The sequence below is a fragment of the Heterocephalus glaber genome, unplaced genomic scaffold, assembly GCF_053883595.1.
Source record: "Heterocephalus glaber isolate CG9 unplaced genomic scaffold, H.glaber_assembly_v1.0 deba00001272, whole genome shotgun sequence".
In the NCBI taxonomy this organism is placed as follows: domain Eukaryota; kingdom Metazoa; phylum Chordata; class Mammalia; order Rodentia; family Bathyergidae; genus Heterocephalus; species Heterocephalus glaber.
Window position 1 is genome coordinate 1 of NW_028258235.1, and position 552037 is coordinate 552037.

The 552037-nt window shown below is 50.9% G+C and overlaps 17 protein-coding genes, 3 long non-coding RNA genes and 4 pseudogenes across 60 annotated transcripts; 13 read left to right on the top strand and 11 right to left on the bottom strand.

Annotated features, from left to right (window-relative positions):
* Positions 1-2712: 2712 nt before the first annotated feature.
* Positions 2713-23265, bottom strand: Wnt9a (Wnt family member 9A). Of its 2 annotated transcripts, none has more exons than XM_004874713.4 (4): positions 23071-23265; positions 7216-7472; positions 6721-6971; positions 2713-5272 (listed from the first exon to the last, which is right to left on the bottom strand). In XM_004874713.4, exons 1-4 carry the CDS (start codon positions 23163-23165, stop codon positions 4793-4795), a joined length of 1083 nt encoding a protein of 360 aa, XP_004874770.1. In that variant the 5' UTR covers positions 23166-23265; the 3' UTR covers positions 2713-4792. The 2 variants fall into 2 exon arrangements, with proteins under 2 accessions (XP_004874770.1, XP_004874769.1); XM_004874712.4 differs by having other exon boundaries at positions 6709-6971; positions 23071-23261.
* Positions 23266-42268: 19003 nt separating this feature from the next.
* On the top strand, positions 42269-77982 carry Wnt3a (Wnt family member 3A). The gene is made up of 4 exons (XM_004874714.4): positions 42269-42493; positions 52231-52472; positions 66998-67263; positions 70196-77982. The coding sequence occupies exons 1-4, from the start codon at positions 42423-42425 to the stop codon at positions 70673-70675; spliced, it is 1059 nt and encodes a 352-aa protein (XP_004874771.1). The 5' UTR covers positions 42269-42422; the 3' UTR covers positions 70676-77982.
* A 2951-nt stretch (positions 77983-80933) lies between these two features.
* Positions 80934-85214, bottom strand: LOC110347457 (uncharacterized). The gene is made up of 2 exons (XR_015451227.1): positions 83864-85214; positions 80934-82998 (listed from the first exon to the last, which is right to left on the bottom strand). It is a non-coding gene; the product is annotated as an uncharacterized LOC110347457 (long non-coding RNA).
* Positions 83152-97535, top strand: Arf1 (ARF GTPase 1). Of its 2 annotated transcripts, XM_021252114.2 has the most exons (6): positions 83230-83288; positions 94814-94926; positions 95461-95644; positions 95733-95843; positions 96022-96146; positions 96262-97535. In XM_021252114.2, the coding sequence occupies exons 3-6, from the start codon at positions 95497-95499 to the stop codon at positions 96421-96423; spliced, it is 546 nt and encodes a 181-aa protein (XP_021107773.2). In that variant the 5' UTR covers positions 83230-83288; positions 94814-94926; positions 95461-95496; the 3' UTR covers positions 96424-97535. The 2 variants fall into 2 exon arrangements, with proteins under 2 accessions (XP_004874772.4, XP_021107773.2); XM_004874715.4 differs by lacking the exon at positions 94814-94926 and having other exon boundaries at positions 83152-83288.
* Positions 96665-100963, bottom strand: CUNH1orf35 (chromosome unknown C1orf35 homolog). 2 transcript variants are annotated; one of them, XM_004874717.4, is made up of 7 exons: positions 100522-100963; positions 100390-100435; positions 100220-100302; positions 100060-100132; positions 99869-99954; positions 99083-99214; positions 96665-98893 (listed from the first exon to the last, which is right to left on the bottom strand). In XM_004874717.4, exons 1-7 carry the CDS (start codon positions 100764-100766, stop codon positions 98767-98769), a joined length of 792 nt encoding a protein of 263 aa, XP_004874774.1. In that variant the 5' UTR covers positions 100767-100963; the 3' UTR covers positions 96665-98766. The 2 variants fall into 2 exon arrangements, with proteins under 2 accessions (XP_004874774.1, XP_012924705.1); XM_013069251.3 differs by having other exon boundaries at positions 99869-99972; positions 100522-100898.
* A 1755-nt stretch (positions 100964-102718) lies between these two features.
* On the bottom strand, positions 102719-105142 carry Mrpl55 (mitochondrial ribosomal protein L55). 2 transcript variants are annotated; one of them, XM_021252104.2, is made up of 4 exons: positions 104517-105142; positions 103805-103893; positions 103306-103507; positions 102719-102953 (listed from the first exon to the last, which is right to left on the bottom strand). In XM_021252104.2, the coding sequence occupies exons 2-4, from the start codon at positions 103828-103830 to the stop codon at positions 102798-102800; spliced, it is 384 nt and encodes a 127-aa protein (XP_021107763.1). In that variant the 5' UTR covers positions 103831-103893; positions 104517-105142; the 3' UTR covers positions 102719-102797. The 2 variants fall into 2 exon arrangements, with proteins under 2 accessions (XP_021107763.1, XP_087067170.1); XM_087211044.1 differs by having other exon boundaries at positions 103805-105007.
* Positions 105143-114230: 9088 nt separating this feature from the next.
* LOC147828143 (U2 spliceosomal RNA) lies at positions 114231-114375 on the top strand (annotated as a pseudogene).
* A 2518-nt stretch (positions 114376-116893) lies between these two features.
* On the top strand, positions 116894-122916 carry Guk1 (guanylate kinase 1). 7 transcript variants are annotated; one of them, XR_002392093.2, is made up of 9 exons: positions 116939-117062; positions 120825-120938; positions 121072-121113; positions 121414-121458; positions 121557-121653; positions 122039-122113; positions 122182-122266; positions 122446-122531; positions 122653-122916. XR_002392093.2 is itself a non-coding variant. In XM_021252100.2 (9 exons), the coding sequence occupies exons 1-9, from the start codon at positions 117002-117004 to the stop codon at positions 122686-122688; spliced, it is 705 nt and encodes a 234-aa protein (XP_021107759.2). In that variant the 5' UTR covers positions 116939-117001; the 3' UTR covers positions 122689-122916. The 7 variants fall into 7 exon arrangements, 6 of the variants coding, with proteins under 6 accessions (XP_004874782.2, XP_021107759.2, XP_021107762.2 ...); XM_021252100.2 differs by having other exon boundaries at positions 121975-122113; XM_021252101.2 differs by lacking the exon at positions 116939-117062 and adding an exon at positions 117265-117283 and having other exon boundaries at positions 121975-122113.
* An 817-nt stretch (positions 122917-123733) lies between these two features.
* On the top strand, positions 123734-129357 carry Gjc2 (gap junction protein gamma 2). Of its 2 annotated transcripts, XM_004874727.3 has the most exons (2): positions 123734-123814; positions 127557-129357. In XM_004874727.3, the coding sequence occupies exon 2, from the start codon at positions 127576-127578 to the stop codon at positions 128782-128784; it is 1209 nt and encodes a 402-aa protein (XP_004874784.1). In that variant the 5' UTR covers positions 123734-123814; positions 127557-127575; the 3' UTR covers positions 128785-129357. The 2 variants fall into 2 exon arrangements, with proteins under 2 accessions (XP_004874784.1, XP_004874783.2); XM_004874726.3 differs by lacking the exon at positions 123734-123814 and having other exon boundaries at positions 123821-129357.
* On the top strand, positions 123746-138349 carry Iba57 (iron-sulfur cluster assembly factor IBA57). Of its 2 annotated transcripts, none has more exons than XM_087211041.1 (3): positions 123746-123814; positions 136936-137276; positions 137355-138349. In XM_087211041.1, the coding sequence occupies exons 2-3, from the start codon at positions 137177-137179 to the stop codon at positions 137744-137746; spliced, it is 492 nt and encodes a 163-aa protein (XP_087067167.1). In that variant the 5' UTR covers positions 123746-123814; positions 136936-137176; the 3' UTR covers positions 137747-138349. The 2 variants fall into 2 exon arrangements, with proteins under 2 accessions (XP_087067167.1, XP_004874785.1); XM_004874728.3 differs by lacking the exon at positions 123746-123814 and adding an exon at positions 132348-132741.
* Positions 138350-150213: 11864 nt separating this feature from the next.
* Positions 150214-279458, top strand: Obscn (obscurin, cytoskeletal calmodulin and titin-interacting RhoGEF). Of its 18 annotated transcripts, none has more exons than XM_087211027.1 (106): positions 150214-150376; positions 152255-153245; positions 153563-153832; positions 154051-154311; positions 154586-154894; positions 155044-155310; positions 155684-155959; positions 156217-156492; positions 158000-158275; positions 162939-163214; positions 177483-177758; positions 180351-180626; positions 193379-193654; positions 194666-194941; positions 199204-199479; positions 204426-204701; positions 208331-208606; positions 215392-215667; positions 216636-216914; positions 217022-217288; positions 217405-217674; positions 218009-218275; positions 218563-218829; positions 218928-219040; positions 219124-219277; positions 219381-219542; positions 219619-219723; positions 220074-220340; positions 220544-220813; positions 220922-221188; positions 221261-221527; positions 221604-221870; positions 222559-222831; positions 223376-223642; positions 223797-224063; positions 225036-225308; positions 225661-225927; positions 226699-226965; positions 227061-227324; positions 230551-230814; positions 231119-231382; positions 231721-231984; positions 232293-232556; positions 232865-233128; positions 233954-234220; positions 234613-234879; positions 234979-235251; positions 235722-235994; positions 236348-236580; positions 236757-236832; positions 240856-241122; positions 241655-241927; positions 242329-242604; positions 242892-243179; positions 243281-243550; positions 244197-244570; positions 245193-246066; positions 246716-246994; positions 247694-247772; positions 248032-248150; positions 248333-248530; positions 248963-248995; positions 249140-249238; positions 249484-249702; positions 249936-249996; positions 250222-250292; positions 250748-250870; positions 250986-251125; positions 251488-251688; positions 251774-251856; positions 252199-252372; positions 252728-252884; positions 253020-253136; positions 253216-253380; positions 253463-253621; positions 253708-253885; positions 254336-254449; positions 258414-258581; positions 258799-258901; positions 259072-259201; positions 259872-259983; positions 266977-267186; positions 268424-268520; positions 268640-268764; positions 269060-269172; positions 269369-269537; positions 269629-269710; positions 269794-269994; positions 270227-270287; positions 270514-270591; positions 270888-271060; positions 271168-271194; positions 271790-271942; positions 272023-272383; positions 272529-274302; positions 274665-274745; positions 274842-274952; positions 275028-275195; positions 275926-276048; positions 276131-276301; positions 276723-276807; positions 276970-277209; positions 277393-277616; positions 277859-277934; positions 278049-278198; positions 278358-279458. In XM_087211027.1, exons 2-106 carry the CDS (start codon positions 152264-152266, stop codon positions 278533-278535), a joined length of 24345 nt encoding a protein of 8114 aa, XP_087067153.1. In that variant the 5' UTR covers positions 150214-150376; positions 152255-152263; the 3' UTR covers positions 278536-279458. The 18 variants fall into 18 exon arrangements, with proteins under 18 accessions (XP_087067153.1, XP_087067154.1, XP_087067147.1 ...); XM_087211028.1 differs by having other exon boundaries at positions 272023-272068; positions 272306-272383; positions 274665-274952; XM_087211021.1 differs by having other exon boundaries at positions 274665-274952.
* Positions 279459-318713: 39255 nt separating this feature from the next.
* Positions 318714-327446, bottom strand: Trim11 (tripartite motif containing 11). Of its 4 annotated transcripts, none has more exons than XM_004874730.3 (6): positions 326902-327446; positions 324483-324578; positions 323509-323736; positions 321331-321353; positions 321147-321247; positions 318714-320028 (listed from the first exon to the last, which is right to left on the bottom strand). In XM_004874730.3, the coding sequence occupies exons 1-6, from the start codon at positions 327307-327309 to the stop codon at positions 319481-319483; spliced, it is 1404 nt and encodes a 467-aa protein (XP_004874787.1). In that variant the 5' UTR covers positions 327310-327446; the 3' UTR covers positions 318714-319480. The 4 variants fall into 4 exon arrangements, with proteins under 4 accessions (XP_004874787.1, XP_004874786.1, XP_087067171.1 ...); XM_004874729.3 differs by having other exon boundaries at positions 323509-323739; XM_087211045.1 differs by lacking the exon at positions 326902-327446 and adding an exon at positions 325093-326850.
* A 676-nt stretch (positions 327447-328122) lies between these two features.
* Positions 328123-334907, bottom strand: Trim17 (tripartite motif containing 17). The gene is given in 5 exon segments (XM_021252117.2): positions 328123-329204; positions 329304-329326; positions 331061-331291; positions 332347-332442; positions 333280-334907. Coding segments are annotated over 5 exon segments (1935 nt in total). The 5' UTR covers positions 333997-334907; the 3' UTR covers positions 328123-328336.
* LOC110347459 (uncharacterized) lies at positions 334900-337418 on the top strand. Its single transcript, XR_002392103.2, has 3 exons — positions 334900-335127; positions 335600-335720; positions 337072-337418. It is a non-coding gene; the product is annotated as an uncharacterized LOC110347459 (long non-coding RNA).
* Positions 337419-340987: 3569 nt separating this feature from the next.
* H3-4 (H3.4 histone, cluster member) lies at positions 340988-341848 on the bottom strand. Its single transcript, XM_004874732.3, has one exon. The coding sequence runs from the start codon at positions 341535-341537 to the stop codon at positions 341130-341132; it is 408 nt and encodes a 135-aa protein (XP_004874789.1). The 5' UTR covers positions 341538-341848; the 3' UTR covers positions 340988-341129.
* A 20193-nt stretch (positions 341849-362041) lies between these two features.
* Positions 362042-368062, bottom strand: H2ac25 (H2A clustered histone 25). Of its 2 annotated transcripts, none has more exons than XM_004874733.3 (2): positions 367823-368062; positions 362042-363332 (listed from the first exon to the last, which is right to left on the bottom strand). In XM_004874733.3, the coding sequence occupies exons 1-2, from the start codon at positions 367943-367945 to the stop codon at positions 362940-362942; spliced, it is 516 nt and encodes a 171-aa protein (XP_004874790.2). In that variant the 5' UTR covers positions 367946-368062; the 3' UTR covers positions 362042-362939. The 2 variants fall into 2 exon arrangements, 1 of the variants encoding a protein (XP_004874790.2); XR_015451228.1 differs by lacking the exon at positions 362042-363332 and adding an exon at positions 365329-365503 and having other exon boundaries at positions 367398-367945.
* Positions 363583-365254, top strand: H2bc26 (H2B clustered histone 26). Its single transcript, XM_004874734.4, has one exon. It carries the CDS (start codon positions 363643-363645, stop codon positions 364021-364023), a length of 381 nt encoding a protein of 126 aa, XP_004874791.2. The 5' UTR covers positions 363583-363642; the 3' UTR covers positions 364024-365254.
* Positions 368063-375026: 6964 nt separating the features above from the next.
* On the top strand, positions 375027-388057 carry Rnf187 (ring finger protein 187). The gene is given in 7 exon segments (XM_087211020.1): positions 375027-375114; positions 375443-375590; positions 375592-376015; positions 377225-377317; positions 378850-379071; positions 384740-384819; positions 385763-388057. Coding segments are annotated over 7 exon segments (1185 nt in total). The 3' UTR covers positions 385893-388057.
* Btnl10 (Butyrophilin-like protein 10) lies at positions 385752-398043 on the bottom strand. Of its 5 annotated transcripts, none has more exons than XM_087211048.1 (6): positions 397286-397410; positions 396517-396606; positions 395950-396303; positions 394903-395184; positions 393334-393543; positions 385752-385937 (listed from the first exon to the last, which is right to left on the bottom strand). In XM_087211048.1, exons 2-6 carry the CDS (start codon positions 396599-396601, stop codon positions 385909-385911), a joined length of 960 nt encoding a protein of 319 aa, XP_087067174.1. In that variant the 5' UTR covers positions 396602-396606; positions 397286-397410; the 3' UTR covers positions 385752-385908. The 5 variants fall into 5 exon arrangements, with proteins under 5 accessions (XP_087067174.1, XP_021107769.1, XP_021107768.2 ...); XM_087211049.1 differs by lacking the exon at positions 385752-385937 and adding an exon at positions 388195-390933 and having other exon boundaries at positions 397286-398043; XM_021252110.2 differs by lacking the exon at positions 397286-397410 and having other exon boundaries at positions 396517-396805.
* Positions 398044-413627: 15584 nt separating this feature from the next.
* LOC101723500 (uncharacterized) lies at positions 413628-449941 on the top strand. Of its 3 annotated transcripts, none has more exons than XM_004874739.4 (4): positions 413628-413784; positions 432442-432568; positions 444081-444173; positions 446654-449941. In XM_004874739.4, the coding sequence occupies exons 1-4, from the start codon at positions 413782-413784 to the stop codon at positions 448558-448560; spliced, it is 2130 nt and encodes a 709-aa protein (XP_004874796.1). In that variant the 5' UTR covers positions 413628-413781; the 3' UTR covers positions 448561-449941. The 3 variants fall into 3 exon arrangements, with proteins under 3 accessions (XP_004874796.1, XP_021107767.1, XP_087067177.1); XM_087211051.1 differs by lacking the exon at positions 413628-413784 and adding an exon at positions 425865-431877; XM_021252108.2 differs by lacking the exon at positions 432442-432568 and having other exon boundaries at positions 413660-413784.
* A 242-nt stretch (positions 449942-450183) lies between these two features.
* Positions 450184-454787, top strand: LOC101723859 (la-related protein 1B pseudogene; annotated as a pseudogene). The gene has a single exon (XR_015451229.1). The product of XR_015451229.1 is annotated as a la-related protein 1B pseudogene (transcript).
* Positions 454788-468990: 14203 nt separating this feature from the next.
* On the bottom strand, positions 468991-472556 carry LOC101701750 (neuronal acetylcholine receptor subunit alpha-2 pseudogene; annotated as a pseudogene).
* On the bottom strand, positions 470058-471428 carry LOC147828144 (la-related protein 1 pseudogene; annotated as a pseudogene).
* Positions 472557-499612: 27056 nt separating the features above from the next.
* On the top strand, positions 499613-507727 carry LOC147828145 (uncharacterized). Its single transcript, XR_015451230.1, has 3 exons — positions 499613-500036; positions 501019-501107; positions 506861-507727. It is a non-coding gene; the product is annotated as an uncharacterized LOC147828145 (long non-coding RNA).
* The last annotated feature ends 44310 nt before the right edge of the window (positions 507728-552037 follow it).

Here is a 552037-nt window from a genome sequence, read left to right on the forward strand (position 1 = left end):
GGGAGAGGGCCCAGAGTGGCTGCTGTGGCCTTACCTGTCCTGAGGGCTGTGGCTGTGTCTGCAGGGCTGGGCTTCCAGTCTGGGTGACGCCCACCCAGCGCTGACCCCTGCAGCTCTGCCACAGCCCCACCTGCCCGCGCGGCCCTTCTTCCTGCGCTCCAGGGCCCCTCCCCATCTCCTCTCCCCGCCATCCCCTCCTCCGAGGCCTGTGTGGGTGGGAGGCCTGGCCGAGCTTGCTCGGGACCACAGCAGGAGTCACCCACCCAGCCCCAGCCCACTGCTGCTTTCCGCACTGGTTTCCATGGCTCAGGGCCCAGCACAAACAGCGGACCCCCCACCTCCAGCCGGCTAAGCTGAGCCGTGGGTGGGCAGATGAGGTCATCTGGCCCCCACAGGCCGGGAGGGGAGTGTTTGTTGGTGCCAGTTTCCCTGGCAACCAGCTGCACCCCCTGCTCTGCCCCCTCCCCAGGGCAACCAGAAGGCCTCTGGCCAGGACCAGCCCTGCAGCCCCACCGGGCCTCCTCCAGGTGCCACCAAGGTCGGGGCCACCGAGCCAGACTGTGGCCAGCAGCCCACTCCACACAGGCTGGGGAAACTGAGGCCCCAGAGGGACAGGGCGGAGGAGCAATGCCATGCCCACCCAGGGCGCAGGCCTGTCCTCACCCTGATCTGACCCGCTCCCAGGGCGCTGCTCCTGGGCCAGGATGCAGCCTGCTCTCCCTGGAGCACCCCCGGGGGCCACGTGAGCCGCGTGGCCCTAGGGAGGCGACATGGTGAGAACCAGCAGGCCTGGAGGAGGGTGGTGGGAGGGGCACCAGTGGGGGCGCCCGTGGGAGCAGGGTGTGGATGTCCCCGGGCGAGGAGGGGCCCAAGGCCAGAGGACGCCATGCACAGCCCCGCACGCACCCAGCTGCATCCAGGAGGCAGCTGCAGGGCAGAGGCTGTCCGGGGTGAGGCCAGACGGAGGGACAGGCGCACGGCTCCCGGCCCGGCCGAGAGGACCACTTGCCTGGGGTCTCCTGATCTCGCGCGCAGTCCAGGACCAGGCCGGCTCCTTCCTCCCGAGCAGAATCCTTGCCGACCCCGCCGTGTGCAGCCCGCGACCCTGACGCAGTGAGGCCGTGGAGCCCAGGTGGCTGCTGTCTCTTCTCCTCCCTCCGCCCCCTCCTCTGCCCCTTCGCCCCCACTCCAGCCCGGTGTGCCCAGCCAGGCCTCCTTCCCTGTGCGCGCGCCCCATCCCCCGGCAGTGTCCGCTGCCTGCCCTGGGAGGGGAACCAGGCCCCCGCTGGCCCTGCTCACGAGCCACCTGTGTCCCGTGTCCGGCCGTGTTTCCACCTCCGGAGGGAGCCCTGAGGCAGCTGAGCTGTGAGGTGTATCCTGCTCCTCCCTCCCCTGCGGCATGGCTGCAGGCAGAGCCTCCTCCCTGCCCTGCCTGGAGCCGGTGGGCAGTGCCCCACTGCACGGGGGTGGGGTGGGGGGGTGGGGGGTGTCTCCACCCAACCCGGCTTTGCAGCCCAGGCCAGAGAGGGCTGGGCAGGAGGCGGGGCTCCCACCCACACACACCACACACACAGACACGAGGAGACCACACGTGGTCATGGCCACGCACATGCATACACATAAGGCACAGACACAGGACACGACACACACCTGTGTGTGACACTCACACAGAAACACGGACAGACACACGCAGGCAGGCATACTCGTGCTCGCAACCCCAGGCCTGGGACCCCAGCCTGATCTGCTGGCCCAGCACTGATGGGGAGAAGCCCCAGGGAGCGCCCTGGCCGCGGGCCCCAGGCGAGGAGGGCTCTGCCTGTGCCTGCCCAGCTGCGGTGCCCATGTCGGGTCCGACGCTAGGGTCTGCAGGGGCTTGGACCTGGACAGCACAATCCACATCTGCGGTGGGCAGGTCCTGGGCACGGGGCAGGACTGGCTCAGGGCCCCAGGGCACGGTGGCAGGGGCAGGAACCCCGCCGGTGTGGTCACAGCAGTAGCTGGCAACACCTTGAAAGCAGGAGTCATGCAGTGAGGACCCTGAGGCCAGGGCTGCAGGCCACACAGGGACCCAGTGCAGGGAGCGAGAGCCTGCAGGGAGGCATCCGGCAGGGGAGGCCCTGCCCCAGCCTTGTGCACAGCTCAGAACCGGCTCTAACACGACCTCCTCCCCCGGCCCGCGTCCTGCTCCAGGTGCCCTTCCCACTTTCAGTCTCCGCCTCCCACTTAGTCTCCGCCTCCCACCGTCTCCGCCTCCCACTTACAGTCTCCCTCCGCCTCTCGCCTCCTCCCTCCAGGGTTTCCTCCTTCTTGCCTGGCTCCTTCTCACAAGCTCAGTCCTCCTGTTCCCTCAATCTCCCCCATGTCTTGCTGCTCCCACGTGTTCTTCTGCCTCCCCAAGGCCTCCTGGCCTTCCTCTTCCTCCCCCCCCCCGTTCTCCTCCGCACCTCTGCCTCCCCCCCCCCCCTCCGCCTCATCTCCCTCTGCACATCCTCCTCCTGTTCTCCTGCCGTCTGGGTCCTTCTGTTGCTCACCAGCTGCTCCACTTCCTCCGCACCTCTGCTCCACCCCATGTTCTTACCAGGTCCTTCTCCTCCCCAGTGCTCTTCCTCTACATCCCCTCGACCCCAGGTCTCCTTGTCCCCCACCCACCTCCCCACCCATCTACCGTGCTGACCCCTGGGATCCTCAGGAAGGCACCGGGCTGAGTTTCGCTATAATTTAAAATACATTTATTTAGTGTTTCCATTGTTTCCGGTTCTGTTATACAAAGCTGTTAAATAAATACATTCTCCACAGTCACTCAGGTACACACCTACTTGCTACACAGATGAGGTAGAGAAATCAACAGGCTCGCGCAGACTCAGCACAAAGATGCCCCGTGTGGCCCGGCCGCCCAGCCACAGTGAGCCTTGGGTCTGGGTCCAATGGGCCAGGCGCAGGGGACCTCCCTTCCCTCCACCCTGCCACCGAAGACCTGCTGCTGCAGTTAGCAAGACATTCTAGCACACACTTGCATAGAAACAGCCAGCGGACACGAGTGTCCACCTCGTTTAAAAAAATATTTTTCTGAATATTGAGGACATAGAGCCAAATGTGGTATTTGATAAAAACACCCTTCCCTTCACTTGGGACAACTGTGCCACACCTGCCGGTGCTGAGCTAAGCTGCGGGAGCACCTGGCAGGTCTGCTGTGGGCTTATAGCCACAGACAGCAGGGGCAGGGGCAGGGGCAGGGGCAGGGGCCCTTGTCTGCGGCCCACCTAACCCCAGCCGGACCTCCCCAGTACCACGACCCAGGCCACCACGCTTGTGTCTGGGGATGGGCCGTGACCAGGCTGTCATCGACCACAGGGCTCACCTTGCCACATGTACTCTCCAGGACTGCCAGAGACCCGTGTCCCCAGAAACAGGCTTTCTTTAAAACACAGTCCCCGAAGCTTCCTGGACCCCTGGGGCCCCGAGGAAGCCGCCCCTCACTGAATAGTCCCAGCACCCACTGCAGCCTGCCCAGACCCCAGCCACACCTGCAGGAACACCACCCGAAGAGCTCAGGCCACAGAGGCACCATGTGGTGCTGAGAAGGGTGCAACCCAGCTGCCACGCCAGCCTACCACACGCGTGTGCATACACCACACACACACACACACACACACACACTCGCAAACCAATCCCTTTGGCATCGGCTGCTTCCCCTGCAAAGACAGCATTGCCAGAAGAAGAGCATCCTGTGGCCAAAGCTAGGCACACTGCACCTGTGCCCGCCTGCCTCCCAGTGACACAGAGCAAGTGAGGCTCTGACTCTCCACCACGCCTACCCACAGCCACTCCTGCCTGGGCACTGGGCCACCTGCTCCAAGGTGCAGAGCAGGGGCCACCAGGTGGCTCTGCCATCGTGTGGCTGCTGCCAGAGGCCCCGAGGGCTGTGGCCAGGCAGCTCTTCATTTAAAAACAAGATAATCTGGAATAGTGGTTTCCAAGGACAAACCAAACAGGGTGTGCTGGGGAGGGAAGGAGGAGCCTCCCAGACTGGCCCTGGGAGCCACGGGGGAGCAAGGCCGGAGGGTGGGGGGATAATTATTACATTAGTTAAATAAGGATAATAATTTAAAAGTCACTGATTTCACTCCAAAAGAAGTGCTCAATGTCAGAGAGGGACAGCAAAGCCCCCTAAGCCTGGCCCCTGGGCAGCAGGTCTGGACACAGGTGGCCGGCACTCTCTCCTAGTGGTTTAACTCTTTGAACACAGTGCTGGGGCCAGTGCCAGGTGCCAGTGCCAGGTGCCGGTCCAGGCTGTTCCCACGGGCAGCCGCGTGGTTACAAAGGTGTGCTGGCCTCCCGAGCCTCCGAGTGAGCCTGGAGGCAGGGGGGGCCAGTCAAGAGACCAGATGAGGGCCACACTCCAGGACAGGTGTGTCAGGGACAGAGACAACTCAGAAAGCATTGCAACAATGCTCTCGTGTCAGGGCAGGAAGCTGTGGCCCGGGATACATGCAGGGTGGAGGGGAGCCAGGCAGGGGCCACTGGACCAGTCCCCGGCCACTGTGGGCATTGGAGCCAAAGCCCTCGCAGGTACAGATGCCTGCTGCCATGTGCAGTGGCTTGGCCATTCCAGGTGTAGAGCCCTACACTGTGTGCAATGTCTACACCCGGTACAGACTCCCTCACACTGTGCAATGCCTACACCCACAGAGCAAGGCTGGCCGGGCCTGGGGGCTCAGCCCTGGTGGTGTAGACCACTCACTCTGTGTGGGGTGCCTGCACCCCACAGAACAGGACAGGTTGCGGCCAGGGCTCAGCCCTTGCAGGTATAGACCTCCTCACGCTGGGTGCACTGCCGGCACTCCACATAGCAGCACCAGCGCACCTGGCACTGGCAGGGTCTGGTCACCACCCGGCTCTGCGTGTTGTGGCCCCGCCCGCAGCAGATGCTCTCGCAGTTCTTCTCCCGGTGGCACCGGCGGCCGGCCGTGCCTGGGGAGAAGCGGCCCGCCAGGCAGAAGCTGGGCGAGTCGTCCAGGTGCACCAGCTCTGGCGTGTGGGGCAGCGGGTCACTGCGGGTCCCCGAGGCCCGGGCCCGGGCTGCGGAGATGGCGCCCGCCTCACCGGTGGCCTCGTTGGTGGTGCTGCCCACCCTGAGCGCTGTCTCGTACTTGTGCTTCAGACGCTTGCCCACCTCGTGGAAGGGCGCCAGCTGCCGCCAGCAGGTCCGCACGGTGCAGGAGCCTGACACGCCGTGGCACTTGCAGGTCGTCTCCACTCCGGCCTTAATCACCTGCAGTCAGGCCCAGACGGCAGGGGTCACCACAGCCCCAAGTGGAGCCCCCCCCCCAGCCCACAGCGGCCGCCCCGCCCCCCGTGGCATCTCTGTCTCTGCACCACCCACTCACTGCCCGCACCGGCCAGGCCGGCCAGGTCCCCGGATGCTGCTCAGGTGACAGACGAGGACACTTGTGACCACACCCAGGGGTCTGCACCTGGCCACAGGGACCACGCAGGTAGCACCTGTGGGTCAGCCTGTGGGGTGGATGTGGACACCTCCTCCTGAGACTTGTACCCCAGGAGGGCACCCAGGCACACCCCAGAGGAGCAGCTGCATCCGCAGCCCGCTCAGTGGCAGAAGGCGAGGCTGCACACTCGTGTCCGGGGCCTGTGGGACAGCCAGCTTCCTGTGGGCTCTGGGTCCCCCGTCAGCTTAGCGGGGAGCGAGGCCTTGAGCAGGCACTGTGCTCCCGTGCAGGCCACTGAGGGCTGTTGGACAGAGGTTGGGAACTGCCCGCCCTCCCCACTGCCCTGCCCTTAACAGTAAGAAAGCCAAATTTAATTAAATGTGGTTGCCCCAGGACCCAGGGAGCTAACGGCGCTGCTGGCCGCTTTCACTTTGACTGGTCATTACGGGCTCACAAAAGGGTGACCAGGGAGGGAGCGGTCAGAGCAGCCTCGCCAAAGGGCCTGGTCTGCCCTAGAGGGGTCCCTGCTGGCCAGGCCAGCTCAGGACACCAGGGGTGCTGGCTGGAAAGGGAGATCAGCACTTTAATTAGCGTGGGATTCTCAATAAGGTGCAGCTCCGGGCAGGGCTGGCCCCAGGCACCTTGGCCCCTCCCCGGCTCAGGACAGCGGGTGCCCAACCCTCCCAAGGCCCAGCCTTGGTCCCACACTTGGGGGCTTGGGGTGTCCAGGGACTGGCAGTCAGGGATCCTGGGCTCCGTCCAGATTCTCGGAGTTAGGGGATCTAGAGCTCCCTGCCAGCAGTGTAGCGCTGGAGCCGGAAAAGCTAGTTTCCCCAAGGCTGGGCCAGGCCAGCCTGCCGGCCCCACCCTGAGAAGGGCCTGCTGGGGCCCGAGAAATCCCTCTTCTCGTCTTTTAAATTGGGTCTCTGGCCCCTGGAGCAGAGTCTGGCCACAGGCAGGGACCAGGGACAGATAACTGGCTGTCCCCGCCGTGGGCAAGTGGGCTCTGCACCCCCAACCTTTCCCCGGGATCCTGTCTACAGCCCCCAGACCCAGCCAGTTCCTCAGCCTGTAGGTAGCTCTCCCTCTCCCAGGGCCCAGAGGACACCTCCATGATGAGGGTCACCTGTGTCCAGCAGACAACAGGCCTCCGGGAACTTGCGACCCCAGGGCGGGGGGGGGGGGAGAGCCCCACCCTCCCGGCCTCCCGGCCTCCCGGCCTCCCGGCCAAGCCCACTCCCCGGAGCTCCCGCCCGCTTGCCTTCACACCCACGAGGTTGTTGTGGAAGTCCACGCGGGCCCGCAGGTCCTTGCTGGAGCGCCGGCCCAGGAACTCCTTCACGAACTTGCTGCTGTACTTGAGGTTGTCCCCGCAGCCGCCCCACTGCCAGGCCTCGCGGTTCTCCAGGTCGGGCGCCTCGTCGCAAGTGCAGCGCTCCATGCGCCCGGCGCTGCAGGCCTTGGCCAGCGCGTGCGTCAGGCCGGCCGAGGAGATGGCGTAGAGGAAGGCGGTCTCCTTGAAGCCTGGGCCGGGGCCAGCAGGGGTCAGCGGGGTGCACCTGGGACGACCCCGGGTGCACGCGTCCGCGTCCGGGTGGGCACTGGGTCCCCCCTGGCCAGGCGGGTGCGGCCCAGCCGGGTGCGCACGCCCCAGGGTCGTCTCCAACCCCGGCGTTCCCTGCCTTCAGCAGGGCTGGGTGAGAACCCCGAAAGGGCCCCAGCCCTAAGCGAGGCCACGGAGGCCCACGCCCGCCGCGGCCCTACTCACCTCGCTTGAGCAGGCTGGCGCGGTAGCGACCCTCCAGCGTGCAGTTCCAGCGCTCAAAGCGGAACTGGTACTGGCACTCGAGCGCGCTCATGCTCACGGCCTCCACCAGCGTCCCGGCCACGCCCGGGTCCCGGCGGCACATTCGCCGCTGCTTGCGCTCCAGCTTCAGCCGGTCGCAGGCCTTGTAGTGGGCCTGGGCCACCGCCTCAGGCTCCAGGGTCAGCGGGAGGATGGTCAGGGGCTCGCTGCCGGTCAGCCTGGGGACGACAAAGCAGCATGGAGTGCTCCGCGGGGGACGGGAGCATCCGGACCTGCGCTGGCCACGAGGGGGTGCGCCTGGCCCTGGGCACGCCCCGAGCCCTCACACTGCCAGGAGCAAGGCCCCTGGCATCCACATGTGGCCTGCCCTGCGGCTTGCCCCCCCGCAAGAGCACAGCCGGGTTGCGACGGAGGCCAAGACACCAGGCTATGCCCATGAGCACCCTCTGTGCCCAGCTCCGCAGCATGCAAACACCCCCGCACCCCGCCTCAGGCCGGCGTGAGGCCCAGGCACCGCAGAGTCTAGGCCCCAGCGGCCTCAGTGCCTCAGCCGAAGCCCAGACTTTGGGGTCTGTGTGTACACCCACAGGCCCGCACCCCAGAGGGGCACAACACAGCGAGCCCAGACCCTGGCCCCAGAGAGGGAGAGGTGCCCTCAGAGCTGCCCCATGCACGGCCCGCAGCCACAGGGCAGGGCCACATGCCTGGCTCCTCTGGGAACATCTGGGGTCTCCGCCTCAGGGGGCCTCCTTCACCAAGCCCCACACAGGGCTGGGAGCCATCCACCCTACAGAGGTTCTGCCCTGGGACCGAGGGCCCCTGGACCAGGTGCCTCTGGGCCGGCGGGAGGACTGGAGCAAGGAGGGCTCAGGGACCGAGGCCACCTTGGACAGCCGGGCTCATCTGCGACTGAGGTGACAGCGCGCACCCATACGGGGCCCTCAGGAATCGGAGCCCCAGGACAGCTACTCTGGGGGCACAAGGAGCAGGACGGTGGCAGCACAGCTCCGCCAGAAGCAGGCGGTCGGAAGCACCCCAACTCAAACCCAGCTCACACGGCGGAGCCCTTCATTCCAGACAGGAAGGCACCCCTGAGGCTAGCACGAGCCAGCACCCCAGAGAGGCCTCAGCCTGGACTGCCCACAGCGCTCCCGTGGAGTGCCCAGGGGGGCGGGGCTGTGCACAGTAGCTGGGGTGGGCAGGGGAGGGGACACACAGACAGCGGGGAAGAACAGGGCGAGGACAGGGACGTGCACAGGAGAGGTGGCAGGGGACTGCAGTTCACAAGCACTTCCCTGGCCACGGCCAGCCTGAGGGGTCGACAGAGCCACGAGGAGACGGGGCGCCGGGGAGGCCATCACAGCCTCACATGCAGTAGACGGCTGCACCTGCTGCAGGCTGCCCTTTGTCTCGGGGCGATGCCACGTGCTGCTGTGCTACAGTGGCCCTGGCATGACGTTGCTCAGGCAGATGGCACACTGGCCTGGGTGGCGGACTTGGGATGCGAGGGGCTTGGCGGGGCCTCTGGGCTTGGGCAGTGGCCTGGACCATCCCGTCAGCAGCTCGGGACACCAAGCTCAAGTGCAGTCCTGCCCTGAAGCCCTGCGGGAAGGAAGCTGAGGCATTCGCCCAAGCAGAGGAAGAGGTGCAGGGCTGCGGCTTTGAGAGTCCCATGGTGGGACTTAAACAGCAGGACACAAAACGGGTGGGGACATAAGCTGGCTTTTGTAAACAAAGACCACCATTTTCTGAGAACATCGTGATTACAGCACAAGGCTGTGTCTTGGGTCTCCCCCCTGGACAGGGCCCTGGGTGGAGATGGCGTGGGAAGGGAGGAAATCCAGGGGGGAAGAAGAAAAAGGGTTCTCACCTGAAAAAAGGCTCTGTGACATGATTATATACACAGGTAAAAGTACCTGTATGAGTAATTAAATATTTAAAGAAAGCACTGAAAATGATGAGGGGCTTACATATAACCTTAGAATAGGGAATGCTTTTTTCTCTGTAATTCTAAACTCACAAGATGTTGAGAAATTAATATATTTGACTATTTCACATGATTATTTGGAAGTATTTTTTTAAATGTCTGTGTCGCCAGAAAAAAAAGGCACAGAGACACTGACACCAGCCCAGTAGAGTATGCGGAGCACACATGGCCCTGGGTTCACTCCAGGTGCCAGACACGGACAAATGAATCAAGAAAAATGTTAAAGTCACTGTGTGTGTGTGCATAGACACGTGGCTTCCCATAAATAAACCAACACAGGAACCAGTGAAATGGACAGAATGACCTGAGCAAGCAGTTCGGGGGTGCTGCCGCACAGCAGGGTGACAGCAGGTGACAGACACACCTCGGGACCGCAGAAGCCAGCAAAGCACGTGGAATGTTTCCGCCACAGAGGCCTGAGAAATGCTGACTGCTGGAGGTGGCAGGTTCAAACATCACATAACAGCCGTGCCTGAAAACATTTCATGGCAGCCCACTGAAGTGCATCACGTTTACGTCTTCTTGATTCAGTTTACAAAAACAGAGACAAGAATAAAGAGAATGGACAAAGGGCGGATGCATCCACCTCCCAAGTGTTCAGGCCCGCAGCCAGGCCCCGACGGCCGCAGACAAGCTCTGCCTGAGTCTGGGGCCACGCACACCACAGGACAGGGCCCACAACAGGTGGGCGGGCAGGCCGACGCTCTTCTGCAGGCTGCGTGCCTCCCTCCACACAGATGGCCCATCCGGAACACATGTGGCGTGCAGCGTGCACCAGCCGCTTGGCCTGTCTGCCTGGGCCCTGCCACCCGCCTGGGGCCGCCCACTCTGCCTGCAGGGCCGCCACCCCGAGCTGTGGCCTTGCAGCCTGGCACGGCATGGCACAGGCACCACCCAGAGGAACAGCTGCCCACCCCACATGGGGCATCTGCTGCCCGGCTCTTGCAGCTGCTGCCCTGCCCCCAGGGCGTCTAGCTGGGCCGGAGAGACAAAGCAGTGCCCGGCCACCGAGAGGGTGGGGTCCCACCCAGGGACAGCGTCTTTCCCTCACTCTGTGCTGTCACCTGATCCACCCAGCTTAGTAACCCGACTGCGGTCCACACTTGAGCTCCTCCTTACACATTCGTATTTCCGTCTTGCTTTAGAAGCCCCGCAACATTGGCCTTGGTAATGATATTTTGGACATGGTCTCAAAAAGACAGGCAACAGAAGCAAAAATAGAAAATGGGATTGCAGTGAGCCGAAATCCTTCAGCACAGCAAGGGAAACACTTAGCAGAGAGAAGAGACCACCTACAGAAAGGGAGCAGGCATCTGCAAACCATGATCTAACAGGGCAGGATCCAAAACACACGTGGAATTCAGCTCAACAGCAAGACACAGCCAAGTTAGAAACAGGCAGAGGACTAGATGGACGCTTCTCCAGAAGAGACAAACGGCCAGCAGGTCTAAGAAAAATGCTCAACATCGCCAACATCGCCAACAGAGACAGAGATCCCAGCCACCGCAGGTTCCACCTTACCCGGCAGGAAGGGCTGTGGAACAGCAGGGGACCCACTTCTGGGTCTGACCAAGCATAGAGGAGCCCACAGAACAGGGGAAAGGCTTTTCCAGTTACTCTTCCAACAGAGAATTAGCTTTGAGAATATATTAAAAAACTCAAGGAACTTAACACCAGAAAATCAAAGCTGCCCAATCAATAAGTGGGCAAGTGAACTGAACAGACATTTCTCAAAGAATAAGTAGAAACGGCCAGTGAGTCCAATATATTTAGTCACTAGGGAAATGCAGGTCAAAACGACACTGAGACTACCTCACCCCAGTCAGAGTGGCCATCATCAAGAACACAGAAACCAACAAGAACAAAAAAGCAACAGCCACAACTGCTGGTGAGGACGTGGGGGAAAGGAACCTTCCCGCCTTGCCGGTAGGAATGCGGATTAGTACAGCCGCTGTGGACATCGGGATGGAGGTTCCGCAAAAGCTAGAACGAGAACTCCCGTATGACCCCGCTATGCCGCTCCTCAGGGTGCACACAAGGGAGCTAAAGTCAGCACACTGTGGGGACACCTGCAGACCTGTTCATGCAGTGCCTTCCCAGGGGCCAGGATCCAGAACTAGGCCAGCAGCAGAAGAATGAGGGACTGAGGTGCATAACTCATGGAGAACTGTTCAGCCATAAAGAGGAACGACACTTTGCCATGTGCAGGAAGATGGAAGGAACCAGAGGGCATCATGTTAAGGGAAACAAGCCAGACTCAGGAAGACACATATCCCATGTTCTCCCTCACATGTGGAGTCTAAAAAAGATAGCATGGAAGTAGAAGGAAGACTGTTAGACAAGAGGAAAGGACCAGGAGGGGGCCAGAGGGACCCAGGAGGATAATGGGATGGGTGTGACCAAGATATATGCACACACGGAAACTCCACACTGAAACCAGGCTTTGGTAAAATTAACAGGCACTCGTGGAGGATCCTGTGCTGCACTTAAAATATGGCTGCTTGATTACTGTATTTTTACATCAGGGACTTATAACATGAGCTTTTGTACAGAATTGTGAGTTGTGACCATGTAACATGAGAGGTTTTGCTAGGGTCTATTATTTTTAACCACCATTAATTGGCTGAGGTGGAGTTTATTGTGAAATTTTCACATTTGAATGTTTTTAATTGCCTGGCAAAAGCTGATATAAGTTCTAAAATATCAGCAGAATGATTTGCTGAATTCACTACAACCCCGTTGTGTCACGTTTTGATTACAATAAAAGTTTTCAGTAAACTTTTCAAAAAATAAAAGATAAATTTAATAGGCACTAATAAAATACATTTTGAAAAAAAGAAGAAAAGCAAGCCTTCCCCCCTTCCACATCAAAGGGCTCTTCCGAGAGCCCTTGTCTGCCCACGCTACCTGCTGAGCCGGTCCCGGGCCAAGTGCTGGGCAGGACACATCAGAGAGCCCTGGCAGCCTGGCACTGCCACAGCGCTGGCCTGTACCTGGCTCCCCAGCACTGCCCTGGCCCCCGCCTGAGGCCCCGCAGGACTTCTGTGGGCAGCGGGTTGCGTGGACGCCAGCCCTCCTCCCTGCCCACGAGCCCCATGGGTCCTGGATCTCAGGGACGAGAATGTCCCCACACGCAAGTCTTTAGTCCTGTCTGTCTCTGACACACAAAGCCACAGCCGAGCCTGTGCTGGCTCAGGACCACAGCCTTGCTGGTCTTGGCCTCCATCTCTGAAGGGCTCAGAAGTTCTGGAACAACCACACCACGGGCAAACGTGTGGGTTGGTAAATAGCAACTGTCTGTAGAACTCTATCCACGAATTACAACAGACACGGCTGCACAAGGTGATGACTTGAAATATGTCCATGCTGCGGGATGATCACATCGAGCTAATCAATATAGCCGTCCCCACCTGTTTGTGTGACACTTCTCCAAACCTCTCCTGCTGTCTAAATGAAATGTGTGATCCCTGCCAGCATCTCCCCACCGTCCTTCCTGCGCCCAGGAACCACCCTGCTGCTCTGCTTCTGAGCTTGACTGGTTGAGATCCACACAGAAATGGGACCGTGGGTGTCAGTCTGTCTGGTGCCTGGCTTATCTCAGTTGGCACAAGGGCCCCCTGTGGCTTCTGTACTGTTCAAGCAATGGGGTGCCCTTCGTTTGAAGGCTGCTTAGGGTTCCCTGTGTATGCCCACACTGTCTTACCACCCTCACCAATGATGGACACTCAGGTTGCTGCCACTCCTTGGCTTCTGAGAACAGAGCTGCAGTGAACTCAAGGGTACGGATGTCTCTTGTGCACACTGATTTCATTTCCTCTGGGTAAACACCCAGGAGTGGGGTGCCAGGTCACACCACAGACTTACTTTGAACTCTTCAAGGAACCTCCAGCCTGTTTTCCAAGATGGCGGAACTCACTTGCCTCATCAACAGTGTACCCGAGTCCCCTCCCTCTACAACCTGCTCCATGCTTCCTGTGGAAGGAGAGCCATCAGCACAGCGCTCCAGCGTCGGCCACTGTCCTCCAAGCTCAGCCTCCCTGATCTCGAGTGGCCATGCAGCCCAGCCTCTGCCTGCTGACAGTGAAAGGGAGCTGAGCCCCTTCCCCCTCAAACCCCCAGCACAGTCCCTGCCAGCAGGTGATGGGGACAGCCCATGGGATGGCAGGAGACAAGGGAGCAAGAGTGCCCATGGAGCCAGACTGGAACTGCTGGGAGGAAATGGCGTGTGCCACACAGCCAGCATCCCCCGATGGCCACGCGAGGAGAGCAGCCATCCTTGCACTATTCCTGGACTTCAGCGGACAGCTGCACTGTTCCGTGACCTGGCTGGCACCTGGGCACCCCCGAGCAGGCTGGGGGGCTCCCTCGGGTTCTTCGTTTGCCGAGAGCCTCTCATGGCCACAAGTGGGTAGTGCTGCTCATCAGTGTCGTCCATGCGTCTCTGGGGTGTGGGTCTACTCCTTGGTCCACTAAGGAGACTGCTTTCCATGGACGCCGTGTGCTGGGTGAACTTGGAAAAGCACGGTGTGGTCAGGATGTTCCACTTCATCACTGCACTCCCGATGGCACTCCCAGACCCACTTGTGTCTGCCCAGAGGGTCTGTGCCTTGAGCGGTGTCCTGTGTGAGTTTCCTGGAAGAGCCAGCAGAGGACGAGGATTGTCTTTGTCACTGTTTGGAAGAACTTGCTCTGAAGCCACCTGGCCCTGAGCTTTTCTTGGTCGAGTGATTTCCACTCCAATCCAGGTTCTCTTTTATTTTTATAGCAGTTTTATGGAGACATAAATCTCATACCATAAAATTCACCCACTTAAAGACCTTTCATGCCTGCACAGATATGTGTGACCATCACCATGGCTCAATTTGGTTCCATTTCATCACCTCAAAAAGAAGACACACACCCTTTAGGGACAGCCCCAGCCCCTCCACCAAGGCCAGTGCCACTGACCTGCCTCCTGTCCTGCCAGGGTCCCCTGCTCTGGAAGATGTGAGTAGCTGTCCTCTTGTGATCGGTTCACTTCCTGAGCACGACACCCTCTGGTCCATCTGTGCCACAGCACGTGTCAGAATCTCCTCCTTTGCAAGGCTGTGTTCCCTGCTGTAGGGACGGCCCACATTTCACTCGCCCTTCACCAGTAGGTGGGCGTGCGGGTCTACACTCCTAAGAGGTCTGCACCTGGCCACTGTGAGCACTCATGTGTGGACCCCAGGGAGGGGACTAAGGCGCGAGCCTTCCCTTTGCTGCATGCGTCTTTGATGCTTCCTGGACCTTGCTCCAGTGCACCCCGTCGTCTGCACTGCACACTGACTTTCAGGTGAGTGGCACTGCATGTGTGTGTATGTGTGTGCACACGTGCACACCCCTTCCTCAGACACTGCTGAGTGTGTGTGGCTTGCACTGCTTCTTCTGGCTTCTGGGGGTGATTTGTGCAAGGCCTTCAGCCCGCTCCCCCTGGAAAACACGCCTCTAAGCCAGGAGCTGTCATCGTTTCTGCTGCCCCTAACCTGAGCCTGGTCACAGCCTCAGGGAGTCGCACAGAGCCCAGGCCCTGCCGCAGCCACCACGCAGAGCCGGAGCCCTGAACCCGAGTCACCATCCAGCGCTCCTCCGTGTGTCTGTCCCCAGCCAACACCCTGTGTGCTCCTGCCCTGATGCCTTCTGGTGACAGTGCCACGGCATCTCCACCCAACTCAGCCTTCGTGTGGTGCTGCCCCTCTGGGGCTCACTTTGCTATCTTATTTCATTCACTCTGTTGACCACACCTGACCTCTCTGTCTTTTTTGTTTTTTGGGTTGTGGGTGTTACTTCTCCATGTTCTCACTGCAGTTAGTGGTTCTTTGCCCTGGGCTGCCAACACTGTAACATGAGTCTGTTACCTGACCCAGTCTGAGGGGAGCCATCATGGCCCCCAACTGCGCTCCGTGAACTCCTCCCTGGGGTGCATGCTGTGGGGTATGCCGGTCCCACCCGGGGGCCCAACCAGACGCAGTGTCCTGGTCGGCACTTTGGCAGGCACGGCCACCAGCCCTGTGACCTCAGCATCAGCCCGTGGCTCCCACAGACGCCCTCTCTGACTGCTCCCCCGATTCTGTCTCTGGTGTTCTGTGCTTCTAATGTGTGCTGTCCGTGCAAGTTTATTTGCATTCGCCACCTGGCAAGGCACTGGCTTTTCGAATCTCCCCAACCTTCCCCTTCCCCTGGGCCTCGGCTGGCTGCGGGGACCTCCCTGCCACCGTCACCGAGGTGCGGTCTGTGCCCGCCAGTCTGCCTCTCCACGCGGCACTGCAGTCTCTTCCCACCACACTTGTCTGCTAATTCCTTTCGGCAGCTTCTACCCCGGTCTTCAGTCAGTCTATTACTGGCACTTCTCCCCAGGCCTGTGCGGTGTCTCCGAACTTGCTGGGTCAGTTTCTGTGGTTTCTCATTCTTTGCAGATGTTCCAGCTGATCTGTTGTCCTCTTTTCTCTTTAATGTTTCTCTTAGGGCTGTTGTTGCCAGCCTTCTCTAAGCACATCAAGAAGAGCTGTTTTCCACACATGGCGCTGTCTCCTGCACGTCTCTGCGGTTGGATCCCAGCAGCCACATTTCCACTCGCGCCTGGTTATTATCCCTGACCATGTGCTGGCCACAGCATCTACAAAACTGCTGGCAGGAATAATCTGAAGCAGACATGAAAATGCTGTAGTGGGTCAAACAGTGTCCCCATAAAACACGAGTCCTCCCAGAACCTCAGGAGAAAAACAGGGTCCTTGCAGGTGTAACGGAGGTGGGGATCTCAAGGGAGACGTCCTGGACAGGGTCAAAGCCGGCGAAGTGGCCACGTCCTTGCAAGGAAAAAGTGGGGGCTGAGGGGTAGCTCTGCGGGAAAGCGCTGGCCTGGCTCAGTCCCCAGTGCCCCCAAAAGGTGAAAGAACAGTACATGAGCAGGCATGGGAGGTGAGGCGGGAGCAGCCCGGAGGGCACCCCGTGAGCCCAGTGCCTTCTCCCTGCTCCAGGGCACCCGGCGCCTGCTTCCTCATCACAGCGGCCAGGATGCTAACGTGTGCCCCACATGGATCTCCACGCCACAGGCCTGACCCAGAGCGCCCAGACCCAGGCAGGCCGTGCAGGCGCAGCCACCTCCAGGACAAAGCAGCTGCGCCCTGCCCGGGGGACCTGGGGGTCCCAGTGGGGACAGACACACAGAGACAGCCATGTACACATATCTGCTTGTATGTATACCTATGCACATACTCATACCACACACGCACACACACACAGGCTCATACACATTCACACTGAAATACATGCACATGCACACATGTGAACAGACCTGTAACATACATGCACAAGGGGGCACACACAGGCACACACACACTCCCGTGTGCACCCACATGTCCAGCGCTGGTGTCCAGCTGGGACTCCCAGGCCAAGTGGCCCCATGAGTGCCAACTCCGCGCTTGCAGATATCTCCCAAGTCTCATGTCGCCTGAGTGACCTGACCTGCTGGGGGTCATGAGCTCCACACACAGGCAGGACACTGTGGCCAGGGCTGAGTCGTGCCCAGGGCCATGCCCCGCACAAAGCAGAGTCGGACTGACCTCCCACCTGGCCATGTCCCCCACCCGGCCCACGGCCAGTGCTGACCTCGAGGAGCCCATGCAGTGCCGCCCCACACCGGCCGCCATCCCTGAGTCACAGTCAGGCCAGGAGAGGTGAGGGCAGCAGGAAAGACGGAAGCAGCTCTGGCATGACAAGCCAGGGCTGCCATGGTGATAGCACGGGAATAGCTCTGCCCTGACTCTGTGAGGTGGCACATGGCAGGTCACGCGGGCACCTCCCTAAGTCCTGGAGGCCACCAGGACTCCGTGCCCCACACACAGCCTGCTCGGAGAAGCAAGGATCTCAGACACCTGGCCGGGCCGTGCAGGGAGCCTATGGAGCGGAGGCTGGGAAGACCACCAACAGGCAAGCCCACTGTGCCTGGCTGCCCGGATGGAGCCCAGCCAGGGACACCCGCACCCCACAGCAGCCAGCGAGCCTCGAGCTCACACAGGGTCTTTCCTGGCTGGCAGGCAGCCAGGGTGCCCAGTCCCCAGAGCCACAGGCCCCTTCCACTCTCAGGGCACACACAAAGGGAGCTGGGTCCCCGCCCACTGTCCCCAGAGTAGGGCAGAGGGGAGTCCAGGCTGCTACTCCAGAGCCACAGCGCCCCACGGACAAAGCCTGCCAGACTGTTTAATTTCTATGTGAAACAGAATCAAAACAATTCCAGAGCTGAGAAACTAGGGCTGAAATGAACTCTGTATCCCCCACGGCCTGAGTCCCTCGGCTCAGCCCCGTGTCCAAGCCCAGCTGGTGTAACAGGGGTCCTGAGGCAAGCAACCCGTGCTGCAAGAGGCACTGACTGTGGGGCAGGCGACTCCTAACCGGTTATGGGGCCACCTGGGTGGAGGGAGCACCAGCCCCAGCCAGCTATCGCCCAGCGTCCCAGGCCCATGGGAGCGTCCCCACACCTCTACTCCTGGGGAGAAGCTGCCACGTGCCCAGTAACCTCCGCCCCAGCCCCTGCAGACCCTGCACGGCTCTGCAGGGTCAGCACCAACTCATGCTGCCCTCCTCCCTGGGGCTCCCCTCCTCCAGGCGCCCAGCCCTCCCTTGGGCACTTCCGCCCGCCAGGACACATCTGGCCCTGACATCCTCAGGCCCCAGGAGCCTCACCAGTGGCCAGACCTCCAACGCACTTCCTCTAGCTGCTGCAACCTCAGGTATCGCAAAGAAAAACAAACGCAGCTTGCACCAGGCCTTTTCCACTGCCAGCTGCGGCCAGGCCCATGGTGCCAGGCCGCCAGCTGGGCAGCTGGGTTTCCTCCTGTGGGGAGTGGCGCAGAGCCAGCAAGGACCCGCTGGGAGGGGCTGGGCCCCGGGTCACACAGCAGGGACGCCCCATGCCACCCAGGCTGCAGGCCCGGCACCTGCCACTGGGCCAACCTTCGGGTTCACCCCTGCAGGACCCTGCACGCGCCCCTCCCCTGGTGACCCCAGGCAGTAAGGGGCCCTCGAGCTCAGAGCAGGTCAGGCCTCCACTGGGCCACATCTAGCAGGTGCAGCCTGGCACGGCCCTGACTAGAGATGAAAGCACCCGGACCCACAAGGTGCCAGAGGCCTCACAGCCTCAGGCTGATACGAGCTCCGGGCAAGCAGTTCAGGGGAGACCGTGGTGCGCTGGCTCTCTTGCCCAGGGAGACATAACGGGCAGGAGGCCCTGGGGCAGGTGAGGGTCACACGGGCAACCGGGCACCTACACCAGTCTCTGCCATGCATGGCTCCAGCCAGGACACCCGGGCTGCCCCCAACCTGCACCTAGGCCAGGTTTTGTCTTTCCAGGCAAAGATGCTCCATCCCGGGCCTGCTGCAGCCCCTGAGCACGGGCAGGCCCCACTACCCAGCACAGCACAAGGGGGTTGTGCTGCGGGACACACTGTGCTCAGGCTCTGGGGCCTGGGGACACGTACAGCCAGGGGCCCGGCTGCCCGAGCCAACCTTGTGAACTCCTCACCCCAGTCCCTGGTCCAGGGCATCCCTTCCCAGGAGAGAAACCATGAAGGCCAACTGCAGGAAGCGGGGCGCAGGCAGCAGGCAGGCAGGGCCCCGCTTCAGGCCACCCAGGCACTGGCTGGCACCCACAGGGTCCTCCCAAGTGGGCACCCGAGCCACACAGCAGGAGGCAGGTGCATGGCGGGGACAGGAGTGAGATTAGGCCAGCTGTCCCCTGTCCAGACGGCCACCGGCTGTGGGCAGGACATCTGCTCACACAGCTGCGTAGGGCCAGGTGGGGCCTGCTTCTGTCTCACCTCAAATCCCACCACACAGCCATCGGCACTCCTCCCGTCTCTCTGCTCCGGGGCTTGGGCAGCCTGCAGATGCTGGGCCAGGGGTCTGGTCCTGGCCTGCACTGGGGCCCAGGACAGAGCCCCCTCCCAGGGCAGAGAGATGCAGGGGCAGCAGGGCTACGTGAGGGGCCAGGACCACCCTCCCTCTGCTCCTGCACCTGCCTACGCCTGCCCACACCACCCTCTGCTCCTCCCGATCAGACATGGAACCATGCCCACCCCACGGCCACTCCTCTCAGCCCCTGGAGCTTGACCAGTGCCCACTGCCGGGCGTCCGGTGCAGGGCAGCTTCCCAGGGGCCTCCTGGGCCTACGCCAGCCGTCCAGGACAGCCCCACTGCAGGGACCGGCCCTCGCCCCGCCCCGTGTGCTCGCTGGGCATCCAGAGCTGGGGGTCTGCACGTGGACCCGCCACAGCCCCTCCTGGCCCAGGCCTGACCGTCCACTATGCCCCAGCCCTGACCTCCTGGCAGCCGCCTGCTCTGCACAACTGCCCCACCTCAGACCTCTGCCAGCCAACAGTCCTCTGCAGTCCAGCAGATCCCACCTTCAAGCCACCCTCCTGCCAGGACTCTGCCCAGTCTCGTCCCCCCAGGGCCTACCCGGTGCCCCCGTTCACAAGGCTGTCAGATCGGGGAGTCCCCAGCTGCACCCCAGGATCTGCGCACCCAGGCAGATGCAGGGGCCAGGATGAGGCCATTCCTTTCCCATCTGCTGCCAGCACCTACGCAGGAAACAGCACCTTCCGTGCCCCAGGCGGTGGCCTCCTCTCTGGGTCCCTAGAACAGCCCCAATGCAAGGCTTTCACAAACAGGGGTGGCCCCACACCCACTCAAGCACTGGGCTGGGATCCAGGCACAAGGAAGCTTCCTCTGGGTCTAGGGATGAGAGCCACCCAGGGAGAGGTGCGAGACACGTAAAGAGCTCTCACTACTCAACAACAAAAAGGCAGGCGAAGGGACTGAGCAGACCGTTCTCCAAAGAAAACACACACATGGCCAGGGAGACCCCTTCACAGCACACACCCACAAGGGCAGACAGGCGGAGACGCTCGCGGTGAGAACCAGAAACTCACATCTGCCCACGGAGAAAAGTGACCACGGAGGTTCACAACGTTATTCAAAATAACCAGACAGCAACAGCAGCCCAGACACCTACTGCTACATGGCTTTAACTGCTGTCTGTTCATCATAAAAAGGAGGGCAACACGGATTCTCGCTGCAGCACCAGGGAGCCCCCAAAACAGGAGGCTGAGCAAGAGCAGTCACACACAAAAGGCCACGAAGCTCAGGATCCTGTTTACACGACCCATCCCAAGGAGGAAAATCCATGGAGACAGGAAGCAGATTAGCGGTTGCCAAGGCCTGGAGCAGGGAGTGAGGGCTTAACCGGGATGAGGTTTCTGGGGTGAGGAAAATATTCTGGAATGAGATAGTGGTGATGGCTGTGCAGCCCCGTGAACACATCAAAACCACTGAGCCGGGGACTTGGCCAGGACCTGAGTTACAAGCAGTAACAAAAGCGCTCTGCAGGCCTCATGCTGCTCGGCCGGCCGGAGCCGTCGCTGGGGTCCCAAGTGCCCTAGCACCCTGCCTGCACTGACGTCAGGGCGGCGGTGGGCTCCGGGCCACACTGGGGGACACGGGCCTTTTGCACACAGGCCGCAGCCTGCAGACCCCACAGCAGGCCTCGGTGTCCACCCTAATCTTCCCAGACCGGCCTGCAGATGTTTCCTGAGCAACGAGAATGCACACGCCAAAACCAAAGCACAGGCCCAGGGTTTACGACGGTGCCTTCCGAGGCCTTTTAAAGAAAAGGAGCTGGAAGCCCCCGGCCTCCTGCAGGCCTCTGCTGGGGGCGGCTCAGGCTGCACAACATTCCAGAGGAAGGGCTGCAAGGTGCCCGGGCCCCACCAGGGACAACCCCAGACATCGGTTCTGCCCCTTCCCGAGGACCCCGGAGGGGGACCCAGCAGGGGAGCCAAAGTCTGAGGCCACCCTCACAGCCTCCTCCCGAGAAAGGCCTGGGTCCGTGTCCCCAACCCGAGACCTCAGGCTGGCCCCTTCCTGTGCCCTTCCTCGCTGGGCACCAGAGAACCCAATGGCAATGACACCTGCTAAGTGGGCAGGATGCCGAGCTGGCCAGGGGAGGAGAAGAGGCGGCCCCTGCCCCTTGGCGGGCAGCCAGCCTGGAGGGGTCCGACCGTGGGGTGGCCAGAGGCCTCCAGAAGGGCAGGGCAGCCCGCGCGGGCCAGGGTTGGGTTGCAGTCGGTGAGGGGCAGGGAGGGCTCCCGGGGGCCACGTGACCCTCCCCGGGGCCAGCCTCTCCTCTCCGGGTTCCTGGGCTGTAACTGGAGCCGCGTTCCTGCCTGGGAGCCTCCGTGCCAGGCAGAACTGTGGAGGGAGAGGGGGAAGGGAGAGGAGAGCCCCAGATTCCAGCTCCTTCTCCCTCCCTCTCTACCGCCCCAGCACAGTCCGTACCCACAGGAGCTGCCCTGCTAGGGCCCCACCAGCTTGGGTCCTGCCTGGCCCTTCAGTGTGTGGGGCCATCTTCTCCCTCAGCACAACCCGGCCCCCTGTTCCCTTCTCGGGCCACCCTTCTGGAATCAACTCCAGGGGGCCCAAGGTGCCAAGCCTGCCCCTCCTGGAAGCTGGCTCTGGGAGGCACCCAGGCTTGGTCCATCCAAGTCCTCGCTACCTCCGTTTCAAGTCCCCAGCACAGATGGGTGCCCCCAGGGAAGCTGCCCGCAGAGGTCCTTTGGGGCCAAAGAGGTGGGCAGAGGGGCTGACCCAGAGCCACAAGCCAGGCTCTCTGCACCTTCAGAGCCAGCGCCCAGGGTTCAGCCCTGCCAGGGCGCCAAAGCACTCGTTTAGACCTCTGAGTTGCAAGCACAGAGGCTTCCCCAGAAGAGCCCCTTAGTCTCGCGTGACAGCTGAATTTGGGACCACAGGACAGAAGTGGACCCCGGGGGAGCAGAGGCCCAGACGAGCGCTGGGTGTGTCGGGGCTGGGAGACGGAAAGGCACGGCTGGCTGCCCCGCAGCTGTGACTCACAGGGACCTGGAGCCAGGAGGCCACCCTCGGCCTCCTGCCCACCCCATGGGAGGCAGGGGTGACAGCCCCAGACCCTCACCAACCTGGGTGGGGACCCCAGGGACCGCGACCCTAAGCTGACCCTGGAAGGCAACCCAAGAGAGAGGAACGGACAGAAGAAAGGAGGAGAAAGAAAAACACAAAGGGAAAGTTTCCCATGAAAATATTTTATTTTCTTTGAGAACAGGATACACCTGCAGGGCTGCTCGGCCCAGCGGCCTCTCCCTGCCCCGCCGAGGCCGGATTCCTGGAACTACGGGGCCCTCTGCCGGCCAGGCCTCCGCGCGGCGCCCGGCCAGGGAGGAACAGGTGACCAGCGAAGGGCGGCGGCTGGGCGCCGAAGGCGGGCGGACCTTGGGCCGGGGAGGGAGGGGACAGCGGGGCGCCGGGCGGTGCCACCCTGGACCCCGCGCCCAGAAGGGTGGCTGGGTTCGGGGACCTCAGCCCGGAGGCGGGGAGAGGGGAGGAGGCACGGGCCGAGACGCGGCCGAGGCCACGCAGGGACGCGGGGCCCCGGGACGGGCACCCCCGCCGGTCCCGCCTGCGCTCCGTCCGGCCGGCTGGCGGCGTGGGCAGCAGCGCGGAAAGCAAACCGCTCCCGCTCGGAGGACCCCTGGGGCTCCGCACAGGACGTCTGGATTTTGTACCTATTTTTGTTGTTGTTAAAGTAACTTCTGGAGCGGAGGGGGCGGTGGAAGCTGTAGCCTCTCGGCAGCAGCGCGGCGGCCTACGGCGGGCGGTGACCCGGGATCGGGCGCGGAGGCCGCCCCGCGGGGCCCGATGCGGCGAGGACGCCCAAACACCGCTCGGCAGCGCGCCGAGCACCTGGCCCGCCCGCCCCGGCCCCCGTCCCTCGCGGCACCTACCCGAAGTAGGCGGCCGAAGGGCGCGGCGCGGCGAGCAGCAGCGTCAGCCCGAGGGCCGCGGCCAGCCAGCGCGCCGAGAGGAACCCATCCAGCATCTTGCCGCACCTCGGCGGCCGACCATCGCGCTCCCGGCTCGGCGCAGGGCGTGCCGCGGCCACCGCCCTCTTATAGCGCCCGGGTGTGGGCTGCAGGGGCGGGGCGGGGCGGGGCTCGGGGGCGTGATCACGGGTCCGAGGGGGCGGGCCCACTGCCGGAAGGTTGGGTGGGGGCGGGGCCGGAAAGGGGCGGGGCCTGGAAGGGAGGAGCCGCTGGGCGCGCTGAAAGGGTGGTGGTGGGAGGGCGGGACTACCCCGGGTCCGGGCCAACGGGAGCCCGGCGTGGGTGGTGGGCGGGGAGGTGGGCGGAGCAGAGTGGTTGGGGCGGGGCCGCAGGGCCGGGAGGAGCCGAAACCTGAGCGGCGTGGCCTGGCGGGGGCGGGGGCTTCGGGAGACGCGCGGGGGCGGAGAGGCCGGGAGGCTGGCGGCCGGAGGGCGTGGGGCCAGTCGGGTCGGCGTGGGTCCAAGACCAGGGTGTTGCCGGGGTGTCGGCTTCCCGCCCGGAGCGGGGGCGCCCTGCCGCTCCCCAGGAAGCTTGAGGAAGAGGACGTGGGATCGGACCCCCTTTGGGCCTGGAATCGGGGCAACCTGTCCCCGGGGTAGCCGGGTGTCCCCCGCGGTCCCCGCAGCCCTAGCAGAGCCCAGCTGTCTGCCGCTCCCAGGACTCCGTGACAGTGTGCAGGGCCTCCGCGCGACCCCAGCGGGTTCCTGGAGGGCAGCACCCGAGGCCTGGCGACCCGTCCTGGAGGGGAGGCCTCCCTGCGGCCGCACTGCCTGGCAGGGGTTCCCAAAGACCAGCCGTGGCCACCTACCTGTGCTGGCTGTAGCGGAGGAGGCGCAGGAAGGCAGAGGTGGTGCCCGTCCTGCCCTGGAGCTCACGGCCGAAGCTACCCAGCAGACTCAGGGTCTGGCCAAACCACATCCACTCTGGGCCTCAGTTTCCACACGTGAGGCCCATTGTCCCATTGTAGCCCATGCCCAGCCCTTGCATCGAGTGTGAGCAGCCTCAGGTCAGTCCCGGTTTCTGGGATCCCCTGTGGGGCTCCAGCAGCCAAAGGCACCCCAGAGGCAGCCCCAGACCCGACTTCCACCTGAAGGTGCTCACTCCAGCATCCAAGGAGGGCGGGCCGGGAAGCAGGAGACGGGATGACATGCTTAACAGCACAGGACAATGTCCAAGACAAAAGACATGAGGTCGCCTAGCACTGGGTGTCGCAAAGCTCCCTTCCCTCGTGAGGGGGCCCTGTCCCATCGGCCACCCCGCGAGCCCTGCGGAAGCAGGCAGCCAGCCGGCCAGGAGCAGCTCTGGGGCCAGCCTGGAATGGTGTGAGGAGTGCGGGAAGGATGAGCTCTAAGTGGACCTGGGAAGGCTCTGCACTTTGTGATGTAATGTGTCCGGGCAGCCACAGCATGGCCGGCCCAGGGCCTCCAACCCGCCCGGAGCTCGCACTGCGGGCACCTGTCAGGACCCTGGAGGGCCAGAGCATCGCCCTGGAGGAGAGCCAGCCCTGTGGGTGGGGCTGCTGGCACATGGGCCCCAGGTGGGTGGCAGGCCCTGGGCGTGGCATGGTGGGTGGCCTGGTCACACGTGTGCACGTGGTGGCCCACGTCAGTGTAGGGGAATGCTGGACCAGGCCTGCGGGTCTGGGAGAGCTGCTCAGCCCCAGCCGCGCCCCAGTAGCTGGCCTCTGGAGACCCTCCCAGGCCGAGACTCACTGCCAGCAGCAGCACCCCCCCCATCCCAGGCCTGATGTCTCCCATGGGGCCCGGGGTGCTACGTGGCCCTACCCACCAACACACCAGCCGGCGACACCTGGCCCGCCCCTAGGCATCACCGCAGCTCTCACCAGTGTGGAGGCTCGGCCATCCCCGTGTGCCCTGCTCGCATACCTGGGAGGATGGATGGGTGGACGGACGTAGAAGAAGCTCTGTCCTCAGGCGGTTGCTGCCACACACAACGCAGTGCTCACGAGGAGCTGAGCAGCTGTGGTGAACTCCCACCCCGAACCTCTACCAGGCCAGCCTCTGTGGTGCAGGGGCCCCAGAGGGCTGCAGGACCCCCTCAGCCCCTTGTGTCCCTACCTTGGGTGAGTGAGGAGGGCAGGTCCCAGGACAGGCAACTACACCCTCTGCTGTGCCAGTCCACCCTTGTTTCCCTGGGGCTGGGGCATCCCTCTGTGTCTGGAAGGCCCATCTCCCCTGCTGGGGTGCCCAGGCCTACAGAGCCATCCAACAGGGGGTGGGGCCAGGCCCACGCACACCTCCCCCAGCTGACACCACTCAGGCCTCAGTTCCCCCATTGTGTGCCTGAGGCTGGGTGGGGAGGCTGCCGGGAGGAGTGGGGCCACTCCCCTGGGGAGGCAGTGACCACCGAGCCACCTGAAACAGAGCTGGGCAGAAAGCCCAGAGCACCGGCCATGGCCGAGTGAGCTCGCACTCTGTGACGGGGAGTGTGAGTGTGTGTGGCAGGAGGACCCCAGGGCCTGGCAGCTCCATCAGGCCCAGTGCCTGTGTGGCCACAGCCGCCCCCTGCTGGTCAGTGAGGAAAGAGGCCTGCGTCCCAGGGCGGCGTGGTACTCGGTGTCCCAGACGGATCTTGTCTAAGGGGCCTGAGGCTCCAGCTGCAACCAGCTCAGGCCCTGGCCCGGGAGCGATGCCCAGGGAGCATGTTCCTCCTGACGAGAAGACCATGACTGACACCACTGCGTCCCCTGTGAGCTGTGTGTCAGAGGCTGAGGAGCAGCCGAACAGGGGTCCCTTTGTGTTCTCTTCTTGTTCCCCAGGGTGTCACCCACAGACTGCAGGACATCTGAGCCCGGATCTCACAGGCCCAGTGGCATGCTGCTGCCCTCGCTGGTGCTGTTCAGTTCTGGGTAGTTCACACACGTGGCGGTTCCGGTGTCCCCTGCCGTCGAGATATCCAGCGCTGCTCACCTAGGAGCTCTGCGTGCTGCCTTTCTGTAGCTCCTCCCAGCCCTCGGCACCCACTGGTCCTTCTCCACCCGGCACTCTGTCATTTCAGGGATGCTACCTGGACACAGCCTTTCAGGGCTACTTTCCTCTGCGTGATTCTGTAGGGAGCACTGTGCTAGGGAGCCTCAGTCTTGCAGCAGAGCCGCTCCCCATACTCATCCACCCCTTAGTCCATGCGTGTGTTAACCCATTCGTGACCACAACCCACTCCCTCAACAGGCCCGCCCCGATACCATTAACACGTGACCCTGGGGCTGAGTGTCCCGCCTGTGGGATATAGGGACACATTCACTCTGTAGTGCTGGCTCCGTGGATGCACCATGGACCACAGTCATCGGACCATTCACCCGTTGAGGAATCTGGGCTGGCTCCGTCTCTGGCTGTGAACACCACATGCAGGTTTCGTGTGCACTTCAGTTCCCTTTCTCTGGGATAAATGCCCAGGAAGCAACATGCTTGGTTTTGTAAGAAACTGTAAACTGGGCCAGGGATGTAGCTCAGTGGTTCTGCCACCTGCTTCGAAAGCACAAGGATCCGAGTTTGATCCCCCATACCAAAAACAAGGAAACTGTAAAGTCTCACAGAGAGGCTGGGTCGCCAGGCACATTCTGCACTCCCAGCAGCAATTAATTGTGACCCAGTTTCTCTGCATCCTCACCAGGGTGTGGGCTGTCACTGTCCTTTATTTGAGCCATTCTGACAGCTCTGTTGTGGTTTTGGTTTGCATTTCCCTCATGGCTAGCAACATCTGTATATCCTCTTTAGTCCCAATTGGGTTTTTAACACAGTTTTGAAAGCTGTCTGTATATTGTGGGACCGTTCTTTTGCAAATGCAGTTTGCAAATATGTCCTCCCCAAATGTAGCTTGTCTTCACTTGGACTTTTGTTGAGAGAAGCTTTCTAAGTTGATGAAGTCTGGTCCACCAGTATTTCCTTTTCTGGATCATGCTTTTGCTGTCAAGTCTAAGAACTCTTCACCTACCCATGAATGCCAAAGATTACCCGATTTCTGCAGCCACATACTCAGCCTACCATCCGGTAGAGTGGCCCCTCTTCTTCATTATTCCTTGTTCCAGGGGCTGGGGATTTAGCTCAGTGGTTCCGCCGCCTGCCTCACAAGCATAAGGTCCCAAGTTCAATCCCCTGGTACCAAAAAAAAAAAAACAACCAAAAAACAAAAAATCGTACTAAAATGTATGATCTTCCTCAAAAAACAAAACAAAATAAAAAAATCATTTCTGCCGGGGATGTAGCTCAATGGTTCTGCCACCTGCCTTGCAAGTGGAAGGTCCCAAGTTCAATCCCTGGTACCAAAACAAAACAAAACAAAACAATCACTTGTTCTGCATTGTTTCAGGTATTCTAGGAGCCATGCCTTCTGTATACATTTAAGAATACGCTTATCTGTGCCTTAAAATTTTTGCTGAGGCTTTTATAGAAATTCCATTAATCCTAGATCAATTTGGGGAGAACTGGCATCATTGTTCTGTTGTTTTCCAATCCAAGAGCATGGTGTATCTGTTTATTTAGGTTTGGTTTATCTTCTTTCATCATCATTTTGAAATTTCAACATGCCCTATAGATTTTTGTTAAGTTTATAACTAAATATTCCATTTTTGTTGGATGACTACAAATGATGTTTTGTGTTTATTCCATTTCCATGTTTGTTCCAAGTATATAGAGATATGCTTAAATTGCATGTGTGTGTGTGCATGTGTGTGTATGTGTATGTGTAAGACAAGATCTCACTATGTTACCCAGGCTGGTCTTGAACTCCTGAGCTCAAGTGATCCTCCTGCTTCAGCCTCCTAAGTATCCGGGACTCTAGGTACATGCCACTCTGCCTGGTAGGTGAGATCTTGTATCCTGTAATATATGGAACTCATCAGTTACAGTTCTTTAAAGACCCACTGGGAGTCCTAAGTAGATGATCATGTTCTCTGCTGACAGGCAGGGATTATTTCTTGCTTTCCTATCTGTAGGCCTTCTGCCTCCTCTTTCTGCCTCCTTATCCTGGCTGTGTTGGAGTTCTGGTGTGGGCAGAGCTGACGCCCTTGCCTTGCTCTTGATTTTCTGGGGAAATTGTTCTTCTTTCATCAGCAGTGATGTTAGGATTTTCAGGTGGCCCTTATCCCTGAGGAAATTCCCCTTTATTGATAATCTGCTGAGAGTTTTCCTCATGAATCATGTTAGACTTAGCCAAAAGCTTTTTGTGAATCAATTAATGTGATCACATGCTTTCTCTTGTTTAGCCTATTAATGAGATGGACTACATTGGTTGATTTTTGTATGTTGGCCCAGCTTTGCATACCCACAATGAAGAGACAGACAGAGAGAGAGAGAGAGAGAGAGAGACTGCTTGCTAATATTTTGTTCAGTATTTTTGCTTCTGAGCTCATATGGGATATCAGTGTATAGTTTCTCTTTTGCATTGTCTTTGTGGTGGGTACCAGGGAATACTAGCTTCAAGGCCAGCCTGGGCAACTTAGCAAGACCTTGTCTCAAAATTAAAAATTTTAAAAGAGCTGGGGATATAGCGCAGGGGTCCAGCACTTGCCTAGCATGTGTGAGGATCTGGGTTTGATCTCCAGTACCACACACACGTTTTAATTTAAAAATAGCTAGAAGAGAGCATTTTAAAGGTTTCCAACATGAAGAAATGATGCACGTTTGAGGAGGCAGATGTGCTGACCGCTCAATTTGTTCCGTACACGTTAAAACATCACGGCACCTCCCAAGCAGGTACAGTTTCTGGGTGCCAATTAGAAATCTTTTTAAAGCTCAGCGGAGCGCGCCCATTGAACACCGTTTTGAGCTGGGCGTGGTGGCACACACCTGTGGTCCCAGGGCTTGTGAGGCCAAGCCTGAGGCAGAAGGGTCCCTGTGAGTTTGAAGCTAGCCTGGGCTACGTGGTGAGACACTGTCTCAGAAAAAAAAAGTTTCAGAACCGTTTCTGGTTGTGGAAAGAAAAATCAAGTCACACCTTTCACTTATGCCATAAACAACATATTAAAGGGACTGTGGAATAACTAGCATATGAACTTGTTAGGTGATTGCAGGGTGAGAATGCCCTTTGTGAGCATAAAAAGAAAGCTTCAAATGATACAAATTTTCTTAGCCATCTGGCCATAAGCTTCACATGTGGTAACTCTGTCAAAACTTTGACCCAGTCTCTCAGCATTTATGCTAGAAAAGTAACAGAGATGTGCAAACATGGGCCAGAGCAGTGATCAAAGCTGGGTGTATCACAGTGAAAAGTTACAAGCATTATCAATGTCGCCAGGAGGACATCTGCTTTCAAATGCTGTTCCAGGAAGATTTAACTATGGAAAGATGGGAAGAAACAGCTGGTTAAAGATGGCTAAGGAATCCACAGGCTCCTTTCTTCTCTTCCCTAAGATCTCACTGAAATGATCGGAAGTGAAGAAAGAAAAGAAAAAATAGAGGGGGAGAGAGAGAAAGGGAGGGAGGGAGGCAGCAGGCCCGCGGGCCGGGCGGGAGGAACCGGGGAAACCGGTGAGGGGATGCGAGAGGACTTTTGAAGAAGAGAAAGCAGGGCCTGGGGTAATTGATTTGGGGAGCAGAGGAAGCTGCACAAGAAGGGCAGCAGGCTCCGGCGGGTCCGAGGGTGTGCCTAGCACAGACAGAGTCGGGAGGTGGGGACCGAAGCCAGTCCGTGCCGGAGACCACATGCCACTGAGGGACGGAGCCAGGTCCGTGCCCCCATCCTTGTGTGGAGGTCCTGCCCCAGGACTTGGAGAGGGGCCTTTAAAGAGGCGGCCCAGTGGCCCTAACCCAACAGGACCCGGTCCTCTGGTGAGGGGACCAGCTCAGCCCTGTGAGGACGTGGCCAGGGGCAGCCAGCCACAAGCCCAGAGGGAGGCCTCACCTTCACGGGGCCAGACCTGGGGGACAGCAGCTCTGTGGGCACCCAGCCTGGGCGTCTCCTCCACCCGGAGCGCAGGGGCGGGCTCAGAACAGAGCCAGCAGAAGGGCGGGGCCTCGGGACCTAGGCCTGCAGGAGCCCCTCCTGAGCCCCACTCAGCAGGAGCCACAGGGATGCACGGGACGGCAGGAGGGGAGGTTGGCAGGGTGCACGCAGGCAGGCTAGGGACAGCTAACTAACACCCTGGGCAGAAGCCCTGAGCCACTCAGGGGCACAGCGTGCACCGTGCCACCAGCCCTGGAGGACAGGTCATCTGCCCCTGTGGGACAACACTGAAAAGCAGTCAGGAAAGGGTCAAATCGGACCCTGCGCCAAGGGCAAGTGCATCTAGAGGAAGAAGAATAAAATCCAGGACCACAAAGCAACCGCACAATGCCTGGCAGCCAAACAGATGTAACCCAGCCAGAGTCCCAGGCAGTGCCGGGAGCAGCTGTGCTCTTCACACAACTCTGAGTCGGGAGAGTTGAGGGTCAGAAAGGAGGAGCTACATTCTGAGGACAGAAAGAGAAACAGCGTTCTAGAAACCAAGAGAGGGACCGGAAAGGTAAACATCACAGAGAAACAAAGGCAACATGGCCAAAGGACAGAGCTGTGCGCGAGGCCGGCCCCAGCTGAGCACAGGACACGGCTGGGAAGGACATGGCTGCAGCGCTGGCCACGGGAGGGACTCGGGGCACCGGCCGAGGAGGGGGTCTGCAGGGAGCTCTGGAACTTTACACAGCGGCGTGTTATGGGGCGGCTGGAGCAGACCCCAACCGGGGGTGGGGCTTGTTGTTCAGACTGAGCCATCCATTCTGGGATGGGAGGTCATAAAACAGCCGCGCGTTGAGGTCCCAGGGGGACGTGCTGGCACATGACCTTGTGGAACATGTCCAGAGATGGGTGTGGAGGGGAGACGTGTAAGCAGCAGGAAGCTCAGGCCTGGAGGACTCATGGTTGGCGGCCCCACCCTCCGTGCGAGGACCCCGGCCATCCTGTGTGGCTTCTGAGGGGCCGAAGGTGCTGGGATTGAGACGGGAGATGGCTTGCTCCCCTCGCTGCCCCTGCCAGCCCAGACCCCAGTGGCCTGCTTGCTTCCCGCCCTCCACGGGTCTGGCCACCTCTGCCTGGACAGTCGCTGGGCCTCTGGAGCAGGGGTGCTCACTGCCCAGGGGCTGCACAGTGCCTTGGGGATGGCAGTGGTCCCAGTGCAGAGGACACAAGAGGCTCGGGGGCGAGGCACCATCACCGGCCCGAAGTGGGAGGGCTCACATCCACAGACAGGTAAGAGGCGCCGTGGACGGTGGCTCCTGCGGGAGGCCATACCGCAGGCCGGGAGGATCCACCAGGCCACAAGCCTGGCTGTGGAGGGTTTGTTTTGACTCATTTCCCTTTTCCTTTCTTTCTTTTCCTTTTTTTGTTTGCTTAATGTTTTTTGTCTTTCTTATGTCTATTTTTATTTATATTTATTCTTCAGTTGAATTTTATCCCTTGTTCTTTTTTCTCATCTTATCTTCCACTTCCTTTTAAAATCTTGCTTATCTTTCATTATTCTTCTCTTTCCATTTTTTATTACTCTATTATTGTTACTTTTAACATTTGTTAAGTTTGGGCCTTTTAGGTTTTTTTTTCATTATCGCCCCTTTCTTTTCTGTTGCTAATGGTGGTATAGTTGTTGCTTTTAATTGCCTTTGTCTGTGTCAGTATCTGCTTGTCTTTGCTTTACAGACCATCTTTGCTGTGGTGGTTCCTCCTCTGGGCCTTGATCCTCAGAGGGAGGCTGGATGCTGAAAAGACCTCACACGGGTGGAGAGGCCACCCGTCATCCCACGTGGAAGCACAGGAAAGGGAGACAGAAGGCGATGCAAGTCTCCCAAAGACTCACAACGCACCAGCAGCTGAATGCAAAGATATCAAACTGGATGAAAGGATGGACAAAGAACTCAAAAGATGGGCTTTCAGAATGATCAAAAAAGGACACGAACAGCTGAATTAGTTAAGGCAGACAGTACAGGCATGAAGGAGCAATTCAGCAAGGAGACAGAGATTCTGAAGAAGAACCAAGCAGACATCTTGGGAATTAAATCTCAGTAAATCAAATAAAAAACTCAACAGAAAGCCAAACGAACAGACTGGATCAAGCAGAAGACAGAATTTCACAGCTTGAAGATAAGGTTGATGAATCATCACACCCAGTAATAAATATTAAAAATGAGACTAAATAAAAACTATTTTGAGTGTTCAAATTAAAAAAATGAGAGATTATGAACAAAACATTCAAGAACTGGGCCGAGGATGTAGCTCAGTGGCGCTGCACCTGCCTGGCAAGCACAAGGTCCTGAGTTCGATCCCAAGTACCAGAAAAAAAAATTCCAAGAACTCTGGGAAATGTTAAAGGACCACACATATGAACTTGGGGTGTAGAAAAGGACACTGGGGTACAAACTAAAGGCATATAAAATCTCAGTGAAATAATAGCTGAAAACGTCCCAATTCTTGAAAAAGATGCGAACTTCCAAGTACAAGAGGCATTTAGAGCCCTAAACAGGCACAACCAGAAATCTCCAAATGTTGCATAATAGTTAGAATGCCAAGGATTCAGACCAAGGACAGGAAAGTACATTGAAAGCTGCCACAGCAGCTCCAAGTCACAAACTCGTTAGGGTGACTCACACTTCAGAAGGGCACGGACAGCTGTATCTCAAGCCCTGAATGAAAGTAACTGACAGTCGCCATTACTCCATCCTGTAAAGCTGTCCTGCAGACTCAAAGGAGACAGAAAGAGCTTCCATGGTGAGCATAAGCTACAGGAATCATGTCCACGATGCCGATGTGGCAGGAGATATGTAAGGGCCCCTGCACCCAGAACAGCAAGCGTTGACAAGACAGGGAGAGCCAGGAAAGAGCTAGGTGCTAGATAAACGACAGGTTAGTGCCTATCTCCCTATAACTCTGAATGCGAGTGGTCTTAATTCCCCAATAAAAGATGTAGGCTGGCAGATTCGACTGAAAAACAACCCTTTGCTGCCTGCAGGAAACAGACTCCTTAGCCAAGACACACAGCCTCAGTGAAGAGCGGCCGTGCCTCAGCACGCCAGGGAGACCCGTTGTCTGTCAGGAGTCGCTGCCGCTGAGAAGGCATCTGGGTTAGTGGGCTGAAGAGCACCGTGGCTGAGATGGCAGCACCAAGCAGAGTGGCTCCAGGTCAAGGTCATCGCTGCCAAAACCCCAGTGGCATGTCCTGTTTTCGCTTTCTGTGCAGAAATAGAAAATCTCTTCCAAAAACTGGTGTCAAATCTTATGGGACCCTGAGTAGTCACAACAATCTCCAAAACGATGAAGAGCTGGAGGACTCCTTCCTGATTCAAAAGTTACTTCAGAGCTACAGTCATCAAAACAGTGTGGTCCTGGTAGAGAGAGACGTGCAGACCCAGAGGATGAGCAGAGAGCCTGGAAGTGAGGCCTCCTTGTTTCTGTGGGTGTGTGAGTCTGCATAACAGACCAGGTGGCTTAAACAGCAGGGGTTTGTGTTCTCACATTCTGGGGCTGGGAGTCCATGATGGCGGTGACAGCAGGGGGTCACTGGCAGGGGGGAGGTGCCAGGAGCCCTCTGAGGGAAAGCACAGTCTTTCCATAGATGGCGCCAGGAAAACTGGTCTGCATACCAAAGAATGACACTGCACCCTTAGCCAGCTGTACATGAAAAATCATTTTCGGGGCCAGGGATTTAGCTCACTGGCACCGCACCTGCCTCGAAACCACAAGTTCCTGAGTTCAATCCCCGGTACCAAAAAAAAAAGAAAAATTATTTCCAGGGTTTCCTGGCTAGCTCACCTGGTAGAACATAAGACTCAATCTCAGGGTTATGGGTTCAACCCCCATGCCAGGCGGCTTAGCTTTAAGCTTAAAATTTGCATGCCGGGGCCGGGGTTTAGCTCAGTGGTTCTGCTGCCTGCCTTGAAAGCGCAAGTACCCAAGGTTGATCCCCAGTACCAAAAAAAAAAAAAATTTTGCATGCCTATAATACCAGGACTCAGGAGGCTGAGGCAGGAAGGATTGCTACAAATTCAGAGCCAGCCTGGGGTACATAACGAGTCCAAGAGCAGCTTAGCCAGGTGAGTGATGCACATCTGTTATCCTAGTGCTCAGGAGGCTAAGGCAGGAGGATAATCACAAGTTTGAGGCCAGCCTGGTCTATATATTGAGTTCAAGGCCAGCCTGAACAAATAACAAGACCCTGTTTCAAAAGAAACAAAAGAAAAACAGGAAAAGAAAAAGAAAGAAAAACTACAGCTTAAACTACAGAGTGAGATCCTGTCTCAACAAAACAAAACAAAACAAAATATTTTCAGATAGATCAAGAATATAAACTTAAGAGCAAAAACTATCTAACTCTCTTAGAAGACACAGAGGGAAATGACATTGGATTTGGCAAGATTTTATTGGCTATGACACCAAAACCACAGACAACAAAAGAGAAAAAGAACAAAGTGGACTCATCAAAAATAATATCTTTTGGGGCCAGGGATTTAGTTCAGTGGTTCCACCACCTGCCCCGCAAGCAGAAGGACCCGAGTTCAGTCCCTGGTACCAAAAAAAAAAAAATTTTGTGCATCCAAGGAAATCATCAACAGAATGAAAAGAAAATGCTTGTAAGTCATTTATCTGATAAGAGGTTAATATCCAGAGCACATAAGAAACTGGTGCCACTTAGCCAAAAACAAAAACACCCCACTTCATTTGAAAATTGAACAGAAGATGTGGAGCCGGCTGGTATGTCACCCTAAATGCCAAGAGGCATGGTTCCTTTCCGGTTTGGTTTGTTTGAGGCAGTCTTGCTACGCAGCCCAGGCTCTCGGCCCTCCTACCTCAGCCTCCCGAGCACTGAGATTACAGCTGTGTGCCACCGCACCCAGCGCAGATGTGTAATTCTAGCTGGAGCTCTGGAAACAGGGCATTCGTGGGAAAGCTGACAACCGTGGGCTGGCGTGAAGGTCACACAGCAGTGACGTCGTGGTGGGTGAGCAGAGACCAGCGTTAGGGCTGCTGTGGGTGTTAGTGCCCGGGCCCTGCCCCTTGGGGCAGCAGCTGGTCTCCAGCTCCCAGACACATCAGTCCGGGTCCCCCTCAGAACCAGGCTGCACAAAGCTCAGGGCGTGGGGGAAGAAGGGAGAGAGGCGCCTGTGCTACTCAAACAGACCCACAAACACTCTCTGGAACAGCAGGACCGACTCCTGTGCAGCTGGGGCTTAGGACCTGTCGTGCTCCCCCACCCTCTCCCTCTCCTCCAAGCCTCTGCCAAACACCATTCTGTTCTCCACTCCTATAAAAGCAACTTCTCCAGAGTCCACAAGTCACGCAGTTAACTACCTTTCTGTGTCTGGGCTATTGGGTATTTCCCCCATGCATACACGTGTTGAAGACATTACTCGGTACTCCCTAAATAAACACTATTTTAGCATGTCAATTAGAAATGGATACATAAACATTTAAACAGTAGAAAACCTTTCTAAATTTCAGTGCAATGACCAGATCTGTGGCAAGATCTTAGCTGTTCACGCTGCCTTCACATTGACTGTCCCACTGTGAAGAACTGACCCAAGGAAGGTTTCCAAGGTGGACGTGCACCCAGGACTTGCTGGACGGGTACCCGAGCAGGAAGACTGTCCACACCTCCAGGTCTCCTCCTCCTGCGGTCTCCACCCCTCTACACAGCCTCGCAAAGATGAGCCTTCCTAGTGGACGGTCATCCACAAGGAGGAGGTAGCAGTTAAGGTCACAGGAGGAACATATTTAATACGAAATACATGTATGATTATACAAAGATTACTAGGTAGCCTACAGGATTGGAGACCAAAGAGTCCCAGGGCTATCTGCCAGATCAGAGGTGGAAGGATGCAAAGTGGCCATCTGCATGCTGGAGAACCAGAAGACCCAGCCGAAGTGGATGGCCTGCTGGTCACTGCAGAGTCCTGTGTGAGTCAGTGTGGGGAAGCCGAAGGACCCGCGTCAGGAGGCTGAGGAGTCTGCACAGAAACCCTGAAGAAAGTGGAGACCAATGTCCAAAGGTGAAGGCTTGAGCTCCTCCAACAAAAAGGGCAGATTTCCTTCTTCTTTCCTTTTACGTCATACAGGCCAGAAGCCTATTGCTTGGTGCCACCCAGCTCCACAGTGGGTGTTCCCTCCTCAGCTTGCGGCCTACATGTCAATCAGTCACCCACAGAAACACCAGAGCTTGCCAATCTGCTACACAGTCCTTTGTCAAGGTGACAGTGGCGTTAGCATCACGGAGGAGCTGGAGGTGCAGATGGACGGGGCGGGTCAGAAACATCCAGAGCATACGCCTGGCTGCGTGGGCAGTGGGAAAGCTCCAGAGAGAGGTGCTGGGGTTTGGACATGGTTTGTGCCCCCCAAACATTTGCGTGTTGGGAGCCTGGTCCTCATCGTGGGGACTGTGGAGAGGGGCTCGTGGGAGGTGGCTGGATCAGCGGGCTGCTGCCTTCAGAAGGGAGGGCCCTGGTTAGTTCTCCGAGGGGATATTTAAATCCTGAGAGCTGGAGAAGCAGCTCAGCAGTAGAGCAAGGCCCTGGGTTCCATGCCCCGCACCACAGAAAACACCACTAAGTACAGTCCTGAGCCTGGCCCCAGCCGACGTCTGCTTTCTGTTCTAGTGCGACCTCTGCCTCCCACCATGGGCTGCCTGATCTCTGACTTTCAGCCTCCAGAACCATGAACTGGTCAGCCCCCCTCAGGAAAATCACCTAAATCAAGGGAGGGAGGGAGGGAGGGAGGGAGGGAAAAGCCAGAGCCCATGAGATAGGAAGACACAGGAGTCGGAGGCATGCGGGAGGGCAGGCTGGGGTCTGGAGGAGCAGTTTGCAGTGCAGCCACCTTAGGGCCACGTCAGAGGCAAACCCACAGCCTCTCAGAGCCCCAGTGGGCCCACCAGGAAGACCCGGGATCTGAACACTTGGGGATTCTCCATTAACGGCACCGAGGGTGAGCTGCGGGCTGGAGACACTGCTGCTGTTGGCATCAAAATGAGGTTGGTCCAACGGGGCCAGGTGAAATCCTTAGAGGGCCAGGGCCCAGCCACACCCCTGCCTCACCATGGATTGGGCCAGTGCTCGAACAGGTTGACCCAAGACTTGGGACAGGCGAGCCCTCCTCAGGGCTCTCTGTTCCCTCAAAGCACCAAGCTCACCAGGTTGCCAGGTCTGGAGTCGCAAAGCTCAGCACACTCGCTAGAGACAGGACAGGAGCTCCTCCTAGTGGCCAGGCTTTTTGCAAAATGGGCTGCTGCCCATGGTTGTGCTGTGCTACCAGCACAGGCCTACTTAGCCTTAAGCAGGAACTCATTAGAAAGAACTAAAATTTAACACTGAGGTCCTCAGTCACACTGGCAACTTGTTGTGTGTTCTGTACCATAGGGTATATGTGGCTTAGGTGGGCATCATGGGCAGCACAGATACCAAACACCCCCAACTCAGGGCTGCTGGTCAGCACCGACCTGGATGGACTTATGTATTCAATAAACACACATTTATTAAATAATAAAACTGTGACCTGACCCAGGGACTGGGCATACAGCACTGAGACCACTTAGCAAAAGATTTACCCTTGAGAATTTAGGTTCTGCTGTGGAGAGACAGTAGACAGATGGATAGGTAGACAGATAGATGATAGAAATATAGTATACAGAGAGGCAAATAATACATAAATGTATAAATGCAGTATCTAGATATATAGAATAGAATTATAAATAGTATATAGAGGTAATAGATACACAGCATTATAAACGACAGATACATAGTACATAGATACATAGATAGGTCATAGATCAATGATGATGAGAAAGATTATAAAGATAGACAAATAACAGACTAAAAGTGAAAACCATTTAACTGCCTCAGTAGATGCAGGAAAGTCATGACGATTTCTGACACTTGGGTGCAAACCTGGAGCAGGCGAGGAATAGCAGGGAGCCCGGCCTGACCAAGAGCTCCTCCAAGAGACGCACTGGCGCCACCCTGAAGCGCTGAGTGTTCGCCCAGCATCCAGACAAAGGGGAGGAGTTGCTGCTCCACATTCTCCTGAATTCCCAGCCACTGCTGTGAGACAGGAAGCAGTGGAAGCCACGCCACGCTGACAGGAAGCCATCCTTATCCACAGATGCCAGGCCGTCTGTGTGAAAGCCCCACTGAACTCATGAAAAAGCACAGATCTACTGGAACAGTCAGTGGGTGTGGGAGGCTGGGGACTTGAGATTTGAGGCCCGAAATGCCCGGATCGATGCTGCTCCACCTGAGGCTGCAGAGATGACCCTGGGAGCTGTGCCTGACGGGGTGCGGCAGCTGCAGAGCAAGGGCATGGGGAGGTGGGATGGATCGATGGGGCTGGGGGATGGGAGCCTGCGCCCAGAATGGGGCTGCTGGGGACTGAGGGCAGGTGGTGCTGGGCCTCTCCCGGCCTGAGGCCCATGCACACTCTCTGGGGGCTGGGCCATCCTCTCAACACCAACCGTACATGAGCTGGTCTCGGGTCTGAAGAGCCCGCCAGCCCTGAGGCTCAGGGCCTTTGAGCAGGGCAGCAGGGCTGACAGGAGGTACAAAAGTGAGGCGGAGCAGAAGCCACATGAGGGAGCGGGGACTGGGCATTAGGGTTATGTCGCTGGAGGTGATGTCCTCCCACCCCGGCCCTGCTGCCACAGTGGCGTCCGAGGGGCCACAAAGAGTGGATACACCAGCTTTCCTCTCTATCCACTTTCTGAAGGGTGCATAGGGGCCCCCACTTCTCAGCTACTGTGGACAGTGGCAGTGTCAGGGGCACAGGTGTCCCTCTGACATGCTGCTGACAGTCTCCTCGTGCACGTATCCAGCAATGGACACTGATGCGCTTCAAGGATGGTGACACCCACTTCTTGTGGGTCACACAGAGCCAGCTACACCACACACAGGATTGTGGTCACTGCTGTTGCCAGGACCCAGGTCCTTCCTGCAGTGCACACCCCCACTTGGTGCACAAGACAGCTGAGGGCTGCAGAGAAACAGCACCCAAATATCCCCTGGTGCGGGGGAAGCAGGGTCCCTTTCAAGCCACTGTGCTCCATGTGTCCACAGGGTGGCAGTGTTGGCCCAGAAGTAGGTGGCCGCTGGCACATGCCACCCCCATCCGTGGCTCCTCCAACCAAGCAAGCCCTTTTGTTGAGAGGTGGGCATCCTAATCCCCTAAGACAGCTGCAGCCCAGGGACCACAATCACAGGCAACTCAACCACACATCCTCAGTCTGACCAGAGCCTCGGATCCAGGACTCCATGGTGCTAGGACGTTGTTATCCCCAAACTCCATTTTCTTGCGTTTTAAAACATCATCTATGGCTCCTGCTTGCAGAATCCTAAGATTCCAGACTGGAGGCCTCTACTCAATCATTTGCTCTGGGCCCTGTGGTTCAGTGGTTTCTGTGACTTCTTCAGGGCCTCTCCACAAGCCACATGAGGAGGCCTTGCATCCCTGACTCCCAGACCACGCTTTTCTCCCCTTCTGGTACAGACAGAGACCCACATCCCCCAGTGCCCAGGCAGAGCAGGCTCAGGGCCGCAGGAACCAGCACGAGAAGATCGGGCTCTGCCCCATCGAAGGAGAGACGGGGCTGGGCTGGACACCAAGCCCACCAAGGAAGACAGGCCTGATGGAGCCCAGGGGTGACTACCGGGGACCAAAGTCCACTTTGGAGCCCAAGAGCCACCCACCCCGGATCGAGCATGGGAGTCGGTGTGGGAAGGGACATCGTGACACACGCCTTTGCTGGAGCCCCAGCAGCGTACCAAGGCTCAGATTGGGCACGGCAGGGGGAGAGGAGGTTGCAGGCACAGGAGGGGCTGGGGGACTGAGGCCAGGCCCACCTCCTTCCCTTGTTCTTTGCCGCTGCACCCTGAGTGAGGGGCTCTGGCTGCGTCCCCAGGGTGTGCTGTGGCTGAGGTGCGTGTGAATGTCCCCTGAGCTGCAGCAAGATCCCCAGGTGAGCAGGAGGTGGAGGCTCTGCGGTTCGATAAGGTCAGAGGGAGCCCCATGACCGAACACCGGGGCTCAGGAGAGGGAGGAATCAGAAGGGACAAGGTGTGCACGCACGCACGCACGCACACACGTGCCCCCTGCCCCACTCAGGACGCAGGAAGCCTTGGGGAGGCAGCCCCTCCACCTGGCCTCCAGAGCCACGGGCAGAGCCACCTCTGGAGACGCTCAGACCTCTGCCAGCCATACCTCTCAGGCCCACAGGGACCCAGCTGCTGGGCCACCATTCACCGTGGCTGTGGGGACACAGATGTCGCCCCCCACCCCCACTGGCTCAGAAGCCACCCCAGAGGGTGGGAACATCATGGGCACAGTCCCCCAGCATGGGGGCTCGTGACCTCCGCATGTGCAGGGACTGGCTGCTGTGGGGAGCAGGTCCACTTGGCGCTGCAGCTAGGACATGGTCTGGGGCTCCGGAGCAGAGGGACAGCCACCCACCTGCAGCCATGGCAGGGCAGGACGCCAGGCCATGCCCACAGCACGGGTGCTGGGCAGTTTGTTTCCTTCCTTCCAGAGAGCCAAGAGGGTGGAGTGCAGGAGGCCCTGGGTCCCCACCCTGCCCAACTTGTTCCCCTGGGGGTCTCTGTGGTGGAGATCCTGGGCCTCAACCTCCCTGGCTACCCAAACCCTTCCCTCAACTTCTTGTTGCTGGAGGAGGGAAAAGAAGCAGCAAAGGATGAACCGGCCCGAAATGGAGGAGGGCTGGGGCCCGTCACGCACAGGGCGCCCAGTGCCGCACACAGCAGGCCCTCCCTCCTCGCCGGGTCCTCCGCAACTTCTCTCCCCGGAAGCTCTGCGAGGAACCCCGAGTGCCCTGGAAGAAGGTCCTCCCCAGGATCACCCGAAGTGGGAATTTTGTTCCACCAAGCCCTGGCTGAGCTCGGGGCTCAGCTCTAAGCTGTCCAGCGGCCATTCCTCTCGGATGTTCGCTCCCGGCTCCACAGCCCCTCGCTGCTTGCAGGGACTCAGCTGTGCCTGGCAGCTGAGCTCCGGCAGGGCGCTCCGGGAGGCCGGGTCCAGTCTGTCTCCGCGGGTCCGGCCGGGCGGCACCCTCCTCCCTGCATTGGGAAAGCCGAAGCTCTGGGTGAGCCGGGCCGGGAGTCCGCCTGTCCGGGCGCTGCCCTCGGGTCCCTCTCCAGCCAGCGCCGTCGGGCTCTGGGCAAAGCCTGGGGAGTGCAGGGTGTCGCAGAAACTCCAGACGCAAGCGAAGAGCACCGGCACCTGCCCGTGGCTGCCCAGCACCCCCTGACCCCCAGCCTCCGGGGGCGCGGGGTCTTCCCTGGGCCCTCTGGGGCCCTGCCCAGGGCGCAGCTCAGAGGGCCCAGGGGTGGGACTGTGCCCGGTGGGGTGCCAGGCCTCCGCCCTGCGCAGGACACGGGGGTTGAGCTGGGGCTCGGTGGGGACTCAGCCAGTCCCTCCCGCCACACCTCGCCGGTGCCGGTGTCGCCTCAGCCTGAGGCCTCGGCTGTGGGCTGCCCTCCACTACACACCGAACAGGGATCCTGAGCTGGGGGCGGCCGCCCGTGCCTCCCCTACTCTGTGCTTCCAGTAGCCCCAGGGGAAGCGGGAACCTGGACTGAGTCCTGCCCTCCCCAAATTACACAACTGCCCGGGCTACGAGGAGCAGGCAAAGGACTCAGAGCCAGGAACGGCCGCGCTGCAAGCGACCTTGGACGAGTCTCTTTCCTCCTCCATCGCCACAGCCAAACCCCTCCGCCGCCCAAGGGGCCGCTTCAGAGCCAACTCAGGTCCAGGTCCCTACCCAGCGCCAGTGGCTGCGCTTCCCGCGCCCCGCCCAGCGCCAGGGGCGCCCGCACTCCAGCCGGGTGCGAGGGTCCGCTGCTCAGGGACAGGACAGCAAGGAACGGAGCGCCAGCGCGGGGCAGGAGCAAGTGGCGGGCGGTGCCTCTCCACGGGCGCATCGGCGCACGCAGCCGCCGAGTCTCCGCGCATCTCGCACACCTGCGCCGCGCCGCACCGCACCGGGCGCCCGCGCTCCGCTCCTCACCTGGCTCCCCGCGCGCCTGCAGGAGGGGCGGGAGCTGGGCTCCAACTCCCAGGGCCCCGCCCGCGCGCCCCGCCCCGCCCGGGCCCGGCCCGGCGGGCGCCCCCCGCGGCGCTGCCCCGCCCCCGCCGCCCCGGGCCTCGGCCCGCAGCCCGGCCCCGGCCCACCTGGCTCAGCGCCGCCCTCGGAGCCCAGGCACCGACGAGCCAGCCAGCTCCCAGGGCCCAGCCCGCCCGGTGCCCGGCTCTCTGGGCGGACCCTGGCCTGCGTGCCCCAGCCGGCGATGGCTCCACTCGGATATTTCTTGGTGCTCTGCAGCCTGAGGCCGGCGCTGGGGAGCTACCCGATCTGGTGGTGAGTGTGCCCGGGCCGGGGCCCCGCAGCCGCTCCCGGCAGGCGCGGACCCCGCGCGCAGCCACCTGGCCGTTTGGGTCAAGGCTGGGACGCGGGTGGCAAAGCTTCCGGGGACCTGGATTCCCCGGGCCTGCGGTGAGGGTGGAGGTCCCAGCCGTCCCGGCGTCGGGCAGGGAAAGGGGAACCAGGGCGAAGGCCAGGCGACGGGCGCACGCGAGGACGAGCGGGCCACGCTGAGCGGAGGCAGAGTGGCAGACTCGGGAGGGACCATTTCGCGCGCGCGTGCGCGCACTTTAAAACAAAGTCGGTGGGACAAGACCGAACAGCTCGAGGAGCAGTTACGTAAAGACAGGCGGGCGGCGGGCGGGGGGTGGCGGGAGCAGCGGTGCGGGGCCATCCCAGCCCGCGACTCCCGCCATCGGCGTCCTGGCGCGGGGGCCGGGGGCGCGCTCGGCTGGGGAGGGGCGTGGAGGGCAGAGCCGCGGATCCCAGGGCTTCCTCGGGGATCCCGGCCGCATCCCGGAGGACAGGGCCGCTCCTCGTCCTCCCCTGGGGCGAGGCGCTGCTTCGAGACCCTCCCGGGCGTGGGGGCGCAGCGCAGGTGAACAAAGGGCCTCCCCGCACACACCCCGGGAGGAGTGGGCCCCTTCCCGGGCAGTCAGTTGCCCAGAGCCCGGGCCACCACACGAGGGTCTCTGTCCAGCGAGGGCGCGAGGGCCTCCGCACGAGGCGGAAATCAGCGCCTTGAGCCACGGACCAGGGTCTGAACCCTCCCGGCAAACGCGCGCCCCCCCGCCAGGAGCCCGCTCCGACGGCTTGCCTGGAATTATAATAATTACGCCGGGGGGGGGGGGCGCAGCTACCCGGAGTACCTTTAATCCGATAATAATTTTTCTCTTCGAGATGGTTTAGGAGAGGAACCGCGGAGCCGCAGAGCCCGGAGCCCAGAGCCCGGAGCTGGGAAGGCAGGGCTGGGGCCCGGGGCCGGCGCGAGGCCGGGAGAGGCTGGGGCGGCGGAGATGCGCCCGGGACCCGCGCCCCTGCCGGCTCCCGAGCGTCGGGACGGCGGGCGCGCCCTGGGGCGCTGGGACACCCACGAGCGTCGCACCCGCCGCGGGCCGCCGGGCAGCGTCCGAGGAGCCCCGCGGGCTTCGCGCCTGACCTGGCTTCTAATTAGACCCCGCCGCGCCGCGCATTCGGGGCCACAGGAAGCGCCCGCGCCCCCGCGCTCCCCCCAGAAAGCCTTTCGACGGGCTGGGAGCCACCCGCGCGCCGCCCTGAGACCTTTCACCCAGGAGTTCCGGGGGTCTCTGGCCATGCCCACCCACCCCAGCACAGCAATAGCACCCTTGGCACGGGCTGTCCTGCCCGGAAAGGGCCCTTGCACACCCTGACGTCTCGGGTGAGCGACGCAGAAGTGAGGCCTCTGGACCCCCGCTCCCCGGGGTCTGCAGCGCTGTGGCCCTGGGAGGCCCGGAGCGGCGTGGAAGCCCCCCGGTCCTGAAGGCGGGCCGGTGCGGACCTCGGCCCGCCCCCAGCCTGCACTGCTCCGGGCGGAGTCTCCCACCTCACCGGGCTTCCTGAGAAGGGGCCCAGAGAGATGCGCTCCCCGGGGCCCGGATCAAGGCCGCTGGTGCCCCAGGAGGGCCAGCGGATGGCGCCTGTACCGAGCGAGCCAGGGTGGGCACAGCGGGGAGGACGCGTGACGGCGACACGGGTGGCGGGTGGCACTGAAATCGCTCCTGTCCTCCTGGTCTCCACCTTCCGCCTGGCCACACGCCGAGGCTCTCTTCTCCTGCCCACTCCTCGAATAGAGGGCACGCAGGGCTGCAGGGGACCGCTGGCCCCTGGGAGGGCAGAGCCAGCCCGCGGGGACCTCTCCCTGAAACTTCACCCTCCTCGGTTGCTTCCCCTCCGCCCTCCCCCAGCTCCCGCCCGCTCGCACAGGAAAGTGAAAGTGACGGCGGGAACCTCCTCACCTGGGAAGCGCAGCCAGGAAGCAGCCCCAACCCGGAGCAATTAGGCTTTGAAGCTGGTGTGGCTCTTGGGGTGAGGGAGGGAGAGAAGATGCTGCCGCCCACCGCGGCCCCCGCCAGCCCCAGGCGAGGCTCAGCGGGATGCGTTTGTCCGCCGGGAAGCCGCAGTGCAGCCAGCCGGGTCCGTCCGAGCTGGGCAGACCGCCGGGACCACGCTTGCTGGCTCTTGAGAGGCGGGAGCCTAGGCCGGGGGCCTCCCAGCTTGCTGCTGCCCCACCCCAGCCGTCTGGGACGTGCAGCCCGGCCCCCGCCACTGCCCTGTCCCATTCCCTCCCGAGGAGCCGAGGACAGGCCTGGGCTCTGTGGAAGCCCGGTGCCCCCCCCTCCGTGTGCTCTGGGCCTCCCTCCTTCCTCCCCGCTTCCCAGGTGGGGCCTAGAGGTCGCCCCTCTTCTCCGGGTCTGAGCCGGGGGCAGGCGTTCACTTTATTCACTTTTAAATTCCTCTGCACCTCCCGGGGCCAGCTCTTCCCATCTCACCCTCCTCCCTCCTGAGCCAGGGGCTGCTTCACCCGCCGACAGCCCTGCGTGCCTGCCCCTTCGAAGCCTGGCCCTCTCCCTGCCCCGGCCCAGTGCCTCCCAGGAGCCAGGGCCGCAGCTCAGGCACAGCGGTCATTGTCAGGTGCTCATCAGGCCCGTGGCCCTCGGGCTGGGAGGGGAGAGGGTGCAGAAAGGTGACTGTGACCTGGGCAGGTGGCCACAGCCGGGGCAGATGAGCAGGAGTGGGCAGGTGATAGCAGGAGCCCAGGGCTGCTGAGGAAGGCATCTGGGCCCCCAGGACAGACAGGCAGGGCCGCCTTTCTCCTCCTGAGCTGCCTCTCTCTCTCTCTCCCTCTCTCCCCCCCCCTCCTCTCTCTGTCTCTGTTCCGTCTCTGTTCTCTGTCTCTCCCTGTCCCTCAGTCAGTTTCCCTCTGTACCCCGAGGACACCGAGCTCAGTAACCAGCTCCTAAAACCTACAGGACCAGGGGGACCCAAAGCACCAGCCACCTGCTGTTCTCCAGGGCTGGGATCTCTGGCGCTGAGCTGGACCTGGCTATCCAGACTGGCAACAGTCAGACTTCACAGGGAACCATCAGAGCTGGCCGGCTAGCGTCCCTGGCCTCACCTTTGCTGGTTCCTTTCTTGCCCTGTAACCAGGCACTGGTGGCTTGGGGACATTAATGGCTGGTGGCCACTCATCTACCAGCTCCAGTCACAGACCCCAGCCTAGGGGACAACTCCGTGTGGCTGGGGAAGGAACCAGGACTCATTGCCATCCCACCAGTGGTTCCCCGATGCAGATGCAGAGCACACCTGTGAGCAACAGCTCGCGCGCTGTGAAGAGGAAGGCGCAGCATGCAGGGCAGCATCCTGTACATCTTACCAGGATGTGCTGGAAGTGCCAGGAGCCCAGAGTCTGGAGGGATGGAGGGAGAGGGCTGGCTTCCAGACGCTTCAGGGACCCAGTCAGCCACAAGGTCAGCCTGGGCTGGAGGAGCTGGATGGAGGCTGCAATGGTGGCACGTGGGGAGGCAGCTTCTCCAGGGCACAGGGTGCGCCGGTAATGGTGCCCGGGAGGCCGTGAGCTGCAAAAGCTGAGGGCCGTGCATGGTGCCCTGGCCCTGCCCACGGAGCGCCACGAGATGCAGCTGAGGGCCGCGGCTCCACAGCAAGGTCCTGGACTAAACCCCGGAAAGGCGCAGCCCTGTCCCAGAGCGGCTGCCCCTGATCTGAGCAGGGCTGACTGCAGGGGACACACACAGGCGTGGCATGGCCATCGCTGTCCGTCCCGGCCCTGCCCTGCTGGCTGCCACCATCTGTGAGGTCAAAGGGACAGGGCCAGATCAGGTGCCCTGAGGCCGGGATGTAGTACGCGGGCCGGGCAAGAACACTTTCACGTGGCTGCCGCACCATCCTTCGGCCCCTGCGCTCCCGCCCTGCGCCCTGCCGTGCCTCGGTCTCCCTCCCCAGATGACACCCTGGAGGTGCACGTACTGCTTCCACATTCCTTCCCCGAACGTGCCCTGCCGCTGCCGCTGCCGTCCGGGACGCTGCAAATCCATGGCCGCCGGCATGGCAGCCTCCCCGCCTGCCGGGACTCGCTCAAAGTATGTGTCAGTAATCCCGCTCGGTCCGCCCCGGGGCCAGACAGGCGCTGGCGGCCCGGCCCCTCCTTCCCCGTGCAGAGGCTGGGCTCAGGACTGGGATGGCCCCTCTGGGGAGGAGAAGTCCAGCCTGGGGCTTGGGCAGCCTGTGTCAGGGAGGTCACGCTCAGCCCATGCTGGGCTCAGCTCTGGGGATGGGAGCTGCGTCCTGGCTGCTGTGGGGAGCCCCGAGCTCAGGGACAGCAGCTCAGAACTGGCCCAGGGCTGTCTGAGACAGACCCCCACCCCTGGCCTGGGCACAGCTGCATCCCCACCTTCCTGGATCCGACTTTCTTACTGTGCCCGGCTCCGTGCCAGCCAAGACAAGAGAGGGCGGGTGAGGCTCTGCCTGCTCAGGTGCAGGAGGAGGTGTCAAGTGCTGGGGCCAGGGGTGCACCATATCCCTAGAGCCGGTGCCCCCAGGAGACCCAGGAGGGCCCACCTGTTCAGCCTGCTCTCCTGTAGAACCAATGTGATCGCCTCATTTACAGATGGGGAACTGAGGCCCAGAGGGGAGACGATGTCACAGGGAACAGTGACTGAGTCTAGACTCAGCCACAGCCCCAGTGCCCCGCTGGACCCTCCCTGCCCAAAGCCTGGCCGGTCCTGTGCTTGCTCCTCAAGCCCCCAGGATCAGGCGGACACAGGCAACATCCTCGAACACGGGCTGCCCAGTGTCTTGTGTTCCCCTCAAGAGAGACTGAGGGGCCTCCGGCACTGTGGTGCCATGTGGGGGAGCTGGACCCCGGGCCCCCCAACCTGCACAGGACACAGCAGGTCCTGCCTCTGCCCTGAGCCTCCAGCCTTGCACAAACTGCTGGCCTGTAGCCAGTGCCGCCTTGGGGAGTAGGGGAGACCCATGAGGCCAAACAGGAGTGGGGCCTCGGCCCGGGAGCCTGGACCGGCTCCTTCCTCCTGCATGTCACAGCCAGCAGCTGCTGTATCCCTGGCCAGGTGCCCAGCCTTTCAGCAGGATGGAGGGGGAGGAGAAAGAAAACCATTAGTGCTTGGGGGGGGTGCAGGTGTGGCTCCCGTGGCCATGGCCACAGGCCTTGTCGTGAACCTGGAGATGCCGCTTTCCAGACGCCTTTCTGCGCACTTCAGTGGGCTCCTCTTACACTGCAGCTGCCTGACAGCATTTGTGGAAGTTAAGGCAGGATGTCTGAGCCCATCCGGGCCAATCCAGCACTGCCAGATACGGGCTGTTTTTGGTTCACACCCAGACGTGAGTTGTTCCCGAGGATCAGAAATCTGAGTGCTGCCTTCGAGGCTTGCTGTCTTCCACATCTCTGGGACCTTTCTGATGCTGACCTTGGGCTCTGCCTCTCCACCCGGTCCCCAAGGGCGCTAACCTGAGTACCCAGCCATCCCTCGGTGTGGAAGGACCTGCAGAGCTGGACCAGGGAGAGGCACTTGCAGGGCCACAGATGCCGCAGGGCGGTGGGGAGCTGCAGTCTGCTCTGGACGCTCCTGATCCAGGCATCTGGGGACAGCACCGTGCGACAGCCACAGGGCACTTAGGACCCAAGCCGCTCAGCCGGGTGGCATCTAAGCATGGGGAATGCCCATGCCTGCTGGGACACCGTCTGCCACCAAGGGGTTGGCAGCCAGAGGGAAAGGGAACGAATTCCTCCTGGGGTGAATCACCACAGCCAGGTGTAGAGACGCGGATGCAGCAGGGGCGGGGCAAGCCCTCTGGGTCCCAGGCAGTGGGATCTGGGGTACAAGTGGAGAGTCACCCTGAGCTAGGACGCCAGGCCTTCATGTGCTCGGCTGTTAGGAAGGCCTCTGTCCCTGAGGAAGCCAGCGTGCACCCCTGTGAGGGAGCGGAAGCCGTCAGGGTGGGCGCTGATGCTCACTACTCAGCTGCACAGGATGAGGACCCCTGTGGCTGCTGGGCCTGGGCATCTCGCAGGGGTCACTGGCCAGCGGTCAGCACTTGGTCCTTTGGGCCCCGTCCCTGTCAGCTTCTCTCCCTGTCCTTGCATCACTGTGGCCACCTGGCCCTTTGTAGGGCCCTGGGGCCCTGCAGACAGGAAGAGGGGTCCTGCCCCTGCTGACACTGCAAGCAGATGGCCCTGGGGGATGGCCGGGTGTGGGGGCCACACGTCTGCAGGGCCTCCATCTGTAGGTGCTGCTCCTGGACACCACTGCTGGGCCACCCTGGGAGGAGCCTGCTGAAGCGAAGGCCCTGCGCACTGGGGAAGCTGGGGCTCCCTCAGGGTAGGCCAGAGTAGGACGCTGATGTTCCGTGTCCATGGCTGAGTGGTGGCCGCTGTGGGTGTGGTCTGATCTGAGCTGTTCACATGAGACTTGCTCACGAGGGTTATTCTGTGTGGACCCTTGAGTCCTGCGCCTGGTCGCACGCAAGGGACTGAGCAGTCACTGGGGCAGGAGAGATGTGGGGCTGGACGGAAATCCACGGCTCCGCACAATGTCCAGCAGCAGCAGTGGAGACGCAGTGCGGGCGGAGAGCTGTCCAGCATAGTGACGCCTGTGTGGCCAGAGCACGGCCTGGCTGGTGCCCGGGGCCCTCGGGTGCTTCTCCTTTCCCTCCAGCCGAGACACTCAGAGGGTGCTAGGGGTCAGGGAGGGGATGGGAGCCAGTCAGCCCTGCCCCTGTGCACAGTGACCACAGCTCATGGGGATGTCGGTGGCCATCTGTGACCCAGCTCAGCAGCACGGTCAGGAATGGCTCCGAGTCCTCAGCTCTCTGTGCTTACCCTTGGGCCCTGCATGTGCTCCCCACCTCCCAGTGCCAACCCCACCAGGCAAGTCCCACGCTTTGGTCTCCGGCCTGGTGCAGCCCGGGTCGGGCAGGCTGCGGTGGGGGCTGTCCCATGCCAGGCAAGTGGCTCCCTCCTCGCCCAGGTGTGAATGTCTCAGCTGCCCAGTGTGAGTGGTGGAAACAGGCCATGGGTGCCATATCTGTCCTCAGACTTCCCGGGCTGCCCCCAAGCTCCAGGCCCCCCTGTTTGGAACTCCCACCGTGTGAGTGAGCCACAGGGCTTTGCCCTGCAGCAGAGGTGGCACAGTGTCTGTGTGAGGGACACGGCTCTGGAGACAGGGACACTGGTCCAGAGCATCCGCTTGGTTCTGCTCTTGCTCCCCCTGAACGATGGCTCAAGGGGGCACAGAGTTCTGGACCAACTGAGTACTCAGTGGGCACCCTGCCTCAGTTTCTCCTCTGGCTGGCGCTCCCTCATGGGCACTGTGCCTGTGTCTCCCTGGTTCCTGTGGGGTCTCCTGCAAGTGTCCTCTCGGGCGCAAATTGGTGGCAGCACAGTCCCCTGCCTGCCTAGTCCTTCCCTGGCCACCGCATGCTGGTCGCCTGCTGGGTATATGCCAGCCCACAGCCCCCTGGGCTCGGCGTGCACACCGGGAATCTTGGAGGACCGGCCCCGGGAGAAGGCACTTCTGCTCAGGACCTGACCCCGCCCTCGCTGACGTCGGCCTGCAGAGTGGGGACTGGCAGACCATTAGGGGCATCTGTGTCCTCTTGGACTAGAAATTTGAGTCTGGGGCCTTTGAGGAGCAGAGGGACAGTGGTCATCTGGTTTGGATTTTTATGAGTCTTGATGGCTTCGTCGGTCCTCAAGGTCTGGCTGAACTCTGGAGCTCAGGGAACAGCTGCTATGGAAAATTGAGGCACCAAGCAGCTCCAGGAGCCCCAGGGGCCCTGGGGCCCTGCAAGATGGCGGAACCTTCTCCTCCAGCCCGGCTGAGGTGGGAAGGGGGCGCCCTCTGGAGGGACTGTGCACCCAGCGGCACCCTTGCCCCCTCTGTTCGCCACCGTGCCCGGCCCTGCCCAGCGGGCAAGGCAGGAAGGAGCGGCAGGCGCCGAGGCTGCGTCCATCTGCAGACAGAGCCTGGGGCTGGGCAGGGTGCCCTCTTTCTTAGCTCAGCCCACCCTGGCCAGCGAAGGCCCTGGCGCCCGGCGGTGAGTCCGCCTGCCCTGGGCTGGGCATGGCCTCCGCTGTTTGAAGGCAGTGCGAGCCCGGCTCCTCTCTCTCTCTCTGAACGGACTCCTTTGTTTCCCACTCGTTCTGAGTCTCTGTGCCAGCAGTCAGTCAGCGTTAAAAATTCCCTGCTTAAAGATGGACCGACCAGGAGTGGCTGGGGAGGGAGGGACTCGGACTTGGACACAGGATGCCCGCGTGCCCAGGGCTCGTGTGTCCTCAGCCTGGGCGGCCCAGCCACCCTGTCCTCCAGCCCTCACACTTGCAGGCTCGTGTACACCCAGCCCCAGCCCGGCCACCTGGGCGTGCACACCACACACCAGCCTTCTGTGCCTTGCAGCTGACGCCAGCGTGTCCATGGGTCAGTGGGTCCCCGGAGAGGAGACGAGGTCCCGCAGGGGACAGCGGGTCCCCACTTAGAGACAGGCACCTTGGCCTGGCCACGGGGGACAGCTGGCCCTGAGCTGCCTCCTGGGGTCCTGGCCCCTCCCCAAGCCGGCGCCTTCTCTGTCTGAGGGAGGAGCTTGGAGAGGGCCAGGTGGAGGCCCGGACAAGTGCTGAGGCTTTGAGACACACTGTGGAGGCCGAGGTGGGCTCTGCTCCTAGATTTCTGCAGTGGGAGGGCCCAGCCAGGCCAGTGGAGGGGAGCAGGGCGTGGCAGGAAAGGGGCAGGCACAAGGTCAGCCTCCCCAGAGGCCCGTCCTCTCCTGTCCTCCTCTCAGACCTGTGTCCAGCAGAGAGCTCGACCTCCACCCTCCCAAGTGTCCATTCAGATGACACCCAGAGGCGCATCCAGCACCCACATGGGCACCCAGGGGCTCCCTGCACCGAGGGGTGGGTGTGAACCATCCCCAGCTGCCACAGCCCTTCCTGTGCCAGGCTGGCCTGGGGCTCAGGTGACCTGGTCTGGGCCAAGGAGAGAAGCTGGGGTTCAGAGTGTCAGCGAGGTGGGAGGAGCCTCGGTCCTCAGGCCCCTAGCTGCCTGCAGGCATCAGATGTGGCCACGTCCACAGGCAGCCGGAGCCTGAGGAGCTCTGTCCACCCCTGCCTGAGCCTCATGACCTGGCAGCTCTCCACCCAGAGGTGCAGCCCACCAGGCTGTGCTTTGTGGGTTTACACCAGCCCGACTGGGACTGAAGGTGTCCGGGCAAATCGCACCTCCCTGGAAGCACGGACTTACAGCATGGGTGACACCGTGCACACTGCACTGCCCTTGTGCCTCAGGGGCCAGAGATGGCCTGCAGTCACAGGAGGACGCTGTGTCACTTTCAAGGCGGCTGGGGCCCAGAGCCAAGCCCCTCAGCCCCAAAGGCACCCAGGCGGGCTGCTCTGGGTCACGCTCCCCGGGACAGGTTTTCACATCTCTGGGCAGTGGGCAAAGCGGGCCTGCTCCTCCCAGACCCCCAGGACCTCCCTAGGCTGGCCCCAGCCCCTTGGGGCACCTGTCACCCACCCTGTGCCCACAGTCCCTCATGGCCAGCCCCGGCAGTGTGCCTGAGCCGGGTCCCAGGCTCTCCTCAACCCCGATGTCCTTCCTGGTGGAGGTGGTGGCCGCTCCTCAGATGAGCCGTCCCTGGGTGCAGGGCTGTGGCGGCCGAGCCTCACTCCCACCCTCCTCCAGGTCACTGGCTGTCGGGCCACAGTTCTCCGCCCTGGGCAGCCACCCGGTCCTCTGTGCCACCATCCCTGGCCTGGTGCCCAAGCAGCTTCGCTTCTGCCGGAACTATGTGGACATCATGCCGGGCGTGGCCGAGGGCGTGAAGGTGGGCGTCCAGGAGTGCCAGCACCAATTCCGGGGCCGCCGCTGGAACTGCACCACCGTCAACGACAGCCTGGCCATCTTTGGGCCTGTGCTTGACAGAGGTACGAGGGTCCAGGGGTCCCGGGCTCGTGGGGTTGGGCCCTGCCCCAGTGCACTCTGGTCGCTCTCAAGGGTAGCGGAGCCAGATGCTCACTGCTGCTGGGCCTCTGACCTGCGCACCCCTAGGACCTTGAGTCCAGGGTGGGGGACAGAGACACTGACAGAGAGAGGAGCAGAGAGGGAGAGACAGAGGCAGAGACACAGAAACAGGCAGAGACAGAGAGAGACAGAGACCCAGAAACGGAGACACAGAGAGGCAGACAGAGCAAAGGGGGCAGGAAAGACAGAAACAGAGACAGAGAAGCAGATAGGGAGAGAGACAGAAGGGGAGAGAAAAGGAGAGACAAGGAGGGAGCGCACTGGAAGAGCCCATGCCTTTCCTTAGAGGCAGGGGAAGTCAGTACCTGGACACACCCAGAACCTGCGGGCAACGCCCCATCTGTCCCCAGGGGTTCCCGCGGGACCTCCTCAGTCCCTACCCCGGGCTCCACCAGGCCCCAGGCCGCTCATCGCTTCCTGCTGGTGGTGCCTGCGTGTTACGCCAGCACTCTGGGAGGCTGAGGCAGAGGGACTGCAACTTCAAGCCCATTCGGAACAAGTTAATGTCTTAAAGAGACTCTGTCTCAAAATCAAAAATAAAAGAGAGGCCTGGGATGTAGCTCAAAGCTGGGACTCTGGGTTCAATCCTCAGTAGAGGACGAAAGTCCCTAGAGCCTGAGTGTGAGACTGTGGCTGGCTTCTTTCCTGGGGCGTGGTCCTCTCGGGCTCACCCGTGTAGGGGCCCCGGGCAGCACGTCGGTCCTCTTCACAGCTGACTACTACTCCACCTCGGATGGCCCAGATCTGTATCCATGCACCAGCTGGTAGGCGCTTGGGTTATCCTCACCTTTGACTGCGGGACCAGTGCTGCTGGGAGGGAGCTTTCTTGGCCAAGCTTTCCTCTGAATGTCTGCTTTCAAGTCTTTTGGGTACATAATCAGGAGTGGGACCTGGGTCTTGTGCTAATTCTAATTTGGTTTTTAGACAAATCGCTGCAACACATGGGCATGTCGTGGTATTTGATTTGCACGGCCTGGTGGCCAGAGGCGCTGACTGTGTGCATCTTCCTCAGAGAAACAGCATCCTCTGCTTGCTTCCAGTTGAACTGTCTTTTAGCTGTGGAGCTGCGAGTGTTCTTTATAGATCCTCGGTGCCAGGCGTTTCCAGACCTGGGGCTGACAGACACTTCCTCCCTGGTGGGCTGCCTTTCCCCCTGGTGACGGTAGACTCTGCACACACCGTTTCTAGCTGCACCGATGTCCACATCACTCAGATGTCACAGAAGTAAGAATTGCCCAATCAAGAACCGCAAAGGCTGCGGCTGTGTTTCCGCTGTGAGTTTAATGGTTCATCTACTATGCTCAGGTGTCTGACCATCTGGAGTGAATGTTTGTGTGTGGCATGTGCTGGACCCAGCATGTGGACATCTGGTCACCAGCACACACCCAGGTGCTGTAGCTTTAGGGCGTATTTCGAACTCGGAAATCAGGAGGCAGGAGTCTCCCAGCTTGGTTTCTTCTTTCCAAGACTGCTTTATCTGTTTGGGGTCCCTCACAATTCTCTGTAAATTGTAGGACCAGATTTTCTATTCCTGGAGGAAAAAAGGCCCTTGAGACAGTGATGGCTGTGTTGAATGCACAGCTTGCTGGAAGCGTGGCCGCGCCCAGCATCCTGGCCTGGCCGATGGATTCTTCTCGTTTCTTCAGAGCTTCCTCGTGGTCTCAGGACACAGCCTTCCACCGCCTTGTTAGCGGATTCCTAAGCACTTCTTCACTTTCGAAAGTGAATCGTCCTCTTAATGTTGCTCCTGGATTGCTCCTTGCTAAGATATAGAAGGACAGCTTTTGTGTAGAGGGTTACTGTCTGTGTTTCAGTCCTGTGTCCTGCGTGTTTGCTTGATTTGTTTGCTGGCTTTGAGCTTTCCTGTTTTCTGGTTTTGTTTTGGTGGATTCCATGGAGTTTCCTATCTCTAGGACAGTGTGTGAAGAGAAATAGCTCTGCCTGCTCCTTTTATCTCTCTCTCCGCCCTGGTCCTCTGGCTGGGGTCGGCATGCGTGCTACATGGAAGGTCCAGCCGGGTCTTTTTGCCTCCTCCCCTCTTAGGGCGGCAAAATTCAGCCTTCGGCTGGCTGCCGAGTGTGCAGCTGGTTGTGATAGTTGCCCCACCCTGTGTCGCTGCTCTAGGTTGGTTTTCGGTGCTGTTGAGAACCCTTTGGTGAGCTGCAGCTCTTCCTGACAGAATCTGGAATGACAAGACCTTGCTGCCTAGAGCCTGGACGCTCTGGAGACTTCTGTGCCCAGGGGGCACCCTGTGTCCTGTGGCCCTTGGGGCTTCCTACCAGGCTCTGGAGTGGGGACACAGACCCCATGCTCAGTGGAGTGTCCAGGTCACTCTGGAGTCCTGTGTGAAGGGCAGGGGTTCCCGGGGTGTGACCTGGTGTTCTGTGGCCGAGCAGCAAGTAGCATGGAGAACGCTGGGCCAGGATGGGCGGTGCTGAGGACGCCACTCGCAGGGCAGGCCGGTCGTGCTGGGGCCCTGCCGTCCTGGGGTCCACTGCTTGGCCCGTGTCTCCCTGGCTTCCTCCTCTCATCTGTGGCTCAGGACACACGCTTGGGGTTTCCAGTCACCCTCTGCCCCCCCACACCTCTGCCTTGGTCCAGACTGGCCCCAGCGCTCCTGTGCCTTGAAGCCCCTGCCTCTAGTCACAGCTCCCTCCACGCCAGCCGCCCATGGCTCCTCCGCTCCCCACCCTCCTCCAGCCATGGGCTGCATTTTGTATCCCCCACTTCCTACACCAAGACCTACCCAGTGTTGGCTGTAGGAGGGCTGTTGGGAGGGTGCAGCCTCATGGGTGGGACAGGCCCCTGTAAAAGGGACCCCCGCACCCTGCCGTGTGCAGACCCAGGGAGGCCATCTGTGACCAGGAAGCCAGATGGAGTCTGCCAGGCCTTGACCTGGGGTCTCCAGTCGGCAGGATGGGGACAGAGTCTGCCCGCATGGGCCGAGCCCATACATCATGCTGGCCGGACGGGCCAGGCCTCTCCCCCCACCACCCAGTTCGGTGCAGCTCACCTGGCACAGCCTGGGGACTCTGTGGAGGGAAGGGATGGCTCTGCAGTGATGTGGCCAGGACAGAGAGGGACAGAACAAGGGAGGCCCCGGCTGTAGCTGCTGGCGTTAGGTGGGGCCAACTGAGGAGGGGTCCCCAGAGCACTCAGAGCTCGGGGCCCTACTCAGGAGGGAGCTGGAGCTGAGAGCCTGGGGCACCTGTGGCCTCCGGTGGCCACCTACACAGGGGCGGGTACCACACAGTCATGCACACTGGTGTCATGCTGCTGGTCACAGCTGCACCAGCACAGAGGCCCAGACAGTGCTGGGTTCCCGTGTGTGACTCCAGAGCCAGCAGAGCCCGGGGCTCCACCCCGGGGTGGGGAGCAGGGCCTTGGGGAGGAGGCAGGAAGCCGTGCCAGAGACCTCAGGGCTGCGCCGGGGGACCCTGCTGCTGCACAGAACATCGGGGGTGAGGGCACCGTCACTACTGACCCCACTGGTTAGAGGCAGGAAGATAGCCCAGGACCCCCAGCCTGAGTCACACACAGGAGCAACAGAGCCCTCCTAGGGTGGAGTGCACCCTCGGAAGGGCCCAGCTGTTCAGAGGAGCCCCCTCGGGCAGACTGCAAACCCAAAGTGGGCTAGGAGCACCGAGTCCTCAGCCTAGTGGGCCCTCAGTCTGCTGAAGGCGGAGCCCAGGTCTGGGGTACACCTCAGGTCAGCCCTCCACTTCAGGGCTGAGCGATATTCACTGTGAAGCCAGACCACGTGCTGCATGTCCCCCACCCATCGGAAAGCTGGGTTGCTAGCTTCTTGCCTATCGTGCACCTCACTGCCTCTGAGTGGACACCGGTTTTCCTCATCCTCGAGGTTCTGTTCATCATTGTGAGGCTGTGCTGGACTTTCCCAAAGCTCCTGCCATACTGCTCATGGACTCAGCAGAGCACGCGGCCCCGCCTTACGCACAGCCTGTGGTGGCAGCTGTGTCTGTCTGTCTGTCACTCTGTCCGTCCTGCCACAAGGGAAGGGCTCTCCCATTGAGTGGTAAGAGTCCTTTATATTGTCCTGCACATGCATTCCCTTATCCAACACAGGATTTGCAAACATTTTCTTCCTTCTGTGCATTTGATGGGTCAGTTGATTTTAATTGTTTGTTTTTTTGAGACAGGGTCTTGCTATGTAGCCCAGGCTGGCCTCCAATTTGCAGCAATCCTCCTGCCTCAGCCTCCTGAGTGCTGGGATTACAGGTGTGCACCACCACGCCTGGCTCTTCTGTGGGTTTTTTCATTCTCTTGAGGATGCTCCTTGGAGCACAGAAGTTTTTAACTTTGATGAAATCCAATTCTACTTTTTCTTTGGCAGCTTGGTGTTTGGCAGCATAGCTAAGAAACCACTGCCTAACCCAAAGTCATGAAGATTTGCTCTCATTCCATTTTCTTATAAGAGTTTTATAGCTTTCACCCCTCTATTTAGGTCTTTGATCTATTTTGAGTTATTTTGCTTGTGCTATGAGGTAGGGGTCCAACTCCAGATATTCTAGCAAAGAATATTCTTGCCCCCATTGGGTGGTCTTGGCGCCCTCATCAAAGTTCATTTGGAGTGGGCGTGGTGCCACATGCCTGTAATCTCAGCACTCAGGAGGCTGAGGCAAGAGGATTCCCATGAGTTTGAGGTCAGTCGGAGCTACAACAAAGAGTTCAAAGCTGGCCTGAACTACACAGGAAGACCCTTTCTCAAAAAAAAAAAAAAATCAGTTGGCCCTCAGTGTACTCCAGGTGTCTGTGCCATTCCCATCTTCATGGCAGGGCCATGCTGTCTCCCTCTCTCTCTCTCTCTCTCTGTATCTCTCTCTGTATCTCTGTCTCTGTCTCTGTTTCTCTCTTCTTTTTCAGGATTGAGAATTGAGCCCAGGGCCTTGTACATGCTACACAAATGCTCCACCACTTCGGTACATCTCCAGCCCTCTATCCTTTCTTTAAAATTTTGAGACAGGGTCTCACTAACTTCCCCAGGCTGGCCTCAAGCTTGTGGTCCTCCTGCCTCAGGCCCCTGAGCAATTGGGATCATAGGTGTGCACTACCCCGCCTGGGTGTAGTATGTTTTGAAATCAGAAAGTTGAGGCCTCCAACTTTCTTCTCATTTTCAGTTTGCGTTGGTTATTTGAGGCCTCTTACAGTTCCATGGGAAGGTCAGGATCAGCTTATCAAAACAGCTTGGAACCTCTGGAATCGTCTGGGGCTGCGGACATTGTGAGGGGACATTGTGAGGGTGCCGTCGCACTCACGAGGCCAGGCCTTCTGACCCAGGGGCGTGGAATGCCTTGTTATTTCAGCAAGTCTGAGTTTCTTTCAATGATGGTTATAGTTTTCAGGACATAAATCATATACTTTGATAAATGTGTTTCATTCGGGTGCTATCGTAAAAGGCATTGTTCTCCCAGCGCCCTGACCAGACCACAAGCCACCAAGGTATTTTGATGCCTGGCCTAGTTGTCCATAGGTTCCAATGGATCCTTTCCAGATTTCTGGGGATTCTGTTTGGGGATTCTGTTTGTCACCTCTTTCTCCCCAGGTCAGTACAGTAAGAACTGTGCTCAGGCCATGAGGCCTGGCAGAAGGCGCTTGCTCCCCTCCTCACTTGCAGGAGCGGCTTGCGGCTGACACCTGCAGGCTGGTGTCGCCGTCGGCCTGTCCGCGTTCAGACTGTATAGGTCTAGGTGTGAGGAAAACCTTGTTCTCCCAGATAGAGAAGATGGAAGAGTTTTGTTGTGATACTCTCCATTCTTTGACATTTTTCTTGGAGTTCTATGTGCCAAAAATCATACAGCGCTCGCTCTGTTACGGAAAAGCTTCCAGAGTTGTCAGCACAGACTCGGCTAGGTGTCCTTAATTTTTTAGGCTGGGTCTGATGAGTGAGTTGCCCAGACCTGCGCCCACCTCTGGGGCTCAAGCGGCCCTCAGGCCTCAGCTTCGCTCTGAGTAGCTGGGGCCACTCGTGTGCCCAGCACGGCTGGTGCGCAACTTTAAATGTAGTGGAAGGCGGGATGAGAAGCAGCCGACTTTCATGCATGTGTCACTGTTAGCAGCACCTCCCCTTGCTTTCTGGGACCCCCTCCCGCTAAGGCATTCCAAAGAAGTCCAGAAAGCTCCCAGGGGTCTGTGCACCACGTGTCCCAGTCCCTGTCAAAGGAGCATGGCCCCTGTGCGCGCCCTTCTTCCTCAAGGGGAGCACAGAGGTGTGCCAGGCAGGGCAGGCGCGTGCGCAAGGTGCTGAGTGTCTGGGCCTCCGGAAGGGCTCCACCCCCACAGGTGGGCCAGCAAGTGGCCCTGTGCAGGAGTGAGCAAGAGCAGCCCAACTCCTGGCACACCCACCCCAAAGGGCGGTTTGGAAGCTGAGGCCTGTGGCAGCCTGGCCCCGGCCCAGGCAGAGGGTGGGCCATGGTGGGGTGGGGGCACGCAGAGCCTGTGTAGCTGGGTGCCCTGGAGAAGTGCAGGCTGGAGTCCAGGGCTGCCCTCAGCCCGCATTTGTCAGGAGCAGGGGAGGGCTCCCCAGAGGTGCAGCAGGTGCTCCAGGGCTAAGCAGCCCCCCGTCCGGGTGGAACCTTTCTGGTGCAGTGCTGAGCACTGTGACCCCTGCCCGGCTCCTGTCTGAGCAGCCGGCAGAGCGAGGCGTCCTCTGGTCCCCACGGTCCCCGCAGACTCAGCCCGGGCCTCTGACTGTTCCTCTCCCCGTCCCCTCCACTCTGCCCTCCCCCCGCTGCACTGAGGAACAGGGTCTTGAGCCCCAGTCCTCCCCCTGGGTCCAAACAGGGACCCGGCCCCTCCCTCACCTGCCCAGACTCAGCCATGGGCCCTGGTGGCTGGGAGGAGGGAGCCTGCCAGGGGCCCCAGAGGCTGCTCCAAGCCTTTGTGGAGGCCCTGCCTGCCCGCTGGCCTCACAGTAATCAATCTGATTGGATTAGGGTCAGGGCGACCCTAATCAAGTCAAAGGTTACCCTGGCTTTGTGGCCCAGGCCTCAGGGGTTCCTGGCCACCCCTGCTGATGCAGCCTTCTGGAACAGAGTTTAACATCCACCAGCCACTGGGAGGAGGGGCCCATCTCCACGTGTGCTGCACATGTGTGTATGCGTGTGAGCAGGCGCACACATGTTCGTGTGCATCTCTGTGCTTGTGTGTGCATGTGTATTTGTGTGGGGCTGTGGCAATGCCTGTGCACATGCGTGCACATGTGTTGGCAGGCATTGTACGTGGATATGCAGGAAGTGCTCCACCTCTGCTTCCTGTCCCCCGGCATGCCTGGTCTGAGCATGCCAGCAGGCCACTCACCTGGCTTCGCAGAAGCATCTGAAGAATCCAGAGCACCTGGAGTGCAGGTGCAGCTTATCGGTCCTCAGCACCCAAGAGTGGCAGGCGACACCCTCTGTTGACCTCACTAAGGTGAAGGGTGGAAAGATGCAGGCCCCAGGTGAGGGCGTCCCAGAGGCCCCAGGGGAGTCACCCTGAGCAGGGCCAGCGGGAGGAGCCCAGGACGTCGGCCCAGATGCACTGTGGCCCCGAGTACTTCAGTGTGGGCTCTGTGGAAGCCAGTGCTGCCCTTGGCCTCCACTATGTCCCACAGGGCGGCCCGCTGTAGGAGAGAGCTGCCAGCTGGCCCCGCCCGATGGCCTCAGCACCCCGAAGAGGGGAACCCCTCCCCCGTGCCCAACTCCTGGGCACCCTGCCTTCGGGAGCTGCCCTCGCTCACTCTGGGGTCCCCATTTGACCCCACCCTGCCTGAGGGGCACCTCCAGCCTGGATCTCCGACCGGGTGAGTGGGGGCTGCCCTCCCCACCCCATGGTCCCCAAGTGGACCCTGCACCACGCGTGCCATGGTCATACTCCCTGGCCACCCAACTCCTCAGGCCTCCTGGAAACCTGCCCTGTCTGCCCTGGGCCACCCTTTCGTCCCCGAAACCTGCTCCCAGCTCCGCTCCGCCTCTCTCCTCCTGCCAGCTCCAACCTCAGAGCCCCTCGGGGGGTGGTCCACGCTCCACCCTGTGTGTCCCCCTGCCAGGGCACAGGCGGACAGCAAGGGCAGCTCTGGAGGGAAACGGCGTCCCCAAATCCAGGTTGCGACCCCTGACCCCCCATCCGAAAGTGTTGCTGTTCTCACTGCGTTGGGGTGGGGGCTCCCCAGTTCCCGGGGCCTCTCCAGGGTATCGTTAACTCTCCGCCGCGGGAGGGGGCCCCGGCCGACGCCCCACCGTGCCGGCTCGGAGCACAAGATTAAGCACAAGGGGAGAGGAAAATGCTGCTGGCGATTCACACGCCCTTCGGGGTGTTGAATGCAGGCGGCTGAATAGGGATTTCCCCTCGCGCCGACAGCCCGGCGGGCAGCACATACCTCCGGGTTGCTATGACTGGCCGGCCATCGCCTAATCACCGGCCGGGGGGAAATTCATATAAAATATCGCGGGCCATTGTGGGCCTAACGCGGCGTGACAGCGAGGTACAAAGCCGGATTCATCCGCCCAGCGGGCCGGCGAGGCGCCCGGCCGTGTGGGCCGCCAGGCGGTGTCAGGGGCCGCGGCCACGCTGGGGCGCGGGCGCATTCCGCTCTCAGGTGGCTCCAGGGCCTTTTGTGCCCCGTGTGATTACTAAATGCCACCGAGACACCCCCTCCGGGCGCTGGCTCCTCCTTGGCCTGCAGAGGGCGGCGGGCAGAAGGGAAGGTGGCCGCGGCCACTCCCATGTGCACCACCATCCTGGGCCTGGCGCTGGAGCCGGTACCCAGTGCCCCAGGCTCGGGAAGCTGCTGAGACCCCCACAGAAGCAGGGACCCGGGAGACCTGGCTCAGAGCAGCCCAGCCGGCCATGTCCTGGGCCCACAGGCTGCAGCCTGTCTGGGCAACCCTGCACCAGGGAGGGTGGCGTCAGGTGTGTGGGTGAGGCCTGTGTTCCCCAGACCTCTGTCACTAGGACCCTGAGGCTAGGCCCTGGGCATCAGCAGCTCTAGCAGGACGATGCCCCTTGTTTTGCCCGTCCTGGGGCCAGGAGGGGCGGGAGGGAATGGGCCGGGCTGAGGGTCTCCAGCGCTTCCCTGCATGCTGCAGGGGGCCCAGGCTCAGCAAGGGTGCAGTGCAGCTGCTGGACCCGCGGGTGGCCGGTGGTCCACACTGCCCCCAGAAAAGGGGGTTCAAGCTCCAGAGACCATGGGGAAGGGCCACGGATCTGCAGGACCTGGCAGCAGGCCTGGGTGAGCATGGAGCCCCGCAGCCCCAAAGGGAGGTCAGTGCCCTGAGACACAACTGGCCAGACAGAGCCCACCCCACTCCCGGGGAGCCCCAGCCCTGGGCCCAGGACCAAGGGAGCCTCTTTCAGGCAGAGGCCGGCCAGAGACCCACTGCCCACTGGCTACTGAGCATGGACGGGGCAGGCAGTGCACAGGAGGGTACAGCCCAGCCCAGGGAGCCAAGGCTGAGTTGTCTCCGTCCTCCAGTCCTCCGACCCAGCAGAGGACAGGGACTGGGGCAGCACAGACTCTGCAGCTGGGCCGTTGAGCCTGGCTCCCTCCGCCGCCCAGCAGGGACGTGTCTCCCAGTGCCACGGCAGAGCAGCTTCCCCGAAGGGCCGCTGACAGAGCCTCCCACCACCACCACCACCGCACCTGGCCCCGAAGCCCAGCCGAGCAGGTCTCCCGGGAAGGCCTCCTTTCCGGGTCATGTGTATCCTCAAAAGCCCACGCAGGGTCCCCTCGGGCTGGGGCACACCCGTCCCTGGTGGTTCTCCCTCCTGGCCCCCAGCAAGGCCCCCTTGGCCAGGCACAGAGCTTAGCCACACGGGGGCTACCTGTCCCCCAAGGCTGGGGCCAGAAGCCACCGCAGGAGCCTGGAGAGCCTGTGTGTGCAGGGGGCTGCAGAGATCTCTCGGGACACCTTTGTCCAGGCTGTGTAGCCTAGCCCAGGGCTGATCCTCTCCAGGCCTTCTTCCTACCCGAGCTATCTTCTCTTCCATAAACTGAGGACGCACCAGGACCCCTCTCCCCACTGCACCCCAGGGCAGAGCAGCCTCCTGACTGAGCTCCACAGTGTCTGCCTTCTGAGCACACAAGGGTCCCTGAGGCCAGCCTCTTGGTGGCCTCCCATGGAAGGGCAGCCCATGGGGACAGGCTGGTCCCCAAGAGGCCTTCTGGTCGGCTTAGAGCACAGTTGGCACCACAGTCACGGCCCCCAATTGGCCTCACAGAAACAAGAGAAAGACAAGGACCTTGGAATGACTGCTGCAAGCGCTCCTCAGGGAATTCCTTTCTGGTGTTCAGAGGTCCTCTTCTGAAAATGCAGTAGGCATTTTTTATGTTTTAGCCTCTCTCCGCAAATGGAAACGCTCGGCAGTCCCCTTTCAGTCCCCAAATGATCATTAATACTTGACAAGCCCAGAAATCCAAACCTGAAAACGGGATTTGTTCAGATGCCTCAAAAGTCCTAAGATTTAGGGAGGCAAAGTAACTGCTAAGCACATGTCATGGTTCCTGGCATCTGAGGGTGCACTGCCCTCAGCTATGATGGGGCCCACCAGCAGCTCTTCTTGCCCTCCCTAGACAGTCTCCACCCTCCATTCTCTGTCTACTCATCCATCCTGCTGCCCACCCACCTGCATCCACCCGTCCACCATCTGTCCACCCACACTTCTGTCTACCAATACATTCATCTGTCCACTCACTCACCATCATCCATCCATCCATGTAAACATCCATGTGTCTGTCATCCACCAATCCATCCATGTACCACACATGCATCTATCATCACCCATCTACCCATTTCTCACCCACCCACCCACCCCTCATCTATCACCTATCTACTATTTATCCATCCTATACTCACCCCAGAGCTCACGTTGCCAAGCCTGACTAGTGTCCTTCTTCCCCCTACACTCTCCCTTGTCCGCTGTAGGCGGTGACTCAGTAAAACCCAATCCAAAAGATCTGACTAAAACCAGCAGACTTTCCCTCTAGAGGTAGAGAAGGCTTCACCTGGTCTATCCTCTGCAAGGTAGGGACTCCCTCCACTGCGCAGTGGGTCACCCACTCATCACCACCAGAACCAGATCCTTCACCTTTCAGAAAGCCTTGGCTGTTAGCAATCTCATCATACCGATGAGCAAGCTATGTTCTCAAAGCTTTCTTATCCTTGTTCTTGAAAGTAAGCACCTTGCACGCTATACTCGGTCTGTGATTGGTGCTGGCTCATGTGGATTCTCAGATCATGGATGAGTGGATGGATGGATGGATGGTGAGTAGATGGTAGATGGATGGGTGGTGAGTGGAGGATGAATGATGAATGATGCATAATGGATGGATGGACAGTGGGTAGATGGTAGATGGATGGGTGGTGAGTGATGGATAATGGATGGATAGATGGATGGAAAGAAGGAAAGACAGATAATTGACACTTTGCGTGAACTCAATCCATAATTGCATCTCTGGGGAAGATGACTTCCCTGGATATATTTGCTTTTTTTTTTTTTTTTTTTTTTGGTACCAGGGATCGAACTCAGGTCCTTGTGCTTGCACAGCAGGTGGGGAAACCACTGAGCTAAATCCCCGGCCCCTGTATTTGCTTCTTTTCTAGAACAGTTTTGTCACATAATTTTCCCTCTTTTTTTTTCATGAAGTTTATTGGTACGTTAGGTATACAATACAGTTACATTCATCGTTGGAATCTTGTACTTTTACATGATGCATCTTGGTTCTTATTTTTCCCCCTTCCCCTGCCCACCCTTCCCTATTTACAAAGACTTTGTTTCCATTTTTTCTTTTCTCATATTTTTTCTTTCCCCTTCTTTTCTTTCCCCTACCCCTCCCACTTCCCCTACTCCTTTAGCCCTTTTCTTCCTATTTCACATTATGAACTATGCATTTTGATCCTTATTTACATTTTTAGTTTTTCATACCAGAGAAACTATTCGGTATTTATACGTGTGTCCTATTTATTTCACTTAAGAGCATTGCCCCAATATGCATCCATTTAGCTATAAATGTCTCTAGTTTCTTGTTCTTTATGGCTGAGTAGAACTCCATTTTATAAAAACCCACATCTTCTTTATCCAGTCTTCAGTTGATGGGCAACACATAAGTCCCTTTGTCCTTTCCTTATATCCAACTACAATGTGGAAAGAGTCTCGAATCTGAACAGGCTTTCACTGGCCAGAAAAGTATGGAGAAGGTTTTTAGACAGTCCAATATTTAGACTGTAGCACTGGTATTGCTGGCCACACTAAGGCAGGCTTCAGCATATGATTTCTTTTCTTTCCTTACTAAGACTAGAGCTTTCTTCCTTTCACTGGAAGAGAACTCTTTCTGGATTCTCCTTGGGGTAGCCAAATGGCCAGCTTTACTTTTCTCGTGATTTGGGGCCATCGTTAGGTAAAACAAGGGTCACTTGAACACAAGTACCGTGGCATTGCAACTGTCAGGGGCACCAGGTGAGGAGCGCAGGACATCCAGGACGAGCCGCATCTCAGGGGGCACAGAGCAGGATGCCATGAGATTTCCTCACACCGCTCAGAGCAGGGTGCCACTTAAAACATGGGAAGTGTTTCTTTCTGGAATGTTCTACGTAGTATTTTTGGACTGTGACTGACGGTGGGTAGCTGAAACCTCTGATAAGGGGGGGCTGCCATGCCTCCAAGTGAATTCTGTGTGCTGGACGCCATGCATCCTTATCCAGCCACCTGTTGCTGGACATGTGGGCTTGCAGTCCAGGACTGTTAGGGTAGTGTGCTCCTGTTGTATTTGCTTCGGAGCCTGTGCCTGGGAATCAGTTTCTCCTGCAGTAGAGACCCAGGTGGCAGGTGCATGCCTGAAGTTCTCCAAGGGAAGGAAACCACGTTCCCTTCACCCAGCTGCACATGAGGCTGCTGGTCTCTCAATGCACCGCCACTCCTGGGGCCTGGCGTCTTGATCTGGCCATCCCCCCAGGAATGAAGTGGCCCTCGTTTGGCTCTGGTCTACATTGCTCCATGACAAGTGGTGTTGAAAATCTTCCTGGGTGCCTGTTGATTCTGGTGTAATTTTTTCTATTTCTTTAATTTTTAATGAAATATAATAATTGCACACATTTATGAACACAGTGTGATGTTTCAGCATAGTACATTGTATAATGATCAAATCAGAGTTCTTAGCATATCTACCACCTCAAACATTTACCATTTTTTCTGATGAAAACATTCAAAATCCTCTCTTTTAGCTATTTTTAAATATATGACAAATTACTGTTCACTGTAATCACCTGTGATGGTCTGGATCTAAAATCCCCCTAGGGCACCAGTGCTGGAGGCCTGGTCCCTGGTGTGGTGGTGTTCAGAGGTAACTGTCGTGGAGGATCCAGAACACCATGGACCCGAAGGAGGTGCTGGAAGCAGCAGGGGTGGCGCCCGGTTGGAGTGGGTCACTGGGGACGAAAGTGTAACACATCCCCAGCCCCTGTGTGACTCTCCCAACCTCCTACCCACCAGAAGGTGGTTGATTTGTTCCCAACCACGATGTCCTGTCTCACCACAGGGCCAGAAGTGACAGAGCCCAGTGATCATGGCCTGGAACCTCGGGAGCCATGAGCCAAAAGGATTCCTTCCTCCTTTAAATTGATTTTGTCAGATATTTTATCATGGAAACAAAGAGCTAACATAGGGCTGGGGATTTAGCTCAGCGGTTCTGGTGCCTGCCTCACAAGCGCAAGGTCCCGAGTTTGATCCCCGGTACCAAAAGCTAACAGATCACTTGGGATTATCCCCTTATCTAAGGACAGTTCTGGACCCTCTGCCAACCTCTCCCTGACCCCTTCCTTCCTCCTTTCCCACTTCCATGAGATCCAGTTTTTAGCTCCCACAACACGGGCTCTGGTCTCTCTGTCCCTGGCTTCTTTCACTTAACACAGTGTCCTCCAGTTCTACCCATGTTGTCACAAATGACAGGTTTCCATCCTTTTTAGGGCTGAGCAGTATTTCATTGTATATACTACAAAGCCACTACAACCAAGACAGCATGGTACTAGCATAAAAACTGACCAATGGAACAGGGGTCAGAAATAAATACACACATCACCAACCAATTGATTTTCAACCAAGGCCTGCAGAACGTATGCTGGGGAAAGAACAGGTGTTTCCATAAACAGGGCTGGGAGGCTGGGCATCCACATGCAGAAGAATGAAAGCCAACCCTTCCCTCTTGCCATATACAAAAATCAGCTCCAACTGGACCGAAGAGTACAACGGAAGACCTGAAACTATGAAACAGCCAGCAGCAAGCAGAGGCGACACTTCAGGACACAAGTGGGCAAGGATTTCATAGATGAGACCTTTTGCAGCGGCTTTCTGAGAAGCTCTCCTTTTCCTCAGTCCTAGCTCGTGGGTGCCCATGCAGCCCCTCCCTGCCCTGCTACCCCCATCTCTCCTCTCCCCACAGCCACCCGCGAGTCTGCCTTCGTCCATGCCATCGCTTCAGCTGGTGTGGCCTTTGCCGTGACCCGCTCCTGTGCAGAGGGCTCGGCCACCATCTGCGGCTGCAGCACTCGCCACCAGGGCTCACCGGGTGAGGGCTGGAAGTGGGGTGGCTGCAGTGAGGACATCGAATTTGGTGGGATGGTGTCTCGAGAGTTCGCAGATGCCCGGGAGAACCGGCCAGATGCCCGCTCAGCCATGAACCGCCACAACAATGAGGCCGGCCGCCAGGTATGTCCCAGGGCCACAGGAGCTTCCTGGGCGGGGTGGTATCCGTGGTGGCTAGGCCAGAGGTCTGCTCACCCACTGCCCAGGGATGTGTGAAGGCCAGGGCCATCTGGTGCATTCCTCCAGGGTGACAAGCCCACTTGTGCACTCAGGGTCATGGGAAAGAGGAGGGCTATGGCCTGGCCTGTCTGGCTCAGGGAGGGAGACAATGAGGCAGCTGTGGAGCATGGCAGGGATTTCTGCTGTGAGGAGGTACATACATGGGAGGTGACCAGACACAGGGAGGGAGACAGAGCTAAGAGAAGAGGGATGGATGGGATAGATGGGATGGGTGGATGAGTGAACAGGTGGATGAATGGGACAGATGGATTAGATGGACTAGATGGAGTGGATGGATGGATGGACTGGAGTGGATGGATGGATGGATATATATATGGATGGATGGAGTGGGTGGATGGATGGGTGGAGTGGATAGATGGATAGATGGAGTGGACAGATGGATGGAATGGATGTATAGATGGATGGATAGGTGGATGGAGTGGATGGATGGAGGATGGATGGAGTGGATATATGTATGGATGTAAAAATGGATGTATGTATGGATGTATAGATGGATGGATGGATGGATGGATGGAGTGGATGGATGGACAGAGTGGATGTATGGATGGATGGATAGAGCGGATGGAGTGGATGGATGGACAGAGTGGATGTATGGATGGATGGATAGAGCGGATGGAGTGGATGGATGGATGGATGGGAGGGATGATGGATGGTGGATGGAATGGACAGACAGACATGACAGAGACAATAGGTACATTGCTAGATTGACAGATGCTCCTGAGAATATGGAAAACAGAAGAAGAACTGATAGTAACAAAACTTGGGAAGTGTCCACCTTTCTGTCTGGAGGGTAACTGGGCCTTACCGCTGACATCGGGAAGACCAGGAAGACAAGTGACAGCTCGCCGTGAGATGTGCTTGGCGTCCCTCAGACCGGAGATGCTTCTCACCCTCGGCCGAGAGCAAACTTCCAAACTCACAACTGCTCACGGTCTCAGCAGGCCCCAGAATTTAGTTTTTAAGTTGGAGGAGGAGAATCCAAGGTGCAAGCCAGGAATTTTAGCATCCGCCATCTTGAGAAGTAAAGATCACTATGGGTGTGGAAAGAGGAAGACTGGTGGAAAATCTGTCTTTAAAGCCTTTCATACCATTGGCAGAGCTCCAGGAGCATGGTTGGTTAGCTCATGGCACTGCTGTAACCCACTGGCTCCTCTGCCCAGTTCCACGTGGTAGTATCCTCTCCTTTGCCATGCAGAAGCTGGAGGTTTATTCTCTGCAAAGATGTGAGGTGACTCTGGTCTGAGGGACACCAAGCACATCTGAGAGTGAGCTGCCACAGTGGAAATGGTCTTTCTCCACATGGAAGTTCAGACCTCCAACTCTCTTCCTGGTCTCCTGCTGCTGGGCGGAAGGACGGCAGTTCTCCTCTGGGAATCCAACCAACCCAGGAGCAAAGTCCTATGATACTAAAGCAGGGAAATTCACAACAGAGAAAGGCAGCCAACCCCATGGCTCATGCCTCCAATCCCTCCATGCACATGGGCCTCCAGCAGGATGTCTAATGCCCAACTGTTCACCATGAGCTGCACTGACAACAACAGGAAGAGGGAAACACACACACACAGAGCTCACAGGAAAGAGTGATGAGAAGGAGAGATGAAAGCTTAAGAACAATCAGTATCCCCAAAGTATAAGACACTGTGTCGTGATATTGGAATAGGAATATTAATTTTAAAGAATAGTCAGAAAGAAAAAAGAATAAATTTAAAACATGATAACAAAAACAAAAATCTCAGTGGAAAGATGAAACTCACACTTTCCCACAAGGTAGACAAAAAGACACAGAGATTAAAATTGAAGAGGTGAGGACAGAAAACTTGGGAGTGTGTCCACCCAAAAAGACAAGGATGAACACAAGGAGGAGAAAGTTAATAAAGAAATAAAGCAGGAAGCTTCCCCAGAACTGAGGTTCTAGAGCACATAGGCCCAGTCAGTAGGTGGACCACAGAGGGAAGAACCATGAAACAAAGTGTCGTGAATTCAGAGCCCACCGCGTGGGGAAACCCTCCAAGCTTCAAGGAGAATGGATTTCACGCAAAGGATCAGGAACCAAACTGGCATTAGGCTTCTCAGGATGAACAGTGAAACCTAGAAGAACATCAGGTCACACCCCTGGGAATCTGAGGGACAGACTGCTTTTCACCTCCTCTTTGGAAAAGCCCCACTGCAAAATGAGGGAACACGGTGCATGTCAGACACAGTGGCCCGCAGGGCAGAGTGAGGTCAGGGAGACCCTACACAGCCCACACAAGCCTGGGGCCAGTGGGGGGACTGGTCCTGGAGCCTGGCTGAGGTCTTCCACCAGCACTGGCCAAAACAAACACAGTAGGAGCCCCAGGCCAGAGCCACACAGACAGGGGGGATTAACCAGTAGCCACAATGAAAGAAACAGCAGGCAAAATCTGTGTTGCTATGACATTTCATGTGAACTCTGTATTAGTCTGCTTTTTGCTGCTGTAACGAAATGCTGGTGCTTTACAGAAAAGAGAAGTTTCTCTAGCTCATAGTTTGGGAGGCTGAGTCCAGTGCGGGGCGATGCACATGGTGGGCGCATGGGAGATGAGGGGAGGGGGATGGCACCCGGAGACCGCGGTGGGGGAGGCCCGTGCCCTTGCTAACAGTCCCCTGCCAGACCCGCAGCCCAGGAAGGCTCCTCCCTCCCGCGCGGTATGCAAACGCAGAAGTGGGGGGCAGGGGGATCACCGGCCCGGGAAGGCTTGGGGAGCCCCTCGTCTCTGGGAAGGCTGGGGAGCCCGGGTCCCCTGGAGGCCGAGGAGGATGGGTGCTCACGCAGCTCGCGCCCCTCGCTCGGCAGGCCGTCGCCAGCCACATGCACCTGAAGTGCAAGTGCCACGGGCTGTCGGGCAGCTGCGAGGTGAAGACCTGCTGGTGGTCGCAGCCTGACTTCCGCGCCGTGGGCGACTTCCTGAAGGACAAGTATGACAGCGCGTCGGAGATGGTGGTGGAGAAGCACCGCGAGTCGCGCGGCTGGGTGGAGACGCTGCGGCCGCGCTACACCTACTTCAAGGCGCCCACCGAGCGCGACCTGGTCTACTACGAGGCCTCGCCCAACTTCTGCGAGCCGGACCCCGAGACCGGCTCCTTCGGCACGCGCGACCGCACCTGCAACGTGAGCTCGCACGGCATCGACGGCTGCGACCTGCTGTGCTGCGGCCGCGGCCACAACGCGCGCACGGAGCAGCGCCGTGAGAAGTGCGGCTGCGTGTTCCACTGGTGCTGCTACGTGCGCTGCCAGGAGTGCGCGCGCGCCTACGACGTGCACACGTGCAAGTAGGCGCGGCCGCGGGGGCTCGGACCGAGCAGAACGCGGGTTCCCAGAGGGGCCAGTCGTGAGACCCCACGCGCGCCAGGTCCCCACCGCACCTTGCCGCGGGGGCCTGGGCCCACTCCGAGGCCGCGCCTCTCCCCTCCGCCCGGGACTTGCCCCCTCGGGACCGGCCTCCCGAAGAAGCCAAGCCTGCGGCCCCCCGCCCGAGCACTGAGCTCAGCCCTGCGCCCCCGCCCCTGCTGGGAGCGCCCCGTCCCGCCCAGCGGCCCCGCCCCGCGGCTCCCGGAGATGCCTGCCTCACCTGGAGCTGTTGGGAGTCAGCGGCCCTGAGCCCGCTCTGCTGGGCCCTGCCACTGTGAATCCTCCCCTCCAGGCAGGGAGCGGACTGGCCAGAGGAGAGGGCACGCGCGACCGCCCTTCCCTGGCATTGGAATTGGGGTTTCAATTTTATTTCTGATGCTGCTATATCTACCTTCCACTGGAGTTAGACGTGTTGCTTCATTTTGATTTTTTCTTTTCTTTCTATGAAAGAAATTATTTTAGTGATAGCACATGAGTTTCAAATAATGGGGAAAGTTGAAGAAACAACGTAATAAGTCTGTGGTTTGTGCTGGAGTTTTTCCTTTTATTTTGCCTATTTTATTTTTTATTAACATGTATTAATTGTACGTATTAACGAGGCTCACTGTGATATTTCCACACATGCAGATGCTCTGCCCTGGTCGGCCTGGGTAGTTAGCGTTTCTGTCCTCGAATTTGGTGGTGGATCTGGAGAAGGCCCGTTGCCCACGATAAGCAGGGCAGCTGACCCCGCCCACAGAGCGACATGGGCAGGCTTTCAGGAGGAAGCAAGCTGGACAGCTGAGGCCCAGACGGGAGGTGCAGGCCCAACTGGGGAGAGGGTGGAGCTGGGGCCCAGGGAAGGGAGCAAGCAAGCCTGCTGCCCAGCGCCAGGAGAGGGACCGGGGCCAGGGCTCCTCCCCCATCCCCCCCCCGACACCCATCCCCCCTGGGGCGTGGCCCAGCTGCTCTGTCTCCAAGTGGGGGGTCACCAGGGCCCTGGGGTAGGGCTGGGTCCTCACCCTTAGAGGGGTGGGAAGGGGGCCTTGCCCCAGAGCCCCATGCCCGTTGGCCTTCCCAGATGGCCCAGGCCTGCTCCACTCGAGGAGGGGGTGCATTGTGGAGTGTGGGGCCTCACCTTCACCTGCTGCCCCACCAGGGTCTCTGTTGCCCTCTGGACTCCTCCATGCCTGTACCCAGACTGTCCCCATCTCCTGATGTCCAGGCAGAGCCCCAGAAGCTGGAGTTGGGCGGTTGAGGGCAGCAGGCCCAGGTCCTGCATGGCCACCCTGCACAGCCACTTGCAGGCCAGCTGCAAGACAGGGCTGCGAGGGCGGAGGAGGAGGAGGCCTCGATGACCCCCCATCTGGAGCGTCTGATGGTGGGAATGGTCACCCAGGAGCCCTGGGAGCCAGAGACCCATGCTGCTAGAGTGCCAGAGAGGAGCCAGGGGAGGAGGCACAATCCTGCCATCTCTCCAGGGGACAGTGCTGGCCTGGGGGAGCTGAGAACAAACTGCCTGGGAGTCCCACACCACCCTGGGCTCTGGCTGCAGGGCAGGTAACCTGGTGTCCACCCAAGCCCATGACCTCCTCCCTTGGGTCCCCTGAGGCCTGCTGCACCCCACTCTCCTGAACCAAGCATAGCCCAGGCCACTGGCTCCCAGGCCGAGGTGACCTACACCAGGTAGGGTGGGGATGGCACCACCCTGTGAAGAGGAGGCAGGAAGACAGGTGTCCATTCTCACTCTGCGGAGTGAGGCAGCAGTGGGAGGGGACCGATCCGGGGCCATGGCCATGAGGGGCAGTGAAGGGGCCCTCTGTCAGGCTGGTCCCACAGGCTTCAAGGGCCCTGAGTCACGGCCCTAACTGGCACCTGCTGGGGCACCATGCTGGGAGCCCCAGGTGAGGAGGCTGGGTGGGACCCTGATGGGTGGCAGAGTCCTTCAGGACGGTGATGCCTGAGCATGGCTCTTGACCCTGGGGGGAGCAGGCCCAGGTGGAGCCAACCTGGACTCCAGACATCTGGGTTGTCTGCCCCGAGCTTGGGACAGGGCAGTGCTGGCCCAAGGATACAGCACCCCAGGGTAGCCAAGGGGTCAGTGGCCCAGAGGGAAATACTGGGCTGGCTGTCCCCGGTACCCTGGGTGCACAGAGGGCAGATTCCACAAGACGCTGACCAAGGAATGGGGCATCTACAGCCACTGGCCCCAAGACAGACCCCAGTTCATATCCCTTGAGGAACCGGGAGGCGAAACCATCCGCCCTCTGGGCCTCAGTTCCTCCGAGGCAAGAGGCCTTGGAACAGCAGCTCTCCAGGGGTTCTGCTGGCCTGAGCCGTCCCCTTCCCAGGCTCCTCTGGGGATTTACAGCCCCCTCCACCACCCCAAGGAGGAAATGAGCTGGCCGCCTGTTCTGTTCGCAGGTAGTTGAGACAGCCCACGAATAACCATATAAAAGGCCCAGAGGTTGTGGCCCAGCCCCCTGCAAATCTCACACTCTGGCTTTGAAGTCCTGGAGGGGTGTGGCCTGCCCCCACCTGGGGCCCCCTGGCCCTCCTCCTCTCTGCCCCCTCCTCCCTGGATTCACCCCTTCTGGGTCCTGGGGCCTCAGTTTCCACCACTAGGATGCACCCCAGCAACCACCAGGATGGCAGGTGTGTGGGGTAAAGGGGACCAGTCTGTGATGAGGAGGTCCAGGCCCAGTCACAGGGCACCAGCTGCTGGGGCAGGAGGCAGCCAGGAGGGAGTCCGGGAAGCCTCTGGGGCCTGAAGAGGTGACTGAGCTGGAGAGGGAGAGAACTAGGACCCCTCCAAAGACGGCCCAGGCATGGGAACCTCTCCTTGGTATTCCGCATCTCAGTGGGTACAGAAGTGAGCATGGAGCTGCAGCTCTGAGCTCAGAGCCAGGGTCCTCACTGTGGGCTCCCTGGTGCCAGGCAGAGCTCAGTGGTGGACCATCCACCCCAAGCAGGAACCCAGAAGGGGCTCAGAGAGGCTGCAAGGCCCCCAGGGCCCACTACACTCGGCCCAGAGCTCTGGCCACAGCCGCTGCCCTCTGGCCCCAGGGTCTTACCCTTCCTGAGTGCCTCTGCCTGCCCAGGGACACTGCCGACCCTGGGGTCTGCCTGCTGGTTGGGGGCAGGGCAGGGACTCACACCCACTGGTCCCCAGGGACCTGCCATTCTCCCTAGAGGGTTGCCTGGAACAGGATCTTTGAGGCCACAGCCTTGGAGTCAGTGCTCCTCCGCAGAAGCCTGTGGTGGAACCTGGGCACCCCTCTGGCACCCCCTGCAGCCCTGCTGGGCCAGGCACACCAGACAGAGTCCAGGCCGGGACCCAGGGTGCAGCTTTCAGGTGACACCCCAGGCTTAGGTGTCGGTCGAGGTCCATCCTGAGAGGTGCCTGCCTGCTCGATGGCTGCAGGGCAAAGGGACTGCTGCCCTCTGAGATGCCTTGGCAGTGCCAGGAGGGTGGGGGCGGGAGGCCAGGGAAGCCTGGACAGGCTGGGCTGGACGCTGTCAGAGCTACTAATTGCTGTTTAGCTCTGAGCCCTCTGTGCTGGCCTTTTCCCTCCCTCTCCCTGACTCTCTCTCACTCACTTTTTATTTGAGCTTTCACAGCACACGGTAAATAGTCATTTGGTTCTCAGGGCCCTGCAAATTGGTGTTTATGGTGCAAAGACAGGAGGGCTGGTCTCCCAAACCCCAGCAGCAGGAGGGAGGCTAGGGAGGCACAGAGGGCACCTAGGCTTGGCAGGAGTGTGGCCCAGGGTGCAGCCTTGTCCGTCCCCCTGCACACACCCCAGCTCCTGCCCAGGCAGCGTGGACACAGGGACTCGAGGCCTCAGGGCGGGGGAGGCAGCAGTGATGGGACTTCCCAGGCAGCCTCTGCACTGCCAGGAGAGGCAGGCAGGCCCAGACAAAGCCCCACGCTCTTGGCCAGCGGATGGCACAGGCCTCGCCTCCCCTTCGTCCTTGCGTGCGCCCTGGGGAGGCCAGGGGCGGCTGAAGTTTGGAGTAGACCCGGGAACGGCATAGGCTTTTCCCCAAGTGTGTTCATTTTCCAGGTCTGTGTCGGGTCCTGGGGGAGACATGGCTAGGTGGCCTTTCTCTAGTCCTTGGCTCAGGAGGCTTCCATGGCTCTCCCGGGGGCATGGGTAGAGTCAGGCTCTCAACCTGGGCCCCATGGTCTGGTGCTACAGGGTTGTGTATAGCATCGGACTGTGGAGCTGGAAACAGCCCCAGGCAGGGACTTCAGCTGGTACCTCCTGTCCCAGCCACAGCTAACCCGGCCTCGGTCCTCTGGCCTTGGACATCCTGGCCCTCCGTGCCAGCTTCTCACTACCTTCTACAGGGTTGTGTCCTCGGCCCTTGTCTTTCCAGGTCCTGCTCAGAGCCTTCGGAGGTGCCCACTAACCCCAGAACTAACTCCAGCGCCTTGGCTTCCCCTGCCCGCCGCCTGGGCCCAGCACTGTCCCAGGGCCCCTGGAAGGGCCTGCTTGCACCAGGAACCCAGAGCTGGCCAGGGGGTGGCCGCTGCTGTCCTGGCCTTTCTCCGACTACAGACCTCTGCACCGCCACCCCCAGCCCTCCAGCTCTGGGGCATCCCGAGCAGGCTGAGTGAGCCCCGGCACAGGGTCAGAGCCCTGCAGGGGCGCCCGTGATCTTGGGTGGAGGGTGAAGGCGGGTTCCCAGTGCATCCTGGGCAGCTCCCAGCCTGCAGGACAAGGCGGGACAGCAGGGACAGTGCGAGAGGAGCATGAGGCCAGGGAAGGGCGGGCTGGGCTGCAGCCACAGAGCCCTCCAGACAGGACTGGGCCAGCACTGGCTTCTCCTCTCTCAGAGCCCCTCGTGGCTCCCGCCAGGCCAGGCTCAAAGAGGGCGGTGGGCAGGCGTCCCTGGACAGTGGCCACAGGAGGTGCCTGGGAGGAGGATCAAAGCCACTGCTGGTGCTCCACGGAAAACCTCCTCTGTGCCCAAGCAGGTGGCACTACCAGGTTCTTCCGGGCACTCCCTGTTGGAGAGCCCAGCACCTGTGAGGCCACCGAACAGCAGCTCCAGGGGCAGCCCAGCAAACCACAGACCGCCAGGTCCTACAAACAAGCTTCCTTCATGGTGACTGCTGGGTTCGGTGCAGGCAGGATGGGCTGACATGACATGGCCCTGTGCTGCCATGGTGCTCCCAGCCGCCTGCCTCCCAGCCTGGCCTGGGATCCAGGTTAAGTGTGTCCCCCCAGGCTTCCTCCCATCCCCGCTCTGCCTAAACACAGGCAATACCGGTTCTGATCCCTGCCCCAGCCAGGCAGTAGGTGGACAGGACTGCCTCCACTCTAATTCCCTTCCTGGTCCAGCCAGCACAGGAGCAGGGCATGGGAAGGGCCAGAGGACTGAGGGACCCTCCCAGCCCTGACTGGAGCACCCTCTCCAGGCCCACCCTACCGGAGCCAGCCTGACGCTCAGCACTCAGTTTGCCAGGCACTGGGCCCAGAGCCAGCCAGCCTGAGCAGCCTCCTCTGGGTGGTTTTGCAGATTTTGTTTTCCTGTGGATGAAGCTTAGTTTCTCCCTGCAGTCAGCTGCCCTGAGTCCTCTCCCACCTGGGCACCTGCTGGGCTGCCCTGGCCCCTCAGCCCTGCTTGGCAGGGCTCCACGCACTGCCAAGATGGGTGCGATGGCCCTTGGTGGGCTGCCAGCCCCTCTGTGGGATCTGTCCTCGTCTCTTCCTCTGCCCTCTCCCCCAAAGAGTCACTTCGTTGCCGCCAAGCCTGGGGAACAGGAGGCCCCGACCCCAACACTGGCCGGCAGCGCACCCAGCCCCTCCGCCCGGAGCAGGGGAGGACAGGCTCGGCCTGTGGAGGTCCCTCAAGGGTGGGAGCCAGCCCTGCTTCCCACGTGGGGACAAGAGGCAGGAGGGGGTCAGGACATCTGAGGAGGGTGGGCTCCCTCGGATCCCAGGACTGGAGCAAGCGCGGGCTGCAGGGCCTGGAGGGGAGCTGCCTTGCACAGATGTCGGGGTGGGGCCCCTGCTGGCGGGCGCTGGCAGCAGATGCCTTCAGCTGGGCTTTTTAATTAACCTTCGCTGGCGCTCCGAAGGGCCCCAATTAAGTGGAGAATGCGCTGGCGGAGTGGGGTCAAAGACAGGGGCGGTTTAATTAGAGTGCGGTGGCCTGGGCAGGAGCGCCCCCGCCCGGCAGTCTCCTCGCCAGTGCGCCCCATGCAGTCACCTGACAGGCGCTGACCGGAAGGGGCGCCTCGCCTCCGGACTGGGTGGCCCCAGGCAGGCAGCCCCCATCTGAGCCACCTTGTCCCCTCGGCCGGCCCCTGTTTGTCACCTGCCCTGGAATGACATCACCCAGCAGCTTGTTCAATATGCACCTCCCTAGCATCGATAGGGTCCCCATTTCAAGTTCACTCCAGAGCCTTAGGCAGGAGAATCACTGAAAGATCGAGGCCAGCCTAGGCTACATAGTCAGTTCAAGGCCAGCCTGAACTGTACAGCGAGATCCTGTCTCGAAAAACAAAAAAACAAAAAAAAAGCCACAAATAAACCCATCCAATGTGCAAATGTGACGACCTGAAGCACCACAGGCAGAGGTGCAGAAAGGGAAGTTCCAGCCCAGAACGGGGCAGGAGCCCACGGGAGGGAGGGCAGGAGCGCACGTGGAGAAGATGACATTGCAGAGGCCTCAGCCCCAGCAGGTAAAACTGGGCACTAAGGGCCAGTGTGGCTGAAACCAGCAAGCAACTATGTGAGGGAAGAGGGCCATTTCTCCAAAGAGGACAGGAAAACAAGCAACGAGCCAGGAAAAGACATCTAGTACAACTCACTGCCAGGGAGATGCAAATCAAGACTGCAATGCAATACAGTCACCGTCACACACACTGTGGCACGGCTGCTATCAAAACACCAAGCAAACAGAATGTGACTGGTATCAGCAAGCGCGTGCAAAATTCAGACCCCTTGTGCATTGCAAGAAGAATGCAGCAGAATGGTATGCCCCGGGGGAGAGCAGTGTGGCCATTCTTCCAGAAACTAGTATCACCATGTGATCAGGCTGTTCCACTTCAGGGTATTGCCGAAAAGAGGAGACACCCTGTGTCCATGATGAATGGATAAAGGAAATATGGTCCATTTAGACAACGGACAGTTACTCAGCCTACAAAAGGAAAGGAATTGTGACACAGGCTATACCAAAGATGAACCCCGAGGTCGCTATGCTCAGTGAAAGCCACACATGCGTGTGCACATGTATACACACACACACACACACACACACACACACACCCCTGGCACGAACCTGTTCATGGAAGGTCCTGACGGTCATCAAATCCCTGGAGACAAAAAGTAGAATAGGGTTACAGGCCTCGAGGAGGGGCTGGAGGGCGCCTCTTCGAGGTCAGAGCTTTTGCTTGGGAAGATGAGAAGCTCTGGAGACAGAAGGCAGTGCGGGCACCACGCACAGAGTTGAGGCTCCCTCTCTCCACAGCGACACCCCGCTGCAGGGGTCCCAAGTGAAGTCTCTCTTACTGTGCTTTTTTGGAAAATGGTTAACACGGTACATGTTGTGCTACGTTATTTTACTGGGGCAAGGGGGAGAGAAAAATGAGAGGGCAGTGGGTATAGGAAGCGTCGAGCTTCTCTCGGAGGACCGGGCCTCCTGCTCCTGACCAGGGAGCCCGACGCCCTCCCCACAGCATCCTGGGTCCCTGGGGACCGGATTTCAGGCCAGACGGCCCTGGTGCCCCGGGGGGAAGTGTTCTGAGCAGCGGGCTCCGCACAGGCACTCGTGCTTCCTCGGCAGCGCCATTCTCCGGGCAGTCTGTAATAAGTGCAGCTGCAGGGCCAACATTCTCCACGCCTGGCTTCCCCCAGACACGGGGCTTTGGGAGTGATGAGTGAGGGCAGGGGAGTGGGGATCTTTTTCAGGGCTGAGGCAGCCAGGCCCCGCCTGGCCTGGGCCTCCCCCAAACCCGAGCACCACCCTGACAGGCCCTGTGCTGGGGGCTTCCCTAGTTCTGCTGGGCTCCAGTGAGGGGTCCCAGCTTGAGGCTTTGCTCCCCAAGCCAGACCCTTGAAGGCAGAAAGCTGTTCAGAGCTGCACTCCCAGCCGACCGGCTGCCCATGCTGGCCGTGTGGGCGCACACCCAGGTGGACAGCCAGGTGGCCACCTGTGAGCACCCCAGCTGCCCTCAGCTGTGTATGCAGAGCCCAGGTGCTGAGGCCTGGACAGGGCATGCACCTCGCCCCAGTCTCTGCAAGCATGGGGACCCCATCTCTCCACCCAGCTGCAGAGAGGTGTGCTTCAACCCAGCCAGGAACGGCTGAGAACAGCACGGTGGCCTTGTCCTGGGTCTGCAGGTCAAGCGATGCAAGGGCAGGGCATCCTTCGCAGGGGCCCCAGTGGAGGCCTGCACCTGCTTCTCCCACTCCTGGGGCCACTTGCTCTGCCCTCATCTTGCCCCCGGTGGGCCTCAAATCTCCCTGTCCTTTCTCTCTCAAGGACGGGGGTTCAGGGCCCACTCACACCCAGGGTGTTCTCCTCTCAGATTATTCCCGACTGCCACCCATCAGAGCCCATTCCTAAACAAGGACCCCTCCGAGGTGCCAGGTGAACAAGGTCTTGGGGGATTGAGCAGTAAAGGAGGAGCCACCCCTTGCTTCGACTCACACAGGACCCCAGCCTGGACTAGCAGGCCAGGTACCCACCTACAAGAACCCAGTGTACCTGCAGCCACATGCAGTGAGGCCCAAGTTCTGGATGCCCAGGGCCAGGAACAATGTGCACGAGGGGTCGTTTGGACCACAGAGGTTCCCAGGAACTCCTCAGCAAGCAGTGGAGAGCAGGTTGGTTTGGAAGTGTCCCTGGAGCTCAGGGACAGGAGGTGGTTGGAGTGGGGAAGTCCTTGGACTGGACCTTGCCTGGGGTTTTTGTTTGTTTATAAACTCAGGTTTTTGTTTATAAACTCAGGGACCATTGGGCTGGGGATTTAGCTCAGTGGTTTCGCTGCCTGCTGCACAAGCACAAGGACCCGAGTTCCATCACTGGTACCAAAAATAAATAAATAAATAAACAAACAAATAAATAAATAAATAAACTCAGGGACCTGGATGCTGCCTGGAATCTGGAGGTGGGGTTTGGGGCGGGGCCAGGGTCGGGCTAGGTCGGGAGCTGTCCCTGTAGGGAATGGAAGATGGTTGTCCAGCCTTGCTATTCCTAACCTCAGCCGTGACCCTCTGGAAGCCACGTGGCTCCCCCAGGACCTGAGCAATGAAAGTCAAGGCAGGCTGGTCCCAGATCCCAGCCCAGACCCAGGCCCAGGGTGGCTGCCTAGGGTGGGTGAGCGTCGTGCAGGCCCCTCCCAGGGCCAACAGGGCCCCATCACTGCGGCAGTGCCCTCCAGGGTGCCCAGCAGGAGGGCGGCTTCTGGATGGGCCTGGACGGACCCAGACTTCGCTTCTGTTTCTCACTCAGCAACCAACACGGCAGACTTCCGTGACACCAAAAGGCGTGGGGTTTTCTCCTCACAAGCAAGCAAGCTATTCTGCAGCGGTCCCCAGCCGGGGTCCTCTACCCCGCCCAGGAGGGGACACCACCTGCCTGCAGACAGCGCCGCCCACAGCACCTCAGATGCCACCCCAAGCCCAGGCCGCCTCACCCGGGATTCTGACCCCACCCTGCTGGCTATAAAGCAGGGTCCCCACGACCCCTCCTCGGGGTGGACGGACTGCTCCTGTCACTCTCAGGGCTCGGGAGAGGCTGGCTCAGTGCCTGGTTTATCAGCAGGACGTTACCAAGGTGCAGAGGAGGAGAGCACAGGCCAGGTGCGGGGAGCCTGGGCTTCCTGTCCTCCCTGGGCCCGCCCTCCCCATGGCCAGATCCCAGGAAGCCCTCTGAGCCCTGGCCTTGGGGCTCACAGAGGATGCACTTCGTGCCAGGGCTGGGTGGGTCTGAGTTGGAGCGAGGTCCTGAACAGCCTGGTCCTGCGCCCCCTCCTGGCCAAAGCTGGTCCTACCTAGTCCTCGGAGAGCAAAAGGCGGCCCTAGGGGGCGGCGGGGGGGGGGGGGGCCGGGACTCAGTTTCCCCATGTACCTGCCTTTGGCAGGGACACACCTCCAGAAGACCCTGTCGAGGGGTTCCCTGGGCCTTTAACCTGGGATGGTAAAGGACACATACAACACGGAGCAAGGTGCAGGGCACACAGCAATCCATTTTATTACTTTATTCACACAGAAATTGTATGCAACTTTATTTTCATTGCATTGTTTCTTTATTTTGCAGTGGTGAGGATTCAACAAGGATCTGCATGCGCTAGGCAAACAGTCTACCATTGAGGCATATCCTGGCACCTGGTTTTATTATTTTTTTACAGCAAAATATTTATTGTTACATTTTAGATATACATAATGAAACTATCATGTATTTTACTTAAACTCCTTCCTGTCTCTGTATATGTTTTCATTTCACTAAACTCTTCGTGGAACTTCTTTTGTTGTTGTTGTTTGTTGTTGCTTTCCTTGCAGTTCAAAGGATTGAATCCAGGGCCTTGGTACTAAATCCCCACCCTCTTTTTTTTGGAGATGGATCTCCCTGAATTGCTCAGGCTGGCCAGAGCTGGTGATCCTCCTGCCTCAGCTTCCCAAGTAGCTGGATAGAGAGCCAAAAATGTGTACATCAGGAAAAGAAAAACTTCTATAAGTATTTTAATACTGAATTTATTGAGACATGAGATTAATATGTTACCTTCGGCCTCTACTTTTTGTTTTTGGTTTTTTTGGGACAAAGTCTTGCTATGTAGTTCAGGCTGGACTTGAACTCACCATGTAGCCCAGGCTGGGCTCCAACTCTCTGTAATCCTTCTGTCTCAGCCTCCTGAATAGGATTACAGGCATGGGTCACCACACCCAGCTGCTGGCCTCTACAATTACAAAACGTGCTCAAAGTTGGCCATTAGCTTCCAGACATTTATAAGTACGTGAACTGCTCAAGTGTGTATACATTTTTTGGCTCTCTCTCTCTCTCTCTCTCTCTCTCTCTATAATTTATTTAACATTCAAACTTCACTAAGACGCATACAATATGACATTTTACAGAGGGCTTAATCCTATCTAGAACACATCTGCTGGAACTTAGCAACAGGACCTAGTTCACACTTAGCACAATTATCAAAGATCTACAAAGGTTGCAATTGTTTATGAGTGCTGTGTGACATTTAATACATGCATACAATGTTCCACAGCAAGGCACCTGGGATACCCATCACTGCCCCTCATATTTGCTCACAATGTTTTTCATTTTCCTTGAAAGGAAGGGAACTTGTGCTCCAGTCCTGAGGAAGTCCCCACTTGGTCACCTGGGGGAGTACCTGGATGTCCCTCTCTCGTGGCTGGTACCACCAATGCGCCCTAGGGTCCCTGAAAATGTCCAGCTGTCTCAGACCTGCAGAACCAGCACTGCTGAAGGTGCCCAGGCCTCTGCAGCCCCTGGGCTTTTTGTGACTGCTTGCTGTGCACTCAGGCCAGAGATAAGGAGATCCAGCCTGGTGGAGGTGAGCCTGAGGCGGGCCCAGAGGCACAACCCCCAGAGCCCAGTGAGAGAGCCCTGCCAGCGGGACAAGTTGTGGAGGGGTGTGGGCCGGGCCCTGGGCCTGGCCGGGGCTCCATGGAGGCAGCCCTGCTTCGGCCTCATAACACACAGGGCCCAGGACTGGAAAGGGCACATCAAGGCACTTGGTTGAGGCTCCTCACAGCAGGAAGGGCTGGGTGAGGAGGCCAGGGGTGCTGCCAGCCAGCCTCCCTCTGGGGAATTCGGAAGACCAAGCCTTTGCACCCTCTACTTGGGCTGGGAGGGTTGCACGGTTCAGATCCAGGGCTGGGTCTCCTCTCCCTCCCCACACCCTGGCTGAAGGCCAGCTCCTCAGAGGCTGCCGTAAGCACTATGGGCAGCCCAGTCCCTACCTTGTTTGTCCCTTGCTCTTCTGTGTTAGATCTAGTGGCAGCCAGTCTGCAGGGCGCTGCGACCAGTGTAGACATTGGGTGTTCCGACACTTGGCCTGAGCTACTACCTGCTTTGGCTGTCAGCAAGGTTAGTTTCCTTAGTGCCCATGCAGGCAGGAGGACCAGGGGCCCTGGAGACCCTGGATAAGATATCGCATCCCGTTGGTCTTCACATGGCCTTCCAGGACTCCTAGCGACTACCTGGACAAGGACAAGCGACGCTCCAGGGCTGCCACTCCTGAGCATGAAGGACATGTGTGGCCTCAGTCTCTGCATCTGTGAAATGGGCAGAAAGGCTTAGAAGGAAGGCTCGCATGGCGGACTCCCAGCCCTAATGACCCGTGGGAGACAGAGCCGCGATCTGAGAGTGGGGAGTGGGGAACCTCCTCATATATATATATATAAATCTCCGCGAAGTCAGCGCGCGTGCGCGGTGGGCGGGGCCTCCTCTGCGCCCGCCCCTTCCCGGCATGCACCCGCCGCCCCAGGCGCTGACGTGGCCGCCGTCAGCGCCGCCATCTTGTGAGAGCGAAACCAACGCCTGGCTCGGAGCAGCCGCCGCTGAGGTGAGGGCGAGGGTCGACCCGGCTCCCGGGGCCGGGTACTGGGCGGACTGGAGCTCCCTGGGGCCTTTCACAACGGCGGCAGCGGCAGCGGCAACGGCGGGGCCAGGCCTAGCTGAGCCAGGCGAGGCCGGTGCCGGGCGCGGCCTGGCGGGAGTGAGGCCGAGCGGACCGGGCCGGCCAGGCAGGATTGAGGGCGCCCACAGCCCCCGGGTGTCCCGCCGCCTCCTGAGTTCCCCGCCCGGGCGCTCCCGCCAACGCCGGCTACAGCCCGGAAGTCCTCGGGGCGCCAGGTGCCCTCCAGGAAGCAGGGTTTCCTGCTCTCTGTGCCCCTTCGGAGCCCCGCACTGGCTGGTGGAGCGGCCACCGGCTCGCGGGCCTCCCCGATGGAGGGCGACTGGGGACCTCGGGGCCGGGAAACTGAAGTTCAGGCGGGCCCGAGAGCCGTCAAGGTCACGCGGGCGGCCAGGCTCGATTCTCGGCCTCGAGTCCAGTTCCTGTTTGCCCCGAGGATGGGAGCCGGGGAGGGAGGAAGAGAAGGAGCGAGAGACAGGGACCCCGGCCGAGAGCCTCCCGACCTCGGGGGTCCGAGTGCCCCTTTCCCCCGGGGACGCGACGCGGGGTCTGCGCTCGGCGGCCTCCGGGGAGCAGCGCCGCCCTGTCCTGCTGCGTGAGACTGGATCTCTTGGCCTCGGGAGGAAGGGCCGAACCGTGTTCATCCCCGGGTGGTGCCTTGCCGTGGTCCTGGTAGATAAGAAGGGCTCTTTCTTTAACTCGCCTGTGGATCGGATCGGCCTGTTTGCAGCCTCCACGGCCGAGACCAGAACCAGTGCGCCATCGGGGTGATCACGGCGTGTCAGATTTTACCTGGACCGCTGAACAATACCTGGAGTGTTTCCGAGCAGGGGAGCGGTCTCCCGTTCCATCCCGACCGCGTTGGGCGCCTTGTGGAACTGGGTGGAATCCTACTTTGATCGCAGGAAAGGAAGAAAGGGCCGCCCTCCCTTGGCTGGGCGCAGAAGTCACACCGTGAAGAGCCACAGGGTAGATGCCGAGGTTAGAGTGGTCAGTTGTAGTTCAGAGCCAGGGCCTGCAGTTACTCCTGCGGGCTGCTCTGGCGTGTTCTGCAATGTGTAATGAAGGCTAGTGAGATACCACCATGCGTCGTGTGTGGGCTTTGTGGCCCTTCTCTGCTCGCTGACCAGTATCCAACACGCAGGACCCTTGGATAGTGTCCTCATTGCATTTGAGTTTTCAGCAGCACTACAAGAGTAGTCAGGCAGTAAGGACTTGAAATACAGTGTTATTCACAGTGTCCAAAAGTCAGGAGGAGAGGAGTGGTGTAAGTGCTGGTTGAAGATCTAACAGCGTTTTGTTAGAGGCTTGTGGTCTCCTTCACACACTTTTGGGCAGGGGACCAGCATTACTGTCTTCAGGTGTTTTTGTGGAAGCGAGTGTGAGCTGGGCAATATGTATACTCTTTGCCCAGGAGGCAGAAACAGAGTTGCTACTTGAAGGGTTTGGCTGTCACTCGGGGAGAGCACTACCTAGCACTCCTGAGAACCTGGGCTCATCCCCAGTCTCCCCCAAAAGGTGTAAGGGAGAAACAGTTGCTGTGGGTAACAGCTAACTCATGAAGTCTACTCATTATGGAAAGAAGGTAGAAAGCAAAAACTGGTTCTGTGCTCCTCAGTGCTGATTTTAAATCGTAGTGGAACTGTTTGTTCTCTGTGTTGCTTGCACAGTAGCAACTCGAGAGGGTGTTCAGACAGACATTTTCACCTGCCAGGCCACCTCTGCTCAGAACCAGACAGGCTTGAAACTACAGGAAGGGACATTTCTTTTTCACTTCACCAAAAGGTAATATGGACTGGCAGCCGCTGAGACAATCCTGAATCAGATGGCCTTAGAGATCCAACCAAGAGAAGAAACCTGTTGTGCTGGTTTATGGAATAGCACTTTACTTTGATTTGAGAGTCAGCTCGATTTTTTTTTTCTGATTGTTCAAGTTAAACGTTGCACTGATGTATGAATTTAAATCTGCTCTGAATTATAAGCACGGCTCACCAAGCTTTCCTGAACACTCCTTCAAGAGCTGTGGCATTTTGCATTTCCACTTAGCATATAGGCCACAGCCAGTGTGGGTTTGCTATGCCATTCATGGCCTGTTCCTTTGGCTTTAAAGTAGACATTTTCCTCAATTGACCTTTGGTCTCCAAACAATTAAGACTGGAGGGAAATAAAGTACACACCTGTCAAAGGTAGCTGTGGGGACCTTAAATTAGATAAGGATTTGTCTTTTTTGTGCTATATCCACTCCTCATTGCAAGAGATTTGGCCCTTCTTGCTTGGAAATAAAGAATAGGTGGGAGTTGCAGGTGTGTGTGCGCGTGCATGTGTATGTGCTTTCGTACACAGTGTGAGATTTTTTTAGGCATTTGGGATTCCCAATCATATACCCGCTGAGGTTTCTGTCCTCTTGTGGTTGTTATGAGCCCTTTGAAGTGTGGTTGCAACTAATGGGTTACAGCTATGCAGCCTGTCACCATTCTGGAAGATAGCCCAAGATTCTCTGGTGGGTAAGATGGCCTGATTTAGCTGGAAAAAATGATGGATAGTTGAACACAGACACATCCACACTCTTTTATTTCTAGGAGGATCTCTTAGGCACTAACGCAGAGCCCTGTTTCCCCACCCACAGAGGGGTTGGGAGGATTGGTAAAGCTGTCTGATCAGGACCTCACCTCCAATAATGTCCTCATTTCCTGGTTTTTAGTCATAGTGCTAACAGGGCTTGGCATTCTTGACAGCAAACCAGGAAGAGTCCCACTCCTAGGCCCTGATAACTGCAAAAGCTTGAGTGACAGGAAGGAAAGAGTCAATAAAAAAGCAGGCAGATATTTGTAGTCATGGCAATTGAGAATGATTCAGTTTAGGAAGCATTTCCTCATACCTGTGAGGATCAAGGGTCACTGGTTATATGCAGCAGGAAGGGGCTGGAGACTTAGTTACAATCCATGCACATTTCAGAAAGTTAGATGTGTGTGCAACATTTTAAAAACCTAATCAGAATCTATTAAAATAAGTTTTCTTCTTTGAAGGGATGTTAGTGAGTTAGGATTCATTCCCAAAGGGCTTCTTTTTTTTTTTTGAGACAGGGTCTCGATATATATAGTTCAGGGTGTCTTTGAACTCACTATATTGTCCAGGCTGGCCTCATACCTGCAGCCATCCTCCTGGCTCAGCCTCCCAAGTGCTGGGATCACAGGTATGCACTACCATGCCCAGCCCCCAAAGGGCTTCTGATTATGTTTCTTTTTTGTAAGACAATCTTTTTGTGTACATGTCTTGCACACTGAGTAACTGCTTTGAAGATGATACACAGTGTATTAACTCTTATATTGTTTTGGTATGAAATTTTGTTTTATTTTTGCATAAGATTTAAAAACCCAAAAGAGGGTTTCTGGTGGTAGATGACAATATGCAAAATGCAAAATAGTTGACACTTCTGTGTCAAATATCAAAATATTTTTGCTGTACTATCTACCTAAACAGGAAACTTATGGTCCCAATTCTCCAAGGATCTTCTGGAGATTTTTTTTTTTAAGCAAGAATAGTTTTATTTAAGTATTGATGTGATTTAGGTACACATGGCCAAAAAGAGAACATCTAGATTTTTTTCTTTTTTTTTTTTTTGAGAATATCTAGATTTTATCTAGACTAGGTCCTGGAGAGTGGGAATGAAGGTAGAGTTAGATGTGCCTGAGTTTTAATTGTGTTTTCCTGAGAAATACCTTTTCTTCTGTAGTTGAGAATGCAGTTCCTCACTGATTGAATCTGTTAGTCTGTATTTTAAATATTCATCTTTTGTCAGCTTTGGTGGTGAAATTTTACTTAAAGTACCTGTCACAGTGATACTAGGTCCTGAAAATTATCAGGGAGTTTTTTAACTGAAATACACTGTAACACTTAGAAGTACCTGAGGGCAAGTTTTGTGCATACCCTGCCCCGCTCTAGTGGCCTTTTTTCATTGGACACAGCAGACATGCAGCCGGTCACAGTGTCTCCGTGTGCCTGGGTATCCACATCGGGGATTCTTCAGACTAAACAGCACCATGAGTTTCTCTTGACAGACTGATTTTATAGGAAAAACATCTGTCAGGTTTGTGATTGATCTTTTTGATTCCAAAGGACCTGGTGAATGTGCTTCTACCATTGCCTTCCCCTCTAGTAGTTGGTCGCCTGTGAGAGGGCTCGAGGTAGAAGGTGGGGTCCCCACTCAGTGATCAGAGGTACAAAACTGCCCACGCTAGTAAGCATCCATCCAAGTGGGGAAGCAGCCAGACACTAGGGCCCTCCAAGGAGATGGGGACGTTACCTGACTTGGGATATTTGAGCAGAGGGTGAAGAAATGAGAGCTCTGCACGTCTGTGGGAACGACTAGGAGCTTCTTGGTGAGCCAGGATGGTTGGCACGAGGGCCATGAAGTGGGTGGATAGATGGGTGGGTGTCCTTGTTGGGTTTGGAGACCTGCCAGGAGCAATTGGAGGATGGAACACCTGCTGGTGGGTGGCCCTGATCCTCAGAGCATCTGTGTGTTCCCTAGAAAGGATATCGAAGTACTTGTGGCTCTCCAAGGCTGGGAGGCAGCACTGGCACTGAGGAGCAGGGGCATGTGCGCATTTGTGTGGTTTTCCTGTGGGTGGAAATCTTGTCTGTAGTAGTTTAAGCCTCTGTTTTACATACATACAAAGACAAAGGCATTTATTTATTTATTTATTTATTTAGAATAGTTTTCTCAAATGTTCTGAGTTTTCCAGGAATTTGGCTACTGTACCTTGTAAGTCATAAGTGATTGTATTTTGTTGTCTTCAGAACCTTGTTCTTTGTTTCCAGGGGGGGAAAGTCATTTCACAGACCTGACAAGTCCTTGAGATTGGCATGGCAGATAGACCCTGCCCCAGAGGGCTGGATAGGGCCCCTCCCTTTATTCTCCAGTGTGGCCATGCCCAGCATCTATGGGCATTTCAGTAGAAGTCACTTCCCCTTCTTTCCCTGGGGCATCATTGTTGGGTCAGCCCCAGGGGGCTCTCTGCAGTCTTGTGTGCATGTCAGGTGTCTCTTGGCTTCCTTTTAGGTTGGCGGGGGCTTTGTTTTATTTTTTTATTTTTGTTTGTGGTACTGGGGATCAAACTCTAGACCTTGTGCTTGCCAGGCAGGCGTGGCTCCTCTGAACTACATCCCCAGCCCCCAGAGGCTTTGTTTTAAAATGTTTGTAGGCACGAGTTGTAGCCACTGTGGCTGTTAAGGACCCTGACATTGTGGGCAATATCTCTCACTGGATTCACTTCAGGTGTGTGGGGGCACTGTGGGGACTAGGGAAGTTGGTGTCTCCAGGGCTCAAGTCTAATGAACTGGGAGAAAGCTGTTCAGCACTGCACATGGGCGAGGGAGGGAAGGGGGTTGGGGTGGAAAAGCTGCAGGTGGAAACCTGGGATCGTCTGGAGTAAGTGGGCTCACCTGGAGGGCAGAGGCAGCTGTGTTAGGAATGCAGGATCACCAGAGGGGAGGCCTGGGGTGGGGGTGAGGAGGCAGCATCAGCAGGTGTGTGCTTTAGGGAGGTATTCTAGACCACAGGCCTCATTGAGGAGAGTTGCCTCCAAGGTTTGCGGTGACTGTCCCTGTCCCTTATGTGTGTCTGGCTGACCAGGGTGGAGCAGAGCTAGGCTGCTCCTGAGCCCAAGAAGCCTAGTGACAGCTCTCTATCCCCATTTTACTCTCCTCTTATTTCCGGAAGAGCAAGTCTTCAAAAGAGGAGGGCTGTTTCCCCCCACTTCCTGAAATGAAAAATTCCCTAAAAGTAAAGATCCAGTTTTAGAGATTGGCTTAATCACTTATGAAGCCCTGCCTACTCTTGAGTTGTTTGAGGAAGAGCCCCTGTGCTCTCTGGGAGCTTATTTTATGAAGGCACCATTAGCCGTTAACTGTTCCAGTTCCGTTTTTCTTCTCTGGTTGTGGAAAGGAGCCACTGGAGCATAGGGCCCCTCCTCCAGCCCTTTTGCAAGGAGAGAGCCCATCATGTTCTGTGGAGAACCCATAGTTAAAGAGGTGAACTGACAAAGCTAAATTACCTCTCAACAGAAATTAAGACTGGGTCACTGACTCTTCCCAGGCCTGTTCCCACTGGCTGAGGGGTAGTAACATTCACTGTGATTGTGTGCTATGTAGCTGGGCTCTGTTCCTGACTGCTCTTGGTGAGGAGCTCCACTGAGGAAGCTTGATAACACTACGAGGCCAGCCTCTGCTCCTTGTTGCAACCAGGGGCCCCTTGGTGAGGTTTGGGGACACAAACATTGCTAGCCATGCAGGTTCTGTGCATCTCAGTGTGGGTCAGAGCATAGTCACCAGCCCAGGCTTGTGTTGTCCTCTCTCAGTTCTACTCTGTGGTGACATGTTATACATGTCTGTAGCGAGTGTTGCCCCAGTGCACAAATGCACATTTCACCTGTGTGCCCAAGGAGGACAGGTGAAGGGCCAGGCTCCAGAGCACACCCAGTCAGGACCCAGGATCTCACCAGGAGTCCGGTTCTGATTGAGGGCAGCAGGATAGGCTCTCCCCTGTGAGCACCAGTCTGACTCCATAGGGTTGTCTCCTGGGTGAAGGGAGTCCTGTCCCAGGACTCCAGGGTGATTTCTTATTTGCATTTTTATGTTGTCATACATTGCTATGGTTTTCTCCATTTTCAGTTTGTTTCTTGGTGCAGATTTGTGTTACTGTCTTGTTTTTGCAGTGGTGGGTCTTCCAGACTTAATTGGATTTCTAGTCAGAGGCTTTCTGAACCCTTCTGCCAAAGTAGAAATATGCCTAGGGTGTAAGCTACGTTGCTTCATAGGCATGGGGCCTGGGCCCCTTCTGTGTCCTTGTGCAGGTGCCCATGGGTGTGCAGCGGTGCGGGGAAGTCCAGGAAATGTGGACTTTATTCTGGAAGGTGTCGTGCCCAGTGACAAATCAAGGTTCTCTGAATAGTTTTAAGCTTGTGAAGACTGGAATTTCACTGATCACCCCACCTGAGCATCAGACCTAGTGGGTAATGCTCTCCCTTAACTCGGAAGACCAGCAGCTGTGGGGAGGCAATATACAGAGCAGCAGGTGTTACAGACTGTGTTTAGTATGAGTCCAGGCCTGCACCTCTGGTGGCCAGGGATCCCTGCATAGACTGTCCTTCAAAGGCGCTGGATAAGTTCCTGCAAACACCCTGAAAGTGTAGTTCTAGAGTGCTTCTGCATATTTTTTTGTCAGGCTTCTTTTCTCCATGATTGAAACTTCATTTGACCGGACTAGATGGTTGTTTGTCCTTCCCTGAGTGTGCTAATTGAATGAGGATCCTGCAGGATATGTCTTCTTTTCCCTAGAATCAGCACTTCCTTATTCTTCTTAGATAAATTTTATGAAATAGTGACAAAATGCAGTGCAGCACTTGATCAGAAGAAATGTCAGACCGGGCTGGTAGTACACACCTGTAATCCCAGGACTTTGGGAAATGGAAGCAGGAGGATCACCCCAGACTCAAGGCCAGCCTGAATTCCAGTGAGATCCTGTCTGAGACAGACAGAGAGACAGACAGACACTGGAATGTTTGGCTGAGGGCATGCAATGGCCCAAGGCTTTAGGAACAGATGTGCTCGGACCTGTCTTGGTGCAAAAAACAGTATGTGCAGAGGAAAACACATGGCTGTGTTGCACATGAAAGTGGAAGAGCCTTCTTTGAATTAGAGTCCTCCTGTGTTGTAGATAAATCAGGCTTTCACATAACTGATAACGTGCACACATGTATCACTGTTGGAACACGATAGCTCTTTGCAGACACCTAAAGGAAATGTTTTAGGGCCCAGGATTTAGTGCAGTAGTTCCGCTGCCTGCCTTGAAAGCGCAAGGTCCCGAGTGTGATCCCCAGTACCAAAAAGAAAGAAGAAAAGAAAATATTTTAAAATGTACATAAAGTTCCTCCAGAAAAATCTTTGTTGATTTTCCTCAAATTAGGTAGGAAAGTTGAGATTATTAACTGTTGACTGATGCCTTTTACTATATGTAATTGATACTGCAATGAATTTGACTTTATCTGTCTTTTTTTTTTTTGGTACTGGGGATTGAACTCCGGGGACCTTGTGTTTGCGAGGCAGGCAGCGGCAGCACTGAGCTAAATCCCTGGCCCTATGAATTTGACTTTAATGAAAGCAAAACTCACATCACCAGTCTTCCATTCAGGTACATCAGCTAGTATGAGTCCTGTTCACCAGCAGAGTGCCCTGTTGGGTCAGCAGCTGAGGACAGAACCTGGATCCACAGCACCCATTTGTTGTGTGCTCCAGTGGAGGTCCCTATCTTCCCAGTGAGATTCTGTCAAACTGGTGCTGACAGTTTGAGGAAAGTGGTAAACTTCCTATATGAGCCATTGCTCTGCATGGTTTGTGGTGTAGTTTGGGTGAAAGGCTGCCTGGCTTGTTCTGAGGCATCCCTGAGATTTGCAGGGAGACGGGAAGGTGCTGGCTGACTGGCTGCTAGGTGGTCTCTTCAGCAGCTAAACGAGTCGGGTTGCATTTACTCAGTTGATGTGGAACAGGTGTTGTGTCCCCAGAATAGAGACCATTCAGAACATTGTCCTCTGGGCCTCACCAAGAGCACATTCTGAGGGACCTTTCTTGTTGAAGGTGGAGCCTGTATAGTCTGGCAAGAAAGAGAAACAGCCTGAACTACTCTTGCCCTGATAAACATCTTCCTTCCTGGAACTCTGGAAAGTCTTGTCACTGCTTACTAAACACAGGGTAATTTAGAGGAACCTAAAAAGCTAGTTTGGCATGTGGGGTGGGGGTGGAGGGATTCTGGTGGATGAATGGTGGCGGCACCTGGCTGGGCTGGGTATTAAGCAGGGGAGACCCCTGCCCTGAGACCTTGGCAGTGACTGGTGGCCCCGGGACCCTTCTCCTACTGCAGAGACTCTTGGGTTTGGGCCTTTTGACAGGTGCTCACTTTGGCAGCACATAAACCAAAATTAGGCCTGTTTATAGAAACAGCAGACACTGCTGGGAGTCTGGGGACACTGGGACATGCCTTGGCAGGAAGTGCTGACCATCATCTGCCTGTGTAGATGGCAGTGTAGTCCTAGGTGCTTGTGGGATATGTCTTAAACTTGAGATTTCTGGCTTACCCCGCTAAATTATATGACTGCTTCCCCTTCTAGGTGCTCTACCACTAGGACCTGTTAAAACTGTCCAGTGAGGGTTGGGCTATGACCCCATGGGCCTCACAGCCTCTGACTGGGGCTGCTGCAAGGCCGGCCAGGCACAGCGTTTGGCTCTGGGCAGTCTTGCTGTACTGGGCCAGGTACAAGAAGGTGGCAGTGGATGTGTATGGGCTGTGGGCAGTGGTTTGTTTGTGCCACCACATGCAGGCAAAAACCAGAGTTAGATCTGCACTGCTACACATGGTTACCTGGGAAATGTTTTGTGGGGGCTGGCAGAGCATGATACTCTTTTTCCCCTTGGTGCTGCATGTTTGTGTCCGTGCCAGGAGCGGTCCTGGTGGCACCTGCCTCCCAGGCCCAGTGCTGGGCACCACTGAGCATGTGGCTTAATTTCTCCTCTGATATCTGCTTTGGATTATGTTCATTTGGACCTTGAGGATGGCCTTTGCTGCACGTTTCTGCCTCCTGCTTCTGGATTTTGGATTGAAATACGAGAGGATCTCTCCCTCTGCGCATGCATGTGTGTGATTCGGTCTTGGTTTCTATGTGTACCTACTAGTCTTACCCAGTTCCCCAGCATCACCAGGCTCCATGACAGAAGCAGGTGGTGCCTTCTTCGCTCTGAGGGGTCTGCCCCCCACTGCAGTCTGAATAGGTTATCTGGCAGCTGTTTCTTGTCTGTTACCTGGACTCCCTTCCTCACACCAAGTCCAACATCCGTGAGGCTCCTGTGGCAGGCCTTGTGATGGCGTCCTTCCCACCTACCCAGCGGGTACGATTGAAGATTGAGAGTCACTGCCTCAGAATTTCAGGACCATTGCCTGAGCGTTTTCATCCACTGGTGCTGCCTTGGCAGCAAGCAGGCCTTAGCCCTTAGCCATGTGTTCCATCTGGAACATGTCAGTCTTCTGCAGTTTTCCAAGTACTTCTTTAGGGGTTTCTGCTAGTCTGATGTTGATCTCCAAGTTGCTCCTCATTTTCTTTTTTTATCCACTCCTCTCTTCATTCTCCTGAGCACCCTCATTTTGAGCTTTTCACTTTGCCTCTGGGTAGAACTGCAGTCTCCTGGTTCATTCCCTTTGTTCCAGTATCCTGTTGTTTTGTGTACGTAGTATCTTTTAACCAGTTTGTGTTAGTGTTGCATGTGGATTTTTTTATTTTTCCTTTTCTTTGGGTAGGTGGGGGGGTTGAACCCAGGACCTTATGTATAGACAAGTATTCTATCACCTGAGCCACATCCCCAGCCTCGTTTTCCCTTTTTAAATAGTCTGTCCCCCATCTTGCATGGAGAGAATACAGGTCTGGTGTGGGGACTTCTGGATGCTGAATCGTTGATCCCTTGCACAGAGGCCTCAGGTTGCTGCTGTGTGCATCTGCCAGGTGTCCTGGGAATTTCTGTGTGCCCACCCACATCTTTGGTGCAGCGGGACCTCATTCACAGCCTATGTCCTGAGAGTTCCAGCTTCCTGCCTGCAGAGCTGCACGAGGATCACCATCCAGGGGTGACTGCACAGTTGTGTGAAGCACAGTGGCTTCCCATGTGCCTGTTCACAGTGTTGTGGTCTCTGTGTGTCTCCAAGATTTGGATGAGTCAGTGGGAAATTGGAGCCCAGTGTGCAGTGTTGGGCAGTTGTTTAGGTCACAAGGCTCCTTACAAATGGGTTAGGACCACCACGAAAGGAGCTTTGGCAGTGGAATTGTTCTCCTGCTCCTCCACCACAGGAGAACACCACATTCCTCCCCTCCTGAGTACTCTGCTAGGCCTTGATCTTGAACTTGCAGCCTGTAGGACTGTGGCAGTAAACATCTGTTGATAAGCCACCCAGCCTGTGATTGTGCTGTAAAGGGACAAGACAGAAAGATTTGTCACCCTAACTTGCACCGTGCTTGTTCATCCTTCCTGTGGTTACACACAGATGCATCTCTTTGGTTTTGAAGACTGCACAATGCCCCATTGCTTACTTTTACTTTTTAGATGCTGCTGGTATCTAATTTTCTAGCAGTTAACATTTGAGAAAGTGATGGTCTCTGGACTAGAAACAACTGAGGGCCAAAGTGCCCAAGGTGGTGAGGCCAGGGCCTGGAAAGCTTGTGTCCTCCAGTCTCAGGCAGAGCTCCAGTAATTTGCTCCTGCAGGCTTCATTGGTTCCACCAGCTTTCTGTTCTGCAAGTGGACCCTGTTGTCACATTGTGCGTCAGACACAAAATGTGTCCTTGCAAGAGCCTGTCCTCCTGTGTGCATGTCCTCAAAGTGTGCTGCTAGGATTTACTGTGGTCACCTTGTAGGGTGCCAGCTGTCCAGGTCACCTGAGATGGACAAGACACTGTCTTAACCACTGCTTCTTGGGTGGTAGCCACAAGCTGAACTGGCAGAGGAGCCCACCTGACTTGCCCACCAGGTGATGCCACAGTGCTTCCTGGGCTTGTCCTGGGGTATGCTGCTGCAGAGCGACTTGGCCCATGGTCGAGACCACAGTGTGACTGCCTCTCTGGCAGTGGCGGGGGGAGGTGGGGTGGTCCTAGCCCCCCTGTAGTCGCTGTTTGCCATCATGTGCTGGTATAGTGGGAAGACACATAGGTGGATGGGCCCTTCTGTACTGACATGTTTGACTGTAGAGATGTCACGTGCCTCCGAAAGCAGGACTTCGAGACAGTAGCTTGCCTGCTCTCTGAGTGTGGCTGTGCAGATATCCTGTAGCTTGTTGGCATCAGGGTGAATGGACTTGGACAGGAAGGACCAGCTGCATGCATTGGTTGTGGGGCCTAACTGTCCAGGTGGGCAGGTTGTTTCTCTGTCATCCTGGAAACAGGATAATGACATATCCTCCCCGTGGGATTCCAGGAGGGATGAGAGGAGATGGAATCCCTGGGTGGGTTGATCTTGACCTGCGATAGCAGTGTGGAAACAGGCCCAGGATACCTTGCCTCCCCAGGTCTCTGGCCAGTGTCACGTCCAAGAATCCACAAGGATGGGGAATATCTTTGCGAACCTCTTCAAGGGCCTCTTTGGCAAAAAAGAAATGCGAATTCTCATGGTGGGCCTGGATGCTGCCGGGAAGACGACGATTCTTTATAAACTAAAGCTCGGTGAAATTGTGACCACCATTCCTACCATAGGTGAGAAGCCAGGCCGGAGCCGGGGCCGGGGGCGGGCTGGTGGTGGCTCCTGGGTGCAGAGGGCCCTCAGCTGCAATACTATCCCCAGGTTTCAATGTTGAGACCGTCGAATACAAGAATATCAGCTTTACCGTGTGGGATGTGGGTGGCCAGGACAAGATCCGGCCTCTGTGGCGCCACTACTTCCAGAACACCCAAGGTGAGCGGCCAGCCCTCATGCCAGGTTCCTCCCGTCTCTGTCCTCAGGGACCCAGTCTCTCCTAGGCCCAAGGCCCAGAGGTCCATCCAGCTGGGACCCTTGGGCTTGGGTCCATGGCTTGTGGGTGTGGCTGGGTGGGCCGCTTTCAGCATTTGCCATAGTCCTGGCTGTGTTGCAGGCTTGATCTTTGTGGTGGACAGCAATGACAGAGAGCGTGTGAACGAGGCCCGTGAGGAGCTCATGAGGATGTTGGCTGAGGATGAGCTCCGGGATGCTGTCCTCCTCGTGTTTGCCAACAAGCAGGTAGGCACCAGCAAGCTCCTCCCAGGGCGGTCCATGCTGGGGAGGGACGGGGAGGGAGAGGGGCCTAGGGACAGGCCCGAGGTGGGCCTTGGCACCGACCCATCCTTTTCCCCAGGACCTCCCCAACGCGATGAACGCAGCTGAAATCACAGACAAGCTGGGGCTGCACTCTCTACGCCACAGGAACTGGTACATTCAGGCCACCTGTGCCACCAGTGGGGATGGGCTCTATGAAGGACTGGACTGGCTGTCCAATCAGCTCCGGAACCAGAAGTGAGCCAGAACCCCCTTCCCCTCACTTCCTCCTCTCCGCCCTCCGCTTTCCTCTCATGTGGCAAATGTGCGACTCTGTGGTCCCGAGTGCCAGAAGCTGTCTCCATGGCTTGGTCAGTGTGCACCGTGCTGTACATGTGCAGACGCAGCCTGCAGCCAGGTTTTTATTTAATGTAAATAGTTTCTGTTTCCACTGAGGCAGTTTCTGGTACTCCTATGCAATATTACTCAGCTTTTTTATTGTAAAAAAAAAAAAAAAAAAAAAAAAAAGAAAAGAAAAAAAATCAACTCACTGTCAGTACTGAGAAGGGATTTGGGTGCATGGGCACCTGGCCTCCAGGAGCCACTGGGCTGTAGATTGGTATCAGGATCCATTCGGTTTTTAACCCAAACTCAGTGCATTTTTAAAAAGTTAGAAATTACAAGATAAGGAGAACACTTGAACACACAGGAGACTATGCCTAGTGTAGGTTTTGCAGTTCAGCCTGAACACTGATCATCAGATCGGCTGTTGCACTGGGCACACAAGACGTGACGAACAAACGCCATCCACTGCATGGTCAAAGTAGAGGCCCTGTGGCCTGCCTGTCTTTGTGGGTCACCTGCATTCCCCAGCGTGCTTGTACTCATGTTCACACGGTCCCCCCAGGGTGGGCTGGGAGGGCTGTGACGGGTGTGGGGACCAGCCTCCCCTCGCGCAGTGCAGCTGGAGTGGTAGCCCCTGTCCTCAGGGCCCACCCAGACACGTTGGCCAGAGCCCGGGTCTCACCAGCAGGAGCGCCTGCAAGCTGGGTCGGCCGGTCCATTCCAGACCTCCGTCCCGGAGCACCCCACCTCCATGTGTGAAGCAGCTTCCTCCCTCAGCCTGTAAGGGTCCGATTTGCCATCAGAAAAAACGACCTCTACTTTTTTCTTTTGTATTTTGATAAACACTGAAGAAACTGGAGCTGTTAAATTTATCTTGGGGAAACTTCAGAACTGGTTTATTTGGTGTTGTGGAACCTCTTACTGCTTTCAATACACAATTAGTAATCAACCGTTTTGTATACTTGTTTTCAGTTTTCATTTCGACAAGCACTGTAATTATAGCTATTAGAATAAAGTCTCTTAACTATTTCACAGGCTCTCCAGTGTTTGTGTCGCCAGGTTGCCTCCTGGGAAGTGGACAAGGCGGGAGGAACTGCAGGTGGCCTCAGCCCTGGACACCCCTGCTGTCTAGGTCAGGCCTCATGTGCATGAGAGAGGAGTCAGTGAGTGCTGTGGGGCCTGTGCTTGCCTTACATCTCTGTGCAGGAACACTGCCAGCCACAGGGTACTTTGTGTAGCAGAGTTAAGGACCCCCCCCCACACACACATCCCTTGGTGGTGATGGCCACCAAGGTCAAAGTCTGCTCTCCTCTGAAGGGTCCCAGCCAGGTGGATGACCTGCATCTCAGGCCTGAGAATGAACAGCATTCTCTGCTCAGGCAGGCTGAGGTCAGTGAAGAAGCCAAGGCAGGCCTGGATCTCCAGGTCTGCCCTAAGCCACACCCGACACTTTGTTTCTGCTAGAATCAAGAGCAAAATAACACAGGAATCAAGCCCACTTGTGGCTTTCACCTGTGCTGCCCAGGAAGGAGCTGGGCTGGTCTTCACAGGCAGGTGGAGGTGCCCGGAGCCTCCTGGTATACCCCTACCTCAGCCAAGACTGCTACTGCTGCTGGACCTTGCCTGTCTGCCTGTAAGGTGTTCCAGGTTGACAGGGCTCTCATCCCCAGGCCCACTGGGCACTGGACCGTCAAGACCTTGCCTGGCCATACACAGGGAGGACTTGAAATCTAGGATGTGTAAAATCACCATGGCCCAGCCAAGACAATATGACAGCCATGGAGGCCCTGGACCACTATTACCCTCCTGGTAGGCTGCTTTTGTAACTCCACTCGGACCTCCCACTCAGTATGATACGTTCTTTTAAAATAAATTTATTTAAGTATAAAGTGAGTTGATATGAAAAGTAACCACCTGGTCATCGCTAAGCCTCAGAGGAAGCCTGAACCACTGCAGCCACAGATAAGACAGCCTCCTGTGCAGACTAACCTTCACTTGGTGGCAGGGCAAGACCCAAGACCTGGAGGGGTCTCCACAAAGCCACTTCACCTCTGCTTTGAGCCTCCAGCTGGCCCCAAGGCCTAGCAGGCAGCTGCTCATCCAGACAGGTGCTCCTGAGGGTAAACCCCGAAGGCGATTAAGGTGGGGTAGCTGCAGTCACTCGGGATCCACAGGGCCCGGTCCTCCCAGAGCCCAGTGGTGCGCCAGGTCCCAGCTTGGGGCAGCAGGGGCTGTGGGGTCCAGCAGCTCAGCTGCAGTCTCAGGCATCACAGCCTCTGTCCTGCTGTCTGTGTGATGGGCTTCTCCCACTGTCCCCACCATGTCCCCACTTCGACCTCTTGCAGCAGGGGGAGGAGGAATCAGAATCATGCCGGCAGCGCCCAGGCCTGGGTTAAGGATGGCCAGACACTTAGAGGAAGGACCTCGGGCAGGCAGCCCCAAACCCTGCCAGGCCATGCTTCAGAAGCCCCGGGGCCTTCCTCAGGCCTACCAATCCTGGGACCCCCAGAGCCTCCCTTGGGACTGCCTGCCCATCCCTCCAGCCCCAGGAGCCCCCAGGGCTGGCCTGGGCCTACCGATCAGGAGAGGGAGACGAGGAGGCATCAGCCTCCCTCCGGTGCTCTTTGTCTTTCCTCTTTTTCTGTTTCTTGTGTTTTTTCTTCTTCTTTTTCTTCTTTTCCTTCTTGCTTTTCTTGTGGCTCTCAGTACTGAAAAGGGGAGAGACAAAGGGCTTCAGCCCTGACCCTGGGGATGGGAGACAGCTGACAGCAGTCAAGGCAGCCATGCTGTGCAACATGGTAGCCAGTGAGAATGTGGAACTGTGAAGCGGAGCTGCTCACTTAGTAAATGACTTAACACTCCAGTGTATTTCCAAGTACTACACACTCCCAAATGGCAGGAGATGCCAGGAGGGACTGCAGAGATAGAACGCCTGTCAAAGCAGAAAGCTCCATTTGGCTGTGCCAACCTGGGGGTCTCGCAGCCCCTTACTGTTCCACCTGCCACCAAGCGGGTCAGATCCTGACCCATCTGATCCTGACGCAGAGTGACTAAGTCCGGCCTGCATCCAACACCACACAGTGCCCCCTGCCCCTGGGCAGCCTACGGCCAACCACACACAGCGAAGCTCCCAGGGCTGTGGCTTGCCTGCCCCTAGGCTGCTTCCCCACCCGAACCCCTACAGTGAGCCACCCCTAAGCACTGTCCCCAGCCTCAAAGGCCCTGCCCCCAGGGCAGGCCTTGGACACAGCGCCCCCAGGACATTTTTCAAGAAACAGGAAGGTGCAGGCAGGACCAGCAGCACAGGTTAAGCTCCCAGCCCCAACTGCAGGCCTGGAGCCTCCATCCGAGGACGACCTTACCCGGGCTCAGCCTTGTCCTCCGCGCGTGGCTTCTTCCTGGCGGCGGCTGCGGCGGCCCCCGGGCCACCACTGTCCACGCGGTGGTGCTGAGAAAGGAAACAGGGCTGGGGGGCGGGGGGCAGGCTCGGGAGTCCTCCTGGCCCTCCCAGACCCCACCCCGGGAACTAGCGCATGGGCCCGGCGGAGATTACCGTGAACACGGACAGCCCCAACTTGGCGGCCTCCTTGTCTTCCCGGGACAGCACCACGCGGCCCGCGGAGCCACTGCGGAGACAGGACGGTGAGGCCCGGACTTCCTCCACTTCCCCCGCCCCGCCCCGCCGTGCCGTGCCGTGCCGTGCCCGGCCGCACCTGGCGCTGCCCAGCCCCAGCAACCGGTCCACGCCCTTCTCCTCGGGGTCTCCGCCCTCCCGCTTGCAGATCTCCACGAAGTCCTGTAACGAGGCGCACAGCGGGCTCGGGCTCGCGGAGAGACGCCCCGCCCGCACCCCGCGCCCGCGCCCCGGGCCCCGCCGACTTGCCTCCTTGCTCAGGCCGGTGGGCTGCCTCCTCACGTTCTTGTAGCCGCTGCAGGGCCGGAAGGGGGCGTCAGGGGGCGTCAGGGCGGGTCTCCCGCCGCCCTGCGCCCCGCGCCCCGCGCCCGCGACACTCACAGCGCGGCCAGTAGCGCCTCGCGCTCCGCCTCTCGCACGGCCGCCAGCTCCTCCTCGCGGCTCGGGCCTGCGCACGGCGCGCGGCCCTTGGCGTACCAGGTGAGGTCGCGGCCCTTCTGCCAGCGCCCCACGGGCGCCATCAGCGAGTTTCCCAAGTAGTTCTCTCTCTGCTTGTCGGTCTTCACGTCCTCCCAATTGAACTGGTCCTGCCCGCCACGGACGCCGCCGCGGCTGGAGCCGAACATGGCGCCGGGGCCGCAGGAGGACCACGGACGCTCCCGACTTGCGCTGCGGGGGAGAAGGCCCCACCCGGCCCCGGCTGCGGAAGCTCGCTCTCCGCGGCATGACGTCACGCCCGCGCCGGTGCGCGCCTGCGCGCTGTGGCGCCCCAGCCAGCGAGCCACCCTTCCAGGCTCCTTTCGGTAAAGCGGGTCCTAGCTCGTCTGCGCAGCCCACCGCCCCACCCTTCCTGCGGGCCGGTTCCGCGGACTGTGGCCCCGTGCGCTTGCGCGTCACACCCACGCGGCCTTGAGCCCCTGCGCTTTGCTTCCTTCTCTGGCCAGACCGCGACCCTGCACGCTGGGCCCTCAGCCCGCTCGCTCGCGTGCCCCCCCATCCCCTCCGTTCTCTCTGGTTGAACGCCCCGAGCAGGCAAAGGCATGGAGGGTGCTGTCCGAGGGTCACGCTTCTACGGCGCCTGTTACCTTTGGAATTCCGCCGTGCAACAGTGGCTGGGCGGTCACCGTGGGCAAGCAGGGATGAGGTGCTGCATACCCAGGAAAGCAGACGTCCAAGGACCCGCGCCAGTCCTGCCGTCCTGTTTGTTTTGCGATATTGGGGATTGAACACAGGACCTTTCCATTCAGCTGTATCCCCAGCTCTGTGTGTGTGTGTGTGTGTGTGTGTGTGTGTGTGTGTGTGTACCGGGGATTGAACTCAGGACTTTGCAGTTTTGAGGCAAGTGCAGTGCCACTGCGCTAAATCCCGCACCTCTCTCTCAGCTCTTATTTTTTGAGGTAGGGTCTCACCAAATTGCACAGGCTGGATTCGAACGTAGGATCCTCCTGTCTTAGCGTCCCAGAGAGCTGCAGTCACAAATGTGAGCCACTACGCTCTGCCTTTTAGTTCACTGCAGCCAAGTACAGCTAGCGTTGGTGGTTAGTGAAACGATACACACCCCACCCCCCACCCCACCCCCGCATCAAGTAGATGAGGTCACGGGAGAAACACACAGGTCAATCACTGAGGGCACCAAGCAGCAGAGCCTGGCACAAAAGCAAAGATGAAGGCCCAGAAGCCCCACCGAGGAGGCCCTGAACCTCTTCCCAGGAACAAGGGCCGGTTCTCGGCAGGGAGCTGGTGACAGCCAGCCACTGGGCTGGGCGCTGGTATGCACTTTGCTGATGAGCATTTAGGGGCGTTTTTCCTCACAGGCAACGGCAGAATAGCAGCTCTTTGAAGGCGCGCCTGACAGGACCAGGTAGCACCTGTCACACACGATTAGGATCCTGAGGAAAACAAGCTAGTGCATTGCGCACCACCCACCAACACACAGCAGCCCAGAGGCCTCTGCACTCAGGGGCAGAGAGTACCCCCGCTTCTGCAAGCACTGTGTCCTTGAAATTCATGACTGAAACAATGCCAGCCACAGGTTCAGCGAGATAAAGCACATCCAGAGCGATGAGGAATTACTGCTTATAAATTACCTAGGCTGTGGTACTTTTCTTTCCCCCATAGTAGTGGGGATCAGACCCACGGGTGGTCCACCACTGAGCTACATCCCCAGCACCTTTTTGAACTGGTTTAAGCTGCCCAGCCTGGCTCTGAACGTGGGTTCCTTGTGTCCATGGGGCAGCTTTTTAGAGAAGGGCTTGTGAAGAAAGGGGTGGGAGCACCAACTGCAGCCCATGGCCTGAAAGTTGTGCACCCCAGAACATCCAGCTCCTGTCCCCTGCTGGCTCAAGTCAGGAGCACTGCACCCCCAGCTGCTCCTGAGGCTGCTGGACCTCCCCACCAGCCTGTCCCTGTGCACCACAGCCATGCAGCAGTGTCTAAAACCCACAAGTTGGAGCCAAACTGATTCCAAACCCCTGGTCTGCTGGGAGCCCCAGAGGCTTGTCTGGCTCTGAGCTGGTGCTTCTCAGAGATGACGACCTGTAGCCTCAGCACACATGTAAAGGAAGACACTGACAGGAGCTGGTGACAACAGAAACATGTCATTTACAGGAGATGCTCCTCTGTCCTCACAGTGTCCCTAAAGCAACTTCAAGCCACAATTACTTCTCGGTCCCGGTCCAAAACCGCCTGTAACGCTCAGTGTCAAAGTCATCAGTGAGTTCTGGCTCCTCCTGTTTCTTGTGGAGCTGGGCCTCACGCTTCCGGAACCTGGCCCGGCGCTCCTCGGGGGACAGGGTGTCCAGGTCCAGGGGCATCTGGAAGGAGAGGCCAATGTGTGACAGCGCAAGGAACAGAACTACCGAGATGGCTCCCTGGGCCTTGCCCTCACCTGATGGCTTCTATCGCCTCTGCTCCTTTTTTTTTTTTAATTATTGGTCTTTCTCTCCCTTCAAAGCTTTTTCTGTACTAAGAAATTTTTTTGTTTCTTCCAGAGTTAGTTTTTTAAAAACACTGACTCATTCATTCTATCTGAATGGCACTTGGAGGAGTTACAGGTCAAAACCCCGCTCCCCTCCGCCTGCAGTACAGCTACCCGGAGCCCAAGTCTGGTGGCTGTGAATCAGCCTCCCACAGGACACCAGGGAGCCCCTGGCAATGGACACTTACTGCCAGCATGCGCCTCGGCTCCCGGTAGCGGATGTGAATGGTGGAGCCATCTTGCTTGACCAGCAGCACTGGGTAGAGGCGTGGGTAGGCCTGGCGGTGCAGGCGAGTGAATGCAGCCCTGGTGCTGTCTGCCCAGCTAGCGGAAGTGTGCAGGCAGTGGGGCCTGCATGCAGCTGCCTTCACAGTGCTCTGCCCCAGCAAGCTACAGAAAACAGGCACTGGTCATGGAGGGTGCTGAAACAGAGCACCCCACGGGGCTGGGCCGGCCCACCATCGGGCACAAGGGAGGTGCCAGCAGAGATCTGGTCATCCACAGCTGGGATCCCTAAGGGCTACAGGTCCTGGCAAAGCAGCTCTAACCCCACAACCAGAAGAGGCCACAGTGGTGATCATGGGCACAACTCCTCTGGCACTGAGGACAGGGAGGACAGCCCTGTCTCGGGCAGATAGTTTCCTGGGGTGGGCTGACAAGAGTCCTGAGGGCTGGGAATCCACTTACCCAAGCAGGCTGCCCGAAGCTGCCATTCTCCCTCCGGCCCTGGTCTGGTGCTGGCCCTAGTGTGCAACCTGCTGGGCAAGGAAAGAAATCTCCCCCCCACCACCACTTAATTCATCCTCATGAAATCCTGGCCAAAACGTCGCAGACCCAAATATATCAAATATTTCTCTGACACACACGGAGCTGTCCCTCAACTGGATACCAAAATCCACGGACCCTCAAATACAGTGCTGTAGTTCACCACCTGCACAGAACCTGTGTTCATACTGTGATATACTTTTTAAGTTTTATTTTATTTTTTTGGTACCGGGGATCAAACTCGGGTCATTGCACTTGTGCAGCAAGCGGCGAAACCACTGAGCTAAATCCCCAGCCCACTCTCATATACTTTTAAATTGTTTTGAGACAGAATCTCACTATGTAGTTCAGGCTGGCCTCAAACTTGTGATCCTCTTGCCTCAGCCTCCCAAGAGATGGGATTACAGGTGTGCACCATTTCCATATACGTTAGTGTGTAATACCAAATAGCAGGGAAATGCTACATAAATAAGTTATACATATTGTTTAGGGAATGAAAATTTTTGTAAATTTCAGTATTTATTTATTGGCCGAAGATCTAACCCAGGGCCTCATGCAGGCCAGGCATTGAGCCACACCCCCTCCCATTTAAAAAAGTTATCTTCAATCTGTGGTTGGTTGAGCTTTTGCATACCGAGAACCAAGTGTAATCCTAGTTCACTGGCCCGTTGGGCTTCTCTGGTTGATAACTCAGCCATTTGAGGCTGGGCCCAGACCCGCCTACTGCGGCGGGTTTCAGATTCGGGAAGGCCCGCCACCGTGTAAACTGGAGCTCACTGCCTACTCTTTAAGATCGGGCTAATTTTCATAAAAACTGGGCGAGGCGAGGAGCATCACGCCTGCTCACAAAAGCGTAAGCCTGGGCTGTCTTTCCCACACCCCCAATTCTCAGGAGTCTGCGCGCTGGGGTGCGAGGTCTCCACGAGACCCGACTGCACGAGTGGGCGCGCGGTTTGCCTCCGGCGGTCAGATCTGACAGAGAGGGGATCCAGGGGAGTCCTCCGGCTGCTCCCTGGCCGGGCCTACGACCTCCTGCTCCCAACCCCGCAGGTACCGGCCAGGGCCGCTCGCGGCGCGCGAACCCACGCAGCCCCGCGCCCCTCCTCCCAGCCACCCTGCGCGGCCGCGCACCTCCTCTGACCTGCCCCCACCCGAACGCGACTAGGACCTGAGACCCAAGCGCCCGAACACCCACTGCACAGGCTGGGAACTGAGGCCTAGGAGGGACCACTCCTGGCCCGATCACCTACAGGCTGTCTCTCTGCGCTGACGTCCTGGAGCGCGACGACTGCAGGACCAGGGCTTCCACGGGGGCGGGGCTTATGGGCCTGGAGGGTGGGCCCGCGGGGCGGGGCAGGCGGGAGCTACGCCACGCCCCTGCCAGGCAGGGCCGGAACCAGGCTGAGGCGGACCCAGTGAAGGGGGTGGGCCCGGCGGGGGGCGCTGTATGCCGAGGGGGCGGGGAGAGAGACCGGAGTGGGCGGGGCCGGTGGACTAGAGGCGGAGCGGGGCCGGCGGGTCGCTGTGACATCCCAGTTGGGCGCGGCTTGGTGACGTCAGGGACCGAGGCCGGCTGGTCCCTGCAGGGTGGGCGGAAAGAAGGCTTCGGGCGCTACGCCGGCCGGAGCCGGAAGCGCGTCTTGGGACCGCCTCCAGCAGCGGGGCTGGGACCCGAGAGCCCTCAGGAAGAACCAGGCGGAGCTTCCTGTTACGGGAGGCGGGGTAACTTTAGGGACCTGATCCTGACCCACGAGGAAGAACGGCTGCAGCTCTGGGCAGCAGAGTACAGTCTGCGTTGGTGGCAGTCCTGCGGTCTTGAGCAAGGGTTGCAGCATCCGTTTAGGAACATGGGGCACTGTGGTTTTGCTTGGGTTTGACCCGAAGCTGTTAACTAACTTCTCCTATCTCCTGTCTTCCATCCCCTGGCCTTATAACTCATCTTAGGACATCTTGGGATTTGCCTCTAATTTGCAACCACACCTTCCCACCTCAGCCGCTTCTGTGAAGACCCTCTCCTGAGAGCAGCCAGAACCACCGAGGATCACGAGTGCCCCGCGTGTGTCCGGCCCCTGTAATGGGTGGTATTTGTTTCAAAACAGCTTCCTCGCTTTTCCTCCCAAGAGCTATTGGCGAGCTTCCCAGGAGTTTTGTACCCTGGTGGGTGGACCTGGATACCACATCTGACACTCAGTCCCTGGAGCTCCTAAATCACATTCACGCTGGGAACTTCTGGGTTTTCTCTGACAATATTGGGCACACTTGTGTAATTCCAGCACTAGGGAGGCTGAGGCAGGAGGATCGCCGCGAGTTAAGAGGCCAACTTTGGGCACATAGTTTAAGGCCAGTCTGAACTACACAGCGAGATCTTGTTACAGAAACAACAGCAACAAAAACACAAAGCCATGGGGCACTCTGCGTGCAAAACTACTTGAAGCAGAGAAATGTCTAAGCTTCAGTGCACTTTGATTTCAGTGAACTGCCTCAACATACAAGGCTGTAGAATTTTTTTGATTCTTGGGTTCCACATAAAGTGGACCCTGCGGGCCAATTTGATACAGGGACTGACACTGAAGGATTGTAAGGAAATGTTGGGCTTCACCTTTTGCTCCTTTCAGGAATCAGTGTTGGTTTGTGTGGTATGTTTTGTGTGTCATGCACAGCTCCAATTTGGTTCTGGATTGCAGCCTATTAGACTCTATCCTGCAGCACTGGGCTTCAGTTATGAGCCTATGAAAAGGAAGCACCCCCCCCCATGTTGCTTAGGAGAAAAATGGCCTGTAAACAGGACTCTTAAGTTACTATACTATCTGACAGAATAATTTTGTAAGAGACAAGGGAAATGAGAAGTCGCCCACACATAAGCCTTCATGTTACTTTGTGAAAATGAACCTGCTGAGCACAACTGGGAAATCGTGACCATGACAAGCCAAGCAAGTCAAGAGACAAGGTGCTGAGACAAGGAAAATGATTTTATTCCAAAAGCCAGCTAGAGAAGATAGAGGAGTCCTCACAAGCCTACCTTGGAGGGAAGTTAACCTGGGGATCTGGATAAGCAGTTGATGGTACTGCCACTGGTAGGGTTCTCCTCAGAGTGGAGCCAGAGAACACACATCCACTCCTTATTGCCTGGTCATAAGACGTTTTTCAGTTTCTGTAAATCTCAACATTTCCTTGAGCCACTCTTGTCACCAGTATGTTCCATACTACACAATGAACAGGCCAGAGCAGGGCAGCTGTCCAAACGCGGGGAACTATGGGTTGACTGCGACAATGCTTGCCGAGAAAGATATTGTAATACAGCCACCATATAATGCACTCACTAGAGCAGGATCTTGGAAAGCCCTGCCACACCTCCTGCTCGCCTCCCCCATTTCCCTTCTGCTTATGTAATTATGCTTAGATTGATGACTATTTCCCCAGCAACTGTGGTTGCTGATTCCCCCTCCTACAGAAACATAAAGATATAAAAATGAGAGTAAACTTCTGTTCAATGCTTTCGAGGTGATTTGAATTCCTTGAAGCTGCCAGCTAATCAAAGCTGATTTGCTCCTTCTCTGTGTGTTTGGTGGGCTGTCCGGGGATGCCTCCAGCAATCATGCTTCAGCCCCTTTGCTTACTGGCAAGTTCATGGCAGTGATCACAAATATCCATACTGATTGACTCAATGCTTCCATAGGCAAAAACCCTACGACCTAAGCCTGTCCCTCCTTAAGTAGAACAGGAGAAAGTTGAAGAAACTATATGCTCTAAATCTATCAATGGCTCTTACACAAGCTCAACAGGAGCTACGGCCACAGTGCCTCTTATGGGAGCAAACAGCAAAGAAAGTCATTTCAAAGGAGGGAAACATCGGGAATTGTCACTCTCCCTCCCATACCCATCAGGGTACCCAAGTGGGCCAGGGTACTGTGGGTTCCCAGCCAGAAGATACACACATTGCCAGTTCACCATTGGAGGACTGAATGTGAGTGGAAAGCCAGCTGGAACAATTTGAATCCATTCCCCTTTCTGAGCTTCTGATTTACCTAACTGTAAAAATAATGGTCCTTCATACCAGGGAACCCCGCCCACATGGAAGATTTGTCTACATTTTTGCTTTCTGATGCCCCCACGGGCTGATATTCAGGCTCTCTGAACAATGCCTGAAGAACCCTGAATGGTTCTTGAGAAAGCAGGAGAGGAAGCCCAACCACTCCATCTAGTGGATCCAATGCATGGTGCTTGATGAGGCAACCACAGCAGTCCCTGTGAAAGAACCCAATTGGGATGAAGATGCTGGATTGCCTCATCTCAAAATTATAGTTCAAAATGGGGTCCTTAAATTAAAGTGTCTTTTTTTTCTTTTTGAGAGAGGGTCTTGCTATGCAGTTCAAGCTGCCCTTGAATTCACTATGTAGCCCAGGCTGGCTCTGAACTCTCATCCATCCTCCTGCCTCAGCCTCCTAAGTGCCGGTATTACAGGTGTGTGCCACCACACCTGGCAGAGTCTTAACAAAACCCAGGAGGTTAAATAATAACCACAGGAGGGGCAGAGGGTTTAGCTCAGTGGTGCCGGCACCAGCCAGCCTTGCAAGGGATCCTCCTGGTACTGGAAAACAAACAAAAACCACAGGAGGAGCCAATCCTGGTGGTACACAATCTATAATCCCAGAGACTCAACTCAGGACACTGAGGGAAGAGGATCCTAACTTTGAGGCCAGCCTAGGCAACTATGCAAAATTTTCTCAAAAATAAAAAGGGCTGGGCCAGGGATTTAGCTCAGTGGTTCCGCTGCCTGCCTTGCAAGCACAAGGTCCTGAGTTTGATCCCTGGTACCAAATAATAATAATAATAATAAAATAAAATAAATAAAAAGGGCTGTAGTGTACTTGACAAGCATGCGTGAGGTCCTGGGTTTAATTCATAGCACCACACACCCAAAATATCACCTCAGGAGGATCCTCCAGAACTCTCGGGCATGTCCACTGGGAACCCTGACACCAGGTGGACCCCAATCCTGAGGCTCCATGATTTTCACCAAAAATGGTGAATGTGACTTTCAGCCAAAATGCTCCTGATAAAGAAAGGAAATTACAAAAGTGCATAGTGCTGTAGGAATGTTTACTTCACAGCTAGTAGAAATGGCTCTTACAGTTTACAGTAACAGGTCAAGACCAGGATGTGAAGAAGCAACAAAAAATAAAACAATGGACTTCACTGGTTGTAGCAGCGTTCATTCAGAAAGCCTGAGGGGAAGTAGAAAGGATTATGAGACAAACCCAAAGGAAGTAAGCAAAAAATCACCTCCCCCCGCCAGGAAAAAACTATGGCTGCTAAAAGGACCCTGAGAAGTTGCCCAAGCTGGTGTTGAACTTGTAATACTCTGGACTCAGCCTCCCGAGTAGCTGGGATTATAGGCATGCAGGCCCAGCTAAGAATGTTGCTTTAAAGGAAATAGTTTATTTTGAGTTTGTACTATCTGAGCAGGACTCATTCAAACTGATTTGAATGAGTAATGTAAGAACAAAAGGAGTTGTAACAACTTTTTTTTTTCGTACAGGAATCAAACTCGGGACCTTTTGCTTGCTAGGCAGGTGTGGTGACACTGAGCTACATCCCCGGCCCTTGTAACCACTTTCATAGGCAGAGAACAAAAGCAATTCTAAACCAACACTGAGTGGATACACTGGTGGGAGTGTTACAGACATAGGTTAAGGTGAAGTTGGGGACTTCTGACCATTGGCCTGAGATGCACTCTTAGCAAGACTGGTCACGACAGGGGTTTGCTCGTCATCAAACTACAAGTGGCCCATGCGACTAACTCACATGGTGAACCAAACTGGCCAACAGGTATGTTGGGAAGGTGGACTGCAATGAAACAAGGCCCCAAGGTGATTCACTGAGGGTGCGCACAGGGAAAAGGCCATCTAGGGGACAAGCACAGATGAGACTGAGCACAAAAACGCGCTAAAGTGGGGTGGCTGGCTACTTAAGCAGGAGATCCAGTTGCCAAGAGCTGTTCTTCCCCAGAGCGAGAAAGCTGAGCAAAGTGTCATGCAAAACGGAAACGTGAGGAGAAAAGGCATACTAGACTCTAGGCTGCACACATGGAGCTGAACAAGCCAGTCTGTAGCTGGGTTACTAACAGGCTGTCTGGCAGCTCTTACTGACTTGTACATACAATGAGTGGCCGAAGACAGGAAAGAGAAGAAAGGAAAGGGGAGATAAACTTGAGGCAGACCAGTGGGCCTCTCACCAGCTGGGAAAAACAAGCCATGCACGCCCTACCCCACATGGTGGACACATTGGGAAACTGCTCCTAGCACCATGAGAAACTTTCCTGCATCCTCACCTTCCATTAATTTTTTGTTTTGTTTTGGGTTTTTTTGGTACCGGGGATCAAACTCTGGTCCTTGTGGTTGCGCAGCAGGCAGCTAAACCACTGAGCTAAATCCCTGGCCCCAGCTTCCATATTTATCACCCTCCGGCTCCGTGCTTCTCCCTGACAACCAAAAAGGATCTGAACCCTTTGACAGATGAAAGCCTGCCCTGGGAGAGAAGGGACAAGAAGATTAGAGCTTTTCTATTGGAAAGGAAAAAAACCACACTAGACCAGTCCATCTTGGCTTAAGTCCATAGATGAGAGAGAGAGAGAGAGAGAGAGAGAGAGAGAGGGAGGGAGGGAGGGAGGGAGGGAGGGAGGGAGAGAGAGAGAGAACCAACAAACAAAAAATATGCTCCAAAGAGCCTTATCTCCTGAATGGCTTCACCAAGATATGTTACTGGGTTATAGCGTCTCCTTCTGCAGGTGGTTTCTAGGTTCTTGTCTTGAACAACGAATTGGTCAAGACAAGCACAAGCAGTAGCAAGGTTTTACATTTATTAAAGGTACAAAAAGAAATGTGTTCTGCAGAGCAAGTCTGGGGCAAGTAAAAGCATACTCTACAGGGTGAGAGCAGACCTCTGTGCAAGAGAGGTGGCCCAGAACTGTGATGTCTTTTGTAGCCCCTACTGCTCAGGCTAGCAACAGGTCTAGGCCATCCACTGTGAACATGCTCGAGTTCTCCTGGGAACTGAACACAGCACTCTGGCTGGCTCCACATGAGGGTTTTGGGAGCTGTTCTGAGCATGTGCCCTGGGACTTTGTGTAGGTCACGCCTACTTCCCCAGCCAGTCTTCTGCACCCTAACCTGCTGCCTGTCTTCTCCCTGTGGTGGTCTGCCACATGGATGCCCTTTTCTGCCTTTAAAGCAGCTCCTAGCCCACCTCTCAGACACACCTGTGGTCACCATGGCACACACAGCCTGCAACCCCTTGCTGTCCTGAATAAACTATTTAGAGAGCTGGTCTCTGTCGATTTATCTTGGCCATGCATTCTACAATGGGTGATCTTGGGGACCATTCACAGCACCTACCTGACCCACTCCACTGGCTACCCAGCCCTCCTGGCCCAGCTCCAACTTCCCCCAAGCCTTTTTCTGGGGACATAGTTCTTTCTGGTGAGTACTCTGCATTTTAGTTTTGGCTGCTTGCAAGCAATTTAGACCTTTCTTTTTCTGGTCTTAAAGTAGTGTTACCATAATGCCAGGGTCATGTCTCATCGTAATGAAGGAGGAAACCACAGATGGAGGATGTAGGATGCAAGTAAATTTATTTAAAAGATATAAAGGCAGCCAGGTGTAGTGGCGCACATCTGTAATTCCAGCACTCAGAAGGCTGAGGCAGGAGGATCACTGTGAGTTCAGGCCACCCTAGACTACGTAGTGAGTTCAAAGATAGCCTGAAACTACAGAGCAAGATTCTGTCTCAAAGAATCAAAAGTAGATAGGTAGATAAGATAGGCAGGCAGGCAGACAGGGAGGCAAATAGACAGATATAAAGGCTAGGAAATAAAGCTCCTGGTAGCCAGGAAGGGTTCTGAGTAGGAGCTCCACAAGGGCTCTTTGGCTAGGGATTTTTAAGAGGTTTAGAAGATCTTGAGCCCTTGTGTAGGCAATATAATCTCTACCTTATAGGAGACTACGTACTTTTTAGGGTCCATCTACAGAGTGTTCACATAGGGCCCATGTGCTCTTGAGCCAATGTCCTGCCCCGGCATGCTCTGGGGAGCTCCCAGACAGCCAAAGGACACCTGGCAGATGTTTTTGTAAGATCTCTGGAGGGTTGTGACTCAGTGGACTCTATTTTGGGCTTCCCAAACCCATTTTAGGGCCACTGTCCTTACTGCCTAATAGAATCCTAACTCCTGTCTCATTAATCCTGTTATAATAGCATGGGCAGTGACACAGGTCATGCTCATAAGGAGGCACCAGGCACTCCCCACATTATGAGCAACTCTGGCTCCAAGTCGCAGCTCCAGGGAGATTAAGTGGCCACTGCCAGTCTCAAGAAAATGATCCTACCTCTTGTTCACGGTAGGACAATGAAGGGAAAGGCCACCGCCAGGCAAAACCAACTCCTTGGAAAAGTATTTCATAAAGCAGAACATGTTGGACCACCCTTGTTTGCTTTTGCTCTCAAGAGACAAAAGCAATCAACGGGACTCCCCAAATTCCGAGGTGTGCTGAACGCTCCTCCTCAGGACCCCAAGTGGCTGTGTTTACACACTGTGACTCTTAGTCACATACTTTACTTCGCAGTGCTAGGGATGAACCCAGGACCTGTACATGCTAGGTGAGCACCCTACCATGGAGCCACAACCCCAGCCCCTGGGCTTGGTGGGTTTTTTTGTACCAGGGATCAAACTCAGGTCCTTGGGCTTGTGAGGCAGGCAGCAGAACCACTGAGCTAAATCCTTGGCCCGAAATGATTTGCTGAAGGTTACAAGTAGGTAGAAATCAGATTCCTGTCTTTTTTTGGGGGGGGGGTACCGGGGATCGAACTTGGGACCTTGCATTTGCGAGGCAGGCGGCAGAACCAGAGCTAAATCCCTGGCCCTGGGCTTGGTTTTATAAGGGCTATTTGGAGCTTGGTGGTATGTTGGGGATCGTTCAAACTCAAGCTCATTTTCTCAGAAATTTCATGCTGTTTTCCATCAAGGTTAAATCAGTTTACATTCACACCTACTAGGTATAACAGTTCCCTTTTTTTCTGTATTCAGGATAAAAAATTTCTCCAGGAAAATTACAGCTTATGAAGAGTTAGATATTTAGAGCCAGGTGTGGTGGTACACAGCTGTAATCCCAGCACTCTGGGAGGCTGAAGCAGGAAGATTGAGTTTACGAGCCCAGCCTGTGCAATTCAGTGACTTAGTAAGACTCTTTCTTCAAAATTAAAAATAATTAAAAGGGCTGGAGATACAGCTAAGTGCAAAGGCTCTAGGTTCAATTTCCAGCTTTGAAAAGGAAAAAAAAAAGTGAGATATGTGGACCAACTTATTTCAGAAAATGGACCATAGTTAGACCAGATCCAAGACGTCTTACAGTTCCTGAATCCTAAACTAAACTCCAGCTCTGCGCGATTCTTGGGCTGGTTATTGCTGTGCCTGGAGCTGCAGCATTCCCTGCTGGCCCACCCTCCCACAAAGCACCACCAGTCTGACCAAACCATTAGAGGATGCTGAAGATGCAGTTTGTTTTTTTTTGGTACCTGGGATTGAACTCGGGTCCTTGCGGTTGCACAGTAGGCAGTGAAACCACTGAGCTAAATCCTCGGCCCCAATGCAGCTTTTGATAAGCTGAAAAAGCAACTATTAAGTCCCTCAGCTTAGTATACCATAACTATTGATTCCTTGTCTTCCCTTTGTATCAGAAAAGGAAAGAGGGGCACTTGGAATCTAACTCTCAACGTGGATCCAGGTGCCTATGGGCATCCCCTAGTCCAGGGGTTGCCTGTACTTCCTCCTTCCTGTCAGTCAAATCCTCCCAGAGCTTGTGCTTCAACCTGTTTAATGTTTCTGTGCCCCACACCCTGGACATGCTTCTGAATTCCTACCTCACCAGCACCTTTCTGGTGACCACCTCCTCTGGTGGGGTCTCTGCTTAAATGTGCTCCTCAGGACTCTGGCTGAAATTATCGTAGTCCTGCCCATTTTTCCTCAAGACACAATGACTCCAGATCTGGCTTGGGTGCTCAGCGAGATGTCTGGGGCCTCCCTCTGCCAGGGCACGCACTGGGGAGGATGCTGGGAGTGCCTGCAGGCTCAGAGTCCCACACCTTCAGAGGTAAAGAGCAGCCCTCAGCCACCTTGCTGGGTACACTGCCAACATGCCTGCAGATGGCAAGGTTCCCTCCCTACCAGTGCAGGGATCACCCATCTTGAAGATGCCCCCAAAACCCCATAAAAATACCCAGTTCCAGCTCATTATGTGCCTCTCCTTGAGGACCAATGCTCTATTTCTTTGAATGTGTACTTTTAAATTTCTGTCTTATCACTTCTCGGCCTTTTGGCTAAGATCAAGTGTAAATCTCTGCCTAATAAATCCTTTTCTGCTTCTTGGCATGTCCTAAAAATTTTTTCCATGCCAGGAGTCAGTGAACCTGCAACTTAATTCCATAGGTACGGTGGGTTTAACTTATTCATCCCCCTTTGGAAACTTCCTAGGACCCTGTCAGATGACAGGCTCAAATCTCTTAAAGATGTAAGTCTATAAATTAACCTAGTCCATAAGGTATAGGGGAGCAACTTGACCTTAAGATGAGGAATCAGATATGGCAAAAGTTATAAATTCTTTTCCACTTGAAAAAAAAAAAGATGACAGGGCTGGGGATTTAGCTCAGTGGTTCTGCTGCCTGCCTCACAAGCGTTAAGGTCCTGAGTTTGATCCCTGGTACCAAAAAAAAAAAAAAAAAGATGAGGAAACAGGTTTATGGAGTTCAAATAATGTTTGTTTGTTTTTTTGGTACCAGGGATTGAATTTGGGTCCTTGCGCTTGCACAGCAGGTGGTGAAACCACTGAGCTAAATCCCCAGCCCTCAAATAATGCTTTTAGGTAAAACATCTTCCATCACCAGGGATTTAACTCAGTGGTGCTGCACTTGCCTGGCAAGCACAAAGTCATGAGCTCAATCCCCCATACTGCCTCCCCCCAAATCTTACATCATTCATCTTGATGGATACCTCCAAGATCATACATATATATTCCCCAAACCCACACCATAGTGCAGTTCTCTCTGGCACATTTGCACTATTTTCTCTCTGAATTGTACTTCTTCAACTCTGGCTAACAAATCTGCCTATACCTCTCATTGACATGTCCTGAAATTCCTTTTCTGTAACAAGAGTCAATGAACCTACTCCATGAGGGGGGTAAGGTTGGGTGGAGTGAGGGTTCCCTGTATCTTCCTTGGACCCCATCTGATGACATACCTGTTATTACAGTGTAGACCTGTATATTGTTTAGTTTTTATTACCTACCTGTAGATCGGACTGGGTCCTGAATTCTAATTTCTTCCAAGATGTGGTCAAGAACTCTCCAACTAAGAACAAGAACTGCTTTCCTGAAGCCCTATAAGGTGGAACTAGGCAACTCAATGTAAGTTACAGGGACAAGTGTCATATTTAAAGTGTAGGCCAAACACAGCTCATCAAACCACTTGATGCCCTAAGCAGGGATAGATTGCACACCAGAAGCTGGGTATGGTGGTATGCGCCTGCAATCCCAGCACATGACAGGCTGAGGCAGGAGGACTCCCTCGAGTTTGAGACCAGACTGGGCTACATGGTGAGACCCTGTCTCAAAAAAATAAAATAAAATAAAACAAACAACAACAACAAAACTACATGAGGCTGCAAAGCTGATGACCTCACATTCAATGGGACTTCTCAGGGCCTAGGAACAAAGCTAGATTATTATGCCTCTTAATGTGTCCTTGCTCCTATCTGCCCTTTTCATTCAGAAGGATAACACTGTACTTCTAACTTCAGTCTCTTCTGCAGGTTGCTCAAAATAGGAGATCACACTTTTCTTTTAGTAGCCCTTGGAAAAAACCAACCTGATCTTAATCTGTTCGGGCATTATTTCCCTATAATCTGTTGCCTTGGTCTCTACCTTACAAATCCCACTGTTCTGCTACTGCATGCTGCGGGGCTATCCTTCCGCACTGTAGGATGGAGGCTGCTCAATTCATGAACCGCAAGGCCCAATCTATCTGTTACCGGATGGGGGTCTTGTCCAGATTCTTTTTTTTTTTTTCTTTTCTTTTTTTTTTTGGTACCGGGGATTGAACTCAGGACCTTGCGTTTGCAAGGCAGGAGGCGAAACCACTGAGCTAAATCCCCAGCCCTATGTTCAGGTTCTTGATGTCCAGAGGACTCACAGAAATAGCAAAATCAAAGATTTATCAAATCAAAGCCAAAGTACATGCCAGAGGATGGTAGCAAGCCAGTGAGTGAGAAGTGCTCAGGGATGGGGGATGAGTCTTGGTGTTGAAGTTTTAAGCATTAGGGCTGGGGGTTGGTTTGAGGTTTGATTCCCGATCAGAGAGGTTTGACTCCGCTCCTCACGTATAGTGGAGGTTTTGAGCCCTCAGGACCCCTGAAGACCAGTCTCAGCTTGGGTTAAAGGCGGGCCCTCTCTTTTCTCTTCCACCGTTCTCCTCCCTCACATCTACTATTGCTCCCCCCCCCCCCCCGCCCATAAGGTGGATTGAAGCCAGGGCCTTGTGATGCCACGGAAATGCTCTACCAGTGAATTGAATTCCCAACCGTTCACAAGAATTTTACTTTGAGACAGGTCTCCGGAGCTAAGGTGTCTAGGCCGACCTCCCGCTTGCGACCCTCCTGCCTCGCTGGGGTGACAGGCGTGTGCCACCCAGCTGGCCCGCTGAAACTAACGTGCTGCACTGTCTCCGTCTGACCTGGGTCTCCCTTTACTGCCTTTGAAAGCGTCTCCCTACTCTCACCCCTCGGACGCGCCCCTAGCGGTCCATGCAGGCGTGTCCCGCATGGCAGCCCCTCGCTGTTTCCGAAAAAAAGCTTTGCACCTGAAGAGCTGGGCCCTCAGGACCTGTGTCGCTGCTGGCAGCAACGGAACGACCCGCACTACGACGGGCGGAGGCGGCCGGCACAGCGCTGTGACGTAAGCGGAAATAGGCTGGCGCGGCGATGTGACGCAACGGACGCGCAGGCCCTAGAGTGGCTCGGAGGCCCCTTCCGGCGGGGCGGGGGGAAAGCTCGCGTGGGCGGGTGCGGCGCCCTGGATGCTGCGGCGCCCGCTGGCTGGGCTGGCGGGTGCCGCCCTGGGCCGGGCCCTGGGGGACGGTGAGTGAGCCGCGTCACGCGCGCCCCACGCGCCCCGCGTGCTCCGGCCCCCGGGGGTGGTGGCGGCGGACGTGGCGTGGGGAGGGTCCGGAAGGCAGGGGCGCGCGCGCCCTTTCACCCTTGGGGGACCGCCTGGCGCCGCGTGGTCTTCTCCGCAGTCTTCTCAGACCACCTTGCTCTTCGGGACTCGGGAAAACTTACTTTCTCAGCCTCCAAGTAGGGTGCGTTAGGACGGGATCTGCCGCCCACGGATTTCCTGGCCTCCTGAACGCTCCCTCTTCCCCAGGCCCGCCTGCACAGGCCTGTCCCACCCTGGCGGGGCCACACCGGCCAGCACCGGGCTTTGGGTGGAGTTCCCCATGTTCCGGGATCATCTTGGCCCAGGACTGTGCTTTGGAAAAGGACAGCAGTTTCCTGGAGTTGTAAACTGGAATTCAGTTCATTTCCCTCCAGCCACACCCAGACTTTCATCTCTCTATTTCTGCCTAGGGAGAACAGCCAGGAAACACGCTTGAGATGATTGGAGGAAATAGCGGGCGGGTGGGAGGAGAGTGACCCTGGGCAGGAGGAAGGAAAGAGGGAGAGAAGATGCACCCGGATGTGGAAGGAAAGGTTCCCTGCCGCCGGCTCAGCATCCTCATGACCCTCACGGGCAAGGCCTTGGTTCCCCCTGTGTTCTTCCCTGACCCTGTCTCTGCTGGGACTCAGTTTCCCCTCTGCATGAGACCGCAGCTGGCCCACTCCACTGTGCCCTGGTCTTCCCATTGTGCCCTTGGGCTCTGCCCTTGAGTGAGGGTTGTCATCCGGGACCCGTGCAGGACTTGGCCTGTTCATTCCTCTCCTCGGAGAGAGCTGTGCTGTGCTGCTCTGAGGCTACTCCTCACGGCTCCGACGGTCACACCCGCACCTCCCGAGCTGATACCTGTCCTCTGAAGGGGTACATCCACTGGGGGGATTTCTTGGAAGGCGGGCGGGGGTGGAGGCAGTGAAGAGCCCAGGCTGGGCACACTCCGGAGATGCTGTCCTTGGTCTCATGTGAAAATGGCTTGCTTCTTGGCCCTACCTTACAGTTCTGGGGTTTTTGGGTTCTGGCCAGGCATCTAAGATTTGGGACTGAAGGAGCAGAATCCCGAATGCCTTTCACCACCTCCCCACGCCGGGTTCACTTCTGTGGGGTGGGTGCTCGGCCAAGATTGGGCTCTGGGGTTTTGTCCTGCCTAGGGCTGTGAAGCTTGGGGCAGCATCCCTACTGAGCCCAGTGTGCCCCTGTTCGAGGTAGCCGAGTGACTGCCCTGTCCCCTTCCCCAGGCTCCACGCCAGCTCCCGGTCTGACTGTGGCCTTCAGGGTGGGCTGTGTGGATCCAGGCCAGCACTCTGCGTGCGTAGCATGTGCATGGTGCAACTGCAGAAATGAGTTGGTGTCCCCCGCCTGCGGCCCTAGGGAGGACACGGGTTGCTGGCCCTCAGGCAGGGGAGGTTGGGCAGGGACTGTGCTGCAGTCTGGCAGCCTGTACTGCGTGTGTGTGTGTGCGCGCGCGCGCGCGCGAGAGAGCACGCGCACAAGCCCATCTGTCCCCGACCATGCCACTGCCTATGGTGAGGCAGGGGCAGGCACCCTGTCCTGGAGTTAGGCGGGCAGGGCACAGGGTCCGCATTCCTGGAGGAGTTGGGAAGGAGAATGGGCTCCTCCAGATGCCCCCCAGTTGGAGCAGGAGCGGAATAGAGGCTTGCCCTTCCCCACCCGGGGTGGCATTTTCTCATCTGACCTTGGTGGCCCACACTGAGGTCGTGGGGTCATTGCTCCGTGTCTTCTACCCCCAGTGTGTCACAGTGCACACCTCATTGCGGCTCACCCCGATGCAGTGATACTCAATGTCTGTCTCCAGTGGTTTAGGCAGCCGTGCAGCACCTACTAGAGTACTGTGCCTTTATTACCGTAAAGTGCTGCCACCTTTTCTGGAGGAGAGGCCACCAGAGTAGGATCTTTTGCTCATTCAGGTTCATGAAGCCAATGAGAAAACCCCAGTTGAGTGCTAACCGCACAGACTGTTCAGTGGCCGAAGAACGGACAAGCAGGAGCCTCGTTCACATACCAACCTCCCAACCCTCTGGGCCTGGGAGTCTCGGACAAAGGGCAGTGCAGCTTAGAGGGAGGATGTTCAGAGGTTTTGGGAAAGGAGTGGCAGTTTCCAAGAACCCAGGTGCCCTGTGTTCTTCCTTTATAGGGTTCTCCCTGGCTGCCACCCTGGTGATTGTGTGCCATCATGGTGCTGGTGGGTATGGCACTCTGCCTTCAGTTAAGGCCATGCAGCCTGAGGTCTGTTGGACGTATCTGAGCTGCCACTTTGGACCCAGCTGGTCTTTCATAGCAGATTGCTGTGGAGAACCCTAGGCATCATTTCCTAAAGATTAGTGCAGTTAGGGCAGGGTCAGCAATGCAGTTGTGCAGTTACTTTCCTGGGTAACGCTGAGCCCAGAAAGACTGAGGTGAGTCCTGCCGCATGACCTGTGTTACTCTTAAGGGAACCACAGGCCCCTCGGGTGGCAAGAAGCCAGATCTACTGAGAACCTCCCAGTTAGTACTTTTGAAGCCCTCAGCCCATGTGGTTGTGTGGAGGGCAAGGAGTCATTGAGGGCAAGGGCCAGGGCTGTGGAGGGGTAAAGAGGAAGTGTGGCTGGGGGGGGTGGTGGCTGTGTGCATAGGAAACCTGCAGGCCAGGGGGCAGGCTGTGCAAGGTGGGGAGCAGTTGGGGTCAGACCTGGCGGTGCACGTGTGCCATGTGCATCTGTGCCTGGTAGAGTCAGGGGCGGTGCGTCTCTGAGATTACCTCGCGGCTTACACTGGGGATTAAGGAGCAGCCTCCCTGTGTGGGCACCCTTCCTGTGAGACAGCCCCACGGGAGGCTGTCAGCCCTGCCCCACTGGGTCCAGGAGGCCCCTCCCGCACTCCGGCACCCCCAGTGTCTCCCCACCCTGGGCTCATGTGGGGACAGATTCGAATTTCAAGGCTGGATGGAGCAACCTCCGCCTCCTTCCTGCACAATGGACGGGCAAGGGTGGCTTCTCATCCCCAGAGGATTTGGCTCAGAAGGGTGGGTACAAGCCCGGCAGGGATTACCCCCAGCTCTCCGTGCACAGCTGCCACTGTGACCAGCTCAGGGCTGACTGGGGGCCTCACTGCACTAGGTGGATGCTGTTCTGTCCCCGAGACGGGTAGAGTCCCTTTGGGACCACACTGGAGGAAGATGGGTACAGGGGCTAGGGGCTGGGAGAAGGTAGGTGGTGTCAGGGCTGGACCTGGGTCCTCCACAGTGGAGGAAGGTTGGGTCCTGGAAGGGCTGAACTGGCCCGGGGTTGGCTGCTGCCCCACTACCTACTCCATCTTCACTGCACTTAAGGGGCTTGAAAGGCTGCCCAGCATCCTGCCGGCCAGCTGTCCTGCCCAGGGCACAAGTATCACCTGAGATGGGGGTCCCAGTCCAGCAGGAGGTTCTGGAATGGGCTGGGGTTGAACAGACCTGGAGCAGCCATGTCGGCTGGATGGGGTGCCCCCCCGCCAAGCAGCAGCACCTGCAGGAGCCAGCATCTGGGCTCCTGGTGTGGGGTGGGTCCTGGGGAGGGGTGGACACTTCTGTGGTTCCAGGCAGGGCTCTGGGGGGAGCTCTTGAGTCTCCGCGGGGTCCACGCTATGCTGTGGGCACTGCACACTCTGAGGCCCTGGGGAGGCTGCCTCACCCTACTCACGTCTCGTCTCCCCTCCAGGGATGGTGGGACCCAGCCCTGTGGTGCTGAGTGGCCCTTCTGGAGCCGGCAAGAGCACCCTGCTGAAGCGGCTTCTGCAGGAGCATGGCAGCATCTTCGGCTTCAGCGTGTCTCGTGAGTGCTGTGGGCTGGGGGGGCTGGGCCCAGAGCTCCAGACAGTGCGTACCTCATGGGCTGGGGCAGCCTGCCAGGGGCTGGAGTGGGCTGCGGGCCCGATGGCCCCTCAGCGGTGACACGTCTCTTCTAGACACCACGAGGGACCCGCGGCCTGGCGAGGAGAACGGCAGAGGTGAGCTTCCCAGTGGTGGTGTCCCCTTGTCCAGAGAGGCCAGGGCCCTTGGTGGTAGGCGAAGTTGGGTCCTGCACATTGTGGCGGTGCAGCTGACTGGGTTTGTGTGGGAGGAACTGGGGCCGCAGGACCGCGGGCCAGGGGTCCCTGCTGGGCACGGTGAGCATGTGGCTGTGCATGTAGCTGTGTGCCCAGTGGTGCCTCCCTGTGGACAGCGCTGCCCCTGCCTGCCTGGTGCAGGCCCAGGAGGCCCACCTTATGGAACCCAGTGATCCCACCTCTCCTCTTCCCATGGACCAGGGCGGTCTGCAGTCCCCTCCCTCCATGGACCTCATCAGTCCCCATGTGAGCAGTTGTGGATGGAGAAAGGGCAGTAGATTGCAAGGGAGAGGACAGTTGCTGGCTGGGCCAAGATGCCATCTGGATAGCCTCTTCCTCCCCAGATTACTACTTTGTGACCAGGGAGGTGATGCAGCGTGACATTGCGGCTGGAGACTTCATCGAGCACGCTGAGTTCTCAGGGAACCTGTACGGGACGAGGTGGGCTGTGCTTGGCTTCCTGGGGGACACCCTGCCCCATCTCGCCTGTCCCTTCTGCCGCCCAGCCTGCTGGCCCCTGACATTAGGCCAGGCCTGCTGGCTGCACCAGCCTCTGTGCTGGCTCCACTCCAGATGTGGGTGGGTGGCAGCTCTGGGGAGCAAGCAGGCCTGGACACATCCCAGCTGCGCCCCCAGCTGCCCTGGCAGGATGAGCAGCTGGTGGTAGTGTTGGTGGCTCAGGGCTGTACACAGCGTGGTGCCCAGAGGGTCCACCCTGGCAGTGCTGGCCGCCACCCACGTCCCCGGCCACCCCTTCCCCAGCAAGGCAGCCGTGCGGGCGGTGCAAGCCATGAACCGAATCTGTGTGCTGGATGTGGACCTGCAGGGCGTGTGCAACATCAAGAAGACCGACCTGCGTCCCATCTACATCTCCGTGCAGCCACCCTCGCTGGCCGTGCTGGTGGGTGCCGGGGTGTGGGCCTGTGGGCAGACAGATGCCCAGAGACACTGACCCAGTGTGCTTTTTAGGAGCAGCGGCTGCGGCAGCGCAACACCGAGACGGAGGAGAGCCTGGCGAAGCGGCTGGCCGCTGCCCAGGCAGACATGGACAGCAGTGAGTGCCCATGCCCTCTGGGTCCCAGCCAGGCAGGGGAGGATGTTTGCAGCTCCTACTGGGCGAGGCAGCCGAGGCTCGGCCCGGCTTCTACGCAGATGGCGCATGGCTCGAGGCCCTGGATGGATGGGGTGGGCACAGCCAGGGGCCGCCTCCTTGTACCCGGACCATCCCCACAGGCAAGGAGCCCGGCCTGTTTGACCTGGTGATCATCAACGACAACCTGGATGAGGCCTACGCACAGCTGAAGGGGGCGCTGTCCGAGGTGGGCGCCCTGGCCTTCCTCTGCTCTGGGGGGCAGCTGCTGTGTGCCCGGCTTGGGAGAAAGTGGGCACCCAGCCCTCCTTAGGCCTGCATCACTGACCCACTCATTTCCTCCTTGGCAGGAAATCAAGAAAGCACAGGGGCCAGGCTGGGCCTAAGGACCAGCATCCGTGTTCCCAGCCTGACGGCTCCAGGTGGGCACTGGCTAGGCACCTTGTGGGTCCTGCAGCAGCCAGCACAGGAGCATGTGATGGCCACACGAGGGTCTGCCCCTCAGTGGGTGCAGGCGCCTTCCTCACTCAGCACGTGCTGAGGAGCCCGAGGGGCCCTGCCCACCTCTCGCACCGGAGTGGGCTGACTTCTGAATAAAGTGATTCTGGTTGGCACTGCTGCATTCCTGAGGCTAGGGTGTTGGGTCCTCAGCTGGGCGGGGCTGCAGTGCTCTGCTGGAGCCCTGGGCATCTGTGCTCCATGCCCCCACCGCCCGGCCCCGTCCTTGTTGCTGTCCGTGGCGGCTCCTTAGAGAGCTCACCCCATGGGCGCCAGGCAGCTGAGGGGACCACATTGCTCCTGAGCTGGCAGAACCCTCTCCCTCTGAGGGTAGAGCGTGCAGATGGAGGCGAGGATTTGCTCTCGGCCCTGCCAGGGCCACAGGCTCTGGTCTTCGGACAAGACCACTGGGGCCTGAGCCCTGCCCCCATCCCCCAGGAGCCTTATGCCCTCGCTGGGGCTGGTACAGGGACATGTGACCTGGTCTCAGGTTCATAACCCTTGGGTTCAGGGGACCTGGGCCTTCCCTAGGGAGCTGTCCCTTCACCCTGGCCTGAGAGGCACGCAGACCCCAATAAGCAGTGCATGCGGTTACCTCTGCTCCCACCTCTCTTCCAGGGGATGTCAGGTGCATGTCCAGGACCCCCACGCTGTGGGGGAAGGTATGGGAACGGAGGAGGGGGAGGGTGGGGGTCCAGGTGGAAATAGCCAGGAGACTGGGGCATCCCTGGCCATCCCAAGGGCCAAGCTGGCAGGCGAGGGGAACCTGGGCTGGCCTGCACTCCCTGCTGCCCCACCCACACGGACAATCAGGGATTCAGACCCCAGGCCAAGGGGGAAACAATGGAGCCCTTGAAGGCCCATCCTCCACCCTCCAGCCCCATTGTGCTTGGTGGTGAGCAGTGGCCCTGCCCGCCCTGGCCTGGCCATAGACCCGGGAGGGCGGGCAGAGTGGGCAGAGTCTATCCTGTAGGTGCCAGCGCTCCTGAGACTGCATTTTCTGGCTTGGATAAGGTAGGGGCTTTGTGGGGCCCCAAGCCTCGCCCAGGGAAGGACATGGACAGTGCTCAGTGTGTCCCCACCGGGCCTTGGAAGGGCCCAGGGGCATCACGGGTAGGGATGGGACTGGGCCCTTGGTGAGTGAGGCGGCCTGGCTGGCCCGCAGGGACGCCCACTGTGTCCCCTGCAGCTGGGGCCGGAGTGCTTAGGTGCGGCCTGCCCGGCCTTGCCCAGGGTGGCACAGCTGCGGGCCCGTGCTGAGCGGGCGGGCAGAGTGTGCTCCCAAGGCTCAGCGAGAGGGGGCTGGCCAAGGCTTGGGGGGCCACAGGGAGCAGAAGGGGAGCAGGGATACCACCAGAGCCAGCGAGGCCCCTCTCTAGTGGCCAGAGAAGGGCTTGGCGGGCTGGTTTCTTCCTGCCTCAGGTTCCCCCTTCTCCAGCCCTGGCCCCCAGGAGCCCCGGGAGGGAGGGCATCCAGGGTGAGGGTCCTGTGCCCCACCCAAGCCTGTGTGCAGGAGTGCTGGGGGCAGCTGGTGCTGAGGGGTTCCTTGACTGCTTCCCCATGCTTGGGTGCCAGCACTGTCCTGCTGTCCAGGGTTGTGGGGCCGTGTCTCGCGAGCTGGCCAGGCGTGATGGGGAGGCAGGTGAGGGCCAAGAAGAGGTGGGACTGGCTTTTACCCTGAGCCTGGGGTTCCCAGGATCTCACCAGGGGGACATGGAGGATGGGCAGGAGGGAGGCCGGAATGGGCATCTGTGGTGCGTGTGGTGTAGTGAGCCAGCCGGGTGTCCGGGGTAGTGGCATGGGCACGGCCTCAGGTCCCCAGGCTTGGTCAGGTGCTGGGCAGTCAGGAGGTGTTTGGCAGAGGTGGGTGGTCAGTGGCAGAGGCCACGCATGAGTCCCAGGCAACAGCTGTGAGTGTACTGATGTGCTGACCGCCTGGGATGAGGGCCACACATCAGGGCCAGGGCCAGACCCCACTCAGGGTCTGGGGCCATGTGGTGAGCTGATCCCTCTGGTCCCCTGCTGGCCCCAGGCAGGTAGATGGGGATGGGAACCCCTGGGTGGTGGCTGGGGGTCCTTGCTCAGGCCCAGGGTTGGCAGAGCCTTTCAGGGACAAGAGCCCTGTCTCCACCCCTGAAGCCCGAGGCAGGCTGGTCACCCCAACACACAGCCTAGCCGATCCCCAAAAGCCACTCAGAGTCTGCTGGTGCAGCTTCCGTCCTGCCCCCAGCTGTGTCACAGTCCCTGAGCCAGTGTCCCTGTGGGTGGGGGGCCTTGGGCCTGCCTCTATGGGGGTACACCTGCATTTCCAGCAGGTATGGACTGGCACACTGGCCAGGGTCCCTGCAGCCACCTGCCCAGTCCCAGGTTCCAGTGCCAATGCGTCTCCAGAACGCTGAGGTTTCCAAGTCCTGACTTGGCCTGACCCGGACCTCCACCCCCGAGGGTCCTCTTGGCCGATTCTTAGGGTTCTCCTGGGCATGGCGCATGGTCCTTGTGGGAGAGCCCCTACTGGGCACTACCCTGGTGAGACTGCCAGCATTGAAGTTTCAGGAAGAGACCAAAGGGTGAAGAGCCGACTCAGTATCCACGTGGCACTGCCAGGCTGCTGACTTGCCCACTCTGTGCCCCCAGGCTCCCCTCTGAGCCTGGGTCTGTGGAAGAGGCTCGCCGTCCTGCACTGGCATCCATCTCCTGTGACAGTGGGGTTCCCATTCATTGATCCCCGGGCTAGGACCTGACATCCAGCCCTTAACCTGTAACCTTCCATAGGAGCTCTCCTGGTCAGCCCTATGTCCCCCCTACTGCCCCGGGAGTGTGTTCCTGTGCGTGCGTGGGCCTGGGGGTAGAGCTGACATTAGACCTGTCCAGGGGATCCACAGGTCTCCACATACCTGCACATGCTGTCTGGGAAAGTGTCTGCCTCTGTTATGCTGGACATGAGCTCATCCCAGTGTCTCCATTGTGACCTGTTGTCCCTGGAACAGCCACCAGCTAAAGGGACAGGGCAGCATTGGGAATTTGCCCAACCCGGTGGGGAGCAGCATGTTTGTGTGCACGTGTGCATGTGCACAGACATGATGTGTGCAGGAGTGTGTGCAGAGGCAAGGCAGGGAATGGGGCTGGGGCAGGGGGCGGCCTGCTGGGTGGTGTCTGTGTAGCTCCAAGCTCACAGAGGTCCTGGCAGCAGGGACCCGAAGGCAGTGATAGCACAAGAGCCCACCATGCAGGGCAAAGTGGCTGCACGCATGTTTGCTCGTGACCTCAGTGTGGTGTGGGCAGTCATGCAGGCTGAGCTGCCCAGGTTAGGGAGGCCACTTTGGGGGAGGCATTCTGCCAGGTGCCCACATACTGTGGGGAGGCCGCTGGGCGGCTGGGTGTGGATTTGGGAGTCCTTCAGGCATGGCCCTGAGCCCTGGGCTGGCTCTGCCAGGCCAGCTCCAGAAGCCGTGACTGCACATGCCAGCCTGAGGGTCAGGCTCCCCGAGGGAAGCCAGCTTGGGCTGCACACCTCTCAGCTCCATGCTCCTGATAATCATGCACACAGGAGTGTTTGCCCCAGGGAATCTGAAAACCCCACTAGAGGAGGAAGTGGGTCCTGGGCCTCCAGCCTGCTGGAGACAGAAGGCTGTAGAGCGGCCCCTGAGGGCTGGGAGTGCTCATCTGTGTGAAGGCGTGGACTGTCCACACATGGGAGTGTGCATGAGCCGTGAGTGGTGTTTGTGTGTGCAAGCAGTCATGTGAGACTGTAGTCTCACACACATGTGCATGTTAGGATGTGTCTTACGTAAATATGTGCACCAGAGAGCAAGTGTGCACATGGTGTGCATTGGCATGCATCTGAATTCACACGTGTCTGTTGGTGGATGCAAGTGTGTACGGGTGTGTCTGCAAGCACACACGGGGGTGTACCTCTGTGCAGACGTATGCACGGGAGAGTTCATGTCTGCGTGTGGCCTCAAAGGGGTCGCTGTGATGTGAGGAAGTGGGGCCACTTCCCCAGGAACCCGGGCTGCCCTGGCTTCCTCTGATGGGGTGAGGCCCCAGATACATAAAGCCCGGGCCTGTGGCTCTGGCTGCTCATCCCACATCTGCTCCCACTGCTGCTGCTTCCCAGGCCCGTCCAGGGAAGGGGAGACACGACACTGTTGTGGCCTCGGGGCTCCTGCCCCAAAGCCACCCAGGAGCAGGTACTGGCCCTAGGGTGAGGGAGCCAGGATGGGCACCCAGGAGATGCGGAGGCTGCCTGTTAGGCACATGCCTGCTGCGGCCAGGGTCTTCTGGGACGTGCCCAGGAGAGACTGTCCAGCTCCTGCTGGGAGGGTCCAGGGTTCCCAGAGTGGGACTAGGCCCGGAAGATAGGCTCTGGCAGTGGCAGCGGTGGCGGCAGGGTTGGGGCTGAGGGTCAGCCTGGGACGCAAGGAGCTCCTGGAGGACAGGGTGCTTTAGGAGGCAGAGGCCCCGTAGTGGGGGCTTGGCGGAGGGAGCGTGAGAAGATGGGGCTGGAGTGGGGTCAGTCCGTGACCCTTCAGCTGAGCGAGGCGGCCAGGGTCCCCTGCCTGCCGGAGAAGGCAGAGCCCTAGCTGTCTCCCACCCCTGGGCACTCGGGACAGGAGGCCGGGCAGATGCTCCCTGGGAGAGGAGACCGCGAGGAACGCCCAGGGCAGGCCGGGGCCGCTGTGCTCGGCAGGGTGGCCAGCCGGCAGGTGCCAGGGCCGTGCAAGCCGGAGGTCATGCGGACCCGGTCCACCTGCAGGTCCTGCACGCCCGCGCCCATGACCAACATGAGCTGGAGCTTCCTGACGCGGCTGCTGGAGGAGATCCACAACCACTCCACCTTCGTGGGCAAGGTGTGGCTCACCGTACTGGTGGTCTTTCGCATTGTGCTCACGGCCGTGGGCGGCGAGTCCATCTATTCGGATGAGCAGGCCAAGTTCACCTGCAACACGCGGCAGCCGGGCTGCGACAACGTCTGCTATGACGCCTTCGCGCCGCTGTCGCACGTTCGCTTCTGGGTCTTCCAGATTGTGGTTATTTCCACGCCATCAGTGCTCTACCTGGGATACGCCGTGCACCGCCTGGCGCGCGCCTCTGAGCAGGAGCGCAGACGGGCGCTGCGCCGCTGCCCAGGTTCCCGCCGCGCGCCTCCGCCGGGGTGGGCGGAGTCGGGCGAGGCGGAGCCCATGCTGGCGCTGAGCGCGGGCGACGACGACGACGAGGAGGAGGAGCCTGAGGCGCCGGGCGTGGAGGACAAGGCTCGCGTGGGGGACGCGGCGGGGGCGGCGGGGCCTGGGGCGCAGCACGATGGCCGGCGGCGCATCCAGCGCGAGGGCCTGATGCGCGCGTACGTGGCGCAGCTGGCGGCGCGCGCGGCGCTCGAGGTGGCCTTCCTGCTGGGCCAGTACCTGCTGTACGGCTTCGCCGTGCGCCCGTCCTTCGCGTGCGGCCGTCGGCCCTGCCCGCACGTGGTGGACTGCTTCGTGTCTCGGCCTACCGAGAAGACGGTCTTCCTGTTGGTTATGTACGTGGTCAGCTGCCTCTGCCTGCTGCTCAACCTCTGCGAAATGGCGCACCTGGGCCTGGGCAGCGCGCAGGACGCCGTGCGCGCTTCCCGCGCTCCCGCGGGGTCTGCGCCCGCCGCCCCGCCCCGCCCCGCGCCTTGCACGCTCGCGCTCGCCGCGCCTGGCCCAGCCGGCCCGCCCGAGTACAGCCTGGTCGTGCGCGCGGCCGACCCGGGCCTGGCGCAGCTGGGGATGCAGTCACTTCGGGACCAGGACCCTCAGCGCGACCGCGACAGCCTGCCCTGCGCCGGGCTCGCCGCTGCCTCCCGGGGGGCCCCGCGGCCCGGTGCCCCGGCGTCAGGGTCAGGTAGCAACGCGTCGGGCTCGGGGGGCGCCGCGGGAGAGCGCGGCCGGAAGCCCAGGACGGACTCGGAGCAGGGCAGCGCGGGCAGCCGGGACGGCAAAACCACCGTGTGGATCTGAGCGTGGTACGGGATGCTTGTGTCCCTGCCGTGATTCTCAGGGCGGTGCCGAGCTGGGGCTCAGGGCCGAGCCCCCCCCCCCCCCAGGTCCTGAGCCGGGATGGGCCCCCCGGGATTCCCATTCCGCGCCTCCCTGCAGCTCCCCAGGTGGGACCTTGGTGCAAGTCAGGACTCGAGCAAGGGACTATGGTGTCCCCGTCCCCTGAAGCAGTAAATGAGCCCCTCTGCAGGCCCCCGCCCCCAGCCCTTGTTCCTGCACAGCTGGGAGCCCCCGGTCTTCCTTGCCAGGAAAGGGAAGTACAGGCCCGTCTGACCAGGTGGAAGCCTTTTCACCCCAGCCCTGCTCTGCACCCAGCTCTGGGCGAGCACTCAGGGAGCCAGGGCTGGGCAAGACCGCACCTTCTCTGCTTACCCCTTCTGCTGGGGCGCCGGTGTGCCTTGTTCTGTGGACAGGTGCTCTGGTGGTCACAGCATGTGGCTTTGGCCACGCGGCGGGGAGCTCTGGGAGCTGCCCATAACTTTTGCCCTTCCCGATTCAGAGCTAGCTTCAGACAAATAAAGCTGACTTCTTTTACACAGGGTGTATGCACGTGTCACGTCTGAACATGTGTGAGCTCCTTGCTGTGGACACTAACCCTGCCCACACGTGGCAGTGTGTGCCTGCATGCATGTGAACAAGCATGTGTGACGTGTCCACCTCTGGCCTCCAGTCTGTTGGAGAGAGGAGCGCTCTTCAGGGCACAGAGACGACATCCCCGAAGGTCACCAGACTCTTGATGGTGCCACTTAGTGCCAGGCAGCGTCCTGGGTGGGGGTAGTGGGGCGCGCAGATGTCAGGAGATAAAGACCAGCCGGGCGCAAGGTCAGCTCACAGCTCAGGGGCAGCGACGCCCTGCTCGGCCATGGAGGTACAGGGACACCGGCAGGGCTGGCTGCGGTGGCTCTGGTGAGGGACCTGGGGGCAGGCTGGGGGGAGACTAGCACATGCTGCCAGGGACCACCCTGGTGAAGGCCCCAGGTGACTCCTGGGCTGCAAGCCCCTCTCCCCCATCCCTCTGGGCTGAGCCCAGCAGAGCCCCAAGTCTCGCCTGTCTGAACCCCGTGGAATGCCAACTGTAAGCCTATCTGACCCCTGGCCCTGGAAGCCAGGGATGGCAGTGAGGGAAGGGCAGCCTCAGAATGAGGGCAGATCCCGACCCAGAGTGGCTGTCTCGAGGTGGGCCGTGGCCCACACCTGCCAGGGAGGAGCTCTGCCATCTGGGTCTGAAGCGCTGAGGCTGGAGGAGCTATCCCTGGGCCAGGCAGGGTTCCTCCTGCACAGGCCTCGTGTTCTCAGGCCTTTGCCTGATTGGATGAGGCCCACCTTGGGCTTTCCTCAGACTACCAATTCAAATCCCAATCCTATGGGGAAACACTCAGAATGATGTTTTAAAAATTATTTTTATCAGTGGTTCCGCTGCCTGCCTCGCAAGTGCAAGGTCCCAAGTTCGATCTCTGGTACTAAACTTGGGACCTTGCGCTTGCGAAGCAGGTGGCGGAACCACTGAGCTAAATCCCTGGCCCCCCAATTTTTTTTTTAAGTGACATACAATTATAGGTGTTCGTATGGTACAGTGTGATGACTGGGGAGGTGTCTACAGTGGCAGTAAACTAGGCATCCCATCTCCTCCTTACGCATTCTTAGCACTGGGAGCTTGGAGTGACTCCCTTTTAGCACTTTATGGAGTCCACAGTACATCACTATGAGCTACAGACCAAGGTTTGCTCAGATATCTGGGCGCTCATGGCCCTGGGCTGTGCAGAGTCAGAATGGCTCCTTTTTTGGGAAACGCCAGACTTTGGACTGATGGCGAAGGGGACGGGGAGAGACCAGCACACAGGATCTGAATCTGCCTGACTCCTATCAGCCAGACCCCCCACCCCCCATGGCAGGACATGCCTTGTCTCAGCTCCATCCGTTTCCAGGGCCTCAGCCAACTGGCCGATGCTCATGGAGTTTGCAGAGGGCTGGGGTGGAGAGGCCATGTTCAAAGATGCCCCAGAAAGGGGAGGAAGCCCCTGGGAGAGAAAAACAGGAAATCATCGCCATTCTGGGAGGTGGAGTCTGGGACCCCCACCCAGTCGTTTCCATCCTCTCCATCCTTCCTGATGGCTGCTGGGCCCAGGGCCTTGTCGGGAGTTGCTGAGGCCAGAGGGGCTGTAGGTCCCTTGCAGCCTGCAGAGGCCAGGCCACAGTCTCCTCTTCCCTCCTGGGGTCAGTGACCCAGGCCCCAAGCTTTGTGCTGGTGGCTACCAGGCCACTGGGTAGGGTGCTGGCCAGGCTGCTGGAGATCCAGGGCATCTTCCTGGAGGGGAGCCACTGACAGGGTGGGGTGAGGGTGAGTTCCATTTCCTTCCACTTGGGCCTATCAGGATCTAAGCAGCCCCCCCCATTCCTCCAGTACCAGGTGGTCGCCTGGCCTTCCTGCCAAGGCCGGATGGTCTGCAGGGCTACGGGTGAGGGGCCAGATTCTCCCCTGGCCAGGGTTGGGCTGACGTGAGACTGGAAAAATGAGACCTGCCCTGTGGAAGGCAAGCAATCGCCCTCAGGTCCAAAGAGAGGAAGGGGCAGCCTGCCAGGACCACACATTCCAGCACTGGCTGGGGACCGATGGGAAGGAGGGGCACCGAGGGTTAACGACCTTTGGGGGCTCCTGGCCTGGCCTCCCTCAGTCCAGGCTCTGACCAAACACAGGCCAGACCGCTGGGGAGGGGTCCAGAGCGCTCGAAGGACTTGAGACAGGCCTGGGAGCTGGTCATCCAGGGAGCCACACATGCAGCCCTTTCTGTAGAGAGCTGCCTCGGATAGTAATCTAATGTTAACTGAGCTCCCCTGCACGGCAGGCACTGCCTTAGCCCGGGCCCTGGCCCAGGGAGATGAAAGCACTGTGAGAAAGACTTTCTGGATAGGCCGCATGTGATGGTACAGACTTGTAAATCAGCAACCTGAAAGGCTGAGGCAGGACGAACACAAGCTCAAGGCCTGCTGGGTACTTAGTGAGGCTCTGTCTCAAGAAATAAAAAGGGATGGGAGGCAGCTCAGTAGGAGAGCACGTACCTAGCATGCGTAAGCCTGGCGGTTTCATCCCTAATACTGACAAAAAAAAATCCAGTTTTAGTGAAAACCGTGTGGAGTCAGGACGCCCCATCTGATCCCCTCACCATCCATCCGATCCCTCCTGCCCAGCCCAGCTGGGGCTTGGCCATCTGGCGCCTCCACTGTGAATCTGCTGAGCTCATTTTCCACCCACGGACCCCACCTGCTCCTGGGTCAGGGTTTCCCACTGCAGGCACTGTCTGGAGATGGGCCAATCCCTCTTCCCCGCTGCAGGACCCCGTGGCGTCCTGCGTCCATCTCCAGGCCTCCTTTAGCATCATTTTAAACCCCACCCACCGCCTGGAGCTCAGGGCTGCTTTTCAGAGAAGGGTACCCGGAAGCAGCGCTAAGGAAACCCCCCCACCCCTCCCTGCCTCTGCGCGGCCCCGCCCCTCGCGCACGCTCCGCCCACTTTTAGGTCTGCGGCCCCCGCCAGGGGCCGCTGTGGCGCCCAGGCCCCGTTGCCTCACTGGTGTTCAAGATGGCGGCCACAGCACTGTTCCGAGGCGCGGCTTCGGCACGCGCCGGCCCGGCCTGGCGCTGGCAGCTTCATGTGGCTCTGAGGAACTGCCTGACCCACAGCTCTGGATGTCTCGGGGGCGCCCCTGCGGACGGCGCGGCCTGGACCTGCTTCCCGCTACACGAGCGCGCGCTGCTGCGCGTGCGCGGCCCGGACGTGGCGCCCTTCCTGCGGGGGCTGCTGACCAATGAGCTGCCGCTTCCGGGTCCCTCGACCGGCGCGCCCCCGCCCCCCGCGCTCGCGTCCTATGCCCACTTTCTGAACGTGCAGGGGCGCACACTCTACGACGTCATTTTATACCGGTTAGCGCGGGCCGGAGGGGGAGTTCAGAAAGGGGCCCGGGGAGGGGTGGGGCCCGGGGAGGGGCATAACTCTCAGAGGACCCCGGAATGGCCAGCCCTCCCGCGCAGGGGGCTCCCAGGGGAAGTCGCCCCGGGGCCGGCCACGGACTTGCACCCGGCCTCACGGTGGGCACTACGGGGGTCTCCCTCAGCCCTGCCTGTCACCCCTCCTCAGTGGGTGTCTCAAGGGGCCGCCTGCCCGCCGGTCTCCCCCGAGGCCGCACCGTCGTGAGCGTGTCTGACCGCGTCTGGTGTGTGTGCTCTGGGTTTGCGCCATCGCAGCAAAGGCGCTCCGTATCTGGCTTTAATCAGCGGGCTTCTTTGGACCCCTGCGCTGGCGTCTCTCAAGGCAGTGAGGCCTTGCAGGGGGAGCTAATGGAGGCAGAAGGTGTCCCCTGCTTTTGTCCTTGTCGGTATTTCCTTGCTGAAGCGGGGTGCCTGTGCACTTGGCCTGCCTCGAGTCCCCACCCCTCCAGAGGGTGGGCCTTGGTGCCCACCGTGCATCTGGGCTCAGCGCCGGTCTCTGTGGCTTCGGGATCTGCTGGCACTGAGGATGGAGCAACTGTGGCAGATCCCTGGGCCAGTCCAGCCACTTCCCGGGTCCTGTTGTCCCAAGTGAAAGATTGCACACCGTTGCGTTGACCGAATCTCAGAATCCTCCTCTGCCTTTGGGCAGCCTCAGCACCTCCTTGTGCCCCCACCCACCCACCCAGGTCCACGGCAGGATGTGTGGGCCCTGGGCCTGTCTGCCTGGTGTTCTTGGTCCTCCAGCCTCTGAATCCCCCAGCCCTTGCCCCTGCTCAGGGTCCCGTTGGGTGGGGTCTCCTCCTTGCCCAGGTAGGTGCAGGCCGGGCCCCTTCAGCCTTCGTGGGCCAGTCAGCACCCTGGGCGCAGGCTCTGTGGGGCCAGGAGCAGGTGCTCCAGCAGGCGTTGGGCTGTTGGCTCGCACCTCTGGCTGCAGTGCCTTCCGTCCCCACAGATTGTCAGAGGCGGGTGAGCATGCCTGATTGGCAGCAACAGTCAGCCAGTCTTGCCCAAGGCCACTGCTGGGTTTTGCCTCCAGGCTGGGCTTCAGCGCACTGAAGAGTACGGGGTGACTCTGGTGTAAGTGTGTGCACAGCATTGGGAGGATACTGGCCTTCCACACCCTCGGACTCAACCACCCTTGGCTGGAAAAGTTGTGCCTATATTGGATGGGTGCAGACGTTGCTTCCCATTATTCTTGAGCAATACAGTTGCGCTACAGTTTGCCTGGCGTTCCATTGTATCAGAGATCCTAAGTAACCTGGCCATGATTTGAGCCAGGTACAGGAGAATGTGTATAAACCCTGGGCAGATGCTGTGCCATTTTGTGTGAAGGACTTGAGCAGTGCCCATTGTGTTAACTGTGGGGTTGGAACCCACCCCACGGATGCCAAAGGATGGCTACACTAAGGTAGCACTTTGTGATTCAGAGTCCCGAGGTCCTGTCCCCTGGGGATACTCATCCTTGTGGCTGTGTAGGAGGTAGGGACGCTCCTGGTCCCTAGGGCTGGAGCCCAGGAGCCACCCACCAGGTGGACGGACCCCGTTCCAGGTTTGTGGATGTGCTGAGACAGCTACACGGACCTGGTTCACCTGGACCTCAAGACTGTTGCCGTGGGTGGCCCCAGAGCTGCAGAGGGCATCATCCCAAGGCATCACCTGGGCATGTTCACGGGCACCCCAGAACCTGGCCCCTGTGAGAATGTGGTGCCCAGAGGGAGAGTGTATCACTTTGGGGTGACTGAGCCCTGCTATCACCAGACCGACCTCCTGTAGAGGGGGCACAGGCCCCACCTGGGAACTCGGCCCCAGTCTCTGGGCACCCCTCCCCAGCCTCCCTGCCCAGCCTGTCCTCCGCTCACCTGGATTCTCGTCCTGCCTGCCCTGGCCTGCCCAGCTCAGCATCTCCCTCCCCTGGAGACCCTGGCCCTTCAGATATGGTCTCCTCCCTCTGTTCACCTCCCTGCCAGGCCCCTCCTAGCCTTGCCAGCTGTCTGCACCTCCCCACTCCGTTCTCTGCCCCTCTGGCCCTTTTACAGTGTCTCTTTGGTGCGTTTACCACAGAGTTTTAAAAATACACATGTGTGGGTATGTTGCTAAAGTAGCCAATAATGTCAAAGTGTTATGAAAAGTGTCCTGCCAGGTGTGGTATATACCTGTAATTCCCACACTTTGGGAGCTGAGGCAGGGGAGTCACAAGTTCAAGTCCCATCTGGGCAATTTAGTGAGACCCTGTCTCAACATTAAAAAAAAAAAAATTAAGGGAGGGACAAGGGATGTAGATCAGTGATAGAATGCCACAGATTTGATCCCAAGTACTGCAGCTGGGCATGGGGGGCGCACGCCTGTAATCGGAAGGCTGAGGCAGGTGGATCACTGGGAGTTCAAGGACAGACAGCCTAAACTATAAAGGAACTCTTTCACCAAAACAAAAAAAAGTGACCCTCTAGTACCACATAAGAAAACGCCTGGGCCGGGGATTTAGCTTAGTGGTTTCGCTGCCTGCTGCGCAAGCACAAGGACCCGAGTTTGATCCCCGGTACCAGAAAGAAAAAAAAAAGAAAGAAAATGACTTTCTAGGCCTTGCCTTTGTAGCATGGGCCCCACAGCTCCTTTTAAATTTTTTATTGGAATAATTGTAGAGGCTCAATAAATTGCAAAAGAATTATAGGTGAAAGTCCAGTGTCCCCTTTTCCGCTGCCCCTCACTACAGCCCAGGACCAGTGAGGAAGCAGAGCCCTGGCCAGCTGCTCTGGCCCTTGCCCCTCCCTTCCCAAGGCCTCCTGAGTGCCCCAGGAGCCGCAGTGCTGAGCGACCTGGTCTCTACGATGGTCACGGCTCTGTTGCAGCTGTCTGAAGGTGGAGAGGTTAGCAGGCAGGTGAGATCCAAGTTCCCATGTGGCAGCGGCATGGGCCCCTCCTGCTTCCTGGTGGCACTGGGGGTCAGACCAGCCCCCTGCCTTGTTTTTCATTTTGAGACAGTCTTGCCAAGTTGTTTAGACAAAGCTTGAACTTGATTCTCCTGCCTCAGCCCCACGAGGTGCTGGGATTATAGGTGTGCACCACCACCCTTGACTTGGATGCCCTTCCTGGGGGCTTTTCGGAGGCAGCCCCTCTAAACTCTGAGCTGTTTCTGGCGTTTAATCCCAGCCTGTAAACCATGTGCTTGCTCTCTGATGTCCTGTGATGACCCTCTTGGGAGGTGTTTCACCTGGTAAAGCTGGGGCCTCTGCTTCTGGCTCCGAAAGGTCTGTCTGCACTGTGGGGGCTGCTGGGGAGGACTCGGTCACCTGCTGGAGAGGGGCGCCTCTCCCCTGAAGCCCCTTTCATCCCACCCTTCCTGTCCCCCAGCACAGCCTCTCTGTCACACGGGCATAGCTGGACAGGGGCGCCTTCACGGGGTTTGGGCCTCGCATTGGCTGGGCCTGTCGCTGTGGGTGGGTGTGGCCTGACAGTGCCACCCCCAGAACCCCCCTCAGGACTCTGGGTCCTCAGTACTCTGGGGCTGCAGGAGTCAGGTCCTGCTGTGTACCATTTCTAACCCCGCAGGCAGGGACACCTGCAGCTGCTCCTCACCCCTCCTTAGTGCAGGGAATACTGTCCGTCCTAGTAGAGGGCTCAGGGGCTCCTTTTCATGGGCTGGGGCTTCTCTGCCTGAGAATGCAAGGAGCTGGTGGGCGTGTCTGTCCCTGGAGGGCACTGACCTCCGCTCTATGGGCTCTGCAGGGCAGCCTTGCCTTCCCACGAGGTGTCTGTGTGGGTACCGACATCGCACCCCCCAGTCACTGTCGACTGTGCGGGGTCCCCACAGTGTCTGCCTTCACGGATCTGTGCTCTGACGCCAGTCCTGTGTTCCGGCATGCACACTGCTGTTCCTGCACATTACCAGGACTCTGGGCACTGTTGAGTCTAGCAGTGGCCCTGTCTGTCCCCGACGCTACCACAGCTGGTCATGGCTCCCTGCACGTGGTACTGCACACCTGCAGACACAGAGCCACCTGGCAGCTGCACAGCTTTCTGGTGCAGGAGTGCATGGCCAGGGTCTGTCCTCTGTGCTCCGGTCCTTGCCATACTCTGGGGACCCTGCAGAGGCTGCGTCCTTCACACCCGCAGCACCATCTCTCTCCACAGGCTTCCTGAGTGTGTGCCCGAGGCTCCCGGCTTCCTTCTGGAGTGTGATCACGCCTCGCTGGACGCCCTGCACCAGCACCTGGCACTGTACCGGGTCCGGCGGAAGGTCCAAGTGGAGCCATGGCCCAAGCACCGTGTGTGGGCTGTGCTGCCTGGGGCCCCCTGTGCTGGCCAGACACTGCTTTTGCAGGAGAGGGCAGAGGCCACTGTTATCCTGACCCGTGACCCCCGGACAGCACGCATGGGCTGGCGGCTCCTCACGCAGGACACAGGCCCAGCCTTGGTGCCTGGTGCCAGGCTGGGGGACCCCCAGGACTACCGTGCACACCGGTACCAGCAAGGTGTGGCAGCAGTATGGGCGGGGGACAGGACAGGGCACCTGTGCCAGTGCCCTCACCTCGGTGTCCTTTGTCCCACAGGTGTCCCCGAGGGGGTCCGAGACCTGCCCCCGGGGGTGGCCCTGCCCTTGGAGTCCAACCTGGTCTTCATGAACGGTGTGAGCTTCACGAAGGGCTGCTACATTGGCCAGGAACTGACCGCACGCACCCACCATATGGGTGTCATCCGCAAGCGCCTCTTCCCTGTGCGCCTGACTGGCCACCTTCCGGCTGGTGGCATTGTGCCTGGCACCCCAGTGCTGACTGAGTCGGGACAGGCTGCTGGCAAGTTCAGGGCTGGGCAGGGGGACTTGGGGCTAGCCCTGCTGCGCACGGAGAAAATCAAGGGCCCTCTCCACATCAAGACCTCCGAGAGCGACCCAGTGGCCATCACTGTGTCTGTGCCGGACTGGTGGCCCACAGCCACCAAGTAGCCCAGGCGGCCTCCGCTCCTGCAGGCCGCAGGTCCCTCTACTGTGCCCAGCAGGGGCCCTGTAGCACCCGCCTGGGGAAGTGTCCGCGTGTCGGCCTCACACAGCCCATTGGACCCTGTCCTGGGAGGCCTGTGGCTGCGGACAGAGGGCCCCGAGCACCTCCTCTGTGTCTGCTCGGCAGCCCTCACTGGTCTCACCTTGGAGGGCGGTGGCCTGGGGCCTGTGGGGCTGGTGGGCTGGGGAGGTGGCGGGCGTGTATTGTCACGGTCAGGTGGAAACAGATCTGGGGCGGGATTTGTGTGGTCCCTGTGGCCTGGGGTGTCTGTGCAGCAGGGCCCTGCGGCTGGGCATGTGTGTGGCAGGGACACCTGTGCCCGTCCTGGTGCCTGCTGTGCCCTTGCGCTCGCCGCCCTGGACACCGGCCCGGTGAGCCCATGTCATCCGCAGCGGCTCCCAGCGCTGTGCCTTCTTTCCCCAGTGGGCACCTCTGCCACACTCCCAGTGTTGGTGCGGGTGTCGCTGTGCACTTTGCGAGGCGCCCCCCTGTGGGACCCCCAGCCCCTCCCTGGTGCCCGGAGTGACTATTAAAGTGTGCCAAAAGCAGCTCTTGGAAGGGTGGCTGTCATTTCCGGCCAGGTCTGGTAGGCCGGACAGAGAGAGCTCTTCCTGCACAGCAGGGACAGCCAGGTGGAGTGCACGGAGGGCAGGGGTGTCACCCAGCTGTCCTGCACGGGGCTGGGCAGAGGGCGTGGGGACTCACTGCACCCCACCAGCCAGGGCGGGAGAGGAGGCTGGGAGAGGGGTGCTGGCCATCTGGGCTGGGGTGGGGGGCAAAGACGGGGTCCCCTTGGGTGGGACCAGGGCACCTCCGACTGTGCTCAGCCTCCTGGCCCTAGGTGCAGGTGCTGGGTTGAGCCCACAGTGGCCGCCTCGCCACAGCTGTGGGCGCCCTCTGCCGAGGAACGTGCAGGAGGCTTTGCCGGGACTGGTGATGGGGCTCTCCCTCTGCTCTGAGGCTGCAGAGGGCCTGCCCGGGGCTGTCACTGCCTCCAGCCCCACCTGCCAGTGAGACATCTGGTTCAGACCTGGGGTGCGAGGCCAGTTTCCACTCGGGTTGCAGCTGTCTTGTGAGGGAGGGCCGGAGCCAGCACGGGGCCAGAGAGCTGTCTCTGCCTGAGTGGACACCCCGGCTCCTGCAGCGGCCGTCACAGGGCCCCAGACAGTGGCGCCCCAGACATTTGCCTCTCCACGTGCTGGGACCCCAGAAGCTTGGGTGCCCGGAAGGGTGCGCCGTGCCGTGTTCTTCCCCAGCACTTCGGAGTGGGGCTCTCGCACAGTGCTTTCTCATACACAGACCAGGCCGGTTCCATGGCGAGGACTTGGCTGGCTTTTAGAGCTGGGGTCCTGCGTGTGACCTGGGCCTGGTGCCTCTGACCGCCCCAGGCCCATTGTTAGGAGCGCCGACCTGTGGGAAAGCTGGTGCGGGCCACCCTCGCGGGCCGCTCTTCTCCAGGTGTCACTTCCTTGTGTTTGTTAGCACTCGGTTGCTGTACATGGTGATCATGCTCGTAGGGAGTTGGCACGGGGGGTACCCTATCTAATTCTTTTTACTTCCCCTCCCTCTTGGCTCACCACTGCTTTTAGTTTGCTTTGTAAAAGGGGCAAAGTTCTGAAAAATGACCTGTCACAGTTTAAGGCAGACAGGAGGCTGGGTGGGGCAGGACAGGGCCAAGGCCGGCGGGCCAGGCAGCCAGCCTGGGATTTCTGAGGGCTTGGCGGGCAGGCTGGGTGCGGAGGGCTGTGTGCGACCTGTGCACGCCAGGGTGCAGCCGGCTGAGGAGGGGCCTCTCCCCAGCCAGAAAGGCTTTCCGAGGTCGAGGCATCATCGTATACAGGAAGAGGGATTCCACACACTGTCGTACTATGAGCAAAGCAGCAGAGACCAAACCCGCAAGTTCCGAGATACTGGCGTAAATGGCAAACAACAGAAAGTCAGTATTTGGGTGTATTAAAGAAGTAATGTGTGGGCTTTAAACTGGAGGAAGAGCAACGTGCAGGGCACAGGGGTCACCAGACCGCCGCAGCTGCCCCTGTGGGCTGAGGAGGCTGGTGCTCACGGGGAGGCAGGGACGCCCACGGGAGAGGAGGGCTGGGGACTGGGCAGCAAGGGTAATGCAGAAGGCATCGAAATGGAGGACAGAGACTGACGTAGGATAGAAAACATAGTTAAGGAAAATTGGATATTAAAGCTACTTTTAAAGAAGAACTGCAGCTTCCAAGCATGAAAATTACTCTTGGCTTTTTTCCCTCCAAGCAAAATCCCTAAGGGCCTTACGGACCTCAGGCCTATGTATGGCTTCAAGCATGCGTGAATGGCTTGTGTTTTAACACAGCTCCTAAGTGGGCAGAAGCCAAAGCAGACCAGAACAAACAGCCTGGATGAGCCACGCTGGGGACACCAAGCCTTCGCGAGCACACCCAGCTTGCTCTGAAGGGCTTGCGCTGGTTCTGAGTGTGCATTGTACAGATTCTGCCTAATAAGCTGTTTACATCTCTTACTGACACAACCTCAAAATTCTTTTCTACAGGCCGGGGATGTAGCTCAGTGGCTCTGCCGCCTGCCTCGCAAGCACAAGGTCCCGAGTTCAATCCCTGGTACCAGAAAAATAAAAAATAAAAAATTACTTTTTACAATGGCAGTCCCTGAACTTGCAGCCTCTATAGGTGGGTGAGCCGAGGTTCCTGTCTCTGCTCTGGGGACCCCTTGGGCCCTGTCCAGGGACGGAATGGACGACAGTGAAGAGATGTGAGCCCTGTGTCTGACCCAGGCCTGTCCGAGGGACTGAGCACTTTGGCTATGGAGCTTCAGTGTCCTGCCTGCCGGCTCCAGGGCTCATGGGACCAACAAGCAGGCACTTGCCTCCCCTGTTACGTGAGTGGGAGGGGCCGGGCGCATGGGGAGTGTGTGTCCTCTCGCTGTCCCTGGTCACCAGGCCTTCGTGCCATCGCCCCGAGTGGGAAGGGGCTGTGGCCCTGCAGATGGCGTCACGGCGTGGGGACACTCACACTCTGCCCAGCACTGTGCTAGCCCTGTCAGGCCAGGCCTCCCTCCTGGGGCATGGGAACAGGTAGAGCTAGGGCAGGAAGTTGCTTTGGATTTCTTTTTGTTTTGTTCTTATCTGTGGAGGCAATGGCAAGTGCAGACATTGAAGACCAGGCCCGAGCCTTTCTGGGGGCACCTGGGGGAGGTACAGGCTACAGCTGGCACAGACTGAGAGCCCGGCTCCTCTGGGACACAATGTGTCCCACCAGCTGGGAGATGGACTGCCAGACCCGCTCCACGGTGGTTCTATGCCTCTGTGTGTGTGTGTGTGTGTGTGTGTGTGTGAACCTTGTGTGTTGTTGAAAAGCCTTCAGTTAGAAAAGTGGATGGCAAAACCAGAGAGGGCTGGTACCACATGGTGGCAATGGAGCCAGCAGCACATCGTCTGCCATTGCCCTCGCAAGTCTGGGCTGCCCTGACCTCAGGGTACCTTCCCTTGGCAAACACGTGCTCACGGGTGGGGATGTAGCTCAGTGGTCCTGCCCCCCACCTCACAAGCACAAGGACCCGAGTTTGATCCCCGGTACCAAAAAACAAAGACTCAAACACGTGCTCAGGGCCTCCTTCATGACTTTGGGTGACTCTGTGGGACATGGCCAGGGGTCGCCGTGGTCAACAAGAACGTCCTGCAGTGCAGCAAGCCTGTGCCCCCGAGCCTGTGTGGTCGCTGCTGCTGTTTGTGGTGTGGATGGAGCCCAGGTCTCGAGATGCCGGGAAGCAGCACGCACTGAGCTGCACTCCAGCCCTGTCCTTTCTGTGTCTGAGTGGCAGCTGGATGCCCGGCTGGCGTACTCTTGTGGAGAGGGGTCTGCTGGGGAGATGGAGCCCTGGGGCCCAGCTTGGGTGGACACCCTGGGGCTCCTGTCTCTAATTCCTGTGGGAAGGTGCTCGCTGGGGTTTGGGCCTGGGCGTGCCGTGGCAGTCGAGTGCTTCCTCGATGTGCTCTGTGGGTGGCAGAGCTCCCAGATAGGCAGTGGTGGCAGGGACGCTGTGGGTGACAGGTGTGGCATTGTGTGAGGGCAGAGGCTGGCCAAAGCCACGTGTCCTGTGTCCCCCTGCATGGCGAGGTGACGGGGTGCCAATGTGCCGTGTCCTTGGAACAGCTGTGCAAGAGGAGTGTGTGGTTTTCGTGTATTCTCTATGTGTGTGTATATTTCCTTCCTTCTCTTTAAAAATCTGTCATATGTTTATATTTACAGGGCTGGTTAGTATCACACGAGGCTGGGTTTACTCTGAAGGTACCACACGAGGAAGCTGGACATGTCGAGGGAAGGACGTGCTGAGTGTTCTGATTGAACTTGGTCAGCACATGTTGTATCAAAACATCCCTCTGCAGCCCATAAATATCTGCAATTATTGTGTGCCCATGAAAATCAGACTTCCTTAGCAATGTTAATAAAAATAAGTATAACAGTAAGGCCAGCCAGAGATGATGAGCACTGCCATACCTCTCAGCAGGGGTGAGCTCTGTTGGCGGTGCACAGCAGGCAGCCATACTGAACAACGCGGCCATTTCAGGACAGCTGGGGAGGGTCCCGCCTGCGGCCCCTGCACGGAGTGGTGACAGTTCCATGCGTTGGTGTCACTGTGGGTCATGGATCTCCCCTCGTGACAGGGTCCTCCCGAGCCTCACCCTACCTGGCTCCTGATCTGCCCCTCCTTTCAGATGTTGTCCTTCCAAAATGTTCCCTGAAGGGAATTGCATGCATAGTGACCTCACAGTGCTGGCATGTTAGGGTTGGCACAGTTCCCCGGCGGCCTGCGTGTGGCAGGGACTGTCCACTTCTCATTCCTGGTGGTATCCTCTGGTTGCAGGGGCCTTCGAAGAGGTGATAAGTGTCTGGGTGCAGGCACTGCCCAGCCTGTCGGTGCCCAGGCCCACCCCAGCACCACCAAAGGGTGACTCGAGCAGGACAGAGGTGATTAGGGAGTCACGGGCCGGTCCTAATGCAACATGACCGGTGCTCCAGAATGTCAGCCTTTGTCACCGTGGCAAAACACCCGAGGAATGAGGCTTATGGGAGGAAGGTTTATTTTGGCTCCTGGTCTCAGAGGTTCCAAGCTGAGGTCATCGGCTCTGCGGGCCTGGGCCAAGGGAGAGGCAGAGTGTCTTGCAACAGGCGTAGGGAGGAGGCTGCTCGCCTCAGGCAGTGGGAAGCAGGGAGGGGTCCTTCCTTCCAGCTGGGGTGTAGGGCAGTTTGCCACCCCTCCTAGCCCCTGTGTGGAGCTCTGGGCCGGAGTCCTAGATGTGCGTGGCCCCTGCAGCATTGGGACAGTGCCCCCTGCTGGCCGAGGGCCTTGCCAAGTGATGCCTTTCACATTTTCCAGTTGCTGAGAAGCAGCTGGGCTGGGCTCACCATGGGGACACCTTTAAGCAGTGAAATCTACAAAAAGCAAAAAAATGTTGAAAATGTGGTGTTAATTAGACCACAAAGTGACGTCTGTCACAGTCTGGGCTGAAAGGAGGAGGCAGGCTGCAGCCATGTGTGACCGTAGAAGGGGCTTGGGGCAGTCAGGTGACTCCAGTGAAGCCCAGGCAGATTGCTAAGTGCCAGTGCTGATGCTGGGTATACGTTTTTCTCTCTTTGTGGTACTGGGGGTTGAGCTGAGGGCCTTTGACCTAAGCTATATCATCAGCTTCCTCCCACCTTTTAAAATAATTTTTAAATTTTGAGACAGATCTCGTTAAGTTTCCCTGGCTGGACTAGCGCTTGTGGTCCTCCTGTCTCAGCCTCTCAGAGTGCTGGAACTGCAGGCCTGCACCACCATGCCTGGCTCAGTGTTATTGGAGAGGCCATTCACAGAGTCAAACTGCACCTGCGATGGGGCCCGCTCCTGTGGTGTGCAAACGGATCCTCCAGATCTGCAGCTTATCTTCCCATCCCTTGCACCTGGGCTTTTGCAGAGCAAGAACTTTAGATTTTGTTTAAGTCCAGTTAGCCATGCTTTCTTTCCCCTGTCATACTTTGGGTGTCCGGTCTAAAACTCTGCCTAGTCCTGGAATCTGAAGAGTGTGGTTCTGTGTAGCATATTGACAGCCAGGCGAGGTTCTCCAAGGTTTCGGTGGAGCACGCACCTTACTGCCGTGGGGTGGCCCCAGGAGGGCTGGGCAGGGAAAGTCCAAAGGTAGAGTGAGGAGGGCTTGGGGACAACAGCTCTGGTCACAAGGGCCAGTGACAAGGGTAGCTTCCGTCCAGAGCTGGGCCAACAGCTGCTGGGCAGCCATCCCTGCAGGGTTTCTGGGTAAGGTTGCAGGGCCTGGCCCTGTGGGCCAGGCAGGGCTTTCACCACAGTCCCTGTCGGGTGGTGGTGTGCAAGGTCAGCACTGTCATGACCTGGGTGTGTTGGTTACTATGATTATTTTCCTAGCTCTTGACAAAAGTGACTCCATTTTTATCCTGGTAACTTCCACGATGTGTTTGCTTATGATCCCTTTTGGGTTATTTTGGGGAAGGTGTGGGACTTGGGCTGAGGTCCAGCTGCCCCTGCACGTGTGGGGATAGGTGTCCTCTGCTGATTGCGCTTGCACCTTTTTAAAGGCCGGTTGCACACACTCGAGGTGGAGTCTCTGATTCTCTATTCCATCCCACAGATCCACATGGGTGTGCCTTAAGGCCACACTGTCATTTTCAGACAAATTTAAACGACACAGCACTTGTGCATATTTGTGCATGCACACAATCTAGGTCACTTCGGGGTAGCTGGCAAATCTGACCTCAGGCGCTTACGTTGCTGTGTGCTGAGAGCATGTGAGTCCTTTCTGTGGGCTGCATTGAAATCACTGCTGCCCTCGTGCCCTAAGGCTGAGTGGCACCCCACGGGGTGGCTGTCCCGTATGTGGGCACCCACTTCTTGGCAGACACTGGGCCGCGTTGCTGCATCTGTGCTGTGTGGACGTGCGGTGCAGGCTTGCTCTGGATGTCCCCTTTCCAGTTCTTGGTGTTTGCCAAGCACACTTGCGGGGACCTGGTAAGTTGTGTGTGACCCATTTCCCAAGGTGCTGTAGTTGATGACCCTAGGCTGGTGGCTTCAAACCACAGACATCTCTTTCTGCCCAGGCCTGAGCCGGGGAGGACGCTGTGCCTCCAGTGTCCCTGGCTGGTGGCAGCCGCACTCCGTCTCCTCCCTCCATGTGGCCATCCGCTCCCCATGGCCTTGTCATCGTGAGGACACTGGTTCTGGGGTGAGGGCACCCTGGGACCTGCCTTAGTTGTCACTGACAAGCCCATCTCTGGCGCCGAGGATAGCAGATCCGGGGCACCTTCAGTACATAGGAGGCTGCAGCACAGCCCACTGGTTCTGAGAACTCGGCCCGCATGCAGAGCCCTGCCCTCCCGTGCGGCCTCCGGCACGTGAGTGTGAGGGTGCTTCCAGCTCTGACTCACAGCTGCTTCCTTACCCGGGTCACTGCTTGGGCCCCCGCTCCCTGAGCAGGCAGCCAGCAGCCCCCAGAGTGGATGACGTGAATGTAGTCAGGCCCCAAAGGAGCTGCCTGTGTCAGCTCTCACACAAAGGAAAAATAAACACAAGGCTGGGAGGCGTGGGGGCCTCGTGCACTCGCCTGCTGACGAGGGTGGTCCTGCACGGGGACACTGTGGGCGCCTGCTCTCCGTGAGCCTGGCCCTCATGGACCCTTGCACCCCCAGGTCAGTGCTGCAAAATCCCTGGTGCTGTCCCCCTCGATTTGCCTGTTTTTTAAAGTCGTGCAGAGTTTTATGATGGAGCCAGCCGTCACTTGTCGAACAGCACCTGAATGGGGGAGTGAGGATGAAGAAAAAGAAAGACGCAGAGATAGCGTCGGGAGCCTCTCAGAGAGACTGCCATCGTGCTTTTTTATTCTCCTCCCCCTTTTTTTCACAGGTGAGTTTGGTTGTTAATCATGATCCTCATCAAAGACACCTGCTTCCTTGTTCTCTAGTTCTTTGGAAACTCCCCACCCTCATGGGCTTTCTTGTTTCTCGGATGCAGTTCCTCGTAACAGTCTCCTTGCTCTATACAATGGAGGGTAAGATTTAACATGGAGCCTCTATGGCTAACACCGCTCTCCACAGTTTTATTTCACAGTATGGCACTGGGGGAAGAGAGTTCAGTGCAGAACCAAGCTCAGCTCCAAATATAGTCCCCCACCTTCTCACAGTTTTCCTTGCCACGGTTTCTGTTACTCATGGCTGACTGTGCTCTGAATGTGTTATTAGAAATGCCAGAAGTAAACAGTTCATAAGTGGTGGTGTTTTGTTTTGTGAGGCTGGAGATCAAACCCAGGGCCTTGAATAGCTAAGCTAGGGTCCTACCCCAGGGTGACACCCAGAGGTGGGATTATTCTTCTTTTTTGAGGTAGTGGGGATTGAACCCAGAGCCTTGAAACTGAGCTACATCACCTGCTCTTATTTATGTGTTGGCAGTGCTGGGATTTTTTAAACATTGAAACATTTTTAAATTTTTACTAGTAATGAGGGGAGCTGGTTACAGGTACACGACACACCTTAGTTTTGCTCATCCTTTCCTGGCTCGGCCTCGACTGGGCCCACAGTTTACCTCAGTGTGCATGTCCCTGTGTAACGCTCTGCCTGCGTGCACCCCTGGTAGTCCTCGCACTGTCTGAGGGCTACTTTGCCCAGAGGCTGGGAGCAGGGTCTGCAGCCTGTGAGGACTGCCAGGACGATCTTCTCCTTGGCCCCTGCTGGCTGTCCTGGATGCGTCGCCACACCAGAGGTTGCTGCGCCCCACACAGCCCGCCTCAAAACATCTCTGTGCACAGCCAGGGACAGGAGTGAGCGGGCTGCCCGCTGTCCTCAGGGAGCCTAGAGGCGCAGGACTGTTCTAGCAGCATCCCTGACATGGTCACCCTGGTGGGAAGAGCCGCTTTCCCACCTTGCCGGGCAGCAGGACAGCCGAGTGACGTCAGCTGCCGCCTATGGGCCTGCTTCTCCACACAGCAATGTGTGTGGTCCTAATCTTGGTGCTTCCAGGGAGAGCCAGCAGCTGCTGGGGTGGGCATGGCCCTGGTTCCACGGGGACTTCCTGGCCCAGTGGCTCTAATTTTAAATTATGACCGAAAGGGGCTGGAAGAGTGAGCTGGTGCTAGGATGAGCCTCCCACACATGCTGCTCCTGGCCACGTCTGGTCTGAAAGGTCTCCATAGACCTCCTCAGAGCTCGGCAAAGACTTGCTCCTGCCATGTATTTAGTAGACACAGGATGAGTGGTTAAAACCCTTGCATTTGCCTTAAGCTGTTTAAATTCTGGTATAAGCCTTGCCTCAGGAAGCCCTTTGGTCATCTTGGTGTTCTCCTGGGTCAGCGGTCACAACTGGATTCTTCATGAGCATCTGATGAGACAACAACAAAGACCCACAAGAGAATTCCTAGAATTCAATCAAGAAGGCCAGAACTGTGAGGTGCGGGGGCCACACCTATAATCCCAGCAGCCAGGAAGCTGAGGCAGGAGGGGCATGAGTTCAAGGCCAGCCTGGACCAGAGTGAGTCTTTGTCTCAAAAAGCAAAAACAAAGCAAAACGAAAAACAAAAGCAAAACAGGAACATCAGAATCCCACCAGCCTTCTGTTTAAAGCCTCCCTCAGGATTTGAGATCAATTTTGGTGCTGGGGATCAAATTCAGGACCTTGCACTTGGGAGGCAGGCGGCAGCACCACTGAGCTAAATCCCCAGCCCTGATTGGAGAGCAGTTTTGATAATTGTCACTGAGATGAAATAGTTATAGTCATTACTTTCCTGCTATTGGGTTGTTTGCATTCCTTATGTATTCTGGATATTAGCCCCTTAGCAGATACAAAGTTTGCAAATATATTAGCTCCTTCTGCAGGCTATCTCTTTGTTTTGTTCATTTTCTGTTGTGCCATATACAAAATTTTACTTAGGTGGATGGGTAAGTTGTTGCACTCAAATGTAATACAATGTGACTATAAGGTATAACTTTTTCCTTGCCTAAGAGCGAAGATACAAAGTGTTCTGGCCGGCCAGACAGGCAGACAGACAGACAGACAGACACACACACGTGTATTAATTAGGTTGACTGTGGTATCATTCACTCTGTGTGTAAAAGTATTACATGGTCAAGTCAGGTGTAGTGGCCCACTACTGTAATCCCAGCACTTAGGGAGGCAGGGCCAGGAGGATCACAAGTTCAAGTCCTGCCTGGGAAACTCAGCAAGAGCTCCCTTCCTAGGTGCACAAGTGTGAGATTTGCACGTGGCCAGTGGTTTACAAGGTGTCTGCCTTTTTGTCCCCTGAGGACTTTCAACCCCTTTCACACTTTTCAGCTCCAGCATTTATTTGGATTTCACCTGTTTTCCCTCATGTCTTCCCTGTTAGCTGGACTCTTCTGGGGCCTAACACTTCATTTCATCATCACATCTCCCTGGCCTCCGGGGCTGGTCCTCAACTGTCCTGGGGAGAAACTGCTTTGAGCACGGGCCGTGGTAGGAGTGTAGGCAACTGGTGTGATCTCCAGGAGCTCAGTCTCTCTTTGGGGCTGCTATCGTGGCGTGGGGCCTCTCCCAAGACCCTGCTGTGAAAGTCCCTGTATGCCGAAAATCTCTACAACATGCACTTGCCAGCCACATGCTGTCCACAAGCCAGGCAAGAGCGGACATAATTCCCTCAGACCCAGGAGGATGTGACTGCAGTTCCTCACAGGTGTAACTTCTGTGCAGCTCCTGGAGTGCCGGGCACTCCTGGTGTGTTCGCACCCGACTGCGTGACGTCTCTCAGGTCCCTTACAGAAAATGACTTGGTATTTGCACAGAACCTACACAAGGCCTGCCACGTACTTTCCATCAGCTCTAGATTACTGACTAAAAATGCAAATGGTGCATAAAGAGTTGTTCTGATGTATCTTAGGGAACGATGCAAAGAAAAGGTCTGTACATGTTCAGGTGCAGCATATTGTGGATATTTTTGACCTGACTGATTTGCACCTCCAGGTGGGAGCCCATGGTCTTGAGGGCCACCTGCACACACACACACACACACACGCACAGGGGAAGCCTTTCCACCCCTGCAGGATGGAGCTCTGTGGTTACAACTGTGGAGGTGCTGAAGGACATGGTGCTCAGTGAAATGACAGGCGGGGAGAGACACGCTGCACGCCCACCCTCACACGTCATCAGAACCAGCGGGATACGAAGAGGAGAGTAGAATGCAGGGCCCGGGGGCTAGCAGAGGTTGGAAATGCGGGAGGCTGGTGAAGGGTGCGTGGATGTGGTTTCACAGCTGCAAGCCCATCCGTGCACTGCTGTGGTCATCCCCACGTAAGTCTACAGAGAGAGCGACAAGTGACACACAGAAAGAGGGCAAGAGGACCAGAAGATGACGTCATTGCCAGATAAGGAAGGGGAAAACCTGAATGCTTCAAGGCCAGGTGGTGGAGTTGGGAAACAGCGGGGGCGGGGGGGGGGGTGAATACGCAAAGCCGAGCATCCGGGGACAGCGCTGAGGAGGGGCTGCAGAGAGGCCAGAAGAGGCCGGGCCTCGGGCGAGCAGTGGCTCACAGGAGGCGGTGGCCCCAGTGGCCTGCACACGGTTCTGGGGACCGCACACTTGCTTCTGTCTTCGGCTGTCCCCAGGCTATAGGTATCTCTGTTCTCCGTGTTCCTGGCCCCCTCTCACCCGTTCTCCTTCCAGGTCTGCCCTGCCCTTCCTCGTGCCTATGATCCTCATGGCAGGTCAGCACACGACTCTCAGTATCTTGGCTTGTTTCTGGATGGTTTGTGGACCTGGACCCCTTTCTGCAGCCTTGGGCCCAGGGTCCCTTCATCCCGTGCAGATTTCAGAGGGAGCTGAAAATGCACTGCACAGTCACTGCCAGCTTCCTGTGAGAACTGTGCTCTGCAAGTGCAGAGCTGACCATTGCCCTTTCTAGCTGTCCCTCTGCTCTGTGGCCTCTTGTGCTGCCTGTCGTGCTGCGTGGGCTCCCAGAACCATTGCAGGGCTGGGGTGGTCAGCAGGTACTCCTGGGGCCAGGGTGTGTGCTGCTCGCATCCACCCTTCCATGCCCCACCCTGGGCAGGCTGGGCCCTTGCAGGACCCAGCTCCTGGGCTAGACTGGGTCCCAGGGCTGGGGACCCTGTGCAGCCAGGCCTAGACTGAGCAATCCCGATTGGTCTTGGTCCCCTGGGGGTGGCCCAGGGCCCTGTCACAGTCATGCTGGCCCCCAGGCTCCTTCCCCCTGGGTCCCTCTCTGGCTATGCCCACCCCTGCTCATGCTGCTGGAAGACATGGGTTGTGCCCTGACCCCTCTGCCCTTTGCCTCCCTGGGGCCTGGGTGAAACAGAATCCCAGCTGGGGCTATTTTGGAGCTGGGCTGGGCCAGGGGGTGGGCTGGGTGGGGGCGGGGTTGGGCCCAGCCCTCTCCAGCTGTCAGCCCTGCCTGTCCTTTCGTCCCTGAGCAGTCTGAGGAACTGTCAGAGTGTGGGCTGCTGGGTGGGAACCGTGTTGCTCGTGGGCCTAGGAAGGAGAGCAGACCCAGCTGCCCCTGCCACCCGGTCCTCGCTGAGCCCCCGTGGAGAAGGTGAGGAGGGGAAGGACATGGGGCCGCCACAGGGCTCGGGCTGTGGGGCTGAAGGTCATGGTTCTGCAGCGGGTCTGGGGTCTGCCTGTGCCCCACTTTGGGAGGAACAGGGGGACTCCAGCCCTGACCCTCAGTCCTGGCAGGGGACGGGGCCGCCTGTCCCTGGTCTCTCCTTGGCTGGGGCTGCTCGGGGGTCCGGTGCCCTGCCCCCAGCACGGCTGGGATGGATGACTGCTGACAGCTGGGGCTATTTTGGGCCCATGGCTCAGCAGAGGGGACAGCCAGGGGAGCAGCGCCACCTGACTCCAGGAAGGAATTTCCTGAGTGGGGACGCTGACAGCTAGGGTCCAAGGCGAGGCACAGGCATCCTGGGAGGGCACAGGGTCTCATGGTGGGGTCCCAGCCCTCCACTCCAGGATTTCCTGACAGAGGGGCCCTCGTAGGCCCAGCAGTCCTGAGTGGCTCTGTTCAAGTTGGGGTACAGGGGCTGCAGGGCTGGAGAGGCTCTGTGGGCTGGGGGTCCTAAGCGCATGGCCACGTAAGAGAAGCGGCTCCCCAGATGGGCACTGAGGGGCACAGGAGCTTTCCTGGGAGGCAGGGTCTCCCAAGCAGGCTCCTGCAGTGCTCTTGAGGGTCACACCCAGGGGACGCCAGCCCAGAAGGGCAGCAGAGGACAAGGCTGATGTCCATGCAGGCTTCCTGGAGGTTCTGGGCAGCCTCAGTGTCGTCTATAAGGTGGGGTGCCTGAGGGGGTGGCTCCCAGGCCTGGCGTGCACACATGCAGCAGCCCCCTTGCCCCTCTAGAGTGGTAGGGCAGCTGGGGAGTTCCGAGGATATGCCCTCAGCCCACAGGATCTGCCACCACCGGGTGACATGTTAGGAGGGGGGAACGTGGCCTCGAGCAGCAGAGTGCAGTGCACTGTCCCGGCATCATGTCTGTGACCAGGCCAGCTCGGGCTCTGCGTTCAGACTGGCCATAGTTGTGCTAAGTGCTCAACAGACCCCAGCTCAGGGCCCTGATGGCTGAGCAGAGGGAGCCCCACTAGGTGCCCAGCAGGGAGCAGAGCCCACTTGGCCCTTGCCATGTCGGGTAGCTGGGGCACAGAGCTGCTGACTGCACAGTGAGTCAGCAAGCAGCCCATCCCTGGTTCAGCCCTGCCTCCTGGAAGGGATTAAGGGATTAGGTACCTAAACCATGGAAGCAAGCACGGGACAGCCCCACAGTGGGCACTGGGCCCGGGGCCTGGGAGCATGGGGAGCACGGGCACCCCCCACCTCTGCAGACCCAGGGCAGGCAGGCACAGTCCTCATCCAGCCTGAGGGGCAGAGACCACCACCCTCTCTCCGCGGGAAGACTTAAGTCCCTCACCCCACAGTGCCCTGTGCAGCAAGCAGGGTCGCAGCTGAGACTGCAGGGTCGGAACCCACAGCCAGGCCACCCAGCCCCAGCCAGACCCTGCCAGCAGGGGTGGGTCCGGAAAAGGCTGGGTGCAGATACTGGGGCCGGGCGTCCCGGCCCTCGGCGTACAAGACAGGACAAAGGCCGGTGGCTGCAGTGGGTCTCCAGCACCCAGACCCGGCTGGGATCAGCAGCCTCCCTCTTGGCGGGCCACATGGCCACGCTGGAACTGTGGAGCCCGGTGGCAGAGCGCAGGGTACAGGACGCGCACAGGGATGCTCGAGGGGAGGGGCGGCGACCCATCCCGTCAGGAGCCCGCCCGACCCCCGACCCGGGAAGGGCAGACCCGTGCTGCCGGCCACGGTGCCACCTGGCGACGCTGGGGGAGGGAGCGCGCGTCGACCGCCCTGGGTTCCGCACACCTGGGGCACTGGGCGAGGGTCCCCACCCAGCTGTGACGGCTCCCACCCGCTCCGCAGCTCCCCGCCATGGATCCCGCCTCCTTCAGTGGCGCGCCCCGCTTCCTCGCGCGGCCCAAGGCTTTCGTGGTGTCCGTGGGCAAGGACGCTACGCTGAGCTGCCAGATAGTGGGCAATCCCACGCCGCACGTGAGCTGGGAGAAGGACCGGCAGCCGGTGGAAGCAGGCGCGCGCTTCCGCCTGGCGCAGGACGGCGACATGTACCGCCTCACCATCCTGGACCTGGCGCTCGGCGACGGCGGGCAGTACGTGTGCCGAGCGCGCAACTCCGTGGGCGAGGCCTTCGCGGCCGTGGGGCTGCAGGTAGACGTGGGGGCGGCGTGTGCGGAGCAGGCGCCACACTTCCTGCTGCGGCCCTCGTCCATCCGCGTGCGCGAGGGCGCCGACGCCGCCTTCCACTGCCGCGTGGGGGGGTCCCCGCAGCCCGCCGTGAGCTGGGCCAAGGACGGCCGGCGCCTGGGCGCTCCCGACGGCCCACGCGTATGCGTGGAGGAGCGGGGCGACGAGAGCGCGCTGCGCATCCGGGCCGCGCGGGCGCGCGACGAGGGCACCTATGAGGTGCGCGCCGAGAACGCGCTGGGCGCCGCCCGTGCCGCGGCCGAGCTCGTGGTGGACGTGGACGTGGACGCTGGGCCGCCCGGGGCCTCCACGGCCGCGCTGCTTGCTCACCTGCAGCGCCGCCGTGAGGCCATTCGCGCCGAGGGCGCCCCCGCGTCGCCGCCTGGCGCGGGCACGCGCACCTGCACGGTGACCGAGGGCAAGCACGCGCGCCTCAGCTGCTTCGTGACGGGAGAGCCCAAGCCCGACATCGTGTGGAAGAAGGACGGGCAGCCGGTGGCCGAGGGCCGGCGACATGTGGCGTACGAGGACGCGCAGGAGAACTTCGTGCTGAAGATCCTGTTCTGCAAGCAATCGGACCGAGGGCTGTACACGTGCACGGCCTCCAACCTCGTGGGCCAGACCTACAGCTCCGTGCGGGTCGTCGTTCGAGGTGAGCCTGCGCCCGCGCCCCAGGGCAGGGCTCCGGGCTCCCACTCGCAAGTGCTGGGTCGCGGATCCGGGCGGCTCTGGCTTTCTCGGATCCGGTCTTCACAAGGCGCAGCTGATGACTGCGGCCTGTCCTGCCCTGGGCGGGTGCTCCTCACCGAGTGGCCCGCCCCGCCCCGCCCGTCCCTCCAGGCCCCTGTTCAGCTGCCGCCCCACATTCAGGGTCCCCTTCCCCGGGCCTGGCCCTCTCCCCGGGTTCGGGAGCCCGCCTCGCGCCCCGCCCCCTCGGGTCCGGGTCTCACCCCGCCCCGCCCCCCGCAGAGCCGGCCGTGCCCTTCCCGCGGCGCCTGCGCGACCTGGAGGTGCACGAGAGGGACTCGGCCACGTTCGAGTGCGAGGTGCCGCTGCCCAGCACGCAGGCCGCGTGGTTCAAAGAGGAGACGCGGCTGTGGGCCAGCGCCAAGTACGGCATCGAGGAGGCCGGCACGGAGCGCAGGCTGACGGTGCGCGACGTCTCGGCCGACGACGACGCGGTGTACATCTGCGAGACGGCCGAGGGCAGCCGCACGGTGGCGGAGCTCGCCGTGCAAGGCAGGCGCGGGGTGGGGCGGGAGGCGGGGAGCAGTGGGTGAGGGCTGGGCAGATTGGGCCCGACGCCCGGTTGGGGGAGGGGGCGGGACGTCCCGCCCCTAGCGGTGGTCAGGGAGGGGCGGGGCGAGTGGCGGGAGTGGAGGAGACCCGCCGCGGGTGGCCCATGGGCAGGCCGCTGCAAGGGTCCGGCTGAGCATCCCCCACCCTTCCTTCCTCAGGGAACTTGACCCGGAAGCTGCCGCGGAAGACGGCGGTGCGTGTGGGGGACACAGCTGTCTTTTGCGTGGAGCTGGCTGTGCCCGAGGGCCCGGTGCGCTGGCTGCGGAACCAGGAGGAGCTGGTGGCCGGCGGCCGTGTGGCCATCACTGCAGAGGGCTTGTGCCACACACTGACCATCTTCCAGTGCAGCCTGGAGGACGTGGGCCAGGTGGCCTTCGTGGCTGGTGGCTCCCGCACTTCCACCCAGTTCTGTGTGTCGGGTAAGGGCCAGCTGTGGTGTCCAGTGGCTTTCCTTGCCCTTCCTTGGCTGCCTTGGTGCCCTGGATGTGGCCCAGGCCTTGTCCTGGGCCAGCTGCTGCAGGGAGACCATCGTCCTGGGTCCTGAGCCTTCTCCGAGTTGGGGCCTTTTTGCTGCAGCCAGACTGCCGCAGGAGTGGGTTGGGTCTGGGAGCTTTGGGGGTTCTTCGAGGGTACTGTAGACCTGGGGCTCTGGGCGGGGCCTTCCCAGGTGACCTCCGCCCGTCCTCTCCCCAGCCCCCAGGAGGCCACCCCTGCGCCCCCCCACGGACCCTGTGGTGAAAGCCAGGACAGAGAGCTCTGTGACCCTCTGCTGGTCTCCCCCGCCCCGTGGGGACCGTCCTGCCACCCTCAATGGCTACCTTGTGGAGAGAAGGCGGCTGGGCACCTACACTTGGAGCCGGTGCCACGAGGCCGAGTGGGTGGCCACGCCCGAGCTGACTGTCACTGGGGTGGCCGAGGAGGGCGACTTCCATTTCCGGGTGTCAGCAGTCAACAGCTTTGGGCAGGGTCCCTGCCTGGAGTTCCCGGGAACCGTGCGCCTGGGTAAGGGGTTCTTCACAGCGTGGGAGTGGTGCTGGGGCCCGGGCCCGGGGCCGGGACCTCTGTGTGAGCCGAGGGGCTTGCGGCTTGGCTGCAGTGTGTCCCTTGCTTGTTACACCCTCACTTTCCTCACGAGCCCACCCTGCATGCAGCCCCCCAGCTGGCCCTGAGGACGCCCCTGGAGGCAGTGGAGGCAGTGGAGGGTGGCGAGGTCACCTTCTCCGTGGACCTCACGGTGGCCTCCGCTGGTGAGTGGTTCCTGGACGGGGAGACCCTGAAGGCCAGCAGCACGTTCCTGATCGGCCAGGACCGCACCCGGCACACGCTCACCATTCGCGGGGTGCCGCCCAGCCTGCACGGTGCGGAGCTCAAGTTCGTAGCCAATGGCATCGAGAGCAGCGTCCGGGTGGCTGTCCGAGGTGGGGTCGCAGAGCCACTTGCCCTGGCTGGGGGCAGGACGGGCTGGGCTGCCAGGGTGTGGACGAGGGAGTCCATCGTGTTCCTCCTCCCCGTGTCCCTCCCCTCCCCATTCTCCCTGCAGTTCCTTCTTTCCTGCCTCGGTGCCTCCCTCCTGGCTGGCTCTTCCTCCGTCTTCATTCCCGCTCCCCTGTTCCCCGTAATCGTCCCGGTCCCGCCGTGTCTCTTCTCCCTGTGCTTCGTCCTCTCCTGCTGGGGCTCAGCCTTTCCCTTTCCCTCTCCACTCTGTGTCTCCCTCCTTGTCTCCTCTGTTGTCTGTGGCTCCTCTGCCCCCCACCTGGGGTCCCTCTGACCTTGCCTGTGCCCATCCCCCAGGGCTGACCGCCGACAAGCTGCTGCCACCACCACCTGCCCAGGAGGTGCTGGCCCGGCTGCACGAGGAGGCACAGCTGCTGGCCGAGCTGCAGGACCCGGCAGTGGCTGTGACGTGGCTGAAGGACGGCCATGCGCTGCTCCCCGGGCCCAAGTACGAGGTGCAGGCGTTGGCCGGGCGGCGGGTGCTGCTGGTGCGCGACGTGCTGTGGGAGGACGCTGGCCTCTACGAGTGTGTAGGCCATGGGCGCCACATGGTCTACCAGCTGTCCGTGCAGGGTGAGGGCTGGGTGCACGTCCCTGGGACTCCATAGTGTTGCTGGCTCTGTCCCCAGCTCCGGGCAGGCTCTGGGGCCAGGGAGGGCAGCGGGCAGGGGCTCTGCAGGAGAGGGGCTCCTGCTGTGGTGGCCTCTGGGCGGGGAAGGAGGGCCCCTGGGGCTGGGACCCAGCTATTAAGCTGGCTGCTGTCTGGGGTGGACCAGCCTCTGAGTGGCCCCGGCCTCGGGGGTCTCTGACAGGCTGTCTGCGCCCTGCAGGCCTCGCATCCTTCCTGCACAAGGACACAGTGGGTGGCCATGTGGACGTGGTGGCTGGGGCCCCAGTGCAGCTCGAGTGCGAGACCTCAGAGGCGCAGGTCTGCGTGCGCTGGTACAAGGATGGTAAGGAGCTGGACCGCTCCTGCCAGCGCTTCTCACAGGAGGACGTGGGCACACAGCATCGGCTGGCAGCATCCTCCGTCACCAAGCAGGACGAGGGCACCTACTCCTGCCGTGTGGGTGAGGACTCCGTGGACTTCCAGCTGCGGGTCTCCGGTGAGAGCATGCGTGGTGCGCCTGTGTGGGCGTTGACGTGCATATGGCGGAGCTTTCTGGTCCGTGGTCCGTCTGTCTGGACCCTTGTTTAGTTCAGGAACATTTCTGGTTATGGACATGGATAGAGCTGACATTCGTGAGCTGTGACTGAAGAATACTGTGTGTGTTTAAATAAAAAACTTGTTACAGCAGAAGACACACTGCCTTCAATCCCTGTCAGAATCCTCCCTCCCATTGGAGCGCTCATCCATTCTTGCCACTTTCTGGAGCAGCTTTGGAGTCTTCTTTCCTGAATATCTTTAGTTTGACTGCCGCAATGTCCTAAGTGCATTCAGAGTGTTTACCTGTCATGGTCATTTTGACTTTGGGAAGAGTCAGGAGTCACAAGGTACCAGATCCAGTGAATGAGGCGGATGAGGACCCTGCCGTGTTTAGGGTATGTGCCGCCGAAGCGAGCGCTAACCCTGCCATGTTTCTACGAGCTGCCTTTCCATTGGCAGCAGTGCTCATCACATTTTTCATCCCACCTCGTAAAGACTCGGGAGAGAGTACCCCAGAGCTGCTGCAGATAGTGGGAAGGATGATGGGATGAGTGTTTGAAGTGGGGAGAGGTTTTAAGAGTATTCACGGCTGTGTGTCTTTTAAAACTTAAACGCTCGCTGTATTTTCTGTCCATGTAGACCAGTGAAAGGTTCAGATGTTGAAAAGAAAGGAAGTTAGGAATGGTGGTCGGAAACTGGGTTTTCACCCAGCTTTGGGAAACATTTTCTCTCTGTCCCTGGCTCGATCATCCTTTTGTCTTGGTAACCCGGGCAGTTGCATGGTCCTGGAAACCCACTTGTTTATTGTGTGTTTGTGGGCTGCATTTAGGGCAAGGAAGTTCTGTTAAAAAATGACTTTGGAGCTCATGTTTTCTTTTTTGGAACTGGGGATGGAATTCGGGACTTTGTGCTTGTGAGGCAGGCAGAGGAACCACTGAGCTACATCCCCAGCCCTCAATTTTTCCTTTAAAACACGGGGGCACTGAGGCTGATAGGGCCAGATGTTTGAAGTGTCCTCGGCAGGCTGAGGCTGGAGTCTGGCGTGACCCTGGGAGCTTCCCGGGTCGTGGGGGGGTGGCTGGGGACAGAGCCCGGGGGAGCCCCAACCCCGGTGGCCCACAGGAGGCCGGCATGCTGTAAGCAAGAGGAGGCAAAGCGCTGTGTGCAACCTGGGGAAGCCACTGTGCCCTTGGCCCTGGCCGTTTGCTGGGAAGTCTGGCCCACGAAGGAAGGCGTCAGGCACGGGTGTGAGCCTTCTGGGCCTGCTTCTGGCACTGCGGTGACCTTGCAAACCTGCCCTTGGCCAGCCGAACACAGGGTGCCCACCTGGGATGGCTCAGGCATCCCACCCAGCAGTGCAGGTTGCACCTCGCCTCTGGGGATCTTGGAGACAGCCACCCCGAGCAAGCAGGAGGAGGGAGCTCTGCTGGGTGGGCTTGTGACCCCGTGTCCCTGTCCTTCCCTAGAGCCGAAGGCAGCGTTCGCCAAGGAGCAGCCGGCCCACAGCGAGGTGCAGGCCGAGGCGGGGGCCAGCGCCACGCTGAGCTGTGAGGTGGCCCAGGCAAAGACGGAGGTGACGTGGTACAAGGACGGGAAGAAGCTGGGCACGAGCTCGAGGGTGCGCGTGGAGGCCACGGGCTGCAGGCGGCAGCTGGTGGTGCAGCAGGCGGGCGAGGCCGACGCCGGGGAGTACAGCTGCGAGGCTGGGGGCCAGAAGGTCTCCTTCCACCTGGACGTCACAGGTGGGTCGTTTGGTGGTGGGCCAACACCTGTGTAGTTGACAGAGTCACTCCATTTGCACCCTGGCACCATCGCCATCGCCCAGCTGCACAATCTTCTGTTGAGTGACTGGTGCTGAGCAGTCAGTGTTCCTTGCGTGTGGGGGACAGCATGCTGCTCTCTGTCTGCGGGCCTGTGGTCACCCTGTGGCTCGTCCTCATCCTGCTCCTGACATGCATCTGTAGACCTGCGGCTCTGTAGCTGCAGTTGTGCCGTCAATTTGGGGCCCCTTCCTCTTTCTTTCTTTTTTTTCTTTTCTTTTCTTTTTTTCTTTCTTTCTTTTTGTGACAGTGTCTTGCTAGGTAGTTCAGGCTGGCCTTGAATTCATGGTGATCCTCCTGCCTCAGCCTCTTGAGTGCTGGGCTTACAGGCATATGCCACCACACCCTGTGCCGCCTGCCTGGAGTCCTGGTTTCTCCCAGCCCTGTGGGAGAAAATCCTCTCATTCCCCAGCCTGGAGGTGCAGATGGTCTCCACTGCTTCCCCACCCGGGCTGCTGGCTGCATCTTGTGGTCTCCAGGGCAGAAGTCTTGGAATGGACCTGGGAGGTCTGGCTGGGCGGCATGGAGATGCCCTGTGGCTCTCTCCTCCTGGCTGCAGAGCGTGGAGGCGCCTGTGTTCTCCTCTGTCAGGACGCTGGGCTCTCAGGCCCCCTTCTGTCACTGGGCTGGTTCTGAGGACGTCCAAGGCTCTTGTTGAAGAAAAAGAGTGTTCGGGTCATGTCAGTAAGAGCCTTGTGCAGGCATTAGAAGGTGCAGGCCGGAAGGGAAGATTGTGCACCCTCGAGAGAGGCAAATTATGATCCAGAGCGAGGCGCAGTGCTGAGGCTCGGGGTGTTTTGGGTCGGGCAATCCAGGATGTGCTCCAGCTGTTGGTCACACCACCTGCCTGGGACTGGGTCAGAATGCCGACCGTTTATTACCTGCGTTTGAAGTTGCGACTGCTGCCTACTAACTTTGGTGCTTCTTTGAGGCGGAGGAAGCAGTTTACAGGTACAAAACAGGCCCAGAGCCCCAGTTTACAGGCTCGTTGTGTCTTAAAAACCTGCAGGGATTTTTTAGTGAGTTTCTTAGAGGGGAAAAATAGTCGAGTGCCTTTTGAGTCCTCAAGCTGCAGCTTTTGTATAAGTCCTTTTGTTTGTTTTTTTTGGTACCGGGGATCGAACTCCAGACCTTGCACTTGGAAAGCAGGTGGCGGAACCACTGAGCCACATCCCTGGCCCTTGCAGCTTTTGTTAAAAGTGCAATTTAAGGGTCAGGGATGTGGCTTAGTGGCACAGTGCCTGTCTGGCAGGTGCGAGGTCCTGAGTTTGATTCCCGGTACCAAAAGAAAAGTGCGATTTAAAATCCCAAAAGTATGATTTGATGTTTTTTCTGTCCTGTCTCCCTGGCCTGGGAGCCCCTGCAGCTGCACGTCGCCCCAGCCATGGAGGGCGCTGCTGCCATGGGCACTGCTGGCCCTTTGTTGAACTGAGGTTTCCAGGTGGGGAGCTGCCTTGGAGAGGGCCGCTGCTCAGCCCGCTTCCTGGGTGTCAGTCTGCATCCTGCTCCAAACTCAGGCCCCAGTGAGGCTCTGTAGGCGGCAGGGGTCATGTGCTTCCTGTGGCCAGGCTGGGGGACGCACCCTGTCTCTTCCGCGCTGCTCTCCCCACGACCCCCTGCCTCTCGAGCCTCAGTTGTCTGGCATCTACGCCAGGAGAGGTTCTTGCTCGTGCCTCGATTTCTTTAGTGCTGCGGACATCTGCAAAGGTGTGTGTCCTCTGGGCTTCCTGTCCTGGAGTTGCACGTGGGGTCTGTGCTGGTAACTCTGGCAAACTCTCCAGCGTGACATCTGGCTGTGTGCAGACATGCCCTAAAACCAAAGAAGCCCTGGTCCGGGACTTTGAACCATGATACTGGAGGTGTGAGGCTGATGTGTTCATCTTGGGGGTTTGGGGAACATGGGCCGGAAAGTTTCTGTCCCTCTGGGCCGCTCCGTGTGGCCTTGGCATTGTCAGCGTGGGTGTGGGGACTTGGGGCTGTGTGGAGCATCGCAGTCCTGGAACAGGATGCTGGCCGAGGCCTTTCTGCACTCTGGGGGAGGTGGCTGGAGGTCTGCCCACAGGCTCCCGGGAAAGCTGGGGCCATGTGCTTGTCTGGGATGGTGACCGGGCCGGGTGGACCTGCCAGCCCTGGATTTGCATCTGTCCCCCTCCCTCCACGTCCAGAGCCCGCAGCAAGGGATTAGCTCAGGATGTGGCTGGACCAGGCGGTGCTCCTCTGGTGTTCGTCAGAAGTGTGTGCGGAGCCAGGTGTGGAGGCAGTGTGATTCCCGCACTCTGGGAGGCTGAGGCAGGAGGCTTGTGAGTTAGAGCCGGGCTGGGAGACATAGTGAGGCGTTGTCTCAAAGGCTGAAATGCAAAGATGGAACTCAGTGGCAGAGCACGTGACTAGCTTGAGACTGGCTCATCCCCAGCACCACACACGCAAAGAGGCCTCGCCTGGGCCAGACCCCTGGTGCCCACACACCTCCCGGGACAGGAGGGTGGGCTGGTGGGTGTAGAGTCCAGGCACGTGGCAGGAGGGTCTGCAGACCTTGGGCTGTGGCGACACCTTCTGTGGACAGGGGGAAGTGTTGCAGAAACACCACAGGAGTGGGTGCCAGGAATAAGCGTGGGGTGGGGGTCCCGCAGGCCTCGGAGTTGGAAACACAGAAATCAAAGTCAATTTCGTTTTTGTAAAATTGAAATCTAGCTGGGCATGGTGCTGCATGCCTGTGATCCCAGCACGCGGGAGGCTGAGACAAGAGGATTGCCGAGAGTTTGAGGCCAGCCTGGGCTACATAGTGAGTTCAGGGATGGCCTGAACCATGTAGTAAAACCCTGCTTCAAAAAGAAAAAAATTTGAACTCTAAACAATCAGTGGGTACTTTGGTAGGACTGTAGACTGCGGGCCGAGCAGAGCCCGAGGACTTACACATGTAGCTGGGAAGAGACCCGTGGGCATGGCTGGCCTTGTGCCCAGAACCAAAGCTGCCAGAAAACTTAAGGGGAAAAAACTGCGCGCCTTAGCAGGTTGAGCTGCTAGCAGAAAAGCCGAGCAAAAACGTCTGAAATAGCAGAACCCCACGTGGGTGTGACCCAGACAAACGTGGCCAGGGCTGCTCTGCACGTCGTTTGGTCACAGGGCTGCAGGTGCGGGGCGGGGTGGTCTCGGCCAGATGCCCACGGAGCCCACGGACGTGTCTGCCACCCGCGGGCCTGTGCTGGCTGCAGGTGCTGCTGCGCCCCTCGGTGCTGTGTGTGGAGGCCAAGCGGCCATGCCCACAGCCCCACAGACTGCACGCTGGTGCCGGGCTGATGCCCCTCAAGGGCCTGCAGGCAGTGGGAGCTTTCTGGATTTTCCAGGTGGGAGTACATGGGTGGCTGCTGATTTACTTTTTCTTTTTTTGAGGTACTGGGGATCGAACTCAGGACCTTTGCTTGCGAGACAGGCGTGGCGCCAATGAGCTAAGCCCTGCCCCCTCGATTTTCTTTTTCTTTACTTTGTGCTTATTTATGTGTTTATTTTGCAGTGCTGGGGACGGAATCCAGGGCTTTGCCCGCACTGGGCAACTTGCCTCTGACCGCCCTCCAGCCCTTGTGCACGTTCTTTGCTCCCTGAGCAAGGGCGCGTGCATGTTCCCTAGAAACAGGAAGGCAGATGCCAGCAAGAATGAAATCGAGAGGCTTTGAGCTGGAGTTGTGCAGGGCCTGGTGAGGGAGGGGAAGGCTGGGTCAGGCTTTCTGGTGGTTTCTGTTTTGCAGCTGGAACCCAGGGCCTCACTCATCCTAGCCCTCCTCATTCCCAGCCCTTTCTCTTTTATTTTTGAGACAGTGATCTGGTTGCCTAAGCTGGCCTCAAACTTATGATTCTTCTGCCTCAGCCTCCTGACCAGCTGGGATTATAGACATGCACCACTGTGCCCAGCTTGGCGTATTTTTAATTTTTTGCGTTATTCTGGTTTTCAGTGCTAGTTTGTATGCATATGTGTTTTAAGTGAATTGTGTGTGTGTGTGTACAGTAACTAAGAGGAAAATGTGCCTTGTGATTCTGCTCATGTGCAGTTGAGGGGCAGCCAGGGCTTTGGGGGTCAGGGTGAGGGTGGCAGCTGCTTTGGGGAGGCGGTCAGGAGCCTGGAGGGTGGGGCGTTGGGCCCCGGGGGTGCTGCCGTCACCTGGTGAAGTAGGAAGAGAGCTCTCGCCTCTGTTTCCTCTGCACATAGAGGCCCCAGGGCAGGTGCCGGCAGCGCTGGCTCCTGTACACCCCAGGACACAGCAGCGAGAGTCAGCTGGAGGGCCTGTGCCTCACTGCTCTGTGACCCCGAGAGCAGTGGGGGTGTGGCCCCTCGGGTCCCGGGTCTCGTGCAGAGTGTGAGTCATGCGGTGCTTCTTGCTGTTTGCTCTGCCTGGATGGGGCCTGGTACATCCCTGCGCAGGGCCCCTGGGCTTCGGAGGACCTCAGGTGCTGGCCTGTACCACAGGACCCTTGTCCTGCCCACATCTATGTTTCTGGTTGCCCACCAGCTCTGTCTGGGCCCAGCTGAATCTGACACTGGGGTTTCTGTGTTCTGAACTCTCTGACGTGTGTCCCTCCTCTTCACGCCCAGAGCCCAAGGCGGCGTTCACCAAGGAGCAGCTGGCCCGCAGAGAGGTGCAGGCCGAGGCGGGGGCCAGCGCCACGCTGAGCTGCGAGGTGGCCCAGCCAAAGACGGAGGTGACGTGGTACAAGGACGGGAAGAAGCTGGGCGCGAGCTCGAGGGTGCGCGTGGAGGCCACGGGCTGCAGGCGGCAGCTGGTGGTGCAGCAGGCGGGCGAGGCCGACGCCGGGGAGTACAGCTGCGAGGCCGGGGGCCGGAAGATCTCTTTCCGCCTGGACGTCACAGGTCAGTGGAGCGCAGACCTGGATGGTGTGGAGGCCCAGGCCAGTGTTTCTGCGTGAGTTGGGGCGTGGCTCTGCTTTCGTTCGTGTCAGCTTGGTACTCATGGTGGGGCTGCAGATCCTCCAGAGCTGAGGCTGGAGGACAGTCGAGTGCCTCAGCTTCCATGGGCACCACTGAGGCGGGAACCAGCCCTGTGCCCAGCAGTGGCTGTGCGGATGGCAGCTGCGGGGACCAGAGCCGCTCCCAGCATGGGCCGCTAGTGGCCTGCCTCTCCTCCGGATGCAGCCTCCTCTCCCTGGGGTGACTCTCGGCGACACCTGGTTCCTGGGGTGGTGGCTCCCACGGCAGAGCCTGGGCTGCTGTGTGTGGCCAGGTCCCGGGGCTCGGCGGGAGCCAGGCTGAGAAGCACAATTCTCAGGAGACCGTAGTGTCCTCTGCTGCCCGGGCTGAGCTGGTGGAGCTTCGTCCCTGCTGGGAGAGGTGCCCTGAGGTGGTGCGCACCTGCAGTGGAGCTGCGTGTGGGGACTGTCGGGCCGTCTGTCTCCGGGACACAGCCCCGTGCCGACCCTGCCCCTGCCCCTTTGATGCTCTCAGTGGTGGCGCAGGCGGATGAGGGTCAGGCTGGGTGAACATGGGCTGTGGTGCGCCGCTCTGTGTCTTGGCTGCCATCTGGCCCCGAGGCCGTCTGCCTGTGTCTTGTGTGATGTGCAGTGGCCTCATCTTCTCCATCCGCCCGAGTCTCCCCTGAGGCTGGAACACCACGCCTGCTTGGCAGCAGAGAGCAGCCCTCGTGAGGCCTGCGCCGTGGCACCGTGGCCTGGGGCTCCAGCCTCAGACCCGTGGGGCCCAGTCTTGTGCCCCACTCTTAGGTTGTGTGGCAGTGGCTGAGTGGGCTGAGACCTGGAGGCCCTGCTGTGATGCCCAGAAACTTTTGCTCGCGGGGCTACTTGCGCTTCCCCCAACCCTCATCGGAATGCCACGCAGCTGCTGCTGTGCCCCGGGGCTGCCTGCGTCTGGCTCTCAGGACGATGTCTCCCTCCAGCCATGGGACAGCAGGGGCAGCAGTGAGGGTGAGCGAGTGGAGGTGGACAGAGGGCCATGGGTTTTCTGAGGAATGAGCTTGTGGCCAAAGCGCTTGGGCATCACGGTGCGCTTCTCTTCGTTTGCTTTCTCTTGCTCTAACACCACACCCGAGGCCTGGTGCTTTATGAAGTGGTGAGGGCTGTTTGGTTCACGGTGTTAGGGGCTGCAGTGCCCAGACAGCATGGTGCTGGCAGAGAAATGCAGCAGGTGCTGGTCAGGCGTGGCAGGGCAGGTCCGGCGGCCCTGCCCTCAGAACCGCACAGCTCCGTGAGTGCGGCGTCCCTCCTCGTGGTGGCCCAGGGAGAGCCTGACTCCACCCTACGGGGACCAAGCCCTGGCCCACAAGCTTTGGAGACCACTTAGGCCTGTGAAGCCGCTGCCTCCCTGCTCTGAAGAGCTCAGCTGCAGACTTGAGCCATGGCTCTTGGGGACAGTGAGTGCACGGCTGGCACAGAATTCACCCTGTGAAGCGTGCGGCCGGCTGATACTTAGACTATGTGGCCACACCGCAGCCTAATTCTGCAACGTTTTCACTGACCCACACATGCACCCCATGCCCGCCTTGCAGTCAGACCTCACCCCACCGCAGCTGACACCGCCCACTGCCTTCTCTGTCTGCATGCGCGTGGCCAGGCTGCGGCAAGGAAGCGTGGATGGATGGCGCCTCCTCGCTGCTCTCCCTCCTGGTGCATGTGCGGATGGGTCTGCTCTTTGGCTGTGCTGAGAACACTGTTGCAGACGCTCGCGTGCACGCTGTGCCCTTGGCTGTGGGTCTCTGGGGTACTGACTCGAGGTGCAGGAGGCTGGAAGATTCTGCATTCACCCTGCCAGGGGTCTGCCGCATGGTCTTGCCAAGTTCCTGTGAGCTGCCTGCGAGGGTCCCAGCTTGTTGTCTGCCTGTGTCATGGCTGTCCTGGTACGAGAGACATCCTCCTATCCATTGTGGGTTTGATTTGCATTTCTCTAATGACTAATAATGTTGGGTATCTTTTCATGTCGTTTTTGGCTATTTATATATGTTCTTTGAAGAGAAGTGTATCGAACTCCTTTTAAAAATTAGGTTGTCTTTCACTGTTGAGTTTCAAGAGTTGTTTGGAGTACTTGCTGCTGCTGGGCCTTCATCAGCTATATCATTTACAATTATTTTCTTGTATGTCTTTTTTTAAAAAATTACTTTTATTGGTATATTTTAGGTATACAGTATAATGACATTCATCATTAAAAATTTGCACCTTTACATAATATATCTTGGTTCTTGTTTTTTCCCCATTCTCCTGCCCTCGCTTCAACCCTTTCACCCCTCCCTATCTAGAAAGACTTTGTTTCCATTTTTTCATTTTCTCATATTAATTTCATTCCCTTCTTACTTTACCCTCCCCTTTCCCTTCCCCTTTTCACCTTTTCTTCCTATTTCACATTATCTATTATACCTTTTGATCCTTATTTACACTTTCAGTTTCTCGCAACAAAGAAACTATTTGGTATTTACACGTGTGCCCTGTTTATTTCCACCTAAGAGTTTCAACTCAATGTGCATCCATTTAGGTATAAATGTCTCTAATTTCTCATTCTTCACGGCTGAGTAGTACTTCATTTTATAAAAGAAACCACATTTTCTTTATCCAGTCTCCAGTTGATGGGCACTTGGGCTGTTTCCAAGCTTTAGCTGTTACAAACTGTGCTGCTATGAACATGGGTGCACGTATATCGCTGTGGTATGATTCTTTTAGTTGTTTTGGAAAGATACCCAGCAGGGGAATAGCTGGGTCAAATGGGACCTCTAATTCTACTTCTTTCAGGTATCTCCATAATGATTTCCACAGTGGTTGCACCAGTCTGCACTCCACCAACAGTGGAGCAGGGTTCCTATTCCCCCACAGCCCTGCCAGCATTTGTTATTGGTTGATTTCATGATAGCAGCCATTCTTTCTGGGGTGAGGTGGAATCTTAGCGTTGTTTTTATTTGCATCTCTAGAATGACCAGTGATTTGAACATTTTTTCATATGTTTATTTGCTATTTCTACTTCTTTGAGAAATTTTAGATGCCCATTTTTGTATTTGGTAGGTCTGATTTTTTAAAGTTCTTTATATATTCTAGATAGTAGACCTTTGTCTAAGGAACAGCTAGTAAAAATTTTTTCCCACATCGTGGATTGTCTCTTTATGCTGTTGGTATTTTCTTTTGCTGTGCGGAAGCTTTTTAATAAGAGATCCCACTTGTTGATTCTTTGTGCTAGTTTACGTGCAACCGAGGTTTTGTTCATGAAATCTTCTCATATGCCACTGTCTTCAAGAGTTTTACGTAACCTCTCTTCCAAGCAGTTTAGTGTTTTTGTTTTAATATTTAGATCTTCAGTCCGTTTCAATTTTAGTTTAGTTCATGGTGAGAGATATAGATCTAGTTTTAATCTTTGGCAAGTTGAAACCCAATTTTTCCAACACCATTTATTAAAGAGGCTATCTTTCCTCTAGTGATGCTGTTTGGCTCCTTTGTTGAAAATGAGGTGGCTGAGTATGTATGTCTGGAGTTGTTTCTGCATCTTCTAATCAGTTCCACTGATCCTTGGGTCTGTTTCTTTGCCAGTTCCATGCTGTTTTTATCACAATAGCTTTGTAGTATAGCTTCAAGTTGGGGATTGTGATACCCCCTGCCATGTCTTTATTGCCTAGAATTGCTTTTGCTATTCTAGGTCTCTTCTTGTTCCAAATCAATTTTTGAATTGTTTTCTCAAGGTCTGTGAAGTATGCTGCTGGAATTTCAATTGGGATTGCATTGAATCTATATGGCAGTTTTGGAAGCATGGTCATTTTCACTATATTGGTTCTTCCTACCCAGGAACGAGGGGTATCTTTCCATTTTCTGATATCCTCTTTGATCTCTTTTTTTCAGAGCGCTATAGTTTTCAGAGTAGAGGGCTTTGATTTCTTTTGGTAGGTTGATTCCTAGGTGTTTCATTTTTTGGATGCTATTGTGAAGGGAGTTGTTTCTCCAGTTCCTCTCTCAGTGAGTCTGTTGTTTGTGTATATGAAGGCTATTGATTTTTGTGTGTTGACCTTTTATGCAGCTACTCTACTGAATTTGGTTATTAAGTGTAGAACACTTTTGGTGACTCTTGGGGTCTTCTGTATATAGGAGTATCATGTCATCTGCAAATAGTGACAATTTGACTTCTTCATTTCCTATCTTTATTCCTTTTATTTCTTTCTCTTGTCTAATTGCTCTGGCTAGTGTTTCCAAAACTATATTGAACAGGAGTGGTGATAGTGGACATCCTTGTCTTGTTCCTGATTTTAGTGTGAAGGATTTCAGTTTTTGACCATTTAGTATGATATTGCCTGTTGGTTTTTCATAGATGGATTTTATCAGATTGAGGTAGAGACCGTCTATTCCGATTTTTTGTCTTTTTTTTTTTTAATCATGAATGTGTTGGATTTTGTTGAATGCTTTTTCTGAATCTACTGAGATGATCATATGGTTTCTGTCCTTGGCTCTGTTAATACAGTGTATCACATTTATTCATTTGCATATGTTGAACCATCCCTGCATCCCTGGGATGTATCCCACTTGGTCAGGGTGTATGATCTTGATGATCTTCTGCTTTCTGTTTGCCAGTATCTTATTAAGAATTTTTGCATCTATGTTCATTAGTGAGATTGGCCTATAGTTCTCTTTTTCCGTTGGGTCTTTCTCTGCTTTTGGGATCAAGGTGATGCTTGCTTCCAGGAATGAATTTGGAAGTATTGTTTCCCTTTTAATTTTATTGAAGAGTTTAAATAGTAGTGGCAGTAGTTCCTCTCTAAATGTCTTGTAGAATTCCGCAGTGAAGCCATCAGGACCCGGGTTTTTCTTAGTTGGTAAGTTTTTAATTACATTGACAATTTTATTGATTGATATTGTGTTGTTTAGATATTTTAGGTCTTCTTCATTCAACTTTGGTAATTCATACATATCTAGGATCTGTCCATTTCTTCTGTGTTTTCCTTACATCTTATTGGCATATAGGTTCTCATAGTAGGTATTGATGATCCTCTGGATTTCTGCTGGGTCTGTTGTAATTTCACCCTTTTCATCCTTGATTGCATGGATTTGGGTCATTTCTTTCCTTTTCTTGATACGGTTGGCTAAGGGTCTGTCAATTTTGTTTATTCTTTCAAAGAACCAACTGTTTCCTTCATTGATTTTTTTGTATCATTCTTTTTGTCTCCATTGCATTGATTTCTGCTCTGATCTTTATAATTTCCTCCCTTGTATGAGCTTTGGGTTTGTCCTGCTCTTCTTTTTCTAGAAGCTTGAAGTTCAGCATCAGGTTATTTATTTGAGCTCACTCTTTTCCTAATATGTGTATTCACTGCTATGAATTTCCCTCGTAAGACTGCTTTCATTGTGTCCCATGGTTTTTGATATGTTATACTGACCTTGTCATTTAATTGTAGAAACTGTCTGATTCCTTCTTTAATTTCCTCTGTGACCCATTGGTTATTCAGAAGTGTTTTGTTCAATTTCCATGTGTTTATGAAATTCCTGTGGTTTCTTTTGGAATTGATCTCCGATTTCATCACACTATGGTCTGATAATATACAGGGGATAACTTCAATTCCTTGGCACTTAGTTAAACATGTTCTGTGAGCGAGTATGTGGTGTATTTTGGAGAATGATCCACGCGCAGCTGAAAAGAATGTGTATTCTGATTTTATGGGGTGGAACACTCTGTAAACATCTGTTAATTTGTTCAAGAGTTTGATTGAGTTCTAGTATTTTGTTGTTTATTTTCTGTCTAGTCGATCTATTTGTGACAGTGGGGTATTGAGGTCCCCTGTTACTATTGTATTAGTGGTTATTTGATTTTTTCATGTCTGTTAGTATTTGTTTTATATAGTTGAGTGCACTAGTATTTGGTCCATATATATTTATGGTTGTTATCTCTTCCTCTTGGATTTTTCCCTTTACAAGGATGTAGTGTCTTTCTTTGTCTCTCTTAATCAGTGTTGGTTTGAAATCCATTGGCTCTGCAAAGAGAATAGCTAGTCCTGCTTTTTTTTTTTTTTTTGGTTCCTGTCCCATGGAGTATTGTTTTCCACCCTTTAACTTTCAGCCTATGAGTTTCTTTTTGAATTGTTTGTTTCTTGTATGCAGCATATTGTTGGATCTTGCTGCTTGACCAATTCTGCCAGTCTATTTCTTTTGATTGGTGAATTTAGACCATTAACATTGATCGTTATAACAGATACATATTGACTTATCTTTGCCATGACCTTTTCTTTTTATTGGATTCTCCCCCTTTGCATTTAATTTCGTGTTGTGCCCATTGGATTCATTCTGTTGGGCTTCCTGGGGTCGTGATCCTCATTGTCTTTTCCTAGGATATTGTTTAAAATTTTTTGGAATACTGGTTTGGTATTTATGAAGTTCCTCAGGTGCTCTTTGTCATGAAAGTGTCTTATTTCTCCATCAATTTTGAAAGATAGTTTTGCAGAGTACATCAGTTGGCTTGGAGGTCGTTTTCCTTTAGGGCTTGAAATATGTCATTCCAGGCTCTTCTTGCCTTGAGGGTTTGTGTTGAGAAGTCTGCTATGATTCTGATGGGCTTTCCTTTGTATGTGATTTGTTGCTTTTTTCTAACTGCTTGTAGAATTTTGTTCTTCTGTTGGGTTTCTGGAATTTTAACTATTATATGCCTAGGTGTAAATTTTTTTTTTTTGATCACGGCTAGTTGGAGTCCTATATGCCTCACTTATGTGTATGTGAAGTTCTTTTTCCCTGCTTAGGAAGTTTTCTGCCATTACTTCTGTGAACAGTTTTTTTTTTATGTTGTTTGCACTCTCTCCTGTTTCTTCATTGACTCTGGTCAGTCTTTTGTTATTCTTCTTTGCATCATCTAGCAGCTACTGGATTGATTTCTTGTGGTCCCTTACTATTTTTAAGAAATTTTCCTTTTTCTGGTCATTAATTGCAATCCTGTCTTCTATATCTGAAATTCTGTCCTCACATTGGCTCATTCTGCTGGATACACTTTTTTTTTTTTTGGTACTGGGGATCGAACTTGGTACCTTGCATTTGTGAGGCAGACGACGGCACCACTGTGCTAAGTCCCCGGCCCCTGCATGAACTTTCAATGAAGTTTTTAATCTCCTTGAAATCTGTTTGCATCTGTTTAGTCGATTCCATTTGTTTCCTTTGTTGGGATTCCATCATGTTCCTTAGCTCCTTTATTTATTTTTTCTTGTCTGTGTTTGCTCTAGATTTATTAATCATGTCTTATACTATGCACACAATCTCTGTTGTTATCTGAGAAATTATTTCTGATTTCGTTTTTTCCAGATCCTCTTTTGTTGCTAGTTCAGACAGTCCAGGTGGTTGAGTATCAGATTGTTCCATCTCGTTTCCCTTTGGGGTTGCCTTAGGTGAACTGGAAGTCTGGTTTTGAGACTTGTTTATGTGTCTTCTCATTTCAGCAGATACAACCTGGTGTGCCTTTGTTGAGGTGACTTTTTGCTCACTCAGTGGCCTTCACTTCTCAGCAAGCCACTGAGCAGCCTTTTCTCTGCTGTTCACCACTGTGCCAATTCCTGGGTTCAGAATGGTGGCCTTCTGTGTCTCTGAGCTGACCTGTTGTCTGGGCGGGTTCTGGCTGGGGCCTGTGCACACTTGGGATGGTATCTGGGTGTGCCTCTGGCTGGGGTTTGCCCTACTATGTAGCTGTTGTCTGGGAGGTTTTTTGGCTGGGGGTTTTGGACCTGAGTCACTGGGGTCTGAGGCGGCTTCTAGCTGAGGTCGCCATGCACTTACCGATGGTTATTGGTCCAGGCCTCTGGCTGTGCTTGTGCACCTGTGCAGCTCTTTTCCAGGCAAGCCTTTGGCTGGGACCTGTGGGCCCAAGCTGATGGGGTCTGGGCAGGGCCCTGTCTGGGTCCTGCCCACACCCATGCTGCTCTGGTCCACACCACCTTCTCGCTGGGATCTGTCTCCTATTTCTGATTTTGATTGTGTCCTTTCATGCACAAATCTTTTAAATTCAGTGAGGCCCCCGTTTCTTCTCTTTCCCTGGTTGTGAGATGTGTCCTAAGAAGCCACCCAATCCAAGGTCATGAGGTTCACACTTAGAGTTCCTGCCATGTGTAGTATAGTTGGAGTCCTCGTGGTTGGACTTTTCACTCACCTTCAGTTGATTTTAGTGCATGGTCTGGGTGGTGGTCCAGCTCTCCACATGCAGATTCGGCAACATTTAAAAACACATTCTTTTCTGCATTAGTTTTCTTGGTATCCTCATTGACCATGAAGAGAGGGGCTTATTTCTATATTCTCCATCCTTTTCCACTTGTTGATGAATCTGTCCTTGTGCCAGTGCCACACAGTCTTGATCTGTAGTTGTGAACTTTCATTTTCTTTTTTAAAAAATTTTTTTATATTTTTTATTTTTTCCCCATTAACTTTATTGGTACATTTTAGGTATAAAATACAGTCACATTCATCGTTGGGATCTTGTACCATTACATGAGTCTCTTGGTTCTTATTTTTTTTCCCCTTCCCTTGCCCTCCCTCACCCCCTCCACCCTTCCCCATTTGCAAAGACCTTGTTTCCATTTTTTTCCTCTTCTCATATTTTTTCCTTTCCCTTTTTTCCCTTCCCCTACCCCTCCCAATTCCCCTGCTCTTTTAGACCTTTTCTTCCTGTTACACAATATCAGTTATACATTTTTAAAATTATAATATCAAGACCTAGGAGACATTACCACAGATTTTACAGAATGTAAAAGGATATAAAAAGCATATTACAAAAATCTTTTTTGAAATAAATTTGACAACTTCTAAGAAGTAACTTAGAAGACAAATTAATGAAACTAACTCTGGAGGAAATATAAAATTTGAATAGCACCTATTAAAGAAAGTATATTCCTAGCTTGAAAACCTACCTATATGACAACAACAGGCTTGTATACATTTTAACAGATAAATTATATCAAACATTTAAAGCAGAAAAAAGAAGGAACACTTCTCCTCTCATTGTAGGAAATGAACATTGTGCTAATCCTGAAACTGGATAAAGATAATAGAAGAAAAAAGTATGAACATAGATAGAAATTTGTTTAACAAAACAAACTATTGGAAGTCAGATCTGGCAGTATGTAGAAAGTGGTTTTGTTCTAGGGATGGCAGTGTTGGTTCAGCATTGGAAGATCCACCCCCGAAAGTCATCATTTTAACAGAGGAAAGGAAAAAGCCATATGATCCTGTCACTAGTTGGAGAAAGAGTATTGGACTAAATTCCACAGCTTGAACTTTCATTTTCGATGAGCACGCCATCTCCTCACGGCTCATAGGGTCCAGTGTCATGTTTCTGCATCTGTGCTGCACCCTGATAGGAGCCACCACCCTCCATTCGCTTCCCCACCTCCCACCAGCTAGTGATTGCTGGTCTGCATTTGGTCCACTCCAAGCAGCTACGAGAGGGAACATGCATACTTGCGTGTGTGTACTCAACCTAAGTTTGCTGCACATGGCAGAGTTTCCTCTTTAAGGCTGAATGCTGTCCCATTGTCACCACAGCTGCTCCACACCCAGGCTGGTCCCATGTCTTGCCTGTTGAGGATGGTGTCACAGTGGATGTGGTATGCAGGGAGTGCTTGTGTGCTGGCTGTGTTCCCTTCGGTGTATGCCCAGAAGTGGAGGGTGGAATCAGATGGTGACTCTGATTTTAGTTTTCCAGGGAACTCACATGCTGGTTTCCATAGTGGCTGTGCTTAACTTAATTCCACCATTAGTGTGTGCGGTTTTCGTTTTTTCTAATAATAGCCAATTCAACTGGGATGAGACGTTACCTCACTGTAATTTTGATTTGTATTTCCCTGATGGATAATGATGCTGAACAGCTTTCCATGTATTTATTGGCCATTTGTAATTCTTTTGAGAAGTGTTTAGTCAGCTCGTTTAACCATCTTTAAATCAAATTGTTTTTTAAAAAGGTGTTTGAGTTCTTTACCTATTCCTGGTATTAATCCTTTGTCATATGAACAGCTGGCAAAGATTTTCTTCCATTCTGTAGGTCGTTTTTTCACTCTGTTCTTTCCTTTGTGGTTCAGAAACTTTTGTCTATTTTTGCTTATGTTTCCTGTGCTTTTGGGATCATATGCAAAAAATTATTGCCTATTCTGATGTCTTTCTTTGTGTGTGGTACTGGGAATTGAACTGAGGGCATTCACACCAAGCTACCTCCCCAGTCCTTCTAGTATTTTTTATATTGAGACATGTTTCACTAAGTTCCCCAGTTTGAATTTGGAAGCCTCCTGCCTCTCACAGTGCTAAGCTTACAGGTGTGCACTGTGATGCCCATCTTAAGGAAAGTCTTAAAGGGTTTCCTCTGTGTCTCCTTCCAGTAGTTTCAGAATTTCAAGGCTTACCTTATAGTCTTCTATTTGGAGTTGATTGTTTTTTAAAGGGGTGAAAGATAAGGGTAAACTTTTATTGATTAACTTTACAGAAAGTTTTGAAATTGGGAAGTGTGCCCTTTAATTTCGTTCTTTTTCTTTTTAAAAGATTATTTTGGCTATTCAGGATCTCTTGAATTTCCACATTAATTTTAGGATCACTCTTGTTTTTTGATAGGGTTTGCTTTGAATAAGTAGATTAACTTGATGTGACTTGCCATTTTAACAACAATCTTTCAGGAGTGAATATGGGATGCCTGGCCATTTATGTAGCTCTTTAAAAATTTTTAATAGTATCTTCACTGTATAAAACTTGCACTAATTTTGTAAACTTATTGCTGATAAGTATTTTATTTTTTATATCACTGTACCTGGAATTGTTTCCTTAATTTCACTTTTGATTGTTTATTTATAATTATTACAGAAATTGAATTGATGTTTATATATTGGTCTTGTATCCTTCAACCTTGCTAAACTTATTTGTCTAATAGTTCTTTTGTTGATTCCTGAAGATTTTCTACATGAGGCCATATTATCTGCAAATAGACATAATTTTACTTCTTCATTTCTGATCTAAATGTCTTTTATTTACTTTTTTATTACTGATCTGTGTTACTTAAGATAAATCTCTTCAGATTTTTCTGTTTCTCCTTGAGTAAGTTCTGGTGTTTCTATTCCTAGGAGTCTTTCCATATTGTCTACCTTATCTTACTCGGTCACATTCAGTTGTTTATAGTCTCCTCTTACTGTTCTTTTCATTTTTGTAAAGTCTGAATTGATATCTCCCCTTTTCTGATTTTAATAATTTGATCTGTCCTTTTTCTTGGGGTATTCTCTTGGGATCTTTCTTCTTTTTTACAATGCAGGCCTTCACAGCAAATTTCCTTCTTTCCTTCTGAGAATTGCCTGTGTGCATCCCATAAATCTCACTATGTTATTTTTATTTCCATTTATTTTAAAGTATTTTTTTTTGAAAGGGTTGCTCTATATAGTTCAGGCCAATCTTGAACTCACTGTGTGGTCCAGACTGGCCTTGTACTCATGGTGATCCTCCTGCCTCAGTGTCCTGAGTGCTGGGATTATAGGTGTGTGCCACTACACTTGGCCTTATAGTATATTCTCATTTTCTGTTTAATTTCTTTTAAGAATATACCATTTAATCCCATATATTTGTGAATTCTTCGCCTGTTGTTTTCAAGCTTCATTCTGTTATGGTCACAGGCCATGTTTCACCTGACCCTTGTCCTTGCAGATGTGTTGACCCTCGATTCGTGGGCCTGGTATGTTCTGCCCTAGACGTGTTCCATGCACATGTGGGGAGGAGAAAGTGTTCTGTGTTTGGTGGGATAATCTACCCAAGTCAGTTAGATCTGGTCACTGCGGTGTTGATCTTTTCCATAGTTATTCCACTCATTAGAGGAGTGGGCATGAAGTCTTCAAGCAGCCTAGCAGAACCTGTTTCTTCCTTTGGTCCACCGTGTGTATTTTGGGACTCCGTGCCAGGTGTGTGTGTGTTTATGTCTTCTGGAGGGCTTATGTCACTGAGGTGCGGTGTTCCATGTTTCTTCTGCGGCCTTGTCTGAAAGTCTGTTTGGCCTGGTTTCCACAAGCCTTCCCAGTGCTTTTTGGTTGCTGTTTTCATGGTCTACTCTTTCGGGGTCAGCCGGTTTGTGTCTTTGAATCAGAAGTGAATCTGCTGTAGACAGCTGGACCATGTTCTTTTAAGCCCACTTTTTTCAGTTGGAGAGTTGGACTGTTTGCAGATGCAGCAGTCCTGGTGGGAAAGGGCACTATGGTGTTTTGCTGTTTGTTCCTGTCTTTCGTGTTCTTCAGTTCTTCCATGGTTGCTTCTCAGCCATCTGTTGGTTTTTTTTTTAATGCAGCATTTTCAGTTTCTTCTCATTTCTGCAAGTTTGTTTTTTTCTTTGTGGTTTGTCCTGGTGTTGGAATTTACACCTTTACGAGCGATGGTTGGAGTTCATTTCAGTGGTGTTGCAGGGTTCTGCCCCTAGACGTGCTGCCCTGCCCTGCTCTGCTTTACCCTGTGATCGTCATGGTTACATCTTACTTGCTGTCTGCCTCGATGGTCTGAATGTGGTTTGTCCCATGTCATTAGCGTGGTTTTCCGTGTGGCCATTGAGTTGGGCCCTGGGGGCAAGTGGTGGTTAGGTCGTTGGGCTGTGCCTTTCGTTTTCTCCTGTACTGGGGATTGAACCCAGGGCTGTTGCACTGAGTTAGATCTCCAGCCCTTTAAGATTATTTTATTTTGAGACGGGCTTTTGCTAAATTGCGAACTAACTCAGGCTGAGCTTCAGTTTTTGATCCTCTGGCCTTAGCCTCCCAGAGCACTGGGACTACAGACGTGGCCGACAGCTTCCTGCTGGTCTCGGGCTGCGATCTTGAGGGAGTGAGTTGCTGTGCAGGGAGCCAGCCTGCCAGCCCAGCCTTCTGACCTCTGCCTCATGTGTGCTCACCCTGTGTATCCTTGGCTGCCCGCAGGGCTGCAGCTGGGCCCTTTCCAGGGGCTGAGCAGAGGACAGCCTGGCTTTGGGCTCTGGCCCCCTAACGCAGAGCTGAGTATGGCTTCTCTCTGATGTAATCCTCATCTCGGGTGCTGTGCTGTAGTAACGGGAGACATCCCAACACACATCTGGAGTTGGCCGGATGTTGAAAGGCAGGTGCCTGTTGTCTGAGGCATCCTGGACACGGGGTGCTTCTGCCTCCTGGGTAAGGGACACAGAGGCACAGGCTTAGACTGGGTGCACAGGGAGGATGGATGTGGATGTGGGAGGCAGGGCAGGGTGACAGGGAGGGCTCTTCCTGCCTCGGTGGGTGGTGGACAGGGAGGAGGGCCAATGTGGACAGGTGGAGGACCGCTCTGTCTTGCTGAACCTGGGGCAAGAGTTAGCCAGAGCATGACAGGGAGTGGCCTGGGCCGTCCAGATGACTGGACCGAGGTGTGCCTTAGGGGACAGACCACGGAGAGCTGCTGCCCCTTGCAGGTGGCCAGTGTGTCATGACCTGAGGACAAGCATAGCAGCATAGCTGCAGGCAGGCAGAGAACGTGGCTTACAGAATGGCAGGTAGGGCCAGGTTGAGCCACGAGACTAGGGTGGGTGTGGACCATAGCCAGCAGGTAAGCTGTGACCACACAGAGGGACTAATGCTAGAATTACCAGTGTTCTTAGAGCGAGAAATTAACCCGTGGGCGTGAAAGATTCCATGACAGGGCCACACTCCACAGTGTGGACAGATAAGCATCAAGGAGAGGAACTCACAGTAAAAGATGCACCTGGCTGGGGTACAGCTTGCTGGGAGCAGCTGGCTTCAGCCCCTGCTTCCACATACTCCAAAACAAAACAAAGAAAAGAAAGAAGAAATCCTCACTAGACACATCATCGTGAATTGCAGGGGGCCAGATGGCAAGAGGTAAGAGTAAAAACTAGCAGAGGGACAAAGAGGTCAGCAGACAGCCTTGTTGTTCTGTAGATTTGTCCCGAGCAATAGGAGCGAGGTCACAAAGGCATCATGTCTGGAGTGCCCAGGGAGAGGACGATTGGGCTCACACTGCAGAACAGTCAGGTCTTATCAGAGCCCAGGACGACAGAGAGGCTCTGAGGATGCCTGTTCAGAGAATTAGCAGCAGCTGAGCAGCAGAGGCAGCTTAATCTAGCGTGACAGACGGGCCTGCAGGACCAGGGTTTGGCAGTCAAGACTGTGGGTGCTTGGACCATCGCTGACCCTGTGTCCCTTATCCACTCCAGAGCCCAAGGTGGTGTTCGCCAAGGAGCAGCCGGCCCGCAGCGAGGTGCAGGCCGAGGCGGGGGCCAGTGCCACGCTGAGCTGTGAGGTGGCCCAGCCAAAGACGGAGGTGACGTGGTACAAGGACGGGAAGAAGCTGGGCGCGAGCTCGAGGGTGCGCGTGGAGGCCACGGGCTGCAGGCGGCAGCTGGTGGTGCAGCAGGCGGGCGAGGCCGACGCCGGGGAGTACAGCTGCGAGGCCGGGGGCCGGAAGGTCTCCTTCCGCCTGGACGTCACAGGTCAGTTCCCTGTGGGCAGGTGAGGAGGGGTCTGCCGACAGCCTCAAGGCACTTGGGGTCCCCTCTGCTCGACTCCTCTCCCTGTTTCCTCTTTTCCTGAGGCCAACTGGCCAGGCAGGGTGTGCACAGAGGGCCATTCCCTCAGCCTCAAGTGCTGTTTCTTGCAGTGACACGTGGTCAGATGTCCCCAGCACCCGCACATGGTCTTCTGGATGTCCCTCTGTCCAGGATTCTCGCTTTGGCAGGCCCTGTGGTCTGGTTGGACCATGGCTCCTTGCCTGGCTGTGTGAATGTTTGATGCTGGATGTTCTTTAGCTTCAGAATTCCCTCACCCTGTGTCACACACTGCTTGTCACTAGCAGGCAGCCTTTGAGTTTCACTTGACTGGGATGGGATTTGTAGCTGCTAGGCAAGTGGGTCAGGCCTGACAGTGTAGGTGTCTGGGACCGTTCCCTCTTTCACACACGAACACAGACATCACTGTGAACCTGTGTGCGAGAAAGGCTAGATCTGGTGCCTCTGCAGTGACTGGAGCTACGTCCCATGAGACTGGGAAATAGCCTTTCAAGGTGAGCATCATTTTCCTCTGTCCTGGAACATTCTGCATCAGAAGTTTGCTCTGTGAACTTAGCCCTGGGCAGGAGTCGGTGGCTTGTGCTGCCTCCCATGCGCTGGCGAAGCTGGCTCCTGGGGGCAGCGGCTGGAGCAGCTCATTTCCTTCCGGGCTTCATTTCCCAGAGTTCTGTGCCTTCTTGGCTGCTTTCCACAGCAAAGCCTGAAGTCATAGAAAGGTCACATTAGCCTGTTTCTCACTGCTGCGGCAAAGTGCCTGAAGCTAGGATCAATGAAGAAGTGGCTTGCTGAGCTCACAGCGTTAGAGCTGGAAACCCAGGCTGTTTGCCCAGCTCGGGTGGGGCCTGGGCTGCGTCCCAGTGTGGTGTGCTTGGTACCAGGGTGAGCCCAAGCAAGAGGAGGGCACAGAGGCAGAGCCCATGCGGGGAGGCCGGCTTGGTCCTCTATGGCAGCCCCTCAGGAGCACTGGCCAGGTCCCACCAGAGCCGCCTGGTGGCTGCTGGCAGCACCCAGACCCGGCCAGCCCTAGGAGGCTGCCGGTTTCTTTTTCATGGGCATGTAGTAGCTGTGCACACTTGGGGCGCAGTGTGACTGGTCGGCGGTGTGCACCATGTGTGGCCATTAGATCAGGGCACTCGGAGCATTCAGAACCCTCCACCGTCCTGACTCCTGTCAGCTGGGCACCCACCATGCCATCCAGCGTGAAGTCGTCTCTGCTGCCTGGAGGCCCCACCTCCTCACATCCTGCACTGGGACCCAGTGCCTGCAGGGAGTTCTGGGGACAAACACGTTCACACCCCAGCCAGCGTCTTCCATCGGAGAGCACAGGGCTGTGATCCAAGCCTGACGCAGTACCTCACAGAATGCACCTTGTCCCCGAGCTGGGGCCGAAAGCCCAGGATGCACTTCTGTGGGTTGTTCACCTCTGGAACAGCATATCAATTTTATGCACGTGTGCGAGGTGTTATTGTCAACCAGCGTGATCGTGCCTCCAGCTCCTCCTGTCTCTGTGTTGGGAACACTCAGATCCTTTCTTCTGCTGTGCAGAGTCACAGTGAAATACTGTTCGTTGGCTCACCTTGCTGGGCACCAAAGACACTGGCCCCATTTCCAGCCCCCAGCAAATTTGATGCATGCTTCGATCCACCAGGAGATGCCAAAAGGAGTGGGAAGACGGGCCACAGAAAGGAAGAGACCAGAGCCCTGGGGGTCACTGAGCAATGACATCAGGGTCTCTGGGGGAGACACTGATGTCCTTGCCCACAGCTTCATGTTTGGTGGGTCCAGCTATCCTCTGTCAGACACTATGCAAAATATTAAATGGGAAACTGTGGCCTTGAACAGGTCCTCTGCATGAGATGGCCCGCCGTCCTGGGCAAGGGCCCACATGCCACGCTGTGCCCTGAGTGTCCATGCTGGGTGAGCGCCCTGCCTGGCTGGGGCTTGGCTGGCTGGTTGTGGCATCACCGTGCTTGGGTTCAAGTAACCCTTATTCTATGTGAGAAGAGCCTCACAGCACACAATGTGTGACAGTGTCTTTCATAATTATGCTATGTGTTTGTTTCTGGGGGTGCTGGGTTTGGAACCTCAGGCCTCACGCATGCTAGGCAAGTGCTCTACCACTGATGATACCCACAGCCCTTATTGTGTTTTTATTTTGGGACAAGGTTTTGCTGGGTTGCCCAGGTTGGCCTTGACCTTATAATCCATGTGCTCAGGCTCCCTCGTTCTGGGATGCAGGGCGTGGCCTTGCTAGTTAGTGTTGTTCGTCTCCAACGGTGCCTAATTTGTGAGATGAGCTTTATCTCAGGTCTGTATGTTCAGGCAGCAGCACATACAGAGTTTGATACGATCCCTGGTTTTGTCATCCACTGTGGCCCTTAGGATGAACTCTGCTCAGATAAGGGAGGAGTTCCTGTGCCGACACTTTGAGGGCTTTTCCAGGGCCACACGAGGCCTGCCCAGCCTCCCTCCCCAAGGTGGTGTCACTGACCTCCTGTCGCTCCTGTCCATCCCCAGAGCCCAAGGCGGCATTCATCAAGGAGCAGCCGGGCCACAGCGAGGTGCAGGCCGAGGTGGGGGCCAGCGCCACGCTGAGCTGCGAGGTGGCCCAGCCAAAGACAGAGGTGACGTGGTACAAGGACGGGAAGAAGCTGGGCGCGAGCTCGAGGGTGCGCGTGGAGGCCACGGGCTGCAGGCGGCAGCTGGTGGTGCAGCAGGCGGGTGAGGCTGACGCTGGGGAGTACAGCTGCGAGGCTGGGGGCCAGAAGGTCTCCTTCCGCCTGGACGTCACAGGTCAGTTCTTGGGGGAACTGGTTTGGCCTTGGTGGGTGTGTCGTGGGCCTGGCTCATGTCCTCACATACCTGTGCTCTTTGTTTTGGTCTCCCTCTCAGTTTCCTCTCCTTCTATCCCCCTGTGGCTGGCCAGGGGAGGCCTCAGGGCACAGGAGCCTGGGGTGGAGGGATTATTTTGGTGAACCTGGATGGTGTGTTCATGGATCATCCTTAGCCACCGGTCCCCAGCACCTTCCCAGTGCCTTCTTGGGTTTCTTGGTATCTGGGCTCTGGGTCTCTGGATGCAGGGGTGTGGAGCTGCCAGTTGTCTCCCCTGAGAACCTGGGGATGAGGGAATAGCCTCATCTTGTGCTGTTGGTGGCACCACACGGCCTTAGCCAGCACCTGCGGGCTCTGAACAGCGTGAATGTCTGTTTCATGAACCTGAGTTTGGGGGGTGCTTGGCTGCACAGCCAGCCTTGCTAGTGATCAGAGTGAACTTTCACAGAGTTTAGGTTTCCGGCACAGATCCCCCCTTCCCATGGACCTGGGAAAAAACACGAAACTTTTGCTTAGCTGTGGTGGCAGAACCTGAGCCCTGTGTGTGGTGATGTCCTGCTGAGGGATGCGGCTCGGCCTGGGTGGATGCTGCCCGTGGTCCTTTTCTCTACATTGCAGGGGCCAGGAGGTGGGGCAGCTCCTGCCTCATCCGTGGGCCTTGTGAACAGCGGCAGCGCTGGTTGCTGTGCTGGGCCACTTCCTGGCCTCTTCCCAGAGCTGGGTGTGGCTGTGTGTCCTGAGGAAGGGAGCTCTGAGAAGGGAACAGGTTGCACACGGGTGGGTGCTGTCCCCGGAGTCCCTGAAATCCGCTATGTGTTTTTGTGTCATGTTTGTTTACTTATTTATTTACTGTGGTACTGGTGATTGAACTCAGGGTCTTCACACTGAGTTACATCCCCAGAGCTTTTCATTTATTTTTATAAGTGCTGGGATTAAAGGCGTGGCCACCACATCTGGCTGTGAAATAGTCTTTTAAGAGAATATGAGAAAATATTTTAGGGTCATAAGTTTAACCGTGTGACAGTTTGGCTAATTCCTAGTAAAGTGTATGAAAGCTGACACAGAATGATGTAGAAGACTCTGATAGTCCCATTACGTTTATTTTATTATTTTATTAAAATTTTTTTACAGGGTATAAAATCACACATCTTCTTTAGCTTATTTTCTGAACTAATGGACACTAATGTCAGTCATTTTCTCTATTGCCTTCAAAAAACCCTGTTCTAAAATTTTATTTTATTTATTTATTTTTATGCTTTCATTGATACATTTTAGGTATGCAGTTCATTTACATTTATCATTGGGTGTTTGTACCTGAACATGATGCATCTTAGTTCTTATTTTTTTCCCCATTACCTATGCACCCTTTCCTATCTACATAGATTTTGTTTCCATTTTTTTTTCTTTCTCATAATTTTTCCTTTCCTTTCTTCCCTTTCCCCTTCCCCTCCCGCCACACCTCCACCTTTGGACCTTTTCCTATTTCAAATTATCAATTATTCATTTTAATCATTTTCATCCTTATTTACACTTTCAGTTTCTCACACTAGAGAAACTATTTGGTATTTACACATGTGTGTCCTATTTATTTTACTTAAGAGTATGGCCTCAATATGCATCAGTTTAGCTATAAATTGTTGTGCCCAGATTTCGAGGTCCCCAAAGACCACCAAGGAGCCGATTCCGATATAAACACATGAGGGTTGTTTATTCAAGCTCAAGCAGGGACTCCCAACCGTCACCGCCGCAGCGGGTCAAGATTGAGAGCCCTCACTCCAAATCAGCAGGGGTTTTTATAGTAGTTACAGCAAGGTTCTAGATTGGCAATTAAACCTGATTGATTGTGCCTTGTGCACCCAAGCTGCAAACGGTTACACCTGGGACATTGGGGTAGCTGTTGCCAGGGGACAGCTGAGCACTTATCACAAGCAGGTGGGCAAAGTACATCTTGTGGTTTTAGGTCTCACAAAATGACTCTAGTTTCTCGTTCTTTATGGCTGAGTAGTACTCCATTTTATAAAAACCCCACATCTTTTTTTTGGTGTGTGTGTTAAATTCTTTTATTGGTACATTGTAGGTATACAACACAATTACATTTCTCATTGGGAATTGTACCTTTACATAATGCATCTTGGTTCTTATTTTTTCCCCATTCCTAGCCCTCCCTTCACCCCCTCCACCCTTCCCTATAGTTTCTAGTTGATGAGAATTTGGGCTGTTTCCAAGCTTTAGCTGTTACAAACTGTGCCGCTATAAACATGGGTGGACATATATCACTGTGGTGTGATTCTTTTAATTCTTTGGGGAAGATACCCAGTAGGGGAATAGCTGGGTCAAATGGGACCTCTAGCCCTAGTTCTTTGAGGTATCTCCGTACTGATTTCCACAGTGGTTGCACCAGTCTGCACTCCCACCAACAATAGAGAAGGGTTCCTTTCTCCCCACACCCCCGCCAGCATTTGTTATTGGTTGATTTCTTGATAGCAGCCATTCTTTCTGGGGTGAGGTGGAATCTCAGTGTTGTTTTCATCTGCATCTCTCGAAATGATGAGTGATGTTGAACATTTTTTCATATATTTATTTGCTGTTTTTACTTCTTTGAGAAATGTCAGTTCATTTCGGATGCCCATTTTTGAATTGGGTCCTTGAATTTGGGGGGGTCTGATTGTTTTCAATTCTTTATATATTCTAGATAGTAGTCCTTTGTCTGAGGTACAGCTGCTAAAATTTTTTTCCCATATTATAGGTTGTCTCTTAACTCTGTTGGTGGTTTCTTTTGCAGTGCAGAAGCTTTTTAATAAGATGAGATCCCAGTTGCTGATTCTTTCTGCTAGTTCCTGTGCTACTGAAGTTTTGTTCATAAAGTCTTTTCCTATGCCAATGTCATTGAGAGTTCTACCTAACTTATCTTCCAGCAAGTTTACTGTTTCTGTCTTGATATTTAGCTCTTTAATCCACTTTGATCTTAATTTAGTGCATGGTGATAGGTGTGGGTCTAGTTTTAATCTATGTCAGGTTGAAATCCAGTTTTTCCAACACCATTTATTCAACAGACTATCTTTCCTCCAATGATGGTGGTTGGCTCCTTTGTCAAAGATGAGGTGGCTGAGTGTGTCTGAAGCTGTTTCTGGATCTTCTAATCTATTCCACGGATCCTCTGGTCTGATTCTTTGCCACTACCATGCTGTTTTTATCACAGTAGCTTTGTAGTATAGTTTCAAGTTTGGGATTGTGATACCTCCAGACATGTCTCTGTTGCCTAGAATTGCTTTGGCTATTCTAGGTTTCTTCTGATTCTAAATGAATTTTTGGATTGCTTTCTCTAGTACTGTGAAGTATATTGTTGGAATTTCAATCGACATTGCATTAAATCTATATAGTAGTTTTGGAAGTATGGCCATTTTCACTATATTGGTTCTTCCTACCCAGGAAGAAGGAATATCTTTCTATTTTCTTATATCCTCTTCGATCTCCTTTTTCAGAGTGCTGTAGTTTTCAGTGTAGAGGTCTTTTGCTTCCTTTGTTAGGTTGATTCCTAGATATTTCATCTTTTTAGATGCTATTATAAAAGGAATTATTTCCCGAATTTCTCTCTCAATGAGTCTGCTATTTGCATATAAGAAGGCTATTGTTTTTTGAGTGTTGACCTTGTATCCAACTACTCTCCTGAATCTATCAATTGGGTCTAGAAGACTTTTGACTGAGTTTTTTGGGTCTTCTATGTAAAGTATCATATCATCAGCAAATAATGATATTTTAACTTCTTCCTTTCCTATATTTATTCCTTTTATTTTTTTCTCTTTTCTAATTGCTGTGGCTGATGTTTCCAGAACTACATTGAATAGGATTGGTGATAGTGGGCATCCTTGTCTTGTTCCTGATTTTAGTGTGAAAGTTTTCAGTTTTTGACCATTTAGTATGATGTTGGCTGTTGGTTTTTCATAGATAGCCTTAATCAGGTTAAGATAAAGACCTTCTATTCCAATTTTCTGTAGCATTTTTATCATGAATGGGTGTTGGATTTTGTCACATGCCTTTTCTGCTTCTATTGAGATGATCATATGGTTTTTGTCCTTGATTCTGTTAATATACTGTATTAATATATGTAATATAGTGTATTACATTTATTGATTTACAGATGTTGAACCATCCTTGCATCCCTGGGATAAATCTGACTTGGTCAGGGTGTATGATCTTCTTGATGACCCTCTGTATTCTGTTTGCCAGTATCTTGTTGAGGATTTTTGCATCTATGTTCATTAGGGAGATTGGTCTGTAGTTCTCTTTTTGGGTTGGGTCTTTCCCTGGTTTTGGAATCAAAGTAACATTTGCTTCCAGGAATGAATTTGGAGGTATTGCTTCCCGTTCAATTTCCTTGCTGAGTTTAAAGAGTAATGGCAATAGTTCTTTAAATGTCTTGTAGAATGCAGCAGTGAAGCCATCCGGACCTGGGCTTTTCTTTGTTGGTAAATTTTTTATTACATTTTCAATTTCACTCATTGTAATTGGGGTGTTTAGAATTTCTGTATCTTCTTCATTTAACTTTGGCAATTCGTATGTATCTAGGAATCTGCCCATTTCTTCTGTGTTTTCCATTTTATTAGAGTACAGGTTCTAGAACTGGGTATTGATGATCCTCTGGATTTCTGCTGGGTCTGTTGTGACTTCGTCTTTTTTGTTCTTAATTGCATGGATTTGAGGCTTTTCTTTCCTTTTTTTGATAAGGTTGGCTAAATGTTTATTGATTTTATTTATTCTTTCAAAAAACAAACTCTTTGATTCATTAATTTTTTGTATCATGTGCTCACTTTGGCAGCACATATACTAAAATTTTTTGTATTGTTTTCTTAGTCTCCATTGCATTGATTTCTGCTCAGATCTTTTTTTTTACTTTTATTTTTAAAACTTTATTTTAATGTAGTACAAGTAGATATAAATAAAGGAAATATTAAAAAACATGAAAAAAATTTCATAACAAAATAATTACATAGTAACAATGGTAAATACACTGTGTATCATGATCTTAAAAATACTTTCAATTGCTATCTCTCAACTCATCTCCTAACCAAATTATACCGTTTTTCCTTTTTGCATAAAACATTTTGATTAGTAACAAATTATCTGGACACTCAGTGTTATTTTGAACAAGTTCTTCCTATTTCACAATATGTATTATACACTTTGGTCCTTATTTACACTTTCAGTTTCTCACACCAGAGAAACAATGCAATATTTACATATGTGAGTTAGATTTATTTCACTTAAGAGAATGGTCTCAAGATGCATCTAGGAAAAAAAAAAGATGCATCTAGGGCTGGAGATTTAGCTCAGTTGTTCTGCCACCTGCCTTGCAAGTGCAAGGTCCCGAGTTTGATCCCCGGTACCAAAAAACAAAACTTGCATCAAGATGCATCTGTTTATCTAGAAATGTCTCAAGCCTATCTTTATTGCTGAGTAGTACTCCATTCTAAAACAACGTCATCAGCAACAACAGACTACATCTTTGTGATCCATTCTTCAGTTGCTGAGCATTTGGGTTGTTTCCAAAATTTAGTGATTACAAACTGTGCTGCTATAAACATGGGTGCACATATATCACTGTGGTATGATGTTGAACATTTTTTCATATATTTATTTGCTGTTTGTACTTCTTCATCTGAGGAGTGTGTATTTATCTCAAATGCTCATTTTTGGATTGGGTTTTTAAATTTGGGTGGTTTGATTTTTTTCAATTCTTTATAAGTTCTAAATATTAGTACTTTGGGTGGTCTGACTTTTTTCAATTCTTTGTACATTCTAGATATTAGTCCTTAATATACTGTACTGTAATTTTCATTGTGAAGATCCCTTAGTTCCTTTGTTAGATTGATTCCTATGTATTTTTTTTCAATGCTTTTGTGAAAGGTGTTGCTTCCCTCATTTCTTTCACAGTGAGTTTATTTGTGTACATGAAGGCTATTAATTTTTGAATTTTTACTTTGTATTCTGCTGTGCTACTAAATTTGGTTATTAACTCTACAAGTTTTTTGGTGGAGCTTTTGAGTCTTCTATATAGAGAATCATGTCATCTGCAAATAATGATAATATAACTTTTTCCTTTCCTTTCTTTATTCCTTTTGTTTCTTACTTTAATTGCTTTGGTTAATGTTTCCAGAACTACATGGAATAGGAGTGGTGATAGTGGACATCCTTGTCTTGTTTCTGATTTTAGAGTGAAAGTTTTCAGTTTTTGACCATTTAGTATTATGTGCGCTGTTGGTTTGTCATAGATGCCTTTTATCAAATTGATGTAAATATCATCTATTCCAATTTTCTGTGGAGGTTTTATCATAAATTGTGCTGGACTTTGTCAAATGCTTTTTCTGTGTCTAATGAGATAATCATGTGAATTTGTCTGATTTGGTGTATTGTATTTATTGAGTTGCATATGCTGAAACATCTGTGCAGCCCTGGGATGAATCCTACTTGATGATGGTATATAACTTTCTTTATGATTTGCTGCTTCTATTTGCCAGTTCTTTTTTTTTTTGGTACCGGGGATCGAACTCAGGTCCTTGCACTTGCAAGGCAGGTGGAGGAACCACTGAGCTAAATCCCTGGCCCCTATTTGCCAGTTCTTATTGAGGATTTTTGTGTCTGTGTTCATTAGGGAGATTGGTCTGTAGTTGTCTTTTTTGATTGGATCCTTCTCTGGTTTTGTTATCAGGGTAATACTTGCTTCCAGGAATGATTTAGGGGGAGTACTGCTTCCCTTTCTATTTTATTAGAGAATCTGAAGAGAACTGGCTTTAGACCTCTAAATTTGTTGTAGAATTCAGCAGTAAAACCATCAGGACCTGGGGTTTTTTTTCTTGGTAAGTTTTTAATTACATTTTCAATTTCATTCATTGATACTAGGTTATTTAGAATTTTAATACAGTAGCCACTTCAGTTACAAATGCTACAACATATGAACACCTTGGGTTACGACCAGAATTTTGACTTTAACTTACAACCAAAGTTTTGAGTTATGACCTGAATTCTGGCCCTTGGTGCTTCCAGATGTTCTCAGACACAGATTTAACCATTCAAGAGTTCTGGAAGGAACATTACCACATCCTTTCCTTTTAGAGTTGAGAAATCCTGGACCAATGTCTGTCTAAGGATACTGAGATCTGCCTTAATTGCTTGATTCTCACTATAATTCATGAAGTAATCAGAACTTTCTATATATTTTCTACATTTCCGACAATGAAGAATGCTTATTTCCTCTTCATTATGATTTTCAGGTATCAATTCTTTACCTCTTTTCATCTGTGTTTCCCAATCTCAAGATACCTGTCCCTTGCCAAGATTCTTCCATGTCTTTGTAGGATGCAACTGTGTGGGCGTCTGGGTCCAGGCAGCTCCGCGCCCCTTCCGGTGCACCCGGCGGTCCACCTCTGCTCAGATCTTTATCATTTCCTTTCTTGTACGAGCTTTGGGTTTGTTATGCTCTTCTTTTCCTAGGAGCTTGAGGTTCTGCATTAGGTTATTTAACTGAGTTCTTTCTGTTGTCCTAATATGGGCATTCACTGCTATGAATTTTCCACATAGGACTGCTTTCATTGTGTCCCACAGATTCCTGTATGTTGTACTGGCATTATCATTTACTTGTAGAAAGTGTCTAATATCTTCTTTAATTTCCTCTGTCACCCACTGGTTGTTCAGGAGGGTGTTGTTCAATTTCCAGGTGTTTGTGGGTGTTTTGTGGTTTCTTATGTTATTGATCTCCAATTGTATTGCACTATGGTCTGATAATATACAGGGGATAACTTCAGTTCTTTTACATTTACTTAGACATGTCCTATGAGCTAGCATATGATCTATTTTGGAGAATGAGCCGTGTGCAGCCGAAAAGAATGTGTATTCTGACTTTGTAGGGTGGAACACTCTGTAACATCTATGAAGTCCATTTGTTCAATAGCTTGGTTCAGTTCTAGAATTTCATTGTTAATTTTTTTTCTAGATGATCTGTCTATTTGTGATAGAAGGGTATTGAGGTCTCCCACTACAATTGTATTAGTGCTTATTTGGTTTTTCATGTCCATTAATATTTGTTTTGTATGGTTGGGGGCATTCGTTTTTGGTGCATAGATATTTAGGATTGTCATCTTTTCCTCTTGGATTTTTCCCTTCACAAGGATGTAGTGACCATCTTTGTCTCTCTTAATTAGTTTTGGTTTGAAATCTACTTTGTCTGCAAGTAAGATTGCTACGCCTGGTTTCTTCTGGATTCCTGTCATGTGGAGAACTGTTTTCCATCCTTTTACTTTCAGTCTATGAATTTCCTTTTGAGTTAGGTGTGTTTCTTGTATATAGCATATTGTTGCATTTTCCTTTTTAATCCATTCTGCCAGTCTGTTTCTTTTGATTGGTGAATTGAGGCCATTAACATTGATAGTTATAATTGATAGATAGTGATTCATCCTTGGCATGATGTTTTACTGTTGTTGGTTCTTTTATTTCTTATTCCCCCCCCACCCCTTTCCGTTTAGTGTCTTACCTTGCCTGGTGGCTTCCCTCTCTTGGGCCTCATGGAGTTGTGACCTTCATTGTCTTTTTTCTAGGATATTGCTTAAAATTGTTTGGAGTGCTGGTTTGGTGTTCATGAAATTTCTCATGTGTTCTTTGTTGTGGAAGTATCTAATTTCCCCATCGATCTTGAAAGATAATTTTGCAGGATACAACAGTTTAGGTTGGAAGTTATTTTCTTTTAAGGCTTGAAATACTTCACTCCAGGCTCTCCTTGACTTGAGGGTTTGCATTGAGAAATCTGCCGTGATTCTGATGGGCTTTCCTTTGTAGTTGATTTGTTTCTTTTCTCTAACTGCCTGTAGAATTTTGTTCTTCTCTTGGGTTTCTGGGATCTTGACTATTATATGTCTAGGTCTAGATTTTTTTGATCATGGCTAGTTGAAGTTCTATATGTCTCACTTATCTGTATGTCCAATTCTCCACCTCTGTCTGGGAACTTTTCTACTATTACTTCTGTGAACAGTTTTTTTACGTCAATTGTACTTTCTCCTGTTTTTTTGTGAACTCGTATCAGTCTTATATTATTCTTCTTTGCATCATCTAGCAACTGCTGGATTGATTTCTTATGGTCCCTTACTATTTTTAAGAAATCTCTTTTTTCATGGTCTCTAACCGCGATCCTGTCTTCTATATCTGATATTCTATCTTCAGATTCCCTTAATCTGCTGTGGATACCTTCAGTGGAGTTTTTGATCTCGTGAATATCTGTTTGAATCTGTTTCATGGATTCCATTTCTTTCTTATGTTGGGTGATCATGGTTTCCATTTCTTTCTTATGCTGGGCATTCATGGCTTCCAGCATGTTTCTGAGCTCATCTATTTTCTTATGTGTTTCTGTTCTAGAGCCTCTAATCATGTCTTTCACTCTGCTCACCATCTCTGTAGATATCTGGGAGATTATTTCTGTTTTGAATTTTTCTAGAGCCTCATTCATCTGTTTTGTTACTTCCTGTGCTATCGGTTCAGGGTGTCCAGGTGGTTGATTATAAGACTTTCCACCTCATTTCCCCCAGAATTTGCCTTTTGTGGGGTGGAAGTCTGAGTTTGCCTTGCTTAAATGTCTTCTCATTTTTGTTTTTGGTACTGTCCTTGGTTTAATTCCTGGGTTGATATTTCAAAATTGCTTAATGTAGGTATCTTTGTTGCTTGTGTTTAAAACCTTTGTGGAATGACTGCTTTTCAGAGGTGTCTTCCAGATATAGCTGGTGTTTAGGTTTTGAGACTCTAATGACGCTGAGGCTATTTCATTTTCATTATACCAGGAAGGGAAACTTATTAGATCAATCACAACATCTTAGCCCAAATGATACAATCAGCAACACCATAGTATCACGTGCAGCTTAGAAAATGACAATTTGTGGTAGTTATTAATCTCTCACGTTTAACTGTGTGAATTAAAACCGAGGACCAACCCAACATATGTTTATAGTGAATAAACTCTTCAATATAGCAACTTTACCCTTCGAGATGGGGAGTTAGAAGGAGTTGGGGAGGGAGGGACAGGTAGAAAGATCAGGAAAGATTAGCGGCGAGGCCAGAAGGCACAGGAAGATCACACAAACTGTAAGAAATTGTTAAAGGCAAGAGGAAAAGGCAGAATGAAAGAACAATGATGTGAACAGAACCACCTAACAGTAATAGGGAGGCTAGATACCATATTTACTTTCCTTTAAAATTAATGATAATCAAGAGAAGGAAAAAGAGAAGAAAAGAAAAATAAAGGAGAAATACGAATTCAGTCCAGGAAGGAACAAATAGGGAGATGAAGAGCAGTGTGGGACAGCGAGAGAATGAGAGAGAAGAGAGAGACAGAGAGAGAGAGAGAGAGAGAGAGAGGAGATAAGGAAAAAAAGAAAAGAGTAAACATTTGAAGAGTAGAAAAAAGTAAAAATTAAGAATTAAAAATAAGAAAAAAATTTTTTTCTCTTTTGCAAATAACAAAAAATAAACATGAAGGGCCTCCTTCAGAGTATGTCTCTGCTGTCACAGTAGGCAATGTAGGCAGCCACGTGCATATACAAGTCAATGAGTCTCAGCAAGCCAGTAGCAGACCTGTGAGATTCAGGCAGACTTCTGGCTGCTAGTCCCAAGTTGAGCTCCCTGTCCTCCTTCAGGGTTGAGCTCTGCAAAGTTCTACTGCAGGTTCCAGCTGCCCTTCCCCTGAAGATAGTGCAGGTTCTGATGGGAGGTGGTGATCCCTCCAACTTACCAAGTACAGTGGTCTGGTGTGCCTTTATTGTAGATTCTCTTTACTTTTCCGCTGAGCTTCAGTTTTCATCGAAGAGCCTGAGAGGCCCTCTTTCTGTTGCTAACTTCTGCTCTATCTTGTGGCGCTCAGGACAAGGGCCTTTATAATGCCCTGTGCCTCTGTAGTGTGGAACCAGGTAGCAGAAGAGCCAGGAGGCCAGAGGTGGGGGTGGGGTGGGGAGGATGGATGGATGGATGCGGATGCCAGGGGTAGGGGGAGCGGGACTGGGCCCTGCAGGCGCCCGTGTGGCTGAGCGGAGCGCAGGTCGGAGCAGGGGCTCCAAGCCGCATCTGCATCTGGGTCCTCACCGTGCCGTGGGCAGAGCCCGGAATGGAGTGGGGGCTTCACGCTGCCTGGATCCTCAGCTTGGGCTGGTTGGTTGCGCCAAGCGGAGCGTGGGATGGAGCAGGGGCTCCAAGCCGTCCTGTTACTTTTAAGAAAATGTTATCACCAATTAAGTGTTCTAGGCCCAGCCATCTTTTGGTAAACTCTATGAAATATGACTGAAAACAGTGATTCAGTGTACACTGGGATTATTCTAGAGAATGAAAAGGAACACTTAGTCCAGTAAGTCATTTTATGCTGATGACAGAAGATCAACATAAAACTATGACAAGGAAAGTAGGAAGAACTAAGGCATAGCCCAAGCTGTCATGAGCATCAAAGACAAATTCATAATCCTGCAGGGTTCTGGAGGACCATGTTCTGTGACAGAGTCATTGTCTAGCGCAAGGGAGCCTGGGGTAGAAGCCTTACTCCAGTATAATGCTTTGCCTGAGCAGGTTAAATGGGAAGTGCAGTGATTTCCTTAGTATGCAGGATACAAGTGCTGGATGAATTTAACAGGCCAAGACCAGAAGTCCTGAGGGCAGAACCTTGCATCACTTCCTGCCATGAGGTTGTCTGCACTCTGTGTGCAGCTGTTCTTCCTCCACCCCCATGGCAGTGCTGCCCCAAAGAACACACTTGAACCTGGGTGTCTGAGACAGGGCAGGAGGCATGCAGGTCACGGTGACCACATCTTCCAGCATCACACTTTGGGACAAGGGAAGTGGAGAAGAAGACAGAGAACTTGATGATGTTAAAGTGGAAAGCATTGATTATGTGCTGATGAGTTCAGAAAGCCTAAAAGTTGCAAGAGTTAGAAGTAGTAACCTTGGTGGGAAAGATTATCATGTAACAACTGAATGACAGCAAAAACTTCTGTGTCTATACACAGCAGTCAGCTCTTGGGGAGGGAAATATAATTTTATTTATTATTATTATTTTTAACAAATTTTATTTCATTTTATCCCATTCCCCCTCACACCCCCTTTGAGAAGGGGAATTTTAAAAGACACATTAGCATCAGAAATGTGTGTGTGTCTATTTCTAGTTCTAAGTCTAATAAAATCTGTAAGGCTTGTGTGAGAATTATGTGTTTTTGGGAGACAGAGATCTGAATATAAATGGATGGAAATTAATTAAATCGATGATGTTCCTTAATCCAAATGCAAACAGATGGGTGGTTTGGAGGCAGCATTGGGAAAGGGGGAAGGAGAGAAATGACAGGCAGATTCCCAAAGCTGCACTGGCTTGGCCACAGCTTGGTCAGCGAAGTTCAGGGGTGTGTGACATCAGGACAGTGCACCGGGCTTCGGAGCTGCAGGTCCCCCAGGTGTAGTGATGGGGGCTTGGGGACTCAGCCTGTTTAGAGACCCTGTCCAGTGTTTTGGAACAGTCTGACAAAGCTGTTTCAGGCTATGTGGCGAAATCGTGTAGTGCATGCTGGGGCACACTGGGGCTTCTCCTGGGCCACAAATGGGGCAGAGCTCACAGATCCTGTCCTGTGGCCACCCACCTGGCCTTTCTTCCCCATGGCCTCCAGGCCTGTTAGTGTCTCTGACGTGTGTCCCTCGTCTGTCCCCAGAGCCCAAGGCAGCGTTCGCGAAGGAGCAGCCGGCCCACAGTGAGGTGCAGGCCGAGGCGGGGGCCAGCGCCACGCTGAGCTGCGAGGTGGCCCAGCCAAAGACAGAGGTGACGTGGTACAAGGATGGGAAGAAGCTGGGCACGAGCTCGAGGGTGCGCGTGGAGGCCACGGGCTGCAGGCGGCAGCTGGTGGTGCAGCAGGTGGGCGAGGCCGACACCGGGGAGTACAGCTGCGAGGCCGGGGGCCGGAAGGTCTCTTTCCGCCTGGACGTCACAGGTGGGTACTGGAGGGCTGCATGCAGGGGACCCTGGGTGGCAGGGAGATACATCCAAGCATGTGTGGGCAGTGGGGTACTGGCAGCCTGTGGTGTCCTGCTGCTCCTGGACCTCAGCTCTGTGTCCCCAGAACCCAGTGGCTCAGCCTGTGTCATCTTACCATCAACCAAGGCAGGCGTGGGCCAAGCCCAGGTGTGTACCGGGATGCTCACCACGCCCGTGGCACCCTTGGTGACGAGCAGAGCGCACCTGGCCTGCCTGCCTGAGCTCTTGGCCTCCTGTGGGTCACGGAGGACGCAGGGACAGATGGCACCCGGGAATGTGACCTGTAGGGTACAAGGGTCCCTGTCTGTTGGGCCCCACTCAGTGTGCCCAGGCCGATCCCCACGGTCCATGTGGCCATCCTGGGCTGGGGCGAGATCTAGCTCAGCCACGGCGTGCCTGGTGGTCCTGCCTGGCACTCACTGTCCAGATCTGTCATCCTCACTGGTGCCCAGCTGTCCCTGGTAGTCCCTTCCTTCCTTCCTTCCCCCCGTGGCCCTCAGCTTCAGGCTGCCCTGGTCCTAGGGTGCATGTCCTTCCTGACTCCACCTCCTCTTACTGCTCATGGGCCCTGCATGGTGGGGCAGTGCTGGGAAGCCACTGTGGGCCTCGGGCCTTGGGGAACTGAGGCAGGGAGGGTCAGGGTTCTGTCCTCAGGAGGGGACAGTGTTATCCTTTCGGCCGTCCCTGGCTGTGAAGGCTTTGTGGGCTGGGGCAGCCTCTAGCAGCACAGGCCGCAGTGGATCTGGACGTGCCAAGGGCCAGCAAGGGGCAGCTGTCCATGGCCACCGCACACAAAGCCTGGGGGACCATGGCCTGGAACACACAGGGTCCAAGTGCGTGTGTTGTGCCACGGTGCTCTGTCAACCACGGGCATCTGTGTGGCCTTGGCTGGGCATGGGTGAGCTGTGTGCTCTACAGGGCTAGTCTGGTCTGCAGTGCTGACCCTGTGTCCCTCGTCTGCCCCCAGAGCCCAAGGTGGTCTTCGGCAAGGAGCAGCCAGCCCACAGCGAGGTGCAGGCCGAGGCGGGGGCCAGCGCCACGCTGAGCTGCGAGGTGGCCCAGGCAAAGATGGAGGTGACGTGGTACAAGGACGGGAAGAAGCTGGGCGCGAGCTCGAGGGTGCGCGTGGAGGCCACGGGCTGCAGGCGGCAGCTGGTGGTGCAGCAGGCGGGCGAGGCCGACGCCGGGGAGTACAGCTGCGAGGCCGGGGGCCGGAAGGTCTCCTTCCACCTGGACGTCACAGGTCAGTCCTTGCAGTGCCTCCTTAACTGATTGGAGGTGATGTGAGCCTGGCTGGTGGCTTGGTGATCTCGTAGTGTCTCCTTTTTCCCCTGCTGTCATTTTCCTGCCTGTGGCTTGGCCCAGTGAGGCTGGTGCTGCAGCCTGGTGAATTCCTACATCCTGGGCCCATTCATACCTCCGAGCACCTGCCTGGGACCCTTCTGGTGTTCTTCAGTAACCTGGACTCTGCCCTGTCTGGCCCTCTGGCGTGTGGTAGACTAGATGTCGAATTACCTTTTCTTCTTTAGCAACTGGTGGCTTCCAGATGCCTTCCCATCAGCACCACAGAGTGATTCTCACTAGTGAGACATATTTGAATTTGTTTCATTCAGGATCAGGAAATTTCCGTGGCACAATCATCCTTGGAATTAGCCCAAATCTGAGCTCTGTGTTTTCAAAATTTTGGTGTCCTAGGGTACTCTTCCTTGCTTTCTCTTAGAGACAGAAGATGTATGTGGGAAAAGTCAGGATCCATGGTTCTTTGCAGTGCTGGGCACAGCAGTCTAAGAGCAGAGGGTTGGTGGAGGTGCACTTTGTACCACCTGTGAGACTGGGAATTGCCCCTTCAAGGAAGAGCTTCTCCTCTTTCTTCAGTTAGAATACTCTGTGCCAGGGTTTCTCCTCAGAGTTAGATTTGTAAATTTGGCGTGAGAAAGGAATAGTTGAAGCTATGTTAGCACTTAGTGAAAGACACCTTGCTCCCGTGGTGGCCACTGGGTGGTATAGCAGAACTCATTCTCTAGCAATTCCTAGTGAAGAGTGTCTGCCTGTGCCTCTTGGGCTGATTCATGGAGAAGTCTGGGAATCAGGTTCATTCTTGTTCCACCTAGAGAATCTTAACAGCAGAGTGGGTGGGCTGCGGCCCCACTGTGCCTGCTGGTCCCAGCACTGCTGTCTGGTATTGTAGCCATATAAATAGCGTAGACTGGGCATGACCACCAAAATTCATCTTTGTGTATCTTTCTTTCTTTTTTTTGGTACTGGGGATCAAACTCAGTACCCTGCACTTTCGAGGCAGGTGGTTGCAACACTGAGCTAAATCCCGGGCCCCTTGTGTATCTTTCTAAAGTGTTATTTTAAGAAATTCTGACAGATTTTTTTTTTATGGAGAAACACTTGGAAAGTTTTGACAAATTCACCAGTGTCTTAGCTCTGTGAGAAGTTACACAAGAAGAAGTAGACAACTCAGACAATCCTGTAACTGTTGAAGAAATGGGACAGCAATGAAGAGATCTTTCCTAAGGGAAACTGCAGGCTCAGCAGCCTTACTGACAGATCACACTACACATCCAGAAAGAATCCGCTCCATGCACACGGCGTTCTCCTAGAGAAAAGGGCACAGTGCACTCGAAGACCTGTTTTGTCTAGACAGCACACAACACAGGCACCCAGCCTGGGAGGGAAGTGTGAAAATAGAATGTATAGGTCAATCTTTGATAGATACCAAGTGCAGTGTCTTCAACAAAACATTGCTATGGGCCAGGCATTTAGCTCAGTGGTTCCACTGCCTGCCTTGCAAGTGCAAGGACCTGAGTTCGATCCCTGGTACCACACACACAAAAAAATTGCTAGAGTGAGCTGAGCTGTCTGGCAGCAGGAAGGTGTGCCGTGATGCAGGCAGCATCCAAATGGTCAGTGCTGGCTTAATAGTAAAAACATCAGAAAATGTGATGTCTGACCTCAGCTGCATGAAAGCATCATCGGATGAACTCCCAATAAATGCAGAATATAAATTTGATAAAACTTAACACCATAAGCCGAGCAGCTGTGTAATAAAAAAATTCAGCACCAATTCAAGCCGTGAAATTCCTCACAGAGCACTAGCAAGTAGACTCTTCCTCGATTTGAATGCGCTGTAGCAGACACCGGCCCTCACAGTGTTCTTGGGTGAAGCCTGGAGAGGTGTCCTGTGCGGGTGGAGGGAGGAGGGCTGTCGTCATTCTCCACCAACACTGCACGGAAGGAGGACAAAGAACGGGAGGTGGAGACAGCGTCAGCGTGGAGTCAGAGATGACCTGGCTGTCAGTTCTGAACATCAGGTTTAACTGTGAGACCTGGTGAGAGGATTGGAAAGGAGCCATGAGCAAATATTCAGAAAATGCTTCCTGTTCACATTCCAGCAACGAAGAGTGGGAAACCAAAGTCGTACAGTGCAGGTGAATATCCTTTCTAATTTTAGTATATGTGCTGCCAAAGCAAGTACATGAATATCCTTTCTCTGAAATGCTGGGGAGCCGAAGTGATTGGAGTTAGATATTTTTCAGATTTTGCCTATTACCATAGACATAATTTGATGTCTTGGGGATGAGGCATGAACCCAGTGTGAGTTCACTTATGTTTTTTGTATGTCTCACACACATACAATACTTTAAAATAATTTTGCCAAGGCCAGGGATTTAGCTCAGTGGTTTCACCGCCTGCTGTGCAAGTGCAAGGACCCGAGTTCAATCAATCCCCAGTACCAACCCCCCCAAACAAACAAACAAACAAACAAAATAATAATTTTGCCAAGAAATAAGATTCATGGGGTGGAATTTTCCTCTTGTAGCATTAGGTGGATGCTTGGAGTTTCAGATTTTGGAGCATTTTGGATTTTGGATTTTTGGATCAGGGTCCTCTGTGTGTCTACATAAAAAGCACTGCGTTCCTGATTCCAAGTGTAAAAGCTGTATGTGTAAGAGCTCTGCAGGGGGAAATGAAACACCTTTGAGAGCTATTAAGAGATGTTTAAAGAAATGGATATGAATACACAGAATAATGAAAGATGATTGTTTAGCCTCAAAATCCAAACATGATTCCACACAGAGTGTGTGGGTATTGGCAGTTGACACATAGATTCCAAAGCCATGTGTGACCCATGCCTTCAGAGAGGAGAGTGTGACCATTTCCCAGCCTCACCAGGGATGGTCACAAAGCTGCAGTGTCAAAGACTTCCGGCCACCAAAGTAAAGAGAGTAGAAGATTGAGCCCAGGGCCAGGCCCAGACGTGGGTGCACCCCATGTCCGCCCACCCTGTGTCTTTTACACCCATGTAAGCACTAGAGAGAGCACTGTCATGCCCTCAACGTTTTGGGGCATTAATCCACATGGAAACGGTAAGTTTTCTGGTAGTTTACAGCACTTACAGGTTCCACTTCAGGTGAGTAGGAGCTTTGGTGTCCCAGTGAGACCACAGGACTTGGAGATGATGGCACAGGGTGCTTGAAGACTTCCTGTAGGGAAGGATTTCTGACAGACAACAAGTGACCCAACTTCAGGGAAGCAAGGACGCCTCACCTGTCTCTGTTAGGATGAAAATGTGGTGCACAAGAAGACATCCACAGTAGTCTTCTTTGTGTTGCTGTAGTACAGTAGTGGAGGCTGGAGAACTTACAGACCACATAGGTCTATCGGGCCCACAGTTTTGTGGCTGGAAGGTCCAAATGGCATGAAGTGGCATCCTGGCGAGGTCCATCTGCTTTGGCACATGGTGATGCAGAAAAGGGGCCAGTCACATGCAGAGGGGACCAAGGAGGTGGCATTCAAAGCAGCAGCCTGTGTGAGAACTAATCCACTCCTCGAGGCCAGCAGTGACCCATTTGTGAGGCTGGAGCTTCCCTTGGGCCACACCTCTTAGAAGTTCCCCACTCAGCACCTCCAAGCAGGGCCTAGCCTCCAGAATAGGAGACTGGGGGGCGGCCACCCCCGAGCCTAGCAGCTTCACAGGGCAGGCATCCTGTGCCATGCCTGGGAGTGGAGCTCCTGAGCCACTCGGGAGGCTGGGCTGCGGGGACGGCAGTGCCCTTGGACAGCGACAGCAGGGAACAAGCACCTGTGGGCCAGCAGCAGAGGCCTTCACTGCCAAGACTTTGCACAGATGGCCTGGGAGGTGCAGGCCCAGGTGCAGCGCCTGGGCCTCAGGGAAACAGCTCCGCACTCAGGGAGCCGTGCCCGGCACTGTCATGGGGACTCCTTGTCCCGAGGGGCAGGTGGACAGCACCGCCTCCCCCAGTCTTCTCTGAGGGCCCTGTGCTGGAGACCCTGACCCCCATGCCTTGTCAGCCCAGTGGAGCCAGGCCAAGGTGTGTGGGGGGACTGTGCTGCTGGTGCTGGGAGGCCCGGGGTGGGGAGGCTTCTCCAGGGCCACAGCTGGAGCAGAGCCCCAGGTTCTGTTCTGCAGCCGCCCTGCCTGGCATCCCTGCCCTGTGGCCCCTGGCCTGACAGTGCCACTGACTCTGCCCCCAGAACCGAAGGTGGTGTTTGCCAAGGAGCAGCCGGCCCACAGCGAGGTGCAGGCCGAGGCGGGGGCCAGCGCCACACTGAGCTGTGAGGTGGCCCAGCCAAAGACGGAGGTGACGTGGTACAAGGACGGGAAGAAGCTGGGTGCGAGCTCGAGGGTGCGCGTGGAGGCCACGGGCTGTAGGCGGCAGCTGGTGGTGCAGCAGGCAGGCGAGGCCGACACCGGGGAGTACAGCTGCGAGGCCGGGGGCCGGAAGGTCTCCTTCCGCCTGGACGTCACAGGTCAGTCCTTGTTGGCCATCTTATGTATGACATGAGCCTTCCCAGTGGGCCCCTTGCTTCTCCCAGTCGACTGTCACTGTCTCTGTTAGGGTTAGGCCATAGGCACAGAGGCTGCATGGGCTCTGTGAAGGCTCCTCCCTTCCCCGAGCTGTGTTTCCTCGGGGCATTGTCAGTCTTGCTTGCTCAGCACCTGCTGGTAGCCACAGTGCCTTGGCTGTGGACTCAGGCCAGCCCTGCACATGGGCCGAAGGTGACAGCTGTCTCACCTGGCAATGGTGCATCACCTGCATTCCAGGTGTCTGGGACAGGCTCCCTCCTCCTTGTGGGTCTGGGGGCTCCCTGTGCGTTCTCATCTCTTTCCACGTCTGGATCCAGTTTTGTTGTATCGTCCGTGGAACTGGAGGGCAGGGGCTGGTGGATTTGAGTGGCTAGGCGGCAAGGTCTGGAGCTCTCTTTCCAAAGCAAGTCTTGTTTCCACTTTGACTTGGTTAGAACATTCTGTGTCTGTGTTCCCTTTGTGAGTGGATTCCACATTCAGAAATGGAAAGGACACCATATGAGCACACTTTGTGGAGCCTGAGTTTAGTAGTCCTGGCCACGGAAAGTGAAACTGTGTCTGTCACACAGAGCTACCTACCCCCTTGACCCATGTGCATCCACTCCTCCTGGCACTTCAACATATGCAAGTGAGTTTGAAGTTTGGCTTATTGTCCATTCCTGGAAAATGGTAGCAAAACTCACACAAGAAGAAATAGAAAAGTTGAATGTCTTCTAATTTTTTAAAAAAATGTACCCATAATAAATGATCTCCTCAGAGAGCATCATCTAATCCCAGTGGATCTACTAGAAAATTGTACCAAATATTCTGGAAATCAGTTGCACCATATCTATAAAAATTCTTCTAGCACCTCTGCAATTCATCTTGTATCAGTAACATATCACTAATACAGGCATCTGACAAGGACAATATGAAGAATACAATTGTCCAACTTCTTACTGACATCAAGTTCAACATTTTAAACCAAGTTTTGGCAGAGTGCATTGAGCAATTTATCTGGAGGACAGTACACTATAAGAAAAACCAGAGTCCAGGACCGCAGGGCTGCTTTAACTTTGGAAGTGTTAGTTAATCGACCCAAAGTTCAGCATTAACAGGTAGGAGGAAAGAAGGTATGGCAGAGACACTGTGAACAGAGTAGAAGCATGTGATAGAACACAACACCCTAGAAGATGTATTTGATAATGTTTAGCATCAGTTCATGCTACACATTTCCTAGAAAAGTATAAACAGAAGGGTTCTTTCTTACTTTAGCAAAAGGTAGATTAAAAACTATTACCACACATACAGTGGAACTGCTGGACATCAGTGGGCCTGAGCGCTGAGGGCACAAAGTGACAAGCTTTGCATCGGTAGGAAACGAAGACCTCAGTGTGCAGCGCAGTCGTAATCACCACGAGAGCTCACGCCCCACCGTCCCTGCCCTTCACAACGAAACTTCAAGTCAGCGTGTGTGGCCACACTGTGGCCACCGAGGCCACTTTTCCTCATGCCACACTGCCCAGCCTTCAGCACTGCCCGAGGCTGCAGGCAGTGGCCTACCAATAACAAATGCAAACGCAAGTCACGTCTCAAGATCTACCCAAGGCACCCACGTTAAAGGAGGACCTGCCTAAGATGAAAATCTTTTCCTTTGTTTCTTTTGAAACCATCTCATGTGATTCAATCCCCTGGGACAGTAGTACACTTTTAAAATGTTGAGCATGTGAGGAGAACAAATAGTATGTTTTGCAGCAAATGAGGTACAGACTTTCCCGGGTGCTTCTGAGATGAAATGTCATGGCATGATCACCACAGAAACAGCATTGGTGGTAACTGTTGTCCCGAGCCCCAGAAGTGACCTCCCTCTGCCCACCCGCTCCCTGAGACTGTACTTAGTATGCCTTAGGCTGCTTTTTCTTTGCATAGATTCTCCTTTGTATTCACAGTGCTTTTCTGTCTCTAGACTGAATTCTTTCACCAAGAATTTAAGGCAAAGAACCAGCCTGCCGGCAGCTGGCACAACCTTGAATGTTGCCTTTGAGATGGGGTGGAAGGCAGGGAAGCCAGTATTTCAGCCATGTTCTGTCCAGTAGGTCGCACAGCTGGGAGGATAGTAAAAGGAAAGATGTAAGACATGACAAAGCCAACTGGCACTTGTGGATGATACGGTTATCCTGAAAATTAATTGTTGGACTGGTAAGAGAATTGGGAATGGCTCCTACATGAAGAAAGCAATAGACAGAAAACACTTAGCTGGGCCTGGTGGTGCACACCTATAATTCAGGCACTTGAGAGGCTGAGGCAGGGGGATCACCACAAGTTTAAGGCCAGCCTGGGCTCCATAGTGAGTTCAAGACCAGCCTGAACTACATAGACTTGACAGAGTCTCAAAACAAAACACTCTGCAAAAACAACAAAACAACAACAACAACAAAAAAAGAAATTTAAATTATTGGAAACAGGCAGATGATGGGAAATTAACTTTTCAAAAATTTATGATGGTGTGAAAAGTGTCATGTTATATCAGTCAATCTAATAAGACCTGTTTAGACACATTGTTGGTGAAAATTGTTAAACATTGCTGAGAGACAGCAAAATAGATAAAAATACATGGCTAGACATCTGTAGAAGAGCTGAAAATATTCAGTACCAGCTGAATTGGAAGTGACACTTCCTTCCACATGTGAGTCTTGAGAAGCCACACACAAAGATAACCGGAGGACATTGGCCTTGTCAGCTAGCAGGACTTTCTTTTTTCTTTTGTTCTATTCATTAAGTTTATTGGCACATTTTAGGTATACATTATGATCGCATTCATCCTTGGGAATTTGTACTGATAGAGTGATGTATCTTGGCTCTTGTTTTTTCCCATTTCCCTTCCCTCCCTTCAGGCCCTCCGCCTCTCCCTGCATATAGAAGCTTTGTTTCCATTTTCCCAGTTTTTTCTCTTTCCCTTCTTTCCTTACCCCTGCCCCCCACCCCAGTTCCCCTTCCCCTTTGAACATTTTCTTCCTGTTTCACACGACCTGTTATACATTTTGGTCCTCACTTACACCCTTAGTTTCTCACACTAGAGAAAGAATTCGGTCTGTACACGTGTGTGCTTACTTATTTCACTTAAGAGTATAGCCTCAAGGTCCATCCATTTAGCTATAAATGTTCTCAAGTTTATCTTTCTGTGGCTGAGTAGTACTCCATTTTATAAAAAAAATCCCCACATCTTCTTTATCCAATCCTCAGTTGATGGGCACGTGGACTGCTTCCAAGCTTTAGCTATCACAAACTGTGCTGCTATAAATGTGGGTGCACATATATCACTGTGGTATGACTCTTTTAATTCTTTGGGGAAGATACCCAGCAGGGGAATAGCTGGGTCAAATGAGACCTCTAGCCCTAGTTCTTTGAGGTATCTCCATACTGATTTCCACAGTGGTTGCACCAGTCTGGACTCCCACCAACAATGGAGAAGGGTTCCTTTCTCTCCACAGCCCCGCCAGCGTTTGTTCTTGGTTGATTTCTTGATAGCAGCCATTCTTTCTGGGGTGAGGTGGAATCTCAGTGTTGTTTTCTTCTGCATCTCTCGAATGACCATGTGATGTTGAACATTTTTTCATATGTTTATTTAGCAGGGCTTTCTTAAAAGCCACAGTGATGCAGACAGGTCTGAAAGCTGGGCTAGGCGGATGGACCCAACAGTGGGGTTGTGAGTTCAGAACACCTTGTGGACAACCTCCTTCCCTCCTTCCTTCCTTCTGCCTGCCTTCCTTTGTCCTTCCTTCCAGCCTTGTTTCCTTGCCCCTCCTTCCCTCCCTCCCTCCTCCCTTCCTTCCTTTTCTCTCTTTCTCTTTTTAACTCTGGTGTTAGTGTGAGCTGTAGTGACAGAATGGTCTTTTAAAAATGGTGGTGAGATCATTAGCCATAGGGAAAACATAAAATAGACTCGGACCTCCACTTCAGCACAGAAAAACCCAGTGCACGTGGAGGTAAAGCAGGCTCTTACCAGATACGATAGATTATTTGATCACTTCATGCTAATAGCAGGTTTCTTGAACAGAACATAAATGCACTAGGCATGAAGACAAGTGGAGACACTTGTCCCCAATGAAAGAGATAACTTGATGCATGGGAGGATACCATGAGGGAGTCCAAAGGCAAAGCACACAGGTAGAAAAGATAGGTGTAATGTACACAAATGTCAGCACTTTAGCATATAATTATAATTATATAAAGACCCGAGGGCTGGGGATTTAGCTCAGTGGTTCTACCGCCTGCCTTACAAGTACAAGGTCCTGAGTTTGATCCCTGGTACAAAAAAAACCCAAAAAACTTTGGGCTGGGGATTTAGCCCAGTGGTTCTGCTGCCGGCCTTGCAAGTGCAAGGTTCTGAGTTTGATCCCTGGTACCAAAAAAAAAAGAGAAAAAGAATGGTAAGAGCCAAAAGTGTGGTGCTGTTAAAAATAGGGCACAGCCCTTGAGCAGTAACAGAACAGAAGAGAAAACAGTAATGGCCTGGAAGACCAGAGGTCTCCACTGCCAGGGCACCATACAGAAGGCTCTAGGAAGTGCCGCCCCAGGTGCAGCACCTGGGCCTTGGGGACTCAACCTGTGGGCATTGTGTCCTGCACTGTCCCTGGTGACTCCTTGTCCCCAAGGGGCAGGTGCACAGCATCACCTCTGCAGTCTCCCCAGAAGAGCCTGTGTTGGAGACCCTCACTGACCCAGCTCAGCGCCGTGGAGCCGGGTCAGGCTGTGTGAATGGACTGTGCTGTTTGTGCTGGGAGGCCCGGGGGCTTTTCCAGGCCCACAGCTGGAGCAGAGCCCACAGGTTTTGTCCTGAAGCAGCCCCTCTTGCTTTTCCTGCTCTACAGCCTCATGGCCTGCTGATGTCTCTGGCTTGTGTCCCCAGTGCCCAAGGTGGTGTTCGCCAAGGAGCAGCCGGCCCGCAGCGAGTTGCAGGCTGAGGTGGGGGCCAGCGCCACGCTGAGCTGCGAGGTGGCCCAGGCAAAGACGGAGGTGACGTGGTACAAGGACGGGAAGAAGCTGGGCGCGAGCTCGAGGGTGCGCGTGGAGGCCACGGGCTGCAGGCGGCAGCTGGTGGTGCAGCAGGCGGGCGAGGCCGACGCTGGGGAGTACAGCTGCGAGGCCGGGGGCCAGAAGGTCTCCTTCCGCCTGGACGTCACAGGTCAGTTCTTGGGGGAACCACGTGGCTTTGGTGGAGGGACTCTGGCTTTAAGCCACAGCTGACCAATGGCCTTTGTATTAGCATTCTTCTCTTCATATCTGCAATATCTCTCTTCCCTTTTATGCTGGTGCTGAGCTGGTGGAGCCGGTGGGCAGGGTACATGTGGAAGGATGGGGTCTCTCGCTCATCTGCAGAGCTGATTTCAGGCACTGAAGCTTGGTCCTTTGTTCCAGCACCACTTACCGCCTCTCTGAGTCCCAGTGTCCAGGGCTGTGGCTCGCTGGCCCTGTGATCTGGGATAGACCAGATGTCCCCTCCTGTGTCCCTGGGACCCTCCTTTTCCTTGCTGTGCAGCTCTCAGGTGCCCTCATCCTGCATGCCATGAAAGCTCTCTCCAGCTAGGTTTTCCAGTTTCTTTGAATCTGTTCAGAGGACATTTTGATGCCTCCCAGTTGTCCTTGGACTTACCAGGCTTGACTTTGGGATATCAGAGTGTAGTGTCGGAATCTTCTTCCCCTTTATTATGGATCTAGAATCGCTGTCTGCACCTCCATGTGGCGAGGTCTGGGTATGTATCTAGGGGCAGTGGCCGTGCCATACAAGCAAGAGCAGAGGACTGGTAGAGAAGCTGCTTCACACACTGCTGGGTCTGTGATTCTCTTTCACATCCCTGTGCAGTGGCTTGTTATGCGTACAAAACCAGTCACCCACCGTGCATCTTTCTGACAAGTTATTTGCACTATGACATAATTTTGTGCAACAAATTTGAAAAGTTTTTACAGGCTGGCCAATTCCTGGAAAACTGCATTAAAGCTTACACAAGGGTAAAAGAACTCAAACAATCCAATAACCTTTTAAAGAAATGGAACCCTGATTATAAAAATCTCATAGAAGGAAGTCTACATCCAGTGTCTGTGGGTAAACTGTACCAAGTATCCAGAAAGAATGTATTCTGTGTTCAGAGTGATTCTTCCAGAAAACAGGAGTGGGATATATACTCTCAACTCATTTTGGGTAGGTTGTATAATATTGATACCAAAACCTGACACAGTATTAAAAATTCAAATGCCCTTTTCTTATGGACTCTAACGGCCGGGTGTGGTGCTGCATGCCTGTAATCCCAGCACTCAGGAGGCTGAGGCAGGAGGATCACTGGGAGTTTGAGGCCAGCCTGGGCTGCATAGTGAGTTCAAGGCCAGCCTGAACTACATAGGGAGACCCTGTCTCAAAAAACAAAACCAAAAAACAACAAAAAACGAACCCCAAAGAAATAAAAAAATAAAAGCTAGGTCTCTAGCTTGGATTCTGCATTCAGATTTTTTTTTCTTTTTTCTTTTTCTTGGTACTGGGGATCGAACTCAGGACCTTGCACTTGCGAGGCAGGCGGTTGAACCACTGAGCTGAATCCCCGGCCCTCTAGCTTGGATTCTAAAGTCCAAATCCTAGGTCTCTAGCTTGGACTTTGTTCTTTTTTTTTTTTTTTTTTTTTTTGGTACCAGGGATTGAACTCAGAACCTTGTGCTTGTGAGGCAGGTGGTGATACCACTGAGCTAAATCTCCGGCCCTAGCTGGTACTTAAAAGTCAAAATCCTGTACAAGCCTGGGGTGGTGGTATATGCCTGTAATGCCAGCACTCTGGGAAGCAGTGTTAAGAGGACTACAAATTTGAGCAGAGCTTGAGCAACTTAGTGACTTATCCAGACCTTGTTTAAATAAAAATACAAAGGCTTTAGATTTAATCCACAGAACTACAAAAAGAAAAAAAGAAATCCTATAGAAAACATTGGAAAAAATGGGACAATGTCGAGAGCATAGTACCCTGGGGCGAGGTCATCATCCAGGAGCTCAGAGTCAGTCTACCAGCAGTATATTAGGAAATGAGTACAATCTGGCACTGAGGTTAAAAGGGGGAAGCTTGTGTTGATGTCAATAAATGCAGGGTTAAATTGGTTGGCAAAATTCATACAGCATATCTAGCAGAGATTTACAAACCTTAGCGTTCACTCAGGTTAAGAAATTCCTGGGGCTGGGAGGGAGCTCAGGGAAGTAGAGTGCCTGCCTTTGATGAGGAGACCTTGGGCTCCATTTCTAGCCCCAGAAACAAAATTCTTAAACTAATAATGAAAGGATTTGCCCTAAATTTGATGAGAGTTCCACAGAGAACAGCAACAAATGCCCCATGTTAATACGTTGTCTGGGAGGATTTCCACTGATGGGAGATTTCAGAGGGCCTGCTGTACTGGCTCCTGCCTAGCACTACACAGGCATTAAGAAGGGGTGTGGAGGAAGAACACATTTGAAGAAAGGGAAAGTAGGCTTCAGAGATACCAGGACAAACACTTTTGTACTGAGGGACTTGTGACAGAGAGTTGGAAAAGGACATCTTAGAATTTACCAGACCATGCCATGTATCCTGCCTCTTATTCCATGTCTAATGAAACATCCCTCCGAAGGGGAGATTATCGAATATTTCCGGAAGAAAATATAGTACCTCTAACCCCTGGTGAGATTCTCATAGATGACACAAAGCTGTGCATTCCTGATGCTTGTCCAAGGGCATCTCTTTTGGGGTGTGTGAGAAGTATAAGTCCATTCCAAAGAGCAGTGGAGCCTGAGTCCTCCCAAAGAGTGAAAACGTTTGCTGTTCCAGGCTCCAGGCTAGTAAATGGCTGCCATAATGAGGACAGCTGGGTTCAGTGTAGGAGAGATAAACAGGGCAGAGGAATAGGAAAGGAGGCAGGAAACTTCCCTGAGCAGAATCACGTCCCTGCTTTCCTGCACCACAGTAATAGGAGACAAGGAAAGACATGGCTTCTAGGTGACCATCTGAGATCTCTGCCTTCATCTGTGCGTGGGAAATAAAGCCCTGTCTCTCCCATGCCACACAGACATCTGTCCAGATGCCCCATGGAGCCTGAGGTGAAGGTAAAACCAGTTCTTAGCAGAGGATGTGGATTATTTTATAACCTCAGGTACTCAGTTTTCTTAACTAGGATATAAATACACTCACTACAAAGGACAGTCACATTCTTACCATAACTGCCAGGAAGAGCTTTATGCCATCCCAAGGAACATGAAAGAGAGAAAGGCAAGGAACCAAGAGGGAACAATGCTCATACACACAATGGTTAGAGCTCCAGTGTATAAATTATGCAGAGCACCTAAAATGAGTAGAAAAGAACAGATAACAGTGTTGATTGAGTAAGAGTCGCAGGATAGAAGTGCAAGCTCTAGGGACCAATCAGTGACAGAGTTGCTCCCTCCCTGAGGCACCAGGAAGGACATGGGAGATACAGCTCCAAGTGTAGGGCCTGGATGTCAGAGACCCAGCCCTGCAGAAGCCTATCCCCTGTACTGTCCCTGGAGACTCCTGTTTTCTGAGGGGCGAGTGTATCGTGCCACCTCCCACCATCCTCCCTGAGGGGCCTGTGCTGGACTCCCTGTCACTGTCCCTGATCAGCCCGATGGAGCCTGGTAGGGCTGCATAGGAAGATTGTGCTGCACATGCTGAGGGGCACTGGGGTTTCTCCAGGGCCACAGCTCTGCAGCTGCTGGGCCTAGGCCTTCCTGCCCTGTATTCTCCTGGCCTGACAGTGTCTCTGACCCTGTGTCCCCCCATGTGTCCCCAGAGCCCAAGGTGGCGTTCACCAAGGAACAGCCAGCTTGCAGCGAGGTGCAGGCCGAGGCGGGGACCAGCGCCACACTGAGCTGCGAGGTGGCCCAGGAAAAGACAGAGGTGACATGGTACAAGGACGGGAAGAAGCTGGGCGCGAGCTCAAGGGTGCGCATGGAGGCCACGGGCTGCAGGCGGCAGCTGGTGGTGCAGCAGGCGGGTGAGGCCGACGCCGGGGAGTACAGCTGCGAGGCCGGGGACCGGAAGGTCTTGTTCCACCTGGACATCACAGGTCAGTCCTCATGGGGTCCACCTTAGCTATTGGAAGTGAGCCTAGCTGGTGACCGTAACAGACCTTGATTTTTTCTCTATGGAGCTTGGTTTGGTCTGTCTTCCCTGTCAGCCTGTGTCTGAGCTAGTGTGCTAAGGATGGCGTGTATAGAAGGCCACATGATGTCTTCATGTGGTGATGTAAGTGACCTGCCCCCAGCATACTGGTGCCTGTGGTTGAGGTCAACCAGATGTCTCTCCTGGCTGCCCCCAACAGCTACCTGAGCCCTTCCCAGCCCTATGAGTCTTCTTTTTATCAATTTGTTTGGGTCATTGAACTTCAGAGTGAGGGCAGAGTTCAGCCTCTCAGTCTTGTGTGGATCTTCAACACTGCATGGGGGATCTTAGGGTCAGGTATTTAGTTGTCTGGAATCTTCCTCCCACGTTGCCCGTGAATTCAGAGCCCTGGCTGCTCCATTCACGGCTTCACTGCATTGCCCAGCTCTGTGACTTCCAAGATTAGTGATTTTAAGTTGACTGAGAGCAGCTAAATTAGAGGGAGTACTTGAGGTTTTTTTTTTTTTTTCCTTTTTGGTAACAATTTCTCATTTGTGCAAAAGATGTTTTTGTGGTTTTCCCAGGTTCTCCTGGCAGGAAACATGCCGTGCAATGAGGACAGTAGTTTTCTGCACCCAGGGTTTGTTTATTCTTTTTTTTTTTTTTCCCCATTAACTTTATTGGTACATTTTAGGTATAAAATACAGTTACATTCATCACTGGGATCTTGTACCATTACATGAGTCTCTTGGTTCTTATTTTTTTTCCCCTTCCCCAGCCCTCCCTTCACCCCCTCCACCCTTCCCTATTTGCAAAGACCTTGTTTCCATTTTTTTTCCTCTTCTCATATTTTTCCTTTCCCTTTTTTCCCTTCCCCTATCCCTCCCAATTCCCCTGCTCTTTTAGACCTTTTCTTCCTGTTACACAATATCAGTTATACATTTTTTAAATTACAATATTAAGATCTAGGAGACATTACCACAGATTTTACAGAATGTAAAAGGATATAAAAAGCATATTACAAAAATCTTTTTTGAAATAAATTTGACAACTTCTAAGAAGTACCTTGGAAGACAAATTAATGAAACTTAACTCTGGAGGAATATAAAATTTGAATAGCACCTATTAAAGAAAGTATATTCCTAGCTTGAAAACCTACCTGTATGACAACAGCAGGCTATACATTTTAACTAATAAATTATATCAAACAATTAAAGCAGAAAAAAGAAGGAACACTTCTCCCCTCATTTTAGGAACTCAACATTGTGCTAATCCTAAAACTGGATAAAGATAATAGAAGAAAAAAGTATGAACATAGATAGAAATTTGTTTAACAAAACAAACTATTGGAAGTCAGATCTGGCAGAATGTAGAAAGTGGTTTTGTTCTAGGGAGGGCAGTGTTGGTTCAGCTTTGGAAGATCCACCCCAAAAGTCATCATTTTAACAGAGGAAAGGAAAAAGCCATATGATCCTGTCAGTAGTTGGAGAAAAAGTATTGGACTAAATTCTACAGCTGTTCATGATAAAAGCTATCAGGAGACTAGAAGTAGAACCGAAACTTCTCAACAGATTAAAGACATGTACTCCATACTTCCAGCGAGAACGCCTTATATAAATGAAGAAGATACAATGCTTTCTCCTTAAGGTAGGGAACAAGGGCAGATATGCTTTCTCCTTAAGGTAGGGAACAAGGGCAGATATGCTTACTCTTTATCTGTCCATTAAACTTTGAAACATAAGATCAAACCAAAATAGTCTGGCAATAAAATGACACAACTAGGTTAGGATTGGCACAGCAGATGCAAAATCTTTATATGTAGATGAAATGATCATCTACAGAGAAAATACTAAGAAATCTCTAGTAGCCCCTAGAACTTGTGCTTGAGTTTAGCAGGATTAGAAAACACAAGGTATATATAAAAATTCAGGTCTGTGTATACTTGCTATAAATGAAGAATTGGATATTGAAATTTAAAAGTTATGTAGAAGTACAAAGGACCTAGAAAAGTTAAAAACAAAAACAAAAACAGTGTTGGAAGACGTTTAGTACCTAATTTTAAGACTTCTTCTAAAGCTACAGTAATCAAGGCAGTGTTGGTGTAAGGAAAGACATATAGATCATTTGAATAAAACAGAGAATCTAGAAATAGAACCACACATATATGGTGCACTGAGTTTTGAAAGATTATTTAACATTAGCATTTTATAGAATATAAACTCAATTCAAGAGCCGAGGAAGAGATAGTGTTTTCAGCAAACGGCACTAGAACACCTGGTATCCGTATATAAAAAATCAACCTCAACCCTTTATTTCTATACATGAAAATAACTTGAAGGGATCTATGAACCTCAATAAGAAAGCCTAAAAGTATAAAACTTCAAGAAGAAATTATAAGGGAAAATATTTATGAATTCAGGGTAGGCAAGAACTACCTAGGATACAAAAAACATGATGTATAAAAGAAAAAAATTGATAAATGAGATTCCATCAAAATTTAGAACTTTAAATGACATCGTTAAAATGAAAAGTAGTCCTTAAACAGACCATATTTACAATGCATATAACCTATGACCAGAGTATATAAAGAATTCTTAGAGCTCATTAATAGACAACCCAGTTAAAATGTAGACATAAGAAGATGATAAATAGCCAGTATAGCACAAGGAATGGTGTGCAACTCTAGAATCAGAAAAATACTAATCAGTACAATAACAAGATTGAATTATACACTCATTAGGGAGATGAAGTTAAAAGTTTTAAAAGCCTTGTCATGACTTTTTCTTTTTGTTGGATTCTCCCCCTTTGGGTTTAATTTGTCACGCCCAATGGATTCATTCTGCTGGGTTTCCTGGGGTTGTGATCCTCACTGTCTTTTCCTAGGGTATTGTCTAAAATTTTGGGGAGTGCCAGTTTGGTATTAATGAAGTTCCTGAGGTGCTCTTTGTCATGAAAGTATCTTATTTCTCCCTCAATTTTGAAAGATAGTTTTGCAGGGTACATCAATCTGGGTTGGAGGCTGTTTTCCTTTAGGGCTTGAAATACATCACTCCAAGCTCTTCTTGCCTTGAGAGTTTGCATTGAGAAGTCTGCTGTGATTCTGATGGGCTTTTCTTTGTATGTGATTTGTTTCTTTTCTCTCACTGCTTGTAGAATTTTGTTCTTCAGTTGGATTTCTGGAATCCTAACTATTATATGCCTATGTGTAGATTTTCTTAATCAAGGCTATTTGGAGTCCTATATGCCTCATTTATCTGTAGGTCAAGTTCTTTTCCCCTCCTTGGGAAGTTTTCTGCCATCACTTCTGTGAAGAGTTTTTTATATCATCTGCACTCTCTCCTCTTTCTTCATTGATTCCAATCAGTCTTATGTTATTCTTCTTTGCATCGTCTAGCAGCTGCTGGATTGATTTCTCATGTTCCCTTACAATTTTAAAGGAATTTTTCTTTTCCTCCTCATTAATTGCAATCTTATCTTCTATATGTGAAATTCTATCCTCACATTGGTTCATTCTGATGTGCAGACTTTTGATGGAGTTTTTAATCTCTTGGAAATCTGTTTGTATCTGTTTTATGTATTCCATTTGTTTCCTATGGTAGGATTCTATCATGTTTCTCAGATCCTCTATTTTTTTTATCTGTGTCCTCTCTAGATTTATTAATCATGTCTTGCACCATGAGGAAAATCTTTGCGTTATCTGAGTAATTATTTCTGATTTCATTTTTCCCAGATCCTCTTTTGTTGCCAGTTCAGAGAGTCCAGGTGGTTGAGTATCAGACTGTTCCATCTCGTTTCCCTTTGGGGTAGCTGTAGGTGATCCAGAAGTCTGTTTTTGAGGCTTGTTTATATGTTTTCTCATTTCCATGGTGGGGGGGCAGTGCTTCTGGTGCCCACGCGGCTCACCTTGTCTGCCCTAGGAGCTTGGGATGGCAGCAGGGGAGCTTCCTTCCAGGTGCTGGGACCAGCTGAGCTTCTCTGCCCTAGGAGCTTGGGATGGAGGCGGGGAGCTTCCTTTCGGGTGCTGGGACTGGCTCACCTTCTCTGCCCTAGGAGCCTGGGATGGAGGCGGGGAGCTTCCTTCTGGGTGCTGGGACTGGCTGAGCTTCTCTGCCATAGGAGCCTTGGGGTTTGTTTATTCTTGACATTCCACTTTAGTGGCTCCTAAATGTCTCACTGTGGGACACTTTGGTAAATTAAGTTGCTGCCTGGCAAGGCAGTGTTTATTTCACAGTGTTTCCCTAAGGATTCCATGGTCTGCACCCCTGGCTGACCCACAGAGAAGTCTGGGCACCAGCTCTGTTTTATTAGTGGTAGCAGAGCTGAACTTCTCTGTAGAAGTGGCGGTGGTCCAGCTGTGGCTTCTGAATGCCCACACAGCAGTGGGTGGGGTCACCATGATCAGCATCCCTAACCCAAAACTCCCACCTGCTCCAAAATCAGAGACTTCACTTCACTGATGTAATCCCAATGGTGGAAAATTCCAGACCAGGACACAGTTTCATATACCAAATTATTAAATATATTGTAGAAAATTACCTTCAGCCTTTGTGTTTGTGAAATATAAATGAGTTCCGTGTTTAGAATTGCCTCTTGTCCCCAGTAAATCTCAGCACTTGTATGTCAGTATTCTGAAATCCAAAAAAATTCTTTGTAGGGAATGAGAAAGAGGATGTTACCAGAACGCCTGCAGTGAGTCCTGGTCTCCTGTGAGCCACTAGAACACAAAGCAAATTAAAGAATAAAGACAGGAAACAAGGTTTAGAGAAGAAGCTGAGCTTTGGGTCTAATCAGTGTTGCTCTGGGCAGCAAAGACGAAGACACCCTGAGCTTGTCACTATTTATTGGGTTCATAGGGAGTATCTGATGACTCAGAGGGGGGTGATAATCCTAAATTGACAGGCTCTTATTATAATTGGAGGAAGTATCAGATGTCTTGGAGGGTGGCAGTAATCCTATGACTATGAGGATCTTATGCTAATGAGGACCGTAGGCTGATGAGGAGCTTAAATTGATTAGGATGGTGAGATGGGCAAAATGTTCTTAGAACAGTAGGTGGGACGAGTTAAGGTGATAAGAAATTTGTCTCTCCCTAGGTAAAACCTTTCTACTCTTTTCTCAAAGACCCAGGATGTCTTCAGCTGATGCAATCTTGCCCTTGAGCATCACAGCATCACAGGACTATTGAGGCCTCAGATAACCCTAATCATAATTTAATTGTGAAATGATTTTCCCCCCAAATTATGTAGAATGGCTTCAAACACTTCTTGCCCCAAGCATTTTGGATACAGGTGCTCTCAACTTGTATGTGATCCTGTATTGATTTGTGCAGATCCTAGGCCCCACAGTATCTGTTTCCTGGCACATTATTTTAGTAGAAATGGCAATGTTTTATCCAAGTAAATGTGAAAAGTTTTGATAAATTACCCAATTTCTCAAAAACTAGATCAAAACTGACTCAAGAAGAAGTAGCTAATGTACATAACTCTGCAACCTGTGAAAAAGTAGAACTGGAGACAAAATTGTTTTCTCAGTGACTGATCAGTATCAAAGCCAAATGGCTCAGTGGTAAATTCCTAAACATTGTGCAAATTAATTACTCTGTATTCCTGGGAATTCTTTCAGGAAAAGGAGATATACAAATTTTACTTATGTAGATAGCCTTGGATTCATACTGTGGGTTTTTCCCCCTGGTACTGGGGATCAAATTTAGGACCTTGCCCTTGCCAGGCAGGTGTGGCACCACTGAGCTACATCCCAGGCCCGTGTAGCGTGAATACTGAAATGTGACCAGAAAGTAAGGATTTATACTTCAAGCCAGTACATCATGGTTATCAAGGCCAGTTTGTTAAAATATTAGCAAGCCAAATCCAATAATCTGTAGCAGGATCATTTGCTGTGGAGACATTCACAGTCCAGGAATACAAGTTTAGCTTAATGTTGGAAACAAAATCAGTATAAAGCATGACTTTATCTGACTGAACAAAAATATGAAAGTATCTTAGTAAGTGCAGAAGAAACTATTTGATTATATTTAACACTGGGCATTCAGAAGAAATGTTTGACAAAATTTGTCTTCCATCATGCCATAAAACCCTTAACAAAATACAAGTAAGTGATTCTTTGTTAAGTCGCATTGCACAAAAATGACCAAGTGAGACTCTGAGCTCTGTGCTTTGAGGTAGAGAGTGACATAGAGCTGCCAACCATCACCACTTTTGGCCAATATTGTATCTCATGGGTAGGAAGAAAATCCAATAAAAAGTATAAAAGTTACAAAAAACAAAAGTGGAAATCACAAATATGATTTATACAAAAGATGAATTAGACTTAGTAAGAAATGAGAAAGTACCACATATGAAAATCCATGTAAAAAACCTATTTGATAGAAGACCACAGGAGATACAGCTCCCAGGTACATCCCTGGGGCCTTGGGGACCCACCCCTGCAGGAGCCATGGCCTGGACAGTCCCTGGAGATTTCTCATCCCCAAGGGGCAGATGTACACACGTCACTACCCACAGTCCTCTCTGAGGGGCCTGTGCTGGGCACCCTGTCCCATGTCCTCAGACCAGCCCTATGGAGCTGGGCTGGGCTGGGTGGACAAGTTGTGCCGCACATGCTGAGGGGCAATGAGACTTCTCCAGGGCCACAGTTGGGGCAGAGCCTGCAGGTTCTGTTCTGCATCTGCCTGACCCAGGGCCTTTCTCTCCCAGATGGTGTCCCTAACCCCGTGTCCCTGTCCGTCCCCAGAGCCCAAGGCAGCATTTGCCAAGGAGCAGCCGGCCCACAGCGAGGTACAGGCCGAGGCGGGGGCCAGTGCCATGCTGAGCTGCGAGGTGGCCCAGCCAAAGACGGAGGTGACGTGGTACAAGGACGGGAAGAAGCTGGGCGCGAGCTCGAGGGTGCGCGTGGAGGCCACGGGCTGCAGGCGGCAGCTGGTGGTGCAGCAGGTGGGCGAGGCCGACACCGGGGAGTACAGCTGCGAGGCCGGGGGCCGGAAGGTCTCCTTCCACCTGGACGTCACAGGTCAGTCCTTGTGGGGTCCACCTTAGCTGTTGGAGGTGATGTGAGCCTGGCTGGTGACCAGACAGATCTTGGTGGTACCCTCCCTCATACCTGTGGCTGGGCCGCGTGTGTGGACAGAAGTGTGTTTAGATACCACATGGTGATCAGGCAGACTCTCCTCCTGCCACCTGACATAGCTCCTTCTCCCGTGTGAACCGCAGGGGGCTGGGCTGCAGGCTGGGTCTTGTCAGCAACAGAGGCTGAACCGGGTCTGTGGACAGAGTCCCCGCTAGCTGGTGTGAATGGGCTCTTGCCTGGGGCTGTGGGATCCTGTCTCCACTCCCAGGGCCTCTGGCCTTGGGGTCCTGACAGTGCAGCTGCACGGAGGTGGCCTGGTGGGACGGTGTCCTGCCTCTTCGCCTCCAGGCTCTCTCCTCCCCCTATCTCTGTCCCTCAGCACTCCAGGGGGTGGGATCTATGTGGCACACACAGTCCTACTCTGGGAGGGTGGCAGGAGGGGCCCAGAGCCTTCACAGTGCCAGTGCCGGCACCACCCTGTAACAAAGAGGACATTTCAGCAGCTTGTTGGGAGTGTGGGTCCTGAGCTGTCCACACTGGCCTCCTGGCTTGGCCTGTCCCCGATGTGCCCGATCACCCATCCAGGTCATGTTGCCCCGAGTGCTCTGCTGGATGGCACTTTGGGGTGACCTGCTTGCCCTCTTCCCTGCAACCTCCCCTTTGGTCTCAAGCTTTGCCTTTTTCAGCCCTTGCTGAAGGAGTCCTGACAGCCCAGGCCTTCCTGGCTGCCCACCTCCCTTCAGGGTCTGCTCCTGGGCTGGGACAGAGCTGGTGGCCCCAAGGGCTTCTCCTGGATTCCTTGTATGGCCTGAACCCTCCTGGAGGTGGATGCAGAGGCCACAGTGAGGGCTGGGTAGGGGAGCCAGGCACCCTGGTTCCCACCTCATGCCACTTAACTGCCCCTGCCCCAGAGCCGGAGAGCCAAGTTGCTGAGAGGCCCGGTCGCAGGGAGCCACTGGTGGTCAAGGAACACGAAGACATCGTCCTGAACGCCAGGCTGGCCACACCCTCAGCAGCAGTGGTGGCCTGGCTGAAGGATGGCTTGGAGATTCGCCGAAGCAAGCGCCACGAGAGTCACAGTGTGGGCAACACCCACACACTAACTGTGCGAGGCGCTCAAGTGCTGGACAGTGCTGTGTACACGTGCCGCGTGGGGGACAGGCACCAGGACTTCCCCGTGCAAGTGGAAGGTGAGCAGGGTGGGACCCGGGCGTGGGGACCCCCTGGTGCGGGTCGAAGGCGAATGGGACAGGGACCCAGGGCGTGCAGAGTCGTCTGAGCCCCGCCGTGCCCGCAGAGGTGGCTGCCCAGTTCTCCAAGCCGCTGACGCCGGTCACCGGGGAACTGGGCGGCTTGGTGACGCTGGCCTGCGAGCTGACCCCGGCACAGGCAGAGGTGGTCTGGCGTCGTGGAGACACGGAGCTGCGGCCTGGAAAGCGGATCCGGATGGAGGTGGAGGGCGAGGTGCGCTCGCTGACCCTGTCGGGGCTGCGGGCCGAGGACGCGGGGCAGTACACGTGCGAGAGCCGCGATGGGCGCACGAGCGCGCGCCTGGACGTCCGGGGTACGTGGGTTGGGGGAGACACCTTGGGGCCGGAGGGGTGGGTCGGGCGGGGCGTCCAGGCCCGCAGGGGGACAGGGTTCCCAGAGAGCCCTGCCAGCACGCACTCCCCCCCGCAGCGCCCCGCGCGGTGCGGTTCACGTCCCCACTGAAGGCCGTGGTGGCCGAGGAGGGAGGCGAGGCCATCTTCGAGTGCTCGGTGTCGCCCGAGGATGCGGAGGTGGCCTGGTTCCGGGACGGCGTCCCGCTGGAACCCGGCGGGAAGTTCGTGACGTCGCAGAGAGGCGCGCGCTGTAGCCTGACCTTGGCGGGCCTGGCGCTCGGGGACGCGGGCGAGATCACCGCGCGCGCCGAGGGCGCCTCGTGCTCTGCCGCTCTGCGGGTGCGAGGTGAGCCGCGCCGGGCGGGGTGGACCGAAGGCCGGGCCCGGGCGCCTGCTGGGGAGCGGGAGGGCGCAATCCTGCGAGCGCCCCTGGCGGAGGGAGGCTTCCTGGAGAAGGCGCACAGGGAGCTAGTTGGGCAGGGTGCGAGCGCGGGCGGGAGCCAGGACCACACCACAAGGCAGGGAGCCACGCAGCTTCCCAAGCGAGGGAGTGGTGTGGACGCACCCTGGGGTGAGCCACTTTTTGATCTGGAGCCGCCCGTGGCCTGGGGCTGGGAGGGGGCCGCCCCTGGGCCTGAGTTTCCCCATGGGGCCCTGCGTGACCATTGCCTCACGTGCAGAGGCGCCTGTGCTGTTCCGACGGAAGCTGGAACCGCGGACTGTGCAGGAGGGGAGCTCCGTGGCCTTGGAGGTGGAGCTGTCTCGGCCCTGGCCACGGGTCGGGTGGACGCGCAACGCTGCCACCCTGGAGCCCGGCGACAACGTGGAGATCCACGCGGAAGGCGCCTGCCACCGCCTGGTGCTGCTCAGTGTGGGCTTCGCTGACCGCGGCTTCTACGGCTGCGAGACCCCAGATGACAAGACACAAGCCAAGCTCACAGTGGAGAGTGAGTGAGGGAAGGGGTCAAGGCGGGAGTGGGAGGGGAGGAGTAGGCTGGGGGGTTGAAGGGCAGAGTGGGGAGCTGCAAGGTGGGACAGAACTCCTGGGACTCTTGGGTGTGTGTTCAGCCTGGCAAGTCCTGGGGCCGGGTGAGTCTGAGGTCAGCCCAGGGTGGGCTGCACTGGGGACAGACTGGACTGGGCATAGCCATACTGTGGGACCAAGTGCTGCTGGCCCAGGCAGGTGAGCGAGGTCTTCAGTGGGGACTCACGAGTGCCCCCTGCATCTCTGCAGTGTGCCAGGTTGCCCTGGTTCGAGGCCTGCAGGCACTAGAGGCCAAGGAACAGGGCATGGCCACCATGGAGGTGGAGCTGTCGCACCCCAACGTGGCGGGCATTTGGACTCGGGATGGTGTGCAGCTGCAGCCAGGGCCCATGTGCCACCTGCTGGTGAATGGCCAGGTCCACAGCCTCACACTCTCAGGGCTGCGGCCCCAGGACAGTGGGCTGGTGGCCTTCCGGGCAGAAGGCGTGCAGACCTCGGCGAGGCTGGTGGTTACTGGTGAGTGGGCTGGCGGATGTCCTCTTCCCTGGGGCGACACCCGTGGGACTCTGGAAGGCACCCAACACTGTCTTCCTTCTCTTCCTCCTGTCCCCCAGAGCTACCTGTGACCTTCAGCCGGCCACTGCAGGATGTGGTGGTGACCCAGAAAGAGAAGGTGACACTGAAGTGCGAGCTGTCGCGACCCAGTGTCACTGTGCGCTGGCTGAAGGTGCCTTCCCCAGCCCCTCCCTGCCTCTGGGTGGCTGGGTAGCTGGGCAGGGCCAGGGCTGACCAGGCTTGCTCCCTGTGCAGGATGGCCTGGAGCTGAGGGCAGGCAAGGCTGTGGGCATGATGGCCCAGGGCCCCCAGAGAAGCCTGGTTATCTACTGCTGCGAGTTGGAGGACCAGGGCCTGTACGTGTGTGACGCAGGTGACGCTCAGAGCTCTGCCTCCCTTGAGGTGCAAGGTGAGCCTGGCCCGAGTGGCTCCTCGGCTGTGGGATCAGGTGCTGCACCGGGTTGCTGGCTATGCCTGGCCTTCGGGGTGATGGGGCCTCCCTCGCCTCCCAGCCCGCCAGGTCCAGATCGTGAGGCCCCTGGAGGACGTGGAGGTGGCGGAGAAAGAGCCCGCCGCCTTCTCCTGTGAGCTGTCTCACTGCGAGGTGCCTAGCCAGTGGTTTCTGAAGGGCAGGAAGCTGCGGCCAAGTGACAGCGTGCGCATCCGCCAGGAAGGTTCGAGGAGGGCTCCCTGCAGAGGCGTGGTGGGGTACAGGTCTGCCTGCCGGTGCTGAGTGGCCTTCATCCTCAGGACAGACATGCACTCTCCTGTTCCGGAGGGTCCTGGCGGAGGATGAAGGGGAGATCAGGTTTGTAGCTGAAAATGCAGAATCTCGAGCCCAGCTCCGAGTGAAAGGTGAGGGGGCTGGGCGAGGCTTAGGGACCCAATGGGTGGCTGTCCTGGGACTGTCCCGAGGGTGGGCACAGCAAGGCCTTCGGAGGAAGAAAGGCAGCATCGCCTCTTCCACAGGGGCAGGAGCAGCCGGGGGGCTGCAAGGACGTGGGGTCTCTTTGGTGGCAGTGAATGAATGGTCTTCCTAGGCTGCCTCCAGTGCTGGGGAGGTTGGGTTCGGCAGGCAGAGCCTCGGAGGGACGCTGGGCTGGGAGCAGCGTGAGCTGTTTGGGGCCCAGCAGTCCTTTGCAGCCACGCCCTGGTGTCGGTCATATGCCTGGCCTGCTGACCTGATGCCCTCTGGCTGGCTGCAGAGCTGCCGGTGACCCTGCTGCGCCCGCTGAGGGACAAGATCGCCATGGAGAAGCACCGCGGGGTGCTCGAGTGCCAGGTGTCCCGGGCTAGCGCCCAGGTGCGGTGGCTCAAGGACGGTGTTGAGCTGCACCCGGGCCCCAAGTACGAGATGCTCAGCGACGGCCTCTACCGCAAGCTGGTCATCAGCAGCGTGCAGCCTGAGGACGAGGACACCTACACTTGTGATGCTGGTGACGTCAGGACCAGTGCCCAGCTCTTTGTGGAAGGTGAGTGCTTTCCCGAGGGTGCCCACGGTTCATGGCTGGTCCTGGGGGTCCTGCCACAGCCACCTCTGGGACGTCCTGACAGCAGGGGAGATGTGAGCACCCATGGTGGGAAGGGCACCTGTTCTCCGAGGATGTCAAGCTTGCAGGAAGGCACTGTCTTCCCTGTGAAACCTGTGGTGACCGTGATGCCCCACTGCCCACAGAGCAGTCCATCACCATCGTGCGGGGCCTGCAGGATGTGACAGTGATGGAGCCCGCGCCTGCCTGGTTCGAGTGTGAGATCTCCATCCCCTCCGTGCAGTTGCCCAAGTGGCTGCTAGGCAAGACGGTGCTGCAGGCAGGGGCAAACGTGGGCCTGGAACAGGAGGGGACAGTGCACCGCCTGGCACTGCGGAGGACCTGCTCCACCATGACAGGGCCCGTGCACTTCACCATTGGCAAGGCGCGCTCCTCCGCTCGCCTGGTGGTCTCGGGTGAGCAGCAGGGCCGGAGAGGGGTGCAGGGAGGCCTGGGGGTGCTGGTCTCAAGGCCGCTGGATGTGGCCTTTGTAGCCCTCATCCCCTCCCACTCCCCGCCTGCAGACATCCCTGTCACATTGGTGCGGCCGCTGGAGCCCAAGGCGGGCCACGAGCAGCAGTCGGTGGTGCTGTCCTGTGACTTCCGGCCAGCCCCCAAGGCCGTGCAGTGGTACAAGGATGACACGCCGATCACCCCGTCCGAGAAGTTCAAGATGGTGCTGGAGGGCCAGATGGCCGAGCTGCGTGTCCTGCGGCTCAGCCCCGCTGATGCTGGTGTCTACAGGTGCCAGGCGGGCAGTGCAGAGAGCAGCGCTGAGGTCACTGTGGAAGGTAGGTGGGGTGGGGCCTGGGGGCCCGGGCCAGACCTGGAGCGCGGTGCTGAGGTCCCCATGTGCCGTGCAGCACGGGAGGTGAAGGTGACACAGCCGCTGCAGGACACTGAGGCCATCGAGGAGGGCCGGGCCTGCTTCTCCTGTGAGCTGTCCCAGGAGGATGAGGAGGTTGAATGGTCGCTCAATGGGATGCCGCTGTATAATGACAGCTTCCACGAGATCATTCACGAGGGTCGGCGCCACACGCTTGTACTCAAGAGTGTCCGGCGGGCAGATGCAGGCATGATTCGTGCCAGCTCCCCGAAGGTGTCAGCCGCAGCCCGGCTGGTGGTCCGAGGTGAGCTGTCCTCAATGGGGTCTGTGGAGCCTCTCACCCCAACAGGCCCCTCACCACCCGCATGCCATCCCCACAGCGAAGCCGGTGGTATTCCTGAAGGTGCTGGATGATGTGTCAGTGGAGGCGCGTGGCACGCTGGCCCTGCAGTGTGAAGTGTCTGAGCCCACGGCCCATGTGGTGTGGAGCAAGGATGGTGTGGAGCTGGGCCCCGGAGCCAAGTATGATCTCCTGCACACAGCAGGCATGCGCGGCCTGGTGGTACGCGACCTGGGCCACGAGGATGCCGGCCTGTACACCTGCCACGTGGGCAGTGAGGAGACGCAGGCCCGGGTCAGCGTGCATGGTGCGTGGCACAGTGTGGCCTTCTTCCCTGTCCCCATGGCATGTGCCACTGTCTGAGCTGAGGGCAGCTGAAGGAGATGGGAGGCTTCCTGTTGTGTTGTGTGAGGGCTGAGCTACACTGAGTGGTGGACAGGGAGGTGGGACCTCCTTTGTGCCATGGGACGCATCTGAGGACAGGCATAGGCGAGGTGGTGGGAAGGCCTCTTGGCCAGGGGCACTGGGTGGCAGCCGGCCATGCCCACGTCCAGAGTTGTCACTGTACCCAGTCCTGCTTCTTGAGCCTGTCTGACCCTCAGTGGGCTGGTTCCCAACTGCAGGGCTGGAGCACCGACCTGGCCCAGATCCCGAGCCCTGACCTCCACCCACAGAGCTCGCTGGCTTGGGGAGGGTGGAGTCAGTGTGCTGTGGTGGTGACACTGAGAAGAGACCATGATGAGGAGGTGCCGTGGGCAGCCCTCGTGCCCTGCGGGACTCTCCACGTGGTGCTCACTTGTGCAGTGTGGGTGGTGCTAACCCTTGGGCCACCTGATGCCCGCTGGTCATCTACACACAGGGCGGGCCCAGGAAGCTGTCCCTGTGAGGATGGCCACCCTGGGCATCAGCCCCTCCAGACTCGGGTGGGTCTGCATGTGCTCAGGCCACGTCGTCCTCCGGCGTCTGTGTGATGGCACTCATCCTGTGGCCTGCAGACCTGCACGTGGGCATTACCAAGAGGCTGAAGACCGCAGAGGTGCTGGAGGGCGAGACTCACACCTTTGAATGTGTGCTGTCCCACGAGAACAAGGGCGACCCTGCCGTGTGGACAGTCGGTGGGAAGACAGTGGGCAGCTCTGGCCGCTTCCAGGCTGCACGCCAGGGCCGAAAGTACATGCTGACCATGCGGGACGCGGCGGTGGGGGACACCGGAGAGGTGGTCTTCTCTGTGCGGGGCCTCACCTCCAAGGCCTCACTGCTCGTCAGAGGTGGGTGCCGTGGGCCCAGGGCTTGTTTCTCGGGGGTCTGGGGACCGTCTCCTGCCCTGGTGAGTGCTCCTCTGGAGGATGCGGGGACCCAGAGGCGCCTGCTGGGGGCAGGGGTTGCTCTTGGAGAGTCTCTGAGACTCTGGAGAAACCTGGGGCCCTGGTCTCTGACTGGTGGCTCAGTTGCCCCACGTGGCCAGAGGCTCATGCGCGTGGCTGACAGAACTGCTGGGCATGCTGGACTCACATCCTCTGGCCCTGCACTTGGCTGGAAGTTGCTGTCGAGGTTTGGAGTTAGTGCTCTTGACTTGCATTCTTGTCAGGTCAGTGGAGCCCAATGTGCGACCACCAGCCCTGGTACCCCTAGGAGGCCCTGAAGGAGGCTGGGGTGGAGTGCCACTGCCCCTGCCTCCCTGGCATCCCTGGGTCTCGGGTGGCAGATGTCCCTGGGGTCGTCCTGGCTGTGACTGCACTGTGACCGTGGCTGTGTGGCCCAGGTCGTGTGGCTCAGGTTGTGGTGCCTCACTGACTGCCTTTGGTTCCCCAGAGAGGCCGGTGGCCATCGTGAAGCCCCTGGAGGACCAGCAGGCCGAGCCAGGGGAAGATGTGGTGCTGAGCTGTGAGCTGTCACGGGCGGGTGCCCCTGTGCGCTGGCTGAAGGATGGGAAGGCCATCCGGAAGGGGCAGAAGTACGACGTGCTCAGCGAGGGCGTGCAGGCAGTGCTGGTGGTGCGTGGGGCCTCCCTCAGGGACTCTGGCGAGTATGTGTGCGAGACAGATGCTGCCCTGACCACTGCCAAGCTCCGCGTGGAGGGTGAGTGCCCTGGGACCTGCGCCCGGCCTGCACGGCCTCTGTCCGCCAGCACGGCCCAGGATGTGCCTCTGCGGCCAGCAGGCAGGGCCAGGGGTGCGTGAGCTGGGTGCAGCGTGTACAAGCTCTACCTTCCCTGCTCGGGTTCGCTCTCCAGGAAGGGCAAACCAGTTCACAGAGGAGCTGGCCAACCTGCAGGCCCAGGAGCAGGGCACGGCTGTGTTCACCTGCAAGACAGAGCAGCCGGCAGCCACTGTGACTTGGCGCAAGGACACCATGGAGCTGCGGGCCTCGGGGAAGCACGCGCTCAGCCAGGAGGGCTTGGTCCTGAGGCTCACCATCAGCGCCCTGACACCGGCCGACAGTGGCACCTACACCTGTGACATTGGCCAGGCCCAGTGCCAGGCTCGGCTCCAGGTGCAAGGTGAGCTGGGGACACCAGAGCAGGGCCCTGCAGGGGCTCGGGTGCTGCTGCATTTCGAGCAGACCCTGTAGACTCTGAGGTGGCCAGAAATTGGCACTCTGAATGGTCCTGCACTGGCCCAGCCTCAGTTTCTCCAGTCCTTGCAGGTGGAGGAAATGATAGGGTGACTGTGGGCTCTTGTCGATGGCCTTTTTTGATCTGACATCTGTCTGCTCTCTGTGGGTTTCGCCATGGTTCAAGCCAGTGCTGTCTGTGTGCCAGCACACGACGCATCACCAGGATGTGTTGACAGCTGGGAGCCTCGGCTGTTCCCAAGGGAGGGCCGACCATCAGTGTGACTGTCATTGGTGGTTCTCCCCTGGAACCATGGAGATTGCCATGGGGAGGAGAGGGTGTGTCCTAGGCTGTGGGGGTGAAAGGGTGCATGTAGCTGAGCTGCTTGGGCCTGAAGTTTGTGGGTCTTGCAGACACAGGAAGGAGTGGGGGACTTGTTGGTGAGGTTCCCTGACCAGGCAGGGGTCTTGGTTGGGTAGTGAGGGTGGAGAATGGCTGTAAGTGCAGAGCGGGAGGTTAGCTCAGCACCCTGCAGCACAGTAGAGTAGCACTTGTGTTTTGCACACGGTTGCATTGGTGACACAAATTTGATTGCGTGGGTGGTGGTGACCTAGGCGCAGCTGGGCATATAGGCTTATGCACAGCCCAGTGGGGCCAGAGAGTACTGGTCCTCGGCAGCTTGGGCCACCAGGCCAATGCCACAGAGGTCCTGGGGGAGGAGGAGTTTGGGACCTGGAGGTTGGCCTAAAACAAAGACTTTGGGCCATTCAGCTCTGATCCACGTCAGGACTTGAGTTTTGTCAGCGTGGGCTCATTGAGCAGTCAGTGCCAGCTGCCGTGAGCCCTTTGCTGGGTCTGGGGAGAGCCACATTTCCCCACAGCTGGCGGGGCTCTGACCACCTGTCTGTGCCCATGCAGGCCAGAGTGTGCACATTACTGAGGCCCTGGAGGACGCCGAGGTGCAGGAGGGCGCCTCAGCCACTTTCTGCTGCCGCCTGTCCCCTGCCAACTACAGCCCTGTGCGCTGGTTTCTGGACCAGACACCCCTGCATCCCGACAGGCTCCACGAGGTCAAAGCCCAGCCCGGGGGCTACCACTTGCTCATCCTGCGGCAGCTGGCGCTCAAGGACACGGGCACCATCTACTTTGAAGCGGGTGACCAGCATTCCTCAGCCTCCCTGTGGGTCACAGGTGGGTTGGTGTTCCAGTTGGGGCTGCTGTGATTGGGAAACCACTAAATGCGTTTGGCTCAGTGCAGCCCGTGGAGAGGGACAGCAGCTCACACATAGGCGAGGGGCGACTGAGCTCACCTGGCAGCGAGGGCAGCTGGCTTGGGAGTGTGGGCTGGGTCTGGTAGTGGGCGTGGAGTGCTGGCCTGAACTACTTCCAGAAGAGCCCTGCTGGGTGGTCCTGGGACTCCTGGTTTACATGGTGCATGCTGGCTGAGCCCCTGAGGGGTGGGGGCCCATGGAGCCACCCAGCCTGCTGCTCTCTTGTGCTGCAGTCAGCCCAACTCTCTGTGCACTCCGTGTCTCTGTCCCAGAGAAGCCGAGCGTCTTTTCCCGGGTGCTCTCGGACACCACCGTCATGGAGGGAGAGGACCTGGCTCTGCTCTGTGAGACCACTGCTCCGGACAGCCCCGTGCTCTGGACCAAGGACGGGAAGACGCTGCAGCCCTCCGCCCGCTGCCGGCTGAGCTATGAGTGTGGCCGGGCCCAGCTGGTCATCTCTGAAGCTGGCCTGCAGGACAGTGGCCGGTACAAGTGTGAGGCCCGTGGCGCCTCAAGCAGCGCTGTCGTCAGGGTCCGCGGTGAGCCCCAGGGTCTGTGGCCTGCCTTGTCACGTGGTCGTAAGCATGGGGTGGGCGGACGCCCCGAGCCCAGCGCCCACTGCCGTCCAGCGCTGCGGCACCCTGTTGGGGGTCCGTGCCTCAGTGCCTCTCCGGCCTGCTCGGCCGCCTCCGGTCTCGGGATCTCCTTCGCCGTGCAGGGCTCGCCTGCGCTGCCCGGGTCTCTGGGCGTGTGTGGCCAGGGTCTCTCGCCCCATGTGCATCTCAGCCATGTGCACTGACCCCTCGGGTCTTCTTTCTGCTCCTGGCTCGGCTCTACGCTGCCTTCACAGATGGGTGGCTGACTCTCAGGGACTGGTTGTCTCTTGGTTCCTGAGGCTGGGGCCTGGGGCTGACCTGGCTGGGGGCTGGCTTCTCCCCTGACCGCTCTCTCTGTGGCCCACATGGCCGTTGTCTGTGTCTCTGTCCTGATCTTCTCTTCTAAGGACACCAGTCTCGGGATTAGGACTACCTCTAGTGACCTCATGTTGCAGTAGCTCTCGCTTCAGTCCACACTGCCAAGCACAGTCCCATTCTGGGTCCCTGGGGGGAGGCTTGGTGTGCACATGTTGGGGCTTTGTGACGTTGTCTCTCCACTCCCCTGTGCCACACTGACCTTTGCCCTGTGCTGTCAGACCCATGCCTGTCTCCCTGGGGCTCGGGCATCCCTGGCCCCTCTTAGAGCCCTGCCCACCCTAGCTCAGCCCAAGCAGGGTCTGACTGAAAGCCGGGCTGAGCCATGTCTGTCCACAGCTTTACCGGTGCGGTTCCAGGAGACCCTGAAGGATGTAGAGGTGCTGGAGGGTGGGGCAGCCACATTGCGCTGTGTGCTGTCATCCGTGGCTGCGCCTGTGGAGTGGCGGCGTGGGGACAACATCCTGAGGTCCAGTGGCAAGTACAGTCTACGCCAGGAGGGTGCCGTGTTAGAGCTGGCCATCCGGGACCTGCAGCCCCTGGACAGTGGCTGCTATTCCTGCTCCTTTGGGGATCAGAAGACCTTGGCCACACTCACTGTGAAGGGTGAGTGTCCCTGTCTGCCCTGGCCATGGCCACGTTGGGGCCGCTTGGTCAGCACAGAACAAAGGTGGCATCTCTGTCTCTTCTGCCCTTCCCAGCCCTGCCGGCCCACTTCACAGGAAGACTGAGAGACAAGGCAGCCACAGAGGGGACCACGGCCACGCTGCGGTGTGAGCTGAGCAAGGAGGCCCCCGTGGAGTGGAGGAAGGGGACAGAGACCCTCAGGGATGGGGACAGACACAGCCTGAGGCAGGACGGGGTCGTGTGTGAGCTGCAGATCCGGGGCCTGGCCACGGTGGACGCCGGGGAGTACTCATGTGTGTGTGGGCAGGAGAGGACTTCGGCCACGCTGACTGTGAAGGGTATGACTGCATGTGGCCGGGTGTCAGCATTTCCCCGTGTCTGTCTGTGCTGTGGTTTCCACAGCTCTGCTTTGTTCCTTCAGTGAATGTTTCTCACGCTGCCACACAGGACCCGTCTCGGAGCCCAGCAGAGGAGGGGCTTGTTTCCCAGCTCCCTGGGGGTCGGGTCTGAGATGGACGAGTGAGGAGTACCAGTTAGCAAAAGATGCAGTGATGGGTCCTGGGACACAGCAGGAAACGGGCAGGCAGGAGACGGAGGCATGGCCCACAGGCAGGACCCAGTGTGACCACGGCGTGGGCGGATCCTGCGGGCTGGGGGAACAGGGCCTGCCTGTGACCCAACCCAGTGACCTTCTGGCTGTCTTGGGCCTTCTCTGGCAGCCCTGCCTCAAGTCCTGTGTTCCCCACAGTGTCTGCCCCCACTGATTGCCCATGTCACAGGAGGTCTGGGGCCTGCACTGGCCACAGAAGGGGCTGTGGCCACACTGTGGTTTGAGTGGACAAGGTGACCCCTGGGTGGAGGAAGAGGCCACAGGAATGGGCAGGTGCAGACTGAGGCGAGGTTGTGGGGCCCCAGGCCCCTGAGTGTGGTAGCGGTCATTGCCCTTGGCCAGCACTGTGTCTGACCACTCGGTGCCTGAGCCTACAGTTAGGACGGGAGGGGTTCCCAGTCATGAGCAACCAGGACCTTGTCTTGTGTGTCAGGGAGCTGGGACCCCTGTGCTGCTGTGGCTGGCCACCTGGGGATCAGGCCCTGGGTCACATGTTGCAGGGAAGCAGAGGAAATGAAGGCAGTTGCAAGCCAAGGATGTGGAGGAATGAAACCCTTGCAGGCACAAGGGACTCTTGTGGCTTCCACTCCGCCTCGAGGAAGGGCTCCTTGAGGCAATGAATGAGAGGATTCTGGGCTGGGAATGGCATCTGCCTGCCTGAGCCTGTGTGGCCAGCCTGCTGTGTGCAAAGACATTGGGCGCCTTTGTGAGGAGAAACCTGGGCCATGCCACTTCCACCTGTGCAGATGAAGTTTGTGCCATGCTCTGGGGCATGGCACCGAGTGTCCTGGGGCCCGCCAGGAGGCGACAGACGGATGTGTCCTCTGAGGCCCATCCCGTGGATGCAGAACATTGGGAAGACAGACTGAGGGGAAGCTACTCCCTCCCTTGATCCCCAGAGGTGCTGCTGCTGAGGAGGAGGAGGATGGAGGACGTCGGCAGCTTGCAGAGTGGGTCATGTCCCGGGAAGGGCTGAGGACGGTGAGCACCTGCTGTGACCTTTCTAGAGAAGGCTGCATTTCTGGACCACAGAGTTCTGAAGATGCCCAGAGCTGCTGCGCATAGGAGGCCGCCACATGGATGGAGCTGGGCACACTAGAGGCCCAATCTTGGGCTGGTGGCCAGGGGCAGCCCCTGGCCTCAGAGTCTGGAGCCAGGCTGTGTCTGCTCCTCCTTGACCACTTCCCACGTGCCAAAGATGGGGCCTTGCTGTTCATTCATCTGTGAATTTCATCATCTGCTTGCTCACTGGGGAGCCCACCTGCATTTGAACACAAGACCAGGCCTTGGGGCCACCTGCTTCAGGATGACAGTCCCAGGAAGAGAGGGGGCTTCTTCCCTTTCAGTCAGGCTACCTGGGAAGCGAGAGCATGTGTGAGCTTGTGGGACAGTCTCAGGCAGCCTAGTGTGGCCTTTGTCCCCCAGCTGCCCAGTTGTGCCACAGGGAACTATAGAAAAGGACCATGGCTATGACCACTGAGCAGCCTGGCCGCTCCTGGACAGGCCATGCAAAACACTGGGGAGGGAAGATCATTGTGGTCCATGCTTATACCCACCTGTGCCATGGTGTGTGGGTGTTCTGTGTCCTTGTCCTTGTGTGAGTTCTTCCTGTGTCAGCAGTGGCCTTCATGTAGGGGACCAGGCCACCTGTTGTCTGCTGCTTTCCACTGCTATTTCCCTGCCATGTATCCATGCTTATTCCTCGTTCTCCATTCTGCAGTGTTTGCCATATCATGTCCTGGCCCCCTGATCTGCAGAGATCAGTTTTTTGTGTCCTCCTAAGCCCTGCCAGCCACATTCATCCAGAGAAAGAGGCTGTGGGAACCATGGGTGGACCACAGCCATGGTGGCACATAGGCTGGGTGAAGGGAGGCACAAGTCACTGCTCCATGGCTTGGCACGTGGCTTCTGCCCTGCTGCACTTTGTGCCTGCTCTGTCCTGCATGTCTTATCTGCTCCGTGTGCTCAGGTGGTGTGACTTTCTGGCTTTCTGGCCCTTCTCAGTGCTGTCCACCAGGTTCACAGAAGGTCTGAGGAATGAAGAGGCCATAGAAGGGAACACGGCCACTCGGTGCTGTGAATTGTAGAGAAAAGGAATGAAGGGCATCAGTGATGGGGACAGAGCCAGCCTGAGACGAGATGGGGCTGGGTGTGAGCTGCAGATCCAGGGCCTGACTATGGCAGACACTGGGGAGCACTTGTGTGTGTGGGCAGGAAAAGACCTTAGGCATCCTGACTAGGGTGAAGATCGTGTCCCTGTGGACCTGTGTGGCGTTGTGTCTCCACATGATCCCTCTGCCTCTGTGCATGGCACAGTTCCGGTCCTCTGGGCACCTCTTACCTCTTACAGTCATCTGGATGAGCTCACGTTCCCATTCTTCCCGCTGCCTTGGGCATTTCTGCCCAGGTACTTGCTTCCCTCACCATCTGTGTACGTTCACTTGTTTGTGTCGTGGTACCTGGCAGCATGAGGCTCTTTCTTCTTCCATATCCTGTGGAGAGAATTCCAGGCAGCCCCATGTCTGAGTCATTGCTTGGCCCTTCCCAGCCCTGCCTGCCATATTCGTGCAAGACACGAGAAGCCAAGAGGCCACAGAAGGGCCCACGGCCACTCTGAGGTGTGAGCTGAGTAAGGAGGCCTTTGGACTCTGTGCTTTGTCCCGTGAGGTTCTGTGTCTGTCCTTGTTCTCCTCCTGTCCTGCCTCCCAAGGTGCTGTAGAGAACCTGAGGTTCGCAGTGTGTCTCTGACCCTGTCTGGCTCCATGGGGCAGATTCATGTGAGAGGTGGGGGCCCTGGAAGCCAGGGAAGGAGCCAGGGCCACAATAGTGAGAGGCTGCATCAAAGGAGGCCACAGATTCAGCTTAGCATACCTGTCACGTGGTGTGTGCGGAGGGTTTTATGTCTTCTGCTTGCTTGAGGTGTGATTGTGTGCATGCTTTTCTGACCTCGCCAGCCCTGCTCGTTAAGTTCACAGAAGGTCTGGGGAACGAAGAGGCCACAGAAGGGGCCACGGCCACTCTGCGGTGTGTGCTGAGTACAGAGGCCCCCGTGGAGTGGAAGAAAGGAACAAAGACCCTCAGAGAGGGGGACAGACACAGGCTGAGGCAGGACGGGACCGTGTGTGAGCTGCAGATCCATGGCCTGGCCGAGGCAGACGCTGGGGAGTACTCGTGCCTGTGTGGGCAGGAGAGGACCTCAGCCACGCTGACCATCAAGGGTAAAGACTTGCAGCCACGCGCACTTGTATTTGTTGGCCTCCGATCCCTCGTTCCTTTCCACGCCCATTTGTATGATGGTCTCATCATATTTGTGTTCTCCCATCCACAATGTCGTTGTCATCGCTGTCATGTTTCCTGGTTGTGACATGTGCTCTGGCTAGACTGAGGGAAGCCAAGGTCCACAGCCTTTGCTGAGCGTGTGTAGAAAGTGGCACATTTCTCGTGTCTTCTCCGTGGTGCCTGCATCCATCCCCTTCATGTGGTCAGGGTGTGAATGTGTCCATGCTTGTCTGACCTCCCCAGCCCTGCCGGCCACATTTACAGAAGGTCTGAGGAATGAAGAGGCCACAGAAGGGGCCACGGCCACTCTGCGGTGTGTGCTGAGCAAAGAGGCCCCCGTGGAGTGGAAGAAAGGAACAAAGACCCTGGGAGAGGGGGACAGACACAGGCTGAGGCAGGACGGGCCCGTGTGTGAGCTGCAGATCCGTGGCCTGGCCGAGGCAGACGCTGGGGAGTACTCGTGCCTGTGTGGGCAGGAGAGGACCTCAGCCACACTGGCTGTCAGGGGTAAAGATCACGTGTGAGCATATGAACGTGTGGCTTGGTGTCTACAACTGTCATCACCACCTTCTGCCTCATGTGGCACTGCTCCCGTGGTAACCCTGTGGCCATCTGTCTTCTACCTGGCTCGGCTGAACATGTCCCGCCTCCCCTTGTCCTCGTCCAGGAGATGTCATGTCCTTGTCTGCACCACTGTGTACTCTTCATCCCTGATGCCCTCCGTCCCATCTGCACACACCTGCTCACGTGTGGTCCTGTGGTAGTGTGTAGTGCCTGTGTGTTGCTGTCCTGTGTAGAGACCTATAGGCTGTCCCATGTCTGAGTCACTGGTTGGCCCTTCCCAGCCCTGCCTGCCAGGTTCATAGAAGATGTGAGAAGCCAAGAGGCCACGGAAGGGGCCACGGCCACTCTGCGGTGTGTGCTGAGCACAGAGGCCCCCGTGGAGTGGAAGAAAGGAACAAAGACCCTGGGAGAGGGGGACAGACACAGGCTGAGGCAGGACGGGCCCGTGTGTGAGCTGCAGATCCGTGGCCTGGCCGAGGCAGACGCTGGGGAGTACTCGTGCCTGTGTGGGCAGGAGAGGACCTCAGCCACGCTGACCATCAAGGGTAAAGACTTGCAGCCACGCGCACTTGTATTTGTTGGCCTCTGATCCCTCGTTCCTTTCCATGCCCATTTGTATGATGGTCTCATCATATTTGTGTTCTCCCGTCCACAATGTCGTTGTCATCGCTGTCATGTTTCCTGGTTGTTTGTGACACGTACTCTGGCTAGACTGAGGGAAGCCAAGGTCCACAGCCTTTGCTGAGCATGTGTAGAAAGTGGCACATTTCTCGTGTCTTCTCCGTGGTGCCTGCATCCATCCCCTTCATGTGGTCAGGGTGTGAATGTGTCCATGCTTGTCTGACCTCCCCAGCCCTGCCGGCCACATTTACAGAAGGTCTGAGGAATGAAGAGGCCACAGAAGGGGCCACGGCCACTCTGCGGTGTGTGCTGAGCAAAGAGGCCCCCGTGGAGTGGAAGAAAGGAACAAAGACCCTGGGAGAGGGGGACAGACACAGGCTGAGGCAGGACGGGCCCGTGTGTGAGCTGCAGATCCGTGGCCTGGCCGAGGCAGACGCTGGGGAGTACTCGTGCCTGTGTGGGCAGGAGAGGACCTCAGCCACGCTGACCATCAAGGGTAAAGACTTGCAGCCACGCGCACTTGTATTTGTTGGCCTCTGATCCCTCGTTCCTTTCCATGCCCATTTGTATGATGGTCTCATCATATTTGTGTTCTCCCGTCCACAATGTCGTTGTCATCGCTGTCATGTTTCCTGGTTGTTTGTGACATGTACTCTGGCTAGACTGAGGGAAGCCAAGGTCCACAGCCTTTGCTGAGCATGTGTAGAAAGTGGCACATTTCTCGTGTCTTCTCCGTGGTGCCTGCATCCATCCCCTTCATGTGGTCAGGGTGTGAATGTGTCCATGCTTGTCTGACCTCCCCAGCCCTGCCGGCCACATTTACAGAAGGTCTGAGGAATGAAGAGGCCACAGAAGGGGCCACGGCCACTCTGCGGTGTGTGCTGAGCAAAGAGGCCCCCGTGGAGTGGAAGAAAGGAACAAAGACCCTGGGAGAGGGGGACAGACACAGGCTGAGGCAGGACGGGCCCGTGTGTGAGCTGCAGATCCGTGGCCTGGCTGAGGCAGACGCTGGGGAGTACTCGTGCCTGTGTGGGCAGGAGAGGACCTCAGCCTCGCTGACCGTCAGGGGTAACGTCCCTCTGCCACCCTGTAACGTGGGATTCTGCTCTTGCTTCGTGTCTGGGCCTTGTCCTCTCTCCCTTTGCCACAGTGCCGTCCCATCTGTCTTCTGCTGTGTCGCCCTGTTTTTTCTGGCCTTTGTCATGGCCCTGCCTCATGTTGTGTTGTCTGTACTGATCTCCTGAAAGATCTCTCCCAGCCAGACTTCGTGGGTGGCACAGTTCTCTCCCTGTGGTCCTTAGTCACCCTACCCCTGCCCCTGTCTCTTTGAGGCTCTGCATCCCATGCTTCCCCAAGATTTTTCTCTGGCCGGTGACTGTGATGCCAGGGCAGGAGGTGGTCCTCATGATGAGCTCTGCAACCTGTCGTGGATGCGCTGTGTGTCCTGTGGGGTATTAGTGCCTGCCACACCTCTGGATCTCTGCCCGGGGGCACGGAGCCTTGCTTAGGATTCTGAAGGGTGTACCCTGCCCTCCCTGGAGACCGTGGGACATGGCCATGCCCTCAGAGGTGGCTCTGGGAGGCGATGCAGCCTTCCCTGATATATGAGGGACATGGCCCTGTCCTGGAGCCCAGGAGGAGCAGGGCCGTGTCCTCGGGTGTGGTCTTGGGGGACAAGAGCCTGCCCTGAGTGGTCTTGAGGGGAAACCCTGCCCTGAGTGCTGGGCACACAGCCTTGGGAGGGCTGAGTTTCTGGGCGGTCACTGGAGAAGTCCTGGCTATGTCTTCTTTCCTTCCCTTGTCCTTGAGGCCCCCAAGACCTGTGACCCCTTTTCAGTCCTGGGGTGCTGCCCTGGGCCAGGTGTGCGGGTCTCAAGCTGCCGCTGCTTTCAGCCCCTCAGGCCATGTTCCGGGAGCCGCTGCAGAACCTGCAGGCAGAGGAGGGTTCCACAGCCAGCCTGCGGTGCGAGCTGTCGGTGCCTGATGTCCCAGTGGTCTGGAGCAAGGGTGGACTGGAGCTGCAGGCTGACGGGCGCCGGGAGCTGAGCCGGTGGGGCTGCACTGCAGAGCTCATGCTGCAGGACCTGTGCCGGGAGGACATGGGCGAGTACAGCTGCACCTGTGGGGCCCAGGCCACTAGCGCCATGCTCACGGTCACAGGTGGGCACCACTTCTGTGGAGCCAGGCTGCAGCCTTGCTGAAGGAAAGGGAGGGTGGACTTCCCTGGGTGCTGTCCACGCACCTACACCTGCGACGTCCCAGCCGTGGCTGGGCCCCATGTCCCTGTGCCTGGGCCGCTCAGGCTCCTGCTCTCCTGCTCCTTGCCCTGTGGGTTCCCCACTTCCTCCCCTGCTTGCCTTGTGCACTTCCTCCAGGTGGCCTTAGCCACCCAGCCCCACATCATCATCCTGGGTATACCCCTAGCTCCCCAGCCACCCCAGAACTGGTCTGCAGCCACCTTCCTGCCCTGCCATGGTCCCTCACTCCTCCTGGCTGCACCCTGCAGAGGTCCTTGGTTCCTTTGCCCTCATGCTTGCCCCAACCCTCCGCAGCGGCACCTGTGCGGTTCCTGAGGGAGCTGCAGGCCCAGGAAGTGGCGGAGGGGGACACAGCACACCTGCGCTGTGAGTTGAGCCAGGCAGGTGCCACCCTGGAGTGGCGAAAGGGTGCCCTGCAGCTCTTCCCCTGTGCCAAGTACCAAATGCTGCAGGAAGGCTTGGCTGCTGAGCTGCAAGTGTGTGGAGCAGAACCGGAGGATGCAGGCGACTACACATGTGACACAGGCCACGGGCAGAGCACGGTGCATCTCACGGTCCGAGGTAACCCGCTCCTCTCCATCATCCTGAGAGCCAACAGGGCATTTGCCCACTGGGGTGGGAAGCTGGGAGCCTGGCATCGAGAGTCCCTTTCTCTCCCAGCTCCCAAGCCCAGGTTCCAGACTGAGCTGCAGAGTGTGGAGCAGGAAGCAGGCGGCATGGCCAGGCTGTGCTGCCAGTTGAGTGAGGTGGAGCCCGGGGCCCCAGTTCGGTGGCTCAAAGAGGGCATAGAGCTGTGTGCCGGCCCCAAGTATGAGATGCGGTGCCAGGGGGCCATGTGTGAGCTGCTGATCCGTGGGCTGGAGGCCAAGGACACCGGAGAGTATGCATGTGCAGTGGGCAGCCAGAAGACCTCAGCCTCCCTCAGGGTCAATGGTGAGCTGTCCTGCCACCCTGCTTCCTGGGGAACATGCTTCAGGTGGCCCCGGCCCTGGGAACACAGGCTGCCTTTCTCCTCGTCCCTGCCCTGTCTGTGGCTGTTCTCCATGTGAGGAATGTTAGGAGGGTACACCGAGCCTGTAGTCCTGAGCAGCTACCCACCCTGTCTCCTGTCTCCAGCCAGCAGGTGGCACAGCCAGGCCTGCATGGGCAGCTGCTCCTCCGGGTCTTGCTTTCCTGATCTAGTGGCTTGGCCAGGATAGCGAGGGTGGCAGTGCTGGGCAGGGTGGGCATCCGCTGTCTCGCAGACAGGTTGGCCCCTTGGCTTGAGGGGAGGCAGGTGCTGGTGAGGACAGGAGGTGCCAGGTGAGTGGGGTGGCAAAGGGTGCTGGTGACCAAGACAGCTTCCCAGAGCCAAGGCTGCAGAAGTGTGGTCTGGGCTGCAAGAGGCTTCTCTCGTCCCCCAGAGCCCGACGTGACCATCGTGCGGGGGCTGGTGGACGCTGAGGCGCAGGCTGGTGAGGATGTGGAGTTCAGCTGTGAGGTGTCGCAGGCTGTGGCTGCAGATGTGCAGTGGCATCTCCAGGGGCTGCGGCTGCAGGCCAACGAGGTGACAGAGATGGTCGTGCGGGACGGGCGCACCCACGTCCTCCAGCTGAAGGGCGTGACACCCGAGGATACCGGCACCGTCTCCTTCCATGTGGGCGGCCACACATCCTCTGCTCAGCTCACCGTGCGAGGTGCTAGCCGCCTCTAGTCCTGCTCTTGGGAGGGAATCTGCAGGCTGGGTGCTGCAAGGGAGGCAGCCTGGGCCAGGCTGTTTCCTGTGCCCCCAGAGTGTCAGGGTGGAGAGGTCCTGGCTGAGGGCTGAGCCAGGCGCAGGCAGGGGATTGTGGGGGGCTCCCCAGTGTTGGGCTCACTCCCTGTCTCCTGGTCCTTGTGAGGGGCAGCCCCGCCCCGGTCACCTCCAGCATCTTGGCAGGTCAGCGTGGGCTAGGGAGGAGCTGATAACACCCACCCTTGGGTTTATTGTCAGAAGCTTGGGTGGGATGCAGGGCAGGACCCCTGCTGAATGGGTGCCTCTTGAATACAGACATGGTGGCTGATGCCCACACCTCCCCATGTCCAGCCCCTGAGGTGACCATTCTGGAGCCCCTGCAGAACGTGCAGCTCAGCGAGGGCCAGGATGCACACTTCCAGTGCCGGCTATCCAGGGCTTTGGGCCAGGAGGCCCGCTGGACCTTGGCTGGGGTGCCTTTACAGGCCAACGAGATGAACGACATCGCTGTGGAGCAGGGCATGCTCCACTCACTCACCCTGCGCAAGGTGGGGCTCCAGGACCTTCCTTCCTGGGTCAGGAAGGTCAGGTTCCGCCTGGGAAGGACCTCTTTGAGGAGATGGGGCTGGGGAACTGATGAGTCCCCATCGGAGGGTGGGGGATGGGTTGGCACTCCTGGTCAGAATGAGGCCGCCAGGGTCAAGCAGCTTCTCTGCCTCCTTAGGTGACCTTCGATGATGCTGGAACTGTCACTTTCCAAGTGGGATCTTGTAGCTCGGAAGCCCAGCTGATAGTGACAGGTGGGCAGCTGCTTGCACGTCCAGTCCTTCCCTGGAGATGCTCCCTGGGCAGGCAGCATGGTACCCGTGGCATCTGTGGAGAGCGGTGGAAACCCAAAACTTTCTGCAGCGATCTTGCTCCAGGCTGGCAATTTCCCAAGCTCTGGTCACTAGAGCCAGGGAGAGCCACTAGGGTGAGCTGGTGAAGGCCTCCTTGAGAAATTCTGTGGTGTGTGGGGCCCCAGGGCAGGACTGTCTGCAGGCCGGAGGTGCAGAGCCTGGCTGCTGTGGGCGTGGGCCCTGAGGTGGAGATGGCCTTCCTGACCTCTGTGACACAGGCTGTACCTGTGCGTGCACGTCCACGTTAACACACACTGCTCACCCGGCAGGCTCAGAGGTGTGGATTCAGCAGCACAGCCCCGGTGCATGTATGGATTCGGGCATAGTAGACATGACCCCAGCACACAAACAGGATTTTAGGAACCTTCACGTTGGGTTGTGCTTTGCTCCCAGAGCTGGTTGGCTGAGTGCTTGCTTTAAGTGCCCTTCCCTTCTTGTCCTACTCTTGGTTCTCAAACTGGTCCCAGCAGCCCACTCATTGTTCATCCATTCACCCACCCATTATCTACCCATCTACCTCTCCCCCTTCCATTTGTCCATCATCCATATTCACATTTGGCTACCCCTCCACCATCTATTTATCTATTTACCCCTCATTTGTCAACTATCCATTGATCATCCATTCATCTATTCACCACCCATCATCCATTAATCATCCATTCACCCATCCACTCATCCATCTGCCCCACCACCCACTTACTGATATTACCCTTCTACCATCCATCCATGGATTTATCCAGCCACCCACCCATCTGTCCACCCAGAAGCCAACTACTCATCCATTCACCATTGAACAGACCCTCTGAATCCATGTCCTTGGTCAAGTCCTAGACCTCAAGATGAACCTGTGTTGCTTTGCCCTTGTGGAAGTCCTAGTCTGCTAATGGAGCTAGACAGGGAGACAGTGGATTCTGAATCCCATGCTCCCCTGCCCTGAAACTGGAGATGAGGGGTCACATGGTCAGTTCTGTGGCCTGTGGGGCTGGGAGGGGCTGGCAAGGACCAGTGCCCATGAGCTGAGGGATAGAGCGGGGCACTCATAGGTATCCCAAGAACAAGCAGTGCAGGACAGGTGTGGTGTTCACGGGGTGAGCGCTGTGCGGGTGGTGAGGATCCCTGCCCTAGGCCAGATTTCCCCATCCTGGGTAGGTCAGCTTGTGCCACCAATCTGGCTTTGGGAGAGCCGTGGGCATGGTTGTGCGAGTGGGCATCCAGGTAGGAGTAGACACGCAGGGAGGGGAGGGGGTCAGGTTGCCTTTGGGGGCCAGTGTGGGAGTGTCAGTGGGGAAGAGAGTGGAGCAGCTCCTGAAGAGGTCTTGTGGAGGGTGTGCGGCTCCCTGGCCAGCCTCATCCTGTTTGGTACTGGTATCTGCAAGGAGCTCCTGCCCACCTCATCACTCTGTACCCCTCAGGGTGGAGGCGGCTGAACTTTGATAGCTGTGGACGGTTCTGTCTTAAAAGGAGGCCCAGGCTGCCATGTGCCAAGTGCGCAGATACAAGGCCAGGTTGCGGGTGTCTTCTTTCTTTTGTGAAGGAAGCTTTTGGTCTTGCCCTTCTCTAGCCTGGGGTGTGGGGGCTGGCCATGTGTGTGTCGCTGGCCTAGGAGTCTCAGCCTCTCTTCCTCTATCTGTGGAGGCTACCTGAATGTCTGGCTGAGAGGGGACAGGAAGAACGGGACTGTGTGGGCAGCATGGGGCAACTGGGGAGCCCCCTGAGTGTGGACCCCGTCGTGTGATAGGCAGGGAGCAGCTGAAGCCAGTGTCAGGCCCCTGGAATCCTCAGGGACCTCTGGACACAATTCCTCCCGGGGTAAAGGAGCACCTACTTCCCCAGACCGGGGATGGAGGGGTCACTTCCCACAGGGACCCCCTGGGAGCAGCAGCCCTGGGGCAGAGGGATGCCCAAGCCACAAAGAGCTCATCCATGCTGCCTTGCCTCGTACAGGGTGTGGGGTGCTGGGGGCTGTGCTGGGGCTGAGCCTCCTTGTGGGCTCACAGTGGGTGGCACCTGTGATGTCCTCTGGGACCAGCGTAGGTCAGCTGGCTGGGTGGCTTTCCAGACCCCAGCTCAGATGATCCTCCTGGGTTCGGTGGCGTCAGATCCAAGGCAGGCCTCAGGACTGTCCTAGCACTTCCTGTTCTGACCTGCCAGGCAGACAGCACACAGTGGCCCTCCCACTCCTTGGGAGTACAGTATGCTCACTGTTTTCTCACCACATGATGCTCGACTAGAATGCTGAATGTGTGTGGCTTTGTTCCACATCAGACACCACGTGGTTGTCCTATAATTCTGTTTTGACGCTGTCTATCCAGAGGTCACGCAGGCCCCACCTTGTGAGGCTCCAGTCCCATAAGGCTGCCCCCTCTGGATGCCAACTGCAGATCCCAGGTTATACCAGCACTGCTGCGCAGCTGTCATCAGTTTGTGGGACAGCTCACGGCCAGTTTGTTACAGAGGGTCCACTCAGGAACGAGAGGGATGCAGAGGCCATAAGTGCAGAGGTAGGGTGCACGGAGATCCAGGCCGTCCAGGCGCCGCGGTGGGGAGCTCCGCAGATCTGTCGGAGTCCGTTCACAGAGGTTTACCTCCTGCCGCCCTGCATCCCAGAGGCTGCTGGGCCGGGCTGGACTTGGGCTTCCTGGTGGCAGCTGCATCTTGAAGCTATCTAGGGCCCCGCCTGAGATCCCTCATCTGCCTAAGCCAGGTCAGCCAAGACAGTCCTGTCTCTCTGGACCACTGAGAGACAAGGACCAATCCAGTGCTGCACCCCGTTCCACCACTGAACCACTGGCCCCACCTGGAAGACCCCGGGCACCCCAGCCCAGCCTCCTTCTTGCCTTCTTGCGCAGAGGCAGCACTGTGCCTGGTCCGAGGCTTGCAGAATGTGGATGTCTTCGCAGGGGAGACGGCTGTGTTCTCCTGCGAGGTGTCCCGGGCAGGGTCGCCTCAGGCCCGCTGGTGGCTGGATGGCGCCCCGCTGCAGCACAGCCCCCAGAGCACCATCGCTGTGCGCGATGGGACCGTCCATTCCCTCATGCTCTCAGGCCTGGGGCTGGCCGACTCAGGCACCGTTACCTTCTGCACTGGGCCCTTGGTGTCCACAGCCAAGCTGTTGGTCAAAGGTATCAGCCAGCGGGGACCCCTCAGCTGGTGCTTCTGTCCCATTGCCCGCATGCTTCCTGTGGGCTTCTGGGGAGTGGGAGGGCCTGTGTGTGCTGTCTGCCCAGGGCAGGTCCTGTCTCACTTCCAGCTCAGGGCATTGTCCAGCTGGATGCTGGCCTTGTGCCCCTGCTGTGCAGGTCGGTGGCCTGCTGTCTGCTTGGCCGCCACCTTGCTGGCTGCAGCTCCCCAGTTGGAAAGGCCAGGCTTGAGGGGTCCTTCCTGGCCTCTGGGAGGAGAGGCCCCTACCCCAGGCCCTGACCTGGCCCTGCTCACTTTTGTCCCTGTTGTGGACTCCACTGGGGTCTGTGTCCACCTGACTTAGAGCTAGTTGGACAGGGAGGGCAGTCACTGCCCTGGTGCTTCGGTGAAGAGGCCTCCTTGTGCTGTAGAAGACAAGGAGAGGGCCATCAGGTCCTTGGGGTCAGTAGCCACGCTGAGTAGTTTCAGCAGCTGGGGGTGGGCTGGGCCTCCAGGGGGCTGATGAGGCTACTGGAGGGGCAGAGGTGCTGAACCAGGGCCTGCAGGCTCCTGGAGGAGAAGAGCTCAGAGCAAGACGAGTTCCCGCAGGACTGAGTGGCGTGGCCAGGGCCATCTGCAACAGGGGCTGTCTTCTGTCACCAGCACAGGCAGGCAGCCATGGCCGTGCTGTCGCCTACCAATGCTGTGTGCTTACTGCCGTCAGGCCACTAACGCGGATGGTGGAGGGGAGGGCCACGTGGTGCTGGCTGGAGCGCTGACGGTGTCCGGCGTGTTGGCCGACAGATCCCATGGTGGAGGTGGTCAGTGCCATGCGGGACCTGGTGGTGGAGGAGGGCAGCTCAGCCGAGCTCCTCTGCCAGTACTCGCGGCCCGTGCAGGCCACGTGGAAGATGGACGAGCGGGAGGTGTGTGCAGATGGGCAGCGTGTCGTCACAGAGCAGGACTGGACCGTGGCCAGGCTCTCCTTCAGGCCGGCCCTGCCCTGTGACAGTGGCATCTATTCTTGTGAGGCTGCGGGCACCCGAGTGGTGGCACTGCTACAAGTGCAAGGTGAGGCGCCTAGCAGGCAGCTGCAGCTGGCAGGGCATGGAGGGCAGGTGGTGGCAGCCCTCGAGGCAGGCGACCTGAACGGGCAGGACAACCTTGGGAGGTGGTGCGCCTGTCCCACTGGGCATGAGGTGGAGCCGGGTTAGGGCTGCCGGCTGCCGAGCGTGGCTTCTGTGACAAGTGTGTAGCAAGGAGGGAGAATGGGCTGTGGCCTGGGCTGGTGTCTCCTGAGAGCAAGTGAGGAGAAGGTCCTGAGGCACCACAGGCCTGAGTGCTGTTGGGGCACACTGGCCCCGGTGCACAGGGAGCCATGGGCGGAGGCCAGGCTCAGCCTGTTGCTGGGGCCAAGCCAGGCAGGTTGTGCTCCTCTGTCTTCTGAATGCCTGGGAGGTGGAGATGTCTCAAGCCGCCAGGTACCCCATGCCACCAGAGGTGCTTATGGGGAGCATTCTGCTTGGGCTCGTGTTGTTTGGGTGCTCTCCTGGGGCACAGTGTTAGGGACCCTGCACCCCTGAGCTGCTGTCCCTCCCCGCAGCAAAGAACACAGTGGTCCGTGGCCTGGAAAATGTGGATGTGCCTGAGGGGGCCGAGGCGCTGTTTGAGTGCCAACTGTCGCGGCCTGAGGTGGCAGCGCACACGTGGCTATTGGACGACGAGCCTGTGCACACGTCAGAGAATGCCGAGGTTGTCTACTTTGAGGGTGGTCTGCGCCACTTGCTGCTGCTCAAGAACCTGCGGCCACAGGACAGCTGCCAGGTCACCTTCCTGGCCGGGGATGTGGTCACCTCTGCCTTTCTCACCGTTAGAGGTGAGTCAGGGCGTAAGGTGGGACGGGGCAGGCTGAGCTTTGAGACCCCTGCCTCTCTGGAGGCTGGGAGGCTGGAGGAGGAAGCAGCAGGCGGAGCCTGGGCAGATGCCCCACCTACCGGTGGGGCAGGGCGCTGGGCACAGGCATGGAAGGGGTGTCTCTGAAGCCCTGTCCCCAGGGGCTCTGCCTGGCCTCGCCAGGAAAGGAGTCATCAGCCCTTGAGATTCTCTCCAGGCAGCTGTACCCAGGGGCACCGGGGCTGGGGAGGGGGCTGGGAAATGGGGCTTCAGACCACTCCTAGCCAAGGCTCTGCAGGCTGCTGGCAGGGGGCACTACCCCAGACCCTGCAGCCAGGTGGCCCTGCCAGTGGTCCCCACTCACCCCCCCACTCCATCCTGAAGGCTGGCGTCTGGAGGTCTTGGAACCCCTGCGCGATGTGGCGGTCCGGGCCGGTGACCAGGCCCACTTCTCCTGCATGCTCAGTGAGGCAGTGCCCATGGGTGAAGCCACCTGGTACCTCAATGGTACGGCAGTGCTCGCCGACGATGCAGACTGGACAGTGACCTCTGATGGCAGCCACCATGCCCTGTGGCTGCGCTGTGCCCGTCCGTGCCATGCTGGCGAGGTCACCTTTGCTGCCCGAGAAGCTGTGGCCTCTGCATGGCTATCCGTGCTAGGTGGGTCACGCAGACAGCTGGGTCCTTCGTGGACCTCAGGGAGCTCCTCCTGCAGGCATCGTGGGGTCCTGCAGGCAGGGGGCTGGGCAGGAGGAATGAGGGCCTGTCATGCATGAGGCACGGGGGCTCTTCGTGGCTCCACCCCAAGTGGGCTTGGGCACAGTCTCTCCATGCCATGTGCCCTGGTCCGTAAGGCTCATGAAAGTCAGGGCAGGCCCTGTGCCAGTGCCCGGTGTCTGCTGAGGGCTGCAGGCCCTGTGGGCTCGCTGACCTCCTCTTCTCCACAGGACTCCCTGACCCACCGGAGGATGCTGAGGTCGTGGCACGCAGCACCCACGCGGTGACGCTGTCCTGGGCAGCCCCTATGAGTGACGGCGGTGGGGGTCTCTGTGGCTACCGGGTGGAGATGAAGGAGGGGTCCGCGGGCCAGTGGCAGCTGCGGCACGAGCTGGTGCCAGGGCCGGAGTGTGTGGTGGACGGCTTGACCCCTGGGGAGACCTATCGCTTCCGAGTGGCCGCTGTGGGCCCGGCCGGCGCAGGGGAGCCTGTGCACCTGCCCCAGATGGTCCGGCTGGGTGAGTGGCCTCCTCCCCCGAGTCGGGTGTGGCTGGCCCCCAGTGCAGCTGGGCTGATGGGCCTGTCCTCTGCTGTCCTTGTCCGTGTGCTGTCCCCACAGAGTCTGCTGAGCCCGGGCCTCCCGGGCCTCCCGGGCCTCCCGGGCCTGTGGCCCCCGAGTCCCGGCAGGTGGCAGCTGGTGAGGATGTCTGTCTGGAGCTGGAGGTGGCAGCCGAGGCCGGAGAGCTTGTGTGGCACAAGGGGACAGAGCGCATCCAGCACGGCGGGCGCTTTGAGGTGGTCTCTCGTGGCCGGCAGCAGATGCTGGTGATCAGGGACTTCAGGGCGGAAGACCAGGGCGAGTACTGCTGTGGTCCCTCCACTTTCCGGGGTACGTCCTGGGCTTGGAGTGTGGGGAAGGACTGGGGGGTCTGCGAGGTACATCGTGTGACCTGAGGGGTATGCCAGGGGGTGCCTCTGCCAGCCGCCCCGCCTCCACGGGGCAGCCCCTGTGTCCCTGTGCCTTCCGTCCTGGCCTCGACCCCTGCATGGCCCTCTGCAGAGTGCTGGTGCTCCCCCCACAGTGGCGCCTGCTCACGGAGCCTGCCCTGGGTGCGAGTGTGTCCGGCGTTCCCTGCACTCGTCCCTTCCCCACCTGGAGGCACCCCAACTCTCTGACCCCACTCCCAGCCTGAGCCTGCCCCGTGCTCTGGGGCCCCCTTCCCTAGCTTCAGTGCCCCTTTCCCCACTGAGTCTGGCCTAGGCACTGGCTGTCTCCTCCGTGGCTGACGGTGGACTGAGTCTTCTGTGCATCTCTGTCTCCTCTCCTAGTAGCAGGGCGAGGGAGGGCTGCCTAGCCCGGTTGGACCTGACAGATTTGTCTCCTTTGGTCGTCCGGTGCCCACGCACGAGACAGACAAGCCGGCCTGGGGAGCACTGGGAGGGGTCGGGTGCTGAGGGCCCATGCTGGTCAGCTGCGAAGGTGGGTCTGGGCCGTATCCGTCCTGGCCTGCTGACTGGTCTCCTGCTCTCTTCAGTGGCACTGAGCCCCGACTCTGGGCACGAGGTCCCCGTGCAGCCCAGCCTGCCTCCTGAGGCCGCCCAGGAGGGCGACCTGCACCTGCTCTGGGAGGCGCTGGCCCGGAAGCGCCGCATGAGCCGTGAGCCCACGCTGGACTCCATCAGTGAGCTGCCCGAGGAGGCCAGCCGTGTGCAGTGCCTGCGGCAGGAGGTAGAGGAGGTGGCCCCTGACCTCTCTGAGGGCTACTCCACGGCGGATGAGCTGGCTCGAACCGGAGAGGCTGACCTCTCGCACACCAGCTCGGACGACGAGTCACGGGCAGGCACCCCCTCTCTGGTGACCTACCTCAAGAAGGCTGGCAGGCCTGGGGCCTCGCTCCTGGCCCGTCAGGTGAGCCTCCCGCCTGGCCCAGGAGAGGCCTGTGTGTCCCGGACCTACCGTCCCGTCCCTGTGCACATCCTTCCTCCCGTCCACTCACAGCCCTTCCGTGCAGCCACTGTCCTTTCCACTGTCCTTTGGTGCATCTGACACTCATCCGTCCATCCTTCTATCCGTGATCTCCCACCGGCTTTCATCTGCCCATTTAGCCTGCCCATCCGTCATCCACCCACCCATCCGTGCTTGATCCGTTCATCTGTCTGGTGTTAAATTTCTCCATTTACTCATCCACCATCTGTTGCTCCTGCATCCACGCACCGGTTTAACTGCTTACGCATCAATCGTTTGTTGGCCTGTCCACTACCCCCCATCTGCTACTTACCTACCACTTCTGCACCTGTTTTCCAGTTCACCCGTTTATCTGCCCCTCTCTTTACCCATTCATCCATCCATACAAGCATCCACCTTCTGTTCATCCGCCCCCATGCACCATCCATCCGTACATTCCCCCTTCTCTTTTGTACTTGTGTCTGTGGCTGCCAGTGGCGGGGGGGACAGGACAGAGTGCTGGGCCCTGACCCTGCACACCTGCCCTGTTTCCCTGCCCTACTGTGAAATTGTACTGTGCCCCCAGCTTGGGGCCCCAGCTGCCCCCTCTGTGAAGTCCCAGAGACAGCAGGAGCAGCCCGCCACTGTGCACCCGCCTCCAGGGGATTCGAGCGCTGAGGGTCTGGGCGACCCCTCCATGGACAGAGCGGCTGTGAAGATCCAAGCTGCCTTCAAGGGCTACAAGGTCCGCAAGGAGATGAAGCAGCAAGAAGGGCCCGTTTTCTCCCGCACCTTTGGGGACACGGAGGCACAAGTGGGAGACGCCCTGCGGCTGGAGTGTGTAGTGGCCAGCAAGGCAGACGTGCGGGCCTGCTGGCTGAAGGATGGCATGGAGCTGGCAGATGGGCGACACCACCACATGGACCAGCGGGGGGACGGCACCTGCTCTCTGTTGGTCACTGGCCTGGGTCGTGCTGATGCTGGCCGCTACACGTGTCGGGTGAGCAGCAGGTTTGGCCAGGTGAGCCATAGCGCCTGTGTGGTGGTCAGCGGCACGGACAGCGAGGCTGAGAGCTCCTCGGGGACTGAGCTGGACGAAGCCTTCCGCCGGGCAGCGAGGCGCCTGCACCGGCTCTTTCGCACCAAGGGCCCAGCCGAGGTCTTGGATGCGGAGCTCTTCCTCAGCGCAGATGAGGGCCCTGCAGAGCTGGGGGAGCCTGCCCATGACAGGCAGACGTACCGCGAAGAGGAACACTTCATCTGCATCCGCTTCGAAGCACTTGCCGAGGCCCGCCGGGCCGCCGCCCGCTTTCGGAACATGTTTGCCACCATGGGCGTCAGGGTGGACATCAGCCTTACGGAGCAGGGGCCTGGGGCGGTGGAGATGCGCATGGGCAAGGTGGCGCCCGCCTCTGCCATGCCTCGGGAAGCAGCGCCCGGCCTGCAGCCGTCTGATGCTGGTGAGTGGGCAGCTGCCGCGACCAGGCTGGAGCTGCAGCTCAGGTGGGGGAGGTGGGGCAGTTGGTGGGGCCTGGAGAAGCGGTCGGGAGAGTGCCGCCCGCCAGGTGGGAAGGGGAAGTGCTGTGTGCCCTAGGTAGGGCAGCTGCTTCAGCCTCTCCGAGCCTCAGGTCCCCACCTGTGGTGAGAACATGAACACTTGCTTCCTGGGGGTGTGTTTCCCTTAACAAGACTCTGGGGTGTAACACGGAGCATCTGGTGATGGAGCGTAACCGAGAATCCGAGAATCGGTCTCAACGTTCCCTCGAGTGTCTCAGGGCCGTTAGCAGGTTCTAGGTGATGACCTGACGCTTCCCTTGGATTTTGAGCACTTCCACACTTCAGATCTCTCCGCTCACAGGCCCACCCCCTTTCCCACCTGCCCCTCTCCTTCACCCCTCTTGTCTGTGGTGGCAGAAGCTTGGGGTCCAAGAGGGAGTTCTGGGGGGAGGAGGGGTGGCGGTGGGTGGCCTCAGCTTCTTCAGCCTGCAGGTCTGTCGCGCCTGTGAGAACCCTGTGTTTCACATCACACACCGCCTGGGCCAGGGGGTGGACAGCACGGCCAGGGTGCCTGTCGGCCCATGGGGACTCACGTCCCCCTGCCTGTCCCAGCCCCCGTGTTCCTGACGGAGCTGCAGAACCAAGAGGTGCAGGATGGGTACCCTGCGAGCTTCGACTGCGTGGTGACAGGCCAGCCCCTGCCCAGCGTGCGCTGGTTCAAGGACGGGAAGCTGCTGGAGGAGGACGACCACTACATGATCAACGAGGACCAGCAGGGAGGCCAGCAGCTCATCATCACTGCTGTGGTGCCCGCGGACATGGGCGTCTACCGCTGCCTGGCCGAGAACAGCATGGGCGTCTCCTCCACCAAGGCTGAGCTCCGTGTGGAGTGTGAGTGATGCCCGGTGGGCAGCCAGGACCCGGGTGTTGGGCTGGGCAGGGCAGAGCCACCTCCTGTCTGGCGGTGCCTTCCTAGGAAGTGGGACAGAGGCCACAAGCTCTGGGGCCGTGTGGGGGGCAGGGGACCTCACACTTTGTTGCTGCTGCGTGGCGATTTGATGGCAGTTCCCTTTGCTGTACCCTAATACCGTGTTTCTCTTCCTCGGTGTTCACGGAGCTGCCAGCAACTTTGGATTTATAGTTTTTCTTAAGTTTGCATTTTTTGTTTTATTTTACTGTGGCCCTGGAGATTGAACCCAGGGCCTTGTACATGCTAACCAGTGCTCTACCGCCTACCACTGAGCCACATCCCTAGCCCCTTTTTTCCTGTTTTGTCTTGAGTTGGGGTCTCACTGTGAAGTCTGGGCTGGTCTAGAGCCTCATGCCTCAGTCTCCTGAGTGCTGGGATTTCAAACTTGCACCACCGTGCCCGGCTCGCTTTTGAGGGCGGTGACCCTGGTCTTGAGGCTTCACCTCAGGACCTCCCAAAGGCCCCTCCAGCCTGTCTGGTCAGAGAGATGGGAGTTAGCCGTGGCTGGTGCCTGCCAGGGGCGGGGAGGCGCGAGGCAGCTGCTCCTCTCACAGCGCCAGGCCGAGGGTCTCTGGCTCCGCTGTGTCCTTGGCTGCCTCCAGCTCCCCTTCTGTCCCCAGTGACCAGCACAGACTACGACACCGCGGCGGATGCCACGGAGACCTCGTCCTACTTCAGCGCCCAGGGATACCTGTCCAGGTGGGGCCATGTGGGGCCCTGGGGACACCTGGCTGTGCGGTGGTCATCAGACAGCCAAGCCCAGTGGCTGATGTCCAGGGCTGTGCTGCTCAGCCGGGCGGGTGTGGACTGGCCCTGGACCCTAGAGCCTCCAGGCAGGCCCAGTGCTCTCTGCTCCAAGCCCAGAGTCCACTCACATCTGACCTTTACCTCCGCGGTCCCTCCCTGGCCCCTCTTTCTGGTCCACTCAGTGGCTGCCCCTGTTTGTCCTTCCTGCCAGCCGGGAGCAGGAGGGCACGGAGTCAGATGAGGGGCAGCCAGCTCAGGTGGTGGAGGAACTGAAGGACCTGCAGGTGGCTCCAGGCACGCGCCTGGCCAAGCTCCAGCTCAGGGTGAAAGGTGAGGCCTGGGGTATGGGGCTGCCAGTGGGGCTCAGGTGGGTGTGCGGGGTACACGAGAGACAGTCGCGGTGGTTTGGGGCCTCCTGCTCTGGAAGTGTGGTGCCTGCTGGCAGTGGCCTTGGGCTGGGCCTGGCACTCATGCACACCGGCCCTGTGCTGACTGCTGCCCTCTGCTCCCAGGCTCCCCAGCCCCCAGGCTGTACTGGTTCAAAGATGGCCAGCCCCTGGCTGCGTCCGCCCACATCCGAATGACAGACAAGAAGAGCTTGCACACCCTGGAGATAGTCACAGTCACCCGGGAGGACACCGGCCAGTACTCAGCCTACGTCAGCAACGCCATGGGCCCCGCCTACTCGTCCGCCCGGCTGCTGGTCTGCGGTGGGTGCCCAGGGCCAGGGTGGAGATGCAGCCCTCAGACAGTGTCCCCTGGGGGCACTGCCACTGTGGCTGGAGCGGGCAGGTGTCTGTGGGAGAGGGGCTGGGCCCCTTATGGAAACAGGCAGAGCAAGAACGTTGGCAAAGAAAGGCCCACACGTTCCTCTTTTCGCTGGAAGTTAGTCCCAAGTGTGACCCTCGGCTGCCACGTGCACCGGGGTCCACTCCATGGCGATGGCGCTAGCTGAGGCCCCCGCCCCTGGGGGGATGAGGGGACAGCAAGCCCTTGTGCACCGAGTGTGTGGGCCGGCTTCCTGGCTGATGGCCCAGCAAAGGGTCGGAGCCTGTGCCCATGACAGCGTGACCTGGGTCCCACAGCGCCTCCCATGGCCAAGGGGGCCGGTGAGTGCTGATGTCTGACCCTGTGTCTTCCAGGCCCCGAGGAGCCCAAGGAGGAGCTGGCGCCAGGTAAACTGCCCTAGTGGGTAGGCTTGGACACCGCCCTGGCTCTGGGCTGGAAGAGGGGCCCAGGGGGAGGCCTGGGCCATGCAGGGGCAGAGGCATGGTGGAGGTGCTTGGGATGCCCACCAGTGAGTGACTCGCACCTTCCAGATGTGCACGAGCAGCTGGTGCCACCCCGGATCCTGGAGAGGTTCACCCCCAGGAAGGTGAAGCGGGGCTCCAGCATCATGTTTTCTGTGAAGGTAGAAGGTAGGCAGTTGTTGGAGTGATGCCCCCGCCTCACCGAGAGTCAGAGATAGCACCCTCCCCAGAGACCTTGTCCCTGCAGGCCTGGAAGCAGGCACTGGCCCTGTCTCCCAGAGGAGGAGGACTGGACTTGTCCTGGGGTCTGGGCTGTCTCTGGGGGTTGAGTGGGTCCTGCCCCGGGGGTGCGCCCTGTCCCTGGGAGGCCAGCACACAGGCCACTCCCATGGAGCACCTGCTTCCCTCCTCAGGACAGCCGGCCCCCGCTGTGCACTGGCTCCGGGAGGAAGTGGAGAGGGGTGTGCTATGGATCGGGCCCAACACCCCAGGCTACACAGTGGCCAGCTCGGGCCAGCAGCACAGCCTGGTCCTGCTGGACGTGGGCCCGCAGCACCAGGGCACCTACACCTGCATTGCCTCCAACGCTGCCGGCCAGGCCCTGTGCTCCGCCAGCCTGCACGTCTCTGGCTGTGAGTAGGATGGGTGGGTGGGGTAGGAGGTGGTGTCAGGCACCGTCAGGTGTGGCCTTTCACCCCATCCAGGCTGCAGGAATCGATCAAACCCCTGGTGCAGCACTTAGGGTATACCTCAGCCCCTGGATCCAGGCCCAGTCCCTCCACTGCAGCAGGGTGGCCACAGGCCTGGAGCTGGGGTCTGACGTCTGGGGTCAGCGGCCTTGCCTGACGGTCTGCTCTCCTGACAGTGCCTCGGGAGGAGGAGCCGGAGAAGGCCAAGGCAGCCCTCATTTCCTCTTTCCTGCAGGGGTGAGTGGGGACCCGGCCAGGCTGGGAGGGTAGGAGGGGAGCAGGACCGCCCTTCCCCATGCAGGCCACGTGGCTCAGGCCAGCCTCAGCCTTGTGTGCCTCGGTTTCCAACTGGAGAGAGGGCTTCCCGGGGCCCTGCTGGCACATCCTGGCCGGCTGCCCCAAGCCTTCTCTCTGGCTCCTGGGGCGTGGAGCAGCTCAGCCTCAGGCCGCCCCTCCCCGCAGGACCACTCAAGCTGTCTCTGCACAGATGTTGGAGTCTGCAGGCGTCACCAGCCCGGCTGGGCAGAGGAAAGGTATGGGAGAGTGGGCACGCGAGCTCTGTGCTGCCGTGGGGTGTGGGTGCCTCCTCCTGGACTGGGCCGGCTGGCTGTGGGCCCCGCAGCTGGGCCTGCTTCTCAGGGCCGTGTCCAGGCCTTGGCTGTGCACCTGAGACGTCGGGTCCCGCAGGCTGTGTGGGGGTCTGGGCATCAGGTATGGGGCAGGGCGGTCGTGGTGCCGGCCTGACGGGGGTCTGATGCCCTCCCACCTCCGCCCTTCATCCGCCGCCCGCCTCTGCCGTCCCTGGACGGTGCCCCCGTCCCCCTGTGCAGCCCTGTTGGCCACAGCTTGGGTCGGATGCTCACGAGCTAGCTGGACTTCGGTCCTGCACAGCCGGGCGTCACCCCTGTCTGGGCAGCCGTGTCCCCATGCCCGCCTGGAGCCCCACTGAGGCTGGCCTGCGGGGTGCTGGGTGACTGTGTGCCCCCAGGGGAGGCCCTGGCGGCTGAGGAAGCGCGTGGCCGCCTGTCCCTGGCTGAGGAGGACACAGAGGAGCTCCTGCAGAAGCTCACCTCCCAGATCTCCGAGATGGTGTCTGCCAGGATCCCCCAGGGTGAGAGCTGCACCTTGGGGTGGAGCCCTTGTGACCCCTGTGGTGGGCGCCGGGGTCTGGGCAGGAGGAGGCAGTTGGTGGCCTTCTAGGGCTCACGAGCCCGTACCCTCCTCAGCTAAGCTGCAGGTGCCTGGGGGTGACAGCGACGAGGAGTCCAAGACGCCGTCTGCGTCGCCACGGCGTGGCCGCTCACGGCCCGCGTCCAGCGTGCAGGAGTCCTCCTCGGAGTCGGAGGATGGGGACTCCCGCGGCGAGGTGGGTGGCCGACGCAGAGTGCCGGCAGGGCTCGCCCCGGCCCTCACACACGAGGCTCCTGCAGACTGGCTTCCCAGCAGGACCCCCGGGCATGCACGTGGATGAGTCTTGTGCCCGCGGGTCTTAGGGTGGCGGGTGGCCTGTGGGGGGTGTGGACACAGGAAGTGTGGCTTTCCCTGGGCCCCTGCTCCTGCTGTCCACTGTGGGCGGCAGCCCTGAGCTGTGCCATGACCTGGGGACTCCTGCCCTGAGGTCTGGCTGTGGCAGGCCTGGCGTTCGCTCCTCCCTTGGATCCCTGGGGCAGCTGGGGCCGTGGTGGCCTGGTGTCCCCCGCCTGCTCAGTGCATTGCCCTCCCTGTCAGATCTTTGACATCCACGTGGTCACTGCCGACTACCTCCCCCTGGGGGCCGAGCAGGACGCCATCGTGCTGCGGGAGGGGCAGTATGTAGAGGTGCTGGACGCGGCTCACCCGCTGCGCTGGCTCGTGCGCACCAAGCCCACCAAATCCAGCCCCTCCCGGCAAGGCTGGGTGTCACCCGCCTACCTGGATAAGAGGCTCAAGGTACCAGTGCCAGGCGAGGAGGTGGGTGGTCACTGGCCACCTCCCCATGTGGGGCCACGGCCTGACCTCGGCCTGCCCCTCATAGCTGTCACCAGAGTGGGGGCCCCCTGAAGCCCCTGATTTCCCCGGGGAGGCCTTGTCTGAAGATGAGTACAGGGCAAAGCTCAGGTGAGTGTGCTGGGCAGGGGCAGCCCTGGTTGCACAGCGAGACCCTCCTGGCTCTAAGCTGTGGGCTCTGCACATTTTTTTTCTGGGTGCCATGCATGCTGATCCGGGGTGGGTGCAGGCCGAGGACAGAGGGCGGCCCAGTCCCTGTGGTGTCGACCACTGGCCTGTCCCCAAGACATCTTGCCGGCAGGGGTGCCCCTGTCCTCCTCACCTTGCTTGGATGGGCAGAGGCAGCCGCAGTGCAGAAGGCCCCGCTGACCAACAGAAGGAGCTGAGGCCCTGGGCCGCCGATACAGGCATGGCCGTGTGGCCTCAGGCTCCTTACAGCTGCTCCCCTCCCAGCGCTGTCATGCGGGAGCTGCTGAGCTCAGAGCAGGATTTTGTGGGCGAGCTGCACTTCCTCCAGAGCCACCACATGCAGCACCTGGACCGCTGTCCCCGTGTGCCCCCCGCTGTGGCCAGCCAGAAGGAGGTCATCTTCCGAAACGTGCAGGACATCAGCCGCTTCCATAGCAGGTGAGGCTTCTGGCTGGACCATCGGGTGATATGCGCACTGGCTCACACACAGGAAGACCTGCGCGCCTCACACGCACACCCGTGCACACACGCAATGCTCACCCACCACACACCCATGTGCACACCACATATGAATCTCCACCATGTGTGCACACATTGCAAATGTATAAACGAGCACACACGAACATAATACGCTGTGCCTGCATGGGTCGGCATGCCCGAGTTTGTGTACGCACCTGTGCACACAAGCATTACGGTGCAGCATACACCTGCATGCATATATACACACGGGCACACAGTACAGGTGTGCACTTGCGTGGGAGCCCCACACATGTGTGTGTCCTCTCTGTGGCAGCTTCCTGAAGGAGCTGCAGTGCTGTGACACGGATGACGATGTGGCTATGTGCTTCATCAAGAACGAGGAGGCCTTCGAGAAGTACCTGGAGTTCCTGGTGGGCCGTGTGCAGGCTGAGGCGGTGGTCGTTAGCACCCCAGTGCAGGAGTTCTACAAGGTGCCCTGCCTGCCGCTCCCTGAGCCAGTATCCCACCCTTCATGGTCAAGCCGTGTCACCCCAGCCGTCCTCAGGCTCCGTGACCCCAGCCGAGGGTGTGTGTGTTCTGCTTGACCTCTCCTCTGTTTGCTGCAGAAGTATGTGGAGGAAACGCTGCCCACCGGGGAGCCTTCACAGCCCCTGCCGCTCCCGCTGCAGCACTACCTAGAGCAGCCAGTGGAGCGTGTGCAGCGCTACCAGGCCCTGCTGAAGGTGGGCTGCCAGCCTGTGGTGTGGGCCTGGGAAGTGGGGCTGGGTCTCCTCCAGACCTGACTCTGCCCCTGTCCCTCAGGAGCTGATCCGGAACAAGGCCCGCAATCGGCAGAACTGCGCACTGCTGGAGCAGGCCTATGCCGTGGTGTCTGCCCTGCCCCGGCGCGCAGAGAACAAGCTGCATGTGTCTCTCATGGAGAACTACCCAGGCACCCTGGAGGCCCTGGGGGAGCCCATTCGCCAGGTGCGCCACGGCCACGGTGGGAAGCCCACGCTGGGTGCCCCGTGGCCGGGTGTGCAGACTGACGCAACCACTCACCCCCCAGGGTCACTTCATTGTGTGGGAGGGCGCACCAGGCGCCCGGATGCCCTGGAAGGGCCACAAACGCCACATCTTCCTCTTCCGCCACTACCTGGTGATCTGCAAGCCCCGGCGGGACTGGCGCACTGACACCTTCAGTTACGTGTTCCGTACCATGATGAAGGTCTGCAGCCATGGGCGGGGCCCTGGGGGGGGCCTGGGCTCAGCCTCAAAAGCTTTCATTCTGCTGACGCCTGCGCCCACCCGCAGCTGAGCAGCATCGACCTGAACGACCAGGTGGAGGGGGATGACCGTGCTTTCGAGGTGTGGCACGAGCGGGAGGACTCTGTGCGCAAGTACGTGCTGCAGGCGCGGACGACTGTCATCAAGAGCTCGTGGGTAAAGGAGATCTGTGGTATCCAGCAGCGCCTGGCCCTGCCCATGTGGAGTGAGTGTACTGGGGGTCAGGCTGGGATCGGGCTGCTGCGATGGCCCAGCCTTGCCCCTTCCCTGTGGCCTTGCGGGCTCTCTGGAGGATCAGTGTTGGGAGGGGCCCACGGCAGTGGCCTCCCAGAGCCCCGAGCAGGTGTTTGGTGGGGCCTGACCCACAAGGGCTGACTCTCCAGGCACGGGGACACATGTGGGCCCCAGCGTGGAGCATGCCCGGACATCCTGTCGGGTGGGAGGGGCCTGCATCCGAGTCTCCTGTCCAACTGGCGTGGACCATCCTCCCCAGCCCCTCCCCAGTGTCTGTGATCACCCCCGCCTTGGATGGATCAGGGCACACCTGCAGATTCAAGGCGACCTGCATGGGGTGGGGCGGCCTGCCAGGGTGGACCCGAGGGGGCTGCACAGCTCTGAGCCCCCACAGAGCACTCAGCGCCCTGTGTTCCTGCAGGTGCCCCGGAGTTTGAAGAGGAGCTGGCCGACTGCACAGCTGAGCTGGGCGAGACGGTGAAGCTGGCCTGCCGAGTGACGGGCACGCCGAAGCCCATTGTCAGCTGGTACAAAGGTGCAGCCCGGGGCCGGGGTCCACAGCCTCTTCGGCCAGGTGTTGGCCTGCACTGGGGCAGAGCTGCCCGGCAGATCTCGGTAGCTGCGAAGTCCAAGGCCATGTGTGGGGTCAGCTGGGCCAGGGGGTGAGGGACATGGTTGGGCCAGGCCTGGCCAGGGGCTGACAGCCTGGGGACAGGTGACATGCAGAGAAAGAAGCCTGTGATGTGAAGTCACAGCGGGCACAGAGGCAGACAGAGCCAGGACGGCCTCCAGGCAGCGTCTGAGCTCTGCGGTGAGCAGCAAGTCACTGATGCTGAGGCAGGGCGGTCTCAGATGCTGGACCAGTGACGGCTGGCAGCCTTGGTTCCCCACTCCCTAGAAGGGTTCACTGTGCCTTTCAGTCAGGGGTTATTGTAGCAGAGGACCCAGACAGGCCACTGGGCAGGGCTCAGGTGTCACTGCGTGAACCTTCAGTTATCCCGTTCTGGTGGAGCTGTCCAACAGCACTGTCGTATCAGCGGCACTGTGGTGCACACGAGGTATCAGCAGCCAGGGGAGCCCCTGAGCCTCGGGCAGAGTCACGAGGCCTTGGCCTAGAAGCCCTGTGGTGTCTTGGCCAGCAGAGGGACAGACACGGATGGCTTCTGTTGCCTGTCACCGTGGCGGTAATGCAGAGGCTGAGAGGACATGGACAGCAGGGACCCCAGCACCATGCTGACGCCTGGGCTGTGTCCTGGGTGTGTCCACACACCCGCTGCCCTGGCAGGGCCGCCTGGGCACCGGAGGAGGAGGCATAAGGTTTGACCTGCTGGTGGCTCCGCTGACGGAGGCAGGAGGACCCAGGGAGCAGCTGGGTGCAGACAGTGGGGCCCACGAGGGGACGGTGAGGAGCTGGGGTCACAGGGTTGCAGGTGCAGTCATAGAGGACAGGGAGAGACCTGGGCTGAAATGAGGCAGTGTCACTCGTGCTGCTGGCCAGGTGGCTGTGGGATGAAGGCCAGGCGGGCTGCAGACCGGGGCTCCAGGCTGGGACTGTGACTCCGGGTCTCCCAAGGGGGAAATGAGGGAGCCTGGGGCAGCTGGGGGTGAGGCCAGGGGACCCCGAGCAGCTGCCAGGGCCAGAGCTGCGCACGTCTGCAGGGTCATGTGCACTTGTGAGGGCACGCCGTGGTACACACATGCAGGCATGCACACACTACAGTAACCACACAAAGACATGCCTTATCTGTGTGTGCCACACGTGTGTAACATGGTAGCTGTGTGTGCGTGTGGATAGAATAGAATATGTACAAGGTGCACAGTGGATACACACAGTACACACTAATGCCTATGTACACATACATACAAAAGACGCGTTCACACATGACTTCATACTGAACACTACAGTTAAGGCATGCCACGCACATGTACACCATAGGCACACACAGGGACACCACACACACCGATGCTGTGGGCCTTGCTCCGTGTCTGCCAGCTGAGCAGTCACACGGCCAGGCAGTGTTCCATGGCTTCTGTTCAGGACAGCAGACTTCATCCATCAGGGGTCAGCCTTGCCCAGCGTGCCAAGGGCAGCATTTCTGGTATATCAGCTTTGGCCTAATCAGCCATTGCTTGATGCTCTACCTGCTGGGCTGCTGCTGCCTGCCTCCACAGGAGGATGTTAGCTGGATGCATTGTGCCCTGGCAGGGAGGGACCTAGCTCAGCATCTCTGGGCTAGGGAGGTCAGTGCCCACTTGAGTTGGCAGCAGGAACACATTCCTAGGTGGGTCTTCTGATTGAACAGCCTTGTTGTAAGTAACGCTGGTCCCACCCCAGTTCCAGCCGTGGCTGGCAGCCTCAGTATGAGAGACCTGCTGGTGTCTGGGGCCACACATGATTCATGGGTAGGGTTTCCTTCAACACCAGCCAGTCCTTCAGACCACCCTAAGGTGCATGTCATGGTTTGGAACCGAGGCAATTGCAGCATCTGGGTCCCAGCCAGGAAGACCGAAGAGCCTGATTAGTGTGTACAGTTTGGCCCCCTGGCTGCTTCATGGAGGTCACAGCTGTGTTGGGCATTGACCACCTGGATGTGTATCTGGGTGGTTGGTGTTCGCCACTGGGCTTTTGCTCTGCTGGGTGACAGGCGGCCCCAGCCTAGGCCCCTTGTGGGGTTCTGCAGATCCGGGCTGTAGGAAGCCAGCTGTCCGTATGACGTGTGGAATGAAGGGAGAGCAGAGCACCTGTGGGAGTGGCTGCACGTTCAGTGCAGTAGAGGAGCTGGCTGTTTCCTTGCCGTGGGTGAGGAGGGCTAGGCCCTTCCCTGCTGCTGTCTTAGAGTCTGTAAGGATTGGGCCCCAAGGTGGAGAATGAGGGCCTCACTGGGCTGCGCATCTGGGATCCCCCCACCCTCTGCGCAGGAAGCTGGCATCAGAGCAGTGTGTCTGGTGGCCGCCCATGGCCAGAGACTCCGGGGGGCAGCATGCTCAGCCGCAGAAATGCAGAGCTTGTCTGGGTCACTCTCTGTTGCTCTGCAGTGCACCCGAGCCTGGCTCTTTATAAAGTAGGTTTCCTGGGCTCACAGTCTAGAGGCTGGGGTGCAGAGGCAGGGTGCAGTCTGATGAGGCCCCTTCACTGCTGTGAGAGAGGTGGGAGCCAGGCACAGAGCCTGGTCATGGCGACTTGGCCTGTGTGGGCAGCAGCGTCCCAGTCCTGCCACTGCGCCTGCTGCTGGTAGAGCCAGGACGATGCTTCTGACTGGCCACCCTGAGGACAGCATGGTCCACTGCATGTCGTGGGCTGAGAAGGTCAGGGTGTGAGGCCGGGAGCAGTGTGACCAGGGTCCTGGTGCCTGGTGAGCCCAGGAGGGCTATGGGTCCTGACCTCTCCCCGTCACCACCGGCCCGGCCCTGCCCTTCTCTCGGGCTCTGTTCCTGTCAGCCCACTGGGGCGGGACAGGGAGCTGGTCTGGGTGTGGCATGCGCGCTCCCGCCCTCTCCGCGGGCATGTCCCGATGGGTTCAGGGGCGTCCCTCCAGCGTGTCTGCGGCTGAAAATCGAGATGCCTGGGACGTCCGGTCCGGGAGCTGGAACTGCAGTGCCCCAGGCCTCCCACACAGGAAGGTGGACGGTGACTGGGCAGAGAGAGTCCCGCACGTGGCTCCTCGCACGCCGGACCTCAGGCCCTGGTGCGGGAATGTGTAGACGCACGGGTCAAAGAGTGCCGCTGTTTCAAGCAAGGTCCCCGCCCCAGGAGGAAGTTGGTCTTGGGCAGACACATTGAAGCGGTGTCACACAGGGGCAGCTACTGTGACATTTTCAGTCTTTCTGCTTCTTTTATTGGAGGACCATTCATTGCCTTCTTTCATTGTTTTCAGACTGCTTAGATCTTCCATTGTGCTTTACACGGAGGAGGGTAACTGAGAGGACCGGGCCTGCTGTGTGCCCGCTGCCTGGAAGGGGGCGACCGCGGGTGGCTCCCCGCGCCTGCCCCAGGAGGGTCTCCTTGGTGGCTCTGGCTCGGTAGAGGAGGGAGGACGGCGTGAGGGAGGCCGAGTGCTGGGTCTGGGCTGCTCGCGGGGTGGGGCTCAGGGACGTTCCTGCCGGAGCTGGCTTCCACGCGTAGCTGCAGGGGCCGCGCGTGGGTGAGAGGACAGGAAGGGGCTGGGTGGTGACCAGGGAAGAGTGGTGGGCTGGTGTGACCCCGGCTTGGCTGGCACAGGGGGGCCCGAGGAGTCGCAGTGTCCTGGGGAGGTCGACCGCGTGTCTGGCTTCCCTGTACGGTGTCCTTGTAGCTGCAAGTCCCCCACCTGCTCCCCTCGGGCTGGTGTCCGTGCTGGACAGGGACAGAGACAGGTCCAGCTGTGCCCTTGGAATAGACGCGACAGAAGGAGACGAGGACAGAGAGACAGCAGTGACAGACCAGATGAGGGCCCCGACGCGGTAGACGTGGGCCAGACCCAGTCTCCGTCACCACGACCAGCCTGCGCCCTGCGTTCCAGATGGGAAGCCAGTGGAAGTGGACACTCACCACATCCTCATCGAAGACCCTGATGGCTCGTGCGCCCTCATCCTGGACACCCTCACGGCTGTGGACTCCGGCCAGTACATGTGCTTTGCAGCCAGTGCTGCTGGCAGCACTAGCACCCTGGGAAAGATCCTGGTGCAAGGTGGGTGGGTGCCTGCACGGCACAGGGTCCCTGCTGGGGGCCGTGGGCATGGCGTCACGGGGGCCCAGGCGGCACTTTGTGGGGGCACAGCGGCCCCAGCACGGTGCCCGCTCCTCACCACTCCCTGCGTCTCCTTGCTGTCCCCACACATCCCTCTCCGCTGGTCTGGGCCTCTGTCTCCGTTTCTGTCTCTGACCCCACACTCCTCCTCCTGCAGTCCCCCCGAGGTTTGTGAGCAAGGTTCGGGCTGGGCCCTTCGTGGAAGGCGAGGATGTGCAGATCACCTGCACCGTTGAGAGTGCCCCATACCCTCAGATCAGGTGGGGTGCAGGCCCTGTGGTTGGCGTGGGCTGGGCTGGCACAGCCACTGGCCCCTGAGCAGAGGGCTGGGGGGCCGGGGCAGGCTGGACTGTGAGGTGGGCCAGGGGTACTGGCTTGGCACGAGAAGGATGCCAGGGGTGGCCCTGCCTCACGGCCTCTGGGGTTGCAGGTGGTACAGGGACGGGGTCCTGCTGAGCCCGGGAAGCAAGTACGGAATGCTGAGTGAGCCCCGCAGCGGGATGCTGGCACTGGTGATCCGGGCAGCCGGCCGCGAGGACCAGGGGCACTATGAGTGTGAAGTGAGTGAGGGAGGCCCGCGTCTCTCTGGGGCACAGACACTGAGGTCAACCTCCCCAGACCGTTCTTGGCTGTCCCCCGCCTGTAGCCTCCCAGCTCCCACAGCATCAGGGCCCCCGCTTCTTGGTCTCCTTGCCATTGTCTCTGGTGGTCCACAGATGCCACGTGGTTGTCACCCCTTGGGAGGACCTGGTGCTGGTGAAGGCCATGTGGGAGACGAAGCCCTTGCCCCTGTTCTCTGTGTCCACAGGCCCAAGGCTAGGGCTTCTCGCAGGGACCCCACGTAGCCAGACACCACTCTAGTGCCCCCAGAGCCTGGCCCTGGCCATGCCAGCTTCTCCCGAGCCCTACTCAGGCCAGTGCGTGCCATGTGGCTTCTCTGGCCAGGGACCCTGACCCATGGGTGCACTCAGAAGTGAGGACCCTTGCATGGTGTGATGCATTTGCCACTGGCCACATGCGATGCTTAAGTTTACATTTAAGTCCATTAAAATTAAACCCAGCCCAAGATCCACACTCCTTGGGGAGTAGCTTGTCACTGCAGGTGGCCTGTCCCCATCAGGGCACAGCCAGGGTGGGTACTGTGCCCTGCAGATGCTGGTGTGGCCCCAGGAGGTGACATGGGCTCCATGGGAAGCAGGGTCAAGGGGACCTCTGCTGGCTCTTTTGCAGCTGGTGAACCAGCTAGGCATGGCCCGTGGGGGCGTGGAGCTGAGCATGCAGAGTCCTGTGCTTTGGGCGCAGGACCAGCGGCACAGGGAGCTGCTTTTGGCTGCCGTGGAAGGTAGGTCCTGCCACACGCCTGTCACCTTGGACTTCCAGGCTGGACCCCAGGCCAACCCCCTGTAGGCCTGGGCAGGATTCAGGGGTACTGAATGTCACTTCCTATGGTCAGGCTGCACTTTCAGGGGCTGGGTTGGGGTCCCGGGAGGAAAGGGTCATGGCCGGAGGCCAGAGGGCTGCTGCTGGCACCTGTGGGGTTGGCAGGGGTGGGGCTGAGGACTGAGAGGCAGCAGAGTGAAGGGGCCCGACCCCTCTTTAAGTCCCCTGTGTTTTGTTGGGCAACGAGAGCAGGGCATCTTGGTGCAAAAGGGGCTCATACGAGGTGCAGAGCTGCAGGCTCTTTGCCTGGCCTAGGGCCACTGCTGGGGTTCTGGAAGTGGATTGGCTGCAGAGGAGCCTCACAAGGGACAGAGGTGAAGGGAGTTACGGTGCATCACTCCTCCAGGGTCCCAGCTGCCTCAGCTGTGCATGGGCAGCCAGTGTGTGGAGGAGGGCAGTGGGCATCTGTGCTGAGCTGCCTACTTGGAGTTGCCCCCTTAGGGGGCTGCCCAGGCATTTGGCGAGCCTCCTGTTTCTGGGGGCATGCAAGCAGAGGCGGAGCCTGCTCTGGTGGAGCTACACCTCCACATCCACCAGCCTGCTCCTGTGGTGTTCCATGGGACCAGAGCTGGACATCAGGGGCTCCGTGCCCTGTGGTCATCATGGAGACTGTGTGCTTGAGACAGAGGTCCTGCTCCTGTCCTGGCTGCACACCTGTCACCCTGAGTCCCTCTGCCTGGCCCGTGCCAGTGGGCCGCGGTGTTCATCAGCCTGAGATGGTGCCCACAGCACCAGGCACACACTGTTCTGTGCCACTGGCACCAACTTCCTGCGCACCCATCCCAGTCAGGAAACATCCCTGCGCCAAGGCAGTGTCTTTCTGCATGCAGAGGAGCGTGGCAATGTGGAGAGAGGCCTGGGCACCTGGCTGATGCCAGGGGCTGGCACTGGAGCCCAGAACCCGCTTCCTAACTCCGGCCTGTGACTTCACCTCACCCAGCTCTACGGCCTGGTGGGCATGTTCCCTCGCTTGCGCATCTGCCCAGCTGGGAGCCCCGCTTCACGCAGCTGCCTCCTCCCGCAGTCGCAAACACTCACTGCCCGGCGGTGGCATTCAGGGCCACGAGCACAAGTGCCAGGCTTTGAGCAACTCAGTGTCCTCGCTGCCACTCCAGGAGCAGCAGGACCCGCAGGGAGCGTAAAGGAAGCCCCACCCCACACTGCAGTGGGCGCTGGCTGTTGCCCAGTTCAGCTCTATCCAGACCCAGAACTTGCGGCTGGGGCCTGGCTCACCCCCTGGGGGCTCCCTTCTCTCGAAGGAGTAGCCTGTGCAAACAGGCACAGGCACAGGCACATGTCCACATGTGGGCACATGACACACGAGTGTAAACGTCCAGGCACAAGACACACATGCAGGGACATGACCCATAGGCACACACCAACACAGGCACACGTGATACACCTGTGAGCACATGCACACACATGCAAACTCATGAGTAGGCACACACATGGCACATGTGAGTATATGCACATGTATGCACACAGATACACACATGGACACATAGACACCTGCAGGGACATGCACACGAGTATGCATGTGCGTATGTACACACACGCGCAGGCACGTGATACACGTGCAGGACACACACCTGTGAGCACATGTGCATACGTATGGGAGCACACAGAGACAATGCCTGTGTTAGCACATCAGCGTACACTCACATAAGCACACTCAGGTGCGTGAAATGTGAACATTTACATGTGGCACATGCACCCATGTGAACACATGCATATAGGCACATACAATACAGGCACATGTGAGTGCACATGCACACGCACACATACATGCAGGAGTAAGCATATGCACTGTACTGATGGTGCACACGTATACACGTGTGATACATGATGTCACACATGCACAGTGAGTGTAGCTTTCCAGGGTACATACAGGGACCACTAGTAAATTAAACTCGCGTAAACCACATGTGAGACAGGTTTAAAGGCCCCAGCTCTTTGAGAAGCCCTTCCTTCATGTAGCAAAGTGGATGCTCCAGGACCAGGTGCTGTGGGCTGCAGACCCTTCAGTGCCTCTTGAGTCTCCTGTGCCCCTCAGTTTCCCCACGGGGCGGCTCTAGGGCCTTCTGGGATGGAGGGTGCTTGTAGCCCATGGGTTGCCCACTGGTCAGCTGGCCAGGCCGGGAGGCGCATCTTTGAGTCAAGCCAACCCCATCCAGAAGCTTCAAGGGGTGAGGCCTCAGGATGGGTGAGAGATGCTGCCTGGCCCTGAGTGAGCTGTCTTGTCCCTGCAGCGGAGGCTCCCTATGCAAAGCAGGACCTCCAGGCCCATCCTGCTGTCAGGAAGGGAGCGACAGACAGACACTGAGCAGGGTGCTCCTGAGGGAGGAGGGCCAGCTGTCCCATGGGCACAGCACCCTGCCTGCACCCTCAGGGCTGTCCTTGGGAGGAGCTGAGGTGCCGCTGTCAGGAGTCCTGGGCCCCTCTCCCCTGGAGAGGAACCTCTTGGTTTTGAGGATTTCCTGGGGCCGCCCGGGTCTCAGTGTGACTCTGGCCACTCCTGTCCTCTCTCTTAGGCTCAGTTTACATGTTTGAGAGTAGGACCATGTGCTAGCGGGGTCCCCTCAGCCGCCACGTGGGCGGAGGAAGAGACTGAGCTCTCAGGTGGGCAGAACAGGCACCCTGCACCCTCCACAGCACCCCAGACTCCAGGCATTCACCTTGAGGTTAAGGGACCCAGAGCCCCATGCACAGGCACAGGCTTGGACCTAGCACCCCTGTGCTGAGTGGCCACACTGCCAGGCCATGCCGAGCCCTGAGCTGGCCGTGGTCACTATGGGTCTGTAACCCTGGCTATCCCACTGTTCTCTTTGTAGTCACTGAGCAGGAGACTAAGGTCCCCAAGAAAACCGTCATCATGTAAGTTCTGTAACCTTCTCCTGACTGCGGTGCCCCGCATGCCACTGACCCTGCACCCTGCCTGCGTGCTCGGCCACCACTGCTCCTCCTGCGCATGGCCATACTCCCTATGGTCACCTGCACCTCACAAAGCTGGGCTTTCTCTGCCTTCACAGCCCCTGAGCCCAGCCCCTGCCCACGCCTCCTGCCACAGCCCGCCACCTCCCAAGGTCGTTTATCTGCACAGCTCCAGGCGGCTCGCCCAGGGTTTGGGCTTGAGCCTCGCTGGGTGGGTGGGATAGGAATGGAGGGCTGCGTCCTTCCGGGGCTGGAGGCGGCATTCTAGGAGCGAGGGAGCTGATGAGTCTAGCGAAACATCCAGCCTGGCAGCCATTGGAGATGGGTCTGGTGCAGCAGAGGTTGCTTTTTTATGAACCTGAATCGAAGTTGGCTAGTGCAGCCCTTGTCCCTTTGAGGACCCTGAGCCCAACATTCCCTTTTGGCTGACAGGGAAACTGAGGCTTGGGGTGGTGGAAGTCAGCCTGGCCCAAGTGCCCAGGGCCGCACCGGCACCCTTTTTCGTCCCCAGGTGCCTTTGAGGCTGTGGGACAGAGGCAGTTGGGGCGGAGGAGATAGAGGCTGTCAGCCCAGGGGCGGGAAGGTGGCCTGCGCTGGGGAAGCCTGGGTCAGCTCCTCCTTGGCCTTTGCCCTGCAGAGGAGGCTGGGCCAGGTGCACCCCGCAGCGGGTGGGCTCCCGGCCTAGAGTAGGAGCAGCCATAGCCCCACAGGCTGCTCCTCACGCTGCCCAGGAAGGGGCACTGTTAACTTTCCTAGTTGGCAGATGGGGATGGAGGAACAGAGGGACTGGAGGACGGTGGGTCAGGCCGCTGCAGGGTCTGTGCCAGCCCTGGGGAGTGGCCACCCTCAGCCCAAGAACAGGACCTGCCCACCTTGAGGAAAGGAGAGAGGTAGTTATCCCTGACCTGGGGCTGGTGCCACACGTGAGGCCTTGTGCCCTCCTGGGGGCAGGGTGAGGCAGGCAGCACATCTGACATCAGGGAGGCTGCCACTCGGGCCCAGTGCCTGAGCCAGCATAAGGAGGCTGCAGGCTTGTGCCCCACGTGGGCCATGAGCTCAGCTCCCAGGCCCCACTGGGCGAGGGCCATTGGAGGCAGGGCACCCAGAGGTGGCCTTGTGTCCCTGGCCCACCCTGAGCAGAGCCCTGAGTAGACAGAAGCCATGGAAGAAAAGTGAGGCCTTCACCATGGCATGTTGGGTGATGGCCCCAGTCCAGGGTCAGCCAGGGCTGTGTGCAGAGCAGCATGTCCTCCACCTGGCTGTGGCCCTTCACCCAGCACCCAGGGGCCCTCCTGACACTGGACCACCCCAGGGCAGAGCAGGGAGCTTCGGGTCCCAGCCTGAGTCTGCTGCCCTCCATTTCGGGGGACGGGGCCAGGCAGGGGTCATAGACAAGTCCAGGGCCACGATGGCTGCACACTCTCAGACCAGCCGTCCTGCTCAGCCTTGCCCCGAGCACATGCTGTCCACCCTCTCCGAGCTGGCAGGGCCAACCGGCCAAGAGGGTGGAGGTGCTAGCCTGCGGGTCATAGCCCGGGCCTTCCAGTGCCCTGACAGGAGCTGAGGTTAACCACGTGGGCCTTTGTGCTTTGTTCCTTTGGCTTTGGGCTGGGGTTTTGCGGGCCAGGCTCCCATGCATGTGTAGGAGTCTGAGTAGCCTCACCCCTTGCTGCTTGCATTAACGTGGGCTCTGGCACCTCCGGACGGCGTGGCGCTGCCCACCCCCCGGGCCCTCTCCCCACCAGAGAGGAAACCATCACCACTGTGGTGAAGAGTCCTCGTGGCCGCTGCCAGCCCCTATCCTGCTTGCCACTCTACCGGCCCGCCAGCCCACAGAGGCCAGGCTTGCCCACCCGGACCCCCAAGCCGCCACGCCCACTGGACCCCGGCAGGCCCGAGGTGGAGCCAGGCCAGACGCTGGCTGTGCCCACGGTGCTCGTGACAGAGGCTGAGGGCCCCACTCCAAAGTGGGCAGAGGTGGAGGAGACCATCGAGGTTCGAGTGAAGAGAGGGGGTCCTCGGGGTGTGTCTCCCCCCCAAGAGGCGTCCAGCAGCCCCGTGGGGAAGCGTGTCACGCCACCTGGCTCGGATCCCAATGCCAACAACTCCAACAACACACGGCTGGACCAGCATGCAGCACGCACCTCCATCGGAAAGCCCCTGGCCCTCCGTGTAGGCCCTGGCGGCATGGTCTGGGCCAGCCCTGAGGACGATGCAGGAGGAGGGCAGGAAGAGGCCCGAGGGCCTGCTGTGACGGAGGTGCTCCAGGGCACCGGCGGCCTTGCAGGCCGAGACCCCAAGACCCTCACACACAGTGGCCGTGTGCTGACCCTGGCCGACCTGGAGGACTATGTGCCCCGGGAAGGGGAGACCTTTGGCCGCAGAGACCCCGTGCCCAGTGCTTCTGGGGACCCCCCGTGCAAGGTTTCGGTGCTGCAGAGAGAGATTGGCGAGCCCACCGTGGGGCAGCCTGTGCTGCTCAACGTGGGGCGCTGGCCCAGCTCTTTCCAGTGGGGCCCCTGGGCCCCGGGGTCTGAAGGCATCTCCGTCCTTGCGCAGGGGTTCAGGCCCAGGGGCAGCACCCCCTGGACATCCTCCTTCCATGCCCAGGCGCAGCAGTCTGCAGATGGCAGTCAGAGTAGCTTCAAAACGCAGGTCTCCACCCAGACGGTCGGCTTTGGGACTGTGGGTGCGACGGTCACACTGCGCCTCCATCCGGGTGGGAATGAGGGCCCTGGCCCCTCACAGGGCTGAGCCCACACGCTGTGGGCTGGGTCCCAGGACCTGTGTGTGTGCTGCCGCCCAGGCAGGGACAGTGTGTGTCCTGGGCCACGTGGCATGGGCACTGATGCCAGGCCTGGGGAGCTCCAAGTCCCCTGGGTCCCTGTGCAGCTCAGGACGAGCTTCCCTGCCCTCCGCCTGGTCTCTAGCCCACAGACCTCATCCCCAGCTAGGCGCTGGGAGGGGCCGACGCTGGCCTGTGCTGAGGCCCCTTGGGGACTCCGTGCTGGGTAGTCCCCTGGCTGGAGCACGTGGTCCAGCTGCCCCACGCAGCTCTTGACTGTTCAGACTTCTGTCCTGGGCCCTGTGAACAATAAATCAGCTCCTCTACCTGCTGTGGGCTCCTTCTTGCTTCTGCACCTGAAGTGCAGGTCGCCTGCCCTGTTTGGCTCCAGGGTTGCCCAGGCCCAAGAGCACCCACAGGTCCCCATCTGCCCCATGGGGTCCTTGGGTGCCCTGTGTCTATGTGGATCCAGCCTGGACACACAGCTGTGCGCTGCCCATGGGGACCCTGGGTGACCCAGCAGCCCCAGGCAGCAGCGGGGCCTTGTCAGGGCCTATGTGGGGCCAGGGTGGGGTCTGACTGCACAGCGCCACATTGCCCCTGTGCCAGACGAGTCCAGCTGGGCTCATTCTGGCCCCGCTGACCTCAGAGGGGAGTGGAGGGTGGATGCCTGGCCCCTTGGAGGGGAGCCCGGGGTGGCCGCTCTAGCCTGTGTGGGGTCCAGTAGATGGCTCCTCAGCAAGGGCAGGGTGGGCGTGGTCAGCGGCCCTGGGCACTTGGCCTGGAGAGTATCAAGGAGCAGCATCCATGGGTGTCTGGAGGGCCAGGAGAGGGGAGGGAGAAGGAGGAGACCGCCGCTCAGGTGGAGTGCGTGGGACCGCTGGAGGGCGGCCTGTGTCCGGAGGGCTGCAGGTGGGGTCATCTGTGCAGCAGCTCAGCTGCCCTGGATGCTCGGAGACAGCCTGGGGTCAGCGTGGGGTGGAGGGTGCTGAGGTCTGGGCTCCAGGGCCTGAGGAAATGCTGCAGCCTGGCGGCCCGGGAGGAGAAGCCACACGTGGGTGCTGAGCCTGGGCCTGGGGCCCCATGGAGGGGCCCTCGAGCTGCCCCAGCTGGGCCGCCTTGGTGGTCCAACTTCATCACGGGAGCCCTGGGCCTCACTGCACTGACCCCTCTCCACAGAGGCTGCCTTGGAGGACTCCATCCACCCCGCCCCCGATGGAACCCACCCGGAGGTGTCACCTACTCTGCCAGGGCTGCAGGGACCCGAGGCTCCAGGCCCCTCTGCAGGGGACTCCACAAGGGACTTCACTGTTCCCAGCCCCACTGGGCCACCTGTGTTCCAGGGGGCCAGGCCCCAGCACTCGGGTATGGGAGCCTCGGAAGCAGCTGGTGAGGCCTCACGTGGTGCTGCCTGTGGGTGTGAGCTGCAGAGCCCCAGGGACTCCGTGCCCTGTGCCAAGCCTATGCCTCGCTGGCCTCAGTTTCCCCATCTGTGGGACTTGGGCAGGATGAGTTGTCCCAGAGCCGGGGCTCCCTGCTTGGGCTGTGGTGTCTGGCTTGGGCTCTGCGCTTCCTTGGGCTCGGAGGGTGCCCCTTCTGTAGCCAGCGTGCTGAGCTCCTGGGGGGAGCTTGAGTCGGGCTGGTCAGCCAGGGACAGTCCTGGGCCGCCCGTCCACCCCATCCGGTCCTCTGTCCACACGGCCCCTGCCCTGGCACACAGCCCAGATGCTCTGTCAGGCCCTCGGCCCCACCCACCAGCGGGGGCTCCCTGCTGCCCACCTGTCCTTGGGCAGGGGACAGGCACTGGCATAGCAGCCTGCGGCCCTAGGCAGCCAGAGCTCTCTCCACAGCTAGGGCCAGCATGTGTCTTCTGGGCGCTGTGTCTGTCCCAGGGGCCTGCAGCTCGGGGGCCCCTCCCTGCCCCTGTCACCACCTCAGCAGGGGCACTAGGCTGCTGTCACAGGGAGGACACAGCAGAGGCTGACTGGTGGTTGGGCCTCCTGGGTCCTGGCTTCGTCCTGTGCCAGGAACATTGGGCCCCAAGTTCTGTGATTGTGGTCTCTGACACCAGTGCCGGTGAACCTGACGTGAGCACAGCCCTAGACCCCTCCCTGGCTCTGTTCCCTGGTGCCCCGCCTTGTCCTCCTGTGCAGCCTGACTCAGCCTACCCCAGAGGGCTTGATGCATTGACCACAGCGGTGCATGTTGGGGGAGATCTGCCTGATGGTCCCAGACACCGGTGCTGGACATCTGTCTACGCCCAGGCAGCAGGCAGTGAGGCTCATTCTCCCAAGATGCACCTCTGTCCCCTTAGGCTGTCCTGAGCCCTGTTTCTACCCAGGCAGGAGAGCTGTCCCTGGGTGGCCCCTGGCCCCTCAGCAGCTGCTGAAGCCCCAGCTGGGCCTGGGGAGTCCAAGGCCGGTCGGGTCCCTTGGCAGGCAGTTGGCCTGGCCAGCAGGCAGGACTCCGGGGATGGAGCCCCCACGCGGCACCATGCGTGGCTGAGCAGTGGGGGTCCTGGGGCTTGAGTGGACCGTGGCTCCCTGCTGATTTCTGAGCTCCTCTCTACACTGGCTGGTGTCCTCAGCCACCCTCGCCGCCCTCCTTACTGCTTGTCCCCAACCAGCCAGTCCCCCGGAGGTGACACAGCCCCTCCCCCATGAAGGCCTGGAGCGGGAGCTGGCGTCCGCTGAAGGGGCCCAGGGACGGACGGTGCCCATCTGGTAACTTCCCCGGCCAGCGGGCCCTGCGGTGGGATTCGGGGGATGTGCGCAACACAGGGGACGCCCCGAGGGGTGGGGACCCTGTCTATTGCCAGGCTCAGTGGCCTCTGTGATTCCAGGGTGGAAGATGCATCCCAGCTGGTGGCTGGGCCGGGGCAGCTGCTCTGGGATGTCCAGAGGCACGTGGTCACCGAGACCACACAGAGCACCCATGTGTACCAGGCCACCGACGTGCGTGCTGCAAGTACGAGCCCTGGTGCTGGGGCGGGGGGTGCCGGCCAGGCTCTGCTGCAGCTGCGACATGCCCTGGAGGGCAGCAGGCTCAGGGTCTGCTCGCTCTGTCCTCAGTGGCTTTGAGGACGATGCGTTGTTCCACTGAGGCTGCAGCGGGAGAGATGGTGGCTGGACAGGGGAAAGCTCTTCCCATGGCGGGGCCTGTCACGGGGAGGGGCTGGCACCCTGGGGATCTGGAAACTCGCTGACCACCTGTGGATGATGGGTTCCAGGGACCTTGCCCTCAGTTCCCTGACCACTTCCAGGGGCCCCGTCCATGCAAGTCACCATCGAGGATGTGCAGGTTCAGGCAGGTGGCACGGCGCAGTTTGAGGCTGTCATCGAGGGCAACCCACAGCCAACCGTGACCTGGTACAAGGTCAGAGGAGGCCCTGTGTGGGGGATGAGATGCCATCCCAGCCCCATCTCACTGCCCTTGTTGTGTGTTTCCCCAGCCCTTCGGGGCTGGACACACACGCAGCAGGCGTGGGGAGCAGCACTCCGCAGGGTGGGGTGAGCACAGTATGGGCACCCCCGGGGCTGGGCTGATGGCTCCTGGCTGTCTTCATCCCCAGGATGGCATCCAGCTGGTGGACAGCGCCCGGCTCCAGCAGCGACAGGATGGAACTTCATACTCCCTGATGCTAATGAACGCGGCCCAGCCAGATGCTGGGGTCTACACCTGCATGGCCCACAATGCTGGTGGCCAGGTGCTCTGCAAGGCAGAACTGCTGGTCCTCAGGGGTGAGTGGGGTGCAGGGCTCCTTGGGCTGTGGGTTCCCCAGACTCCGAGTCATCTCCGCCCACACTGACCGTGTCTTGCCCTGTGACATAGGACACAGTAAGCCAGACTCTGAGAGGCAGAGCTCCCGGAGGAAGCTGCAGTCCTTCTATGAGGTCCAGGAGGAGATTGGGAGGTACATGTACCCCAGCTGCTCCCTGGGACCTCTAGGACCTTCGGGACCCCACAGTGCAGTGCCCACATGGCCTCCTCCCCCAGGGGCGTGTTTGGCTTTGTGAAGAAGGTGCAGCACAAAGGAAACAAGCTGTCCTGTGCCGCCAAGTTCATCCCTCTGCGGAGTCGGACACGCACGCAGGCCTACCAGGAGGGGGCCATCCTGGCCAGGCTCAGCCACCCCCTGGTCACGGGGCTGCTGGACCAGTTTGAGACACGGAAGACCCTCATCCTCATCCTGGAGCTGTATCCTGCCCTGCCTCTGGAGGCCCCCAGCGGGAGCGGGGGTCCCTGGTCAGCCTAGGTCAAGGTGACTGCTGTCAGCCACCACTGTCCCGCAGCCCATGAGCCTGAGCCCTTCCAGGGACGGGGCTGGCACATGGACCCTGAGCACCCCTCTACTCCGGCTGGGTCCCACAGCCCCAACCCAGCTGCCGCTCTGTGTCCCAAAGCTCCCCGTTTCCTTGACCATGGCCAGGTGCTCTTCCGAGGAGCTGCTGGATCGGCTCTTCAAGAAGAGTGTGGTGACCGAGGCTGAGGTGACTGCCTGCCCTACTGGGCCAGGGTGCCCAGCCGGCCCCACGCACTGCACCCCCTGCCTGGGACTCCCTGCTCCACGCTGGCTCTTGCCTCTCATCCCCTTGCTTTGGGGTTCTCCAGCTTGGGACTCACAGGGCTCTGCATGCCACCCGTGGGACCTGTGCCAGGCATCCCTGGGAGTGAGCCGGGCAGCAGGGCCCTCACCTGGACCCCGCCCGTGCCCAGGTCAAGGTGTACATCCAGCAGCTGGTGGAGGGGCTGCAGTACCTGCACAGTCGTGATGTCCTCCACCTGGACATAAAGGTACCCCAACCCCTGGGCTTGATGGGGCCTGGAGGGGGGAAAAGTGCAGGCCCACCTTGTCCAGTGTCCCCGACAGGCTTGCATGCCTCTGAGTCCAGAGGGCTCACCACATCCGGGAGCCCCGTCAGATGGAGCTTGGCTCTGATGGGGCAGACATCCCCAAGCAATCCCTGGTCGGACCCCGGGGGTCCCTGCTACCCTCATGGATCCCCACATTTCCCCAAACCCGGAGGCCCCAGGGCCGGGGTCACCACCCCCGGGCACAGCCCTCACTGACACCAGACTCTGCCTGACAGCCCTCCAACATCCTGATGGTACACCCCGCTCGGGAAGACATTAAAATCTGTGACTTTGGCTTTGCCCAAAAACTCACGCCTTCGGAGCCGCAATACAGCAAGTACGGGGCGCCCGAGTTCGTGTCCCCTGAGATCATCCAGCAGACAGCCGTGAGCGCAGCCTCCGACATCTGGTGAGTGGTGCGGGACAGGCCCCCGGGCAGCCGCCGGCAGGCTCCCTCGAACCCGGGTCTCCTGCTCCTGGCTGGGCCCTGTGGCTCACGGTGGTTTCCTCCTGCAGGGCCATGGGGGTCATCTCCTACCTCAGGTGAGCCAGCCTGTCCCTCCAGCCCCTCCAGGGCCACCCTCCCTCTGGGCCCCAGAGGCCATGCCCTCTGCCTCTGGCACCTAGGCCGAGCCCTGGGCTGGGGCATCTGTTCTGGGGACAGGCAGCTGGCCCACCCGATAAGGGGCCTGCCCAGGACGTCCCATGAACGCCATGCTGTCCCAGGGCTGATGCTCCTCCCTGCCGGTCCCAGGGTCACGCGGTGGCTGCCTGATGACGGCAGCTGCCCCGATGGTGCTGCCAGTGTAGACTGAGCTGGGATCTCCGTTCAGCTCCCCTGACCCCCGTCTTGGGAAGGGCTGGGACCTGTGTCGGGCTGACCCAGTCTCTGTCCCCGCTGGGCCCCCAGACAGCGGCTGAGTCAGCTGGCCCTGCCTAGGCTAACCCTGTGTCTTCTCTCAGGCTGAGCTCTGAACTCTGCCGCAGGCCAAAGCTGGGTCCCACACAGGCCAGCCCTGACCCCTGTAGCTGCCTGGGACCCCTACTGCAGGCTGAGCCTGGAGCCTGCGGGGGTCCTCAGGCTGGACGGGAGCGGTTCTGAGCCAGGTCTAGGCTGAGGTCAGGCCCTCTTCTTCAGCCTGACCTGCTTGTCCCCGTTTGCTGGCGAGAGTGACCGTGCCACCCTCCTGAACATCCTGGAGGGGCGGGTGTCCTGGAGCGGCCCCACAGCGGCCCACCTCAGCGCAGATGCCCGCGACTTCATCCAGGCCACGCTGCAGCAGGCCCCAGAGTGAGTGCCTGAGCCGCCTGCCCTCCCTCTGGGTCCTTGGCCCTGTCCACCACTGACCGACCACCTGGTGTCCTCTGCAGGGCCCGGCCCAGTGCTGCGAAGTGTCTCGCCCACCCCTGGTTCCTGGTGAGCTGGCCCAGGCTGGGCCCTGGGCCGCCTGCCCCACAGGGAGGGCAGGGGGAGGACAGACTAACACAGAAGGTCCAGGGGGTGTCAGCCCCTTCCAGCTGGCCTCATCATGGTTCGGCCAGGGCACCATCGTTGGCTTTGCCCTTTGCCTGCCTGGGGGTCTGGGTTTGGGGACCCAGGGCTTCTGCCCTACTGGGTGCCATCCTCACGGTGGCTGCTCCCTGCTGCCTTCAGACGTCTGTGCCTGCCGAGGAGGCCCACTTCATCAACACCAAGCAGCTCAAGTTCCTCCTGGCCCGCAGCCGCTGGCAGGTGAGCCACGCTGCCTCACAAAGGGGAGACTGAGCCCAGGCCCAGGCATGTGACAGCAGGGCAGCAGACAGGGCCCAGGGTGCAGGATCCCTCTGGGTGGGGCCGCCCTTGGGCCACCCCCTGATGCCCTGTCCTGTGGCCCCAGCGCTCCCTGATGAGCTACAAGTCCATCCTGGTCATGCGGTCCATCCCTGAGCTGCTCCAGGGCCCACCTGACAGCCCATCCCTTGGTGTGGCCCGGCACCTGCGCCCAGACCGCAGTGGCTCCTCCAGCTCCTCCTCCTCCTCGGACCACGAGCTGGCACCGTTCGCCAGGGCCAGGTCGCTGCCACCCTCACCCACGGCCCACTCGCCGCTGCTGCATCCCCGGGGCTTCCTGCGGCCGTCAGCCAGTCTGCCGGAGGAGACCGAGGCCAGTGCAGCCTTGATGGTGCCCCTGGAGGCAGGGTCTGTGCCGGGCTCGGGGCCTCTGTCCCCCAGCCTCGTGCCCCGACGCAGCGTCATCTGCAGCCTGTTCCACCAGCAGGCGCGTGAGGGCCCAGCGCACAGGGCCGAGGCCTCGGGGGCCAGGCGGCACCTGCTGAGGGCCGGGTACATCTCGAGGGTTCTGCCTGGGCTGCGGGAGCCGCTGCTGGAGCACTGCGTGCTGGAGGAGGCGGCTGCCCGGGAGGAGCAGGCTGCAGGGACCCACGCAGCCACTCCCAAGTCTGCCCTGCAGCGGCCCCGCCCTGGCACTCACCAGGCCCCTGGCCGCAGCCACTGCCCAGACCACCGCCCGGCGAGCACCAAAAGCCCCTGCCCAGGGGCCTGTGGCAAAGGGCAGTGTCCGCATCCAGCCCCATCTGAGCTGGTGTGTGGGGCCTCTGCCAGGGGCCTGGGGCATCCCCAGGGGCCTGGGCCACTCGCATCTGCCGGCAGGCTCTGGGCACCCTCTCCACAGGCCAGGCCAGGGCAGGAGAGCTGCGGAGGGCGCCCAGGCCCCATCAGTGGCCCCGAGCCGGGCGCTTCCCCCCAGGAAGGCTGCGAGCCAGCCTGCACACAGCCCCCCGGTGCTGAGGGACCCCATGACACCCCCCTACCTGGGCAGCCCTGGCCTGGCCCCTCCCTGGATGCCAAGGCCCTGACCCAGCAGGCAGAGCACCCACCAGACTCCACAGCCCCTCCGCAGTGGCCTCAGGAGCAGGCGACCACCCGGAAGTTCTCCTTGGGGTCCCGCCGAGGGGGCTATGCCGGTGTGGCTGGCTATGGCACCTTCGCCTTTGGCGGGGATGCAGGAGGCATGCTGGGCCAGGGACCCCTGTGGGCCAGGATGGCCTGGTCAGTGGCCCAGTCCTCGGAGGATCGGGAGGAGGCCGTAGCTGAGACCTCCCAGCCCCAGACGAGCCTGGGGCTGCCACGGGCCTCCCCAGAACTGCCCCCATGGGAGGAGGCAGATCAGGTCTCCCTGGTGCAGATCCGGGACCTATCGGGGGATGCAGAGGCAGCTGACACCGTATCCCTGGACATTTCTGAGGTAGACCCTGCCTACCTCAACCTCTCCGACCTGTATGACATCAAGTACCTCCCATTTGAGTTCATGATCTTCAGGAGGGTCCCTAAGCCCTCTGAGCCGCCGGAGCCTTCCTCGCCAGAGACGGAGGCTGAGGAGGAGCTGGCCAGGTTCCCGGAGGCCATGCAGCCCTGGCCAGGCGAGCTCGGCCTGCATGCTGGCCTAGAGATCACAGAGGAGGAGCCTGATGACCTGGTGGCCCTGCTGGGGGAGGCGGCCACGGGTAGGAAGCGCAAGTGGTCGCCCTCACGGGGCCTTTTCCAGTTCCCTGGAGGCTGCCTGTCACCTGAAGAACCCCCGGAGCGCAGGCTGCGCCAGAGGGTGAAGGCATCCATGGCCCACATCTCCCGCATCCTTAAGGGCAAGCAAGGTGACTCCTGCTGGGAGCTGGCACATCCAGGGTCTCCTCATCCTCTCATGCCAGGGACAGCTCAGCCTACTAGCCTCACCCCACAGGCCTGTGCCCTGGGGCTCAATGCCCTCCTCCTGGGTGCCCGGGACCAGCCTTGGATAGGGCAGTTGCAAGGGCTTGGAGGCAGGAGCAGCCCAGCAGCCCCAAGTGGGCCTGGGGTACAGGCAGCCCAGCATGGGAAGCCTCCTTAGTGCGATGCGCTTCCTTTCCGAAAGCCTGGGTGCTGGCCATCCCGAGGCATGGAAATCTGGGGTGGGGGTGGGGCAAGGGTGCTGCCTGGAGGAGGGACTCCTGGCTGACCTCCACCTCCACGCCTTCAGGTCAGGAGAGGGAGGAGCCCCCCAGGAAGAAGGCGGGCCTGGCTGCCTTCAGGCTGTCCGGCCTGAAAGGCAGGGACCATGGTGAGCAGGGCCTAGCAGTCCTGGAGGGCAGGGTGGGGTATGGCTGCACCCTCGCGCTGGGTGTCCCCCTGACCCTCATCTCACGCCCCTCCTCAGCACCATCCTTCCTGAGGGAGCTCTCAGATGAGGCCGTGGTCCTGGGCCAGTCAGTGACACTGGCCTGCCAGGTGTCAGCCCAGCCAGCTGCCCAGGCCACCTGGAGCAAAGGTGCGGAGCCACCCCAGAGCAGGCAGGAAGTGGTGGCTGTCCAGGTAAACTGAGGCCCACCCTGTCCCCATGCAGATGGCGCCATCCTGGAGAGCAGTGGACGCATCCTCATCTCCTCAACCCTGAAGCACTTCGAGCTGCTGACCATACTCATGGTGATGGCTGAGGACCTGGGCGTGTACACCTGCAGCGTGAGCAACCCGCTGGGGACAGCCGCCAGCAGGGGCGTCCTCCGGAAGGCAGGTGGGTGGGGACCCAGGGAGGCCATGCCATGTTCCACCTCATGAGGCCGCAGAACTTGCGGCTCGAGCAGTGGCCACTGGGCGTCACTTCCCCTAGGCAGCGCTGTTCTCGGTGGGCAGGCATGGCACTCAGCTGCTGTGGGTGCCCAGAGTGGCTGGGGAGGGGCCTTAGCTGGCCGGGAGCAGTGTGCCCCGGAGCAGGGGTAGGGAAGCTATGGCAGCTGCCTTACAGCACCTGAACAAAGCCCACTTGTGCACAACGCCGAGCCCATGCCCGGCTGCCTGTGGGCGGAGCTTTCCCTGGTGCCTGGACCGGGGCTCCGTTTCTCCACGGTGCTGCCTGGCCCTCCCTCCGCCACACGGGAAGGAAGGGCCATCTCGGCTCTGTGTCCACATCAGGGCCAAGCTTCCAGCTCGACACTGCCTGGGGTGTGATCCTAAGGTAGCCAAAAAGAGGGGCAGCCTTGTGGGCGGGCCCCAGACACCCAGTGCTGGGCAGACGGCCTAACTGAGCTGCCAGGGCCTTCACCCCTCCACAAGCTCCTGCTTGGAACCAGCAACATGGGTGGCCCGGCAGGGAGGTGGGTGGGTGTCCCTGACTCCTGAAGGAGGGCTGTAGGGACCCTAAATGAGTGGGATTGGGACCGGGTGGGCTCGGTGTCCTGGCTGAGGGGAGGGAGGGGCAGAGTTGGGTGTCCTGCACCCACCCTGGCCGTGGGTGGCCCCTGCAGAGCGGCCCTCTTCCTCCCCGCGCCCGGACATCGGGGAGCTGTACGAAGACGGGGTGCTGCTGGTCTGGAAGCCTGTGGAGTCCTGCGGCCCCGTGACGTACACTGTGCAGTCCTGCGTGGAAGGTACGGGTCGGGGCACTCTGCCCTCTGGGGGAGCTCTCTGCTCCCCACCTCCCTGCTGCTCTCATGGCTTCCCTGGGCCCAGGTGGCAGCTGGACCACACTGGCCTCCGACATCTTCGACTGCTGCTACCTCACCAGCAAGCTGCCCCGGGGCGGAGTCTACACCTTCCGCACTGCGTGCGTCAGCAAGGCAGGCATGGGTCCCTACAGCAGCCCCTCAGAGCAGGTCCTCCTGGGAGGGCCCAGCTGCCTGGGTGAGTCGCCCCCCGGGACAGGGACAGGGACAGGCTGGCTGGGGTGGCTACACCTTCCTGGGAGAGAGAGCCACCTCCACTTGGCACCCAAGGCCTGCGCCCTCCTGGGCTCCCTTGTCCCTCAACCCCCGCCTGCTGGGAGCCACGAACCCATGCTGTGTGGCCCTGAGCGCCAGGCCTGTGTGTGAATCCAGAGAAAGGGCAGTGTGACCGGTTATTAGTGCTGTCCCCACTGTCCTGCAAGGGCCAAGCTGTCCGTCACCCGGGGGGGCTGGCACTGCCTGCTGGGGCCCCACCCTTCATCCCGGGTCGGGAGGAATCAGTCGGAGTGCGTGGGAGCTGGAGCAGGGGCTTTGTCTGGTGCCTGGGAACAGCTGCAGTTGCGCAGGGCCCACCCTGACCGTCACCTGCCTTCCCGCAGTGCCCGAGGAGGAGAGTGGTGGGGGGCGGCCAGCCCAGCCCCTGCCCGGCACCAAGACCTTCGCCTTCCAGACGCAGATCCGGAGGTGAGGCTTCCGGGGACCACGGCGGGTCCTCCCCACAGCGCTGCCTGTCCCCGCCCCATGTACCCTTGGCCCACGCCTCTTCCCCATGCATCTGCCCATGGCCTGCTGCCCTTCTGCCCCTGCTTCTCCGGGGCTCACCTTCCTGGTGTCACACCTGCCCAGGGGCCGCTTCAGTGTGGTACGGCAGTGCCGGGAGAAGGCCAGTGGCCGGGCCCTGGCTGCTAAGATTGTACCCTACCGGCCTGCGGACAAGACAGCCGTGCTCCGGGAGTACGAGGCCCTCAAGAGACTATGCCACCCACACCTGGCCCAGCTGCATGCTGCCTACCTCAGCCCTCGCCACCTGGTGCTCATCTTGGAGCTGTGCTCGGGGCCCGAGTTGCTCCCCAGCCTGGCCGAGAGGTGAGGGGTGGCACAGGCTGGCCGGGCAGGTGGACAGCTGGACAGCAGGCTTGTGGCCCACCGCATCCTGGCTGACCTCCCTGCTGGGGCCCGCAGAGCTGGGCAGTCCCTCTCAAGCCACTGAGGTGCGGGTCTCTGCATGCCCCCACCTTGGTGCCTGCACTGAGCCACTTCTGCGCCTAGGGCCTCCTACTCTGAGTCCGAGGTGAAGGACTACCTGTGGCAGATGCTGAGCGCCACCCAGTACCTGCACGCACAGCACATCCTGCACCTGGACCTGCGGTCTGAGAACATGATGATCACGGAATACAATCTGCTTAAGGTCGTGGACCTGGGCAGTGCCCAGAGCCTCCACCAGGAGAAGGTGCTGCCCCCCGAGAGCTTCAAGGACTATCTGGAGACCATGGGTATGTGTGTGGGCAGGGGTAGGCAGCTGTGGGCACCCAGCCTGGGGGGCAGCAGGGAGCCCCTCTTCACCTGTCCCGCCTGACTCACCTCACACCGCCCCAGCAGCCTGCCACCCTCTTACCTGTGCCCCGACCTGTCCCCCGACCTGGGCCCACACCCCTGTCTGTCTCTACCTGTGCTCGCCATCTGAGCCCACCCATCTGTGCCCATGTGCGGGTGCCCCTACTGTGCCCCCTCGCAGCTCCGGAGCTCCTAGACAGCCAAGGGGCTGTCCCGCAGACGGACATCTGGGCCATCGGTGTGACGACCTTCATCATGTGAGTCCAGCTGTCATGGGAGGCGCCAAGTGGACAGGCAGGGCGACCTCAGAGCCCGGCGCCACCCTAAGTGACCCCCACCCGTGGTGCTAACAGGGCCCTCTCCCCACACAGGCTGAGTGCCGAGTACCCGGTGAGCGACGAGGGGCCCCGCGACCTGCAGAAGGGGTTGCGCAAGGGGCTCATCCGGCTGAGCCGCTGCTACGCGGGGCTGTCGGGCGGCGCCGTGGCCTTCCTGCGGGGAGCGCTGAGCACCCAGCCCTGGTAAGCAGCCCCTGCAAGCCCCACCCCGTCCCCGACCCTCCCTAGTGCCCAGACCTGTCCTCCCCCCCCGCCCTCGGGTGCCCCCTCCACCCCTCTTCTGGTCCTGCCCCCTCTGGCCGGCTCCCACCCGCAGACTCACTCGCACTCCTTCCTTCCCAGGGCGCGGCCCTGCGCCTCCGGCTGCCTGCAGAGCCCGTGGCTGACGGAGGAGGGACCGCCCGGCACCCGGCCGGCGCCCGTGGCCTTCCCCACCGTGCGCCTGCGCGCCTTCGTGCGTGAGCGCGAGAAGCGGCGCGCGCTGCTGTACAAGAGGCGCCACCTGGCGGCGGAGCGCTGACGGCCTGGCCTCGCCGCACTGATCGACCGCGCCGCCCCGGAGCCTGGCGGGCTACCTGTGCGCGGGCCTCGCGATTGTGCCAGGATCCCGGCCCTTCTGCCTGGCTGGGGCACCATCTCGGTCACCGTCCCGTGGTTGGGAGACCAGACCCAACACCCACAAATAAAAGGAGAGGTTGCGGGTGGCTCCCGTTTCAGTCCATGGTCGCTGGCTCTAAGACAAGGTGGCACGGTGGAAGGCTGGGAGGGGGAGGGCTGCTGCGTGCAGGGTGACCAAGAAGCAGAGGGGAGGGGAGCACCTCCAGGTGACCCCGAGGCCCCCCAGCAGTCCCACCTCCACCAGCGCTCGTCCATCGCCTTTCGGAGAGCGCTGCCTTCCCCCAGCATGCACGAGGGTCCTGGGGACCCAATCAGCCCTCCTGGCAGGCGGGGTCACCTCCTGCGCCCGCTCGTTGTACCAGCGCTCTAGGACTTCCAGGCACACACAGCTCGAACAAAAACGTGCCCAGGGCGAAAGGCGCTCCTGTGTGCCACCTGTGGCGTCTCCTTGAGGACGCTGGAGGTCCTGGCACGTGGCCGAAGATGATGGTAGGCCACTGGCACCTGGGCTGTGGTTGTCCCGGCAGCTCGTTCCTTTGGTACACTTAGGTCTGCTTTGGATCACATTCATCATTGGGAATTTGTACCTGTACATGATATATCTTGGTTCTTATTTTTTCCCCATTCCCCTGCCCTTCCTTCAGTCCCTCCACCCTTCCCTGTATAACTACGCTTTGTTTCTTTTTTTCCTTCTTTTCTTCAATTTGTTTCCTTTCCCTTCTTTTCTTTCCCCTGCTCCTGCTCCCTAGTTCCCCTTCCCCTTTGAACATTTTCTTCCTGTTTCACAATACCTATTATACATTTTGGTCCTCATTTACACTTTCAGTTTCTCACACCAGAGAAATGATTTGGTATTTACACGTGTGTGCTATTTATTTCACTTAAGAGTATCGCCTCAAGGTCCATCCATTTAGCTATAAATGTCTCAAGTTTAACTTTCTTTATGGCTGAGTAATACTCCATTTTATTAAAAAAACAAAACAAAACCCCACATCTTCTTTATCTAGTCTCCAGGTGATGGGCACTTGGGCTGTTTCCAAGCTTTAGCTATTACAAACTGTCCCGCTATGAACATGGGTGCACAGATATGGCTGTGGTATGATTCTTTTAATTCTTTTGGGAAGATGCCCAGTAGGGGAATAGCGGGGTCAAATGGGACCTGTAGTTCTAGTTCTTCGAGGTATCTCCATACTGACTTCCACAGTGGTTGCACCAGTCTGGACTCCCACCAACAATGGAGAAGGGTTCCTTTCTCTCCACAGCCCCGCCAGCGTTTGTTCTTGGTTGATTTCTTGGTAGCAGCCACTCTTTGTGGGGTGAGGTGGAATCTCAGTGTTGTTTTCATCTGCATCTCTTGAATGACCAGTGATGTTTAACATTTTTTTCATGTTTATTTGCTGCTTCTACTTCATCTGAGAAATATCTGTTCATTTAAGAAGCCCATTTTTGGATTGGATCTTTGAATTTGGGGGTCTGACTTTTTAAAGTTCTTTATAGATTCTAGATAGTAGTCCTTTGTCTGAGGAACAGCTGGTAAAATTTTTTCCCACATTGTAGGTTGTCTGTCCACTCTGTTGGTGGTCTCTCTTGCAGTGCAGAAGCTTTTTAATAAGATGAGATCCCAGATGTTGATTCTTTGTGCTAGTTTTCGTGCTCCTGCGGTTTTGTTCATAAAGTCTTTTCCTATGCCAATGTCTTCAAGAGTTCTACCTAAGTTATCTTCCAGCAAGTTTAGTGTTTCTGTCTTAATAGTTATATCTTTAATCCACTTCAATCTTAGTTTAGTGAATGGTGATAGGAATGGGTCTAGTTTTAGTCTTTGGCAAGATTAAAGAAAGAAAAACTCAGATTTTCCAGCACCATTCATTAAATAGGCTGTCTTTCCTCCAGTGAGGGTGTTTGGTTCCTGTCAAAGATGAGGTGGCTGGGTGTGTCTGGAGTTGTTTCTGCATCTTCTAATCTGTTCCATTGATTCTCAGATGCCAGTACCATCTGTTTTTATCACAGTGGTTTTGTAGTATAGTTTCAAGTTGGGGATTGTGATGCCCCCTACCTTGTCTTTGTTGCCCAGAATTACCTCGTTTCCTTGCAACACAGTGTGACAGCTGTGGTCAGTGCATGGTCAAGGCTCCTGACAAGGCCGCTTCACATTCCTTCTCACTGCCACTTTGCCTCCTCCTTTACCTTCCACGTGAGGAATGAAATTTGACATAGCAGGTGTGTTAGCTTCCTGTTAGGTAACAAAATACCTGAAATAATTAAAGAAAAGATTTGCTTAGGCTCATGGTTTTGGAGAGTCCAGTCCTTGGTTGGCCCATTGATTTTTGGCCTGGGGTGAGACAGCATCATGGTGGGAACATGTTGAAGTGAAACCACTCCATCAGCCAAGAGGCAAACAGAGGCGTAGGGGGCACCACACCCCAAGTGACCCAGGACCACAGGCCCCATCTCTCCAAGGCTCCAGTACCTCCCAATAGCACCTCTCCAGGGACCACAGCTTCCATATGTGGCCTCCTAGGGACACTCAACCTCCAGACCACAGCACAGGCACAGCTGGGGCAGTTGCAAGCTGGCAGGGAGGCACTTCTCTCGGGGATGGGCACCGAGTTCACTCGGGCAAGGTGCCCTGTAGATAGAGCGTAGCTGCCTGCTAATGTCTCAGCACAGACAGAACAAGACCAAACACACCGCTCTTCTTGGTCACCGGCTGTGGCTCCCCGACCACCCTTCCCATTGTCAGAGGTACTGAGACACCCAGTCATGGAAAAGCCCCTGCTTCATTCTAGCATCTGTGCCAGATGCATCTTCCCCCTCATTTACTCTTTAAAATGACACAGGTGAGCCCAGTTTCATGACCTGTTCTTCCTGCAGCCTCCTAGTCCAGTTGCCTGTGGCTCCAGGGGCAAAGGAGAAGCCTCACCTTTTCTTTCCCAGCTTCATGCCTCGGGTCTCGAGCTGCACACATGGGTATGCTCTTGGTCATCAGCTAATCTCAGAAACCCAATGGCTGCCACATGTTGACAAGTCTAGCCTGTTTTGATATCCCCATCTCCAGGCTACCATGTCTAAATATTGACACCTACGGTCTTAGTTACTTTTCTTGTTGCTGAGACAAAATATTTGACATTCAAGTTTAAAGGGACAAAAGGTTTATTTAGCTCACAGTTTGTAGAGGATTCAGCCCATTATCGGCTGGCTCCAAGGCAGGGTAGCACATAGCAAAGGGACAACAATTCATGGCAGTGGAAGACAGCAGAAGCAACAAGGGAACCTTACTTGTGCCTTTCTGCCCCTTTTGTCTTATGCAGACAACCGGGATTAGGGTGGTACCAAACCAATCCGTGTATTGGTTTAGTAATCACACACCCTTAATCCCAGCATCACACACTCTAGATTCAGCCACCTCTGAAAAAGCTACCTATGACCATATGAGGCTTTGAGGGCCCATCCAGACCCAAACCATAACACCTACCCTTGAGCCCAGGATATTTTGACATAAAATCTGAACTTCTTAAAACTGAGTTGATACTTACCCACTCCCCCTCCACTGCCTCTACTTCTCTTTCCATCAACTTCCCATCAATTTTGTGATTTCATGAGTGCATAGACATTTCATGAGTCCTTTTCTCATTGCTATAACAAAATACCTGAAGCTGGGTAATATGTAAAGAAAAGAGGTCTATTGAGCTCACAGTTTTGGAGGGTCATGATGCACCAGGTTACAGGTGAGCACTCTGGATTGTGAGCCCCAAACAGTCCAGAAACAGCCAGTACCTCTCTTAGCTTATCTGCCTGCCATTCCCTTTTTGCCTCTGTATGTAGGCTGATACCCCTAAGGAATGAGTAGTCTTTTTTTCACCCATTAAGTTTATTGGTACATTTTAGGTATAAAATACAGTTGCATTCATCATTGGGATCTTGTACCATTACATGAGTATCTTGGTTCTTATTTTTTCCCCCTTCCCCTGCCCTCCCTTCACCCCCTCCACCCTTCCCTATTGGCAAAGACTTTGTTTCCATTTTTTTTCCTTTTCTCATATTTTTTCTTTTCCCTTCTTTCCTTTCCCCTACCCCTCCCACTTCCCCTGCTCCTTTAGACCTTTTCTTCCTGTTTCACAATATCAATTATACATTTTAAAAATTACAATACCAAGATCTAGGAGACATTACCACAGATTTTACAGAATTTATAGAGGACATAGAAAGCATATTACAAAAATCTGTTTTGAAATAAATTTGACAACTTCTAAGAAGTACCTTGGAAGACAAATTAATGAAGCTAACTCTGGAGGAAATATAAAATTTGAATAGCACCTATTAAAGAAAGTATATTCCTAGCTTGAAAACCTACCTATATGACAACAATAGGCTCATATACATTTTAACTGATAAATTATATCAAACAATTAAAGCAGGAAAAAGAAGGAACACTTCTCTCCTCATTTTAGGAACTCAACATTGTGTTAATTCTAAAACTGGATAAAGATTATAGAAGAAAAAGTATGAACATAAATAGAAATTTGTTTAACAAAACAAACTATTAGAAGTCAGATCTGGCAGTAGGTAGAAAGTGGCTTTATTATAGGGATGGCAGTGTTGGTTCAGGATTGGAAGATCCACCCCCAAATGTCATCATTTTAACAGAGGAAAGGAAAAATCCATATGATCCTGTCAGTAGTTGGAGAAAAAGTATTGGAATAAATTCCACAGCTGTTCATGGTAAAAGCTATCAGGAGATTAGAAGTAGAACAGAACCTTCTCAACAGATTAAAGATATGTACTCCATACTTTCAGCGAGAACACTTTATATGAATGGAGAAGATACAATGCTTTCTCCTTAAGGTGGGGAACAAGGGCAGATATGCTTACTCTTTATCTGTCCATTAAACTTTGAAACCTAGGCCCCACCAAAATAGTCTGGAAATAAAATGACACAATTAGGATAGGATTGGCAAGGTAGAAGTAAAATCTTTATATGTAGATGAAATGATCATCTACAGAGAAAATACTAAGAAATCTCTAGGAGCCCCTAGAACTTGTATTTGAATTTAGCAGGATTAGAAAACACAAGGTATATATAAAAATTCAGGTCTGTGTATACTTGCTATAAATGAAGAATTGGATATTGAAATTTAAAAGTTATGTAGAAGTACAAAGGACCTAGAAAAGTTAAAAAAAACAAAAATAAAACAGTGTTGGAAGACGTTTAGTACCTAATTTTAAGACTTCTTCTAAAGCTACAATAATCAAGGCTATGTTGGTGTAAGGAAAGACATATAGATCATTTGAATAAAACAGAGACTCTAGAAATAGAACCATACATATATGGTCCACTGAGTTTTGAAAGATTATTTAACATTAGCATTTTATAGAATATAAACTCAATTCAAGAGCCAAGGAAGGGATAGTGTTTTCAGCAAACGGCACTAGAACACCTGGTATCTGTATATAAAAAATTAACCTCAACCCTTTATTTCCATACATGAAAATAACTTGAAGGGATCTATGAACCTAAATATGAAAGCCTAAAAGTATAAAACTTTAAGAGGAAATTATAAGGGAAAATGTTTATGAATTCAGGTTAGGCAAGAACTACCTAGTATACAAAAGACATGATGTATAAAAGAAAAAAATTGATAAATGAGATTCCATCAAAATTTAGAACTTTAAATGACATCATTAAAATGAAAAGTAGTCCTTAAACAGACCATATTTACAATGCATATAACCTATGAGCAGAATATATAAAGAATTCTTAGAGCTCATTAATAGACAACCCAATTAAAAAGTAGACATAAGAAGATGATAAACAGCCAGTATAGCACAAGGAATGGTGTGCAACTCTAGAATCAGAAAAATACTAATCAGTACAATAACAAGATTGAGTTATACACTCATTAGGGAGATGAAGTTAAAAATTTTAAAAGCCTTGTCATGACTTTTTCTTTTTGTTGGATTCTCCCTCTTTGGGTTTAATTTGTCATGACAAATGGATTCATTTTGCTGGGTTTCCTGGGGTTGTGATCCTCATTGTCTTTTCCTAGGGTATTGTCTAAAATTTTTTGGAGTGCCAGTTTGGTATTCATGAAGTTCCTGAGGTGCTCTTTATCATGAAAGTATCTTATTTCTCCCTCAATTTTGAAAGATAGTTTTGCAGGGTACATCAATCTGGGTTGGAAGCTGTTTTCCTTTAGGGATTGAAACACATCACTCCAAGCTCTTCTTGCCTTGAGGGTTTGCATTGAGAAGTCTGCTGTGATTCTGATGGGCTTTCCTTTGTATGTGATTTGTTTCTTTTCTCTCACTGCTTATAGAATTTTGTTCTTCTGTTGGATTTCTGAAATCCTAACTATTGTATGCTTATGTGTAGATTTTTTTTTAATCAAGGCTAGCTGGAGTCCTATACGCCTCACTTACCTGTATATCAAGTTCTTTTCCCCTCCTTGGGAAGTTTTCTGCCATCACTTCTGTGAAGAGTTTTTTATGTCATCTGCACTCTCTCCTGTTTCTTCATTGACTCCAATCAGTCTTATGTTACTCTTCTTTGCATCGTCTAGCAGCTACTGGATTGATTTCTCATGTTCCCTTACAATTTTAAAGCAATTTCTATTTTCCTGGTCACTAATTGCAGTCTTTTCTTCTATATCTGAAATTCTATCCTCACATTGGTTCATTCTGCTGTGCAGACTTTCAATGGAGTTTTTAATCTCTTGGAAATCTCTTTGCATCTGTTTTATGGATTCCATTTATTTCCTATGTTGGGATCCCATCATGTTCCTCAGATCCTCTATTTTTTTTTTATCCATGTCCTCTCTAGATTTATTAATCATGTCTTGCACCATGAGGAAAATCTTTGCTGTTATCTGAGTAATTATTTCTGATTTTATTTTTCCCAGATCCTCTTTTGTTGCCAGTTCAGAGAGCCAAGGTGGTTGAGTATCAGATTCTTCCATCTTGTTTCCCTTTGGGGTTGCTGTAGGTGATCCAGAAATCTGTTTTTGAGGCTTGTTTATGTGTCTTCTCATTTCCACGGGTGGGGGGTGTGCTTCTGGCACCCAAGGGGCTCATCTTCTCTGCCCTAGGAGCTTGGGATGGTGGCGGGGGAGCTTCCTTCAGGGTGCTGGGACCAGCTCAGATTCTCTTCCCTAGGAGCTTGGGATGGCCAGGAATGAGTAGTCTTAAGACCTACTTTCAGGGCAGTAGGTGGAAGAGAGGAAATGAGATAGAGGCTTAAAACACTTAGTGCAACAAGATGCACTGTGTGAGGCATCCTGGTGTGTGGTCCACATGGACTTTTCAGACAACTGCTGGACAATCTGAAGATAAGCATGTTGTCATGGAGAACTTCTCATCACAGGACCCCCACCCACTTCTGTCTCACTCTGAACACTCCTTAACTCCAGCACTCAACATCTGTTCTGCATTTGTATAATTTTTTATTTTAAGAATGTCCTTCCTATTCATGGAACAATCTAATATACCACCTTTGAAGAATAGCTTTTTTCATCAGCATAAATCTCTGGAAATTCATGAGGGCTACTGCCTGTGTCAACAGATGGTTCCCCTTTACTCCCGAGGAATTGTTACAGTTGGAACCCAAAATGTTCCCCCAAAAGGCTCATTGTGTTGAAGGCTTGGTTGCTGATGGGCTTTTGGGAAGTAGATCATGAGTATTCTAGCTTCATGAATGCATTAATCCATTGATAAAACCATAATTTGATGGCATTATTGGGAAGCAATAGAAATAAGAGGTGGAGTCTCATTGAAAGAAGTGGACCATAGGGCAGTGACCCTGGGGACACTGTCTGGTCCCTGGTCCCTCCCCTTGGCTTCTCCCTTCTCTCTGCTTCCCAGCTGCCTTGAATTGACCAGCTTTCCTTCACCATGTCCTTCCACTGTGATTCTGCTTCTCACTTCAGGCCCACAGCACTGGAGCAATTGACCATGGACTGAAACCTCTGAACCATGAGCTGAAATGAATCTTTCCTTAAGTTGTTTTTTTAGGTATTTGGTCACAGAGATGAAACCTGACACAAGAGTGTTCCATGGTACAGATGGATGTACCATGGTTAGTTGAACCCTTTACCATCCAAAGGATGCCAGATCATTTCTGGTTTTTTTTTTCCTAATGAAGCTGCTACATTGTTCATGTCCCAGTTTCTGTGGGACAGTGAGTCTTCAGTCCTTTGGGATACATGAGTAAGAGGGCAATGCCAGTGCCGGATGCAACTTCTCTTGCCATTGGTAAACCCTCATAGAGGAGATACCTGTTCATGTCTTTAGCCCATTTCCTAATTGGATGTTTTGTTTATCTCCATTGAATGTAGAGTTCTGGGCATTTGCCAGATATGTGACTTACAAATCTTTTCTCCCACACTGTAGCTTTCATTCTCTCAATAGGATCTTTCACAGAGTAAAAATTGTTACATTAAAATAACTTTTTAAAGTTGTAATTTTAACTGTAAAATGTACATAACATAAAATTACCACCTTAACCACTATTAAGCAGGCAGGTAGGTATTGTTCATTACATTCAGAAGTTATATTCTAGGGCTGGGGATTTAGCTCAGTGGTTTCGCCACATGCTGCACAAGCACAAGGACCCAAGTTTGATCCCCAGTACCAAAAAAAAACAAAACCCCAAAACAGAAGTTATATTCTGAATCAGAAAATCACAGTAGGCCTGGGGAGAAAATAGCATGCCTAGACAGAACAGGTAGGGAGCAAGAGAAGCAGGCAGACAGACTGTCATGAGTGGCAGGTAAGGCCATGGCAGAGCACCATGACCCAACCTTCAGTTCCAGGAAGCCCAAGTACATCTGCACCACCACTTATTCCAAGGAGCGTGTCCACAGTATCTCTGCCCCCAGGCTCCTCAGTGATTCCTCAGATCAGTGCCCAGCAATCACCTCCAATGCCTGGCAACCATCTCCCCTTTAAAAGCTTTTGCTCTCTCCTTGCTCGGGGCTGACACTCTTTTCAAACTCAGCCTGCTCACACCTGAGTGAAATAAACAGCCTCATTGCTCACACAAAACCTGGCCAGCTGGTCTCTCTGCTTTCCATGCCTTCAATACACAGATGAGGTCTCCGCAGGAGCACAAGCATGACACAGCTCTGAAGAACACATACAGCTAACACCAAAGATGGTATGTGCCCAACACAGTGCCCCCAGGGACAGCATACTTCCCATACCCCTGCACCCATATCCAGGATGCTGGGAGCAGGGCTTTCAGGCTTTTCCAGGCCTGGAAACATGTGCATGTGCACAGGGAGATGTGGGACCGGCTTCTGAACACAGAGTTCAGTTTCCTACATGCCTGCACATGGGGAGGAAGCCCACAAGCACTTGTTTTCAGTGATACACTTCGTGTCACATCTGGTGCAGACAGGTGTGGAGTATCCCGCTGTCCACTGGCATGGCACTCAGTTTCCAAGTTTTGGAGCATTTCAGATTAGTGGTACTTATTTTTGTTTGGTTCGGTTTGGTTTTGGGTTTTTGAGAAAGAGTGATCCAGACTAGCTTTGATCTCACTATGGTACCCCAGGCTGGCCTTGGACTTGAGATCCCCCTGCCTCAACCTCTTCAGTGCTGATATTACAGGCATGTACCCCCACACCCAGTTCAAGCCATGTTATCTTAATACACCATAACACCATAATAGATTCTAGGAGAGAGAAAGTTATGGAAATAAAAGATGAAATTGACACATTTGCACCCATAGAAGATTTTAACATATTATGTTTAGAAATCAATAGATCAGATATATACAAAATTAATGAATTCATAGATGTATTCCTAACATCATTGAACCATTTATGTGTTAAAAAGGCAGCCAGGTAAATAGTATCTTCTAACTATTTATGGGCTTTTGGAAAGTGGACCATGAGTGTTGAAAGATTCCTATTATTTTCAGATAGGCCCTGTTTCCTGGTTGCTGTGAAATGACATCAGTAACTATCAATAAAGAGTAGAGGGCAAGTTACAGCTATCCATCTGGAAGTTTTAGAAAGCATCCTGAATAGCTTTTGCATTAAATGAGAAAACCAAACTCTTAATTGACTTTAAAGAGACTTTTTAAGGGGAAGCATGGGGCCTGGCAGCAAAGTTTGTTTCTTTGTTCATCCAAACCTAGGAATTATTAGGTCAGTGTAGATCAAGACTTTTTATTTTGGTCACAAGCAGGTTCCTGACACTGAAATAGCAATGAGGTTATTGCATAACTTAGAATTCAAGATAAAGTTTCAGGGTTATTCATTTTATCACACTGTGCAAGTCATTGTTACCATATGGTACCTTGGGACCACTTAGTGTTCCAAATGCAGAGCCTAGGGCTTTCTTCTGAGACTTGTGTTCTGTAGCCAATGGTCCCCATGCCCTTGGTCATGACGGATGCTGGAACTGTGGACAAGTGGGCCATCATTCATGGGCTACAATAGATGATAGCTAGATGAGATACGATGGACAGAAATGATAGATTAGATGTAGCAGATAGATATAGACAGACATGCTGGACATAGATGCACAGACACGGCTAGATGTAGGTAGACTTTATATATGTATATATACCTAGATAGATAAAACAAGATAATAGAGATATAGAGGACACAGATACATAGATATAGAAAGATAGTGCTGATAGGACAGATAGATTAGATACAGATACAGAACACAGAAGAGATAAACATATAAATGAAAGAGGTTACATAGATGATAGTGATACACACAGATAGAGGTAGATAGACATAAAAATAGGAAAGAGATATAGCAATATAGTCATATGCAGGTAGGTAATAGAAGTAGAAATATAGATAAATATGGACATAAATAGGCACATGAAAGTTAGATATAGATGGATAGATAGATAAAATAGATCCACTAGTCCATTTTACCTTTAATAAGGATGTTCTAAGACCCCCTGTGGATGCCTGAAACCCTGGATAATAACAAGCCCCACATATACCATTCCCCTTATACACACATGTCTATGACAGTTTGATTTACCAAGGCAGGCATGATAAGGTCAACAACAGTAAAACAATAGAACGATTATCACAATATTCTCATGTGCTGTAGTCACTGCCTTCTGTGCTGCTGTGAGATGACACAGTGCCCCTGAGCTGAGACACAGTGAGGTGACGGACAGATGCATGGTAACGGTATCCTAGAGGAGTGTCGTTAGCCTCAGGTGAGCCTGGTCCCGATGCAGTGCAGTCAACGGTTGGATGTCAGGAGCAGACGGTGTTAAGGGTTGAGGGGGAGCTTTCTCCTTTTCACTTTACAGCTTCTCTTTGACCTATCTGGATTGCCAACATCTCCTTGCTTGTGTTTTGGAGCCATTATTAAGTAAAACAAGGTGAACACAAGCACTGTGATCCTGTGACAGTAGGCCTGACAGTAGGTGAGACAGCTCCTGGTGACTGACGGGTTGGGTAGACAGTGTATGTGGCTCAGGTGCATAAGACAAAGAGGGGACTTGTGCCTGGGAAGTCAGAGTGGTGTGGCACAAAGGGTCGGCACACTGCTTAGGGTGGTGTGCAATTTACAACGTGTGAATTGTTTCTTTCCAGAATTTTCCATTTAGAATTTTCAGACTACAGTTGACTGGAAGTAACTGAAACCACAGAAAGCAAAATCGTTGATAGGAGTGGAACACTCTGGGTAGATATAGAAGATAGAGATTTAGATGGATAGAGAAGAAGCTAGATGGATGCAGTGGTGGGTGGATCCAGATAGAGAAGGCATAGATAATAGAGATACAGATACTTCAATAGGGGTAGATAAATGCAGAGATATAGATAAGCGGGTATAGAAGATAGAAAGTAGATAGGATGTAGAGATACAAATACAAATAATAAGGTAGATGGGTGCAGGAGATAGATACATATAAGGGGTAACCAAAATATAATATGAATGATTATGCTTTTAAAGTTTATTATAGTAAAAGATACATTGGCATGAATCCTCCTCAAAATCCTCACCCTTGTTCTGAACACACTTATCCCATTTCTCTTGTCCACTTTCTGAAGCAGTTCTGGAAATCTTCCTCATGAATGGCTTTGTGAGGTGTGATCAAAAATTTGGTGAATGTGGCTGTCAAGTGACATCCTATGGAAAGGCAGGGTTGTAAAACATAATTCTGTGTCCTCATCCACCTTATTCACTGAATATGATACCATGTGACTTCTGGTTCTCCTCCAAAGTCAAAATGACCATGGAGGGAAAACCTTTTGAATGCATTCAGGACATCAAGACAGCCCCAATAGTGGAACTGGACACTCAGGAAAGAGAATGCCAGTGCTGCTGCAGAAGGTGGCAAGACTAATGAGGTGAGTGTGTTTGAAGCAAGGGAGAGGATTTTTAGAATTAATGACAACGTCTTTTACTACAAAATTTTAAAAATTTTAAAAATTAACATTCACTGTATTTTTCAATCACATGTCAAACATACATATTCTGAAAATCCCTTCTAATATAAAAAACTAAAATCCTGAAGTAAGTTTCAGTATGCACACTTCATCACAGCAGAATTCTCAACAACAGAATTCCCAGGAGCAGAAGCAAGGTATCAGAAGAGTCAAGAGTTGTCCCAGAGGCTGAGGACAGTGGAGTGGACATCTGTTTTTATTTGTTTGTTTGTTTTTTGGTGTCAGAGGTCAAACTTGGGACCCTGCGCTTGTAAGGCAAGCAGCAGAACCACTGAGCTAAATCCCCAGCCCTTGGACATCTGTATTTTATCTGTGGTAGGGGCAGCAGAATAGGCTCAGGGGCCAGTGAGTAGGTGGGAAGAGAGAGAAGTCTGCACCTGGCAGGGCTGCTGTTGGCCAAGAGAGAAAACACATATCTATTTTGCCAAATCTTTAGGTGCCAAACTAGACAAGATTAAGCCAAATGAGAGAAACAAAGAAAATCCAGTGGAGGAATGCCAAGACGAAGTTCACAGCAGCTTGATAGTGCAGTCTGGGTTACAAAGCATCAAAGGCAGCCAGATGTCAGGAGAGGGGAAAGAGCCACAGAGCTGATGGACGGGGTGGCAAGGAGCTCCTGGCATGGGGATGATCAGTGCTTCAGTAGATGAGAAGTAAAGCAAAAGATAATATCAAAGTTGCATTAGAGAAATCAGACAGTTTTGGAAATATCCAAATATAATTTCCAAAATAGGATACTATCATAACTGAATAATGAGTAAAACTCAAAATATGTTATGGATTAAGCCTTAAAATAAACTTACATGAAAAAAAGAATTGTAGCCAAGTCTGGTGGCACATGCCTATAATCATAGCACTCTGCGGGGCTGAGGCAGGGGGAATGTAAGTTTGAGTCCAGCCTGGGAAAATTAGCAAGACCTGTCTCAGAATTTAAAAATAAATAAATAAATAGATAGATAAATAAATACATAAAAGGGGCCGGGGATGTAGTTCTGTGAGAAAGTCCTAGGTTCCATCCCAAGTATTGAAAAAAAAAAAAGAATGGAGAGAATAAGAAGAGTAAGATGCATAAATGTAGCCACACTACAGCAAAGAGGCAAAAGAATAGAAAACAGAAGACTGGTTATACATAGATGATGACTGGAATGAGAGGGGAAAGGCCAACTTCTTTAAATTTCTAAAAACTAAGAGATTTTAAAAACTCAATTGTGAATTATAAATTATCTGAAATAAAATAAAAATAAAACTGAAAGGGTCGCCGAAGAAGGGGGCATGCTCTGTGGGGGCTCTGAAGTACCTAACAAAAACAAATCCTCAGATTCAGAAGACACATTATAGCCCAAGAAGAACAACGGAAAAGAAATTCCAAAAGAGAAGTATTTTGGTTAAAATGTTAAAATGAATGATAAAAAGAAATAGGACTTAAAAGCAATGGCTGAGGGGCTGGGGATTTAGCTCAGTGGTTTCGCCTCCTGCTGCGCAAGTGCAAGGACCGAGTTTGATCCCCGGGACCAAACAAACAAACAAACAAACAAAAAAGCAATGACTAAGGAAATCCTGGTGAGGCTATGTGGTTAAAGCAATGAGGAGAGCTATAATACTAGCAGGATTGCAGCAATTCCAAAGGATAAATGCAGTAGCCAACAACAATGATGAGTAAGAAACTGCAACAGGAAGAAATTTTTCAGTCAACAGTGGACTGCATATGTAGTCACGATCTCTTAAGATTAGACTGCCTGGTGAAATTGCAGCATCTTGGTTTGTGTAGGTACCAGTGTGATGTTCACAGATTGACCAGATTCCTGAGAACAGTAGCTTTGCTTAGTGATGGAGGACTTGGCTGAGCTAAGGCAGATGGACATGCAGGCTTTGTGACAATTTCTGTGATGTCAGGGGACTCCGTTCAAGACAATACTCATTTGTTGGACACTGATATTTTCTTTTGCAAAGCCTTGGTTAGCTTCATATCTTTGCAGATTAACACCAAAGGGCTGATGTGGTATTGACCACAATCCTCTGAACATCTGGCTGGGTGGCTGGCCCACAAGAGAGTTAAGGAACATGAGATGGTGAGGTCAATCCAGTGCATGATCACAGAGGACTACCAGCAGCAGGATGGTCTGGGTGGCCCACTCCTTGGGGGAACGATCTCAGGAGGATGCCGGTACTGTGGAGGTGTGGGACTTACCTTTAATGTCTGAGAAGAAGGGCCACCATGTATGCAGTCTACAGTAGCATGATCTCTACACGGCTATAGTATAAAAAAACAGCTCTCTGATGATGTAGCTCATTGGAGAAAATGAACAGTATCATAATTGGAAAGTGTGCTCATCAGTGGAGAAGAGAGAGCATGCTTACATGGAAGAAGAGAAAGTGAAAGGAGAAGAGTGGAGAAGAAAAGAGGGAAGGAGGGAGGGAGGAAGAAAGGAGAGCAGGAGGGAGAGACCAGGCCCCCATGTCACACTCCTGATTGTCAGCATCATCATCACTGCCACCAATCTCCAGTCGTGCTCACGTCACCAGATCGTTCACAGTGAATCAGAATTTGCTTTACCAATACATAAAAAGTCTGCTTCAATATCTCCCAAAGAGTAGGAGGCCAAGGAATCCTGGCTCTCTGAAGCAAACCATTCTAAAAGAACAATATTAATATTTACCGTGGTCTTCCTGGACTCTATTTCTAGTTTATTTGCTCAAGCAGCCATTTGGGAGAGAGAGAATGTGGGTCTGCTAAAGATTTTCTTGGAAATGCATGTGACCTGACAAAAGGGAGAAATAACTTCCTGGACATCAACCTCTGTTAACAGTTTTGTCCTTCCTAGTCATTTGTGTTGCAATAACAGAATGCCTAGCTGGATAGTTTGGAAGGAAGAAAAGTTTATTCCCTTGGAGTTCTGGAGGCTAAAGTCCGAGGCCCAGGCCCCAGCGACTCCATCACACAGCAGAGGTGGAGGGCCAGAGGCAGAGGGGTCAGACTCACAGTGCTGTAGTGGTGTTAATCCTGCACCTCTTAAGGTCCCACCGCTTTTTCAGTGCTACAGTGACAATGGCCTCTCAACATGGGTTTTGGGGGGACAGACACTCAAATCCCAGCACTCGTGGATTCATGGATTCGAGTACTTTTTATTTGGATGCTTGTAAAACAGCAGTGAATAGAAACCTCTTACCCGCTTCCTGTAGAACCCCACGAGAGCACTTGTCATGGCTGGGCGGGATTTTGAGAGGCTGGTTCTCAATGACCAATCCCATTCCACCTCTTTCCTCTTGGTGACACTATGGAATGTGTCTGACCTCAGCCCAACCTGCTTTCCCTAAGGTGCGGTGCGGTGCTCGTAGCAGGAGCTTGTCTTGCTGTGCCCTGCAGGAGGCTTTGCTCTCTAAGTGTAAGGATTCTTTTCCTTTAAATTGCTTTCAAAATACCTCCAGTACTTTGATTAAATAATACCACAGACACAAGGGGACTTAGCCGCATTTCTAGAACATTTTGTTCAAGGTCTGCAGAATGCACATTCTTCTCATGGCACAAGGACCACCCTGGAGGCTACTCTCTATTTAGGCCATGAAACAGGTCAGAGGAATTCAAAACAAAACAATCATATCGTTATCTACTCTGATCACAGTGGAACAAAACTAGAAATAAACAGCAAGATGAACTATAGAAACTATACAAATACATGGAAAATAAGCAACCTGCTGTTGAACAATAAGTTAGTGAGGTAATTAAAATGTTCTTGAGACAAATAAAAAGGGAAATGCAACATAGCAAAACCTGTGAATGCAGCACAGTCAATATTAGGAAGGACGTTTATAGCAGTGCCTACATAAAAAGGAAAGGTTTCAAATAAATGATCCAATCTTGCAACCCCAGGGACTAGAAAAAAGTACACCCAAAGTTGACAGATGGAAATAAATTACAAAGGTCAGGGCAGAAGTAAATAGAATGGAAAATAAAAAATACAAAAGAGCAATGAAATGAAGGTTTGGTTTTGAAAAGTTAAAATCAACAAATATTTAGGGGCTGGGGATTTAGCTCAGTGGCACCACACTTGCCTGGCAAGCACAAGGTCCTGAGTTTGATTCCCAGTACCAGGAAAAATAAAATAAAATAAGCAAATATTTAGCTAAATAAGAAAAAGAAAGGGTACGTATAAATAAAACCACAGGTAAAAAAGGAGGCACTGTAATTGATAGATACCACAGAAGTCCAAAGGCTTATCAGGAAATATTATAAGCTATTATATGCCAAGAAATGGGACGACATAGAAGAAATGGATGGGTAAATTTCTGGGTATATGTAACCTACCAAAATCAAACCATGAAGACATAGAAGATCTGAACAGAAAATAACAAATAACAGGATTAACTCAGTAATAATTAGTCTCTCAACAAAGAAAAGTCTAGGACCAGATGGCTTTACTGCTGAGTTGTACCAAATTTTAGAGAAGAACTAGCACCAATTCTTCTCAAATTAGTCCAGAAATTAAAAGGAGAGGAGCTTTTCCAACTCATTTGACAGAGTCAGCATCACCATGATACCAAAACCAGACAAGGACATAACAACAACAAAAAAGAAACTGGAGACCAATGTCCCTGATGAACACAGTTGCAAATATTCTAAACCAAATACTAGAAATCTGAAGTCAACAGCATATTAAAAAGAGTATACACCAAATGGGATTTACCCCAGGAATGCAGAGATTCAACACGTGTGAATCAATAAATGAATCCATCGCATGAACAGAAGGAAAACCAAACATCATGTGGGCCCCCCAGTAGATCCAGAAAAAGCATTCAGTAAAATCCAACACCCTTCATGATAAAAATCCCCCCAAATTAAGTATAAAATAAATGCACCTCAACCCAATAAACATATATGAAAACAAATAGCCAAAATCATACTAAAAATCATGGGGGAAAGCTGAAAGCATGTCCTACAAGATCAGGAACAAAATAACAGTGTCCACTTTCACCACTCTTATTAAACATAATAGTGGGAGTCCTAACAAGACCAATTAGACAAGAAAAAGAAATGAATGTGTACAAATAGGAAGAGAGGAAGTCAAATTATCTGTTTGCAGAGGATGTGATTTTTATATGGGAAGACCTAAAGACTTCACCAAAATACTGCTAGCACTGATAAACAAATAGTAAGTTGCAAGATACAGAACCAAAATTCAAAAATTGGTAGCATTTTTATAATAAGCTTGCTAAGAAAGAAATCAAGAAAGCAATATCCTATTTATAATAGCTACAAATAAATGAATAAACACCTATGAACATATTTAACCAAAGAGGTCAATGGCCTCTACAGAAATGGCAAAGCACTAATGAAAGGAATTATATGAAACAAAAAAGTGGAAAGATATCACGTTCATAGATTAGAAGAATTAATATTATTAAAATGCCCATACTATTCAAAGTGATTTAATACAATCTCTATCAAAGTACTAATGGAATGGAAAATAGAAAAACCAATGTTGAGCAGAAAGAGCAGAGGTGGAGGTAGTCACACTACTTGATTCCAAAATATACAAAGTTATAGCAAACAAATGATCATAATGTTGGCATAAAAACCAACTCTTAGACCAACACAACAGAACAGAGAACCCTAAATAAACCCATGCATCTTGAGCCAGTGGACCCTGGACAAAGATGCCAAAAACATACACTGGAGGCTGGAGATTTAGTTCAGTGGTTCTGCCGCTGGCCTTGCAAGCACAAGGTCCTGAGTTTGATCCCCAGTACAAAAAAACCCAACAAACCACATACATTGGAGAAAGGACAGGGCCCTCATAAATGGTGCTGGGAAAACTGGACAACCACAAGCAAGAGAGTGACCCTTCTTCCTTACTATATAAACATCAGCTCAAAATGGACCAGAGACTAAATATAAGATCTGAAACATGCAAAATGCTTCAAAACATTGGTAGAGACAATTATTTTAGATATGGCCCCAAAAGCTCAGGTAACAAAAGCAAAAATAGAAAAATGGGTTCATACCAAACTAAGAAGCTTCTGCATAGCAAAGGAAAAGACACAGTCAAGAAAGAAGGGAGGAAAGTATTTCCAAACCACTCATCAGAGAAAGGCTTAATATCTAGACTATACAAGGAACGAATCAAACTTAACAGCAAAAATTATTAAAAATGTGTAAGTGGTCTAAATGAACATTTTTAAGGGCCAGGGATTTAGCTCAGTGGTGCTGCACCTGCCTTGCAAGCGCAAGGTCCTGAGTTTGATCCCCAGTACCAAGGTAAATAAATAATCATTTAAAAAAAGAAAATATACGAACAACCAACATGTGTGTGAAAGTGCCCCAAATCATCAAGTGTCAGGCAAATCCAAATCAAAACCAAGTGAAGATATCACCTTGGCCCACCTAGAATGGCTGTATCAGAAAGACAAAAGTTGGCAAGTAAATGGAAAGAGGGGAACTCTCATACACTCTTGGTGGTAGTATAAATTGGCATGGGCATTTTAGAAAGAAGTATGGAGATTTCTAAAGAAAAAGAAACACTTGGAAATGAAACTACCGTATTGTATCTACACCTGGGTACAAATTAAAGGAAATCAAGTTGGGATGTCAAGGAGATCCCTGCATGCTATGTTACTGCAGCACAACTTACAATAGCCAATGAGGAATAACCAAGGCATCTGTCTACATGGGTGACAGGTAAAGACCATGTGAATAGACACGGTGGAGTATTACTCAACTGAAAAGGAAGAATCCCTGTCATGTGTGTTGACATAGGTGGAGCTGAAGGTGAAATGAACCAGGCACGGAGGGATACATATGGCTTGTTCTTTCTCATGTGTGGAAATTTTAGAAGAAACTTCAGAAGAAGAGAGTAGAAAAGTGGTCTGTAGACACTGGGAGGGGTTGGAGGAGGGAGAACAGAGGGAATTTGGACACAGGGTTCCCAAGAACAGTTAGCTAGGGGAATGAGCTCTAACCTTCCCCAGCAGAGTAGGAAATGTCACAGGTGAGAGTCTACACGACTTAGTCCATATTTTGTAATATAGTAAACAAGAAGACTAGAAGAAAAGACTTCAAAGCTTTCCAATAGAAATCTTGAAGGACAGGGAAATGCTACTGGCCTTGATTTGATCACTATGCTTTATAAACATGTTTCAAATTATCATATATCTCATAAACATGTACAATTAAGTGCTAGTTTAAAAAATAAATTAAAAGCTCAAAATATCTCCATCATCTCTCTTTCTTCATTAGACTTTTGTAAAAGTCACACTGGAGTGACCTTTCCCTCACTAGCCCTTGGTGGCAGGCAGGCTGCCTTAATTCACTTGATAAAATTAACCATTTATTAGGAAATCCATAGGGGCGAGGCTTACAAATGTGGCATGATATACAGGTATTCCTGACATTGGTCTAAAACTAATACAATTTTTCTAAAGAAAAAAATTATACAGTTGATAACCAGATTTCTTCCATTTATCTACAAAGGTGGGGCAGGTATAAAAAAGAGCAACAGTGTAGAGTTCACATGGAGAAATGTAAAAGTCATAGTTGGAAGTGGGCTTTTCTGCACAAATTAGAGAACCACAAGATTAGTGCAATGTCCACCAATGCAAGTCCCCAAGGGGGCTGACTTTGACAAAACTCTATCACATTTTATGTGCTCTAATGTGTCCCTAAATTTAAAGGAAGCATTAGGGTTGGGTTATTAAAGCATGCTGAAGTGAGCCAAAATGCTTTAAATTTCACAATTGAATACATACACAAATAAGTTGTATTTAAAATTGCATGTTAAAAAGTAAGAAAAATGAGAAACAGTTCTGATTCCATAAAATAGACAAAATGAGAAAATGTGTAAATGTATACATGAATGTATAAATTTACATGTCCTCAAATATATGTAGGTTTTAGATGAGATTCATTAATTCACAAGTCTAGAAATGATAAGAAAAGTTTTCTCCCATTGCATAATGAAGAGCCTACCTCCTCCACCTACCTGAATAGGGTCCTGCAGCAAAGAATTGGGAAACTTATTAGGCAGAGCTAAGAAGGTCGGGTCTGTGAGACGAAGATACACAGACCTGCTTGTAAGGCAAAAGCACCTTCAGCTCTCTCCCTTCTGGCCTGTCATGTTATTGTAGAGGGAGGACAAGCCCTGACTTGGAGGTAATGAGAAGGAATCCACCGAGAGGAAGCATTAACTCACGTCATGTCATACCTGGAAAACAGCAGGAGCAGCTGCTTGCCCAACTTGCATAGGAGAACTACATCATCCCACCCACACTGGCCTGGGCAATTCAGTTCATTCGTGCCATGGAACTCTCAGCAGAAGTTTCCTGCTATCCTGGCTCTCAAGTGGATAGAGCCCAACTCTGATTTCACTGAGTTTCCCTGCTCATTCTAGATTGTAGGTGAGCCTCCCTGTGTTTGACCATGGTTGCTCATCTCTGGGATTGCAGTACACAGAGAGGACTTTGGGTTTGCTTTAGGTGATTTGTATTTCTCTCCCTGCAGGACAGAGTGGGTTTGGTGACATAGGACAGCAGGCCATCTCCTTCCACCTGAACCCACTCTTATTAAACTATGGAGTCCGAAAATTGAATAGTGAGTTGTAGGGAACAGGGGAAGGGGACGTTACCAGAACCTCTGCAGTAAGTCCTAGTCTCCTGTGAGCCATGGCAGCACATGGCGAATTACAGGAAAGGTAGACAAATGAGACTGAGAAGAAGCTGATCTTTGGGTCTGATCAGTGCTGCTCTGGGCAGCAAAGACAAAAGCCCCCTAGCTTGCAGCACCTTTTATTCAGTGCATGGGGAAACAGATGTAACAAGTGAAAATGCAGAGTTCAGTACTTCACAGTGGGATAAACAAGGTGTAACAAAAGGCTGGGTGGGGGCGACAGAAATCTAAGAACAATGAGGAACTATGCAGATGAAGATTTGGTTCCTCCCAGGGCATCTCCCGCAGGTGTGGTCTTGTCCTGGAGCATTACAGCATCACGGGATCACTGAAGTCTCAGTTGTGACCGGAGGCCAAACTGGAGTTATTCTGTAGCTTGGCTGTAGGCAAGAGAACTAGGCAACCAAATGATTTTTTCCTAGAATTATGTAGCATTGTTCCCAACAGTGAGTTGGTTGAATGAGGTGTCTAGGTTCTACCAAGGTGATTTCCTGTGGTTTTATTTCCTTCTGCAGGTTCCCAATTCAGAAGAGAGAAGGAAGGGGTGGAAGTGGGCAGGTGAGAGCAGCTGTCCTGAAGGAGGAGAGGTGTGCACAGGCCTGGCTGACTGGCCCAGCTCTCAAATGACTCCTCTCTACTGCAAAAAAACTAAGCAAGGCTGTCAGGATTCTGGGATAAGAGCCACTGCCCAATGTAGACATGGAAATTTGATAAGCAAGGCCTCCTTCCCAAATTCAAGGCACATGAGTTCAAATTCATGTTAGTCAGAATGAGGAATGCTCACTCAGGTTGCTCTGATGTCAGAGAGTATTTTGACCACTGTTTTAGCCAGGTTTCCATTGCTGTGACAAAATACCAGAGAAAATAAACTTAACGGTGGAAAGGTTTATTTTGGTTTGTGTTTTTAGAGGTTCAGTCCATGGTTGTCTGACTCCGAGGCAGAAATATGATGGTAGAGGCCGTGGCAGAGGACAGCTGCCCACCTCAGGTCAGCAGGAAGCAGAGAATAAGGGAAGAGGCAGGGAGGAAGGGGCTGGCCACATGATGTAGTCTTCAAAGCCATGCTCCACTGACCTGCTGCATCCAAGTAGGCTCCACCTCCTGTTTCCCTCATCTCTGTGCTTTCCAGAGCTTTCAGGCTGTTTTCATTACATTTATTTACATGTACTCATGTATTTTCTCATTTCAGTTCTTTCCAATCTGGGTGTGGGTTTCATTTGACTCCCCCTGAGCCTGACTTCCCAGCACCCCCCTTTGTGAGTCACCTCGCTTGCAGGCCTGTCTTGCTAGCCTTTGAGTCACCAGCAAGCCACTCTTGCTCTGGGGTCTCCTATGTTCCACTTGGGCTTGCAGGCTCCTAGGACTCCCCTGAGTCAGATTTCTAGGTACACCCTGACCCTACCATGGCGGTCCTACAGTGTGCTGTTGTTTCAGAATCAGGTTCCTTTTGCACTGGCAGCAGCGGGGGTGGAGTTGGACTTCTGCGCTGCGGAAGGGGTGATTCCTTCTCTGAGCTGCAGTCCCACCCGGTGACACCAGAGGTCTCAGGATTCCCACAGTTTAGGCTCCTTTCACACCTACAGGCAAAGGACACAGCAGCTCTGTCCTCTCCAGTGAGAGGGAATCTCAGCGTTGTTTTAATTTGCATTTCTCGAATGACCAATGATGTTGAGAATTTTGCATATATTTATTTGCTGTTTGTACTTCTTCATCTGAGAAATGGTTTTTATTTCAGATGCCCATTTTTGGATTGGGTATTTAAATTTGGGGCCATCTAAAGTTAAATGAAGAAAATATAGAAATTCTAAACACCCCAATTACAATGAGTGAAATTGAAAATGTAATAAAATATTTACCAACAAAGAAAAGCCCAGGTCTGGATGGCTTCACTGCTGAATTCTACAAGACATTTAAAGAAGAACTAATGCCATTACTCTTTAAACTCATCAAGGAAATTGAAAGGGAAGCAAGGCTTCCAAACTCATTCCTGGAAGAAAGTGTTACTGTGATTCCAAAACCAGGGAAAGACGCAACCCAAAAAGAGAACTACAGGCCAATCTCCCTGATGAACATAGATGTAGAAATCCTCAAAGAGATACTGGCAAACAGGATACAGAGGGTCATCAAGAAGATCATACACACTGACCAAGCCAGATTTACCCCAGGGATGCAAGGATGGTTCAACATTCATAAATCAATAAATGTAATACAGTATATTAACAGAGTTCAGGACAAAAACCATATGATCATCTCAATAGATACAGAAAAGGCATTCGACAAAATCCAACACCCATTCATGATAAAAACGCTACAGAAAATTGGAATAGAAGGTCTTTATCTTAACCTGATTAAGGCTATCTATGAAAAACCAATAGCCAACATCATACTAAAGGGTCAAAAACTGAAAACTTTCAGGCTAAAATCAGGAACAAGACAAGGATGCCCACTATCACCCCTCCTGTTTAATATTGTTCTGGAAACATTAGCCATAGCAATTAGAAAAGAGAAAAAAATAAAAGGAATAAAGATAGGAAAGGAAGAAGTTAAACTGTCATTATTTGCTGATGATATGATACTTTACATAGAAGACCCAAAAAATTTTGCCAGAAGACTTCTAGACTTAATTGACAGATTCAGTAGATTAGCTGGATATAAGGTCAACACTCAAACAGTAGCCTTCTTACACACAAATAGCAGACTCACTGAGAGAGAAATTAGGGTAAACAATTCCTTTTACAACAGCACCCCAAAAAATAAAATATCTAGGAATCAATCTAACAAAGGAAGCAAAAGACCTCTGCACTGAAAATTACAGCACCCTGAAAAAGGAGATCGAGGAGGATATAAGAAAATGGAAAGACATCCCTTGTTCCTGGGTAGGAAGAATCAGTATAGTGAAAATGGCCATACTTCCAAAACTGCTATATAGATTTAATGCAATGCCAATTGAAATTCCAACAATATACTTCACAAAACTAGAGAAAAAAATCCAAAGATTTATTTGGAACCCGAAGAGACCTAGAATAGCAAAAGCAATTCTGGGCAACAGAGACATGGCTGCCCACAATCCCCAACTTGAAGCTATACTACAATGCTACTGTGATAAAAACAGCATGGTACTGGCAAAGAAACAGATCTGAGGATCAGTGGAATAGATTAGAAGATGCAGAAACAACTTTAGACATACTCAGCCATCTCATCTCTGACAAAGGAGTCAACCACCCTCATTGGAGGAAAGATAGCCTATTTAATAAATGGTGTTGGAAAAACTGGATTTCAACCTGTCAGAGATTAAAACTAGACCCATATCTATCACTGTGCACTAAACTAAGATTGAAGTGGATTAAAGATCTAAATGTTAAGACAGAAACACTAAACTTGCTGGAAGATAAGTTAGGTAGAACTCTTAAAGATATTGGGCATAGGAAAAGACTTTATGAACAAAACCTCAATAGCACGGGAACTAGCTGAAAGAATCAACAACTGGGATTTCATCTTATTAAAAAGCTTCTACACTGCAAGAGAAACCAGCAACAGAGCTAAGAGACAACCTACAATGTGGGAAAAATTTTTTAGCAGCTGTAACTCAGACAAAGGGCTACTATCTCAAATCTATAAAGAACTGAAAAAAATCAGACCCCCCCCCCAATTCAAAGATCCAATTCAAAAATGGGCATCTGAAATGAACAGATATTTCTCAGACAAAGAAATAAAAGCAGCAAATAAACATATGAAAAAATGTTCAACATCACTGGTCATTCAAGAGATGCAGATGAAAACAATACTGAGATTCCATCTCACCCCACAAAGAATGGCTGCTATCAAGAAATCATCCAATAACAAATGCTGGCAGGGGTGTGGAGAGAAAGGAACCCTTCTCCATTGTTGGTGGGAGTGCAGACTGCTGCAACCACTGTGGAAATCCGTATGGAGATACCTCAAAGAACTAGGGCTGGAGGTCCCATTTGACCCAGTTATTCCCGTGCTGGGTATTTTCCCAAAAGAATTAAAAGAATCATACCACAGAGATATATGTGTACCCATGTTTATAGCGGCACAGTTTGTAATAGCTAAAGCTTGGAAACAGCCCAAGTGCCCATCAACTGGAAACTGGATAAAAAAGATGTGATTTTTAAATAAAATGAGGTACTACTCAGCCATAAAGAACGAGAAACTAGAGTCATTTATAGCTAAATGGATGCGTATTGAGGCCATACTCTTAAGTGAAATAAATAGGACATACATGTGTAAATACCAAATCATTTCTCTGGTGTGAGAAACTGATAGTGTAAACAAGGGTTAAAAGGATTAATAACTAACAATTGATACTTTGAAATAGGAAAAGGTCCAAAGTTGTAGGGGTGATGGGAGGAGATGGGGAAAGGGAAGAATGGAAAGGAAAAATTATGAGAAAAGAAATGGAAACGAAGTCTATGTAAATAGGGAAGGGTGGAGGGTTGAAGGGAGCACAGGTAATGGGGAAAAAATAAGAACCAAGATACATCATGTACAGGTACAAGCACCCAATGATAAATGTAAACATATTGTATACCTAAAATGTACCAATAAAAGAATTTAGGCAAAAAATATATATAAATAAATAAATACATACATACATACATTTGGGGGCAGCTGATTTTTCTGAGTTCTTTATACATCCTAGATGTTAGTCCTTTGTCTGGAAGTAGCTGGTGAAAAATTTTTCCCATTCTGTTGGTTGTCTCTTCACTCTGTTGGTGGTTTCTTTTGTTATGCAAAACATTTTAAATTTGTTGTGATCCCAGTTATTGATTCTTTGTAATCTTTCCTATGTGATTTGGGCTTTGTTCATAAAGTCTTTAAAGTCTTTGCCTACTCCTATATCTTCTAGTTTTGTGTATTCTATTTTCTAGCAGATTGTTTCTATTTTTATATTTAGATTTTTAATCCAGTTTGATTTGTTTAGTGCTTGGTGAGAGATATGTGTCTAGGTTCAATTTTCAGCAGTTTTCTCAGCACCATTTATTGAAGAGGCTATCTTCCTTTCAGTGAAGACGTTTGGTCCCTTTTCTCACAGATAAGGTAGCTGAATGTGATTGGAGTTATTTCTTTTTTTTGGTACTGGGGATCAAACTTGGGGCCTTGTGCTTGCGAGGCAGGCAGTGGAACCACTGAGCTAAATCCCTGTCCTTGTTTGGAGTTAATTCTGCATCTTCTATTCTGTTTGTTTTTTTGGTACTGGGGATTGAACACAGGACCTTGCACTTGCAAGGCAGGTGTGGTGCCACTGAGCTAAATCCCTGGCCCAGCACCTTCTATTCTGTTCCATTGACCTTTGGGTCTGTTTTTTTTGTCAGTGCATGCTGTTTTTATCATGGTAGTTTTGAAGTGTAACTTCAAATCAGGGATTGTGATGCCCTCTGTCTTGTCCTTGTTGCCCAGAATTGCTTTTGCTATTCTAGGTCTCTTCTGGTTCCATATGAGTTTTAGGCTTGTTTTCTCTAGTTCTGTGAAGTATGCTATTGGTTTTTTGATGAAGATTACATTAAATGTGTATAACAATTTTGGAAGTACGGCCATTTTCACTATATTGGTTGTATCTATCCAAGAACAGGGGATCTATTTCCATTTTTGGATATCCTCTTTGATCTCCTTTTTTAGAATACTGTAGTTTTCAATGTATAGGTCTTTCTCTTCCTTTATTAGATTGATTCCTAAGAATTTCATTTTTCTGGATGCTATTGTGAAAGGTGTTGTTTCCCCAATTCCTCTCTCAGTGAGTTTGTTATTCATGTAAAGGAATGTCATAAATTTTTGAGTGTTGACTTTGTATCCTAGTATGCTGCCAAATTTGGTTATTAGTCTTTTGGTGCAGTTTTTGGGGTCTTCTGTGTACAGTATCATGTCATCCACATATAATGATAATTTACCTTTTTCCTTTCCTGTCAATATTCCTTTTATTTCTTTCTCTTGTCTAATTGCTCTGGCTAATATAGGTTTCTAGACTTATATTGAACTGAAGTGGTGATAATGGGCATCCTTGTTTTGTTCCTGATTTTGAAGTGAGAGTTTTCAGTTTTTGACCATTTAGTATGATGTTGGCTGTTGGTTTGTCATAGATGGTTCTTATCAGATTGAGATAAAGACATTTTATTCTAGTTTTCTGTAGGTTTTTTAAAATCATGAATGGGTGTTGGACTTTGTCAAATGCTTTTTCTGTGTCTACTGAGATGATCATGTGGCTTTTGTCCTCAGTTTTCTTAATGTGGTGTATTACAACTGTTGATTTGCATATGTTGAACCACCTCTGCATCCCTTGGATGAATCCTACTTGGTCAGGGTGTATGATCTTCTTGATGATTTGCTGCATTCTGTTTCCCACTATCTTATTGAGAATGTTTGCATCTATGTTCATTAAGGAGACTGGCCTGTATTTCTCTTTTTTGGTTGAATCCTTCTCTGGTTTTAGTATCAGGGTAATACTTGTTTCCAAGAATGAGTTTGGAAGTAGATGCTTCCTTTTCAGTTTCATTAAAGAGTTTGACAAGCAGTGGCATTAGATCTTCTCTGCATTTCTTATAGAATTCAGCAGTGAATCTGTCATGACTTGGGCTTTTTTTGTTGGTAGTTTTAAAATTACTTTGTTAATTTCATTGACTGATGTTGGGTTATTTAGAATTTTCATATCTTCTTGATTCAGCCTTAATAATTGATATGTATCTAGGAATCTGTCCATTACTTCTGAGTTTTCCATTTTAGTAGAGTACAGGTTCTCAAGGTAGGTATTGATGATCTGCTGGATTTCAACAGGAGCTATGGTGATTTTGTCATTTTTATTCCTAATTGCATGGATTTGAGTGTTTTCTTTTTTTATAAGGTTGGATAAAGGTTTATATATTTTATTTAATCTTTCAAAGAATCAACTCTTTCGTTCTTGATTTTCTGTATTGTTTACTTAGTCTTGATTGCATTAATTTCTGGTCTGATTTTTATAATTTCCTCCCTTGTAAGCTTTTGGGTTTAATTTGCTCTTCTTTTTCTAGAAGCTTGAGGTTCAACATTAGGTAATTTATTTCAGCTCGCTCTGTTTTTCTGAAGTGGGAATTCACCACTATAAATTTCCCTCATAGGACTGCTTTCATTGCATCCCATATGTTCCACTATGTTTTATTGGCATTATTGTTTAATTGTAGAAGCTGTCTAATTTCTTCTTTAATTTCATCTGTGACCCATTGGTTGTTCGGGGGGGGGTATTTAATTTCCATGTGTTTATGCAGTTTCTGTGGGGTTTTTGGCCACTGATTTCCAATTTCATTGCACTATGATCTGATAATATGCATGGGATAATTTCAATTCCTTTGCATTTACTTAAGCATATTCTATAAGCTAGTATGTGGTCTATTTTGGAGAAAGTCCTGTGTGCAGTTGTATGGTGGATCACTCTGTAGATATCTACTAAGTCCAATTTGTTCAAATTTTTGGTTCAGCTTGGATGTTCATTTTTTGTCTAATTGACTTTTCTATTTGTAACAGTGTGATATTTAGGTCCCCCATTACAATTTTATTAGTGCTTATTTGATTTTTCATGCCTGTTAATATTTTTTTATGTACTTGGGTACACTGGTATATGATATACATATACATATATATGTATGTGTGTGTGTGTATATATATATATATATATATATATATATATATATATATATATATATATGATTGTTATCTCTTTCTCTTAGAGTGTTCCCTTAACAAGTATGTAGTGACCATTTTTCCTCTCTTGATCAGTCTTGGCTTGAAATCCACTTTGTCTTCAAATAGAATAACTACCCCTGATTTTTTCTGGATTCCTATTGCATGGAGTATTGTTTTCCATCATTTGACTTTTAGTCTATGAATTTTTTTGAGTTAAGTGTGTTTCTTGTATGCAGTATATTGTTGGCTCTTGTTTCTTGATCCATTCTTCCAATCTGTTTCTTTTGATTGTGAGTTGAGACCATTTATATTGATGGTTATAACAGATATGTACTGATTTATCCTTGTCATATTATTTTCATGTTGTTGGTTCCCTTTCTTTTCCCTCTGTTTAATGCTTGCCTTGCCTGGTGGATTCATTCTATTGGGGTTCATGGAATTATAGTTTTTGTTGTCTATTTCTAGACTATCCCTCAGAACTTTCTGGAGTGCTGGTTGGGTGGTCATGAATTTCTTCAGGTGTTTTTTAATCATAGAAGTATCTTATTTCTCCATCATTTTTGAAAGAGTTTTCTGGGGTCCATCAATCTGGGTTGGAGGTTGTTTTCTTTTAGGGCTTGAAATACTTCACTCCAAGCTCTCTTTGACTAAAGGAGTTGTGTTGAAGTCTGCTGTGATTCTGATGGGCTTTCCTTTACAGATGATATGTTTATTTTCTCTAATAGCTTTTAATATTGTTTTTGTGATGAATTTCTGGAATCTTGACTATTATATGCCTTGGTGTAGTTTTTTTCTGGTCATGGCTAATTGGAGTTCTATATGCCTCTCTTATCTGTATGTCAGATTCTTTTTCCATGCTTGAGAAGTATTTTGCTATTACTTCTGTGAGCAGGTTTTTTATGTCCTTTGTGCTATCTTCTGATATTTTACTTATTCCGATTAATCTTATATTATTCTTCTCTGCATCATCTTGCAGCTGTTGGATTGGTTTTTCATGGTCCTTTGCTATTTTGAAGAAGTCTTTCATTTGATGATCACTAACTATAAACCTGTCTTCTTGATCTGATATTTATCTTCACATTGGTTGATTCTGCTGCATATAGAATTTTTAATCTCCTGAGTATCTGTTTGAATCTGTTTTTTGTTTGTTTGTTTGTTTTTGGTACCAGGGATCAACCTCAGGTCCTTGCGCTTGCGGGGCAGGCAGCAGACCCACTTGAATTTGTTTTATGGAATCCAGTTCTTTCCTATGTTGAACACTCATGGTTTCTATCATTTCCTAAGCTCCTCTATTATTATGTATCTATTCTACATTCACTACCATGTCCTTCATTATGGTTATCATCTCTTTAATTATCTGTGTAATTATTTCTGATTTGTTTTTTCTAGAGATTCATTCATCTGCTTTGTTACTTCCACTATTATCATTTCAGAAAGTTCAGCTGGGTGGCTTTTGATTTCTTCTACCTCCATGACCCCTGGATTTGCCTTGGGTGAGCTGGAGGTCTGGGGTTGCATCTTACTTCCATGTTTTCTCATTTTCTATTTTTAAAAATTTGTTTTCTGCATTGATTCTTGTAAACTACTTATGATAGGTAGCTTTATTACTAGTATTGAGGCCTCTTTAGGAAATAACTACTTTTCAGAGATGTCTTCTAGGCATAGTTGGTGTTTGGCTTTTGAGTCTGTCCCAAGAGTCTGCCTCTTCAATTTATTAGGGATGAGAGGTTGCTGCCTGTTTGGTCTAGTACCCAATTCTTTTTTTTAAATTAAGTTTATTGGTACATTTTAGGTATACAATACAGTTACATTCATCACTTGTATTTTGTACCTTTACATGATGTATCTTGATTCTTATTTTTTCCCCATTCCCCTGCCCTCCCTTCACCCCCTCCACCCTTCCCTATTTACAAAGACTTTGTTTCCATTTTTTCCTTTTCTCATGTTTTTTTCTTTTCCCTTCTTTCCTTTCCCCTAACCCTCCCACTTCCCCTACTCCTTTAGACCTTTTATCCCTATTTCAATTATCAATTATACATTTTGATCCTTATTTACACTTTTAATTTTTCACATCAGAGAAGCTATTCAGTATTTACACATTTGTCCTATTTATTTCACTTAAGAGTATGGCCTCAATGTGCATCCATTTAGCTATAAATGTCTCTAGTTTCTCCTTCTTTATGGCTGAGTAGTACTCCATTTTATTTTAAAAAAACCAAAAAAACCACCACATCTTCTTTATCCAGTCTCCAGTTGATGGGGAATTAGGCTGTTTCCAAGTTTTAGGTTTTACAAACTGTGCCACTATAAACATGGATGCTCATATATCGCTGTGGTATGATTCTTTTAATTCTTTGGGGAAGATCCCCAGCAGTGGAATAGCTGGGTCAAATGGGACGTCCAGTCCTAGTTCTTTGCGGTATCTCCATACTGATTTCCACAGTGGTTGCACCAGTCTGCACTCCCACCAGCAATGGAGAATGGTTCCTTTCTCCCCACACTCCTGCCAGCACTTGTTGTTGGTTGATTTTTGATAGCAGCCATTCTTTCTGGGGTGAGGTAGCACCCAATTCTTTGGTACAGCACTGTGGTATTATTTATGACCCCCAGACAATCTCAGTATCGGCATACATGGAAGAACAACTGTTCACAGCTATGTCACCTTGGCTGAAGTAGTAAAATCAGTAATAACAACAGCATCAAGCACAATCTAGAAAATGACAAACTGTGATAATTCTTAATTTGCCACATTTTACCACAAGGTACAAGATTTATAATTATATAATAAAATCTAAATTGAGTCAGAAAATTATAAACAGTAGCTATCAACTCAATACAGTGATTTTATCTTCAGGGGAGAAGATTTAAAAACAATAAGAAAAAAATAGATAAATAAAAGAAAAGAGATTTGGAATAAGGCTGGAGGACAAAGGATTACCCAAGCTTCAGGAAACTGGTGAAGAAGACAGGAGGGAAAGAAAGAAGGAAAAAACAAAAACAAGAGCAAAGCAAAACAAAAAGACTAACAACAATGTTCACACTCATGAAAAATAAAAAACAAACAAGTAAAAGGACCCCAAAGAGTGAGTGAGATTTATTTGTGATCTCAAGCCTGTGGTTATCTTCTGGGGTCTACTGTTTTATAGTAGTGTCCATTTCAGGGTGTTACTCTACTGTCACTGGCACACAAAGGAGGCAGACAGAGCCTAGATCCATGCTGGATGATCCCATCAAGCCTGCAGCAGGATTAGGGCAGGGTGCAAATTCTGGTGCTTACAACTCCACAAAAGTTCAGGCTAATCCTAGCCTCTGGTTCTGGGGTTGGGGCCTGAGTTTTTCGCCGACAACACTCTAGGTGTCTCTTGCTGGCCTGACTATGGCTCTCTGACCCTGGACATCTGCTGTGGCTGCCCCTCACCCAGTCACTGTGGGATTGCAACACTGGGAACCCTGAGATGAAGCCAACCCATGGCTGCTCCAAATTCTGGGTTCAGTTGGTCCCTCCCTAAAATGGTATCCAACTAACCACTCTCTCCGGGGGACATGGAAGTCACTTGGCCTGGAGTTACTCACCAGCTGTTGTAGTGCATAGCATCCACTGCTCAATTTCACTGGTGCATTTCTCCCTGCAGGCCTCTAGAGTCATCCACCCTGTTTCTCTAGATTCAATCCACCTCTCTCATCTCATGAGCCAGATGCTGGGGGGAGAGTGTAGTTTTCCCTCTTTTTTATGCACTGTGGTCTGTCTCTTCACTTTGTGGGCTCCAATTTTCTCTTCTGGACTCTCCTGGGTCCTGGGAATCCACCTCCTTCCTTCTTTACTTCCCTAAGTTATTTTCCAGGGTATGGATTCCAAATCTTCCCCACTAGCACTTGTTTTGTTGGTCTGTTCTGATAAAAGCCATTCCTACTAGGATGAGGTGATATCTCATTGTGGTTTTAATTTGCATTCCTTGGAGATTAGTGATGAACATTTTTCATGTACCTGCTGGCCATTTGTATTTGTTTCTTCTAAGAAATGTCTATTTTTGGAGTTCTTATAAATTCTGAACATATACCCCTTTTCAGATATATAGTTTCTAAACATTTTCTCATATTCCTTAGGCTGTCTCTTCACTTTCCTATTTCTTTTACTATGCAGAAGCTTTTCAGTTTCATTTAATCTTTCTAGCTTTGTATTTGTCTCCTGTGCTTCAGGAGTCTTGTACAAAAATTTCTTGTTCATTCAAATTACCTGAAAATTTTTATTTATTCTCATAGTTTAGTTTATGGTCCATTTAATATTTAATCTGTTTTGAGTTGATGTTTGCAACTGGAGACACAGGAGTTGAGTTTCATCCTTCTGCATGTGGATATCCAATTTTTCCAGGACTATTTACTGAAAAGATTGACCTTCCTCCAACCCACGTGATCAGTATTTCATTGAAATTGAGATGGCTGTAGACACATGGGTTTTCTTCAAGGCTCTCCATTCTGTTCTATTGGTCAATGTGTGTGTCTGTGTGTGTGTGTGTGTGTGTGTGTCTGTGTGTCTGTGTGTTTGGTGCTTAATCACTATACCTTTTTAGTATGTTTTGAAGTCCAATAGTGTAAAGTCTCTGCCTTGTTCTTTTTGCTCATGATGGCTTTGGCTATTCAAGGTTGTTTTTTTTAAAAAAAATAAGTTTGAGGATTTTTTCTAGTTCTATGAAGAATGCCATTAGTATTTTGATAAAGATTCATTGAATCTGTGAATTACTTTACAGATATTTACTTCTGTAAATACAGGCAATTTAATAGTATTAATTCTTCTAACTCATGAATATAATACTTATTTCTACTGTTTTGTGTCTTCTTAAATTCCTTATATTAATGTTTGATAATTTTCATTTTAGAGATTTTTCACTACATTGGTTAAATTCATTTCTAGGTATTTTCTTATTTTTTATAGCTATTGTGGATAGCTTTCTTATTATCCATTTAATATAATTCACTAAGTGCATGTGGTTATGCTACTTTTTGTGTGTTGATTTTGTACCCTGCACATTTACTGAATTGATTTATTACTTCTATTATTTTTGGTGGAGTTTTGGGGACTTTTTTTTCTTTTTTTTAACTGTGTGCATCTGATTTATTTCCCTTAACATTATAGTTTCAAGGTGCATTCATTTTCCTACAAATGATTCAAATTTATCTTTCTGTATGGCAGAGTAGTAAAAAACCACATATAAAATTTCTTGACTCATCAAAGTTTTTGTAAGTCAGATGAAAAATAAAAATAATCAACAACTAAATGAGCCATTCAGAGAGGAGCACCTCCTTGATGCAGTGAAGCCCACCAGCCAAACTACTGCTACATACACATACATATGAAAGACTTGAGTACATGTGTACTGCACCTTGACAGCACTCAATTGCTTTCCCAACCAGGGCCTTGAAAACAGTGTGTTCACTCTGCTTGCAAAGCATTTGAGTGTTTATCTGTTTTTTGGGTGAGGAGGGGTTCCTAGTAGGAGCATCTTGCATTCTCAGGGCCCAGTTCAGATAATTCTCTCTGATGTAAAACCAAATGTCTGACTTTTTCTAAAATGAAAGAGAAAAAAGGATCATTGACTCCATCAACTAGGAATCCCTACTGAATACCTACTATGTGACAATTACTTGCCTCATGATGGACATAAAGGATAAGTAAGATCCCTGTACCTTTGGGGTTGTAGCTTATAAAGCTCTCTCCACATATCAAGAAACTCAAAAGAATAAGCACAAGTTTGGGCAAGATTTTCACAACTTGAAAGGCAGTGGCATGGGATGGGAGATAAAGTGCTTCAGTTCTAGGGACCTCCAAGAGTCTGGAGCACTTTTCATGTGTGAAAGACAAAGCACAGGGCCCATGTGTTGATGTCCTGACCCAGGGCCTCAACCTCCTCTATGCCATTGAGAGGAGTACAGTGCATGTCACAGGGTTCTGAGATACTTAAAATGACCTGGCGAAGGAAGTGCTTCCCACAGGGACTTGAGGCCAGGAAGCCTATGCTAGTCCTTTTTTTGGTCTTGCTTTTTGGTGGTGCTGGGGCCGTTACCGAGGGGTGCTCTACCATTGAGCTACTTTCCCAGCCCTTCATCATTTATTTTGAGACAGGGTCTCACTAACTTGCCCAAAGCAGCCTTGAACTTGTAATCCTCCTGACTCAGCCTTCCAGGAAGCTGGCATTACAGCATAGATGTCAGCTTTTAATCATTGCTGTCATTAGGCAGCCCTGTAACAGTTGATTTCTAAAGCAGACACCACAAACCCAGCCCCTGGACTCCACTGAGTTGACTGTGTTTCATTTGGCCTATTATGTACTATCTGCGCGCGCACACACACACACACACACACCTATTCTTTTTGGAGACAGGATCTCACAAAGCAATGCACTTTGAGCTCGATTCTCTATGTAGGTCAGGCTGGCCATGAATTCACAATCCCCTGCCGCCAGACTCCTGAGGGCTGGGATTGCAGGTGAGTGCCACCACAGCTGGCTGACGTATTTGTTAAAGTTCTGACTTAGTTGCCAACACTTATTCAGAGACATCACATAAATATTGAGCTCTGCACTGCAGAACCATGAGGAGCCTAGGCTCATCTGCAAGGCTCAGCCAGCAGAAGCTGGTGGAAACAACATGGGTTCTCTGGCTTACCAGTCCCCACCATTCCCTAGTGCTCTCTACTCAGCTCGGGGCTGCTGCCTCTTTCTGAGCACTGTGGGTCAGAGACTGTCACTTGCATTCTGTGATTCTCTGGTTTTCCTGGTGGCCTCCTGTGACACACAGGTAAATCCCAGCTGGCACCTTTCTCAGCTCATGTGGCTGCAGGTCACCCACATGGAACTGCTTGATATGCCGCTGCCTCTCACAGTGTACCTCAGCCCAGTTTCCACGGCCTGGCAGATGCAAGGTTCTGTGCTGTCCTGGTGGGCCCCTGCCAGGACCAAGAGCAGGACAGGTGCTCGCACTGAAAACAATATCTGACGGTCATCACCTCTTAAATCCTTTCTGAGCCCCTTGGGAAGGAAAACTTGTTTAAGGTGGTTTTACGGTCTGGACCTTAAATGTCCCAGAAAGGCCCATGTGTTGAAGGCTTGGCTGACAAGCCCTGGCATCAAGAGGCTGGGGATTTTCTATATATGAGGTCATATCATCTACAGTGACAATTTGACTTTTTTTCCAGTTTGGATGCCTTTTATCCCTTTTTCCTGATTGCTAGGGTAGGACTCCTAGAACTACGTTGAATAAAAGTGATGAAAGTGGGCATCCTTGCATTGTTCCAGATCTTAGAGAGAAAGCTTTTAGGTTTTTCTCATTCAGTATGTTAGCTGTTGGCTTATTGTAAATGGTTGAGGTACATTACTTCTAAACCTAACTTATGAAGCATTTTTGTCATGAAGGATTTATTTTTTTTTGGTACCAGAGATCGAACTTGGGTCCTTGTGCTTGTGAGGCAGGCGGTGGAACCACTGAGCTAAATCCTTGGCCCATGAAGGATGTTTACCAAAAGGCTTTTCTGCATCTGTTGAAATGACCATATGGTTTCTGTCACTTATTCTGTTGATGTGGTATATCAGTTATTGATTTGCATATATTGAGCCATTGTTATATCTCTGGACCGGATCCCACTTGATCGTGGTGAATAATCTTTTTAGTGTGCTTTTGGATTTTGTTTGCTAATATTTTGTTGAGTATTTTTGGGACTACATACATTAGAGACATTAGCCTGTAGTTTTTTAAAAAAATGTGTCTTTATATGGCTTTTGCGTCAGAGTAATTCTGGCCTTCTATATAATGTGGTTGGAAGAGTTTTGTTCTAGTTTTTATTATAACAAAGAGCATGCATATGAGCATTTTTTAAAAAGTTTGGTAGCATTCAGTAGTGAAGCCATCCAGTCTCGGAATTTTCTTTGATGCCAAGCTTTTTATTATTGATTCAATCTTGTTACTTTTTAATTCGACTGTTCAGGTTTTCTATTTCTTCATGACTCAGGTTTATGATAAGTTTATTCCTTGGTAGAATTGTCTCTAGGAATTTTTCCATTTCTTCTAGGTTATCAAATTCGCTGGCATATAGTTGTTCATAATAATCTCTTATGGTCATTTGTATTTCTGTGGTGTCCATTGTTACACCTTGTCTCATCTGTGGATTAACTTGTTTGGGTCTTTGCTCTTTTTCTTATTAGCTAAAGAGACTATTGTTTATCATGTTGAAGAACAACTCTGTTTCATTGACCTTTTGTATTTTTCAGTCTTTATATCATTTACTCCTTTTCTGACCTTTATTATTTCTTTCCTTTTAATAATTTTTGGTTTGTTTTGTTCTTATTTTTAGTTCCTTGAGAAGCAGTGATTTTATTTGAGAACTTTGACGTGAGCATGGATTGCTATACATTTTCCTTTAATACTGTTTTTATTGTATACATAGGTTTTGGTATATTGTTTTCATTTTTATTCAAGTAATTTAAAAATTTCCTCCTGTATTTCTTCCTTAATCTGTTAGTTACTCAAATATTTGTTTAGTGTTGTGTCTTTGAATAGTTTCAAAAGTTTTTCTTCTTCCTCTTCCTCTTCCTCCTTTTCTTCTCCTTCTCCTTCTTCTTCTGTACCGGGGATCAAACTTGGGTCCTTGCGCTTGCGTAGCAGGTGGCAAAACCACTGAGCTAAATCCCCGGCCCAGGTTTTTCTTATTATTGATTTCTAGTTTCATTGCATTGTGGTCAAAATTTACTTCATATAATTTTAATTTTTAAAAAAATTTTGCTGAGATTCATTTTATGGTTTATCATGTGCTCTATCCTTGAGAATATTCCACGTGCTGATGAGAAAAATATGTATCCTGTAGCTAATGTGTGGAATGTTCTGTAGATGTCTGTTAACTCCATTTAGTTTAGGTGCTGTTTCATTGTTGAATTTTTGGCTGGATGATCTGACCATTGCTGAAAGGGGAGAATGTTAAAGCCCCCAACTATTTTTCATTGGAGTCTATCTTTCTCTTTTAGTATTTCCTTTATATATTTGGGTGCATAATACGTTTCTTCTTGCTGAATTTACCCCTTTATTATTATGCAATGACTTTGTCTCTCTTTACTGCTTTCAACTTAAAGCCTATTTTATCTTAAGTATGGCTAGTTCTGCTTACTTTTGGGGTGCACTTGCAGGGGATAGCTTATTCCATACCTTCACTTTCAGTCTACGTGTGTCCTCAGCAGTGAAGCAAGTTTCTTATAAGCAACAAATAGTTGCACCTTGTTTATCCATCCAGTCTCTGTATTTTAATTGGAGAATTTATCCATTTACATTCATGATAATAATTGATATGTAAAGTTTACTATAGTCATTTTGTACCTTGTTTCCTGTTTTTCTTTTTTCTTCCTCTCTCATAATCTTCCTTTGTGGTGATTTACTCTAGTGGTGCATTTTAATTCCTTCCCCCCTTTTCTGGTTTGTCTATTATATACTTTGTTTCATGGTTACCATGAAGATTACAAAAATATCTGATTATAACAACCTGTTTCAAAATGATAGCAACTTAACATGATCATAAAAAAGAAGAGGGCCGGGATGTAGCTCAGTGGTTCTGGTGGCGGCCTTGCAAGCACAAGGTCCCGAGTTCAATCCCCAGTACTAAAAAATAAAAAACAGAAACAAATGAAAAAACAAGAGAATATACTATGGTAATAAGAAAACTTAACATTTACACACCATTTTTCCCCACATTTTAAATTTTTTGATACCCCATTTTACATCTTTCTACATTGCCTATCTGTAACGTATTAACGTAGTTGTCTTAGTCACTTTCCTTGTCACTGGGACAAATTATCCTACACCTGCCACTTAAAGGAGTGATCTATTTGGGCTCACAGTTTAGAAGTTTCAGTCCATGTTTGGCAGGATTTAACACAGAAATGGTATGGTAAAAGGGCCTGGGAGGAGGGACGGTGCTCACGTCATCATGGCCAGGAAGTAGAGGGGAGCCAGAGAGTATGCCTTTCCAGGTCAGGCCCCAGTGACCTGTCTCCCTGAGCCAGGTACCATCTGCTAATGGCAAGTCAACCATAGCACCTCCTAGGGTCCAGCTGTCTTCCGAAAGTCTCACCTATGAGCAGATGAAGCTCTTGGGGGATGGTCCAACTAGGATCCCCAGAATATTCATGTGCATCTCTATGTAAAATGCATTTAGTCCATCCGTAAGAGTCTCCAAAGTGAACAATTTCAGCAGTGCTGAAAAGTCGTAAGTCCAAAGTTTCCTTTGAGACTTGAAACTCTCAGCACAGCAAGTGAAGCTCAATGCTGCTAGTAAAAAACTCACAGCTGCTAGTGTAGGGCTTACTACTGCTAGTGAATGACTCACCACTGCTACTGAGGGACTCACCAGAGTAGAGGACCCAAAACGGCTGGTGTAGGTCTAGGCAAGGCTCCTATGGGACTGAACTGCTAGTGTAGGACTCAGCACTGCTACTGTAGGGCTCACCATGGCTAATGGGGTACTTACCACTAGCAGTTTGTGATACTTAGATTGTTCAGTGTCACCCACTCTTGAGACACAGGCATCCTGGTCAGGTGCTAGATATTACTGCCATCTGTTCCCTGCCTAGCCACCAGTGTCTCCCTCTGGGACTTGTGGTTAGAGGGAGAATACCTGACATGGCTGGAATCAGTGTGCTTGTTATAGGGAGTCATGGAGGTTGCTGAGGCATTGACCAAGCTTCTCTAAAGGTGTGGCTAGCACTGTGCTCTGTACCCTGTGTTCCTCCTTGATCTCACCCAATGGTGTTTCTGCCTTATTGCTGGGGCCATGTTTGAGCACCAGAGGGTCAGTTATGCTGTGCCAGGAGTCAACGTTACCCAGGGCAGACTGTTCCTTGTCTCAGACAGTGGCCAGCCAAGCTGCAGCCGCTTGTGGAAAGGAGTCCACACTAGTCAGGGAGAAGCTGCCCTCAGCTGGGTTTTCTTGCTCTTGTGTGCAAGTGGCAGTCACTGCTGATGACCTGGTTCAAAGTGGTGGTAAAGACCAGCCACTCACCAAGAATAAAGTCCAATCCTGGGAGAACTGCTGAGAGAAGTGCAAATGCACTGATATGGGTAGGGTCACCTTGAACACAGGGATCATAGAAAATGCTCACCAGGTAACCTGAAAAGATCTCCGTTAGTTATTTAACACACATGCAGCAGAGCTGGTGGAGCATGTGCTGTCTCAGGCTCCTGTGTGGGAAGCAGCTGCCAGTCAGCTGGGAGCCTCTGTTCCCTCACCAACCCCTCCCTGGAGCCTGGCTCTTGGGTCCTGTCACTGATCCACAGCACAAGCAGAAGACAGAATTGCAGGTGGCAACTTTTATTTAGGGAAATGCTGTCCTTACAATAAATAAAACAGAGAGGTTAAACCCTCAAACCACACATGACAGCAGCCCCCTGGATGCTGTAGGTTGGGCTCTCTGCAGCACCCTTCTGCAAGGTGGGCCACCAGGGTGGGGCACACATGGAGTCCTTAGAGAAGGCCACTGGGGTCAGGATAAGGGAGGCATTTGTGAGGCCAAGCCAGCCTGGGACGTCCTAAGGCTTCAGAGCTGTGCACACGTGAATGTCACTCCTGGCCCTACGCCACTCAGGCTGCACATGTGCTCAGGTGTTCTCTGCCAGAGCATGGGTGTTACACTGTTCCTAGTTCACCTCCCTGAAGTACTGGGTGCTGTGTGTCCTCTTCTGCAGCAACCACTTCTAGGGCAATGACAGCTCCTCTCAGGACTCTCATCTATGGGACCAAACCCTGGTCCCAGTGTTCACCTGGGTGGGGTACATGGGGGCTGGGGGCTGGCTGCTGCCTGAAGGTCCTGGCAGGGGGCAGTTCAGGGAGGCTCTGAACTTCAGGGTTCTGTGCTTAGGTGAAGGCTGATGGCACTCGATGTACAGGGAAAGGCTTATACTTGCCTACAGATACCCCAAGTTCGGTTTTCTCAAGCACATTCAGGAAGGCACGTTTCTCCCATCTTTCAGGACATGTTTCCTCCTCCCAAGTCCTCATAATGGACAGACATGGAAGCAGGACAGGGCCAGGAAAGGCAAACGGACTCCTGAGAGGGTCTGTGTCACTGGGGAGCCAGGGCGTCCCCGGGCCCACCTTTCAGCCGGCAGATGGTCAGCGGGGTTGGGCTGCTTGACAGAGGCGAGAAGAGGGGCCGCAGTGTGCCAGAGAAGGTTGTCTCGGGGAAGGTGAACAGGAGCGAGCCGTCTGTCACACTGTAGAAAGAGAGGTGTCCAGCCTCATAGTCCAGGAAGATGCCCACACGCCTGGGTGGGTCCCGCATTGGGGAGAAGGCCCGCTTGGAGGAGGAGTAGTAGCTGCCTAAGAACACCAGGATCCAGAAGCCGTTGCTGGCTGACAGCTCGCCCTTCTCCTTTCGGTTGACGTTGTCCCTGCACACGCCCAGGGCCCAGCTGCTGCGGTCTCCAACCTCCACCTCCCAGTAGTGGCGGCCTGAGGTGAAGCGCTCCTGGCCCAGTACACAGGGTCCGGGGTCGAAGCGCTCCGGGCTGTCGGGAAGAGCCTGCCGGAGGTCACCTCGCTGCACACTCCTCCTGTCCTCGGAGAGGACCAGCTCGGGGTTGGCGGTGTCTGGGTCCAGGGTCACATCACCTGTGGGGAAATGCCCACAGTCACCCAGGTATGGGAGTACAAGAGTCAGCATCTCAGGCGCAGGCCCCAGCGGCAAAGACCTCCTTGCCCCAGAATAAGGTCATGTAGCCACTTCTAGCTACCCCTCACAATGTGCTAGGTCAGTCTGATCCTGCATCAGGCGACAGGAGGAAATCTGATTGGTTTGTTTGGTCACCTGAGAGTTCTGGCCAGGCTTGATCCTCCTTCAGAAAGGAGGGTGGCTGTCACCACCCGGCCATGCGCCAGGTGACCGCTGGTTGGTGTCTTTGTGGTCTGGCACAGTCCCATAAGAGCAGCCAGTGGGTCGAGGCCAGGACTCTTCCTGCACGGCCGTGGCAGGGCAGAAACAGACTCAGTGTGGTCTGTCCCCCTGGCTCCTGTTCTCATTCATAACGAGCTCCTTCTGCCACACTGGAGTTCGTGGGCCTTGGGACCGGGCTGCTCACCCGGAGGACCAGCGTCAGGAGAGTGGGCTAGAAGGTCCACATCCCCCAACAACTGATCTCCGGAGCGGGCTGGGGCTGGAGGTTGAGTTTATCACCAGTGACTGACAATTTAAGCAATCGTGCCTATAGAGAAGAACCTCCACCAAAACTGCCAGATAAGGCCCAGGGCCTGTCCACATTCAGGTGTGGAGGACAATGCCCAGCATGGGTGCGGGACAGCCAGGCCCCTGCAGACCACGCCCACACATCTCTCTTACTCTGGTGGCTCTTCAGCTGTGTATTTTATAGTAACCAACAGTGTTCTCCTGAGCCTCATAAGCCCTCTTACCAAATTATCCAACATGGGGAGGGGTTGAGGGAACCTGACTTACAGCAGGTGGGACAGAAGTTTGGGGTCTCTGGGTCTCACAAAGAGTGTCTGAAGTGGAGGCCAGAGGACTCAGTCAGAGCTGAACTGAATGGCTGAATGCCAGGGAGCTGGAGCATGTGTCAGCATGTGAGCTGGGGTTTCCTGGCCACATGCTGTCCTGATTAGATTGTGTGGAGCCAGCGGCCAGGCCAGGGTACACTGCTGGTTTCCCGGGTTCTGTGCAGCACTGTCCCAGGTCCCCCATGTGCCCCAGGCCCAAGGGCCAAGGCCGCCGTACCCACCTCGAAACCTCCGCAGAGTCTCCACCAGCCCTGGCACTCTGCACACGGTCCTCAGCTCCATAGGCACCACCTCTGGGGGCTGGAGCTTCACATCCTGTACCCTACAGGGACAGCACACTTTTACCTTGGGGGCAGCAGTCTTGCCCCCCGCCCCACCTGTCCAGGAGGGGATGGTGGCTTGTACCTGCGCAAGGCATCCTTAATGTCCTGCATGAGAGAGGAAACGCGGGCTCAGTACTGATGCCTGTCACGTCACCCTCCCCCAGCCCTGGGCACGGCTGCTTCCTCCTGCTCAGGATGCAGGGCCTCCCCCGAGTCCCAGGTGGGCGCCCTAGGTGTCAGGGACTGCGAGGCTTGTGTGCCTGCCTCCAGGCACAGGCTGACACTGCTCAAGGGAGTCTCTGCCCCTCAGGAATTGACCCTGTTTCCCTGCAGGCACAGGGCCTCGGGCCTCTGCCTGGATGCTCTTCCCGCATCTGACCATCTGATCCATGACGGCCTCTTACTCACCACAATGTCTGAGCTAAGACTCCAAATCCTGTCTTCACACAAACCCCTGTGTCCACATTTTCAGGTCACCCTCCCTCCTACAGACTTCCTGCCATTCTGGTGTCCTACAGCACAGGAGGGCAACTGTGGTCTGTAATCCCAACTGCTTAGGAGGCTGAGGGAGGAGGGGTCACAGCTCAAGCTCAGGAGACCTATCAAGACCCTCTCTGAAAATAAAATAAAAAGGGCCAGCGTTACAGTTTATATCTAGGTTCCCTCAGAGCCTCATGTGCTCAGAGGTAGGGCTTTGGGAGGTGGCTGGGTCATGGGTGTGATGCTGGGAGGGGAAGCCTCATGGGAAGAGTGGGTCACTGTGGGCGTGGCCTGGAAAGGTCTATCTCCTTCCTCTTCCCTTGAAGGCTTGATGCTTGCTGCCTGCCACACCGTGAGCAAGGCCCCTCTGCGATGCCTCTGCCATGCTGCCCTGTCTGGGAGTCAGCTGACTAAGGACTGAAACCTCTGCAAACTGAGCCAAAATAAAGCTTTCCTTTTAGTTGCGGGTGCCAGGTATTGTGTTTCGGCCACAAGGAAAGTTAAGATAGCTGGGGTGCATCTCAGTGACTGAGCAGCACCCAGGATACGTGTGAGGCTCTGGGTTCACCACACCATGGGCGGAAAAGCACTCTGTCAAATAAAATTCAACTAGCTGCTAGAGAAATGTTGAGTGGCCTCACTACAAAGAAATTACAAATGATCAGGTTGACAGGAAATGCCAACATCCCCAACTCAGTCAAAATACAGTCTGTACATGTGTCAAACATCTCACTGTTCCCCATGATGCGTATAATTACTACCTGCCAGTTAAAAAAAGATTAAAACCTGCCAGATGTGGTGGTACACTTCTGTAATCCATGATATTTGGGAGGGTGGGTCAGGAGGATCTCAGGTTTGAGCCCAGTCTGGGCAACTTAGTGAGGCCCTGTCTCAAAATAAAAATAAAAAGGGCTGGGGAGGGCCGGGGATCTAGCCCGGTGGTTCTGCCGCCTGCCTCACAAGTGCAAGGTCCCGAGTTTGATCCCTGGTACCGAAAAGGGTGTGGGGGGGTGCTGGGGATATGGCTCAGTGTGAAGGCCCTGAGTTCAATCTCCAGTACAACAAAACTAAAACAAGCAAAAAACTTGAAAACCAGCTAAAACACAAAACCTTTCAGCTTCCCAGGGCCCCTCAGCCTACTGGACACCCTGGCCCTGCTTTACTGACCTGGGGTCCCTGCCTCCCACTCCTCTCTCCTCTCTCCGTCTGCCCCTGACCCCCTGAGCCACAAGCCAAGTCACTGGCCCAGGACACCTCTTCCTGGCGCTGAGAATCTCCTGGGTCCAGAGGCCTCTCCCAGCGGATGCTCCCTCAGGAAGGCACACAGCATCCCTCCTTCTTAGGGCCGAACCCTGAACACAGCCTTGTTCCACACAGGAGTCAGAGCCACCCGGTCTCAGGTCTACACCGTGCTGGGCACAGATCTGCGTTTCAGTGTCTGTGGGGCAAAACATTCTGCCAAGCCCGGGAAGGACCAGGGCAGACCCTTGCATGGGGCCTCAGTCCCCACCCACATCCACTGTAAGGTGGGGAGACGGAGGCAGGGAGCCCACAGAAGGATGAGCCAGGCCCGTGCTGACAGCCACACTCTTCAGCACAACCTGGCTGCTGCTAAGCCACAGAGGAGGGCACCCCAAGGGTTCTGGTTCGGGGCACCAAGCCAGCTAGCACAGCTGGAGCCCAAAGGCAGGAGACAGGGCAATGGGGAATGTGCCTGTATGTCCTGGGATGCATGGTGAGCCTACTTTGGGGATGCCCCACGTGGCCCTCCTCCGCTCACCTGCAGCAGCCCCAGTGCAGGCAGCTGGCAGCGGGCCTCCAGCTCAGCAATGAGCGTGGCCAGCTGGGCGCTCTGCTGGCTGAGGCGCACAGCACCCTCCCGCAACCTGGGCAGCACCTCTAGTTCTTCTTCCTCCAGCCTCTGTAGCAGCTGCTGTTCCTCCTCAGCAAGGAGGCGACGCAGACGCTCGAATTCGCCAAGCATGTTCTGCCGCTGGGTCTCCACCATCTTCTGTGGGGCCAGAGGGACAGTGAGGCCAAGACCCATGTCCTTGGGCTGCCGGGACCCCAAATCTACTACCCAGGGCTCCCTGTACCCCGAATCCATCATCCCAAGCTGTCTGAACACAAAATCTGCCACTCAGAGCTAGCCAGGCCCCAAACCCGCCTGCTTGGGGCCTCCTAGACCTCAAACCTACCCCTGGGGCTACCTGGACACCAAGCCCAGCCCTGAGGCCAGCAAGACTCCAACCTCGTAGAGCTTCCCAGACCCTAATCTAGTTTTGGGGTCTCACATACTCCAAACTCGCCGCCCGGGCCCAGCAGGTCAGCTGCCACCCTGCACCAGCCACACCCCAGCCTGCCACCCAGCGCTGGTCAGACCTTGACTCTATCCTCTGGGGCCACCCTAACCCCAAATGGCATGGCAAGACCCAACACCTCTATCCTTTATCCCAAACCACCTGGGGCCTTCCCACGTCCAGCCCCTCCCGGACTTCCATGCCTGCTTCCCTACTCCGAATCTACCACCTCAAGCATGCCAGGAGTCCAGGACAGACACCTGGGGCAGAACGCCCCAGGCATGCACACTTACACACACCCTTGGCCCCCCTCCCTTCGCCCAACCTTGGCGGCCTTGCAGTGACTACTGACATCAAGTTTAACCCACATCGTCTCCAGGGTAGACACAGATGAGCATCCTGTCATCCTGCATCACCCACTGCTTCTGCCACCCAGACCCTGCCCGGCACCTGCCTGCCACAAGGCGCAGGTTTCCTCTGCCTGGGCTTGGAACAGCAGTGCATCCTCCATCTGTCTCCGCAGGTGCTCTAGAGACTTCTCCAGCCTTCCCTGGGGATGCAGAGTGGGGACAGAGCCATGAGACCCCCCAAAGCACCCAGTGACCTTGCCCCAAGGTGGCTCTGAAGGCCCTGGGACCCTCTTCTCTAATCAACTTTTCCTCTTACCCTTCTCCTCCTCCCAGGAAGTCAGTGGCTTGTGGCCTGCATGAAGGCAGCTACTAATGCCTGTATCGCTACCCCAAGGAGACGGTGTGAGGAAGCAGGGCTTGAGAGAAAAGAAGGCTGAGAGCGCTGTGCCCTGCTCCACAGGAGGACACCCCAAGATGACACCTTGAACCCCAACCTTGCATTCCAGCCTTAGGACTTAGCCAGCCATCTCCATATGGCCAGACAGGTCACAGCTCAGCCTTCATATCCTGTGTGTGGCCAGGAGTTTGGACACTGTGGCCTTGGGCAGGCCCTGGCCTCCTCCTATCCCTCGTCCTATACTAAGCCCTCCTCCCCCTTGCAGCTGCTGCACAAGCCAGACAGAACTGGGGCTGTCCCCTCTGGGGCTGGCTCACTTGTGGTCCCCAGTCAGGGCCAGGCAAGGAGTGGGCCCTGTGGGATGCTGCATAGCCTGGAGACTCTGGCAAGTGGAGGACAGTGTTGTCAGTAGAGCCAAGCTCTCCAGACCTGCAGGGCAGGGAGAAGCGGTCAGCTGGGCCTTCCCCCAGGTGACCATCTATAGGCACCTGCAGGAACAAACTGGCACAGGACAACCACCCCAGAGAGGTGCATTTGGCAAGTGGGAAGAAACCACCTAAAAGCAACCCTCGAATTTCCAAGAGGAAAATACAGCCTTGATCTTCCATTACTCCCTCACCCCTCTCACTTCCTATAATTTATCAGCCCTGAAGTCCAAGTTCCCTTCCTTGTCTCCCACTTTTCCATGGCTTATCATGCTTTGTTAAAATGGTACACAGGCGGGCCAGGGATTTAGCTCAGTGGTTTTGCCGCCTGCTGTGCAAGCGCAAGGACCTGAGTTCGATCCCCGGTACCCCCCCCCCAAAAAAAGGTACACATGTGTGCCCAAATCTCTGGCTCTTTCACTCCTTTTCTGTGAAGCCTCTGTTTATAAGAAATTTTACATATTGGTTCCACTGCCTGCCTCACAAGCACAAGGACCCAAGTTCGATCCCCGGTACCTCTCCCAAATAAACTTAAAATATTAATAAAACTTTTCTGTAAGTGCCCTTTGTCAGCTTTTTAGAACCCAGGCAATAAACTCAACAAGATGGAGGAGAAATTTCTTCTTTCCTGCAATCGAAAAGGTTAAGTGCTGTCCCCTGAGAGTCCTGGGTCAGCTCGGGGAGCCCCTGGGGCTTTCTGCACCCATCTCGGTTCCTGGCGGCAGGAAGGAGAGCTGGCAGGCTGACTGGGGCGTGGATGACACTGTATGGAGAACCATCAAGAAGTAAATCCACAGGCATCTACCCGTCCACAGGCCCAGCATATGTGTCTAAGTCTTTTTGAAACTCAAGGCAAAGAGTGTTGCTGCTCAGATTTAGATTCAGAAGTTCCTTCTATGGGGACTCAGAGCTGAGTACTGATTCCAGCATCAGCTACAGCTACTGGCTGATCTGACCCACTTCTCACGCAATGCACAAAGCAGGCTGTAATGCAAAACATGAGCTGCGGTGAAGGTACAGCTCAGCGGCAAGCGCTTCCCCGGCATAGAGAAGAAAAGCCACGGCACCTCAGCAGGACACAGCCCAGGCTCTCTGGGCAGTCTGGGTTTTGAGCAAAGAAGGTGGGTGGCACTCTGGTATCAGAGGTAGAAATGGCCCCCACTTCCCACACACAACCAGCACAGCCCTGGAGGGGGCGGGGTTGGGACTCTTCCGAAGACTCTGTCTCCATCTTTCCAGCTTGGCCCCGGCATCGGCTTCCCCAGGACTCAAGCCCTGGTCCCGTGGCGGGGCTCTGCCAACAGCCCTCAGGGCTCAGAAAGGTCCCCTGGGAGTCACGCAGAGCCAGCCGCCCTGACCACAGCCTTCTGCTTCTCGAGCTCCTTCCTGACCCGTGGCCGACGCCATTACCGTATTTCCTCCACCGACCCCTGCACCATCCCTGGGGGGGGGGCTCCACCTCCCCCCTAACCCTAAGCGCCCAGCGTCCCAGAGCCCACCAGCATCCTGGCTACTCCTGCCCCTGGTACAGGGAGAATGCGAGTCCCCGCCTGGGACGACTACCCTGGCTGGTGGACGATCAGCCCCGAACTGTACCCGAACCCCCAGCCCAGGCCCAGCATCAGATGCGAATCCAGTACCTCGTCCCCTCCTCCCCAGCTTCCCATTCCCCGCCCACCCCCACCCCACCCCCTCGGGCACCTTGAGCTCCTCGGCCGCGTCCTGCAGCGGCCTCACGCGGTGCGCCCAGTGCTCGCCCGCGCGCTCGCAGGCGGCGCACAGCAGGCGCAGTTCGTCGGCGCAGAAGGCGGCCAGCGGCTCCCGGTGCGCGGCGCACACGCCCTGCGGGACCGGAGACGGCGGGTGCAGGCGCCGCGCCATCTCGGCCATCTTGGCCAGCGGGCGGTTGGGGCGCAGGTTGCTCTGCGGGGACAGCTCGCGACACTCGGGGCACGCGTAGGGGCCCTCGGGCTGGCCCCAGCAGCGCCCGATGCACTCGCGGCAGAAGTTGTGGCCGCAGTCGGTCATCACGGGGTCGGTGAAGTAGTCGAGGCAGATGGCGCAGGTGGCCTCCTCCTGGAGGTTGGTGGACAGGTCGGGGGTGGCCATGGCGAGAGGGCGATTCCCGCGGGGCGAGCGCCGGGCCCGAAACTCCGGTGACGCGGGAATCCCGACAGCACGGGGCTCCGGGACGCCGGCAGGAAGCGGAACCGCGGCGGAAGCAGGAAGCGCGGGGTGCTTTTTTTTTTTTTCTTTTTGGAACCAGCTTTCGTCTGGGATTGGCCGCGACGGGTCACGCGGCGCGGGGCGGGCGGCCCCAGAGCGTGGGTCGCGGCTACCGGGCGTTGCAGCTGGCCCTGGGAGCTGGGACAGCTCGGGGGACCCTCCTCCTGCCCCTCCGGTCCGCGCCCACTCAGGAGCCACGTTCTCGGACTCCCTCGCGACTTGGGGAGCAGGCCAGGCTGTGGAGCCACGGCCGCGCCCTCTGCCACGATTCTGTGGGAACCCCTCGCCCAGGAAAGTACATTTAGTCTGGACTTCTGGAGTGATGGGACTGAGGGCCTCTTGGAGTGTTTTTAGGAAAGTATGCTGGGGGGCAGGAGAGGATACCCCCAATTATCCTCAGCATCTTTTGGATTTTGCTTTTCATGTGCAACTTCAAGGGGCTGGGGGAGGCCAGTTGTAGCTTTTGAGAGTTCAGTGTCCACCAGGGTATCCAGGAACCAAGGAGGCAGAGCTAAAAAATAGACCACCCTGTGCCAGGGTGATGGTGCGCTCTTGGAACCCCAGCGTTCTGAAAAGCGGAGGCAGGAGGATCCCAAATCCAAACCCAGCCAAGGTAATTCAGTGACTTAGTGAGGCTCTGTCTCAAAACACAAAGTAAAAAGGGATGTAGTTCAGTGAAAAGGCTCTTGAGTTAAGTCTCCAGTGCAACAAAACAACAACAAACCAGATCACACTGCGCTTGGTGCAGCTGGGTATTCAGAAATCTGTCCACTAGGGAGCTTCTGCCTTTCTACAAAGCGCCTGTCAATGTAGTCTCAACATTTGGCCACTTTAATTGTGATTCTGTTTGGAGAAAGTCCCCTGCGTGCTGCAGATGGCTCCCATGCCACAGACCTGGCAGTCCTGACCTCTACCCCTTCACCCACATAGTCACTGTGGAGATGACCATCTGGCCGGACTTGGGTGTCCCCAGGCAGAAGAAGGGGTGCAGGGGCCCAGGGAAGGCGGCCTGGGAGTAAGTACGCAAATGGGACCCATCGTTCACACTGTAGAAGGACACTTCGCCGGCCTCGAAGTCCAGGAAGACGCCCACGTGGCTGGGAGGCTCGGTCAGCGTGATGGGCATGGTGGTGGGTGCCCAGGGCAGCAGCTGCTTCCCCTTGGACAGCTGTATCACCCAGAGCCCGTGTTCGGGGGACTTGGGCATCCTGTCCTTCTGGCTCATGTTGTCTCTGCACATGCCCAGGGCCCAGAGCGCATCCCCGAGGAGGTTCACACCCACTTCCCAGCAGAGCCTCCCTGAGAAGCTCTGCTGGCCCACAGCACAGGGGAAGGCCAGGGATGGGTCCCTGCCACAATCAGCGGTGGTGCTGCCCTCAGGCAGGGGGCTGAGGTAGCGCCGTTGGCGGCTCTCATACAGGGGGAGGTAGGGGTATGCCAAGGTGGGGTCTGGCCTGGCAGCACTTCCTCCGAAGAGGAACAGGTGACAGGCGAAAAGGTGGGGCCAGTCAGGGTCAGAGGTGTTGAGGCAGATGGCAGCTAGCGACGGAATGGCCCCTCTGGTCCCCATCTCCCCAGGCACCCTTTCCCCCAGGAAAGGCAGTGCAACGCAAGGCCCCATGGGTGTGTGGTGCCTGGGGGAGGGGCAGGGCATCATGAGGGCCCCAGGCCCCAGGCCGCACTCACCTTGAAAGCCCCCAAGCACGTCTCTCTGCCCAGGAACCCTGCACACAGTCCTGACGGCCACCTCTGGGCACTGCACGCTCAGGCTGTGCTTCCTCCAGGGGACACAGGCTCACTGTCCCTTTCAGCCCCACCCACACAGAGCCCACCTGAACCCACTTCTGCCACCACCTCTGCTGCTGGTGACTGCATACCTGGTCAGGGTGTCCTTCATATCCTGCAGAGAACAGGGGGGAGAGCAGGGAATGGACTCAGCTCTCAACTGCCACCCCCATGTCATTCTTAAAGCCACCTCTGTTGCCCACTTCTCTGGGACAGATTAAAAATGTCCTTTCTGGCAGAAAGTGAGCTGCCACACCCACCAGGAGGCCCTGGGGCTTACCCTGACCCCGACCCATTCCCAGCCCATGGCCGGGTGCCTGGGGAAGCTGTTCTCCTTTCCCCTCAATGCTCTTTGTGGCTTCTTTGCCATGTCTGAATGGCCAGCTTCACTACTCTTGCACTTTGGGGCCATTTTAAAGTAAAATGGGGCTGCTACAGATGTTGCCACCGTCCATCTGGTAACAGAGTGGCTGAGCAGTTCGTGGACAGGGACTCTGCATGGTGTGGGTCGCTGAGCAAAGCGTCTGGGATGCAGCTGGCCAGTGAGATTTCATCACACTGCTCAGAATTCCACGCAATTTAAAGCTTATGATTGTATAATTCTGGAGTTTTCTACTTCTTTCAGGCTGAAGTTGACCACGGGTAACTGAAACCTTGAAAAGTGAGACTGGATGGGGGGGCTTCCTCTTTAGGTGCTCCCTGGGTGCTCTTTAGGTGGGTGCAGACCAGCCGGATGCACAGAGCTGTCACGGAGAAATGGGGGTGAGTGAGGTGCAGCTGGCTGAGGTTTGGCGTGGGAGAGAGGCTGCAGTAACAGCTCAAGGGCCCTGGGTTTGGAGGGACTCTGGGAATGGGCAGCTCCCAAGCACATTAACACCCTGGCCTAGAAGCTGCATGGGGTTTAGGCTGTTCTTCAGTGGCCATGCCGTGGTTTATCCTTTCCAGCCCCCTCATTTCCTAGGTCCCAGCCCCCAGGACCTCAGGATGTGATGTACACATGATCCTCCATTTAAAATGGAGTTATGTGCTGACATATCCACTTCAAGCAGAAAACCTTGAAAGATAAAGATGCGTGCAGTGGCCCTGACCTACTGAGCACCCTAGCTTAGCCACATGGGGCACGTGGATACTGGTGCTGAATGGGAACTGTTTGCCTGTTGCTATCTCGGAAAGATCCAGATTCAATATGTGAAGTTTGGTTTCTACTGACAGCACATTTTGTGCTCCACGGTCGAGCTGAACCATCATGACTGGGAGGTAGGGTCTTTAAAAGGTTAGTTGAGGCTAAGCGAGTTCATTCAGGTGGTTTCTGGTCCAACCTGAGCAGTGTCCTCATCCGAGGGAGAGATGAGGTCACGGACGCCTGTGGAAGACAGCCTTGGGAGGACAGGGGGGACCAGCCTCACCACACCCTGACCCCAGCCTCCAGCCTCCAGGACTTACACAACCAAGTGCCATTTGTTAACGCTCTCAGTCTGTTGTAATCCAAAACCTGACATGGAAAGCTGACCTGATGGGTACCCTGTGACACATTCCACCTCTGAGCTCTTGGAAGGTCGCAGTCAAAACACAGGCACAGTAAAGAAACCACATAATGTCACCTACAGCTCTGTACATGTGCTGTACACAAGACAGAAATGGATTTCCTGTTTAAACACAGGTCTCGGCCCCAAGATACCTCATGACGTCTATGCAGATATCCCCAATCTGGAAATATCTGAAGTACGAGATGCTTCTGGCCTGAGCAATTTGAGCAAGGGTAGGCTGCATTCCTTCACCTGGTCCTGTGCACCCCAACCACACCTCTCCTGCACCTCATCCTGGAGCAGAGCCCGTGGGGCAGCCTCACCTGCAACATCTGCAGAGGCTCCCGCAGGCTCCAGTCCTCCAGCTGCAGCAGCAGCAAGTCCAGGGAGCGGAGCTGCTGGTCCAGGGCAGCCTTGCTATTTCGAAGCTGCACTGCTGTCTCCTCCTCCTCCCTCTTCAGGGCCTGGAGGAGTCTCTGCTCCTCCTCTGCCAGGAACAGGGCCACCTTCTCAAACTCCGCCATGATCCTCTGCCTCCGATCCTTCACTCTGTCCTGCAGGCACATGAGATGTGGTCCCCACACAGGACAGCAGTTCTCTGGGTCACAGTGTACCTCCCTGAGTCCCTGGGAACCCACAAAACTCTGGCCAGGGTTGGGAGCTTTAGGTGGAAACTGGGATCTTTTCAGAGGAACAACACACTGGGCCCCAAGGGGCAATGTCCAACACCCTAACATTCACGTGCCCTGGTACTGGTGGGGATCAGGGACACCCCCTCAAAGAGGGCCACTTGGGGATGTTTCCTAAAAACCACAGGAGGCCACTGTTTACAATTGGACACCTGCTCTGGTCCCCTGCAGACTAGGTGGGAAGTCAGAACGGAGGCCCCAGAGCTGCTGAACTCCCCAGAAACCAGAATTGGAGACACTATCTGGCCACTTCAAATGGATCACAAAGCTAGTCCTTACACAAAAGTAACCTGGGATGACCTGGCGCTCACTGATCCATTGTTTTCCTGTTGTTCTCCCTGTTCCTGCCTTTAAATGATGCCAATTATGAAATGACCAACCCTGTGCTCTGACTGATCACTCCAGCTCCTTCTGTCTTTGAAACCCACCTTCTCTACTCAGCTTACTTGCCATATCACGTGGAACAACAGTCTCTTGATTCTAGAACTGAATGTAAAGCCACCAAACCCTTTGCTGAGTGTAATGCTGTGGCTTGTGTCCCAGCACGTCCAGGATGGCCTGTGCCCAGGAGTTACAGGCCAGTCTGGGCAACGGTGAGACCCTGTAATTTTGTCCTCTGCTAAGCCTCTGATTGTCCAGAAAGCTCCATCACCTGAGTCTCATGTTTGTGTGAGGCTTCTTCTACCCTGTGTGTTGACATAATCAAAAGATTGCCTTTCCCCCCATCCACCTGTCACTCCTGCACCTGGCCCTGAACTCAAGGGTCTGAGGAAAGGTTTTCCTCCTTGCAGCAGGGAGGGGTGTGGGGGGTAAGGGTGGGGACTGGGACACCTTTAGCAGCACTTCCCACTGCAAGGAAGAGAGAAGGGAAACCTAGAGGGAACAGAACAGGGGTGGAAAAGGGGGATTTGGAGAACCGCCTGCCATTGGGCTAAGGTCTGCTCCTCCTTGGCTTGCAGCTTCTCCGTCTTCCTCACCTCCTCCTGCAGATACCCTATGTCTTCCTCCAGCTTCAACTGTGGGCGCACAAAACCACAGGATTCGGGACCAGTGGTGCCCACACCTCCTGCCAGAATCTCGATTGTGGTTTCTGAGGCTGCATTGACCCCAAAAACCACGCTAAGGAAGCATAGGGAATTGGATATGCCTCCTCCAAAACAGGCCCCTCTGTCAATGAATCAGTTCGGACCTCAAAATACATTCAGAGCACAACACCCCCAAATACACCACTTCAACAAGAGTTATTCACCACTTAAGAGTTATTTTGGGAAAAAATGTTATTTTGAGCTGAATACACTTTAAAAAAAAAGAAAAGAAAAAAGAAAACCTACAGCTGCGAGTCTCTGACCTTCCCTTTTTCTTCCTGAAGGGTGGAGGGAGAAAAGCTATCGTGCAGAAGCTGTCCTCCCTGTACCAGGAGAGAAGTAAGTTGTCCTCATGGCTGAGGACAGAGGTTGAACCGAGAAGTCTGTACCAAAGACCCTGTGACCTGGTCCTCATCCTCTGGTCACTTCTCTACCTGGATGCCCACCCCAGTCAGAGCCCTTTGGCTTGTTCTTCACCCTTTAGTTTCCTCCTCATCCACATCAGGGCAGTCATCCCCCAGTGCCATTCCAGGAAAAGGGTTCAGGGAGCCGGAGCTGTGGGGGTCAGAGAGGGCCTGGGCCTTGGAGGTCCTGTCAGCACCCACCTGTTCTGTCCCAGGAGCCGTCCTACCCTTCTGTGGTGGGGTGCTGCCCGTGGGTGATACAGCGCATCCCAGACGCACTCCTACCCTTCGGGCCTCCAGAACCTTGGTGGAGGGCCCCTGGTCCCCTGAACAGCCCCTCCCAGCTTCTGACCTTTGCCCCCACCTTGTGCTCCCGCAGGGCTTCCTCCACAGGCCACACCCTGTGCTCACGGTGCTCCTGCGCCTCCCTGCACACAACGCAGATGGGGCTCTGGTCCTCCAGGCAGAACAGCTTGATGGGCTCCTGGTGTGCAGGGCACAGGTCCCGTTCCTGCAGCCTGTGATGCTGCCGCACCATCTCAGCCACCTTGGTCAGCAGGCGGTTGGGCCGCAGGTTCTGCTGGGGCGACATCTCCCTTCACTCGGGGCAGGGGAAGACCCCCTTCTGCCTTCTCCTTCCTTTCTTGCCTTTTGCCTTCTCCCAGTTTGTCCGGAGGCATATGAGGCAGAAGTTGTGACCGCAGGAAGTTATCACTGGGTCCCTGAAGTAGTCGAGGCAGATGGAGCACGTGGCTTCCTCTTGGAGCTTTCGGGCCGGTTCTACAGCATCCATGGCTCCTGGGTTTCCACTGGGAGGAACTTGGGGCCTGGAGCTTAGAGCTGAACCCCAGACCTGGGCTCCGATGGCTCTGTGTGGTGACCCTTTCACAGAGAACTGGGATGAGGGGCCTATGCTGTCTCTTTCAGTTTTGTTAACAACAAAGCAGAAATGCCTTTTGGAAACTGCAAACACCCTTTGACCAGACGCAGCCAGAAGCCTCTGGCCATGCAAAAAGCATGCTCCAGACCCCACCCTGCGATCCGCCTGCTGGACGCCTGGCCAAGTCCTCATCCCTCCCATGAAGCCTGAACCCTGCAAACCCCCTAGACCCGTTCAGGGAGAAACCTTTTGCCCACACTTCCTCTGTCCCCAGCTTCCTTTCCTGCTGGCTTTGAACCTCAACCCTTCCCTAGGGTGACACTCACTGGGAGAAGCTCCTTTTAACAAGCTCAGAATAACTTTCCTAAATTCCAGTACAACAAAGGAGATGGAGGGAAAATGATTTTTTTCCATTAGGGAGGGGAGGGAAGTGCAGAGCAGGAAAGACACCATCTGTGCAGGGTCACAAAACTACGAACTCGTGTGCACACATGAACACCTACGTGTGAGTGCACAAATGCACACACATACGTGCACACCGAACACCAGCTTGCACACACGCACTTGTGCACCCGTGTAAACACACGTACACACAACATGCGCGTGTGCACAGAGGAGTGTGCAAACGGTCAGTCTCAATACTTACTGGGGTCGCATGCAGCGGAGACCCCCCCCCCCCGCCTTCCCCTTCCTACTTCCTGGGGTCTTTAGGGAGCAGGTCAGAGGAGGGTTTGAACCTCTAAATTTCGAGCGCTGACCCCGCGCCCCTCCGCGACCCGAAATCACAGTGTCCGGGGATCCAGAGAGGCCACGCTTTCCGCAGCCGAGCGCACGGCGACTCGGTGCCCGGGGGGTCCTCAGGTTCGGGGCTAGGCCCGGGAGTTGTCCCTCTGTCCCTGTGGGTTCATCCAGGGGACCCGGGTCAACGTGGCCGCCCTGGGGGCAGGGTGGCGGCCAAAGCTGCAGGACGCCCTCGAGTCTCTGGGCGCGGGGTCTCCCAGCGGCGGACCCGGACAACGGCTTGGGCGGGGACCGGCTCTGTGGCGTCAGCGGGGCGGGGCCCAGGGGAGGACGCTGGAGTCTGGGAAAGGGGGTCCTCCCGGCGGGAGGGGGCGGGGGGATGGGGTCCTCCGGGCTGGGTGCGGAGGGTGGAGGGGAGCCACGGCCCTCGGGGTGGCGGGGCTCAGAGGGGTGCGGATCCTGGCCAGCCGGGCGGGTAGGTGAGGTTTCTACCCTGACCCAGGCCTAGCCCTGACCCTGATTCTAACCCTAATCCTAGTCCTGGGGAGAGCAGACAGACGGGAAACGGAGGCTGAGGCTACGCGGCGATCGGTGAGGGAATCCGGCCCCCGAAAGCTGAAAGGTCCTGGTCGGCTAGGTCCAGGGTGTGCCAGTGTAGACAGCCTGCTGTGGGGTGTAGCCTGCGGCCTTGGCGCCCCCCCCCCCCCGCCAGAGCGGTGCCATGGGGGGCTGTAGGAGCTGGGCCTGGGGGAAGGGGATTAGGTCCCTGGGGTGTGGCCCTGCGGGGGCTGTTGGGACCCCGCCCCTTGCTGTCGCTCTCTGCTTCCCAGTGGCCAGGTAGGGGCGCAGTTCTTCCATGACTTCTGAGTCCCCACAACCCCAAAACATTGGAGCCAGGCGACTGGGACTGGAACCTCTGAGACCTAGCAAAAAGATAAACCTTTCCTCTGTCTAAGTCAATAGCTTAATTATTTTGTCATAGTGTCAGGAAGCTAACACAGCAGGTTTATATATAAAATGCAGAATGCTGATGGGTTGTTTATTGTCCCTGGGAATTGTGTAGCCCTGGGGTAGGGCACCCTCCAGGGTTGGATGTCAAAGTTTCCTAAAATACAGAAAATGAAAAAGGCAAAGTGAATATACCTTTGGAGTAGAAAGAGCTTCTCAAAAAGATGGGCACACAGGTAGGTTTGGCTGTGTTACCTAAACCACAGGTAGGCAGGGGGCCCAAGGAAAGACACAGGGCCTGTGGCACAGAGCACGCCCGGTCCAGTGAGCCTTCTGGTTAGGGGAAGTGCGGAAAAGCCACATAGCTAAAACGTGACATTGTGCATACATAAAACTCGCCAAGTACTAATTTTAATTCTAAGGGTAGCATATCAGCTTGCTCAGGCTGGATAACAAAATACCACACACGGAGGTCTTAAACCACAGAAATTGACTTCTTCCTGTTCTGAAGGCTCCAGAGACCGAGGTGTGGGCTCCCCTGAGCTTGTGCTCCTTGGCTTGCAGACACTACCCGCCCCCATGTCCTCACAGAGTCGGCACTCGGAGTGGGTGTCCTCTAGGGCCTCATTCATCGTGAGTGCCTCATTTCAAGTAGCCACATCCTGAGGTCCTGGGCCTTGCAATCCCTGGGGACACGGTTCAGCCATGACGGGCAGCACATACGCCAAGTGCCCGCCATGCCAGGCACTAAGGATCATGGGATTTCCATGACCATCCCATCAGGCCCAGGGCTCATGGTCCAGCTCAGACCAGCCTCTGCCTCAGTATGGAGGGAGCATCACAGGCAGAGACCACAGCCCGGCCCCAGGACCAGGAGCTCGAGGCCGGGGGGGAGCCTGCTGCTCAAGCAGGCATGGGAGGGCTGCTGTCCTGTGATAGTTAATTGATTATATCCACTTGCGTAAATAACCCAACTAAATTGGCTCAGCATAGTTCACCCTAGGGAAGATTATCACCAAAATGGGTATAAAAGGGAAACGAAGAAGGAAGGATGGCTTCTGTGTCTTTGGAGAAGCTCATCTTCAACTTCACCTTGGACGTCATCTCCTGGCTTCTCACAGACCCTTCAGCCTCCTAACATGGACTCGCGTGGGACACTACAGTGAGCACCAGCCTTTGACTGGATCCTTCAGATCTCCAGTGTGCAGACAGCCCCTTTCCACTCTTCCACGCCTGACTCTGTGGGTGGCCATTGTAGGCAAATAGTGTAAATTTTATATATTTTTACCTCTTGTATTAAATGTTTCTCTAGTAAGCTCTGACTGATACATGCCCCCACCTGGGGGGCGTGTAGGGAGGGTCAGAGGGCCCAGCTTCCTCCTGCTGCTTTAGTCAATGGCAATGCCAGCTGCTGATGTCCCACACCCTCCTCAGAGTGCCATCGGGCCCGCTGTGGCCTCTTCTTCATGGCCTGTCAGTGGGGCTTCTAAATCAGAAAACAAAACTCAGCTTTATTTTTTAGAACAGTTCTCAGCAAATTTGAGAGAAAGGAACACAGATTTCCCATCATTTCTTGCCTCTTGCCAGTATCTCCTACTGAAGGGGAACAGTTGTCACAGAAGATGAACCTATGTGATGTGGCATCTTCATCCAGCATCCACAGGCGACATCGGGCCCACACTTCGTGTCTGACCCTGTGGACTGATGACATGTGTCCACTGTTGTGGTGTTGTGCCGAGGAGTTTCACTGCCTGGAAAGTCCCCTGTGCTCCACCTGGTCATCCTCCCTCCTCGCTCTGTAACCACCCATTATTTTACCTTTTCCAGAACGTTGTATGATTGTAACCATACAGAATGTAGCTTTTTCAAACTGACTTCTTTCAATTGATGTGCACTTACGGTTCCTCCATGTCTTCTCGTGGCTCCATGGCTCATTTCTTTTTGTTGACAGGTAATACTCCGCTGTCTGGATGTATCCACTTTATCCAGTCAACTAATGAAGGTCATCTTGGTTGCTTCCAAGTCTTGGCAAATACCCAGAAATCTTTTTATTTCAATAGATTCTTCATGTTTCAGGGATTGAAGATCATATATGTGTGCATATATGTAATATATATTTACAGCCCTTGAAGAGGATAAATTCTTAGGACACAGGCAGTCACCTATGGTTTCTTGTACTTCTTTTATTGAGTAGTAAATGCATGCCCCAGAACATAGTATGTATAAGGTGCCAAGAATAAGAAAATTCGTATCCTGAGCTGCCTGCCAGTTGAAGACAGAAACCATAGGTACATTTGAAGCACCATGCACTCCTTCCTGCTCCCCCACCCCACTGCCGTTAACTGCTGTCTTGAATACTAGAAACATCATAATTCTAGATCATATGCATATTTTCTTATCAAATATGTTGCTTGATCTGTTTGAGTAGCTCCTCTCTAGCTTGTAGCCACAGATCATGCTATAGGGGAGGCAAAACTTTGCCCTTAGGGTTTCCAGTTGCACCTGAGAATTAGGTTGGCTTATGCTATGGTCTGAATGTTTGTCCCCCCCCCCCCCCCCCCGCCAGCCGCCAGTTCCTATGTCACAATCCTTACTCTGTACCCCCAAAGAGATGCTATCAGCAGTGAGGTCTTCTGTAGGCCATGAGTTCTTGAGGGTGGGGCATCATGAATGGGTCAATGCTCAGAGAGCCCCTCACCCTGCACCTTGTAGGGTCACAATGAGAAAAGCTGGCTGTGAACCAGGAAGCAGCCCTTTCCAGACAGGGAATCTGCCACACCTTGATCTCTGACTTCCAAACTCCAGAGCAGTAAGAAACAGATTTCTGCTGTTTATAAGCACCCACTATTTGTGATAGCAGCCCCAATTGACTAAGAAAAGATAAAACATTAATAGGAGAAAAGCACATAACTTGCATTTTCACATGTGCAAGTGAGCCTTCACAGGAAAATGAAGACCCAAGGAATGAGTAGGCCTAAGTGCATTTCCTAGGTTGAATGAAGAGCAATACTGTGTGAAGAAGCAAATAAAATATATGAGGAGACTAAATGAAGGTAAAGACAACTTTAATGAGGACTGTTGGTACAAACTTCTATCACTCTGGAGTGCCCAGCCCTGGTTGTGGACTATTTCTCCCCTGGTGTGGGGAAGGCATCTTTGGAGTTTCACCTCCTGCTTTCAGGAGGAAAGAGGAAAGTCAGAATGCTGTTTTACAGCTGCTGGTTTTCAAATGCTTTCAGCTTAGAGTAATCTGTATGCTTAACTGGCGTGTTCTGGGATGGTGGAAGCTGCTATCCTCAGTACCCAGGCCTCCTTTCTTCCTATTACTTTTAGGATTGCAGCCTTTGATTTTTAGTAGAATGACTTATTACACTTACAAACACTCTGCACTAAGGCTGACATAGTGCATCATCAAGACTGGTGGGATACACAGGTGAAGGTTCCAGTCTCAATAGTTTTTACTGTGTTATAAAACAACACATATATTCCAGGTGAGATACCAAATTGGTTTTCATGACAGACACCTGGAAGCATTTAACAAAAATTCATTCATTGCACCAGATGGTAGCACTTGTTTGTATTTAAGAAGCATTTTCTGAGCTATCCTAGGTATGCTGAGACTCCAGAGATCATGGCATCGCCATGATCATGTGCCCACCTGGCACATCCCTGCTGGCAGCCACTCTTCCCAGGTGTCAGCACATTAGTCACGGAGTCACCTGAAGACCAGCCAGGTGAGTTGCTTGCAAACCCACAAATGCCTGGCTTCATCAGTCCTGTCATGCCTCCTGGGGCCAATGCCAGGCACTCTTCTCTGCTGAGAGCACAGAGTGTGGGCCTTCTCCATGGGACTCAGACATGCATGTGGGAAGGCTTCTCTAAGAACTCATGCACATGATTTCAGAAGAACTTGGGTTGCTTTCTTGTATCCTTACTACTTTGCTTTTCTCCATTTCAGGTCCTCAAATCAATTCTCACATACCCATTCTTTCTCTCCCTGTCACTCATTCATGTACTGGTCTGTCCATTAAACTGTGGAATCTCAGCATATGTCTAATGGAGCATACAAGGCCAGACTCTTTTGGATATGAAGAACAGATGACAAGGATCCCTTCCTCAAGGGACTGGGTCTCCCACGAAAAGGCAAATTTCCTCACGAAATCATATCATGCTAAGATACATCCAGTTTCCCTGGAGTTAGTTGTCCAAATCCCTCCTCAATGCCATCCAGCAAAGTTATTCAGGGTTAGCTCTTCACTGAGCCAAAGGTTGCCAAGACAAGGACTTCATGAAGAGGCATGACACCCAGATGAATTAATTTACCTTAATAATGAAGGTCAGAAGCTTTCAAAATCAGAACACTATGGTTTCTGAATATTCTTAAGTTTTTTTGGTAACTCTCAAAAAGTCACCCTATACATCCTTAAGAGAGATGATTGATTTTCAGTGTGTGAATACTAATCTAATTCATGAATCTTTTGAATTTTGAATCAACAGTCTATACATTGATTGATATAAATGGGTTTCAGGAATCCACAGCTGTATACTGGTGGTATTTCACCCTCACCCCTTGCTATTTATAAGAGCACTTTCCACTGTTGCTTCTGTATACAACGACCCTTCACTTGACAATAAGCACCTTGCAAACACAGCACGCAGCAACAGAATTGATCAGTTCATTCACTGCATTCCTAGCACCAGGCAGTGCGTGGGTCTGAATTTAATAAAGATTTTAAAATATGAATGATCCCAGTATGTGGCAGAGTGGCAAAAACCCTTACTTTATCACCACTATGCTCAGGTCATCCCCGCCATCGGACTCAGCCGACCCTCTCCATGCCTAGCTGCAAGATTTCCTAGCCAGGTGGTCTCCATCTCTTTCATTCTAGGCAACCCAGGCTACTTTAGAAGTCGGGAGGCCCATTTCAAAGTGCTGGAGCCATGAGCCATCTGGGCTGGTGCTACTTAACTGATATAATTTCCAGGGCACAGTGCCTTCCTGAACTTTACAGTTAGTTTCCCAATGTTGATTTCACTTAGGTCATGTCAACAATTCACTCAGACTTTTACTGGAGAAAGGTCAAATTAAAACATACACACACACACCCCAGCCATCCTCTGAACCTACCAGCACATGGGTAAAAGTAATAATGCACATAACTAGCTGGACTTCTAACAGGAGACAGGCTGACTTCACACACAAGATTAACTAAACTTCCACAGGAAAACTGGCAGTTAACAAAGCACACAAAACCTTTTGGCCCACTGTCTGGAAATAAGATGAGTTAATAGTGCGGGTAACTGGACCTCTAACTAGAAACAGACTCAGCACTCACCACACAAGCACAAACTGCTGAACCCAGGATAACTGGAAACACTCAGTTTGTCCTCATACCCACTGCACATTTTCTAAACTTAGATATAGTGAGTTACCAATGCACAGGACTAGTTGGATCTCTCAACTGGTAAGAGGCCAAAGTAACAGTACATACGCAATTTCAAGCTTAAGTAGAGGTTGAGAGAAAAAGGCAGGAGCCACTTTTGAGGCCTGGGAGCCACAAGCTACAGCCACTTTTCTGACTCAGTGAGTGGCTCTGAAAAGAGCCTTTGGGGTGACAGCAGTATGGCGTGGGCGCGCTTGGGGCTCAGGCCCGCTCCCCGCGGATTCGGCGCGCGAGCTGGATGTCCTTGGGCATGATAGTGACACGCTTGGCGTGGATGGCACACAGGTTGGTGTCCTCGAAGAGCCCCACTAGGTAGGATTCGCAGGCCTCCTGCATCGCCTCCACTGCCGAACTCTGGAAGCGCAGGTGTGTCTTGAAGTCCTGAGCAATCTCACGCACCAGGCGCTGGAACGGCAACTTGCGGATCAGCAGCTCGGCAGACTTCTGATAGCGACGGATCTCGCGCAGCGCCACAGTGCCAGGCCGGTAACGGTGCGGCCTCTTCACGTCACCCGTAGCGGGTGCAGTCTTGTAGCCCATCCTGGCCAGCTGCTTACGCGGAGCCTTGCCGCCCGTCGACTTGCGAGCCGTCTGCTTCGTGCGGGCCATCGGCCCAACACAGCTGCTGGTGCTTCCTCCACCTGCGTGGGAGCCCCCGGAACGGGCTCGCCTTTATAGAGCCTGCCGTGTTCTCATTGGCCAGCCACGGTAGGGCGTGAGGCAGGCAGCGCTCTGGCTAGTGGGGCCCTCTGGCTGCAGGCCTTCTGTGTACTCGCACCTGGTCTCCCAGCTGCACGACCTGTCAGCACCGCGTGCGTGGGTGCGTGCGTGTCTCTGGGCTTGGCGCTGGCTGGGCAGGGGGCATGGTCTTTCTCCTCTCAAATTCCTCCTTCCTCTCAGCCCCACCGCCGCCACTGGCCAAGTCAGAAAGAACCTTCTAGAACCCAGAACCCTGCATGACATGCTTACGTGGTGACGGTGTTGCCTTTTCCTAAGTTCTAGGATCCTGGATAAAACCGTGATGGAATCCCCTTCTCCACATGGCTCAGAGGAGGGGGAAAGAACAGTGAATACAAAATACATGAATAAATAATAAATAAATAGCTGATGCTGAGTTCTTTGTGTGCGTATAAAAATATCACACACAAAATAGAGGCAGCCTTTTGTCCTCTCCACAGACACCTGGCTCTTCAATTTTGTCCGAAATGCTAATTTTCATTAAGCAACACACATTTTTGAGTGCAGTGGAATCCATGTCTAGTATGCAAACAAAGCAAAAAGAAAACCCAGAAAACTGCTTTCAGAAAGAAAAAAATCAATAATTTTGAGGGCATGCCAAATCTTAAAGGGTCACTCATAGACACAGTATAAACATCTGACCATCGAACCACATAAGTAGTGTTAGAATACATTTAGTTTATGAAGAGTTAACATACACCAGTCCAATCATAAAGGAACAGAAACTGTGTTTCATTTTTATTGATTTGGTGAAAAGGAATGTTTTGTGACTTTAACTGAATGTCTGTTTAAAAAGTTTAGATACAGAGGTGTGTGAATGTGTCAGAGCAGGAGAGAGTGAGCAGAAACCCCATGCAGGTGCAGCCCAGGGGAGGTGAGCGTGGTTAGATTTTTGTCTGTGGGACCAAATATTTGAGAGAAATGACTTCAGGAAGGAAAGGTTTAATAAGAACCAAGAGAGACTATGTAAAGGTGCAAATTTCCAGTGATGAATGTCATTATATTGTATACCTAAAATGTACCAATGATTAGAATGAATAATCGATAATGTAAAATAGGAAGAAAAGGTCCAAAGGGGTAGGGGTAGCGGGAGGGGCAGGGGAAAGGAAAGAAGGGAAAGGAAAAATGATGAGAAATGGAAAAAATGGAAATAAAGTCTTTGTAAATAGGGAAGGGTGGAGGGTGTGAAGGGAGGGCTAGGAATGGGGAAAAAATAAGAACCCAGATGCATTATGTAAAGGTACAATTCCCAATGAGAAATGTAATTGTGTTGTATACCTACAATGTACCAATAAAAGAATTTAATACAAAAAAAAAAAAGGAAGGAAAGGTTTGAATTGGCTCATGACTTCAGAGGCCTCACAGCCCGCAGTTGGCCGGCTTCATTGTTGTGGGCCTGTGGCAAAGCAGAAACATCATGGCGGAAGGACCTGGCAGAAGAAAGCAACTGGCTTGTGGTCGCCAGGGAGCGGAGAGGGTGGGTACCAGGGAGGAAGGAGCCAGGACAAGAGGCAGGCCCCAAGACTACACTGCCTGGACCCAGTTCCTCCAACTAGCTCCCATCTCTTCAATTTCCATTACACCCTGATAATGCCATCAAATTATGATCTCATCATACATGAAGTCCACGATAAAGTGATAGCCCTCATGAGCCAGTCACCTTCTGAAAGCCCCACCTCTGAATATGAGGCTTTTGGTGACATTTTAGATCTAACTTGAAAAACCAGGACAAAATAATGTACTTGGCAAGGGGTGAAGGGCGAGCCAGGTGTTGCTGGTATGCACAGCAGGGGACCTAGGGGCTTTCCAGCAGTGTGGGCCCAGGAACCCGGGGTCGTGGATCTGACTACTGTCTAGTTGGCTTTTGGACAGGGGGAAAGGGCTTCACTTCCAAGGAGGATAAACTGCAGCCCTTGCACCCAGGGAATGTGTAACCCTAGTCAGATAAAGTGTATAAAATCAGGAGAGCCTCCAGGAATCAGAGCTCAGTGGAGTGAGGGAGGGGTCCGGGGTTCCCAGGATGCCCATGGAACCCCCGACAATTGTCAGCATCTGCAGCTGAGGGAAGCACGGTGAAAGCAGGATGCCTTGTGATCTCCAAGAACCAGAAGGCATCCTGCCTGTTGCCTGAGCCTGAGGCCAGGATGCCTCCCACACTGCCTGTCTCTGTCTGCTGCCTCAGCCCTCCATGAAATTGGCCTGATCCTCTGTTGGCAGGCCTATCTGATCCTCTTTATCAGTGTACGCCCTTCAGTTGCTAAAGATGGAGTCCTTTCCCTGCTCTCCCTGTTTTCTCTTACCTTCCCATTAAAACCTTTGCCTCTGATTTCATACCGCTGCTTGTTTTAATTTCCATTACCACTAAAGCTAGTGACAGTTCCAGTCTTCACATGTTCATTGTGATGGGCAGCAATGTAATCAGTTGACTTTTGCATTCGTCTTTATTCTGTGACCTTAAGGAGTTCATTTGATCTGAAAGTTCCTTGGGATTTTTCTGTGTGGACAATCACATCATCTGAAAATAGGTTTTATTTTTTCTATTACAACTTGCATGACTTTTCCTTTTTTTTCCCCTTTCAGCAGTGGCTAAAGCATGCAACACTGTGCTGACAGAGCAGTGGTGAGACAGACAGTGTGTTTCCTTAGTCCCAGTCACTCACTGAGCAACATGCCGGAGAGAAGAAGCTGCTCAGGAAGGCCAGGCTGACTCAGCATTACGCCAGAGCCTCGGGGACACAGGTGCACAGCGGGGGTGCATGAGCTCAGCGCAGCCCGCAGCCCTTTCTCTGCAGAGTTGCTATCTGCTAAAGTGACTCTTTTTTTTTTCCACTTTCTTTTTTTTTTTTGGTACTGGGGATTGAACTCAGGATCTTGTGCTTGCGAGGCACGCAGTAGAACCACTGAGCGAAATCCCCAGCCTTCACTTTCTTTTTAAAAATAATTTTTATTTTATTTTATTCCATTTTCCTCCTCAAGCCCCCTCCCCTTCCTATGTACAAAAGCTTTGTTTCCATTTTTTTCTTCTATTTGTCCCTTCCTTCCTTTTTCCCTCCTCCTCCCTGTTCCCCTTCCCCTTTGGACACTTTCTTCCTATTTCCCAACATCCATTATAAATCTCAGTCCTTATTTCCACTTTCAGTTTCTCATACCAGAGAAGCAATGCAGTATTTAAACATGTGTGTCTGATTTATTTCAGTTAAGAGTGTGGTCTCAAGGTCCATCCATTTACCTATAAATGTCTGAAACTCATCCTTCTTTATGGCAGAGTAGTACTCCATTGTATAAAAAACCCTTAGGTCTGTTCTTTTGCCAGTACCATGCTGTTTTTTGGTTTTGTTTTGTTTTAGTACCAGGGATCGAACTCAGGACCTTGTGTTTTCGAGGCAGGCAGTGGCACCACTGAACTAAATCCCCCTTCCAGTCCCATGTTGTTTTTATCACAGTAGCTTTGTAGTATAATTTCAGGTCAGGGATTGTGATGCCCCCTGCCTTGCCTTTTTTGGCCAGAATAGCCTTTGCTATTCTAGGTCTCTTCTGGTTCCAAATGAATTTTAGGATTGTTTTTTCTAATTCTGTGAGATAATCTATTGGGATTTTGATTGGGATTGCATTAAATCTGTATAATAATTTTGGAAGTATGGCCATGTTCACTATATTGGTTCTTCCTATCCAAGAACAAGGGATGCCTTTCCATTTTCTGATATCCTCTTCAATCTCCCTTTTCAGAGTACTGTAGTTTTCAATGTAGAGGTTTTTTTACTTCCTTTGTTAGATTGATTCCTAAGTATTTCATTTTTTGGATGCTATTGTGAAAGGGATTGCTTCTCTAATTTCTCTCTCTGTGAGTTTGTTATTTGTGTACAGGAAGGCTATTGACTTTTGAGTGTTGACTTAATATTCAGCTACACCACTGAATTTGGTTATCAAATCTAAAAATTTTTTTGGTGGAGTTTGTGGAGTCTTCTATGTAGAGTATAATGTCATCTGCAAATAATGATAATTTAACTTCTTTTCCTTTCCTTATTACTTTTACTTCTTTCTTTGTCTAATTGCTCTGTCTAATAACTATATTGAATTAAAAGTGGTGACAATAGACATCCTAGTCTTGTTCCTGATATTAGAGTAAAGCTTTCAGTTTTTGCCCAATTTAATATGATGTTGGCTGTTGCTTTGTCATAGATGGCTTTTATCAGATTGAGATAAATACCATCTATACCAACTTTCTGTAGGGATTTTATCATGAATGGGTGTTTGATCTTGTCAAACGCTTTTTCTGCATCTATTGAGAGGATCATATAGTTTTTGTCCTTGGCTCTGTTAATATAATGTATTACATTTATTGATTTGTGTACATTGAACCATCTCTGCATCCCTGGGATGAATCCAACTTGGTCATGGCATATAACCTTCTTGATGATTTGCTGCATTTTGTTTGCCAGTATTTTATTGAGGATTTTTGCATCTGTGTTCACTCGGGAGATTTGCCTGTAATTCTCCTTTTTGGTTGGATCCTTCTCTGGTTTTGGAATCAAGGTAATGCTTGCTTCCAGGAATGAATTTGGGAGTATTGCTTCCCTTTCAATTTCATTAAAGAGTTTGAGGGGTAGTGGCATTAGGTCTTCTCTAAATTTCTTGTAGAATTCAACAGTGAATCCATCAGGGCCAGGGCTTTTCTTTGTTGGTAGTTTTTAAATTACATATTCAATTCCATTGACTAATATTGGTTTATTTAGAATTTCTATATCTTCTTAACTCAGTTTTAGTAATTCATATGTATCTAGGAATCTGTCCATTTCTTCTGCATTTTCTGTCTTATTAGAGTACAGGTCCTCAAAGTAGGTAATGATAATCTTCTGAATCTCTGCAGGGTCTGTTGTGATTTCTTCCTTTTCATTCCTAATTTTGTGGATTTGAGTCTTTTCTTTCATTTTTTGATAAGATTGGCCATGAGTTTGTCAATTTTATTTAATCCTTCAAAGAATCAACTCGTCAATTCATTGATTCTTTGTATTGTTTTCTTAGTCTTCATTGCATTAATATCTGCTCAGATTTTTATAATTTCCTCCCTTATATGAGCTTTGGGCTTGACTTGCTCTTTATTTCTAGAAGCTTCAGGTTCAACATTAGGTTATTTATTTGAGCCTGCTGTTTTCCTGATACGAGAATTCACTGCTATAAATTTCCCTCATAGGTCTGCTTTCACTGTATTCCATAAGTTCCAGTATGTTGTATTGTCATTATCATTTAATTGTAGAAATTGCCTCATTTCTTCTTTAATTTCATCTGTGACCCATTGGTTGTTCAGGAGGGTGTTATTTAATTTCTCTGTGTTTATGAAGTTCTTGTGTTTTCTTTTGCCATTAATTTCTAATTTCATTACACTATGGACTGATAATATACAGAGGATAATTTTAATTCCTTTGCATTGATTTAAGCATCTTCTATGAGCTATTTTGAAGAAAGTCCCATGTGCAGCTGAGAAGAATGTGTATTCTGATGTGGGAAGGAACACTCTGTAGACATCTACTAAGTTCATTTGTTAAAAAATTTCATTCAGGGCTGGGGATTTAGCTCAGTGTTTCCTCTACCTGCCTTGCAAGCGCAAGTTCCCAAGTTTGATCCTTGGTACCAAAAAAAAAAAGTTTGGTTCAATTCTAATATTTCATTGTTGATTTTTTTGTCTAGTTGATCTGTCTATATGTGACAGTGGGGTATTAGGGTCCCCCATTACAACTGCATTAGTGCTTATATGATTTTTCATGTCAGTTATTGTTTTGTATAGTTGGGTGTGCTTCTATTTGGTGCATATATATTTATGGTTGTTATCTCTTACTCTTGGCTTGTTCCCTTTACCAGGATGTAGTGACTTTCTTTGTCTCCCTTAATCAGTCTTGGCTTGAAATTCACTTTGTCTGCTAATAGAATAGCTATCTCTGCTTTTTTTCTGGTTTTCTGTCTTGTGGAATATTGTTTTCCATCCCTTGAAAAGTCAAGTGAACTTGTTTTTCAATTAAATTTGTTTCTTGTATGCACCATATTGATGGATCTTGCTTCTTGACCCATTCTGCCAGTCTGTTTCTTTTGATTGGTGAATTGAGACCATTAACTTTGATGGTTATAACTGATATGTATTGTCTTATCTCTGTCATGTTATTTTCCTACTGTTGGCTTCCTTCTTTGTTTTTTCTGTTTAATTTCTTGTGTTGCCTAGCGGATTCATTGTTGGGGTTCATGGAATTGTAATTCTTATTGTCTCTAGAATATCCTTCAGAACACTTTGGAGTGCTGGTTTGGTTGTCATGAATTTCTTCAGGTGTTTTTTTGTCATGGAAGTATCTCATTTCTCCATCAATTTTGACTGATAGTCTTGCAGGGTACATCAATCTGGGTTGGAAGTTGTTTGAAATACTGCACTCCAAACTCTCCTTGACTTGAGAGTTTGTGTTGAAGTCCACTGTGATTAGGATGGGCTTTCCTTTATAGCTGATTTGTTTCTTTTCTCTAACTGCTTTTAATATTCTGTCCTTGTGTTGAATTTCTGAAATCTTGACTATTATATGTCTTGGGGAAGATTTTTTTTTGATCATGGCTAATTGGGGTCCTATATGTCTCACTTATCTGTATGTCAAGTTCTTTTCCCCTGCTAGGGAATTTTTCTGCCATTACTTCTGAGAACTGTTTTTTTATGTCATTTGCACTATCTCCTGCTTCTTCATCAACTCTGATCAGTCTTATGTTATTCTTCTTTGCATTGTCTAGTAGCCCCTGGATTGATTTCTTGTGGTTCTTTGCTATTTTTAAGAGATCTCTCTTCCTGACCCCTAACTGCAGTCCTGTCTTCTATATCTTGTACTCTGCCTTCACATTGGCTCATTCTGCTGTGTGTTCCTTCAATGGAGTTTTTGTTTGTTTGTTTTTGTTTTTGGTACCAGGGATCAAACTCAGGACCCTGCACTTGCCAGGCAGGCATCGGCACCACTGAGCTGAATCTCTGGCCCCTCAATGGAGTTTTTCATCTCCTGGATATCTGCTTGAATCTGTTTCATGGATTTAATTTCTTTCCTATGCTGGGTGTTCATGGTTTCTATCACATTTTGAGCCCCTCTATTTTCTTATCTATATCTTTCACGCTGGGTCACCATCTCTGTCGTTGTCTGGGAAATTACTTCTGCTTTGATTTTTTTTCTAGAGACTCATTCATCTGCTTCATTACTTCTGAGGTTACCACTTCAGAGAGTTCAGGTGGGTGGCTTTCAGATTGCTCTACTTCATTGCCCCTGGGATTTGCCTTTGATGAGCTGAAAGTCTGTGGGAGTTGCATCTTATTTAAGTGTCTTCTCATTTTCTACTTTTTAAAAGTTTGATTCCTGAGTTGATGCTCATAAATTGCTTATGGTGAGGAGCTTTATTTCCAGTATTCAGAATCCTTAGGAAATGACTACTTCTTCCAGGTGTAGCTAGCTTTTGGGTTTTGAGTCTGTTGCAGTATCCTTCCCCTTCAATTTATTGGGGATAAGAAGTTTCTGCCTACTTGACCCAGCTGCCAGTTCTTTAGCACTGGCCTGTAGGGTTTTTTTTCTTTTAACACCCTTAGGCAATCTCAGTCTTGGTATACCAGGAGGAACACTGATTAGCACAATTTTGTCACCTTGGCTAAAGTAGTACAGTCAGCAATAACAATAGCATAAATACAGCCTAGTAAATAACAAATTGTAGCCCTTAAAATGGTTTTATACCCTTGTGGAGAAGATTTAAAAGAGGTTAAGGGATAAAAAATAGAAATAAAAGAAGAGAAAGAGGTCATATGCAAGGCTGGAGAACAAACTTTAGGAAACTGGTGAGAAGTCAGGAAAGAGAAAAGGAAAAAATATAAATAAGAACAAAACAGAACAATAACAAAAAACTAGAAACTGTGTTCAAGCAATCAAGAAAAAATGTTTAGTTTTTAACTAGTTTAAAAACAAGAACTAGAAAGGAGGAAAAACAGAAAGATAAAAGAGAAAAAAGTTTTTTTTTAAACCCAAAAATATCTAATTCAAGGTGTGTCTGTGCTGTCACTGTAAGGCAATGTGGGCAAACAGAATCCAGAGCCAAATTGATTAATCCCAGCAAGCTAGCTGCAGCTTCACAGTGGGGTCCGTGGATAATCCCAGCCAGCCTGCCCCTTTAGTTCCTCTGAAGTTCAGGCTGGTTTCTGGCTATGATGCTGGAACTGGATTCTTTGAGCCTACAATAGTCTATGTGTCTCCTACTGCTTGAACTCTGCTCCCTGACTTCCTGCTGACTTGAACTCAGCACCCACACTGAGGCACCGGAAGCCACTAGATGAAGTCTACCCGCAGCTGTTCTGAGTTCTAAGCTCAGTTGGCCCCTCTCCAAGATGGCTACTGGCCAATCACCCTCTCCTGGGTGAGGTTTGTACACGGCTAACTCACCAGCTGCTGCTGTCCAGTTCATCCACTGCTCCATTCCAGTGGTGTGTTTCTCCATGGAGGCCTCTGGGGTCACTGTGCATCTGAACTTTTGGCCCGCTATTCCCTCTTGGAGAGTCCTGGTTCTGGGAGAGACACTGCTTGGTACCTGCCTCCTCTTCATTAAAGTCTTTCTCTCTACTCTTGCTGTAGACTTCAGTTCTCATCTCAGATCCTTCCTGGGTCCTGGGGACCCACTCCCTCCTCCTTCTCCTCCTCGTGCTGCTATATTCCAGTGTCAGGACACCAAATCTTGGAGAAGCTCTTTCTCTGCTGCTCACCACTCTGCCATCTTCCCAGAAGTCCTAAAGTGACACTTTAATTCAAAGTTAAGGGAACCCAGAAACTAGGAGGAGGTGGGTGGTCCATTTTGTAAACATTGGGAAATTTAAAAACATCTCCATGACATTGCCCTTAACTCCATAACCACCATTCTCCTCTCAGCTTCTGTAAGTTTGACTTTTTTACGTACCAGGGATGACTCAGTGGGAGAGTCATAGAAATAGATCAAATTGTATTTGTCTTTCTGTGACTAGATTATCTCATTTAGCACAATGTCCTCCTGATTCATCCACATCATCAGCAAATGACTGGAGTTTCTCCCTTTTATGACTGACCCTCACATCTGTGGATTCAAAGAACCTAAGATCAAAGTTATTTGAAAAACTTTGTAGTGAAAATGTATGAGGATTTTTCTTGCAATGATTTCCTAAATAATATAGCATAGCAACTATTTACATAGCACATACAGTGTATTATGTATTAGAAGTCATTGTGAGATGATTTAAACTATATGGGAGGATATTCATAGGGTATATGCAAATAGTATGACATTTTATATAAGAGACACAAGCACCCATGGATTTTGTTATCTGAATAGAATTCTAAAACCAATCCTCTGTGGCTACTGAGGGACAACATATAGTGTCATCCATGTTGTCACAAACGGCAGGCTATCATTCTTTTTAAGGATGCATAGTATTTCCTTGTCTAGAGACATCATATTTTCTTTACCCTCTCATGCCTCGATGGACATTTAGGGTGATTCCATATCTTGGCTATTGTGAATAGTGCCACAGTAAACATAGATGTGTAGCTGTCTCTTCACATATTCATTTTCATTTCCTTTGGACATATACCCAGGAGTGGACTGCTGGATCATGTGGTAGTTTTATTTTTAATTGTTTGAAAGGAGAGATTATTGACTATTTGGATGAGTGTGTAAGAACTGACCCAGCTGAGGAGAGAGAGACCAAACACGGGCTTGGGCTGGGAAGCAGACACATACCTAGGTGAGGGATGCAGGACACCCGAGGCCAGGCTGAGAGTCCTGGGTACCACACACACTCCCAGTGGGGATAGTGCCAAGTTTCATCCTTCTAGAACCCTGTACGTCTCTTTCTCAGCAGCCTCAGTGCAATGCCCACCCACAAGGATGTGTGCGGAGTGACCAAGGTCCTGACGAAGGTGAGTGGGCCTGTAACACAGTGGCCGGGGAAATGCCTGCTACCCTACAGGGCATGGCAGAGGGCACAGCAAGGCAGACAAGAGCCACCAGCGGCCATGTCAGAATTCCTGCCCAGGAACTCAGCGACCCTCTCCTCCTCCTGTGTGGTCTGCATGGCTGCTGTGGTACCAAGGGAAGTGCCTGCTCCCATTCTTCCTGAGGGGCCTGCAGCATTGCAGAGCGCACAAGAAGGGACCAGATTCCTTCCAGACTTCTGGTCTGCTCTGTCCTTTCCAGTTTCCCTCTATGTCTATTTGTTTTTCTCCCTGACCTTGAGTCTTACTATTTGTTACATATTCATTTATGAGGTCAGATTTTTTAAATTGAACTGAAATCTACATGACATACAGGGAACCATTTCAAAGTGAACAACCATTTAGCATGTCGTTCAGCCATCATCTCCATCTAGTTCCAGGCTCGTCACCAGAGGAAACCCTGTGCCCATTAGGCAGCATCTATTCTCTCCTCTTGACAATTAATCTTTCTGTCTCTCCCACTTTGCCAGTTCTGACACTTCATATAATTGAAATTAGACAATATATATGTGGTTTTGTGCCTGGCTTACTTCATGGAGCATAATATTTTTGAGGTTCATCCATGTGGTAGCACAAACCAGTGCTTTACTCACTTGTAATGACTAATACTCCATTGCATGGACAGACCACAATTGGTTTATTCATTCATCAGTTGTTTCCTTTTGGATATTACAAATAATGCTACTGTGAACATCCATGTGCATGTTTCTGTTGGGTTTTCACTTCTCTTGGGTCTGCATCTAGGAGTGGGATTGCTGTCATCCTCATGCATAAGTCTCTGGGCTTCTCTCTCAGAGGGGGCAACTCTTTTTTTTTTGGTACTGGGGATTGAATTCAGGTCCGTGTGCTTGTGCAGCAGACGGCGAAACCACTGAGCTAAACCCCAGCCCTAGGGGGCAACTCTTAAAAATGATAATCTGGTGGATGACAGACCTTAGACCACAGCTGTCTAATGAGAACATTTTATAATAATGAAATATTCTCTGTCAGTGATGATACGGTACCCACTGGCCACATTTGGCCAAGACAATTGAGAAATTATTGTTTGTATTAAATTTTAATTAGCTGAAAATTAAACAATCCTGTGACTTGTTGCTGTGTACTGGGCAGCTGAGCTTAGAAGTGGAAATGAAAAGCTACCCTGAGTAACCTCCTCTCACTGCCTTTCTCTTAAATGTGTAAATTCATAGTGATGCTTGAAATATCTATACTCCAGCCCTGAAAAAAGTTCTTTAAATACCCCTGAAGGGTTTGAAGAGGTATCATAGTGACTTACTCAGAAGTGTCCAATCTTGCCAGGCGTGTTACCCACACCTGCAATCCCAGCACTTGGGAGCCTGAGACGGGAGAATCATAAGTCTGAGTACCTTCTGGGCAACTTAGAGAGACCCTGGTTCAAAAAGTAAAAAATAAAAAGGGCTGGGAATGTAGCTCAGTGTAAAGACCCTGAGTTAATCTCCAATACTGTGAGAGCCAACCCGACTCCATCTTGTGCCTCAGTGCCTTTTTGTACCTGTGCTTGAGCAAAGCACCCAAAACCCCCACATCCTGCTTGGCAGTAAACTTGCCGTGGTTGCAGGGTGTTGTGCAGCTCACCTAGTGTGTGAAACTTCCTTGTACCCCCCACTGACCTGGCATGGTTCTGCTTCTGTAAGATTGCCCTTGCTCTCCCCGAGCCCTCCCCAACTGAAAGCAGGATTTGAAAGGAGAAATCAAATCACTTCTCATTGCTGAGGAACCTTTCTGGGTGCTAGCCCCCCTCAGCCGCTGGCTATAATAAACGGGCTCGAATCTGGCACAGATTGTTCTAACTATTGTTCTAACTTCCTCATCCACAACAGCTGGAGACCCCAGCGAGATGGCCACACCGGGTGAACTGGCCTCAGTGTGATCCCTCCTGTCTGCAGCAGCAAACTATGGGGGGGCGCCCCCTGAGACATTCCAGGGCCCGGTAGTCTCACTGCTGACACTGAGGGGACTGCAGAGACAACTGAGATACCCTCCAAATTTTCTGTAGTCCATATGGTCTGCAGATAAGGATCCTTCTGGTTCTGGAGGGGAACATTAGTCCTTGATGAAGGCATTCCCTGGGTCCCTCCTAAGGTCAGGACACTGACTGAGGTGGACCCCTGGTCTGGACTGGTCTGGCCTGGCTGTAAGCAAGCCAATCTGGTAAATCTCCGGGGACAGGTTTGGAATGTCTTTAACCTCTGAATGATTGCTGTATGAATGAATGAATGACTGGAAATGGGCACTGTAAACAATAGACTGTTCCATTCATGTCCCCTGACAAAGAGGGGGATTCCCCTCAGAGTTACAGGATCTGAAGGAGGTTGTACTGTGGTTCCATGGACGTGTCTATGAAAGGCCAAGTGGGTGCTCTTGTGATGAGATAAATATACCCTAAAGCCTGGACGGTCCTTAAGGTGGCTGAGAGGCCCGCTGTGAGTCAACTGACAGAGTAGTTCCTCCCACAGAGGAACACCCCCTCCCTTTGTCTGTGGTGACATCATTCAAGGGTGCACCACATAAGCATTAAGGCCTCTTTCTCTATGTCCGGACATCTTCTTCTCTTTTTATTTGTTCTTGCAGCTCCTATGCTTGGGTATCTCCTGCCTGCCCTAAGTCTCTCTAGCATGGGGTCATCATCTTTACAACTTGTTACACCCCTGGTCTGCATGCCTAGAAATTTTTCCTCAGGATTTTCTGATGATTATGGAGTGAAACTGTTAAAGGACAAACTCCCCATTTTTGTGAGCTTGACTGGCCCTCTTTTGGTGTGGTATGGCCCTCTGAGGGCTCCCTGGGCCCTAAATTGGCTCAAGCAGTTTGGAAGGTTGTTACTGGGTCACCAGGACACCCTGATCAGTTCCCTTGCATTGACTCCTGGTTTACTGTAGTGCAGCACCCTCCTCCATGGCTAAAGGCCTGTGCTGCAAAAGCCTGTTCAAAGCTGCTTGTTTCCAAAAGCTCTTCTCCCCCTTGTAGGTGAAGTCTGGAGAGAAAGAAACTGGTTCTGCAGCAGTCAGATCCTGAGGAAGTCCTGCCCTGTCCACCACCATATAACCCTAGTTCATACCCCTTCTCCAGTTCATCCTGACCCATCTGTCCCTGACTCCTTGTTTCTTCCTCTACTTCCCCTGCTACCTCTCCCCCCATAGGAGGGCCTCTCCTATCCCGGCAGGCGGTCACCACCTCGGGAAGACGCAGTCCAGAGGCTCTCTTGCCTTTGAGGGAGGCCCCTCCTCCTGATGGAGCAGGACCAGGAACCCGCCCATTCCTGGTATATGTTACCTTTTCCACTTCTGACCTCTATAACTGGAAAACCCAGAATACGCCATTCTCTGAGAAGTCCCAGGTTTTGATTTCCCTGATAGAGTCGATCTTTAGGACTCATATTCTGATGCGGGATGACTGTCAGCAGTTGTTATTGACCCTGTTCACTGCTGAGGAACAGGACAGAATTAGGTTTGAAGCTAGAAAACTCTTAAAGGGGGACACACAGAAGAGGAGGCACACAAATTGCTGAAGCAAGGGTTCTCCTCAGAGTGGCTTGAATGGGATCCAAATTCCTCGGGGGGGAGGCAGGCTTTACTCACCTTTCACCAGAACTTGTTAAATGGGATTTGAGTAGCAGCAAAACCCACTGAGTAATGTAGGGGTCAGAAGGGTCCCCCGCTGCATTCTTGGAGACACTCAGAGAGGCCATCCGGGTTTATACCCCATTTGACCCCTCTGCTCCAGAGAACAATAGAGCTATAAATTTGGCTTATGTTACTCAGTCTGCACCCAATATTAGGAAAAATTTACAAAAATTGGAGGGATTCCCAGGAATGAACATGTCTCAGCTGTTAGAAGGAGCTCAAAAGGTGTTTGGCAATAGGGATTCAGAGAAACAAAAATTGGCCACAGCTATGGCTGAGCGGTCAGCAAAGAAACAAAGATCTTGGCAGCAGCCATCAGAGGGGACCCCATGGGACCCATTTCTGGGAAGCCCAAAGGGCAGGTGCCTAGAAAGCCCGGGTGACACCCACCATTGGGCAGAAATCAGTGAGCCTTCTGCAAGGAGGAAGGGCCCTGGAAAGATGAATGCCCCCACAGGCCCTCTGCCAAGGTGCTATCTCTCCCCAGGTCCAGGGGAAAGGAATATTCAGACTGAGGAGGCCAGGGCTCCTTCTCTCTTGGCCTGGGAGCCTATGGCAAATGTTGAAGTAGGGGCCAATGAGTCTGTTTCCTGGTGGACACTGGCACCAAGAGATCCATGTTAAAAACTCCCCTGGGAAAGCTTTCATCACAAACCATTCCCATCCCAGGGGCCACGGAAGCAGTCCAAAACTGCCTGCTCATGAGCGAGCAACTGGACTGCCCACTGCCCTTGCTGGGATGAGACCTCAACAATACCGCCTCTCTCATGAGGCCAGACAGGGCACAGCCCCTCACATTGAGAGGCTGCTGGACTTTGGGATATTAACTCCCTGCAAGGCTTCTTGGAACACCCCGTTCCTGCCAGTACAGAAACCAGGGACATCAGATTACAGGCCAGTTCAGGACTTGAGAGAAGCTAACTGGCAAGTGGTAACTCTGCATCCTGCTGTCCCCAACCCATATGCCCTCCTGAGTTTGCTGTCTCCTGAGCACCAAGTGTATACTGTGCTAGATTGAAAGGATGCTTTTTTCAGTGTGCCCCTTGCCCCAGCCAGCCAGCCTATCTTCACTTTCAAGTGGACTGACCCAGTTTCCAGAGACTCCTGGCAGCTCACCTGGACCTGGCTGCCTCAAGGGTTCACAAATGCACCCACCCTGTTCAGTGAGGCCCTCCAGAAGGACTTGGTGAGTTTTCAGTCCCACCACCCTAAGCTCACCCTGCTTCCATATGTGGATGATTTGTTATTAGCTGCTGTTAGCTATTCAGAATGCCTGTGGGGGACGGGAGAGCTTTTTCAGCTACTAGAGGAATTGGGCTACCATATGTCAGCCAGGAAGGCACAACTCTATGCCCCTAAAGTATTGTACCTGGGGTATGAAATCTCAGAAGGAAGAAGAGCCTTGTCCCAGGCCAGGAAAAGGGCCGTCCTCCAGATACCCACACCAACTACCAAGAAACAGATACAGGAATTCCTAGGTGTAGCTGGATTCTGTCGCCTATGGATGCCTGGGTTTGCTGAGATAGCATGGCCCCTCCATTCTGCCTCCGGAGGAATCAACCCCTAAACTGGGGAATAGATGAAGAAGAAGCCTTCCAGAATCTGAAGAGAGATCTGGTGTCAGCCCCGGCTCTGGCACTACCCGATGTTACTAAGCCTTTTCATCTACTCATCCATGAGGTAAGAGGGATTGCTAAGGGAGTCCTAACACAGTCCTTGGGACCCTGGAAGTGCCCTGTGGCCTATCTCTCTAAAGGAGTAGATCCTGTGGCCTCAGGATGGCCTTCATGTCTTTGGGCAGTAGCTGCCACAGCTTTACTGGTCAAGGAGGCTGATAAGTTGACCCTTGGACAGGACCTAGTCCTAACTGCCCCTCATTCAGTAGAGACTCTGCTCGGGGGGTGGGGGCTGCTAACAAATGGCTGTCAAATGCCCACCTCACTCAGCATCAAAGCCTCTTGCTCGACCAGCCTCACATCATCTCAGCAGAGCAGTCCTCAATCTTGCTACTTGCTACTGGATGATAACCCAATTCATGACTGTGAGGAGGGGCTGGGCCAGACCCAGGGAGCTGATCAGACTTAACAGACACCCCCTTGGCTGAGGCAGATGCCATCCTCTTCACAGATGGAAGCAGCATGGTGGTAAGCAGGGTATGGAGGGTGGAAGCTCCAGTAAGTACAGTTGATCAAGTCACTTGGGCCCAGCCTCTGCCTGAGGGGACCTTGGCCCAAAAAGCAGAACTGATTGCCTTGGCCCAGGCCTTGAGATGGGGAAAGGAAAAGATAAATGTGTACACTGACAGTAGGTATGCCTTTGCTACTCTACATGTCCATGCGAGGATCTACAAGGAGAGAGGGCTTCTGAGAGCTGCAGGAAAGACTGTCAAGAACAAAGAAGAGGGCTGGGGATTTAGCTCAGTGGTTTCGCTGCCTGCTGCACAAGTTCAAGGACCCAAGTTTGATCCCAGGTACCAAAAAAACAAAAAACAAAAAAGAGATATTGTCTCTCCTAAAGGTGGCATGGCTTCCCAAGAAGGTAGCCATCATTCATGTTTGGGGTCACCAAAAGGACAGTATACTCGAGGCTAAGGGAAATCAACTTGAGGACTGTGGAGCCAGAGAGGCAGGCCTGAGGCCAGCTGAACCCTTAGTCATCCTGTCTACCATGAGTCCTCCTCCCCATTTGCTCCCTACTAGCCCTACTTACAATGAAGAGGAAGGTAAAGAAGCAAGCCAGCTGCAAGCAAAGAAGATCCCCAAGGCTGGTGGAAATGTCCAGAGGGTCGGATCTACCTCCCTGGGCATTAGGATGACAGCTCATCCAGCAACTGTAATAGGTCATGCATCTGGGGGCTCCAAGATGACCAGGCTTCTAGCTCCAAGACACTGCTTTACAAAGCTGCAAGAACTGGTCCACCAGGCCTCTCTTAGGTGTCCAACCTGTGTACAAGTAAATCCCCACCAGGGCCCATCTGCACCTCTCTGGGTCAGATTTGGGGTAGGAATCCTGGAAAACACTGGGAAGTGGATTTCACAGAGATCAAACCACCAGCGGGTGTCTATTGCTACCTTCTGGTTTTCATAGATACCGTCTCAGGATGGGCGGAGGTCTATGCTACTTGGCGGGAGACTGCCACTGTGATGGCAAAGAAACTTCTTCGGGAATTAATTCCCAGATTCAGACTACTGGTGTCCATCAGATCTGACAATGGCCCTGCCTTTGTAGCTTCTAGAACTCAATTAGTCAGTAGGGCACTGGGTATAAATTGGAAACTCTGCTGTGCCTATTGACCGCAAAGCTCAGGGCAAGTGGAATGGATGAATTGGACCCTAAAATCTACTCTGACTAAATTGATGTTGGAAACTGGTGAAGGATGGGTCAGCCTGCTGTCTTTGGCTGTCCTTAGAGTTAGATGTACCCCTTATAAAGCAGGTTTTACTCCTTATGAAATTATGTTTGGCAGACCCCCCCCCCAGCTCCCCAAGGTTAAAAGTGAGGCACTAGAAGAATTTCCTAACCAGTCCCTGTTTAAGTATCTCCAGGCTCTCCAACAGGTACAGAACACTGTTCACTCCCATGTAGGAGCTACTCAGCCCCTGCCCAGCTCTACACCATGCCACCCATTCCAGCCCAAGGATACTGTCTTCATGAAGGCTTTTCAGAGTGAAGGACTGACTCCAGCCTGGAAGGGACCCTACACGGTTGTCCTCACGACACCCTCAGCTCTCAAGGTTGACAGAATCTTGATGTAGGTTCACCATTTGTGGGTCAAGCAGGCAAAACAGTGGACTGCTGAGCTGAGACCTGGTCCTTTAAAGCTAAGGCCAGTTCAATCATGATTGTAATGGTTGTCCTTATTGTCCTTGGGCCGACAAGGCTGAACTCTAGAGAGATGCAACAAGGAGAGGTATACTCCTTTCTACTCACCTCCTTTAGCTCAGGAGAAATTCTAGGTAATGTCACTTTTGGTACCATCTGCCCTTGGCAACCTCTCAGGCTGCCTGAGGTCTATCTCTGTAAATTAGTCAGAAGAGATTGGGGAAGCTACTACTATCCATTCATAAACCTGGGAGGCCATGACTTTTATGTGTGTTCAGGATTCAATCCATTTTGGACAGTGGCATTGTGGGTCCCCAACTGATTTCTACTGCCCTAACTGGGGCTGTGTAAAGATTGCCTCCTATAGTGGAGGACCAATGTCACTAATGATATTACAGTTTGGAAACGTGAGTGCCGAGTCACAATTCTGATACAAAGGCCCTGGGACTCTAAATGGGCCACAGGATGGAACTGGGGTTTCTGCTTCTGGCTCCCTGGAGGACTAATTCCTGATCCAGGGGAAATCATTGCCTTTCAAACCCAGTTGCTAAGCCGAGCACCAAGGCAGCCAATAGGACCCTTAATGAAGGTAAAGGACCCCTTACTTGAGCCTCACCCTGTTATCTCTTCTTCGAAGCATATGGTCTTAGCTATCAATAGAGCAGACCCCCATGTGTACCCCCTCCCTCCCTTTTCTCCATGTTGGGAGCCATCCACACTATGTTAAACCTGACTCAACCAGACCTGGCTCAGGACTGTTGGCTCTGTCTAAAAGCAAAGCCTCCTTATTATGTGGGTGTGGGAGCCTTGGGCTCAATCAAAGCCTCAAGTACTGCCTTAGCATGCACTTCTGCAAAGCCCTCCTTGACAATTGGTGAAGTTTATGGAAATGCAACCTGTCTGGCAACTTCTTCTTATGATATGAGTAACTCCCCTTTTCATGCTGTGTGTAGCCAAACCATGACTCTGGAGACCTTGAATGTTTATTTTTCCCCTATCGGGACTTGGCTAGCTTGTACCTCAGGACCTCACTAGTAGCTTGTACCTCACTAGTTGTGTCAGAATTCCTGAGGGAGATACTAGACCTGAAGTCTTGTGAATCCTGGTGTGAGTTCTTCCTCATGTTTATGTGTATGGAGGACCTCAGGGATGGGATTTCATAGCACCCCCAGGACTACTGTACAGACAGAAGTGAGCAGCCCCCATAGTTATTCCAATTTTGTTGGGATTGAGGGTAGCGGGCTCAGGGACACTTGGAACTGCTGCATTGGCTAGAGGAGACCTTGGACTCTCAGCTTTGGCAGAACAGGTAGACACTTACCTAGGAAGCCTGCAATATGCCATTGAGACTCTGCACTCCCAAGTAGAGTCACTAGCTGATATGGCCCTCCAGAATAGAAGGGGGCTTGATTTAGTGCCCATGTCATGAGGAGGATTATGTGCTGCTCTAGAGGAGGCATGTTGTTTCTATGCCAACAAGTCAGGTGTAATCCATGATACCCTTCAAAAGGTCAAGGAAAATCTAGATAGATGTCAGGAGAGGGAAAGTAAAAACTCGTGGTATCATAACCTGTTCAATTGGAGCCCTTGGGTAACTACCCTCATCACCGGACTAGCTGCTTGCCTTATCCTGCTTTTTCTCAGGTTCCTGATTGGCCCTTATATTCTTAATTGGATAATCAACTTTGTAAAACAGCGTACAGTATCTGTTAAACTGATGTGTATATGAGATCCTACTACAATCCCTTGTATAACCCCCTGACCAATCAAGAGGCTCTCATTGAGTCAACGCTTTGACATCATGCTTAGAGGAGTTGGGTATGTGAGAGCCAACCTGACTCCATCTTATGCCTCAGTGCCATTTTGTACCTGTGCTGAACAAAGTGCTTGCACATGAACAAAGCATCCAAAATCCTCACGTCCAGCTTGGCAGTAAACTTGCTGCAGGTGCAGGATGTTTTGTAGCTCACCTACTGTGTGTGAAACTTCCTTGTACCCCCCACTAACCTGGCATGGTTCTGCTTAAGATTCTGCTTGTTCTCCCCTGGGCCCTCCCCAACTGAAAGCACGATTTGAAAGGAGAAATCAAACTGCTTCCCATTGCCAAGGAAACTTTCTTTGCACTAGCCCCGCTCAGCCAACGGCTATAATAAATGTGGCAAGTCTCTGTTGTTCGAACTTGCTCATCCACAACAGTACCTCCTGTGTTTCATCTGTGGGTTGGATGTGGCTATGTTATAAAAATGGGGAAGTTTTGTTACTTGTGTGCATTTTATAAATTATATTAAATGTTTTATGTGCTGCCCAAGACAATTCCTCTTCACTCTGTGCAGCTCAGACAAGCCAGAAATGCAGACTGGACCCACCTCAACATAGAGCTACGAACACATAATAATTCTTTTTTTTTTTTTGGTACCAGGGATTGAACTCAGGGCCTAGTGCTTGCAAGGTAGGCAGCAGCACCACTGGGCTAAATTCCCAGCCCAAACACATAATGCTTTAAGCTAGAATCAAAGGCTCTCACAAGAAACAGAAGGGTTAGACCTCTAGAAGGCCAGTTCTTGCAGCTTTTTTTTTTTTTTTTACTGAAACAGTACCTGTGTGGTACATAGTCTACACAAACCTGCGAGTATTTTGTTTTTAAAACTCACAGAGCTGCAGCTTATCAATTTGTACACAAATAGTTACTCAGATCCAGACTTTTTTTTTTTTGGACTGTTTTCTAAAGACAAGGTTTGTAGTTAGCTCCAGATGGTATGTGGGGAGTCCTGGTTTGAGTAGACCTAATTTTAGTAGGATAAATACATATTATATGTAATATTATACAATACATATTATATAATATTTTTTGTCTTGCTGGCCTCTATTTGTTATAATTAAAGAAAACAGTATGGGAAAAAGGAAAAATGGATAACATTTACTGAGCTTGATTTTACGGCAAACTGTGTTCTAAAAGATTATCACAGATAATTCGTTTAATTCCCCACGAGGTGGGTCTTGCCTGCAGCTCCCCATCCTTTATAACAGAATGTGAAGATCATGAACAATTATCACTCATTCTGGTTCTAACAGTTTAAATTTACTGTGCATCACATTTTTATTTGCTAAAATAAACGCAATTTTTAAATTAAATTCAGCGTACATTTTTAAAAATTTCTGATTGGAGCGATTTAGGGGGATCCTTGATTAATGTCTGGTCAACTCAAAACTGAATATAAGTATCCTATTTCAATTATGTCTCCTTAAAACGTTTACACCCCATTCTAAAACACTGCAATTATTTTTTTTAAAAAAACTTTCCCAAGACCTTTAGAAATCCCAATGCAACAAAATCAATCCTGACTGGTGGATTTCGTTTTGCTAAAATTTAGCTATCCCAACCCGAGGCTCAAACAGTAGTATTTTAAGTGGAAACCCCAGGGTTTCTCCGTCAGCACCTCACACCGGATTCTGAGATGACTTTTGTCACCAGATGAATCGCCTGAACCATCACCTCCGGGAGAGCACGGGCATTCCTGACTTAACGTCTAAATGTGCCCTTTCTGGAGTCCCAGGTAATTTGTCACTAGTGATACTGGGGAGGGGACATTAAGGGGTGGTGGTGGTGACTAAATCCCGTCTCTGGGGAATGGGAGTATGAGCAAGCAGAGGCCCCAGGGAAGCCCAGGCCACCTCGCATTCCTTCCCTTTCCAGGACGGTGGGGTCTGCGCGGTCAGTGCGGCTCTTTTCTCGAGGCAGTGGGTGGCTCTGAAAAGAGCCTTTGGTGTCGGTCACGGGCCGAGGGGCGCGAGCCTCACTTGCCCTTGGCCTTGTGGTGGCTCTCCGTCTTCTTGGGCAGCAGCACGGCCTGGATGTTGGGCAGGACGCCGCCCTGCGCGATCGTCACGCGGCCCAGCAGCTTGTTGAGCTCCTCGTCGTTGCGGATGGCCAGCTGCAGATGGCGCGGGATGATGCGCGTCTTCTTGTTGTCGCGCGCCGCGTTGCCCGCCAGCTCCAGGATCTCGGCTGTCAGGTACTCGAGCACGGCCGCCAGGTACACCGGGGCGCCGGCGCCCACGCGCTCCGAGTAGTTGCCCTTGCGGAGCAGGCGGTGCACGCGCCCCACCGGGAACTGCAGGCCTGCGCGCGAGGAGCGCGATTTAGCCTTGGCGCGCGCCTTGCCTCCCTGTTTGCCGCGGCCAGACATCTCAGATTCTCCAGAACAGGTGCTAAGCCACGGAGCAGCAGAACTGAAGAGAACAGGGCGGCAGGCCCCAGTGAGCCCCTATATAAGATCCGGAGGTAGGCTAGTTGGCGCTGTCCAATTGGATAGCACCCATAGCCAATCAGAAAAGCAACCCTACATCTCCTAATATGCATATGCCTTGCCCTGCGATTACGTAACTCGACGTTCTATCCAATCAGAAGAGACACATTTTTGATCCTTTATTTGAATACAAGCTACACAAATAGCATGGGGCTGTGCGCCCCTTGTGTGTTCGGAGACATCTGCCATCATGCCTGACCCGTCCAAATCTGCTCCGGCCCCCAAAAAGGGCTCCAAGAAGGCCATCTCCAAGGCGCAGAAGAAGGACGGCAAGAAGCGCAAGCGCGGCCGCAAGGAGAGTTACTCCATCTACGTGTACAAGGTGCTGAAGCAGGTGCACCCCGACACAGGCATCTCGTCCAAGGCCATGGGCATCATGAACTCCTTCGTCAACGACATCTTCGAGCGCATCGCGGGCGAGGCGTCGCGCTTGGCGCACTACAACAAGCGCTCGACCATCACGTCCCGCGAGGTGCAGACGGCCGTGCGCCTGCTGCTGCCCGGCGAGCTGGCCAAGCACGCCGTGTCCGAGGGCACCAAGGCCGTCACCAAGTACACCAGCTCCAAGTGAGCGCGCCCCGGCGCTCGAACCCAAAGGCTCTTTTCAGAGCCACCCACACGATCGAGAAAGGGTTTCGAACATGGTGAAGTGTTATTGATAGGCACCCTGGCGGCTCCTTGCTTCTGGGCGCCCAATCTGTCTCTTGTGAGCAAAATGCAGCAATGCGTTTAGTTTTAAAAATAGTAGGAACGGAGGCATAAAGGCTCGCTAGCAGATGTGCGTGTCAACTCCCCGGGAGAATGTTATGCCTCGCCCCCCCCCCCCCCGCCCCGGCGCCCCGTCAACCCCCTGGTGAGCGAGGTCGGGACGCTGGCCACAGCTTGGTGAAGTCCCTGGTTTTTGCGTCACCTTGCGGTGGGGTCTGGCTCTGCGTCTTTTTAAGACCTCTCAATCCTCGCACGGATGAGACAGACATCTTTATCTTCAAGCAGTGAATATTCCAGGGGCGTATTTGCCTGGCAAAATCCAGTAGCAATAAGCTCGAAACCCGGACCACGACTGTGCCCTGGGAGCGAACTGGATGGTTTAAACGACTACAGCTGACCGCAGCTTTGACCTCAGGGGGTGGGGAAGGTTAATTTAAGAGGAAAAAAATTCTTTCGTTTTGAGCAAATGTAGCTGCCTCTCTGGGCACATTATTTTCTGGTAGTGTTCCTAAAACAGAATAACCGTTTTCTTCACATTAGTGGTATTTACTCGGAGAGTGACATTTTGGTTCTAGGGAAGCGTTTTGGCACAAGTCTGCACTCCAGAGAGGACACCGCTTGACTTTTTCTGGATTTGGCTTTTCGTATTTATAAAAAGGGGATTTGTAATAATTTGAATTGTGGGAATTAAAAGTATTGAATATTGGTTATTGTCTTGGCAAATAAGTGCCAGTATATATATCTCCAAGTCGTTTCTCCACAGGGAGCCTGACTTGTGTCTGGGGTGGTGCAGAGGGGTGGACTGGGGCAAGTGTCACCAAGGGAAGCGGTCCCTGAAATGGCTCCCTGCTCTCTTCCTCCGTGGGGCCACTAAAATAATTTCTGAAAATTAAAATTTTAAAGTTGAAAGTATCTTTATCAGATGTTCAAATAGTTGCAAGTGTGCATATCCCAATACAAGACCTACTTAACTGATATTTCAAGAAATTGCTTTCTCTGAACTCATTTTTCCGTTTTCCTTCTGCCTCAGAGTTTCATCCTACAGCAATTATATGTATGTTATTGTCTATTACCCTTCTTGCAAAAACAGTATACCAATTGAAATTTAAACATTTCAGGTGTCCAGAGGTCTCTGTGTTAAAAAAAAATTCATGTGGATGGTACAAAATTGTTTCAGTCAGTGTAGCTAAATTTTTATTTCAATGAGTTGAGTGCTTTCCCCCCTTCCCTCCTTTAGACTTTCTGCCTTGATTACTTCATGCGTCCATGGGCATAGACAATGTTGGTATGGTTAGTACGCCAGCAGCATACAGCATTGCTTCAATTCTGTTTTCTTTTGATACCTAAGAAAATTATGGAGATAAACACATAAGAATTGAAATTTTGTCATAGCTATTTTACTCAATTCCTTGCCTTCCTAATTTAAAACTTAAACAATGATCCATCATTGAAATTAACTTGGACCTGTCAACAATGACTGAGACATCCAAGCCACCAGCTTTGACCTATAAATTGGAAATGAAGTTTATTTTTGTTTTGTTTTGTTTTGTTTTGTTTGCAGTGCTAGTCAAACAGATGAAATTTTAAAGGAGCATCTGTAATCACTTCATGTAGACCTGTAGATCCATGTGGTTCTCTACTTTAAGGAGACCAACGCACAGGTTAAATAAAATGAAGCTTGTCTCCAGCAGACAAAGTGTGATTGTTAGCAGTAGGCGGAATCTGTGAGCAAAGTGAATGCATCATAATTTCCAAATATAATTCTATAAGAATAGATTTTGTTGTAGGTAATGCAAAATATGGATTAATTTCTTAGTTTTCTTGACTCTTTTGGGAACAGCTTGGAGTAAGAATAGGAAGCCTTTACTTGCTGCCTGGCAGCCCCAGGCCCAGAATGGGTAGGACTTGTCCTTCCCTCCTTGGACGAAAATCTGTTAGGGGAAAGAACACAAAACAGCATCTTGGCCATTGAGATTGCTGTAATGAAGAAAACTGAGAGAAATTGTATACAAACTCATGTCTATAATTCCATTATTACAACAGAGAAGAAGACATTCTGGGTAAGTTGAAAGTTAAATAAAGGCAGTGCATACCAAAATATGTAAAAATCTGTAGAGATTAGGAGAATCAGGACTTACACAAAGGAAGTATTCTGAGTCTCAATAAACCAAGCTAATGCTTAAAGTGGTTTCTAGAAAAAGTGGGAGGGATTTTGCAGGCATACCATCTGAAAAGCATAGAAGAGACTGCCCTTCCTGCTAGACCTTTCCAAGTAAAATTTCCTAATTAATAGGAAGTAAACCAAAGACTTTGGAGGAAGGAAAAAGAACTATTCCTTTGAGAAGAAGCTACAAGCTGAAGGAGGCCAACTTACCATATGAGACAGTAAGAGGTTAAATGCTAACAGATGCATGGCTGACACTGTGGCTGATGTGAGAAGATGGCTGTTGTCTACCGTCAGACCGAGCAAATCCAAATCCAACCAACTATGAGCTCTTGGGGGAAAGAAGGGGTCACTCTGAGGTGTTCTTGGTTGAGGATACAGCCTGAATCCCAGGCAGGCCTGCATGCCTTAGAAATTAATGTGTCACCAAGTGAACATTGTACTTACTTTGCTCATAGCTCCCCAGGGAATTAAAAAGAAAGGTGCCGGGGGAAAGGTGCAGATTTGCTTTATGTAAAAGGATATTTCACGTTTACGGTTATGTGCACGATACAAACGTGCATAAACATAATTATGTTACACACGTTTGGGGATGAAAAGGATCTTTCAACTCTCACTATGGGAAAAATACACATATGAAGGAATGCAGAATCTCTCAACTGAGGATTTCAGTTGAGGGTAGAGACCAGGGCCTGTGCGCCAGCAGGAGCAGTGTTTCCAAGGGAACACACTGAGCAAAGAGCTGCTTAAAGAATCGCTTCTGAAATGTTTAGCTTTTCGCTAGAAGCTCATGATGCTGAACCCTGGCGAGCGAGGGTTAAGAGCCGAGGAACAAGGCTCAGGTGTTTTCGCAGGGCAGCGCGACAATCCCAGTCTCAACCAGAGCGTCCTCCAGCTGCATCCATGAGACAGGAGTTGGGGGAATGGCCCCGAACGCCCTGTTGGTGAGCAAAAAGAACGCCACATTGGCCAGATTTCCGCGGGGTGCTCCCTCTCCAGCTGCTGGCTGTGGGCTACACGGAGCCAGCGTGTTTTCTGTTTTTTGTTTTTGTTTTTTTTAAAGGAAAACGTACCGTTAGGAACGGGGCCTAATCCAGCGTCAGGACGCGCACCACTGCGCAGTGTGCCTCCCCCCGCGCTCCTACTGAGTCACTGGTCACAGTCCGACCACGCGCACGCTCCTTTTCGAGCTTGGAGGTGGCTCTGAAAAGAGCCTTTGGGTTCGAGCGCCGGGGCGCGCTCACTTGGAGCTGGTGTACTTGGTGACGGCCTTGGTGCCCTCGGACACGGCGTGCTTGGCCAGCTCGCCGGGCAGCAGCAGGCGCACGGCCGTCTGCACCTCGCGGGACGTGATGGTCGAGCGCTTGTTGTAGTGCGCCAAGCGCGACGCCTCGCCCGCGATGCGCTCGAAGATGTCGTTGACGAAGGAGTTCATGATGCCCATGGCCTTGGACGAGATGCCTGTGTCGGGGTGCACCTGCTTCAGCACCTTGTACACGTAGATGGAGTAACTCTCCTTGCGGCCGCGCTTGCGCTTCTTGCCGTCCTTCTTCTGCGCCTTGGAGATGGCCTTCTTGGAGCCCTTTTTGGGGGCCGGCGCGGAGCGGGAAGGCTCCGGCATTGCAAGGCGGTAACCGAACCTGGACCAACCGGAATGGGGCGCGGGCAGGCCTATTTGTCATCTTTATATTCAAATGAGGGTTCCAAATATCTGGCACCTGGTTGGACGGCCTGCCGCCTGGCGGTGACCCGGAAACATGTATGTAAATAGAAGAAGCGACTCTTCTTTCTTATTGGACCGTAGTCTAACCAATCCAAAAGCACGTCTGCTGCACGCTGGTACCCAGGCTGAGCGTCTTTGTTCAAACCCTTTGTTTTAAACCGGAAGATCTTTGGGTCTGCTAAGTATTTGGCGGTGGTTAAAAGTAAAATGAAACCCTGTTCCAAATCGAGTCTCGTTTTTCTTTGGCCATGGGAGATATAGGGGCCATTTCTTTCTGAAGCCAACAGTTGGAGAGGGGAAGATTGATGGTTATTTAGCAAGAGGCGGTGAATGGCAGTTTCCATTCGCATTAACCATTTATTTACCGTTACCTTTCAACACCAGAGATAGGTTCCTCCCATAATTCAAGAGTAAATGCAAACGGTTCCTTAAGAAACACTGACGTACTTCCAACGGAAGCGCAGATTTTAACTGGAGAGAATTAACTAAAACGGTAGCCCTTCATATCGTTGTGATTAATGCCCATGAAATCTCTTTGAAGTGACAGCCATATGCTAAGTGACAGCTTGACAGATAGGATTCCACCTGTATCTCCGCAGGCAGCAGCCACTGTTATGTTAACTGCTGTTTCCATAATGATGTTATTTACTGCCATTGTGTGAATTGCTAAATCACCTGCCAGAACACAGGCCTATGAAAGTTGTCCCCAGGATGCCTCCCCTAGTGTAGTGACTTCCAAGGTAAAAAGACGAAGTGTCACACCTTCACATTTGCCTCCTATTTCAGCGTCACATGGAGAGCTGCTTAGAAAAGCAGAATCTCAGGCTAGGGTCCAAACGAGTTGAATCAGAACCTGAAGCTCAGGAAGATACACGAACATGTTCTAGTTTGAGAAGTCTGATTAGAGGCTATTTACCTGCCCTCCTTGGCCAAGTAGTTACCTTCTTCAACCTGCATTTCTTCTTCTGTAAGGAGGCCATCACGCCTGCCTGGTAAGTAGGGTTGCTAAGTGTACGTGCTTCATTCCCTCTAGCTCCTTTCCGTCCCAGAGCCGGCCTAGGTCCACCAGCTGGGCCACCTCACTATGCTCACCCAGCCCCATCACAGGAGTAAGTAGCAGGAGTTTTTCTCCTGCCAGAATCCTCAGGACAAAGATGTCTTTCCTCCTTGCACCTCTGGGGAGACACACATAGCACCCGGCAGATGCCCAGTCAATGCTTGGCTAAGAAAGAGCATGAGCCAGGCAACATTACTGAGTTTGGCTGAATTCTGGGCTCCTTTGGGCAGCAGCTGAAGACTTTGGGTTTCCTGAGCTGCTTTGGACATAATGCCACCACCACCCCTGCCGCCCCTGCCATCTAGCACCTCCTTTTCTTTCTGCTGCTTCACTCATGTCTTTTGGAATATCCAGCTGCTTTTCCAATCCCACCTCCATCCCCCAAATCCACTTTCTTTCATTCTCCTGCCCTCCATCCCCTTCCTTCTCATCTGTCTGTCTGTCTGCCTGTCTCTCTCTATTTTGCAGCATTGAATATTGAATCCAGGGCCTTTGCACTAATCTACATCCCTAGCCCCTTTTAATGTATTGTTTTGTGGTCTCACTAAGTTGCTCAGGCTGGGCTGGAACTTGTGATCCTCCTGCCTCAGCCTGGGATTATAGGTATGCAACACTGTGCTTGGACCAAAGCCACTTTTATTGCACATGAGGACATTCAAATATTTCTAGAATGAATGGAAGAGTAAGTGATCTACTAATCTAAATCCAATTCTAATAAGGGAAATGAAATTACTGAGTTCAATTCTTGATGGATTACTGGATGCTTTCATTTTCTTCTCGACATTATTCTCTTCCATATTTTCTAGAATAAATTCTTATGGTGCATGTTATTATAATAAAGAGAGAATAAGCATACAGAACTGTATTGTCTCCTCCATGTCCACTGGTTTCTAGGTGTAGGTTAGAGATGTGTAGGGTTGCCCTGGGATGACAAATGAAAGTCCATTACACCACTTCCATGTACTTTGGAAAAGGGTTGTATTCGTCTCTTCACTGTGACCAACCTGATGCACAGCACACGTTGGCTCTGAGCAGCCCTGCCACCCGACCCTGTGACACTGTCACAGCTCACCACCAGATCTACCAAGTTCTTCTTCAGTGTAACTCATGCAAAGATCAGAATCTGCAGATCCAGACTCATTCAAAGCCTTCTCAGAATACTCTTCCAAGTTCACCATCTTGCAGGGTTCTTGTTTCCTTCAAACTGGGTTATTTTCCTAAAAAGAATGGCTTTTCTATAAACTTTACACGCAGCTCTGGCTTTTTTGTAGCCGCCACTTTGATAATCCCAATCCAAGCACTCACCCTTCAGACCACGGAGCCAAGAGGATGTTTGTTTCCTTCTAGAATATCTGCTTGATTTAACACACATTTCTGGGATACTCACTCAGAGCTTATTGAACATTCAGTTCAATTTAGTTTTCATAACAGCCCTTTCACGGTATATGTACCACGACCAATCCTTTGCTTGACCAAACTTTGATCAGGCTCCAGAACCCTCTCCTAGGCCCATCTGTGCACAGTCTTCTAAAATCAATCTAGTTTTAATAAGGAGCTCTGGTAAGGCAGCCAAACAAGAATCCCCCCACCCTCAATATCTTCATCCTCCACCACCCTTAAGGATTGTACGGTTGTATGGTTGTTACTGGAGTTTTGGGGCAAAAGTCTGGGCTTTAGCAGTCCTCACAGAGCAATCTCAGCCCCTACCCCTAAAGGCAAGGGTGGGGTTTACATAGCTTGAAGCATAGGTCGTTCTGGTCTAGGATGGTTCTGTGACATTCTGGGAGGTTCATCATTGTGCTTGAGGTAACAATTTGGTTTCTGTCCTGAGCTCAGGGCATGATGTTTGGAGGGGGGTGAGGGCGGCTCAGTTTCTGTCATGAAGTAATTGTTTCTGATTGGGGCTTGGTGTGACTTCATCATGGGGTGGTCTGCAACAACCTGTTTATCCTGAGGTCCCAGGGCTGCAGGTTTGAAACAATGAAAACTTGTAGGTGTCACTCCAAGGGGTCTGGACTGGATACTGAAAGCTGGCAATTGGATGTCTCTGCAAGTCCTGGAAGTTACTTTAGTTACTCTGGCTTATTGTCCTCAGTCTGGAAGGGTGGTAAAACAGACCAGGCATATTTATGGCAACAAACCTTGTAATACTCGAAAGTGATTAGCATTCCTATGTGCAGAGCCGAGCTGGAAGCTGACACAAATTAGGTCATAAGGGAGACATAAGGTGCAAGCAGAGGTGCCAGGCTTCATCCTGCCTCTAATTACCCGTTAGATGTCTGCAGGTCCAGTCTCTAAGTCCCTGTTACATGGTCACGCTGGCTGCCTTCAGCAAGAATCTTGTTCCGTGGGTCCACCTAGAGTTCCCATCACACTTGATGTCCCCTCTTGGACACTCTCCAGCCACGCACTCCACCTGCTCCTGGGCTGTGAGTCTACAGCCACCCATGCTGTGCTGAGTGAAGCCCGATCTCTCTCCTTCACTGGAGATACTTGTGCAGTGGTGTCTGTATCTCTGGTGATGGACCCAAAGAAAGCCTTAGTGTTTAGATCATTTTATATAGCTACAACAAAATATTCTAGGCTAGGTACTTTATAAAGTGTAAAAGAAATGTGAAAGTTGTCAGAATCAAGTGGAGTCACTTGTGTGGACCCTAACAGAAACAAGTAAATAAAGCTGAGAGGTTTGAAGGAACAGTTCTTATGCACGGATGCCCGATAATAGTCACAAAAGACTGCCAGAGCCACAAGCCTGCAGAACCCACTGCCACCTTACACAAATGTGCTTCTAAGGGGATGGGGTGGCTGGGTGCAGTGGCTAAGGCAGGAGCTTCATGAGTACCAGGTCAGCCTGGGCAACACAGTGAACCACGCTCTCAAAAATAAAAACAAAGGCCGGGGATTTAGCTCAGTGGTTTCGCCGCCTGCTGCACAAGCACAAGGACCCGAGTTCAATCCCTGGTACCAAAAATAAATAAATAAATAAAATTAAAACAAAAACCAAAACCAAACAATAGATTCTAAGGGGCTGGGGTGTAGCTCATGGTAAAGCATGTAAAGAAGCCCAGAGTTCAATCACCAGCCCATGTGCACATGCGCGCGCGCGCGCGCGCACACACACACACACACACACACACACACACACGGTACTTCTCCAGGGACATCTGCCAACAACTGCCTGTTCCACCTCAGACTCACAGCACTTTGACTATTCACCACTGTGACCAAGGATCAATGTTTAGAAATATCTGATGTAATCCTCTGAGTTTGTGTCTTTAAAACTTGCCCTTGTCTCAACCTCTTGAACATGCCAGAGTTCACTAAGGCATCGTGCTCCTGTTGTAATGCTAATGCCGGAGAACTATCAGTACTCTGGAAATCCCTTTCTGGTTGTTACTTAGAGCGGCAAGACCAACATGTGTTGGTAGATGGAACACTGTAGGGCAGTGGTGATAAACTTATGGCACATGTGTTACTGTGTTTTTCTTTTAAGACAAAAGATATTAATGCATGAGTTGTTTTTTCTAAACTAAAACCTCAGTATTTGGGTTTAATTGCAGTGCTGGCACTTTTTGATAAATTAGTGGGTTTGGGTTTCAGTTTGTCGCTTGGTCTCTAAAATGTTCACCATCACTGCTGTAGGGCAACCTGGAGATTTTCCCCCTGAGGAAGAGGAAAGGAAGGCAGGGAGGATGGGAGGAAGAGGGAAAAGGGAAAGAAAGAGAAAAAGAAAGGAGGCCAAGGGCCGGGATTTAGCTCAGTGGTTCCACTGCCTGCCTCCTTAGCACAAGGTCCTGAGTTCGATCCCCGTACTGGGGCGGGGGTGGGTTCTAACACACAAGACACATTACCAGGAACGACAGCCCCTCCCCCACAGTGGTAGCAGCTAAAGGAAAACAGGGCTTCTGGCCCCAGTGAAACTGCCTGGTAGCTGCCCCCGAAGCGCACGGCGAGGACAGACTTCCTAAGGACGAGTTCCCACGTGTGGGGGTTCAGAGCGAGTGAGGCCGCGAATAGGGGAAGCAGGGTCTGGGGTCCTTTGTCCTCGGCGCAGTTCGAGTCTGGTGTGGTGGCGACTGGGCGCCGGGGACCCCACCCTCACCGGCTCTGCCGCTCTTCAAGTGGACACCCTGGTGACCTCGAGGGGCGCTAGGCCGGGCCCTTGTCTGCGGAGGCACGGTCCTTGTCCATTTTTAGGTCAACAAATGGAAGCCTTGCACTTGCCAACGACGGGCGACAGACGGGAACAAGCACCCGGAGATCCGCGCTGGGGCCCACACCACTGTCTGCTGACCGCGTCCGTGTGCATTCAGTAGGCGCCACCTACACCGCGCAGCGCCCGAGAGCCCTCCCGCCCAGCCGCGTCCCCGAGGGGCTCTGTGGACCCGGAGACACCGCTGCTGCCCCACAGTGGGCTTTGGAGACCTGTTCTTCAGTCCAAGTGGCCCCTGCCCCCATAGCGTGCATTTCTCTCCCCGAACAGCCATTAAATCCCGTAGGGGAGGCTGAAAGCGATCCAGGGGCTTCAGCATGTGTAGGCAACGTCTGTCTGCACACTGACACTGTAAGGAAGATTTTATGAGATGTGGGTACGGTCAGGAGAGGAGGGGTCCACCAGGGGAGGGACGCAGAGGGGAGGGGACAGAGGAAAGGTCCTGGGGGTGGACGACTGGGATGTGTCGGGTGGCAGAGGCTGGCCATGCCCCCAGGCCCACCAGGTGACACCCAAGCTGGCCTGGGTGGCTTTGTCCAAGGTCCCGCTCGCCCCTCCCCCCAGAGCTTGGCTTCCTGAGTCACAGGGAAATCAAGATGGTGTCTGAGGACTCGGAAAAGCGTGAAGAAGGCGCAAACCTATATAAAACATCACAGATTTCACAAAGAGACAAAACTGCGGGAGGACAGAATAAAGGGCAGCCTCGGTAGCTGAGAGGGCGCAGCATCAGAGGACAGGGTCCAGTGGAGCTTGCAGGGTGGAAGCCCGGTGGGTCCCAGTGGTCCCTTTCCTTGGACCTCTGTAATCCGAAACCCCCAGCAAGAAATTCCTACATATTTCTAAAAACAAACAAACAACAAAAGAACAGACCTTTAGAAAAATCTCACTAACGACTTTGTAAATGCTAATAACAGTATATGGTAAGGGCCTAGTGAAATAGACATCCACACATTGCTCCTATCTTTTGGAAAAGGCAATTTTCCCACACACATAAGAAACCTAATTTGACTTAGAAATTTGAGTTTTGTCCACTTTTAAACTAAATTATTTTATTTTTCTCTCACAGCACTCCTAGTTTAATAACAAATCAGGCTCGGCTTGAAGCCTTCTCACCACTGCTACACACAAGCACAGTTTATTATTCACACTACCAACTACCCATTTAATACATTTCCAAGACTACACTCGATCGAACACACACTCACACACCCCTCACACAAAGTGATGCTTCGGAATACCTTACACTTGTATGGAATAGGACACATTTTAAAAAATCTAACAAATTACATAGTTTCAATTTGTGGTCCTTTTTTTTTTTGGTGCCAGGGATCGAACTGGGGACCTTGCACTTGCGAGGCAGGTGGCGGAACCACGGCGCTAAATCCCTGGCCCACGTAGTTTTAATTTGTACAAACTGCGTGTTTGCTTGTTTTCAAAATAGATAGCTCCTCCGAAAGAAGTAACACATCCTCATCTGACACCTTCCCCGTGGTGGGATCAACCCTCTGCCCTGGGGAGAACCTCTTGCCGACAGTGGACCTATGGCCCGCTCCCGGAAGCCGGCAGGGAGGCACTGCCTGGAGAGACCGCGCGTGCCAAGTTCCTGCGGGGAGGCCCTCAGCGGCGTGTGTGTGCAAGGATGGCCGCTGGGGGGCACTACACAGGGCGGGACTTTAGGACCAGGGCACGGGAGCCGCGTCCACACAAGGATGGCCAGTGAAGGAGGAGCCTCGCACGCAGAACAGGTCCGTGAGCGGCGAGTGAGCGCAGGAAAGGGTTACCGGAGCATGTCCCCGAGTACGCCTGCGCGAACCGGGAGTGAGGCGGAGCCAAGGCCTGGCCCTCACTGCCCAGGTCCTAGCAGTTTACGAAAGACCAAAAACATGGACTCTGCAAGTAATAAAAGTTTGTTTCCCTCTCGCCTACGATTGACTTATGGATTAATTCCAGCCCCAGTAAGACTTCATAATGAGAGGATGTGGGCTAGCCTGTGGGCTGGACAGTAGCCAGGGCCTGGGCTTGGAGCTCACGGTCATTGGGACGTTGATTCACAGAATAAGGGAGCGCGCAGCGGCCAGACCCTTTGTTCGGGGACCCAAAGGCTCTGCCAGGACCTGAGATCAAGACTCCCAGTGCACCGCTGCCAGGACCCTGCTCGGAGCGCGCGGGCTCCCAGACCCGCCCCGCGCGCGCGTCCCCGGCGTAGGCTCCGCTGCCGCTGCCGTTGTCACCATTCCGGCCTCGCTGCCGCCCGCCGCCCGCCGCCCTCGCCCGCTCCTCTGCGCCCTCGCGCCCCGCCGCCGCAGCCCTGGCGCTCCCCGCCGGCCCCGCCGAGGCCGCCTGCGCTCTGTGCCAGCGCGCGCCCCGGGAGCCCGTCTGCGCCGACTGCGGCCACCGATTCTGCCGGGCGTGCGTGGTGCGCTTCTGGGCGGAGGAGGACGGGCCCTTCCCGTGCCCCGAGTGCACCGATGACTGCTGGCAGCGCGCCGTAGAGCCGGGCCGCCCCCCGCTCAGCCGCCGCCTGCTGGCTCTGCAGGAAGCGGCCGCGGGGCCGGCGCGCGACGGCCCTGCTAGCGAGGCCGCGCTGCAGCTGCTGTGTCGCGCCGACGGCGACCCGCTGTGTGCCGCGTGTCGCATGGCCGCAGGCCCCGCGCCTCCTGAGTGGGAGCCGCGCTGGAGGAAGGCCCTGCGCGGCAAGGTGCGCGGGGATAGGGGCACCTGCTCTGTCCTCTCCACCCCACCCTGGGGTCCCCGGGGGCCCAGACCCCTGCCTTGCCCCTCCCTCCCTGGTGTCCCGAGGAGCCCGAACCACTCCCCTTCCCCGGGTCCTCCTGGTTTTCTGGTAATCATGGCCCTCTGCCCTCTCCCCTCCCCTCCTTGGGGACTTCTCCTCTGGGTCCAGACCTCTCTCTACCCCGGGTTCTTGCCCTCTGCACTCGGTGCTGACCCCACTCCTCCCCCCCTCCAGAGGTTGCCCTGTCCGCCTCCGCGCGCGCCGCAGCACCTGGTCCTGCAGTGCCACATCTCCCACCCCACCTCGGGCCTTGTGCCCCTTCTCATCCTGGGTGCCCGGAGGTTTCCTCTCCTGTGGACCCCAGGGATGGCCCCGCTCACTGCCCTGAGGGGACTGCCCCCCTTACCAACCTTGGTGGGGGTTCTGTCCTCAGGACCAAGCTGTAGCCCGACTTCCAGTGGGCATCTGAGGCTGGCCCAGCACCTCTCTGCCCTCTGAGGTTACCCTCAGCCCCACCCCCGTGCACCCTGTTCTTGAACTTTCTCTACTGGGATCTCTTGACCATTCCATTTGGCAGCTGCCGTTGCGCAGAACCCCACCTTGAATCTGGCCATAGCTGGGTCCTTGGGCCCTGGAGCTGCACCCCTGGAGCGTAGCTGGGGATCAGTGTCATTTCTGAGAGCTTGGCCAGGTCCCTGGGTCCTGACCGCCCTGCCTGGCCCTGTCCAGGGAGGAAGAAGCAGGGCTGGCTTGGTGAGCTTCCGTGGGTCCTGGGGCTGCTACCAAGGCACACTGTAAAGGGAGGGTCCAGGCTGTCCTCCGCACCATCCTAGAGTGACTGCTGTTGATTGTCCCCTTCCTGAGGCAGGGTGCTGAGAAGGCTGAGCAGGGCCCGTGTGGACTAAGTTCACCTCAGAAGGAGCCCATTTAAGAACATGGGTTGCAGGCCGCCCTGAAGAGCTACCTGGGCTGTGCCCAGCTCCTGGGAAGGTGGGGAACACCCTGTGGTATCTAGCCTTTTCCCTTTTACTCGGAATGTGGCAACCAGAGGTCTTGTACCGGGGCTATTCTGGGGCAGACTTAGTGGGATCAGTGGTGTGAAGTCCCTCAGACTGGCTGAGCTGGGCCCCAGACCTTTTGCCCATCTCACAGTATGCAGCTTCTCTCTCCCAGGAGAACAAGGGATCTGTGGAAATCATGAAAAAGGACTTGAATGATGCCCGGGACCTGCATGGCCAGGCAGAGTCTGCAGCTGCTGTGTGGAAGGCAAGTGGCAGTGTGAGGTGGGGCCACTTGGATGCAGGGCCTGGGCTGGAGAGGGGCCTTGGGTGAACTTCCTGAGCCTGGGATATTTTTCTAGTACGTGTTTATGGGTATTTCCCAAACAGAGTCTGGTAAAGCCAGTGAGAGTCCTCTTCCTCCGCATGTTTTGGTCTTGTGGCCACGGCTGACCCTGCGGTGTGTGGTCCAGGGCCAGGGGGTGTCATGTGAGTCTGAGGGGATTCTTCCTCACTCCTGCTTCCTGGATAAAGTCTTGGCTGAAGGGGGCCCTGTGCTCTGATCAGGATGTGGCAGTGAGAGTCCTGGGAAGACGACTGCGTGCCGACAGACAGCTGTGTGCTGCAGTGTGAGGAATCAGCTTCAGTAGTCAGTCCTGTGTGTCTTGCTGGCCCCACATCTTATGATGGCTGTGTCTGTGCTGAGCACAGACAGACCATTTTATTGTCATTATTCCCTAAGCAATGCAGTAGAATACCTACATAGTGTTTACACTGTGTTGGGTGTTACGATTTAAGGTACACAGGGTAACATGAAAAGGTTCTGTGAAATCCTGTGCCATTTTATGGAAGGGGCTTGAGCATCCAGATGTTAGTGTCCTTGGGATGAGGGTCCTGGAACTCATCCCTGCAGGAGACCAAGGGATGAGTGTGTAGAAGGAGACAAACACCCTCCAGACTGGACCAGAGCATCGAACTGGTGTAGGACAGACGAATGGGGAAGATCAGACACATTCGTTGACACAGGTTGGGGAAGGAGGGACAGAACCTTTGTGAGGAAAGGAAGACCCAAAGCAGCAGTTGTCCAGTCATTACAGACTGAGTGGGTTGACGAATGCAGGTGGTGAAAAAGCAACTGAGTGATGCTGGAAGGCAAAAAGATAAGAGCTGTTTTAACAAGGTCTGTGCAGAGTCTTCTTGGCCTGGATGACAGGAGTGTCCATTGTCCGTTTCTTATGGAGAGGGTGCACTGGTCTATTTTCTAATGCTGTAACAAAATCTAACACTGAGCATTTTATAAAGAAGAGGTTTATGTAGCCCCCAGGTTTGGGGGCTGACAGGCTGCATTTAGGTGGCTCCATTATTTCGGCTGTGGTGAGGGCCCCATGGCAGGGGGCATTGCTGTGGGGATGTGGAGGCGATCAGGAATCAGAGAGACTTGCTCTGTTGACACCAGCTTGCTCTTTGGGAACTAAGGGGGTCTTGGAGACCCCCGAGGGCCACCTCCCCCTGGACCCCTCTGAAAGGCTCCACTGCCCCAACACCACTAGGCTGAGGCCAATCTTAAGCATGCACAGCTCAGGGGACACATGGGGACCACAGCAGAGTGTCTGCCCCTGAAGCTCTTGTCCGTTTTTGAAGTGGCCTTACACTTCAAAGTGCTGGCAGCGTATTTTGGGATGTTGCAGACTGGACTCCCTTGAGCACAGACAGGTTTCTTGTACCCCAGGGCTGGGGGCATGGGCTGAGGTACTTGCAGGACCCAGGGGCACAGGTGTCCTCTCTTCTTCCCTCCTGCAGGGACATGTGATGGACCGCAGGAAGAAGGCCCTGACTGACTACAGGAAACTGCGGGCCTTCTTCGAGGAGGAGGAGGAACACTTCCTGCAAGAGGCTGGGAAGGAGGAAAGCACCCCAGAGGATGAGCTGGCTGACCCGGCCGAGCGGTTCCAGTCTCTGCTGCAGGCTGTGTTGGAGCTGGAGAAGAAACACCGCAGCCTGGGCCTGAGCATGCTGCTGCAGGTATTGTGCCCTGAAAGGGAGGCCTGTTAGTGACAAGCCTGGAACTGCATCCTGCCTGCCTGGGTCGTGGCCTTGGGGCTGCAAGGGGAGGGGATCGGGCTGAGGAGCGAACAGGTGTCCTCGGCCTTCGCACGGGACTGGGTGTGGGAGCACTGAGGCGCCCCCTCTGGGCTCCAGGGCCAGAGCCTACCGGACAGCCCTCGGGTTTGGCCTGGGGCCAGGCCCACGTGTGTGCCGCACGTGCAGCAGCTGTGACAGGGTTGCCCGTTTGGGTGGTGTCACACTGCCTCTGGTCTGGGTTTGTGGTGCCCAGGACAATAGCTGTCTCTCTCTGTTTCTGCTTCGGTCCCATAACATTTTTTTCTGTCTTTCTGTTCATCTTTTTTTTTTTGGGACCGGGGATCAAACTTGGGTCCTTGCGCTTGTGCAGCAGGCGGCGAAACCACTGAGCTAAATCCCCGGCCCTTCTGTTCATCTTTCTTTGTCTCCTTACCTACTGCTCTGTCTCTGTCTCCATCTCTGTCTCTTCCTGTCTCTGTGTCTGTCTTCATCTCTGTCTCTCACTGTCTCCATCTCCATCTCTGTCTCTCTCCCTTTTCTCCCTCCCTGCAGTGAAGGCACTGACCTAGCTGGGTCTCCCTGTTCCCGAGGGCAGAAGGGACCACCCCGCATAGCTGGCCCGCAGCAGCCCCCCCACCCCCTCTGGATCCCTTCTGCCACCATCACCTGCCACCCTGGATGGAGCAGCTGAAGCAGCACTATCGCCCGAAGGTCTGGGTCTCAGCCAGGCATTATTTTCCTCTTCTCGAGCTGTGTGTTCAGGCTCCACCACTGTCTCACGAAGTCTAGTCTTGAGCCCTCCCGTGAATCTCCTGTTCCTCGCCTGCCCACACAGCCTGGCACCTGGTGTTCTGGGCCATCTTTGTGGTGCCCAGCACGGGCTGATCACAGGCTGTTCTTCCCCAGGTGAGGGCACACGACGCACGGCTGGATTTGGGACTGGTGCCAGGGGAGGGTCACAGTGGATGTGACCCAGCTCTTGTAGGGAGGGGAGGAAGGAATGGCATGCTCTTGGCCTTTCTGAGGGTCCTCCCTCGGGTCCGGCTGTGATTTATGCTCAGCACCCTAGCCCTGGTCTCCCCTTGGACTGTCTCTCTTTCTCCTTAGCTTGGGCCCCTTGGCTACTGTCAGTGACCCCAGAACATTCCCACTCTTTCCTCCCCTCCTCCCGTGGAAGGGACCCTTTTCCCAGGGAGGGGCAGGAGGCAGCTCCCCCAGACATCTCCAGGCCTACCCTGGGGTATCACCCTGCTGTGTCCTTGGCTGCTTGTTTCCGGTTCTCTCCAGTAGATGGGGTTCACCACATGCGTGATGTGGCCATTGCAACACTGCCTGCAGTGTTGCTATGTGTAGATTAGTCCAGACTGGAATGGACAGAGTCACCAGGTCTGGGACACAGATGCAAATTCGAGTTTCGATTCACTGCAGCATGCGATTCAGGGCTTGACAGGGGTGCAGATGGGGCTGTTTTGAGGGACAGTTCCCATCCTGAGGAATCCCTGGGCTTGGATGTAGCGGCTGTATCTGACCTAGTTCTGTGGGCTGGGCTCTCAGAGCCGAATAAAGTGGGTTTGGTCCAGCCTGTTTGCTTCCTGTCATGCCTCTGGGTGCTTCTCATGCTGCTAGGCAGTCCCCAGGGTTAAGGAGAAATCGCTCAGTGACACTGAACTCATCAATCAGCATTGAGACAGGTGTGTGGTCATGACTCACATGGGGAGATCAGGCTGTACCTCAAACCCAGCGTTGGGGAGTGGGAACCTATAGCCCAGGAGTAGGAAGGGGTCCATGTGTGGGAAATGAGGGGCTCTGGACGAACCCAGTGAACAGGATTCTTGCAGAAGGTGCCAGGGGGCTAGACACCTGCTGGGTGTGGGAGGGTTTCATTATGAATTTTGGGGGGAAGTCACCTTCAGACCATAATAGAAGCCCAAAAGGCTCATCTCTTAGGGAGAGATGCTTTAACTTGTGGGGTTTTTGTTGTTTTTTGTGGTACTGGAGATAGAACCCAGGGCTTTTGCACTGAACTGTGGCATTTTAAAAAATTTATTTTCTTTCTTTCCTTTTTTTTTTTTGGTACTGGGGATCGAACTCGGGTCCTTGGAATTGTGCAGCAGGCGGTGAAACCACTGAGCTAAATCCCCAGCCCTCTTTCCTTTTTTTTTTGAGACAGGGTCTACTGTATAGCGCAGGCTGGCCTTAAACTCACTATGCAGCCCAGGCTAGCCTTGAACTCCAATCAATTCCCCTGAGTCAGGCTCCCCAGTGCTGGGATTACAGGCCTTCGCCACCACACCTGGCATAAAATTTCTTATTTCTGAGACAGGGTCTCACTAAATTGCCCAGGGCTTGAACTTGTAACCCTCCTGTCTCAGCCTCCCAGAATGCTCCCTAGATTTTTGAGCAATAAAAAAATGCACATTGACAAAGAGTGATGGCCCGACCCTGTTAGACTGGGGTAGGCCGCAAAGCAGCGGTCTATCCCCACCTCCCAGCCTCTGCTGGTGGGTGCAGAGGGGTATATCATTTCGCAGACTTCATCAGATGAAGGGCACAGTGAGAAGGACCCAGCAGTTCTCCCCACCTCCTCCTAGGTCCACAGAGGGTGCACCATTGTAGACGTAGCAGGCAGGGAGGCACCCAGTGCCCTTCTCTGGAGAGGTGGGAGTGAAGGGGAGTTAGCACCGTGGATGCCACAGCCTTGGCGAATGGGAGAGCCAGGTGCCAGCTTCTAGGTGAGGCTCCAGGACACCACGAGAGGTGCGAATGCAGGGCCCACTCTAAAAGTTCGCAGGCATAAGTCCATCGTTGGAAAGAACACCTCAAACAACAATGGAAGTCCATGCCTGTGGGATGAGAAATGAGAGATCAAGTTTGGGCAATGAGGAGAATGAAGGGAATCACGGTACGAAAAGGAAACAGGCTGCCCTTTCGTGGAAGATAGGCAGGTCTTGGGGCAGGAGTGACCTGTGCACAGCCCCAACCCGGCGGACGGACGATCAGGATGCCTTGTTCTGTACACTGGAGCACTGTGGCCCCGGGGGGAATTAGGGTTGGGGGACGGCCCGAGGCACTGCCTCCCACGCGCGTCTCGTTGTGCAGGAAGAGGTTTTTTCAGTACTGGCGCGTCCGCCTGGGGACGGCTCTCCCAGGGCCCGTCCTGCCCGGGGTGTCACGACACTGGAAGACTCTGCATTCCCTCCCCGCGGGCCGGACACAGGTCAGGCCATCTCCAGGTTCGGACATCCACTTCCGCCAAGACCCAGCGGGCGTAACGCGCTCATGTCCCCTTCCCCGACTGCCTGCTCCAGGTTCCGAGGATCCTTCGCGTCTGGAAGCAGAGGAGGTCCCTTCTCCCACCTAGGAGACGGGCTAAGCAGGAAGGCTAGGTCTGCGGCTTCCAACCTGCAGAGGCGACAGTGACGACACTGCCATCTCCCTGCTGTGCTCCCCCCGGGTGATCTGGGCCGTATGCAAATAAGGTGACTTTCCAGGCATCGTTTGATTGGACAAAGCGTTCCGCGGAGGAGCCAATGATGATCCTGTGCTGCAGAGAGCCTTCAGGCCTTTGGTAGGCGCAGTATCCACAGCCCTGTATTAAGGCTTTTTGGCACGCCCTGTTCTCACAATCCGGCTCCGGGAGGTTCCGCTACCCCCTTCTTTCGACCACCCCGGCCATCGCAGGCCACCACACTAACGGAGACAGGGTGCTCGGTAGGGACAGGCTTGATCGTCTCTTGCGAGGCCGCAGTACCTGGTGGCCGAGCAACCGTAGGTGATTTTGATCACCCCGTACCGCCTGCAGCAGGCCACCCACTGGCAACGACTAGGAGGTTGCAAGGCGCGTGGCCGCCTTGTCCAACATCCCGGCCGTGGAAGACAGAGAACCACAACACCTAGCAAGGCAGTTGAGGCTCTGGAGCCCTTTGATGGGTACTAAGTAAATAATCAAGAGGGGAGCTGCTGATATGGCTCCTTCTCCCCCAGGCCCTTGTGTCTTTGTGCACCTGACATCCCAGTGTGGAGCTTGGTACCTGAATTAGCGATTGCCTTGGTTTTTAGGAACAAAAGAAGGAGCCTCCACTGGTGGAAGTAGGCTGTCTGAACCTGTGTGACAGTCGTGAGTTGTGTTCCACGCCTTCTGCCTTCTTTCACCCAACAGTGGTCAGGCATGAATACTTGTGGAACAGATTTCTCCAGCTGAGGGAACACTGTCCAGAGCAGAAGTCATTCCCCAGGAAGCACACTCGGTACTGTCGGTGTGTTAGCCCCTAGGAAAGTTATCAACCCCAGGGACTCAGCCAGCCTACAGAAAGAGGGCTCAGTGCTGGATTCTGCTGGGTTCAACCCTCCTGGCTTATTTAGCCCTTCTTATCAATGTCTCTTTCAATCTCTCCCCACAAAACAATATAAAACTCTTGCTGACTGACCTCCTTTCCCTATGTTGTGACGTAAACTGCACAACTAGAAATCCCAGCCTAATAGAGCTCTTGGTCTTTCAGAGAGGCTGTGATCTGAATAAAGACCAGGTTCCAAGTACGAGTGAAATATGGTTGTCTTTCTGTGCCTGGTCTATATCACTTAACATAATGTCCTCCAAATTCATCCAGACGACATTTTCCTTTTTATGGCTAATTAGTCCCATGGCTTTTTATACAGCTCCTGTCCAGCTCCTTGTTTTGGAATATATGTTTGTTACCCATGATAATTGTGATACTGTGATATATGTTTGGCTTTTGTCCCAGTTTCTTACCCTGCAATTCTTAACAATCCCAGAAATCTTCAGACTGATAGTTTTTTGTTCGATAATGAATCGGCCACTGGCCAGCAGCCCTGGGCGGCTTCAGCTCAGGGCTGACACTGGAAGACCAAGGCAGGATCCCAGGGTCGGGCCTCCCCGAGGGCAGAGGGGCTGAGGTCCAGCTACTCTCCAGGGCCCAGTAGTCAGTCCCGCCCCAAGGCCAGGGCTCAGAGGGCTTCCTGGGATCTGGGCATGGGGAGGGCGGGCCCAGGGAGGACAGGAAGCCCAGGCTCCCCACACCTGGCCTGTGCTCTCCTCCTCTGCACCTTGGTAACGTCCTGCTGATGAACCAGGCACTGAGCCAGCCTCTCCCAAGCCCTGAGAGTGACAGGAACAGTCCATCCACCCGAGGAGAGGTTGTGAGTGTCAGGCTTCATCTGGTCGTGAAATGGTTAATGAATATATGCTGCTTAATTCCAAGCTATAGTTAAAATGGCAGCTCTCAGCAGAGCACACAGCAGATGCAGGTGGTGCTGGCTTCTGTGGCTTCTTCTGACACAGGTTGTCCTGTCTTCTAGCAGATAAAACACAGGACAGAATGTCATGGGGAGGAGATGAGACAAGACCCTAAAACCATCAAGTACAGCACGACACCGTCTCTGCCTTGACTACTGCATGTACCCCCATCTGTGACAGATGTGTTAGACCCCTCTTCCTCCCAATCCCCCATACAAACCCCTGTCTTTTGTCTGTTGAACACTGATGGGCCTCTCACCCTCAGGCCACCTCCACCCTGGTGAATAACATCTGTGCCTCTTTGCTTTCCACTAGCCCACTCAGGTGGTCTCATATCTCTGTCATTTGTCACAGTGGGGACTCCACTTTATAGCCAGCTGGGGTGACGGCCACATTGGGACAGAGCCCCCACCTGTGGGCGGTGTGGTCTACAGGTAAGCAGTGACTGGGCTGGGTTGGATTAGAGGACGCTGGTTTTCCCTGTAGAATTGCTTGCTAGCTAGTGGGGAGAAGTTCTTAAACTTTTGGGGTACACAAATCTCCAGTGTTGATTGCTGTGGTGTAAGAGTTAGGAGAAGCAGGCAGTTAGCTTTTCCATACAATGGTGTGATAGTACTATAATCTCCTTTCACATGAGTTGCTCTTTGTTGCCAGAACACTTAGTGCTTTATAGATGTTTTTGATTGGCAGTCTCTGAAGTGACCCATGTTGCAGAAGTCCCACAAAGTCTTGATTCCAGGACCTCACACACACCAAAATCTGCAGGTCTAGATGCACTGGTGCTCAGAGCCTGTGGTGACACAGATTGACTGAGCCTGAATCTGTCCGTGTGGTCCACTTCTGAGTCTCACCCTGGGGCCAAGGACCAGGTACTTCAGATGCTTTGATGCTTCCACTAACCCTTCCACTGCCTCACACACTAGGGCAGCAGGGATGCTGGCCCAGTTTTCATGATGGGAAACTGAGGCTGTGGATTAAGATGCCCAAGACTGCAGCTAGCCCTGGGGATGTCCTTTCCAGCCCAGCCCAGCTTCCTTCACAGGGGGGATTTAGCTCAGTGGTTTTGCTGCCTGCCATGTAAGCGCAAGGACCGGAGTTCGATCCCCGGTACAAAAAAAAAAAAAAATACAGCACTGCTGATTTCATATTTCCATGTGTTGTAATTCTTTTTGAGAATAATTTAATTTTCAGATTATTCTATTTATAAAAGTAAATCATATCTCCAAAAATTGTTGGCCACAGAAAAGAATAGCCTAGATAATGAGTATTGATTGAAAGGAATAAAAATGACATAAATAACTTATATTTTAACATGAGTTTTTAATCTTACAATGAATAACACTCTTCTTCTGATCATACATTGTCTTTCACTAACAGAAAAGTTCCTAAAGCTCAGCTGGCCACCAACACCCCCGGGTTCTTTACGTGTACTCCTCTGTCTTCCCCACTAAGCACACGGCCATTTTCCCTGGATACCACTGCTCCTCGGAAACCTCGCTTGTGGTGATGGGCTGCCACAGAAGTCAGGTACGCGGAGGGACACCACAGACTTCTGCTGAGGAGCAAGAAGCAGAGGACCAAATGAGTGCTGGAAAAACACTGGGCACATGGGGTTCACTCCTTACTCTCTCATCAGTGCTAAATCCAAACCCTAAAGTGGTAAGGACAGATTTACATCTCAGGAATATAAAAGGTGTGGCTGAAAAATATGGTGAATGTTTAAATATGAAAATCATCACAGTAAATGACACATTGCCATGAATCCCTTTCAAAGTACTCCTCCTCACTTCAAACACTTATCCATCATCCCTGCCACCTCCTGAAGCTACTCCGGAAGTCCTCTTTTGCATCTTTAGTGGTGCTAGTGTGGCGCCTTGGTGTCTTGAATAGATCAAAATGTTCACCTTTCCCAATCATTTTGGCTTCGGGTAAGAGCCGGGAGGCTGAGGCAAGAGAATTACGTGTTCCTGCCCAGCCTGGGCAGCTTGCAATTTAGCAGAGACCCTGTCTCTAAACAAGAAATCAAGAGGGCTGGGCATGTAGCTCAATGCTAAGACCCTGGGTTCAATCCCCAGTACCTGAAGGGAGGGAGAGGGAGAGGGAGAGGGAGAGAGAGGGAGGGAGAGAGAGACAGAGTGGAAGGGGGAGAGGATGGTGTGGTGGACCCCCTCTGGCTTTCTTGCCTGAATACCCTGAGATTATGGCCTAGGACCCACGGCGGGTGGGTAGGGGCAGTGCCCAGAGAGCTGGTAAAGCTCCTTGCTGGGCACCTCCATGATGGTGTTAGCATTAGGGTCGGGGAAAAGAGAGTGAGCTGTGGACTGGACAAGTGCCTTGCTCTCTGAGGGCCCTCATTTGGACTTTGGGCTCAGGACACACCTGGCATGGGGTCTTTGCCCTTCAGGCATGGTGACATCAGGGATACCCCCAGCTCGCAGGCAGCAGGTATGGGGCCTCTCAAAATATCCTATCCTAGTGGACAAGAATATCCCAAATATCCTGTGTCCTACTAGATAACACAGATCCAGGCCTTGTCCCCAAATCCAGTCTGATTCCAATGCTCCCTGATACCCAGCAGCCAATTCTGTGGCTGTCCTGAGAAAGGACAGAGCTTCCTCAAAGGCATCGTGCAGGGAGGCAGGCATAGGAGGTTCACCCGGTGGGAGAGGGCAGCTGCTTGTTGACTGCCCTCCAAGGGCAGGTGCAGTCACCAGGCCTTTCTGTGGTCACACAGTGTTTTGGGGAAGCCACGTTCCATGCAGATGTTGAGCTTGTGATGCCAGAGATCATTGCCAGGAAAAGCTGGCTGCCTCTGCACCAGTTTACTATTGAAAAGGCTTTTCCTGAAAGACACCTTGAGCTTTTTGCCATTAAGGAACTGTCACGAGTGTCCAGAGTTAGCCGGTCTCATGGGCTGGGGCTTCTCATGGGAACGGGGGCACAGTTCAGCATGCCAGTGAGGGACACTGGAGTAAGACATTGGTGCCACCACTGGCCAGGGCCTGCCAGGAGGGCTGGTGTCTCCTCCTGCAGTGAGGGCCTGGCAGCTCTGACCCGACCACCAGGAGCCTGGCTGAGGAGTCCCCTGAGCAAGCAGGGACACTCCTGGGCCTGGGTTACTGGCAGTGGGCACAGGTATCCAGAAGAGAAGCAGCAGGGGCCAGCATGGCCTGTGAACTCCCAGAGGGCTCTGTGTCTGTCTGTGCCCTGCAAGGCAGGATGTGGGTGAGGACAGGGATAGGCCTTGAGATGTGTGTGCTTATTTTATTTATCCAGTCACCTGTCAAAGGACATCTAGGCCATTTCTGTATCTTGGCTAGGGTAAAAATGCTGAAGTGAACATGAGTGTGCAGCTGTGTCAACACACTGATTATGTCTTCTGGGTTATACCTGTTGGGACTGCTGGATCACATGGTAGCTCCACATTTAACTTTTCGAGGAACCTCCCTTCTGTTTTTGATAAAGGCTGAACTAATTCCCATCCATAGCATACTGTTGAATTCTCTCTTTTCTTTTGGTAACGGCCAACCTGACAGGTTCCAACTGATAGCACTGGCACCTGATGATTAGTGATGGTTTCATGTACCTGTTGGCAATTGTATGTCTTCAGAGGAATGTCTATTCAAGCCCTTACCTCATTTTAAAATAAGATGATGATGATGATTATTATTACCATTGGTTATTGCTGAGTTTTTATTTGGCCTTAACAAAGGAGCTGTTGTCATTTACCACCACTTGGATGAATCTGGTGAGCACTGTGCTGAGTGCAATAAGCCAGGCACAGAGAGACAAATACTTCATGATCCCACTTATAGGAGTCAAAGCCTTAGCAGGAGAGAGCCAAGTTGTGGTTTCCAGGTCTGAGGGTAGGCAGAGAGGGGGAGTGTCACAGGTAGAGAGCTCAGCAGCACAGCGTGATGCCCACAGCAGCAATCCTAGCTTATGTACTTCAAGTTGCTCAGAAGCAGACCTGAGTATTCCGACACAAAACTTAAAATAAAGAAAAGCCCTGATAATCAAGGAGGCAGGAGGAGAATTTTTTTGTACTGTTTGTCTTTGTCCTCCATACAGAATATATACGTGCATTTGGGGGAACTGGTACAGATGTAAATATTATCTTGATCATTTGCCATCCCCACTGACCCCTCTCACGCTTCCGCAGATCCCCTTCCCTGTCTCCAAAAGTGTGCCTCTCTGTTTCTTACCATCTCTCCTTTATTTCACTCTTTATTTATATTTTGGGATTCTCATGCAAGAGAAACCATGTGATATTTATTAGTATTCTGTATCCAGAACAGGTAAGAAGGGTTATCGTGTAGACATGTCACATAGAAAACCAAGATAAAATGGTAGTTCTGAACTCTGTACAACAACAAATTAAAGGGATCTCTTATCCCAAATTAAGAGTAATAATGAGTGAAAAACAAAACAAATCAAAAGAAGCTGTAAAGGGCAGGTCAGTGGTTGCCTAGGGTAGAGTCTGGGGGCAGGGATCAAATTACAACAGATTCCAGAGACCCTTTAGTGGGGAAATGTCCAAGCTCTTGGTAGTGTTGCTACATGACTGTATGTGATGACCCCAAATCATTGAACTGTACCCTTAAAACTAGCAAATTCATTTCATATAAATATCACACTAATAAATAAAAAGAGGAGAAAACATGTTAGAAATGTAGCACCTTGAGGATGCAGTGAGGTGTGGTGCGCCAAGGAGGCTGAGACTGGAGGATGGTAAGTGTGAGCTCAGCCTTGTGAACTCAGCGAGGTGTTATCTTAAAATAAAAAGGGCCTGCAATGTAGCTTAGCAGGAAAGCCCTGGGCTTAATCTCTAGCAAGGGCTTTTCTCTCTAATCCTCTCCTATTTCTGTCCATGCAAATGCCAGCTTTTCTCTAAAGCCCAGCTCAGGGTCACCTGCTTTCATGACATTTCCTGGCCACTCCACCAACCAACCACATCTGTACTCTTGACCCTGAGCCTGGAACACTAGGACTTCCTCTTTTTTGCATACAATACTGAGAGGTTTCTACATAGTCCTTGTTCTCCCTGACCTGGGGAGAGGTGTGACAGTGTCGCCTAGCTCCACACTGGCTGCAGTAGGCTGAGTGAGGGCCCCCAAAATATGTCCAAGTCCCAACCCTGGCACCTGTGAATGGGACTTCTTTGAAAAACAGGTCTTCGCAGGCATAATTAGGGCCTGAACCTCAAGATGAGATCATCTTGCCTTCGGCTAGGCTTGGAATCCTGTGACGACTGTCCTCCTAAGGGAAAGGCTAGAGAGAGTTAGAGCACAGAGACACGCAGAAGACAGAGATCTGATGCTATTACAAGCCTAATCTGTTCTCTCGATGGAACAGTTGGTGTGACTTCTGTCCTGACTGAACTCTGACCAATGCCGAGGGCAAACCTGGGAATAATGGCATCTTCTGCATGTCATGGCATGGAAGGGAGAGAAAAGGATTTGAGGTTGACTGGGTGTCTGGATGGTTTCTGAGAGGAGTAGTAGGAAGGGAACAAGGAGGGACATGAGGAGAATAAGGGGAAGGAGGGGAGAGGAGGAGGAACAGAAGGGAGAAGGAGAAGGAAAGAAGAGGAGGAAGAGGAAGGAGAGGAGAAGGAAGAGAGCAGCTTTTCCCCTTGGCTTGCAAATGGTCACTCTCTGTGTCCTCTCAGGGTCTTTCCACTCTGGGTACCTATGTGTTAATCTCTTCTTCCTAAGAAGATACAAGACCAATGGGGCCAGGTCCATCTAAATGACCTAGTGTTACCTTAATCACCTCTTTAAAGGCCAGTTCTCCAAAAGCAGCTACTTTCCAATGCTCTGAGGGCCAGGACTTCAGCATATGGATTTGGGAGGAGAGGCACAATTCAGCTCCTGAGGTGTTAGCAATATTTTACACAGGCTATAATAACCAACACCAGAGGCAGGAGCAAGGAGAAGGCAGGTACTGCTATCTACCTAACAGACTCCTAGAAGTTCCCTGAGGAAAGTCAGAGGCCTGGGTTGGGGAGCCAGTGGCTTTCTGCATCTCTCTGACCACTGAGAAAATAGTCAGGGGCCTGGGGTCGTGAGTCCAGAGGCAGAGGAATGGCTGTAGGGGCCAGAAAAAGTCCACAGAATGCATAGACCAGGGAGCCATCAGCCACACTGTAGAAGGAGATCTCCCCCACATCCCAGTCCAGGAAAATGCCCACCCTGTGGAGGGGCTGGGATGGACAGAGGTGCATGCTGGGGTAGGAGAGGGCCCGGAATCTCTTCTTGTAAAGCTCCACTGTCCAGAGGCCATGCTGGGGGGCCTTGGGTACCCTGCCCTCCCGACCCACACTTTCCTGGCACATGCCCAGAGTCCAGCCTTCCGGTCTCTGACCTCGACCTCCCAGTAATACCTCCCAGCCCAGAACCGCTGTTGGGCCAGGACACAGAGGTCCTGCTTGAATCTCTTGGTGCTAGGGGGCAGGTCTTGGTCGAAGAGCAGCTGCCGCACACTTTTCTGATCCTCAGACACAATGAGTTTGGGACTCGCGGTGTCGGGGTCCAGTTATGGGCTCACTGTGAAAAGAGAGAGGCTTAGGCACTGAGCTTGTGCTTCTCCGTCCCCACGTGTGTCCCCTCCATCTCTAGGTGGCCTTTGCTGTCCCCATGTCCTGTACCGGGAGCCTATTCCAACAGCCTGTCCCCAAGCAGGGAGACACACAGGCAGGAGGCTGGGAGGTCCTAGAGAGGGGGGAGCGTGACAGTAGGCGTGGCCAGGCCGTCTCCCAGTTTGCTGGTGTGTGTGCTGGGCTTGCTCAGGGGCTCGCAAGCCCTGCTTGTGAAAGAGACGGAAACACAGAGACAGACATAGAGAGAGACTGAGAGACAGAGCCAGATAAATGAGGCAGAGAAACAGAGAGATAGGGACTGAGACAGAGAGAAGCAGATACAGAGAGGCTCAGAGACAGAGACAGAGACAGAGAGACACACAGTGAGTGGCAGGCAGAAAGAGAAAGGTCAGAGGTGGTCAGAGGTAGTGAGAGGAGGGCTGCCAGGGCGGCATGCACGACACAGCCTGCCGTGGGCTCGGTGTGCCTTCCCTCTCCTCCGGACAGCTTCAGGAGGGCTTCACCTGCCCCGGTACTGAGACAAAGATTTTCCACAAACTGATTCTTCAAGGAAGCCGCCTTTTCCCTTGTGACCCACACTTGGTCCGCCCAACTCTCCGCTCAAGCTGCCCTCCAGGGGGTGTGGCAAAGGAGGCAGGGCCAGCCTGGAGTCCAGCCGCCCCGCCCCGTAGCCTCTTTCCCAGCCACTGAGATCACCTACAGCCAACTGGCCCCTCCGATTCTGTGGCTGCCTGGGTGGCCCTTGGGATTCCCAGGTACCCTACCATTTCCTGAGCCTAAGTCCCTGCTAGCTTCAAAGATCGATGATCTTCTGTGGTCAGACCTCAGTTTTCTTCCCAGATGCCTCCTTTCTTCCTTCTGGAAGGAAATCCTGCTCCCCTTTCCTTTTCAGCAAGGACTGTTTGCTTGTTCTTCCCTGAACATGCTTCTTTCCCCCACATTTCTCCTCCTCTGTCTGCCCTGCCCTTCTCCCTTGGCTTTGAGCCACAGGCTGGAGCTTATTCATGGTTCATCTTCATTATGGCCACCTCTCTTCCTGAGGAAGTAGACGGGCTCCTCATGTTTCCCACCACTCCAATCCTATCGCCTGTCCAAAAATGTGTTTCACATTTTAAGGTCTCTGTGAAGGTTCTCAGCACAGAGAAATGTAACTGCTTCAGGAGACAGGAATGTTCCAGAAAGTTAAGTCAAATGAGTAGCTCTTTTGGAGCTCTCCTTGGAGTTTCTATGCAAAATAAGAACACATCTATGTTCTCAAAAGTCCCATAAAACAACTAGAGAGGAAGTCTCATTCCAAGGACAGCTGCTATACAAAAGAGTCCACTGGCCCCTGCCCTCCTTCCTGAGTCTGTCATGATATAGCCTTTCCACCCAGCCAAGGGTAAGCTCTACTTCCAACCTAGGAGCCCAAACCTTGGGACAGGTCCCCAGCTCCTGAGGTGATACATAAAGACACGGGCAGAGTGAAGAAGAAACAACCAACATTGATGACGACCATACTGGTCACTGCAGCAAACCCTCTGGTGTGCCAGATTCTGCTGTGGATACTATTGTGCTGGAACTACTGCAGCCCTTTAGGATGCATCATCCCCAGAAGACAGACACTTGGAGTTCACACCCAGAGCTCACAGCCGGCACCCTTCAGATGTGGCTTTGCTGTGCTCTGGATATGGATTGATTATCCCCCAAGGCTCACATGGTGGGAGTCTGGTCCTTAGAGTGGGATGCTGGGAGGTAGTGGGACCTTTAAGAGGAGGGCTGAGGCAAGGCAATTTGGTCATGGATATCACCTCAGAGATTAGTGTTGCTCTCTAGGGACCATTGTTAGCCAACAGGAGAGTGAGTTGTTAGGAAGAGTGAGCATGACCCCTCAGCTCCTCTTTCTTCCTGTCTTGCTATGTGATCTCTTGCACACACTTTTGCTATAATGCCACCCACCACGATAGACTCAATGCACAAGCAGATGACAAACTGATGGGACCACCTGATCTTGGACTTTCAGCCTCCAAAACCGGGAACTAAAGAAAACTCTTTTCTTCATAAAGTTAGCTTGCTTCAGGAATTTTGTTATAGTAACAGGAAAATAACTAGCACAGGGTTCATGCTCAGACTTGTTCATTTCTAAGAGCAAGGCATACAATCTGTCTGGGTTATCCAGTGAAGAATAGCCAACTAAGGGAGCCCTCAGAGATAAGGGTTTTCACTGGTGAGTTGTAATCAGGCTGTTCTAGAGCTGGGACCCCTACTGGCCTTTCCACTCCTGCTAGGTTTGAGGAGACAGGTGGAGCCTTGGCTCAGGGCTTGGCATGGAGGTCCGTGGTCTGATGGGGTAGAGCCCCCTACTCACCATGGAGTGGCGCTGCCACCGCCATGCTGGATTGCTGGCTCTGCTCCTGTCCTCTTCTCTCTGTCTCTTGCCTCAGTTGTGTCCTATGTGCATTCCTTTGACATTTCCCAAAGAGGCAGATGACTCCGGCCATCACGAGTCCCATGGCAAGGAGGGCGAGAGGCAGGGCTAGTCTCCATTTTGTGAACTGAGACCCTCTGGAGAGGTGTGCTGGGGGATTCCAAGGGGTCAAGATTAGCAAGGGAGAGAGCATTTTGTTTTCAGAATACACATGCTACAGGGTTCATGGGTTGAGGGGCTTGATGTTACAAACCATTACAAAAACATTCAGGAAAATGCATATATTTGTATATATGATGCAATGGACTGAATGTTTGTGTCCCCCAATTTCCTATGATGAATCTCCCCCACCCTGTATGGTGTTAGGAGGTGGGGCCTTTGAGAAATCAAGAGGTCATAAGGACAAAGCCTCATGAATGGAATTAGGGTCCCCGTAAAAGAGACCCCAGTGCCCCCTCACCCTTCCACACGTGAGGATCCAGTGAGAGGGGCAAGCTGTGAACTAGGAAGCTGCCCTCACCAGACACAAAATTTGCCACACCTTGACCTTACATGTTCAGCCTCCAGGACTCTAAGTAGCACATTTTTGTTGTTTATGAGAAACTGAGGCCAGGATGGACTCACTTGTCATCACCCATATGGGTGGCCACAGCAAGTACTGGGCCTTTGTGTGCATAGGAGAGAGATATTAGATATCTGTCTACTTGTAAATAAGCAAAAAGAGAGAATGATTAAAACACATGTGGCAAAATGTTAAAAATGTAGTGAATCTGGGTAAAGGATACAGAGTTCTCCATTATTCTTCCAAGTTATCTGTAAGTTGTTTTAAAATAAAACTTTCATTGAAGAGTAAAACAAGTCCTTCAGTAGGTAAATGGATAAATTGTGGTTTGTCAAGACAGTAGAGTATTATTAGCCCTCAAAAGAAATGATTTACACACCATGAAAAACATGGAAGAACCTTAAATACATTGTACTAGTGAAAAAAGCCAGTCTGAAGAGGTTATATCCTGTGTGACTCTAACTCTATGACATGTGGCAAAGGCAAAACTGTGAGGACAGCAGAGGTGGTCTCCAGGAGTGGGAGGGAGGGATGAACAGGCATGTATGCAGGATTTTTATGCTGGTAGAAGTTACACATATGTGCAGTTGGGGGTGTAGAGAAAATCTATGTACTTTCTGCTCACATTTTTTTGTTAGCTAAAACTGTTCTAAAATGTTTTGTGAAAGACCAAAACCTCATAAAACAATGATGGGGTATACGTTTTTTCTTCCCTCTGAAATGCAAGGCCCCTCGGGGGGCTCTCCCAGCACCCTCATCTCTGCCCCATGTCAGTGACCCCCACCCAGAATTGTGTCTTTCCAGGACCGCTGGCCAGGCTGTGGACAGAGACCGGCTACCCCTCTCCTCTTGCGCAGGCACCACAGCTGTGTCCTAATGTTCCTATGTCCATGGGCTTGGACACCTGCACTCAGTGATTTGCAAACAGAACTGAACAGGATACTCACCAGGCAGATGGCTCTCAGCTACCTTCCTCCCAGGGAGGAGGGAGTTGGAGATGGAGCAAGACAGGGCCTCCACAGCCCCACCCTGGAGGGCCACCCTGGACACCACAGCCAAGAGGCCAGTGGTGGGCGAGACTGAGAAGTTAGTCTCAGCACGCACTGTCTGTCCTCTGTGGTCTCTCCACTCTACCCAGGGCTCTGGGTACCAGCCCTCAGAAGCACACTCTGCCCAGACACCTCTGTCTTGGGTGTGGATCGCTTGGATTCGGGGCCTGGAGCCCAGCCCTGAAGGAAGAAGTATTAGCTGGAGTCTTTGTAGAGGCAGCTGCTTCCATGACAACAAGAATAACAACAACAACAACAAAGTCTCCAAGATGCTTGGTACTGACTAGGAAATTTTCACAAATGACCTGCCCTAATACAGCACTCTCTTTTCCTGGCTAAAATGGGACAAAATGAAACAGAAAACGTTTCAGAAGATTAGCTGAGTTTACTATGTCCCATGATTAGTGGGTGTGGGGATAGGAAGGACTTTGGTTGGTCTGACCCAAAGAAAAGTTCCAAGTCACCTTGGAAAATTGCCCCCCAGCCCCCCAAACAAAAACAACAAAAATCTCTCCACCTCTGCCTCTCTTGGTCTTGCTTCCTCTCTCTCCACCGCCTTTGATTTCTCTCTTCTGTACCTGTCACCCCTCCATCTCCTCTCCCTCCCTCCCTCCCTCCCTCCCTCTTCCTCTGTTTCTGGCCCTCCTGCTCTCTTGGTCTCTACCTCTCTTGCTCACTTCATTTCTCATTTTCTCCCTCTCTGTCTCTCCCTCCTTCTCTGTCAACCTCTGCTGTTGCTCTGTCTCTCTCTGCCTCTGCCCACCCCCGCCCCATCTCTTTCCCTGCTCCCTCTCTTTCCAGGGCAATGCACTCAGAACTGCATTCTCAGACCAGCGGAGGGCACGTGGCAGGGAAGGAATCTCAAGGATCTCAGGTCCTGCGGACTGTCACATTAGAAGCTCCAGGTAGGCCTGGGTAGCCCAGAAATCCTGGGCACGCCCTCACCTGCCACTTGCAGCCACAGGGTGGTGCTGGCATGGGCCCTGTCTTCCGTGAAGAGGCAGTGGTAGCTGCCGTTGTCCGACATGGTGATCCGGTGGATGCGCACCGCGGCCTGGCCCCCAGCCATGTCCCGGTCCACGAAGCTCGTCCTATTGCGATACTCGCGCATCTGCTCCTCGGGCTCATCCCGCCCTGCGCGGCGAACATGCACGGCGGGCGACAGCTCCTCGCGGAACCAGCGCAGCTCCATGCTGTGCGCGCTGATCCTGGGAGACAGCCAGCAGCGCAGCTCTGCTTCCTCGCCCACCACAGCCAGCACGGGGTCCTGGGGCCCCAGCACTTGGAAGTCCGCCTTCCCTGACGGGTGGGGTGAGACCCAGAGGGACTGCTTTAGCTCAGCCATCCTGGTCCTGGGGCACGAGGACCCCTAGATGCAGGGTGGGGGCAGGGACCCCGGGACCCCTAGGGCTGCAAGTTGGGGGTTCAGGGACTCGGGTGCCCTTAGGGCCGGAAACTTAGCCCACTGGGACAGGGACGTGGAGACCCCAGGGCTGCGTGGGTGCTGCTTACCGTTTCCCACAGGCGGGAGCTTCAGGAAGAGCAGGACAAGAAGGCCGCTGGCAGAGAGGCTGCTCCATCCCCCGTCCTTTGCCATCCCGGCTGGAGACAGACATACAGGGTAGATGGACATCAGCCATGTGGGACAGAAGCCACCACAAGCGTAATAGAAATTAAGGGAAAACTGTCTTGGTAGAGAATGGTTGCTCCCTGCACCACCCAGAGCTATTAATCTTGGAAATGCCTCACTTCTAAGCTTTGCCCTCCTGCTTACTCGGGGTGACAGAAACCCCAGAGACATCCTTGGGTATGAACGGAGTTTAAATTCTCACACACTCACAACAGGGTTTTTGCCCAGCCTGTAGCCCTTTACCCCCAGGGAACCCCAGGGTGTTAACAGGGAAAACCCAAACTCAGATCAAGCCACTCAGAGGTCAGAATGATGTCAACAGATTCCCACAATGTCCCGTTTTCCTGCTTGCCCGAAAGTACATCTACAGTTGGAGGTGGAGGACACAGGTCTCTCCCCCAGCAGGGATGGACACGCCACTACACCTGGTCATTTTTGGTGGCCATCATAATAAACTTGGCTTGAAGGGAAGGTTTTGGAAACGGCTGCTATCCAGGGGAGGTTCTTCCCAGGACACCTCACAGAGTTGCTCATTATGATTCTTATCTTCCAGGAAAGCCCAGGGGGGCCTCCCTGCCCCTTGGCATGGGGAGACAGTAAAGAAAGCTAAGACCTCGATGAGTGCCATGAAAACAGAAAATACTCACTTACCTCTGAGTCCAGCTGCCAGCTTCCCAGGAAGACACTGGTGACTTTGAGGAAATCAATTTAGTTTCCTGGCAATTCCAGGCAGACTGTACTCCAGCTTCTGTAGAATCCTCCTGTTACTCTTGTACAAATAACTATGATTTTTGGCAGTTGCAAAAGAAAAAAAAAGCATCCTGAGGGGGTATGCCCAACAGTACTGTAGGTGGAGGATAAACTTGCTGGTAGCAGGAGATAAGGGAAGTCACAAAGCCCAAGTGCCAGGGCCCATGGCAGGACAGCCTGCAGGGCCAGGGCCAGGCTGCCCAGGAGCCCCAAGGAGGGGACATGGGTAGCCAGTACTGGGATCCCAGCCAAGTGTAGAAGCTGGGGCATTCAGATATGGTTATTTGGTCATGGAGGGACTTTCAGATTGGTCAAGTGGGAAAGTTGTCATGATCATGTTGAAGCTGGTTGAATTCTCCATTGTCCCTGGAGGTGTCTGCCCAGATATTCAGGCCATCCTCTTGCTCATCCCTTCTCTGTGCCCATGGCTGGAGTCCTGGGAGTGTGTTCTCCCTGGAAGCCTGAATGGAGCTGCACTTAGAATCTTCACTCCTGAGAAAGGCCCTCATGTTCGTTCTTATTCTTCGTTCTGACTCACTCAAAGCCTGGATATGTTCCTGAAGAGTTTTGATGGGAGAAAAGCTACTTAGTTCTTCTCTGAGGGTGGAGTGTTTGCCTTAACTCAGCAGACAGGTACTGAGGACTACAACATGCTCTTGTGTGCATTCCTCTTTTTGGTAAGCAAGTTTCCCCCTCTTATATGTAGATGCAAGGATTATGCCTGCTCATTTACCTCATCCTGTGAATTGCTTTAACCAGGCAATGGCGCTGCCTAAAACCCAACCCACTTGTCCTTATGAGTCAGAAAGGAGGAATCAGTCTAGAGAGAGCTTCTCTTAGCCACTGTGGAAAACAATAGGAGACTTCTCAAAAACTAAAAGTGAAATGACTATATGGTCCAGCCATCTCACTGGAGTAGTCCACCGAATACTCCAAAGGAAATGCAATCAGTATGTTGAGAAACATCTGCACTCCTATGTTCGCTGCAGCACTGTTTGTGGTTGTCAACAAATGAGAGTAACCTGAGTGTCCACCAACAGATGAGTGGATGAAGAAAACGTGGCATCTGCATGCAATAGAGTACCATTGAGCCATGAAAAGAATTAAGTCCTCTCATTTACAACAATATGGATGGAACTAGAGATTGTTAAGTGAAATAGATAAGGCACTGCAAGACAAGTCATGCGTGATCTCTCAGATATGAGATCCAAAAGTTGATCTCCTGGAAGTTAAGAGAATAATGGTTCACCAGAGGCTGAAGAGAGTCAGAGGGAGGAAAGGTTAGAGGCTGGGGAAAGGCTGACAGAAGGGCACGAGGTTACAGTTAGGAGCAAGAAATTGTGGTGTGCTACTGCAGTGTATCTGCGTCGCTGTAAATAAGCAATTTTGTACTGTATGTCTCCAGAAATAAGATGAAAAGATATGGTGAATGTTTGAGAAAATAGGTATGTCTATCCGATTTAAATTTAACACAATGTATATGTGTGTCAAAACATCATATAAATATGTGTTCTATAATTTTATGAACCAGTTAAAAAGTAAATTTAAATTTAAAAAATACAGAAAGCTCATAAGATTAGCAGGGAAAATTGTAATAAAAGAAGGGTGTGGATTGTAATAGAAGCATGAGTATGGAGAGAAGCTGACATATGCATTACAAAGGTATCTGAAGGACATGTGGGGTCCCAGGTGGTAGATGGGTCACTTGGGCCAGGTGGTCCTCATCTTGCAGAGCTCACGAGAGTCTGGAGTCTCCAGCCTGGTCACAGGTCAGCCCCATCTGCCTCAGGTGTGATGTCTAAAGTCCAAAGGCAAGGGGACCACACACAAAGGCCACATGCTGCAGGATTCCATCTGCAGGGAATGATCAGGAGAGGTGGAGAGAGAGAAGGAGGGAGAGGAGAGGGAGAGACATCTGTGGTGTCAGGGACTGGAAAGGTAGAGCGGGTGTAGGCACGTAGATACAGCTGTAATGATTTGTCAGGTTCATTTTAGGGTGCTGGACATAGGTGAAATCGGTAGAGGTGGTAGTTGCAAAGCACTGTGAATATCTTAAGCCAAAGAATGGACTAGTTTTGAAAATGGTTAATTTTATGCTATGTAAATTTCACTTCAATTACTAAGAAAAAAAAAAGGCAGAATAAGCAAAACAAAAAAGGTACATGCCCACTGCCTAGTGGATGAATAGTTAAAAAACCCCCAAACTCCCAACACAGCCTCCTTACTTTGACTGAATACAAAGCTGGGGCTCTCGGCGCCTCCTGCAGGAAAATGTGCATCAGTGCACCCGCTGCTCTCCCTGGTCTCCCACAGCCCAACCCAGGCAGAGGCAGGGCTGCGTTCTGAACCCCCGGGGCTTTCCACGCTCCTTTCACACTGGTTTTGCTCCAGTGCTGAGCAGGGCTTGATGCCCTTTTTTCCTCAAGCTCTGCAGAAAAAGCTCACGACATTCCCCATGCAGAGCCTCTCGGTCCGGGCTCTCTGGGGACGAGCCTTCCCCTGCATCCCCTCTCTGGGAGAAGATCTCCCTTCATTCCTTCTCCCTTGCAGTAGCTTCTGCCTCAGTAGCCCTGTCTACAGCACTGTGCCTATCTTCACTCCTGGTGTGTGCAGTGATTTCCATCCCCACTCAGAGAACAGGCTGCCTCTCTCTGGGCTCTGCCCTCCTGAGCTGGCGCACAGGCTGCCCAGTTCTTCCCTATGGCTTCTTTTTTGTGTGTGTGCTCTGGTTTCTGATGTAAAACATATTGTCAGGTAAAAAGGCTGAAAACCAAGACCAGACCAGGCCACAACAAGCCTTTATTAGGGGAACAGATGTGCCGAAGTGTCTCTGAACAAAGGAGAGACAAAGGCAATATGGCCCGGACAGCAAGTGCCTTTTATAGAGACTGGGGTGGGGTTTGTAGGAGCTGAGGCGGGGTTGAGTGAGGTAGTGACTAGGGAATGGAGGAGCCGGTGATGTCACTAGGCGGTAGGAGGTGAGTGAGTATTAGGTTACTCTCTAGGTGGGAACAGGGGCATGCTGGGAAGAAGGGTTTGTTCTTTGGTGGAAGCAACCATCTTGGCATGACGTCACACAGGGGAGGGGGCAAGGCACCATAGAAAGAGGGCAACTACGGTACATAACAGCTGCTGAGGTGGTGGGAGACCTCTCACATATGTCCTCTCAGTATGAAAGCCTGGTGTGCAGGTGCCTCAGGGGAGTGACACTGTGTGGGAGCAGCAGACTGTGGGTACAGGACTGGGCTATGGGAGGAGCAGGGTCTGAGAGGAGTGCAGGTGAGTCAGAAGGTGGAGCAGGCAGGTGTGCTCCGCAGGAAGATAATCAGAATCAGCCAATAAAGGGATTAGGGCACTTGGCACCCAGCAGAAGATATTTATTTAAAACAGATCTTTGTGGGCTGGGGACTTAGCTCAGTGGTTCCATCGCCTGCCTCGCAAGCACAGGATGCCGAGTTCAATCCCTGGTACCAATAAAAATAAAACAGATCTTTGTGTCAGGCATTCAGGATGTTTTTTGAAGGCACTGGGGAATAAAGTGAAGAATACCTCTGATTCAGAAGTGTACATCCTCCTCCCGCTTCCTCTTCTTCTCCCTTTCCTCAGTCTCCTCCTTCTCTCCCCTCTCCTCATCTTCCTGCTCCTCTCCTTCTAAGAGCTTCATTAATAGATAATGTACATATCACACAACTCACTCATCCCAGGGCTTTTGATACATTCAGTGTTATGCAGTGTTAGAGGGGGAAAGGGCTTGGAGGATTGCACAGGGCATGTTGTAAGGCCTGGGTTGGACAAGGGGGTGTGTGTAGCACCTGCTGGCTGTACCTCAGACCAGCTGCTTACATATGCAAGGGTGGAGGGTGAGGGCAAAATGGGCCAGCCTCTCTTGTGGTATTGCTATTCATTGAAGACTGTTTTCCACTGCTTTCAGATTCCCTCTGGTGTTCTTGGTGAACTCTGGCATTTTCCCTCTTCCAGGGGGAGAGACAGAGTGAGAGTAGCTGCATTAGACCCAGAAATGGCAGGGAGTCAAGGTAAGGGCAGCAGGCCAGGCCCAAGCCACGATTGTCATGGGTGAGAGAAACCAGCATCTGTCTTCCTGAATCCACTTTGCAGCGTGTGTACCTCAGCAGAGCTCCGAACCCCGCAGTGTGAGCAGGGCTGATGCTGCTTGTTCTGCACGGCCTCACCACGAGCTTCACCAGTGACCGGCACGCTAAGGGACTCAACAAGTGGACAAGCCCAGTTGGTTCTCAAGCAGGATTTTCCTTTGGTCAAGGTCTTGCCCTTGCAAATTTGAAAAATAAAGCATGCTGCAGAGTTTTAAGTTATAAACAATGAATTTATTAATCAGGATCCAGCTATAATAAAAGAAATAGGTAGCCAATTTTACACATTCTTATTTGCAAGAATTGATTAAATAAAAGAATTGTAATAGTGTAGAATTGACAGCATCTTCTATAAGAACTTGGGTAGTCTCTGACATATTTTAAAGTAACAACAAAGGAAGAGTACAGAAGTTCCCAACACATAGAAATGATGAATATCTGAGATGGAAACACTTACTATTTAAATTTGATCATTATACATTGTATGCATCCATTAAATTATTTTACTGTGCCCATAAGTGTGTACAAGTGTTGTATCTCAATAAAATAATAATAATTGAAAAATAAAGAAAAAAAGCAAAAATAATTTGATATAGGAATGATGTGAGCATGTTTCAGGAACTTTTCGAAATTAAAATCAGTTTAGTTTTTTTCATCACCACCATCATTTAATATTACTTCAGTTGTAGCAAATGTTATGTATTAAATTCAGACAGGTAAGTTCTCAGTTTCACTAAGTATTACAATGTTCTCATAATGTCACTCCTTAATTCAGAATAAGGGTCAATAATCCACTGAAATGTAGCTCTTGAATTATGAGGTGAAAATAAGCAAAAACATAAAAATGGGAAAGATGAAGTGTAAAAGAGTAGAGAAGAAAAAAACTAAAATGAATAAGTAATTATTTAGATATATACAATGTGTTCAGAAGTAGAAAATCATTTATAGGGAGAGAAAGAGGTAAGGATAAACAAAGAAGTTCCTTGAAACGAAAGAAACAGTCATTTTGGAATTCCAAGGAGCAATGATTATTTCTATTATACCAAGCTAGATTGGTACCAGGGATCGAACTTGGGACCTTGTGCTTGCAAGGCAGGTGGTGGAACCACTGAGGTAAATCCCCGGCCCCCTCATGCTAGGTCTTGTGATTAGAAATTTAGCATGATGGTGTTTGCTCTTACCAAGCAAATTGTCTCATCGAGAAAGGCATGTTCCAACAAATTTTTACAGGAATATTTAAAATTATAAAATCCAGACATCCAAAAGTTGCTATGAGAACTCAGAGAGAACATGATAAATTCATATAAGGGAGCAAGGAGTAATTTTATAGAAACACTTCTGAAATATAAGTAAATATCTGGGAGGTGAGGGTTGAGTTGCCGTCATCATCATCACTATCATCATCAGAAGCCAATGACAAGTTATGGTGTTAATTATTTTGCAGATATTGTCCTCTTGAATATGCAAATGCCTCCATAGACTATTGTTATCCTCACTTTACAAATGTGGAGTCTGAAGTTCAGAATCCTTAAGGCAACATGGAAAAGTAACCGTGGATTTTCCCAACAAGGACTCTTAGAAATAATGGATTAAAAAAAATTTAAAGTGCATGATTGAGATCGACAGAAAGAAAAGGCAGTTTATGGCTATCAAAGTGAAAGAGGAAAGGCACATTCAGGGTAGAAAGCATAAAGTTGAGGGAATGCTGGACTTGAGGTTCTCAGCTGAGATTGTCCAGGGCTGTGGTTTACACCAGTCTGTGTGGGAGATGGTTCATTCAACTATAGCCCAGAAAGATGAAAAAAGGATTCCTAAACAAACAGTAGGCCATGGATAGGCTGTTTGTGGTATGGAAAGGAGTCAAAGAAAGTTCTTCGTATTCCTTTGAAAGGAAGTTTGGTGCTAAGTTGAGGACTTGGATGGAAAATAAGATAGTCTCCCACAAGAAATAAGAGTCCCAGTACTACCCATAGCAGGTAGTCTCAGAATTTACAGTCATGAGAAGTTCAGGAATCAAATGTCAAAAATCTGTATCTCTATATTTATATTTATATATTATTTAAATCTGTATCTACCTAATCTATATCTGTCATCTTTCTATTATTCATCTATTATTTATCTTTTTATTATTTATCTGTTTGTACAACTATCAATGACACCAAAATAGAGAAAACTTAGTGGCCCCAAACACAAGCAAACAAACCTTTTGAAAAAACAATTCTATAATCTACAACCAAATGTAGTTCATCAGAGCGGGGTAACAAGACCTGCTAAAGATTTGTTTAAAATATAAGGGATAAGTAAGGTAGTGAATGCTTGTAATTCCAGCTACTGTACACTTGATCTTAGCCAAAAGGCCAAGAAACAACTTGTAATTCCAGCTACTCTGAAGGCTGAGGCAGGAGGATCACAAGTTTGAGGCCAGCCTAGGCAACTTCGTGAGACCCTGTCTCAAAATAAAATGTAAAAAGGGCTGGGGATGTAGGTGAGTGGTAGATTGCTTGCTTAATATGCACAATGCCATGGGCTCAATTCCCAGTACTGGGAAAAAGAGGAAAATAACCAGCACAAAGAAAATTAGCAGTAACAACATAATAAACACAATGAAGGATATAATATAATAACATAATGAACTAAAAGAAAAAATACACATAATTTAAAAAGAATTAAAGTAAGGTACAAAGCCATACATTAAAAAGAGAAAATAGAATCGAAAGACAAATATGAGATGGAACTTGGAGGAATAAAAGCTACTGTCCCTGAGTTAGAAATGTAATAAGAAATTTGAGCAACAGACTTAAGCACTGATAAAGAGAGGATTTGTGACTTGGAAGAAAATTTTGTTTCTTTTTCTTTTTTTCTTTTTTTTGGTACTGGGGATCAAACTCAGGACCTTGCACTTGTGAGGCAGGCAGCAGAACCACTGAGCTAAATCCTCGGCCCTAGAAGAAAATTTTGAAGAACTAGTTTAGAATTCATCCAAAAGAAAACTGAAGAATTTCTGCACATTGAAAATGTTTGCTTCCATGAGGGCCAAATGGGGGCTCCCAGAACCCACTTTCTCCTCCATTAAAGAAGAACCGAAAAGAAGGTGTAGAGCTGCAGTTCAAGGTTAGTGACTGTGGGGGAACACTGGAACTTAGCAGGGGAAGTCTGAAACCTTGTAGTACTCAGAGACCAGGAATGGCAGCACAGAGAGAGGAACAAAGCACCCAGCAACTGTGACCTACTCACGGGGGGGGTGGGGGGTGCACTCCCCTTTGCAGGGGAGAGGGTGAGCAGGAGAGTCTCAGCAAGCTCCATCTGCCCAGATGCCAGCAATTCCCAGTCACCACAGGCCTGCAGCCCAGTTAGAGGACCAACCTGGGGTCCATACAATAGCTTGGTCTTGGACCAGTAATTCATACTATCTCCCCACAAAGTCCCAGAATCTGGCTGCTGTAGGTGGGCACAACCTGAGAAGAATCTGTCTTCTTTTTTTTGGTACCGGGGATCCAACTTGGGTCCTTGCGCTTGCACAGCAGGTGGCAAAACCACTGAGCTAAATCCCCGGCCCCTAAGAATCTGTCTTCTGAACTCATACTTCCCTGGGGGTCAGAAGCAGCTGCACACAGATATTCCACCAGGCTAGCCAGGGAAGTGCATCCCCAGAAACTCAATTTAAGCCAGCATTGAAGCCTGCTCAGTGGTCTGTATTACAGCAAACAGGAGTTTCAGCAGAGAGGAGAGTGAAGGAGTTGCCTCGCCCCACACACCCACAAGAGACCAGGGCACTTGTCCTCTGTGACCTAGAATATGACTGGGTGGGTATGGACTTTCACCACTGCAGGCACCACTGCAGCACCACTGTGGCTCCCTACCAGCATTTACCTCTTGCTGCATGTGGGTGCATTACACCAATGGGACTGGGATCAGGACTCGTAGAGAACTGCATGGTTCTCCACTGCCCCTTCCCCCAGGCTGAGGATGGGCACGGAGGAGGTGCCAACCTTATCACTACCACCACCCCTAAAAGCAGCTACATGTGGACCAATGTTACTCCTGGACTAAGGGCATGCTCTGTAGGCTGCCACCACTGCAGGGCTGCCAGTGCCAGAGGCCCTGGCCAGCAATAGAGCTTGCCTCAGTAGTGCCTGAGAATGTGTCCACCTCCCAACCAGTGCCACCATTCTTGTTTTTGGAGTGGCCACCTCACATCCACTGCTATGTGTACCACACTCACTTGGGCTGTTAGACTGTCTCTTCTCCTGCATGGTCCTTGCAGACAGTGGGCCTCCTTGACCCCAGTGCAACATGCACTGTGCCATAAGCCCTTAACCATAGCCAGAGAAACTGGAGTCAACACTGCATACCAAACTGGCAACCCAAAACATAGCTTCAAGAGAAATCTGCTTAATACAGAAGAAACCCTGCAAAAGTGAAAAAAAAATCAATCTGCCAACACATAAATCTCAATATAAGGTCATTAGCACCGTAAAAAGGAAGGCAATGTGTACTTTTAAAAGAACACAACACTACCAAAAGATCCCAAAGAAAATAATATAGATAAAATACCCAACAAAAAAGTAAAAAAAAAAAAAGCTTATAAAAAAGTTCAGTGATATTTAAGAGAATACAAATAGTTGAATAATGTTAAAAAACAATGCATGATATTAATGAGAAGTTCAAAAAAGAGACAGAAATCTTAAAAAGGAATTACAGATTTTTGAAATGGAGAGCTTGATAAGCCAAATAAAAAGTAATATTGAGGCCAGCTGTGTTGGTATATGCCTGTTATCTCAGCAATCAGGAGACAAAAAAATCTAAACAATTAGAAAAAAATTCACAAAATGATAGGAGTAAATTCTTACATATCAGTGATAAGCTTGTATGTAACAGACTAAATTACCCAATTAAAAGCTATAAACTGGCTGAATGAATACAAAAACAAGACTCAATGATATGCTGTCTACATGAAACACAGACACTGAAAGTGACTGGATGAAAATAATAAGCCATGCAAACACAAACTCAAAGTAAGCTAGAATAGCTATTAAATTAGACAAAATAGGCTCAAAGACAAAAACTACAAAAAGAGACAAGGTCACCATATAATAATCAATGGATTATTATATTAGAAGATGTAACAAATTTAAATGTATGTGCACCTAATGCTAGACCGTCACAGAGCAAATATTAGTAGATCTAAAGGGAGAGATTGGCTCTAACATAGTAATAGTGGGAAATTTCCACATCCCATTTTTATCAACAGACAAATCATCCAGACACCCTCCCCCCGCCAAATAACCAAAAACCCCAAACCAACAAAGAAACATCAGTGTTAAACTATTCTATGGACCGATTAAACCTAGAGATATGTACAGTTCATTCATCCAACAGCTGCAGTCAGTATACACATTCTTTCCATGACCCATTGTCCAACTGCAAGCAGCACAGCTGTCACCAGGCCAATGCTCAGACAAGGCATTGGAACTACTCTGCTCCAGTGAAAGTGACCCATGTGTCAGCCTGAGTCACCACCAGTGGTGTGGATGTCCATGCAACCTGGAGACTGCATTGGTGTTTATGGCTGTGAGACTCAGGCATAACCCATATTTGCATCAGCTTAGGTGGACAAGGGATTGCCTTTACCAGGACTATTGTAACCTTGGGGAGCTTACAAGATCCCATTACCTGGGCGTAGGAAAGGGTAGTAAGCATAAGACTTTGTCCTGGGCTGGTGAAACCTAACACTGGGAAGATCCTAATTTCTGCCATCCCAAAGCCTGTCTATGAACAGAGCCCCTGGAACAGTTCTAGTGCCAGAGGAAGATATGTGGCCCCGATTTATTGGACTTCTATTCCAGCTAGCATCATGTATGGATGGTTGTGGCCACCTGGTGCCACAAGTACACCTCACCATAGCAGTGTGTCCTGGTCTTACCCTAGTGGTGTGCTTGTCTTGGTGGGCTGTGGGTTCAGGGCATAACACAGACTGGTGACATTGCTGGCCACAGCTGTGACATAGGAGACTGGGGCTAATGCATTCATGGTGATTCTGCCCAGAGCCAAGCAGAATGCTACAGCGCTTGATAACAGGCTAGTCACTGTGGATAAGGCATCTGGGCCTACACCAGCCCTCGAAAAAGTCTTGTGAGGACAGATTACCCTTTTTTGTTTGTTTGTTACTAGGGATCGAACTCAGGACCTTGTGCTTGTGAGGCAGGCAGTGGCACCACTGAGCTAAATCCTCAGCTCCAGAATACTCTTACTAGTTCATTTTTGATGTCCTGGTTTGTTTGTTTGTTTGTTTGTTTATTTTTTGGTACCAGGGATCAAATTCAGGACCTTGCAATTTTGAGGCAGGTTGCAGCTCCACTGAGCTAAATCCCCGGCCCTCCTGGTTCATTTTTAACAACACACCAACAATGTATTTGGGGGCAAACCTGGACTTGGATAGTCCTCTAGTACTGACACAGTGACAGCACACCCACAGCAGACTACTGGTAAAGCTGGACTTGGGTGCCACCTAGTACTGAGATAGTAGAAGGCTCAAAGATAGCAAGCAGCTGCTTAGAATTTCTGGAAAGACTTCCACAAACACAGCCAGATTAGGAAGAATGGAATAAATACCTAATCCTTCAATTCCCAGATAATATCACATGCCAGTGAACATCAAGAGATTTCAGCCAATCATGAGGTCATCTAATAAGTCATCAGAAACTGATCAGACAGTAAACAGTATGGGAAAACTTTTAAAACAGCTGTTTTAAGTAAACTCAATGAGTTTGAAGGAAACACACACATGTATTTCAATACTCTAACAGAAAAATTTAACAAAAAAGGAAGCAATTTGAAAAAGATCAAAAGAAATCCTTGACCTGAAAAATAGACTAAGCAAAATTTAAAACATGATAGAAGGTATCAATAGCAGAATAGATCAAACAGAAGAAAGAATTAGTGGGCTCAAAGATAAGCTCTTTGAAAATACATTTAGAGGAGATGAAAAAGAATGAAAAGGAATGAAGAAAGCTTATGGGAATTTTGGGACAGTATTTTTTTTTTGAGACAGGGTCTCAATGTGTAGTTTATGCTGCCTTGAACTCACTATGGAGCCCAGGCTACTCTCAAACTCAAAGTGATCTGCCTGCCTCAGCCTCCCAAATGCTGGGATTACAGGGGTGCATCACCACATCCAGCAAGGGACAGTATTAAAAGAGCAAATATTCAAGTTATTAGGGTTCAAGAAGGACTTAAGGACTTTATTTGGTGTGGCAAATGTAAAGCCAAGACTATGAAGAAGTATTCATTTGATAATTGATAATTTGAAATAGGAAAAGATCCAAGGGTTTGGGGGTGGTGAGAAGGGAAGGGGAAAGGGAAGAAGGGAAAGGAAAAATTATGAGAAAGAAAAAAAAATGGAATCAAAGTCTGTGTAAATAGGGAAGGCCGCACAGGTAATGGGAGAAAAATACGAACTAAGATACATCATGTTCAGGTACAAACACCCAATGATAAATGTAAATGTACTGTATACCTAAAATGTACCAATTAATATATAAATTTAAAAAAAAGATGTATTCATTTGAAACTTAGGCTCAAAAGATCTTGAGTGCCTTTTCTTTTAGAACTCTGCCATCTCCCTGAAAACAAGCCCATATTAGGCTCCTGGAGGATGAGATATCACAGGAGAATCAAGTTGCCTTAGTTGACAGCCAGCTCAGTCCCTGAAGCTGTCACTGTGTCAACCATCAGCTGACAGTATTGCAGATAGCTAAATTAGTTAGAAATTATTATAAGGCAGTTAGACAAAGCTGGTCCTCAGCATAGAACAATTGAGGCACATTCACTGGTTAGCATTATAAAAAGAAAAGAGGTACTACTTCCCCTAGAGATGAATAGCAGTGATTGATATTCTAAATGGACATCAATCTCCCAAGCCCATTTCCTTTCTGGAAATCCCTTGTATGTAACTTGTTTTCCCATTTGATCCCCATTTAATCAATATTACCTGGGTGACTGTACTTGTAATCCTATTGGTCGGTCATGGTTTTGTCCCACCTCATGCCCACCTTGTAATTTTCCCTTGGTTCTTATAGTTTTGCCCCACCTTGAACTCGCCTCACTTCATAGCTTTGCTCAATAAAATGCCTTTGAAAAGCAGGGTGGGTGGGCAACCCGTTTTCCAGTCCCCCTTCTACCTCTCTTAGACAGAAGCTATCTTTCTCTCAATAAAATTTCCCTACTCTTAACCTCTGTTGTTCGTAGAATCCATTCTTTGATTTTAGAGAACACGAACTGGCGTTTTGGATATCTAGCAGGTTTGGGAGTTGCACCTGTTCCCCCTATATCAATAGCACAGCAGAAGGAGCCCAGCTGAGCTTGGCCTAATCTGCTGATCAGCCTAGTCATCAGCTAGTCACTTTTGAGGTGGCTTGTTCTCCAGTGATAGGCAGGATGCCAGGGTACAATGGCATGTTGAATGCAAGTTACCTGGCAAACAATAGATGCCCTAGAGGTATTGCTTCCATTGCCTGTGATTTAAAGTTAGATGTCTTGTTAGATAGTATAGAGTTATAGAGAAGCACATGCAGACATGAATACAAATATAATTGGTGCTTTAACTCACAATTATCCCACATACTTCACAGAGGAAACAGACATCCACAGCCTGACCATTAGGCCCAAGGCCAAAGTGCAAAATAGGAAGTTTGCCTTTAATCTATTTAAACATTAGAAGCCAGGGATGGGGATGGATCTGAGGACTTGGGGTTCCTTCCTCTTTTGTTTATTGTTTCCTCTTCCTTTATCGTCCCATCCCTGGAAGAGGATAGGCCTGAGCCCACCTGCAGGTGGCAGGAAGTTCTGCTCCCTGCTCTTTTTCAGGCACTTCCTCTTCCCCTTCTTGGAGTTGAGGACGAATATCAGTAGAAAATCATGTTTCCTCACCTCTAGGATAAAAAGGAGGGGCTCAGGTCCTTCATCTCCCTAGGGTCTGAAGTCCTATCATGGGATGGGGTCTGAGGAGGTCCCTCAAAGAGGAGATGCGGAACTTAACTCACTGTACCAAGAGTAGGTTGTGGATTCACCAACTTATATCAAAGCAAAGCATTTCAGGATGTATGACTGAGAGGCATAGACAAGTTTATTAAACAGAACTAACACTGAGAAAGGAGTGCTGCCTCTTGAGGGATGAGGTGCCTTATGGTCTGTGGCTGGGTATATTCATTTTTTTTAGAGGTAGAAATCTGTGGAATTTGTCAATCTGTAATAAAGAGAGAAAGAATGCACTCAATTTACAGAGGAAAGGCAAGAATTCATATATAGGTGAAAGGCCTGTGAGACCAAAGTGACTCCATTTTGCTTATGTGAAACCAGAATGACTCCACTTTTGCCCAAAATGGAGTAGTCTCCTTTGTCCTCTCACATTAATGATTAAAATGTGCTTGATCTAGGACAAAAGATACAATCTGTAACAAACCAAAGTTCCTAAGTTAATTACTCAGCCATCTGTTTACCCAGGAAATGAACATCCTGGGCCCACTATCTGTAGGAACCGTCTGTCAATGTGCTGACTGTCAGTGCTGAGTGGTCGTGACCATTAGTCACCGTGTCTGCTGACCATCAATACGTGACAGTGGGCCACTAACCTTTGTCCCCATTTTCCTTGTAAAAGCCTATACATAATCCCCCCTTACCCCTGATGAGTTCAGCCAATCAAAAATGTACACTTCAAGCTCACTAAATGTTAACCAATCATGTAACTGCTAAGTAGAAAATCTCCAAACCTTGCTGTAACCTCTATAAAAACCCCGCTAGGTTGAAACTTGGGGCTCTCAATCTCGATCCGCTGTGTCGGTGACAATTGAGAGTCCCTGCTTAAGCTTGAATAAACGACCCTCGTGCGCTTACATCGGAAACGGCCTCCTGGTGGTCTTTGGGACCTCACAATCTGGGCACAACAGGCCCACTTTACAGGAGGAAGGCACAGGTTCAGTTTAGTGGATTTACTACGACTTAGGAATTTAGGAGTAGCCTGGAAGGGGGAAAAATGTAACCTTTGGGAACAAAGAGGGTTCTGAAGCTGCAGTAGTTTTTTAAAGTCTATTTAAAATTGATGATTTTTCTTGTCTCCTGTCTATCTATATTTATTTCTTTTATCCTGCTTCAGTCATAGCTCTCAAAGGCAGAATGGGGCGGCTTTGAAGTGAGATGTGGTAGAGGCTTAAACTAAAGTGAGCTTTGAAGATTTAGCACCAAAAATATATGTACTCCATTAATAATTTTATATTGTTCACGTGATGCTATTTTGGATATATTGATCCTGTACATGGGGCCCTTAGACCCTGTGATAAAAGAAATTCAAAGCCAAGAAGTATAGAACACAGAAAGCTCTCAAGCGAGAAGGAAGAGAAACCCAGGACTTCAGCGGGAGGAAAAGAGATAATGGGCATAGTGCTGACTGAGATCAGGCTAGCCTCTTTTTTTTTGGTACCAGGGATTGAACTTGGGACCTTGCACTTGCGAGGCAGGCGGTGGAACCAATGAGATAAATCCCTGGCCCCAGGCTAGCCTCTTAAAGGAAAGGGACAATCTTTATGGGGTTTCTGGAGCCACTAGGGCTTGGTAATTTTTCTGACAGGTGATAGATATGGGCTTTTAAAGAAACATCTCCCTTGTGTTTTAAGGGGTTTCTTCCTTTTGTAAGAAACAGGTGAGGGGCAATTCTCCTCCTTGGAGACATCAGAGCATCACCCTGCCAGTTGCAGAACACCTGGCCCTCTCAGTAAGAGGAGATAAAGGATAAAGGAAGTGCACATTGGAATCCTTATTGGCAAGGGACAGGGAAAAATCTTGTCTTCACCACCTGTGGGAAATGGGTCATGGACTAAGGCCCAAGAATCTTTTCTCCTGTGGCCAAAATGGTCCCTGTTCTACCTCATTATCACTTGTTTCTTTTAATTTTTAAAGTGAATACTAGAAAATTAAAAGTCACACTCAAGTCCCACTTTTCTTTTTTTTTTGTACCGGGGATCGAACTTGGGTTCTTGGCGAGGCAGGTGGCGGAACCACTGAGCTAAATCCCCAGCCCAGGCCCCCATTTTATATGCATTGGACATTGATGCCTTAGAGCACTGTTTCCCATTTCAAAGCTCAAGCTGCTTCCTTGCAGGTCGGAAAAATCCAGTAATATTCAAAAGCAGCTGTCATATTTTTCCATTTGTGAATAATGTATACACATATGTAAATAACATATGACTTTATGAACAAAAATAAATGCAAAGGGCCCCATGGAGGGCTACTAATATAGGGAAAAATATAACTCGCAACTTGCTGGATGTCAGATATACTCAATTCACGTCCCCTGAAACTGAAGAATGAACTAGAAAGGACAAAGCAGGTTAAGAGTAGGAAAGGATTAATGGGGGATAGGAATAGCTCCTAAGAGGCCGGAGGGGTACCCGAAATGGGTTGCCACCGAAGCCCTTTGTTTGGGGCAATTTCTACAGCAAAGTCACAACGTGGGTACAACGTGGGTCAAACTACAATCAATCTATAGGATTACAAGTATAGCTGTTTAGCTAATATTGCTCCAATAGGGAAGCCGGTCACGTAGCAGGGGTACGTGGAAAGAACAAAGGGATTTTAGAGATGAGTCCAGCTGTTCTGGTCACCCACCTGGGTGACCGATGCCTATCTGGACTTTACTGGACCAAGTGATACCATTTACAGTATAATTCCAAGTTATTGCTTTTCCTTTACGAAGGCACCTAAAGCTGGTCTTTGCATCTTTATCTTGAGGCTTGGCCTTTTTCAGTTGCACCTCCAGCAACAATCCCGATGTTTTTATTTTTTCTGTTAATTTCCTTGACAGCCCAGTTCCTCTCTGTATATTAATTCCTATCTAATTTAGCTGCCTGTAATACTACTTCACTCCACATGGAGAATATTTTACCTTAGATTAGCTCAGGCACCGGAGAAACAGAAAAAAAGCTGCAACCAAAACCCTGTCAGTCTTTCCTCTTCAGCCATGGGTTGGTAGCATCTACTGTCATTCAGTGACCAAGAAGGCGGAGCCCACATAACTCCCCAATCGGAAGCAGGATTATGAGACCTGTCCACTCAGGCACACAGCCAGAAAGGCGGGACTTCCACAATTAGGCGGTCCTTTGTGGTTGAAGTCCGCCATCTTGGGATCTGGTGTTCTCTGGCCAAGAGGTTCAGATCGCTCTCTCGTATCCCCGGTGGCCCGGTGGCCTGCAGGGGTCGGAGATTCCTGGGAGGGCGCAGAAACCCCGGAAACCGGAAATGGTGAGTGCGCGGTCGGGCGTCCTGAGACCAGGAAGTGAGGCGCCTCGGAACCCGCGGAAACCGGCTGTGGCAGGGCGGGTTTCCCCGGGGTCGGCTCTGGAGTCTGCAGCTGCCGTCTTCCTCTGCACACCCAGGTCCCCTCCCCTCCGGTTGTGACATCTGTGTCTTGCGGACTCCAGGGCGCTCGGCCCCCTCCGGCTGCGGCGCCGGGGCGGGCCTAGGTCGGCGGCCGGGCTGGACGCCCTTGCTCTGACTGAAATGTGGTCTGGGGGGATTTCCGCAAGCCCTGCCCCTTGCTTCTAGACCGTGGGTTTAGGACTTGTGCCTAGAGTGGGAGGTGTCAAAGCTGGGACACTTCGTGCACGGACAAACTTCTTCCGGGGAGAACTGGTCAATCTGGAGCTGTCCTGGGGTGCTCTGGAGTCTGGGGCCGAAGGGGTAGTGTTTTTCCCGTTAACTCCTAATGCAGGCTGGACGATAGTAGCGCAGGTGTGCGCAGCAGCAGCTGTGGGCGGCAGCAGCAGCTGGCACAATTTGCTGGCAGATCCTTTCCTGGGAGAAAGTGGGACCTTTGAGTTTTAACCCCTTTTCGTCCCTGGCCCCAGGAGATGATGTCAGTGAGAGTACTTGCAGGAACGCCTGAAGCCACCATTTTGTTTTGTGATCTCGAGACCTGCTCGTGCCTTGTTCTTTCCTCTCCCTGGGATAGGTGTGAAGATCCAAACCCTAGGGAACCTTAGAGTTAGTGTGCTGTATGAGCTCAGTCTTCCCCTCAGTGTGATTCTAGGTGTTGGGTGATCTTTGGCAGTTAGCAGTGTCTAAACGTTTCTCAACTCGTTAATGACCTGAAACATGAATAGGTGATTATTCAGTGTGTCAGTATATGGAGGGGGAAAGCCAGGAACCGGGACTGAATCCATGGCCTCATGTATTCTTGCCGTGGGCTCTATCTCTGAGATTTACTACTGTGTCCAACATTGGCCTTCTGATTAGGTTTGATCCATTCACATTTAATGTTATTGTTGAGATCTTTGTAATTATTTGCCCTTTTGTTGCTCTTAACAAAGGAATCATCTCATATCTATATAGAGTACTGTTGATTTAATTCCTATTGTGATTTTTTGGGTCACTATTGCCATATATTATATTTCATGATATATTTTAGTGTCAAGTAGTGGTAGCTCCTTCTGTTGCTCTTGTAATTTAGAAGTTTCTTGGCTAGTGTATTTATATTTAACCTTGTAGATGAATTTTAAATTTTTTTGTTTTGGTCCCTTCCATTAAACATTAAGCATATTAAAATTTTGATGGGGTAATACTACAGATTTATTTGAGGAAAGGTGGTCTTCTCTGTAGTAACTTTTATAATCTACCCACATGATAGGTATAATTGAGAAACTAATGCCTCATATATGAATAAGCCCTTTCAATAAGGACAGAAACCCCAGGTTTGAAGTAACTCCTTTTTTTTTTTTTTTTTGCCACAGATACCCCAATTTCCCCACAGCTTCCATTGGAAAGGGAATATTTTTCAATTTTTCTGCAGTACAATCTCTGTCATTTAAGTATCTCTGAGGGCTGGGGAATTAGCTTGGTGGCACTGTGCCTGCCTCAGAAGCACAAGGTCCTGAGTTTGATCCCTGGTACCAAAAGAAAAAAAAGTATGTCTGAGAATTCTGTCTCTAGTTCCACAGGTTTAATTATTCAGCCCTTTGCCAGGTCCACATTGTTGTAGCTTTATAACATTGTCATGCTCTGCAGAGTGACATTTTGGCCATTTATGGACTACGTATTGCAAAGGTAGCCATAACATACAGCCCAGGTCTATGGAGGCTGTGCTGTCCAGATTTGTGTAAGTATATCATAGTGTAGAGAGGGAATCATCCTAAGATTCATTTCCCAGAATGTATCCTCATGAAGAGGTGTGGCTGTGTATGTACATACGTATGTTACAATTAGTAATGGGTAATTAATATATCACATAAATTTACCAGTGGACTTTCAATTTCATTAATCTTTTTTTTTTTTTGGTACTAGGGATCGAACTCAGGACCTTGTGCTTGCAAGGCAGGTGCAGTGTCACTGCACTAAATCCCTGGGCCTTTCATTAATCTTTTAAAAGAGCCAACATTTGGCATTGGTGATGTTCTGTGGTACGTTCATTTTCAATATCTAAATTTTGCTTTTACTCTTTTAGAAAGTTTGCCTTTTCGGGACTGTTGAGACAGATAATTAGCTAGTGAATTCTTAGCCTGTTTTATTTTACCTATTTAAGTGTTGTTTCTTTTTAACTTCATCTTTTATACCCTACCTTTTTCTTTTATACATCTTTGAGGTATAATGACATAATCTGCATATATTTAAGGGATTATCTTTTTATCTGTTGTGTACATCTGTGAAACCACAGTCTGCATAATTAGCATATTCAGTACACAAAGTTTTTCCTGGGGCCCTTTTTTTAATCTCCCCTGCTTTTCCCCACCAGTGTTTCTTTAATAAATTTGATTTCATTGAGCAAAACAAAAATGGGACAAACATGAAAATTGTAAACAATAGATTATCACAAAGGGAAGACATCATGCAACTACTACTTATATCAAGAAATGGAATATTAGCAGTGCCCAGAAAATCCCTTCATTCCCTATTTGTAATACTGTCCATTTTCCCTAGTGGTAACTATTTTTCTGTTCCAGCTTGTAGTTAGAGCATTCCTGTAGAATTTTTGGTGAATTTGTGTAGTGGTTAGGAATAGAATTGCTGGTTCATGTAGAATTCATGAGAAGTTACTACCAAACCTAAAGTGGCTTTTCTGAAGTGGCTCTGTCAGCTTACACTGCTATCAGCAGTGTTTGACAATTCCAGTTAGCATACTTGTGATTATTAATCTGTTTTGTTATTGTCATTGTCTTTACCTTTCTGATAAGTATGCAGTAGTATCTGCAGGTTTTAATTTTAACTTCTCTAGTTGGTACTGTCATTTGAATGTCTCCTCTGAAATCTCTCAGCCGTTCTTTTATCTGTTGGAATGTCTGGTTTTTTTCTTAGAAATATATAGTACCCCGTATATTCGGCACTACAAGCCCTTCTCTAGAAATACGCACTGCCATCGTGTTTTTCCTTCTATGTCTTACCTTTGCACACTTCTAATAATATTTCATGAATAGAAATTCTTAATTTTTGGGGGGGGCATTGCTGCTGGGGTACGAGCCCAGGGCTTTGTATATTCAACAAAATATTATGGTATGTTCTCACCCACCTTATGTACTGTATCCAGCATCATGTGACTTCTGACACTTTCCCAAAGAATACCATGAAAGGTATTATAGTTTATATTGGATGTCCTTCCAAAGCCTCACATGCTCATAGGGAAGGGCTTTGAAGGGCTATTGAACATGGAAGTACTATAACTAAATGTGATGTTAGGAGGTGGGGCCTGGTGGTAAGAGGTGGGTCACTGGAGGTGCTCCTCCCTCCCTGGCTCCTCCCTTCTCTCTCTGCTTTCTGGTAGCTGCGATATGATCAACTTTCTGTGCTATGCTCTTCTGCCATGTTTTCTTGCCTTGGAGCCAGCTGACTATGGACTAAAACCTAAAAACTGTGAGGTATATAAACTTCTTTATGTTGTGGGTGTCAGTTATTGTGTCCCAGTGATGGGGAAAGTGACTTAAGTCAAAAGGTAAATGATTTTAATGGATTCAGGACATTGAGACAGCCATTGCAATGCAACCAAACTTATGAAAGAGGACTTCCCGAACTGCTTTGAAAAAGTCAAAAAGTGATGGGATAAGTGTATTTGAAGCAGGGGAGCTTATTTTGATGGAGATTAATATCAATGCATCTTTCACTGTTAATAAAATTTTTAAATAGTCACTATTTTTTGATTGCACCTCATAAACATCTTATTCTATATTTACAACATTGTACTTTAGTATGAGTACTTATTTTTAATTTAGAAGTAAGGGAAAGGAGGCTGGGGATTTAGCTCAGTGGTTTCACCGCTTGCTGTGCAAGCGCAAGGACCCGAGTTCGATCCCCAGTACCAAAAAAAAAAAAAGAAGTAAGAGAAATGGTATTCTAGGACCTAAGTGTGCTACTCAGCATTAACCATTACTAATCAAAAGAGCCTAAGACTCAGTGACAGATAGTGAGCTCAGTTTATTTCCCTGGGGATTTTGCTTCCATTGTGAAGGTTACCTTTTCCTGAGCAAATGTTAGAGAAGAAGTAAAGTCAAAACACCTAATAAATGCTGAAAAAAATTACCTCAATAGCAGGTATTAATATATATATATATATGTATATATATATGTATGTATATATATATATGTATATATATATATATATTTTTTTTACTTGTGGGAATGTAGTTGGTTGTAGCTTCCATAGGTATTAATATATTAATAGAGAAAAATTGAGGTATAACAGAGAGCTAAGTTCCAATACTCTGAAATAAGATTGGCTTCAGAACGAAATTCTCAAATAAGTTAGAAAGTGGAGAATCACTCCCAGGCCAGAAAAATTAAACTGCCACAGAATGCAAGAGAAAGCAGAGTATGAGTTACTCAAGTGCAAAAGTATCTCAGTGGAAAATGTCACATTGCCCATCCCAGCACATTAAAAGGAGACCTGCCCCAGTGAGTTCACCATCAAGTACCAGGGCTATTAGAGGTGAAAGAGGCTGTGCCCAACCATTACATATGTTAAGTCTCCTAACTTGGTATTGTTAAATTGCAAGCAGAGTAAATTCTGAGGAACCTGATGAATTTAGCTAAAATTTAAATAGAACATTATATAAAATAATACCTAAGAGTATTGCATTTTTTTAAACTTAAGTTTTGTTTAACTTTTTAAATTTTTCAAGCATATGGAGGTATGTACTGGGATGTAATATACTTTTTTTTTTTTTTTTGACCATGGGCTGAATTCCAAAACTGTTTGTAAGCCATGCATTACTCTTGTTCATCTTATATATTAAACAACTTCATCAAGTTGCATCTCATTTATAATTGTTACATATATTTGTCTACTAGAAAGGAAAGTGCTGGTGTTAATCTCATTTCTTCCTGCACCTGTGTGTGTGTCTGATATTCTCTTGTGTCTCAAATGCTTCAGTTACTCACTTCTGCATGGCTCAAGTCCTGAGTAAAGATCTTGGTCATATGTACCTCTATATGTTAGTCAGATAGAGTTGGTGTCATGGAGTGGAGTAACCCTGAATGAATTTAACAAAGAGTTGGATGACAGAGGTGACTTAGTTACCTAAGAGGGGCAACTACGGCCAATTCAGATGACCAACCAAAAGTACTTGCTCCACCAGTATCATGAGCTTTCTTTTCTTCCATTTCAAGTGCATAGATTCTCCTGTCTATACCCTACAGTCAGGTTACTCATTTGGAGGAGATTCCCAGACAGAGAGCCAGGGCTTCAAACCCAATTTAAGCCTTCATGCTCAGTTCTTCACACACTGCTGTAAACACAGTAAGATAGCACACTCAGCTCATTTACAGGTGAGGTCAGGTTCTGTTGGCTGTTACATGGCAAATAAGAGTCTGCTTCCCATGGCTTGGTGGATTATTGAGAAGCATAGAACCTGGGTCCTTAAGAGATAATCTAAAGCCAAGACCTGGGCTTCTTCACAGTGCTCAGCAGCTCTGTAGCACACCCTTTGTTGGCTTTGCCTCTATTCAGTATCTCATATTTCCTATTTTCTCACACTTTACTTCTAGAGGCATTTAAAAAATACCCTCCTTACACTTCTATTTCATGTCTCTGGTGGAAAAACAAAACTGAGACACTTAAGAGACTCAAGCAAGTCACAACACCCCTTACTTGAACCAAGTCAAAGACACTGGTGGGACCAGTCCCTATGAACCAGAAAATAATAGGATAGGACTCCAAGGCTGACACTACCACATTTACCCAGCACCAGAGATGATAAAATACCAGCCAGCAAACTGCCCAGTTAATATAGAAGCTAGGAGCTGCAAAGAGATTGCCCAAGCTCCAGAGCTAAAGCAGTGATCAGGAAGTTTCTAGCGGGAGAAACCCTCCCCATGTATAAATCAGGGTTAACCACAATAATGAATTGTATCCCAATTAGCTTTAGAAGGAAAGATTTGTTAAGGTTCAAGTTATCAGAAGTATTTTATAGAAAAAAGAACATCTCTGTGTCTAGCTTGAAGGGAATGGTTCCTCAAGGCAAACCAGTTACCTCACATTCTTGCTGCTAATAAGAATCACATTACTTCAATCAGTCTGAAGAAGCTGCTTGTTTAAGTGCCTGTTACTGACATTAGGATAGTCACCATTTATGTTTTCTAGAAGGTTGCACAGCTTTGACAACTGCCACTTAATATTGGCTACATTTGCATGATGAAAATTTGGTCACATAGACTTAAATTACTAGAAAGCCTGGTTTCCTATTTGCTGCTAAAAGAAATCACCTCAAATTTAATGGTTTAAAAATAATAGGAATTTAATTTTCTCATACTCATGGATGACTTAAATCTAAGATCAGTGACACTGGACTAGCATCAGAGTGTTGTCCAGGTCACACTCCCCTGAAGAGACTGTAGGGCAGAAGCATTCTAGCTTCTGGTAGCTGCTAGTAAACCTTCACCTGTGATCACAAATGCTTTTCTTCTCTGTGTTTTGATGGCGCCTTCAAAAGTAAGAACACAGGCAAGACCCTCCTTTTACTGATGATGGTATCCCACAGGATCTGGACCTCACAGTGCAGGAGATGGCAGATCCTCCAGTGAGACTTGGATGTTGTTTGCCAGGATTTGGAAAAGGCAGCTCCATGCATAGGAGAATGAGGGAGGGGAGCCCTAGGCCTGCACACTGGGACAGGTGGTAGAAGAGCCACCAAAGTCTCAGTAGGAGAAATAAGGAAAAGCATGTCTCGGAAGTTTTCCCTGTTTGTGAGAACTACTGTTATTCCTTGCTTTTGTAAATACATAAAACATAATGTATGGGGAAGATAATAAATCTGTAAAATCTAATTGTGTTTGAAATAATTGCTATCAAATTAGGTCAGAAAGAGAAACTGAAAAATTAAAAGCTGCAATGGGATTGCATTTCAAGTGTCTCTAGATTCTCACAAAACCCCAGGGAAATCATAATTGGAAATTAAAGAAGACTAATGTTAAGGCTTAAGAGACAGATGGTACTAATTAGTGGACTTGAGCCTGTGTCCTTTTCCTTACCAAAGCCATAACTATATTAAAAGATAGAAAAATTACTGCATATATATGTGTACAGTATATACATGTATAGTTAAAACATAATATTTATCATTATTTTATAATATTTAAAGTTAACTTTTAACTCTTGATAGGGGAAGAATGGGAGGTGCACGTTTTCAATGCAGTGCTAGAACTTGATTTCCCACTTTTAAGGATACTCCTTTCAATTAGATAAGCCAGAAAAGTTGATACCTTTAGAAAGTTTTGAATTTTCAACAAGACAGGACATTATTGCCTAAACTCTGCATGTCTGACTGAACTAGAAAAGCCAATGTGCAGAGCAACTCTAGCTTAGCATCAGTGTGCTGCAAATCACTTTAAAGTGTGCCTCCAATGGAAATGTCATTGTTTGCACATGTGCACACTCACTGTCACACACACATGAAGATCCTTTGGGAAACACAGCTCACCAAACCTTGGACCTGCACTTCTGGGTGGTGGTAACCTGACATTGAAACCACTGTGATGGGGATGTCATTTTCCATTCTCTCTGGACAGCAGAACAGATGCTGTCTTGGGCTTCAATGAGATTTGACTACTCTCTGAGTTTCAATAATAAACAACAACTTTTCACAGCCTAGTTTTTAAAAAATGTAACAAAATATACCAAGGGAAAAGATCAAGGAAGAATTCATCAGTCTTTCCTTTGTGAAATCTTTTTTAGGGACAGAGAGGAAGTCAAACTCAAAACATTTGATCTTTCCCAGGAACCTGGGCTGGACTGTATTTATTGGTTTTCAAATCAGATGGTTTACCCTATGGCTTGAGATCACGGTAAAGGACCCAAGTATATAATGAGAAGATTGGCTTTGGGAGATCATTTGTATAGATATATATATGTCTATTTACAATTGGTACTAAACATGTCCCTTTTCTGTGCTTTTCTTTTGCTAGTTTATCTAATACTAGCTCTTGAATTTAGTTTACATAATACAATTGTAAGACAGTAATAAAAAAAACTCAGTGGTTTTGAGTATTCTGATACAACAGGTAAGTTCTAGAAAGAATATAGACAAGTGTTCTAACCAAAAAAATTAAGAATATTTCCAAAACTATTAGAAAAAAAATTTTTTGGTACTGGGGATTGAACTTGGGTCCTTGCGCTTGTGAGGCAGGCAGCAGAACCACTGAGCTAAATCCCTGGGCAACTGTTAGAAAATTTTTATATTTCTGTAATTGACTGATATAATTCAAGATTTTTAAAAATCAGGATAATTTTTTTTGGTAATACTCTACCCACAGTTGCAAATATCTTCAAGAGAAGCAGGTAAAGATCTGAGTTTGAAGTCTGCCAAACATCATTGTTTGACCTCTCAGCTGTTTTATTTTGAGCAAGTAGCTTAACATTTTTAAACTCTGACTTCTACTTTTGTTTCATGGTGTGATAATAATGCACCATAATCCCAGAATCGAGTTGGGGTCAGATATGTTTTATAATACAGAAAAAAGCATTTTCAGGTACAAAATTGGATTGTGAAGCTTTTGTGTATAATTTACATACTTATATTAAACTTCTATTTAAGTACTTTTTATGTATCACAAGAAATACAAAAATGAACACAAATTGTCTTTGCTACCTATTCTGTATAATAGATGAAGATGACTAGGTTGACGTAAATTTCATTCCAGAGGCTTAAAATTCTGAGCAGGGCCTGATGGCCTACACCTGCAATCCCAGCATTCTGGGAGGCTGATGTAAAGTGTAATAAGAACTAAAAGGTATAATAGATAATGAAAATAGGAAGAAAAGGGGCAAAGGGGAAGTGGGAGGCATAGGGGAAAGGAAAGAAGGGAATGGAATTAATATGAGAAAATGAAAAAATGGAAACAAAGTCTTTGTAAATAGGGATGGATGGAGGGGTTGAAAGGGAGGGCAGGGGAATGGGGAAAAAATAAGAACTAAGAGAGATTATGTAAAGGTGCAAATTTCCAATGATAAATGTCATTATATTGTATACCTAAAATGTACCAATAAAATTAATTTAAAAATTTTTTTAAAAAGTCACAAAAGTAAAAGAACAGAGAAAACAGTAAGACACTGTCTCTGACACTCTGAAGAGAAAAGATTTGGATATCACCATACCCAGATGAGCTCTCTGGAGAGTTGAATCCAGATGGAGGCCCTCACCTGTGTTTTGGACAGTAGACTGTTTGAAGTTTTCCCCACTTAACAGGATTTTGGATCATTCCAATTACTATTTATCTTTGCAGTGCTCATAGTCTTTTTCCACAGTGAATATGGGGCATTGTATTTACCTTCATATTCTGGGGTATGCACATCTATCACTTGTGTGTGTGTGTTACTCTCTCTTCTCCAAGACTCTGCCCTAAAAATATTTGTTGTCTTATCTTTCTGAACCCCAAACTTTTATCATTTCAAGTCATTGTGTCTCCCTGCTCCTCCGTGTTCTGGGAATGTGGGGAATTGTTAAAACCCATCTTATTTGACTGAAAAATAATGACTTTATCTCAGTGGCATCAGAGGATGAATCTCTCACCTCTCGGATCAAGTAGGTGTGCATGATGCTCCAGAGTGACTCGGCCCAGGCCAGTGGTGTCACCATCTTACAGCTTCTACATCTGGATTTTGATTCAGGTTGGATACTAGTACTTCAGTACTTTGGAAGTGATTCAATGGCTATGAGTGGTCCTCTTGTTCTGCTCATGCAAGGGGCTTGGAAATGTGGGGTTGGATAGAATGTTTAGCATCATGACTCCATATGGTAACTCAAATGAAATCAAATGACAAGAATCCTGAATGATAAATAAGATTAAAATAACAAACCTTCTGAATGTATCTGTTCTTTCAGCTTTGTTAAGGGAGATAAGACCAGAGAAAAAAACAAAAGACTCAGACAACTGAAATCAAATGTTAAGGAGACAACATTGCTGCTAGCTTTACAAAAAAAATATTTTGAGACGAACAATACAATTATATGCCAATACACTACATAATTCACATAATAAAATAGGGAAGTTTCTAGAAATGTAAACAACTACAACTGACTAAAAATATAATCTGAATGGCCCTATCTCAAGTGAGGAGATGGTGTATAGTTGATTTTTGTTAGTAATGCAGACAAAATCTTCTGTTCATAAACTCCCTGGCCAGTTCTACCAAACACTTGAAGATTTAATATCAGTTCACCCCTAATTGTTCAAAAAATAGAAATGGTAGAGACAGTTTTATGAAGCAGTTTTACAATGATACCAAAAACTGTAAAGATACAAAGATATCACAAGAAAATAAAAATTTAGACCAGTGTATCTTATACACATACAAAATCCTTCAAAAATACAAGAAAACAATTTAGCAGCATATAAAAGTAATCATTCTCTGTCACCAAGTTGGATTCATCCTAGTAATACAACGTGGGTTGGCAACCAAAAATTACTATGTCAGTGCAACAATTAGAAACACAGCCATCTCAGTAGATGCAGAAAATAAATTTGACAGATTTGGTTTTGCTGGATGAATGCACTTCAAGATGTATTCTAAAGAGCTAGGGAACGCTTTAGCATGTTTAATTGTCAGGTAAAAGAGCTGAAACCCAAGACCAGACCAGTACCACAACAGGCCTTTAGTAAGGCGAAGGGACAATCTGCCGGGCTGCCTCTTGAACAAAGAGTGCAGCCATGTGGCAGGGGTTGGAGCACCTTTATAGAGGTTGGGTGGGGATTGGGAGGTATGACGGTGAGGGATTGGAGGGTCTACAAGGCATGTCACCAAAGGATTGGAGGAACTTGTGACATTTTGTGGGAAGAGGGGCATGTTGAGAAGAAGGTGGTTGTTTTTCGGTGGGAGAAGCCATTTTGTGGGCTAGGTTTAGGTGGGAAACACTGCATCATGGGAAGAAGAAAACCAGTTTGAGTGGGAAGGAAGCCATCTTGGGGTTGGGTTTTAGGCGGGAACACAGTGGATTGTGGGAAGAAGGGGAGCCTGTGGCGGGAAATGGGACATTATGGGAAGGAGAAGGTGGTCATTATATGTAGCAGCTATTTTAAGGAGAAAGAAATCTATCAATAATCTTAATCCACCTGTAGTTTTTAAGGTTGATTATTTTATGATGTTATATAACACTCAAAAATATACATGTTTGTTTTGTTCTGGTGCTGGGGATGGAACCTAATGCCTTTACACTGAGCTACTATATCTCCAGCTCCTTTTAAATTTTGAGATGATCTTGCCAAATTGCTTAGATACCCAGGCTGGGCTCAAACTTGAAATTCTCCTGTCCCAAAGTGCTGGGATTACAGGTGTATGCCATCACTTCCAGCTAAATTTATATCTTTATCATTCTACTTACTTCTATCTAAATTTTTTGAGGCTTGCCTTTTTAGTTTTTTTTTCCATGTTTATGTATTTTTTTGCATATTACATTTTTCTTAGAATTTTGTAGTCTTCTCTCTGGTCCATTGTAAGCAACTGAAATAATTTGTTGAGATAACCTTAATTCATAGGTTTTAATGTTGTCATAAGATTTTTACTTGTCATGAAGGGATTTATTTTTCTTTTTAAAGGCATTTTTAGAGTATATTCTGTGAGAACAACTTTAAACCTTTTCAATAGTGAAAGATGACAGAATTGCTTTCCAAGTTTTGCAGTCTTATATCTCAAATTTCTAATAGCTCCCTATTTTTTATTCCTGCCTGCATCCTGTTTTTGTTTTATGAATGTAACAATTACTGAAATGTAGTATGTCATTCTGTTTTTCATCTTATTTTCCTTAAGCTGTAAATCTACAAGGATGTGAAAATAGACTTGTATTGTGTAAAAGTTACCTTGTTATCCTAAATAAATGCCTAAGTAACAGTTACTTTAGATAACATTGTTAATAGGCATTTAGTCACTTAATAACTATTTCAGCTCTTTTAGAATTTATACTGTTTTATTCATTTAGTATTTAGGATAACATAGATCACCATTTTTGCAGTACTTGCTAAATTATTGCTAGTGATGCTGCCAATGAAGTTTGTCTTTTGTGATGGTGCTGATTAAGTTTCCAAGTAGATCAAAAGCACATGTTTCTTTTAGACTCACATTTCCTCTCAGGTGAGGGTCTGCTGCTCTCTGGTACAGAGCCCCAGAGAGAGGATTAATTTTTTATATTCCTCATGGAATAAGTAGAACATGATGACCTGTGTATGGCTCCTATAACTACTGCTTAGAAGAACACTTACTACTTCCATTCAAATGCCTTTGGTCACATAGGCAAATGAGAGATTACAAGTTTGTTTGAGTTTCACTCCCAGGGGGTATTCTTTCATCAGTGAAGAGCAACACAATGCTGTGGGTGAATTGTGTCCCCAAAGAATTTAAATGTTGAAGCCTATCCCTGCAGCCTAACGTGACTGTATTTGGAGGTAGGACTTAATAGAAGGTAATTATGGTTGAATGAGGCATAAGTGTTGGTCCCTTATCTCACGGAATTGATGGTGTAAAAGAAGAGGAAGGCATTTCTTTTCTCTCTTTATTTTTCAAGGAGACATCAAGAAGGTTGCCCTTGTTAAGCCAGGAAGAGAGACCTTATCATTCCTGGAATCTGAATTGGCTGGTACCTTGATCTTGGATTTTGCAGCCTGCAGAATTTTGATAATTTTTCTTGGTTCTTTTTTTTTTTTTTGGTACCAGGGATCGAACTCAGGTCCTTACACTTCCAAGGCAGGTGGCAGAACCACTGAGCTAAATCCCCGACCCTTGAGAATTTTTGTTTAAGCCATTCAGTCTATGGCATTTATTATGGCAGTCCTAGCTCATTAACACTATATATATAGTTATTTTTATAGTTTATTAACTTATTGAATTCTTACTTGGAATACTGAGATTCTCTTGTGTTCTATAGGTATAATTACATGCAAATCATAAGCATTCTCAGTTTTAAATTTTTTCTTTTCATTTTGATTGACTAGTACCTCTGTGCACTGCATCTTTTATACCTCCCTGTTTCCTTTTTAACTGCTATGCTGTGTTTGAGCTAAGAAGGTACATTTTATCATGTTAAGAAAGGTTGCCCTGAATTCTCTTTTATTGAGGGCCTTTATTACAGATGGGTAATGTTACAAAAAATACTTTCTTCATGCTTATATGCATAATTACAAGATTTTTTTTCATAGCTCTGAGTATACAATGAAGTACATCAATTTCTTAATATTGAACCCCCCCCATTAAGTTTATTGGTACATTTTAGGTATAAAATACATTTACATACATCATTGGGATCTTGTACCATTTCATGAGTATCTTGGTTCTTATTTTTTTTCCCTTCCCTTGCCCTCCCTTCACCCCCTCTACTCTTCCCTATTTGAAAAGATTTTGTTTCCATTTTTTTCCTTTTCTCATATTTTTTCTTTTCCCTTCTTTCCTTTCCCTTACCCCTCCCACTTCCCCTGCTCCTTTAGACCTTTACATCCTATTACACAATATCAATTATGCATTTTTAAAATTACAATATCAAGATCTAGGAGACATTACTACAGATTTTACAGAATTTAAAAGGATATAGAAAGCATATTTCAAAACTCTGTTTTGAAATAAATTTGGTAACTTCTAAGAAGTACCTTGGAAGACAAATTAATGAAACTAACTCTGGAGGAAATATAAAATTTGAATAGCACCTATTGAAGAAAGTATATTCCTAGCTTGTAAACCTACCTATATGTCAACAACAGGCTCATATATATTTTAACTGATAAATTATATTAAACATTTAAAGTAGAAAAAAAAAAGGAACACTTCTCCCCTCATTTTCGGAAATCAACATTGTGCTAATTCTAAAACTGGATAAAGATAATAGAAGAAAAAAGTATGAAATAGATAGAAATTTAACAAAATCAACTATTAGAAGTCAGATCTGGCAGTATGTAGAAAGTGGTTTTATTATAGAGATGGCCATGTTGGTTCAGCATTGGACGATCCACCCCCAAAAGTCATCATTTTAGCAGAGGAAAGAAAAAAGCCATATGATCCTGTCAGTAGTTGCAGAAAAAGTATTGGAATAAATTCCACAGCTGTTCATGGCAAAAGCTATCAGAAGACTAGAAGTAGAACAGAACCTTCTCAACAGATTAAAGACATGCACCCCGTACTTCCAGCAAAAACGCCTTATATGAATGGAGAAGATACAATGCTTTCTTCCTAAGGTGGGGAACAAGGGCAGGTATGCCGACTCTTCATCTGTCCATTAAACTTCGAAACATAAGCCCAAACCAAAATAGTCTGGCAATAAAATGACAATTAGGATAGGATTGGCAAGGTAGAAGCAAAATCTTTGTAGATGAAATGATCATCTGCAGAGAAAATACTAAGAAATCTCTAGGGGCCCCTAGAACTTGTATTTGAATTTAGCAGGATTAGAAAACACAAAAGTATATAAAAAATTCAGTTCTATGCATACTTGCTATAATTGAAGAATTGGATATTGAAATTTAAAAGTTATGTAAGAGTACAAAGGACCTAGAAAAGTTTAAAAAAAAAACACCCCCAAACAGTGTTAGAAAACATTTAGTACCTGATTTTAAGACTTCCTCTAAAGCTACAATAATCAAGGCAGTGTTGTAAGATCATTGGAATAGAACAGAGAATCTAGAAATAGAACCACACTTATATGGTCCACTGAGTTATGAAAGATTATTCAACATTAACATTTTATAGAATATAAACTCAATTCAAGAACTGAGGAAAAGATAGTGTTTTTAGCAAATGGCCCTAGAACACCTGGTGTTCTATAAAAAATTAGCCTCAACCCTTTATTTCCGTACATAAAAATAATTTGAAAGGTTCTATGAATCTAAATATGAAAGCCTAAAAGTATAAAACTTTAAGAAGAAATTATAAGGGAAGATGTTTATGAATTTAGGGTAGGCAGGAACTTCCTAGGATACAAAAACCATGATGTATAAAAGGAAAAAATTGAAAAATGAGATTCCATGAAAATTTAGAACTTTAAATGACATCGTTAAAATGAAAAGTAGTCCTTAAATAGACCGTATTTACAATGCATATAACCTATGACCAGAATATATAAAGAACTCTTACAGCTCATTAATAGACAACCCAATTAAAAAATATACACAAGAAGATGATAAATAGCCAGTACAGCACAAGGAAAGGTGTGGAACACTAGAATCAGAAAAATACTAATCATGTACAATAACAAGGTTGAATTATATACTCATTAGGGAGATGAAGTTAAAAGTTTTAAAATCCTTGTCATGACTTTTTCTTTTTGTTGGGTTCTCCCCCTTTGTGTTTAATTTGTCATGCCCAACAGATTCATTCTGGGCTTCCTGGGGTTGTGATCCTCATTGTCTTTTCCTAGGATATTGTCTAAAATTTTTTGGAGTGCTGGTTTGGTATTCATGAAGTTCCTAAGGTGCTCTTTATCATGAAAGTATCTTATTTCTCCATCAATTTTGAAAGATAGTTTTGCAGAGTATATCAATCTGGGTTGGAGGCTGTTTTCCTTTAGGGCTTGAAATACATCACTCCAAGCTCTTTTTGCCTTGAGGGTTTGCATTGAGAAGTCTGCTGTGATCCTGATGGGCTTTCCTTTGTTTGTGATTTCTTTTCTCTCACTGCTTGTAGAATTTTGTTCTTCTGTTGGATTTCTGGAATCCTAACTATTATATGCCTATGTGTAGAATTTTTTTGGTCAAGGCTATTTGGAGTCCTGTATGCCTCACTTATCTGTATGTGAAGTTCTTTTCCCCTGCTTGAGAAGTTTTCTGGCATCACTTCTGTGAACAGCTTTTTTATGTCATCTGCACTCTCTCCTGTTTCTTCATTGACACCAATCAGTCTTATGTTGTTCTTCTTTGCATTGTCTAGCAGCTGCTGGATTGATTTCTCATGGTCCCTTACCATTTTAAAGCAATTTTTCTTTTCCTGGTCACTAATTGCAATCTTATCTTCTATGTCTGAAATTCTGTCCTCACATTGCTTCATTCTGCTGTGTAGACTTTCAATCGAGTTTTTAATCTCCTGGAAATCTGTTTCCATCTGTTTTATGGATTCCATTTGTTTCCTGTGTTGGGATTCCATCATGTTCCTCAGATCCTCTATTTTTTTTAATCTATGTCCTCTCTAGATTTATTAATCATGTCTTGCATTATGGCCACAATCTTTGCTGTTATCTGAGAAAGTATTTCTGATTTCATTTTTTCCAGATCCTCTTTTGTTGCCAGTTCAGGGTTGTCCAGGTGGTTGAGTATCAGATTGTTCCATCTCGTTTCCCTTTGGGGTTGCTGTAGGTGATCTGGAAGTCTGTTTTTGAGGCTTGTTTACGTGTCTTCTCATTTCCACGGGTCAGGGGCAGTGATTCTGGCACCCGCACGGCTCACCTTCTGTTTCCTAGGACCATGGAATGGCAGCGGGGGAGCCTCCTCCTGGGTGCTGGGACTGGCTCACCTTCTCTGCCCTAGGAATGTGGAATGGCGGCGGGGGAGCCTCTTCCTGCTTGCTGGGATTCGCTCACCTTCTCTCTGAACTTTTCTTTGTCCCTAGAATCAATATTTTAAGTCTTCATCTGGGTCCGAGGATTTAGCTCAGTGTTTCCGCCACCTTCCTCTCAAGTGCAAGGACCCGAGTTTGATCCCTGGTACCCCCCATCCCCCAAAGTCTTCATCTGTTCTCATGATCCTCAAACTCTGAATATTATTGTTTTGTCACATTCCATGCTTGTTTCTATTCTTTGAATCTCTTAGGTTCTCTTTGAGCCATTTCTCACTGGGATTGTTCCAGCAACCATGCAGGTTCTGCTGCTTCTGAACATTCACCTTAAATCTCCCTGCTGAACTCTAGATCATGTTTTCTAGTGCCTGTTGGGTTTCCCTGCATACTTAATCACAGACTTTTCAAACACAGTTTAAGATCAATCTAACTTCTTTCCATTGTATTCATTGTTCTTTCCCCCAATTTTAGATTATAGGACACGTTTGTATGTAGTTGGCCATGCAAGCAGTTTGGAGGTAGGCTCTCATTTTCAACCTAGGCACAACCAATTGTAGTCCTGCTTTCTCTTTTCTTTTTTCTCTTTTTTTAGGATAAGTTCCCTATTCTGTATTCTTAATGCTGTATCTCCTAAAGTAAGCAGTAATGTGTTACTATGTTTTTTTCCCCTCTGAAAGATTCTTAAGTCCTTCACCATTCTCCTCTTATGGGATGACTTGCAGAATGCATATCTGTTCAAGTAACTTACCACTTTTTATTGGCCCCTTATTATTTACTTTCTATCTTAGGAATTAGGTGATTTTCAATTCTATATGGATACTAGCAGTTGTTTTGGATTTAGGATGGAAATAGAAGTATGGTCATGACTGTAATATATAAGTAGTTTTACCTGTAATGGGGAACACCTGAAGTTTAAGTTGATTGAATTAGGCCAAGTATTTAAATGCAAAAGCATTCGATTATCAGTGATTGAACATGTTTACTGCTTTATCACTTATCTCAGCCCAGGAACACACACATCAACCTGCAATACGTTTTTTGTGCTTTTACAACTTCTGTTGCTTCGTATTCATGAGAACACATTCATGTAGAACATGCATAACCTTGTAACACAAAGCTATCTTGTATTCTGCCTCATTAGTACTCTTTTCTATATTGAACAGATGCTGTAGGTTATTGAACACATTATTTCCGATGTGTGTTTATACTTAAGTCTTTACACTAGATTGTTAGCTCCTTTTAGGGGGCAGAACGTTATTTATACTGTTCTTGCTAGGAACAAGAACAGTTCTAAATCTATAAAGGAGAGCTGAATGTGGTGGTGCACTTCTGTAATTCCAGCACTCAGGAGGCTGAGGCAGGAGAATCGCTCTGAGTTTGGGGCCAGCCAGGGCTACATGGTGAGCTCAAGTCCAGCTTGAACGACATAGCATGGCATCTCAAAATCTATAAGAGAAATTCTGTAATCATTTATTTTGTTTGGTTGGTTTTGGGGAGGGAGTTGGGTTCTGGGGATTTAATCCAGGGCCATTGCACTGAGCTATATCTACAGCCCTTTTTAAATTTTTTCTTTTTTTTTTTTTTTTTTGGTACTGGGGATCGAACTCAGGTCCTTATACTTGTGTAGCAGGCAGCGAAACCACTGAGCTAAATCCCCGGCCCTAAATTTTTTTTTATTTCTAGAGGGGGTCTTGCTAAGTCACTAAGTTGCCCAGGCTAGGCTCCAACTTGGAATCTTCCTGCCTCAGCGTCCCAGGGTGCTGGGATTATTTTTGAATACTAAATTAGCATAGAGGCCAGATATTTCTGATTTTTTTCCTCCTATAATGTGAAGTACAGATCAAGCTGCATCTTACAAAAAACACACGTAAGACACAGTTTCACATAGAAGAGGGAACACCCACTTTCCTGTTCTTCTGGCCCAATGCTGAAGATTTGGGTTGATGAGAAATGTCCCCTTGCAGGGGCTGGTGTCATTTGAGGATGTGTCTGTGGACTTCACATGGGAGGAGTGGAAGGATCTCAGTGATGCCCAGAGGAACCTCTACAGAGAAGTGATGCTGGAGACCTACAATAATCTGGTGGCCTTGGGTGAGTGAAACCTCCTACCCTAATAACTCTGGTAGCAGTTATGTTCTTTTTGGTTAGTAAATGCAGGAACCGTTGTCTGCGTTTTAGTGCTACTTCTATGTATCTTTAGCCATCATATACCATTTGCACATTTATAGGGTAGAGCATAGGTTTCAATACATGAATACAACCTGTATTGATTAAGTCAGGATAATTGACAAGTATTTTACCTCACCTGTGTATCTCTGGTTTGTATTGGGAACATTAAAATTATGTCTACTAGTTTTCTGAAATAGTCAATTAATTGTTGCTAACCATAGTTATGCTATGAATATTAGAAGTTCTTGCTCCTATCCAATTGCACCCCTGTATGCCTCTTCTCTCCATCCTGCCCTCTTCCCACATGCTTCCATGAGCCACTAACCACTGTTTTGTTTCTCTGAGATCCAGTTTAGCTTGCACATATAAGTGACAGTATGCAGTGTGTGTCTCTCTGTGCCTGACACTTATTTCACTTAACATAATGTCCTCTAGTTCCATCCATGTTGTTGCAAATGAAAGAATTTTGCTAATTTTTTTAATGGTTGAGTAATATTTCCATGGATATACGTACTACATTTTCTTTATTCATTTATCTGTTGATGGACCACCTAGGTTGATTCTGCAGCATGGCTTTTGTGAATAGTGCTGCAGTAAATGTGAAAGTACAGATTTCTCTTTAAAACAGGGTTAATTTCCTTTGAGTGAATATATATGGGATAGCTGTATCATATGGTAGTTCTGTTTCTTTCATCCTGTATTTTATAGTGGCTGTATATTTACATGTCCAGCAGTTGTGTAGGAGAGTATCCTTTTCTCTGCATCCTTGCCAGCATTTGTTATTTTTCATATTGATGATAACCACTCTAACTGCAGTGCACTGGTATCTCATGAGTTTGATTTACATTTCCCCAGTGATTAAGGACGTTAAGCATTTGCTTATATAATTTTAGGCTATTTATATGTCCTCTTGAGAACTCTCTGTTCAGATCATTTGCCCAGGTTTTTTGTTTCTTTTGTATTTGGGTGGTACTGGTGATGGAACCCAGGACCTTGTATATGATAGGCAAGCACTCTATCAGTGAGCTATATCCTCAGCTTTTATTTTTGAGGTAGTTGTCTAAGACTGTCCTTGAAGTTCGATTCTGCTACCTCAGTGAGGCTCCCTAGCAGCTAGAATTACACATGTGTGACTCCATGTCCAGCTTGCTGTTTTTAATTGAATTGTTTTTTCATTGTCTTAGTCTCCATTGATTTGATTTCTGCTCTGATCTTTGTAATTTCCTTCCTTATATGAGCTTTGAGTTTGTCCAGCTCTTCCTTTTCTAGACGCTTGAGGTTCAGCATCAGATTGTTTAATTGGGCTTGCTCTGTTTTCCTGAGTATTCACTGAATTTCCCTTGTAAGACTGCTTTCATTGTGTCCCACAAATTCCAATATGTTGTATTGTCATTGTCAATTAATTGTAGGAACTGTCTGATTTCTTCTTTAATTTCCTCTGTGACCCTTTGGTTATTCAGAAGTTTGTTGTCCAATTTCCATATGTTTATGAAATTTTTGCGGTTTCTTTTGCTATTGATCTCCAATTTCATTGCCCTATGTTCTGATAATCTACAGGGTCTAACTTCAATTCCTTTGCACTTAAATATGTTCTATGAGTGAGTATGTAGTCTATTTTGGAGAACGACCCATGTGCAGATGAAAAGAATGTGTATTCTGATTTACACAGAATACACTTTGTAAACAGAATACACTCTGTAAACATCTGTTAAGTTCATTTGTTCAGGAGTTTGATTGAGTTCTAATATTTTGTTACTTATTTTTTGTCTAGTTTGATCTATCTATTTGTGACAGTGGGATATTGAGGTCCCCCACTACTATTGTATTAGTGTTTATTTGATTTTTCATGTCCGTTAGTATTTGTTTTATATAGTTGGGCACACAGGTGTTTGGTGCATATATGTTTATGATTGTCATCTCTTCTTGGATTGTTCCCTTTACACGGATGTAGTGTCCTTCTTTGTCTCTCTTAATCAGTGTTGGTTTAAAATCCAATTGATCTGCAAAGAGGATAGCTACTCCTGCTTTTTTTTGGGTTCCTGTTGCATGGAGTATTGCTTTCCACCCTTTAACTTTCAGTCTATGAGTTTCTTTTTGAATTGTTTCTTGTATGCAGCATATTGTTGGATCTTGCTTCTTGACCCGTTGTGCCAGTCTGTTTCTTTTGATTGGTGAATTGAGTAACTGATATGTATTGACTTATCATTGACATGACTTTTTGTTTTTGTTGGATTCTCCTTCTTTGTTTTTAATTTCTTGTCATGCCCAATGGATTCATTCTCCTGGGCTACCTGGGGTTGTGATCCTTGTTGTCTTTTCCTAGGATATTGTCTCAAATGTTTTAGAGTGCTGGTTTGGTATTCAGGAAGTTCCTAAGGTGCTCTTTGTCATGAAAGTATCTTATTTCTCCATCAATTTTAAAAGATAGTTTTGCAGAGTACAACAACCTGGCTTGGAGGCTATTTTCCTTTAGGGCTTGAAATATGTCACTCCAAGCTCTTCTTGCCTTAAAGGTTTGCACTGAGAAGTCTGCTGTGATTCTGATGGGCTTTCCTTTGTATGTGATTTGTTGCTTTTCTCTCACTGCTTGTAGAATTTTGTTCTTCTGTTGGGTTTCTGAAATCTTAACTATTATATTCCTATGTGTAGATTTTTTTTTCCCCATTAAGTTTACTGGTACATTTTACGTATAAAATACAGTTACTTACATCATTGGGATCTTGTACCATTACATGAGTATCTTGGTTCTTATTTTTTTTTCCCCTTCCCCTGCCCTCCCTTCACCCCCTTCACCCTTCCCTATTTGCAAAGACTTTGTTTCCATTTTTTTCCTTTTCTCATATTTTTTCTTTTCCCTTCTTCCCTTTCCCCTACCCCTCCCACTTCCTCTGCTCCTTTAAACTTTTACTTCCTATTACACAGCAATTATACATTTTTAAAATTACAATATCAAGATCTAGGAGACATTACCACAGATTTTACAGAATTTATAGAGGTATAGAAAGCGTATTACAAAAATCTATTTTGAAATAAATTTGACAACTTCTAAGAAGTACCCTGGAAGAAGAATTAATGAAACTCTGGAGGACATATAAAATTTGAATAGCACCTATTAAAGAAAGTATATTCCTAGCTTGAAAACCTACCTATATGACAACAGCAGGCTATACACTTTAACTAATAAATTATATCAAACAAAGCAGAAAAAAGAAGGAATACTTCTCCCCTCATTTTAGGAACTCAACATTGTGCTAATCCTAAAACTGGATAAAGATAATAGAAGAAAAAAGTATGAACATAGATAGAAATTTGTTTAACAAAACAAACTATTAGAAGTCAGATCTGGCAGAATGTAGAAAGTGGTTTTGTTATAGGGATGGCAGTGTTGGTTCAGCTTTGGAAGATCCACCCCCAAAAGTCATTATTTTAACAGAGGAAAGGAAAAATCCATATGATCCTGTCAGTAGTTGGAGAAAAAGTATTGGACTAAATTCTACAGCTGTTCATGGTAAAAGCTATTAGGAGACTAGAAGTAGAACAGAAACTTCTCAACAGATTAAAGACATGTACTCCATACTTCCAGCAAGAACGCCTTATATAAATGGAGAAGATAATGCTTTCTCCTTAAGGTAGGGAACAAGGGCAGATATGCTTACTCTTTATCTGTCCATTAAACTTTGAAACATAAGCCCAAACCAAAATAGTCTGGCAATAAAATGACACAACTAGGTTTGGATTGGCACGGCAGATGCAAAATCGTTATATGTAGATGAAATGATCATCTACAGAGAAAATACTAAGAAATCTCTAGGAGCCCCTAGAACTTGTGCTTGAGTTTAGCAGGATTAGAAAACACAAGGTGTATATAAAAATTCAGTTCTGTGTATACTTGCCGTAAATGAAGAATTGAATATTGAAATTTAAAAGTTATGTAGGAGTACAAAGGACCTAGAAAAGTTAAAAACAAAAAACCAAAACAGTGTTGGAAGATGTTTAGTACCTAATTTTAAGATTTCTTCTAAAGCTACAGTAATCAAGGCAGTGTTGGTGTAAGGAAAGACATATAAATCATTTGACTAAAACAGAGAATCTAGAAATAGAACCACACGTATATGGTGCACTGAGTTTTGAAAGATTATTTAACATTAGCATTTTATAGAATATAAACTCAGTTCAAGAGCCGAGGAAGAGATAGTGTTTTCAGCCAGTGGCACTAGAACACCTGGTATCCGTATATAAAAAGTTAACCTCAACCCTTTATTTCCATACATAAAAATAATTTGAAAGGATCTATGAGCCTAAATGTGAAAGACTAAAACTATAAACCTTTAAGAAGAAATTATAAGGGAAAATGTTTATGAATTTAGGGTAGACAAAAACTTCCTAGGATACAAAAAACATGATGCATAAAAGATAAAAAGTTGAAATATGAGATTCCATCAAAATTTAGAACTTTAAATGACATCGTTAAAATGAAAAGTAGTCCTTAAACAGACCATATTTACAATGCATATAACCTATGACCAGAATATATAAAGAACTCTTACAGCTCATTAATAGACAACCCAATTAAAAAGTAGACACAAGGTGATAAGTAGCGAGTACAGCACAAGGAAAGGTGTGGAACACTAGAATCAGAAAAATGCTAATCAGTATAATAACAAGATTGAATCATGCACTCATTAGGGAGATGAAGTTAAAAGTTTGAAAAGCCTTGTCATGACTTTTTCTTTTTGTTGGATTCTCCCCCTTTGCATTTAATTTCACACCCAACAGATTCATTCTGCTGGGCTTCCTGAAGGTGTGATCCTCATTGTCTTTTCCTAGGATATTGTCTAAAATTTTTTGGAGTGTTGGTTTGGTATTCATGAAATTCCTAAGGTTCTCTTTATCATGAGAGTATCTTATTTCTCCATAAATTATGAAAGATAGTTTTGCAGGGTACATCAGTCTGGGTTGGAGGCCATTTTCCTTTAGGACTTGAAATACATCACTCCAAGCTCTTCTTCCCTTGAAGGGTTTGTGTTGAGAACTCTGCTGTGATTCTGATGGGCTTTCCTTTGTATGTGATTTGTTTCTTTTCTCTCATTGCTTGTAGAATTTTGTTCTTCTGTTGGATTTCTGGAATCCTATGATATGGCTATGTGTAGATTTTTTTTGATCAAGGGTAGTTGGAGTCCTATATGCCTCACTTACCTGTTTGTGGAGTTCTTTTCCCCTGCTTGGGAAGTTTTCTGCCATCACTTTTGTGAACAATTTTTTCATGTCATCTGTCTGCACTCTGTCCTGTTTCTTCATTGACTCCAGTCAGTCTCATGTTACTCTTCTTTGCATTGTCTAGCAGCTGCTGGATTGATTTCTTGTGGTCCCTAGCTATTTTAAAGAATTTTTTCTTTTCCTGGTCACTAATTGCAATCTCATCTTCTATATCTGAAATTCTGTCCTCACATTGGCTCATTCTGCTGCGTAAACTTTCAGTGGAGTTTTTAATCTCCTGGAAATCTGTTTGCATCTGTTGTATTGATTCCATTTGTTTCCTGTTGGGATTCCACATGTTCCTCAGCCCCTCTATTTTTTTTAATCTGTGTCCTCTCTAGATTTATTATTCATGTCATGCACTATGGGCACAATCTTTGCTGTTATCTGAGAAATTATTTCTGATTTCATTTTTTCCAGATCCTCTTTTGTTTCCAGTTCAGGGAGTCCAGGTGGTACCGAATTGTTTCTTCTATTGAGTTGAACTCCTGATGTGTTCAGAATATTAATCTCTTGTTTGGTAAATAGTTTGGAAATATTTTCTCCCCCTGTGTGGATAGACTTTTCCATTTATTGATTGTTGGCCTCTGGGTGCATGGACCTAGAGTTGGGCCCTCTGGAGTAACGGGACCCAAGTGGCTCTGGGTGTGTAGAAAAAAACATAGTAAAAAGCCGCTAGAGTGAATAGAACCCTGAGGCAGACAGTGTATCTTTGATGTGCCTCATTCATATAGTGTGCCATCCTCTTAGGTGTGAGTGGAAAGGAAATACAAAACGTCCAGGTGCAGCTCACTACCCTCTTCCATACTGACTGTATTAGAGGTCCTGGGAGGAAACTTTACCAACCCAAACCATTGGCCAAGGAGTATTTACAACTAATTTTTCTTCTTTCTTTTTATTTCTTCCTCTTATATCTGTGTATTTGAAGTATTTTTATTCTTTAATTGAACTTTTCTAATCTCTTGTTCTTTTCACCTGTTTTAAAAATCTTGCTTTGTTTTCCCATTCACTGCTGTTTCCATTTTTATTATATTTTATTGTTACTTTTTACTGTTATTAATTTTTAAGCTTTAAGCTTGTATCTTTGCCAGTTTTATGTTACATTATGGTGGTATAGTTGTCTTTTGGTGTGCATGTATGGGGGGGTGCATTAATTTTTGGCAGTACTCGGGATTGAATCAAGGTCTGTGCATTTGGCTGTATTCGCAGATCATTTTATTTTTTAGTTTGTGACAAGGTCTCATTAAGCTGCCCAGGCAGGCCTCAAACTTGGAATTATCTCTGTCAGCCCCTTGAATAGCTAAGGCCACAGGTCTGTGCCACCATGCCTGGTGTAGTTGTTGCCTAATTAGTGTTTACTGTATTTCCATATCTGGTTTGTCTTTGTGTTATTGTGTTACTACATATTGTTTTCTCCTGAGAAGTATGAGGGATTGAGGCCTCAGAAAAAGGCTTCTCAACTACCCTCATCACATTAAAAGTGGAAGGGATACCCATCTCAACAGATGTGTAAATCACCACATAGAAACACAAGAAAAATTTTAAAAGGCAAAATGGCTCTTCTAAAGGTTTGTAACTCCTCAGTAACTGAATCTAATGATATCAAAATGCATGAAATACCAAAGAATTAAAAAGACTTCATTTTAAAAAATGACCAGTAGGACTGGGGATTTAGCTCAGTGGCACTTCGCCTGCCTGGCAAACACAAGGTCCTGAGTTCGATTCCCAGTACCCAAAAAAAAAATGACCAGTAATTTCAAAATGATATAAACACCCGAATGATTTAAGGAATACAATGCAGGATATCAAAGAAATAAAGAAAAGAGAGTTTGAAAACTAATATATCTTGAAAATGAAAAGCTCAATATATCCAAAAAAAAAAACCCACCTCAGTGGAAGAGATTGAGTCAAGCAGAAGGCAGAATTTTAGGGCTTAAAAGATCAATGAATTACTATATTCAGAGTGTAATTGAAAAAAAAAGAAATTATGAACAATCTTGGATGTAGTGAAAAGACCACACTGACTTTTCAATTTATAAGAAGTCACCAAGGTATGGACTAAAGGCACAGAAAATCTGTTCAGTGGAATAATAGAATTTCTCAAATGTTGAGAAAGATGAACATCCAGGAACAGAAGGTACCTAGAACTCCAAACAGGTATGACGGGAAAAGAACTTTCCCCTGTCATGTTACAGTTGAACGGAAGAGTGCAGAATAAGTAATAAAGATTGAAAGCTGCAAGGTACAAACTCCAAGTCCCTGAAAATGGCTAACCAATCAAGATAACTACAGATTTTTCAGAAGAAACTCTAAAGACCAGTAGAAAAGGAGAGAAATGAAAAACTGGAAGGTTCAAACTCGAGTAGCTTACTTATAGACTGTATTCACATGGGGTCTTTGAGAAGACTTGTTCTGATTGGATTTGCAAATCAGAACTCTAGGCCTTAGTTCTTGCATTTGCGAGTCAGGTGCAGTGTCACTGAGCTAAATCCCCAGCCCTAGAAATTTTTTTTAAGTGCATAGTAATAGTAAATAATAAAGGGGATTATTTTGGGAAGTCGAAATTTCAGTCTCATTACCACCCTCTGCCTTTCCTTCCTGCAGCTTGTCCTCTTCCTTATCTCCAGAAGTTTACCTCCTGATTTCCTGTCCTCTCCTAATTATTGATTTATTAATTTATGTATATTTTAGGTATCTCATGTAGGAGAAAACAGGTGATATTTAACTTTCTGAATCTGGCTGATTTTGTTTAACATACCAGTTTCTAGTTCCATCCATTTTCCTGCAAGTAGCATGATACTGTTCTTTATGGCTGAATAATATTTCATTGTGTGTATATATACCATGTTTTCTTTATCCATTCAACTGTTGATAGGCATCTAGGCTGTTTCTCCAGCTTAGCTGTTATGAATTTCACTGATGTAAATATGGTTATGGATGTATGAGTTTAGTACATAGTCCTTAATTTTTTCAGGAGTATGCCCAAGAATGGTTTAGCTGAGTCTGGGTCAATTTTTTTTTTTTTACTGGGGATCGAACTCGGGACCTTGTGCTTTTGAGGCAGGCAGCAGAACCACTGAGCTAAATCCCTGGCCCTGAGTGAATTGTATTTTGTTGTTTAGTCTTTTGAGGAATTTCCATACTGCTTTCCATACTGTTGTACTAGTTTATATTCTCACCAACAGTGTGAAAGGGTTCTTTTTGTTTCAGTTTGATTAATTTGCAAGCTTATGTTTATTGTTTTCTTCTTCCTACTGGTTTTGGGTTCTTGGTTTTCTAGTCCTTGAGGATGCATTTGGGCTTGTTCTGTCTTTCTAATGTAGGCATTCGTAACTATAAACTTTCCTCTTAGAATTGGCTTTCATTGTGTCCCACAGAGTCTGGTATGTAGTGCCTCAAACACGGTGGTACATTGGTACACAGTTGCTTCTGAGAGGTGCAGTGAGGACCAACACTGATGAGTACCAAATTGTTTTGCCTGGAAGAGCTAGTGAGTCAGGCAGCAATTGACACTGACAAGTTCTAGGTTTTGTAAGTACCAAACAGTTGAGTACCAGGACAAAATTTTTGTGTCAAAATACATTGAGTACCAAATTTGATGGGTGTCAAAGAATTCAAGTAACAAGGTATGACTGTCATTTGATTCTAGGAAATTTTAATTTCTCCCTTGATATCTTCAGTGGCCCCTTGATTTTAGAATATGTTATTCAATTTTCTGTGCTTTGTGTAGTTTCTGTGGTTTCTTTTGCTGATTTCTAGTTTCATTCCATTTTGATGTGATAGGTTGCAAGAGATTATTTTCACTTTTGCTATACATTGAGAGTTGTTTCATCACCTAGAATGTGGTATGTTTTGGAGAAAGTCCATGGTATCTTGGAAGAGTGTATTCTGATAATGTTGAATGAAACATTCTGTAGACTTAAAATTGTGTGTTTTATTTGGCTTACTGAGGTTTTCATTTCTAGAATTTCTGCTTGGTTCTTTTCCACATTTTCTGCAGCTTTACTGATACCATCTTTCACATCTTGCTGTCTCCTTTAGTTCAACCAGCTGATTATTTGTAACTTATTTGAACTCATTCATCATTCTGATAATTGATACATCTACCTGTTTGTCTTTTCTTTGATCTCTCATTTTAACTATCAGTTTTTGAAATTCTTTGTCTCTAATTTGATCCACTTCATTATCTGTGGGATCATCTTTGGGACTGATTGGTTGATTGAGACAGGGTTTCACTATGTAGTCTAGGCTGGGCTCAAATTTATGGTGATCCTTCTGCCTCACCCTCCCAAGTACTGAGCTTATAGGTGTGTGCCACTATACCTGGCTAGAATTTGTGTACTATATTTTTGGAGGCATCTTGTTACCTTGTTTTTTCATTTTAGTTGTGCTTCTTTATTGAGATTTGTAGAACAGTTGGATAGATTGTCTCTCTACTCTTGTGTGGGGTTCTTTTTGTAAGTGTTTTTCTCTTTGTGTGTTTGCATTGTGGGTACATCTCTTTGTGTTTGTACTCAGTCTGTTCTGTGTGTTAGGTCCAGCCCCTAGAACTCCTTTGAAAGTAGAGAGCAACTACCAGTAACATAAATTCTTGGGAAGCTAACCATGGATTATCTAATATTTAAGAACTTGACAGAAAGTCTGTAGTATTTAACCGAGGAAGAAACACAGTATAGTAATTCCTTATAGCAGGTAGATCAGATTAAGTATTGATGATATTGAGAGTGTTTCAGAGAGTGCATAGGTAAAGGAGTAGAAGAAATATGGGAGGGGGGACAAAAAGTAGAGAATAAAAAAATTATACTAAAAAAGGAGACTAGACAGAACGTGGTATGTGGAGGGTAGGAAAGAGTAGAGAAAGGAAGGGAATATAAATGAGCTGTGAGACAGCAGAAAGTGATTTGTATCAAATTCATTTAACAGTAAAAGCAATTTATATATTCCTAGTGAGGAACTGTTTGCATGGGATAATATGATAAAACAAGGCGGGGTATTTTGGAGTTAAAGTGGAAAACCAATACAGCCTTACTCACATATACCTACATAAAGACTAGCCATTTTCTCACAAACTACTGATAAAGAGTAAAAAGGCAAAATGTAAAAGAGGGAGACAGTAAAAGGGCATTTGTCCTGTTTTGTTGACTGGGGTGATCATCCCTCTGCCATTTTTTCTGCTGCTGTCTTTAGTCTGCTGTGATCAGGGCCCAGTGTTCTCAGGGTCAGTGGTAGGGGATTTTCCCTGCTCCCCCAAGTGAGTCTCAGCCATAGTTCTCAGCCAACCTTAACCTTGCAGGATTTCCACCCCATCCTTGTCTCTCTGTTTCTGTGATTTCACTGGTGTCCATAGTTAAGGAGGAGATTTTTTTCAGCTATATTGTTTATGTGCACCTCCATTGGCTTTGGGTCCCAGCTGTTCCGAATCTCTGAATTCTGTCATTTGTTTCTCCCCATGCCCAATGCCAATGAAGCAGAAGCCCAAGCCAAAATGGGCTTCATTGTTCAGTGCTTCTAGTCCTGACTCAGTCCCCTGAGGATGGCATAGTCATTGGACCTGCTTTGGAAACAGAGCCCATCAGTTGGGAAGCACTTTACTATTCTTATCACAGATTCTGGGCTGTTTGCTAGTGGAGAGACTATGTAGTTGAGTGGCCAGCTGTGACCAACCTCTTGGCTTCCTTCCCAGAGTGATTTTGTGTTTCAGAGATGCTTGGTTTCTGGCCATGTCCTAGGAGCTGAGCCCTTAGCAGGAGTGCACTTTCTTATTCTCACTACGGACTTTGGGCCATGTCCTGATTGGGGAGCCACGTAGCTTGGCTATCTCTGGGGACAGTGGCATCGAGGGAATTCAGTTTGGCACAGCTGCTGCCATCCCCTTGGCTCTTCCCTCAAAAGTTTTGTGTGATTCACACGGTGGTGCAGTGCCCAGTTTGGAGACTGATTTGCTTCTTATTCTGGCTTTCTCTTTTCCTGTACATATTCCATCTGTTCACTATCCAGTGGAAGTTGTCACATAGGCGTAAACTGACTGACCTTGTTGGCATCTCAGAGCTATCTATGACTGCCACTTCTTGATAACTGCCACAGTGCTCCCTGGTCACATTTTCTTGGGGTGGAGATGTCTTTCTGCTGAGGTTCTCATATACTTTGGCACAAATTTTACATTGTTTATCATTAACAGGACACTGCAGTACCAAACCTGCTGTGATCTTCAAGTTGGAACAAGGATCTGGGCCATGCATGGTAGAAGAAGCCCCAAGCCGGTGCTTCCCAGGTCAGTTGATGTATACTGGGCAGGGAGATCAGGATGATGAACGCTCATCAGATATTAGCCATGAAGAGCTGTTTTCACTATTTTTCCTCATGTACCAACAGCTGGTCTCATTCTTTGTAGACCTGCTTTCCATAGCTTAGAAGAGGGCTCTCACATATAAATCCATCTTTTTTTTTTTTGTACGGGGATTGAACTCAGGACCTTGCACTTATGAGGCAGGCGGTGGCACCACTGAGCTAAATCCCTGTCCCCCATCTTCTTTTTTTGTTGTTCATATATATTTTGTTACATTTACCAAAAGGCTAATTCTTATGTGAATATCACACATTTTTCTTAGATTCTTTCTCTAAATTCTTGGATCTTCCATGTTCATATCCTGATTTTTCTCCCCTCAGCCATTTGTATATATGTTTTTTCAACATTTCCTTTTTTTTTTAAACCAGGGATCGAACTCAGGACCTTGCACTTGCAAGTCAGGTGGCAGCACCACTGAGCTAAATCCCCGGCCCAACATTTGCTGTTTGATTACCTCATAGACACTGATCTTTTTAAATTGTGAGGATTAATACAATTCATTGCAAATGCATTTTATTGAAAAATAATATTGAATTGGGCCAGGGATTTAGCTCAGTGGCACTGCGCCTGCCTCGCAATTGCAAGGTCCTGAATTTGATCCCTGGTACCGAAAAAAAAGAAGATAATATTGAACCAAATACGTAGTGTTTGATAGTTACATGAAAGCCACAAAGAATGTTGTATTAGGATGAGATAAAGAATAGAATGTGGGGGCCAGGTATTTAGCTCAGTGACACCACACCTGCCTCGAATGTGCAAGGACCTCTTTGATCCCTGGTACCAATAAAAAAAAAGTAGAATATGCCATTTTATTTTAGAAACGGTGTCTAATTTGTAACCTGCCTTTACAAAAATGTTATAATAAAAATTATTAGAAAATGAACTATTGTTACTTAAATATATTAACTATATTACATATTTTATGTGGTCCAGGACAGTTTCCTTTTTCCTAAAAATTGTGGTATGGGGGGAAGTGAACCACAGGTTGGACAAATCTGGAAAGGAAAAGCAGTTTTTAAGATGGCTTTTCATTTTAATTTTCAGATGTCCACTTTCTAAATATGGCATACACTCCAAAAGTGGATATAAAATCTAGAGTCGTAAATGATCAGGAGTATAAAGGAGATACAAATTGGGAAATCAGTTTTGCCAGTATTTAAATCATAGTTATTCAGGAAGTCACTAGGGAATTAGAAAATGAGAAAGGAATTCCAGTTTTGCCAGCCATAGTGATGCTATAATCCCAGGACTTGGGAGGCTGAGGCAGGAGGATCACCGAGAGTTTGAGGCCATCCTGGGCTACACAGTGAGCTCAAGGGAAGCCTGCACTACAAAGTACCCTGTCTTCCCCCCAAAAATGAATTCCAGTAACAAGCCTTGTATATGACATCAGAATTTATGAAAGTGAGGAGTACCTAGCATATTTGCATGGAAAGAGTGGGATCCTGGATTTTGTAGGATAACCGGAAGATCTTTGATAAAAAGGACAAGTGAACTAACAATTTCATGTTGTAGAGCTCTAATTTCAGGAATGAAATTCATAGTTAGCTTTTACACTTTTCTTTGTGAAAGATATTGAGACATGGTAAATTTGCATAAAAACTCCATTTTCTCTCCAAGTAGAAGAAAGTTGGATTTTTAAACACAAACACAATCTGAAGCAGGGAGTTCCCAAGCAGGCATGTATGTGCCAGAACCGTATGTCCAAGAAATATTCAGAAAAATATATTGCATCAGTGGTAAGCACAGTTTGACTGCAGAACCAAATTAATTTAGTCTGACGGGGAGGTAGACTTGGCTTTCTGAAACCATTATGGTCCCGACAATCATAAGTTTAATTAGATTAGGGATTTGGAGGAAGTTTGTCTTCTAATGTGAGAGGAAAGATAATTCACATTTACTGAAAGAAAAGTGAAAACTAAACAAATGTAGGTATAAGTCCTTTTCTTAAATTATATTTCTCCTAAGGTAAGAGGTCAACCAAGACTAAATCCTACAAGTAGTTAATCCAAGAAAATTTTGTCATTACAAATCTGAAAGAGAAGCAAAGTAGGATGATGTTGTACAAACAGTTTTAACAAAAAAGTGTGGAAAAAGTACAGAGAAAAATTGAACATAAAAATCATTGTGGAAACCCACAGTTAGGCATTAGATAAATATTGTAACTATGTATCTCCCCATATTTCAAAGGAATAAAAGCAATATGACATGATTTGACATTATAGCCTTTTAATATAATTTCTTGGATTCGTTAGGTATGAAACCCACACATCACATGAATCACGTTATTTTGAAATCATATATCATTAGGATATGGCAGTTCTTCATCTTTGTTTGAATGGTATAAGAAATACTTATGTTTGTTTCATGGAGATTACTTTTTTTTTTTTTTTTAATTATTTTAGATGTCCAGAAAGTAAACGGTCGTATTCAGACAAACCAGGAAAATCAAGAGAAACATTTTTGGCAAGTTGTAACCACATCAGCTGAGAAGAAGGTTGAATTGGTAAAACCATTTAATGTGAACTCAAACCATATTTCAGTTCTGAATATAAAGAATGGAAACTATTCAGGAGTGAACCCTGAGGAACTTAGCATATGGCAGAATGTGCTTCTCCCTGGTGATCCACATGAGGTGCGAACTGGAGAGGAGCCTGTTGATCTTAATGTAACTGGGAAATCCTTCGGACATCCTGAATACCTTAGTCTGCATAACAAAATTCAAGGTATACAAAAGCATTTTCAGTATTGTGGACAGGAGAATGCCTACAACATGAAAGCAGTATTGACACATAAAAAGATTCATGTGGGAGAGACTTCCAGTAAGTTTAATGAATATGGGAAAGACTTTGATATGTTAGCATTTATTTCCCAAGAGATGACCCAAGCAAGGGAGAATTCAGTTGAATATAATGTCTGTCATAAAGCACTGTATAAAAAGGCTAAACTCAACGGGCAGAAATATTATGAAAGTAGTGATTTAGGAGAACCTTTCTTTAGCAGATTACATGTTACAGAACATCAGAGAACACATGCAGGGGATGAGCCCTATAGATGTAATGAATGTGAGAAATTCTTCTGTCAAAAGACAGAACTAAATATGCATCAGAGAATCCACAGAGAAGCAAAATTATATGAAGATTATGAAGGTAGAAAAAACTTTAACCAGAAGCAAAATCTCAGCAGATTTCTGAAAACTCAAATGGGTGAGAAGCCATATGAATGTTACATGTGTGAAAAATCCTTTTACCGAAAATCACACCTCAATAGGCATCAGAGAATTCACACTGGTGAGAAACCCTATGAATGTAAAGAATGTAGGAAAACTTTCTACCATAAATCATCCCTCATTATACATCAGAGAACTCACACAGGTGAGAAACCTTATGACTGTACAAAATGTGGGAAAGCTTTCTACTGCAAGTCAGACCTTACGATACATCAGAGAACTCACACAGGTGAGAAACCATATGAATGTGAAGAATGTAGGAAAACTTTCTACTCTAAGTCACACCTCACGATACATCAGGGCATTCACACAGGTGGTAAACCATATGTATGTGAACAGTGCGGGAAAACTTTCAATCGTAAGTCTAACCTCACTGTACATAAGAGAACTCATACAGGTGAGAAACCCTATGAATGTAATGTATGTGGAAAATCCTTTTACCGAAAGTCACACCTCAGTACACACCAAGGAACACACAGAGGTGAGAAACCATATGAATGTAAAGAGTGTAACAAAACATTCAATCATAAGGCAGCACTCACTGTACATCAGGGAACTCATACAGGAAACAAACCGTATGCATGTAAAGAGTGTAAGAAAACTTTCCTCCATAAGTCATCTCTCACTGTGCATCAGAGAAGTCACACAGGTAACAAACCTTATGCATGCGAAGAATGTAGGAAAGCTTTCTACTCTAAGTCACATCTCACTGTGCACCAGAGAACTCATACAGGTGAGAAACCCTATGAGTGTCAAGAATGTGAGAAATCCTTTCACCAGAAGTCATACCTCAGCAGGCATCAGTTAACACATGAAACTGAGAAACGATTTGAATGTAAACAGTGTGGGAAAACTTTCTACCATAAGGCATCCCTCATTATACATCAGAGAACTCACACAGGTGAGAAACCATATGAATGTCAGCAATGTGAAAAATCCTTTCACAAGAAGTCAAACCTCACCAGGCATCAGATAACTCATGAAAATGAGAAACAGTTAGAATGTGAAAAATGTGAGAAAACTTTCTCCCATAAATCGTCCTTCGTTGTACATCAGAGGACACACATGGAAGAAATTGTGTGAATATAATAAATGAGAAAACCTTACCAGAAGCCAACCTGACAGAATATCAGAGAATTCTCACAGAGCAGACAACCTAAAAATATAATGGTGTGAGAGTTTTTGTGAAAAGGCACACATTAACAGACATCAAGGAGCTCACACACAGTAGTCCCCTGTAGCAGAGATTGGCTGTGTGTCTTCCAAAATTGTTTTTAATGGGATTCATAGCTTGCCTTTTTTAGCCACTGATAGTGTGTTTTGGACCATATACTGGAACTGTACAGCAGAATACAGATACTTCAAACCTAGCACCCCCCCCCCCCCCCAATCTGTTAAGTTCTAAATTGTCCCTGGGTTCTTATGCACTTTGGACCTGAAGCAAACCTGGCTGCCCAGGCTGGTCTTAGGAGCCATAGGTCACTGGGTTTAAGATAAACATAATTGATCTGAAAGAGCAGAGCTCTTCCCACCTTTATCTCCCAAATATTCCATGTTTAGTTTACATGAGTGAGAAATACTTTGTTGAACCATTGTGTTTGTTCTGTTTGCATTATAGTGCAAACCCACTATAGCTAATTCACTTTATAAGCTTTCTGAGAGATGTTACTTGTCTTTTGATATTGCAGAATTCACATGGAGAAACCTCTGCCAACACATGTTATTTTCATGTCAGTTTCTGGAAAACAAAGCATTTGTAGAGAAATTGTAGCAAATGGAGAATCGTTTAGTAGACAGGAATATTTCATTGAACACTGAATAAGGCAGATATTCATAAATTTGTTTCATGTGTAAATGCTTCTGACAAACCTTCCAAATTTTGTGTATTGGAAATTAGTCATGAAGGAAGGAAAACTGTCAGTTTCTGTAATATAAATATTTTTCAAATGGAAATGTTAAATATAGTATTGGAAATCATTTAAAAATATTTCACTGTATGCCAATATATATAAATACAAATGGCAGTATTTTCTGTTAAGAGTACATTGGACATTTGTGATTATTGAAGTTGGATTTTGGGCATTGCTGTTGGCATCTAGTGGAGGCCAGACATGCTGTTTACCAGCCTACAATGCACAAAATGTCCCATAATATATTAGTATTTTGTGTTAACATACTTTCCTTGTTGGGTTCCAGAACAACTGTGCAGAGCATATGTATAGTTTTTGTAATCTAATGACTGGGGCTGGGTATGTACTTCATTGGTGGGGTATATGCTTACCATGCATGAGGGCCTGTTTTCAACTCTCAGCATTGACATATCAATATTTTGGCTTATGTTAAAATTTTCTACATTAAGTGCCATTGTAGACCATTTATATTTTGTTTTATATTGTCTCTGGTATTATACTATGATTTCTTTCCTTTTCTCCTAATGTTTATAAATGTGTATGGACACTATAAATATCTTGTAACAGATTTTTTTCTAATGTATAAAGTGAGCAGAAACATTCATATGGAAATATACAAATCAAGCATGTAATTGTTCTCAACTGAAATCTGAGCTAATTTAATCAACAGTGAACATCCTCAATGAAAAGCAGTCTCTGGAAGAACGGTCCCCTTCTTCCTTTTCCACATACTTTTATTAATTAATTAATTTATTTATTATTTTTGGTACCGGGGATTGAACTCTGGTCCTTGTGCTTGTGCAGCAGGCAGCGAAACCACTGAGCTAAATCCCCAGCCCTTTCCACATAGTTTTAAATAGGGCAGCAGCATCAGTGTGAGTGTGTGGATTGAAAGCTGTCTGACTGCTGAGTATATGCATTTCCCTTTCCTGTGAAAAAGTGCTGTGACTACATTGCCAGTAAATTGGCAGCATACAATGACTTTAGAGCCTGACCTCACTGGGCTTCTCTTTCCTTGTGTAGAAAAAGCATAATAGTGGAACCTGTCACAGGGGTATTATGAGTAGTAAATTAGACAAATTGTTTTGGATATTACCTGGAATGTGGTAAACTGCTTTGATGATGGCCATTATCACAATTTACAGATTTACTCTTAAAAATTGGTAGACTGCAACAGAATATTGTTTGGCAACACAACAGCCATCTCACTTTTTGTCAGTGTATTGATTTGGTTTTGTCTCCTGATTCTACAGATATTCACTGTTTTATCATGATTGAGTTTTTAAATAATTACTTGGTACTAGTCTTTCCTTTAGTAGTTGTTTTTGGTTGAGCCCATGGGCCAGTTCTATACATTGACACACTAAGGATTTTTGGCATGCCTGGAAATGTCTCCACAAAGAAAGAGACATGAAATAGGTGGGTCTTCTTTTGCAAGATACTGGTCTTTGTGGACATACCTTCTGATTGCATATTTTGGCTCCATATACTGGCCAGGTGGAAAGCTGTAGAACTGGAGTGAATGATATGTGTGAATTACTACTGAAATCTCCAACTTAGGAGCTTCTGTTTGCAGGGCCATTATAAAGAGTATGAGATTTCTATTTGTCCATAAGCAAAGGCCACTAAACTGTAAAGGTAACATTCATTCACTATCTTAGTTTCTGTGAGTCAGGAGTCCCCTCTGCCACTTCCACTGCTACCCACTAGAGAGAGACAGCTCCACTAGTCCTTGTGTCTTCCCATGGCCATCTCAGAATTGCTAATTGCAAAGTGAAATTTTCAACTATCAGTGTGTACACTGATTTGTAAGGAACAAAACTTCGTTTTGAACATTTTTTATAAAAATAACAGGAAATCTATCTTTTTTCGAGTTAATTATAGAGTAAAAAATTTTTTAGAGACAGAAAAAAATATATACTCTTTTCTTGTTGTTGCTGAAACAAATACCCAACAAGTTAAAGGAGGAAAGTATTATTTCAGCTAACAGTTTGTAGTTTCAGTCCATAGTTGGCTGGCTCCAACTCAGGGCAGCAGAGCTGCAGGAGGCAGGAAGTAGCCTGGCTTCTCTCTTTCCCAAGCTAAAGCTTATTGGTGCCATCCACATCCAGGGTGAGGCTTCCATTATCCACACCAAGAACTATGTTAAACCAGTTTATCACACCCTTAATCCACATTCACACCCCCTATCCGGAAAGCCCCACCTATGAGTGCATGAGGCTTTGGGGGAATCTAGATTCACGCCATAGTATACTGATAGGACAGTCCATCTCAGGGTTTTACAGGAGTTTTAAATACCTACCTTGCAACTCAGCATTGGTCTACAGTTAAAATTAGGTAACTTGGGCTGGGGATTTAGCTCAGTGGTTCCGCTGCCTGCCTTGCAAGCGCAAGGACCCGAGTTCAATCCCCAGTACCAAAAAAAAAAAAAAAAAAAAGGTAATTTGAAGGAGTAGACACATCTGTAATCATTGTGGGAAATACCTGTATTCATTGATTTTTAAATTGTGAATGATGTCTAGAAAATAGAAACAATAAACGAAGCGGAAACCAGATCGGCATAATAAATGGGCACAGAATCATCAGTTAACTTTAGTGTTAAAGCAGAATGCCCCAAATGTGGACTTTCACAGCCTGGGAAGGATGGGGGAGAGGATGAGGAGAGGGCAACGCGTATGTTCAGGAGTAAAGTTAGAAGTAATTTCTAATGTTCCACAGCACCAGCCAAAGTGGTTGACAGTTGAAATTGTGTATTGGAAAATATCTAGGTGTGAGAGGGTTTTGCATGTTTCCAATAGAAAGAAGTAATAAATGTTTTGAGATCATAGATATTTCACATTGCTCTGATGAGTACACATACACATACTGTACCCCCACAAATATGTATAATTACATGCCAGTAAAATAGTATATATAAATATGAACAACATATAAGCAAAAGGTGTAATAAAATGAATTGTAAGGACAATTATTTTATGTTAATAAGTTATTTAGGTTTCCTAGGAACATGAAGTGTAGGAAATTGTTGGAAATCAGAAGGACAATGAGAGTGGCTTTCTAGAAACAATAATTTGAACGAGTGGTTATCTGCAATATTTTAAAACAGGTTGGTAGTAACACCAGACAATATAAATACGTCAGTGGAAATGAATAGGCAATAGAGAAAATCGGGATGTGTATAAAAATGTTTCTTGCAACACTTGTTATTGATAAGCAGTAGAGAAATAATCACAATTAATTTTAAAAGCAAACCATTATGAAAGTATGTCATATAGTTGATGCAAAATAAATTCCACATACTGTAAGTAGTTTCTGAAGGAAAGTAACTAGAATCAACCCATATCCATTTCCAAAATTTTAGTTTAGAGATACATGTCAAAAGGAAGCAGCGCATGTATTAGGGTTTAGATCGAAATGCTCCCCAGTCGTTTCGTATGTTCAGAGGTGGAGCTTTGGAGAGGTGAGGGGATCAGGATGGCACTCACCTCAATCATGGGTGGTGAGTTTATAGTTGAATAAGACAAACTTCTTTAGATTTTTACTAGTGTTCATGCACCTTTCCACCTTCACGTTGTACAGAAAATATTTAAAAGAGGCAATGACCTGTTAACGTTTTTAGGATGCCTGGCAAGTGAAGTATTTCCTTTTATTAAAAAAAGTATGAAAAGCGTGTGGGGGCATGGGGCAGCCCGTCACCAGCTGCGGTGCTGGGGCGCTGCATGCCTCAGGCGGCCGTCTCTGTGCGGCCCCTGGCGCTGCACCTGGTGCCCAAGGCACGCGGCTCCAGGAACCCCTCCGCTGGGCAGCTGCAGACTCTGACTCCACCGCTGCGGGGTCTGCCGGCCCAGGACACCCAGGAGGAGAAGCCACAACCTCTGCCGCCTAAAGAAAACCCCTGGACCAAAAAGCCATCGCAGCACCTGCCCCCCCTGCTCGCTGCGACGGAGCTGTCACCGACCCCGCCCGACACCCTGGAGGCAGAGCTCAGTGCCCCAAAACCCATAAAAGCAGGAATACTCGGGACAAACCCAACAAGGCTAGCGATTTCAGCAATATGGCTCTTTGGCCAATACCAGGTGAATTAGTGAACACTGGATTTCAGAGTGTCCTAAGCCAAGGATGTAAGAAGCCACAAATTGGAAAAGAAAAAGAAAAGATTGAAAAGAGAAGTAACAGTGAGAGCAAAGAAGACCAGGAAACAAAATTCAATGGTCCTGGTGAAAACGTGAGTGAGGATGAGGCTCAATCAAGAAATCAGCGAAAGAGAACTAATAAGCACAAGTGGGTACCGCTCCACTTAGATGATCTCAGGCCAGACAGCCAAGAAAGACCTGGATCCCGGAATAACTCAAGGTGTCAAGCTGAAGCAAATAAGCACATAATAATAGGAGAAATGATACACGAAGTAGGAGGCGAGATAGAGAAAAAAGATGATGAAGATGAAGTCTCCAGTGTGAGAAGTGAGGGTGGCACTATCCGAGGTTCCTTTAGAGGCCGAGGATGGGGAAGAGGAAATCCTCGACTGAAGTTTGAGTATACATATGGATATGGAGAACACAGTGAAAGGACTGGTCAGCCATCTCAAAGGGAATTTAATGCCAGTATGATGTACTACTATGATGATGGGACAGGCGTACAGGTGTATCCTGTGGAGGAAACATTGCTTAAAGAATATGTTAAATGCCAAATTGAATATTCAGTATACAAAATTTGGAACGAGACTTCTTCAGAGAACGATGGATGAACAAGGTTTCTTGCCTATTTCTCTGCTGGTTTTCACCATGTTCAGGCTCTCACCACAAACCTTAATCTCATCTTAGAGGCACTGAAGGATAGCACAGAAGTTGAAATTGTGGATGAGAAAATGAGGAAAAGGGTAGAAGCACAAAAATGGCCAATCCCAGGCCCTCCACGAATTGTGCCACAAACAGATTTGTCTCAACTGATTGATTGTCCAGAGTTCGTACCAGGCCAAGCATTTTGCTCACAGTCAGTCAGGGTGGTGATCTACTGATGCTCTTGGATGTCATTTGATCGGATATGCAGTGGAACAGGTGACTCACTGAAATGCCATTGTAAATATTGGAACAAATCGTGCTGTGGAAATGAAAGCAACTGGACTGTCTCCTGTACAACAGTGTCTGCTCCCAACCCTCTGTGTTGGAGACTGGGCCAACACTACAATGGAGATAACCACCTTTTCGATGATGATGTGAGACAGACCCGAGGACTGCTGTTATCATAGGAGCTGTCCATTTTTATGTAATTGGCCTGGACTGCATGGGCTACTTTTCTTCATGGTGGGAAAGTTAATTATGATCATTGTGGAAATACTACAAGATTCTTTTGTTTCCAGGTGTATGTACTTATGTCCAGATCAATAAAAAACAGGAAAAGAGAGGACTGAGAAGCATTTCCCAAATTGTTAGGTCTTTTGGTATTTGATTTCAGTATAGCGTATGTTACATAATACACATTGTCATGGTGTTTCATGTGGACTATAGGATTTATTGATATGCACAACTAAGGGCAAAGAAATTTAAGAAATGAACAAGGGAATTTTTTACTTTGCTGTTGGAAATGTATTTTTGATACATCAATATGAGAGACCTGCCCATTGATAAAACATTAATGATGGACAGTCTCACAGATATTTTTATCTCATGTTACCATCTCATATTGTTTTTGTCCACTCTCTGCTTCTAATCCCAATAAGAAACTTGCACAAGTGTTTTAAAAGTTGAAGAAAAGTGATACTGTTTTAGTTTAGTTTTTAGCTTTTTTAAAAGATAGTGGCTGATTGTATAAATTAGAATTATTTTTTGTATAAACATGGGGTCCAACATGACATTTTTAACCATCATATGAACAATCATTGGTAAGTTGGATACCATAGAAAATATTTTTTTCCACAGGCTAGTTAAGTCAGTCAAGTTGGTGATGCCTGTCCATTAACCATATATGTCTTATTAATAAAATTACAATAAAATTAAAAAGTATGAAAAGGTATACACTCTACTAAAGTAGAGGAAAAACTTAAAAGACAAGTCCTAAGAAAATGTTTTTGAAATATGAAAAGTCCCTTTAATGTAAGAAATACCAATATAAGCTGGGCATGTTGACACACACCTGTAATTGCAGCACTCTGGGAAGCAGAGGCAGGAGGAGCATATATTCAAGCCTGCTGACCTGGACAACTAAGTGACTTAACAAGATCCTGTTTCAAAAATAAAAGGGCTGGGCATCTTGCTTAGTGGAAAGCAACTGGGTTCAATGCCCAGGACTAGAAAGAACAGAGACAAAACCAAAAAAAAAACAAAACATGTAATCAGTGAGATACCATTTGCACTCATCAAATCAGCCCATTTTTTAAAAAAGTAAATATGAAGGAAATTGTTATGTACAAGTAGAGCATGTCCATGAAAGTGTACGTAATACTGTATACAGCTAGTGAACATGACTTTTTAAGTCTTTAAGATATAGGTAGCCTTGAGTCCAGCCATTTAGCTTCTGTGAATTCATCTTTCCTCTCTATAGGAGGAATCAGGTTACAGAGGGGTGAGTGACTTTCCAGGAGCCCTGCAAGAGAAGCCAGCTGCTCCGGCCAGCTAGAAAATCTCAGCTGCTTTCACCCCAAACTCCAACACCACTACTGACCATTTCCCCATTCTCTGAGCTCTTGATGACTGTCCAGGTACCCTGCCAAGCCCATCAGAATAGAGCAGTGTGTTGGACAGTATGTTTGAGAAGCTCCTGCCTGTCCCACCCCTTCCAAAATCTCTGCCCCACAGCTAGATTGGAGGCCATGCCTAACACTTCACCTCCTCCCATGAGTCCTCCAAGGGAGTTCTTTTGACAAAGCCTCTGCTCTGCCATTTAGAATGTGGTCTCTACCATGGTGTCAACTGTGAATGGCAAGGCAAGGAATTCCCTGGGAAATGGAATCTGAGATCTGATCAGTTAGGATCCACTGTTGAATACATGAGTCCTCAAGGTAGTTCTAATATCCATCTGGAGATAATGTTGCTGCCAACTGGCCACTGAAGTAGGAATCTAAAGGCCCATCAGTGTGTGCAAAGGGGTGGAGAGGGAGTATGACAGCACACCTGTAAATCAGTCCCAGGTGCACCCACTGGCACATAAGCTGAGAGCTGAGCTTCCCTTTGACCACCTGTCCCAATGGGATTTCTGCTATAGTCAGGGTATCCCGTCTGTCAGAGGTTTAGTGAAAACTGAACAGAAACAGGTTTTGATTTCCTACATTCTGGGGCTAAGTTGTTGGAACATGGAAGCCTTACCACATCCACCCAACAGCATGAGGGAGCTACATACCAGCGGGAGAGACCAGCATGGCAGCCAGAGACCTGCCAATTCTGCCAGCTCACTAGACCTTCGTGGAGAATGCAGCAACAACCCATAAGCAGAGCCTCATGTGCCCTCAAGCCTCCAACCTAACCAAGGACAAATAGACCCACCATCCTATGATTGCAAAAGATTAACTGGAATTTCTCAAACTTTAAATGAGAAATTTAAAAAAGAAATCTGGCCCAGTACTTCTTTCAAATTCACCCCTTTCCCTTCCAAACACTTTTGCCCTAGACCCCAGCCTCCAATTTACATTAATGAGCAGATTCTTGCTCTCTGAAGTGTCCTTGGCACACAACTTTGAATTTTTAAAACCTTTTCCTGTGAGAAGGGAAACAGCAAGGAGGAATTGAAAAATAATAGGAGGTGTGTGAGTTTAAATTCCTTTAAGAACCCAAAGGATGCAAACTGCCTGGAAGATTGTTTCTAACTAGATTCATATAAAACCTGTGGGAGCCAAAGGACTGGGATGGGAGTTTTCATTTGATCCTCTGGGTTCCCTCCCCACTGAAACTCAGCAGCTGTTTTGACAGTTAAGCTTTTGGCTGGACACAGTTCTGTTGCTGTCTAGTCATCACTTGAAAGTCTCTGCTAACAACTGTGTCTGGCAGTTAAGTAACCTTAGTTCTGAGTCAGAAAACCTGGCCTAAGATCGTAGAGAGGCTTAGGGATACCACCTACAAAGTGACTTCTATCCTCAATGTCCCTGGCTTCCCAACCCCTCCCAGGGTCATGTAGGGGGCAGAGGGCAGACCTGGCCTTTGTGTTGTGAGTTGGGATGGGTGTACTGACAGGGAGTAAGTCAGGCAGAACTGAGAGCTGGTGTGCTGAGCATGAGCCTTTCAGATGCTGGCTCCAAGCCCCATCCTCCCTTCCCCATTGCAGAGAGTCTAAAGTTCCATTCACAGCATTATCTGACTCTTCTTGCAAGAGAAATCCCAAGACCATGTCTCTCCCATAGGAATCATAAAATATATGAGCTCCAGGGTTCCACCATTCTCTTCTCTGCCGAAGTCCTCATATCCATCACTCATTTATAGCCATTCCTCTGTTCTGAAAGTCCACTCACTATATAAATGATCCTCTGCTATGTCTTATGAGATCTAAAATGACTGTCTGCTTTCCCACATAGAACTGGAGCCCAGCAACTGTTGTCTGCTTTGTTCACTGGATTATGCCATGTATCTCAAAAAGTTACCAGACAAATTAAGTGCTATATAGAGATAGGTTGAATGCATGAAACACAAACATAACCTTCCCTGATGCCTGAGAGGGATTGGGGCTTCCCTTCAACCTGAGGATCCCTTGTGTAATCTGTATCAAGGAAAACACTGGATGTGCTTTGAAAATTGGAAATTGTCTGCTTTTTACATTTTTCTAAACATAGATGAACATGGGCTATGAGGCATGAAGCAACAAACTTCTTTAATACAAGAACAGAGAAAATAAATATGAAAAACAACAGACTGCCCTGGACCCTTTCTACAGAGCCAGGCCCTAGGTACCTGCTTGCCATGTCTTGTGCCACTTTATTTCTACAAAAAATTTGTGATTTTTTTTTTTCCACCCTGCTTTTCAGAGCAGTACATTGAGGCCCAGAGAGCTATGATGCAATTTCTAAAACATGGTATGTGGCAGTGTCAATACTGTGCTTTGGAGAGGACAGACACCCGCTGAAGAGCTTGTCCAGGGAATATGGGACAATGTCAAAGTCCCACTCTGAAAGCAGGAAGGTGGTGAAGTCTACCTGGAATGGGTCTATGTGAGATGGATGGTACCCGGAACCTCACCAACTTCTCCCTTGTGCCTGGCTGAAGAGTCCACATCATTCAGGTCTCCTCTAGGTTCAGCGTGGATTCATTTTCACAATGGAAAGAACAAGGAGGGACACCATGAACCACCAGAGGACTGAGATCTGGAGTTCAGACAAGGAAGACTCAACTCTTATGTTTGTGTGTGTGGAGGGCATGAGTGTCTATGGTGAAAAGGATTTGGACCTTTCAGCAAATTCAATGTGAGGGCCAGAGAATGATAAACAATTAGTATCTTCAAGATATCTTTAGGGCATTTTTGTTACCTGTGGAGAAGCAAAACCTGGCTTTATCAATAACCCACGTGAAGAACATTATCCCACCGAATCCTCAAAAACATTCCCATTGTAAAGATGAGAAAACAAATATTTCTGGATGTCAAAAGACTGCTTAGTAGCACACATGTCAGAAGTGAGAATTGTACATAGCTAGTACTGAATGAACTTTGTCCTGTGCTACTTGATGTGTGGTCTGCTTTTGATGCAGACCAAAAGGGTCTGGGAAAATCTCCTTTCCTTCCACAATGAAGAGAGTGGATAGGACAAGACCCTAGGACCCTTTTTGACTGAAGCAACACAGCTGTTTTCCCTGACATAGTGTTAAGGGGAGTCTTAAAAAGCAGTTACTAGAACCCCATTTCCCTCAAAGATACAAATGTTGGGAGATTCCACCATGGCCTCAGAAGAAATCATTGTGGCAAATAGCTAGATATATAGCCTCCAGGGCCAGGGATTTAGCTCAGTGGTTCCTGAGTTCAATCCCCAGTACCAAAAAAAAAAAAAAAGAAAATATGTTTCAGTTGTGAAAGCCATCACCTGTGTCACTGTATTATGATAGATAGCCTTGGAAAAGTGATACTACCTATTAGGATACACATAGACTGCTGTCTGCCACAGGGCTGAGATGAAATGGAGTTGAGTCCCTCTCAGTCTGCCAGTAGAAGAAGGATGAGCTCCTACAAGAATTTACCTATCTTATTGGAATATTATGCAGCTATGCGAGGGCACAGCTGCTGACCTGGTGGGGCTACAGTGACAAGGTCTTGAGATGACACTGCTGACAAATGTGTAGAGTAGCTTAACCATTTTTGTGTGTATGTAGTTCTCAGTCTTTGTGTAACCTCCCTGCTGAGAGCTTAAATCTGCAGAAGGACGTTTGGGTTTACTGCTACCTGGGATACCTGAAGCAGTTAGTTAAAAGTGGTAGCACTAAGTCCAGATACTGATGCCTTAGTATAAATTGAAATGATACAGAAAATGTTTTCTCTGATATTTCTACAAATACATGATAATAGAAATTTATACCTATTCAAGTTGCTAAGGGGAATAATGAAAGATTCTTTATTTTAATGTTCTGGTAAAATTCCCTGTTTTGCTGGAGTATTAGTTTGGTCTTTGAAGCATTGATAGCCACAGAATGGATGCACAAAAGAGTTTCTTTTTCTTTTATATTTTTTGGTACCAGGGATTGAACTCAGGTCCTTGGAAAGAGTTTCTGAACTTTGTTTCTTCTCTCATTTCTTTCTAGTTCAGATGTACCTACATTAACAAATAAAAAGATATCTCATCACCAGTAGATACAGATTTCATGTAGGTATTTAATAGTGATAGTCAAGAATAGTGTTCATATCAGGGGTATTAGAGGTGAACTGATCTCTGACTGAATCATTTAGATGTAGATATACATGAGATATGTTTTACACCCAAATTTTAAAATTAGAGTTGTAACAAAGAATGGAAGCTGGGCTGAAGCTGGGAGTGTATTTTGTGATGATTTACACAACACTTCCTCATAGGAGTGGAGATGGACATGTACATCTATGCCTTAGGATGCCTGGAGCTCTTAACAATTTGCTGCCACCATTCCTTTTATTCATACTTCTTGGTAGGAACATTCTAGATCATTTTGGAAGAACACCTCTACCCTCAACTCAAGACCTCAAATTTGTAGTTTCAGGGGTGGGATTCTGTTTGGTTTAAACCAAGTAAGGGCAGTTGTTTCCATGGTTACACAGTTTGGTTATAAAGAAATCATTTTAAAAAGTCCAATGAGAAGAAACATGAAGAATTTCATATGAAATGATGGAAATGATAATCTTCTAGTATTGGGAAAAAGAGCTTAGAACTGCTATAGGCAAAGGGTAGCCTGGAATTGTTAAGAGGGGCATATCTAAGACCCCAGGAGTGGAGTTCAGTCTGAGGAAGGAAAACAAAGTGGTGAATTCTAGAAGTTTTTTAAAATCTTAGTTCAAATTGGTTCCTGAAGTTGAACATATGACATGAACAAAGTAGTTTTTGTGGCTTAAGACTTTCACATTTATTTAATTTTTTTTTTTTTTTTTTTGGTACTGAGGATTGAACTCGGGTCCTTGAGCTTTCAAGGCAGGCAGTGGAACCACTGAGCTAAATCCCCAGCCCCTATTTAATATTTTTGACCTGAAATATTATTGAACGATATGGGCCCCATATTTAGAGAAAATATGGGGAGGGAGACATGATAAAAATCACTTTAAAGTTTATTCCATTTGAAAAGAATGCATATGCTGCTGTTGGGACAGGAGAGACCAATATTCCCTCGGCCTATGAGGAAGAAAAGAGGTAAGCTAAAGGGCTCCATAAGCACTACTATGAAGGTCCATATGGCTGCAGAGAGAGACTGAGGCAACAGATGGAAACAGGTATGAATGGCTAAAGACTTTTGCCATGGAGATGACCAGGCTCTGTGAAGAACAGCAAGCATTGTCAGTGGCTTGAGATCAGCAAAGCAGCACAGGTCTTGGTGCAGAGACTGCAGCTTGGAGACTGAGAGGAAGACACACTTGGGGAGCTCTTGGAGGGAAGTTACCACAGGTACAGTCAGTGTATAGGCATCCTGGAAGGGATGCAAATGAAAACCTAACAGGAATAAGCATTTATATTTGTTGGCTGAGATGAGCCTTGGACAGTGCTATGTTGAACACAATCATTCAGGTTCTCCCAACAGTCTGTGGTGCATGGTTTTTCAGACTTGAAGGCTCTTGGTTTTCCTGAAAAAGGAAGATAGTGCATCCTCAGTACTGAATATGTCATTTATCAGTGGATGCCACAGATACTATTTGAAGACTTAAAATTTGTAAGTGTATAAAGGGATTAGATGTTCATTTTTACCCTCTGGATCTGCAGTGGTGGCACTGGACTGCCAGTTAAAAACCTGAGTTTTATGTGTGGTTCTTCCTTGATTATCCCATCATCTGGACTTTAGGTTTTCCTTTGCCACTAATTAGAGATACTTGGAAAATTTCCAAATGTATACTTTATTCCTCTTCAAAATTTAATTAAATTAAGCTAGTAGGTCACAGCAGTGGGCTTTTGTGATGACTAAATCGAGTAGTATATCCAGATCCTTCAGAATGGTGCCCAGAACACAGGAAACGAAAGATCTCAAATGAGACTACATGTCAACCCACACATCTGACTTGGGGTAAGAAAACAATAATGTGAACATTGCTTATTACTAGACTTCTTGGTGGTGAAAAAAATCCTTGAATTAAAAATAAATTAAAAAAAAGAAAAATCCTCAAATTTGTGATTCTCCTGCACATTTGCCATATAGCTGGAATTACAGTCTACAGGTGGCACCACCACTTCAGGCTCTTTTTAACTCATTTTATAATTTGTAATCTAGCAATTTAGAGCTTTTCATAGCTCCCATTACACTTTCTCAGCATATTACTTTTGCTCAGACTACCCTTTGTGCCTGGCATGTCCTTTCTCCATTCCACCTCCACCCTTTTCTGTAGTTAAGTGTACATATACTTCATCTCCATTCTGGTGCAAATTCAGAATGCCTACCAATTAACTACCCTAATATTCTAAATTAGGGGTCACACCCTACTGCTCATATAACAATATCATATCACCATCAGGGTGTCTCCTCATACTTTAAAAAGTATTATGGGTTCATATTTCCCACAAATGCATTCTTTGTGATCTGGAGCTGCTCATGAATCTTTGTAAACCTGAGACCCAGCACGGTTTCTGCAGTGCCAATTTAGTTAATTCTTTATCGCCGTCTCCCAAAAACATTTCTCAGGAGAAAACTTTCTTTGACTCATTTTGCCAGAACTTTTTGAATTTGGCAATGGTCAAATCCTGTAAGATATACATATTTTTTGCTACTTGTAAGAATTAAAGGCTTTGAGGCTCAAAGTTGGGGTTGAAAGATTAAGTGACACATAAAATAGGTGGGAGGGTACACTATTTTCTCCATATCATATGATAATCCAAGCCTTTTTAAAATACTGGAATGTCAAAACATACTAACAGTTTGAGCTGGAGATGTAGCTCCTTGCCTAACATACACGAGGCTCTGAGATCTAATCTCCAGAAATGCAAAACAAACTAATATTAGTCATTATGTAATGGTATTTTTATTAAATCCTAATTGCAGTACTTCTACTAGTAGTATATATGATTCATGATGCAGAAAAATAAAGTGAATTTCTATTCTGAATGGGGCAGTGTTCTTTAGTTAGTCATGTTAGTCATGTCCCTGGAAATATTCAGAGAATGAACAACTTGGACTTCCCATTTTCATCCCAAACTATAGTCATGAGTTCTTGTGCCAAAGTAAGATTTCAATTCCATCCTTGTAAGAGCTCCGTAATGCACATCTACACTCCTCAGTTACTTGATAATTGGTACTATCAAACTTATTCTAGTTAAGAGTCTCAGAGAGGAAATAAACTACTTCATCTACACTGTAATTCCCCAAGCCTGTCCTACTTACTTAATGCACCCCTAGCATTTACCTAGGGTGTATCTTCTTTAATTAAAAATACAATACTCAAGCCCAATGCTCCAGAGATATTACTAATGGCATAACTTTTAATTATTAAGGGACATTCTACAGCCAGGCATGGTGGCACATGCCTGTAATTCCAGCACTCGGGAGGCAGAGGGAGGATTGCTGTGAGTTTGAGGCCAAACTGGGCTACATAGTGAGTTCAAGTCCAGTCTAAACTGTACAATGAGTCTGTGTCTCAGAAAAAAATTTACAAAACATGTGACACTGCATCCATGACTTTTGCTAATATGTTGCAGTAGAGGGCCTTTTTCTTGTGATTTATTCATCTTTCACCATTGCTTAACCTCATCTGATTACTATTTTATTCATGTACCTTTGGGAATGTATTGCTGCTGAATGAAAGACAGTGTCAAAAGAAACAGGATTCTACTCCTACATCACCTGGAACCTTCATTGAAAATCAGAACACATAGGGAGGGGTGGAGGGAGTGAAGGGAGCACAGGGAATGGGGAAAAAAGAAGAACCAAGATACATCACTTGCAGGTACAAGCACCCAATGATAAATGTAAATGTATTGTGTACCTAAAATGTACCAATGAAAGAATTTAAGCAAAAAAGAAAAATCAGAACACAGCCCGGTGTGGTGGTGCATGCCTGTAATCCCAGCACTCAGGAGGCTCAGGCAGGAGGATCACCAGAAATTCGAGGCCTGCATAACAGTGAGCTCAAAGCCAACATGAACTACATAGCAAGAGCCTCTCTCAAAAGACAAAGAAAAAAATCAGAATGCTGATTCTTATAAATTATATGAAACCAAAGTTGGATAGGCCCTGGTATCACCTTAAAAGCATCTCCTCCTATGTTGAATGTCCTAAGACATTCCTATGTTGGAATGTCTTCTAAAACTTCAGCTGGCACCTGCATGTCACCAGAAGAAACATTTTTTATCGTGTTTTATATTTTTCTGTACATATATTAATCGCTTAATGTATATTTTATATTAGCTTTACATTTAAACTTTAAACCTTTCCCAGGTCTGCATGGCTTTTCTTTCTCCTTATCTTTTATTTAATTGATCTGAACATTTAACAATGTCACCAGTTGGACTTAACACATGTGCCTTTGAATTTGAGCTCTGTTACTTCCTAGGAAACTTAATGTCTCTAAGCTTCACTTTCTCCTTTGTAAAGTGAGGGTATAATAATGCAGGGTCATTGTAGTAAGGTGATAATATGCATCCACATGAATTTCAACCTTTTTCCTTTTTTTGTTTTGTTTTGTTTTTTGGTACCAGGGATTGAACTCCGGTCCTTGTGTTTGCGAGGCAGGCGGCAGAACCACTGAGCTAAATCCCCAGTCCAACCTTTTTCCTTTTTTAAGAAATTGAGTATCCAGAAGGACCCTGTCCCTGATGTCAAGCTCAGGGTTCACCAAAAAAAGGAAGATAGCAAGTATTGATCCATACAATATTTTCACTAGAGCTATACACAGTGTATGCCCATGTGTCTTTGAGTGTGTGTGTGATGGTTCATCAGACTTTTTCTAATTATCTAAACAGAGTCATAACACTTCAAAAATTCTACCTAGGGCTGGGGATTTAGCTCAATGGCGCCATGCCTGCCTTGCAAGGGCAAGGTCCTGACTTCTATCTCTGGTACCACCCCCTAAAAAATTCTACCTAAATGTATGAATAATAAACCTCAGAAATGACAGATAATAAAAAGAAAATAATGTTCCACCCTAAGCACCATTGACATATTATTGTATGTAATTTGACTTTTTTGGTGTGTGCTAATTTATATGGGTGTGTTACACCTATATCTATTCATTATACATCTGTAAGTAAAGAGGTTCACATTAAATACTGCATTTTGTGATCTTTTTTCCTTCAATAATGGACTGATTTCCATTCAGTATTTATGTTTGCAGCTTCTCCGTATCTCATGTTCTAGTCAAGTTAAAAAACCAAAAAACTTACTTGTTCTGATTTGTATATTAATTCTATAAAGACCCAAGTATATGGGTCATCCAGGGATCATATTCTTCAATACTGTTCTCAGTGACTGGACATTGTGAAATTCATCCTTACTGTTTATGTAGAAACAGTACTAAATTTTTTCTAAGGATGCTTTCTTTTTCACTCATCACATACACAAAATTCAGCTAAATAAAAAATATAAAATGTCTTACATATAAAAAGATAAAATTATTTTAATGTCAGTTGCTACAAATATAATTTTAATGTGATTCTATCAAAAAATTCAATCGATTCAATTTTTCTTCAGAGGCAGAGATGTTAATTCCTGTCTTACTTTGTCTTCTTTTACTACTGCATACTACAGTCTGGAAATTTGTAATAACTAAAGATGTGTTCAGCCCAGGGTTCTAGAAGGGCAAGGTCAAGGGGCCTCAGCTGGTGAAGGCCCTTTGCAGGTGAAGACACTGAGAGTCCTCAGGTTGAGCAGAGTAGATAGAGGTGCATGCAAAGACTGAGCCAAACTGGCTTTTTAGAGATCCACTCTCCTCATGGCCCATGACCACTGGTCTTTGACTGGATTAATCTGTTCATGACCTAATCACATCCTAAAGTTTCTCCTGACACTAATATTTCACAAAGGACATTAAATTTAATACTAGTTTTTATGTGAAAATTAAAACTATAGCAATTCATTTATAAAAATAAAACAGTGGGGCTGGGGATTTGGCTCAGTGTTGCCACGCAAGGTCCTGAGTTTGATTCCTGGGGTTGGGGGGTAACTAGTGAAATTCAGAAAATAATGTTAGCATGCTCTGGCTACCTCTAAAAGATACTAGAAAATCTTGAGCCTAAGATTAAGATTATGACATTGGTGATGCACAATTAGATAAACTAATGTAAAAAAATAAAGCCTAGAAATTGATCCATGTTTAAAAATAAATGAAATATGGTGGATTGTTTACTTTATTACATTGTATATAAAGCAGTGTGGGAAATCATAAAGGCTGTGTTTTCAGATGGTGTTTTGTTTTGTTTGGTACCAGGATGGAACTTGGGTCCTTGCTCTTACGAGGCAGGTGGCGGAACCACTGAGCTAAATCCCTGGCCCTGTTTTTTTTTTGTACGGGGGATCAGTGTTGCACCCAGTGAGAGAACGAACCAGAGACTGATATTAAATCCACACAGGAGTTTATTACCGGCCGGGACCCGAGCCCAGCATCGGACTCGAGCCTTGACTGGGGGTTGACAAACATGTTTTATACACCTTTGAGGCCAGCAGTTTCTAGGGCCCCCTATGGGATAGAACTAGCAAAGCAAGCGAAAGATACAGAAGTGGAACGTCCTGCTGTTAGAACATTTGTAAAACAATAGTTGATTAATTGTTGTTTCTAAGAGACTCTCTAAGGGGAGGAGGTTTCTAAGCTTCCTCCTTCTGACTTCATCTAAAGGACAGGCAGGTGGATCAAGCAGCAATATGGAGTCTGTCTTGCTAACTAGGGTCCTTCAGTCAGGACCTTGCACTTGCAAGGTAGGCACAGTGCCAACTGAGCTAAAACTCCTGGCCCCAGATGGTGTTTTAAAATTAATTAATTTTGGAAATTGATATAAACAAGGGAAAAGTTAAAACTAGATTTGTACTGCTGTTATATAACTGAAAAAAAAATACTGAGAAGGGCCGGCGATTTAGTTAGTGGTGCCACTGCCTGCCTTGCAAGTGCAAGGTCTCAAGTTCAATCCCAAGAAAAAAAAATACTGAGAGATCTAAATGTTTAGAAACAAAGTCACAATATCTCCAGGGAAAAAAAGGGCACTAAGGAAACATCTTCTCAACTGTAACTCAAAATGCAAAATTTAAAAATTAGACACATAAGGCTGGGCAAGGTGGTGCATGCCTGTAATCCCAGCACTCAGGAGGCTGAGACAGGAGGATTGCCACAAGTTCGAGGTCAGCCTGGGATATATACTGAGCCCAAGGTCAGCCTGAATTATATAGCTAGACCCTATCTCAAAAAAAAAGTTAAACACTTACAATTAACTAAAAATTAAGTTTTGTACAGGAAAAAGAGTAAGAGCAAAGTCCAAAGAAAACTATCTGTATCACAGAAATGGCAAATGTCCCCAATGTGTGGATAAGCTCCTAAAAATAAAGAAAGCATGGCCTGGACTTCAGACCCCTAGCAGATCTGAGGACTGGTTGTGCACACTGGTCCATACCTGTGTTCAGGTCCTGAGCCAAGGATTCTGGGTTTCAGGTCTAGTACAATGAAGAGGACTTCGTCTATCACTGCCCTTGGGGAGCAAGTGGAAGATTCTGAGTATCATAGCCTTGATGTGGGGGAAGAGGGAACATGGAGACTTCTGGGCAGGATAGTCCTTGGTGAAATACACTGAGGACTGGGGGTGCCAGAGAAAGCCATTTGGATCAGTTCAGAGCCTGCTGGACCCAGAAGGGCAGGCTGGGAGGAAACCTTCCTGAGGCCTTGGGGTTACCCAGCAGCCGGGGCCCCGAAGCCATTCAGCTTACTGACCCCAACCTTGTGGACCACACTCCCTGAGGGCTGATTCCACACACCTGGCCCTATGCTATGTACTGGGGAGAGGAGACAAAGGAAAGGCATCAGCTTTTTCTCCTGGAGTTCAGACAGAAAGAGCTTGAAGCATAAACAACACCCGGAGGGATGGAGGGGCTGGCCAATAAGCTGGGGTTTTGTTTTGATTTTTGCAGTATTAGGCTTTGAAACCAAGGAACACTGACTACCTCCCCAGCTCTTTTTAATTTTTATTTTGAGACAGGTGATCCCATAAGTTGCCCAGGCTGGGCTCAAACTTGTAATCCTCTTGCCTCATCCTCCCAGAGTGCTGGGATTACAGGCGTGCACCACCATATGCAGCTGAAGCTTCAAGTCTGAGTTGGAACAAGAATGGCTGAGGATTGATCACTTGATTTGCCCACTGCATGATTTGGTGCAAGGGTGCCCCTCAGCAGTGGCTCAGCTCTGCTGCCTGTTGGGGGCCACTTTCCAGCAAGGAATGGGGGAAGCTCAATGCAGAGGGGAAGTGGGGCTCAGAGGTGCTTCAGTGGGGAGAATGGCCCACTACCCACAGGCAGCCATCTGCCCCTTGAGTAAACCAAGACCAAGGCAAGACCATGACCACTAGAGTGGGTGCAGGTGGGTCAAAGGTGACAAGACCATTGACACTGGGGGCTTGGGTGAGGGGAAATTTTATAGGGGAGTTTGGGTAGGGGAGAGGTACTGCTGGGAGGAGTGGAAAATTTTTGTCTTGGGGGCAGAGGACATCTCATGGTCTTCAGGGTTATCTGGACCTGAAGGTGTTGCTGTGTGGGGCAGATTGATGTTGGATTCCTGGTATCTTTTGTTCCCTGAAGGGTGTGTAGTGGTGTTGCCTGGAGTTTTTTCTCTTCTGCTTGGGTGGGGACCTGACACTGCTCTCTGTTCCTCCTTGATGCTTTGGGCTCCTTCTTGCACCCACAATGTTGTTTCTAGTCTTTCCACCCCCAGGATTCCTCCCATTTTCTCCATGTGGCCCCTGGGAGCTGCATTGTTTCTCTTTTTCCTAGTTACAGCCCTCCACTCCACTGCATGGCTTCTGTCACTTAAGGTACACATTGCTCCCCTGGGGGCATCAATCTGCCTCACATCATCACTCCTGCATCCCAGCCTTCTGGAGAGCAGATGCCTTCACCTTTTCCAACTCTGCAGCCTCTGGAAGCAGGGATGGGTCCAGCAATCAGAGCATGGGGTGCAGTAATGTTGAGGTAAACTGTACCAGGAAGGCTACAATGTCTGGGCCAGTTTAGGGACTCCACAGAGGCACCACAGGTAGATGGCATTGATCCCAAAGGATAACCTAGAGGCAATGACAATTAAAGATGTCAGAAGGTCATTGGCAGGGCTACCTTGAAGCCAACACAAAGAATGTGAAGTCAGATCATTCCAGTCAAGAATAGAGGAAAAGAGCCCAATGGTTCCCAGGAAGCAGACAATGATGAACAACCACAGGAATATCCTCTCAATGATCATGGCAACATACTTCCATTTCCAGTCTTCAATCACCTGCAGGCACAAAGGAGTTCACAGTGACAGCTGCCAGGGCTTAGGAAGGGGAAGCATCCTTCCCATGCACAGGCCTGGTAGGGGCAAACACAGGGGCACCATGGAGACCTGGGAAGCCAAGGTCAGCACAGGTACAGAGGTGGGGTGGGAGAAGGAACAAGGTTAGCTCCAGGCCCCTCAACCTCCCAATGGTCTGGTCCTATCTCACCCTCCATGGGGCCCAGAGCTGGACACAGCTATCAGGTTCCAGGTAAAGGAGGCCACAGGGACACAGGGACCACCTAGGGGCATGGTCCCTCCTGGGGCCTGATGTGATTTAAATGCTACACTACAGATAAGAATGGTGAAGACTTTGCTGCCCATGTTGCCTTCCTACCCACCTGCAGGAGATGCAGAGGAGGAGGAAGGTGCTGGTTGTTGTGACCCACAGTGCACTGAAGGCAAGTCAGGAAGATTTATGGAGCTTGGGCTCATAATCAAGGTCAGGGGCTCTGGACTCCAGCCCAAATGGTGTGTATACTGCTGCTCAGCACAGAGGCCCATCCTGTCAACTCCAGACCTAGCCCTTCTCTGTCCCCTCTCTTGGGACTGGGCACCCCCATGGACCCTTACCCACCCCACCCCTTCTCCCAAACCCCAGGGGCTAAGGGCTTTTCACTTTCCCAAAGTTTGTGTGTCCAAGCGCTGGCTTGTCCATTTAGCATCTTCCTGGGTGGGCTGGCCAGTTGGTGGTGTAGCGAGCTGGCTGACCATGGTAGCAGGCCTGCTGGAAGACTGGGAGGGCCACCGCTTCCTGCCCTCACCACTGGCACCACCTGCTACCACTGGATGTCGCTTGTGGTTGCCCTCCTCACCCATGGGGGGATCCGCTCGGAAGTCTTCTAGATGTCGGAATTTGCTGAGGTATTCTTGTAGTTTGGGGTCAATGTCCAAATTTTTGGCTTTGGAATATTTCAAGAAGGCCTAGAACTTCTCCAACCCATAGAGCTGGCCAGCTTCATAATCTTTCACAGTTTCCTCCTGGAAATCCTTGAATATGTCCACCTGGAACTTCTTTCCCAGACCATAACTATAGTATCAAAAAAGGCACTCCAAACCATACCTGTAGCCTTGTTTGGCATCCTCCAAAGCCAGCTGCTTGAACTCCTCATACATCTTCTTGTTGAAGTGATCTCAGAGGAAGAAGGACCAGAAGTGGAACAGAGTGTTCATCTCCTGAGACTGGCCAATGCCCAAGCGCTTCTGCTCCTTAAGGCAGTGCCTCTGATACTTGTGGTAGACATGTTGTGTGAAGCCATTCTCCTTGAGCAGCTCATGGGAAAGATGCTAGAACTTGGGCAGGGACTGAGGAGTACAGCCATAGCTGCCAACAGCAGGTGTCCCTTCTGAAGGGCTAGAGCTAATGGATGCAGTCCAGGGCCTGTGCTCATGGGAGTGGACTCCTTGATTTTCTTATCTACTCAACAAGGCCATGCAGCAATCACCTCTGGCCCTTCCTCCTCCCACAGATTGATAACAGGAATCCCAGAGCTGAACACTGGGTACACATGGCTGGGGGCAGGGAGGGGAGTCCACCTCATACAACCAAGGATCTGCAGGGCTTGCAGGAAACAAGTGACATTTGTGAAATGCCCAGAGTCCCTGAGGAAGGACAGAAGGTGACTCTCCAGCACAAGGGAGGAAAGTGAGGATGCCCAGGCTGACACACCTGGCACCTTCCCACCCCACCTGCAGACAGTGGTCCAAAAAGGCTTCTCCTACTCACTGAGGGAAGTGTGTGTGTGTGTGTGCACACACACACATTGGCAGTACTGGGGATTGAACCTAGGACCTTCACACTGAGCTATATCCCCCTTTATTTTTATTTTTATTTTTAAATTTTGATCCAGGGTGTTGCTAAGCTCCCTGGGTGGAAATTGAACTTGCAGTCCTGCCTCAGCCTCTAAGAGTACTGAGATTACAGACTTTAGCTAGAGGGGGCATTCTCAACCCCATGTTACTCTTCTGCCTACTTAAGAGTCCCATGATCTGCCAGCTAGATGATCTCTCTCTTAGTTGACTCCAGACTCCAGACAACCAGTCTTTGAGGGAGGGGACTAGGCTGGCCCAAGTTAACACCATGAGCAAAGATAGTTTCCTGTTGAGCTGGCAGAGACCCCCAGGAAGGGGCCTCACCCGGCCCCTACACACTGAAGAGTTGGCATCCTTGGACCCCGGCTGCTCAGCATTATAGTGCACTCCTTCCAGGGCCTTCTACTTGCAAGGTGACAGCAAGACCTCATGCTCCTCAGCCATGGGCCCACAAGGGCCTGGGGTGCAGCCCATCATGGCCATAGAAGACACCCACAGAAGGGGTTCGGAGGCCCATACATACCCACCTGACCTCCTCCACCTCTTCTTCCTCCCACTCTGTCCACTTTGGTCTCCAGCCAGTGATAGGAGGGGCTGAGCTTCAGGCTGGGGATTCATGGAGCTCCACGGGTGGTGGGTGTGATAGGATGAGGAGCAGCCACCTGGTCACACAGCCCAGCAGGACCACACACACCTATGAGGGCATGGTGTGGGTGGTGGGGAGTGGTGGTGCATGTGGAGCACGATCAAGATGACAATGGAGAGGACCATGAAGATCATGGTGAAGAACAGGCACTCACTGATAAGCAGGGTGACAGCAAGGTGGGCCAGATGACCTCAGTGATGAGCAGAAGGAAGATGGTGAGGGACAGCAGCACTCAGATGTACAGCATTGTCTTCTCACTGTAGCCAGAGAACAGGTAGAAGGCGAGCAGGTGAGGCAGGAGGTGAGCAGGCACAAGATGATGAGGGTGATGGTGTGGAAGAGCAGCAGCTGGTGGTGACAAAATACCAGGTGACACTGGGGTAGATCCCACAGCAGTTGTACCTCTCACTGTTGTCAGTGCTGCAGTGTTGATGACGGCCACTCTTGGTGCTCCCTCAGCAGTCCTTTAGATCCACCAGTTGATCTCCACCTTGTCAAAGGTCCTGGAGCTGAACTTAACCTGCAGCTCTGCTGGCCGAAGGGGAAGAAGGTGACATGAACACTGCAGGGGCTCTTGCAGATGGCCGGGGCACTCAGTGTACGGTGCCCGTCGAGCAAAGCTGAGGCTTGGTCACATAGGTTACCTGACTCCCCATCTGCACAGGGGAGAGGAGACAGGCTGGGGCTACCAGGCCCAGAGACCAGAGGCAGAGCAACCCCCAAACACAGTGGGTTACTCACTTTCTATGCAAGGGTGTGAATCTTTCCTAGCAGGCACATGTGCCTGAGTGTCTTTTGAAGGATCATTGTTTTCATTGTAAAAGTAGGAATTTTAACAAATAATAGGAAGGGGCCAGGGATTTAGCTCAGTGGTTCTGCCGCCTGCCTCTCAAGCCCAAAGACCCAAGTTTGACCCCCTGGTACAAAAAAAAAAAATAATAGGAGGTATGGAGAATTTAAAAAATAATCACTATTAACATCTAAATGTTGTATCTATCATATGAGGTGTGACTGAAAAATACGGTGTTTAAAATAAAAAATCATCATAGAAAAAGACACTGCCATTAATTTCCCTCAAAATCCTCCCCACACACTGATCCCGTGGTTCTTGGCACTTTCTTCTTTCCTGCTGTGGTAGCTGCTTCCATGTCCTGATTCAAAACACTTCCCTTTCATGGTCCTTTTGACCTTAGAGAAGAGCTAGAAGTCACACAGTGCCACTCCAGTGACTAAGGTGGATGAAGACACATTGTGATATTTTGGCAAGCCTGTCTTTTTGTGTTGGGTGGCACTCAGTGGCAGCATTCACTGCAGTTCTGAACACACCTCATGAAGACCCTCAGGAAAGAGAACTTCCAGAGCTCCTTCAGAAAGTGAAAAGAACAATACGGTAAGTGTTCAAAGCCAGGGGTAAGATTTTGAGGGGAATTAATGGCAATGTATCTTTTTCTATAATACATTTTAAAAAAATTTTGAACATTCACTGTATATTTTATTCACGCCTCATGTTTGACTGTCATGTAGGTACAACAGCTCTGTGTGGCTCTAAGACTGTCCATCTTCCAGTGACTGCCACCACAGAGGGGGCACAGGTATTTTGTGGACATGGGCTAGTGTTCAGTTTTTTAATATATAAAGCAAGGCATTGGTGGGGGCTGCCTGTTGGAGAACCTCCTAGTGCCTATTTATCAAACTTACTCTTTTCCTTTCCTCCCTGAAACACCTTGAAGGCAGCTGGCACCAGGTCTCTCATGGAGATCAAACTTTTAAGTTTGACTTAGACATCAGAGGCTGCTTGAGAGATGAAGTCGGTTTTAAGAAAAACCTAGTCCTCTGCAGAATGAGGATCTAGTCAATTATGTGCTTTAAGGGCCTCTGTGATCTGTGTCATGGATTGCACAGGGGTTTTTTGTCAGTCTTCTGATGGATTTTCCTTGAGAGCTGCCCAGTTGAAGCCCATTTTAATATAACCTATGATGTCTATAAGTAATGTCCAGTCTTCATGGTTAGGGTCATTAATCCAGTGTAGATCATGTCTGGGAACTGTCCTCACCCCCAAGGATCTTTAGTAGCATCTTGGACATGATTTTTATCTGTCACCCTAGCTGCAGCCTGCCACATTCTCTTATACTAAAAATGTATCTTTATATTTATATACCAATAGAAAGAAGAGCAAAGATATTACCTTTAACTAGATCTGACAATACTTTATATGACCTTGAATGACAAATTATCTTAGAGTGCAGAAAAATCAACAGAAGAGCAAGTCAACACTATAACTGTAGTTTAGGAATCATATTACAGCTAAGGTGATTATAAGAAATGTTTCAGGTACCTCAATCAGATAAAAATATTGAATGCAAGAGCCATTTTTTATCTGATGTTTTGGTTTGTAGTGTGATTTATTCTTTATATCAAGGTGAATAATGGAGATCTTGTAATCCTTTTGTTATCTTAACAGTATATTACACCAATAAGAAGACAGAAGATATAAGATTATGGAGGGTTTTTAAGGAGGCAGAAAAGATGGGTCTTTGGGCCCTTGGAGAGCCAAATTGGAATTGGCCATAGAGGAGCAGTGGGGTCCCCAGGCAAACGGAAAGGGATGGGGCCCCCAGCAGGAGCCCAGTGCCTCTAGCAGGGCCAGGCCAAGGGGACAGTTCCCCAAGTCAGGGAGGATCAAGACCAAGTGTCAGGATGACAATGTCAAGGTCTTCTGGAGGAGACCTAGAGACTTACCTGACTCTCAGGAGGTGAGTGCCCAGATCAGAGGCGATAGCCGGTGTGTGGAAGGACAATAAGGGCAACTTGTGTCATCTGTTGCCTGTGCCACTTCCCTCCACATTTTTTTTCTGAAAATAAGGTGTTAGTGAGGATGACATAGACATCTCCCCAGGAAAGGCCAAAGGATTAGGTTGGGTATTGGAATTTTTTGATGGAAAGGGTTAGTGAAGAAAGAGCCAAAAAAGAAAGATCCCATTTTTCAAGATGGGATAAGTGTGACAGGGAGAAGTGGAGGAGAACCCAGGGGGAATCCTTGGATCCGGGCACTCCTTGAAGAGGAAGTATGGTGGAATCAGGCTGAGTGGAGGCTTTGCCCCCTTGAAGACAGGAAGAGCAAGTGAAGCTGAGGACTGACATCAGGAAGGGGAGATGGTGGCTATGGCTTGGGTCAGATTCGGCCAGCTGAGTGGAAGGGGCCTGGGAGTGGGAGGCAGGACCTGAGGCAGGTCCGGAGGCAGGACCAGGATGGAGCCTTCTGGGTGGGGGCTGGTCCAATGGGTCAGGATTGGGGCTGTGCGGAGCCAAACCCTGATAAGGAGATAAAAAGAGACACAGACTTGATCAGGCTGTAGAGAGACAAAAGGTGAGACAAACCAAATAAACAGAGTGCTAAGAACAAAGGACAAAAGGTCTACATAATAAGGACCTCTTCAACTTTCCAGAGTGGTGGAGGAAGTTATTAAGGATCATTTTGGGGCTTTATGGAATCCCTTTAGCTCCAGGGTAGACAAGAAAGGCCAGAAGCCACCCCAGGGGAGGGCTGAGGGGAGCCCATGTCTTGACTACCTGAGGGCTGCCTGAGAGGAACAGAAGACTCACCCAGGGGGACAAGTGTCCCCGCTGTAGGAAGCAGACACTGAGAACATGAGGGAACACAAAGGGCTGCAACCTGCAACTTTGTTTGTCCCCAGGCCCAGTGTTGGAAGGTTAGGCCCAGCACCAGGACTTACAGATCTGACTGAGACAAGGGCACCCCCAAAAGCAACAAGATAACTGAGTCACTGCTTGTGGTCGCTGGGAAGAGGTTGTGTGCAGTCTGGGGACAAACCACCAATGATGGAGACAGAATTCTGTGGGAGTCAGACCTCAAAAAGGAAAGCAGTTTATCACACTCCCACTCCCATGTTTCAGCACCAAATATTAGGTCAGAAAAGACCCATGATGAAGCCAACATAACCAGCTGCAAGAAAATTTAAAGGGAAAGTTTCTTGTCTCCACACACGTGGTCATGAGTCTAGGAGGCAGCCCCGAATGGAAGAGGAAGCAGGCTGTTACTGGAGAGGAGGAGCGGAAGAACTTGAGATACTGTAGTCCAGGTCCAGGGAGAAGGACTGGGTGCTGCAGTCTCCCTCCCATCAGATCCTTACTGGTGGTTGCTGTTGCTAGGGTGAAGCAGGTCACTGGGGTCTCTGGTTGGAGCTGTTGCTGGGGCAGAGCAGGTAGAGGAGGAAGGATGTGTTTTGGCCTGTGGGGCAGAGGCAGGACACAAAGCCCCAGGCACAGTTTATGTGGAAGGGACATTTTTATCTCCTAGGGGAGGGGTGGTGGGTTTAGGCCTCAAAGGTTTTATATTTATTTATTTATTTTGTTACTGGGGATCGAACTCAGGACCTTGCACTTGCCAGGCAGGTGCTATGTCTCTGAGCTAAATTCCTGGGCTGGGTTTTACATTTATTAAAGGTGGAAAAATAAACATCCTCTGCAGAGTAAGTACAGATCAATTAGTACACTCTGCAAGGTGAGAACGATCCGTATGAAAGAGAACACAGTTGCCAAGAGCTTACTGATGGTGTCTTTTGTATCTCCCACACTTCAGGTTGAGGTCAGTTCTGGGCCATGCTGTCAAACACCTGCGTGAGTTCTTGTGAAGAATTGGAGACAGGGGCAACCACTTTCCAGTCCTCCTTCTCCTAGACAGAAGCTATCTTTCTCTCAATAATTTCTATATATAAATTTAAGATGGCAACAGAGTTCCCCTATTTCCTGTTATTAGTGTCCTACATTAGTCTAGGATGTCCTTTACAAGCAGTGAAACAATATTGATGTGTAATCAGTAACTAAAATCCACCTTTACCCCTTAATACCTGTCTGGGCTGCCACATTGCATTTCATTGTTGTGTCCCTCAGATGCCTCTTGACTGACATTTTCGCAATTTTTCCTGGTTTTTCCTTGGTACCGGGGATCAAACTGGGGACCCTGAAATTTTGAGGGAGGCAGTGGAATCACTGAGCTAAATTCCCTGCCCAGGTTTTGTTTTTTATGAGCTGACAGTTTTGAGGCTGACTGATCAGATATTTTGTAGAATGTCCCTAAATTTAAGTTTTCCTGATGTTTTCTCCATGATTAGATGAGGGTTACATGTTTGGGTGCGTGGCTTTCTGCAGGTGTTCCATGTTCCTGACTGCACCCTCATCCTGGGTTCTCCAGTGCACCTTTGGCTTAACTCTCACAGCTGCACGCACTGCCCTCTCAGGGACACCCATCCTGGCCTGCCAGGCCTTCTTTGGAAATTTGGGTGGAAGCCTTCCTGACTCAACTCTTGCATTCTGCATACCTGTGAAAACAGCACCCTGTAGATGACACAAAGTTCTACCACTGGTTCCAAGCAGTCCTTAGGCCTTTGTGCATCATGGCTGCAGAAGCATCCATGGGCCTGGATGGCTGAGCACCATGAACTGAATGAATCCCAGGGAACCCGCCGAGGTGGCCCTTCTCAAGCAGGGTGCCCTGGGGCTCTCCTCTCAAAACAAAGTCTTTCCCTTTTGCAACTGTGAGCCTTGGAAAGGTTGGGCCTTGTGGGTTCCTTATATGTCTTCAGGGTATCTTTTCCATTGTCCTATTGTAAAGTACTTGATTTCTTTTTAATGCTAACCTTTGATCCACCAGGCTGTCCATTGCTCCATCTTTGCAGGCCTTTCTGTGTGTGGGGGGAGTGGGGGGTGGAACTGAAAAGTTTTTCAATGGGCTTTTGCTCCTCATTTTCAGCACAAACCTGGCTCAAAGTAGCAAGCAGCATCCATGCTACGGCCTGATATTTAGGCTACCTTGATATTTTCTCCATCAGATGAATGATTCTTCCACCCTTCGTATCAGTCTCACACAAATCTCAGGACACGAACACAATACAGTCCTATTTTCTGCTGGAGCACAACACACATGGCCTGGATCCAACTGCCACTGGCATCCTTCTTCTCAATGGAAACCTCCTAAGTCTGGCCTTTCTCATCTGCAATCTATCTGCACTCTGGTCTTCTGTGCTCGGACCAGAATCTTCCATCAAGCTCAGATTAGAGCATTCTAGGGCTGCTTCTCCAGCTGGCATCTCCAAACCTTTCCAAACTGCTGTGGACCACTTCCACAGGCCTCTGAACCACCTGGTGAGGTACAGTTGCTGCAGTGACCAGCAGACTTCTTGTACCAACATCTGTATCACCCACTTTCTTGTCCCTGAACACAATACTCAGCACTACACGTTAAGGGAAGAGAGGTTTGTTTCAGCTCACATTTCAGTTCCTAGTTAGCTAGTTCCAGGATGGCAGGATGGCATGTCAGAGGCGCACATTGATAGAAATGCTGCTTGCCTGGTGGAGGCCAGGAGGCACATGGTAAAGTGTGGGCCAGGGAGCAAGATACACCCTCCCAGGTCACACCCGCGCTGACCCACCTCTTCCGACCAGGCCCACATCCTGACACCAAGCCTGGCGTAGCACCCCCATCACCCAGTCACCCTCTGGAAGCCCTCACCTCTGGGTGCAAGGGGCTTGAGGGGGACATCCAGATAGAATCCATGACCTGTAGTTTCCATAAAAGGATGCAATTTCTGATAAGTGATCTAGAAGTGTTATAAGAAATCTATGAAATATTTAGAGCATAAAACCTTACAATTTATTGAAGACAATTTTCTTTTCAGGAATGCATGTTATGATGGACAGAATGGGAGTTAGTACTGATGATGAGTCTTTATTTTAATGTTTTGTTCCAATGCCCTGTTTTGTTTGCAGTAGTAGTTTGGTCCTTGAAGTATTTATAACTGTGGAATGAGTGCACAGATGGGTTTCTCAACTGTGTTTCTTTCCTCATTTCTCTTTCGGTCACTTGTACCTGCCTCAGCAGTAGATATGAATTTCACAGAAGCATTGAATAGTGATAATCAAGAATAGTGTGGCTATCAGGGCTATTTCAGCTGAGGTAATCTCAGACCGAATCAGGTGTGGATGTCAAGGATGTGTGTACGTGACATGTGTTTCACACCTAAATGTTTGAATTAGAAATGCGACAAAGAATGGAAGCTGGGACTGTATTGGGGGAGGATTTAGGCAACGTAATGTCTGAGGAAGAGGGTGGGATGTGTATGTTTATGGCCAGGGACAGTTGGAACCCTGTAACAGACACTTTTTGTCACGCACAGTTGCAGGAACATCGCAGCTTATTTTGGGAGAACACCTCCACCTTCAACCCAAGACCTCCATTGTGTACATTTGGGAGGGGATTTTGTTTGGATTAAACCCAATGAGGATAGTCATTTCCATGGTTATACAGGTTGGTTTTGAATAAATCCTTTACACAAACCCAATCAGAACACACGAGAAGAATGTCATTTGAAATGATGGAAGTGAGAGCCTTCTCATCTTGGGAAATCATCTGAGAGCTGCTACGGCCCGAGGGAAGCCTGGAATAGATAAGAGAAGGTATGCCTAAGAACCCAGCAGTGGAGCCAGGTCTGAGGAAGGAGAACAACACAGTGAATGCTGGAAGTTTTTTAATCCTTCCTGAAGTCAGATGTCAGAATTGAACAAACAAACCAGCTTTTCGTTATTTAAGGCTTTCAAATTTATTTCTTACTTTTAGCCTGAAATATGGTTAAATGATATGGGTCCCAAATTCGGCCATAACAGATGAATGAATGAATTACAGGTGACATGATTTAAAAAAATCACTTTAAAATTTATTCCAGTTGAAAAGGATGCATATGCTGCTGTTGGGATGGGAGAGCCCAATGCCTGTTGTGCCTACGAGGAAGAAAAGGAGCAAGCTAAAGTGGGCTGACTAAGGCTGAAGAAGCTCTGCTAGGACACTTGCCATGGCTGAAGAGAAAGGCCGAGGCAACGGATGGACACGGGTATGAATGGCCAAAGACTTTTGCCATGGAGACGACCAGGCCCTGAGCAGACAGCAAGCAATATTGTCAGTGTCTTGAGATCAGCAAAGCAGCAGAGGTCTTGGGGCAGAAGGACTGCAGCTTGCAGACTAAGACAGCCCTACACACCAGTGAGGTCACAGTGGACCGCCCTTGCTAGCTGGGGAAGAAATCCGATGAGGACAGGACATGACTGGGCGCTGTGTGGTGGCCGAGCAGCAGGGGAGTCAGGCCCTCCCAGAGACCGATGGAGCCTTTCTAGAGCTCGTGGAAGGCTCAGGATGCCACGGGTCTTGTCAGGTCAGGAGCTCTAGTGTGGCTCAGGTGGGCCCACACCCTCAGGCTGAGGTGGGCACAGGTGCGGCCGGGAAGCTGCCGGGGCCTTGTGGAGAGCGTCGGACACAGGCAGAGCCACTCCTGCTCCCACACACCGTACTGTTTTTGACCACACACCTGGGGCGGGGGCCTAGACCCGTCCAGGACTCACCGGGGGCTGCCCCACCGCATCTCCAGAACCTCCCCAAGAGCCAAGGTTGGACCTGCCCCCGAGAGGTGTCACTCACGTGCCGTGCAGGTGTCAGGGGCAGGACCTCGAGGGGAGTGACTTGGTCACCGAGACACGCTACCGGACACACACAAGTTAACCGAGGAGAGGTTTATCTCGGCTCGCACTTGGGAGACGTTTCAGTCCCTAGTCAGCAGCTCAAAGGCAGCGCGGCGTGGCAGAGGGGCCTGGCAGACAGAAAGCAGAGTCCAGGGAGCAGAGGCAGCCAGATGAAGGCTTCCAGGCCCTGAACCAGGGGATTTCTCTCAGCCCAGATCCCACCTCCTGACAACCCAGGTGTACCACGCCCATGAGGCAATCACCCCCCAGAGGCGGCTTGTGAGTGCGTGAGGCTGTGCGGACAGGTAGCTCTAAACTGTCCCCAAGGGAGAGGGATGGGAGGGCGACCTTGGGGGCAGGAGGAGGGGCACCCATCCCTGCAGGTCAGCTTCCCAAGCTGGAGCTCTCTCCTCCTGGGACCAGAGCAGGCGGGGCGTGCAGTGACACTGAGCGGCCACCGGAGGGCAGCAGAGCCCTGCGCTGAGATCACGCACTGAGGTTGCCAGAGGCCCCAGCTCTGCCAGTATTGTATGAGGATGCGTAGCATGAAGAGAATATGTTCGTATATTCGTGCTTCTTTCTACCACCTCATTCTGTCTTCCTCTCTGTCTTGCTTCCTCTAAGTAGGCTGGAAGCTTTTCGTTATTTCTTCAGAAGTAATTCACCTCACTGTTTCTTTTTCAGAGAGAGAGAGAGAAAGAGAGTGTGTAGGCCTTGCTCAGTGTCTGAGATCTGAGACTGCTGGGAAGCACCACCACACCTGACTTTTCCTTTTGTCTTACAGTTAGGAGTGATGTATCTGGTTTCTGGTTTTTCTCTAGTGACCTTAGAAATCACACCCTGAACTTTTGCTTGTTAAATTTAGGTCTTTAAATTTCTTGATTAACTTTTGTTTGGAAGAGGTTTAGCTTCCAGGAAAACAGAGAATGCTGGCCTGGCACAGCTCAGAGCAAGGGCGGGGACCTAGGCTCCCCAGAGGGCAGAGCATCTCCAACAAGCACTCCTTACTCCTCTGCCTAGGAGGACCCTGCCCTTTCCTGGTTATCTGATGGTTTGTTCCTGGGGCCAGAGTGACAACCCGCTGGGATCATTGCCCTGAGGGCTCCACTGGGCGCCTGAGCTGGGCTCCACAGTGGCACAGGGGGGTCTCAAGTGAGCTGTTTGCTGCCCTGGCGCTGTGCTTTACTGTGGCCCGGGGCCTTCCGCGTCCTGCAACAGGTGCTTCCTTCCTTGTCCCAAAGGCCTCTCAGGGACACCTGTGGCTACACTGAGCTGACAGGGAGAGTGAATTCTGGGCCGCGCTGATCCCGGCTTCCTCCCTTCCTCTTCGCCCTCGCTCTGAGCCACTCTCCCGGCTTCCACACGGTCTTCTGAGTGGCAGTGTCCCCGCTGTCCTGGTCCGGGAGGAGGCCTGTAGGGGGGCCGCCTCTGCTGGGTACTGTGCCCAAGAAGCTCCTCGCTCCCCTGGGTGCTGAAGGGCAGAGCACGCAGCAGCGAGCCCGCGCGGTGACCTTGGCCCCTGAGGTGCTGGGTCCCAGGCTGTGCGGGTGGTTCCAGCCCGGCCTGGCCGGTCCCCAGGAAGCACCGGGTCCCGCCTGCGCAGGAGCCCCTTTCCGCCTCGCGGCCACGCGAGTGTGGACACCGGCGAGCCCGGAGCTGGGGCTAGTTTAGTGCACGGTGATAGGTATGGGTCTAGTTTGAATCTTTGGCAGGTTGAAATCCAGTTGTTCCAGCACCAATTATTAAATAGGCTATCTTTCGGGGAGGAGGATTTTAGTGAAACTCAAAGAACCTTAGATCACATGACAGCACCCACCACACCACATGACCTAGGAGTCGCGGTCAGGGTCCCCATGACAAGGAGGCACTAGGGATCATGGAACATCTTAGAAAAGAGCCTACAGTCCCAAGAGCTGACGGAGGAAAAGAGGCAGATTGGAGATGTCCAGAGGAAATTGCCAGCACCCTCTTACCACTTAGCTTGGCCACCCGGATCCAGTGCTCCACCACCCTGGCCCTGTCTCCAGCCCTCGTGCTGGGACCCCCAAAGCAGGAGGTGATCGTGCAGTTGGCCACGTGATTAAAATGTGTGGTAGTGGCCCGAACAGTGGGCGCCAGAGGTTCTTTGCCCTTTTTGTTTCTCCGGGTCCAGATGGAGCCCAGGCAGTCCCAGGGCACCACATTCTTGAACGGCTCCTGTGGAGGAAGACAGCATCACACGGGCAGAACCCACCCCAGATAGTCGATGGCTTCAGCCATCCACAGGCAGGTGGCCGTGGCCTGAGCTGGAGATCAGGAAGCTGCAGATATGGACAGAGACTTCTGCAAAGAGCTGGTTTTCCTCCACTGCCCACTAGTGATGTCCAACTTATGACCTAGGACCTAGCACTGACGTGAAAATCAGTGGCATTGTCCCCGTGCCCATCCTCCCAAACCTCCAGCACGCGCAGACATCTGAGTCCCGCTCATTCTGAGGTATTGTCTTCTTTCCAACCTCACCTGCCCTCTGCTCCTTTGCCCAGGTCAGTGGCACATTTCCTGGGACAGCTATGACTGGGGGCTCTGCGTGGGTGTCTGATGTAGAACCCATGAATCTCAAATGCCTACAAAGTGATAAGGCTGGCCAGGTCTCCTGGGATGATGGCAAGGTGACACATGCTCCTGCCTGCACCTCAGTGCACACCCTCCTCCGCCAGTTGGTCTGACTCCCCGCCCTGTTTCCCAATTGTCCAATCGCAGTTGACATCACAGTCACTGTGTGAAGCGGGCATGGGAGTGCCCTGTCTCTACTGTCGACCTCCACCCAAGGACAGGAGTGGCTTGGGGCTGAGAGACAAGTATAGGTGATGCAGTTGGCAGAAGAAGGAACTTTGATCTGGTAAACTGGGAATGTCAGGACTGAGGAGATCAGTGCGAGAAGGATGGGTGTCCCCCGCCCCGCCCCACCCCACCCCACCCCACCCCACCCCACAGAGCTCAGCTGCTCACCGCGCCCATCAAGGTCAGCTGCTATGCCAGCAGCTTGGGAGAGAATTCTAAGAGCACCCTCTGCAAGGACCTGTCCTTTTCAGCAGCAGCAGAGAGGCAGGAGTGCTGTGGAGCTGGCTTCTGCTTCTCTCCTGTCTCCAGAGGAGGCTCTTTCTCTGGTGCTGGCTCTGGCTGCAGAGCAGGCCCGAGGTGTTCTGGACACGGAGCTGGAGCTAGGAGGAGGAAAGCTCAGCAGTGTCAGTCACTTGCCAGTTCCCTGCGGAGCATAGAAAAGACATCCTGGCCATTTGGGGGATTCCAATGCCCAACCAAAAGCCACGAAAGGCTTCCGGACTGCTGCGGCCCTCACCATCTGTTTCGGCCTCGTGGGGCTCTAGATATTCCACCTGAGCAAGGGGAAGGCACAAGGGAGGCTCCATGTCTGCTCCAGGTGAGTTCACTTGCCAGCCGGCCCTTTTGATCTTGATGTGGGGCATGTCCGGTGGATGGTGCCATTCGGACCAGGTTTCCAAAATGGGAGAGGTGGCGCTGGGGAGAGACGCGTGAGCAGCAGAGTCAGAGGCCCGGGCTTTTCTTCCACCCTGCCTCTCTGAGACAGCGTCGTGTCTTGTGTGGTCCTCTGTGCCTCGGTGTAGAGGAAAGCAGACCCCACCCCAAGCCCTCTGTGACTGTCCTAGCCTTGGCTGACTTTGTCCCACTAGGCTAATGCTAACATGGGTTTCCGCTTCATGCCCATGATCAGGAGACAGATTCAGAATTATGCCCAACTTTGACATAAAAGAATGTTATATGTTTGTCTTGTTAGCAGGCCAAAATCAAATGGCCTAGGTACATAAAGAAGGTGTGTGAAAGTGATTTATGAAGGAAATATATATGTTTACTTGTTGGTTTCAAGTTTGTTATAAAAGGTTTACGGGACTAGAGGTTTCATTCTTTCTGATTTTAATTCTACAAGACATCTCTGTTAATTGACTTACAAAAAGTTTTAGTGTTATTTATAAGTATAAACCTAAAATTATAAAGAGATTATAATTCCTTTGCTAAGTATATTTGCATGCACCGTAGTTTTAGGAACTGTCTTATATCTTTTTTTTTTGTCCAATCATACAGCTGTTTTGTTTATAGATAAAAGTTATTAAGTTCAAGGCATGCTCCCCTTGGTGAACAAAGGAGCAGCCGCATGGAAATATTTTCCAGTCTTTGTTCACTAGGGGGACTGCAACAGTTTTCGTCTTACAACAGACTGACCCGATATTTTTCATAGCCTTATAAAGGACTTACAGGAATAAATATTATTTAAATATATTATTATACTGTTTATATCAATTGTCATCAAAGGGATAAATTCTAAATATGTTATTATTGTGTGCTTACACTGGTCATTTTCAAAGGACTAAATATCCTGTAAAAAACAACAATAACAAGGTTTTATTTTTTCTAGTGTACTAAATGTACTTGTACTTTCTGACTGTACAGGTTTGGTAATATTTGTTTATGATAATAAGCTCTTTTCGGTTCAGGTATTTGCCTTTCCATACACTCTAGCTATTTATGATAACAGATACATATATGGGCTATTTTCTTTAGATGGTATCCTATCAAAAGATTATTTATTTATTTGTTTGTTTTTTAAAGATAATTAGGTAAATCTTTTGGTGTTTTTAAAAAATGAGTACGTTTAACAATGGCTATTTTATATCAAGATGGACATTTAAATGTGATACAAAGGTAAAGTCATCGTAATTGTCATGTTAAAATATTATTTGTGGTTCTTTTTCTGTTAATATTCTACAGGAATTCAACTACTAAAAAACAACCATGATTGATAACAGTAACAGTTCTCTATATTTTAAATTCCAAAATGCTTGCTATTCTGGTAAAACTATAATAGTTAAGTTCCTTATTCTTGTTACGATGCTAACGCTATTGACCTTCTCTTCTGGATGTTCAACAACTAAAGTTTGGAGACCAGAACTAAAAGGTAACTGGGCTATGAGGACAGCCAATATTTTAGCCCTGGCCCCTCAAGGTCAACAAAGTTCCAGGACATGAGGGAACCTTCTCTACAGGGTCCTACATCTTTGGTAAGTCACTCAACCTCCTAAACTGGGAGATTGCTGGACACCAGCAGACATTATACTGTGTGCCAAAGGAGGGTCACCAAGAAAAACATCTCCAATGCTTTCACTGAAAGCAACTTGGTCAAGCAAGGCCATGACCCATCAGGACGGCTGACACTGACAGAGGAGCAGAGAGGCACTATGCATGGTTCCAAAGTAATGGCCTGGGGAGACTTAACTGACCTTAATAGATAACAAAAGGCTCATATTGATTTACATAGGTCTCGCTTTAACTTGGTCTTAAACACCCAGCAGAAAAAATAACCAAAAGAGGTATAAAACAATGACATAATAATAAAGCTAGACTTCAGAAAAATTAAGACATAGCCCACCCATTAAAATCTTTTGGTTCACTCATGACACAGCCATTTCAAAAAGACAAAACTTTGGGTACTAAATGGAAGCAAAAATCATTAATTAGCTACAAATGTGTACAGATTCTTTTCAAAAAAATTAAAAGAAGTTCTTTACAGATACCCAATCTAGAAACCACTGGTCTCCAGATCTCTTCTTTTAGATAAGTGTTTTTCTGATTCTGTGATAACTAATTAACTGTTGTGTAGGGATCAAAAAACCAAAAAAACCCCAAAAAACCATAAAGTAAGAGTATTGGGAAAAAAAATCACCTGCTTGTCAGCCACAGTCAGGATAAGTTCTATACCAAGCAGCTACAGGATTTATTCCTTTTAAAATAATGTACATCCTTGTTCTCTGTTTATGATGGTGCTTCTCATTGTGCTCATATTTCCTGGATACCTACCCGTATCTAAAAAGATCAAGCCTTTTATGTTACACTTGATCGCCTCAAGTTGGCCAGGGTCCTTGTGGAGGTTATCAGTTCTCTTTATTTTTAATATATCTAGGAGGCTTCCAAAAACTGAGAGATACAGGAATCAAACTGTCCTGGCCTTGAATTTAAAGGAGAAGTCAGGTTCATAGTAACACTACACTCATCGTAGGATGGCGTCCAAAAGACATTTGCTCAGTTACATACACCTTTTATATTCCAAACAAAGGATTATAAAGATTATATAAATTGTATTTATCACTTTTCCACTCATTCTCTAAGAGCAAGGACACGACACTCTTACTTCTATAACAAATGGGCCCCTAAACATCCAGCTGTCTCTGTAAAACCTATGTAAATAATAAATAAAAAATTACATGTCAAATGAAAAAAATTAAAACTCAATGGGCCAGATAGATATGCCCCCCAAGGTACTAATCAATGGCGGGGTACGTTTGGTTCCTGGAGCTCATGGCTCGCCTGGCTATTACTACTCTTGGGACCCCTCAGTATTATCTGTTTAATTCTCTGTTTTGGACTGTGCCTAGTTTGCTCTTTTCAAAATTTCTTGCAGGAACCATTGAGGGTATTCACCAGCCAGACAGTCACAGAGTTCATCATAGCAGGGTACCAGCCAGTATGGCAAAAGGAAGAGGTCCCGACTTGCCACCGGCCTCATGAGATCCAGGGCTAGCTCCAATCTTCGCCCCTGGTCGCCAGGAAGCAACTCCACAAGAAGAGACCCTTGCCCATCTATCATACAACAAAAGCCTGGAATGATAGGTCTCCCACCACCTCAGCAACTATTATGTATCGTAGCTGCCCTCTTCCTATGGTGCCTTGCCCCCTCCCCTGTGTGATGTCATGCCAAGATGGTTGCTCCTACCAAAGAATAAACCCTTCTTCCGAGCATGCCCCTGTTCCCCCCTAGAAAGTAACCTAATACTCACCTCCTACAACCTAGTGACATCACTGATTCCTCCATTCCCTAGTCACTACCTCATTCAACCCACCTCAGCCCCTACAAACCCCACCCCAGTCTCTATAAAAGACTCTCCCTGCCAGGGAAATATTGCTTTTGTCTCTCCTTGGTTCAGAGACAGCCCGGCAGATCTATTCCCCTAATAAAGCCTTGCTGTGGCATGGTCTGGTTTTGACTTCAGGCCTTTTACCTCACACCATCTTAATTGTATACAAATCTAAAACTCATAATATATACAAGCTGTACTATGAGTTGTTGTTCTTTTGGTTTTTCTTTTGGTACCGAGGACTGAACTCAGGACCTTATGCTTGTGAGGCAGGCATGGTGCCACTGAGCTAAATCCCTGGCCCTTCAAGCTCTGTTATGTACATGTAGCCACTCCTCAAATAATTGTGAACTGCACAATAAAAATGAACAACAATGTAAGCTGCAGACCTAATTTGAACACTGAATTTCCACCCTCAACCATGATAGAACCCTAAATGTATTCCTAAAATTCAACCAAATCCCAACAAAAACCGCAACCCAAAGTGCACCTTGCCCCTGGGTCCTAAGCCACTTCCTCACCCTAACTGTAGTGAAACTCTGAGGATGCCACCTCACTTCCTTGGTATTAGAACCCAGCAAAACTGGGTGCCCTTCTGAAGCTGTCTCCCGTCCTGACCCCTTGGAGGGAGACAGAGAAGAGGGGACGACGAGCTGTTGCCATTTTCCCGCTTTCTGAAGGTCTAACAACAGAAAGGACCGCAATCCGAGCCTTTTCCGACCTTGGCTCGGCTCTGGCCGCAGATGTTTCCAGCTAATGTTCAGGAGGAACCCACATGTGAGAGAGGCAGCCCAGTGCCCATCCTGGACGTCAGCGCCAGCCGTGACCTCTCATGGGCAGTGCTTCCCCTCGCGCTCAGGGTATGTAAGGGCCCTGCTTGGACAGGGGCAGGCTGTGAGGTGTCAGAGCTCTGTCCCGCAGCCCCCACTTCATGGCTGGAGGTACAGCAAACATTGCGGCCTGCTAGGGTACAGATTGTTTTGGACTACTTGGCTTGGAGCCCAGCCCTGAGAGCTCAGGTGCACAGAGTTTTGTGCGTGTCTCACTCAGAAAGGATCATCAGTGTGAAGCGGAAACCCATGTTAGCATTAGCCTAGTGGGACAAAGTCAGCCAAGGCTAGGACAGTCACAGAGGGCTTGGGGTGGGGTCTGCTTTCCTCTACACCGAGGCACAGAGGACCACACAAGACACGACGCTGTCTCAGAGAGGCAGGGTGGAAGAAAAGCCCGGGCCTCTGACTCTGCTGCTCACGCGTCTCTCCCCAGCGCCACCTCTCCCATTTTGGAAACCTGGTCCGAATGGCACCATCCACCGGACATGCCCCACATCAAGATCAAAAGGGCCGGCTGGCAAGTGAACTCACCTGGAGCAGACATGGAGCCTCCCTTGTGCCTTCCCCTTGCTCAGGTGGAATATCTAGAGCCCCACGAGGCCGAAACAGATGGTGAGGGCCGCAGCAGTCCGGAAGCCTTTCGTGGCTTTTGGTTGGGCATTGGAATCCCCCAAATGGCCAGGATGTCTTTTCTATGCTCCGCAGGGAACTGGCAAGTGACTGACACTGCTGAGCTTTCCTCCTCCTAGCTCCGGCTCCGTGTCCAGAACACCTCGGGCCTGCTCTGCAGCCAGAGCCAGCACCAGAGAAAGAGCCTCCTCTGGAGACAGGAGAGAAGCAGAAGCCAGCTCCACAGCACTCCTGCCTCTCTGCTGCTGCTGAAAAGGACAGGTCCTTGCAGAGGGTGCTCTTAGAATTCTCTCCCAAGCTGCTGGCATAGCAGCTGACCTTGATGGGCGCGGTGAGCAGCTGAGCTCTGTGGGGTGGGGTGGGGTGGGGTGGGGTGGGGGGGGGGGGGGGACACCCATCCTTCTCGCACTGATCTCCTCAGTCCTGACATTCCCAGTTTACCAGATCAAAGTTCCTTCTTCTGCCAACTGCATCACCTATACTTGTCTCTCAGCCCCAAGCCACTCCTGTCCTTGGGTGGAGGTCGACAGTAGAGACAGGGCACTCCCATGCCCGCTTCACACAGTGACTGTGATGTCAACTGCGATTGGACAATTGGGAAACAGGGCGGGGAGTCAGACCAACTGGCGGAGGAGGGTGTGCACTGAGGTGCAGGCAGGAGCACGTGTCACCTTGCCATCATCCCAGGAGCCCTGGCCAGCCTTATCACTTTGTAGGCATTTGAGATTCATGGGTTCTACATCAGACACCCACGCAGAGCCCCCAGTCATAGCTGTCCCAGGAAATGTGCCACTGACCTGGGCAAAGGAGCAGAGGGCAGGTGAGGTTGGAAAGAAGACAATACCTCAGAATGAGCGGGACTCAGATGTCTGCGCGTGCTGGAGGTTTGGGAGGATGGGCACGGGGACAATGCCACTGATTTTCACGTCAGTGCTAGGTCCTAGGTCATAAGTTGGACATCACTAGTGGGCAGTGGAGGAAAACCAGCTCTTTGCAGAAGTCTCTGTCCATATCTGCAGCTTCCTGATCTCCAGCTCAGGCCACGGCCACCTGCCTGTGGATGGCTGAAGCCATCGACTATCTGGGGTGGGTTCTGCCCGTGTGATGCTGTCTTCCTCCACAGGAGCCGTTCAAGAATGTGGTGCCCTGGGACTGCCTGGGCTCCATCTGGACCCGGAGAAACAAAAAGGGCAAAGAACCTCTGGCGCCCACTGTTCGGGCCACTACCACACATTTTAATCACGTGGCCAACTGCACGATCACCTCCTGCTTTGGGGGTCCCAGCACGAGGGCTGGAGACAGGGCCAGGGTGGTGGAGCACTGGATCCGGGTGGCCAAGCTAAGTGGTAAGAGGGTGCTGGCAATTTCCTCTGGACATCTCCAATCTGCCTCTTTTCCTCCGTCAGCTCTTGGGACTGTAGGCTCTTTTCTAAGATGTTCCATGATCCCTAGTGCCTCCTTGTCATGGGGACCCTGACCGCGACTCCTAGGTCATGTGGTGTGGTGGGTGCTGTCATGTGATCTAAGGTTCTTTGAGTTTCACTAAAATCCTCCTCCCCGAAAGATAGCCTATTTAATAATTGGTGCTGGAACAACTGGATTTCAACCTGCCAAAGATTCAAACTAGACCCATACCTATCACCGTGCACTAAACTAGCCCCAGCTCCGGGCTCGCCGGTGTCCACACTCGCGTGGCCGCGAGGCGGAAAGGGGCTCCTGCGCAGGCGGGACCCGGTGCTTCCTGGGGACCGGCCAGGCCGGGCTGGAACCACCCGCACAGCCTGGGACCCAGCACCTCAGGGGCCAAGGTCACCGCGCGGGCTCGCTGCTGCGTGCTCTGCCCTTCGGCACCCAGGGGAGCGAGGAGCTTCCGGGGCGCAGAAGCCCAGCAGAGGCGGCCCCCCTACAGGCCTCCTCCCGGACCAGGACAGCGGGGACACTGCCACGCAGAGGACCGTGTGGAAGCCAGGAGAGCGGCTCAGAGCGAGGGCGAAAAGGAAGGGAGGAAGCCGGGACCAGCGCGGCCCAGAATTCACTCTCCCTGTCAGCTCAGCGCAGCCACCGGGGTCCCTGAGAGGCCTTCGGGACAAGGAAGGAAGCGCCTGTCGCAGGACGCGGAAGGCCCCGGGCCACAGGAAGGCAGAGTGCCAGGGCGGCGAACAGCTCACTTGAGACCCCCCTGTGCCACTGTGGAGCCCAGCTCAGGCGCCCAGTGGAGCCCTCAGGGCAATGATCCCAGCGGGTTGTCACTCTGGCCCCAGGAACAAACCATCAGATAACCAGGAAAGGGCAGGGTCCTCCTAGGCAGAGGAGTAAGGAGTGCTTGTTGGAAATGCTCCGCCCTCTGGGGAGCCTAGGTCCCAGCCCTTGCTCTGAGCTGTGCCAGGCCAGCATTCTCTGTTTTCCTGGAAGCTAAACCTCTTCCAAACAAAAGTTAATCAAGAAATTTAAAGACCTAAATTTAACAAGCAAAAGTTCAGGGTGTGATTTCTAAGGTCACTAGAGAAAAACCAGAAACCAGATACATCACTCCTAACTGTAAGACAAAAGGAAACGTCAGGTGTGGTGGTGCTTCCCAGCAGTCTCAGATCTCAGACACTGAGCAAGGCCTACACACTCTCTTTCTCTCTCTCTCTCTCTCTCTCTGAAAAAGAAACAGTGAGGTGAATTACTTCTGAAGAAATAACGAAAAGCTTCCGGCCTACTTAGAGGAAGTAAGACAGAGAGGAAGACAGAATAAGGTGGTAGAAATAAGCACGAATATACGAACATATTCTCTTCATGCTACGCATCCTCATACAATACTGGCAGAGCTGGGGCCTCTGGCAACCTCAGTGCGTGATCTCAGCGCAGGACTCTGCTGCCCTCCGGTGGCCGCTCAGTGTCACTGCACGACCCGCCTGCTCTGGTCCCAGGAGGAGAGAGCTCCAGCTTGGGAAGCTGAGCTGCAGGGATGGGTGCCCCTCCTCCTGCCCCCAAGGTCATCCTCCCACCCTTCTCCCTTGGGAACAGTTTAGAGCTACCTGTCCGCACAGCCTCACGCACTCACAAGCCGCCTCTGGGAGGTGATTGCCTCATGGGCGTGGTACACCTGGGTTGTCAGGAGGTGGGATCTGGGCTGAGTGAAATCACCTGGTTCAGGGTCTGGAAGCCTTCATCTCGCTGCCTCTGCTCCCTGGATTCTGCTTTCTGTCTGCCAGGCCCCTCTGCCATGCCGCGCTGCCTTTGGGCTGCTGACTAGGGACTGAAACCTCTCAGTTAACTTGTGTGTGTCCGGTAGCGTGTCTCGGTGACCAAGTCACTCCCCTCGAGGTCCTGCCCCTGACACCTGCACGGCACGTGAGTGATACCTCTCAGGGGCAGGTCCAACCTTGGCTCTTGGGGAGGTTCTGGAGACGCGGTTGGGCAGCCCCCGGCATTTTTTTGCACCTCCTTCAGTACTATTTCCTGCACATGTGCACTCTTAGGTTCCTGCGCAACAATGGGCGTGCATCAGAACATCCAGGAGTCACAGGTGTCGTAAAAACATCCGGGAACTTCCCAACTGGCGCGCACTTGGCGACCGTTAGCAGTACCTTCCCGTGAGGCTGCGGTGCCAGACTGCGGTGGTGGAGTCTCAGTCCTGGGAGAGGTTTCTAAAACTGACGTATGTAAAAAATGTGATCCAGGCCCAGTCCTCCAGACCCCTCTGTACTGAACAAGCTTTGCGGGCTTTGCCTCCTCACGTTTCCCTTCATTTCTTTGGCTTGGCTGTAGGTTGGAAGGGAGGGAAGTGGCTGGCTGCCATGACGAACCGCTCTCCAGGTGGGGCAGCTTTCCACAGACATGAAGGGCTAGCTGTACTGGGATGGTTCAGACTCAGAGCGAGGGAGGTTTTCCCCAAGACTATGTCCTAGCAGGCTTAGAAAAAGCAGGTAGAGCCACAGAGTAGACATCCAGTATATGGGTTATTGGCATGTTTAAAAGATTCCAGAACAAACGGAAGTTTTTTAAAAGTTGAGGGAAAACATTCAATGGTCGGTTTGAAAAGACCTAGCCCTAGCCAAAGTAAAACTGACAAATCCATCCAGGACCAGGGTATAAGCAACCAATGTTTTAAATTTCGGAGGTAGGGGCCAGGGGTTAACGCAACAGTGCCGCACCTGCCTGGCAAGCGCAAGGTCCTGAGTTCAATTCTTGGTACCAAAAAAAAAAAAAAAATCAATGGTAAAAAAGTCAAAGGTTCTCAGAAAGAATAAAAAAATTAAAAAGGAAAAATTATATAAGGCTTTGGTTGAGTGTCACAGGGTAGAGGACTCACAAGACTCTCACTGTGCATGTGTGTGTAATAGTGTGTAATATTTTTAAGGAGAAACCAATAATTATCAAGTCATGTATGAAATCCTCAATTAATGTACAAGAGATAAGAAACTCCCTCCCTCTGATAAAATCAACTCATAGATGCACTACAAATATCTGAAAGGTTAATAAAAGTTTTTGAAGTAGTGGTGCATGGTAGAAGTCCTGATGGTGAGGATAACATTGAAATTAGGATGTAAGTCCAAAACGACAATTTTAAATGTTTTAAAAGCACTACAAACATTAAAACCCAGCAGTTTGCCATACTAATAAATGTCTGGAAGCACACAGCACTTTGAGCACCTCTTGTAATGGTAGAGGTCAAAGGTAACTTACATTAATCTCACGATGTCTCAATAAATTGAGTATTAAAATATTTATATGTTTTTTTTCTGAAGTATGTATACATTATTTTTGGTGGACTATATGTGAAAACATCGTGTGGTACACTTTAAATATGTATAATACAAACATGAGTGTTTCTAAGAACTTTTACTTGTGATTGAAACATTTTAACTATGTGAAAGACATTTAAAAATACACACGTATATGCAATTCCAGTATCTCAGTGACATAATTTCTCATTTGTTTAAAATCTTTTAATATTTTTATCCATATGAACATATTGCTAAGTTGATAAAACTATATTTTATGCACTTATACATTTTACAGATTTTGTAACAATAATTTGGAACTATGCCTCCTTTTTCACTTTTTTGTAGAATTTTTAAGAGCTGTGTTACATCCACTGTATTTGTATATTACATGTTTTATTTAATCATTTTCTTATTACTAGATGCCAGTGCTATTTTTTTAAGTTATAAATAACTCTGCCCTATGCCACATAGAGGGGTGCGTATAATCCTAGAATCAAGAGGCTGAGATAGGAGGATTTTGGAGAGTGCAGCACCAGTCTGAGCGACATAGTAAGTATAAGGTTGTTTTAGATTACATCACAAGATCCTATCTCAAAAAACAAAGCAAAGAGGGCCGGGGCTTTAGCTCAGTGATTTTGCCACCTGCTGTGCAAGCACAAGGACCCGAGTTCGATCCCTGGTACCAAAACAAAACAAAACAAAACCAATCCAACTTCCCAGATTAATTTGGGCAAGGGATTTAGCTCAGTGGTTTTGCCACCTGCCACGCAAGCACAAGGACCCTAGTTCGATGACCGGTACCAAAAAAAAAAAAAAGCAAAGAAACAAAAGCTAAGTCTGCTTTGAGTACATTTTTGTACATGGATTTTTCTCCTTTAAAATTTTCATACTTCTTTTATCCCAAGGCATACATATTCTTTTATTGTGTATCAAGTAATATTTTAGTGTATTTGGTTTTTCCTTTTTAAAAATTATTTAATTGATATTAAATTTTTAAGTTGAAACTTAGAATTGGAGAAATAGAGCAATCCTAAATATAAATTTGGAATAGGGGGATTACTAAGTCAAACAAGTTTATGATACTTGATAAGTATATTCAAAATGGCTCCTCAAAATGTTTTGCCAGTAACATCAGCATGGGTGTGTGCTGCAGTTTTCCTATAGCTTTTCCAACATATATATTTTCCTGATTTTTAATAGTTTTAATAGATGTCAATTATTTCCTTATTATTTGACTTAATTTAACTAGTCTACTCTGTATGTGAAAAAGCTATGGATGTAAAGAGAACGAAAGGGAAAATTTGAGGTCATTTAAAAAATCAGATACAAACACTTTGATGTTTAGTCAGTAACTTTGTGGAGAAAGAGTCAGAGTTCTTGGCTCTTATTTTTCCATATGTTACATCTCTTCCTCTGCCACATAGAAAACTGGAAGAATTCTGGACAACTGCTTTATAAAATCCAAGAAACTTTAGCTAGGTGAACCATTAAGAATCATCTGGTTAGGGATCAGGGATTTAGCTCAGTGGTTCCACTGCCTGCCTTGCAAGCACAAGGTCCTAGGTTTGATCTCCAGTACCAAGAAAAAAAAAAAAAAAAAGAATCATCCGGTTAAACCCTTCATTTTAATAAGATTAAATAAAAACCCATTGAGATTCAAATTATTCAAGATTTTTCAATTAGTAGGTGCCAGGGTGCAATTTAAGACCAAGGTTCCAGACCTTTCTATCAGGCATGCTGCCTTTCTGATGCAAATTCCATCTGGGGGCTAATCATGTACCTACAGTTGTCCTTGACATTTAGTCTGAGAAGTGTAAAATTTAGGCTTAGTGTACTAATTCTTACTAAATCAAATAAGACAGTGGATTTCTGTGGTCTTGGACTTATGAGTATAAAGCCAAACCTACATCTGAATAGGTTGCACAAAATGAGAAACACATTTCATGAACTGTCTTTAATAGGCTTATTGAAAGAATTCTGCAGAAGGTGTCTTCAGCATAGTAATTCAAACTGCAGGTGATTAAATCCTCTGGAAGACTGGATCATCATGATCTTGATTTTTTTCTTGCTGTTGATTGTCTTCTTTCCTATTAAATATTAGTTTGTTCACCATTTCTAGACTAAATTAGGAACTGAATTTTACAACTGAAGAAAATCACACTTTTATTCCACCTTTATCATTGCATTTTCGATCTTTCTTCTTTTACTGTTTTACTTGTTTTACCTGGCATTGTTTTACTGCCCTGGAATGTGTTCTTCCCATGATGACTGACAAAAGAAACATCCATTCTCTTGGGGGTAGTGGAAATCTTGTATTTGCTTCACAGCTTACACAAGATAATCACAATAGTAGGTTATATATATTCTGAAGTTTGGGCTATACATTCTTAAATTTATGCCTTTACAGGAAAAGAAGTTGTACTCCTTATTGGGTTATCTTGTTCTTTGGGAGCTGTTTTACAACTTTGTAAATGATTGATAATAGATAGAAAAGCAAAGCATTTGTTGTTTATAAACATCAAATTATTTCCTGTCTGACAGAGGAGAGAAGCTCAGTCTCTCTCTCCTATGATGGAAAAGTCAATCCTGTCTCAATTTGCACATTCATTTCACTGTTCTTCCCCTATACATTGGACCCTCAAGGTACGACTGGCCTGACATACGAACAACTTGGGTTAATTAGGTTAATGGACCTAAGTCTGCCTCTTGTTATCTATAGTGTGTACCTAGGGAAAAATTCAGGTCTCGGCTGTATTGACTTACAACCAACTTGAGTTACAACCAGTCCTTGGAATCCCATTAAGTTTGTAAATCAAGAGTCCACTGTATTTGTGTCTATTCATTGTTTGTTTTTTTTTTCTTATTTTGGTACCAGGGATCGAACTTGAGTCCTTGCACTTGTGCAGCAGGCAGCAAAACCACTGAGCTAAATCCCTGGCCCTTGTGTCTATTCTTTGGATTCTCTTTTAAACTGGTTAATACCTTAACGTTTTTCAAATTTTTAATGAGCAGAGTAAAATCTTTAACAAATGTTTATTTTGTGTAGGAGAATCATGATTTTATCGTTTAAAAATTATCTTTTAACACCATGTATGAGATCCTAAAATATGGTTACTCTTTGCTACCTTAAGTCTAGTTTAATTCTCATTATATTTTCCTATCAATATGAAGAATACAAAGGATCCAACTTGTGGGTATTCTCTCCTAGCATAATACACACACAGTACACATGCCCATAAACACAACCCCCAAAATAAGCAATGATGGTTATCCATAAAACAGTTGAAAATCCATGTGTAAGAAGCAAACATTCTCTAGTGCATGGAAGACACAGTTCTGATGATCCATCAGGCAGAATGTGTACTATCTCAGCTTGAATGGTCTATTTGGGTTATTTCCCCATTTTCAGGAGTTCTTCAGGAATGTAGAATAGATGGTTTCTATTTATACCACGGATTTTTCTCGGCACTGTTAACATTTTGGACTAGACGCTTCTTCAATGTGGGAGCAGTCCTGTGCCCTGTGGGAAGCTTAGCAGCTTCGCTGGCCTCTACCCATTAGATGGCAGTGTCATATCCCCCAAATGGCTCCAGACACTGCCCTGGCCAAAATTGCTCCACTTGAGAATCCCTGATGTATTTTATGAAAGGACACACAAAATAACTTATCCTATAGAAGAGGGAGGATCTCTCCAAAGACGTGTGTATACTCAATTAACATATATCAGCATGGATGGGTCTCAGTGGTAATGTTGTGTGATCACAGCAAGTTACAGAATGATTTGAACAGCATGACCATATTTATGTAAATTTTAAAATCACAAAACTTACAGCGTATATTGCTTATAGGGCCATGGATGTGGGGCGAAAATCATAAAACCATGAACATGAATAGACACCAATTTAATGAGTTTCATTATGCTTGGGAAAACAGGAAGGAAATTAGGATAGGTTATGTTGAAAAGAAAAGTCAGCTCTTTCTATAATGTTTTTCTCACTTTCAAAATAGGTCAAAAACACTATTTCAAATGTTACCTTTTTTGATCCGGCTAACTTATATAGAGACATTGTTATTCTACGAACTTTATTTGACAGAAAAATGTATAACAAGATGTGAAAAATGCAGTGTAAATTTTCCATAGTTCTTTGATGCTGTTATTTTTCAGTCATCTGTTTTATATTGTTCATATGACTGCTTGCCTTCCTAATTAAGAGTAGCTTTGAATTGGCAGTGTTTTATACAGCAATTTTCTGGTTCAGACTCTAATGACAACCATAATATAAATGTTCTCACCTTATATGTGTGGAGTGCTTTATCTTTTCTCAGTACTCTTACATCTGTCTTCTCATTTTGTGTTCGCAATTTCTTTCACCATCAATCTTAGTTTCAAATCTATTCACCATGTTAATGCAGGTTTCATCTTTCTATTGCAGTTACCTTAAGTTTGGGTTACTGACCCTGAGATACCAGATCCCAGGGCAGTTTATGTAGGAAATGACCCACAAAACACTGGTAGGTAAAGTGAGACAGGGAGAGAAAGAAGTTAAGAGGCAGCACGTTTAGAGCAGCTTACTGTTTAGGGCTATTGAGGCTCAGTTTGACTCCTTTGTGTAAACTCCTGTGGATGGCTTTCACAATAGAAAGACACAGTGAGTCATTTGAGATAGAAGTTGGCATAACCAGAAGTACTTATGATCAGGCCCTTTACAAGAAAAGTTGGCTAACCTGTGCTCTATACTATAAAACTGGGAGAAGCATCCATATTTCCAAGAGTTCTGAGAGTTTCCAGTGTGAAGAAATGTGCAAGAAGGAAAATATCCATAAACATTTCATTTTTAAAGAATTAGATTAGGGACAAAATAGTACTTCTATAAGAACAAATATTGATCGTTTGGCCTAAAAAATGATCAAGATCCAAGCAGACACTTGAGACAGTTATAACTCTACTATGGAATGAGTTGGAAACAGTTCAGGCTTGGGAAATAGTGATCATTCATTGTGCCAAACAACAACTAATTAAAGATTATGGTAGTAATTAGCCAAGACTATGTTCAGGCTGGGAACAGGAAGAGATAGTGGTTGCCAATAATGACTGCAGAAAACTAAGGAAGGTTACCTGTCATTCCATGAGAGGAGAAGACAAAAACAACAAAACTAAAATCCGTGAATGAAAGGGAACATGTAGTGTTCCCTTCCTGTGTCCTCAGGGTGATAAGGAAGACTGAAGGAAAATCTACCTACTGCAGGTAGGTTTAGAAGGTATCTAAAAGAGATAGCTATTTTTGTTAAATAGACTGGTTGCCTGTGGGCAAGCAAGGATGAATGACCAAGAGACGTGAATCCGTTTAACTTTGGGCAGCCAGGGGTCTCCTGCCTCTTAGGAGCCCCAGCATCTGGCTCATCTTGCATTTATTCACCTAAACACTGGTACACGCAATCAAAATAGCACAAGGTTCATCTGCTTTCCATTATCCACTAGTACATACTCTGGTAAACAACTTAATTTTAGGTGTTCTAGCTTTTCCCTGGAACCCACAATATGGAGTCACCCTGAGTGCAGCCTTTCTCCTTTGTGCTCAGAGAGGCCAGTTAGGTCTAGCTTCTCTGGTCTCTGACAGCATAGAGTTGTTCATAAGATTCTTGATTATCTTCTACATTTCAATGAGCTCAGTATTGATGTCCTCTCTTGTTTGTGATATTAGTAATTGACCTCTTTCTCTCTTTGTCTTGATTAGCCTGGTTTAGGATTTATCAATTTCATTCATCTTCAAAGAACCATATTCTGGGTTTAGCAATATTTAAATTTTTTTTATTTTTTGATTTTATTGATTTATGCAATAATTTTTATTGTTTTTTTCTTTTGTTTGCATTCATTTTATTTATTTCTTTATTTTGGTACCAGGGATCGAACTTGGGACCTTGCACTTGTGAGGCAGGTGGCAGAACCACTGAGCTAAATCCCCAGCCCTTGCATTCATTTTATATTGCTCTCATTTGTGTAGCTTCCTAAAGTGGAAGCTTAGATTACTTTTCTTTTTTTCTAACACTATGCTTTCAATGTTATCAATTTTCCTCTATGCACTGGTTTTGCTGCCTTCAACATATTTTGATAATTTGTGTTCTCATCATTTACTTTAAAATAGTTTAAAGTTTCTTGAGACTCTCCTGATAAATGTTATTTGGAAGTGTGTTACAGTCTAAATATTTTGGGAATTTTCTAGCTATGTTTCTATTATTGATATCTAGCTTAATTTCTTTGTAGTACAAGAACAAACTATGATTTCTTAACATCTGTCCTGTGGCCTAGAATGTGGTCTGTCTTAGTAAATGTTCCATGTGAGCTTCAAGAGAATTTGTTCTGCTTTGTTGGAGGAAGTATTTATGAAATGTCAGTTACATCCAATGAATTGATGGTGGCCTTTCATTCAACTATGCACTTCCATTTTTTTCTTTCAGCTGCATCTATCAATTACTGATTGAAGAGTGTTGAAGTTTCCAACTATAATAATGTATGTGTCTATTTCTTCTTGTAGCTCTAATGATCTTTTTTCCCACATATTTTGATAATCAGTTGTTCAGGTGCATACATGTTAAGATTTACTATGCCTTCTTGGAGAGCTGACTCCATTTATCATATCTATCACAATTCTTTATCCCTGATTATTTCTTGAAGTCTGCTTTGTCTGAAATTGATATTGCTAGTTCAGATTTCATTTGGTTGTGTTGCCATGGTATATCATCTTTCTCTATCCTTCCACTTTTAATTATGTCAAATGGAATTATGTAGAATAGAAAAGCTATACTTGAATTTTTTTCAAAAGTATACTCTGACAGTCTTTACGTTTAAATTGATATATTTAGGTAATTCATATTTAAAATAATCATTGATATAGTTCAGTTAATCTCTACCATGCTTGTGTTTTCTAGTCATGACAGTTTTTCATTTCTTTAAAAATCTTCCCTCGTTTTTCTTTTGTTTCTTTGTTAATTTTTTAATTTTAAGTTCTTTTATTGGTACATTTTAGGTACACAATTCATTGGCATTTATCATTGAGTGTTTGTGCCTGTACATGATGTATGTTGGTTCCTATTTTATTTCCCCATTACCTGTGTGCCCTTCACCCCCTCCACCCTTCCCTATTTTCATAGACATCATTTCCATTTATTTTTTCTTTTCTCATAGTTTTTCCTTTCCCTCTTTTCCTTTCCCCTTCCCCTACCTTCACCCCCCTTCACCCCTTCGTCTTTGGACCTTTTTTCCTCTTTCAAATTATTAACTATTCATTTAAATCATTTTAACCCTTGTTTACACTATCAGTTTCTCACACTAGTGAAACTATTTGGTATTTACACATGTGTGTCCTATTTATTTCATTTAAGAGTATGGCCTTGATATTGCATCCATTTAGCTATCGATGACTCTAGTTTTTCATTCTTTATGGCTGAGTAGTACTCCATTTGATTAAAAAATCCCACCTTTTCTTTATCCAGGTTCCAGTTGATGGGCACTTGCGCTGCTTCCAAGCTTTAGCTATTACAAACTGTGCCGCTATGAACATGGGGACACATCTATCACTGTGGTATGATTCTTTTAACTCTTTGGGGAAGATACCCAGCAGGGGACTATCTGGGTCAAATGGGACCTCTAGCCCTAGTTCTTTGAGGTATCTCCACACTGATTCCCACAGTGGTTGCACCAGCCTACACTCCCACCAGCGATGGTGAAGGGTTCCTTTCTCCCCACAACCCTGCCAGCATTTGTGATTGGATGATTTCTTGATAGCAGCCATTCTTTGTGGTGTGAGGTGGAATCTCAGTGTTGTTTTCATCTGCATCTCTTGAATGATGAGTGATGTTGAACATTTTTTCATATATTGGTTTGCTGCTTTTACTTCTTTGAGAAATGTCTGTTCCCTTCAGGTGCCCATGTTTGAATTGGGTCTTTGAATCTGGGGGGTCAGATTTTTTTCAGTTTTTTATATATTGTAGAGAATAGTCCTTCTGTCATTTTCCTTGCCTTGTTTCTTTAATGAATACATTTTCTCTCTTCACCTAGCATATCAATTATACCTTTTAAAAATGTGAGTGTGGGACAAGGATTTAGCTCAGTGGTTTTGCCACCTGTTGGGCAAATGCAAGGACCAGAGTTCAATCCCCAGTACCAAAAAGAAAAATTAAATAAATAAAAATTTTTAAAAAAATGTTAGTGCTTGTCATAGAGTTTGCAATATATATTTACAGCTTATCTAAGACCACCAAGTCTAAGTTGTTAGTTTCAAATAACACTATACTGCTTCTCTGCTAACATAGGTACCTTATAGCAGAGCATTCTCAATTCCCCCATGCTACTACTCCCTATGCCAGTGGTGGCAATCCTATGGCACTTGTGCTGCAGCAGGCTGTTTGCATCATTGAAAGCTATAAAACTTTTACCATCCCTGCCACTGTTGCTGTCACTGATTCCACTCATTCAGAAATTATATGCATCCAATATATTGTTGCTACTGTTGTGCCCAGATCATGAAGTCCCAAAGACCACCACAAAGCTGTTTCCAATGCAAGCACAGGAGGGTCGTTTATTCAAGCTCAAACAGGGACTCTCAACTGTCACCAAAGCAGCGGGTCAAGATTGAGAGCCCCGCATTTCAAATTAGTGGGGTTTTTACTAAAGTTACAGCAAGGTTTGGGGATTTTCCATTTAGTAATCACATGATTGGTTGGCATTTAGCAAGTATGAAGTGTATACTTCTGATTGGCTAGGCCCATTGGGGGTTGAGGGGTGATTATGTATAGGTTTTAGGAGGGAAAAGAGGGACAAAGGTTAGTGGCTGACTGTCAAGTACTGGCAGTCAGTAGACACAATGGCTAATGGCCACGACCATTATGTACTGATGGTCGGCACATTGACAGATTGTTTTACAAATAGGGGACCCAGAATGTTTATTTCCTGGGAAGACAGATGGTTGAGCAATTAATTTAAGAACTTTGCTTTGTTACAGAGTGTGTCTTTTGTCCCAGAGCAAGCACATTTCAACCATTAATAATAGAAGCTAGGGGAATAGTGGCTTTTAGCAAAATGGAGTTGCTTTGGTCTCACAGCTACTATTACTTTCAGCAGTTATCGATTAAGAATAAAATGTTCTATTTTACCTTTCTTTATTCCTCTCCAATGCCCTTTCTTTCTTCCTTCCCTTGTTACTCTCCTCCTCTCCCCACGTTTTTTCCTCCCTCTCTTACAGACACAGTTTTATTATGAAGGAAACACAGAAGAAAAGTTCTGGAAGGGCCGGGATTCAGTGCTCTTGTATCCTTTCTATGGAATCTGGATGTGGCATTATCTGTGCACAGTAATGTGTTCATGATTTGGGATGCTCCACTTGGTGTCCAGAGTTTTTGTTTGGGCTGTCATCACACAGGCATGACTGTGTAAACCACTGGGCATGTGACTGAGTTCAATCTTCAGTGCTTTCTCCTTCATGGAGGTCAGATTGGCCCAGGATTCCAGCCTTCTAATCGTGAGTTTGGTCTCTCTAGTGACCAGCCCTGATCCTGAAGCTAATTAGGCATCTACCATGAGTCATTTCATTAAGATCAACATTAACACAAGCATGCCCATAACTGAGGAAGTTCCAAGGGATTTTGAAATTCTTTGCCAGGAATGGGATCAAAGACCAAATAAATTCTTTAGCATACCATAAAACCTTTAATATATCAATCACAGTTGTTGTAAGCTTCTTATCTGACAATTTCAAAATCTGTGTTGTATCTGAATCCAGTACTGATGCTCATTCTGTTTCTTCAGATCACATTTTCTTCTTGCCTTTAGTATATCCAAAATTTTGTTGTTGGGCACTGAGGCAGTCAGGCTATCAGTATAAAGATGATATTAGTCTGGCCAGGACCAGGGCGTTTCCTGTTTAAGGTTTATTATAACTGTGCACCAAAGATTCCATTTTTCTCTAATTTCCCATTGTTTGCCACTTCCATGCTGTCTCCAAGTCTCCTAAGAACCTCTTCTTAAATAGAATGTCTCTCTTAGGTGTCTCATTTGTAACCCACTGTTTTTATATAGGAGCTCTGTCAGTGTGGGGATAAGAGTTTGAGGAATGGAAGCATTCCACCTTAAAATTATATATCAGTTTTTTAATGGACTTGAGTTCCCAAGTTGTAGCCATCAGTAACTTTTCTCAGCTTTTTTTTCCTATTATGCAAGACAGAAAATCTAGAATGACTAACAATGTCTAGTTGCTCTTCTTCTTCATCAGATAAAGCTGTAGCAAAGTAGCTTCCCTTGAGCACAATCTCATTAGAGAAAGTAGAACTGTCTGGGCTTATTTCAAAGTGGTTACTTCTGTCCTTCACTGCTCACAGAAGAGAAGATTGTCTCTCATATTTGACTCACCCCTGGTGGGTCTTCTGAAGGCCAAACCCACACCAGTATTATAGGAGGCCCCCTAAAACAGGGTACAGTGGATTTGAACTCTGGAGTTAGTCTGCAGTCAGCTTTCAGCAGTTCATCAGTTGCTGTTTATTTGTTCCTACCAGTTTCTATCTCCATATGTCTCTGGTCCCGGTAAACTGTGATTCTCTATACTTGCATGTCTGTCTGTTTTTTGCTGTGGCAGTTTGTGATATGACCTCAGTGCTCTTGCAGATCTAATTAAAGTTGCTGATTTTCAGTTTGTTCAGCTGTTTTTGTATAGTCAGAACAGGAAAGATAATTTCAGAGCTCTTTGTGTGTCAGAGCTAATCAGGAGGCACGACCAGTATGCAACTAGAAGCAGGGGTCTGAAATCCATATGTACTTAGGCCATGGCCCATGGGGACAGGCATATTGATTACTTCCAGTGGTCACTGACTCCTTCATAAAACCAGCTTTTCAGCTAAACTGCATTCTACAAATGTACTACTTGCTAGGTTGCTGGTCAATTAAATGCAGTCTTCAAAAGAAAGACCTTTTAGTGAGATTTGGCTTTGTGATTTGAACTGGACTTTTTGTTTCCACTCTGTCCAATCTCAGAGGCCTTTTCACCTGGTGAATGGGTTTCTCATACATTCTGTGCATCGCTATTACTCTTAATGTATTCTAGAACATGATTTTTCTGGCTTGTAAGCATCTCCAACCCAATTTATGAGTTTTCAGCTCTTTGGATTTAAATCAGAAACATTTTAGTAAGTCTGAGTCCTAGAGACCCACTACTAATAAGACTATCACTAGGATGAATAGGTGAAGGGGTGTGTTTGTGTGTGTGTGTGTGTGTGTGTTCAAACCTGTATCAGTGATTTTATATATTTATACCTATGTTATAAATTTGTGTATCTGATTTCTATGCTAGATCTAGTAATATATATATACATATATACACTTATCTAAATCTTTTTGAATAATTATATAATAAGAATTATTTAATACCTATCTTTGTAAGCACATTTATAAACTTTTGACATGAGATTTGTAAGTTCCTAACCAGCATTATATTATATTAAGAAATTTGTAATAAAAGTGTCTAACATTTCTTTTCATAAAATATATAACAGTTTAGAAAAATAGTTATTTTAAGGCATATGACATTCTTTCATCTACAAAAGTCGCAAGAAGTTCATGAGAAACAAAAAGATTGAGTTGTCAGTATTCATAGTGCTTCTCCCTGTTCATTTATTACTTTGTGCACCAGCATATTCTGGTAAATGCTTAATAACTGGTTCTCCCAAAAGAAATGCCCCAAGTGTGGAATTTATTAACTTCTTAAGTGCAAATACCCCCATAATGGTCAATTCCAGGGCCGCGTAACACTGAGTAGCAGAGGCATCCACTAACCAGATCTCATTAGGTCCCAAGGACTGACTGGAGTATTTGCTGCCTGTAAACAGGAGACAAAGGATTGTTAGGGGCATCATATCTGTTTGAGAGTGTTGACATCTTACAAAGATGAGGGGAAAGTCAGAGGTTGGGGCTGGTGAGGCTTTGCAGTGATTTTTCATGGAGATTTTGCTGGTTTCTGAGTGATGATGTGGGCTTTAAAAATATATGGACCATTTGATTTTCAGATACCTAGGCAATCAAGGTGACATTTGTGTTATGCTTTCAGTGTGTCAGGTAGGAAAAAAATTGTCAGTTGGGAAATAATGCTGTTTTTTATTCCTTAACATTTAGAGTTTAAATATAATGACTTTAGTAATAATCCCACTAATAACTACATGTGTCTTGGTAAGATATCCTATTTTTTCCACAGTATTGACCATTTAATCATTGAAGGTGTTATGTGAAGAGAATATGATGACTCTAAGAATGTTGCTGGTACTGAAGTTTTGATGGGATCCAAAGAGTGTTGACAGTTCCTTAATAAGGAAAGTGGACCAAGGTTATTTGTTGGTATTTTTATAGAACAGACTGTGTCCTTAAATGTATTTATCACATGGATCTACTTAGGTTCCAGTCAAGACATCACTGTGTACATACATGTTTATAAATGGAGCTTTCCAGGTATCCAGGCAAGTGATAAGGAAGGATAGATAACACCCTTGACTAACACTGAGAAACCATGAAATTAGAACTGTGACACTGAAACTTGTGTTCTCAAGTCTTTTGCTCTCCCATCAAGCTCTTTCCAAGTGCACAGAGATGAGCTGCTGTTACATTTCTCATTAAAGATGTTGTTTCCAGACATCAAGGTAATTAATGATACTGTTGAAATTCTTCTACTGAAATTGTTTATAGTATGTGTGTGGATCAAATAATGGCCAGCTTAAGTGGGAATGCTCAGCTGAACTGAGGGTGATTCTGGGTGTGGGTGACCCACCTAAGGATTGTTACCAGAACTGCATAAAAGGAGGATAGGAGGGGAGGAATGCTGGCTGCTGATTTTCCAGGAGAAGCTTTGTTGGAACTGGAACTCAGTGGCTTTTCTTGCTGTTGCTCCCTCAGTGGGTGGGTGGGTGGGTGGGTGCTGGTCTTTGCCTTTGCCTTGAGCATCACTTCCTGGCCCCAGTGCAGATCCCTCAGTGTTCTGGCACAGATTGTTCACCCTGCCGGCATAGACTTTTGAGCTTCTACCACTGGCCCTTGAGCCTTTTGGTGCAGATTCTTGATATGAACTTGCATAAGATATTGCTGAGGGCTGTAGGCCTCTGGCTGGACTCATGTGGAATATTATGTGGAAAGATTTATTGCACTTTTCTGGGTTTGACTTTTGGGGAGAATATTGTAAGACAGACCTATAAATTTGTATATCCTGTGGTAAATCTGTTTCCTTGGAAACACCGACTAGAGCAGTATGTTTATAGGTAAAAAATAAATTTGTAACAGTAAACATGGATTTTTCTTTATTTGTAGGTATAGACATGCAATAAGATGTGCACCAAACACTGGGATTTTTAGATTTCTGTCAAGACCTTATAGTAACCCTTTCAACTGTTGGTCAGCACACCATGTAGGTAGGTGGTTTCATGTAGGTTCTGATGTAGGCCCAAACCACAGCACAGCTTGGCATCTTACTGGTTTTACCTTCTCAAATATTCTTAAAGATGTATTTTCTAAAGCCTTTGCAGATTTCTATAGTGAGATCACAGTTAATCTAACACCAGCCTTTAATGGCAGACATTGCTTTTATGCAAACAAGTGCTGATGTAGACCAAAACTAAAGCACAGACCACCTGATCTTCAGATCACATGAGGCAAGTGAAGTTATGGTTTCCCTACCACTTGCCATCATGATTTCTTTGCCAGTATTCAGGTGAGAAATAATACAATCCTTAGGAACACTTGAAACCACACAGTTTCTTTTCTGTATTTCAGAGAGAATGTGTAACCCTGTGAGGAGGTTGCACATATCCAAGTATTTATCACATAGTCCCAACTATAGTAATCATAGGAACTAGGCAGATATTCCATGAAGAAATGTTTTCTTATCTGACATTATCCTTGACCTTGGAGAACTACAAGAATCCAGGTAGAGTCCTGTGATCATGGATGTAATAGAAGCTATTCAACAGTTCCTGGTAGGTTGTGTCTTGATTCCTGTCAAGGGTTAACAGTGAACTTAAAAAGTTCATTATCAGTAGATATTTCTGAATTAGAGTAAACATTTTCATGTACAGCACATGCCAGACCAACCATTAGATCATCAAATATGTGGGTCAGTGATGTTTGTTTCCCTACAATTTTTATCATATGATTAAAAAAATGTAAGTATGTATATAATTAATGCAGTATTTTGTATTCTAGAAACCATATTATTGCATTATCTTACATTTAGAGAGAATTTACCCTGGGAATTTCAAATGACTTGCATGTACTCAGGTTATTATTATGCATTTATGCATCATGGTAGTTAACAAGTTAAATATTAGCAGTCATGAGATAATGAGGTTTGGAACAATGATCATCATAAAATAATCAAGAATACAAGTAGAGTTGATGAGTCCAGTTGGAAATGAAATCTTGAAATAATGACGATAAAGAAAGTTATTTGAAGGGTCCCAGTAGAAAAGTCTTACCATACATATACTTGTCACCCATGTTTTTACATTTCCATGCAGATACGGTGGTAAGTCTCATGATGACCAACAGTGGCAGTTTGTTGTATCCATGACCATGATGATCAAGAGGGAAAATGTAAGTGTGGGGTTCTTACATTTATTTTAGCATGTTTCCTGTACATATTTAGTAAAGGAATGATTCTGTTTACCACTGCTAGTAACAATTAGCTATTATATAAAGTTTTGATAAACTCTGAATTTAATGCTAGGAGGTGTGGAGGCATATGCAGGGATCCATGTAAGTTATTCAACTGATCCCCATCAAAGTATTGACCATAATTTTTTCTACAGGTACCCAGCCAAGAGAAAATGGTGTGAAGAACAACATCTCTTACCTTGAAATTCTAAAGATCTAAGTACTTCAGTTGGTTTCCCTGATGATGGAGGTAAAAAAATTTAAAATTGTCCTTTTTTTCTCCCCTCAGGTGAAAGATGATGTGTCCTAAACACACATCTCAAAGTGTTGTCTAAGATTCCAACAGTTATTAAATTATAGTGATTGAAGTTAAGAATGGTAATTTATGAAATGTTATGACTAACCCGGTAAGTAAGAAATTGTCCCTACCAAGACGTCAACAAATAACCTTCAGATTTCTTGGTAAAGTGGATGGGATATCTAACACAATGTTACCCTGGCTTTTTGGCAGGTATTCCATTAAGTTTTATCCTAGTGTACAGGTTTGTTGACTTGAAATCATTAGAGGCATTTCTTATTTTTTGGTATTTATATCATGAATGATGCTTTTGAACTCCTGTGGTAACCTCTGCTTAGAACACAGTTCAAAATATGATTTGTCAGTAATGCTTTTTGTAAATATGAGATTGTTCTATGGACTTATTTAGAGATTGTGATAGGTTATTGTATAGGGATGCAGGTCATTGACCATATTTTCTATCCCCTAGTATTGAATATGGGAATTTTGCTAGTGTTTCTTCCAAACAAGATGATATTTCTCAGTAGGCTTTTAGCTCAGTGTTCAGCTTTAGCCATGTAATTGTGATAAGAATATGATTTGTCATGTTGAACGCCATGAACAAGGGAATGTGTCAATGTCTTCTTTGAATGACATAGGTTTCAAAATCATTTTTCATGATTTGATATTCAAGTTGCTCTGAAGACACTGTGATTATCCTACCCATGGGAGCGAGTAAAGTCCATAGAGAGTTATGAGGTAAGTGCTGAGGTACCCTAAACCAGATCTTCATCCATAGGGGAAATGGATGAGGGTGTCCTGACTATTACTAGATTTAGTGGTCACTGCTCCTATAAGAAATAATTTTGTCCTTCACAGTTCTAGTAAATATGAATTTATCCTTTATATGCCATAGGGAAAATTGGTGTTTTAGCAAGGACTGCTGAGGGAGTGATTATGAACTGATTAATTGAAATTATTGTGGAACTCCAGGACTGCAGTAAGCATAGGTTAATTTCCAGGGTGTGGAGATGACAAAATATGGACTCTCTGACAATACTGTTTTTGTTTGGTGAATCCAAGTATCCTGAGGAGTTCGGCCATCCTTTAGCAATGGACATTAAAAAGGGAGTAGCCTCATGTTCTGACACAGCACCTTCTATGCCAAACTGGCTTTGTATTTTTTTCAGATGCCCTTCAAGAGAACACAGTGATCCAGAAAAGATGGTTGTTGCAGTCACCCTAGCAACAAGGTAAATGATAAAATGGTCATAGTCCAGTGAAGGCTGTTTGATCTTCTATAACCCTGGCAAGTTCCTAACTAGGTGCTCAGATGTTCAAGTCTTGGCTAGTGCATTGGTCTGGGATGAAATAGTCACTCACTAGTGACATCTCATTTTCAACAATTCATTTTATGACTGTGTTAGGTTTTATTAGATTCCCCCACTTCTCATGATACATGTTTTCAAAACATATTATCACCTTAATATTACAAGGATACATCAAATGTCATTGCATCTTTGCTGGAATGTAATAGATGTAATATGCTTGTATTGCTACTGGTGGAGAAGAGATTTATGTAATTTTCACTGAGTCCATCTCTGAAATATTGTCCTTGGAAGGTTTGCATGTATCACTGAAGACAGACAACACTCTCTTACAAGGCTTTATCCATGGAAGCCTGCAAGTATCTAGATAACATAAGTGGATGCTGAAACGATGAAGTGACATAGGGGATTTGGAGTTGTATAAGTGCAAATGAGACATATACCAAATCAGAAGTCTATGACAAGAGTCCATAGATGGGTGAATACATCACAGCAAGCAAAATAAGTTTGTAAAGTAGAACACTACTGATCTCTCTATAAGTGCTAATGTGGGCATTCACCACATCACAGGAAATCAGATCTTCAAATACAGGGATGAGTGATGAGGATGTCCTCGACACTTGTTACTGAGGTTTTGTTACAAATACTAATGGATGAAATGAGAGACATGACGAAAATATCTAGTGAATGCAATACTGCATTTTGTATGAGACAAATGAATATTGAACCTGTACAATTTCAGGGATCCATCACATCATGGTTGGATGTAGACATGGTGGTGTTACAACACAACAGTAAACGTTGAAAAATTTACAGATGGCTCTATTACACATTTGGACATTCCAGAGAATACAATTTACATAGAATAAAGGACTCTATTAACACATAGCTGAAGGATGCCTTTCTGTTTCTGGGTGAGGGGCAGAAAGAGTCAGTGACATGGAAGAGCAAGATGAGAGCTAAATGACAGTTTTCTGTAGGTGCTTTCAAGTTAATGGAAGTGATGAATTGAATGAGTGTGTTGAAAAAACCTTGAACAAACCAAGGAAAAACAAAAGTATAAATTACAGCCCATTGGCACCCATCCAATCTTCAATATCCAGGTGGCTAGCATAAGGGTAATAGCCCAATGAGATGTTGTCATGTACTGGATTCTTATGCTGGGAAGGTCACTGTGACTGTCGAGTTCTGAGCTGACCCCACATTCACACATCAGAGACCTTATTTTCAGATGTGATTTTCATTGTTGATAGTGAAACTCTGAGGTAGTCTCCTTTATTTGGCAAGTGTGAGGTTAAGGGCCTCATTCCTATCAGGGTGTAGAATCAGGTGCTACTGAATCCAGGCCGAAAGTGTGCCTTTAAACTGGCCATTGTAAAGGGGAACAAAAGAGGGTGGAGGGGGAGAGGAAAGAAGAAAGAAAGAAAAGAAAATAGAAGAAAAAATGGAAACAAAGCTTTTGTAAATAAAGGAGAAGGAGAGAGGTAGAGGGAGGGGAGGAGAATGGGAAAAAAAGAAGAAAGATACATCATGAACAGGTACAAATTTCCTGTGATGAATGCTATCATTATGTTTACCTGAAATGTACTAATAAATTTTTTGCTTCAAAAAAAAAGAACAACAACAACAACAACCTAGGCATTGTAGAGAAAAAGCAAGGATTCAGATCATTATCCTAGAGTAGTTCCCTGAGATACAGATTGTAACAGTTTGTCCGGTGTCTGCTCAGGAGTGTCCATTTTCTCTTCTCTGGCTTTCAGTGTGCATAAATGAGGGTCCTTGTAGTGGTGATGGACACCTGAGTAATCCCATGATGTGTGGATTGTGCAGATGGAGAAAAAGAAGGGCATAGGATAAAGTACAGGATGGGTTCTTTCGGGTGTGTTTTCTAGTGATGGGTCCAGACCTCACAGTGAGCCAGGAAAGGCCAGCCTCTGGAACCTCACCAGGATCCAGATAGCAGCAAGTATGGCCTCCATCACAGCACAGGAAATGGATCTTCCTATGCTTCAGTGGAGCATGTTGGGGCCCTGAGTGTAAGCCGATACCATATTTTGTGTGAATAAATTCAAGTATAAAAAGACTAAAAAATCAGAAATCTAGTCTGTGTGAGTTTTCTTTTTGTATAGGGTAGGAAAAGTACTGTTCAAGGTCCCTGTGTCCTGGGATTGCTTGCTCACTATATACAGTGACATGCTTGAGTACCAGACTGCTGAGAAAGAAGCACAGGAAACTTGCAGGCACCCACTTGATGAGGATCAGAGCCTTGGGATGATATTCTTCCCTCAGTTTCAATCTGGTATGCAGTGGAGTGGAAGCCTCCACACCAGTGGTGGTTGTCAATGAATCGAGCATGTCATGTGCTTGCAGAACATGCCATATCCTTTTAGCATGGTCTTGTTCCTTTTCCCTTCATGGATAAAGAGTGATCAAGAAGTTGGTTGATGTACACTTATGGAAGGCCAGGGAAATACCACCACGGGTACAAGCTGATCACTAGGCCAGATGTCTGTATCCAGGTCAGAAGGAGCCTCTGGCTAACCTGGTATTAACATGTTTCATGACCAGATGTCCTGCCAAAAGGTCTTGGGAGATGCTGCTACCCTCAGCCATGCAACACCTTCTTCTTTAATGATGTACACTGTGGGAGGGCACTTGGGCACACTTTGCTTTTCCCCACTGATTCACCTGTGTGCCAGTGAAGGTGAAATCTCCCCAGTGGCTGCTGGTAAGTGTCCCATTTTCATGTAGGGGAACTGACCTGTAATGTAGTTTTCATGTTGGCTAGGTGGATGGGGAGGCCAGGATTCTTGCTAACATCCACTATGAATATTGAGCCTTAGAACTTCTGCAGGTTTCCCTTCAAGTGAGAAAGAATTCTCTTACCATATTTTTTCTAGGAAACACCCCTGAGACTGAGGTGTTAAAGCAAAGGGGCCACAGTCTAACACAGTGACCTCCGCAATACTCACATATGCTGGTGGAAGGAGACTTGCATGGACTAAATCAGTATTCCCTGATGTCATTTTCACAGGGACAGTCATGTCACAGTGAGCAGCACAGTATAATCAGGTGGATGCATACAGACATCCAGGTAAGTGTGGGCTTGTGCCCAGGCCACCAACGAGGTCCTGCCACTTTCACATTCATGAGTAAGTGACAAAGGTGTAGCTTTACATTTGTAGCCTGCTGCTTGGTTTGAAGTTGCTCAAGTAAGGAAGGATGGAATCCACAGCAGTGCCACTCTCTGGGAGGGGACACTTGGCACAGCTTAGGTGAAATGGATGGTAAAAGAGTGAGCACTGAAGAAGACATGGTGTCTAGGTTTGGTTGCTTGCTGTGTCCCAGCCCAGGGAGCTATAGCATGGGAGAGTCTGCAGGGGTCCACTTAGGAGAGATTTGACTGTGGGGACAGGATTGTTTTCATGCAGTTATCCCAGCAGCCAGGTACATTTCCAGTGTGAGTCAGTGGTTTTTGTGGGAATTGAAATGCTCATTGACTCAACACTGACTTTGTCTTCTCCATGTTTTCTGCAGGTTCCTTCAAGAGAAGATGAGCAGACTATGGCTGGAACTGCATGCAGGTGTCAGGTGAGAATCAGCCTGCTGGTACCTCATTGGGCACCAAGTGATGGTCTGTATTCAGATGGATGTGAAGAGGGTGTGCATGAGATATTCGCATGTTTCCTAGACATGCACCCTCTAAGGTCTTGACGACTGAGTGGTTCAGAGTTTGTGCCACACTCAGCATCATAGCCTTTTTTCCTGTGACAGGTTGGCTGTCGATGGTGAACCTCTGATTCTTCCCTCTTCATCGACAAGTGTGGTGCTCTGTGCCTTCTTGCTGTCACGAGGAAGCATCAGATGCTATTGGTTCCCTTCCAGGAGAGATGATGTGTATTTCACACTTGTCCCACTAGGGGAGTAAGCAGGGCATGAGGTCACTGTGACAGAGTGGGTCTCTGAGATGGGGATTGGAGTGAATTGGGAGGTATCTCCTCAAAGGCATCCATTACCATGCCATGGCTAGTTTGTTGACAAGAAGGAGGGAGGAGCATGCCGGTGGTGATTTAACCTGAATGATAGGATGACATGGGAGTTGTACAGGTAGACACGGAGGAGACCAGAAGGGGTAGAATCTCTTGTGCTTCTTTTCCAGTGAGGGAGTCCACAGCTCATGGTGAGCCCTGAACATCACCAGGATCTGTGTAAGGACAGCCATGAACCTTCACTGCAGCATAGGCAGGGAATATCCATGGCCTTCACTAAGTGATATTGGGGTCCCTGATGTGGAGTCGTGGGGTAGTGGGGTTGCTGTGACTTTGCTTTAGTTTCTGGAGCCCAGGAGAGCAACTGAGGAAGAACTGAGCCAATCCACTGACCCTGAATTTTTCCTTCGTGTATAGTGAAGTAAAATGAATGTTGATCTTCTCTACATCCTTGGAGTGCTTATTCTTTGGTCCAGTGGTGTTGTGATGGACCACCCTGCCCAGGAGAAAGCACCGAATTCTTTGCAGGTCAGTAGTTAATGATAATGAGTCTCAGGATGAGAGTTTTGCACTCAAATTGCTTCCGGTATCAGAGTGAAGAGAAAGCCTTTGTGCCAGTGGTGATGCCAGAGCACAGCACAGTGTTCTTGCAAAGCAAAGGATAAGGTTTGAGTGGGTGTGGTTTGCCTTCCTTTCAGATATCTGCAGTGATGAAAAAATGTTTGTTGCGGTGAGATTGCTGATGATAGATGAGACCTTCTGTGCATGTAGCCTGGCTACAGGGCATGATATTCCTTAGAAAGGTAAAAAATGAGCCTCTACATAACCTGGCCATGTGATGGTTTTTCACCATGAATGCTGCTATGTCCCAGAGTCATGATCAGGTCTTGTGAGATCTTCAGCCATGGAATATCTTAGTTTTTTCTGATGAACTTTGGAGAAGGGACTTTTCTCTTCCCTGCTGTTTGACATGTATGTCAGTGGAGGTAAACCAATAGAGACTTCTCAATGGCTATGAGGCTGCATCCCATTGCCATGTAGAATCGCTGGACCATTCTTCATGGCCAAATGTGCTTTTCATGCTCACAGTCAGAGAGAGGAAGGTAGAAATTATTGATAGTATCCAAATATTCATCACTATAGTTATTGACCCTCAGAACTTCTTCATATTTTCATTTAAGGGAGAAAGAATTCTCTTAGCAGGCTTTATCCTTGGAGTTCTGGAAAGACCCATGTCTTTAAGCAAGTAAGTAGTTTTTTTTTTTTAAGTTCTTTTATTGGTACATTTTAGGTATACAATTCATTTACATTTGTCATTGGGTGTTTGTACCTGTACATGATGTATCTTGGTTCTTATTTTTTTCCCCATTACCTGTGCACCCTTCACACCCTCCACCCTTCTCTATTTACATAGATTTCATTTCCATTTTTTTTCTTTTCTCATAGTTTTTCCTTTCCCTCTTTTCCATTCCCCTTCCCCTCCTTTCACCCTTTCATCTTTGGACCTTTTTTCCTATTTTGAATTATAAATTATTCATTTTAATCATTTTAACCCTTGTTTAGTCTATCAGTTTCTCACACTAGTGAAACTATTTGGTATTTACACATGTGTGTCCTATTTATTTCACTTAAGAGTATGGCCTTGATATGCATCCATTTAGCTATAAATGACTCTAGTTTTTCATTCTTTATGGCTGAGTAGTATTCCATTTTATAAAAAAACCACATTTCCTTTTTCCAGTTTCCAGTTGATGGGCACTTGGGCTGTTTCCAAGCTTTAGCTATTACAAACTGTGCCACTATGAACATGGGGACACATATATCACTGTGGTATGATTCTTTGAATTCTTTGGGGAAGATGCCCAGCCGGGGAATAGCTGGGTCAAATGGGACCTCTTGTCCTAGTTCTTTGAGGTATTTCTATACTGACTTCCACAGTGGTTGCACCAGTCTGCACTCCCACCAACAATGGAGAAGGGTTCCTTTCTCCCCACACCCCCGCCAGCATTTATTATTGGTTGATTTCTTGATAGCAGCCATTCTTTCTGTGGTGAAGTGGAATCTCAGTGTTGTTTTCATCTGCACTTCTCAAATGATGAGTGATGTTGAACATTTTTTCATATATTTGTTTGCTGCTTTTAGTTCCTTGTCTGAGAAATGTCTGTTCATTTCAGATGCCCATTTTTGAATTGGGTCTTTGAATTTGGGGGGTCTGATTTTTTCAATTCTTTATATAATTCTAGATAGTAGTCTTTTGTCTGAGGTACAGCTGCTAAATTTTTTTTCCCATATTGTACGTTCTCTGTTATCTCTGTTGGTGGTTTCTTTTGCAGTGCAGAAGCTTTTTAATAAGATCCCAGTTGTTGATTCTTTCTGCTAGTTCCCGTGCTACTGAGGTTTTGTTCATGAAGTCTTTTCCTATGCCAATGTCTTCAAGATTTCTACATAACTTATCTTCCAGCAAGTTTGGTGTTTCTGTCTTAATATTTATATCTTTAATCAACTTCAATCTTAGTTTAGTGCCTGGTGATAGGTGTGGGTCTAGTTTCAATCTTTGGCACGTTGAAATCTAATTTTTCCAACACCATTTATTCAACAGACTATCTTTCCTCCAATGATGGTGATTGGCTTCTTTGTCAAAGATGAGGTGGCTGAGCATGTCTGGAGTTGTTTCTGCATCTTCTAATCTATTCCACTGATCCTCAGGTCTGTTCCTTTGCCAGTACCTTGCTGATTTTATCACAGTAGCTTTGTAGTAGACTTTCAAGTTGGGGATCGTGATACCCCCGGCCATGTCTCTGTTGCCTAGAATTGCTTTAGCTATTCTAGGTCTCTTATGGTTCCAAATGAAATTTTGCATTGTTTTCTCTAGTTCTGTGAAGTATATTGTTGGAATTTCAATTGGCATTGCATTGAATCTATATAGCAGTTTTGGAAGTATGGCCATTTTCACTATATTGGTTCTTCCTACCCAGGAGCAAGGGATGTCTTTCCATTTTCTTGTGTCTTATTCAATCTCTTTTATCAGAATGCTGTAATTTTCAGTGTAGTGATCTTTTCCTTCCTTTGTTAGATTGATTTCTAGATATTTCATTTTTTGGGTTGCTATTGTAAAAGGAATTGTTTCCCTAATTTCTCTCTCAGTGAGTCTGTTATTTGTGTACAAGAAAGCTATTGTTTTTTGAGTGTTCACCTTGTATCCAGCTACTCTACTGAATCTGTCAATTAAGTCTTGAAGTCTTTTGGCTGAGTTTTTTGGGTCTTCTTTTATTTATTTATTTATTTATGAAATTCTTTTATTGTTACATTGTAGGTATACAACACAGTTACATTTCTAATTGGGAATTGTACCTTTACACAATGCATCTTGGTTCTTATTTTTTCCCCATTACTAGCCCTCCCTTCACGCCCTCCACCCTTCCCTATTTACAAAGACTTTATTTCCATTTTTTCCATTTCTCAACATTTTTCCTTTGCCTTCTTTCCTTTCTCCTGCCCCTCCCACTACCCCTACCCCTTTGGACCTTTTCTTCCTATTTTGCATTATCGATTATTCATTCTAATCACTGGTACATTTTAGGTATACAATATAATGACATTCATCATTGGAAATTTGCCACTTTACATAGTCTCTCTTAGTTCTTATTTTTCACCCTTGCCCAGCCCTCCCTTCAACCTCTCCATTCCTCCCTATTTACAAAGATTTTGTTCCTATTTTTCCATTTTCTCATATTAATCCTGTTCTCCTCTATCCTTTCCCCAATCCCTCCCACTTCCTTCCCCTTTGCCCCTTTTCTTCCTATTTCACATTACCTAGTATACATTTAGTCCTTATTTACACTTTCAGTTTGTCACACCAGAGAAACTATTCGGAATTTCTTCGTGTGTGTCCTATTTATTTTACTTAAGTGTATCACCTCAATGTGGATCCACTTAGCTATAAATGTCTATAATTTCTCATTTCTTATGGCTGAGTAGGACTCCATTTTATTTGAAAAACACATTTTCTTTATCCAGTCTCCAGTTGATGGGCATTTGGGCTGTTTCCAAGTTTTAGTTATTACAAAATGTGCTGCTATGAACATGGGCGCACATATATCACTGTGGTATGATTCTTTTAATTCTTTGAGGAAGATCCCCAGCAGTGGAATAGCGGGGTCAAATGGGACTTCCAGTCCTAGTTCTTTGAGGTATCTCCATACTGATTTCCACAGTGCTTGCACCAGTCTACACTCCCACCAGCAGTGGAACAGGGTTCCTCTTTCCCCACAGCCCTGCCAGCATTTGTTTTTGGTTGATTTCATGATAGCAGCCATGCTTTCTGGAGTGAAGTAGAATCTCAGTGAGGTTTCCATTTGCATCTCTCGAATGACTGGTGATGTTGAACATTTTTTCATGTATTTATTTGGTATTTCTACTTCTTTGAGAAATGTCTGTTCATTTCAGATGCCCATTTTCAGATTGGGTCTTTAAATTTGGGAGGTCTGATCTTTTTAAGTTCTTTATAGATTCGAGATAGTAGACCTTTGTCTGAGGAAGAGCAGGTGAAGATTTTTTCTCACATTGTGGGTTGTCTTTTCACACTGCTGGTGGTTTCTCTTGCTGTGCAGAAGCCTTTTAATAAGAAGAGATCCCACTTGTTGATTGTTTGTGCTAGTTCATGGGCGACTGAGGTTTTGTTCATAAAATCTTTTCCTACACCAATGTCTTCAAGGGTTCTACCTAACCTCTGTTCCAACTGGTTCAGAGTTTCTATTTTAATATTTAGATATTTAATCCATTTTGATTTTAGTTTAGTGCATGGTGAGAGATATAGGTCTAGTTTTAATCTTTGACAAGTTGAAGCCCAATTTTTCCAGCACCATTTATTAAAGAGGTTATCTTTCCTCCAGTGAGGGTGTTTGGCTCCTTTATTGAAGATGAGATGGCTGAGTGTGTCTGGCGTTGTTTCTGCATCTTCTAATCTGTTCCACTGGTCCTCAAGTCTGTTTCTTTGCCAGTACCATGCTGTTTTTATCACAGTAGCTTTGCAGTATAGTTGGAGGTTGGGGATTGTGATACCCCCTGCCATGTCTCTGTTACCTAGAATTACTTTTGCTATTCTGGGTCTCTTCTTGTTCCAAATGAATTTTTGGATTGTTTTCTCAAGGTCCATGAAGTATGCTGTTGTGATCTCAATTGGAATTGCTTTAAATCTATATAGCAGTTTTGGAAGTATGGCCATTTTCATTCTATTAATCCTTCCTACCCAGGAGCAGGGGATGTCTGTCCATTTTCTGATAGCATCTTCAATCTCTCTTTTCAGAGTGCCATAGTTTTCAGAGAAGAGGTCTTTGATTTCTTTCATTAGGTTGATTCCTAGGTATTTCAATGTTTTGGATGCTATTGTGAGAGGAATTATTTGCCCTATTTCTCTCTCAGTGAGTCTGTCATTGGTGTAGAGGAAAGCTATTGATTTTTGTGTGTTGACCTTGTAACCAGCTACTTGACTGAATTTGGTTATTAAGTCTAGAAGACTTTTGGTGGAGTACTTGGGGTCTTCTATATAGAGTATCATGTCATCTGCAAATAATGACAATTTGACTTCTTCATTTACTGTCTTTATTCCTTTTCTTTCTCTTGTCTAATTGCCGTAGCTAATGTTTCCAGAACTATATTGAACAAGAGTGGTGATAGTGGGCATCCTTTACTTGTTCCTGATTTTAGTGTGAAGGATTTCAGTTTTTGACCATTTAGTATGATATTGGCTGTTGGTTTTTCATAGATGGCTTCTATCAGTTTGAGGTAGAGACCATCTATTTCAATTTTTTGTAGGGTTTTTATCATAAATGCATGTTGGATTTTGTCAAATGCTTTTTCTGCGTCCATGGAGATAATCATATGGTTTTTGTCCTTGGCTCTATTGATATAGTGTATTACATGGATTTATTTGCATATATTGATCCATCCCTGCATCCCTGGAATGAATCCCACTTGATCAGGGTGTATGATCTTCTTGGTGATCTTCTGCATTCTGTTTATCAGTATCTTATTAAGGATTTTTGCATCTATGTTCATTAGTGAGATGGGCCTATAGTTCTCCTTTTTGGTTGTGTCTTTCTCTGCTTTGGGGATCAAGGTGATGCTTGCTTCCAGGAATGAATTTGGGAGTATTGCTTCCCTTTCAATTTCAGTGAAGAGTTTAAACATTAGTGGCAGTAGTTCCTCTCTAAATGTCTTATATATTTCAGCAGTGAGGCCATCAGGGCCTGGGATTTTCTTAGTTGATAAGTTTTGAATTACATTTTCAATTTCATTGGTTGATATTGGATTGTTCAGAATTTTTAGGTCTTCATTCAACTTTGGTAATTCATATGTATCTAGGAATCTGTCCATTTCTTCTGTGTTGTCCATCTTATTGGCGTATAGGTTCTGGAAGTAGGTATTGATGATCCTCTGGATTTCTGCTGGGTCTGTTGTAATTTCATCCTTTTCATTCTTAATTGGATGGATTTGGGCCTTTTCTTTCCTTTTTCTGACAAGGTTGGCTAAAGGTGTGTCAATTTTGTTGATTCTTTTGAAGAACCAACTCTTGACTTCATTTTTTTTGTATCATTCTCTTAGTCTCCATTGCATTGATTTCTCCTCTGATCTTTATAATTTCCTCCCTTGTATGAGCTCTGGGGTTGTCCTGTTCTTCTTTTTCTAGGAGCTTGAGGTTCAGCATCAGGTTGTTTAATTGGGCTTCTTCTGTTTTCCTAATATGTGTATTCACTGCTATGGATGTCCCTCATAAGACTGCTTTCATTGTGTCCCATAGATTCCAATATGTTGTATTGTCATTGTCATTTAATTGAAGGAACTGTCTGATTTCTTCTTTAATTTCCTCTGTGACCCACTGGTTATTCAGAAGTGTGTTGTTCAATTTCCACATGTACATGAAATTTTTCTAGTTTCTTTTGCTATGGATCTCCAATTTCACTGCACTATGGTCTGATAATATGCAGGGGACAACTTCAACTCCTTTGCACTTACTTAAACATGTTCTATGTGTGAGTACATGGTCTATTTTTGAGAATGACCCATGTGCAGCTGAGAAGAATGTGTATTCTGATTTTGTGGGGTGGAAGACTCTGTAAAGATCTGTTAAGTTCATTTGTTCAAGAGTTCGATTGAGTTCTAGTATTTCATTACTTATTTTTATTCTAGTTGATCTATCTATTTGTGACAGTGGGTTGTTGAGCTTCCTCCACTTTGCGAGTGGCGTGGTGCCATCCTGGAATCTTCTCCTGTGGCAGAAGATGTGGTAAGGTGAATGGAACACGTTCTCTTTTTCTTGTGAGCACTTGTGAGCCATTTCTGAAGCATCCTATTAGCTGGGAGTGGCCATACCAAGGACTAGAAACTGTCTACACTATGGCAGTGGCCTGGTGCCAGCCAGGAATCCTGCCTGGTTGCAGGATATGTGGTAAGGTGAACCAAACACATTCTCTTTTTTCCTGTGAGTGGTTCTGTGCCACTTCCGAAGCATCTCACTAAGTAGGAGCAGCCGTATGGCAGAACGGATGCCGCATTGACTATGGGAGCAGTGTCCTGCCATCCCAGAATCCTCCCCTATGGCAGGAGATGTGGTAAGGTGGATTGAGCACATTCTCTTTTTTCCTGTGAGTGCTTGTGAACCATTTCCAAACCATCCCATTAGATAGGAGCTGCCATCAGTGGTCCCAATTCCACCTCCATTATTGGAGCAGTGTGGTGATAGGCCAGAATCCTTCCCCATGGCAGAAAATGTGGTAAGGTAGATCAAATGCATTCTCTTTTTTCCTCTGAGTGGTTCTGAGTCATTTTGAAACATCCCTTCAGCTGGGAGCAGCCATATGGTGGCTCAGAATCCTCTTCCACTATGGTAGCAGTAAGGTGCCATGCCACAATCCTCCCCTGTGGCAGGAGATGTAAGGTAGATTGAAAGCAGTCTCTTTATTCCTGTGACTGGTTCTGAGCCATTTCGGAAGCATTGTATTTTATGGGGGCGGCCATTTGTTGGCACCTAAGCGGCCTCCACATTTGGAGCAGGCTGGTGCCCTCTTGAAATATTCCCCCGGGGAAGGAGATGTACTAAGGTGGATCTAATGCATTATCTTTTATGCTGTGTATGGTTCTGAGCCATTTCAGAACCATCCTATTAGTTGTGAGCATTGGTACAATAGCCTAGAAGCCACCTCCACCGTGGGACTGGCGTGGTGCCAGGGCAGAATCCACCCCTGTGGCAGAAGATGTGGTAAAGTGGATTGAACAGATTCTCTTTTTTAGTGTGAGTGGTTCTGACACATTTTGGATGCATCCCATTAGCTGGGAGCAGTCATATGTTGGCCTGGAAGCCCCCTCCAATATGTGAGCAGTATGGTGCCATCCCAAAATATTCCCACATGCCAGAAGATGTGTTAAGGTGCATGGAACACATTCTCTTTTTTCCTCTGAGCAGTTCTGAGCCATTTTGGAAGCATCCCATTAGCTGTGAGCATAGGTACAGTGACCCGGAAGCCCCTTCCACTATGGGAGCAGCGTGGTGTCAGCCCAGAATCCTCCCCATGGCAGGAGATATGGTGTGGATTGAGTACATTCTCTTTTTTCCTGTGTGTGGTTTTGAGCTATTTCAGAAGCATCCCATTAGCTAGGAATGGCCGAATGATGGCCCAGAGGCTGCATACATTATGGGAGTGGAGTGGCACCACCCCAGACTCAACCTCCATGGCAGGAGATATAGTACAGTGCACAGAAAGCATTCTCATTTCTGATGAGGGTTCCGGGCCATTTCCTGGGCATCATATTAGCTGTGAGCATTGGAATGGCAGGCCTGATCCACCTCCACTATGGGAGCAGCATAGTGCCATGCCAGAATCCTCCTGCATGGCAGGAAATTTGGTAAGGTAGATCGAATGCATTCTCTTTTTTCATGTGAGTGGTTCTGAGCCATTTTGGAAGCATCCCATTAGCTGGGAGTGGCTATACGGTGGCCCGGAATCCATCTCCACTACAGGAGCAGCGTTTTGCCATTCTGAAATATTCCCCTGTGCCAGGAGATGTGGTAAGTTAGATTGAAAGCAATATTTTTTTCCTGTTAGTGGTTCTGAGCCATTTCAGAAGCATCCAATTAGCTGGGAGTGGCCTTATGGCAACCTGGAATGTGCCTCCATTACTGGAGCATGGTTGTGGCAGCACAGAATCCTCCTCTGTTGCATTAAATGTGGTAAGGTACATGGAATGCATTCTCTTTTTTCCTATGAGCGTTTCTGAGACATTTTGGAAGAATCCAATTAGCTGTGAGCACTGATACGGTGGCCTGGAATCTGCCTCCACTATGGGACTGGCATGGTGCCATGCCAGAATCCTCCCCTATGGCAGAAAATGTGGTAAGGTAGATCTAACGCATTCTCTTTTTTCCTGTGAGTGGTTCTGATCCATTTTAGTAGCATCCAATTAGCTGAGAGCAGCCATACAGTGGCCCAGAAGCCCACTCCAATACGGGAGTGGCATGGTGCCATCCCGAAATATACCCTCGTGGCAGGAGATGTGGTAAGTTGGATCGAACGCATTCTCATTTTTCCTGTATGCAGTTCTGAGCCATTTCTGAAGCATCCCATTAGCTGGGAAGGGCAATAGCGTGGCCAGGATTCAACCTCCACTACAGGAGGGGCACGGTGCCATCCAGAAATATTCCCCCATGGCAGGAGATGTGGTAAGGTGGATGTAACACATTCTCTTTTATCCTGTGAGTAGTTCTGAGCCACTTTGGAAGCATCCCATTAGCTGTGAGCATTGGTTTGGTGGGCCAGAAGATGCCTCCACTGTGGGAGCAGCATAGTGCCATGCCAAATCCTCCCCCATGTCAGGAAATTTGGTAAGGTATATAGAACACATTCTCATTTTTCCTGTGAGCTGTTCTGAGCCATTTCGGGAGCATCCCATTACCTGGGAGAGGCAGTGTGTTGGCCCAGAAGCCCCCTCCACTATGGGAGTGGTGTGGTGCCATTCCAAAATATTCACTTATGGAAAGAGCTGTGCTAAGGTGGATCGAATGAACTCTCTTTTCTCCTGTGAGTGGTTCTGAGCCATATCAGAAGCTTCCCATTAGCTGTGAGAATACATACGGTGGCCGAGAATCTGCCTCCACTAGGGGAGTGGCATGATGCCATGCTAGAATCCTCCCCAATGGCAGGAAATTTGGTAAGGTAGATCTAATGCATTCTCTTTTTTTCCTGTGAGGGGTTTTGAGACATTTTGGGAGCATCCCATTTGCTGGGAGTGTCCATATGGTCACCTGGATGCCCCCTGCACTAAGGGAGCAGCATGGTGCCATCCAGAAATATACCCCCATTGCAGGAGATGTGGAAAGGTGGACCAAACACATTCTCATTTTTCCTGTATGCAGTTCTGAGACATTTAGGAAGCATCCCATTGGCTGGGAGCTTCCGTACAGTGGGCCGGAAGCCACCTCCATTATGGGAGTGGTGTGGTGACAGGCCAGAATCCTCCCCTGTGGCAGGAGATGTCATAAGGTAGATCGAATGCAATCTTTTTTTTCCTTTGGTTCTGAGCCATTTTGGAGGCATCCAATTACCTGGGAGTGGGCATACCCTGACCTGGAAGCCACCTCCAGTAGAGGAGCGGGGTGGTGCCATCCCAAAATATTTCCCCTTGTGAGGGGATGTGATAAGTTAGATCCAACACAATGTCTTTTTTCCTGTGAGCCGTTTTGAGCCATTACCCAAGCATTAAATTAGGTGGGAGCGGCCTTATGTTAACCCGGATGGCACCTCCATTGCAGGAGCAGGGTGGTGCAAACCCAGAATCCTCCCCTCTGTCAGAAAATTTCCTAAGGTAGATCAACCACATTCTCTTTTTTCCTGTGAGTGGTTCTGCACCATTTTGGGTGCATCCCATTAGCTTGGAGCGGCTATACAGAGGCCCGGAATCCCCCTCCCCTATGGGATCGGCATGGTGCCATCCTGAAATATTCCCCCGTGGCAGAAGATGTGGTAAGGTGGATGGAACACATTTCCTTTTTCATGTGAGCGGTTCTGACCCATTTCGGAAGCATCCCATTAGATGGGAGTGGCCGAACTTCGGCACATAAACCAACTCCAATATTAGACCAGCGTCGTGACATCCTGAAATATTTCCCTGTTGCAGAAGATGTGGTAAGGTGGATGGAACGAATTCTCTTTTTCCTGTGAGTGTTTCTGAGCCATTTTGGAAGCATCTGATTAGCTGTGATCATTGGTATGGTGGCCCGGAAGCCACCTCAAATATTGGAGTGGCATGGTGCCATGCCAAATGCTCCCTCATGGCAGGATATTTGGTAAGGTAGATGGAACACATTCCTTTTTTTCTTCTGAGCCATTCTGATCCATTTCAGAAGCATCACGTTAGCTGGGAGCAGCCGTACAGTGGCCCAAAATCCCCCTCCACTATGGGAGTGGCATGGTGCCATCCTGAAATATTCCCCCATGGCAAGAGATGTGGTAAGGTGAATCGAACACCTTCTCTTTATTCCTGTGATATTTTCTGAGCCATTTTGGAAGCATCCCATTAGCTGTGAGCTGGTATACAGTGGCCAGGAAGCCACCTCCACTCTGGGAGCAGCATTGTGCCATCCCCACATATTTCCCCATGGCAGGAGATGTGATAAGGTGGATGGAACACATTCTCTTTTTTCCTGTGAGCGGTTCTGAACCATTTTGGAAGCATTCCATTAGCTGCAAACGGTCGTCCAGTGGCACAGAATCAGCCTCCACTACTGGAGCGAGGTAGTGTGAGGCCATAATCCTCCCCCATGGCATGAGATGTGGTATGACAGATTGAACACAATCTCTTCTTCTTGTGATAGGTTATAAAAATTTTTGGAAGCATCCTGTTAGCTGGGAGAGGCCATATGGTGGCCTGGAATCTACCTTCACTCCTGGTGTTGGGTAGTGCCTGGCCAGAATCCTCTCCCTTGGCAGGAGATGTGGTATGGTAGATTGAACACAATCTCTTTTTTCCTGTGATATTTTTCTGAGCCATTTCTGAAGCATCCCATTAGCTGGGAGTGGCCATACAGTGGCCAGGAAGCCACCTCCACACTCTTACCGGCATTTTGCCATGCCAAAATATTCCCCCTTGGCAGGAGATGTGTTATGTTCATTGGAACGCATTTTCTTTATTCCTGTGAACTGTTCAGAGCCATTTCAGAATACTATTAGCTTGGAGCAGACATACAGTGGACTGGAATTCATCTCCACTATGGGAGCAGCGTGGTGCCCTGCTAGAATCCTCCCCAAGGGCAGGAGATGTGGTATTACAGATTGAACAAAATCTCATTTTCCTGTAATTGGTTCTGAGCCATTTTGAGAGCATCCCATTACCTGGGAGTGATTGTACCATGGCCTGGAATCTGCCTCCACTAAGGGAGCAGCATGGTCCCAGGACAGAATCCTCCCCTGTGACAGGAGATGTGGTATGGTATATTGAACACAATCTCTTTTTACTGTGAGTGGTTCTGAGCCACTTCAGAAGAAATCCATTACCTGAGAGCAGCAGTACGGTTGCCAGGAAGCCATCTCCACTAAGGGAGCAGCATTGTGGCATCCCAGAATATTCCCAGGTGGCAGTAGATGTGGTAAGATGGATGGAAAACATTCTCTTTTTTCCTGTGAGTGCTTCTGAGCCATTTCAGAAGCATCCCATTAGCTGTGCTCATCAGTACCTTGGCCCCGAGTCTGCCTCAAGTATGGGAGCAGCATAGTGCCATGCCCGAATCTACCCCCATTGCAGCAATTTGGTAACATAGATTGAATGCATTCTCTTTTTTCCTGTGAGCAGCTCTGAGCCATTTCGGAAGCAACCTATTATCTGGGAGTGGCGGTTCAGTGGCCAGGAAGATGCCTCCACTTTGGGTGCAGCATTGTGCCATCCCAAAATAATCCCCTCTGGCAGGAGATGTTTTAAGGTGGACTGTATGCATTCTCTTTTCTCTTGTGAATGGTTCTGAGCCATTTTGGAAACATCAAATTTCCTGGGAGTGGCCTTATGGTGTCCCGGAATCCGCCTCCACTACTGGAGCAGGGTAGTGCCAGGTGAGAATCCTCCCCTGCTGCAGGAGATGTTTTATCACAGATTGAATGCAATCTTTTTTTCCCTGTGAGCTGTTCTGAGCCATTTCAGAAGCATCCCATTAGCTGGGATCATCCAAAGGATGGCCTGGTATCTGCCTCCACTACTGGAGTGGGATAGTACCAGGCCAGAATCCTCTCCCATGGCAGGAGATGTGGTATGGCAGAAGGAACGCTTTCTCTTTATTCCTGTGAGAGGTTCTGAGCCTTTTTGGAAGCATCCCCTTAGCTGTGATCATCGGTGCATTGGCCCAGCGTCTGCCTCCACTACTGAAGCAGTATGGTGCCATGCTGGAAAGCCCCCATTGCAGGTAATTTGGTAAGGTAGATCAAACACATTCTCTTTTTTATTGTGAGTGGTTCTGAGCCATTTCAGAAGCAACCCATTAGCTGGGAGTGGGAGTAGGGTGGCCAGGAAGCCACCTCCACTATGGGAGAGGCATTGTGCCATCTCAAAATATTCCCCTGTGGCAGATGTGGTAATGTGGATGGAAAGCATTCTTGTTTTTCCTGTGAGCAGTTCTGAGCCATTTCGGAAGCATCCCATTAGCTGGGAGTGGCTGGGAGGTGGCCTGGAAGCCACCTCCATTAATGGAGCAGGGTAGGGCCAGGACAGAATCCTCCCCCGTGGCTGGAGTTGTGGTATGGCAGATGGAAGGCAGTCTCTTTTTTCTTATGATGGTTTCTGAGCCATTTTGGAAGCATCCTGTTAGCTGGGAGTGGCCGAAGAGGTGGCCCAGAATCTGCCTCCTCTATGGGAGTAGTGTGGTACCTTGCCAGAATCTTCCCCCTTGGCAGGAATGTGGCAAGGTAGATGGAACTGAATCTGTTTCTTCCTGTGAGTGGTTCTGAGCCATTTTGGAAGCAACCCATTAGCTGTGTCCAGTGGTATGGGGGACAGGAAGCCACTTCCACTAGGACATCAGCATTGTGCCATCCCAAAATATTCCCCCATGGCAGGACATGTGGTAAGGTGAATGGAACGCATTATCATTTTTCCTGTGAGCAGTTCTGAGCCTTTTCGGAAGCATCCCATTTCTGGGAGTGGCCATACGGTGGCCAGGAAGCCTCCTCCACTTTGAGAGTGGAGTGGTGCCATGCCAGAATCCTCCACTGTGGCCGGAGATGCGGTAAAGTAGGTTGAATGCAATCTGCTTTTTACTGTGAGCTGTTCTGAGCCATTATGGAAGCATCCCATTAGCTGGCATCAGACATACGGTGGCCAGGAAGCTGCCTCAACTACTGGAACAGGGTATTGCCAGGCCAGAATACTCTGCCGTAGCAGGAGATGTGGTATGGCAGGTCAAAAGCTTTCTCTTTTTTCCTATGAGTGTTTCTGAGCCCTTTCAGAAGCATCCCATAAGCTGTGATCATCAGTAGGGTGGCCCGGAGTCTGCCTCCACTCTGGGAGCAGCATGGTGCCATGTCAGAATCCTCCCCCATTGCAAGAAATTTGGTAACATAGATCGAACACATTCTGTTTTTTTCCTGTGAGTGGTTCTGAGCCCTTTTGGAAGCAACCCATTAGCTGGGAGTTGAAGTATGTTGGCCAGGAAGATGCCTCCACTGCAGTAGTGCCATTTTGCCATCCCCAAATATTCCCCCGTGGCAGGAGATGTAGTAAGGTGGATGGAACACATTCTCTTTTTTCCTGTGAGCTGTTCTGAGCCATTTGAGAAACATCCTGTTAGCTGTGATCATCGGTACTGTGGCCAGGTGTCTGCCTTCAATTTGGGAGTGGCATGGTGCCATGCCAAAATCCTCCCCCATTACAGGAAATGTGGTAAGGCAGATTGAACGCATTGTCTTTTTCCTGTGAGCAGTTCTGAGCCATGTGAGAAGCAACCCATTAGCTGAGAGTGGCAGAATGGTGGCCGGGAAGATGCCTCCACTTGGAGAGCATCATTGTGCCATTCCAAAATACTCCCCTGTAGCGGGAGATGTGGTAAGATGGATGGAACATATTGTCTTTTTTTACTGTGTGTGGTTTTGAACCATTTTGGAAGCATCCAATTAGCTGGGAGTGGCTGTAAGGTGGCCTGAAGTCGGCTCCACTATGGGCGTGGAGTGATGCCTTGCCAGAATCCTCCCCTGTGGCAGGAGACCTGTTAAGGTAGATCAAACAAAATCTCTTTTTTACTGTGAGAGGTTCCAAGCCATTTCAGAAGCATCCCATTAAATGGGAGTGTCCGTAATGTGGCCCAGAAACAGCCTCCAAAAAGGTAGTGACATGGTGCCATCCCAAAATATTTCCCCTTGCAGGAGATGTGGTAAGCTAGATAGAACACACTCTCTTTTTTACTTTGAGAGGTTCTGAGTCAATTTAGAAGCATCCTGTTAGCTCAGATCGGGCTTATGTCAAACTGGAAGGCAACACCATTACAGGAGCAGTGTAGTGCCAGGACAGAAACATCCTCTGTGGCAGGAGATGTGGTATCACAGATTGAAAACCAACTCATTATTCCTGTGACAGGTCCTGAGCAATTTTGGAAACAACCCGTTAGCTTGGAGTGGTGGTTCATTGGCCAGGATGACGCTTCCACTTTGAGAGCAGAATTGTGCCATCTCAAAATATTAACGATGGTACGAGATGTGGTAAGGCGAATGGAACGCATTCGGATTAGGGTAAGTACATGGTGAGGGTTAAGGATAATGTAGAATTTCAAGTACCTGGGTATTGGAATTTGTTCCTGGTGCTTAGGGTTAAGGATAGGATTAGTTTTGGGGCTAGGTTTCCATTTCATGTACCTGATGTTTGGAGTGTGGGTATGATTTTGGGGGTTCGGGTTCTTCTTTTAGTAAGTGTCATGGATAGGGCTGAAATTGAGGTACCTGAAAATGACTTAGGGTTAGGGAAGGGTAAGTGTTAGGCTTAAGGTTAGGATTAGGGTGATAGATAGCATTGAAATTGAAATGCCTGTGTCTTCAAGTGGGGGATGGAAAGTTAGTATTAGTGTAATTCATGATGAGGGTGAGGGATAATGTAGAATTTCAAGTACCTGTGAATTGGAATTTGGTCCTGCTGCTTAGGGTAAGGGAAAGGATTAGGATTAGATTTAGGATTTCAATTCATGAACCTGACGTTTGGAGTGTGTAGATGATATTTAGGGTTAGGGTTCTTCTTCTTGTAAGTGTCATAGAGAGTTCTGAAGTAGAGGTACATGAAAATGACATAGGGTTAAGGGAGGGTAAGGGTTTGGGTTAGGGTTTAGGTGATAATTAGCATGGAAATTGAAATGCCTGTGTCTTCAAGTGTGGGTTAGAAAATTAGTTTTAGTGTAAATTTATGGTGAGGGTGAGGAATAATGTAGAATTTCAAGTTCCTGGGTATAGGAATTCGATGCTGTTGCTTAGGGTTAGGGTTAGGAGTAGGTTGAGATTTAGGATTCCAATTCACGCACCTGATGTTTGGAGTGTGGGTATGATATTTAGGGATAGGGTTCTTCTTTCCATAAATGTCATGGATAGTGCTGAAGTAAAGGTACATGAAAATGACTTAGGGTTAGGGTAGAGTTAGGGTTCGGGATAGGGTTAGGGTGATAGATAGCATTGAAATTGAAATGCTTGGGTCTTCAAGTGTGGGTTGCAAAATTAGTATTAGTGTAAGTTCATGGGAAGGGTTAGGGATAATGTCGAATGTCAAGAACCTGGGTATTGGTATTTGGTCCTGCGGCTTAGGGTTACGGTTAGGGTTAGGATTAGGTTTAAGTTTAGGGTTCCAATTCATGTACCTGATGTTTGGAGGGTGGTATGATGGTTAGGGTTAATGTTCTTCTATTCGTAAGTGTCATGGATAGTGGTGAAATAGAGGTAGATGAAAATGACTTAGGGCTAAGGTAGGGTTAGCAGAAAGGTTAATGTGATAGATAACATTGAAATTGAAATGCCATTGTCTTCAATTGTGGGATGGAAAGTTGATGTTAGCGAAAGTTGATGGGGAGAGTTAAGTATAATGTTGAATGTCATGTACCTGGGTATTGGGATTTGGTCCTGCTGCTTAGGGTTGGGGTTAGGGTCAGGAGCAAGTTGAGGTTTAGGGTTCCAATTCATGTACCTGACGTTTGGAGTGTGGGTATGATTGTTAGGGTTAGGTTGCTTCTTTTCGTAAGGGTCATGGATAGTGCAGAAGTAGCGGTCCTGGTGGATGACTTACTGTTCTGGCAGGGCTAGGGCTAGTGATAGGGTTCGGGTCAGGGTGATAGAGAGCATTGAAATTCAATGCCCGTGTCTTCCAGTGTGGGTAGGAAAGTTAGTATTAGCGTAAGTTGATGGGGATGGGGAGGGATAATGTCACATGTCAAGAACCTGGGTATTGTGAATTGGTACTGCGCCTAAGTGTTAGGGTTAGGGTCAGGAGCAGGTTGAGGTTTAGGGTTCCAATTCATGTACCTGACGTTTGGAGTGTGGGTATGATTGTTAGGGTTAGGGTGCTTCTTTTCGTAAGGGTCATGGATAGTGCAGAAATAGCGGTTCCTGTGGAGGACCTAGGGTTCGGGTTTACTTAGGGGTAGGGTTAGGGTTAGGGTAAGGGTGATAGATAGCATTGAAATTGAAACGCCTGAGTATTCCATTGTGCCTAGGAATGTTAGTATTACTGTAAGTTGGTGGGGATGGGAACGGATAATGTCACATGGCAAGCACCTGGGTATTTTGATTTGGTCCTGGGCCTTAGGGTTAGGGTTAGGGTCAGGAGCAGTTTAAGGTTTAGGGTTCCAATTCATGTACCTGACGTTTGGAGTGTGCGTATGCTTGTTAGTGTTAGGGTGCTTCTTTTCGTAAGTGTCATGGATAGTGCAGAAATAGCGGTCCTTGAGGATGACTGATTGTTCTTGCAGGGTTAGGGCTAGGATTAGGGTTAGGGTCAGGATGATAGATAGCATTGAATTTGAAACGCCTGTGTATTCCATTGTGGGTAGGAAAGTTAGTATTACTGCAAGTTGGTGGGGTTGGGGAGGGATCATGTCACATGGCAAGCCCCTGGATAATGTGATGGGGACTTGCGTCTTAGGGTTAGGGTTAGGGTCATGAGCAGGTTGAGGTTTAGGGTTCCAATTCATGTACCTGACGTTTGGAGTGTGGGTATGATTGTTAGGGTTAGGGTGCTTCTTTTCGTAAGGGTCATGGATAGTGCAGAAATAGTGGTCCTTGAGGATGACTTCTTGATCTGGCAGGGTTAGGGCTAGGGTTAGGGTTAGGGTCAGGGTGATAGATAGCATTGAATTTGAAACGCCTGTGTCTTCCATTGTGGGTAGGAAAGTTAGTATTACTGTAAGTTGGTGGGGATGGGGAGGGATCATGTCACATGGCAAGCACCTGGATAATGTGATGGGGACCTGTGCCTTAGGGTTAGGGTTAGGGTCAGGAGCAGGTTGAGGTTTAAGGTTCCAATTCATGTACCTGACGTTTTGAGTGTGGGTATGCTTGTTAGGGTTAGGGTGTTTCTTTTCGTAAGGGTCAAGGATAGTGCAGAAATAGCGGTCCTTGAGGATGACTTCTTGTTCTGGCAGGCTTAGGGCTAGGGTTAGGGTTCGGGTCAGGGTGATAGATAGCATTGAAATTGAAACGCCTGTGTCTTCCCTTGTGTGTAGGAAAGTTAGTTTTACTGTAAGTTGGTGTGGATGGGGAGGGATCATGTCACATGGCAAGCACCTGGATAATGTGATGGGGACTGCGCCTTAGAGTTAGGGTTAGGGTCAGGAGCAGGTTGAGGTTGAGGGTTCCAATTCATGTACCTGACGTTTGGAGTGTGGGTATGCTTGTTAGGGTTAGGGTGCTTCTTTTCGTAAGTGTCATGGATAGTGCAGAAATAGCGGTCCTTGAGGATGACTTATTGTTCTGGCAGGGTTAGGGCTAGGGTTAGGGCTAGGGTCAGGGTGATAGATAGCATTGAATTTGAAACGCCTGTGTATTCCATTGTGGGTAGGATAGTTAGTATTACTGCAAGTTGGTGGGGTTTGGGAGGGATCATGTCACATGGCAAGGACCTGGATAATGTGATGTGGACCTGCGCCTTAGGGTTAGGGTTAGGGTCATGAGCAGGTTGAGGTTTAGGGTTCCAATTCATGTACCTGACGTTTGGAGTGTGGGTATGCTTGTTAGGGTTAGGGTGCTTCTTTTCATAAGGGTCATGGATAGTGCAGAAATAGAGGTCCTTGAGGATGACTTATTGTTCTGGCAGGGATAGGGCTAGGGTTAGGGTTAGGGTCAGGGTGATAGATAGCATTGAATTTGAAACGCCTGTGTCTTCCAACGTCGGTTGGAATGTTAGTAGTACCGAAAGTTTGCGTGGATGGGGAGGGATCATGTCACATGGCAAGCACCTGGATATTGTGATTTGGTCCTGCGCCTTAGGGTGAGGGTTAGGGTCAGGAGCAGGTTGAGGTTTAGGGTTCCAATTCATGTACCTGACGTTTGGAGTGTGGGTATGCTTGTTAGGGTTAGGGTGCTTCTTTTCGTAAGTGTCATGGATAGTGCAGAAATAGCGGTCCTTGAGGATGACTTCTTGTTCTGGCAGGCTTAGGGCTAGGGTTAGGGTTCGGGTCAGGGTGATAGATAGCATTGAAATTGAAATGCCTGAGTATTCCATTGTGCCTAGGAATGTTAGTATTACTGTAAGTTGGTGGGGATGGGAACGGATAATGTCACATGGCAAGCACCTGGGTATTTTGATTTGGTCCTGGGCCTTAGGGTTAGGGTTAGGGTCAGGAGCAGTTTAAGGTTTAGGGTTCCAATTCATGTACCTGACATTTGGAGTGTGCGTATGCTTGTTAGTGTTAGGGTGCTTCTTTTCGTAAGTGTCATGGATAGTGCAGAAATAGCGGTCCTTCAGGATGACTGATTGTTCTTGCAGGGTTAGGGCTAGGATTAGGGTTAGGGTCAGGATGATAGATAGCATTGAATTTGAAACGCCTGTGTATTCCATTGTGGGTAGGAAAGTTAGTATTACTGCAAGTTGGTGGGGTTGGGGAGGGATCATGTCACATGGCAAGCCCCTGGATAATGTGATGGGGACCTGCGTCTTAGGGTTAGGGTTAGGGTCATGAGCAGGTTGAGGTTTAGGGTTCCAATTCATGTACCTGACGTTTGGAGTGTGAGTATGATTGTTAGGGTTAGGGTGCTTCTTTTCGTAAGGGTCATGGATAGTGCAGAAATAGTGGTCCTTGAGGATGACTTCTTGTTCTGGCAGGGTTAGGGCTAGGGTTAGGGTTAGGGTCAGGGTGATAGATAGCATTGAATTTGAAACGCCTGTGTATTCCATTGTGGGTAGGAAAGTTAGTATTACTGTAAGTTGGTGGGGATGGGGAGGGATCATGTCACATGGCAAGCACCTGGATAATGTGATGGGGACCTGCGCCTTAGGGTTAGGGTTAGGGTCAGGAGCAGGTTGAGGTTTAGGGTTCCAATTCATGTACCTGACGTTTGGAGTGTGGGTATGCTTGTTAGGGTTAGGGTGCTTCTTTTCGTAAGGGTCATGGATAGTGCAGAAATAGCGGTCCTTGAGGATGACTTCTTGTTCTGGCAGACTTAGGGCTAGGGATAGGGTTCGGTTCAGGGTGATAGATAGCATTGAAATTGAAAAGCCTGTGTCTTCCATTGTGGCTAGGAAAGTTAGTATTACTGTAAGTTGGTGGGGATGGGGACGGATCATGTCACATGACAAGCACCTGGATATGGTGTTTTTGTCCTGCACATTAGGGTTAGGGTTAGGGTCAGGAGCAGTTTGAGGTTTAGGGTTCCAATTCATGTACCTGACGTTTGGAGTGTGGGTATGCTTGTTAGGGTTAGGGTGCTTCTTTTCGTAAGTGTCATGGATAGTGCAGAAATAGCGGTCCTTGAGGATGACTTATTGTTCTGGCAGCGTTAGGGCTAGGGTTAGGGATAGGGTCAGGGTGATAGATAGCATTGAATTTGAAATGCCTGTGTCTTCAATTGTGGGAAGGAAAGTAAGTATTACTGTAAGTTGGTGGGGATGGGGAGGGATCATGTCACATGGCAAGCACCTGGATATCGTGTTTTTGTCCTGCACATTAGGGTTAGGGTTAGGGTCATGAGCAGGTTGAGGTTTAGGGTTCCAATTCATGTACCTGACGTTTGGAGTGTGGGTATGATTGTTAGGGTTAGGGTGCTTCTTTTCGTAAGTGTCATGGATAGTGCAGAAATAGCGGTCCTTGAGGATGACTTCTTGTTCTGGCAGGCTTAGGGCTAGGGTAAGGGTTCGGGTCAGGGTGATAGATAGCATTGAAATTGAAACACCTGTTTATTCCATTGTTCGTAGGAATGTTAGTATTACTGTAAGTTGGTGGGGATGGGGACGGATAATGTCACATGGCAAGCACCTGGATATTTTGATTTGGACCTGGGCCTTAGGGTTAGGGTTAGGGTCAGGAGCAGTTTAAGGTTTAGGGTTCCAATTCATGTACCTGACGTTTGGAGTGTGGGTATGCTTGTTAGGGTTAGGGTGCTTCTTTTCGTAAGGGTCATGGATAGTGCAGAAATAGTGGTCCTTGAGGATGACTTCTTGTTCTGGCAGGCTTAGGGCTAGGGTTAGGGTTCGGGTCAGGGTGATAGCATTGAATTTGAAACGCCTGTGTCTTCCATTGAGGGTAGGAATGTTAGTATTACGGTAAGTTGTTGCGGATGTTGACGGTTCATGTCACATGGCAAGCACCTGGATATTTTGATTTCGTCCTGGGCCTTAGGGTTAGGGTTAGGGTCAGGAACAGGTTGAGGTTTAGGGTTCCAATTCATGTACCTGACGTTTGGAGTGTGGGTATGCTTGTTAGGGTTAGGGTGCTTCTTTTCGTAACTGTCATGGATAGTGCAGAAATAGCGGTCCTTGAGGATGACTTCTTGTTCTGGCAGGCTTAGGGCTAGGGTTAGGGTTCGGGTCAGGGTGATAGATAGCATTGAAATTGAAACGACTGTGTATTCCATAGTGCATAGGAATGTTAGTATTACTGTAAGTTGGTGGGGATGGGGACGGATCATGTCACATGGCAAGCACCTGGATACTTTGATTTGGTCCTGGGCCTTAGGGTTAGGGTTAGGGTCAGGAACAGGTTGAAGTTTAGGGTTCCAATTCATGTACCTGACGTTTGGAGTGTGGGTATGATTGTTAGGGTTAGGGTGCTTCTTTTCGTAAGGGTCATGGATAGTGCAGAAATAGCGGTCCTTGAGGATGACTTATTGTTCTGGCAGGGTTACGGCTAGGGTGAGGGTTAGGGTCAGGGTGATAGATAGCATTGAAATTGAAACGCCTGTGTCTTCCATTGTGGGTAGGAAAGTTAGTATTACTGTAAGTTGGTGTGGATGGTGACGGATCATGTCACATGGCAAGCACCTGGGTATTGTGTTTTTGTCCTGGACCTTAGGTTTAGGGATAGGGTCAGGAGCAGGTTGAGGTTTAGGGTTCCAATTCATGTACCTGACGTTTGGAGTGTGGGTATGATTGTTAGGGTTAGGGTGCTTCTTTTCGTAAGGGTCATGGATAGTGCAGAAATAGTGGTCCTTGAGGATGACTTATTGTTCTGGCAGGCTTAGGGCTAGGGTTAGGGTTCGGGTCAGGGTGATAGATAGCATTGAAATTGAAACGCCTGTGTATTCCATTGTGCGTAGGAATGTTAGTATTACTGTAAGTTGGTGGGGATGGGGACGGATTATGTCACATGGCAAGCACCTGGATATTTTGATTTGGTCCTGGGCCTTAGGGTTAGGGTTAGGGTCAGGAGCAGTTTAAGGTTTAGGGTTCCAATTCATGTACCTGACGTTTGGAGTGTGGGTATGCTTGTTAGGGTTAGGGTGCTTCTTTTCGTAAGGGTCATGGATAGTGCAGAAATAGCGGTCCTTGAGGATGACTTATTGTTCTGGCAGGGTTACGGCTAGGGTTAGGGTTAGGGTCAGGGTGATAGATAGCATTGAAATTGAAACGTCTGTGTCTTCCATTGTGGGGAGGAAAGTTAGTATTACTGTAAGTTGGTGTGGATGGTGACGGATGATGTCACATGGCAAGCACCTGGATATTTTGTTTTTGTCCTGCACATTAGGGTTAGGGTTAGGGTCATGAGCAGGTTGAGGTTTAGGGTTCCAATTCATGTACCTGACGTTTGGAGTGTGGGTATGCTTGTTAGGTTTAGGGTGATTCTTTTCGTAAGTGTCATGGATAGTGCAGAAATAGCGGTCCTTGAGGATGACTTCTTGTGCTGGCAGGCTTATTGCTGGGGTTAGGGTTCGGGTCAGCGTGATGGATAGCATTGAAATTGAAACGCCTGTGTATTCCATTGTGCGTAGGAATGTTAGTATTACTGTAAGTTGGTGCGGATGGTGACGGATCATGTCACATGGCAAGCACCTGGGTATTGTGTTTTTGTCCTGGACCTTAGGTTTAGGGATAGGGTCAGGAGCAGGTTGAGGTTTAGGGTTCCAATTCATGTACCTGACGTTGGGAGTGTGGGTATGCTTGTTAGGGTTAGGGTGCTTCTTTTCGTAAGGGTCATGGATAGTGCAGAAATAGCGGTCCTTGAGGATGACTTATTGTTCCGACAGGGTTAGGGCTAGGGTGAGGGTTAGGGTTAGGGTGATAGATAGCATTGAAATTGAAACGCCTGTGCATTCCATTGTGGGTAGGAAAGTTAGTATTACTGCAAGTTGGTGGGGATGGGGAGGGATCATGTCACATGGCAAGCACCTGGATATTGTGTTTTTGTCCTGCACATTAGGGTTAGGGTTAGGGTCATGAGCAGGTTGAGGTTTAGGGTTCCAATTCATGTACCTGACGTTTGGAGTGTGGGTATGCTTGTTAGGGTTAGGGTGCTTCTTTTCGTAAGTGTCATGGATAGTGCAGAAATAGCGGCCCTTGAGGATGACTTCTTGTTCTGGCAGGCTTAGGGCTAGGGTTAGGGTTCGGGTCAGGGTGATAGATAGCATTGAAATTGAAACGCCTGTGTATTCCATTGTGCGTAGGAATGTTAGTATTACTGTAAGTTGGTGGCGATGGGGACGGATCATGTCACATGGCAAGCACCTGGATATTTTGATTTGGTCCTGGGCCTTAGGGTTAGGGTTAGGGTCAGGAGCAGTTTAAGGTTTAGGGTTCCAATTCATGTACCTGACGTTTGGAGTGTGGGTATGCTGGTTAGGGTTAGGGTGCTTCTTTTCGTAAGTCTCATGGATAGTGCAGACATAGCGGTCCTTGAGGATGACTTCTTGTTCTGGCAGGGTTAGGGCTAGGGTTAGGGTTAGGGTCAGGGTGACAGATAGCATTGAATTTGAAACGCCTGTGTCTTCCATTGTGGGTAGGAAAGTTAGTATTACTGTAAGTTGTTGCGGATGTTGACGGTTCATGTCATATGGCAAGCACCTGGATATTTTGATTTCTTCCTGGGCCTTAGGGTTAGGGTTAGGGTCAGGCACAGGTTGAGGTTTAGGGTTCCAATTCATGTACCTGACGTTTGGAGTGTGGGTATGATTGTTAGGGTTAGGGTGCTTCTTTTCGTAAGGGTCATGGATAGTGCAGAAATAGCGGTCCTTGAGGATGACTTATTGTTCTGGCAGGGTTACGGCTAGGGTTAGGGTTAGGGTCAGGGTGATAGATAGCATTGAAATTGAAACGCCTGTGTCTTCCATTGTGGGTAGGAAAGTTAGTATTACTGTAAGTTGGTGCGGATGGTGACGGATCATGTCACATGGCAAGCACCTGGGTATTGTGTTTTTGTCCTGGACCTTAGGTTTAGGGATAGGGTCAGGAGCAGGTTGAGGTTTAGGGTTCCAATTCATGTACCTGACGTTTGGAGTGTGGGTATGATTGTTAGGGTTAGGGTGCTTCTTTTCGTAAGGGTCATGGATAGTGCAGAAATAGCGGTCCTTGAGGATGACTTATTGTTCTGGCAGGGTTAGGGCTAGGGTTAGGGTTAGGGTCAGGGTGATAGATAGCATTGAATTTGAAACGCCTGTGTCTTCCATTGTGGGTAGGAAAGTTAGTATTACTGTAAGTTGTTGCGGATGTTGACGGTTCATGTCACATGGCAAGCACCTGGATATTTTGATTTCGTCCTGGGCCTTAGGGTTAGGGTTAGGGTCAGGAACAGGTTGAGGTTTAGGGTTCCAATTCATGTACCTGACGTTTGGAGTGTGGGTATGATTGTTAGAGTTAGGGGGCTTCTTTTCGTAAGGGTCATGGATAGTGCAGAAATAGCGGTCCTTGAGGATGACTTCTTGTTCTGGCAGGGTTACGGCTAGGGTTAGGGTTAGGGTCAGTGTGATAGATAGCATTGAAATTGAAACGCCTGTGTCTTCCATTGTGGGTAGGAAAGTTAGTATTACTGTAAGTTGGTGCGGATGGTGACGGATCATGTCACATGGCAAGCACCTGGGTATTGTGTTTTTGTCCTGGACCTTAGGTTTAGGGATAGGGTCAGGAGCAGGTTGAGGTTTAGGGTTCCAATTCATGTACCTGACGTTTGGAGTGTGGGTATGATTGTTAGGGTTAGGGTGCTTCTTTTCGTAAGTGTCATGGATAGTGCAGAAATAGCCGTCCTTGAGGATGACTTATTGTTCTGGCAGGGTTAGGGCTAGGGTGAGGGTTAGGGTCAGGGTGATAGATAGCATTGAATTTGAAACGCCTGTGCATTCCATTGTGGGTAGGAAAGTTAGTATTACTGAAAGTTGGTGGAAATGGGGAGGGATCATGTCACATGGCAAGCACCTGGATATTGTGTTTTTGTCCTGCACATTAGGGTTAGGGTTAGGGTCATGAGCAGGTTGAGGTTTAGGGTTCCAATTCATGTACCTGACGTTTGGAGTGTGGGTATGCTTGTTAGGGTTAGGGTGCTTCTTTTCGTAAGGGTCATGGATAGTGCTGAAATAGCGGTCCTTGAGGATGACTTATTGTTCTGGCAGGGTTAGGGCTAGGGATAGGGTTTAGGGTCAGGGTGATAGATAGCATTGAAATTGAAACGCCTGTGTATTCCATTGTGGGTAGGAAAGTTAGTATTACTGTAAGTTGGTGGGATGGGGACGGATCATGTCACATGGCAAGCACCTGGATATTTTGATTTGGTCCTGGGCCTTAGGGTTAGGGTTAGGGTCAGGAGCAGTTTAAGGTTTAGGGTTCCAATTCATGTACCTGACGTTTGGAGTGTGGGTATGATTGTTAGGGTTAGGGTGCTTCTTTTCGTAAGGGTCATGGATAGTGCAGAAATAGTGGTCCTTGAGGATGACTTATTGTTCTGGCAGGGTTAGGGCTAGGGTTAGGGTTAGGGTCAGGGTGATAGATAGCACTGAAATTGAAACGCCTGTGTATTCCATTGTGCGTAGGAATGTTAGTATTACTGTAAGTTGGTGGGGATGGGGATGATCATGTCACATGGCAAGCACCTGGATATTTTGATTTGGTCCTGGGCCTTAGGGTTAGGGTTAGGGTCAGGAGCAGTTTAAGGTTTAGGGTTCCAATTCATGTACCTGACGTTTGGAGTGTGGGTATGATTATTAGGGTTAGGGTGCTTCTTTTCGTAAGGGTCATGGATAGTGCAGAAATAGTGGTCCTTGTGGATGACTTATTGTTCTGGCAGGGGTTAGGGCTAGGGTTAGGGTTAGGGTCATGGTGATAGATAGCATTGAATTTGAAACGCCTGTGCATTCCATTGTGGGTAGGAAAGTTAGTATTACTGTAAGTTGGTGCGGGATGGTGACGGATCATGTCACATGGCAAGCACCTGAATATTGTGTTTTTGTCCTGCACATAGGGTTAGGTTAGGGGTCATGAGCAGGTTGAGGTTTTAGGGTTCCAATTCATGTACCTGACGTTTGGAGTGTGGGTATGATTGTTAGGGTTAGGGTGCTTCTTTTCGTAAGTGTCATGGATAGTGCAGAAATAGCGCGTCCTTGAGGATGACTTATTGTTCTGGCAGGGTTAGGGCTAGGGTGAGGGTTAGGGTCACGGTGATAGATAGCATTGAATTTGAAATGCCTGTGCATCTCCATTGTGGGTAGGAAAGTTAGTATTACTGTAAGTTGGTGGGAATGGGGAGGGATCATGTCACATGGCAAGCACCTGATATTGTGTTTTTGTCCTGCACATTAGGGTTAGGTTAGGGTCATGAGCAGGTTGAGGTTTAGGGTTCCAATTCATGTACCTGACGTTTGGAGTGTGGGTATGCTTGTTAGGGTTAGGGTGCTTCTTTTCGTAAGTGTCATGGATAGTGCAGAAATAGCGGTCCTTGAGGATGACTTCTTGTTTCTGGCAGGCTTAGGGCTAGGGTTAGGGTTCGGGTCAGGGTGATAGATAGCATTGAAATTGAAACGCCTGTGTATTCCATTGTGCGTAGGAATTTAGTATTACTGTAAGTTGGTGGGGATGGGGACGGATCATGTCACATGGCAAGCACCTGGATATTTTGATTTGGTCCTGGGCCTTAGGGTTAGGGTTAGGGTCAGGAGCAGTTTAAGGTTTAGGGTTCCAATTCATGTACCTGACGTTTGGAGTGTGGGTATGATTGTTAGGGTTAGGGGCTTCTTTTCGTAAGGGTCATGGATAGTGCAGAAATAGCGTTCCTTGAGGATGACTTATTGTTCTGGCAGGGTTAGGGCTAGGGTGAGGGTTAGGGTCAGGGGTGATAGATAGCATTGAATTTGAAACGCCTGTGCATTCCATTGTGGGTAGGAAAGTTAGCATTACTGTAAGTTGGTGCGGATGGTGACGGATCATGTCACATGGCAAGCACCTGAATATTTGTGTTTGTCCTGCACATAGGGTTAGGGTTAGGGTCATGAGCAGGTTGAGGTTTAGGGTTCCAATTCATGTACCTGACGTTTGGAGTGTGGGTATGCTTGTTAGGGTTAGGGTGCTTCTTTTCGTAAGTGTCATGGATAGTGCAGAAATAGCGGTCCTTGAGGATGACTTCTTGTTCTGGCAGGCTTAGGGCTAGGGTTAGGGTTCGGGTCAGGGTGATAGATAGCATTGAAATTGAAACGCCTGTGTATTCCATTGTGCATAGGAATGTTAGTATTACTGTAAGTTGGTGGGGATGGGGACGGATCATGTCACATGGCAAGCACCTGGGTATTGTGTTTTTGTCCTGGACCTTAGGTTTAGGGATAGGGTCAGGAGCAGGTTGAGGTTTAGGGTTCCAATTCATGTACCTGACGTTTGGAGTGTGGGTATGATTGTTAGGGTTAGGGTGCTTCTTTTCGTAAGGGTCATGGATAGTGCAGAAATAGCGGTCCTTGAGGATGACTTATTGTTCTGGCAGGGTTAGGGCTAGGGTGAGGGTTAGGGTCAGGGTGATAGATAGCATTGAATTTGAAACGCCTGTGCATTCCATTGTGGGTAGGAAAGTTAGTATTACTGAAAGTTGGTGGGAATGGGGACGGATCATGTCACATGGCAAGCACCTGGATATTGTGTTTTTGTCCTGCACATTAGGGTTAGGGTTAGGGTCATGAGCAGGTTGAGGTTTAGGGTTCCAATTCATGTACCTGACGTTTGGAGTGTGGGTATGCTTGTTAGGGTTAGGGTGCTTCTTTTCGTAAGTGTCATGGATAGTGCAGAAATAGCGGTCCTTGAGGATGACTTCTTGTTCTGGCAGGCTTAGGGCTAGGGTTAGGGTTCGGGTCAGGGTGATAGATAGCATTGAAATTGAAACGCCTGTGTATTCCATTGTGCGTAGGAATGTTAGTATTACTGTAAGTTGGTGGGGATGGGGACGGATCATGTCACATGGCAAGCACCTGGATATTTTGATTTGGTCCTGGGCCTTAGGGTTAGGGTTAGGGTCAGGAGCAGTTTAAGGTTTAGGGTTCCAATTCATGTACCTGACGTTTGGAGTGTGGGTATGATGGTTAGGGTTAGGGTGCTTCTTTTCGTAAGTCTCATGGATAGTGCAGACATAGCGGTCCTTGAGATGACTTCTTGTTCTGGCAGGGTTAGGGCTAGGGTTAGGGTTAGGGTCAGGGTGACAGATAGCATTGAAATTGAAACGCCTGTGTCCTTCCATTGTGGGTAGGAAAGTTAGTATTACTGTAAGTTTGTTGCGGATGGTTGACGGATCATGTCATATGTCAAGCACCTGGATATTTTGATTTCGTCCTGGGCCTTAGGGTTAGAGTTAGGGTCAGGCACAGGTTGAGGTTTAGGGTTCCAATTCATGTACCTGACGTTTGGAGTGTGGGTATGATTGTTAGGGTTAGGGTGCTTCTTTTCGTAAGGGTCATGGATAGTGCAGAAATACGGTCCTTGAGGATGACTTATTGTTCTGGCAGGGTTACGGTAGGCTAGGGGTTAGGGTTAGGGTCAGGGTGATAGATAGCATTGAAATTGAAAACGCCTGTGTCTTCCATTGTGGTAGGAAAGTTAGTATTACTGTAAGTTGGTGCGGATGGTGACGGATCATGTCACATGGCAAGCACCTGGGTATTGTGTATTTTGTCCTGGACCTTAGGTTTAGGGATAGGGTCAGGAGCAGGTTGAGGTTTAGGGTTTCCAATTCATGTACCTGACGTTTGGAGTGTGGTATGATTGTTAGGGTTAGGGTGCTTCTTTTCGTAAGGGTCATGGATAGTGCAGAATAGCGGTCCTTGAGGATGACTTATTGTTCTGGCAGGGTTAGGGCTAGGGTTAGGGTTCGGGTCAGGGTGATAGATAGCATTGAAATTGAAACGCCTGTGTGTTCCATTTGTGGGTAGGAAAGTTAGTATTACTGTAAGTTTTGCGGATGTTGACGGTTCATGTCACATGGCAAGCACCTGGATATTTTGATTTCGTCCTGGGCCTTAGGGTTAGGGTTAGGGTCAGGAACAGGTTGAGGTTTAGGGTTCCAATTCATGTACCTGACGTTTGGAGTGTGGGTATGATTGTTAGAGTTAGGGGGCTTCTTTTCGTAAGGGTCATGGATAGTGCAGAAATAGTGGTCCTTGAGGATGACTTCTTGTTCTGGCAGGGTTAGGGCTAGGGTTAGGGTTAGGGTCAGGGTGATAGATAGCATTGAAATTGAAACGCCTGTGTCTTCCATTGTGGGTAGGAAAGTTAGTATTACTGTAAGTTGGTGCGGATGGTGACGGATCATGTCACATGGCAAGCACCTGGGTATTGTGTTTTTGTCCAGGACCTTAGGTTTAGGGATAGGGTCAGGAGAAGGTTGAGGTTTAGGGTTCCAATTCATGTACCTGACGTTTGGAGTGTGGGTATGATTGTTAGGGTTAGGGTGCTTCTTTTCGTAAGTGTCATGGATAGTGCAGAAATAGCCGTCCTTGAGGATGACTTATTGTTCTGGCAGGGTTAGGGCTAGGGTGAGGGTTAGGGTCAGGGTGATAGATAGCATTGAATTTGAAACGCCTGTGCATTCCATTGTGGGTAGGAAAGTTAGTATTACTGAAAGTTGGTGGAAATGGGGAGGGATCATGTCACATGGCAAGCACCTGGATATTGTGTTTTTGTCCTGCACATTAGGGTTTGGGTTAGGGTCATGAGCAGGTTGAGGTTTAGGGTTCCAATTCATGGACCTGACGTTTGGAGTGTGGGTATGCTTGTTAGGGTTAGGGTGCTTCTTTTCGTAAGTGTCATGGATAGTGCAGAAATAGCGGTCCTTGAGGATGACTTCTTGTTCTGGCAGGCTTAGGGCTAGGGATAGGGTTCGGGTCAGGGTGATAGATAGCATTGAAATTGAAACGCCTGTGTATTCCATTGTGCGTAGGAATTTTAGTATTACTGTAAGTTGGTGGGGATGGGGACGGATCATGTCACATGTCAAGCACCTGGATATTTTGATTTGGTCCTGGGCCTTAGGGTTAGGGTTAGGGTCAGGAGCAGTTTAAGGTTTAGGGTTCCAATTCATGTACCTGACGTTTGGAGTGTGGGTATGATTGTTAGGGTTAGGGTGCTTCTTTTCGTAAGGGTCATGGATAGTGCAGAAATAGTGGTCCTTGAGGATGACTTATTGTTCTGGCAGGGTTAGGGCTAGGGTTAGGGTTCGGGTCAGTGTGATAGATAGCACTGAAATTGAAACGCCTGTGTATTCCATTGTGCGTAGGAATGTTAGTATTACTGTAAGTTGGTGGGGATGGGGATGGATCATGTCACATGGCAAGCACCTGGATATTTTGATTTGGTCCTGGGCCTTAGGGTTAGGGTTAGGGTCAGGAGCAGTTTAAGGTTTAGGGTTCCAATTCATGTACCTGACGTTTGGAGTGTGGGTATGATTGTTAGGGTTAGGGTGCTTCTTTTCGTAAGGGTCATGGATAGTGCAGAAATAGCGGTCCTTGAGGATGACTTATTGTTCTGGCAGGGTTAGGGCTAGGGTGAGGGTTAGGGTCAGGGTGATAGATAGCATTGAATTTGAAACGCCTGTGCATTCCATTGTGGGTAGGAAAGTTAGTATTACTGTAAGTTGGTGCGGATGGTGACGGATCATATCACATGGCAAGCACCTGAATATTGTGTTTTTGTCCTGCACATTAGGGTTAGGGTTAGGGTCATGAGCAGGTTGAGGTTTAGGGTTCCAATTCATGTACCTGACGTTTGGAGTGTGGGTATGATTGTTAGGGTTAGGGTGCTTCTTTTCGTAAGTGTCATGGATAGTGCAGAAATAGCGGTCCGTGAGGATGACTTATTGTTCTGGCAGGGTTAGGGCTAGGGTGAGGGTTAGGGTCAGGGTGATAGATAGCATTGAATTTGAAATGCCTGTGCATTCCATTGTGGGTAGGAAAGTTAGTATTACTGTAAGTTGGTGGGAATGGGGAGGGATCATGTCACATGGCAAGCACCTGGATATTGTGTTTTTGTCCTGCACATTAGGGTTAGGGTTAGGGTCATGAGCAGGTTGAGGTTTAGGGTTCCAATTCATGTACCTGACGTTTGGAGTGTGGGTATGCTTGTTAGGGTTAGGGTGCTTCTTTTCGTAAGTGTCATGGATAGTGCAGAAATAGCGGTCCTTGAGGATGACTTCTTGTTCTGGCAGGCTTAGGGCTAGGGTTAGGGTTCGGGTCAGGGTGATAGATAGCATTGAAATTGAAACGCCTGTGTATTCCATTGTGCGTAGGAATTTTAGTATTACTGTAAGTTGGTGGGGATGGGGACGGATTATGTCACATGGCAAGCACCTGGATATTTTGATTTGGTCCTGGCCTTAGGGTTAGGGTTAGGGTCAGGAGCAGTTTAAGGTTTAGGGTTCCAATTCATGTACCTGACGTTTGGAGTGTGGGTATGATTGTTAGGGTTAGGGTGCTTCTTTTCGTAAGGGTCATGGATAGTGCAGAAATAGCGTTCCTTGAGGATGACTTATTGTTCTGGCAGGGTTAGGGCTAGGGTGAGGGTTAGGGTCAGGGTGATAGATAGCATTGAATTTGAAACGCCTGTGCATTCCATTGTGGGTAGGAAAGTTAGCATTACTGTAAGTTGGTGCGGATGGTGACGGATCATGTCACATGGCAAGCACCTGAATATTGTGTTTTGTCCTGCACATTAGGGTTAGGGTTAGGGTCATGAGCAGGTTGAGGTTTAGGGTTCCAATTCATGTACCTGACGTTTGGAGTGTGGGTATGCTTGTTAGGGTTAGGGTGCTTCTTTTCGTAAGTGTCATGGATAGTGCAGAAATAGCGGTCCTTGAGGATGACTTCTTGTTCTGGCAGGCTTAGGGCTAGGGTTAGGGTTCGGGTCAGGGTGATAGATAGCATTGAAATTGAAACGCCTGTGTATTCCATTGTGCGTAGGAATGTTAGTATTACTGTAAGTTGTTGCGGATGTTGACGGTTCATGTCACATGGCAAGCACCTGGATATTTTGATTTCGTCCTGGGCCTTAGGGTTAGGGTTAGGGTCAGGAACAGATTGAGGTTTAGGGTTCCAATTCATGTACCTGACGTTTGGAGTGTGGGTATGATTGTTAGGGTTAGGGTGCTTCTTTTCGTAAGGGTCATGGATAGTGCAGAAATAGCGGTCCTTGAGGATGACTTCTTGTTCTGGCAGGCTTACGGCTAGGGTTAGGGTTCGAGTCATGGTGATAGATAGCATTGAAATTGAAACGCCTGTGTGTTCCATTGTGCGTAGGAATGTTAGTATTACTGTAAGTTGGTGGGGATGGGGACGGATAATGTCACATGGCAAGCACCTGGATATTTTGATTTGGTCCTGGGCCTTAGGGTTAGGGTTAGGGTCAGGAGCAGTTTAAGGTTTCGGGTTCCAATTCATGTACCTGACGTTTGGAGTGTGGGTATGATTGTTAGGGTTAGGGTGCTTCTTTTCGTAAGGGTCATGGATAGTGCAGAAATAGTGGTCCTTGAGGATGACTTCTTGTTCTGGCAGGGTTATGGCAAGGATTAGGGTTAGGGTCACGGTGACTGATAGCATTGAATTTGAAACGCCTGTGTCTTCCATTGTGGGTAGGAAAGTTAGTATTACTGTAAGTTGTTGCGGATGTTGACGGTTCATGTCACATGGCAAGCACCTGGATATTTTGATTTCGTCCTGGGCCTTAGGGTTAGGGTTAGGGTCAGGAACAGGTTGAGGTTTAGGGTTCCAATTCATGTACCTGACGTTTGGAGTGTGGGTATGATTGTTAGGGTTAGGGTGCTTCTTTTCGTAAGGGTCATGGATAGTGCAGAAATAGCGGTCCTTGAGGATGACTTATTGTTCTGGCAGGGTTACGGCTAGGGTGAGGGTTAGGGTCAGGGTGATAGATAGCATTGAAATTGAAACGCCTGTGTCTTCCATTGTGGGTAGGAAAGTTAGTATTACTGTAAGTTGGTGCGGATGGTGACGGATCATGTCACATGGCAAGCACCTGGGTATTGTGTTTTTGTCCTGGACCTTAGGTTTAGGGATAGGGTCAGGAGCAGGTTGAGGTTTAGGGTTCCAATTCATGTACCTGACGTTTGGAGTGTGGGTATGATTGTTAGGGTTAGGGTGCTTCTTTTCGTAAGGGTCATGGATAGTGCAGAAATAGCGGTCCTTGAGGATGACTTATTGTTCTGGCAGGGTTAGGGCTAGGGTGAGGGTTAGGGTCAGGGTGATAGATAGCATTGAATTTGAAACGCCTGTGCATTCCATTGTGGGTAGGAAAGTTAGTATTACTGCAAGTTGGTGGGAATGGGGAGGGATCATGTCACATGGCAAGCACCTGGATATTGTGTTTTTGTCCTGCACATTAGGGTTAGGGTTAGGGTCATGAGCAGGTTGAGGTTTAGGGTTCCAATTCATGTACCTGACGTTTGGAGTGTGGGTATGTTTGTTAGGGTTAGGGTGCTTCTTTTCGTAAGTGTCATGGATAGTGCAGAAATAGCGGTACTTGAGGATGACTTGTTGTTCTGGCAGCCTTAGGGCTAGGGTTAGGGTTCGGGTCAGGGTGATAGATAGCATTGAAATTGAAACGCCTGTGTATTCCATTGTGCGTAGGAATGTTAGTATTACTGTAAGTTGGTGGGGATGGGGACGGATCATGTCACATGGAAAGCACCGGGATATTTTGATTTGGTCCTGGGCCTTAGGGTTAGGGTTAGGGTCAGGAGCAGTTTAAGGTTTAGGGTTCCAATTCATGTACCTGACGTTTGGAGTGTGGGTATGATTGTTAGGGTTAGGGTGCTTCTTTTCGTAAGGGTCATGGATAGTGCAGAAATAGCGGTCCTTGAGGATGACTTATTGTTCTGGCAGGGTTACGGCTAGGGTTAGGGTTAGGGTCAGGGTGATAGATAGCATTGAAATTGAAACGCCTGTGTCTTCCATTGTGGGTAGGAAAGTTAGTATTACTGTAAGTTGGTGCGGATGGTGACGGATCATGTCACATGGCAAGCACCTGGATATTTTTTTCGTCCTGGGCCTTAGGTTTAGGGATAGGGTCAGGAGCAGGTTGAGGTTTAGGGTTCCAATTCATGTACCTGACGTTTGGAGTGTGGGTATGATTGTTAGGGTTAGGGTGCTTCTTTTCGTAAGGGTCATGGATAGTGCAGAAATAGCGGTCCTTGAGGATGACTTATTGTTCTGGCAGGGTTACGGCTAGGGTTAGGGTTAGGGTCAGGGTGATAGATAGCATTGAAATTGAAACGCCTGTGTCTTTCATTGTGGGTAGGAAAGTTAGTATTACTGTAAGTTGGTGTGGATGGTGAGGGATCATGTCACATGGCAAGCACCTGGATGTTGTGTTTTTGTCCTGCACATTAGGGTTAGGGTTAGGGTCATGAGCAGGTTGAGGTTTAGGGTTCCAATTCATGTACCTGACGTTTGGAGTGTGGGTATGCTTGTTAGGGTTAGGGTGCTTCTTTTCGTAAGTGTCATGGATAGTGCAGAAATAGCGGTACTTGAGGATGACTTCTTGTTCTGGCAGCCTTAGGGCTAGGGTTAGGGTTCGGGTCAGGGTGATAGATAGCATTGAAATTCAAACGCCTGTGTATTCCATTGTGCGTAGGAATGTTAGTATTACTGTAAGTTGGTGGGGATGGGGACGGATCATGTCACATGGCAAGCACCTGGATATTTTGATTTGGTCCTGGCCCTTAGGGTTAGGGTTAGGGTCAGGAGCAGTTTAAGGTTTAGGGTTCCAATTCATGTACCTGACGTTTGGAGTGTGGGTATGATTATTAGGGTTAGGGTGCTTCTTTTCGTAAGGGTCATGGATACTGCAGAAATAGTGGTCCTTGAGGATGACTTATTGTTCTGGCAGGGTTAGGGCTAGGGTTAGGGTTAGGGTCAGGGTGACAGATAGCATTGAATTTGAAACGCCTGTGTCTTCCATTGTGGGTAGGAAAGTTAGTATTACTGTAAGTTGTTGCGGATGTTGACGGTTCATGTCACATGGCAAGCACCTGGATATTTTGATTTCGTCCTGGGCCTTAGGGTTAGGGTTAGGGTCAGGAACAGGTTGAGGTTTAGGGTTCCAATTCATGTACCTGACGTTTGGAGTGTGGGTATGATTGTTAGGGTTAGGGTGCTTCTTTTCGTAAGGGTCATGGATAGTGCAGAAATAGCGGTCCTTGAGGATGACTTATTGTTCTGGCAGGGTTAGGGCTAGGGTGTGGGTTATCGTCAAGGTGATAGATAGCATTGAATTTGAAACGCCTGTGCATTCCATTGTGGGTAGGAAAGTTAGTATTACTGCAAGTTGGTGGGAATGGGGAGGGATCGTGTCACATGGCAAGCACCTGGATATTGTGTTTTTGTCCTGCACATTAGGGTTAGGGTTAGGGTCATGAGCAGGTTGAGGTTTAGGGTTCCAATTCATATACCTGACGTTTGGAGTGTGGGTATGCTTGTTAGGGTTAGCTTGCTTCTTTTCGTAAGTGTCATGGATAGTGCAGAAATAGCGGTCCTTGAGGATGACTTCTTGTTCTGGCAGGCTTAGGGCTAGGGTTAGGGTTCGGGTCAGGGTGATAGATAGCATTGAAATTGAAACGCCTGTATATTCCATTGTGCGTAGGAATGTTAGTATTACTGTAAGTTGGTGGGGATGGGGACGGATCATGTCACATGGCAAGCACCTGGATATTTTGATTTGGTCCTGGGCCTTAGGGTTAGGGTTAGGGTCAGGAGCAGTTTAAGGTTTAGGGTTCCAATACATGTACCTGACGTTTGGAGTGTGGGTATGATTGTTAGGGTTAGGGTGCTTCTTTTCGTAAGGGTCATGGATAGTGCAGAAATAGTGGTCCTTGAGGATGACTTATTGTTCTGGCAGGGTTAGGGCTAGGGTTAGGGTTAGGGTCAGGGTGATAGATAGCATTGAATTTGAAACGCCTGTGTCTTCCATTGTGGGTAGGAAAGTTAGTATTACTGTAAGTTGTTGCGGATGTTGACGGTTCATGTCACATGGCAAGCACCTGGATATTTTGATTTCGTCCTGGGCCTTAGGGTTAGGGTTAGGGTCAGGAACAGGTTGAGGTTTAGGGTTCCAATTCATGTACCTGACGTTTGGAGTGTGGGTATGATTGTTAGGGTTAGGGTGCTTCTTTTCGTAAGGGTCATGGATAGTGCAGAAATAGCGGTCCTTGGGGATGACTTCTTGTTCTGGCAGGCTTAGGGCTAGGGTTAGGGTTCGGGTCAGGGTGATAGATAGCATTGAAATTGAAATGCCTGTGTATTCCATTGTGCGTAGGAATGTTAGTATTACTGTAAGTTGGTGGGGATGGGGACGGATCATGTCACATGGCAAGCACCTGGATATTTTGATTTGGTCCTGGGCCTTAGGGTTAGGGTTAGGGTCACGAGCAGTTTAAGGTTTAGGGTTCCAATTCATGTACCTGACGTTTGGAGTGTGGGTATGATTGTTAGGGTTAGGGTGCTTCTTTTCGTAAGGGTCATGGATAGTGCAGAAATAGCGGTCCTTGAGGATGACTTCTTGTTCTGGCAGGCTTAGGGCTAGGGTGAGGGTTCGGGTCAGGGTGATAGATAGCATTGAAATTGAAACGCCTGTGTCTTCCATTGTGGGTAGGAAAGTTAGTATTACTGTAAGTTGGTGCGGATGGTGACGGATCATGTCACATGGCAAGCACCTGGGTATTGTGTTTTTGTCCTGGACCTTAGGTTTAGGGATAGGGTCAGGAGCAGGTTGAGGTTTAGGGTTCCAATTCATGTACCTGACGTTTGGAGTGTGGGTATGATTGTTAGGGTTAGGGTGCTTCTTTTCGTAAGGGTCATGGATAGTGCAGAAATAGCGGTCCTTGAGGATGACTTCTTGTTCTGGCAGGCTTAGGGCTAGGGTTAGGGTTCGGGTCAGGGTGATAGATAGCATTGAAATTGAAACGCCTGTGTCTTCCATTGTGGGTAGGAAAGTTAGTATTACTGTAAGTTGGTGCGGATGGTGACCGATCATGTCACATGGCAAGCACCTGGGTATTGTGTTTTTGTCCTGGACCTTAGGTTTAGGGATAGGGTCAGGAGCAGGTTGAGGTTTAGGGTTCCAATTCATGTACCTGACGTTTGGAGTGTGGGTATGATTGTTAGAGTGAGGGTGCTTCTTTTCGTAAGGGTCATGAATAGTGCAGAAATAGTGGTCCTTGAGGATGACTTATTGTTCTGGCAGGGTTAGGGCTAGGGTTAGGGTTAGGGTCAGGGTGACAGATAGCATTGAATTTGAAACGCCTGTGTCTTCCATTGTGGGTAGGAAAGTTAGTATTACTGTAAGTTGTTGCGGATGTTGACGG

What these genes read in the sequence shown, in the direction of transcription:
- H3-4 (XM_004874732.3), bottom strand. Translation starts at nt 341,537, where the DNA reads ATGGCCCGCACGAAGCAGACGGCTCGCAAGTCGACGGGCGGCAAGGCT.
- Btnl10 (XM_021252110.2), bottom strand. Translation starts at nt 396,805, where the DNA reads ATGTCTCTGGGGTTTCTGTCACCCCGAGTAAGCAGGAGGGCAAAGCTT. An exon ending in CCTGTGGCTGCAAGTGGCAG is followed by an intron (nt 395,185 to 395,949) that starts GTGAGGGCGTGC and finishes TTCTTCCTTCAG; the next exon opens with GGCTGGGCTCCAGGCCCCGA. An exon ending in GGTGGCAGCGCCACTCCATG is followed by an intron (nt 385,938 to 393,333) that starts GTGAGTAGGGGG and finishes GCTCCTCAGCAG; the next exon opens with AAGTCTGTGGTGTCCCTCCG.
- H2bc26 (XM_004874734.4), top strand. Translation starts at nt 363,643, where the DNA reads ATGCCTGACCCGTCCAAATCTGCTCCGGCCCCCAAAAAGGGCTCCAAG.
- Wnt3a (XM_004874714.4), top strand. Translation starts at nt 42,423, where the DNA reads ATGGCTCCACTCGGATATTTCTTGGTGCTCTGCAGCCTGAGGCCGGCG. An exon ending in TGGGCCTGTGCTTGACAGAG is followed by an intron (nt 52,473 to 66,997) that starts GTACGAGGGTCC and finishes CTCTCCCCACAG; the next exon opens with CCACCCGCGAGTCTGCCTTC. An exon ending in ACAATGAGGCCGGCCGCCAG is followed by an intron (nt 67,264 to 70,195) that starts GTATGTCCCAGG and finishes CTCGCTCGGCAG; the next exon opens with GCCGTCGCCAGCCACATGCA.
- Gjc2 (XM_004874726.3), top strand. Translation starts at nt 127,426, where the DNA reads ATGCTCCCTGGGAGAGGAGACCGCGAGGAACGCCCAGGGCAGGCCGGG.
- CUNH1orf35 (XM_013069251.3), bottom strand. Translation starts at nt 100,766, where the DNA reads ATGTTCGGCTCCAGCCGCGGCGGCGTCCGTGGCGGGCAGGACCAGTTC. An exon ending in CTGGGGCTGGGCAGCGCCAG is followed by an intron (nt 100,133 to 100,219) that starts GTGCGGCCGGGC and finishes CTGTCTCCGCAG; the next exon opens with TGGCTCCGCGGGCCGCGTGG. An exon ending in TGGGGCTGTCCGTGTTCACG is followed by an intron (nt 99,973 to 100,059) that starts GTAATCTCCGCC and finishes CCCGCCCCCCAG; the next exon opens with CCCTGTTTCCTTTCTCAGCA.
- Wnt9a (XM_004874712.4), bottom strand. Translation starts at nt 23,165, where the DNA reads ATGCTGGATGGGTTCCTCTCGGCGCGCTGGCTGGCCGCGGCCCTCGGG. An exon ending in CCTTCGGCCGCCTACTTCGG is followed by an intron (nt 7,473 to 23,070) that starts GTAGGTGCCGCG and finishes TGTCGTCCCCAG; the next exon opens with GCTGACCGGCAGCGAGCCCC. An exon ending in ACAACCTCGTGGGTGTGAAG is followed by an intron (nt 5,273 to 6,708) that starts GCAAGCGGGCGG and finishes GCCTGACTGCAG; the next exon opens with GTGATTAAGGCCGGAGTGGA.
- Obscn (XM_087211021.1), top strand. Translation starts at nt 152,264, where the DNA reads ATGGATCCCGCCTCCTTCAGTGGCGCGCCCCGCTTCCTCGCGCGGCCC. An exon ending in TGGTCCCTCCACTTTCCGGG is followed by an intron (nt 243,551 to 244,196) that starts GTACGTCCTGGG and finishes TGCTCTCTTCAG; the next exon opens with TGGCACTGAGCCCCGACTCT. An exon ending in GCTTTTGGCTGCCGTGGAAG is followed by an intron (nt 259,984 to 266,976) that starts GTAGGTCCTGCC and finishes CCCTCTCCACAG; the next exon opens with AGGCTGCCTTGGAGGACTCC.
- Iba57 (XM_004874728.3), top strand. Translation starts at nt 132,401, where the DNA reads ATGGCGGCCACAGCACTGTTCCGAGGCGCGGCTTCGGCACGCGCCGGC. An exon ending in TACGACGTCATTTTATACCG is followed by an intron (nt 132,742 to 136,935) that starts GTTAGCGCGGGC and finishes CTCTCTCCACAG; the next exon opens with GCTTCCTGAGTGTGTGCCCG. An exon ending in TGCACACCGGTACCAGCAAG is followed by an intron (nt 137,277 to 137,354) that starts GTGTGGCAGCAG and finishes TTTGTCCCACAG; the next exon opens with GTGTCCCCGAGGGGGTCCGA.
- H2ac25 (XM_004874733.3), bottom strand. Translation starts at nt 367,945, where the DNA reads ATGCCGGAGCCTTCCCGCTCCGCGCCGGCCCCCAAAAAGGGCTCCAAG. An exon ending in AGGAGAGTTACTCCATCTAC is followed by an intron (nt 363,333 to 367,822) that starts GTGTACAAGGTG and finishes GGAGAATCTGAG; the next exon opens with ATGTCTGGCCGCGGCAAACA.
- Mrpl55 (XM_021252104.2), bottom strand. Translation starts at nt 103,830, where the DNA reads ATGGCAGCTTCGGGCAGCCTGCTTGG. An exon ending in GCTTCGGGCAGCCTGCTTGG is followed by an intron (nt 103,508 to 103,804) that starts GTAAGTGGATTC and finishes TGTTTTCTGTAG; the next exon opens with CTTGCTGGGGCAGAGCACTG. An exon ending in AGCCGAGGCGCATGCTGGCA is followed by an intron (nt 102,954 to 103,305) that starts GTAAGTGTCCAT and finishes CTCTCCTTCCAG; the next exon opens with ATGCCCCTGGACCTGGACAC.
- Arf1 (XM_004874715.4), top strand. Translation starts at nt 83,193, where the DNA reads ATGCACCCGCCGCCCCAGGCGCTGACGTGGCCGCCGTCAGCGCCGCCA. An exon ending in TCGGAGCAGCCGCCGCTGAG is followed by an intron (nt 83,289 to 95,460) that starts GTGAGGGCGAGG and finishes TTGCCTCCCCAG; the next exon opens with GTCTCTGGCCAGTGTCACGT. An exon ending in GACCACCATTCCTACCATAG is followed by an intron (nt 95,645 to 95,732) that starts GTGAGAAGCCAG and finishes TACTATCCCCAG; the next exon opens with GTTTCAATGTTGAGACCGTC.
- LOC101723500 (XM_087211051.1), top strand. Translation starts at nt 431,791, where the DNA reads ATGTGGTGGTGCACTTCTGTAATTCCAGCACTCAGGAGGCTGAGGCAG. An exon ending in GGGCCAGCCAGGGCTACATG is followed by an intron (nt 431,878 to 432,441) that starts GTGAGCTCAAGT and finishes GTCCCCTTGCAG; the next exon opens with GGGCTGGTGTCATTTGAGGA. An exon ending in CAATAATCTGGTGGCCTTGG is followed by an intron (nt 432,569 to 444,080) that starts GTGAGTGAAACC and finishes TATCATTAACAG; the next exon opens with GACACTGCAGTACCAAACCT.
- Trim11 (XM_004874729.3), bottom strand. Translation starts at nt 327,309, where the DNA reads ATGGCCACCCCCGACCTGTCCACCAACCTCCAGGAGGAGGCCACCTGC. An exon ending in AAACCTGCGCCTTGTGGCAG is followed by an intron (nt 323,740 to 324,482) that starts GCAGGTGCCGGG and finishes CTGGCCCCACAG; the next exon opens with AAGATGGTGGAGACCCAGCG. An exon ending in ATTAAGGATGCCTTGCGCAG is followed by an intron (nt 321,248 to 321,330) that starts GTACAAGCCACC and finishes CTGTCCCTGTAG; the next exon opens with GGTACAGGATGTGAAGCTCC.
- Guk1 (XM_021252100.2), top strand. Translation starts at nt 117,002, where the DNA reads ATGCTGCGGCGCCCGCTGGCTGGGCTGGCGGGTGCCGCCCTGGGCCGG. An exon ending in TGGACCTCATCAGTCCCCAT is followed by an intron (nt 121,459 to 121,556) that starts GTGAGCAGTTGT and finishes CTTCCTCCCCAG; the next exon opens with ATTACTACTTTGTGACCAGG. An exon ending in TGAAGGGGGCGCTGTCCGAG is followed by an intron (nt 122,532 to 122,652) that starts GTGGGCGCCCTG and finishes CCTCCTTGGCAG; the next exon opens with GAAATCAAGAAAGCACAGGG.